Genomic DNA, 540,000 nt, shown 5'->3' with positions numbered 1-540,000 from the left:
AAAAATACTTTCAATTCAGAGACAAGAACGAGGGCTTCAAAAAGTGATCGAGTCTAAGATCGATTCTGAGTTCTGCAACACTAAGAGAGAAACTGAAGCCCAAGTTACATAAGATCTCAGAGTATTTAAAGATTTTTTTTTTTTTTAAGTGTTTACGTAAGATCCCCTTTCAGCACGTAAAAAAAAAGCTCTAAGTTTAGGAATTGACGTCTAAAACTTAACTTGTACGGGTTTTCAGCTCCCTTTGGACTACATTTTGTTCTGTTACCGTTTAAAAAAAAAAATAAAACTTCACAGCTCATCAAAATCTGGAGTCAAAGGGTGAATCATCAGTTTAACATTTACAAACCGTGAGACAAAATCCAGGGTTCAATGAGCTCTTAGATTATTAAACAGTTCTCTGATTCTTCATGTCGCAGACGATGACTTTACCTCTCTGCAGCAGCGGCTCCAGGAAGTCCTGCAGGCCGTTGGGGAGGCTCCGCACCACGTCACATGAGTAACCGTCCTCGGGAAGGAGGAAGGGCAGCTGGAGGTCGGGATCCTCCTCCAGCTGAACCTCTCTGCCATCACTCCTCGCCAGCTCATCCGCCGTGTTCTCCGCCACGGCCACCACGTGATCTATCAACTCCTGTAAACACACACAAACACATGGACGCAGGATGATGATAGATGACTTATATCACACACACACACGTTGAATTAAAGGACGGTGCAGAGGGGTCGTCTTACAGGGGGGATGTACGGCTCGTCAGGCGCACAGTGGTAGTTGGTCATGAGGGCGTGGAGCTGCAGCGAGTTGAGCTTGAAGCAGGTGTTGTGGATGTTCTGCACATCCTGCATGGAGTATTTGTCCATGGTCAGCAGGGTGGTGGCCTGGAGGACACAATCAGAAGAAAATCATGCATCTAGTTCTGATAATATAACAATGAGAAAGGTCTTTAATCTGCTCTTTTTGTAAAGTGTCAATCAAAACAAGTGTTTCTGATTCACACAGACGGTTTTCTTTCCATCGTGTTTTTTTTTTTATTTTAAAGGCGGGGTCGTGTTGTTTCCATGCACCGCTTCACATTTAACAATACAATAATCAGAATTGTTGCTACAGCTGTCGGCATGTTTGCTCAAATTTCCAAGGCGACGCCCGTCATCAGTCAGAGCTGCTCAAACACCACACGCTCACTCGTGATCAAGCAGAGTTTAAAGTTAAATCTGTATTTTCAGAGGCACGCAGGTGATTTCCTGCGATCACAGCTCGTTCACTACCAACTCGATTATTTTCAATTAAACCACAATTGATGAACAATACTTGCTTCTCTTAAGGAGTACAGCTCAATTAATGCTTGAATATTTTAACTTAAAAAAAAAACATTACAAGAATCTAAGTGCCACTCTGAGGAACAAAGACCTGGAGATGAAATGTTCTTAAGCCGTCAATACAAGAAGGAATCTCTCAAAAGATCCTCCTCAGTGGATGCTGTGTAATAATTTAGCGGACGTTAAATACAGAAGCTTTAACCAAATGCAAACGCTGATGAATAACGCTGCATCAATCGCCCACCCTCCTCTCACCTGCACGATTCGGCTGAGGTGGCAGTCAGCGGCGAGCTCCAGCCCCTGCTTCTCGGCCCAGGCCTCGATGTGGCTGAGCTGCTGGCGCAGGATGGCTCCCCAGTAGTGACAGCACAACCCCGACTCAGTGTCGGTCACCAGCTTGTTGAAGAGCCACATGTTGATGAAGTGGAAGAGCTGCGAGAAGAGCTGGATGGTCAGCGCGGCGTTGACCCGACACCGCCGCAGTAACGACATCGCTCCGGTCAGAGTGTGCAGGACGTCCTCTGGAAGAATGGAGGAGAAATATTCAAGTCCTCTCACAGCTTCTGACCTTTGACCTCCGTCATGTGAAGGAGCTCACGTGATGAGACGCTTACCGATCTTGGGTCTTTGTGGGTTATGTTCTTCGGGGTCGTCCAGAAAAGCCGGCATGTAGTTGTTGAGATCCGCCTGCAGACAGTGGACCAGGTACCTGCACCAATCACATCACAGCTGGTTAAAGACGACTGGCTTCCCCTCCAAGTACCCGAGAACACATCTGATCAGATTTCACTTTCACATACATCCTCAGTACAACGTGTAATACCCTCAACTGCGGGTTTTTTGTGTGTAGAAAGTGCACAAAATATATATCTCCAGGAGTTTAAATCTTTGAATATTTTGATCTTTTTCCTGCGATTGTGTCCGAGTAATTATGCGTTTATGTGATATACAAAATAACATGATATTCTTTTCCTATTGTGACCCTCATGTGCAAATCTTTCTCTGAAGCTGGGTGAACACTCTACGATTTTAGGCCGATCGTAAGCATGATTTTTGCACCGTTAAGTCACTGCAGCGCACACCGAGACGCGTCAGCCAATCACGGCCCGGCACGCTGCTCCCAGCCGGTCGGATGACTTTCTCTCTGATGTTTTGTTTGCACTACACGTGCAAAGTGAGAGCAGAGCAACGAGGGGATTTCCCGACTTGAAGATTTTTTTTTTTCTCCATGATAGCGTCTGCACAAATTGACAAACAGCTTCTGAAATCACCATGGAAACGGGTTAAAGAGTACTTGAGCCGCGCATAAGACAACTCAAACACACAGATCTGACTTCAATCAGTCTGGAGGAGTTTTCTTTTCACGATTGTGACGACTTTGCTCCGCACTGATTTAACTCCTGCTTGTACATGGTGAGCTCCCAGTATTCGCTTTGGTCTCGGCTTGTAATCGATTCAGTCATAAAATGCAATTCCACTTCTCCCCTTTAAACTATCACCATCCCGAAGGGGGTCGCTTATTTCACTTATATGCTTCCACTTAAACATTCGTTTTCCCTCTTTGCTTAGATTAAATCTCTAAATCCAATCAGTGGAAACAAAAAGCCTCTCAGCGTCATCTCACACATCCACACACACGGACTGACTTGAAAGCCATCTGAACCAGATGGGCGAGGATGTCCTGGGCGTCCAGCGTGATGCGGTTCAGGTCCCGGTCCTGTTTGATGAAGTTGAGCAGCTCGGAGGCGTTGGCCATCCAGAAGGCCAGCGCGCCGGCGATGTTTTTCTGCTTCTGTAACGTACAAACGCACATTCACAGAGAAAGAAGAGGAAGAGATAAAGAGGAGGTTGTTAGAGCAGCAGGATGTCGGGTCGATCGGGGTTAGAAGAAGGTTAAGAAGGGGGGTTGCTGGGGGGGGGGGGGGGGGGGTCTGTTTGAGTGGCAGCCAGAAGGAGCAGTTGTTACTTCAGGGATAGAATCATGCCCCGCCCACTCCTCCCTCTAAGCCAATCCCGTGCTGAGGGGAATAGTGGTCATCACTGTCGATTCAAAATAAGTACTCAACTTTACTTTCACATTAATGACCACTCCTTCCCCCGCCCCCGCAGGACACAACTCCATCCACAGGTCAGCAGACACCGGCCTCCTCCACTAACTGGTTTGATGTGCTTGTTACTTTTTTTTTACGTTTAGACTGTAGACTTCCACGCTACATCTACAGTACGCGTTCAAACTCAGCAAATACGCCCGTCGTTAGGTTGAGACAGAATTTCCGGCGTGGAGGCTGCTGCCGATGATCCTCCGGAGCCTCCTGCAGGAACAGACTGCTGACGTCACTCAGGCTTCGTCCTTTAGTATTTACACTCTGTGGGTTGAAAAGCACGGCTGCGACGAAGTGACAAAACAGGCGAGTCCGACCTGCCACGAGCATTCTGGGTGATCTGAGCTAAGCTGAGGAAAGTGAGCTTAAAGAGTGAGCATGCAGCAACACGGCAGAGAAAGCAGGATAATTATATATCGGGTTAATTGAGGACATGATTACCTAATTGCCTGAGTGGATAATATCAGGCTCTAAATGAAGCAAAGTGTCTGTCTACAGTCTAACGGACCGCTTTCTGGTCCTGAGATCAAAGGGAGGACGGCGCTCGGTGTCTGAGGAGCTGATTGGTTAATAACCCCGGCACTTAAAGAGGGAGGAATGTGCGATGCTCTTTCTCCTCTCCTCCCCCATCGCACTCATCTATCCCCAGCCTTTGAAAATACGTAATAATCAAACAAAACAAAAAGGAGAATCTGAACCCTTTCATTCAGGACAGCCAGAGAATGAGAGATGGAGCCGAGTGCATCAAAAAGGAAAAAAAACATCACAATCAAACATTTTAGGGGACATTAATAATAATAATTAAAAAAAAAAACAGACGCATGGTTGAACATATTAAACAGACAAATGAAGCGACCTGTCTCTCTCCACAGAAGGAGAAGCAGACGTGACGTCGCCAGAATCACAGATGGAGCAATGACAGAAAGGATGGTTGCTTTGCTCTGTTTTTTTTTCTTTTTTCGTTCGTTTCATTGTTTTGTTTTTTTGTTTAGTACCAGGAAGGTCCGAAGGAAGCTGAATGGGAATTAGTCGGGATGATGTTGCTGTTGTTGCTTAGTGTTTTCCAGCTGTGGGAGGGACGCATTGTTATGGCTTTATTTGACATTTCTGTTAGAATGGAGGGAAAGAAGCAGCAGCAACAATGAAGGGCTGGTCAAAAAAAAAAAAAAAGCCGACAGAGAGCGGAGAGGACAGAAAGTTCGAAAGTAGAGATCCAAGAGGTCGATGTGGCGGGGCAACATGACGAGTACATTTGGACAGTTGTTATTCATTCTGCCCTCAAAGTGACACGAGTGATATGGCAGGTAAAGCGTTCGACTACAAAAGATCAAGTGTTCTCAAAAGTCTGGATGCGGCTTAAACAAACTTATATCTCCATATTTTCACCTGTGGATTGCCTTTTATCACAAACCTGGCAAAACGCGTTATTTCGTTTGTAATTCAATAAAGTTGCTGCCCAAACGTATATTTATATAAAAACTGTCAAAGAAATTTAAAGAGGACATATTCTCCCCCTTCTCCATCTTTTCAAACAGCCCCCCTGTTGCTCTAAATGAAACGTGTTTCTGAGCTTTGGTCCAAATATAACATGAGTCAAGCAGCAGAGGAGGTTTGTGACCCAACAGAAACCAGCTCTCTCAGAACGCTCCGTTTTGGTGTGTGTGTCTCTTTAAATGTATTGACCCCGCCCCCTGAGTTTTCCCGTTAGACATCACTCCTTCGTTAGCGAGAATGAAAATGGCGGATCTTCACAAAAGGTTTGTTCTAGGCTGGAGGTGGAGTCAATGGGTGGAGATACAAGGGGAGGGGAGGCTTATTTTTAGTTATTTTTTTTTTTTACCTGAATCCCACTGTGACATCACAAGGAGAGCATATTTAAAACTGAGCATTTTTCTCTATGTTATCAGACTTCTGCAGACCAAAAAAAAAAAAAAGGACTGGATGGATTTATTTCCCACGTTGTGGATCTACTGACACAACGTTCAAAAACACTGTACAAGATTTTTCTTAATAAGTCCCCATTAAAGTCGCTGAATTTCAATAGTAATCCAACCATTAACTACATTTGAAGCACGAAGCACCGTTTCTTTTTTATGCTTTTATTCGTCTTGTATAGCGTCTTCAGTTAGGTTTGATTTACTTCCTGTTTGGATAAGAATATGCTTTTATTTTGAAAGAAAGTAAGAAACCTTCAGTAGATTGAGAGTTAATTATAAAGCCTTGAAACATGTAGTCAAGAACATTTAGTTTGTAAGGCACAAATGTAATTATTAGTGTTTTCTTTATGTATTGCCTCTGTGACCTTGCAAAACATTTGCTCGGTTTATTCGTCTTTAAAAGGTGAAACATGGAGTCCCGACTTCCACCTGGGTTCGAACGTAAGTTGAATGAAAGTTACTGAAAAGTTAATTTATCCATGTCGCCCCGACACCAGAGGAGAGAAAGAGAGAAGTGAAGAGTGAGTGAGAAAAACGAGTCTGTAGCAGCCGTATCATGGTGTGCTAATGTGCTAGCCTACCTGATCCCCTTCAGGAATCTCCTGGATGGAAGGAAGGGAGGGAGAGGAAGAGGAGGAAGAGGAGGAGGACACGTTCACAGGACAGAGAGAAAACACGTCAACAGCTACAGTATGGACACAGCCATGTAACACACACACACACATATGTACAGTCTGACACGGACATGGTTCATGGTTTACAACGTAAAGCCGTCCGTTGAGTGTGGTCAAGTAAACTTTACAGGAGGAGCCGGAAATCTCACATCTTAAGGCATTTTTTTCTTTCTATCAAATGAAGGTGTAGAAATAAAAAGTTATTCAGTTTGGGATTTTAATTTAGATTTATTTTTTTCGATATATATCGTGTATAAAAGCATTTAAATATGAGCAGGGTATATTTTAAGAAAGCATCCAAAAAGGTCAGATCATCCTTAAATAAACGGAGGGTAAAGCTTTACTTTTATCTAACTGTAAAATTACAGCAAAAAAAGAGAAGGAAAGTCAGACTCGGCATCTTAGTAATCAAACCTTGTAACACTAGCATTAAAGTCACACTGTTCACCATTAACTAGCTGTTTATTAGCATGCTAATTAGTAGCATAGTGGCCATGTACACACAGTTGCTAAGCTGAGGTCAATGAGAGCTCAGGTGGAGACAACATTAGTGCTTTGTAACGACCGTCAGTGGTTATTTTTACACTTTCTCTCTTCACACTTATTAAAGAGGAACAACACGCAGACTCTCACACATTACAATATTCACATCTGCTTTTCTGAGGCCTCAAAACATCCCAAACATGCGCCGGAAAATCTCTTCAGGTGGATTAGTTTGGTGACTTATTCAGATTTTTTTTTTAGTTTTTTTTTACATATTCTCAATTCTTGATTGGAAAATGCACGCAGGCGCCACAAACTTGAAAAAAAATGTGGCACACATTTACAAAGCATTAAAGTGAAATGTTTTCTAAAATCCTTGGAAGCTGACGACGTTTCCAAGAAACTCTACAGAGATTAAATCTTGCAACAGAGAGACTGAAATAGATTCAGCTTCAAAATCTGAGCGTGTTTTCTGTCGGATTCAGACCAGAGCAAACGATCTAAAGGTGTGAAACGCCTCAAGTCTTCTTGGGCTATTTGTATTGATTAGATGTATTGCCATCTGTTTCTGGAAACACTACTTTAGCTTTTTTTAATTTAGTCTTTAAAAAAAAGGTGTTGGTACACATTCATTTTTCATTGTTGTTCCCAGCTCTCATATCAACATATATTCAGCTCTTTCTGCAAGCGATCGCAGCGCCATGCCAGCTGACATTTAGTAAACACGATGTTGTGCCGTAGCAGGCTTCACACACCACGAGCGTTTCACGCCGACATGAGGAACAAACACGAGACAGACAACACGGCTACAGCAGAGAGAAAGCTGCAACGTACAAACACTTAAAAACACATCTTACAAAAACTACAAGTGCTGTAGTTTGTAAGAATAAAGAACGAGGTGGGAGGAGGGGAGGGGGAGTTAAGCACAACAATTCAAAAACTTCCGCACAAGCGAGTGCTGCTGCTGCTGCTGCTGCTGACGGCTGCAGGACACACTGAGACGATGAAAATAATGAGTCCAACGTGACAGCATCACGCACACACACACACAAAAGGTAAAAGGAGAGTTACTGACCTGGATGACTCCTTCCATCATGCTCACCATCTTGTTGACGATGGCGATGACTTTGTGCGTCCTCTCCGACGGCGACATGTCAGGTCGGTACGTGGGCGACATGACGAATCGACAGGCCATGTACAGGACGTAGGTGGGGGACAGTTTGAAGTGGACCGTGGAGCTGTTGGTGTAGTTGATGATGGCTGACAGGAAGGTGTCTTCAGCTGCACAGACACAAGAATCAGATCATCAGAACACACGAACGTCTCGGATCTTCAGAGCCTCCGGTACTGGCCCTTATGGTCGTTCATAACTGTAATCTAAAAGGTCTGGTACTTGCTGTCAGGACCCCTCGACTTCATCAGGACCTGCCTGAGGAGATCAGCCGTCTAGAACCAGCGACCTCCTTTAAAGGACTTCTTAAAAATCACTCCTCCGTCTTTGTTTCTTTGTTGTGTTTTAGATTCTACTTTATTTAACTTCGTTCATATTGCACATTTAGATTTTATTAGTGTAAATACTATTGAACTTATTTGACCTCATTTTATCTACTGTTACCTTACTCGACCACATTGCACAGGGGGGTAAAGCAAACCTTGACCTTGTTTTCTATAACACACACATTACATTGTATACACACATTTGAATGTCTTTCCTGGATCGTATGGAGGTGACAATCCTGATGAGCTGCCCTTTTCTTTTTCTTTGTGTTGCTCACTTTTTTTTTTTAAAAATTGGTGTTTTTAATGTTCTGTCATTTAGATATCATCCCAATGAAGTCAAACCTTTTGTAACACATTCTTTCTAAGTGCGACAACAAGTGGCTCATCTTAATCCAGGTCTAGACTCCCGCCTGTCCTCTACGCTCCGACAATGAAAGGCGACTGATCCAACATTCACTACAGGGTCCCAAGACGTCAACTAGACTCTTGTCCTCTGTCGCCCCCCGGTGGTAGAACGAACTACCGATCTCCATCTGATCTGCAGAGTCCCTTTGCACTTTTAAGAAAAAGGTAAAGATCCAGCTCTTCATGAACTCCTACTACTTTAATGATATTGTTGATGATGATGATGGTTTTGTTTGGTAACTAGGTTTTGATGTCGATAAGAACAGCTGTCGATGTGATTTGCCTGTCAGCACCTGCGTGTCCAATCAGAGTGAAGGCTGTTCGTTTGAACTTAACATGTGTCACTCTTACTCTCTGATGTGCATCACTTTGGATAAAAGAGTCTGCTGAGGGAATTGTACAGTTGTAGAATCAATTTTAGAAACCTTAGCAGCTTGCTATCGTCTCAAACGTTTGTGTTTATGTTCACACTTAAAATCTCAAATCCGACCTCTAAAGACAGGATCTGGATGTGTGTGAACTCACCTGGAAAGGGTTTGCTGATGCTCACTAAATGTGTACTTTGGTGTTGTGGCTTTCTAAAAGCTGAAAAGTGACTAAAACTATCTCGTCCTCTGAACAACCCTGCCGTCAAGTCACGGTTCAGAACTCCTCCGACGGACGAGACAACCTCAGTGACAGCGGCTCAGACACTGCGATGCCCATCTGTCAGTGTGGGTTTGACATTGTGGGTGGTCTGGAGCGAAGAACAACGACTCCCATCACACTTCAAACGATCTCCTCGTGTGACTTCAACACAGTTTCATGAGGTATTTTTCTTGTTTTGCTTCCCTTCTCTGTCCAGATCACGCACACAATCATCTCCGCCTTTAACCTAAAACACACTTCACCATCAAAACAAACCTCGTCACGTTCACGGCTGGTGGTCGTGGCGTTTTAAAAATCAAAAATACACAAATCCTGATACTGGACTTTGTTATCACATCGTTGAGCTGGTGGACATTGATATCATCGTTTAAGTCACTTTAGTGGTTTGTTGGGCTCAGATTTTGGCACTACATGCATCATGTGGGATAAACCAGTAAAACCACTCTGAGCCGCTCTGTGGTGTCATTCTTCTTCTCTTGAGCTTTGTTGGTGAAGCGTCTGATGTCAAAGCGGCTGCAGCTGCACTGAAACAACCCCGTGAAAAACCTGTACACCAGATCTGAAGCAACTTTCCACTTTCTTTCTTTTTTTCGAAGTGTACGTGCGTCATTGTCCTCAGTACACACTCTGCTGCTAACAACATATGGTTTCCCCCAGTGCATTGTGGGTATGTGATTCAAAACCTCTCTCTGACTGAGGACCAATAAAAGTCCTCAACTCTTCCGACTGGAGAGAGAGAGAGAAAAAAAAGAAAAGAAAACAGATGACCTCACATTAAGGCAAATATACACAGTGCAAACAGTCACATTAAGGGCCCAGAGAGCAGTCAGAGTCAATAAACAGGCGCGGCATAAAGACGGAGCAAACAGCTAGTCTGGGAAACATCAGGTGTCAGAGACAAATCCACTTTAAACACTCTCTGGAACTCATTTAAGACAACTGTGTCAACCTGAAGCAAGCAGAGTTTCATCCTTTCAGCCACACTGAGGGAGGAGATGAGATTTTCTTTCTCTGTCTCGACTGTTAAAGCATCAACAAAAGAGTGGAGAGTACAAACACATACGGGTTAACGGGACAGATGTGCGTCAACTGTAATCACCTCAGAATCTTTTTAGAAGGCGGGATTAGACCGGGGACGTTTTGGAGCCACTCCCAGAGTCAGAATCAAAATGCGTTCTGAGAGACGAAGCCTGCTTTCTGTTCTGGTTGGAGAGTTATTCCCTTTTCTCTAATCTAACATGTTTAGATAAAACCGTGCGGTGGTTAGCACTGTCGCCTCGCCCCGTCGGACAGGAGCCTCTCCTGGAGGAGTTTGCGTGTTCTCCCTTTGCATGTGTGAGTTCTTTAATTAATATATATGAATAGGAATTAACGTATGTAGGAACTTTTTACACCCCGGTAGTTCATTTCGATCTATGACCCAGTGTTTTTTACGGATTCTGCTTTTTATTTTTGTAACATATTTGATCATTTTGTACTTTAAAGTTTTGTTAAAGTCATCCTATTCAGCCCAGATATTTGTGAGACCAGCCCAGTACAGAACTGTGAGTGTGTTAAAAGCTCAAAGTCTGTGCGTGTTTAATGAGACAGCAGGTTAGATTGATTTTAAAATGTTTTGCATTCGGCATCTATTAGCTATCTATCTATTAGCACTTATCTTACGAGTACTGTACATTTACTCTGCGATATTTATAGCTTTCCACTGAAGCAGGAGCAGATAGGTCAGCGGGTTCGTTTGTGTGCAATGTAAAGACAACGAGGAGGGTTCAATAGTTTCCAGCTATTGACTGATTCAGGAACGCAGAGAGGAGAGGGGAATGTAGAGCGGACACGAATACTTACAGTTATCTCTGAACTCGATGCCGGCCGGTAGAGTCAGCTCGGATCTGTCCGCCGAAACGTCCTGAGACCTGTTGAGATGAAACGACACCATGAGATGGGACAAGATAAAAAATAAAAAAAAACACACGGGGAGAAGGACGAGCCAGAGGACGGAGAATAAAAATGGAGGCTGTAAAAGGAGAGGAGTGCGTGTCTGACCTGCTGTCCTGCTGCTCTCCTCTGATCATGGGTTTGACCATGCCTCTCTCCATCTCCAGCTTCCCCGAGCTCTGCACACAACAAACAACACAACACATACTTTCAAAACAGCCGACGAAATCTGAAGAAGAAATCTGATTTCACTTGGATTTAAATGAGTCTCTCCGAGCTTTGGGAATGTGCAGACGGAGAGATAAGAGCTCCTGTTTAACGAGCACACAGCGCACCGTTGTCTTTCTATGCTAAACGTGATCTTAGCTGCAGCCTCATGTGGTCTCATGCGGTTCTGTTTGGTCTCGTGTGAAGGTTCACTGTCAGGACTCTCAAAACTAACACAACAAGCAGCTGATGTTTGTTTTTTGTTTTTTTCAATTTGTCCGCTTCTACAACATGAAATGTCAGCGTTCTATGAAATGAATCAAAAACACATCAACTTGTGATTTGCTGCAAACATACATTGAAGCCCTGTGTTTATCACACATACAGTCAAGCTGCAACGACCAGTCAATTCATTGATTAGACAAAAATCAAAAAGTATCATTTGCAGCGATCCAATTATCAAGCGATGCACGAGCGAGCTCTGAGATGGCGTTTTGTGCACATCCAGTTCGCTCCACCTTAAATAAATCGCTTCATGAACCGACGTCTTTGAGTCACTGCATGACACGACGTCCAGCTTCAAACCTTAAAAAAAAAACACAGCAACGCTTAAACGTGTGCTACGTGAAGCATACGCTAAACCGGACTGCAGAGGTTTCCGTCAACAAAGAACGTCATCACGTCGCACGCGTCCACATCGAGGCGGTCGTGACGATGAAGTCAGGCGACGGCGGCAGCTCGTAATGTCGGCGTGGTCCTGAAGAGGCAACATCCTAACTCATGATAATCACTCATACAGAACCATCTTCTTTTGACGCTCTTATGTTCCTTTATAAGATCTGCAGCATACATATGAGCAGACGACACATTCGAGCCGATTACAAAAAAAAAAAAAAAAAAAAAAAAAGCAAATCAATGATGAATTTGCAAAAATAATAAAATTGCATAAATGCAAGCGTGGAGGATTTCCTCTTCTTACGTGTACCGTCTCCCGGTATTCAACAGGATATAACATCTACAACAAACATTAAAATGCTTTGTGCGTGCGTGTGTGTGTGTGTGTGTGTGTGTGTGTGTGTGTGTGTGTGTGTGTTACCTTGCTGGTAGGCAGAGCAGCTCCACTGTGGACGTCTCCGTGAAGGTCGAAGGTGGTTTCTGGGACGCTGCTGCAGCAGAGACACAGAGAGGCAGCAGTTTAGAGCAGACGTGTGCTCCCTACAGCGGGCTTTTCATTACTGACAACGACAAGAGCTCAGACCTAATCCACACACACACACACACACACACACACACACTTATCTAACTCACAGTCGGAGAGCAGAGAGTTAGATCAGAGATGCAGTAAATGAATGACTCACTAATACATGCAGACAGATAGTTTGCTGTATGCACACACACGCTTACATAACGCTCTAATTAGGTATAAAGAGGCGATGCCAGGAGTACTGACAGAGCACCGTGTGTGTGTGTGTGTGTGTGTGTGTGTGTGTGTGTGTGTGTGTGTGCGTGTCTGTGACGGTAATTGAGTGCGACAGCAGTGGAGTTTAAAAGGCAGGCTTCTGCTTTTCACGCCCCACATGAGTGGAGGGCATCAGTGTCAAATAAACAGCGAAACACAAACACACAAATCTTTTTTTTGTGTTGGGTGTCATCGACGGGAGCAAAGTAGGTTAAACCATCAGCAGCATGACTCCACTTACAGGGATCGATCTATCTAGGAAAAGCCATTTTTTCTTACATTTCCCATCGGACATGTTGATCATGACAACACAATGCAACAGAGATGTAGCCTTCAGTGAAAAACCAAACGCATACTTAATGAAGGATCATTAGAATAAACAGTCTAAGAAGCATTCAAACACCAAATGTGAATTTTTAAAAAGTCTTTCATTAAAAATAAATGTTCATTCTTCACTTCAGTGACTTCCTGTACGTCTTCTTGTCCAGTTACTAAGTTTAACTCTTCTGTTGTGCCGACAGGTTGAGTTACTGTTTCTGTCAGTTAAAACCAGCGAGCAAACAAATCAACACAGACGCAAAGATCCACCGTAACATCCTGTGTGGGAGCCTCTATGTCCTGCACCCTGTGTTCAGAGGCTATAGTCCGACCTCTGACCTCTGCTGCATGTTTCTTGTCTCATCGAATAACAGCAATAAGGGGTGGGGACCAAATATATACAATGTGCACCCACGCGATCACTTTGGATACTTTTAAATGTGTCCACTGCATTGTATTCAAAATATCCAGATCTGGTCGGGGGATTATTTTTATTCCAAACCTCTGTTGCTTTTTATGACCTTTTTATCTGGTTTGAATAACGCTTAACACATGCTGAAAGGCGAGAGATTAAAGTTCAAAACACTCTCACGTTACAAGATCATCTGACCGGCAGCCAGATGCTGGAGCCAAACATCTTAAAAATCGGCCGTGATGCCAAACTCTAATCATTTTCAAACGACACGATGTCTCTCCGGCTCAGATGAACGAGGTTTCCTTTGCGAGTTTTGAGCAGCACGTTGGAGAGCAGCCCAGAAAACCACAGCGTCACACTGCGATCCCACACCGAGCTGCACAAAATGACAGCAACACGACAAGCTCAACTCCAAAACTCCTCAAAGACCCTCAGTGCAAACTCACAAAGACGACTAAAAACGTCAGAGGCACGTTTTAAACTTTGATAACAGAGATAACGAGCCGCTGAATGTCATCAGCGTTTCAAACAATCGTCACCAGGTGCCAAACATGCACACAATGAATCTCTTTACAAAAACAATTAATGAAAATGAGATTGGTCCTCAGCTGCTACTTGAACCATCGACTGAGCTGTCTATTCACATATAAAAAACCCAAACATGCTAGCAACATTAGCATTCATTTTTAAAGCCGTGTCTGCTTGGTCACTGGATGAGCGCTAAATCAAATATTTTCCTCTCCCTAAGCTCCTCACCAACCTGGGAGAAAAGTCTACCTCTTCTGCTGCCAAATCCACCGAAGCAGCTGCTCACTAACTCGCTCTGTGTTCTGTTTGGTGCTTGGCAGAAAGTCTACAGCGGGGTTTTTTTTTCCTCCACTCAAAACAGCTGCCTGCTTTAGATGAGTGCAAGCAAAGATGACACTTGATGAGAGCTATTAACCAAAACAAAAGATTACAGATGACAAAAAAAGGCGACGGGATCTATTATACACTTCCTGTTTTCTTGTTAAGTTTGGCCTCCAAACTTTAAACAGACACACATGTCGGTATCTTCAGCAGAAACAAGAAGCTCTCTGAACATTTGTTCACAGTACGACTCGAAGCTCAGAGAACACACAGGACATGGAAGAAACTGTCCCGGGTCCATCTCAGGAGCAGGACATCCAGTCAGAGTAAAAGACGTACTTCAGCTTTTATCAGCTGGGGGGAAAAAACAAACGGCAGCCATCTATAAATACGTTGTCCTGTAACTACACGTTTCCAAACACGCATACCAACACTGAACACTAGGTTGAAGAAGTTGATGACACTTAAATACAAACTTGACAGTGTTGTGTTTGGCTTCTTGCAAAGATCAATAAAAAAAGAAAGCTTCTGGCTTCAACAGATAGCATCTCTGATTTTTACTGAGAAAAAGTACAGAGAAAGAACCAAAGTCTTCAAATAACTTCCGATCTTGTTTTTAAAGCCAAAACTTGCCAAGCACGAAAGAGAGCGCAGTCACAGGTGGGCAAACACTGGCATAACTCGTCTCCTTTTTGATGACATTGAACATGACTGTGTATGATTTAATATTCAAAGCTTTCCAACGCAGCTCAGGAGTTTAGCTTCCAGTTATTTTATTTACTTTAAAAAAAAAAAAACAATACTGGATGCCTTTGACTTCTGTTTGTTTCTCTTTGGTAACAAAGCAGGAATCCATCTGATCTGGTTTTTCCGAAAACAAACTAATGTGCTGCTGCTGGCTTCAAATCTAAAAACACACTCTAAATATTCTTTGGAAAAAAAACAAACCCATCTCACTCTGTCATCAACTCTGAATAAGTACAGTGTTCCCAAAACGACTTCAACCTGAGAAAAACAAGGCGTCATTACGATTTCAGGTAAGTCTTAAGAACAAGCCCAAGATCAAAGGCGACACGCTTACCGAGCTTCTCCTTACTCACAGGAAGTTCTAAATACAGAAACACAGTCGAGATGAGTTCATGAGTCGGCAACTTGAACACACCTGTGTCTTTTATGGCAGCGTCAGTCGTCCGTCGAGTCATTAAAGGGCCATTCAATTCTAGCTCAAAACCTCCTTGTTGTCCGTAACTCATCCATAGCAGCTCACACGCTCCCCTCTCCTCTTATCTGCTGTGTTTTCTCTCTCTCTCTCTCTCTCTCTCTCGCTCCGTCTCCTGTCGGTGTGTGAAAACGGCAGCGAGCGGGAGGCCACACCCAGCAGCATGTTGATCAGATTAGAGGGCAGACCTCCGCTCTTCCTCTCCTCTCCTCTCCTCATTCTCTCCATCCCTCCCCCTTCATCTCCAAGAGCGGCTGCCAACTCCAAACCTCATCATCTCCTCCCTCCGTCTTCAATAACACCCTCTGCTTCTCTCTCTCTCTCTCTCTTCCTTTTCTCAAGCTGGAGCGAACAGCGTGCAGACGATAAGGAGGAAGAAAGCGCCTCGTACTCACCCAGACTTGTGTCGGCTCCTCATCATGGCCGCCGGTTCTCTCTTCCCTCCCTGGTCGAACATGGGGTCCACGAACTTGAAGACGTGCGCAGAGCCGAACTGGATGGTGGAGCCTGAGCGCAGCACCGTCGTTTCCGTGACCCGCTGCCCGTCGACGAAGGTGTCAGCGTCGGGGCCGTGTGGCGTCACGGTCACCATCCCTTCAGTGTGCATGAGGTTGCAGTGATGGGGAAGAATCCCCGGGCCGAGCAGCTGGAGAAACCGAACGACAAAAAGGAGGTTTGATCAGTTAATCCATCCATCTATTTTACGGATTGATCAACATTTGATTTCATCAGAAATTTGGAAAAACCGAAGATGACGACCGAACATGTCCGGTAACCGACTCCAACACTGAGCCAGAGTCGATTGTATAAAAGATGGACGTAGTCTCAGTGATGTCACCTTTAACAGTCTGTGGTTACAACTGGACAGATTTGACTCAAGCAGTTTGTTTTCCTTTGACCTCGTCCTCGTCGTACTGGTATTATTACGATGTTAGAGGAGTGTGCAGGAGACATTAAATGTAAGAAATGTCTACAAGGGAAACAATGTTGAGCTCTCGAGGAGAACGATCGGGCCTTCAAAACATTGCAGGTGTCCGATGTTTCAAATCGTCGGTAAAAAAAACTTACAGTAAGTTAACTGTAAAAGTTTCCCAAAATGCTTGATCCTGTTTTTCCAAACTCAAAAGATCGTGAAGAGTTCGAAAACGTGTTGCGGTTACCTGGATGGCGCCGTCCTCTGTGCAGTCTGAGCCGACCTCGGTGATGCTGTGCTGAAGTCTGTACAGCTTCGGCTTGTCCCGGGAGTCAGACCCGTCTGGACGCACAAACAAAAACAAAAACCGTCACGGTTGGCACGGCGTTCAGCGTCCTCCAGATCAAACCACACACACACACACACACACTGGCTGTCTAAAAGAAGAATCCTGAGCTGTAAACGGGCTAATATGGTGCTAATGTGGCAACACATGTGGGAGGCTTGTGGTGGCTGCAGAGCGGTTATTGATTATTAGTGAACAGGAGTTTAGTAAAAAGCCAAGCAGTGTTTTAGTTCCCCGCAGAATAAAAAAAAAAAAAAAAAAAAAAAGTGGAAACAGTTTGTACTCAGGGAAAAGAAAATTGGATGAATGAATGAGTGTCAGAAAAACCTCAGAACCACATTCTTAAAATAATACTGGAGAGATAGACTTCCTTTTACCAGATTTCTTCTGCACTTCAGTCCTTCTGTTTTACCGAGCGCGAGACTTACAAAAACTTTGTAAATCACAGAATAAAGACGGGAAAGTTAAATCAAGCCAAATTCAAAAATCGGTCAGTCTCGACTGAGTTTGTCTTCGGTATTTTTATTCCTCGTGTTTGGGTTTAAGGTGACGCCAAATCTCTAAATGGATAAAAGCTGATGTTAGCGGTGCATGAAAACTGACTTTACATCATTATTTTGTGGGCGGATTTAACGTGTGCTTATAGAGGAACATGTGCAATAACTCTACCACAAGTCAAACAGCATCTCTCACAATAATTCCCATGAGCCACTGCAGCAGTCACAGAGGAAGTGTAGTGGGTTCCTTTACCTTCGTGGTGCCGATAGGCGTAGTAGGCATAGTGATTCCCTCGCCCTAGGCAAACAGGCAGGCAGGTGCAGAGGTAGAAGGACACATGCACAAGGCCCCAGACACACACACACACGCGCACACACACACCATGCAGTAAGAAGGGGAGGAAGAAAACAGACACATAGCAGAGGGTGAGAATGCAGCAAGGAGGAAGAAAATGCAGCAATACATGAACCTGTTAATGTACCTGATTAAATGCATGGAGGCGCACACACACTCGAAACACAAACACATCTCCACACAGTTCTGAGATCCTTTTTATGACTGCATTGTTTTTATGCATTCATTTAGTAAGTTTAGACGCTGCTGTCTGCACAACAAGCATCTCTAAGTCGATAAAAATAAGTAAACAACAGGCACTGATCACATATAGTAAATGTGTTAAAGGCTCACAGAGCCGCCCTCCCCTCCTGTGTTCATTCTCTCCCCGCCCCTCCTGTCCTGCTTGAGTAGCAGAGACAGACAGCAGCAGGTGAGTGCAAATCAACATCTGAAAACAAGGCGTCTGCCATGAAATTACAAATGATGTTATTGCATCTCACAGCTTTTGCTCTTTAAAAGCGAAAGAAAGAGTCTGTTTGAAAAGTTTGTTGCATTCTCCTTCTTTCGTAATCGTACGACGACACTGTTTAAATGCGCCTACACGCAGCTCCCCTGAGTTGGCGGGGCGGGTCTGAGTGAAGCATGAACAAGCGGAAGAAAGCTCCATCCTGTCCATGTGAACACAGAGCTGAGAACAACACATGCAGAGGGAGTTTGACTTCACTCTTAATATACTCAATTATAATATGACAATAGTTGTTTACATCTGTTTATTACTGTACTGTATATATTTCTGTTTACATCTGCAGTCTGATCACTGTTCACTTGTACCTCTAATCTTTTTTTGATATATTTAACTTTGTAATTTTGTATTTCAATTTTAACCCTTTACTTTCCGTCAACACTTTATTTTCTGTGTCTAATTTTAGTATCGCTGCACTGATCTAACCTGAAGTGGAAAGTACACACACACACACACACACACACACACACACACACACACGCACGCACACTCCAGCAGACATTATTGAGGCCAACAATTTCAGTCCCCACATCTCTGCTATTTTGCCCAGACAGTGAACCTGACAGTAGAGGATGTAGACATGTTAGTACGATGCTGGACCCGACACTGGTCCCCCCCAATCTCATTTCAGCACTAACGTTTGGTGCTGAGATGTGTTTGGGTTTATCAGAGGAGGTTTTAATGACAGACAAAGAGAGAGAGAAAGAGAGAGAGAGAGGGATCAGTAGCAAGAAAACAAGCTGTTAGGGCTTCATAATGCACATTTAGAAGGACTCGGGTCGGGGTTCGTTCCCTAAAGTGCTTTATTTACTTTATCAGGAGTTTCATGACGGCATTCCTGGAGTTTCGTCAGAGCAACTTACCTTTTGTTTTTCTCCGAGTCCCTCATTCAATCCCTCTTGAAATACCCTGAGTTAAATTTCTACGTTCAATCATATGACGTACATAAACACATTAAGATCGTTGTCCACGGTCCATCCTTCTGCTGAAGGATTTGCTGCTAACATTTTTAGTATGTGGAGCAGTAGATCAACGATAAAATTATTTAAAAAAAAAAAAAAAAAAAAAAACATCTCTTTTTTTGTATTTGTGGATGCTTGATGTGGATCACTTTTCTGGCACAGAAAAAACCCAAATCAAATCCACGAAACACGTACTGTACATCCATGAACCAAAACCCCTCATCTCTGCTGCGTGTGTGTAACTTATTCATGAAGGAAAACTGAGCATTTAACCGCCGCATCATTCACGTGAACAGTGTTGAGGGATCATGAGCATTTAATGAAAGTCTCCTTAGCGATGGCTGAAATACTTCAAAGCTAATCAAGCTCCACCTTTAGATCTTGACCCACATGACCCTGAGCGAGGGTTTGAGGTGTACAAAGAGCATAAAGGTAAACACTTGGACTGAGTCATAAATCAGCACTTTGATTAGTTTCAGTGCTTGTGAAAGAGTAAGTGATCCACAGGTAAGTGCTGCTTGTTTTAAGAGTCGTCTCCGTTAAAAAGGTGTCAGCGACTTCCTGCTGGGGTTTTTTTTAATGGACTGAGGGAATCCTGCTCTGGTAGGAGCAGAAACCACAGAACAGCCGGGAGCCATTAGTGCGGCCACATGTGATGAACTCACCTCAGCAGGGTGGAAGAAAGCTGTGCGTGTGTTTTTACTGCGGCAACAGTGCTGCCTGCTGGCTGCTATCTGTCATTACAGCCTGATGGAGTTACGCTGCACAGATATAGAAGCAGACGGTGGGGTGCTCGTACCTGGGCTCAGCTCCACCAGGTAAGGCAGTTTCTCTGGAGGCAGCGAGCTGCTGCTGCCGTCTCTCCGCAGACCCTTGTCGTCCATTTTCCTTCCCTTCCTCCCCTGGTAGTCGGGCGGCCTCTTCTTCAGCTGGAACACGAGGGCTCCTGACACCCGAAAAGAAACACAAACGTGCAAGTATATCACATTAAAATAGTGTGAATTTCATCACAGTGACGCCTTGTATTTCACCTGTAGAGAATCCATCAACAGACTCTTGTATTGTGGTCTTTAAATTAAACATAAGTTGGATAATGGTTTGAACATCGAGAGCTCCAGCTTACAGTCGTACTCCTCTACAAACAAAAAGGTTTGACAGAACGAGTAGAAGATAGTTGTAATGACTATACGGCAGCAGAAGGGGGCGGTAGAGACGAAGAAAACAGCAACATTGACCTGGTGTGTGTGTGTGTGTGTGTGTGTGTGTGTGTGTGTGTGTGTGTGTGTGTGTGTGTGTGTGTGTGTGTGTGTGTGTGTGTGTGTGTTACCTCTGTCAGCTGGCCAGTCCCTGAAGATCTGCAGCGGACACTCTGAATCGTCCAGGATTGCGTCTTTGCCCGATTTGTCATCTTGCTGCAAAATGAGAACACATGAAACGTCCTGTGAGTCAAACGACACACAAACACACCAAATCACAGTCATCACCGTTTTTTTCCCCCGAGAGGTGCCCTCTTATTTCCGTGTGATTGACGGATATAATTTGAGATCCCAGGAGGATGTTAATGACAGTCACAGAGAGTTCAACGTCTCAAATCTCCGCACGTAAAGATTCAAATGTATCGTTAAAGTTTAAGACTTCACTAATCCCCGACGTGCAGACTTTAACGGAGAGTCACACGCCTGCACCAACGCTGTCCTTTAATTAGAAAATACAGACAGAGCAAATTCCCTGCACACACGTCTCCTGGATTTTTGATAATCAGAGAAAATATTAAACTTTTGGTATTGGCTATTCTCAGGAAAATTTGTATTTATCTCATCTTTCATTTCAAGAGCCACATTTTGTTTTGTGTTACGTGGCGCTGCAAAGGAGCGGGTTTTTGAGAACCAGCCAGAAGACCAGCTTTTGTTGCCGTGGTGTCAAAACAGGTTAATTTTCACTCATCATAATAAAAGGAAGTTTCTTCCCGTCTGCCGTGGAACAAGATTTGTGAGTTCGACACTTTGAGGTGAGTTTGGCCATTATATTTTAGGACAGTGGCTCGAGTAGGAAAAACGGGAAAGAGAGTTTGGAGTGACACGCAGGGAAGGAGCCTCCGGTGGGAACTGAACCCAGGCTGCCTACGTGGGAGGACTTAAAGCTGGTGCATGGTGCGCAACCTTACCGATAAGCCATCTGCGCCCAGATAGCTGTGCAGCTTTGACTTTTTAAAAACATGACTTGAGGTATAACTTTAGATTACAGGACCAACGAGACACGACGGCAGTATCCACAAGCTCAAACTTTAGCGATGTTCAGGTTTTGAACAGGAAGGAACCTGGTCCTCCCACTGATCCCTGAAACTCAGTGTCACTATCTCGTCACATCGTCACAGACCATAAACATAAGAACATCCTATTTCAGTGGAGAGGATGGTGAAAGATTCATTACTTATTGTTTGCTTACTGAAAACATCATATTTCCAGTTACCATCACACACACACCTCTTCTCAAATATTCATGACATTTTGATTGTTGAACTTCCTGTTTGTGATGTTGTCGTTACCCAGTATACAACGCGTTTCTTTTATTCCATAATGAGATTATCATGTCGTCGGGCTTCATCAATAATAATGTTTTGTTTTTTTTGGGGTTTTTTTACAAAATGTAACAGTTGTCCCGCATATTTTCATCCTGTTGGGTCTCATCTCAGCTGACGTCCCTCCCCCCCCTTCTGCACACAAACATGCTAGCAGCTGGTATACTGCTGCTTATTCCTCACGCTCACTAACCTAATGGACTTCCCCTGTGCTAAAGTCTCATCAGCAAATTGCTACTGACTATCAACTGTGTGTGTGTGTATGTGTGTGTGTATGTAGTCTCTAGAGAGCCCTCCACTGTATTGGCTGCTGGAGCAGGAGCCGTTTCATATGATTGGCCATCGACACAGAGTCCATCAGAGACGAACGATTGTGGGAGAGGCTGCGGAGAGGGCGGCCAAGTTCACCGTAACAGTCACAGACATGCACTAACATACACACGTTCAAAAACACACATATCCTGAACACACACACACACACACACACACACACACACACAGAGCATCCGCTGCTTCTCGGGCACTCAGTCAGAAAGCAATTGAATTGCAATCCTCCCAAAAGGTTTTAGTGCCAAGAAGCATTCTGTTTCTGCCAGTACAGTGAAGAGTCATTTTCATGTGTGTGTGTCTGTGTTTTATTGTCCACATGACCTTGGCTGTCCTCCTCGCAGCCTCTCAGAAGAATGATGGAGGTGTGTGATGATGAGATAAGAAGACAGACGTGTCGTGGAGGACAAAAAGCTTGTAGGCGTTAAGGAAGACGGCAGAAGCCAGAACAAACCGGAAAAATTAAATCCTGTTAAGAGTCAAATGATGCCGATTAAAGCATCGCAGTTTAATTTGAGTCTGATTAATGTGACTCAGCGTATGTTCGAGTGCGGCTGGAGGGGCTCATGAATCACCAGGCTTTACGAAGAACGTGTTCAACCTGGCTGATTCAGGAGGAGGGACGTGATTACAAGTGGAGCAGGAAGGTCTGGATGTTTGTGGAGTGTTAAGCTACCAGATTAGGTCTTAAAAGTCCAGGTTAGTTACCCGAGCGATGCAGTACTCTCTGGGGTTCTCCTTCTCCAGACCGTACTTCTCCAGCGCCTCCACCACGGCGAAGTCAGCCGTGTCTCTGGTGGACAGCAGGATGGTCTTATACGGGATGTTGGGCTTCAGACTGTCGGCGTATATCCGCAGAGTGCCCCCTGCAGGAAAACAACACAAAGCTCTTTTTTAAGTTTATTTATATAGCGCTGTTCACACAGTGCTTTACAGACATTAACACAGAAATACATTAGAAAGGAAAAAATGCAACAGAAATTAAGAAAACACATTAAAAGACAGAAGCATGTAAAAGTACTCGACAAGGTAACACCTTTTAAAAACTCAAAATTTGTTGGTGTGAAACAAAGTATATTTCTCATGGAAAACCTGAGTGAGTAATAAAGTTTGAAGGCCTGATTTAAAGGAGCGGAGTGTGGCAGCATGACCACAGGACCGTCTCCTCCCACCTTCAGGAACCTTAAAAACTCTCCTCTCCAACCACCAACACGCTCAAATCTCCTCCTCTTTCTTTCTTCTTCGTGGTGTTTTCATTGTTTTTGTTCTTTGTTAAGAATCTTTAATTACCCAGAAAAGCCAAATGCATCATTTTATTTTCATCACGTCGCCTGTTGAGTGCAACCAGCGGTCAAACACCGACAGACATGGAGCAGGAAGTACTTTAACTTCTCCCGTTCTTCTCGTCAGGAGTTTCTGGTTCTGTTTTGTTTACTTCAGTGTTCAGATGTATTTTGAGATTCCTCTGAGTGTTCTTGTATTTTTCTGTCGTGTTGCTTTAATCCCTCCGTGCGTCTTTTCTGTCATTTTTCCCAGATGTCAGTCTTTCCGTTTCTATTTGTTTTAACCATCGAGCGTGTTTGTGTAAAGCACTTTGTTATCTGGGTTAGCAAGGTGCTTTATGAACACAGCTCATCTGTGTCGGTTTCAGAAACACTCGTATCTGACGGGAATAAAGAATAGTAAATGCAGAATTCATGCATTTCTTTTCAGCTTCACCTTTAAATCACACCGTCACTTCTTCTTTCAGCTGACCCTCGTGACACCTTCCTCTTTTATGCAGCTGTCAAACTTCGTATTCAGCCAATTAACGTCCGTTTACGTCATGCTAATCCGTGTCACGAGTGCCACTGTGAGGACGGAGTCATGGTGAGGTGACGCACTGACTCCAATAAGCAGGAAATCCTGTTTTGTTCTTGTTTTTTTATTATAATATCCACATTTGGCAGCAGCATCGTCATTGTATCGAAGGTCACGACGATGGTAAAGTACAGTATTGATATTTTGCTTCCCCCAATAAATCATGAAAGAACTGAAACTTAAAATGCAGCTCTGTATAGATCTCAACATTTTCCTGCACAGGCATACTGATGTGAATTTGACCTTTTGGCTCATTGTGGTGGAAAAGTTCAGGTCAAAGTGAACTTGCTAAAAGTCGTATCTCAAGCTGTGTGAGGGACTAACTGTGCTCGGAGGATGAGTATAATTTAACAGAGCAACACGTGGCTGCACAACCGCCATGTGTCAACTAGAAAATGATCACCTACACCAATCCCACAAGGGAGTCTTTAGCGAAGCAAAACAGGATTTTCAGAAGCGTTACATGGAATGAGTTTGGTTAAAATAGCCGTCTCCCTCCTGGGAGAGAACGTCACCGTCTCACCACGACCCGTCCTGTCCCAGCGGGAGTGTTTGTTTGAGTGTGTGTGTGGACAGTGGTTAAAGCTGTTTTTAGAGGCGGTTCACTGGTCCATCTGTCTGTCTGTCTGTCTGGCAGAGCGATTAGGTAATGCCTGAGTCACTCTGTGAAACCAGCCTGCGTGTTTGTTTCACTCACTCAACGTGTCGTTCTGTGAGTGTAAACATGTCAGCGTGAGTCTTGGAAACATATGGCCTTTCTGTCGACAGCTGATGCGGATTCATAAGAGATGTGTGTTACTACCTTCTCGAAGTATTGGTTTTTAAATGTAGTCAAGACTTTTTGTACGGCAGTGATTTCAGCCACACGACACCTCCACCAGCCGTCTCTTCCCACCCCACCGTGCAGATTTCTCAGGCTCCGTCACGCGGGATAAAGAGCCGCAGTGAACCGGGATTTTTAAGGTCACTCTGCAAATTTTTCCTCGCAGGTTCACGCCGGCTTCTCTTTAAGCCTCACACTTGTTCCGAGGCCGGTCCAGCTCTGTGTGTGGCTGAGAGATTTGGGTCACTCATTCGATGTGAAAGGTGAGTCTCTGCATGAAGTCCCGTTCACTCTGGGAGCAGGTTTTTTTCTTTTTTTTTTTTTTTTGTTCTCAGCCTTGAACTGCATCTCATTTCATACAGGAACATATTTGCCCTCAAATCAACTTGCACATTTCTGCAGAGATGTACAGCTGGACTGTTGTTTGCTTTTATGAGGATGCTAAATGTATGCAGCGATTGGTGTCTAAGACTAATCTCCAAAAGGGGTCAATAAAGTTCATCATATCTCATCTTTTTTTTTTTTTTTTTTAACTTCTTTGCTAATTAAATGTGTGAACCTACTGAGCAATAAATCTTTCAAGGACTCATCAAGGTCTTGATTGTTCTCTAGAATGGGAGTTGTTGTTTGAGATGTACATCTTTCTTTCTGCATGATCAGTTCTTGGACTCGTGCCTTACTAAGTCATGTAGCGGCAATACCGCCAGATTAAGGTTTATCGATTGGGAGGGCCAGGTGCACCAACGTCACCGTGGTAGAACGAACGCAGCACAGCAGGAAAGTCTTTCAGCCGCAAGCTTTCTGTGGCAGAAACGCCAAAGTTATTTTTCCTCTGCTTCTCTCACGAGAACGGAGCACCGAGCTGAACAACACGCTTCTGGAGGACCCGGTGCTGCAGACGATGGAGACGACCGTGCAGCTCACGTTAGCTCTGCAGACTCCACACAAACAGCCGAGCTTTGAAAGGCTTTCCCAAGTGACGGCTAGTAACTGTAACTCGTTAATTATTTTGAGTTAGCAACAATAGCCGTTGAGCTTCAGTGATTTTTCCTGTACTTGATGAGCTGTTTATACCCTTTGATGTGTTTTGCAGGTTAGGGTTAAGATGAAGTTGACTTTACGTACCCGAGTCTGGCCTCCCATCGCTGCTCATGAACTCCTGCATCCGTTTCTCCAGTTTCTGCTGGCGTCTCCTCTTCATCACCACCTCTGGGTTGGAGATTGTCCGTGTGAAGCTGGTCTCAGGCATGTCCTTGTACACCTCGGCTGCGAGACGACTGTTTTCACTTCAAATAAATAAAAAATAAAAAAAAGAGAATGATAAATGACCGGGAGAAGACAAAACACGTGAAAAACAATCATAATAAAAAGAAGACAGATGAAGGCGCAGAAAGTTCAAAGTTGAAATCACTGTTCTCTCCTCTTCTAGGCACCAAAAAAACAAAGATCCTCTCCAAGGACTGAGAGGATGTATGGGCTGGACAGTAAGATGGATGACTGTGAGCGTGTGTTTGTGTTACCCGTCCTCTCGGGGGAGCGCCTGCTCATCTCCGTCAGGGATCCGGGCGAACTCCTTCTCCCTCTTCTTTTCCTTCTTCTTCTCCTTCTTGGACAAAGTCCGCTTGAAGTTTTGGATCACTCCGTCCTTCTCCTTCTCCGGGCCATTACTCTGACTCTTCTGGGAGAAAAGGGAAAAAGAGTGAACGGGGCCCTTTGTACGGAGGTCCTCCTCACTTTCTGCTAGTGTGTGATGAGAACCTTATTTTTCAGTGGGACCGTCAGTGTGTAAAGATCTCCATCTCATAGTCGTCGTGTTTTACAACAAAGAACAGATTTTGAATTAAAATAAGCAATATGGTTGAACTATGTGCAATGGCTATTTAAAGCAACACCACGGAGGGATTCAGCTTGCTGTGTTTTGGCGCCCACCAATGGCATCTGAGTGCAACTGCACCGTTCAGAAATTAAAAAAAAAAAAATGGGTGGTGTTTTATTTATCGGACAGGAAAAATATAACAGAGTTTTATACATCCTATAAATTAGATTTAATCTTAGCATAAGCAAAGTTAGGGACGTCACATCTTCAGGACAAAGTGTTTAAAAGTGCGGTCAGCAAAGAAGCTAAATTAAATATCTCTGCTGTGGTCAGGAGTCGTCTCTCAAACCGGAAGGTCGAGGGTTTCGATCCCAAGCTCCTGCAAGCAACATGTCCGATGTGTCCTTGAGCAATACACTTAACCCCGACAGAAAATGGCAGAACGGTGGACCGGCTTTTTAATGCTGCGCCACAAAAACAACGATGTGGGGCGAAACACTCACCAGACAAGATCAGCTGAAGTTAGTGACAACAAAGCTTTTCTTTTTCCTGCCGACAGTCTATTGTGTCTGTCTTCTACAATGAGCTCTTTTCTAACTTAGCTCTGTTTTCTTCCACAGCTGATGGATGGATGATTGATGAGTCAGCTAATTAGCGACTGTTTATTAGTCAAACACGCTGAGAGGGAAAAAGAAAAAAAACAGACTGAGCCGCTGACCTTGGGAAGGACGTCGTTCTCATTCTTCAGGACAAAGCGTCCTTCTCTGTCGTCTTTGTTCCAGTTCAGCTGCACAACGAGAGGCTTCTCGTCCAGGTCCAGCTGACGCTCTTCTAAGACACACACACACACACACACACATAAACAGCAGTTCATGGGACAGTCGGCTGTGTGGAAGCCGTCGTTTTTGTAACATCTAAAGAATGCGTTAACTTGAGTCTTTTTTTAAATCATCAAACTCACCGCCGCTCACATGGACTTCATACAGGGAGTACTTTGGCGAGGAGAGCATCCTCATGTCTGGTCTGAACTTCTCTGCTAACGTCTCGATGACGTCCTGTGTTGTCGCCGTGCTGGACACTCTGATGCACTTGGTGGCAAAGTTGCCGGCGACCCGGTCCTGGAAGTAGAACCGCATCACGCCATGGAACTCCAAGTCCTGTTTGAGAGACACAGAGTTCATCAATCCGTTTATTATGAAATCATTTCATATAATAAGAGACCGGATGTCCGCTGAATTTAATGGTGTGCGTCATTTATAAACGTCCAATCACAACATGCAACTGTTAATATAAATGGCTTTAAAAGAAGCCGTTCCTTTTTCATGTTAAATCAAACCAGGAACCAAATGACTCACAATCACTTCCAGGTCACATCTGGTACATTCTGCCGACAGGTAACGATTGTAAAAAAGTGTTTCAAATCTTCTAAATTTGTTTTTATAAAATGTGAGTGTGTTTGCTTTTGTAGTTTTGTTTTATACGATGACAAAATGTTTTTCGAAATGTAAATATGTCTCCGATTTTGTACAAGTGATTTACACTATTTTGTTTTGCACTTCCCAGCCACCGTATTTACAGCACTAGTGTATTTGTAAATACTCATCAATTCCCATGACTCCTCCTTTATCCATTATTTAAGATGAAAACTGAAAGCAGAGGCGGGGAGTGAGTTGCCTGTTCAGCAGCCTCGACCGTCACGATAAAGAGGAAACAGCAGGCTCAAAGCGAGTCAGTGAGCCGGTCGTGTGAAAACACAAAAGAAGTATTTCCAGTGAACTGTCTGATTAACTTCAACCTCAGCTGGTTATCAGGTTTAACTTGGGTCTGAAAGCTGCTTCTGTTTTCATTTTGCTCATAACGTGAACCGAATGAGTCGGCTCTTTCCAGGAAACCTCCTCTTATCCCGACTGATCTAATGACGTGTAACCATTCCTGTTTGTTTTGGCTTTTCCAGCTCATCTGCTCTCATCTAAAGGAAACATCTCTTTAGATTGCACACACACACACACTGCTAATGCTGGATATGAAAGCAGCCACAGGCTACTAGACACCCAGCAGCATCTCTTGTGTGGAGGAACAAATTTATTACCGACATATTGACATTTCTCCTCTGCACAGTGGACCATCTGAAACACACACATACACCCTGATATTATTGTACATAAAGTGCTGACACAGCAGTGTGTGTGTGTGTGTGTGTGTGTGTGTGTGTGTGTGTGTGTGTGTGTGTTGGGAATGGCCTCATGTTTCATTTTCAGTGCCATTAAAAATGTCTTAGGAAGCCTCAGATCTCTGCGGGAGCTTGTAGACGTTAGCCGTCGACGGTGTGCACGGGGCTTCAAGTATCAAAGTGAGCAGAGGACAGAATCTCCCTGTGGGAGCTGTGGAGTGTGTGCACAACACACAGACCAGTTTGGGGTTGAGAGAGTGGTAAACATGTAAGAGACCTCTGACTGCGTTATCCAGGTAAATCAATCAGGCTGTGAGTAAATTGAATTTGGACACTTTAACACGATTCATTGACTTTTTCTTCACATCTTATAAACATACTGAATGTTTCCAATATAAAGTAATATTTCTGGTTTTGTTCCAAAGATAGAGGCCGAGCAATGGGTGCTATAGCAACGAGACGTTTAAAGGGGAAAAAAAAAAATCACATTATTTTCTCCTCAGATTTTTAATAGATTCATAACTTCCAAACTTGTTTTTTTTTTTTCAGTCACTCCCTGCTAAAGCCTAGTTCACACGGCAGGATAATTGCGCCGATTTTAGCCCAGATTCTCCCCTTCCGATAATCTTAAGCACGCCCCGATCATCATAAAATAATCTTATAAGATCATCCTGCCGTGTGTGGTGTGTTCAGACCGCTCTCGTCTGGTCGGAAGAACGTCGGGACCGCTCCGATCTCAAATCGGGGATATTCAACATGTTGGATTGTTTAGGCCCGATCTCTCATCATGTGTGGTGTCCCCCGAGGGGAAAACGAGCATGAGCCTGTTGAATGTGACGCGTAGCCAATCAGAAAGCGAGGTGACGTAGTAGCGAAAATACCGGGAGCAAAACAACTACTCACCTCCATGTCAACATGTAGCAAGTACAGCTCATGCTCCCGTAGTCTCCGCTCCTTTGACCGACGCCTCTTTTTAAAACGTTTTTAACACGTTTTTTGTTTTTCAGTTAAAAACACAGTAAAACGATCCCTATTACATCCTCTTCGTCCGTTTGTTGACTCTGGAAACACGTTTAATCTCGAGAGGTTTTGCGAGATTTCCCGTCTGATCGGGGGACGTTCGCGAGTGAAATCGGTTCGTGTGTGGTGTGTTGATGTTGCCGTGTGGCCGCACACCACACACTGTACGACCAGAACTGTAAAACCTCAGATTATTTATCGCCATGTGTGTGGTCTCTACAGTTTGGGAAATCTGCCGACAATTTTAAAATCCTGCCGTGTGAACCGGCCTTAAGTCCTAATGCTAACTCTTTAACACAGCAGTATACCAAATAGAGCAGCAAGACGTTCAGCCAGTCTCACAATGACTGGAGGAGATCCTGAAGTATGGACTAATTCAGAAACGGACTTCGAATCATGAATCTCAAATTGAAAATGGATTCTTGATATTCTTGAATGTCAAGACACACAAATATGCTCTACACTTCCAGCTCCAACAAAAAAAGGGATTTATCAGCGTAAAAACACCAAACATGAGGCTTGAAAAGACGAGACTAATGCCTACTTCCTGTCGTCAGCCTGTTATCCGTCCCCTGCAGACATTTAAACTAACTGTTGGTTCTGCAGGGGGTTTCCTAAAAATGAAATGAAAACGCTGTTATCTATTGAACCCTTTTCAAGATGAAAGAAGAAGAGGACGTTGTTTTAAAAATGGGAAAAACCCTGAATAAGATTTTGCACGGTGTTGGTCTCTCCCTCAGGGTCAGGACGCCAAATGAGCGGATTGGAATGAGTTATTTAAGAGCGTTCAAGTGAGGTAGACAACTGGATCAACAACTTTTCATATAGTGACAGATCGAGTGTGTGTGTGCATGTGTGTGTGTGTGAGCAGCAGCAGATTAATTCAGCACTTTTTTGAAGTCCGTTCATCTCTCACACATTCACACAGATAAGAGACGATTGAGGAAGTGTGAGGGCAGACCGGGTTCTAAAACTTAGACCGACCGCGGCGGGACGAGAAAAAAGGAAGAGGTTGCTGATACTACTTTCTTTTAAATTTTCGGTATGACAGCTCTCTCTTTCTCTGCATCCATCTCACCCACCAACCCCCCCAATTTTCTCCTTGATAGAGAAACAGTCAGGCAGAGTGGGAACACTGCGCATAGTTTCGATAGGGAAGGGTGGAGCCGGCAATGTGTGTGAGAGAGAGAGAGAGAGAGAGAGAGAGCGAGAGAGAGAGAGAGCGAGAGAGAGAGAGCGAGAGAGCGAGAGAGAGAGAGTTGTGATTTACTGCTGGAATGTGGGTCATTGAGGGTTGCTGTTGTCAAGCTTGCGTAACCGTTGGTAACAGTTACTGTGGAGACAGTAGTCCTCTTTGGGTTCAAACAAAGCCGAGCAAAGAGAGCCAGCAGTGGATAATTAACACACTGGCCAGTACAACCACACTCGCCTCTTTTTGAACACATGTAGTTCAAGTCCATCGCGACAATCATGCACTCCCCCTTAACTCCAGGAAATGGCTCAGTCCTGCAGGGCCACGCCTCCCCACAGGCCCACATGCTCCAGTCTCCTCTCACATATTGACAAACCTTTGCCAGCTCAGGAAACTCCTTTCTTCAAAACACGTCCTGAAAAAGTCTCATATTATAGCGTCTAGGCCGAAGTCCAGCACTCATCCATCATGCACCCTGGGCAAAGGTCCAGACCTACACTCCAGTACCTTCCACGTCTTTATTCCAGTCATAAAACTACAAACCGCTTTACTGAAGGACGGACTCAAGAACAGCTCCTCAAACCTTCAGGAAACACTACAGAAGTGTAGCCCCGCCCACTACGGCCCACTTGAAAGCTCTGTAACTCCTTTTGACCATCTTCTTCACAATGAATCTCTACTCGCTCTTTTGATTTCCTGGTGAGCACACAAAGGCTGCACGGGGTGAATCACGGGATGGAAGGTGTTAAATGGAGAGGAAACTTAATAGATCAACGATTAACTGAGACGACCTCCAGCCTGAGGACCGAGCGCATTAGACTTAAAGCCAAATGACTGTAAAGGGTGCGACCTGTATGTACAACAATTTACTGAATACTCATTACATGGCGGCCTGGGGCTTTAGATAAACAAAATGCAAAAGGAAATGAGATAAAAGACAAAGGAGGAAACAAGGGGCAAATTAATTTGAACTTGGAGGACGCTACAATCTGACCTCGGGCAGCATGTTTAGCTGCTTCCATAATTAAAGCGTATTTGTGCAGATCAGCTAAAGTCTCCAAAACTGTCGGGGGCAAAACAAGAACAAACCGTTGGCTTCATCCTCCATGCAGCTTTCACTCTAATAATCCCTCACATCTTTTGTGTTTTGCAAACGGCACACAGGCAGGGAAGGAAATGCTAATGCAGCAATAAAGTCAGCAAACGACAAAGCGGGATAAGACCTGCTACACGCCGTCTGTCACCTATTTCCAGCGGAGCCGAGGCGCAGAGGTATCAGCCGGGGTTTTAAGGGAAGGCTTTGATGTTGAGCTACTTCTGTCACAGTTTAAAGACGGGGGAGCAACATGTTGTGTACGAGCAACCCGAGCAATTAACGAAAGGTTTGGATGAACTATGTGAGCGCTGGAACGCTGACTGCTCTTATCTTTCTTGCACCTCCCTGAGCAAGGCAGAGGTTTCAAGCAACACGCACACACACACACACACACACACACACACACACACACTGGAGGAAAAGGTAAGCTATGTGAGTGATACCTGGGACTAAACATGGGAGCCAGGCAGCACTATTTATGACACAAATGCAAGTAGGGCAGCTCAGCAGATAGACGTTATCAGTAAGATTGCGGTGGGAAACTTCCCACTGAGGAAGAAAGTGTGTGTGTGTGTGTTTCTTTAAGTCTGTGTGGCGACTACTGATTAATGTTGTTTCCTTAACAGGAGAGTTTTCATCAGAAGCTGAGAAACAGAGGATTACTGAATGTTCATATCTGCGAGATGTGGCGTCACAGAAATCTCATGTTTCAGTAATGTTTGAAGCACTTCTCTACGTGCGGCCTGAGAGCGTCGGACTGGTTAATTTTTCATATGAACATCGGCACTTAGCAGATCTGTAAAAACAACAATGGGACCAAAACAGCACAACACACTCAAGAGTCCTGACTCGCAAAACTCGACCAGTCTCTCGCGGTCAAACACGACTTCAGAGTAAACAAACATGGCTGACAGGACAGAAGATGTGAGCACTTTGAGACGGCATGAAGATGGACTGTAAATGTATTTGCAGCCGCCTTTGCTCTGCTTTCTTCTTTCCATCGGGTATATTAAAATGTGTTCATGAAGTCAGGGCGGCCATGACGATCACATCATTCTCCTCAGACCTCACAGGACAAAAAGATCATCTTAAGATCCATTTAAAAAGCAGAAACCTCGCCAGTAGTGACGGACTGTCAGAAGGGGGGAATCTGGCCCAAAATCAGCCCGACGATGACGAGTGTACCCGGCTAAAGGAAAGCAGAAGAAGTCGGTGGAGCTGCGAGTGTGAATTTTCCAACCGCAACTTGACCCAGACTTTTTCCTGCCAGTCCTCTAGAAAAACGCATGCATGAAGTCAGGGTGAGGTTTGAACAGAGCCGGGTCCTGCGTCCCCATTTAATACAACACACACTGACTCCTGCTGAAGTGAGACAGTGCAGCTCGAGATAACCCCGAGACATCACAGACGCTCTCTGACTGACACCTCCGAGTCAAAAGGTCTCCAGAGGAGAGGTCGAAAAGTCACGTCTCTGTTCTTATGAGAAAGTGACTTCACTTCACTTTCAGGCTGTAAAACAACACATCCCACCTGCTGCCTGTCTCTCATATGCGTGTGTGTGTGTGTGTGTGTGTGTGTGTGTGTGTGTGTGTGTGTGTGTGTGTGTGTGTGTGTGTGTGTGTGTGTGTGTGTGTGTGTGTGTGTGTGTGTGTGTGTGTGTGCGCGCTTGTGTAAATCAAGGATTAAACTCTAAGCCGACTGTAGTTTTCCTGCCTGTAAAGCAGAAAAGTCTTTTCAGGATGGATTGGATTGAAGGTGTGGTTCCAAACCAACCAGGTCCATATTTGTGTTGATTCAATCTGAAGGGGATCATCTAGTTTGAATATTAACTCTCACACTCTCACCTCTCTCTGCGTTGTCACGGTGACACAGGAAGGAAGTGGAAACGGCATGTAACCCTCCCATTGACGAGCTGTCACATAAATCACTTTGGTGATAATGTGAGTCCGTCCTTCTTCTCGTCCAGACAGAGAAATAATAGAAAGTTTAAGGTACACCAACAGAACCCTGTTTACTCCGCTCCATTAAACTTTTACCTACATTTTATATATATATATATATATATATAAAATAAAATAATTTAATAACATTCACACCACAGGTCATCTGTCAGATGTCATCTTAAGTGAATGTCCCCGGTAAAACAAATAATCCTGTCTGAACTCTTTAAAACCCTTCCTAAGCCCGCCCCTTTCTGCTCTCTATCCAATAGCGATTGAGAAGAGAAGAACTTAAGTGAACTTTATTCGTCTCCGTTACTCATAAGTCCTATTCAGACGTCTGTTCTTCCCAGGTGGGACATTTAAGTCCCTGTGGGCTTTCGCCTTCAGGAGGTAGTAAGCGAGGCGTTACGCGGCTGAGAGGGGATTGGCAGTGCCAGCGTTCACAGACTGGGACACTAATAATATGCTGGTGCAGAATCATTGTGAATGTGTAAGGGCTGATCACACAGACTCTTGGCCACTCCAAACAGGTCTGAGAGCATCTGTGGAGCAGGACAGCTCCTCCAAACAGGCACCCAAAGAAAGACACTTGGAAAGAAATGGATTTGAGTAAGCGTAGAGTTCTGGCTGTCATTCTGCATCTTAAGTTAAAAAGGTTTTTACTTACATGCGTGCCCAAAAAAAACGTTAGATAAAGCGTCATGCAGCAGAGAAGATCAGAAAAACACACGTAGCTGAGGGATGATTGAAAAATCAAAACTCAATTAGCCAGTCATGTATAGCTTTAAGGAGGCAACAGGAAGGACTTCACTCCCATATCCGGGCTACGGGCCAAGTGACGGACAACATCCTGTGTCATTAGACAAACATCACCTCAATTTAATATTTCATTTCCTCCTTATTCTCATAACATTTGGATTACGACTGCGTGCTCGCAGCTTTGTGAAGCTACACTGCCGCACATGATGAGATGACGCTAAATGGCACCAGGCTAAACGGAAGCAGCATCACCGTTTTCTGTCTGTACTGTAACAAAGGGCGTCAGGATCTTTTAATGAAGAATCCATTTATTATGATAAATAACCACAGCATGAACAGTCGCTAACAGATGTCACTATTTAAAAAATACATTTTATCCAGGTATCTACACTAATTAAAATACAGGAGGAAGTGGGGATCCAGACATGCCAAGAGAAATATCAACAACCACTGGAATGTGGCTGCACAAAAAGGGAAATATTTATGCAAGCTTGGGAAGTAAAGAGAAGGCAGATAAAAGCTGCGAGAGGAGGGGAACGAGGCTCAGAACATGATACCGCCTCTCTTAACGTTGGTCTTCATTTTTCTTTATCGGGAGCCTCGTAGGAATGTCGTGAAAAGTGAAGGAGGTTCGAGTAGTTCTGTCGTCACAAAGTCGATATAAAAACGCTGCGGTGGAAGTTTGCAGCTGAAAAACATGAGACGAAACACTTCATCGACGTTCGCTCTTTTTTTTTAAAAACCTAAATGAGAGACAGTCGCTCATCTGTGCTGGCTGACGCCTTCATTAAACGTGATCTGATGCACTTCATGAGGCTTTCACTCCATCACCTTCACAGTTATCCGTCACCATCTATCGCAGCACTCTCCATCATGGCTCACTCGCTCTTGTATCTTTCACCCACATCTCCTTTTCACTCTCCTTCTTCTTTTAAGTATCAGCAGCCAGCCAGCCTCCCAAACACACACACACACGTCCTGAGTGTATTTATGTGTGTGCGAGAGGTGGGTAGGGGGTTATCAGGTGTTTAGGAAACGAAGCAGAGCTCCATTCCTGAGCACTTCACCCTCTCCGTCAGCCTCCGGTGAGACGCAGCTGTGCTACGACGCGGCACATCTGCGCGCCTCACTGAACTCTCAGGTTTTGTTTCGTGCACTGGCTCGTGACTTCAGTGACTCAACTCATCTTAACTAAGTCAACAAGTTGGTCACACGACTAGTTTTTTTTTTTTTTTCAAACTGGATTCTCTGTGCAGGACTTAAATTGGACTGAATTAGGATTAGCAGAGGGTCTTTTCTTGCTTCAGTGAGCACTGAGCGCTTTCTGCAGGCATCAAACTCGCTAAAATAAAAAACAACCTGATTATTGGCATGAGCTGGAAATGCAAAATGAACAGAATATTTCCTGTTACACGGTCAAGGTTCAATGGCTCTTGGATAAAAAAAGATTAATTTTTGTAAACTTGTTCTGGTCACGTTTTCTTTTCTTTATTTTCCAGGCGAGGGAATTACAAAAGTAAAGTTAATTGATGTGTTTTATGAGGCATTGTACAACCCCCAGCTTGGCTTACTTTAAAGCTAGTTATTATGATTAATACACAAAGCCACAGACCTTCTTTTTCCCACCATTCACCGCCAAAATGAGTTTGTTTACCAACACAGAGATTTCCCCTTGCACTTCCACTGCAGCCTCGTGGTTAATTTAAGACCAACAATGGCAAACCATGAAAAAGGTGAAAGCCTCGTTTCCATGGAGACACTCAAATACTTGAATTTGGATGTTCCCTTTTTGGCACTTGGGAGAAAATTTTAAAGAGAAAAGGAGGAGAGGAGCTTTTCAGGATGATGGCGAGAATAGATTCCAGCTGCTGTGCGTCATCTTCATCACACACACACACACACACCAGAACATGAGCCTAATAAAATGAACCGAGTTCCTGAGACAATATTGTTGCAGCCCCACCTGCAGTATCATGGGGGGATCCCTCCCTAAGCCCCTGCCTAAGGGTCAGCTGGAGCGAGGTTTTAGTGAGGAGGAAACTCATCCCACCTCAGATCCCAGCAGAGAGCTTTCAAAGACATCAGACACACCGACCGAGTGAGACACAGAGAGGAGGAGGAGGAGGAGGAGGAGGAGGAGGAGGAGGAGGAGGAGGAGAGGGGTGCAGACAAAGAATCCCATCATGAAGCATGAGGAAGGAGAATTGCTTTCTTCTTTCTTTAAATAGCCAAAGGATGCAGCCACGCTCACAGCTCTGTAGCTCCAATATCGAATGTCTTCGTGCTACTCGTGGTTAAAGATGCATCATCAGAAACACAAGTCCACCTCCTCTCTGACTCTTTTTTTAGACAAAAAAAAAAAAAAAAAGTAATAGGAAACTGTGGTGAGTCTTTCTACAGGTCTGAAAAAAAAAAAGCTGATGAAGCTGATAAGGTCAGTTTTAACACCTTTGGTTGTAATTCAGCAACTACAATTGTGAAAATAATTAAAGCAACATTTCATTGAATGTACTAAACATGTGACATGTGAAAAAAGAAGAAATGTTACCAACAAACTCTCCATCAATCTCGTGTCCAATGTGGCTCAAATTTAATGCATTAACCTTTTTATTGTACGCAGAAGGATGATTTATCAGACGGCTCCACTTCCTGTTTTTTAAGCGGTGTGGTGTTAAAACATGCAACGATGCATGTCGCTCAATAGCTGATCATCCCTGTCATATCGTGCACGAGTCTGTGTATTCAACACAGTGAGTAAAACACCGGGATAAGAAAGCAGTGGCAGTAAACAGATAGGTTATGATCTCAAGGGAAATTCAAGAAAAAAATAGAACAAATCAAATTTTAGTTCCTGCTCATGTTTTTCAGGCTGATTCACGAAGCATCAACATAAAGCAGGTCACAGATAAACAGCAGAGTTCACGCTGCTCCTAGTGTGGGAGACAGATTCTTTCCATCACGCAGCAAACGGCCGGATCGCTCTTTTCAGGTATTTTATCAGGGCAACAGATGGAGGAAGCCTTGAGCTGCTGTTGATTTATTGCTGACCTTTTCGACCGTCTACAGGGAGACTTGTAGTCAGAGTGAAACCAGCCACGCCCAGTCGACATGAAATCCTGAGCTAAACTTAAAGAATTCAAAACTTTAAATGCACTTCCACAAACGTGACCTGCGCTGTAATTATATCTTAAAGCAACGCTTAAAAAAAAGATGACGTTATCAATCTGCAATGAGTGCTTCTCTGAATTTCCTGCAGAGCAGCCACAACCTGAAGCAGAACACAAAGACGCAGCAGCAGCAGCAGGAGGAGGAGGAGGAGGACCGTTGTCCTGAATGAATGAAAAGACTAACCGCACACATCTCCTGTGTGGCAGCAAAGAAAAGCCTCTTTGTTTCAGGTGAGTTTCTGCTTCGGTATCGAGCGGGCCCAGCCCCCCGTCCAACCCCAACCAGCTCCTCGCCCCGTCATCCTGCCTGAGTGAGGCATTGTGGGAAGGCCGGGCATAAATCGTCTGGATCCAGCGGTGACGCCTGTCCACAAATCAGACCCCTGCTCGCTGCCTCGACGCCTCCACGAGCAACCCACAGGGATCAAGGCTGGCAGATAACGGCACAGCCACAGGGAGAAAATCACTGTCACAGTGTGTGTGTGTGTGTGTGTGTGTGTGTGTGTGTGTGTAGGTGTGTGTGTGGGAGGTAATTGCCCACAACAAGGCCGTTAAAGGCTGATGAGTTTGTGTCCAGCAGTCATCCGTGTACACACACTCCATACAGCTCAGAGGACAGGTGATGTATCGCATACATGGCTGTCAACAAGTGTGTGTGTGTGTGTGTGTGTGTGTGTGTGTGTGTGTGTGTGTGTGTGTGTGTGTGTGTGTGTGTGTGTGTCTCGCTCTCGGTTGGTCTTCTTGTCAAATATCTGCACACAGCTTTTGTCTCGTCCGTTACCTTCTCCCCTCTTTTCATTTTCTGTCTTGAGGAAGCCAAACTGCTTCCAACACCTCCGATTTCAACGTCTAAATCTTACTCTGCACCGTATTATAAAGATTCTGGTGTGACCCCTTTGAATCGATTCAACATGATTAATCTTTACATCCCGAGTAATCTTCACACTTAAATTGACCGATCTTCTTCCTTGTTTCCTGTTCTGCTTGCTGACTCCACAAAGTCTCCAAATTATTCATGTTTACACGTAAACGAGCAAATCTTGACTTGCTGTTTTGTCTGCTTGAAGATTTTTTTCTCAGAGTTCTAATTAAAATGTAAACATTGGGAGTTTCAGCTGCAGATGGAAGCAGAATTCAAACCTCTTCTCTGCATCTCTGGGGCCTCAAACACAGAGCTGATGGGAAGTGGCCTATCTGTATTTGAAGTATGAGTGGACGACCACACACACACACACACACAAACTCTGTTAATAAGTAGAGGCCCGGGCTGCTGACCAACACAGAGCAGCAATTGTTCTGCAGTGAACATGACTGTTTCAGCTCGGACACAAAAACAACACTGCATAGCTGGAATAGCTCGAGGCTAACGTGCAGCAACACAGAACGTGGAGTGCAGCTCAGGTTAAGGTGACAGACGTTTAATGATGCATTGACTCTGCTCTCATAGGAGAGGTCATTCCATCGTGGGAAAAACCGAGTGTGTGCACGGAAAAGTTATCAGAAAAGTGTGTGTGCAACATGAGCAGGCGTTTTCAAATAAAAGTGGCATCGTGTGTTACTGAGTAATAAACGTCCTTTGTTACAGTGACGGAAGCTTTGCAGGCTCAGCATGTACATGTATATATATATATATATATATATATATGTATATATACATACTGTACATACACATACATCTGTACTTTGTAAAATTCTGTAGTTTCAAACTTTTCCCCAGGCAGAAAATGAAAAGAGAAATAGATCAAGAAAAGTGGAGAAATCAGTCTCAAATGACTCTGCAATCGATACAATCCTTAAGCAACGTAGAGATGAGATAAACTTTATTTCCAGTGATGAGAAGTTAGCCTTGAGCCACAGGGAGCTACATGCAGCTTCAACCCAACAAAAATAATGACAAAATAAATAAAAAAAACAATAAGGCCTCAAAGCGCTCTCCGCTGTGAGGAGCGAAATGTGAACATCCAGCTCAGGAGAATATCCGGAGCAGTCCTCCTGAAATGATCGAGACATTTTCAGGAGTGCAGATGTGAAACGTGCTGACTGAGGTTAATCAGCTGCTACAAACTTAAGAGAGAGCGAGTGCACATCGCCCACTAGCTTATTTATCTTACGGGAGATCAGGAAGTATAGCTGGGCTAACGTAAATATACCTGGGCAGCCAACCCGTGGGAAACACTTTCATAGATAATCCCCGCCTTGTGGGTCGACTTTTTTTTGAGGTTGGAAAATCTGGAATTTCAGAAGAATCACATCCGCGCTCCATCCGACAAAAATAAGAACGTTCATCACTGCACAGCCCCCGTGGTGAAAGTAAAATAATGTTGGTGCTCAGACTGAACCCGAGTGATTTAGACGCACATAATTCAGCCTCTATCATAACAAGGAGGTTTCGTTTGCAACAACCAGGCTTTGAAAACAGGGAGATGTCTCACTGAAATAGGCTCCACCCTGTCACACAGCCAGGAAGAAAAAGAGACTGAGCTTTTCCTTCGGACTGGTCAGGTTTGGATAGCTAAACTAAATCATGACCAGCACATGTTTGCATCAGCCGCTGAGAAGTCATATCAGTCCGACTGCAGTGGAGCCTGAGTGACAGACTAAACTGCGTAATGAGAGGAGGCGTTCACTTCTGCTCCATTTACTGATATTTTCGCCCTCATTCTCATTCACTATAACAAAAAAAAAAAAAGAGAGAGAGGCAGACAAGAGAGAATAGAGACTTGAGAAAAAGGCCGGAAAGGTCACACATGTTTCTGGGCGTGTTTGTGTGTATCCCTCTGTGTGCATGTACAAGACAGATCAATACCAGTCTGCAGTGGTTTACAGTGGGGGCTGGTTAAACACCGCACCTTGTGATCAGGGCTATGGAGTTACACACACACACACACACACACACACACAAACATGAGTGCACACATTCGAGTGTGAGCACAAGTGTGACCTTAGCGGGCGTTTTTGAAGGTCCCAACGTGCAGAGAATAAAGAAGAAGCCTTAAGAATGCAGAGCGTGCACACATGCATGCACACAGAGGGAAAAAAACACTTGGGATGAGGCGCTGAATTATGCAGGTCCGCCCACATCTCTCCCTTTTTCTCTCTCTCGCTCTCTCTTAGCCTTGGAGTGACTTTGGAGCACAACATGAGGAGGGGGGGGGGAATAATGACAAACTACAGGACTGACCGACCAGTCAAACAGTAACCAGATGGTGAACTGAGTCAGGATGTCTGCAGGTCCACAAGAAGTCCTAATACGCCCCTTTTTTGATTACCTGCTGTATACCCAAGGCCTCTGCAGTAATTAACTGCTGTGCAACGTCGCCTTTGTAGCCATATTCACGCAGGAACGCCATTCTCCGGGGGTCCTATTAACATTTTTAATAAGCACCGAGGTCGCCTGTGGGTCTAATCCGGTGTGAATCTGCCATGTCAGTAATCTGCAAAGCAACAATTCTGCAGCAAATTAGCTCCGATTTAGAGGTCATGGGATAACATTAGTCCCACGCGGCGCAGTCCAACGGGCTTTTTCTGGTTTTGATGCTTTTTTTTTTGTTGAGAATGATTACGGCTGCAGTGACAGTTTTTAATGACAGCTTCGAGGCACGATGGGAACACATTCTGGTGAATCATTTAGCTCCTCAGCAGGAAGACTGACGTGTGGAGAGGCTGCAATCTCTAATCTGCAATAAAACGGAATAATTTGATATCGACCAATCAGTCTGAAGGGAAGTGTAAACTTGGTCACTAGATCAGCAGCTCTTCACCACACCGTGAGATTCTTTAAAGAAGCTGATGTTTGCTCAGCATTCATTGAGTCTATTAGAGGAGACTTTCGAACTTTAAAGTAAAACAACAGATTCAAAGTCTACTTATGAGTTAGTTCTCACTTCAGGATCTCCTCCAGTCACCTGTCTAAGATATCTGAGGCCATATCGCCAAGCCCAAGACAACATGTATCTATCTAGTGTCAAACAGATCATATCATCAGCCTCACTTTCAAAACATTTTTATTTATTAAATTTTTTTTAAAAGTCAAAAAACTCGACGTCCAAATTCGGAGACATTTATTCACGCTCGCTGCCTCTTCCACACAACAACAACAACAGCTGACACTCCTGTTGAAAGCATCCACCTCAGGAACCCAACACCGACAAGCTACTGACCATTGCCGTGGCAACCACTTTACAGCAGGGTGTCATATTGCCACGGCGCTGGAATGCGGGCCATACCAAGCTCTCCGGTGTCAGGCGGACAAACTTGGAAAGTTTGTGCTGCAGCAGAATAAATTCATCGTAAGCCCGGGTTCGTTTAGTTCAAGCTTTCAGAATCATTCATACGAAGCTTCCTGATGATGAAGAGCGGGGAAGAAAGACTCTCAGGTCCAGGCATGAATCCTCACACACACACACACACACACACACACACACACACACACACACACACACACACACACACTGGAAAACATTTCAAATATCTTCTCCTGACAGATCCATCTGATCGTCCTCTGTCTCGTGCTCTCCTCCTTCTCGCCGACTCAAATCGGAAAACTCTGATGAATAAATGTGAACAACGATATCAGGGACCAAGCAACTACTTTTTTTTTTTAGGTTCCAAAATAATTCCTCCATTCTTCACACAATCTGTAATAGAAGACTCTCCTTAAATCCCCGCTGGGCTCGAACACGAGTTGACTGGCAGGAGTATTATTAGAGAGCTTTTTCTCTGTAGGACACAACAAGACAGGAGCAGCAAAGTAACAAAGACACAAGCAACACACAAACCTCAACAATTCACCTGTACAATAGTGCCATTTAACTTCATGTCCTACAGCACATTTATTCTCAATGTGCTGGTAATTACTCAAGAGAATAAAACACGTTTCGTCTCGTCTACAATTCGCTTGTTGACTTTGTCCCAAATTCTGTAACTCTGAGAAACTAACCGAACAATAATTCAAACTAATTAAACTAACAAAGACATTTCTGCTAAAGATAATCAAAGATAATCATCCATGTGGATTAATCAACATTTCAGCCCCCGGCCTCGTTGTTTGTGTGGGCGGTAGTTACGACGCCACACTTTTAAAACACGATACGTTTTAGACTAAAAGTCTAAGTGTAAGGTTGGACTGAGTGATTATTGTGTCTAGTTCAATGTTTGAAAAGACTTTGATCGTCACTCTTAAGCTCTTTTAAAAGCATTGTTAAGCTCCATAAAGCCATCCACCCCTCTACCATCAAACTCCTTTCTGGCCGTGCGTGGTTCTACGACAGTTTTATGTAACCTTGGTAGGTAGTTAACAGGTTTGGTTTCAAGAAACTTGCAAATGGTAAAAAAAAAATAAAAAATAAAAATCAAAAGTTAGTAGTCTTAAAATTCTCCTTTTCTCAATCTATAGCAAACTTCTAACAGACCTTTAAAAATACATGGCGTCTTGAAAGTTGCAGATATCCGCTTCATATGCATCATATCCAGATATGATGCAACTGATGCCACAAGTATCCAAATGAGCACATGACATCATGTGGCCCTAAAAAACAGCAGTTTTGAGCAGGAAACGTCTGAGCTGAGTTTCCACGTGTGCAGGATTTACTTCAGCAGGACGTTGCAGAAAACGCTTGCATACTTTCCACTGGTTGGTTAAATTGCCTGGTATCACTGACAGCATTATGTGGTGAAAACACTGATGGAGAAGTTTTGCTGCATTTGCATCGGGCGCAGCCTCCTTAGACAAACAGCTGACCAGGAATAGTCGCTGTGGCTTCCTCCTCTCCCATCGACAAAAACACACGTAACAGAGACCTGCCCGACTCAAAGCACGTCCAAATGCAAAACACCAACTTAGCAAACGGTTACATTTTTCTGTCTTTTTTTCCCCTGAGACAGATGTACAACTAAACCCGGACCTTCAAATACACACACACACACACACACACACACACACAAGCCTGTGCCTGCGTCAGCAATGTCAGCCCCAGTCACACATCACCACTGTCCCGCTGCACCGCTGTGTATGTGTGTGAGTGTGAAATGTGTGTGTGCTGAAGCGAGTCTTATGAAACAGGGTGGACAGCTAAGATCAACAAATATGAGCGGGTGGGTGGGGCGCTGTGTGTATGGAAGTCCCAAGCACACTGAGGTCACCCACTCACTATTATTGTTTTTTGTGATTCTGCGCCAGGTCGTGTCAGGCGGGTGGGGCTGAGCTGTGGGGGGGCGAGGATGGGCTCCAGGAGGGGGATTCCAAACACCAGCTGATGAAGGAGGAGTGGAGGCAGCACAAACGAGAGCCTCTTTGAATCATTTGGCATCTTCAGCTTGCGGCACCTGCAGCAATCTCAAAAATACAGTCAGGACCGAGTTCTGCTTCGGAACAGTCGATGTTTGTTTCAGACATCTGGTCGTCGTCCTCATCTGTTGCTATTGTCTTGCCTTGGAAATTGGGAATAATATGAGCTGCATTTCATGTAGTTCCAAGGATTTATGGAGAAGCCTGGCCCACACTGAAACATTTTTTCAGAGTCTCTTTTCTCTTCAGAAGAGTCCAATGAAATCCCTCTGCACGTCTGCCCTCATTAGTTTGTTACGCTGATCCTTTTCACAGGCCGACGACGCCAAACCAGCAAACATTTCAACACACAAACCCAGCTCCAAAAAAATGTTGTGGTCTCTGTCTTAACAGTTGTGCAATGTCACTTGTGTTTTGTACGCAATGGCTTTTTTTTTTTTTAAGCTGGTGATTTAGTTCAACCAATCAAAAAGTATCGCACCCGAGGGCAGCTTCTCCGGCCAGATATTACAATGAAAACCCAAATATAAGACTATAATTCATTACTATTTCCATCCTATCCGTTTAGGAGACACTGTCCGGAGAAAATGTTGAGCGTTATTTCAAATACAAACTGCATTTCTGATCTTACAGCTATTGCAACATTTCCACCAATCCAGTGCCTATCGGTTAGTTCTGTCGGCTCACGGCGAAGAGGTTCCAGGTCCATATCTCCGTCTGACAGCGGCCCCTCTGCGTGCAGTTTGTATGTTCTCCCCGTACATGTGTGGGTTCCCACAGTCCAAAGACACGCTCGTCAGGTTCATCGGTGAGTGTGGCTGGTTTTCCGTCTATGATTGACTGGTGGACAGTCTGGGCTGGGTTTTCTTCAGTCTACTCTGAACCGTTTGTTTGAAGAAGCTCCTGCTATTTCATTTGGCGGTACGTGGACTTTTAATGGCGAGCAATGAAAAAGTCGTGTTGACATTTTCAAGCCTTGCTTCATGGAGTTTCCTTGTGTGACTGTCACAAGGCCTCACTGACAATACAGAAGGTTGAAAGTCTTTGAATAACATTTACAGACAAATAAAAGAGCCAAGAAATGAACAATAAAGTTGTTTTGATTGGCTCACTTCTTTTATTACCACCCAAATGTAATATTTTGGTCTCAGCCCTGCTGCCACCTCCCTCTGACCGCAAAGAAACCGCCAACATGTGGCAAACAAAGGTTTTCCTTCCAGTCACTACACAGACGGTCCCCTCCTTGTTTTCCCTCCTTGCGGGCCACGAATTAGACATTGATCTGCAGCAAAGCACCATGGGAGCTGGTAGCAAACGGTGCTAAACACTCAGTCATTGGTCCCTGATTGCTGTCTGATCCTGTGAGGTCACCAGGGGGGTTACTTCTTGTGTGATTGGCCCGTGGGGAGGCAAGTGGGCTTTGATGCTAAGGTGAGAGAGCGAATCAGCAGCCTGACAGGAGGACGCAGACCAATGGCTGCCAGAGGAGAGAGAGAGGGAAAAAAAAAAGGGGCGAGGCGGGTTAGGAGGTGAGCCGGGGCCTCTGAGGGATTAACACAGTCTGACAGGCTGGCTGGGACAAACACACACACACACACACACACACACACACACATAAACACACATGCAGCTTTTAGTGCGGGCTGCTCTGCTGAGCACACACAATACACTGCTTGTTTTAGAACAAGAGGAAAGAGAGAAAAGAGAGATAAGAGAGAGGCCAAATCACAGCGAAGGAATGTGTGCAGAGAGCAGTAAGAGAGGCAGATTATGAACCACAGGTGCTTCCCAACTCATGTGAAACTCCCGCTGTGGCTCTAATGCGAATTCCATGACTCCTCCATGACTTTTCCTGATTGTCCTTCGTCTCTGGAAGGCCTGGACTCTATCCAGGTTTTAAGTAAAAGCTGTCTGCTGCAAAAAAAATTTAAAACTGGCTGCAAAACCCAACCCAAAAAAAAAAAAGTTATTCCAGCACAAAATTCCCCAATTTCCACAGAGCCTCTATCTTATTACCTGACCTTCTCTGTCTGGAATTCTCCACTCCAAACTCCATTTGCATTCCAGGAATTCCAGGACTCAGAGGGGACCATGAAATCTATGACATATTACCTACTTGGATCCTCACATCCCACACACACTCTCTTACAGAGAGCCTGCTGATGTGTTATTCTGGACTGCTTAGGGTGGCTCCTTTACGGAGCGCTTTACATTTATTGATCAGATCCCGGCGGCCAATCTCGGAAAATTAACAGCCTCCGAAGTCGAGCGAGGCCTCTGCTGGGATGGCGGCGTTTGATTTACGGCTTAAAGAACCTCTAAATTAAAGCAGGAATCAATTACCTGATTCATCTGCTACCTAAACAAATGTGTAAATAAACCGGTGGGATACGACGGCACATTGTTTACACCGGGGAAAACTCCTCATTAAATATTTAAGACAATCACTTTAAGATCACATCCTTTGTATCACGCAGTATTCAGCTGTTTCATAATCTCTAATCATACAGTATGAAATCTGCACTTTATTTAACTTGCAACTAAAATCCCTGATTCACATTTGTATTCTCTCGGAGCAACACAAGAGGGGGACTCATTTATTTAGATTTGTATAGAATGACTAAATTAAATTAAATATCTGCTGTAGTGACAGACAGCCCTACCAGGCACCACATCCGACCTACATTCAACTTCTACGGACACGTCTCACTCCCCTCGACGGGAGGATGAAGTGGACTTCCTAACATGCTGAAGAAGAAGAAGAAAAAACAGTGGTGATAAATATCCCGGCTGTCCGGTGTGACCCTCATCCTTCTTTTTAACAGGCAGCAGCCAATCGAGCGAGGCCAGCTGCATTAATTACAGCGAGCAATGGGCCTGAACAAAGACTGGATGCTGAGCTAAAAAGGTTACACTTCACAGCACTAACATTCAACAGATGGAAAAAAATCTATTTTATGTCAAACTGCAAAAAAAAAAAAAAAAAAAAAAGCAGAAACACCACTGTTTTTTTTTTTCCAAAAGCTGAACCCAACACGACAGAGCAGCAAGGTCAACTCATTCCTGATTGTCAGAGGTAGGTCATAACTCTGCTGGACAGGCCTATAAGTCCCGATCCTTTGCCCTGTTTCGTAATGAACCACACACACGCGCGCTCAAACTGTCTGTTCGGCCATAAAATGTGACGTACAGCTCATTTAAAGCTTCGACTGGTTGGGCTGTTAGGCAGCCACTTAAAAGGCAAAAGATAAGAGCAGGAGGGAAGGACACAGGTGGGACACATGAAGGGGACCAAATCATCTCAGACCCCCACGGTGTTGGGAGGAGGCCAGACGCTGCACAAAGGAGGTTTCACGAGGCAGAGCATCCAGTTGCTTACTCGTTCAAATACATCATAATGGTGGCTGAAATGACAAAACCTAAAAAGACAAGTGACCAGTAACCTGCTAACAGAGGAGTAACGAATGTGTAAAGAGGGGAAAGTGTGGGTGAAACTGGTGCATCTGTTGTTCTTCAACCACTCCGTGTTTACATTCAGGAGTGCTGATAAAGCTGCTATTTACCTCTTCCGAAGCCTTTGCATATTTTGCATACGGTGAGTTATTAATGCACCTTTTACAACAACATTTTTCATATTCTCTTCCCCCGAGAACAAACCGGAAATATTGTAGAGTTGAAAAAAAAAATAAACACGGAAGGTCAGGAGTAATACTCTGACCTGTCCAAGATGAAGATCTGTGTGAGTGAGGGACAAACACCTTCTCAACATGAAAAAGGCCCGATTTAAACTAATGTTCAGCATGTATGCTAATGCACCTATGCTCCCCAGTTTCCCTGCTAACATGCTAATACCCAAATACCTCGATCTTAAAAACGTGCAGCTAAAACCTATCCCTCGATGTTGGATGAAGAGCAGCTATATAGAACAGTTAATGTCACTGAAAATTAGTGAAGAAAAAAAAAGGTAGCCACAATATGCCAAGTTAGCTAGTTCCCATCCTTCCCCCTTACATTGATGGTTTGTTTTGTTTGTCAAAACGCGCTTTATAAAATGAGTGTATTATCATTAATAACAGGTTCTATCTTTGTGTTGAAGTCTAAAAGCTGTAGCAGCTAGCAACAAGCTAACGTCAGGCTGAGCGGACCAACGAAAGCTGCACTGGTCCTTATATAAATCCAGACAGGTGCAGAAATGTATACTTAAATGTTCATTCATTACAGAGGGTTAAAAAAAGGCTTCATTCAGACGAAGCCTGGGCGTTAATTAGATTTGTGATCCGAAAATAAAAGTACAACTCGGGTCTGAGCTTAAGTGGGATCCGGTACTGATGCCTAGAGAATTATCACATCTAAGAACTGAAACACCTTGATGAAGGTGACACACTCGACCCACCCACCTTTTTACTCAGAGTGCTGCAAAATATGAGCAAGCGCTGAATGCTGCTGCTCACTTCAAGTCCCGAGCTGCGTCACACGTAGAAAACACAACTATCATCACCTGTGCAAGATAATCACACTTCTTTTACAAGGCCTGTCAACCACAGTGTGTTTGAGAGAAAAGGGGGGGCGGGGGGGTTCTCTTTAGCAGAGCTCCTGTGGTCCGTGCTCATCACAACCACAGCGTTACCATGGTGACACAGCCAGCTAGCAGCCAAATGACATGATCAGCCTGAGACAGAGAGAGGAAGGGAGGGTACGGCATGATGCACACAGAGGGACAATGCAAACAGAGACAAATGTGTGTGCGTGTGTGTGTGTGTGTGACCTCATGGTATTGTAGTTGAGGCTGAGGCCAGCAGATTTGTTAAACAGGCCTTCACTCTGCTGCTGCCAAACATGCTGCTACTATCGCCAGCTGCTGCTGGAAACAGGTACGCACTCCAGACTGATGCTGACCTTTCACTCACAGTCAGACAACAAACTTTCTCCCAGTCACATATTTCTCAGCTCTGCATCGGAGAATCAGTTCAATGCATCGCATGGTTCACTTAGTTTTCAATGACTTGCATCTTTGTGCGTAGGAGAGCAAGCAGTAGGCGAAGTTAGGGTCGAGCAGTATGTCAGTATCTACTTTTCAACAACATGCTGTCAACTAGAGTGAAAACAAACTGTTAATTAACTGTTGGCATGATAGACAGATGATTCACCGTTTTAAAAAGGGATTTTTTTTTTTTGCTCCAAATTTGCAAATTAAGGTTTGGTCTGTTTTACTTTGTCCTCATTTGAAAGAACTGACTATCTTGTAGTTTTGTATGCAATATGCCATCTTGTTGACCTTGAAGTGATGACTGACATCACAGTAATCAGGAGTCGCAGGACCGAGCAACATACCAAGTTTTTAAGATGTATAGAAATATTTCAAACTGAAGGAGTCTGTATCGTTATCGTTTATGCTGCGTTAAAACAACTTTGTGCTTCTTCTGTAAAGTCGCCGATTTGCCTTTTCCTCCTCCCACCCTGCCTTTTTGAGCAAACTCTCATACAGGGACGAAGTGACAAAGCATCTTTATTTCATATCAACGTAAGTGTAAAAGTAGCCTGAGTGACATTAAGCATTTGGCCCATGTGGATTCGACTCAGAGCTGGCTTTTGTTTTTGTTCTCTCTTTGCATGAAAAACATAAAACATATGTGTCGCACGTAACCATTCAGAGAAAATAAATATATAAGGAGATGTGATTTTTGGTTCATGACTCTATTTAGCTGAAAGTCAATCTAGGATTGCATGATGAGGGAAAATTGTCATATGACATAACACTACACATTGTCCAATCCTGTCGGGACTATAACGTGGGGTGAATGAAAAATAGATCAGTGATCGTCCCATACTACTCTAACAACGCTCCTAAATGTGGAAATCTGGTTTCCTCCCGCTTCTGAACTGTTTTCATAGACTGTACGTGCACCTCCTTTCAGCAACAATCAAGAAGACAAAAGGTACATCGTAGTGGCCATACATGATCAATTATTCCAACATGTCTTCACAAACAAAAGTAGTTTGCAGCACCAAATCAAAGCTAACCCAGTATGCTAACAATAGCATTAGTGCCCCCGTTAAAAAGAGCTGAATGTCTGGAGATATGAGATGTGGAAATGGCTGGTGAAACAAAACACAAATCTGGTCACGCATCAGTCGAAAAAACGAGCCAGTCATTCCTCCTACAACCACACAGGAAACCCGCTATCTCCATACAACACACATTTCCTGTCGGCTTCCTGCTTCCTGTGCTGGAGGAAAAACCGGAGAGGGAGGGGCCGCTGATGTCAAGTCTGGCTACATGTTGCATTCATGTACCGTAGGAAAGAAGGTGGATGCGAACTCTGAGCCAGTAAAAAAATAAATAAAAAAACACAGGTATCTACATGTTTATAATCAGAAGTGAATTAAAAATCATTTTAATGTCAAGTATATTGTTGTTGTTTGTTTAAATTTCATGACAGGGGGCGCGTCAGGAGGAAACTCAAGTGCACACGGGGAACTTGCGTGACATGTTGCGATATAAAGAAGTGAAATAATGACTCTCTTTGCCTGCCATACTTCTGTTTTTGTTTCCTCACAAGAAGCAAAAGCAGCAAACGCTTCAGGCTACATCCACACTAACAAGTCTTCATGTTAAGACGGATAAAACTTCTGCTGAGTTTCTGCTACATCACAGTGTTTCAGAGCCTCTGACACATCACTATATTTCCTCTTTCGTCGGGTTCCTCGCAATCCGCTCATGTGAAGGTTTTATTGGAGAAAACCGCAACCTTGGCGTGCAAAACACAACATGAAAAAAAAAATGATAAAAAGAAGCTGCTGATCTCATTTTATCGGCTTGTTCCTTTTGAACAGTTAAGTTGTGTATTTTTCATTGCAACTCCTTCGAACAACTGTTATTTCAGTGAGTCCTGTAACTAGCAGCATGCTCAGGTCCTTTATGATGCAGCAGTGTTTGGTGTGTGCATCTCTACACCGGTACATGCGAGCCCAGTGTATGCAAAAAAAAAAAGATGCAGTTGCGGAGGCGTAGCTTTCATGTCCTGCAAACGTTTCTTTTTCCACCACGAGTGCAGCGGTAAGGATGCTAAAACACAAACTCCCTCAGTTAGTCTTCACAATCAAGGAATGCTTCACAGACTAACAATAGCATATGTGCTGCTGAGGAATATTCTGGGGGCCCACATAACAACATGTTCAAACGACACGTCATCCTGATCTGCTTCTGACATTGACACTTTCAAAGCAGTGATCCTGGATTTACCTTAAATGAAGCGCTCACAGGGGTTTGGGAGGTCAAAGCTCAGTGTTTTAAACTTCAATATTAGAGTAGCAAAACAAAACATCTAACAATATTTAACACAAGTAGAAGTCCCGGACACTCAATATTTGCTGCTTTTAATTATCAGAAAATGTGCGCAAAGTACCGCATACTGTCATCATTTCATTGCACAAATATGTTGGTACAGAAATGTTACCATTATAGCTCTGTTTGGGTTAAAAATGTAATCTTCTACTTGTCTCAATACCGTAAATTATTACAACAATAGAGGTTGTAGTGTATTCAATCGACAGTTTTGACAACCTTAGTTGGGATAGTGAATTAAACTAATGTCACAGGTATGCACGATCTTCCACCCAGCCTGTTCAGCAGCTACGTCATGTGCATCAATAACTGAGCGGTCACATGACTTGTGTCATTTTGTCTCATCATGTTGTAGAAACAAGTAATGCGAGCTCTTCTAACTATTGTCGTGTTGTCAGAAATTAAAACAAAAACATTTAAAAGACTTGGTTGAAGCTAAGACAACAAAACAACAAGAAAAACCAGACGAATGAAACAAAAAGGATCGAAAACCAGTTCGCCTAACAAAAGTTGTTAAGCTATTAATAAGCTGCGAATAATTGAGGAATTAAAAATCAGGGAACGTGTGCTTCCAAAAGGCAGGATGTTTGGGGTCCTTTACGCACCGTGTTAACCCTTCGTTGTCCTCCAGCCAAATGGATTTTACTCTGACATCATACTAGCTTTAATTTTTCCAACTCTGCAGCGACTTAAAAGCTCTTTCAAGTCTATTTAAAGGAATTTATTCTTTTTAATGCCTTAAATTTAGATCTCATACTTTCTTTTTAAGCTCCTGCAGACACCCAGACTCTCGGGCATCCTCTAAGTCTGTAATCTACAGGCTGACACGCAATCAAGCCCCAGCAGCAGGAATGTTTAAGCAAAGTTGGCAGCCTTTGGAGATCTTAAGAGGTCGGCGTTTATTGGAGTTGATTTAGTGGAGAAGACGGTCTCGGTTCAAGGCAGGATCAATGGAGAACTGAAAGGCTGCTCTCTCCTTTTCAAACACAACTTTCGTTTTTTGAAAGTGAAATAAAAATGCTATTGTTAGCACTCTAGTGAGGGAGCTTTAAATGCTGCAAAACACACAAATAGGAGGTGGAATTATTTGACGCTTGCCAGGATGAAGAGACACAGACAGGATTTTATAAAATCATCTAAAAACAGAGGTTCCCAACTCGTCTAGCATCAGAACCCAAAAACCAAACCAAACCAAATTTCTTGGACCAGGGTGCGAAACAAAAACGTTTAAAAGCACGTCATGGACCATTCTGTCACAATCTTTTCCCCAGGCATATATTCACGCCCCTCGGCTCCACATCCCACTTTTCAGTCCCGACCCACCAGTTGAGAACCACTGACCTATAAGAAAATCACATATACAGTGGCAGTGAACGTCTCATTTTAACACACATCAAAATACACGAAATAAATAAAACCATATTAGACGTCTCCATCGCCTGCCTCTCTAACAACAAGGCTGCATGTAATAACTGGCTGAAACACAACTACCCACTGAACACTTCATGTCTGAGTGCACACTGAGTTAATGTCTCAACTAAGTGTGTGTAAGGTGATACACATCGTCCTCTCCCCAGAGGCCCAACAATACATCTCAGTCAGCTGATAAATTGGGCCAATCCATTTTAACATTCTGATTGTTCACTTTAGGAAAACTTAATCTGCAGGACATATTTTTTTCTGAACACTGTGCTCACACAGCTGAGCAGAGTCAACAAGAAACAGTTCATGAACATCATTAAAACAACCGCATGTCGAATAATAAAGCCTTCACGGTGCTCGTAGTTCTGCACACAGAAAAGGTCTCCTTTCGTTCCCTCGATTAGGATTTCAGGCGTCGCCGTTGGCCTTGTGGTTAGAGTCCACATCTCATGTAGTTCTCCAAGCATGCAGCCCCGCGTCCAAATCCTTTTAAACATCATTCCACACACACACACATTTCTGACCCTGATACTGCCCTGTAGAAAGACATACAAATATAAGCGGCCTTATTAGTAATCTGTTTGTTTAACATCTTAAATCAGGATTGTTTTATCTCTTTAAAAAAAAAACAATATCAGTCAGGCTTTGTTTATCTTTATTGTTTATCCTGCACTGTATATGTCTTGTCCTGCACGGTGTGTGTCAGTATCTTTCTTGTTTTTATTTAGATATGTGCCTCTGACACGCTTGTTTACAGTTTGGTTAGGCTCATGCTTCCCTCGTAGCAGAGCTTATAAATAAAATAAACAAACTAAGATTTCCTCTAGAAACTTTTTGCTTTTTTTTTGTCGTTTCCTAGTTGCCGAGACGTCCCTTTTGAGCTCGACTCAGCTCTGTAAGTTATATTTAGGTACAATCTTGACAACGACTTCTCAGCTATACACGCAGCTTTCCAAGCACAGGGAGAATACTGAAGAAGCACTGAGCGTGTCTTCAAACAGGACGGAGAGCTTCATTGTTAGTGGGACATGTTGGATGCTACCAAAATGTGTCATCATGTACTTAAATACTCCCAGGCTTCAAAATGAGATTTTAATTCTCTCTGTTAAGAATTTTTAAAAAAGAAGCATTTTGCATTTAATGAGCCTACTTACTGGGTCGAACTAAATGACCGTTTTTATGTTATAAAAACAACAAACGTGTGTAAGTTCTGTTTGTAATGCTTGTTTTAGTACAGTGTTTGTCGGAATCATCCATCACCTCCACAAGCAGCTCGTCCTGCTGACTGAACCCAACTTAAACAGAGCGTCAAAACTGCAAGAAAGATGACGGCATCAAAAAAAAAAAAGAGGGCGTTTGGAGGTCAATAGACTAGGAAGTCACACACACGGGCTATACGGCTATAGCCGTCAACGTTTTGGCCACCGCAGGTTAGACCCTCGGCCTAGACCCTTTGGTACACGTCAACTATGATCGTTTTGTCATTGCAATTGTGATACACTATAATAGACAGTGCTGGAGATGAGATGTCAGAACAGGGCTGAAAAATGTCATGTTGCCACTTTTCTGATCTTTGGTGCACACAAAACCAATTTTCATAAACTAATCTTGAATCAAAGTCTGTCTTATATGACAACCAGCTGTTAGAGAACTGACCACTGTGCATGCAGTCTGAGTGTCCCCTCGAGCTGGGAGGTCCATCGATTGTATTTGTGGTCCAGGAGGATTTTTAAGAATTTAAAAATCTAGACCTTCTCTTTAATTTACTCAGCCACTTCCCTTAGGCTCTCGTAGTTCACATCCTCCCCACGAGTTTACCTCCGACAGAGCGGCTGGGTGGCCCCAGGTATTTGCCACCCAGCCACAAGTATTTTTCTGAAGTTGTTCTGCCTCAGCTGTACTTTTTCTGTGCCCTGAATCTGCATCGTGCGCTTTTAAAGTCAAGGTTTACAGCTTGAAAAAAAAATCAACCCTAAAAGAGAAATTTAATAAGATTTTAATTGTATTGACCAAATAAATCCAAAACTTGTTTTTGGTCATTTTATTGTTCGTTTTTAGTAGAAAAAAAATGATACAAGTCGTAAATGAAGTTTGGTGTGAAGAATTTCAGGGTTGAATTTCTTGGCAATATCACCCATCCCTCGTGTCCCCTGCCTGTAAAAAATATAAAGGTGATAGGTGATACTTTTTGACATGACAGACAGGCTGGCAGATGCTCAATCACAGATTTAAAATGAGTGTACTGCAGCTTTAAGCAGCACCCTGTCGTGGTGCTCGTTGATGCCGTGACCACATGCGGACAATCAAGCGGACGTGTCGTCCAATGGGTATTTTTTTTAACTGCTACACCTGGATCACACAGGGTGAAGGTTTAAGTGAGTCACAAGACGGCGAGCTTTTATTTAAGGAGAAGTTACAAACACGCAGCTGGTCAAGTACACAAAACGTAATTGCCGAGCCACGTTTATTTGTAAAGTTTATGAGAAAAACGTATCGCTCAACCTGCTCGCTCTGGCTTGACCGAGTGTGTGATGAAAGCGGGAGAAATCTGAATATGACTTAAAGACCGAAACAACAAAACGTATAACAGTTCCAACTAATCAAACATTGTTCACATCTATTTAATAGTCAATAGTCCCCTGTTTCCTTCCAGCTGTTTAATCAATAACGGTGAACAAAGCCAAAAAATAAACAAAAAGAAAGGGTACTTGAAGAAACTCTACAGTGTCATTTTCCAAAGGGTTGGGCCACTGTTCAAGCTGATGTATCTTACACGTTTGCTGTGAGAACGAGCTGATTTATTGCAACGGTCAGTCCTCCTCATCCCACACACACCCACACTTATCTCTTTTTGGGAAATCTACACAGGCTCTTTACGAAGGGAAGCAGAGTAAACTTTCCCACCGCCTTTTCATCCAAATCAAATAAACTGCTGGTGTGATTTTTATCTGAATCCCATCCCATCGATTGTACTCCATCTTTCAAGCCCCTTGTGTTTGTTGAAAATCTGCACACGTAAAAAAAAAAAAAAGCCTCCACAACCTCGGCCCGGCCGAGTCCCCCACGTGACACGGGTACCTGTTTATGTTATAATAAGCCCCCGCCATAAGTCTCACAGCAGGGTTCACTCAGTTTGGGTTGTGAGATTAAAAAGTTGTAGAACCTCTGCTCCAGACTAATCAGCCATCCACGGCTAATCAAATCACACGAATGATCTCACTACCCTCCCTCTCTCTCTCTCTCTCTCTGGCAGTTTGCTCGACATTTGTTAATTTAGCTTTTTTAATCACAGGTATGCGTGTGTGTGTGTGTGTGTGTGTGTTGTGAATCAAATCTTGACTAAATCTATACTGTTTACTTAGGTGAGCAGTATATTTCATACACAGCTATGCTGAGGAGAAGTCTAGACATGCATGAAGGACACTTGTGCAGCTCGGGGGCTCTACCAGCTGACATATGGGAAGGGTGTGGCGTGGTAAGGAAGGACATGCATCTGCTTATATTTAATCATGTCCTGCTGGACTGAGACGTCTTGAGCAGCCAAGCAAATGCAAGCTACTTGTACTGTGAGCGAATTACAGCCTTCTGGAAAGGATGGGGGGGGGGGGGGGGGGTGCAATCATTCCTCACAGGATGGAGAGGGGTTGTGAGTGCAGAATACAACGCTGGCCAACGGCTGGCCAGCTTCAATCCTGATAAATTAATCGGCTCAAGAAGAGGAGAGGGGACCCTGTGTGGCCCCCCTTACACCCTTATCCAAGGAGAGGTGGGGGTGGTGAGCCGCCTGCCTAAAAGACACTGCAGCTGACGCAATCACAGTCATAGCAATAAATCAAAACTACTTAACCATGAGATGCGCCTTGAGGGGTTAAGGTTAGGTAGGATTTTGACTATCTCCTTAAAGGAGCAGAAATATCACCATAGACCTTGCTGTTCTCTTGTAGTGAGATTGCTGAAGCATGCAGGGAGGGGTTTCCTCCCCCCTGACATAATGTTAGTAAACAACTACCTGATCCAGGACCGGACATGTAATTGCAGCCCTGCACCTCAATAATGTTGCAGGGTCAAATTATTGCTGGTCAAACAAGCAGCACGCATCAAGCTAGATGTAGTGTCTGTGTGAGTGTGTGTGTGTGTGTGTGCGTGTGTGAGGACAATGCAGGACAATACTGGTCAATACATTACACTGACAGACAGGCCTACCTGTTGTGATAATTTACACCCAGCATGTTGCTAATACTTTAAGCTTTTATCTGTTTGCTCTGCGTATCAAACCACCCTCCCTGTGCTTCTGCTGTTGGGGTTGTCAGCCATTGCAGGCAGGGCACTACTGCAAGCCCGCTTCTTCACCACACAGCGAGGATAGCTGGATGTACTACAACGCTTGTATTTAAATATCAATCATGTCAGCTGTGCTGGGTTAGCAAGAAATTGGGCAGGCCTGTTTCTACTGTTCAGCACAATGGCAATGCTCCACAGGTAATGTGCTGTGCTAACTAGTTAGCTAACTAGCTAGCCCGGATACGTACACGCCAAACCCCCATTCAAAAAAACAATCAGCTATTAGTGGTTCCCTCCCTTAACCACGCATACACATTTATCATCAATTGCAAATAAGATTTTCAACAATTAGAGGTACTGAATACAAATTCGGCGTAGTTATTTTTCAAAACTGTCAAAAACAATATCCCCTGCATGTACTTTCAGAGAAGCTAGCCGACGCTACGTTTGTGTGATTATCCATATATAATTGGCATTTCACTTCGAAATTGTGCTAAATTGTCGAAAAAGAAATTAACGGAACATTAAGCCGACATAAACACTAAAATATGCGTTATATGTTCAAGTCCTTATGTCGTGTTAAATTATTGTGTTTATCACGAAAGGTTAATTTTTCTTGTTTTTGCTATGGAGTTTGGCGCAATGATCTCCCATTCACGTACCAGGGGGAATAACCACCAAGTAAACCACGCTGCCCACAACATTTCGGCTTTCAGCATGTTCAAGGGAAGTGTCACCCAGTGTTAGTTTTAGGGTCTCTCATTTAAAGAGGAGTGGGCCTGAGTGAGACCGCGGCCTCTCCTGCTCCTCCTCCCCGGGATGGGGTCTCCTACCTCTGTGGGCCGGCTGATCTCGAACAGGTCGAGCCGGTTGGCGTTCCAGTGGTTGATGATGTCGGCCAGTTTCCTCCTCTCCTCCTCCCTGCTCCCCGTCATGGTGGACAAGCCGAGTCTGACCCCCTCTTTTCTCCGACCGTTAAACTCCCCTTCGCGTTAGTCCACACGGGAGGAAGAAAAACGCCGCCACGAAATTAAAATAAAAACCCCGAGCGCGTCAGGTGTGCGGTTTGTTTAACGTCTCTCTCCGCTCACCAACCAACCGTCCGACCGACCGCCTGTCTGATCTGTTTCTGCCTCGCGCTCTCTCTCTCGGTGCGTCTCTGCGCGTTCCCGACTCACTCTCTGGATATGGAAGACCGAGCACGCGCGTAAACTATTAACCATTTGTTTTCCGATAAGCGTTCATGATGACGCTGCTTTTCCCAGGACACAGAAGGGTTAACTGTGACTACACACGGTAGTAAGAAGGATTACGTCAACGTTTCTTAATTAAGCTGATTTATTTTCCTCTCTAATGGCTCTCTAATCATTCTATTGTTATTATATTTATTTAGATTATATTATATTATATATTCTATACATTGCACGGCAGTATATAACTGAATATTGTGTCTATTGCACTATATTATTAATTAATTAATTAATTTAAATCTTTATAATCAATAATTATTCTAACCTAATCACTAATCATATCATACTGCTGTTTACATTACTCGCTGCTTCTGAACACATCACTTTAAATCATCACTGGTCACTTTAACCTACTTTAACCTGCCATTCACTGCACATCATTTCTTAATTGTCCTGTTGAGTTCACCCCATTATCTATATTCTTTTGTGTATATTACTATGTTTCTAAATTTGTATTAAGGTAACTATTCTATTCTGTTTTGACTTTTTGATTTAAGTATTGCTGCTGCAACACCGAACTTCCCCTTGGGGATCTCTAAAGTAAATTCTTATCTTATCTTAATAATACATCACTACCATGTGAATGTTCAGTGCTTCACTGCATTTATTCCAAGAAAATTAAAAGAAATTTAGTAAATGTGTACATGTGAATACAGGAAAAGTCTGCTGTGAGTAAAATATATATTTTTTTTCAAGGCAAGAAATTCAATAATTTAACATGATTTTTTGAGGGATTTTTTCGTTCATGTTTGTGATGGATGAGTTATTGTCTGCAGTACTTCGATGCTGATAACGTGAATTCTTCCTGTGGACAAACTACTGGTTTCCTTTCTGTTTGTCTGCGTGTTGTTGAAGGTATCTGACTGAGTCTTGTGTGTGTTTATGTCTGTGTGTAAGTAAACAGCAGAGTGCTCAGTCTTCACAACCAGCAGCTCTTTATTAACACACAGCTGTCAGTGACAGTGAAAGGTCACTAAATATCATGCAGATACATGAGAAATGTCAGGAATACAGTGATGATCACAGCTACGAAAATAGACGTGATACACCGCTGTGTTAGTCATGATGTCAGACTCCCACCTCCTCCTCTCGTCCCCTCCTCGTCTCCTCTCCTCTCGACACAGTGAAGCTTTTTATAAACACATTAGTCACTGTGGATGGATTTGTGGGTGTGAGTGCTGCGTTGACATCCTGTGTGAGTAATGAATGCAAAAAGAGTTTTATCAGAGCAGCTGGTTATACTGTACACAACCGATTAAAGGAAAACAAATAAACAATTATAAATACTGAAATAAATCTGAATAACATCTGCCAAGGGGGATTTATTTTGGTGCTTTAGTTTGAATAGATTTTAAGCAGCATTATAAAAACTTCTTGCACAGCTATTTGTTGAATCAAGTGGTACGAAATAAGAGAGACACATTTCAAGCAAACAAGCAATATTAATGTTGCAAGACAAGAGAATCACAGAAATACTTTTTTTTTTTTTTTTTAAAGGGACATTCATTTCTGTAGTGTTGATGAGTACCTCGTATCATGGCACACCTCCCTGATTTTCTGATAATTTGGGCTAAATTTATTTGGCGGACAGTCCACTGACTTTTATCCAACAAGACAACTGCAGGGTTACACACTGAGATGCTGAGAAACGATTGCATCTGTTTACTTAAGAAACAGTAAACTTTATTTAAAGAGGACATATTTACATCAGACACATCACAACATCTGTGCTTCTGTGCTTTGGTCCGAATATAACATGAATCAAGCAGTAGAGGAGGTTTGTGACCCTGTAGAAATCAGCTCTCTCTGAACACTCAGTTTTGGTGTGTGTGTCTCTTTAAATGCAATGAGGTTTTTTTTTGTTTGTTTTATTACCATGATTGCATTGCTAGTTCTGTTAGCGTGTTAATGGATACCTCCTATATGTGTTAGCATGGAGCTAAAGAACTCGAATGTACTGTACATACCAGTCTATCTGAGAGAATTCCCCATCCCCACCCCTCCCTGTAGAATAATGTAACCACCACTGACTACATTGGTCAAATGAATGTGCTGATCTTAACAGCTGAGTAATGTAATTTTCAATCCAGGATTTTGGCCTATCACAATATGTTAGCACACTTTCTCTTAAGTTCTTCCTCTTGTCTTGTTGTAATTGTCCTCAATTAAAGTTAAATTCAAGATCTTCATCCAGCACTGGTGGGAATGTTTGTGCTGAAGCAAAATCAAAAGCAGAAGTGAGAAACCGCAACAGGAAACCAACTTCACCAGATAGCTCTGCCACTTCCTGTATCTGTGATTCTATCACTGCTTCAGTCATCACACACACACACACACACACACACACACACACACACACACACACACACACACACACACACAGGTCAAAGAGAGACGTTACACTGATTGTTAAAAATCTGTGCTGACAAAAAAATCTGCTGATTGTGTCCCGGTTTATACTTTTTGTCTGTTCCTTGTTTATAACTCGATATAAGTCAAGATTTCTGTCATGTTCAGATAAAAAGCCAGTGAGATAATTATTGTTCATCATTTGAGTCTTTAAACTTCACATTCTTAAAGATGAGATCACATGCATATCGGGTGTCCGCCCTGCCTAAAAACGTCTAATTTATTTTGTCTCCTGCCCTGGTCACAACTATCCTCTTTAATCTGCGAGTTTTTAAGATAACATGCAGCATCGTTAAATGTTCGGCTTCTTATCCAACACCGGATAACAGTTTCAAGCAGATAGGAATATTTCTGCTTGTAGAAAGCACAAAAGATAGATAGAGGTTGAAACAAAGACAAAACAAGAAGAACAAACGTGAAAACATTTGATAATGGATGACTAAAGAAGTAGCTCATCACACTTGTAACAAAAAGATAAGGAGAATGGTTATAAGTTAAACTTTCAGTAAATGAAACAAAGAAAAGAGGAAGTTGGCTGTGAAGTGAAGTTATTAAAAAAGGAAGCGGGAAAGTGAGATAGCATTTTTCTTTTTGCTTTCTGGAATAAAGTAAGTACTATATTATCTCCTATTGCTTAAGCCAGTGGTTCCCAAAGTTGGGGTCGCAACCGACACTTTCCATAAAACTAATACAAATTAAAATAATTCAAAATTGTAAATTTGACCTATTTTTGAAAAAATGTACAAATGAGTTATTCAATTTCCAATAAAACCATACCATGCACAACAGCTGTTGAATGGTTAACTATTCAATGGTGTAAAGATATCCATGTTCCCCTGAGGACACACAGTGTTCAGTTTGTTGTTGTTGTTTTTCTAAGGTTTATTTTTTGTCTTTTTGTGCTTTTATTTTAAGACAGGACAGTGGATAAAGTTAGAAACCCAAAGGGGGGGATAGATCGTCAGACACATGTACATTTCGTCTCTGTACATGGGGCACAGGCATTAGCCAAAAGGCACCCTGTTGACATAAATCCCTCAAACACCCTGTTGCATCGATGGACCCTCCAAATACCGCTGTAGAATCTGAAGTTAGAAGGAGAACATACTGGCTGCTGCATTGTTGTCAGAGAGCACTTCAACAGCATGTTTCCTGAATGTCAGATCGTAAGGTTATTTTATCATTTCATTCAGTAGATATCTTATATATGGGTCATTTGACACTACAAATGCTGACTCACGTCATCAGGCTGAGCAGATTGAGACCTGACCTTGTGACTTAGCGTTTCATCGTGTGTTCATGGGGAGGAGTCCTGCTCGGCCCCATACCACTCCCAATAATTTATCATCTGTATGTGTGCGTGCAGCGTCATAAAAAGGGTGTTAGATTTATTGATGTCATGGTGAATGTCCACATTTTTAATCATCAAATCCATACTCATGTAAGAATGTAAGAGCAAAGAAAAGCTGATATCCTTAGAAAATAAGAAGAAACTAAAGGATGACAAGAGCATGTAAGGAGTGGATCAATATGACTTTACATGATGCGTTGGATGATGATCGACTGTATGTTTGACCTGAAGTTCGAGGTCAGCTCCTGCTCTCTGTCTTCATTTACCAACGACTAATCTAACACAGTAAGTGCAAAGATAACACTCCCAATTTCAGCCACAAATCCACCTTATCAGAACCTTCCCTTTAAGCAGCCCTGACGTAATCTTTATCCCACTGATTATATGGAAAGTAAGAATATCTTCAAGCAGGGAAAGATTTAAGAAAGTCATCTTTTTACAGTGGCGTTATGCTTCTTAGACAGATAAGAAGGGAAAATGTCAAACTTTAACGTCATAAGTGCGTAGACAGTAACTGCACAGGGAGAGAGAAGCTTCTGAACGAATTAAAAGATCTGAGACACCCGTGAAATACCAAGTAGGCCCGTGATGATGCAATAAAGTACATGGAGGATGTGTAAGAGGGCAAGGCTGCACAATCTGGAGACATGCAAATAGTGCATTGTAGTTTTGTTTGAGATTTTTTTTTTCCATTCTCCCCACAAAATGGAAAATTAATTATGTGCTGATCTTGTGATTTGTGCAGCGACAACTCACAACAAATGTCATCTGGAGACACTTTATAAAAAAGAGCAGGTAAAAGTACTCACTCAGTGCTATGTTACAAATACCCAGCTTTAAAGACACAGTTCCTCTGGGGAACAATAAAAAGCACCTTGTCACATTTCATCGCACTGCACAGTGAAGCATCACAGCATGCAATACGGTAGAATATTGTTGTTTTGGTATAGTTTGGTACGCTACGCTATTGTGTTGTGAGGTATTGTGTCTTTTTATATTGCATCTTGTCCATTCCTTTCCTTTGGTATGGGATCCTGTCTTATAGAAATGAGTCATACACTTTATCATATCTTACTGTACTCTTTCATATTGTTTCGTACACTGTTGCATCATATGAAATCGAATCACTTCCTATCGTTTCATAGTCTGATAGAAATGTCTGGTGTCTTGTGGTATTAGATGCACCTCCCGTTTAAAGGCAAAGCCTCTGCTGCAGCGGCTGAGCATATATCATAGTGTTTGATCTGTTTATATCTCAGCTATCGTGCACATTTGATCAGACAGGCAGCTAAAAAATGCACCTCTCCCCCTGCGTGGCCCCATGATTCAGTGTTATCTATCAACACACCTTTCTCCTTTCCTGTTCGGTTCTCGCCATCTGTTGCTCATACTCCAAGAAAAACATCGATTTCTCCCACTCAGTGCAACAGGAAACATCTGCTGCAGTGTGAAATGTTGCCTTACAGGATACATGCAGAGGTGGAGAAAGCACTGTAGGAATGTAAAGGTGTGAACAAATTACTGAAAGCTCTTGTAACAGAAATAACATAACCACAGAGTGAGCAGCATGTTGAAGCACTCCAATACAATATGCTCTTTATCGTTTGTGCAAACTGCTCATTTCCACAAAAGGAGACAGGCTCAACGTATGGAGAAGACACTTGGGATTAAAGCAAAAGCAAGGTAGGTTTTTTTTACAGTTGCAAAATATTGCAAATATTGCAAATATATATTGCAAAAATAAATTTACAAAATACCTAGATCATTTCAGGAGTACTGCTCCAGAGATTCTCCCGACCTGGCTGATGAAGCAACAGAATCCGCGATACATTATTCTGCAGCCGTTTATCTACATGCATGGAGATTGTATTGGTGGCGTGCACACACTCTATGCACTGTGCAGCAGGAACAGTTTAGAAATGTCACTCCCCCTCCTATTGGCTGGAGGGGTTTTCTGCAAGTGTGAAAACGATACAAGTCTGCTTATACAGACATCTCATAGATTAAAGATTCAGGTTGTTTTTTTCATTTTTCAACAGGGGTGAGAAACACATTGTAAGGACAGGATAAGATTGCTGACTCAATAATTTTTCCAACCCCTATATTCAACTGTATATCTGCATTCAGTGAAAAAAGACAGTTGCACATTCATCACACTAAAAGATGTAACCTATCATTTTTTTGAATGGCGTATTTGCGATCATGAGATCAATGCATCATTTTTAAATCTGCAGGATCATTTTATTAAAATCCGGAATTTACAAACACAACAGAAGCCTGATCACATGCAGAAAGCTGATTATGCACCAGAAGGGATATTCACTTTAAAACCCGGCCTAACAGGATTATAACGAAGCAGAACAAGAAAATGGTAATTTTTTTGGGAGATTTAATTGGCACAACAAACGCTGCTTGAATTAATTTACTCACAGGATGTGCGAGTCAAGATTGCTATGTGGAACAACGGTGTCCTAAAAGGGATCCATACCATACGAATAGCAAGAGGCTTCACCAGGAGACGGGTGGAAATAAACAAAAAAAGTGCAGGCTATTTGCTGAAACAGGGGTCGCATTGCAATTAAATACTCATTCCTCCATGAAAAAAAAACACACTGACATAAAATCCACGTCAGTGTGTTATTTCTTGTGATAAGAACATACACTGTACATATCAATGGAGAAAGCCTGAGGGATGTCACCCATCTGTTATTGCAGGGGGGCTTTGGAGGCTTATCGGAGGTCGCCGCCATGCTGTAAAATCAGAAAGAAAAAAAAAGATTTTTTCCGTACAGTGTCCCGATGAGGACAAATAATCAGACCATCATTGTTCTATGTACCAGGATGTTCATTTCTGTTTTAAAAATGGCCGTTTTTGAATGGGGTGTGTATGAAACTTACGAGTCTTTTGAAGCCAGCTTCAAGTGGACACTCGACGAACTGCAGGATTTTTGTTTTTTGGGAGTGATTTATTTACTGCTGCTCGGATAAGACGCAGAGTTGTGCACAATATTAACCTTGTTTGTGAAAGAGAGAATAATGTCACAAGATGCTACATGTTCCTCTTTTTAGTGAAGACAGGCGGCTACTCTTCATGTTTAAACCTTCATCATAAAACATACAGCCTAACCCTGGACTACAATTACAACTTCAATTTTATAAATATGCGACGTGGCTCTAATACAATACGTCGTAATTATCTGTGTTTTCTACGTATTTAAAGTTAAAAGAAGAATGAAAACCCAAGTTCAATCTTCCATGACTTGCTCTGTGTAGTTTCCAGTCCAGTTTGTGTTGAATGAAAGCCCTGTAAGTAAGAGATCCTGTCTATATTGGGAGCAACCTTTCACTGCAGTATGTCTTTCTCACAGCAGACCTTAAGGCCACTCATAGCAGGAGAAGCACAGGTGTAACTAACAACATTAGGGGCTCGGTCACAGCAGCAGTGAAAAGAGCCTCACAGAGGGGGGGGAGAGTAAATCCTTATGATTCTTTCATGTTAAGCTGAACTTTGGTGAACCGACACGCACATCTTCAACAATGACCAACCGAAATGGTGGAGGAATAGAGAGTCAAAATGTCAAAGCTTTGCTCCAGAATACAGATTTTTTGCAACACTGGTCTGATGGAGACATGAACCAACCACATTCGTTTTACACTTAATACACAGAGAACTTTATTTGAAATCTTTTTTTGTTTTTTTTGTTAAAACAGTGTGAGCTTTTTGAAAATTAGCAACCAAGCCAGCTCGCTAAGCGTTAGCTTGTCTCAGTGAAACAACTTTGTCAAGACAGCAATTCCAAAAACTGAGGGCATAAAAGTATCCCGCCTACAACCGGCAATCTTTAGGCACCATAATGTTTCTATACATTTCATAACTTGCATGCATGCATTTTTTAAAAATATCATATCTTATTTTTGAAACTTGGTATTCAGCATTCTTTAAATGTTACATCTATGCATCCATTCGTTGTATTCGGTCTCTCACAAACACTTTACCAGCAATGACGTGATATATTTAGTTTTCCTGTAAATACAAAAATAAAATCTGAAAGTTATAAAAAGACACTTAGCTATATGAAAGAAAAGAAACATCATTTCTTTTAGGTCTTTGCAGGGTCTATGGGTAGAATAAGCCTTTATAATAGTAAACTGTATACCATTCCCAGCTGGTCATATGTGCAATGTATGGACAGCAGACCTGTATGCATGCTCAAGTGCTGCAAGGGCTTAACAGCAGCTGTTGATCTGTCCTGTTGACTAAACATCTGTTAGCCATCAAAAGTCACTCCACCCACACAGAAAAAGAAAATTCCCTTTCTTTTCTCCACAATATTAGCACTCTTTTTCAGTTCATAAGCTAAGAAGAAATGTATATACTGTTTTATATTTCTCAGTCCTTTTCTTCCTTCCTTTACTCCAAATTCAGTCTTTGTACATTTTGCCTTTCTGCACACCTTCCAGCTTTTTTTCACAAATGGCAAACTGGGAGGTTATTACAAGCGGTGACGTTGTAGCTTGTGTACGGTGTAACAAACAGATCCATTAACTTCACGCACTGTTGAAAAGCAACCGTGTGAAAAGTGGAACATCTTTGTTTTGGCTCGCTGCACTGACCCCTCCTCTGCAATCCACCAAGACGTATCACGTTTGTGTTGTGCTCCTGTGGTTGCAAAGCTGCAGAAACGAGGAGGTGGCGTGAGCCGCAGCGAGGGGAACAGAGTTTGACAGATGCTTAGAGAGCTGGCGTTGGACAGAGCGACCGTGCATCTGGAGGAAGCATCAGTAGCTGTGGTTCGCAGTTTGGAGAATTCTTGTCTCAGTGAGGCTTTCTTAAAACAGCTGCAGGGCTGTTTTTGAATCGATGCATGTTGACATTATAACTGGGATAGAATAATCTCATCAGCATACAGTGGGATTGTGAAAAACAAACATGGTGGAGATAGACGGCATCTGATAGCCGTTCACACTGGATTTCATTAAAGGGAACATTGTTCAGAAACCTTATTCACGTTCAAAAACAAAAACATGATTTATTTTTCCCTTAATAAATTCATGTTAGTGTTCTGAATTTCACACAGATACGTCCACCTCACATTTAAGAAGATTTAAATCTCAGGACTCAAGCTTTTATGGTGAGTAAATTCCAGTATCATTTTAGCAATATTTTACCATTTAGACTGCAGTGTTATATCAGAATATGTAGCTATATGAGCCCTAAGTAGTGACAATCATTCACCTGCTGCACGTAGCAGCAAGCCTGCTTCGCCCCACCAGCTCCCTGAGCTCCCATTAGTCTGAGAAATTAACAACTACAAATTGAGAACGTTGTTTCTGTGGGAAACACAGGGGTAAACTTGTGTTTACTGACCATCTAATGAATAAGACATAAGGGTTGAAAGTTCAGCATTGATTCCAGCTCCAGGAAACCAACAAGGCAGCTATCAAATTCCCCCGTCCCTCCCATCCTGCTTCACTGGCATGTGTCTGCGACTCACAGATCAATAGACGAGTGCTGGAAAAACGATGCGACATATCAATTTCAAGTGATGATGAAAATGTAAAAGAAGGAGGATGGGAGTTGAGATACTTAGTGGTTGTAGGCCACGTTGAAGAGAGGTGAGTTTTATCGGGGTTTCTTGAAGGGGGCGAGTGAGGGTGAGTCTACAGGAGGACTGCTCTGGAGAATATTCTGACCTGCTGATCATGTGCATGGAGATCGTTTAAGTTGTCATTCATGCAGACTAAGGTCCAAAGATGAACATGAGTGCTTTTAACAATCAAGGTAAAGTGGCTGGTGTTCATACTTCTCATAGCAAGCTAGTCTCTGTCACAGACACTTCATTGTGTGAAACACAAATGAAACAGGAGCCAGGATGCTATAACTTCCTGGTCTGCCAATAAAAACACACAATCCCTCCAGCCCTCTATTGTGTTGTGAAAAATGTGTTTCTAACCACTGATCTCAAAAGGGCCAAAAGGGAAACTTTCCGTGCCCACTTGCAGAATAACAATTAATGGATGTATTTATTTACACTCATTTATTAGCTTTTATTAAATAGAAACAAATGAAATAGGTCACTTGCATCATTATCACAGAGACAAACCTGTATTTTTACATTTTGGTGATGCAATCTGGTGAGCATCACTTGTATAACAAGTTTTCCATCTAATTTTCATACATGAGTCAAAGGGAGAAGTTATGCTGATGACTCCCACAGTCCCTGACACTGGTCATTTCATGGCTCCTTAACCGTCCAGATCCTGCAGACTGGACAAAAAAAAAACATACTGCTAATAAATATCTGCAAAAACATGGGCCCTTATGACTACAAGTTTAGAATTATTTTTTTTCCCCACTTTAAAACATGCTGACCCAATTTTTTCTTCTTTGACCCATATTTTACATTCAGCCTGGCCACCCCTGCACCTTCTTTTTCTCCTTTCGGGTGGGGTTTCCAGCCCTTTACTTTCCCGAGTTGGTTCTTTATAATTTCAACACTTTTATGGGTTATATTTTTAAAAAGCTTGTGGATTCATTATTTCAAACTTGTGTGTCATTACTCAATTTTATACCTCGCAGATTTAACATTTTGAGCTGTTCTTTTTTTTCTCAGGCTGAAACACAAAAAGTATTTCCAGAAATGAAAACAAAACAAAAAAAACGTCTGCAAACACTAAACTCCCTCTGCAAGAAACATGGGCAGAAAGTCTGTCTTCTCAGCCAGTTCTGGTGTTTTTCTCCAGAACAGCATCCCTCCCTGACCGGCAGCGTTGTGCAAAGTCCTCATATGAACCAGGTGCAGCGTTAATGCAGCGGTGCGAGCCAGCAGCAGCAACAGCAGAGAGCAGCCCCTCCTCTGGTCTCTGGATCTGAGCCTGCATGACCGAGGTCCAAATAATTCCAAGCGGTTCTCTCCCACACTTTGTTAAAAACAGGGCGGCGTGTTGATTTCTTCTTAAATGATAAAACATGTAACCATGAGGTATAGCACTGCGTCAAAAAAGTCACATTTGTCAGTTGAATCAATACGCAGACCACCCAGAGCACAAAGCTCATTAACATTAAGTGTGAAACGGAGATTACAGAGGTCAAACCATTCAAAGACCTGGTGTGGTTGTAAAGGTCATTCAAATGAGCGGACCATGACAACAGTGACGGCGGGAACATTTCCCACCGTCAAAGTGCTGCCAAGGCCATATAAGTTGATACACGTGCCGAGGTGACATTTTTACATGTTTAGAAGAATTTCGTGAGGTGTAGAGTTTTAAATATCAGAAATAATTGTGTTGAATTGGAGCGGAGTGTAATTTGTGATTTTATAATGGGAAAAAAGCTGCTTTTAAAGTCTTTTATTTTTTTCTCATTTAAAATCATTATTGATATATTGTCATTGTGTTTTGTGCCCTTCTGTCTGTGTGTGTTCGGCCACACCTGGTGAAGGCTTTTAAAGATCAGGCAGTCATCCTCTCACTGTCTCTCACTCACTCATGCTCTTTGTAAACGGTGATTATTATTCAGAGTTAAAACCATCAGTTTCTCTTGTTTTTATTTTGTCAGGCCTTAAGAGCCGGGTCGAGACAATGTCTACATATCATTTGGATTATATTTCTGTTTTTGCTTTTAAACTTTCACCTTCAGAAATAATATCCTGCTCATGTAATAATTCAGTGGCAAAGCTTCAGAGAAGAATTCCTCAAAATCATTGGTACATGAAATCAAAACCACCTGCATGGCAGCCGAGCAGAAGAATATGTAACTATGTGCCTCGGTGCTCTGGCTCTTCCACCAAAATAGAAGCAGATTGGAAAATGTTAGCTTAACTTTGTTAAGCAGTCTGAAATTTTGTATCCTCCTGTTTATTTTGGGGCTTTAGTCAGAAAGTGGGGAGAAAGAGAGAGAGGAGGGATATGCAGGAAGGTGACCACAGGTTGGATTCTGCTTGGAGGACTACAGCCTGTGTACGTAGGGCGTGCAAATGAACCACGATGCCCGTTGCTTTTCATTCTTGTGTCTGGTTCTGTTTCATGTGGGCATTGCAAATAAACTTAGACTGTAAAAGCTTTAGTCTAGCACATCTGAGTCATTGCTTCATACATGACCCTTTACAAACACACGTTGAATAAATACATAAATAATCTTGTAATAAACGGAGCGAATTGAGATCGTAAAACAAAGCGTAGCAGGTGTTTTTTGGTGTTTGAAACCTTTGCACTGCTTTTACATATTGGGGATCTAACTGACTCGGTACAGTCGGTACAAACAAGTTTTGCAATTAGTTGAGTAAAGGTCTTTGCACACTTTGTTATTTTCCTTCTTATCCATAATCCGCTAATAAACCTAACGCACAGAAACCTTGCACACTGAGTCCGATGAATGCATTCATCTATTCATTGTAAAAAATAATGATCCAATAATTAAAATAGGACCCAGGCTAGAAAATACCACAAATCAACCTTTGAAGGGAATGATTTCAGATGTTTCCTTACAGTTACAGTATGATATTCTGTCAATCTAACGAGTACGTTTGCCTCTGAATCTGACACAATGGCGTCAGTATGTACACAAGTCTGAGAGTAAGTATCAGTCTCTGCCACTCAGCAGCCCTCCATTAAGTCAGCTTTAGTCACGAGCAGACGGTGACAGAAACACACAAAGGAGTCTATAGAACCAGTGCCATTAAAACCAGCCATCGAGTCAATACGCACGAGAGCGAGAGAGAGAGAGAGAGAGAGAGAGAGAGAGAGAGAGTTTGCAAGTGGACCACTCATTAAGCCCCGCCTCCTAGTAACCGTTGCTGTGCCTTCTAAGTTTATAAATGCACAGTATAGGCAGATTAACATTTTGACAACAACTCGCTGCAGTTGATCTTCGACCTAACTAGCTTAAAATACTTAGCAACATGTCTTGGTTGAAAACATTGGCTGTATCCCAAACCACATCTTTTCATACTTTTATATTTGGGATGTAAAATCTGAAATCATAGTATGCCGACGTTGCCAGAAAGGTCAGAATGTATCCAAGATCGGAGAGCACTTTTAAGAAATGAAACAGGAGCTCGCTGGTCGGACTTAACTGTCCCAGAATGCTTTGTGGCTTTCAGATTATCCATTAGTGGATGCTAGCCAGCCAGCCAACCGTAACACATTTTATATGTTAGTCGAACAATACTAAAACGAGCACCAAGCTGTATCAGAGGACTGATGTGTTTTACGTCCGAGACGTGGCTGCAGGTCTCTCTCTCTCGCTCTCTCTGAGAACTCGACTAGTTTTTACTTTTAAAGTGGAACTTAGAGCCAATAACGAGAACTTCTCAACCTCTGCAAATGGTAAATTTGGATCTTGAAATTAATGCTTTGACATTAAGACCTCTTAACACCCTAAAGGGGGGGGGGGGGGGGTTGAGAGAATAAAAAGAAACACCTGCAGAGTCTTTGAACTGTTGATCCAGCTGACTGAGTCAAACACTGCGTGCCGTGTTTGCGTATGAGAGGTGAGATACGAGAGCTGCACGGCCGGTTAGACCCGTTTCAAATATTCAAACTGCAAACACTGTTGGTGATACAGTGTACATGCTGCTCTACCTGTCGACAGCTGCTCAGCCATGTGACTGTGTGTGTGTGTGCGTGTGTGTGTGTGTGTGTGTGTGTGTGTGTGTGTGTGTGTGTGTGTGCGTGTGTGTGTGTGTGTGTGTGTGTGTGTGTGTGTGTGCGTGTGTGTGCGTGTGTGTGCGTGTGTGTGTGTGTGTGTGTGTGTGTGCGTGTGTGTGTGAGTGTGTGTGTGTGTGTGACTAAGCAGCAGGAACCAGTTTGTGCAGAATCAGCTGGTCACCTTCTTCCTGAGAACAATGGGATTAAAAGCCTTTTTTCTTTTGCTTCCTGTTTGCGGGGGTAATTAACACTTCCTGCATTAAATTACATTTACAGTCACCTTTTTTTGCAACTTAACCGTTTCCTGACACAGGAATCACACAGGTTATATTTTTGATTTTAAATCTGTTGGGAGAATGAGTCGTTTTAATTCAAGTCATTGTTTTTTAGCCTGTTAAAAAAAACATCTGCAGGGATGTGTAATGTGAAGCTCCCATCACTTTCCATCCCTGTTATTCAGACTGCATGGCCAGTACGTCCTCCTTTCAAGTTTAGTTCCAGTCCTGAATGGTCTGTTTTTTCTTAGACCAGAGAAGGCGGCCTTAAGCCCCCCCCCCCCCGGCTCTCGATTTGCAAGGCAAACCAACAGGTGTTGCAGCGATGGAAGCGGGCAGTGGAACTGCTTCAGATAGAAGTGATTGTACCCGAGCTAAAAAGCCTCTGCATGTTTCTAATAAGCTCCAGCAGCAGAAAGCTGCTCAAACTAGGATCAATGTTGGAGATGCTTTTGAAACATGCAGAGAGGTTAGAACGCAGAAAGCTTTACAGACCCATGCAGAGCTGGCTAAACACTGAAGCTACAGTGTCCACCACATGGTGACCTGGTGGTGGTGGTGGTGGTGGGGGGGGGGGGGAATGTAATGTTTTGAATTTGGACTGTAGTACCCATCTTTAACTCTAGGTGTTAGAGTTGCACACTGCTCCTTTAATGCCCCCTACTTTCACACTAACATTGTTTTCTGTTATGTTATATATTTTTACAGAGTTCCTTTTGTTTTAGTAGATGCATCGACATCGAGGATAAAACACATAAAAACTCAGATACAGTATTAGTCATCCAGCCCTGGTGATACTCTGTTGGTGATGCTTTGTAGTTAGCAGTCATTCTGTTTATTTCTGTTTTACTCGCTTTTCATGAGGAATATTCAGCTTGAAGCTCGGGGGAAATCTTCCCCTTCTTCTCCTCCAATGCCCTCTGTCTCCATGGCTGCATCCACATCATTTAAAAAAAAGCAATTCAACAGAAAGTATTTCCAAGTCTTCTTGGCTCTTTGATGTGTCCATAACCACACCAATCCTGTCTCCCTTTTCCTTCCTCTACCTTTAGAAATTACAAAAACACTCCTGATCCTCTGCCAGCCCCGCAATAAAGGAAACACTTAAGCTGCCTACGTTTCCCACAGTCCTCAGCTCTGCAGGCGGGAAGACAGGACTGTAATTTGGCTGTCTAATTACCCCGACGATTTAATGGGATGCGAGTGTGTTGCAGTATAATACGACACTTTCACAGAACACACTCATCGCAAAGGCCTAGAGCTTCACATGAGGATAGAAACACACACACACACACACACACACACACACACACACTGAGTAGCTCCCAGCAGCAACAATAAAGCTGTCAGAGTGTGCAGCATCTCGGGGAAGAGAGAGAGAGGAAAAGAGAGGATTGAGAGATAAATGGAGAGCACACAAAGGAAGAGTTGAATAATTCATGGAACTTTTTTTTTTTTTTTTTAGGGTAACGGAGCTTTTGCTTTGTCGTCTCTGTTTGTGTTTCTGGAGTTTCTCAACGCCACGTAGAGCGCTGAGAGAGGAGAGCATGTTCTTGAACGTATGAATGAAACGATGATGATGTGAGGCTGTTTCGAACCATCTAATGTCCAGAGATTCAGTCGTCAAAGATGACACAGTAACCGCAGCAACATGTGATGCCTCTCTTTTTGGAGATATGAAAAAAAAAGAACAAACACAAAAAACACGCACACAGCAAACCTCTTCTGTACCTGCTGCTTCTCAACTCTAACAACGTCGTCATCATCAGGTGAACTGGACGGTCTATAGAAATGGAAAGTTGCCCCTCTTGTAGAAAGAATAACAGATTTCAGAAACTTTACTCCCCCTTTAAACTTATGTTAATTTAGGATATTTTTAAACTTCACTTCAGTCTTGCTCTGAGCTGCATTCATTTCAATCTATTTATCAAACACCAGGAAACAATGCAGCTTGTATTGAACAATGACGCTTTGATAGCTCCTGCATATTTCTTGTTTCATTATAATCGTTCGACATTTATATGACTCTGAAAATCTTCCTCACATTTTCAAGTACATCAGTGTTTCCACTTTTTAGACGGCTTGTTGCGGCTGAAAGAGTTAATAATAAAAAAATAAAAAAAGATGAGCTCCTTAGTCGGAAAACTTTTGAACTCATGTCCTCTTGCTGCTTTTGAGATGCAAACACACGCATTTATCTCTCTCTTTCTACCCTGTGTGTGTGTGTGTGTGTGTGTGTGTGTGTGTGTGTGTGTGTGTACATCATTCCACTAAATAAAGCAGTAGAGTGTTGGGCTCAGCATCTCTGTTCTTTATGCTGCTGGGAAAACAACAGTAGCAGCCCGAGGGATGATGCACCATGTCAGCAAACACATAACAATAGATCGTCTGGTCTCTCTTTCCCTCTCTCTCTCTCTCTCTCTCTCTCTCTCTCTCACATACACACACACACACACACACACACATATACACACACACAATGGATATTTATTGGAGTGACTCCCGGCTGTCACTGGTGTAAAACACTAAGCCTGTTTGCAGTATGCAGTCTGCTACAAACAAGATGCACACACACAAACACACCAAAACGCTGCCAGGGATAAAATAAACCAAAACATCTCTCTGAAGCAGAAGCCGACTCTCAGAGATATTTTTCTACATGTCACTGCAGTTCACCGTGCTCCTTCCCAACACTCAGTAAAGTTACAGAAAGTAGGAGGTTGTTATGATGGAGTCAGACTTAGAAGACACGACAACTTTTTCAGATTAACGAGCTGCACGGCCAATCGTGTTTGCTCGACCACTTCAGTTCACACGCACGTGATGGCTGCCTCCTTCCGTCTGTTTGGTGCGTTTGGCACGAAGATGTCGCAAGATGCAGTTTGCACACAATTGAGGGAAAGTGCAGAGGCAGAGGGGATGTGACAGGTTCACTGGAAACCGCAAACAGAAAGTATTTTAGACAAGCTGATAGACCAAGGGGCAAATACGTTTCATTATATTAGTCTACATCAAAACCACTGAATAGAAAGAAGTCCAGGAACTGGTTGAGGAGAAGGAGAATATGTGACCTTTAACACAAAATATTTGGGGGGAAAGGTGAGTGGAGTGTGCGTTTAATCTCAGCTCTCTGTGCCGACAGAATGAACGATGAAATTCATAGTGAAAATTGGAAATTGAGCATGGTGATGCAGAGGTTCTTTGTGTGTATCACTCATCTGCACTCATTGGAATCCACTTAAAGGGATACTTCACCCATTTACATGAAGCTGTGTATCATTAGAAACATGGTAGTAGTGTTGAATGGTCGTGAATCCAGCCCTCATTTTGCCCTGAGACGAGAAAAACATGTTTTTCTTTGCCTGGAAGTTGTCTTCATGTGATGCAAAAAGCGTTATATCCCTTTAAAGCACTGACGTTAGAGGACGACATCAGCACAGAGATAAAAGTTACCACTGATAAACACAAACTCCAAACTTCCACTTACGTCTGTGCTCATTTGTCACTCCAAAAATGAATAAAGATGCAATCAATCCAAGATGGGTTTTTTTTGTGTATTTTACAATTTGTGTTTTGGCTGCAGCGCTCGTAGTAACAGTATCTTGTTATTAAGACAACAAATTAGTAAATTCTTGACATAATCCTTTCACCTAATCCCTTTATGCTTTCACAGGCATAAAAACCTCACCAATAATAAAAGACACACTGAAGAGCATTAAAACAGAAAAAGGTGTTACTCCCACACACTGGAGATTATATATCCTGCTGAGACCTCTCTGTGCAGCAGCAGAAGAACAACATGAGCTCATCTCTGGTTGAGCTGCAGAAAATACCAAAACCACTAATGACGGCTAACTGCTGAGGTATCCACACATGTGACCGCGGCTGGCAGAGGCTGACACCTAAACTCAGAGCGAGAGGTTGAAGCTAAACGTGGAGACGCTCGCCAAAGACACATGCTGCTAAAAGAAAAGGACTGGAGGCTCTGCATGCTGTGGGCATGAAACCTTAAACTGCTGCTGATACTTTTTTAACTGGGTTTTTATTTCAGTTTCAACAACGTATGCAATATTCACATTCTTTTCCAGTTCTTTACATTTGTTCTTATTTGAGTGTCTTATTTTGTATTGACTTTATAATGTCTGTATTTGTATATTGAGCCATGGATTAGAACGCACCGTCATTAAGCTACGCTGGAATTGTAATTTACTCGAGCTGCTGCCAGTGTCTTGAATTGCTGCGTTAGCATGCTAATGGTAGCATACTTTGGTTAGCTCGTAGCTCCACGTCGCACATACACTGACACTGAATGACCGTGGTCTGAAGACACTTACGTGACAATAAATAAGCAGTGAGTATGTTCTTCTTCTTTTCTCTTGTCCTTGACTTAAACAGCTCACCAGGCCATCCCGTCAATGTGAGAACGGCTCCGACAACAACACAGCCAGCACGACTCACACTTCTCCCTCAGCGTAGACAGCTGTGACTCAGACAGACATTTACCCAGGATATGTTGGATTTCTGCTGGATTTCTGTGGGATATGTCTTTACGTCTAATGCTTCTGTTTGAATCTTAAAGAGCCTAAAATCCAGGGACAGGAGTTGCAAATTAATCACAACTAGAAACATGTGTGTATGCACGACATCTACTTTGTATTTCACATCTGACACAATGTTCACTGCAAGTCTCCTTGTTCTTAAACAACTTAAAAAAGATAGATAAAATCCAGACACCGTACCTCCAAACGTTCGTATACAGAGGCAGCACTGTGTGGAAGTTGTCCACCTTTTAACGCTCCATCTCCTGCACCAACTCAAGACGTGGCGCTCTACATCCCAAACATCCACTTCCCTTCAAAGCGCCATGATTCCCTCCACCGCTCGTCCCAAAACTTGTTGTGGCGTTCTGCTTCAGTGCTTCTCACTCACACGTATCCAATGTGCCAATCGATCACTTTGAGAGAGTATTTAATTAATCAAACATCAGACCAGTGGGGGGTAGACATGGCTGTAGCTAATCAATACTTCCTGTTCAGCAGGGGGCTCAAACAGCAGACAGAGTCACTTCATTAAAGTCTGTTGTTTTCATTCTGGAGAGTAAAATACTTTTTCTGACATCATCTTTAAACTGTACAGTGTCGCAGGCAGGAAGGAAGTCAGGGACGTCTGAGCCGTCTGTTCTTCTGCCGCCTTCCTTTTCCCTCCTTCACCTTTAACTGTAACCTCTGACCTTTGCCCTTTCCTCTCTTCATTCTTCTCCCTGAAAGGAATGCACTTCAAGAACTCGATAAGCCCGATGTGTACTGTAAACAAGCCGTGGAAACAAATGCTGGCAGGACTAAACACACTCTCTCTTATCTAGTGAATGTTTCACTGAGAGAGCTCAAACATCTTTTTTTTTTTTTTTCTTTTTCTTTTTCCTTCAAGTGAACCCCTTCGCTCTCTGACCGTACGCCCTGCCACCATGTAAGGGAACGCCGACGACCCTGTCTACTCTAGGACGTTGTCTCTAGAGGTAATATGACAGAGTGTCACTGCAAGAGTATAGGATGAAGGAGAGCCAAGCTTTACTCGATATGTGTCATTTGATAACCCTGCTCAAAATTAAAAAGAAAACCTGTCAATATGAAAAAGATGCCAGGAAATAATTCAAGTGCACAGATGCTTTTTATGCAGTACACACTACACAGAAAGATTCAAAGATCTTTGGTCTGTCGGCATCTTCAATCCAAAAGGCCCAGTATCAGCCTTGCATGCGTCAGAGTCAGTCGGTTCACACACAGGTCTGAGATTCCAGCGGGGATTTAGGGCGAGAGAGCCGCAGGATTGGGTGAGAAAAGAGAGCAAAGTGTGTGTGTGTGTGTGTGTGTGTGTGTGTGAGAGAGAGAGAGAGGGAGAAACAGGGCAAGTGCGTGTGAGAGACTTTTTTTCCCATGACTCCACAGCAGGCAGGGAGGCAGGTAGGGGTCTGGGATTAGAGAGTGTGACCTGGCTCAATCTGGAGTCCTGAATCTCTCCCTCAGAGGATTGGATGAAGCATTAGTCTCCCTTTACCAGAAAGCATCAAAAGACACAAAAAAAAAAGACCAAAGCTTTTCACTTATTCTGCAATTTCCGAACAAGGATTGAAGTCGTAATCGGCCAAGTTTTTATGAAACGCGTATTTTGTATGTTATGATAATACTTAACTATGAGCTAAAGCGTAATAAGAAGTCAACAAACCTAAAGTCCCCTTTTTGTTTGCCTTCAGCACTGTGGGTCTACAGTAGATCAAAGATCTGCTTCAGAGATGAGCAGTCCAACCTGTGGCTCCTTTGCCCACTTTTTCTCTTCCTGAATTCCAACATTAGTCACTGTCTCTGTACTAAAGGCAGCCAACAATAATTATTATTATTTCTTTTTTTTTTTCTTCTTTTTTTTTTTAAATTGCCCTTTAAATGTGGGAGCTTTCTTTGTGTGGATCTTCGAGGTCCTGAGGTGTATTGCAGTCCCACCTTGGCTTCATCTTTCAACACTTGATGTAGCTGCTTGTTTTGAACATATTCTGTATTATTGTCAGTGTGTACAAAAAAATAAAGCTCCTTCAGCACTTACACTCTACGTGTTGAAAAGGCGTGTTGTAGTAATAACTTAGAAACAGTTAATGATTGACGCTAACACATGTTGTTCTTCTGTTTTCGTGTGAGAGTCCTCCAGTTGCTCTCTCCTTCTCAGACAGACACACACACACACACACACACAAACAAAACACACACGGTATTATTAAAGTGCCCCGAGCCTTCATCTCATATCTGAAGCAGAGCAGACATACCTGTCTGTCTGCTGCTCTAATACCTGTAATTCTTCCACCTCAGGGTCTGACTCTGTGTGTGTGTGTGCGTGTGTGTGTGTGTGTGTGTGTGAGAAAAAGAGAGGGAGAGGAAGAGAGATGAATCCTCATTGGTCCATTTGTTTATCCAATAAATACGAAGGAGAACTTAAAATCAAACCGACCAATCAGACGCCTGCTCTCTCTGACTGCATTCAGCTCGCTCGCTGTCTTTGAACAACTTCCACTTTGGCCGTTTAACAGGAATGTCGAGCACTCACACACTCATCGTGTCTGTGACGTGTGTTTGCTGTGTTCTGATATTTCAGTGTTGAACTGTATTTACTTTGATTGCACTTGATGGGGAACTCCAGTGATTGTAGTTCGAGCTGCACATCGACATCCTGAGGACATCTGCCTGTGTTTACAAACCTAAGAGTAATATTTCAGTCACGAGGCGTCACTGCAACGCATACTGTATGACACACCTGTATTACTGCACATCTTCAAAAGTGGGCGGAGCCAGACGTCTGAGATGGAGCGAGTGGGGGGACGACATTCTGGAAAGGTTCCAGAGGTTTGACTCAAACTCGGGTCGGCCACTTGGAGGACGACAGCCTCCGTACAAGGGTGCGCGCAGTAACCACTGGCGCCACATAACCGCCGTCTTTCATTGGCTCCTGGCAGATTTAAAGACTGATTAGTAGACCTTAGCGATGACTTTAAACTCTAACCTCACTTCTGTCTCAGATCTGTTGTTCCTCTTCTTTTTTTTGTCTAATTGAAGAAATAATTTTGTTTACATTTTTTTCCCATTTACTTTGAGTCCTTTTGGGAACGCTGGCAGGAATCCCATGTTTATGTTTTGCATGCGACTGTGTGCAACATCTGGGTTTAATTAACTTGACTGACAGACAGCGGCAGATGTGTGTTCGCCTGCTTTTTGCAGCACAAAGTCAGTTGTCAGGAAATCTAAGATTTGAGATTTTGAACGGCTCAGATTCACGCATATTTGTTGGTTTTTTGGATGCACGATCTTTGCACGTGACCTCATACTTTTGTGTATCTGTTTTTTTCTTTGGTGTTTTGCATCACTGTATATTTCTAAAATCTTTTTCTACCTAGCTTGGTTCTGAGAGAAACGTTTCTTTCCATCTTTCTGTATGTCCAGTACCTTGACTTTGACTTATATAGCAACTTCTTCAGTTGTCATCCATCATTTGTTTGGAAAAAATGCAAACCGGATTGAACAATGCAAACATAAACTCATCTTTGAATGCAGAGTGACTGTTTGTGCAGGACGGGTCTGAAGGTTAAGTTTCCATCTTCACATATTAAACGCTTCTGTAGTCGGTCCCTGTGTTGAGGTTTGGGCTGTTTTAACTTTTAGTCTGAAAGTTAAGGAGAGGTCTTGCAGGATGAGGTTAGAAGATCTGTCAACACTTAAAGGACATTATAAATGAATTTACATCCCATTATAGTGTAGCCTTGTACTTTTGGGCTTCATTTTACTAATTTATATGATTCACATTTGGCAGAGGGAGGAGAAGGTAAAAGAAGCCTTGTAATGATTTCTAAATGGTTTCAAGATAAAGTCCTCCCGACTTAAACCGCCATAAAGAAACAATGAGGACAAAGAGAGCGCTTTCACGACCAGATTATGCGTAGGTTGAAGGTTGAACACAATCCAGATCATGTGCACCAAACTTTAATGTGCGGACTCTGGCTCCCCCTGTTGGTCAAAGTAATAACTCAATAAAGAATAGGCGGCCTGATGGATGAATGGGGGATCAGGAGCAAACCTTCAGTAAGACAATATAAGATATTCTACTCTTCCGGGTGTCTAAAATTATCCTACTAGATGAACATACTGCAGATTAAAGAGTTTTTAGCAGGTTATGAATTTTAGACTTGTGCCTGATCCCCAAAGTGAATGAGGCCAAAATCTGCAAGATTTAGTTTTTTGTACACAGCATCATGTATGCCTGAGACTGCTGCATCAGGGTGGACTCTCCGTCTAGTAAATACCACTTCAGGCATCTATTATTATTATTATTATTATTAATAATAATAACATCTGTTCTACATCTCTCACATTTATAGTGAGAGATTGCATAGTTGACTATATTTGAGCTACTGTAAAACCACTTTGCTGAATAATTCTTGGCTATGGATAACATTTTTGAATTCTACACATATTAGACTGCAAGCAAACTCAACATCAAGCATTTTTACTGGATCAATTTGGAGAAATTCAAGTTCAAAAGTCACCCATTTATAGTGAGAGATTGCATAGTTGACTATATTTGAGCTACTGTAAAACCACTGTGCTGAATAATTCTTGGCTACACACAAAGATGTAGCACAATCATGTCGTAATAGACAGAAAATCAATGAATACAATTATCTACCCACACCCTCAAACCATGCACAAGCAGTAAATAAAAGATAATCATGTCACCGCTGCATTAGTCAGCGGTGACATGATTATCAGGGATGCTCTTATAGCGACTGCACGATGCTGATTAAACAGAGAATCTGATTTACAAACAAATCTTTGTGCCAACCGTCACTTAAGATCGTGATCGATATCAGATTGTGGATACGAGCGGCTGACACGAGTTTCCTCTGAACTTTTCATGAGGTCAGAAAAACAAACAAACTGTGTTTTGTTTGTTTGTCTTTGGTTGTTAAACTCAGGATGATGTAATCTACATGTATTTGAAATTAGAATGGGACGCGTCACATTGAGCGTCAACAGCAGGGTGGGGACGTCAATAAAATAATAAATCTGATAAAACCACGGCCCAACTCTGGAGTCACACTCAAGTTTCTGTCAACAAGTATAAACTCATGTCAGATAACATTTAACACCTTTATTGTTATATTTACCTTCAAGTCATCAACTTGATGGTATAGCTAATCCAGATACACAATCGCTATAATATCCAATGTTAACAGATCCAAAGACAGGAGAAGCACATGATTGTCTTAGCCACAATCACTTTATGCTTACGGTGATTTATGACCATGATTGACAGCCAAGCAGTCATATCGATCAGTCATCTTTGATTACTCACTGCCTAGCTATTTTATAGCTCTTAAAAACACACACACACACACACACACACACACACACACATGGTATTTTACTGTTACATACTCCTCATAACACAATTTGACTGTCCTAGACTTGTCTGGTCTGAATGCCTCCATTGTCTACTTCGAAAGGTCAGGTACAGAAAAATGTGTCCCGAAATTTTAAACCGCTCTGATTGGTCAAAAACAGATTTTTTTTTCTGTACCTCATGACTCAACTAATTGATGACGTCCTCAGTTGTAAAATGAAGTTCCAAGGAAAGTCCAAATTCCACTTTCAACTATTTTGATCTGATGCTTTTAGTGACAGCACAGCCTGCAGTAGCAGGAAAATAAAAATACTGATTCAAACTTTCCTGAAGGAAACAAATGACGCTCCGATCTCTTTCGACTTCGTAAGTCTTACACCATCAAATCAAACACTTTCATTTGAAGTTTATTGATACCCTTACTTTTAATTTAGTCAGCTTTGGTACATAAGGACTATTTTCTTCTTCTTCTTTTGTGTGTGTGGAGTACCCTATGGTTCCCTATAGGTCCTATTGTATTTCCAACAGCCCCTCTAAAACAGGGGTTTGTGTAAATCCCATGATCTTCAGAAACTTTGTCCAGGTACGACAGCGGGATAGAAGTTGGCCTAGTGGTTAAGTTGCGCCCAATGTATGAAGGCTTTGGTCCTTCAAGTGGGCGACCTGGGCTCAAGTCCGGCCTTTATTTCTTTCCCCACATGTAATTCCCCTTTTTGCTCTCCCTGATGTCTTTACTCTATCCAACATCTGATCCATCAAATACAGGCAAAATACAGTCCAGGGTAAATGGACAAATTCAATAATCACGAGATAAAGTTCTCATAGTAAACAATTTAATCTAATTTTTGCAGGTAGCTGATCTTATCATAACCTTATTAATAATCAATAATAGGTTAATTAGCTGTAGATGAATATTTCATTTGAAGGAACTGATCTCAACATGTTCTCATTCAGGTTCAAACACACTCTTTATCTTTTCACGGCAGCGAAGCCTCAAAAACAGCGAGTAAGGCCCGTTTCGCCATGATCTGACAGGAAAAAAATAAGTATTTCCCATCTACTCTACCATGTGTTGAACGCCACCACAGCAAAGAGCATGTCTGAGTTTGATTAAAGGTTATTAAAGGCCCGAATGTTTCCTTTAAAGTACAGCAGAGACAGCCGGCTGCAGAATCACTTTGTTTTTGTTATATGAGTGTTTATAATGTTGATCCTGCTCCCGTCATAAGGAACAAGATCGGCTGTAATGTGCAGTAAACCTTTGCTGTGTGGGTGTGACTGTAAGTTAAACGTATACTTCTAAAAACTGTCAACTACTGTCCAGCCTAGACTTTAAACATACGACTATAAAACTGTGATTAAAAAAAAAACACTAGAAATGTTTAAAATATGTCTAAAAACCTAGAAGGAAGAAGGGATTCATGGTCCAAACATCTTTAATGATTTAAAGGAAGTCGTTTAACTTGATAGGTTCAGACAATTCTGACTTATGGGAGGCTGTTTGGAAGTCTGATTATAAGAGATCCTCTGAGTAACGATCTGCAAAAAACCATGTGTGTGTCACCGGGCTGGACTTTGTTCTCGGCAGCGAACAACTTTATCACACACACGAGAGATAACTTCAGTTGACTTGAACAGCTGCTGTATGAAGACATAAACTACATATAACTCTATATTAAGGTCTTTCTGTCTTTCTTCTTCTTTTTTTTTCTCCTTCGTGTGGCAGCCATGATCAGCCGCAACTTCAAGAACATACTGGTGGTGTCTGTCGGGTTTCTGTCTCTGTTTACAGCGTATGGAGGCCTGCAGAGCTTACAGGTAGGTTTAAGAGTTAAATCCACGACATACAGTCGTTCCTAAGAGACACTTTGAACCAAATACTTATTTAAATGTGCACCATTCAGTTTTGGTAGAGAAACGTTAAAGTCAGGGGAGTGTACAGATTCTGTGCTATATGTTCACAAATTGTCATTAGAGGAAAATTTGCTCCCTGGAAAAACTGTTTGGATATAAAATGCTACAAAAGAAGTTACAGTGGTGGGTCCACATCAGTGACTCCTGGAAGCTTTTTTAGCTCCCAACAGCCTTTAAATATTCCTTTTTTTTTCTTTGAATAAGGTTTGTGTTTTCAGTTCAAAAAGTATAACAGATAATTATCTCTCTTCACCACCAAATCTACATAGTGCAGCTTTAATGTTAAACTATAACGTCTAAAATATGAGGAATAAAGTGAATGTACTCCTTTTTAAATTCATGGAGCGACAGTAAATTCAGGTTACATTTTCAGGAGTTTTGTGTAGTTTCAGTATTTTTTCGTCTTCCATGAATTTTAATCGAAAGTAAATGAAATGTTTCAGAAATAAAAACTATTTCTCCGAGCGTGAAATAAACAATGATTGTTGTTAGAAGTTCCCTACAGGTTGATGTTGGATTTTTAAAATAGTGTCCGGATCAACCTCTTTTTTCTTTTTTTTGTTGAGATGTTAAAGGTGATAAAAAAATGTTTTGCCTGCAGGGAAAACAAGTTTCACTCACGTTTCCTGAAATAAGACATTAAATCTAATTTTAAGAAACTTAGTGAAGATTTGTGGCTTATTAACCTGAGAAAAATGACAATTAGAAAACTGACAAAATACACTTTGCTTAGATTTGAGTTTTTTGCAGAGAAAATCAAACTTCACGTTTCAGGGAAACTTAAAATGCAGCCATTTAATGTCTGAAAATCTTGAGGGTTTTTTGCCTTTGTCTTTCGTCCAAGAGAGTAAGGTGATCAAAATTCTTCAAAGAAGTCTTTAAGGATAAAATAGTAATAGTCCTTCGTGTGTGTGTGTGTGTGTGTGTGCGTGCAGAGCAGCCTGAATGCGGCGCAGGGGATGGGCGTGGCGTCTCTGAGCGTCATCTACGCCTCCATCATCATCTCCTCCATGTTCCTGCCGCCCATCATGATCAAAAACCTCGGCTGTAAATGGACCATCGTGGTGGGCATGGCGTGCTACGTCTCCTACTCTGTCGGGAACATCCTACCTGGCTGGTAATCGATTAACCCTTTTCCCGTCATCAGGCATATAGAGGCTGATTGGTTTGTGACGTTTCCACAGGGTCGGGTGCCCCCTTTTATTTTGAGCCTCTGACCACCTTTATATCTGTGCATGTCTCTGCTCTTTCTATATTTGTGTTTAACCTTAACATCCAAAGTTTAAATGATTGGCCGTCCTGTCTAGGTACACCCTGATCCCCACCTCAGTGATCCTGGGTTTGGGCGGCTCTCCACTGTGGTCGGCTAAATGCGCCTACCTCACCATCTCAGGGAACTTGCAGGCCGCTAAAGACGGCAAGAAGGGCTCGGACGTCATCAACCAATACTTTGGCATCTTCTTCTTCATCTTCCAGTCCTCGGCCGTGTGGGGAAACCTCATGTCATCGCTCATCTTCGGACAGGACAGCAGTATAGGTAGGGGGACGCCAATGAAAAAAGACACAATGAAGACCTGTGAGCGACGTGCGTCTGTACTGAGTATGAACATTATCTAGAGTCAATGCATGTCTTAATGCATTGAGACTTTCTAACCCAGTAAACAAAGGTTTGTTAAACAGGCTCTACATTAATGAACTTCTATTCTAAATATATACTTCGACACAGGGGTGTGTCCAGACAAGTGTGTGTGCTACGTTCAAGTGTTGAAAAACACGGCGGCAGACCAAAATGCAGCAAGACGAAAAGATCTATTTAAACGAAAGACAAAATAACCAAAAAACTTACTCGAACTAAATCCAGCAAATCGAAAAGAAGAAAACAGGAAGCACACAAGGTAACACGGGAACATGAAAAAAAAAAACTACAGACGACCAGAGACGCACAACGAACTGACACAGAGGGTAAGAAACTAAATGGACACAGGTGAGACTAATCAGAGTAATCAAGACAGGAGGGAAACACAGAGAGGCAGGAAACAAGACAACACTGGGAACTTCAAAGTAAAACATGGAACGCTGAAGAAACACAAGGAGAGGACATTACACAAGAAAACAGGAAATACTAAATGAAGAAAACGGGTAAAATTAGGGAATAATAAAACATAACTCAAAACTCTGAAATAAATAAAAACATAAAACTAAACTATGACACTGTGCTTAGCTGGTTTAAAGAGTTTGTTCTTGATCATCCTTCAAAGTAAAATAAGATAAGATAAGATAAGATAAGATGTAACTTTATTGATCCCCAATGGGGAAATTCACTCGTTGCTACAGAATAAAAAAAAAGTCAAAAACCGAATAAAATAGTAACATAAATGCAATTTCAAAGTAGGAGGGGATCAATACAGAGGACTATAATGGGATGAACTCAACAGGACAATGTAAGAATGTGGACGTTTTATTAAAATGTTTATATTTAAAATAATTTAAATAAGTGTTTACTAAAGCTAAATATGAGTACTGAAATATTTCCTGCACTTATCAAAACCAGAGACAGTTTGTAACAGGACGTGTCTTGTCTTGGCGGCTACCATGACAGACCTTCGGGACCCTTTTGGGGCAGCAGATGTGATTTGAATCGATGTGCTCGTGTTTCGGTACTTCTTGAGAATTAAGTCAAAGGGATTACTATAAAACCCAAGTGAGCGTTGAAGTCCCTGAGTGTGCAACACGTTTAATTATTTATTGTCTCAACGAGAAGAGGTACAGTATGTCCAAAGTCTTATTTTAAACACCAGTATGTACCATGTTTAAACACAACACAAGTTCCTCCTTTGACAGGGCAAGAGCGAACAAAGTCTAACCGGTTTATTTTTATGGGTTTTCGTTTCGAGGCGAAGACGGCAGGGTGTGTGAGCCGGGGATGAAGTTTACTGTCATCATTTTATTGCTGTTAATGCTCTTCAGCTTATCAGTTCAGACGATGACACAAACTTGTAAACGTGCATTTCTTGAAAGAACTACATGACAAAGCTTTTTCATGTTTTTGTTTCCTTGACTCTGTTGGCACAGAGATTATTGTAGGATTTCATGTTTATGTTTTATCAGCAACATTTACACAATTTAATTACACAGGATACACTGAATTAGCTTCTGATGAGATTTGTTGTTTGGGAATGTTATATCCAGTAAAATATTCTCACAAGCCAATCTTTATTAAACAATCAAATAAATAAAAAATAAAAAAAGTTTTGGGCATTTAGGTCCAAAGCCTTCATCAAGAAGTCTAAACCTCTAAATTCCACCGCTCCGATAATGATGAAGGAGGCAGAAACACACAAAAGTGGATTTTTAAAGATTCGTTTTCCTGACTGCATGTCGATCCAGAGAGAAACTCAAACATGCACGTTTTAGTCCACAAAGTGTATTTTTTTAACAACTCATTATTTGTACGTGTGTCCTGAGGTAGCTTTCATCATGATGTGATGGGCCTACAGGCATAAATGTACGGATTTTAGAATCATTGTAGACGAGGGACATAACGATTCACACGATTTATTTGACAAAATAAAAACAAAGAAAAATGATAGAAACAGATTCCTTCAATTTCCCCCCCCTGAAAACACCAACACACCTCGGAAAATCTCTGGCTCTCTTGCAACTCGCGTATATGTTACGGTTTGGTCTCTGTGGTTGCCATGGTAACATGGTACAGCGCTCACGATATTATTGCGATTCCTTTTTCAGAGTACCGATGTGAACCTTTGCACCTTTTTGAATAGACTTTTCACTGCCTCATGATTACTATTTCCATCCCTGGTTGTAGACATCAGTTTAGTGGGACATTTTGTCTTGAAAGTGAAATAAATAAATACAATTTTAATCAGGAAGTCTGGTGACCCAAAGACGGCAACCATCTCTGGCTTCATTTACGTCGCAGTGCTGTGGCTGGAGAGTCTGATCGTGTAACTCTGACTCAGTGAAATCTTTTTTTGTATTTCGTCCTGACAGCTGACATCCCCGAGGACCAGCTGCAAACCTGCGGAGCTGCAGACTGCGGCCTCGACCTCTCCACAAACTCCACCACAACCAGACCTGCTCAGAAGCTGGTGTGGACGCTCCTCGGATGCTACATCGGTATGAACACAGTTCAGCTTCAGCTTCACAACAGAGACCGACAGATCGAACCATTCATGTACTCTTTAAGAGAAACAGGAGGTTTCATAAAGAGACAGCGGCTGAAATGAACCGAATCAGGCAGAAGCTGAAATTAGGGATTTTGCCGACGCCACTGTTAGATAACTAAGGAGGTTTTTGAGCTACACATCTCAAAACGCTACTCAATTAGTGTCCCAGACTGACTCATGACAATCGATGGTTAAAGTGAGTATAATAGTCATCCTTTTAAAGGGACGTTTACAGACGCTGCGGTGTTTTATTCGATCCTCTTTACTCCGTTGTAAAGTTGCAAGAAAACTTAATAAACATGCAGCATAACCAGAAAACTGAGTAAAACTAGAACTGGTAAACTAAACCTGTTTCCCCCCCTCATATCTTGGTATCTCTATATACCAACCACATGATACTTTAAACTATTCCTAACCCTCAGTGTTGTGTTTCCTTGTTAGGCGTCGGTGTGCTGGCCATCCTGATAGTCGCAGTGTTTCTGGACAACATCGACCAGGAGCAGACCAGTGAGTTTCGGGTGAATAGGGAGCCTTTCTGTCAAACGTTTCTGGCCACGTTCAGACTGCTGAAGGACTGGAGGCTGGTCACCCTCATCCCGCTCACCATGTACAGCGGCTTCGAGCAGAGCTTCCTCTCTGGGGAGTACACCAAGGTGCATTGTGGCATTTTATCTTGGGTTAAACTTCCTCTTATGATAATAAATACTAAATAGTTAACGGTGTGGTCAGATTTAGCAGGGCCCTCCTTACAAACAATTTCACAATTACAAAGTTTTAAGAGGTTGAAACTCTGCATGTTCTCATTCCTCGTCTGAACAATGTCGCCTACGTTACCATAAAAATGGACAATTAGGAAGTCGATTTATTTTTCTAGTCAGACATGAGATGTGTCATGTGTATATTTCCTAAATGCATGCTGTCTCTCTTGCAGAACTACGCCACATGTGCGCTGGGGATCCACTACGTTGGCTTTGTCATGATGTGTTTCGGAGCGACGAATTCTGTTTGCTCGTTTCTCTTCGGGAGACTCGCTCGCTACACGGGGAGAGGCACACTGTTCGCACTGGGTAAAAACCTTCGTTGAATTCAAATGAAGAAAAAAAAATCGTACAGATAAAGGATCATTCTTTATTCAATTTTGAGAGTTACCTCAAAAGCATCACGAAAGAGAATTCTGACTGAGTGATGTTTGATTGTATTTTCTTTTGTCCACTTTCAGCTGCGGCTTCCAACTTCTGCTGTATCATCAGTCTCTTATACTGGAGGCCTCATCCTGACCAGCTCCCTGTGTTTTTTGTGTTTCCTGCTCTGTGGGGAATGGCGGACGCTATCTGGCAGACGCAAACCAATGGTAAGAAATTCAAACAGCAACAAAACTTGTTACAAAACTTGCATAAAAATAGCTGAACAGAGAAAAGAAGCAGATTGGAAAACAATCTTCCATACTGACATCCCAGCTTCAATCGTAGGTTGACGCCTGTTCAGTGTGGCCAAGTTGGCGACTTTCTCTCTAAATCTGGCAACTTTACAAATCATTTTATTGAGAGAAGTGATTGCCTACTTCAGTGGCATAAACACAAAACAAACAAAACAAAACAAGAGTAAACAGAAAAAAGTACTAAACATATTCAGTGTCTTTTTGTCTCTCCTACGAACTTCTTCATCTCTCCGAGAGTGTCCACTACAATAACATGCAAATTGTCATTTATGCAAATTAGGCAATGCCGTCATTTAGCGACTTCTTGAACAGCCAATAGCTGCTTTCCTCATTGAGAAGTTGGCAACACTGCACCAGTTTAAAAACTCATCCATCTCTATAAAGTCACGACAGTCAATCAGCGTTTGGATTTCCCAACTTCCTGGAACGCATCAGAAATGATCATCTGACCTCCGTTCAAAAACAAAGATTTTAGAAGTTGTTTATTTGTCCTCTTAAGGACAGACATGACAAAGCTTGACTTTTTACATCTCTGCACCATGATGTTTTTGTTACAAGTTTATCTATACACTGCAGCACATTTCAGCAAAACCAAAGACCCACAAGTTACCAACGAGACAATCAGTGAAGCCTCTGTGTTACTATTTACAGTCAAACTGTGACTCACCAGAAACAGACGAACAGGCAATTCTCGGACGAATGTAATGAACCAAGAAATGACACCACATTTATATCGCAGACATATTTCACAAGTTCTCTGTTGGACTGTAAGCAATGTGTCGCAGGGCCAAAGAGGTCTTGACTAAGTCCGCACTGTAGTGCCTAAAACGTTCCCAGAGGCAAACATAAATGTAGACGATTGCTGACGATAGTCGTAGCTGCATTTTATAAATTGCAAGATTCAATCTGCCATTTTTTTTCTTTCTCTGTCCTGCAGCTCTTTACGGAATCCTGTTTCCTCGGCATAAAGAGGCAGCCTTCGCCAACTACAGAATGTGGGAGTCGCTTGGTTTCGTTATCGCCTTCGCCTACAGCACCTTCATATGTCTGGAGTATAAACTCTACATCCTCCTGGGTGTGCTGGTTCTGACCGTCATCACTTACCCCATAGTGGAGTACAACGAACACAAGAGCCCCACGCCACCCATCGAGAAGGGAACCTACACGAGTCACAAGGACGTCACCAAAAAAGACGAGAGCACAGTCATCTGCCAGACACCAATGTAGAGACTGAAAATCAGCAGTTAATTTTTTTTTTTTACTTCCTTGTATGTGTGCCGAAATGTTCAAATTGCATAAAAATACTGAACTGTTCTTTAGGGCGCACTCGCACAAGGCAATATTAAACACTTAAGTCCAGAGGGTTTAACTAGTGCGAGTGCTCTGGGATTGGGAGAAGTTAGAATAGTTGTCTTTGGCCCCTCCTAGACTACCTGTCCTAAACCGAACCAGCAGTCTGACTTGCAACACATCCCCACTGCTTAAGGAATGGATTCTGGTATGTACATTCTTGTACTGTCACGCTACTTCGCTGGTGACGTCATGACGTTGAAAGGTAAAGCGTGCACTTCCACTCGCTATAGACTGGCGTAGTAATGACGTATTTTTGTAGGCCAACCCGAAAAAATGGCGCCGGTGGTTCCTTCGAAAATCCGCCTATGGGATTTTTGCATTGGATTTTGGATCATTGCAGAAAATAAGCTCTGTGTCAAACACACGTTTCTGATGCGTCGCTGTTTTGTTCAGCGGGATAATCTTTACAGATGATCATTTATTAATGTTTAATGCAGCCGAGAGAAGTAAAAAGCTAACGTTATGCTCTAGCGAACTACATCGCGGTCGGTTTGTAATGACGTCACGACCGTTATGCTTCATCGATCTAATCATCGGATTTGACAAGCTAGCTAAACGTTAGCTTAATAAGTTGTTTATTAACCTAATATTTACAAGAGCGCTGAAAAACATGACTAGAGGATGTAAGGAGGATTAGGGAGAGAGTTCCCGGCGTGATGACGTGTAATGTCTGTGACAACCACTGTAGTTTCAGTTAGCTACTCGTTAGCAACCGCCGTTTAAAGGTCGCGTAAAAACTTTAAAAGTCACAAGTGGGGTCTTAGCTAACATAGTTTAGCTCGTCTAGCAAAACAACATCTCTTCAGCTTGTGTTAACCACAGATCTTATTTCAGGCGTCTAAACACAAACACATTCAAAATCCACTTTGACTTTTAGAGGTTAGAACCACGGCGCTAAAATGCTAACTCACTTCCTGGTTTTAGGACTCCAAACTACACCAGTCTATAGAAGTTAGTGGCAGGAATTGGCGTATCACATGCACGCAAAATTGCAACTTGGCGTATGCATGGCACGTAATTTGAAAGTGTAATGTCGTGTTATTTCTACCCGGTCTCGTCAACCTGTGTACAAACTTTAACGTACAAAACATTACACTTTCAAATTACGGTGCGAGGGGGCAATCATGCTTCAGCACGGTACGAAAGAGGCGAGTGCGCCATTAAATAAAGTCTTAAAGTCTATCACAACCTTTTCCATGAGTTCCATTTGAAGCAAGAAAAAACAGCACATTTTTTGAATGTTTTTTTTTTCTCCCTGTAGAGCACCACAAATCATAACATCACTTTATATTGTATTTATGACCTGGCGATGAGCCCCTTTGTTTTGATTAAATATATATATATTTTTTGTCAGTTATCTCTGTAAAGCTTAAAACGCAGGTTACATGCAGGTTATATGACGTCTGATTAAAGATGATTCCACTGGTCACAATAGCAGGTAAATGCTGAACTTGTTTTTCATCACAGAAAAAAAAAATAAGACAGCCTCCAATGAATCGTCTCTTTTCTAGTGTTAAAGGACTTTGTGTAAAATACATACAGTGGATAGAGTCAGAAACCGGGGAGGGAGAGGGAGAGAGGGAGAGAGAGAGAGAGAGAGAGAGAGAGAGAGTGGGGACGTGACAGATAAAGAAAACAGATCATCTTTAGCTGAAATGCATGATGTTCAATATTTTTCTTATTGTCAATTTTTGTCTTTTTTGCTAAATTAATGAATAAATATGTAAAAGTTTGTGTCAAAAGAACAAAAGGTTTCATAACTCTGTGTGTCAGATACCACGCAGCCTAATAAGACACACTTAGACTTTTTGTTCCTCATAACTTGAAGGTATCCATTAAAGGTGTCTGTTAAATCAGCTCAGGGGAAACAAAACTGGTGAAATAAATTAATCTTATAGGGTTTTTTTCTTAAAGATTTATTTTTGGCCTTTCGCCTTTATTATAGAGAGAGGAAGGTGGATAGAGGCGGAAATCAGGGAGAGACATGCGGGAGAGGAGCCACAGGCCGGACGCAAACCCGGACTGCCCGCGCGAGGACCATAGCGTAGCTACATGGGACGCTCGCGCTGCCGCTGCACCACCACCAGTGCCCGAATCTTATAGGTTTTTTTAAGTACTTTTTTCAAAGCTTTATTTCGAAGCTTCTTCTTTTAGATACAAACAAAGGAGAGAGAAGGAAACCGAGGGGAGAGAGAGAGAGCGAGTGGGGAATAACATGCAGGAAAAGAGCCAGAGGTCAGATTCAAACCCAGGCCGTCCATTCAGAGGACTTTAGCTTGTGTACAGCTTGGGGCCCCAGACCTTGACCGGGCCCTAAAACTGTTGCAGAAAATGTGCAAACAGACCCCCCCCCCAGTTAGGCCCCGACAGACCGACTGCTCGACCCCTGACATAAAACTGTATTAGTAACTATATACTTTCATTCTCAGTGTAATGTCTCAAGTTTGAATCTAAAATGCAGCTAAAATAGAAACAAGACTTTTTCCAAAAATAACGATAATCAGCTGAAATGAAAAGGTGGACAGTGTTTGTCTCTGACACGAGCACACTGAGCCGGTTCGTCGATTTGATCCCAAAGCAACTGGACTCGGTGGGAGATCTTGAAGACGTTTCCCCTCCCCTCCGCCAAAGGGCTTCTTCAATCTGGTGGACGGAGTTAGAAAGACGTTAGCCGAGTCCTTGATCTAGTTTCACCCAGAGTCGGTTATCGACCCCGGAAGTCTTTGGGGTCACATGTCTCAAGGTTTGTGGAGAGAATTCAACACGGCGTTGTAGGTTGGTGAAACATGGACTCTCAGATCACCACTTCTGTTAACAGAAGGTTCGTTTTCCACCTCAACAGAGATGGCTTCTTTTCTTTAACGCGCTTTCACGCCATGATGACGTCAGCTCCGTCGTCCTGGAGATGTAATGTAGTTCTAGCTCCGTCCACCGGATAGTCTACAACTGAAATGTCCTTTCAGAGGACAGATGAATTACTTCAACTACGTCCAGTTGCCTTTGGATCAAACTTTGAATTTACCATTAACCGGCCAACTTAGAATCCACACAGTTTAAAAAAAGATCTTTCTCTTTACCATTTATGATACAGAGACAAATGAAAATTAAAACAGATATAAATTAAATTTATAGTGCCCAAACCCTGCTGTCAGATCCATCCAGTGACACGTCATCCCCAACTTTCTCTCTCGCGCTCTCAGATTTCCGACTCTGTCCCGTCTCTAAATAGAGGCATAAAAAAAGTCAAAACGAAAACTGAAGAAAACCACTTCTATAACCTTCATCTGAATTTAAAGGCAGGGTCGGTCCTTTCCTCCAGATCCACTTTTTACGATTTTGGTTGAAATTCTCTTTGTGTCCTGACAGACAAGTTGTAACTCATGTGCTCCGAAAAAGGAACAAAGAAAATCTGTCATCTGTAGCAGTTTGTAAGTCTGTAAAAACTTCGACCAATGTCTGCCACGAGGTACCAATACGATGAACCAATCACACGCCCCCCTACCTCTTGTGTGCACGAGCCCACACTCAAAGCATGAGCCGAGGTCCGCTTCTGGACCAATGGCGCCTGTGCATGTAAGTGAGGGGGCGTGGCTTCTGAGGGAGCACAGAGAGGAGGGGGAGGGTGCAGATGGAGCACTGAGAGAACGCTACTTTGAGACTCATGAAAATGACCAACTCTGCCTTCAAGTTTGTTGCTTCTATTTTGCAAATTTTTTTTAGCATTAAATCTTCAATCCAGACTCTCTAAAAGAAACACCTCCATCATCTTCCCATGTGACTTTAACGAAAGAAAAAAATAAATAAAAAAGGACCATAAGGTGTTTACAGAACATACAGCGACAACACTGTGCATTTCAAATGGTGCTTTTATTGCAATGTGTTGCATTCCCACATTCATAGATGTTATAGATTTGTTAGTCAAAGCATCATTATCTCAAGGTTGGCATCCTCACCTTGGAAAAAAAAAAAAAAAAAAAGCAGAGGGATCAAATGCACGAGGTGTTTGTGTTTTGAGTGTAGTAGAGAAGTGTGTGTGTAAACTTGAGCAGCCATGAACATGAATGACCCAAAAAAAAACAAAAAAAAACTAAACTTGAAAATTTAGACTTCCAGTAGATGCAAAGAAAGAGGTTTTTGTTTCTTTTAACGGTAAAAATAGAACAACAGAAGAAGAAGAGGATTTTTGTGTGTTTGTCCGCCTGCAGGGCTCTCACTCCCTGCAGGGACGAGACCCGGCCTGAGACTGATTGTCTACAACATCCCAAAGAAAAGGTAGATTTCTTTATATTCACTGAACAGGGGGGGAGGGGGGTGAAGGGGATAAGGGTGAGGGGAGAGGGGGGATTAAAAAAGAGAGAGAGAGAGAGAGCAAGAGAGAGAGAAAGAGAAAATATAACATGCATTAAATTCTCCCAGATGAACATTGTCACTCATATTGTCATGTAATAGCTGCTCCGATGCCTCTTGAAAAACAAACTTTACACAAGTGTCATATACAAAACTGGACAAAGATGAGTAAAATGTATTATATATATTTATATATTTATTTATATTAATTTGTACAAGGGAGAAAGTGGAACCTTGGTCATATTTTTTTTTAAAACTCAAATTCTCCAGAGAAAGCATTACCCCCCCCCCCCAAAAAAAGAGAAAGAAATAAATCAACAGAGTGGTGAGTTAGTATTCGTAACACGCCTTCTTTATCCAACACGGCAGCACTTACAATCACTCGACAAACTGACGCTGTGGTAACTTTCACACAGAGGACAGATTGGTTTTGAAACATCTGCAGCAGGAATGAGTTTGAATCGAAGGACGATGGAGACGCTTGGTGGTGCACAAATACCGGTTTGGACCAATGACGAGCAAGAATGATTACATGAGACGCAATTCAGTCTGTATCTGCACCAAATAGTTCCTCTTTTTTTTTTTTTTTGCTGATGCTAAACTTCTCTTCACTTCAGCAGATATTAGCCTGTACCCCGTGCGCCAGGCATTAGTCCGATCCCAGCACGAGTACACCACAAGCTCTTCCACATCAGGCAGCACAAACATGAGACGAGACAAGCAAAAGACCAGAGAGGACAGGCAACACAGTGAGCGTGTTGTCCCTTCACGTCAGTGCACAGCTGCTGCTCCAGAGCAGAGGTTCGAGCAGTCACACAGACCAGACTTCTGCTGAGAGTGGAGAGAAAAAAAAACCAAAACAAAACTGAGTGTCCGCCTTGGTTTAAGGAAAAACACGGGGAGAGTGATTGCCGAGCGGCGGCGACGGAGCGAAGTGTGGCTGAAACGGTGTTTTCGAGAGCAGGAATGTTCTGAGGAGGTTTTTAACAGTTCGCGGAGAGGAGAGAGGAGACAAGGAGAGAAGAGAAGACAAGGAGAGATGGGAGGAGACAAGGAGAGAAGAGAAGACAAGGAGAGATGGGAGGAGACAAGGAGAGAAGAGAAGACAAGGAGAGATGGGAGGAGACAAGGAGAGAAGAGAAGACAAGGAGAGATGGGAGGAGACAAGGAGAGAAGAGAAGACAAGGAGAGATGGGAGGAGACGAGGAGAAAAGAGGAGAGGAGGCGAGACAAGAGGAGGCGAGGAGACGAGAGATGAGAAGAGAAGTGAAGAGGAGGAGAAGAGGAGAGATGAGGAGAAATGAGAGGAGGAGAGACAAGAGATGAGGAGAGGAGACGAGGAGAGGAGAGACGGGCGGGGTGTCACCTGAAGAAGATTGGCATAGTATTCATACTGAGGATCGGTTGGCGTAGAGACAGAAAAAGACGAAGAGAACTTTACAAAGACGGTACAATTTTAAGTCGTCTTTTGGATCAGGGCGTTTCATCTACGGTCGAGTTCTGCATGAAGAACCTGAGCTCAATTCAATTTCAAATACTACTGTACATTCAGGGGGGGCGGGGCTTAACCTTTCTCTCCTAATACTGATCCGATTGAGACAGTTTCCGGCGGCCTTTTCACTCCGAGTAAATCCGATATAAAGTGCAAAATTAGATTGTATTTGCAAGTTCCTGGAATAATTCTGATTTATCTTCTATGCGTGTAAAAAAGTCTTTTTTTTTTTTTTAAATACAGTAAACTTTTTGTTTATAAAGGTGAAAAAATGTTTTTAAAAAAACCCTGGCTAACAAGGTTATTAGTGTTAAACAGCAAAGGAGCGAGCTTTACTGCGTGAACATATATATATATACACGAGGCACCTCAAGTTTGGTATAAAGTCAAAGAATGAAGAGAAGCTGAGAGAGGTCATCAGGCAACGACGAAATCCGCTGAGAGGGACACTGAACTACACTGACGGGGCTTTCAATCTGTGTGTGTGTGTGTGTGTGTGTGTGTGTGTGCGTGTGTGTGTTCATACCTATAACATGAAAGGTTTGCTCCAGTGTTAATTCAACAAGTGAAGAAATGCTTCTTTCAGTAAGGTGCATAGGTAACGGTTGCAATGTTTTCTTTCTTCCTGTAAACGAATGACAGCACTCCAGGCACAAAGAAAAAAAAAAAAAAAAAAAAAAACGTCAGTGGCGAAGCGAAGGAGACGTCGCTGAACCGACCGTAACTTTGGGACATCGTGTCGCAGAGAGAGAGAGGCTACAAACAGAAAGAAAGAAAGAAAGAGGAAGGGGGGGACGACGAGCGAGCGAGGAGAAACGTGCAAAACTGTGTGTGAGTGTGTGTGTGTGTGGGGCGCTACATTATGTGTTATCCAGTGATGATGAGGTTTGCATATGGTTTCCTTTAAACATCTTGAAGCTTTGGTCGTTTACTAGTGACAAATGCAAGAAGAAAAAAAACAAAGAGGCTACATCTGTGAGACAGTGAGGAAACAAAACAAAGCCCACGATTTGACACAACCAGCAGGCAATGCTTCTCCAAGAAACCAAGGCTCCACTCTCCCAGATCTGCTTTTAAACGTTTTGACAACAGAGAGAAAAAAAAATTAAATAATATGGCCTTTTTTTCTTTTCTTTTTTTTTTTTTTTAAATTAACCCGTACAAAAAAAAAAGCCAGTCCACACTGCTTCTCTCTCTCTCTCTCTCTCTCTCTCTCTCTCTCTCTCTCAGTAAAATCACATTCAGCAGTCGCTTAAAAAAAACCCAACAAAAAACAAAAACCATTCTCTGGCATAGTTCATCAGAAAACACCCACAGGTACTGTGCAGGGTCGAAAGAAAGAAGAATCAAAACCAGGAACATCTCCCACTTTGCCATCTTAGAGAACACCAGATATACAGTATTAATCACTTACACACACACACACACACACACACACACACTGATAGTCTTATACATACGTCAGAAAAAAAAAAAAAGTAGAAAAAAAAAACATTAAATCAAAACATGACGGAGGCGAGTAGTTTTCTTTTTTTATACCACAAACTCGGAGCACTACTTTTTTTGTTTGTTGATTCTGAACAAATACATATTCACATTTCTCTGTTATATACATCATGTTAACATCTTTACAAATTAAAAAAAAAAAAAAAAAAGAAGAACCTAACCTTGTACCTGTTAATCGTAGTGAGGAAGGAGGGACTGTTTTGTTTCCATCGAATGGCTGTCAGATACAAATAAAAAACAGAGTACATATGCATTGGTTGTATTTGGCATGTTGGTTTGTAAAAAAAATAACACACAGGATGAGCTGAGAGTTTTCTGCAGTTGACAGGGTTTGTAGAGGAAACCGTTTCCATAGGAATGCCTGTTCCACGCAGAAAAGTGAGGAGAGGAGGAGGAGGAGGAGGTAGGAGGGGTTTCAATACTGTATGTATACTGTGTGAAATAATCAGAGCAGAGAAAACAAGAGGAGGCTGAAACTGGCAGAATCCTTCCTAAAAATTATAAAAAATAAAAAAAATACATTCTTCCACTTTGTGCAGCTTCTGTCTCTTCTGAGAGTCAACCATCGAACCAAACAGCGGCGCAGGAGGGTCTGACCGGCGCGTTCACACTGTGAGGACGTTTTCAGACACTTTCTAGAAAACGTGCCGTTACTCGAGACTTTCTCCTCGTCTCCTCGCTGACCCACTGGAGTTTTTTTTTTTTTTTTTTAAACCGACTGTTCTGCAGAGTTAAGGTTAAGTGCCATGAAATTAAGAGGCTACATGTTTTTATCCCAAGTCCAAAACGAATGTGCGACGTCCGTGCTTCCCTCGCTGCTCCCGGGGAAAAACATCCCAACGCGACAAATAAATCAGGAGTTACAACCAGCATATAGAAACGAACGCCGTTAGTGAGAAGGACACGTTAAAACTCCCGGCTGGATTCTGTTCCTCTTCCCCACAAGCTCATGTGCAGTCATGGAGAGTCTCAGTGCGGAGGTAGAGGGAAGTTTTTAGTTTCTGAGACACCCGTGACGTTTCACATGAACCAGTGGAGTCTGGGATCAGAGTCTTTAAATGATCTGCTTTCATCTTTCATCACAAGGAGAGACAGAGAGAGAGCAGGTCAAACGTTCATGTTAGAATCTCTCTCTCTTTCTTCCCTCCGTTTTGTATTATTGTTAAAGTAAAAGTTAAGTGAAAGTCAAGCTGTCACTTTTTGGATCGAGGAAATTTCAGACGTTTTAAAAAAACATAAACGAGCCAAAAAGCAGCCGACAGATTCACTGATTATAAAGTCGTCAAGGGGCGGGGTTTAAAAATCCAAACAAGTGCTCAACGTCAAGAAGAGCTGAATCCAAATATGGGAGCTTTTTATATGAAGCGGGTGAAACAGATCTTATCCCGCCGGATGGTTCGGTCTGTATAAAGACGCTGGACCGATGAAAAACAGTCACTCACAGTGTGAAAACTCAGTTAAGAGGAAAAGATAACCAGACAGAACTCCTGCCTGATTTCAAAACAACAATGAGGTAATAACAAAGCTGATGATTTATCCACATGCTTCTCTAATAAATATATACACAGAAAAAAAAAAGAAACATCTCAGAGAGTCTTGGCAGACGTTTGAGTCCAGGAGGCAAAGTTTTAAATACAGTTTTAAAAAAAAAAGAAAAAAAGAGAAGAAAAAGAAGTTGTTGACGTTTCCTGGGCCTCTGTTTGGATACACGGTACATCGACCGTGAACACACACAAACACACAAACACACACGGAGCTGTGCACAAAGTGGTTCTGTCATCAAACATCGGAGGAGTCGGTGGGAGGAATGTTAGACCTTAGCATGCTAACCCGTCTGTTTCTGTTGCATACGGTTTGTTTGTTTGTCTGTGTTGTTCCTCTGTGAGAACAGGAGAGCCTTCAGTCTGTGTGTGTGTGTGTGTGTGTGTGTGTGTGTGTGTGTGTGTGTGTGTGTGTGTGTGTGTGTGTGTGTGTGTGTAAGCTGCATGTTGAACCCTCTCACTGGATGCTGCCTCTAATATTCCTTTCCTTAAAGAATTGAAAATCAACAACGACCCAGGATTCATCCAACCAGGAACGAGGGATTTTGTGCCGAATGTTTGAGGCCATTAAAAACCTCTGCATGTTCCTTTACAGATGGATTCCCGAGGGAGGAAGTGGCCAAGATGAAATATCCACCAGCCAAGTAGATTTCTAAGAGGCCAAATTCAATATAAAAGCGTTGGAAGCTTGATCGACGCCTCGTAAACACGTCCACATGACAGCTATTCAGTTAGCTTAATGCTAATACTGAACATGTATGTCAGACCAACTTATTATGGCTGTGAGTGAGGAACGTAAAGACCCGTAATACCACATGACATTGTGTGGTCACGGTTACACACGTGGGAAAGTGGACGCCACTTTCTAGGTGCCATATATTCAGTCCATAAGGGTTTAGGGTTGAGGGTTTAGGGTTTATGGTTGAGGATTCAGGGTTTAGGATTCAGGATTTCTGGTTGAGGATTCAGGGCTTAGGGTTTAGGGTTCAGGGTTTATGGTTGAGGATTCAGGGTTTTGGGTTCAGGATTTATGGTTCAGGGTTTAGGGTTCAGGGTTTAGGTTCAGGATTTATGGTTGAGGATTCAGGATTTAGGGTTCAGGGTTCAGGATTTATGGTTGAGGTTCTAGGGTTCAGGGTTTATGGTTGAGGTTTTAGGGTTCAGGGTTCATGGTTGAGGTTTTAGGGTTCAGGGTTCATGGTTGAGGTTTTAGGGTTCAGGGTTCATGGTTGAGGTTTTAGGGTTCAGGGTTCATGGTGGACATCGAGATTCAGCTCGCTCTTGTTCAGCTTCAATATTCTGAAAGCAGACGAGCTGCTCCGACAGTTTTAACCGTTCTGGTGCAAACATTTCCCGTCCATGTGGCCGATGACCTTCTGCTGACCCCCCCTGCAATGAGGCCTTTGGCAGGCGTTTGAACACTTGACGTAACCAGTAAGCTTTGAGGGATACGTTCAGCTACGTTGACATGACGTAGACACAAAGGTAGGTTCAGGGAAGAGCTCAGATTTGGGGGTTTTAAAAATGAGCCTTGTGTTCATCTGGATGAAACGAGTGTTTTAAAGGAGGAGTTACAGAGGTCATGTTGATGGCGTCCGACACATCAGAACGAGCCTAAAGCAGGCATTAATCCTGCGCATGTATCGCGTGTGTTGACTTTAATTCAAAGGGAATATTCAGAGGCAGCATCGCGGCAGGGTTTCACGATAAGAAGCATCTTTTTCTTTGATTGTGATCAGAGCGACACAGTGTCTGACCGAGCAACAGTAGTCAACAGAAAACTGTTCGTGTTTGTTTGTTTGTCACCAGTGGAGTGAAGTCTTCATCAGGGAACCAGAGGTGGAAGAAGGAGTGGAGGGTTGAATCCCCAGAAAAACACAGAAAAAAAAAAAAAAATAGAAAAGAAAGAAGATTCCTCGAGAGGAGCAACACTGACAAAAAAAAATAAAATACAGGTCTGCAGGAGAAATGAAAGAAAATCATTTTTGGCAACTCAACCTGTTTGGATTCAACTTCATGACAAGCTGGAAATGAATTCTCCATCACATCATTGTTAGGAACTTCTATTACTAAAGCCTCTGCTTAAAAGTCTTTATACAGGAACAATACCTCAGGAGCCGGATGTTTGCCGCGACTTTGTGTGCAATGTCGATGCGGCTAAGTACCGTTAGCATCGACAGAGGCTGCGTGATCGCGGCAAAGAGCGCAGCTCGAGGTACCGTCTTGACTTTGTCTTTTTTAATACAATGGTTACAACACATGTACTGTCGGAAAAGTTCTCGTGAACGCATCGTACATACATCAGAAGAAGAAGAAGAAGAAAAAGAACACGAGAAAAGATGGCTCCCTGGTCACCACAAGAGAAAGCAAACACCCCTCCCCCCCTTTTTTTTCTTTTCTTTTTCAGAAAGTCGTGCTGAACAGAAGCGAAACCGAGCCGAGTTTAAAAAAAAAAAAAAATATTCAATTGCAGAAGTTGGATTAAATTCCTCCTCCGCTGCGAGGGTTTACATCATCATGATGCCAAAATACAAACAATCTTAAAAAAGAAGAAAAAAAAAACCCACCCACAAGGTGACGTTATTAGATATTAAACAAAATAAAGGAAACTTAAAAAGAAATATAAGAAACCTGGATCGAATCACATTATACATCGTTTTGCTGTTCTCACTCATCGATTAATTACACTTTTCTTTCTTTTCTTTTTTTTTTCTCCAGAGGAAAGCGCTTTACAAGAGAAGAGTGAGCTCGTCCCCCAAGTCTTTGTCCTTCTGTACTGTACAATACTACCCGCCTGCATGGTGCACAACATGGCAAACAACACTGATAGGCCGAGAGAGAGAGAGAGAGAGAGAGAGAGAGAGAGAGATAGAGAGAGAGAGAGAGAGAGAGAGAGAGAGAGAGAGAGAGAGAACCCAACAGGGCTCTGTATTCACAGCTGCTGAGGTGAGGGGTAAAATGTGACGGACAGACATTTAAATAATTATAACAGTCTCATTTCTTTTTTTTTTTATACTTTGAAAAATAATAAAAATAAAACTTCCTCCGGTCGGGGGAGAGAAAAAAAAACACGTAAGTTCCAAACTGAGCAGCATCCCGTCTGTCTCCCATCCATCCATCAATCCGTCCGTTTCTGGCTGTTGTCAAAGCTTGTTCTGATGATGATGATGATGATGATGATGAAGATGAGAGCAGAATATTTTTTTCTTTTTTTTTTTAAACAAAAACATAATTCCACCAACAAATAAAAAAACAGGAGATAGAACAATATGTAGTAGAAGAAGAAGAAGAAGAAGAAGAAGAAGAAGCAGAGCTCGGGAAAAACTCAAACTTCCACCAGGCACTGTAGCTGATAGAGAGAGACAGTCTCAGAACCAGCTGATACCGAGCTTCTATCCCACAATGCCACAGAGGTCTGAAACCTTAAACATTCCCACATCGCTGAGAGACAGGTCGGAGAAAAATCTCAACAAAAAAAAACAAACAAAAAAAAAAAGCCAGAGGTGCTGCTGATGTGTGGGATAATCCCGACACATTAAAAGAGCTCAGCTGTATGCTGGAACTCATGCTCCCAAGATGCACTGCTGCTGCTGCTGCTGCCGAGACGGTCCAGCAGAGAAACAAACAAACAACGACAACAAAAAAAAAAAAAAAAAAAGAGGAAGCCGGCCCTGATTTGACAGTGACGACAACTTGGCAAATCTACAAATGATGTTGCAGTTGTTTTCTTGGGTCAGGAAGCAGGAAGTAGGTCACCGAGGAATGAGCAGCAAGACAACACTGCCTTTAATAGGCTGAGGCAGACAGACAGGTTGTCAGACAGATTAGACAGGCAGGTTAAAATACACTGCTGCTCCTTCTGACTTGAGTCTTTTCTGTGAAAAAGTTCTGGGCGGCAAAACAAACCGGCCCCTGAATCCACCAACGCTGCACAGAAGAAGTGGCGAGGCCGCCGCCGCCGCCGCCGCCGGCGCCGCCGCCCTCTCTGAGCCGTCACGCTGAGGCCGTCCAAACATCCATCCTTCCATCGATCCATCCAAAAAGGTGAGACAGAGACAGCAATGGGTCTGGTGCACCGACCTCCGAGGAGGAGGCGTAGAAGTGAGAAGTAAGAGGGTAGAGCAGGAGAGCTGGAGGTGGGCGGGGTCGTCACTCGGTGAGCAGCTGCTGGAGGAGGCTCTTCTGCTGGGCCTGGTTGTTCTGGGACACCTGGGGCACGGGGCCCTTCTGGGAGGCGGCGGCGGCGGCTGCAGCGGCGCCCTGGTTCAGGTAGGAGTCACTGCCCACCAGGTTGACGGTGCACTGGACGTCTGCAAACACCTGAACCTGCTGCACCTGCAGACAGTGGCACACGGAGAGCTTCAATATAAACACGTCCCGCTTTTACTCGTTTCTTTTTACGGATTATTGTTGAGCGTCTTGATTTTCGTCTATTTCGATATTTCTGCTCAAATTTTGTGGACAACTGTCGACTGTGCTGCAGCTGCTGGCCAGGACATTTCTAAACTCGGGGGGGGGGGGGGGGGGGGGGGGGGGGGGCTTTTCCTGATGTAATAAAGGTAGCTGGAGAGCTGCCGACGTGCCCTTGGGCAATCTCAACGGAGGCGCAGAACGCAAAGATTTGTCACAGATTTTATTTTAGACAAGTAGAACGTTTTAAATCTACATGCCACATATGATGGCTTTTAATTCATACTCATCTGTTAACGTCCGTCATTCTTCTCTTTGGTTAAATGGCGCTCTAGGGTCCTCTATTGACCAGACGGAGCCTTCATGATGATGTCATTTCCAGGATAGAAGCAGTGTGTGCGTCTGATGGATGACGGCGTTACGACACATTCGAGTGGTTTGAGAGGTTCAGAGTCACTCACCTGCTGCTCGCTGCACACCGAGGCGACGTTGCTGAGGTTACTGTTGCTCAAGCCGACAGCCTGCCCGATGGGAGGTAATGAGCCGACGCCACCCGAGCCTCCGGCCATGGACACGGTGATGCTCATGTTGTTGTAAACCCCCTGCTGGCTGAACGCCTGCCCTGCACTCGGTCCTGACTGACTGAACAGGCTGAAGAGCCGAATCAAAAAAAGCGTCTTATTATGACTATAAAATAAACATCGTTAAACGACGTAAAGAGGGGACTCACCTGTTGCTGGCCACGCCTGTCTGTTGCCAGCTCTTCATTTCTGGTGACTGGTAGCCAGGAGGCGGGGCTTGCTGGAGCAGAGGACTCTGGGAGGTGGAGTTTTGAGGTGACAGTAACGGGCTGGTCGGGCTCATCTCAGGAGGGAACGGAGGGTCTTGCTGGACCAAAGCTTTAAAAGAGAAACAGTCAAGTCTTAATAATTTCAAGGACGGCAAAGTCAGTGCATCAGAAATATAGATTTATTTTTAAATATTACCGAACTGGACATTCTTATTAAAAAGACTTTAAGGATCTAAAGCAGGGGTGTCAAACTTCAATCCTCGAGGGCCAGATACCTGAGACTTCTAACAGTCTGAGGAAGCCGGCCCTGCAGGACTGGAGTTTGACACCCCTGAACGAAAAGGACAGAAGAACAAACGTGTATATGCTGTGATAACGACCCGAGGTTCGCCGGTTCAAGTCCCGATATGGACAAAGTCTGGGAATTAGTTTGATAGCTTCAGAGGGGCCAGCTCTTTTCCTGACGTCTCTCCATTAGTGCAGGTTCATACGACCCTGTTTTTACGTGTGTGTGTGTGTGTGTGTGTGTGTGTGTATTTCAGCCTGTGTGTGTGGAGCATGCTCAACAACAACAGGCAGCAGTACACGGCCACCGCCGCCGCCGCGGGTCGCTACAGAGCAGCAGCACCGGGTTCAGAGGAGGAGCTGATGGACTGGAGGATTTGTGTTTTCCTGAACTCACCAGACCCTCCAAACTGCTGAAACAGGCCCTGCTGCAGAGAGGAGTTCACGCTGCTGTTGAACTGACCCTGCACGGTGCCGATCAGCGTCTGGTTACTCAGAGGAACTCTGGCCGTCAGCTTGTTGTCCAGAGGACTCCCGCTCATGGGGCTGAAGTGACTGGGTGAGGTAGGGGATTTTCCCGCCATGGTGCTGAACCCTGCTGGGAAGCTGAACTGCTGCGGTGGTGGTGGTTGAGGCGTTGTTGGGGAACCTTTTGGGACTCTGGCGGTTCCGATGGTCCCGACGGCGCCAGTCGGAGTGCCGGCCAGGTTCTGTCTCATCAGCATGACCTTCTGCTGAAAGAGCTGGCGCTGGCGGTGCTGGATGCTGTAGAGTTCTCTCTGACGCTGGGCCAACATCTGGGCGTTCAGCGGAGGCTGCTGAGAAAATACATTTGAAAAAAGCTTGTTATGGAAAAATCGAAAAGTTACAACATTGGGGGGAGATGTTACCTAAAGCCTCCGTGTCCACCTTGCATTTTCACAGGGATTTAAAGCACTCGGGATCGTTTGCTTGAAGCGTTTGAGTGCTGCCCTGTGTGACTCACCTGTGAGGGCATCTGAGGTTGTTGAACCCCCTGACGAATCCCGATGCTCACATGCTGGGCTCCTCCTGGAAACTGGTTTATACCTGCCATCCTGTTCTGGAGCTGAAGGGAGAGGAAAAACAACGAGACGTAAGCAGAGGTCAGCACAGGACAGGTGTCGATAACAAGAGTTCAAACGAGAGAAAAACAAACGAGGAAACAGGAGAGCAGAGAGAAAGCTTTTCAATCAATATTTAAAAACATCAAATCAGACAAGTCCCTTGGCTTCATTCTGACACATTCAGTGATACGATATTTAGCGTTTTTTAGCCGTTTTGAGATTTTCCCTTTATGACATCACAAAGGGCAGTAGCCCCTCCCACAGGTGGGTGACACTCCCACAGCTAGGTGTTTGTTCTGCCCTCTGAGTCTGCCTTCTCACCGTAAACAATAGGACATGGAGTGAGAAAGCACTGAGTACACCTGAGCCCCTTCCAGAGAGGGGGCGTGGTCAGACACAGCTCATTTACATATTTAAAGCTACAGACACAGAAACAGCCTGTTCAGAGCAGGGCTGAAATAGAGGGGTTTATAGACATCATCAAATACAGGATCAGAGTGGATTTACAACAGAACACTTCACATACTAATTATAACCCACAAAGTCAACACAAACCACCACCTCTGCCTCCTCACCTGCTGCGGGCCCTGCAGCCTCTGCTGCAGCTGCAGGCGCAGCTGGTTGGGTGGCAGCCTCAGCTGGGGGTTCACCCCCTGTGGACGTGTCATGCCCGGCCGCAGCCCCATGCCCGTCACCCCAGCAGGGAACGCCGCACGAGGTGCTCCGAACCCCAGACCCTGTGGCCCCACGACGGCCAGCTCTGGAGGGAACTGAGCTGGTGGAGCTGGTGTGAACTGGGAAGGGTAGGTGGGAAGTTTAGGGTCCAAGGTGACGGGGGAGGCAGTGGGTTGCTGGGTTGGAAATGTTTGAGGCAAAGGGTCAAAGCAGCCGCCCTGAGGAGAGGAAGAGAGGACAACGACAGATCAGTTTTGTGATTTTTTTATGGAAAATAAAACATCTTCTCTTCTCTCTCCAACAGCCTCCAACAGTCTCTGTTCCATAATGCACCTACCTGTACAAGTTTGTCGATCCCCAGGGCTTTATCAAGCTCCGCCAGTTCGCTCTCGTCAGTCCCACTGAGGAAGGAGACGAGCTGCTCCAGCAGAGCTTTCTCATCGTTTCGTCCTTCGGGTGTGGTCGGAGGGCCCAGCACTTCGTCCAGCGTGCAGGGAACACACTGCCTGCTCACACACAGAAACAAAGGTGTGTCAGCGCACGCGCACAGCACGCCTACGTCTTTGAAAGATTTGAGGCGTTTTTCTAAACTGTAAGTGATGGCACCACTTACTCTTGAGGTGATGCTAGGGCAGATTGTAAAGGTGTTCCAAGACCATCAAAGGTCAAGCTTTCAGACAAGGCCAGAGGCTGGAACTGGGAGTCTCCCACATCCATCTTCGATAAGCCTGAAACAGATTTTTTTTTTTTAAATCACACTTTAAAAAGGAAAAAATTTCAGACTTAAGACTCCTTTGCCTTTGATACCACATTTTCACCTGGCTTTATTCACGTAGCATAGCTCCTCCCCTCTCTTACAACAAATCTTGATCACTCATAGGGTCGTATATGTAACAGAATACAGTCGGACCACACCCAGAGCTAATAATGAAAGAGGTCATTCACGCAGTAGAGCATTAGCTTAACAAAGCTCTCCTGCAGCTGAGGAGTCTGAGTCAAGTTACGACAGGACTAAGTTCCCACAGTTTTCCACGTCTCACATCATCAAGACCAAACGTGACAGTTTGATGGTTTGAGGTTTTTCCGACGTACCAGTGCTCGAACTGAAGGGATTGATGACTTCTGCCTCTGGAAAGGGGCTGCTGTCTTTGGGGGTCTGGTAGGGGTCTCCCTGTCCCTGGGCCTGAGTCTGGCCTGGAGTGGGGGGGCTGCAGAAATCGAAGGACGACTGACTCTGGAGGCTGCAGCCGGACGGCGGGCCGCCATCACTGAGCCCTGAGGGACAAAACGCGAGACTCGGACGGGTGAGGAACAGTCACAACAAACAAAGAGAAGAAGGGCGATGACTGGTCGGTGTCGAGTTTACACGGGAGACTCTGCGAGACCGTTCAGGCCGCTTGAGTCTGTAAACCGAACAACCTTTAAGGCCTTTGTGTCTGAAGACCTACAATCTATTCATCAATCAGTCTACGTCTAAAGCACACACCAGGCAGACGGCACACCTCATCCGACGACGAACCGGCACGCACTGCACATGCATGACAGGAAACAACTGTCCATGCCAGAAGGAGGCAGTGAATCTGTTGTTATGATAAAGTTACACAGCAAAAATGTTTGAGGTATAATACTAATAAAAGCCCTTTTACAGACTGATACTGCAGCAAAAGTGCAATTACTACCCTGAGATCATTTTATGTCACTGACCTTTTCGTGTGTTCATTCGGTCCAGCTTTTGATTCATCACACTTTTTGACATCAGTGTTTTCTTTTTAGGTCCTATTTCACGTTTTCAGCCGTTGTGTATAATCTGTTGTCGCTTGTAAATCTGTGTTTTATTTATATTTTACACGTACAAGCAGCTGCAAAACAATGGCTCTTAATAAAGCTGAAGTTTCATGCGTCGATAAAACACTGCAATGTTGACATTTGGCCACAAGAGGGCACCTCGGCTTACATTTGTAGGTTCGTATATGAATGAGTAAATCACATAATCTTGATGTTATTAAAAGTGAGAGCATGAACTCTGAGATTCTTCTTGAATTGGACAAAAGTTGAAGGTTAGAAAACAGTGAAACCGCATTTTACTTAATGATGTTAAACATTGAATTTCAGTCCTCTGAAAGTGACTTTAAGAGAGTTTTTAATGCGTGTTGTTAAAACACGTCTGTAAAGCTCTTTAAATTCAGCCTGTGTTTGAAATACGTTGTACAAATAAAAGCGGCCTTGCCTAAATATTGAGACAGCACTTGAGGGTCCATGGGTAGTATATCACCCCCCCTGCCCCCCCCTCCGGGTAGAAACTGTACCTCGGTTAGGAGTGCCTGGAGGCTCTCTCTTCACATTGGCGTTGCGGGGAGTGCTGGCCTCACCGGGCTGGAGCTGAGTGGGCGACTGCAGTTTGAGCTGCGGGGAGGGGGAGTGGAGCTGCGGCGACGGCGAATGCAACTGGGGAAGGGTCTGCGGCGGCTGGGACAGGGGGGACTGGAGCTGAGGCATGGGGGACTGGAGCTGAGCTGGGGGTTGCGGGGCCGGAGAGTGTAGCTGGGGGCCGCCTCCTCCTCCAGGGGTTGTTGATTCCTCGCCGCCCTGCTTGGCCCCACTCGGGCCTCTCAGGCCAGGCAGCAGCTGGGTGAGAGGGTCCATGTCAACAGGGCCACCCGACATCTGAGGGCGGGAAAACGAGCGCAAAGAAGAAACACATGAAAGGAGATGGAGAGAGAGGAGGATGGAAGAAGTAATGGTGTAATGGAGTGAAAGAGTGAATTAAAGAATAATGGGTGGCAGAGAAGGGGGGGGGGGGGGGGGGGGGGTCAGAGGATCAGTGACACGGAGACAAGGAGAGACAAAAGGTTAAAGGCCAGCGAGCTTCAAAGGCTGCAGCTGGTAGCTGAGCCCGCAGCCGAGACAAAGTCCAAGAAAATAAACATCCGACATGATTTACAACGGCTGTCGGCAGGAAATAACCACGCTTCATCGTAAAACGCTCTCTTTCTCACAGAGTGCCGCTTTCAATTTGAAAGCAATGGCGGCCTCTCCACATGGGTGCCAACTCACACAGAGCCAATTTTAATAGGAAGGTGATTACAGTTATGATCTGGGTGTCATTAGTGTCTGACGGGACCAGGCTGCTGCAGACGGAGCACGGAGGGAGCGCAGCTTTCATCATCACGTTGTACCGTCCTGCTCAGACGTGGAATTTCTTATTTAAAGACGAGTAAAATGTGAACGCCTCCATTGGCATTTTTTTTTTTTTTTTTTTTTTTAACCCACAACAAGCATCTCAGGCGTAATTTATCACTTTCAAAATCTCAAAGTGAGAAGATTATCAGGAGCTGTCAGGTGACTGAGCCTTTTTAAAAAGTGTAAATCGAGAAAAGTGATCGGGACACTTTGCTGAGATTTGAGTTTTTGAAATGTAGACGGACACAAAAAGGGCGGTTTAGGTGTCGCGTCACATTGCTTATTTTTATCTCTCACATCATGCAGCCTGATTCAAATCCATTCTGCTCTAAACTGCGGCCTCTCTGTTTAAGCTGCAGAGCACTGGCTGTCACCTCTCTTCCAGTATAAATCGCCAACGTGTCATCTGACGGATATATCTGACATTTATACTTCCTGTTGATGACTCATACTTCACTCGTACACGTAGGCTTCACTGAAACTCTTCCTTGGATCGTGACTCATCCCCGTGTTGTTGTTTACGTGCAGCAACATCAGGTGCAGTAAATGACAATCATTAGCCAGGATGAGTGCAGCTTCCTGCTCTTCCAGGAGATTCATTCTGCCGATCCATATTTTTAATACTTAACGTTTTAAAGTGAGAATAACAGACCTCCTTTAAAAGCAAACTAACCACGCCTAAGATAACACTTTTAAGAACGCCGCTCCCGACAGGTTTGATCGTTCAGTTTGCACCACGCTGCTCGAGGTCGACGTGAAGATAAGCAACAACTATAAAGTCTGCTTGTTTACACTTTTATGTACCTAATCTCGCTCATCGAGAACAATGAAAAAGCAGATAAGAACATGTGACTGTTACAGATGTTTGGAGAGAAATTCTCATTTCTCTGGATTCAGTTATTCAGGTCTGAATCAAACAACCAATCAGGGATAGTTTGGACCTAACAAGCCAATCATAGTGACTCTCTGATGAGAAGGTTTCAAACCAGCATCATTTGGTTGGATGTTGCTTCCTGACACTTTTTAAGTTGAGCAGAATACGAGTGACTGAGCGTTCTTTATTAACCTGGTTTATTAACATCGACGGTACCGTTGAGTCCCGGCTGTCCCTCCGGCTGTCTCTGCGGTTCTCTCCGACGGGACTCGCTTTGGGGCTCATGCAGGATGGGCTGCTGGAGACTCCAGCAGCTTTGGATGCCCCCGCTGACAGAGCGGCGGAGCCCGTACAGACCAGCCCCTCGCCGCTGGATCTCTTCTCCACCTTTACTCTGACCGTCTGCAGGCTGAGAGCAGACGGAGGCGGCAGGTCGCCCAAGTCCTGAAAAAACCACAAATTAAGTTTCAGTTCAAATGTTTCAACGACGTGACTCAGGAGGTTTGATTATTTTGGATTCCACAGAAAAATACAGATGCTGACTTTTTGTGTGGACTTTTGCATCCTCTGTGCAAAAAGCGGTACATCCACCTCTCCACTGTCCTGCACATGCATGCAAATCATTCTCCCCAGGTTGATTGCAGCTAAACACCCCAGCCTTAAAGAAGCCTGCAGGGAGTCGGTTCAGAGCTGCTCATGGACTCACCTTGGATTCTTGTGTGCAAACGGTTATTTAGACGTGAAGGAACTCGTTTGACCGATACTATTAATAACACCTACAGGTGACCTCTCAGGTCACAGCAAACACATTCACACTCGGATGGTAGAGACTGCTATGTAAAGTATCCATCAGTACCAACACATCAGTACCAACACATCAGTACGTGCAGGTGCAGGAGCTGGGCAGCGAAAACCTGACCTTCCGTTTGTGACCGCTGAACGCTTCTGATACCAGAATAAAAACAAATATGTCAGGTGTCAAAATCAGAAGAAAAAAAGCTTAATTTTAGAACAAAATTGGCTTCAAGGGTGGAAAAAAAAATTAAAACAAATTTAAAAATGAAAACAATAATAAATCAATGAATGTGAGGACATTGAAAAACAAAAAAAAGACATTAAAAATTTCAAGGAAAGAAAGAAATCTGAGAAAATTCAGAAGTTAGCTAGTTGTTAAAAAAAACAACAAGAAATGTGGAAAAGGATTTTATGTTGGAGGGAAAGAGTATTTTATCACCTTTTCGTCTGTATCCAGTAGAAACCGGAGCAGCTGGTGGTCCTGAGGCTCTCTGGAGTTGGACTTGGGACCCGCTGTGGCCAGTGCAGGACTGGCAGGCGGCTCCTTCTTGACGTCTACTTGGTTCTTGTTGAGTCCTTCCTCTGAGGTGGAGGTGGTCGTGTCGTTGGGGCTGCTGTCCTGGAGCAGCCGGTGCAGGATCTTGTGTCGCTCAGTCAGAGTACTGTGTGAGGCAGGGCACTGAGGAACAGGGTTCAGAGGATGAGGTGATGAGGTGCAATGGATGCTGTTGTTGTTGTTGTTGTTAGATTCCACTCCTGTCCCATTGCTTTCCAGGAGCGGATTGGGTCTGGGGTTTCCCAGCAGCGAGGCGGAAGGAAGGGGGGCTTTTACAGAGTCCTCTCCCCCTCCTTCCATGTCCTCTGGAGGTTTTGCAGATGGAGGCCGAGTTGGGGTGCCGGTGGGTGTACTGGCTTGTCTCTGGGGGGCAGGAGAGGACAGGGAGAAGGTCCCCGTCGAACCCCCGTTGGCGCCGCTACCACTATCGCCGCCAGAGTTCTGCCTGTGGAGGCCGCCTCCGCTGCTGAGAGCCGCGGTCGGGGAATTGAGGCCTGGTGTGGAAGGAGAGAAGGGGTTCCCCGGTACCCGAGGGCTCCCCACTGACCCAGGACTGGCCCGTGGCATCCTGGGCGACATAAAAGAGGTAGGGGTGGCTGTGAGTGGGCTGTTCAGAGGAGAGGGGCCGTTGACCTGCTGGGAGCAGGTCCGGTTGGGGGTCAGGTAGCCTGTGGGTGTGGTTGAGTTGTGTCCGTGAGACGAGGCGTTGCTGCTGCTGTTGTTGGCAGCAGCAGCAGCGACGCCGCCGGAGCCTTGAGTCCAGTTGCTGCCGGGGGGGAGGGACGGGGAGCGGGAGGGAGTCTGGGCAAGGCTGCCGAGGTTGGGTGGAAGGCTGGGGTTAGTGTTTTCCTGAGAGCTAGCAGTGTTGTGTTCCCTGTGAGAGACAAATCAAAGACGGCTGTAACCTGAGACCATGTGGTAGATAAACTGCGTGTTTGCACATCAGACTCACATTTAAGAGTCGAATCTGCGATTTAAATAGAGCAGAGTCGAGACAACCTGCTTATTTAGCTTCTTTATTCAAGCGCCTGTCGGGCGTTACACCGATTGATCAACATTTTTCTGGATTTGTTTTACTGTTGCTACTGTTTTTAAATGTGCAGCTCACATGCAGCGAGTGGATTCAATCAGCCATGTTCACCAGATTATTTCCATCAGTACAGTTTGTCTTTGACTCTTCAGTGTCCAATAATCTGTCACTTTTTTATCCACTGATCCAGCTGAGCAGCTGAGACCTCATTTGATGTGATGATGAAATTACACTTGTGTCTTATGGTCTTTTTTAGCCACTACCAGCGTAGTAAGCATGACTATGTTGTGAACAATATTGGGTCATAATGCACCGACGGCATGCATGGAGAGTTTGTGCATTAGTGTGTGTGTGTAACACAGTACCTGTCAATAGTGTGAATGCCCATAACGAAGGGCTGAACATCAGGGTTGGGGGGGCAGCAGAACTTGCAGCGGGTCTGAGCGCTGAGCGGGGTGCCATCACTTAACGTGAAATGGTACAGCGGGCTGATGGCCGTGCCGTGGCTCATCACTGGTGGTGTGACACACAGACATCGAAACACACACAAACAAACAGGGCACAGGAGAAGAAGTCAGATACTTCAAAAATTGAAAAAAAGAATTGAAAAAAGAAAAACAAATTTGACTTTTTTTGTTGTTAAATTTGACTTACAACTCTGCTTCTGTCTTTCTTACATTTAGTTTTTGTGAGTTCATCAATGAAAAGAAAAGTCTCTGTTTTTACAGCCTATCTCCTGTTTCTCTAACTGACCCGGGTCTAACTCCACACATCAAATCTCCTGCAAATACGAGAAGTTATTAAAATTACCCCATTCAATTCATTCTATTGTAATCACACTGAAGTGGTGCTGAAACTCTGGTAACCATGACAGAAGCTGGCATTGAGCCCGTGTGCGATCCGTGCGAGTGGCTCACCCTCATGCAGCAGCTTCTTGGCGTGGGAGGGCTCTTTGCCCTGCGGCTGAAAGAAAGCGTAAATGCACTTCCTGACCAGGTCCTCCCAGCCAGGCCGGCCTGTCGCTCGCAAAGCACTTGTTTCTATGGAGATGATCTTCCCTGAAGCAGTGGAACACACACACAAAAATTTCAAGCATGCAAAAGATGAGTCTAAATCTGCAGAAGCCTCCGCACATGTAACCCAAGACGTGTCCAAGACTAACTCAGGTTTTAAAGCTGTGCTGCTGAGTGTGCAGACGTGGCGGTGTTTGTTACCTGTGGGGTCCTGCTTGGTGATGAAAGACTCGGTGTTGAAAGGCTGAGTGCGAGGCATCCGACAGGCAATACAGATCAGGCAGCTCTGCAGGTCTGGAAAAAGAAAGGAGGGGGTTAGCGTCAGGTCTTTCACCTCCTCAAAAGTCATTTCTGGTTAGAACACTGTTACGTATCAGACTTTAAAATCCTCCACCGATCGTCCTGCAAACATCTCTCATGTGTTTATTTTATCTCGATCCTTGCTCGTGTTCTCCTCACTCCCTCGTGTTTGCAGCTTTGGATTAAAAGAGTCTCGCTAAATGCAAACACTTGAATGATTTGTTGACTGGGAGAATTTTGGTTTACCATCTCCCTCCTCCTGCAAGGTGCGCGGCTGGGACACGGTGAAACACTGCATGATCTCGTATTGTTGTCGAGCCTCGGGATTTTCTGAATCCACCTCGTCCGGCGGCCTCTTCAGCATGCGACAGTTAAACGTGTGGCTGTTCCTTCGGGCAGGTTCCTGAGGCCACGGCCCGCCGTTTACTGGACAGAGAGGAGAATAAACGAGAGTTTTAGCATCATGAACAAAGTTATTGTGAATGTGTAAAAGTACAATAAACAGCAGCTATGAATGCCCGCTGTGTAAGAGTAAGTAAGGAAGGCTCTTCAGTGTTTTATAAAAGCATCCTGCAGGAAGGATGCAAGTGTTTGTGTGAGCCACACTGAACGTAAACATGAGGTTTGTTTACAAGAAAACGTCACAGGGCTGATTTAAGACACTCCACTTTCTAAACATGTAACAGCCCTTCTTCACGGGACACTTAAGCATCCGTGCTGCACATAAGCAACACACCTCGGTCTAAGGATGCAGTATTTATTGAAACCGCAATCTACGGAGTTACTGCGGCTTCTTTGTAAACAATCCAAACGACGAGTTTTTAAGTATTTCTTTGAGTGTAAATAAAGAGTCCGAGAGGCGGAGGAGGAGAGCTGAGTTTGTTAGTGGTTGAAGGCGACTTTGAGGAGGTGTGTGTGTGTGTTGGTCCTGCAGAAGGGGGACAGGAGGTTTGAGTCAGAAGACCTGAGAGTGCGTTGGTGGAGGAGATCAGACAGGTGAGGGGGGGGGGGGGGGGGGGGGGGGGGGCAGAGGATGTTACGTGGTTATGTTTGTCAGATGGAAAAAGGCTGTTTTGGTGAAGTGTTTGACATGTTGGTTGAAGGAGAAGATTTATGAAGCCGAGTTTGTTCCTGACACGACATATCACACGCTGGCTGGCCCACACTGAATCTTATAAATACACATTTCTCTGTGACTTTCAGCTTCCCCTTTGCAAACAGTGCTGATGCTTTTAAACTGAGCTAACACTCAGAGGTTCACAGTGAGCCGAAGAAAGCTGTGCTCTGTACAGCGTTTCATAATGGATGTGTGGAGGTTATCTCGTCCTCGTACAAAAAGCCAACAGGCTCTGTTAAAGGAGAAAAGCCAGTGTCAGTGCCGTGCAGAGCCCCGCCCTTCGTCTTTCCAAAACTGCGAGAGAAGGGAAATAGAAACGTGGCGAGTCGCATACAGAAAGTTTAAACACTTTTAACTGAGGACAAAAAAAAAAAAAAAAAAAAAATCAGGGTAACAACGTTTTGTCTTCAAAGTTTGTTGAAGAAAGTTCTCGAAGACTCAAAGGAAGCTAAAGTTCAAAAAAGAAACTTCTGTTACCACGGAGAGCTGAGGTGATTATTGTTTCCCCGTCTTTGTCCTGAATCCGCCTCCTCTCTTTTTTTTTTCTCTCAACACATTCTCTACTCAAGGTTGTGGATACAAAACTTAAATAACGCTGAATGATGAAAAGTGAAGGCAGCCATTGTCTCCCCCCCCCGCCCTTCTCCTCAAACCTCACCCACACGCGTGTGTCTGACCTCCTCCGGCAGCTTGAAAATGTGTTTGCCGTCCTGGTTTTTTTAACTTTCGCTCCAGTGTGCCGTTGCTTAATTAATTCAGGACTGTATTGATTTTAGAGCCACACTCTTCTGAGTTTTTTTTTCTGGCGCTGAATCCGTCAAATTTAAAGATGGCGTCTTAAACCGAGATCATAAAGTGAGTGTGTGAGAGGTGAAATCTGTCAAACTTCACTCACCCAGGCTTTTGGGCAGCAGATTACGAACAAATTCATTGTGGTCTCCCACGTGGAGGATGCTGTACACGCTCGAGGTCATCAGCTCCTCCTGGCCGTATCCAAGGTAACCCGTCACGTTCTCCGAAACAAAGACGATGCGACCCTCCCGGTTCACCACGAAGAAGAACCCATCAAGGGCCTGAAGGAGCAAAAAAGGGAAGAAGAAGAAGACAGAGGAGAAAAAAATAAATAAATCAGATTGCGTGTTAGAGGATTGGAGTTTGAACGTCGAGCTGTGGCGCTGCGGAGGAAATGTTGCGTGTTTGTGTGTGTGTGTGTGTGTGTGTGTGTGTGTGTGTGTGTGTGTGTGTGTGTGTGTGTGTGTGTGTGTGTGTGTGTACTGTTCACCTCTAGCAGCATGGGCCCCAGCGCCTCTTTCTCCACCAGCCCCTGGCTGCTGGAGGAGATGTCGCTCTTCTGCACCTCATCATCCGGAGACAGAAGGGCGGCTTTCTCTGTCAGAGGGGGAAACAAGGACAGATCAGAAAACGACTTTTCCTTTAAGTGAATAAACACACCTTCGACTGCACGCAGGACTCACGCATGGAAAACAAAACTTTACAACAGGGGAAGATTTAGTTGAGATCTGTTACATGCTCTGTTTTAAGGATGTTTTTAGCTTTTAAAGAAGATTTTAAGTTCAGATCCAATTTTGTGCATCCGAGCAGCTGCACGCAAATCACACGAGAACTACAAGATCACGCGGGAAGAAAGATGAAAAACGACTTGAAAGTCAGGAGGATTTGTTTGTTTGCTTGACGCCTGTTTTTGATGTAATGGTGTCAGTGTTTTATTTTGAAATTGACCGGACGCTCGGGGCGCTTCCTTGTCTGACTTCCTGTCCTGGTCGATCTGTTCTGTGCAGCTTGACGCGTGCCTGCAGCGTTCTCCGTCAAAAAAAAAAAAAAAAAGACCTGCAGCGTATTTGGATCAAAGCAGAGCTGTGTTGTGTTGCTTTGTATTCAAAACGCACAGGCGAACTGCTTCCATAAAATATTTTGAGTTTCGGTATGATTAAAATAATTTCACGGATGGGAGCCAAAAAGAAAAAAAATGAAATCACAGACACATTTCTTTGTAGCGCAACTATTCAACGTAAACCATCAGAAAAATACTGTGTAACCTTCTTTATAGAAAATGACAGTGTGTGTGTGTGTGTGCGCTCACCCTGCTCACGCCGTTTCATCTGCTGGATTTGGTCCACGGTGCTCTTGAGGATGTGGCACTTGTCAGGTTTGACACTGAGGCTGGCAATGTCGCCCATGTTGGATGACAGCAGCTCGGCCAGCTCCTCGATGTAGCGGCACTCCAGCTCCCGTCTCCTCTTCTCCACACTGCAGAATAAAAAAAACATCTCAAATATATATAAACCTTTCACTGAGGAGGAGGCCAACAATTGTAAATCTCATTTAGAGAAAGGTCAGAGGACACAATCAGAGAGAGAGAGAGAGAGAGAGAGAGACAGAGAGAGAGAGAGAGAGAGAGAGAGAGAGAGACAGAGAGAGAGAGAGTTCCTAAAATGGGCTGATAGTAAAAAACACAATTTCCCCAAATACGCCGTTATTACTCACAACGACTAAATAGTTGGCTTGACAGGCTGAGCTGCGAGGAAGTAATTTGCAGAGAAAGGGAAGCTGGAGAGAGACCAGAGGACGTGTTCAGACAAGAACACCTCTGACCCGCCGCTGATTTAAAGTGAAGCCTTGTTCAGCGAGCTGACACCGACACAAAGCACACAACTCTGTGCTGCATTAAGATATGGAACTGTTGGTGTTTTCATTGATTAGTTAATTAGGAGGATGTTTTTTTTTTTTTATAAATCTTTTTTCTACAGCGGGGAGTCGAAGGTTTGGGAAAGTCGGCCTCTCCCTGAAAGAACAACAAAACAAGTCGTCTCCAATCTCTGTAGAAATGGATCCATTTAACTTCCCCACATCGCAGACGTCAGCAAACTTTATGTTGAGTTATTGTCTGTGTTGATTTTTTTCTCTCCTGTGACCGCTCCGGTGGCGCCCCCCGGAGTAGATCTAAACTTCTGATGTGCTACATTTTTAGGCAGAACTACAAGAGCTCAACTGATTCCAACTTCTTTAAAGTCGACCTACGATGCTGATCATCATTTTGTAATTCAGGCCAGGTCTCCCTTTTTAATCTTAATGGGACCAACCTGGTTAAATAAAGGTTGCATAAAAAAAAGTGTAAAAATGCCGGATGTTCAAAGTAAACGTGGGCGGAGCTCGAGTTGGAGTAATTCCAGGACAAGTCTGCAGAGGGCGCTAAACTTCTTGTTCTGCTAAATCATGTGAGCCTTCCCTCTGACAGCCCTGCAGCGTTCTGCAGCTCTAAATGCTGCATTCAGGTGCTGCTTGGACGGTTCAATTTTCCGAGTTGGGAAGTCTTTCATCCGACTTTAGTGCGTCCGCTTGATTTCAGCTCGTAAAGTTTTTGAATGCTGTAACAACAACACAAAAACAGCTTTGATGCTCCGAAGAAGCTCAGTGACAGGTAACTGTTACACGTTATATCTGAATTATAACGAGAATTAATAAAAAATGTCAACATATTTTTCCCCCATTTGACGACAAGTCTGACTTCAAGTCCAGCACAGAAGTCTTTCCGAGTTTCCAAGTTGTTCCGACTTGAGCAGGTGTTTATTTGCATTTTACAACTCGGAAACTCGTTTTTCCCCGATGTGTCCGACGCCACATGAATGCAGCATTAGGCTTCCCAGAGAGCTTAACCAATCAGAAGAAAGGTGGGCACATTTTTTTTTACTGACGCCGGTGTCATCATCATACAAAGCTAGTCGACAGGTTTCAAAAAGGTAAAAATGGATCAAATACAGGATCTTTAAATGTTGCATTAACACACACACGAGAAAGAAAAATCATCAGGAATATCATCATAGAATATTTAGAAGTATATGAAAATCCGTATTTTAGACAACAGAAACGTCTATTTATGAGCGTTGTGGCTTTTAAGACACAGCTGGTTCGAATGATCACTGTGAGTGTTCAGATATGTGTAGGTAGTGTAGTGTGGCGTTTCCCCCCTCCGCAGCCTGTTATATGTTTCACTATTATGTAAACAGAAGAAGTTACTAACTATTAGCAAGTCGAGCACTGACACCGAGTACCTCGGCTCAGATTTCAGTCTCTCGGGCGCCGCTTTGTGCTTAACCTTGTTCTCAAGTTTCCAAACTATACTTTCATACCGACGAGTTATAGCAAGGTATGTGGTAAACATGAAAAAAAGGAATGTGTGTATACGTGTGTGTGTGTGTGTATATGAGAGAGAGAGAGAGAGAGAGAGAGAGAGAGAGAGAGAGAGAGAGAGAGGGACGACAACAGAAAAGTAGGTCAGTGCACTGGCCAGCCAGAACACACAGGCGTGGTGGCCGAGGCAGCGAGGGAGGGGTGAGGACGCTGCTGTGTGAATGCGCAGGTCAGTGGCTGCGTGTAGCTCCTGCAGAAATGCAAGCTGAGCTCTTACATCAGCTCAGGGGCCTTACACACACACACGTGCACACGCACACGCACACACACACACACACACAACATGCAGTAAATTCATTCTTTAAATGCTAAACAGGAGGCACATTCTCAGTATGTGTTGACACAAACTTTAGGCCAATAAATCAGATTCTGCAGGGAGCTATTACTGTACCATACCCCCCCCCCCAACACACACACCTCAACTTTAACCTCCAAACCTAAAAGCTGTTCTCAAACCTGAAGATGTTCGAAACTTGCTGCTGTGTCCTTTTTTTCGTTTCCTTATTGGTTAACGTTTTTTTTATGAAAGATTTTTCTTCTGCTATTTGTTCTTTGTGACAGCACAAAAAAAAGAAGAAGATGTTCTTGACTTGTTGAAATTGAAGACGTCACGTCTAGTTCTGGGATTGTGTGAGGTCCTTCTTTACGACATTTTGAGACTGCTGGACTTTGATTAAACGCAGAATTTCAGTCCTACTTTAATGTTTAAAATATGAATATGAATGGGAGAAGACGAGAGACGTCACCCGTCTGTTCCTGCAGGGAGCTTTGGAGCCTCATCGATGGAGAAGTCTCCCCCCCTGATGACAGGCTGAGGGCGGGAGTTAAACCTCTTGATAAACCGTTACGCTGTGTTTGCCTGTAAATCATGTCGACCTCGTCTGACAAACGTCATCTTAAAAATGTTCACCTTAAGGCCCTCTGACCACCTGGCAGGTTATTTTTCTGGGCAGAGAAGTGGCGTCTGTTTGCTTGGGTGTACTTGAATGTAGGTTCTTCTGTGTTCAGAATAGAAGGAGCTGCACGTGCGTTAAGTCCATGACAACAGTCTGTTGACAACGGCCGACGTGTGACCGACACCACTGCGTTGCTTTACGGCCAAGTTTTATATTTTAACTTGTTTTTCTCGTTCACGATGAGCATCAAACGGAGGACGATTGACCTGGTACTTCATCTGGATGATGACTTTAATGATAACGACGGCCCAGGTGTCACGGCCCACGGATCTGACCGACTGCTACTCCTGTATATGTGATTGGCTGTTTCATTGAAAAGAGAGCCGGTGACCTTTTGAACAGCTAGAAAATTTTCAACTGGAAGCGTTGGCGCTCTGAAGGAAGACGCTGGGCGAACTCTCATCTCAGGGGCGAACAACGGGAAAAGGAAGCTTTGAAACAGAAAGCACACACACAGCTGGGTCTCTTACCTCTGCCCTGATGTGTCGCATGGTGAGACCTTCCTCTTGCGTGACTCTGGTGTCGCCGGGTCCAGAGGGTTTTCCCCTACTGCACTCATTTTCAGCTTCAACTGACCTGGAGAGGAGGTAGAAAAAAACAAAAAAGGAAGGAAGGAAATTCAGGTCATTAAAAATGTAAATGCAGCTAAACAATTACACCTCTCCGCTTCTGCTCATTACATCAGGTAACACTTAACACCGCGGCTCCAGCAGCCGTCACTGCCGACGAGTTCAAGCGATCCTCTGTGATTATTGTTTTGAAGCCTTTGATGAAAGTGTGCGGCAGGTTTTCAGACCCAATCGTCACATACGTAACAGCTGTTAGCGCCATACAGTAGTTAGAGCTGTATTGTGTTTTATGGCACGACACACACGCTCATATAAACTCCAGTTAGTGGTGAGAGTTCAACAAAAACAGAAGAGCTGAAGATAACGCTGCTTCCCTCCAAACTTCACAATCATTAACACCATCGTCTTAAACAGATTTAAAAATAAATAAATAAATATAAATCGCCACCTTTTAAAGCATAACAAACATCCACGTTGTTGTTTTCAGTGTTGTATTGCTGTATGCACTGACCTACAAATCTGTTTTTCTGCATGATGTAAGAAAACATATTTGTTTGGTACGAGCACAACAAACATTACATCATGAATCACATCCCAGCAGAATTAACCTCAGTGTTATCATTTTCTTAAACTTCATGCAGCCTTCTAGTAACTAGACATATTAAAGAGGAGGTTAACTCTAGTCCTCTAGTGTATTTTGTATACATTTAGTTTGCAGCGATGTGCTTCACACGAGCTTAAGGAACCTTTAAAGGTCACATTCTCCTCCTCTTCAGTGTAAATCAGTCTTAGATCTCCTCTTTAACATGTGTGTGGAGTTTCCTGTAAATCTACTCTGATCCTGGATTTGATCATGTCTATAAACCCCTCTATTTCAGCCCTGCTCAGAACAGGCTGTTTCTGTGTCTGTAGCTTTAAATATGTAAATGAGCTGTGTCTGGCCACGCCCCCTCTCTGGAAAAGGCTCAGGTGTACTCGGTGCTTTCTGGCTCCATGTCCTATTGTTGACGGTGAGAAGGCAGACTCAGGGGGCAGAACAAACACCTAGCTGTGGGAGTGTCACCCACCTGGGGGAGGGGCCACTGCCCTTTGTGATGTCATGAAGGGATTTTATTTAATTTTTTTTACTGACAGGCTTTTCTCTTTATTATTGAGCACTTCTGTTACTTTATCAGGTTTTGTCCTGTGTTGTCGTTTGTGTGTAAGACTCCCTCCAAAATAAAGTGGCGCTATCAACACAAACACGATCCTCAAATGAACTCTAACTACAGGTAGCACGAACCTGCTGGTTTTTTATTCATGTGAAACTACTGAAGGAGAAGCATCCCACACATTCATTATTTAGTGGCTGTTACAATATTTATTCAGATTTAATATAATGTGCATTACATCTAAAAATAGCTGAATATTCAGATGAGAAGGTGAAGGTGTTCTGGAGCAAACACTCAAACTCTGTCACAGTTTCTGTTGCTTTAACCACCTTTTATGCACATCGTAGTAAAGCCTCCACAGTGAAGGAAAAGAAGGACACTGCTGCATCTTTGAACAAAACTCTCACACAAGTCCAAAGATCCAAAATCCCCAAAATATTAACCTTTCTTACTTTAACTGTTTTCAATTAACTTTTGATCTGCAACAGGCTCATTTTTTTGTGGTTAATTTAATCTCCAAACCCATCATCTACCTGAAGGTCCTTACTTTATTTCAAAATGAAAAGCAAGTCAAATACAATTTATTTAAAAAAATATTCTCAGCTTAAGAGAGTACACAATTTCAAAATAAGAGCCTAGCAATTTTTATATATATATATATATATAAATTGTTTTGCTTTTATGCGATTATGATCATGTTAATTCATGAATAACATTTGAGACTTTGCAATCAATCGTGATTAAAAATTGTCAACGTTTGACAGCCCTGGTTGTCATCGATTGAATACACTTCGTCATTACTTGTTGTTGACATTCCCTCTTCCGCCTCCATCACCGGTCATCTTGTTCCTGTTCTTTAATCTGCAGAGTCTACACCTCTTTCTCTTGCAGCATCAGGAGCGTAACTGTGGCAACAGAAAGCGCTGCAATGCTTGATGAAAGCACAAATTATCGTGCATGGAGGATATTTAACAGGGTGCCTGCATGATTCATTAAGCCAAATATAAGGATGAAACCCTCTTAATGGCATCCGATATGTATTCATTCGTTCACACACACACACACACACACACAGCGCTACAAAGAGCTGAAAAGTCTCTTATTTTGTTTTTGTTTTCCAGAGTGAAACACAGACAGGGTTCATTATCATATATGAAAACAAATGAGGTTAATTTGAAATGCACACACTGAGACAAGGAGGCAAAGATGCACACAAAAGATGAAAACATCAATTTGTCCCTAAAATCACATTCCTGATGTGTATCTTAATTTTTTTTAAAAATCTATAAATCCAAAAACGTCATCACAACCTTAAGACACACGCAAACTGTATAAATCCACGGGCACACTGCGGGAAACAAGCCGCCATTGTCACAGTGTCGGGTGCCGCCGCAGGGCCAGGCTGCTCACAGGACGCTAATCCTTCCTGACTGGCCTTGTTTACATTTCACCTCAAATCACCCCTCTCCTCCTCCTCCTCGGCCCTCCTTGTGTTGCTGACACGCAGCACTTAAAAAAAATTTCCATCCATCCGCCGCAGTGAGAAATAAGAGCACGGCCGCTGCACATTAGCGCTCAATGCAAATACAAATTAGCCCAGTTTCTGAGAGAGATTCTTGGCTTCAGTGGACGTTAAAGTTACAGCTGAACATGGAGGAAAGTCGAACTCTGATTCTCCAGATGCAATACAACCGACTGCTTCATATACATTTTACAGGATCAACCCTGTATGTACTTGTCCTCTCTCAACCAAACAACCAGGGGTTTCTAGCCCGGGCTGATAAAAGTGTTTCATAAGTACAACAAGCTTGCTAATGCACCATACCCAGACTGGGCAGGTGTGACCTGAAGTGTAAAAGCGAATGAGTAGTCCAACGACTAGAAAAGGCAGGGAACAGAAACTTAGCGCTGCACTTAGACCCCACATTGATGATTTCATTTATAAATATAAAAGTTCAAGATCGAACTGAGTGTTCATTCTCTGAAAAAAAACAAAAACAAAACAAACATGCCTCACAATCCATCTTTTTTTTCCCCACCTGGCTGCAATAATGTGTGTTTGTATGTGTGGTCAATAAGCTCATTGGTCTTTCACAACAAGCCATCAGCAGCCATCGTTATATTTCTGGGCTTTCCTGTTTTCAGTTACTGTATAATTACAGCAACATCATAACACTCACTAAAGTCTGTCCAGCTTTGCCTCCACATCACAACAATTTCCTCCTATAAAGAGGGAAGATCAAGAACATACATGAGAACTCTTTGAACCCTAGTCAGACAGAAGAGAGAAACAACGTGAACTCTGGTCAGCGGGTTCCTTCTTAATCCAACGCACTCTTTCTCCTGCACATGCTAAACATGAGTTTGTTTCGTGGGTCATTCACTGTATTGCGGTTTATGTATGATATGTATATTACCAAAAGTCAACCATTGTTTACTGCTGACAATTCACCTTATTGAGCACAGATTTTTTTTTTGGTGTGAAAATGCAACAACAAAAAAAAACAGCTTTTTGCATTTTTTTTTAACTGCTTTTGAGAACAGTAAGATACAATTTTACAACAAAAACAGAGATCAAGACTAATCTATAATATTTAAATTAGTCTTCCTGGTCACTTCTTTTATCTTGGATGGATCAGGCAGGTACAGTATCTGATCTCCAAATTCAAATCTAATCGCTTCACAAACGCCTGAGGCCGCAGTTTGATTCACAGCGTAGCCAGACATTAAAAATGTGTAAAGGCCTTCGTCTATTGTTATTTATTGTCATTGGGCAGTGCAAGAAACCATGTGTTGTCTGATATTTAAGACTCCTGCATTGTCTTTCTGGGAAATGGACACTTTACAACAACAAGATATTGAGGCCGGGCCATCTCTCTTAATCTGTTAGCTGGCTAACGCTAGCCGGCTAACGCTAACTGACTAACGCTAGCCAGCTAACGCTAACTGACTAATGCTAACTGGTTAACGCTAGCTAGCTAATGCTAACTGGTTAACGCTAACTGGCTTACTTAAATGGTAAATGGAGCTGAGCTTGTTTAGCCCTTTTCTATTCTTCTGACTACTCAAAAGCCTTTTTTTCACCTCAGGTCACACTAACACGTTCACACTCTCATTCTAATTCCTGAATTCTTAAGAGGATTGATTCTTTGTCCCGACCCTACAAATGATGGAAAACATTGGCTCTAGCAATACAAGTGTCATTCCTTTAGTTACTGCGACTACAATCACGGCTTAAGAAAAGAAAGTCACGTTTATTGTAATGGCTGTGTCATTATTCAGGAGCTTAATCAGCGATAAAACATTACATTTTCTGACTAATATGACCCGAGGAAGAAAAGGGCAGCTGAGTGAAAAGTATAGTGAAATGTTCAAATCTTTGAACAACTCTTGTTCTCCTGGTCTTTTGCGTTCACACTTAAAATATTTAGAAATGCCATAATAAAAACACACACAGCTTCCCCTTTTTAATAAAACATAAACAAAGCAATTCTTATTGCGTTCAAATCACTCTTTGCAGCTGACTTGATGCTCTGAACGGGTTTCTTCTACAGATTTGTACCTAAGCACAGCCGTGTTCAAAGGAAAGACGACTGTTTGCACTCTTGTGATGTGTTACATGTGACTGAATCAATCGTCATCAGAAATGTTAAAAGAAGCCGTGTGATAATATCTCGATCACACTTCTACACAAGCCAGCCTTGAGGGAAACAACACAAACACAGGCACAAGAGAAACAACCACGAGTCTAATCCACGCACCTGTAGATCAGGTCAGGTCACCCCCCTGCCTCGAACTCTGTGTGTGACGTACGCTGGAGGATAGAGCCTTCAGTCCCCGAATAAGAAAAGAAACGGCAAGCGTCGGCAGCAGAGCTGGACCGCTGACAAACACAGCCCGATGCCTCCCCTGTTGTATCTCCATTACAGCCCGCCTCACTGTCTTTAAGCTCGTCTCCTTTCTCTCAAAAGCTTCCTGCTGCTTCGTTTTCTAACCCAAACAGCTATGCTCATCACACACACACACACTTACAGTGGCAATGTATGGCTTGCAGGGGAGGGAGTGAGGAAGAGTCCATACGGTAGAGAGTGGGGAGTAAAGGATGTGGATTACTAGAAGACTTAGAGGGAGGAAAGGAGGGAGAAGTACATAAACGCATGATGCAAACACACTGTCATTATTAGTCTACTTAATTAGCTTCTACCAGATTCTTTTTTCATGTGAATTAGGCCTCTTTGAGATATTGACCTTGGGAAATATGTTTCTTGCAATGAATGACTAAAAGTCAGTGGACACCCCTGTAGGAGTTTTAGCCCAGTAAGGATTAAATCCAGCACCGTAAGGAAATCTACAATCACGCTATTTAAGATTTCATCCAGGGATGTCAAACAGGGAAGGCAGAAGTAGACATGCATTCATGGTTTTTATTGACTCCATTTTACGATGAGAACATGTAGTGTCAGGTCTTTGACAAATTTTAACCCTTAATTTCCAGTCTGGCCTGAGATATGTGTATCTGTACAAAGTGTTCAAGCCTGTCCCTCCTTGGTTGGGACGTTACCATCAAAGCACACAGCTCAGGGAAATTAAACATGGCACTGTCTTAGTCCTGTCATCCGTTCTGGAGTTCCTCAGGGAGCCACATTAGAGCCACTGCGCTTCTTAAGCAGCCATGTATTATATCCATGTGCATACGGTTGTGTGAAGCACACCTTAGATAGATTTTGTGACAGTGGAAAGGTGCTTCCAATGCTGTGGGGAAAGAGTTTGGAGAGAGCCCTGTGTAGGACTTTGTCTGCACGAGGGAGATTATGAAAGACATGTTTGGACATGTTGGGTAGGAGGAACTCAAGTGGCCTGCACAGAGCAGCATCTCTCTCTGACCTTTCCGAGCACCCTTTAAGGAATTACAAATATTGAAACTCTGGATGTTTAGTCCAAACTCTGTTACCCAAAAACCCAAACTGAAAATTGTCATCTACCTTCGTCTGATCAACGATACACGTCTCTGGGAACAGATGCAAGTGACTCTGGAATTCCAGTGACGTTACGACACAACAATTTCAAGGTTTAGTCTTCCTTTTCCATGTGGCATTTACGTCTGTAACCTAAACCCAGAGAAGCGCCTGTTCATCTACTTAGTCTCAGATTAACAGAAGAATTTTAACCGGAGCTTCAATCTGGCTTGTTTCAGAAGTATGAGCCAAGAAAAGAAAGAAAAAACCCTGATTTTTCTTGTAAATTTTAAACAACTGTCTGTACTTAAATCAGTTCTGTCCTCAAAGGGAACGTGCTTAAAATGTTTGATAAATGGAGGTCCAACTGATCATTTTTTAAGCATTTCAGGAAGTCAAAAGCTGATTGGCTATGGTGACACAGTGTCCAGCTGATTTGCGGCTAAATGTTTGATCTATAAATGAATTGTCAGCTTCACTGTTATTAAAATATTTGTTTATAGAGATAAATCACCTTTGGGATACCGTTCCACCTGTTTGTTTTTGTAAAATCAATTCTGTCAAGATAAACAAAACACCTATGTGCACATCTTACAGCATAAAGGTGTTTCTTTAATTGTTTTTAAAAATAGGTTTGTGTTAATATAGTCATTCAAAGTAAATCAATGACATAATTTAAGAATCAATTATTTCACAACAGGAAACACTGTCAGTGCTTGCAGTGTGACCCCCCCTCTGTGCTGCGCTCAGTTGGTACATCCCACGAGAAGCTGCTCAGTCACTGTTACTAAGGCCCACCCCTCTTGAATATAGGACATGATGTGCACATGTATATGGCTTCAGACAATCAGGGTAACCGTGCACCCTCCTCCTGTGATCACATTCATACGTGTTTGCGTGAGACGGTGTGTGAACATGTCGACAGGTGAAGTGTAACATGAAATCCTCATTGTTCTCACGCCGCAGCTTCAGGGGTTAATCGAGCTTTTGTCTCTCCTGCTGTGACGACGCAGCACGCTGAGATTTGTGTCGACATGTGGCCTCCACATGAGCTCAGAGTTCACTCCTAATTCAATCAATGAACAAACGGATTCACTGCTATTACTCTATCGATAAACTACGATTGGAATGCGGCCATAAAACTCACTAATCCAAAAGTCTGTAATTGTTTGAATATCTTAAACGAGTTCCTGTCACATTACTTTTGATCTCGTTCCGTCTCATATTTATGTCACGCTATTTGATCATTTTAACTCAATTCAAGGTTTATTTAATGTGAACATTTCGATTACATTGGACAGACCAGATGCATTGACTTAGAGTGTTTCAGCACAATGTGCTAATTTGCAACACTTGTCCTCAGGCGGCTTTTGAGAAGAGAATCAACAATAAAAATAAAACACAACAAACAAGAATAAAACAACAAGCAAATGCAAGCAATTGTCCAAACTACAGAGCAGACAGCAACACGATCAAGCAATGACCAGTGAAGAGCTGTTCACGTGAGCACTGTTGTTCAGAGTCATTGATAATGGGCAGCATTTTGATATTCCACGACCTTCTGTTGTACGCACAGATTTCATTTTGCTCATTTTAGAGCCCGCAGCACAAACAGAATATCAGCCTGTCGTCATGACTAATTGATCAAATCCAAATTAATCTAATTGCATCTGAAGAGAGCTTTCTCTGACAGACACGAGCGTTTTGGCAAGTGACCGTTAAGACTTTTATTCGAGTTAAAACGCCGGCTGCGTTATAAAATATTTAAGTGCTATTATATTGTTTCTAAAATAAATCAGGATAGTTTATAAATCCCACTGATAAAATAATCCCAGAAAATACTCAAATGTCCAGGTGAACCCAGGTTGTGCTTGCAGAGTCTTTTCTTTCTTGTGTTGTGTCCTTGAGTCAAATCAAAGATACTTTTCCATTGCATGTTTTTTTTTTTATTCTGAAAGTTGCACGTGCAGAGTTTCAGGAGCAACGCTGAAACTAAATCCCACGCAACTGTATTTATTCACGCACATGTACGGCAGAGAAGAGCCCCAAACTTCTGATCCGTCAATTCTCCCTGAAACATTTTAAATCTTGCCCTCCATTTGGGTGATCTTCCCCGACAAATTAAAAAGAGGTGACAGATATTCCCTTTGGAAACATTTTTAGTAGCAGTGGAAAAAGCGCTCACCCGTAAACAGTTACAGACTGATCCACCCACAGTCGAAAAGTCCCTCCAAATCATTCACATGGAAGGATTGACTTTCTCATTCAGATTAACCGCTCAGTAAATTCTCTCCGACTGCACCGAACTATGAGTCGACTGAATGAAGACTAACAGGCGAAACCGACCTGAAGAAGAGATATATGTTTACTGACGACGTGTCCAAGTAAAACTTACATGATGCGACTCTACGGCAGCTATCAGTAGCGACGTCTTTGACGTAACATCCGGTGTTTCCTTGGCAACGATGAACATGTCGCATCTGCCATGACGACGGGCCCAACAACACACGTCCTTTTAAGAAAAGCTTGTACATGGTATCAATAACAGTATTTAAAATAAGTCACAGAGCGAGCGAGCGAGCGAGGCGGAGGCGAGGATTCTAGCGGAGGAAAACGTATCAACTGACTTCAAGATCACGGGTCCATACTCGATGATGATTTCAGCTGCATGTTGTTCAGACATGTTCTCGAAATGTTCCCCTCAATTTCGGTGTAATCACAATTTAGATCCACGTTATCTGGGACTTCCACTTCCTGTTAGTTGGACAAGCTGAAATGTAAAGAGACCACGTGCATTTCTCTTGCGCAGCTTTTAAGCCAAACTGAATTTCTTCTCCGCACTTATTTGAAACTTTTCTTCCGATTCAGATGAGCCCAAAAGAGTGGGAGAGGTTTCACAGCAACCCCGACGTATAAACTACCTACTCAGAAACTATCTGAAGACAGCTCATGTACAAGCAACCCCAAACACTGTCAAATTAGAAGAAGAGGAGATCAGATCTATAAAACCAATCGAAAGATGTGGAAGAAGGTCGGAGGTGAATAATGTGAACATACCTCAAGTTAAACAGGTTTAAACACACACACACACACACACACACACACACACACACACACACACACACACACACGCACACGCACACACACCTTCCAGCACTTCACCTTAGGTTTCAGTCCATTGTTTCCTACCATCTGTGTACACCCAGATCCAGGATGTTTACCGAGAGTGAGAAAGAACGTGGCGTGCACACACGCTCGACAACATTTCGCCAAAACCCCTCCGAGTATAGAAAACATAAGAGTAACCGCCCGCCCGTGTGTAGAGCAGGACATGCGTGTGAACCATGTGACTTCAAATCATGCAAAAAAACGTACGAGCCGGCTGTAACCGCACAGTACGAGACGATGGATGGGGAAGGACACAGAAACATCTGAACTGTCTGTAATCCAAGAAACAAAGACAAAATATTTATCTGTTGAATGGTGGAGATTTATTTTTATTTCTTACGTTCTGTATTTAGAGAGGCACTTCGGCGTGTGCGTCTCTTCGCTCACCTCACTTCTCACGGTGCATTTTAAAATCTCAAACACGCTCGCTTGCCAGACTGATAAATCTGCATGAATATTCATCATTTATTGAACTCCATCGCTCTCTGAGCAATTTGGAGAGCGAGCGAGCGTGCAAGCGAGCGTGGGCGTGCGTGTCCTCGTTTCAACCCGTGCGGCGCCGAGGGAGGCCGAGGCAGCCATGCAGCAGCAGGGCGGAGGACTGAGAGCGAGAGCCGGGTATTATCTTTCTTCACTGTTAATTCAGCCTGAACTCACCTCTTCAAATTTTAATTGACACACTATTAATTCTTCCTCGAGACGGATTGGAGTCCTCTCAGATAATAATAATTATTATTAAATAATTATTTTTTTGGCGTCTTGTCACCTTAAATCATGACGAGGTGAAGTGTAAGAAGTTTTATCACCACTCATTTTTACTCCTCGAATTTCAACCAGCTTCCTCAAATCAGGAATACATTTCAAATTGAACGCTCGCACTGCATTTTCTCCCTTTAACTGACCACGACGAGGATTTAAACCCGGGTTTATGTAACAGTAGTGGCGGGCGGTAAACGAGTATTATCATCAGCACCACCTCTACCATCCTACAAACATGGCCCTGGGGTTAGGGGAGGCAGCTCAGTCTGTAGGGACTTGGGTTGGGAACCGGCTCAAGTCCCAGTGCGGACCAAAATATGGATGTTGGCGAGGTGCCAGATCACTTTCTTGGTCACCTTGAGCAAGGCACTGAAACCCCACCAGCTCAGGATTGGGGGGGGGGGGCTTCCAGTGGGGGGAGCCGCTGCACTCTGACATCTCTCCATTAATGCATGTCCACAGGTCCTGCTTGTGCATGTGTGTGAACCACAATGTCTCCCTCAGTGAATACGGTATTTAAAATGAAAATAAAAAATGAAAATTAAATTAAGCTTCGGTTAGAAGCTCACACACTAAAACGTGTGTTTTTTCACTAAAGATAAAGAAACTAGATGAGAAGAACATTCAGTCCGAATCAGGCCTGATTAATAAACAGGAGTCAGATGATGCTGCTTCTTCAGGATAAGGAACCAAAACCTGCTGCATCACCTGTACAGTGAAACAGGCTCCAGCACGTAGCTTCTGTGGGACTCACTTGATCTAGGGCTCCAGTCGGTGAGTCATGTGGTGGCTGTGGTGGTCTCGTCCAGGGCTCCGAGCGAAGAGAAAGGGAGGAGGAGGAGGACGAGATCAGCGGCGGGTGAGCAGCCGAGGTTGTGGAGTTGCGGTGGTGGGGTTATGGCTCCACAGCCGCTCTGTCACATGGCACCATGGCAGGTGCAGGGAGAAGCCCGCTGGCCTCCAACTGTTGGAAAGACAGAAAACAGAAAATGTTCAGGAGCAGAACACCCGAGAAGACGCAGCGCTGGACTGACAGGAGATCATTTCTCAACGACAATCATGGCATGCAGTTCAGACCCGATCCACCATCAGTGTCAGCGTCAGTGCACCCACCCTGAGGAGGAGGAGCCATGAACACTCTGATGACTTTATAACTGTAGAAGGTTAGAATCCAAATGAACGCCATGATACCATTATTGTACTTTTCCTAAGCCCAAGGTTCAGTAATAATGTAACGTGGTTCGGTCATACTTTCTGCAGATATCAGAACCAGAACTTCTACCTGAAGAAGTTCTCTTGCCTGCTTCCATCGCCGCAACACCTGTTGGTTTGCCCGTGCAAACCGAGGGGCGTCCAAAACAGTCATGAGGGGGGGGCGGGGGCAGAACCACTTATGGTTCAGAATGCGACCCGTGGCCCCCCCCAACAGAAGGGTACCAAAAAAAGTAGGACGGTACGGATCTCTTGTTTTGGTACCATTCCCAACTTCTGACGCTGTAAATGGTTACCATATGGAACTGGACTAGACTGGACTGGAATTAACTGGACTGGACTGGACTGGACTGGGCTGGACAGGACTGGACTGGACTGGACTGCTTGGTGGAAGCGGGCTTAATGTTTCCCTGCTGCATACAGAAATCAGCGCTGATACCGAGTCCTCACAAAAGAGGCAATATTTCAATCCAGACTTTGAAGGTGGAATCGTGCATCTGCTTCTTGGTGAAGTGCATGAAAGTGATTGAATGCTTTATGACCCCCCCCCCCCCCCCCCACACACACACACACACACAGGAAACGTTAACAGGGCTTTAAACAGGAAGCTGATACAGCAGGAGTCTAGGTCAGTTCACGCTTCCCAAACATGCATCTGATGTTTAGAGGTTATTATGGGCTGTTTTACATTAAACAGAGGAGGGGGCTGTGAGTGGAACTAAAGCCCACTGTAGACTATGAGAACCTCATTCACAACCTTGATGCTGTTTGTTTAAGGACGAAAAGGATCCAGCGTCACACGTCAAGTGGAAGACAGCTGAAGAGCAATTACAGACCTTCGTGATATGAAGAGTGTCATCATGAGACAGATTATCCCAAACAGCTATAAACTGTCAGTGCTTCAACTCACAAGAGCCCGGACACACACACACACACACACACACACACACACGCACACGCACGCACACACACACACACACACACACACACACACACACACACACACACACACACACACACACACACACACACACACACACACACACACACACACACACACACACACACACACACACACACACACACACACACACAGAGCAGAGAAGTACGCACTCTGATTCATCTACTCCTGATGTTTGTGTTTCCTGACAAGACATGGGTCTGATATCCGCTGGCAGCTGGCTGGTTAGCCGCACAGCAGGTGGGACAGACTGAACACGCTCACGTCTACACTCTGTTCTGTCAACTTTGGCGCCTTCAGCTCGAGAAAAAAAAATAAAAAAATCACAACAGTTGTCAACAAACAGAAGAGCGAACACACATCAGCGGGCTGAGTATCTGTCCCTTCATAACCACATACCCAGGCTGATTGCTCCACTGACGGCGCTCATCATACTCAACCACTCATGGACAAAAAGTCAACCTCCATGCATGCACTTTACAGACACACCATTTCCTTTAATGAGGTGAAGTATGAAACCTTAATCAGAAGACGATAACGCTGCATTCCTCACGATCTTTACGTTTCAGACGAAGCTCCGTCTGTCCTTCAATCACCAGCTGTCTCCACTTGTTTAGGAACAGCATGACGGTCTTCATGTCTAATCTATCAGCGATTGTAAATAAGTACAAGTCAAGATTACATGACAAGTAGTGACAGATATAAATATTCGTTTAAAAAAAGAAAAAAAAAGGTCAGCCAGCTTAAACAAGCACCTGTTATCAGCCTGACGAAGGTCGATGACAAAAAGTCCAAATTCAGAGCTCTGATTTTTTTCTTCTTCTTCTTAAATTGTAATCCAATAACACTTTATGCATTGAATAGTTCAGTCCATCACATGTTAGAGCACTAACAGTACAGTCAGGAGTTCTGCTCTAACACCTGATTATGAAACTCTGCCAATAATCACAACCATCACGGATCAAGATTGTCCACCGCTCCCATTGGACGAAGGCTAAAACCGTCATTTTTCATGACTTTAGTCCTGTCCAATAAATGATATATTTTATCACCATCATCATCACAACACACTGCTGGACTGTTATTGACATTTCACATGTTGCATATCAGATGAATCCTGCCAATCAAAAGTTAACCTTCGATGACTCTCAGACGGCCTCGTGGTTACGTTGCACCTCATGCACAGTCCTCAAAGCGGTTGGTCCGGGTACAAGTCCGACCTGTGGCTCCGTTCCTTCCCCTCTCTCTTCCCCTGATTTCATTCTCCACCCACTGTCCCCTCCAAATAGAGGCATAAAAGCCCCAAAAAACTAAAACTGAGGAGAAACTTGGTAAAGACTCGTTTTTAAATGGACATTTTCCTCATCAGATTTACCTGCTTTAGAACCGTGTTCAGCGAAGGTCTACTGAACAGGCTCCGCTGCTCTGTTACCTTCAAACTGGTTTTTAAATGACATGTTCCTTCTCTCGCAGCGTCTTGAAATGTTGACTCCTGTTGGTTAACGTTTAAAACAATCAATCAAGCCACGGCTGACTCGACAGCTGAGCGGGACAACGAGTTCACGTCTGTGCTTCAGTAATGACGACGCTGTACTTTTCACAACACATTGAACTCACCCTTCCTTATCTTCGCACATTTGTTTGTTTCATGAGGTTCTTGGTGTTCTTTTTTTTTTTGGGGGTATGCACTTGACACTCGACGTTCAGCAAACAATTGTTCAAAAAGAGATTGACCGCACACAATCACACACAGAGACACAAAAATGTCCACCTTAAAAAAAAACTATGTTAATGTAGTTTGGAGATTATACCAAGAATAATGTCGCCAAATGATCATATACTTCCACCATGACCATTTCACTACACCCTCACTTACAGTCAATAATGAAATAATCGATAAGGTCACCTCATATAAGTATCTCGGCTCCATAATCGACCATAAACTTACATTTCAACTCAACTCTGAACAAATTTTTTCTAAATGTCAACAGCGCCTCTTTTTTCTCCGTAAGCTCCGCAAACTTCAGGTTCACCAATCCATCCTCGCAGTTTTCTATAAATGTTTCATTGAATCCATCCTCACATTCAACATCACGGCCTGGTTTGGTTCACTCACTCTCACTCACCGCAACAGTCTTAGTAAAATCATCAAAATAAGCAGTAAAATCATTGGTCAGGAACAGCAGTCACTCACTAACATCTACAACACCAGAGTCCTGAGCAAAGGCACCCAGATCTCCACTGACCCTTCACACACCCTGCTGCCTTCAGGGCCCTCAGGTACAGGGCGCTCCCACTGAGGGCCAGCTCCAGCTTCCTCCCCACCTCCATCCGTCTGTTAAATGGCTGACAGCGACTATGATCACCTTCTTTTACTTAATTTATTTATCACTTAATTTACCACTGCTTTTAATCTATTGTTGTTTTTAAGCTATTTATTAGGGACTTCATGACCAATCAGAATTTCTAATTTTTAACTTTTAAAAAGTGAATGTTGTGTGTGTTGTGTTCTGTACTGGCGCTTTCCCTGCAATGAAGTTCCTAACGGATAAATAAAGTTGATTTGATTTGATTTGATTCGATCCATCAGCTCGCTTCTTCACGTCTTGGCTCCAAATGACGTCATGTCAGCGCCCATCTCGGGAATAATCTGCTTTCAATTCAGGGGAAGCCCTGTCCATTTTAATATACAGTCAACGCTACAGTACAACAGCTTCCCTGAGGTCATAACGGTCCATGGTTCTCTTTAGACACAGGTCGAAGGTCAACGTGGAACTACGCCACTCTACTACCACGGGGAGGTTTGTTGTGAAAAGAGAGTTTCCACGGTCGTCTGGAAGAGGTTGGCCTTTAACAGCAACATCAAACAAAGACGATTTATAAAGAGGCAAACAACAGCGACATGACGAATCGATTCCAACGTCTCAAACAAAAAGACCGAGTGAAAGAAGTGTGTGGCACTTTGACTGCTGGAGCCAAAATGTATCTTCATATTTGAGTGTAATTCTTCCTTTGTACACTAGGCGGAGTCTCAGTTTGTGCTGGACATAAAATCCAATGACTGCAGGTGATTGTCAACAAAGGTGTGATTAGAGGCAAAAGCATGTGTGTCGGCTTGGACATGTGTGTAACATCTTATTCTGGACATTGCGAAAGTATTCAGATCACATTAGTGACTGAAAATAAAATCATACACGGATACAAACTTTCGTTTTTTTCTGAAAAAGTGTCTAAGCCAGTTCTCTAGTTCACACCCCGCAGTCAAAGGTAATGCCACCAGCAGGGGGCTCTTAATCAAAACAATAACAAAAAGATGAAGTGGAGGCTGGCGGGGAATCATGGGAGTGATTATGGCTGTTACTCCCTCACCCAAAAATTAAAAACAAACTCAAGATAAACGAGCAAACCCGACCCGAGGAAGAGAACATGTTCATCCACGATGTATCCAAGTACAAACGATACGACTGGTTTTATCACAGCAGAACATACGGCGACTCTGCGGCAGCTTTCAGAAGCAGCTCAAGCTTCCTTATGCGGCGCTCTTTGACGTGGCATCCGGTGTTTCCATGGCGATGATAAAAACGGCAGCTCTGTCATGAACCATTTAAAGACAGAGGGTGTTGCAATTTTAAAATTTCTGGCTTTAAAAAACTGTTGAAACTTGTAACAACAACAAGAACAACAACAACAACAACAACAACAAATATGTGACATAAGTTTTATAAGTATTTGATTCATTTCAATATTTTAGTTTAAAAATTGGACATATTACACCTTTAAAACTCTCAATGTATTTATTCGTAACACTGCTGAAATCGAGGGTCAGAGTTCGTTTAAATGTGGGTCAAAAAGTGATTGGAGGAAATGACTCAGCAGTTTCACAGTAATTAGTAGAAAAGGGAAACTTTGCTTAACCTCATTTCATCAAAACGTTTTCTTCTTCCTGTTTGCAGTCAGTGACACGAGTCCCATCGTGTAGTCACTTCTCACTGCGGTCGTGCGTTCCCACCAAACCCGTTTCTTTCCTTTATACATTATTGGTCGTCATGTGAAGGTCCAAAACGTTTACAAGCAACCTAAGCTGAAAACTACACCGTGACCTCCATTTCAGCCGAGTGGGATGAGAAAAAGGAATATGCTCGGGAAGCTCAGTGGACATTAGCTTCAGCCTTTTAACTCTGGGGAAAAAAGGGCGAGCAGTCAAACCACAAACACATTACAATAGACCTTTTAAAGACCCATAATGTGCTCAAGATTCCTTTATGACGTACAAGTGTATAGTGTTGCATAATTACTAGCAACAATGAAATGCATCAACAAGGCCTGGATTAGACAACAACTACGCTCACATTACAACACTGTAAGCAAAGGCTTCAGCAGTCAGTGTGCAAGAAAACTAATTCATCATAACACGTATAAAAGAACCAGCAGGAGTCCAAAACCAAGTGAGGAAACAAAATGACGAAGTTAAGATAAAATAGATCCTAGCTAAAATAAATTAGCATCCTACAGAAAGATACACTGGTAGCAACTCGCCCAAAGACACATCGGACATGTTTCTGCAGAAGCTGGGGATCGAACCCTCGACCTTCCGGTTGAGAGACGAGCGGCTCACCCAACTCATCCACAGCCGCCCAGGCCATTAAAAAAAAAAATGTTGTTCTTGAACCGACGCCTACAAATTTCTCGACATAAAGATGGCAGACTGCGTCATGAAGAGGCGTTACAGTCGATCACAAATGTGGGTGCTGGGTTTCAGTTTCTTCAACTGTTCGGTTGCTGAGTTATTGCAGATTTCATCAACATAAAAAAAAAAAAAAAAAAAAAAGATATTGGTGTGAATATAAGTGCAGCACGGCGTTCGAATACGTGAACCACAAACAGCAGACGTTTGCAGCGCACCCCTCCTTTCCCTCTCGCTGCTCTGATTCCCTCAGTCAATGGCCACAGTCTAGACATCACAGATGCAACAGCTACACTGCTCTGCAGCCTCTCTGCTGTGCCATAAATCAACCTGCTTTTCCTGCGACTCCTGAGGAAGCCCTGACGCGCGCAGCACGCACGCACGCATGCATGGGCACCAACGCTTCTCTCTGAGCTTACATGGCATTCGTTTCTTCTTTTCAAAGCAGATGTTACATCAGAAGATGTAATTCTACTATGCAAGTCTGTTAATGGGTTTTTTTTCCCTTCACTGCATTGAGTGTCTGAGGAAAGAGGGGATTGTATACTATGCATATTGAACAGGCCCTTTAGGCCAATAAGTGCGGTTTGTGATTTTAGCCCACATTAACTCGACATCATCTGTACACAGACATCCAGCATCAGAAATCCCCCTCAGGCCGAAATAAATCAAAGTTTATCGTGAAAAGAAAATCAAACTGGATCAATTTCAGTGACGGTTATTAACGAAGAAAATACGGACATGACTTCAGTCAACAAATATTCTGTGTACTTACATCGTGTTCACTCGCTTTCTAACTTTCCCTTTGGGTAGATGATGCCCATGTGATAGAAAAAGTTCAGGACCATTTTAAAAGAACATTCTAGGTGGCTGCTCAATGAATCACCATTTTCATTGATGTCGCGATACGAGCATTCGGAAACAAACCGCGACAAATTACCCCGGGAGCATCTTCAGAAAAGAGCGACGGTGAAACGTGAAGCCAGTTTAAGCCTCGTGAGGTGACTGCAACTTTTCACAGCTAAATACCTGAGTGGAAATCTTTCGCTTCATTTCACTAAAGTTGTTCACACGGCCATATGTTGATTGTGCACTGTTCACGTCAGCTCTCAGGTGAGACACCCAACGACTGTTCAACTTCCTCTCGTTGGCTCCGCGGTCTTCTCGGGTCACACGCAGCAGATGAAGAGGATTTTTTTTCCCCCTCTGTATTATTTCCAGTCATATTTTTCTCCAGTGAAAACAATCTCAGAGAAACCTACCACATCCGCACAGGAAGGTAGAAACTGTTGTGCGACTCTTCTCATGGTGGCCTGACCCTATTCATCAAAAAAATAAAAAAAATTGGGCCACTGGGGCTCGACTCACTCAAAACAAACCTCGCGCTTGGCGCTCTGTTTTCTCGCTTGCCCTATCAATTTCTTTCCTGTGCGTGGTTTTTCTGTTTCGCTCATTCTTCGCCTTTACCTTTTCCTCCTTCCCTCCATTTCCTTCCAACCCTCACAAATTCTCACAGTCTGCTGCACAGGCCCCCTCCTTTTTTTTCTCTTCTTCTTCTTCTTCTCTCTTTACAGGCGAGAATGTAGGCCATCGCTTTGACAGCAGGAAGCAGCAAGGAATCGTAGCAGCGGCGCTCTTCTCTTCCTCCCCTGCATTCTGCTCGCTCACAGCAGCTGAATACAGTACTCTGTGTGTGTGTGTGTGTGTGTGTGTGTATATACGTGTGTGTTCCTGCCTTCGAGAGCTGGATTCGAGGGACAAACAACGGCACACAGGCACCAGGAACGGATCTGTTTCAGCTGTGCAGCGACGACGGCTCTGTCAGAATCCAATGGCGTCAGATCAAAGAAGATCGACATCTTGAAAAGAGGAGTTTATTTCATGCAAATGTGACAACACGCAGAAACAGACGTTGATACAAGACCAGATCTGCAGATGTCACGCCTGGATTGAAGCATAAAAAGATCAAATCGCTAAAGTCAACAAACAGGAAACACAAGCTGCAGGTAGATAACGGTCAACTCAAAACAAAAAGATAGGAAATTACAGATTTAGTTCAGACGGCTGGATCGCCTCGTAACGTGAATCCATCTTATTTATTTATTACTTAAACGACAGCCTGACCAATTCATTGGCAAACCGATAATATCAGCCGATAATAGCGTCAAGCGTGCATCATCAAGTGACTGATCCTTATCGGCTCATTTTTATCCCCCAGTCAGTAAGCTTTCCTTTTGAGGCAAGCAAATACACCTCTTTTACCAGCAGGGGGCGCTTCAAGCAGCATCACTCTGCAGAGTCTAAATTGGCGATGCACCTATGAGTGCATAAAAAGAGAATGAAAATAGTAATTGTGCTGCCGATGGTTTTCATTGAAGCCCGAATTATACTTCTGTTCACCTCTTCAAAAATAAAACCACGCATCCAAACAACTCCGCTGGCTCTCCTCGTATTTCCTGCATTCACAATGTTTCCAAAACTCTGCAGAAATACAAACTCTACACTTCAGTAAAATAAAACAGCTGCTCAATATTTATCATCTTCAGCTCCATACGGTCGTCTACGTTGCCATGGTTTCCACCTCCACAACAACCATATTGATCAGACTGCCCTGCTAGCATTTGTAGGCTAGGAGTATTTCTGAATGTGCGCTGCTGCGTTGATTAGATGCAGGAGGATTTCCACGCTTCAGTGGACACACGGACGGGGTGAATTGTAAAATCTATAAAATCTGTGTGTCTCTGTAACATGTATATCTTCAACCTTCTGAAACATGTTGAACCTGACATAAACAAAGCCGAGAGAGTTGACTACTTTGCAGCAACACCAAGTCGTCGGAGTTGAGACGACCAGGCAGCGTCTGCATAAATCCTCCTCCTTCAGAGGTTAGATTTAAGTCAGAGAAGAAGAAACGGCGGAGTGTATGAATCGAGAAAAACGAGGACGAAGACACAAAACGATGTCTGAAGACGCTGATTTAGAGATGCCGACTCAGCTCGTGTCAAGATCGGTGCTTTAATCGTGGCAGAATATGAAACGTGTATAAAAAAGGGATGAATGTTGAACATAAACACACTCAAAGCACTCAGAACCCAAACTCGCTTCGTGATACAACCAGTCTTTGTTATTTATGACATCCAGAGATATCGTCCAATCAGAGTGTCAGGTGAGCCTCACAGATCCATCCAACATTCATCAGTATTTCCTGAGTGATCTTCTACACCCCCCCCCCCAAAAAAAACCCAAAAGCATCATAGTGACGTTTGAACAGGTTGTCTGCAGGTGTCCTCAGCATGCTCACATCCTCCAGCTGAAGAATGCTGTGACAGTGTCGTTCACGCTGCAGCACTGCTGCCTGCTAAAATGGCTGCTGCTGCTTCTCCATACAGACACACAGCTTAGCTGCGAAGAGGAAGAGGAGGAGGAGGAGGAGGCTCCCACTCCCAACAATTTGCCTCATCCTTAGGTGTCTGAATTGCCTTTGCCATCTCCTTCAACAGAACAAATATGGAATGGATGGGATTAAAGAGTCAGCGGGGAGGTGTGATGCTCCAGCTTCCTCCTTCACCTGCCTCCACATCAGCATGCACACACTACAGTGTGTGAGTCAGCACTCTGTGACAAGAGCAGCTTAAAGAGAGAGAGAGAGAGAGAGGCAGAGAGAGAGAGAGAGAGAGAGAGAGAGAGAGAGAGAGAGAGAGAGAGAGAGAGAGAGAGAGAGAGAAAGAAAGAAAGAGAGAGAGAGAGAGAGACAGAGAGAGACCCATTCATCCAACACAGATCTCAAACTTCTCCCGCCACTGTTTTTGTTGTGTTGTTTACAGTTAGCCGGTGGCGGTGTTAGCGCAGTAGCAAACTTTGAACTGAATAACAAGAGGCCTTCAGTGAACTCTTACTGAGTCTTATCTGGGCCTCCATCTTACCCCAGAGAGGCCCAGCTTCACTGTTTTTACTTCCAACATGGCAAAGTCTGCATTACTGCCATGCTGCACAAACAGATGGCGATCATCGACCCAAACAAAGTGCTCAACAAAAAAAAAAAACAAGTGTTTCATCCGATTAAAGGAGGTTCTGTTACTTTAAGTGAGGCTAACTTTGTTATTAAGACATCATGTGCTTAACGCAAATTATCAAATTATAGGTCAACAGCAGAAGTCCTTGGACGTCATCCAAACCTGCAGCATTAACAGACAAAGTCCTGCAAAAAAAAACAAAAAAAAAAAAACTTTTTTTTTTTTTTTTAAACATCCTGGATACAGATGTGGGCTAACTTCACATTACATAAGACTAATAGCCTTGAGGTTGTTTTTAAATCCTCCAAATGGGTTCTGATACCAAACCCAGCCTGTGCTTTGGTTTAAAGACGCACAGCATATCAGACTATCGTTTTTTTACTCCACAGATAAAAGTCTTCAGGAAACAGGACGAGCACTCATCCAAACAACGACACCAGCACACACAAAGGCCACGTTTTGAAGCCGAACTCAAACATCCTCCACAGCTCAGCGGCTGCAGGGCTGATACTCCTGAACACTCGAAGACATCGACGTCGTGATAACGCGAAAACAAGTCCATCAATCCAGGCTGGTCACTGCGAAGGACAGCATGTGTGGAGGATGACTGATAATATACCTAATTGTGTTCATTTACTCTTAATGAAACAATCTCTCATGTGACACTCAGTGTTTAGAGTGCTGATTGATAGGGGGGGGTCGTCTTTGCTGCAGGTTTGAATCAATCGAATGGCTGCAAGGATTCAGAAGGATTCAGAGTTTAAGACGCTTCGTCTGATCCTGAAACATCCTGAGTGCTGAGGCTGTCTAACATACTCTCATTTAAAACATGGCTTATGGTTGATTATCTACGGTACCAGACGCACCAGTGACCCATCAAGCTGTCCGGGTCAGTTTGGTTTGGAACTGAACCCATTTATTGGCGTTTCCATCGTCAAAAGTTTATTTTCCTTTCTGACCTTAAAGGGTCCCTTTTGTTTGCTGCGTTTCTTTCTTCTTCTTCGTGGACTACATTAATAGCGGGCTACACCGTGTTGGGCTGCAGTGATGTCACACTATTTCAAAACTGAGGAGGCTATCTCCATCAGGCTTACTGAAAGAGGGTACAGCAGGCAGGCTGTGGAAACACAAGATCAGGATTTACCAAACCAGACCGGACCGCTTGGAGGTCTGAACACTGTCCGCCCCCCCTCCCGATAACAACACTGACAGGACCCCATTTGTGCCACTTAGCACAACACGTGCGGTGTGTCATTAACACTGAATGGAGAAACTAAATTTAACTTTATTTTTCCTGTGCAATATCTGTGTTTGTGGTGCAAAAATAATGCACAATAACCACACGAGTTCATATTTAATGTGCAATGTTTTATTTTCCTGACAACTGCTGAGCGTGACTTGCACCAGATTTTCCTCAAACACGTTTTTATCTTCTTCTGTCTCAACTTTTACGGATGCATGTGTGTGTGGATGGGTGTTATTCATGTTGAAGAGAAGGAAAGCTAGTTTAGTTTTTTGCTACGTGCACTGACAATAACAGGCCTATTTTATTCTCTTCTTTCTAACACTCAGCAGCAGGAGCACAATGACTCTGAGGTCAGTTAAGGTGAATTTGTCTCGATGACTTTAATGCACATCAGAGGTTAATCTCTCATCTAATGCATGCTTAGTGTTCCTCTGCTTTAGTAGCACATTATCTAAGCATCGTACTAGAGTCGTCTGTTGTGGTTGCAGGTTACCCAAACATGACCGGAGAGGCTTTTTTTTCGGCCAAGAGGTCAAACTGTCCTTTAAAGTTTTTCTATGTTCAAACTTTGCAGGGTAAAAAAAAACAAAAAACACAACAACAACAAAAATCAAACAAATCACAGCGACACCGTGAGGTCGACAGCTCTGCAATCTTACATAAGAACAGCCTGGCTTGCTTGCTGTCTTTTTTTTTTTTTTTTTTTTTTGCAGGTGGCTGAAGAAAAAAAGCAGGAATGCAAAAATGTCCCACACACACACTGCAGCGTTTCTGTGTGCTGACCGAGAAAGATGGTGTCGGTGAATCTTTAAGCAGCGTTATGTGGAAAAATCAACAATGAGTCAGGCGTGTGCGTGTTTGGTTTTGGAGGCCCCTGAGCATAATGCAAACCCCCCTCTCTTGCTTTGACATGTTGTCATGCATGCATGCATTCATTTCGATGTGCTTACCTTTTTGTTTGTCCTCCGCGTGACTTGTAAATAAAGATCCCGCTGCAGGAAGAGATGTCACGCTGGCTGATTGATTCCCATGCAGCTTGGACAGTTAGCTATCCTGAGCTAACCAGCCTAACTTACTCAGATGTCAAGACTTTTTTTTTTTTAAATCCACTCTTTACTTTGCTGGGTGGTTTTTGCGCTCAGCTATTGCGCCACATGTTGTTAACGCAAACACGGGTTGGCTTTTGGGGAAGCTGGTGAAAGTTGCGTGCTATCTGTGCTCGCTGGTAAATTTTTAACGTCAGCTTATGTTGACAAACAAGCCTGCGTAGTTGAAGCTAGCTAACGCCAGGCTGCCAGCACGGTTAGCCTAGCGAGCTAACCAGCTTGCTAAAATCCAAACCTTGTTTTGAAAAAAAATCCCCCCCTTTGGAGTCTCTTCCGTGTCTGACTTTGCGTCCCATCGGCAGCTGCAGACCTCCAGAAGACTCCGATGATCACTTTGCGGGTTGGTTTCAGCGTTTCAATGACGGAGCACTGCTGCTAATGCAAACCCAAGTTATCGCTTTGCTCTCTGCTCTCCGCCATTTCCAATCTCTCAACACAAACAAACAGGGGCTGCTCGTGCTCGCGCGCGCCGAGCTTGCTCTTCGAGGCGCGTTCACGGCGCGTTCACGTGCCACACACACACACACACGCACTGTGCTGATAGAAAGAGGACCCGACTGTGTTGATTATTACATGTCGTTATCAATGACACCTTGTTATCGACGTTTTTATTTAATTAATAAAAAATAAATAAATAAATAAAAATTATTTATAAAAAAATAAAAATAAAAAACGTTGAATTATTTAATTCGATATTATTATTATTGATGGCACAGCTGTGTGTGTTATGACGGTGCGGCAGAGTGTGTGAGCGCAGCTGCAGCAGGATGGAGTTTGATGCATCTTTGCAGGCTACAAGGCCTCCTCGTGCAGCAGCGCGTGGTGATGCTCTGTGCAGAATCCATAGTGTCTGTCTGGGACATATGGCTGCACAACCGTCTGATACATAATTCATAAAGGCACAGAGCATATTTAAAAAAGCATCATTTGGCAGTTTTAGTTCCTCTGATTTGCAACGGGGGAGTTTTCTCTTTCATCCACACGTGACATTTAAACATTAATATACAAATAAAATATAGATATAGGCTACATATGCAACCTAAAAACAGACATGAACCATATCACAGTTGTTTGAGGACACAGTGTGTCTGACGTTAAAGCAACGTGTTGTGACATCTGACAAACAGCCTACATCTCCCACATCTTTTTACCAGCAGTTTTTAAGTGTCTAAAATAGCATTTCTTAAAGAGGACACATTGTCCCCATTTTCAAACAGCCCCACTGTGATCTAAATGAAACATCCGTGCTTTGCTTTGGTCCAAATATAACATGAATCAAGCACCAGAGGAAGGTTTGTGACCCTGTAGAAACCAGCTCTCTCTGAACACTCTGTTTTGGTGTGTGTGTCTCTTTAAATGCAATGACCCCCCCCTCCTCCCCCCAAATTATTGTCAGACCGAATAAAAAAAAATTAATTTCTTATTTGTACTGACAATGTATAATTTGCATGATTTTTTTTTTTAATCAAAGACGCACACAGAACGGCAGCTTTCAGTAGCAGCTGGCTCTACTTTATGAAGCGGTCTTTGACGCAACATCCGGTGTTTCCTTGACAACGATCAACATTTCGTGTCTGTCATAGCATATACGATTACAACTGTAAAGTACAGAGTTCTCTGGCTTTCATAACTTTTGGAAATATTTGAGGTGATGTAAGTGCTCAACGAAGGAAAAAATCTTTCCTGGGTTTTATTTAGTTTTTCATTTAAATTGTTGAACTTCTGAAACTACAGAAATGGAGTCTTTCCTCTTTGTTGATATCTCCACTGTAGTTCAAATTTTTACTTTATTTACTCTTTATTCGAGTATGGAGAACCAAGTGATGCAGAGGCATCTTTTCCAGGGATGTCCTGCAGCAATACAACAAAGCAAGAAATACAGTTTTATAGATCTGTGTGTACGGCTTGAGATGTTCGTAGACAGAAGACAAGTCAGGGAAGGAGGGAGTTTCACCAACGAGTGTCCTGTAAACAGACAGAACACTGTGCTGCTTTCTACGGCGACCAGACGACGGCCAGCCTGCAGAGTGATAAAGCTCCCACTGCTGAGTACGGAATCTGTCACCTGTGATGAAGCGGAGAGCCATCTTTTAATGGCTTCAGAGCCAAAACTAATATTTAATAGACAAAATGGATGTGTGGTTAATTTAAGAGAGGCCGTTGTCAAGCTTTCCGCCATTTTTACTGCACACAGAAGTAATAACTTGGCAGCTTGGGTATCATCGACATTTTCCAATTTCCCACTCATGATTACACCTTTGTAGGGCCACTCGTGCTCATAACTCGTCAAGGTGTTTCTGAGGAGCAATTATTGTCTATTTTATTATCTAAACAAATAGAGTTAAATATTCACTCGTACTGCACGTTTGCTTTAAGAGACTGCCGCAGAAAACAACGTCTGCAGAGAGGGACTTCACAATCAGGTGATAATGTTGTTTTTTTATTTTTCAACCAGGGACATTTCTCCAAGTACATAAACAGCCACTGAAACCATGTCAACAAACCCAAATACTGATCAGTGCAGCTTCAATGTTACACTTGACGTGGACTTTGCTCTGTGAGCGCACAGACACTGTAAACAGCACCTTTCTCTGCAGCGTTCACGCTCACTCTTGTGCACTGATAGGCCCCTTTTAAGCGAGGTAGGAACAAACCCAAACACACTCTCAGGATGAGGACTGAGACCTGCAGCTGGGATGCATTTAGGGTTTGGTAGTGATGCTGCTTCATGCATTCTGGGCAGCACTAAGGACCGACTCCTCAACTGGGAGAACAATACTGCGACCCGCTGCGTGGAAAGGATGACACACTCATCTTTATGCACTTTACGCTTCATCTGCATGTTATGATAGTTATACTTTAAAGTTTAATGCTGTTGTTTGAGCACTGTTCTGCATTGGTGGCTAAAAAGGCAGCAATCCTGGATACTGTTTTAGGCTTAATGGTGGAAATATGTTGCTACTCAGCAGACTGATCACAGGTCCTTGCAGTCTGCACAGTTTCGATGCGTTGTTACATGTTTGAGGAGGTTAACGTCAGGCCTCTTCATACTACAGGTACAGAGCGACAAAAACCTTCGACATAAGCTTCGATGCAGACGTATAAATCTGGCTTGAGGCGGGCATCTCCAAATCCAAGAGCTCAAAATAAGACGCGTTGTTAATGCAAAGTGTAAACAGCCCCACTTAAGTGCCGTCCACTGGTCCACAGGTCCATAGACTGCTCTCAGTCTACTGCCTGTAATGCATGACATCATTTAAATACAGAGTGATGAAATTACAGGTAAGAATGTGAATCAAAGTAGTGTGTATGGTGGCGTGTTTTTAGGAGACATTCAAGGAAACAGTCTGAGAGGTAAACACCTCTTATGTAATATGTTCATTGTTCTCTTGCAGAGCCTGAAGTATTTAGAGTTCGACGTTGTGACTCATTGAAAGCTGCTTGATTGATGAGTTGGAGCTGATTAATTATGTTTGTGTTTTCCTTCTCCAACATAATAGTTTCGCTTGTTGTCGAGCGAAAACATTACGCTATGCTCGAAAAGGAGTGGTGGAAGTTGTAAGATGAGTCACGCACTGTGTTATTAAAAACATGTAGGTTAGTGTGTGAAAGACAGCAGCTTCAGTTATATCATGAAAAACAAAAACAAAAAAAAAAGCTTAGTTTGGCTGCCTCTGCGCGCTCAGTTGGCCCAATTCCCAGACATTACATGTCACAGCTCGGATACCTGCCAGTCAAACAACAGGCTCCAAAAATAACTCAAGTCGAGGTTCAATAAACCTTAATCTCTGTGAAGTAATATTTTAATAATCATTATAAAACACTGTGAAAGAGGTTGTTTTTTTTAAAGGACCATTTTCTCTCCATGACCTCAGTCGGCCTTCGTACTGTAAAGGCAGAGGAACATGAATACACTACGTTGCCATCTGATGAAACTGCACCAAAGCTCTGACCTGCATGCTCAAAAACGTTCTTCTAAATGGACACGATAACGAGTTTCCTCATAGTCTATGCCTGTTCCCCCCCCATAAAACTAGAGCTGCACAAGCAGAAAACAAATCACTTACCTCATTAGCATGGGTAACGATAGCGTGGCATTTGGTGGTCCGGCCTATCACAGTGAGCAGCTTACTGTGTTTTTTTTTCTCCATCCTGTTGTGGAAACAAGCCTTGTTATCTCAAGATCATGAGGTGAAGTAAGTCATCATGATGGGAAAACCAATGAGATAATAAACGAAAAGATAAATGAACTGAGATCTCAAGAGAACTACTGGAAGGGGCATCGGTGGACGAGTTATACACCACATCCATGAAGCGGGTTCAAATCCGACCTGTGGCTCCTTTCCTTCATGTTATTGGCCACTCACTCTCTCTCTCTCTCTCTCTCTCTCTCCTTACCTTCTGATTTTATCCACAGTGCTGTCTTTTTAATGGAGGCATAAAAAAAACAAGTTCCTGTGGCCTAATTTAAACCTGATTCAACGTCGAGGTGTTTTATACTGACGCTCAGCGAAGAACGGGCTTCTTCCTGCACTCTGTTGATGTTGTAGTCTGCTTCGTGAAACTTTGGATGAGCATAAATTTATATAAATATGTGTAAATGTATTTGGTTTTTAGGGCTCGAGAAATTATTGTTTATTACTTACTTTGTAGATAGTTAAATAGGCAAATTAAATCATAGCAACACAGTTTTTGACAGCGATATTGATGGTGAAGAGGAGGCCATATAAATGTCTTATATGTCTTATAATTTGTATATTTTCGGATTTGCGCACCTCCAAAAAATCCCGAATACACGTCGCGTCGACGCGAAACGCTATTACTGGGATTGGCCCGCTCAGAACGTCATTTCCGGCAGTTGCTTTGTCACAACGGAAATATTAAAAGAACGCATACAGCGAAGAAATCAGCCGATTGACATTCGAAAGTAGTGAAAATGCATTTCTTCATCCAGGCTCCTCAGTGTGTTGAATTCACCCGTTTTCAGCCTCGCTCGGTTTAGTTGTCGGACAGACCACCTCCGCAAACGAAGGAGACGACATCCAAAACACGCAAACAGCTTCTTTTTCCCGTCGCCATGAAGGAGAGGTCACTACTGCCCCCTAGTGGTTTAGCGATATACAACGCGTTCCCTCGACGCAGAACTATAAATGCACAACGACCCCGTCGATGCGACGTAGAAGTGAACTATCCTTTAGCGATCCCAGGCGACCCCCCTCTTTGACAAACACTTGACTATTACACAATGCATTCTGAATGGTATGTTGTGTTTAGATCGTGTATATTTTTTTTCCCTTTTACAGAGAAAAACGAAGAGCACAACAATACCACGAATCATTGGATGATATGGAGCGAGCAGATGAGCAGTTCTGGGAATCATCAGAGACACGAGCAAAAGATGGATTTAATCAAAAAGACAGCTGTGAGAACTTCACGTTCAGGTTAAACGTTTCAGTCTGACCTTGGAACAGTGGACATTCAAAACACGCAAACAGCTTTTGCTTTTCATGTCATAGTTTTTGTGTTTCAGGTAAACATTCATTTAAAACATATTCCTGCTTTTCTGTAGATTAATTGTATATAAACTTGAGCTTGTAGAATTATTTTCCAGGCTTCTGACTACTCAAAGCTCAGGTCACACCTACTCATTCACACACTGATGTGTAGGAGGAGCAGGAGCAACTTATATTTCCTGAGGAAACGTCGCACATGTTGCTGCTGTGGATCGAACCCCAGCTTCTGTTGAGAGATGACGACTTTATACTGACTGAGCCACAGCCGCCCGTTCATCAATCAATCAATCTTTATTTATATAGCGTCAATTCATAACAGGTGTTATCTAGAGACACTTTACAAAAGCAGGTAAAGGACCTTACTGTTTGTCTGTTAACATTATAAAAGAGCAGGTAACAAGACCATGCTCATTGTTATATTTACAAAAAGCAGGTAAAGGACCTTACTTATTGCTATATTACAAGAGCCCAGCTTAATCCATCATAGCGTGGCAAGAAAAAACTTCCTTTTAACAGGCAGAAATCTTCAGCAGACCCGGATCATGACGGAACAGCCATCTGCTAAACTGTGCTGGGCTTGAAAATGGGACAAGATGCAGAAATGAGGACAGAGGAAGACAGACGCACCAAAACTCTGCAAGTTTCTTGTTCTGACATTGACTAGAGCCCACAGTAGCTCGTGTTCACTGTATTTAAATATACCATATATTTTTTATTGATCAATAACAGGACCCGACCGATATGAGATTTTTGGGTTAGCGATGAAACGGACAAGAAAAAAAAAGAAGCTATATTTAATGAAGACGTTTTCACCACAGAAGCACATCCACAAACACTACGGCAGCTTTCAGTAAAGTTTCCCCCCTTCCTGATGTAGCAGTCTTTGACGTGACATCTGGTGTTTCCATGGCAACCGTAATCAAATCGTGTCTGTCCATCGAGGAATGTCCCATTACAACTATAACATTACAGATTTCCCCTGCTTTGATTTCTGTGGCAAATATTTGAGCTGATGTAAGTACTAAAGAACAAAAACATTTATTCGTCTTTAGAACAAATAAGAAGAAGAAGAAGAAGAAGTTACACTTTATTAATCCCACGAGGGGAAATTCGGTTTTTTTACACTCTGTCTAATGACACACACATAGGCCGAGATACACACTCATGCACAAACAGGGTTCCAGTGACATGCATTAATGGAGAGGTCTCAGAGTGAGGGGGCTGCCCACAGCGAGCGCTCCAGAGCAGTTTTGGGGTTCGGTGCCTTGCTCAGGGGCACCTCGGCAGTGCTCAGGAAATGGACTGGCACCTCTCCAGCTACCAGACCAATTTCCGGACTTGGTCCGTGCCGGGACTTGAACCGGCGACCCTCCGGTTTCCAACCCAAGTCCCTACAGACTGAGCTACTGCCGCCATAACGACGACCTGTTGTGAAGGAATACAAGGTTGGCTTTTTATTTCCTATCATACTTACTTTGTTGTATTCCTTCTTGGTCAAATGAATCAGGTGACTTTTTTATTTTATTTCTTTTATTACATTGCCGGACTTTAATCTCAGAGATACAGGTGCATGGATACACTTACAAGAAGAGCCAGACTTTGTCTCTCACTTTGACTCTCTGCTGTCAGTTCACAGATGGGGAGAAAAATGTCTCTCATTTGAATAGTTTGAATTTGCGCAGCAGCGGCTGAACAGTCTCTTTGGGACACGGCTTCAGAGCCAGGCAGGTAGGGATGTTCTCCGGCTGTTCGATCCAAAGCTTGTGGGCGACTCCGGCCTGGGACAGATTCTCAGAGAGACTGGAGAGAGCGGCCTCATCTGGAGCCTGGAGGAGAAACACAAAACACACGCAGTTAGATGAATCCAGGCTTTTATAGGGTCGACCATAAGACCAACACCTCTGCAGAAAAGCTGCAACACGGATTTTGCAAAGTGTTTTTTTTTTTTTTTTTTTACACATTAATTTTTTTGTGTGTAGAATCAATTTAATTTCAAATCGCTGGTCCTTTATGTGCTTCTAATCTTGAGCACGTTTTTCCTCAAATTATATAAATTACGATGGTGAGAAAAATTACATATTAAAAAAAATAATACATGTTTACATTTTAGGATGCCGAATCGTAAAACTCTTTTTAAGACGTCTGAATTTTGATTAGCAAAATAAATCTCGGTTAATTGTTAAAATAAAACAAGGCAGTGTTTAATCTGGATCTATTTGGCCGGGGTTTGGCGTGACGTGTCGCGCGCTCACCCCGAGCACCACTTTGTGCATGGAGTCCAGCTCCGCCAGGTAGCGCTGTGTGTCCGGGTCCTCGTAGTGCAGGTGGATGGCTGCAGTAGCCGCGTGACACGCCTGAGTTATAACAGCTCCCAGGGGCCACGACAGCTTGTGAACCAGGTCCGACCGGACCACCACATACTGGACCAAGCGGCTGGGAGAGCCGGCTCCGGCAGCAGCCATCTTCAAGCAGCCTGGACAGGAACAGATTCAGGGTGTGTTTATCTTCCGGGTCAGGAGGCGTTAAATGTCTATTCTTCTGTGTTTTACTGACCTCTAGTGGTGCCTTTAAGAACTGCATCATAACAAATAAAGACGACCTACTTGTTGCACCTGCAAAAGAACAATCTGTACTTTAAAATAAAGAGGAAATACAGAATTTAAAAAAAACAAATAAGGGTGTATAAATGATGTAAAACTATTGAATAATTAAGTAATTGTATATTTACTGGGTTTCAACTTTATTTTAGCCCATTATCTTATCTCACAAAATACACAGTAGTGGAATAAAAGCATATTCTTGAATGTATAATTATTGTTATTTTATTGGATTTATTTTGTAAAGCACCTTATGATCGGGGCAGCAGGAGCTCAGTCTGTAGGAGGGTCGCCGGTTGTTGTCCTCAACTCAACTCAACTTTATTTATAAAGCGCTTTAAACAGCCGTAGCTGAGACAAAGTGCTGTACATACATGAAGAGCACAAAACATAAAACATAAGTAAAACACTAACAGGGTTAAAACAATAAAACACTAAAACAAGAACGGAGTCTCATGCTGGGTTGAAAGCCAAAGAATAAAAATGTGTTTTAAGATGAGTTTTAAAAATGGACAGTGAGGGGGCGTGTATTATGTGCAGTGGGAGATCGTTCCAGAGTTTGGGACCGGCAGTAGAAAAAGCCCTATCCCCTCTGAGCTTCCGCTTAAACCTCGATACCTCCAAGAGCAGCTGGTCAGTGGTCAGCTGACCTGAGGCACCGGGCAGGAGCGCAGGGATGGAGCAGCTCAGAGAGGTACGGTGGGGCGAGACCATTTAAAGATTTAAAAACAAAAGAATCTTAAAATGAACTCGTCAATTCACTTTCACCTCAGTCCTGCTGTGGACCATAATATTGACGTTGGTCTGGTAGCTGGAAAGATGCCAAAGCAATTCCAGGGCACTGCAGAGTTGCCTTTGAGCAAGGCACCAAACCCCCAACCGTCCTGCAGTGCTCCCTGCGTAGCAGCCCCACTCTGACCTCTCTCCACGATTGCATGTCCACAAGTCCCGTTTGTGCATGTGTGTGATTCAGGCCGATGTGTGTGAGAAGCATGACTCTAAAATAACTGTGTAAAACCAGAATTTCCCTTTAGGGACGAACAAAAGAAGAGAAATAAATGAAATAATAACCGACTGATTGATTGAAGTTGTAACCATGAGCTCTGTGCGTTCATGATGATGAAGAAGTCAGTATGAGAGGGCAGTGTTTCTGTGTTGTATAAAAGTAATTAATTATCTTGTACTTCTTCTACTTCACATTTTTTGTAGAAACAGACATCTGTTGAACCGCTTTCTTAGTTTTGCAAAGAGATAAAAATGTAAAGCAAAAATAAACGAGTCAAATAAACGACACACAAGCAGATGTAAATGTCACAATAATTATTTATTAAGCATACACATTATAATATAAATATAAAATATGCTATTTTTGTTTTTAAAATTGGTGAGACATCATTATATCTGTGTTGAGACAGACGACCATACAAACAGGTTTGAATATTCTACCAAAATCTGCTGAAACGTCTACGCAGCTGTAACAAACTCGCCATGATGGTGCCGTCCTAAAATCTGAGCCTGTAATTCACGGAGCACGGAGCCGAGGTGAGACTGACCCGGGATCAGGTCGACATGTAAAACATCACCAGAAACCAGGAAGCAGGCCGGTCCTGGATCAGAGCTCCTATAGCCTAAGATGCTGTATGCAGTGGCCCACGAACAGAGAGAGAGAGAGAGAGCGAGAGAGAGAGAGAGAGAGAGAGAGAGCACAATAACCTACCATATATTTCTTTATATATAGATTCTTACTGGAGTCCAACAATGGCAATTAGCAGCATGAGAATGCACCACTCAGTTTTTTTCTAGTTCCAAGAAACTGCAAAATAAGTCAGGAAGTAAAGAAAAGAAAAAGAAACATCGAAACAGACTGATGATCATTGTCACTGTACGCAGAGATCACAGTGAAACAATCGAGAATCAAACAATCAAATTTAGATCAGAGTGATGACATTTGATGTCAAGGTCGGGGTCAATTCACTTTCACCTCAGTCAACAACACCAAGTGGATCGTCATCTTTTTTTTACATTTTTTTTAAACAAAGTGAATGACATCGAGTTTCTGTGCGTTTCATCGACACATCAATGACAAGTAACTCTCACACCATGACCTTTGACCTTTTCAGCTGACTGATCCAAAGTGAATTGAGCCCCAAACCTTTCAATGACAAGAAAGAACAAAGAGTTTTTAACATTTTTCTCTTTTTTTTGTTAAGTGTTTTTTTTTTTTTTTTTAAAGTATTATTTTTCTCTTAAGTTTGGTTGACATGCTGAATCCTTGTGTTTTGCAGGTTTGTGGTCAATCAAAAGGAAAAGTATTGAGCGAACCACTCCTGGCGCTGGGCGTCTGGGGAGTCGATGGCAGAGTCCTTTGTTTCAGGAGGGCTGCAGGAGGACGCGGGAGGGGGAGGGAGGAGGAGGAGGGGGGGGGGGGGGATAACCACGAGAAAAAATACAATCAAAGACAGAAGAAGACGAGTCAGGAAAGAAGTTACAGGTTGATTCAAGATACTTACACGTGATTGAAAGGTAAGAGCAGTGTTGTGTGCTGCAAGTGTTTGTTCTCTAAATCAATGGGAATCAAACACAAAACTCAAGTGCAGTGTTACTATATTGTATAAAATGTTCAATCGATTTATTTTAGCCTGGCACTCTTTGCATTAGCAGAAATGAAACCTGTGTGTAGCACAAATCTGAGATTTAAATGTCTTTATAAAGGTGTAGTTCATGTTTCAGTCCAGAGGGGGGCAGTAGAGGCATTATTAGGATCCTGTGAGAAAAGACAATACGCCTGTTGAAAGCTGTTGTACTTTCAGATCTTGTTGGGTTATTTAATTTGCTCTGCTCTGGTTTGTTTAAACTTTCACTTGGTGTTGTCTCCCATTTTTGTTTGCGACTTCCTGAGCGGGGTCATGACAAGGTGTTCACTGAGGTGTGTCTTATTTATTATTAGTTTCTCAAAGTAAAACTTTTCGTTTGACAGATGAGGATGTGATGAGACTGTTCTTTTGTTTCTGTCATGATAAAGACACTGTGTGTGTGAAAACAATAAACACCCTCTACCATCTCTCATGAATAATTTTCAGAGTTTGTTCCTGAATCACGGTTACTTCCAGCCTCCTGTCCTCGGGGTGGAAAACACGCTGTTACCCAAACTATGAACCAATTACATCAAGTGTTTAAATCTATCCAAACAAACACCTGCTCCGGCTTCTTTAATTGGCTGCTTTCGAAATAAACAGTCCCATTACCCCAGGGTGAGATTTACATGTCTTTATTTGTGTTTTTCTTTTGCCCAATTACTTCCCAGAAGGCCTTACTTATAAATGAATGCGATCTGTTGTTTTTGTTCCACAAATGGTCACAACTCAACAGAGTCAAAGACTTCAGTTTAAGGTTCATTAAATATTCATTGGGATAGAAAAGTGCAAACAAAGCCGTTTCTCCACTTTAGAAATAGTCAAAGTAACTGTGCATCGTCCGCTCCGTTTTTAATGCTGTTGACTTTTAATTCACAATGTATATTATTGGGGCAGTATCTAAGTCTGTCAGGATTTGGGTTGGGAACTGGAGAGTCGCTCGTTAAAGTCCCGATAAGGACAAAATCTGGAAATTGTTCTGGTAGCTGGAGAGGTGCCAGGTCATTTCTTGAGCACTGCCGAGGTGCCCTTGAACAAGAACCCGCAACCCACCAGCTGAGGAGAGCTCACTGTGTGCAGCCCCTCACTCTGACATCTCTCCATTAGTGCATGTCCACAGGATACTCTGTGTGTGTGTGTGTGTGTGTGTGTGTGTGTGTGTGTGTGTGTGTGTAAGGGTTGAATTTCTCCTCGCAGGATTAATAAAGTAGATCTTCTTCTTCTAAGTGTGAATCTTGGTTGTTGCATTAACTGAGAGGATGCAGAAACATCAGGAACATCTTTTACAAATATGTATTAAAAACTTTCCTGAACACACGGTTTGATTCTTCGCTGGATATTTCATTTCTTACTACTTGTACAATTAAATTGTCTGATCATCTGCTTTGTTGCAGCCATGTTTGTTTTACGTGTTGAAGCTGAAAAGTTGCTGATATTTATAGAATGCTTTGATTTTGTGTATGAATGTTAATTTCCTGGACTACACCGCCGGACAGCCTAGCAGTAATGATACACGCTCCCTCTGCAGAGGCTTAAGTCCTCGCCACAGCAGCTGTGGGTTCGAGTCCGTCCTCCGCCCTTTGCTGCATGTCATTCCCTGCCCTCTCCACCTCCTGTCTCTCTTCAGCTGTCTGATCCAATAAAAGACAAATAAATATCTTATTATTAATGTGTTGTGTTTGAGTGATTATTAATGAATCCTGGTCAGAGAGGGAGGATGGTACATTACACCTCTCCCCTTGATGGACAGGTGACTGCAGCACCTGTGATTTGTGGTCCAGTGTGGCTGACACTGTTGTCAGGTATGAAGCTTCACTCAGCAAAGGTCAGCTTTTAAAGAGGTGTTTGCTTATGTTTAATATCTGATACCTGTATGGATTTTGAGTAAGTGTGTGTAAGGGTACAGAGCAATTCAAGTTTGGAGAAAATTTAAAAAGTAAAAGAGACATTTGGAGGAAACTGTTCTTAATATTAATGTCACCATGTTCACTGTTGTTTGGCTCACTTATTAGTAATCACAAACAATTGCAATACCCCAACAAATTACATTTGTCATCTAATAAAAGTCTCTGTCTGTTGTGAATATTTAAACAAGGCAATGACTTAAAGGGTCAGATTTACAAATCACACATCACTGTTGATAAAGAGGAGAGGGTTAGTGTTTGTGCAGAGGCATCAGTCTAAATACGAGTGTTTGTCAAGAACAAAGAGAGTGCAGGGAGAGGAGGACGAGCCCTTTAATAGAGTCTGAAAACATTTCAAAGAAGATCCATAATATCTGACCTCATACTGTCACTGCTGGCTCTGTCGTGAGAGTGTTTGTGTGTGTGTGCGTGTGTGTGTGTGTATGAGTGCTGCTGATGCGCCTTCCCTCGAACTCATGGACCCATTGTGTTCTGAGTTTTGTAGGAAAACCTCACTTACCTTTAACACAGTGTGTGTGTGTGTGTGTGTGTGTGTGTGTGTGTGTGTGTGTGTGTGTGTGTGTGTGTGTGTGCGTGCATATTTTACAACAGCAAAAGGTGGGTCCTATGTTAACAGGTGTGTTCCAAGGCTTGGCAAAGCAACCACCACATCTCATTCTTTACAGAAACAGCAGCAAAAACATGCAGCAAGATCGAGAATATCCATGACATGCTGACACGCACGCCCCCTCACGCATGCTGTAAATGTAAACACCTAAGATTATGTTTTTATGCATGCAATAGATTAACTGCATGTATCCATGGTAGAAGCATGTTACATAATTTGTCACAGCACCACAACGACCATTCACAGCATTTTTTTTAAGAGACAACAGCAGCATTTATTGGATTGTAGAGTTGAGAAGAAAATCTGTTTATCAAAATAAAACACCACCACACATAGGGGACAGTCCATGATAGCAAAAGACAATATCTACTTCATTAGAAAGTCACATGGCAAAATAACTAATTTAGTGTTTACAGAAAACAGTCGATCACTTCCAGTCGGAGAGATATCGAATAAAGTGCAGCGTGTGCAACATGCTGAGATTTAGACGAGAGGATGAAGATGAAGAAACACAAAATGCACAACAGAGAGCCACAAAATAACCATCTGAACAGAAAAGGGGAAACGTGTCAACATGCAAACAGTTAACATGTTCACACTGACGGACAAACAGAAAGAATAACAAAACAAAAAAAACAAACACACATGCCTCTTTTGCATTCCAAAGCCATTCTTTGAAGCTTTGGATAAGCACAGAAATACTTAATATATAAAGAGTTTGGATGTTGTTTCTGTTTCTGCTCTTTACAAAACCAAAAATAAAAGAGCAAAAGTGTAAAGAATGCATTAAACAGTGTTTTTATCTGATTTACGTAAAGCTGTTAGTGTTAGCACAAGAAGCTAACCTGCTTATGTGTTACCTTCAAGATCAAGGAGCATTATTTAATAGTGTTAAACATTTATCAGATGTGTTTACGACTATCACAAAAACTCTGACACTTGGCTGCTAGCGTATCAGAAGTTAGGCTAATGTTAGTAACCCTTTCCTGTAAGTTCTCCTCCTGATGGCCTCTGCATGCGCATTTAAAATAAAATAATATTCCTGCGGGTAAAACACAAAACTAAAAAGGGTTATTTATCGTATGTTTACCTCTACAGTGTACAAGAACTCTTTATTTCTGCAGCTTCTATATGATTAATAATTTCTGGAGGATGTTAACTGTTGCCTTAAACATTTAGCATTATATCATATTTGTAACCGCATACCTAAGGCCGCTTTTACACTTTTTTTTTTTTTAAATTCGATGAAATAGTTCAGAGGTTAGCTCAGCAGATGAACAACTCAACTAGCTAAAGTTAGCTTAGTGATCTAGCTAGCTAAAGCTCATTATGTCTGCTAGTGTCAGTCGTATTCAAGCCAAATAATTGGAGTTGCTATTGTCTACAAATTTAACACAATAACATCGAAAAAGTAAGAAGTGAGCTCACAGGTATACAACTCAACTAGCTAATGTTAGCGAAGTAAGCTAGCTCACTGAAGCCATTTTATTTGAGTTGCTCTTGTCTTGTATTTTAAAATCAAGTAAGAGGGAGTAATTAAACAGTTAGCTGATAAATACACAAATTATTAAACTGCTTATTAGCTTATTATTAGCTTAGTCAGTGAGCTAGCTGAAGCTGATAATTTCTTCTAGCAACAGGTGGCAAGTAAAACGTAGTTTCTGTTTTTATCAACTTTTAAAACAAGTTAGCAAAACATTTACCAAGGTAGCTAGTAGAAAATTAATACACTTATGTAATATTAGCTTTATCAGTTAGCTTAAGCTGTGGTTAAAAACGGACTTGACTTTTCATAGTTCAGAGTGTTTTGTTTCGTAAAACCTAAACTTTGTGTATTTTAAAGAAACAGGGAGCCAGACAGGCAGAGCAGCAGAAGTAACTGCTGCAAACACTAATTTACCACACATCAGAGCGCTTAGCATTTTTTATTGAATCCCTTTTAATGAATCACTGCAGCTCCCGATTACAATGATTTTTTGCTCCTTATGGTTTTTTGTCTGTATGAAGGGAATGAAAATGTTAAACACAGTTATCGTTTCAGAAGTTCACAGCTCTCACATTTAACGTTTGACTTTGAATCGGCTGACTAAGTAAAGAGTGCTTGAACCCCTTTGAGTGAAGGATTTTGTTATTTAGCTAAGGTTTGTGATTGGATGATAGATGCGTAGATTGACCAGCTGCAGCCCGTGGGGGCAGAAAGGGTCTCACCTCATGAATTTCTTGGGTTCGGTGGGAGGGGTCGGCGGGGGAAGAGGTTTGTTGGAGTTGAGTTCAAGGTGGTGGATGGGGGAGTTGGGGATGGGTTCTAGGCGGCTGGGCTGGGCTGGGGGAGGAGGAGGTGGGGGCTGTGGGAGCTGCCCACTTCCTGAACCTGCCACGCCCATGCCCCTACCTGCTGCCTCCAGAGCCCTGACATTAGGAGAGCTGCTGAATCTGCTGGATGCAGTTTTCTCATTCTTTTTCTTTTGCTACACAGACAAAAAAGAAAAAGGAGGTGGACGGGGGTCATAAAGGAGTAAAAGGGAAGTTTAAATCAAAATAATAATTAAAAGATAAGAAGAAATGGAGGGAAAAAAGGGAAAAATTGAGGACAGGGAGAGCCCTACAGGTCCATCCAGTAAGAGACAGAAAGAGAGCAGCGTGCTAACTTGATCATATTTAAAAGTGAGTGAATGGATCAATCTGAAGACTGGCATCACTCAGTCTTTAAAGCACCAGTCGCTCTGAGCAGAATGGAAGTTCAGATGAGGAGAGATGCGTCAAAGCAGAAAAAAAACATCTAACACTAACAAATGGCTTGGAAAGCAAAGGAAAGCTGGAGAAAAAAGTCAGGAAAAACAGTCCAATCAGGAAGAAGAATCCCACGCCTATTTATACGCACAAACACACATAAACTAGCACATGATGAACACAATACACATATGCAAATATGTGTGAATCAGCAAGAACAAAAAACAAACAAACTGGAAGTTAAGGACCCAAAGTGTCAACAGTTATATCAAACATGCAATGAGCATCATTCAACGCAGACAAACGGTCAAAGACTGTCACATTTCACAGGAGCACTAGAAGCTTTCGGGCCCTGAAAACATATTCTTACATTATTTTACAATGTATACTGTATTGATTTATTGATTCTTCTGTGGAGGCATCTGAGTGTGTGCAGCACCAGAGCCCAGTATCAATTTCCCTAAAGCTCGGCGTGCATTGTTCAATTGTATAAAATTGAGAGCCCACAATGTACCAGTTACCTACAGCAGTGAAACATCTCACTCACTATCTCACACTCAGCTTCACAGATAAACACACGTTAACTAGCAGCAAAATCACAACAATCCTGTCATCTGGAGGTCTGCAGACATTTCCTGCTAATGTTTCTGTCATGATTATAGGGAGAAGAGAGGTAAACAGGCGTGCTTGCTGTTTCCATGACAATTCTGGCAAAAATATATGCTCTAGTTTGTGCAGCACAATCTCGAGCTTGGGGCCTCCTGGCTCTGCTCTCACTGTGCGACTTAGTGCATTCCTACAACAAAAAATAAAAAAATCAAATATGCCAGAAGATCATGCTACCGTCCGGGAGCAGCTGATCAGGCCATGACCAGCTGTTGTGCCTCAGTGTTAACTGAAAAACTAAGGATGTGCTACCGGCTGAAATTCAGCGCCACTTCAAAATCTGTGGACTACTCAAACACCAGATCTAAATAGACCTGAAATCCTACAGGGATTGCCTTCAAAGGGGGCAATAGAGCGTATCGTGCCGTATAGTATCTGATTGTATTATATCTTAGAGGACTACAAACTTATCTGCCAAAGTTAGGATAGATGTGGTCATTTCAGGTGAGTAAATGTTTTCAGGGCCTCTAAAGCATTTTCAATTTTGCAAATAAATGCAATAAAACAGTTTATTTTCAGAGTGACTCAAAAAAGCAATGGTATGACTTTAGTAAGAAAATAAAATGTACCGTTTAATATCTGAGAGCTAAAATGCTCAGTGAATAGTACAGAGTACATGATGCATTTAAAATAGATAAAGTGGATGACACTGAGCTTTAATTAAAAACTCAAAGCATTGCGATTGTCCTTGTCAGAAAATAAAAGTTGAAGGTCTTTAAACATCAACAAATAAAGTTGAATTCAGTGATAATTGTATATTCTGGATTTGAACTGTGACACCTTGGTCTAATTGCTGTAAACAAACGAGACACTGATTGGTGGAACTGTTACCCTTCATGTTAAATGTGTTGATTCTGTCCTTTTTTTCTATCCCCCCTTTTACCTTGTGCTGTTGCTGTAAACTCTGACGGATAGTGGCGTTTTTACTGAGACACCACAATCAGGTCCTTTCTGATAAAATCTCCTTCTTTTGAGTTTTTGTTGACCAACAGATGAGGGCAGATTTGTCCTTAGTTCAACATTGAAACACTCAGGTAAAGGCAGAAATAGTCTCATTTGTTTTGAGCAATTATTAGAAATAAAATAATGTAGTCAAGCTTGTTAAAATGCAATAGTACCTTTGCAAAAAACGTCAGTACTGATTGTTCTTCTGCCTGATCAGCACTGATGGATATGAGATGAGATGGAGTGGATATCATCTTTGCTATGTATTAGATAAAGTGACAGGTTTATCAGCGTGCCCCTGTGTGTGGCGTGTTACAGGATATTAGTTCCTACCTTAATGAGCGGGTTGATAACTCCTACGTTAGGACTGGCGTTGAACACTTTGTTAAAGTTTGTCTCCCTGTTGACAAGTTCCAGCTGGTAGAACTTCTTGTCGTCCTGAAGGAGAGAACGGCGTTAGCTGACGGCGGGAAACACTGCAGGGGACTCGAGAGACTGTAAAAACAGTCAGCAGCACACATTTCATCAGCTTTATTTTTCTGCACACATTCTTGAAGCTGCATTTAACATCTCCATGAAAATCTGCCCCAAAACATTGTAAAGTATTTAACAGTTCTGCACCTCTGATTTATATTCTTTATTACAAATTGGGACATGCAAATTACCCATGCAGCACTCTATTTTCAAGTCTTTACCTCATAACTAATGCGGACTGTGGATCACAGATACAAGCCAATGACTCAACATAAATGACAACAGCACTACACTGTGACAAACTGTAAGCTGATTTATGAAGTCACCTTGGTGTGATTAGTGCAGCAGAACAGCAGAAACCTCGGAGTCACTGTCAACAGTGCCCCAGACAAAGCCGATGAAACTGACAATGTTGATGAGGGGATTTCATTGGATTGAAAACTGGTTAAACACGATACGGATGTGTCAGTCAAAACTGATAACAACAGGGTCGCTCGTGTCAGCAGCAATGAGGTCAGCTGACTTGAAGGTTGAGATGATCACAAATAAATCCAGTTTTTGAGTTGACTTTAAAGTTAGGTTTGTAAAATTAACTTTTTTAATGTTTTTTTAAACAACTGTTGGCCTTTACTGATCATTTAGAAACACGTTAATCAAATGTGGTATGCCACAGGGCTGTATCCTGGGTACTTTCTTATTCTCATTCTGGATGGTATGGATGATAAACAACATTTGATATCTGTTAATAACAAGTATTTAAAGGAACTGTGTCATGGTTTCTGCTGGAGCTTCCTGCTCCTGATACCCCGCCTTCCTGCACTCACTCCTCTGCTCACTGTCCATTCTGCACCTGCCAGCCTTCCCCCCTGTTCTTGGTCTCAGCCAATCATCCGTCAGCCTCCTGGATCCTGCCACTCACCTGTTGCTCATCTGCTCATTACCCTCTCTATATAGACTTGGTCAATCTCCCCCCTGCTTTGTCTGATCGTCATAGTTGTTACCGCCTGCAGAGCCTCAAGCCAGTTTGTTTTCGCCTGTTGGATATCTCCCTGTATTACTTGGGACTGGATTTCTTGATTTTTTTCTTGTTCTTGTTTTTGTTTATGGACGTATGGTACTCTGCCTTAAAGATCAAGTAAAGTTTCAGTTTTTTTTGCCTTACTCCTGCCTCTGCTTGTTCATTCTGCTATTGGGTCTTCTCTGAACCGTAACAGTACGATCAGACCAAGAATGGACCCAGCAGAATTTCAACATCTCTTTGCACAGGTGGACAAGCAAGGGTCCGCCCTCAACACTCATCAGCAGGAGATGGCCGCGGTGACACAGCACCTGCAAGTACTCACAAACAGTGTGGATCACCTGTCGACCCAGCTACAGCAGCTTCAGGCTGCAAACCTGTCCAGCAACACAGCCTCACCTGCAGCTTCAGCACTACCGCCCCCGCTTCCTCTGGCACCACAACCCAGTCACGAGCCGCGTTTGCCTCCTCCTAGTCACTACAGCGGTGAGCCTGGCCTGTGCCGTTCTTTTCTATCTCAATGTTCTCTGGTGTTCGAACTGCAACCCTCCTGCTTCCCATCTGAGCGCTCCCGAGTTGCCTACATCATCACTCTCCTGGATGGAAGAGCGAGGGAGTGGGGTACTTCAGTGTGGGAGGCTAATTCACCTGTATGTGCCTCCCTGGATGTGTTCATTCAGGAAATGAAGAAGGTGTTCGACAGGTCCGTCAGTGGCAGAGAGGCGGCCCGGGTATTGCTACAGTCACGCCAAGGGAGGAGGTCAGTTTCTGATTACGCCATTGACTTTCGTACATTGGCAGCCAGTTGCTCTTGGAATTCAGAGGCTCAGTTCGATGCCTTTTTGAATGGACTGTCGGAGACTATAAAGGATGAGCTAGCCACCTGTGAGTTGCCTGCCACACTAGACTCACTCATTGACTTAGCCATTCGTATGGATACCAGGCTAACGCAGAGACAGAGAGAGAAGCTTGCTAGGCGCCCTCAGTTTCCTCCTTACAGATCACCAGCAGGGGAACCAGCTCCGAGCCCCTCAGTCCCCGAGCCCATGCAGGTTGACCGGACCCAGTTGTCCTCTGTGGAACGACGACGACGCATCGCTACAGGTTCCTGCCTTTACTGTGGTCAGCCGGGACACTACGTTGCTTCCTGCCCGTTAAAAGACAACGCTCGCCGGTAGAACGGGAGTTACTGGTGAGCGTCCTTCCATTCTCTGAATCTTCCGTTAAACGTTCTCTTCTAACAGCCACTCTACAGTGGAGAGATCAGCGACTAGAGGTTGCTGTGTTAGTGGACTCTGGTGCGGACGAAAGTATGATTGACACAGCCCTGGTCAGGCAACTAGGTATTCTCACTCAAAAACTTCCCCAAACCATTCAAGCCAACGCACTCAACGGGCAGCCTCTTGCGAAGGTGAAATATATTACCGAACCTGTTTCACTCCGAATTTCTGGTAACCACTGTGAAATGATTCCCCTGCACCTGATTGACACTCCTCAGGTTCCCATAATATTGGGCTATCCCTGGCTGGTCAAACATAACCCACACATGGACTGGGCAAATAACACCATTTTGGGGTGGAGCACCTTTTGTTTGTCTAAGTGTCTCTTGTCAGCCTTACCACCAGGTGGCGTTGTGGAGCCTCAGGAGGAGTTTCCGGACCTGGCTGCAGTGCCAGCGGATTATCTAGACCTTAAAACCGTATTCAGCAAGTCGCGTGCTACCACTCTTCCTCACCACCGGCCATACGACTGTGCTATAGATCTGCTGCCTGGAACTTCACCACCTAAGGGTAGGCTCTACTCTCTGACAGCCCCTGAAATGGGGGCCATGAACAAGTACATTAAGGATGCTTTGTCAGCGGGCATTATCCGACCATCCTCTTCTCCAGCAGGGGCAGGTTTTTTCTTTGTGGAGAAAAAGGACAGATCCCTTAGGCCTTGTATTGACTATCGTGGGCTGAATGACATTACTATTAAGAATCGTTACCCCTTGCCACTAATATCCTCTGCTTTTGAGAACCTACAGGGAGCTACTATCTTCTCAAAACTGGACCTCCGCAACGCTTATCATCTGATAAGAATTCGTGAGGGAGATGAGTGGAAGACAGCCTTTAACACTCCTAGTGGACACTATGAATACCTGGTAATGCCTTTTGGTTTGACTAATGCCCCTGCCGTATTTCAGACCCTTGTTAATGACGTGTTGCGGGACATGGTTAATAGGTTTGTCTATGTTTACCTGGATGATATTTTGATCTTTTCCAAGTCCCCCCAGGAGCATGTGCAGCATGTGAGGCAGGTCCTGCAGCGCCTACTGGAGAATCAGTTGTATGTGAAGGCTGAGAAGTGTGATTTTCACCGGGACACTGTGTCCTTTTTGGGATTCGTAGTCTCTGCTGGAAGGTTGGAGATGGACTCTGCCAAGGTCAAGGCAGTGTTGGAGTGGCCACAGCCCACCACCAGGAAGGAGCTCCAAAGGTTTCTGGGGTTTGCCAACTTTTATAGAAGGTTCATACGCAATTACAGTTCTGTTGCCTCTCCACTAACGGCTCTCACCTCTCCCAAGGTTCTGTTTTCCTGGTCAGCTTCTTTAGAGGAGGCTTTTTGTAGGCTTAAGAAAGCCTTCACTTCTGCTCCTATCCTAATCACACCCGACCCTCGGCTCCAATTTGTGGTTGAGGTGGATGCCTCTGATGTAGGAGTGGGGGCCGTCCTGTCTCAGCGCTCCGCCAAGGATAATAAGATGCACCCCTGTGCCTTCTTCTCTCATCGTCTGTCTTCCACAGAGAGGAACTATGACATCGGCGATCGGGAACTGTTGGCTGTCAAGTTGGCTTTGGAGGAATGGAGACACTGGTTGGAGGGGGCGGAGAAAACATTCTTGGTGTGGACGGACCACAAGAACCTGGAGTATATGAAAACGGCAAAGCGTCTGAATTCCAGACAGGCTAGGTGGGCACTATTTTTCTCACGTTTCCACTTCACTCTCTCCTACCGTCCAGGGTCCAAAAATATGAAGCCAGATGCTTTGTCACGCCAGTTCATCAAGGAGGGGGAATTACCTAAGTCGGACACTATCCTGCCCGGCCAGTGTCTTGTTGCTACGGTACGGTTTGCAGTTGAGCAAAGAGTACTGGAGGCCCTCCGTCAGCATCCATCCCCAGGTAAAGAGCCTAGGGGGAGTCTATTTGTCCCTGTGTCTGTCCGCTCTCAGGTCCTCCAGTGGGCTCATGCATCAAGACTGGCCTGCCACCCGGGGATTCAACGCACCTTGGCTCTTATCCGCCAGCGGTTTTGGTGGCCCCACATGCAAAAGGATGTGTTGGAGTATGTGGCTGCCTGTCCCAACTGTGCCCAGGGGAAAACATCTAACCGTCCTCCTGCTGGACTGTTACACCCATTGCCAATTCCCCGCCGACCCTGGTCACACATAGCCCTGGATTACATCACCGGTTTTCCGAACTCAGATGGTAACACAGTGGTCCTGACAGTAGTAGATCGTTTTTCTAAGTCTGTGCATTACATTCCACTGCCTAAACTTCCCACGGCTAATGAGACTGCTCAAATCCTTGTACAACATGTTTTTAGGATACACGGCCTGCCTACCTCCGTGGTCTCCGACAGGGGACCTCAATTTACCTCTCGTTTTTGGAAAGCCTTTTGTACCCTCATAGGTGCATCAGTTCAGTTGTCTTCTGGCTTCCATCCACAGACCAATGGTCAGACTGAGAGGGCCAATCAACACCTCGAGACCGCACTCCGTTGCATGGTGAGCCAAAACCCGTCCTCTTGGAGTCAGTTTCTTCCATGGGTGGAGTATGCACACAATGCACTTCCTGTTTCTGCTACTGGCCTCTCCCCATTTCAAGTTTGTTTTGGATATCAACCCCCATTGTTCCCCTCACAAGAGGAGGAGACATTTGTGCCCTCTGCCCAGGCTTTCGTCCGCAGATGTCATCGGACCTGGAAACAAGCCCGTACCCAACTCCTACGATCTTCTGCCCGTCAAAAGAAACAGGCAGATCGCCACCGGTCCGCTGCTCCCAGATACCGAATAGGACAAAGGGTCTGGTTGTCATCTAGAGATCTACCCCTCCGGACTGTCTCTAGAAAGTTAACTCCGAGGTTTGTTGGTCCATTTCCGGTTTCGAAGATTATTAATCCCGCTGCTGTCCGTTTACAGTTGCCCCGGACCCTTCGGAGAATACACCCCACCTTTCACGTGTCCTGTATTAAGCCAGTACGCACCAGCACACACATCCCACCCGCCAACCCTCCTCCTCCTCCCCAGCTCATCGATGGAGAAGAAGTCTATGCGGTCAAGAAACTCCTCAAGGCTCGACGGTGGGGAAGAGGAATTCAATATTTGGTGGACTGGGAGGGCTACGGTCCTGAGGAAAGGTCGTGGGTTTCGGCTAAGGACGTCTACGACCCCGCCCTCATCAGGGAGTTTCATCGTCTGCACCCAGAACAGCCCAGTAGGACACCTGGAGGTGTCCGTAGAGGGGGGGGTACTGTCATGGTTTCTGCTGGAGCTTCCTGCTCCTGATACCCCGCCTTCCTGCACTCACTCCTCTGCTCACTGTCCATTCTGCACCTGCCAGCCTTCCCCCCTGTTCTTGGTCTCAGCCAATCATCCGTCAGCCTCCTGGATCCTGCCACTCACCTGTTGCTCATCTGCTCATTACCCTCTCTATATAGACTTGGTCAATCTCCCCCCCTGCTTTGTCTGATCGTCATAGTTGTTACCGCCTGCAGAGCCTCAAGCCAGTTTGTTTTCGCCTGTTGGATATCTCCCTGTATTACTTGGGACTGGATTTCTTGATTTTTTTCTTGTTCTTGTTTTTGTTTATGGACGTATGGTACTCTGCCTTAAAGATCAAGTAAAGTTTCAGTTTTTTTTGCCTTACTCCTGCCTCTGCTTGTTCATTCTGCTATTGGGTCTTCTCTGAACCGTAACAAACTGATTATCTAAGCTGTGTACATATAGTTAATTACCCCCACAGGATTTAATACTTACCACCAGTTTCTTGACTAGAGATTCTCTCTCGGACACCATTTCCTTCAGCTCCGCGATGACCTGCAGGTCCTCGTGACGACTCTCCCTGTTTCTGAACTTCTCTTCTGATCCTTCCAGTCTGTATGACAATTGAAAAAACAAACAAAAAAAACAGTATAATAAATTAGTGGACCCAAGCCTGGTTATGTGTGCAGTCATATCAATTTAAAACATGCAACAATAAAAAATGTTAACAGTACAAAAGTAAGTAAAGAAAAGCAGTTGTTAATTCTTAGACTTTTTTTAGTGTGCATCTATAATATGGTTTCATTTGTTATGCCAATAAATTTAATTCATGAACTGCACAGATGAAAAAGATGAGTGATTCATAGGCTTTCCTTTTTCCAGAGCTTCAGATCAATAAAAAAGTAATTTTCCTAAGTCCCTTCCCTCTTCTGTCTCTTCCTCTTCTCATCACTAAAACCATAAAGGATATTTATGTCAAATTCAAAGCAGGGCTGCACTTTTCTTCCAGAAGTTGTTTTTTTTTTGTGTGTGAGTTATGAGAGCTCTTAAAACGTTATAATGGATTTCTGTTATTTCCCAACTGGCCCGCAGAGAAATCTCAGCTTCTGCAAAAACGCGATTCATTTAAAAACCCGGTGACATTTTCCTCACAGTACCGCATGCTAAAGATCGCTGAGCACAATGGGTATTAGTAAGCTGAAAAATACTTCATGCAAAAAACAACCAATCATAAGTGACAGTTTGGGCTGGGTAATGACTCATTGAAAGGAAAGGAAAAGACCTTTTAAAGTCTCCATTGTGGAAACAGCAGCCTGGTTTTTTTTGTTGTTGAGAATTTAGAAAGTTAGAAATGAAATGTATGCAATAAATAACATGATAGAAGACATCAGTGACTACTTTTGTAGACCTCCAAACTTAATAATACAATAAATAACAGCTTGTAATGAGTCAAGTATTTCCGAGAAAGTTTAAGCATGTTTTAAAATACGGCGTTCTTAAAGCTCCAGTGAGGAGTTCTGCGCTGGTTACATAAATGACTCTGCTTTTAATGAGTCATACAGAGGAATCAGCATCATTTATTTATGTTATAAAACTTCACACAGGAGCTTTAAATGTTATACTTTAACTGAGTCTCTGGTAAAAAGAAACATGAAACAGTCACCTTGTTTGTCTTAAAGTTTCATTTTGTGCCTCTGAACCTCGTCCAGGATTGATTTGGATCAAACAGAGCTTTCCTGCATCAAACAGCTCATGTGACAGAGAGCTTAAACAGCCTTTCACCTCCCACATGACCACAGCCCGCCAAACAGAGGGGTGTCCTTGTGACATTTATGCCACAGCGTTAAATCACGCTTTCTTAAAGGCCGAGCGTCGCAGAGCAGCTTGTCTGCCCGATAAACTGCAGCCTCTCAAAGGGATGTCCGCAGATGTACATGAGCGGCCAGACGAGCGCGGCTCAGAGATAGTGATACATGCTGATTTGTATCGGATACACTGTTTGCTGCTGTGCTGGTCCTTCTGTTCCCATCTGATAGCCGGCTCATCGTGTTCCCTCTGTTTGTCAAACACTTTCTGCAGCACAAGCATCACACTCTTTTTTTTTTTTTTTTTGCAGCTTGTTGTGTCTGTGTTGTTCTGGAGCTGAATATTTCATAAGAAAGGAAGCAAACATGTTCACTGAGATAACGTCTTCTTAGCTTAATGTAGAATAATGTTTATTATTTAACGACTTAAAGCAGTGTTGACATATTTTGGCCACTTTTGGGAAGCTGAAAATACTGTAGAGGTAAACACGACATCTGGATTTCATCACCTTATGTAGTTTTTGCCAATGACGTAAGAAGAATCAGTCTCCATTAACCCTTTCATAGGACGCAGATTGGCATAATTTAATTATTATGAAACTTTAAAAGCTACATGAATCTGTTCTCTGCCCTTAAATGTGCGAAAAACCTGAACTCCTTCAAGCTAAAAATAACACTCAACATGTACAGTAGTGGCGTTATAGAGTGGCAATTTATCCATCAAGCAGGCGCAGAGGAATATGAAAAATGCGTTTCCGAAGAGAAGTACGAATGTGATTCTGTTTTTTTTTGTTGCATACAGTCGAAGGACATGTCAATTAAAACAGTGAAACAGGCGAAGCTGAATGTTAAAAAAATGTAAACAATGACCTCTAAACCCAAAAGAATGACATTGTAACCAATACAATTAACTCAAAAAACATGAAAAACAATGAGCTCAAACACCGAGAATGTATTCACAAATAAAGAAATTGAGCTGGCCGGAAAAAATTCAATGAGCTTAAAAAAAAAGAAAAGAAAAAAAGAAAAGAAAAATAACTAAAAAAATGAGCTGCCCTAAAAAAAAAATCAATGAGCTTTAAAAAAAAAAAATCAATAAAAAAATGAGCTCAAAAGAGAAAAAATACATTCAAAATAAAACCTGCTGTGCCAAACATACAGTCTATAGAGATTGTGATGATTGAGCCCTTTACACTTCAGGGATTCATCATAATAATGAAATAACTAATTGTACAACTTTAAAGCCTCTCATTATGAGCGGAGCTTTAAGACAATGTGGAGAAGGAGGAAGCTATAATAAACAGCATGTTCAGTTTTAACATTAGGAATAATTATTGCCCTTGATAGACATTTTTGTTATAAATCGACAGAAGGAAAATCTCATTCGTTGACGTCTGATTTCTTCGTCAGTGGAGCTTACGTCATCCCTCTGTGGCTGACGGGGCATTGATGATCATGTACGAATACTCGGTTTGTTATTCTGCTTTGTGTGGAACATTTTGTTCCAACTTGTTTATTTACAGTGAATCTCTTTGGTTGACCTGTGGCTGAGTTTCCTCTGGGCCAAAGCACAGTCGGGCCAAATGTTTTGTGTTTCACTATTTCACGCCCGACTGCCACAACGCCAGCGAGCAGAAAGACCCTCTGAGACACCAAAGCAGACGGTCAGTGACACATGAACCGTGAGAGGAGACCGCTGTCATTCATGACCTTCATCGAATCTTTGGGTTCTCGACGGTGACGCGGCAAAAATATTTCCAGGGATTGAACAAATCCAACTGCTTACATACGGACCATCAAACAGATTTTCCCGCAAAGGGGGAAATATTCACGTCCGTCCACTGCACGGTTAGACTGATAAGACATATTGAAAAAAAACTTTTCGGCAGCAAACGTTAGAAAAGCTCTGGAGGATTTCTAGAAGTGGTTCTTTTGTGGTGAAGATGGCGTCTGTTTTTCAAGGTGCAGGAGTTTGATATAACCCTGAGCTGACTGTGACGGATGCTCAACAGGAAAATGTTTGGTGAGTGCTTCTGTTATCTACACCGCCTTCTGGTCCTGTTGAGTTACATTACACATGCAGTTTAATATACTGCAACCCCCCCAGCTGATGAAACACATTAACAGAAGCACCGTGCGGGCTGTAATATCACTAACGCGACCTTCATCAACACTCCTAAACCAAAGAAACGCTTCCCACGAAGGCCGGACAAATTAGTTCAACCTACATGCAACTTAAATAAAGGAGCTTCTTTGTGTCTGTTCAGGGAGCATGCTTTATAAAAAGGAGGGATGAGGCTGCTGTTACCGTGGTGATTAATTAGCTGGGTAGCGACAGGCGGGTAGTTAAGACAGATCAGTGTTTGCAGTTCATTAGATGGGAGAAACCCAGAAATGTTTACCGAGACGGCTGACCTAAAAGACGACTCGTCCTATAAAACTTAACGCCAAAAACAAAACTCCCCTCTTCAGTCTTCACACTGAATCCACTGTACAGTCTCCGTTTGCTCTCGATTATATTGCTCATGAGAAGCGGAGCACAGGACTCGACACTGCTCTAAAAGTTGAGTCAAGGCTGTGTTAGTACATATTTTCATGACTTTCTTCAGCTCGATGATTTTGTGGATATACCATCTGTCTTCTTACGGTCTGTGCAGATGTAACGTGGATGTGTAAGACGTCTCATAGCAGCAGATCTATGTTTCGGACAGGAGCCAAAGGAATGTGATTCTGCGAGGTTGAACAAATGTACGTCTGATATTGATGTCTACGTTTGAACTAAAGGAATTCCTCGGCTGGACCTGCTGACAGAATATAAGCAAGACTGTTCATGTGAGACGTTTTGAAATGTTGTCTGACCTGGCAGCAGAGACACTCAGTGCAGGACGCGCTCTTGACTTCATAGTGTGTTGGGTTCTGATTTGACGGTGATGTCGTCCTTGTATGTGTTGTCTTCTGTGTGCTCATGCTGCAAAACACATTCCCCCCTTGTGGGAAAATAAAGTATCTGAATCTGAGCAGCAATTTCTGTGTTCAGCAAAGTGAAATGGCTGGGTTTTTTTTGTCAGAGAAGAAGCTCTCTATCTTTGGGGATCCTTCCTGTAAAGCCGTCATACATTTAGATTAAGAATTTGAGCCTGACGGTGGAAAGAAACGAGGACTATTGGAGGACGAACGTTGCTCGGAGGAGTTTTGAAGTTGTAGCCGCTACAGCCCGTGTCAACAGCTGCTGGCTTCTTTGTGTTTGCACGTCTTATTTTCCTGTTTTTAATACTCTCGTCGAAATACAGATTTAGCTTTCTCCGTATAAAAACAAGCATGCATTTGACTCGTGCAAATGTTTGATTCCTGAAGTACCGGTATGTAAGTGTTGTTTGAATCCAGCAGGTGGTGCTTCACGCTCAGCTGAGACAAACTTAAAGGAGGTCAGATCTGAGGAGGATGCTCGCTCTCTGAATATCTCCAGACTGTTTTCTGCAGAGTTTTCGGTTTCTGTTTGGCCTCGTCTTTCTTTATCTCTCCCTGCTTTTTATCTGTTGTCCTCAGTTCATCTCTGCAGCTCAATAACTCCCTCCTCCCCACCCCCCGAGGGTTTGTTCAGCTCATTTCCCTCATGACTTGGCATCATCCACTGCCCGCCGGCGAAAATGTACCTTTTAACTCACTCCTTTCTTTTCCTTTTTCTTACTCCATTCATCGCCATTGAATCTTCACCTGCAGCCATTCCTGCCACGTCTCATACAAACTCTTTTCTGGTCTCTGTAGTTGTAACCTCACCTCACCCTGCAGCTTCCTCCTGCATTCTTCGACTTTACAGATACACCACAGGATTTGTTCACTTGGCACCTAACTTCACCTCTGCTTCCAACCCACTTAAAGTCATCTGCATGTCTCCTTCCCTTCTGCAGTTTTAATGAGACAAAACTGTACTTCCTCTAATTAGATTCATCAACCTGAGTATGAGCACTTGCTAAGCTAAAAGTCTTGTTGTTATTAACGGGAGAGTTTCATGTAAATGTTGGTTCCTTAAATCTCTGCAAGTTCATCATCTGAGGAAATTCTGTGTGATATTTGACCGAATATGGCACATGCAGCAGAATGCAGAGTAAGCACCATGTGATACGGTTCATGTCATGTGTATGTTTTAAAGGTCACATGTTCTGCAAAAAAACTTCTCCATGTTTCTCTAACACTAATATGTGTCTCTAGTCTGTCTACAAACCCCCCAATGATAAGACAAGTCCATCCTCTCCGTCTTCTGCCTGCTCCACTTTTCAGAAAATGTGTCCTCAAAAAGGCCGTTTGGAGATTTTTCCTTGATGACATCACAAAGGGCAGTAGCCCCTCCCCCAGGTGGGTGACACTCCCACAGCTAGGTGTTTGTTCTGCCCTCTGAGTCTGCCTTCTCACCGTAAACAATAGGACATGGAGCCAGAAAGCACCGAGTACACCCGAGCCCTTCCAGAGAGGGGGCGTGGTCAGACACAGCTCATTTACATATTTAAAGCTACAGACACAGAAACAGCCTGTTCTGAGCAGGGCTGAAATAGAGGGGTTTATAGACATGATCAAATACAGGATCAGAGTGGATTATGTGCCCTATAGTAGTTTAACTTCTTCTTCACTGTGTATGAGAGGGAAACAAACTAACTTTGCGTTTGTTGACGCCTCAAACAGTTGAATTAAATATTTCATAAAAAAAGATCTTGTTGGGATAAGTGTGTGTGGTTCAGGTTGATTTGTTGAAAGTTTAACGATTTTTATGACGTTACAGGTTCCCATTGGAATGCAAATAATTTGAGTCCACTGCTTCCCTAATTCTTTATCAGGAAGCACTGCTGTTGGTTTATGGCGGAGATTAGAATAGGACATAATAATCTCTCCTGGGCAGACTCCATAATAACAGAATTACAAGCTATTCATGTATTGTGCACTATGGGTGTCCATCCACTGGTCCAATCATCTCTGCAGAACAATGGGACAATGACTGAGAGCTGCAGCTATAGCACTGATAACGCAGAGGTCATTTCGAAGAAGTAACAAGTTCTACACACAAAGAGAGCACGGGGGCCGGTTCAGGATTATTCTGATGTTTTTTTAAGACTCAAAATCTTTACATTGAACCGCATTTGCTACAGATGAAGGACTGTGACTATATGTTGCAAAGGTGATGATAATTTCAATCTTTTCTGTGTGGAAAGCAAACACCTCTATGTGGTTCATCCCCAGAGACAAACTGCATCACAGTGCCGCTATTTTTATTCAACAGGTTACAGCGATGTTCAGGCTCCACTCGAGATGTCGGAGAAAAGAACCCTTCTCGCACACTTTCATGCAGCGGCCATGTTGACTCACATCAGGCGGAGGGAGGAAGATGACGACACATCATCATCACCATCATCATCATCTGTGATAAGTTGCTGCCAAGTCAAACAGAAATCCAGGATATGAAAACCGAGATTTCCTCGCTCATAACCTGAGACGTCCGATATCAATCTTTCATTAAGATGGAATCTGAAAAACAACAGACTGTCTGACGGGTCTGTATTGTTTTGTTTTTAAATCAAAAGATCCTCATATCATAGAAATGTGTGGGAGCGTCATGCATATGGAATCAGGACTTTTGAGTTTCTCTTCTTATCTTTGATGCCATGGAGTTATTCTTATCTTTCTGCGTTTCTCTTTGTTCCGGGGAGAAAAAAAAAAACAATGGTGAAATATTTGCAGAAGAATGCAGCTCAGGTACAGATTGAGGCTGCAGCGGTTAATCTCTCTTGGCGTTTTCTCTCATGGTTCCGTTCTGCACCATTGTGCACGCTGCAGCTGTTCAGAACGTATGACACGAGCAATATGATAAGCAGAGAAGAAAATAATTCATCACAGCAGCCCGCTATTTATACTCCACTTCGTCTGACGCATGACAATGAAAATGGGGCGCGCGAGCTCCTCTAAGACAAACACCTTGAAGTCTCTTCTATTGGCCGTTTGATGCTCTGGTTTCGGAGGCCTCTGTGTGGACAAACAAGAGCAGCAAAACGTTTTTCTTTCTTCTGCCATCAGAGCAGACGCTCAGAAGCTGTTACATGAGGAGACAGCTTCTGCTTTGTTCACAGCACAAAGGCTACATTTATAATAAGAGTGAAAAGGCAGAAAGAAGAAGAAGAAGCTAGAAGTCTAAAGTAAAGAGAAATCGGACTTTGATGTAGTCTAAAGAAAGAGTTCTTAGTGTTTAAACTGCGTGATGTCACAGGAGATTTCATTATAGATTTTTGCATTTTCTAAATTCTCTCTTTGCTGCTATAATAAGTACATTTCCTTTATTATTGGTGACTTTAAAAGTAGATCTTATCTTATTACAAAAAGAGTTTTTATATCTAATATTTGACTGTCTACTTGTCCAGACTAGGATGTGACCATCTTTAGAAGACTTTCAGTAAAATCTGATTCACTAAGATAACGCACCCTTCGCAAATAAGTCAAAAGGATGATGTCATATCCACAAAACAAAATGTTCGACTGCACCGCTTACCGTGCTGCAGAGCAAGCAGCGTTGTATCTGTGCTCAGCAGCTCTTTAGGCGTGTTGAAATGCATCTTTTTTAGCCATTTTGGGGGGGAAAATGTAAATAAGCTTCACTGCAAAACTCATCAAATCTGACAAACCCAGGAGCTAACAGCCACATATCACATCCCCCCCCCCCCCCCCCCCCCCCCCCCCCCCCCACCCCCCCGCTCGCTCAGCATGTGGACACACCCCCACACAGAGTGAAGGTGCAGATACATTCAGTCTTAAAACAAGAGCAAGCTGCACCGAGCTGGAATATCATTAACCTACTCCACTTTGTGATTTAGACTTTGAGCAAATGATGTCCAATTTGTTGTGCTATTAGTGGCTGAGAATGTTCAGGTAGGTATGAATGTTTGTTCGGTTACTCAGGGAGAAGTTGTCTGAACTTTTAAGCCTCCACTTGGCACCTTGACAAAAACACAATCACATCATAAAGGACAAAAAGGTCGACCTTTGCACGAGGCAATCATGACTCAAAAAAAATGAGATTAAATGAGACTTCTCCTCGGGGCCAAAGACTCCAGTTTGCTGCAGAGCAGTTTGTAGACCAGACAAGAACATAGCGAGTGTTTGCAGTGGTTACATACAGAATCTGAAGGGCGGAGATCTTGTCTTTGAGCACTTCCTGGGCTTTGTTGAAGTCTGATAGCATGTTCTGCGTCTCTCTGCTGTGAACGGCGCTCATCTCAGCAAGCTCCCTCTCGTGCCTCTTCAACAGCTCCTGTTCATGAGCCCTGAGGAGACAGACAGGTGAGACAGTTCAGTTTGGGACAGAAGATTGACGCATCTATTTACCAAGAGTCTCCTGGTTCCTGATTGGCTGTCAGGTGTCTGTTAAAAACACTCGACAGGACTCCTTAAACAAGATTCTGGTTCAGCCTCACTGCAAGCCAACCAGGCTGCAGACAATTTAACTCAAAACCACAAAATCACTTGAGCCAACTTCTCTCCTAGTACAAAAACTTTTTTCATACTTTTGATTCTTTGCAGAACTATTTTTTGTATAAACGATACAATCTATGTAATGTTCAATCCTGGTGTATATATTATTCTTATTCTGATTCTTATTTTATTCATTTTTTAATTTTTTTAGTGCTTTTCTACTTTGTGTTCCATATTATTCTGTTTTGTTACCAACATCTATCTATGTTCATGATCGATTCAAAAGTACCAACGTGTAAACCCCCCCCCCCACGAAAGACGTTTCACAAATACTAACAGTATAGTACTGACTTGTTCCTCATGCATTTCTGCACACGCAGGAGGTTTTCTTGCTTTGTCAGCGATTAAGGCAGGAGTTTTTGTTGCCATGGTACCCACAAAGGTATCAATATTGTCGTTGTTTTGTTTTACTCGGGTTACATCAGAGTACACAATCCTGGCACAGCCCTCCAACAGTACGAGTAGAGTACCACACTTTCGTAAATGTACTTGGCTGACACCTTGAGACGAGGCTTTGCAGGCGGGAGGAACACAAATTGTATTTATTTATCTTTTAATTGAGCGGCATTTCCCTTTAAGCCTTAATCAGGTCCTGCAGACTCTCCTGTGCCGCCGGTCTTCCCCAGGAGAGAGCGAACACAATGGATTATTCCACCGAGGACACAGTGGAGAGATTAGAAGAAGGGAGACGGATGCAAAAGGCTGAATTCGAGGAACATAATTCACCTGGAAAACACAGGATGCAGACATGTGACGATGGTGAAGATGTTCCAAGATCTGACAGAAGTACTTCATTTGAAATGCATGTGTAATGGATGTGCATGTTATGGGGATGAAATGAATTAATTCCTCGTCTTATCAAATATGTTCGCTCTGCATGTGCACGGGGGTTTTGCCGCGGAGAGACGGCAGCTGAAATAAGTGGGAGATGAGGGAAAATGGAATAAGAGATGATAATTAATGGAGGAGGAGTCGAGGGCTGATGAAAAGGATGTGAGGGCGAGATGGAGTAGAAACATGGATGTATGTCTGCCTCTCACTCTGACTGGGCCAACTCTCCCCGAGGGGCACACATCTTATCTCTCTCTCTCTCTCTCTCCTCGCTGCTTCCTCTTTATTTATTTATCTATCGTCTATTTTTAGCCCTGTGACCAGGCTTCAGACGAGGAGGGGGGTTACGTAAGAGAGGAAGAAATGTGCTGCGCATGGGCCTGCTAGCAAAGAGAAAGAGAGAGAGAGAGAGAGAGAGATGAGAGAGAGAGAGAGAGAGAGAGAGAGAGAGAGAGAGAGAGAGGACGTACATGCAAAAAGGCGAGCAGTGCATGAATTAACGATAGAGAATAAGGCATCTTGGGAGCAGACATCAAACATACACACACATAAAGAAGGACCTTAAAACACAGATGAACATGAATCCATGGAGACGGACGGGATGGACTGTATTAGAGTTTAAAAATTCATAATGTGCCGCAAGGAGAGACAAGATTATAGATTCCATTTCTGCTTTTACCCTAAATAACCTTCATGTCTCCTCATCGATGAGCTCCTGACAGCAGAGGAGAGAGGAGGAGGAAGACAAAGACAGAGAGAGGGAGAGAGAGATAGGGAGAGAGAGATAGGGAGGGAGAGAGAGAGAGGGAGGGAGAGAGAGGGAGGAAGAGAGAGAGGGAGAGAGAGAGAGGGAGGGAGAGAGAAAGGGAGAGAGAGATAGCGAGAGGGAGAGAGAGATAGGGAGAGAGATAGGGAGGGAGAGAGAGAGAGGGAGGGAGAGAGAGGGAGGGAGAGAGAAGGGAGGGAGAGAGAGGGAGGAAGAGAGAGGGAGGAAGAGAGAGAGGGGAGAGAGAGAGAGCGAGAGGGAGAGAGAGATAGGGAGAGAGAGATAGGGAGGGAGAGAGAGAGAGGGAGGGAGAGAGAGGGAGGAAGAGAGAGAGGGAGAGAGAGAGAGGGAGGGAGAGAGAAAGGGAGAGAGCGAGAGAGGGAGAGAGAGGGAGGGAGAGAGAGGGAGAGAGAGACAGAGGGAGAGAGAGATAGGGAGAGAGAGAGAAAGGGAAGAGAGCGAGAGAGGGAGAGAGAGGGAGGGAGAGAGAGGGAGAGAGAGACAGAGGGAGAGAGAGATAGGGAGAGAGAGGGAGAGAGAGAGAGAGGGAGAGAGAGGGAGAGAGAGAGAGAGATAGGCAGGGAGAGAGAGAGGGAGAGAGAGAGAGACAGAGGGAGAGAGAGAGAGAGAGAGAGGGAGAGGGAGAGAGAGAGAGATGCCTCGTTTGGTCTTTCTTGGTCTTTCATCTCGATGTGTTTCCAGCAGGACCGGAGCAGCCGGAGTACGATTGCAGAAACTATCGTCATCCAAATATAAGAGAAGAACTACATGTACTGATAATGGGGGTCTCAGTGATTACAAAGGGTTCAGTGAAGGTTTTTTTTTTATCTGAATGTAAAGCCATCGTTAATAATGTTCTAGATATTACTACTCTGTGTTTGAACCAATGCGAGCGCTGCCTTCGGTTCACAAACTCTCGCTGACAGCTATCAGGGGACGGAGTTTCTCTCCATGTCCTCATGTTGTTATACATCGTACACACGACCGTAGAGCATATAGCGGTTCACACAGTCGGAGTAACCACAAATCAAAGAAAAGAGAACATACAGCCGAAGTCCTGAAGGGAACTAAGTGAGCACCAACCAAAGAGCAGTCTTCAATAAAACATCCAGATTGTAACAGAGAAAGTTAGCAACAACAGCTTTTCATATTTCAAACACATCTTCCTCCTTTCTGATTCCCCTGCTCGTCATTATGCAATAGTTACATTTCTACAGCTGCAATAAGCTTTTCTCTGACTGCAATGTATTCTTCTGGTGCAGGATACATTATCTAACATGCAATATGCATTTTTTACTTTGCAATATAAATGAGCGCAATATGCATTTTATTCTATTATATATATATATATATATATATGATCCACTGTTGAATTCAAAGACTTGTCCGTCTATGAGAGAGTGAGAGATAACTAACTGTGGGTAAATTCTCAAACACCGTTGAAACATTTAAACCAGCTTGAGGTCCCCTGACACAGGAAGTCCCTTCAGCCCAAGAAAGTGTTTCAAGAGTTTTAATAAGTCAGTTGAAAAGTTCTGCTCTTTTTTGTTGTCCTTGCTACGTCTTATTGGACTCCCAGAAATCACCCAAATCAAAAAAGTTGAAAGCGAGGCTTTCATTTCCTGCACTGTCTTGTTTTTCTTTTGGCTCTGAGCGCTGACTCATACCTGATCTGCTGATTGGCTTCACTGCGGATCTTGAGCACTTCTTTGCCCTTGAGCTCCAGCTCTTTAGTCAGAGTGCTGATGTTCTCGTTGAGCGTGTGGATCTGGTGGTCCAGCTGGGCGATGTGGTTCTTCCTCCTGGACACCTCCTCCTGCAGCTCGCTGATCCGGCCCAACAGATCTCGTTCCTGGGGGAAAAAAGGTCGAGAGTTTGAGATGACCACGGAGTTGTTCTGAGGATGTCGGGGATGCTCCTGCTTCCCTGTGCGGATGGCAGCGTACGATGCTGCACCACTTCTACGCTGTTAGGACACCATACTAGTTGTGCAGTGTGCGAGGAGGCAATCGCTGCTCAATCTGCTGCTCATCTTTCTTTTTAATGTTGGTCACATGATTGAACAAACTTGTACAGTGAGAGCAGAACCGAGGCGTTCCCCTGACTCCTGAATATGCTTGCACAAACTGTCAGGCAGCACCTGAAAGCAACATGGCAACAGCAGGTGTTCCTGTTTGACTTCTCTCTCGTTTTGATTTAGCAGCTTGTTAGCGCGTTACTATTGATGATGCTTAACGTGAGACAGAGTGTGGGAGCGTTTTGTCTGCTCTGATCTGACTTCAGATCTCCCCTTGAGGGACTTTTCCAGAGGAAACTTTATCAATGCCCCGGCCTGATGTAACCTGTACAGTGTGAGCACATAAACTAATGTGTGAGCTGATGTTCAACAAACTCTTTTATTCTGAAATGGACCCATGTGTCTGAAATAAAGCATTTGAATATATAAGTTCATGGGATGATAGTGTGTGTTGCTCACCAGCCGATCTTTAGCTACACAACTCTGATCAGTTGAAATCACAGTTTCTCCAGACGCAACAAATAAAGGAAGATAACTGATGAGTAAATGTTGTTTCTGCTCGAGTGGTCAAATCTTACTAATCAAGTATCCGCCAGTGTCAGTGACGTCTCCCTTTCACACACGTGCACCCACACTGTCATTTTTGTGTGGCCGCGCTGAGCTCTTTCCTCTTTTCCGAAAGGCGCTCTTGACTTCACGTTTGCTCTTTTCAATATGTCTGATATTCCCTGTATTTGATATCTTCCTACAGATCGTATCTTGTACCCAGATCGTCTCTGCTCCGTGTCTGCTGGGTTAAAAAAACCCATCTCAAATATTAAACGTGAAGTTTAAAGTGACGGAGCAGAGTCAGCTACACAGCCAGTTAGTCAACAAACTGTTGTCATGGAGACAACAGTGGACCTGCAGTGCTTTTCTTTTCAGCGCACAAACGCTTCATGCTCCCTCTTCTGAGTGCATAGGAAGTGAGTGTGTGTGTGTGTGTGTGTGTGTGTGTGTGTGTGTGTGTGTGTGTGTGTGTGTGTATGTGTGTGTGTGTGTGTGTGTGTGTGTGTATGCTAAACAAAGCAAATCACTCAGCTCAGGTTAAAATATCCCTCAATCAAATCAAAGTGTGTGCAAGAAAATAATTGACATGAAAAGAAATCGCAACTATTTTACAATTTTTGCTTCCTGCCTCAATTTAATTGCGAAAAAAAAAAAACACACACACACATCTGCTGCGAAATCAGACATTTTAGTTCCACAACGATCTCCCAAAAAGTCGGCGAAATCCTGGAGGGACTGATCGGCTGTTTCTTCATCAACAGGACAAACCACCATCAGCAGATGATTAATACACGCTGAGTCAAAGCTCCACACCGGCCGGTAAATGCTGCTCAACTGAATGTTAATGAATGGACTGATAATGAAAAGTGGCGCTCATTACCATTCAGTGTCCAACAGTGACTTTTCATCATAAATACCTGTGGGTGCACTGAGCCGCTCCTGTTGTTTCCTTTATGAATCGCGTTGTGTATTGTACTTGACTTTTTAGCACTTATGGGCCACTTCACACACGGCGTCAAATCGAATTAGAGTCCCGCAGGTGTGTGCTGCAGCCTCCGAGTCGAGATGCAATTTACATTCAAGTCAAAAGTAGGAAACACAAGTCGAGAAAGGTGCTTAGTTTTTGTAATAAGGAGACCCAAGATGTTGAAGGAGGCCTTTGACCTCTAAATTCTTATTCCTGCATGAGCCAGTCAGATGTTGCTGTCATTTTATACGCATACATTTTACACATACAAGATATTTGCAATATATTTTGTAAAAAAAAAAAAAAACAAGAGTATGGAAACAGGTGTATTTGCTGAGGTGATATCGGCCACTTTCCAATCAGCATTTCTTTGAGTCCAAGAGGATTTGGGCTAAAAGTCAGAGAACGACGATGTTCCTCATGACGTCTTTTTCAAACTGAACTGACCGACAGTCACATAGCCTGACGAGAGTTAACAACACGCCAAGACGATGGCTCTCCAGGGACTACAGATGGAAGCTAGCTAGCTAGCTAACTCTGGTACGAAGCATCTTTTCTCTTCTGAGTCATGTCATTCTCTACATTGTAAAAAAAAAATAGAGACAGAAAAATTGAGCACACTGAATGTCCTTTAAATTTCCTTTATCCGAGGAAGAGCAGCAAAACAACGGACGTGTTTCAGCACGAGGCCTTCATTAGCATTCTTCCCCAGACAAATACAATTTAAAGGACATTCAGTGCGCTGATTTCTCTGTCTCATTTTAAGACTTTAAGACTAATAAACCACAACAACAACAGTTTGTTTTAACACTTCCCAAACCTCTCTAACATGCATCAATAAACAGATTAGCCGTCATCAAGCTAGCCTGATTTTTATATTATTCTTATCCATAAAAAAAAGGTTGTCTGGAAGTTTTGCTGTGGATGCGACGCAGCCAGCTGTACATCACAGGACAAGAATAAAACAGAGCCAAAAGCTCATGAATAATCATCGTTCTACATTTGAGTGAATGACGTCCATTGAAACGACGTTCAAAAGACTCATGACGCCGTGCAGAGCCGCTCTTTTGTTCTGCTCTCCATAACAGCAGGAGACTGCGTTTATATTAGTCGTGATTACAAGGTGTGAAAATGAACAATGAGAGTGTGAGACAACAATCAACAAACACTTTGAAGACATAAAATGTCTTTTTCATGACTTTCTTTTCGTTAGACATTAAGAAGATATTGTTGTTTAGTGTTTTTTTTTATTTTTTATATTTATTTTACGGGGTTTTTCTGCCTTTAATAAATCAGGGAGAGAGAGAGAGAGAGAGAGAGAGAGAGAGAGAGAGAGAGAGAGAGAGAGAGAGAGAGAGAGAGAGAGTGGGAAACTACATGCGACATAAACAGGATCAAACAGGTGAGAGGATTAAACATCGGGACACTTGCAGACATGATGCTGATGAATGCTTTTTTTTTTTTCCAAGGGCCCCAACAGGCTCTGGAATCACCACTGTGTTCGTCTTCTTTAAAACAACATTAAATGAATCTATGAAAATGGAAATAATTGGTGGGATTTGAAATAATAATAATAATAATAAAAAACGACTATCAAGCCGTCAACATGCAAAATAAACAAGTTCAGTGTTAAAAATAAAATCCTGCAGGGAGGTAGAGCAAGCTCCGTTTGCCAAATCACTGGCATGATTACGACGGCCAGAGAATTGAATTTAGAGGGAGATTAAATCACAGATGTGATCTAAAGCCTCACATTAGAGGGCCACTTAACACCGTCACAACTTCATTTAATTACATTTTGTTAAGTTTATGTCCACTTGTAATTCACAAATCTGCAAAAAAAAACCCTCAACCACCTGCCTCATCAACAATTTATGGGCTTCATTTATGAGTCCAAAAGCCATAATATGACATTTCATAATGGCCTCATATAGTCTCTCACTGTCTGCCTCTGAGTCTCCCTCAACATTCACTTTTATATTACCGGCTAAATGATGTGGTCGATATACTTCGCGGCGCAATTACGCACAACGGGGACGAGGCACATTAATCTTTCAAAACACATTTACTCATTCAGATCTCTGAGACCGTCGAACCCTGGCAGGAGGCAACAAAAAAAAACACAACAACAAAAAAAATAGGCTAACAAGAATGAAATGAAAAGCTGGAAGAATGAAAGAAACCAACAAAGGGAAAGGAAAATGGAACAAAATTGGTTTCCTCTCAGTGCGTCCGGGCTATTTCCAAGATAATGCATTGAACGGGACTACTTTTTGCAAGGTCTAATCTAATCACCTTACAGCACATATCTCTGTGTGATGCTCATGAGAGACGACAGGTGAGATAAAAGTTGCTGGTGTTGGCTGCAGGCTGGTTTAGGACACGGAGCTAATGGTCCTCCTCCTCCTCCTCCTCTTCAAACAAAGTGGGCTGAAAGAGCGCAGAGAATCACCAAGGAGAAGATGTGCGCACTCCTTCACGCTCTTTTGCCGAGCCCTCTCTTTTCTCATTTCGAAAGCCTTTGAAAAATAAATACGCCGTTCAATTATTCATGAAGTGTGGACATTAGGCGGATGATCTCGGGACTGAATTAGGAAGTGATTTCCTCGTGTTCTAAAAATGGGGAGAAAAGTTGAAAAGATGAAGAAGGGGGGGAATAATTCATCCCAATCATCCATCCTGTACGTCTGCTGTTAGGATCCTTATGGAGGACATTTGTGAGAACTTGTTTTTTTTTTTTTTTTTTAAATTAAGATTGTGATGATAATCTTCAGATTCAAAGGGTAATTAGAGCTCGTGACTGTCTAAATGTCAACTCTCAGGCCTTAAAGGCAGCAGAGGACCAGAGCCCACGAGCGTAGATTCTGCGCCGAGTGCGGACAAACAAGTCGCCAGTCGCTCCGTCTGTGAGGGAACCAGGGGGGGGGGGGATCGCTGGTGTGGACCAAGAGGTGCCAGGTTACTACCAGAGCTCTGCCGAGGGGGCCCTTGAGCAAAGCACCAACTAAGCTCAGGAGCGCTCGCTGTGAGCAGACCCCTCACTCCGACTTCTCTCCATGAGTTCACAGGATCCTGCAGCCGATGTGCAGGATTAATAAAGTAGATATTCTTCTTCTGATCATGTGACCCGTGTTTAACATTTAAAGGCCGAAACTTCGAGGGAACGCGGTTCAGGGTTTTTACACTTAAAAGATTTTGAAGACTTTTGAATTGAGGTTTAAATCTGGATTAATTAATTGACTAAAGCTTGATTATATATATATTTTTTATTGAGTAGTTACATTAACTCAAATATTTCCCACTGTTAACAAGCCAGAGAAATCCTTATTTATGAAGCTATTTGACTTCCGTCCTTTGTTCTTCACGTATTCTCAAATCTTTTTATCAGACATTATTCTCGATAAGCAGGATTTCTACGATACGAGCGGCGGTTATCGACAGCGGTGTGAAATCTCGTGGAGAGTCATTCCCTCTCGCACATGCTCAGAATGTACCAGGTGTTTGTGCCGTCGGTTGCGGTCGTTGCGGTGTGTTCAGGAGCAACCTGTTTGGCCGAGACGTCGTCGTCGTCACTCGTTCTTTGCGGTCTGCTTGGTGTGTCAGGGACTTAAAGGAAGAGAACTCTGCGTTGACGTGAATCCCCGGTTCACCTCTCTTCGAGTCCTTTGCTCTGAAGTGGAGTCATCGGAGTGGAAGAGCCCAGCAGCCTGAGTTAAATAATGTTTAAATATGTCTAATTAGTTGACAGACGGGGAGGATGAGGCTGATGAAGTACTGGCTTGTGTTTTGTGCGTCTCTATACGCTGTCATCTGTCTCTCCCTGGAGATATGTAACGTGTTTGATCAAACAGAGCTGTCAGATAAATCACCACATCGTCAGAATCTGTGGACATCAACAACCTCCTCGGGTCTATTTCTGTTTTTAATTTGGATGGTTCTTAAGTGTTTGTGACAAAGTCTCTCTGTCTTTGAGTTTGTCTGAAGGGTTTTCTTTAAAGCGGAAGGTATAGATGTGTTTGTGGTATTAATATCCTGTATGTAAAGACACTCCCTTCAGACCTCTTTGAGTCCTCCAGTCGAGTGTTTGAAATGCCTCGCCTGAAACTCATCAAGCATCGGACAGCACTCATTATCTTTACCGAAATGACACGGCGAGAAACCACACTTTACCGAAGTCGTACATTTATTGTGAAATACCAATTAGAAGTAAAGATAATAATCACAACCTGCAGTCCTGCCTCACACGGTTTGTGTTTTTCTGATGCCATTTTTGACAAGGATGTAGTTTACTTTGAAAAGCAGCTATGTCTGACATTTATTTTGAAATCTCTACGTTAGTGCTTGAGTTGATTCGTGTTGTGTTTGACAGCACCAGAGATTAAAGCTCATTCAGTTTAAAGAAAGTAGTCAGCTTATAGCACGTGTCACTGACTTATTCCTTGAGAAACAGAAACACGGATGTGATCGGATTTTTTTTTTTTTTTTTTTTAGGAATTCAATGTCGTACAACACTTACAAATGTCCTTAATTTTTTTTTTTTTTTAATTTTAATTCTTAATTTGCTGACATGAAGTGCTCATGATAACACTTTACAACATCCTACAGCTTCTCCTGCCGGGGGCAAAATGCTCATAAAGCTCAGACAGAAGTTTGCCTGCTGTAGTTTCACTGTGCTTTTCACAGTCCTTTGATTGACAGGTAGTTCAGGCGGCAACCCTCCACTATTAGCCTCTATTGACTCCCCACTGCTGCAGCGACAGAGATGAGAGGGACTGAGGGTGTGTGTGTGTGTGTGTGTGTGTGTGTGTGTGTGTGTGTGTAGGGAAGGTAAAGACAGCCAGCTGTGCATCTCTGCAAGAACATCTGTATGACGAGGTGAAGAGAGAAGAACTCATGGTGATGGGGTAATTAGAGTTACAAAAGAGAGGGGGGGGTTAGCATGTAGGGTGGTGTGTGCATGTGTGTGTGTGTGTGTGTACGTGTGTGTACATGTGTGTATGTGTGTGTGTGTGCCTGCAGCAGGTGTGAAGCTTGCTGGCTACATTATCTTTCATTGCCTCCATCCCCGGCTCGTTTCTGATCAACGACCGGCCGAGGTAAAACAAAAAAACACATTAGCTTCTCACATCACTCTGCGTTACTTTCAGTCCTGATTCATGTGTATTCATTGTAATGACATTTGTATGAGCCTCAGTGTTTGCTGGACATCCCTTCTGAAGACGTCCTTCTGAAAACCCAACATGCATATCATCGCGCCGCCGTCATCTGAAACACTGAATATCTGTTATCGGTGCATACCAATGTTTTTAATCGTGCAAAATGCATTTTTATCTGTCAGAGGATGAAGTTGTGATACAGCAGGGAGTAATGGAGAACGAACGAGCAGCCACAGAGAAGAGCTCAGCGGAAAAAGCTCGAGGCAACAGCCGACTTTACTGTTTCCAGCTGCTCGTGTGAAGAAGTGCTTTCACCCTGCACAGCGTGACACGACAAAGCACCTGCTGCCCCCCGAGGACCCACAGATTTGAACCCTGCTTCTGTAACAATGACTGTCACTAAGTCAACCAGGATGTTATATTCCATGCATTATAACTTTCAGTAACAGTATCTTTAGCAGTGCAGGGCGTCATATATTCAAATATTGGCTTTGTAACCTTCTTGCCAGTAAATCCTGGTGTTTAGTGGACTCTTGCTGTGTTTCTCACTCGAGTAGCTTCCTCGGGGAGACTGAGAATGAATGTGTTTAATAGTGTGAAAGAGAAGCTTTTAAAAGGCTTCAGGAAGGTGTTTACACACTGTGGACTTCTTACAACACAATCCATACACCCGTGATGAAGCTTTACGAGCGCCAGCATCTCTTCCTCCGAGCTGCCCTCCTCATTTTGTGCGGCTGCTCCGAGCGCTCACGTTGAAGATCGTCAACATTTTTCAGAAAGGCGCTGTTGACGTCAATGGTGCTGCTTTTTTTTTTTTTTTTTTTACAATGTATGATATTGAAAAACGTTCATAGATATTAAAGTTATGGAGCAGTGTCGTTCATAAAAAAACAACGCTATATGGACACAGTGCCTTAATGAGGATTTGTACTTGACAGGAAAGTTATTCATCAAAAAAAACCTGTGGTCAAGTGTCAACAACAACACCGGGATGGAAATGAAGTTTCATCCTGTCTTTAGTATCTCAAACATGTGAAGTTGAGTGTGAAAAAATTGAGTTTTGATTTATAATTCTAGGAAAAAAAAGAAGAAAAAATACAGGAAGTCAGTCTTACCTGTATCCGGTTGTTCTCCAGAGTTTTCTCCAGCTCCGCCTTGGCTGCAGCTGACTCCTGTTGGTGGGTTTGTCTCAGGTGTTCGATGGCCGACGCGTGGATGTGGTTCAACTCCGATCGCAGAGAAGCTGATTTGGGAAAAAAATTGGACACCAGAAGTTGTGATTGAGTTATGAAGATGAAATGACATTTTGAAAACTTGAGGACATGGAGCTTTTTGTTCACATATGCACCGACTTAAATGCTGGAATAATATTGACAGTGGCTGTCTTACACATGGCTCCTTTAAAGAAGACAACCACGTGATAGTCAGAGCACATGTTTGGACACTTTCACTCACAGGTAGAAGAGACAGAAAGGTAAGAGACAGTGAGAGATGAGCAGGAAAAGGTAATAAAAGGGACGTCAGGATGTTGGGGAGGGAAGTGAGAGATAGATGGAAGCAGCACTCCGGTGTCAGGACCATGACACCAAGGTTAATGGAAGACCATTTTTCACAGCTGCACCAGTGTGTTAGCACTAAAAAAAAAAAAAAAAACTGGATGGGACTGAGATTTTATTGCACTTTCCAGCTCTGTTGGTCCATCACGAAGTGGAAAAACACTGCTAATGTTCTGGCTTTACTTCACAATCAGTCATTTTTAAAAGGTGGATTTAGATTAAAACACTGAGTCCTGAGTAAATAAAAACACAGACTCCGTTTACTCTCATTCCTGTGTTTACCTGTACTTCAAAAAAAGACAGCAGTGACAGTACAAGCTGAGTTGAAGGGCTCGGTAATTTATTTTTTTTGTGTCTCTGAAGCCAGACAAATCCCTCCCATCCCTCCCTAAAGACCCTCTGTAAAGATGAGGAATAAAAAAAAAACACAGCATGTGGAAATATAAAGCTCTTAATCTGCCCTCATTCTACTCCACATAGTTTTGTATTAACTTAAGGTTTCAGTACAGAAGGTCGAGTGTGGAAACATTTCTCCGTCTCCTTGTGAATTTGCCTTTTGAGCGGTTTAGTTTCATAACGTCGTGTGTGAATGAGAAACCAGAAAGCGAATGCTACAGCTAAATCTGACACGCGTATGTTTTCATGTTTCATGAGTCCGAGCAATGGTGCAAAAATGTCCTTGTTATTTTAGCCTTATTTCACATATTAACTGTTTTTGGGTTTTTTTTGCACCAGGACTAATTCCTTGTATGTAAACGTATGAGATGTGTATGTTTTGAATCAGGCTGTAAACATGTTCAAACACTTTTTCGTACTGCAGGACTTTGAACTTGCAGATCACACTCGGGGGGTTGCGGCTTGGTTTTTAACGTTTTCACGCTCACTGCCATGGCAGCTACAGTATCAACCTTTTAGCCATGTTTTTGTTCACATTTAAGTTTTTACTGGAACCTCTTAGGAGACGGGGCGTGTGTTTTATTAAAGGTCGATGTATTGCGTCTAATCATATCACATCGTGAATGTATCGTATGTTGTATCCTATCGGATTTCATCATAGTGTATTGTAACTTTAATAAGTAACTTTTTAAAGTTTGTGCTTTCACATTCTTAAAGAAAGTCAAACTCACTATTTGAGTTAAAGGAAAAAATGATTTGGCTGTTCTGGTGGTTATTTTCTGTGGGTGAGATGTTTGCTCACTTTAATGAGCTCACACTGTGACCTTGTGCATTCATGAGCATGTTTGTTTGAAAAAGGGCCAAAAAGTCATGGAAGGCTGAATCTATTGATTGCCCCCCCCCCCAACCCCGACACACACACACACACACACACACACACACACACACACACACACACACACACACACACACACACACACACACACACACACACACACACACACACACACACACACACACACACACACACACACACACACACACACACACACACACACACAAACACACACACACAAGACCTCACCCAGCATGGCTTTGCCCTCGTCCTCCAGCTCGAAGCGGAGTGTCTGCAGCTCTTGTTCCGACTGCTGTTTGAGCGTCTCGATGCTCTGGCGGTGAGCCTCTCTGAGAGACTGCAGCTCTGCATGGTGATGGTGGCGGAGACGCTCCTCCAGGTCCTGAACGAGAGAGGAGAAGGGTGGGGAGGGGGGAGGGGACGCAGGGGGAGGGCGGATGAGGATAACACAAAGGAACAACCCGTTAAAACGTTGGAAAATAGAGGAAAAGTGGAGAACAGAGAGAGTGGGAGGGCCGGAGGGAGAGACGTGTGAGGGGATCGAGGAAAAGTAGGGTAGAGGAAATGAGTGAGGAGAGGGAGAGAGAGGAAGAGGAACATTTGTTATTTAAAAGTTTAAGATGTAGGAGCGGATGATGGAGTGGGAGAGGAATGTAAGAGGAAGGAAAGATATGAGACGGAAATGAGAAAAAATGAGGCAAGGAGAGATACGGAAGCCTTTCAGCAAACAAATCCTCTGAGTGCTTGAGGAGAAAACTAGAAATCATCCCACGCCGACTTAAAACACAATACAGCACCAGTCGAGTAGAGAAATTAGACTGTTTCTATGGAAAAAACTTTTACTGAGGCGATGATAAAAGATCACTGTTATATGGGAAGTATCGTCTCGCAGGCATCCCCCCCTCTTCTCTTTAAGAGGCTGTCAGACGGTTATCAGACAGTGAATATGTCAAACTAAACAGAGCGTTGATATAAAGGCCACAAACGGTGATCAGTCAGACTGGTTAGCTTCTTCTGAGGTCTGTTTTTTTTTTTGTTACTTTCCCAAACAACTAACTCGACAAGATTTCAGGGAAAGTCTGTACCGAGTGCGTGTGAAATCGATTTAAATTCAAATTCAAGGATCCATTTTAAAATTCTTTTAATTTGCTTTTAAATCTCTAAATCTTCTCGCCCCGCCCCGACACACTTCCACGCTCTCTCAGGTCAGCTGATCAGCTGCTCCTGACGGGTGCCAACAAAACAAAACAAAAGGAAGCTCAGAGGGCGACACGATGACGATCTGCCTCAAACAGGCCTCTTCTCCGTCTGACCCTTCTCTCTTCCTCGGCCTTGAACACAGAGTAAGACGTCAATTTCATTCCTTTTATTGAATTTTTATTTATTTTTGTTTTTTATTTATTTTGTGTTGTGTTTTTTGTGATTGGATATTTCCAGTATCACTCCCAGGTGTCGTCTCTACAAACAGGACAACACTTCCTGGTCAGAGTGCAACAGGTGAGCTGAAGTAACAGGTGTTATAGGACAGGCGGGCTGAGTGATGTGCTTCCACTTCAGCTCATGTTCATGTGTTTCGGTGGATTAGGAGGGATTGTATGAAGTGAAGTAACAGTTTGATGTTTAAATGAGAAAACACCGATCTCAGTTTCCTCATCACACAAAGCCCTTAAAACTCTTCGATGTCGACGAGAAGATTGCCGCTCACGCCGAGTTCAACCCATTTCTCTTTTGTCTGTAAAACATTGAGACGCCATTTTGCAAATTATAACTTGAAGCCATCAACAAGGAGCCCCTAAAAATGATATTCATAGAGGTCTGACAGCAACATCTGTGGCATTTTAATTCGTCGGTATGCGATGCCTTCGGGAAAATGAGTCATGGAACGGAGACAGCTCTGAATATTCAAATGAGCCTCGCTCTGAGTCGGCGGACAGCAGTCTCTCCCGTTTCTCAGACTCTGACAAAAGATCCCTCACGGTAACTATGGTAACGCTTGACTTCTCCAAAAAAAAAAAAAAAAAAAACGCAAAACAAAAGAGTTTCCAGATCATTAATGAGATGAGATCTTTATAAACAGAGAGAGAAATTCTGTCGTGAATAAAAAGCAGCGCTTCATTTCCTGTGGCGCCTCACCCTCCGTGTTTAAACGACCGTGTTCCCCTTGGCTGTGGCTGCCTTCTTTACTTTGTCGGTCGGGTCGGTGTGCATGCAAGTGAGGGGGCGTGGCCTATGAGGGAGCACAGGGGGGGCGGGTTCAGACGGAGCACTGAGGGAATGCTCCTTTTTAAAAGACCAACACTGCCTTTAACGATACGATCAAATATACAGGAGGCAGAATGTGATTTGTGGGAATGGGTTAGGTGAGGCGCTGGTCGAGGTGAATCATGTTCTGTTGCTACTATTAAGTGACCACGACTGTACAGCGGCACCACTAATCCACTCAGGATTAGTGGTGAGTTTTAAGGGCCACTAATTTCTCTCACTCTTCGGTATTGATCGTCGGTCCTTCGTTTATTCCTTTAATTAAAGGGAGCACGTTAATGACCTTTATCGCTGTGGAGACTAAAATGACAGTAATGTTGTCCTCTCTCCTTCATTTCATCACTGGAGGGTCCATGTTTGGTACTTGGTACTGATGTTGATGAACTGGAGCGAGAGAGACAAGAGAGGATAACCACACAAAGACGTGAAGCGGCGACTGATCCAGCTGCCTCAGCACACGTCTTCATCCTGACCCCCCTCCGAGGACAACTTAAAGACTCCAGATGGTGAAACTAAAGCATCTGTACAGGGACGTCTGATAGGCATTCAAGGCGCCAGAGACTGTTGAGTGGTTTCAAAGCCAGAGCTGAATCTTAATGCCTTATCTAACCCGCAGCCACCAACACACGGACTTTGAATCAGGTGTAATGTGCTCTCTCCTTCTCGCTCTCAGCCGGCTGCTTTGTGATGATCTTCACTTTAGTCAAAGCTTTCTCCAGGAGCTCGTTAGAGGTGAAAAAGCACGTGGATAACCTCCTCGCTATCGGGCCGTGAGAAGTGACTGCTCATTGGAAAGAGTCCAGAGAGAGAAATCCTCTGGACTTTTCTTTGTACAGAGGAGAGAAAGAGCAGCTGGAGGCGCAGTTAAAACACTTTGGCTTCCTCATTATGTCAAACTCAAAATCCTGCATAAGGAAAACCGCTCTTTGTTATTCAGTAAATAAACCCCGCAGGGTGTTGGTTTGATCAATAAGACTCCTTAATTCAATTTTTTTTTTTATTTCTGAGTCACCGCGCAGAAAATCATCCGTCGAGCATCTACGACCTGACGCACCTTCCTCCAACAAACGACTTCTCTCCCAGACAGTTCCGCTCCTGCAGGAGATTCCCCGGCTGCAGAACAACTCCTTTCACCCGTGTCAAGCTGCCCTCTGGGAAACAGACATCAGGAATGTGTGTTGTGAGTGGCTCACAGAGTGGGTACGAGGGGAGCGGGTTAACTTACAGTTTCATGTACGTTTAGAATAGTGGAAATCACCATGACGACGAGTGCTGGCGTGAAGTGAGCACAGCGGAGATAAGACTTCTGGAGGATTCCAGTCTGTCTCTTTAATGGCGTGCAACCATGAACGTCTGCATCGCGCTTCAAAGGGCGTCTCTGACAAAGATGGAGGCCATGTTTTTTCCATGTTCCTCTTCTGACATCGAACATCCCACACCCGCGATCTTGATCTGGCCTGCCTCTGTGTTTCTTTCCTCTTGCTTCTATTTTTCTGCCACCATCGTGAATAGATTCCTGCGGTGACGTGACGTCACATCGGTCAAAACATAACGAGAACGTGGCCAGTTCTTTGAAAGGTGGGGAGTGACTGTCTGACACTGCAAAACCTGGAAGCTCTGACGCGAGCGTGACAGAAGAGTAAAACACGTCTCCCCTCCCGAGTGTGAAAGTGAGAAATAAGATAAGTGCGACAAAAGATGATAAGCAAATCAATAAACTGAACCCCGCTATCCGTGCACGCTCGCTGCTTCTATTTGTAGCTCTTTTAGTAGCGGGGGAAGTAGGAGAGGTAAATTAGGTTATGAGAATGTGTTTGTGTAGCGGAGGGAAATGTGAAAACTTTATTACTCCCCGGATGTCACCGTCTGCGAAGTGCGAACAGATAACGCCAGGCAATCTGAATGTTCCTCTCATCCGCCCAGACACACATAAAGCGCACGTACACAAATCATCCTTCTAATGCCTCCACTCTCTATAATTGAGTTCTCGCTCTCTCTCTCTCTCCGAGCTCTCCTGACAGAAATATAAACACCCTGCCACCCAAAAGGCCCTCCACCAAGCCTTTCAACACACTCTCGTTTCCTCTGTTAACCGTGGCAGGACACACTGAGGAGGAGGAGGACGCTCTGGCTGAAGAAGTGCTCAGTGTTATACTGAGAGGAATGTGCACCGGCTGCCGCCGAGCGTGTTTGTGTTCGAAAGACGACGGGAGGAGAGAAAGACTTGAGGAAAGGCGCCTCAGTTTTGTTTACGAGGAAAATAATGTGGATTTCATCGGAGCCGTGTGACTCAGAGGTGACGTTCTCTCTCCTCGCGCTCACCCTCGCACACATTCGTACTCAAGGCGCTGCCAAAAACACATCACACGGACGCCGCTTCATTCTGCCTGCAGCATTAATACAATTACAGCAACCCTGAGTCAAAGAGGGGATTTGGAAATTGTGATGTATAGGTGATCCAAATCGACCTTGACTGCAAAGTGGAAGGATTAGCCTCGAAGAACATTTTCTTGGCACCTTGAGGAGCGTGCACGTCGTGTTTGTGTGTGTGTGTGTGTGTGTGTGTGTGTGTGTGTGTGTGCATATTTTGACATTATAAAGAGGAATCACAGTATAGAAGCTGTCAGTATAGACGCTGTCAGGGAGGGTGAGCAATGCCGCTGATGACTCACTGCCAGACTAACCTTGACTCTGACAAGACTTGATTGGATTAAAAATGTCGGGGACAGCGGCTCCGGAGCAGTTTGTTTTTTTTAAACTGTCTGAGAGGATGACATAATTGCTGCAGCGCTTGCTTTTTACTCTTTTAAATGATGAAAAAAAAAGAAGTTAGAATTGAATTACTGGATAATCAATCTCCAATTTCCATTTTTGCTTCACAGTGCTGGATCACATTTCTCGAGCCGGTGTGCTAATGAAAGTGAATGTGACGGTGATAAATGGAGGTAAATAATCCTTCCTCGGCGACGAAGGGAGGCTCTGTTAATAAATGTTGTAACACATCAGATCGCTGTCTGCGGTGCTGATCAGGTCGGAGTTTGACGCGTGGATACAGTAGCTGTCCGTGGTGCTGACTCTCTGCTGCAGGGCGGGAATAATGGACTTCAGTCTGAAAGCTGAGACCTGATCACAGAGTTTCTGACAGGCTGAGCTGCCTACGTATTGTTTTTACTGTTTGACATTTGGCAGCATGCTTTCAAAACTTTTCAGCAGATGGGAGCGTTTGATTTAACAAGTGATACTTTAAGAGACACGTGTTCCTGGAGTAGTTAAGAGGGTTGGCTTTTCCAGGGCTTTTGGTTCTCATGTTGTTTTGTTGATTTTTAAAATGCTGTACTCTTACTGTATGAATGTGCTCTGCTTGAATGCTAACATATTTAGAAACTGCCATCAGCACAGGGAGAGGCCAGCACGCTCCAGAGACGGCAACCGTCTTCTTCAAAGCTGGAGAAACGCCTCGCCCACAGACGACGACAGGCATCCGTCTTTTAAGCTGCAGCATGCAGCTAAAGTTCCCTCAGCACACTGCGCTAACGTCACTTCGTCCAGAAATGATCATCACCTCGGAGGCGACTCACTGTACCATGGGAAGAGTGCACTGAAGAGGAAGAGGCCACTGAGAGGAAGCGGGCAAAATACCAGGAACTGGTGGAGGAGTGCCAGGAAAAGGGCTGGAACGCTCACTGTGAGCCCGAAGCGGTTGGCAGTAGAGGCTTTGCAGAAAACCTGTTCAACCAACTGGGCATCTCAGGTGCAGCAGAGTAGAGTGCTATCCAATTAGTGAGCAAAGCCGCAGAGAAAGCGGCCATATATATTGATTTGATATAAATCGGCTTTAACCTTGTACTGTTTCAAACGGCGTACCTTCAGGTCCCTCTGCCTGGCGTGCTCCATGTCCTGCAAGGAGCAGCAGTGGACCTCCTGCAGACGCTGCTGTCGCCTCTGGTGCTCCGTCTGCAGCTCGTCAAGCTGCATCCTCAGGTGCTCCCTCTCCTGGCTGAACTGGTGCTGCAGCTGCTGCAGCGACGACTGCGACTGGGACAGCTGCATCTCCAGACTCTGCTTCAACAGGGAGATCTAGAAAAAGGAACAGACACAACAGGGAACCTTAGACTGGACACGTCCAAAAGGGACACCCTTGCCAACACACTTTTAATGACAGGAAGTCAAAGAGCTAAGAATAGAGAGAAAAATAAAAAAAGTTGCAGCAGTCTCTAGAAACATCTAGAATAACAGAGAAAGACACAGAGGTTATAAATCTCGTCGACTAAAACAAACTGTCATAATGTGATTCTTTAAAGCCTCAAGCAATAAAGTCCATCATTTTTAATAAAATACAAGTTTGATGTTCACAAAAGTAAGAAATAATAACTTATAGGTCGCTTAACTGGCTTATCCAGCTGGGATTCTGTGAATGCTCCAGCTGTGCAGGATTGTGTGGAGGGGACCGACTGTTATCTGAGCTCATGTCGAAGACAGCTATGTGTCATCAGGAGGCGCTGCAAGGTCAACTGCTTGGGGCCCCACGCCAGTCAGGGGCCCCTAACATATAACAAACTTTAAACCACAGCATTACCCTTAAAATGTGGACATTTTGCAAGTAGGAAACCTTCTTTAGGGGGCCCCATCTGATAGAACTCCCTCTCAATGCCCTGCTAAGTGATGCATGCATTATTGCAGTAAAAACCAAAGAGAGTAAAAAAATAAAGTCAGGAGCAATGAGTCAAAGTTGGTTGAAGAAAATCCAGGGGCAGAAATCTGCGTCTTGCTTTGATGTTTTATTGTCAACCCCACAATAGCTCTCTTCTTTATTTCCTGCTCTATGTGGTGTGATATCTGACTCTGGAGCGGCTGATTGTTTGTGTTCTGTCACTCTCTAAACGCGTCGGCGTGCTGTTCGATGGTTTGACAGGAACATCTGTCGGCTGTAATTGGAAACAAAACTAATGAGTGCCAGTAAAAAAAAAAAAAAGAGCCAAAACAGAATGTGTTTGGCAGGAAAATAAAAAAACCCCAAAACAAATACAATCAACAGCTCTCACATTATGCAGTCATTTTATGACTGTTAACATGAAAGTGTTTAGCAGCGCAGCTTTTAGCGTTCCACTGACTCCACCCGCAGGGCCATGAATGCATTGGTAAGTTTGCACGCCGCGCGTTTCTGTCTGCGTGGTGCCGCCGCATCATGACGTAACTCACGGAGGGTTGAGTGGGAACTTCAGACAGCGGTTAGACGAAGCTGCTGTAACAGGCTGCAGGACTCTGAGGGCGTCGGACGCTCTGAAAGCACGTGAGGAAACGCAGACAAATGTTGAGCTCGTGGGACGCAGGACGCAGAGCTCTCGTCTTTCGCAGTGCAGTTTGTTCTGTGTGTGAAATTGCAGTTCAACCTTTTACAAAACACACTGTGAAGCATCTGCTGTGTGTGTGTGTGAGCAGTGAGCATGTGTGAAAAAACAAGTTGTAGTCTATATGTTCGATCTGCCCACACATAAAGACACTCAGAAAATTCTGTGTAAATCAGAGCTGTAAAAAAAAAAAAACCCACAGCAGCTCCTCACCCGTCAGCGTGTGTCTATCAGCAGACTGACCGCTGCTGTGCTCTGACATTAGAGCGAATAAAAGCGGTCGTGAGGCGTGAAGCCGACTCATTCTTCATCGGATTCGAGCTGATAGACGGCGGCGAGGACGACGGCGGCCTGTGCATGGTGCACTGGGCCATGCAGGAACGAACATAAATAAAGCCATCGACGAGGTTTGTCTGTGTGTATGATGACCACGGGAGAGCTTAGTCACGCTGCATTGATATTACCGGGCGGTCATTAGCCACAGCAGCCTGCTCTCGGGTGGATTCAACAACAGCTCTGAATGATGAATGTGTGAGCGAGTTTGTCCACCAGCATTAGGATGAAATGAGTTCGTCTGGTGCAGACGGGAGCTTTTGAGATGGACAACTAAAAGCTGCGACGGGATGCAGCTGCTCTTATTGCCTTTCTCATCAGCTCATTCCCTCCCTATTGATTTTTTTTTACTGCTGGTATAATTACAGCCGCTGCACTGCAAGGCATCTTGTGTTTCGTGTTCAGAGAGATCCGCAGCCCGACTTGGAGATTAAAGCCATCTTTAACCAGTTAATGGTGCTACTAATGCTCAAGGTCCTCTACATCAAGATCTAATGATTGTCTCTCTTTGCTTGGGCTTTTTTTTTTTTTTTTTTTTCCCAAAGCTTGCACAATCTGATCATCGACACTATTTCTTGTGTAAAGTGCATCTATTCTGAAAGACGCTTCGTCTTGGTGTCGTTGCAATTCTCTGCACATCGTTAAAAACTCCCCAGAAAGCAGGCGTCCTAAAGGGGGGCTTTCAGACGGGAGCTCACCGCTGAGCACAAAAAAGGGGAGAGCGCACGCACGCGAGCAGAAAGCAACAGCGTGCGTTTTTCTGGATGCATTGAACAGTTCTGCTGGTGGGCTGTTAGTACGTATTCTCATGGATTCATTCATCTTGATACATTTGTGGATATATCTTTTCATTGTGTCAACCATCTGAGAGTAACATACTGTACATGTGTGTCAGAGATCTCATCATAGCAGCAGAGTTAGATTTTGGTTGGAGTCTGATGTGCTATAGGTCTAGCATTGTAGCTTGAATATAAGGAGCTCTGCTGAGATGCTCTTGGTCCAGCATGTTTGAGTTATTATCTGTCGTGTAACGTTCTGTTCAGCACAGAAACAGACCCCCCCCCCCCCCCCCCCCCCCCCCCCGCCCGCCCTCACACGGGTTCTGACTCTACCTGTTCCAGCAGGTCCTCGACCTTCCTCTGCCAGCTCTCCCTGGCGCTGCACAGTTCCTGCTCCTTGCTTTGTGTCAGCTGAGCCAGCGCCGCGGCCTTGTCCTCCGCGTGGTCCTCTCTGAGCTCCTCACGCAGCTTCTTACACTCCTGCCTGAAACACGCCAAAGACAAAACACACGATTTTATATTTATTGTTTACATCACTTATTGGACCCTAACGCTGATGTCAAACGTGATTAAGTCAACCAGCAAAAAGTTCAAGCTGCAAACTGCAAACTTTCTGAAAAGTTAAGTAATCGTATTAAAGATAAAGGGAACCATTACTGATGAAATGACTCTTAACTAAATCCTACAAGAATGACTCGAGTGCTAAAGTTTAAAAAGGCTCTCTTTTCTAAATGTGTGATATCCCTGTCTTTTTGCTGCCTACGTATCATGTCTTGTACCCACATCCACTTTGCTCCGTGTATAAAACATGCAGTAAAAAGTAACGGAGCAGTGTCGGTCATAAAGTGGCCGTTGTCATAGAGACAGGATGGACGTGCAGCGCTTTTCTTCTCAGCACAGAAACACACCCGAGCCCACAGACAGCACTTTTTCTGTCTAACAAAAACGCTACATTGTAGGTGGAGACATGTATGTTCAGCAGCTAATTGCTAAATGTGTTAGCAATGAGCAACATGTCTGAAAGCTCTTTACTGTGAGTAAGAGAACAGTTCTCTGAGAGTGGACTAAAACTGAAGTAACAAACTGTTGAACAAGGACAAAGAGAAAAACAGTCCGGCGCTGTGGTCAGCTGCAGAGCTCCAACTCATCTGGCAGCTTGGATGTGTAGTGTATACGTGCAGCTTGATGCAGATTCTGCTGAAGAGGCAATGTTCAGTGGAGTTAATAAGATGCTCCATCCCTCCGGGGAAAATACAGTCAGCACTACATGCACAGCTATAAACTTGTTATTTTTTGAAAAACTTTGTAAATCTTCTGAAACTTTCAGTCTTCTTTTCTGACTGAATGACCATAAAGTAAAAACTAACCCTAAACGTTGACCTGTTTTCTTAACCTTATTAAATCTCTGCAGGTGGACCCTAAACCCACTCACAGCCTGCTCAGATCAGTCAACGAGTCTAAAGGCTCGTCTTCATACTCTTCTTCTTGTTGCCTGCTGAAATGACTTTTTATTTTTGCTCACAAAGCAAAGAAACAATATCTGGTTAAAGAGGCTTCAGAGGTCTCTTTTCACTTTACAGGAACAATAACTGTTCCTATATCGTTCATCCACACGGATCTATGAGTGACCATCAGCCTCTTACTTTGTGTGTGTAAGTGTGTGTGTGTGTGTGTGTGTGTGTGTGTGTGTGTGTGTGTGTGTGTGTGTGCGTGCGACCGACGTAATAGCTGAGTGGGAGTTGGAATGGCAGCTGTTAAATGGAGTACAGAGGAAACACATTTTTTCATCACTTTGAGAGCCGGAGTGTCAGACTGAAAGCTCTCACACATGCCACATACGGATACACACACACACACACACACACACACACACACACAGAGAGCTGCACTCACACTCCAGACAGTCACGTGCTCTTGACATGTGTCATCATTCAAGTCGTCGTTCAATCAGAAACATGCAGCCCTGGATATGTGTGCTCTGTCTTTCTCTCTTGCACAAGCACACAAACACACCTATATGCCCCTGCACGCACACACACACACACACACACACACACACACACACACACACACACACACACACACACACACACACACACACACACACACACACACACACACACACACACACACACACACACACACACACACACACACACACACACACACACACACACACACACACACACACACACACACACACACACACACATAAATGCCTAGGGCTTCAAAGCGCTCTGGTCTGCCTAATAAGCGCTGTTCTTTAGCATCTGCTGGGCAGGAAGAGAGACGAGGGCAGATGGAGGGAGGTAAAGGTAGATGAATGGAGGGTTGAAGGAACTGTCAGAGATGGAAGAAATATCCTGATAAAATGTGGGATAATTGGATTCTGCTGCCTGCGCTGAGAGATATGAGACACACACACACCTACACAAACGTGCATTTGTGTGTGTGTGTGTGTGTGTGTGTGTGTGTGTTATGCATATAAATCTGAGTATCCTTCTTCATCCCATCAGCATCAGCTGAGTCATGATCTCCTTAACAGACAGAATGGAAATGAGAATCTGAACCTATTCAACATGACATCAATAAGACAGATGAACATAGAGTTCTCCGAGTTTAAAAACTGGAATTTTTAGAGGCCTTCTCACAACCATCGCCGTCCACTCAGGCACGGCCTGCTCCGACCTCCACCTCCACGGCGAGGAAGCGTGTACAACAGAAACACAAGGAATATTATTTGTTATTATTTGTATGTATTTGTTCTGTGTTTTTATTCCAATGTAAAGCGTCCTTGAGTGCTTGGAAAGGCGCTGTGAAATAAAATGTATTATTATTATTATTAATACAAAGGAGAAATCTTTCCTGCAGATTTGTCTCGAGAAAACGCTTGTTAAGAATTGGCCATATACAAATAATGACTGATTAATCTATTAATTTACTTTATTGATCCCAAACTATGGAAATAGTCCCATAATAATCCCAAATTATGGAATGTCATTCTGGCCTTCAGTATTCTTTGTGATTTATGCTTTCTCAAAAATGTGAAGGAAAAAAAAACTACTTTCACAAGAATCAATTTTAATAGATTGTGAATGATGTAACTTTGAAAAGAGTAATGCATTTACTTATCTTATACACTTATATTATTTCCTCTCTAGGACATTTTTTTAATAAAAAAAAAAATGGTCCTGTATATTTAGCAGCAACGGCTATCAAAATAACAATGAAGAAATCGTCTTTTGAACAACATGTCCATCAGCGAATGTTTCCTGTTCTTCAGTTCACTTTTGCACTGTTCCAATAAAAGCTTTCCACAAACACTCAGACAGTAATAGAAGCGCTGTTGGTGGTAATGAGGCTAATTAAACATTAGCTGTCCTTTTGATATTTACCTCGTCAATGTCATACCACAGAGTGTACACAGATATTTACAAATGTAAATATGACTGTTCACAGAACCTGCCGGAGCCTTCTCCAGCATAAGCCGATGTCAAATTCAAGCTGCGTGAAGATGGAGGGAGACCGAGGTGGAAAGTCAGTGTTTCAGCTTGGAGGATTTACAGTACAGCTCGCTCTCCTGCAATCTAATCTCCCACATGTGAAACCCTCTTTAGCTACGACAACTTGGTCTGCTAAACAACTGTTCAAAGTAAAGATGCTAACATTTCTTGTTTTTATTTGACTTTTATTTGTAAAGGGACTATATACAAGATTAAACATAAATGTTTCTATTTGGTGTATCGCACCAGAGTTAGCTTAGTTAGCTAGTTTACATCTGTAGTCCCTCGGCTGACCTCGCTGGCTGTAGACCTTAAAGTGGCCTAAACAACCAACCACGATTGCAAAACCCATTGTCTCTAGAAGATTACACACACTCATCAGCACACAGTGAATTGCCGGATCAACTCAAAAGACGCAAGTCCTCAACATGCTCCACAATGACCCCGTCAAAGCGGTGTCGCTACAGTACCGCCTTCGCTTTTGTCTTCCAATCCGCCGAACTTTCTGTGCTCATTCGGTAAGCCTGAGAGCTCTTCACCTGATTATACTATCGCAGAGACACCGTCTGTTTCCACCGTCAAGCAGGGATTAAAGCCTGACTCCTTAATTCAGACGGCTCAGTAACCACGGTGTACTCAACCCAACCGCCAAATGAATAGACGTTCTCCAGAGAACAAAGAGCTCTGCGTCGAAAGACAAAGGAAGGTGACTGAAAGGTAATGAAGAGGAGGCTGAGAGGAGGGGAAGGGTGACGTTAGACAGGAGCCCTGTATGAATACCCTTCTTTTATGTATTCTACTTTGTGTCTCCAGTATGTGGGCCTTTACAATTCAGATCCACTCTTTGTATGTCTCTGAGATTCTACCACATTTGTCACAGTCGTCTTGTCAGCACAGCTCAGACAGATAATGAGAACAGGCATTCTCTAACCTGTGTTTGATGCAGCATGTCTTAATCATTAATGTAGCGTCATTATTTTTGATCCACTCTGTGTAATGATATTTCCTTTACTGTGTTTGGTTTCTGTCAATTTCTATTCAAGAAACTCCCAAATCATTGGATGTTATAGGTCTATCTTGAAGCCCTGAAACTGTGAAAATATGGAGTACACAGTGTTTGAAATTAGCTTTTAAGATTAGTGAAGAATGTCCCTGGTAGGAGGAAGATGTATTCACAAATATTTGTGTTAAAAAAACAACAAAAAACTTTGCACATCTAAAACTCTGCCTGGAGAGATGCTGCTGACAGATTCAGGTTGTGATTATTCCCAAGATAAGAGGGAAGGGACGCATCAGGTTCCCTAACTGCTTCATGGTGTTTTAACATCAGTTCTTTTATAATTTGATGTTGGACTTCACGCTAAATGGCGTCCTATTTTTCTTGCGTTTTTCTAAGAGTACTCTTCTAAGCGACTCGGGAGAGGATCATGAGGGCCAATAGGAACCATAGCAACATTTTGGTTGAGGAGGATGAATGTACATGAATGGGTGGAATTTGAAAAGCAAAATGATAACATGTTTGAAAATTTGAGAAGAAGAATTACAGAATACAGAGAACACTAGATGGATGGATGGTTGGATGGATGGATGGATGGATGGATGGATAGATAGATGGATGGAAAGATGGATAGATGGATGGATGGATGGATGGATGGATGGATGGATGGATGGATGGATGGATGGATAGAAGGATGGATGGATAGATGGATGGATGGATGGATAGATGGATGGATGGATGGATGGATGGATGGATAGAAGGATGGATGGATAGATGGATGGATGGATGGATAGATGGATGGATGGATAGATGGACAGATGGATGGATAGATGGGTGGATGGATAGATGGACAGATGGATGGATAGATGGGTGGATGGATAGATGGATGGATGGATGGATGGATGGATAGATGGGTGGATGGATGGATGGATAGATGGGTGGATGGATAGAAGGATGATGGATGGATGGATGGAAAGATGGATGGATAGAAGGATGATGGGTGGATGGATGGATGGATGGATGGATAGAAGGATGATGGGTGGATGGATGGATGGATGGATGGATAGAAGGATGATGGGTGGATGGATGGATGGATGGGTGGATGGATGGATGGATGGATGGATGGAGTTTAGAAAGCATGTCGAAATTCAAATAAGAGGTTTTGTTTACGGAGGATTCTGGGTAAGTAGCTCACAATCTGCTGAGTATCAAAACCATCCTAAATAACATTTTTTGTCCTTATCAAACAAGCATCATTAAAATCCATTTTAAGTGTCCATGAAGACGATCTTCAAGACATTTCTGTCTCTGCAGATGGGAGTTTGGTCATTCTTCTACTGTATTAAAGGATGTAAGGAAGGACCCGATGACGTCTGAGTGGAGCAAAAATAGAACTTAATGCCTGATCTGGCCTATCTTATAAGCTGTTTAAAAAAGTAATGTTGCTATTAAGCTTTTGCACTGATGTGCTCTGTGTTAGTTTTCCCCTTTAGGTTAGTGCTAATGTGTGTTGTGGGGAATATAAAAGACTCTCTGGTCATGATGGGAGCTCCGCTTTTCGAATGGATATTTAGTAATTTGGCATGCATCAGAAATCAGTAATGACTTCCTCAGTTCTGGAAGGATTTTTTTTTTGTGTCTTTATTGAAGCTTGAGTCCATTTCTTACGATTATCCAGAATATTAGACTGGTAGGAAGTAACATTACAACATCAAAAGAAATGTAATAACATAATTATTCTGTTGAGAACCATTCTGAGTTGGCCTTTTTGCTGTTATCTAAATTTAAATGTGTGTGGGGAAACAATTTAAAGTGGCTTACAGGGGATATTATTATTTGATGGTACAGGTGGTGTGAGATGTTTCTTAAGCCCAACAGTATTTAGAGGCTTTGGTTACACTCAAAGAGAAAGAGCAAGATGGAAAACAAAGGTTAAGAGTGAAGTAATATAATGGAGTGAAGTAGAAAGATCGGATGATATAATATCAAATGTGACCTTTACAACAAGCTTGAGCATTAATAAATCAAACAAAAAAAATGCAGGTTGAGAATAAGAATCTGCTTATGATTGGACTAAAGCACAAATAAAGATCACCAGGATGTAGAGGCCCATAAATCAAACTGTTGTTGAGTTGAGCAGGATGTGTAAACAATCCAATGATGATATATCACAGCTGCTTTTACATAACACACTCCAACAAAAGCTTTGAGAAACTGTTCTTGAACACACCAAGTTCACAGTTTAATGACCCCATGAATCAAGAATGAGTCGCTATGTTTTAAAATGGTAAAAAGCACGCACCTTCTCACTCTGCTCTAGAAGCATTCAGTCCTATTTGATTTTGTTTAAACATTCAGAGTTTGAAAAAGCAGACGAAGCAGCAGGCGCAACTTGGGGTTAAGTGCCTTGCCCAAGGACACATCGGACATGTGGCAGCAGGTGCTTCACCACAGCTGCCCTCGTTTGAACACTGACCCGGGTCCTATGGGGACCTGGCCTCCAAAAGTGGAGATGTTTTTCAAAATGGCAGCCTTTTGATATGAAGTATCATCACTATTTAATGGTTAAATATGTTCAAGTATAGTCTCAAACTTCCACGTGAATGATGCCGTTGTCCAGTCCAAACGTATGCGAGAGAAGGGAAATAAGTTGGCAAAGAGGATGGAGGCGGAAATACTCGCGCTAAAGCTAGCTTGTATCTGTCTCGCTGGCTCGTTGGCTTCTCTTTTCAGACCTGAACACCAAGTCCAAAGTCCACTCAGTATTTACAGCCTGTCATCAAGTTCTGCTGTTTGACGAGGCTTTTTGAAAAGTCTACTTTTAAAAGAAACATGGACATTTAGGGGAAGTTTCTGACCGACAGCAGCGACCGAAAGGATTTCAAACAAACCAGCCACAAACATATTTTATGTAAGAGGTGTTGCCTTTTTTTTTTACGTCTACGCATAGAAGACCATCGTCGGGGGAGCAGTCCATGTTTGAGATGCTCATCAGATTCCTGTTGTAACCCGAGTGATATAAGCGTTTTTTGTTGTTTTTTTCCCGATGGGGCCCACAGCATCACAAAAACAATCAAAAATTCAACAGCAAAAACTCCCTTTACAGAAACACTGTCCCAATTATTCTGGATAATCCACAAACTTCAGTGTGAGCAGCTTTCATTGGAAGAACCTTTAACCAAAACAAACAGGTCGTGTTGTGTGGATTATCCAGGCTAACTGAGACACTGTGTCTGAGAGCTAAAAAGTTTCTCCTTTCTTTTCTTTGGATGAGCCATCGCTGATATAAACCGAATGTGCGCCTGCTCGCTGAGTGAATATTTGTTATGTAAGAACAGCCAGTCATTCAGCTGGGAAGTGAAGCAACACGTTCATAACACTTCTTCATGAATACTAAAAAGACTTCAGGAAATATAGGAAATAAAAAAAAAAAAGTGAAAGGAAAAGATCAAACGATATGTTTCTGCTGCAGTTTGAGGAGAGAAATCCTTGACACGGGTTCAAACTTTCACATCTCTCCTCCAAACGGCTTCTTCATTTTAAAAAGTACTCAGATCACGTCTCACATGTGAGTAATCTCTGATCATTCGCATGCTAATGATCCCCAGAGGATTACATTTTGGCTCCGTCCACCAGGAGAGAAGACAAATACACCAAGACACATTTCTCGTATATGTAAATGTACTTAAATAAAAAAAAAAAAAAGATTCTGAACTTTGGCTCAGGCGTCGTATTTACCGTGACCTGGAAGATCCTACACTGAGATAAACTCCTAATGGCCTCATTTAGAAGCTGCTGACTTCACCGTGTGAAAAGCACATCAGTTCACACCTGAACACCGTCGATTTGCTTCTCTGAGGTTTTTAAATAAAAGCTCTTTAAAAGCTCTGTGGACGTTAACAGAGACTTTGAGCTGTGGGGCTTTAACACTGGATTGAACTGAGAAGTTGCACAGCCCTCCAAGGATAATGCACTGTCACGGTCAATACAATGACTCAAACGACCTCTGTGTGTGTGTGTGTGTGTGTGTGTGTGTGTGTGTCTGCTGGAAACTAAAATAGCAAAACTGAACGGCTTCCATTTCCCATCAGTCCTTAATTTCACGCCCTTTCTTTGTCAAAACACAAGACACTGTCATTTCTCACTCTTCCCCTCTCTATCATACACACACACACACACAGACACACACACACACACACACACACACACACCAACCACGACACATACACCTTACCTGAGTGTTTCAGTCCACTTCAGCTCCAGCTCCAGAGCCATCTTGTCCATCTTAAGTTTTTCTTCTTCTTTGGTGGTGATGAGTTTGGCTTCATGCTGTCTCTTCTGGGTCTCTAACTCTCCCTGTAAAATAACAAACACACACATTCAGAGAGCGTCACAGACGAACAACACACAAACAAACTGCTCTATTGTCTAAAAGTCCTTAAATTAATCCTATTTGCCTTAAATCGTTTTGTGTTTTTGAAGTGATATCCTTATTTTAAAAGATACTGCCCACAGAAGATGTTCCCTGTGCGTCCATAAAACCATGGTGACATAGTGACATCACACACTGGAAGAGAAACTGAAGTGCTCGTTCAGTGTTTCCACAGAATAACTCTGTACCTGGTCAGTGGACGTGACAAAGGGGATCATACTCTATCCACTGTGTGTGAGGTTTGCTTATACATCAAAGTAGTTCTCCCACTCATTTAAGTGTATATGTCACGACCTCTAATCATACAATCCTTCCCTGTCTTTAACCACACACACACAGCTGCAGCATCTCGTCTTTGCACCACGTCCTTCCATAAATCTTTCATTTTTGTGTTTCTGCTCTTTGTAGATTGATCAGCGGTACGATTTAGAAGATGCTTCCGTAGCGTAACCTGCGCTTTGATCCCAGGGGGTCCACGTGTGCCAAGGCTTAGTGATGATGACGTGTATCTCAACAATAATCAGAATACATACAGGATACAGGACAGCACCTGCAGCAAGCAGCTGCAGAAACATGGTTTTAATAAGGCCATTTTCCAATAAATTTTTTTTTTTAAATAGTGTGATCATTGGTTGTTTGCTAAAATGAGCTGTTGTTTGATTTATGCAAAGGAGGAAATGAGTTAACAAGGTGCCATCAACGGCATCAAACCACTCCGTGTACATTCAGCCTTCAGAGTAGAAAGCTTCTAAATCTGGCACAGGAGATTTAAAAGAAATGTTGCTTTGGACACAATCGTGTGCAGCATGTGGACAAACAGCCTGGACCGACTGCAGATGTGGTCTGAGTTATTGGATGTGACTGCATCCTTAATGCACCTTAAGTGCGATCACACCTTTACTCAAGAGTTGTCCCCCTGTCACCAGGGATGCATCTTAATGTCAGATTTAAACGGGGGGGGGGGGGCAATGAATTTCCTTCGTTAGCTCGTCTGTTAGTGCAGACCTGCAGCGCGGTCAGCAGGTTGCTGGTCTCTCTCAGTCGAGCCCTGGTAGCATCCAGCTCCTCCAGTAGTTTGTCCTGCGCCTCCTTCAGAGTGGAGACCTGTCCCTCAGCCGTCCCGATGTCCGTCTCCCCTTGCTGCACCTTCTGCTGCAGCCGAGTCACCTGCAGGGAGCGCAGAAATACGAGCGGCGTGAGTAAGCCAGACTAAACCCTCCTCTGTTGAACTTCAGGCTGGTTCCTCAGAGTGGCTGCAGCCTTTTAAAACGACATCAGCATTTTATGTGCAGCGAGGTGGAATTTCCATCAAAAATGCATTCAGTAAACCTTATTATGTCAGATTCCTAAATGAGCAAACTCGTACACTTTCTGCCAACGCGGCAACTTGCTTTTGCTACGCATCAGATATGGATTTACTTCGATGCTTAAAGTAAAGTTCAGCTTGGGAAATGTGTGCGTGCAGTGTGCAAACAGTAACAAACAGTGAAGAAGTGTTAATAGGACTTCTCTCGTTTGACTGAGCAGGATCGAACTGTTGAAACAGAGTTTTTTTTCACTGCTTCAGATAGAAGTGATTGTACCCGAGCTAAAAAGCCTCTGCATGTTTCTAATAAGCTCCAGCAGCAGAAAGCTGCTCAAACTAGGATCAATGTTGGAGAGAGGTTAGAACACAGACAGGTTTACAGACTGATGCAGAGCTGGCTAAACACTGAAGCTTCAGTGTCTCCCTTTGATTCGTTTGTACCAGTGGTAACAAATCTTTAACTCGTAATCACTGCCGAAAAAGTCAAGTTCCAGAAGGAAGTCGATCCAGAAGTTTTACCTCCTCGTTGGCGGCGCCGAGTTTGGCGGTGAGCTCCTCCCCCAGCTCGTCCAGCTGCTGCCTGAGAAGCGTCTTCTGCTCCTCCAGTGATTGGCGCTCCTTTTCAAACTGCTGCTCCAGCTCCTGTGGAAACCAATCAGAAACACAAATCAAGTCAGAAAAAAGAAACAAACCAATGAAAGTCAAAGAATTACGAAAAGGAACCGTGATAAAAAAAATACCAGCAAACGAGTTAGGAATATAAAAAGCAACTCATCACCAACCAGCCATCACCTTATCGTTGAGTGGAACAAGTTTGTGCGAGGTCAAGTTATGATATATTAACTTCTTGTTAAGCCATGGCGAGTAACTAATGAAAGATTCCCGATCATCCTCATCTTCACCTTTCATGTTGGCGGGGAGAGGTTTGAAGCCAAGACGTTTCTACACTGAATTGTTCTGGGGGAACATCTGAAAGCGTCTTATAAAGTGACGGCAGGGACTCATTATTGTCGGATACCAAAACAAATGAATTTTGTCCTCGAACCCCAAACAAAATGTGTCGCCAAATCGTTGTAGGTGTTTGTCGTGATCTTTCCTCTGTAGCTCTCGATGTGTTTTTAAGACTCGTTGGTTTGCCTCCAACCTAATATTAAAGATCCTGTTAAATAGAAGAGAACTTGACCTGCATAAACACAGAATGTTTTGTGGGTGAAATGATGTGACTCTGGTGTGTGTGCTTGAAACACACCGAGTTGCTCTGAAGGTTTCTATTCCCTGGACGAACGTTTCGCGGTGGAAACAGTCGATTTATAGCTGTGACTTTTCTGATGACACAGACACACAGTAAATATTTATTTCAGCAGCGACACTGGAAAGAGACAATCCCTCTCGTCTAACTTTCTTCATATATAATCGAGTTCTTCATTGTGATGCAAACTGAGGACTTGCCTTCCTCACCACTTCCTCATCTGAACAAATTCCTAAAAACACTTCAAACACATTCATTGTCCTTGACACGGAGGAGCGAAGGAGCTCCAGCGTGGTTACAACAACAAAGCTTATTATTCCCACTGATAAATGGAGAACTATTTCTGTAATAATGTTCAGTGATTGCTGCTTTCCAAGGACAATTAGAGCGGAGGGGAAATTGCTGTAATGTCAGATAAAATTTGCCGGCATTATTCACGACACAGAGGAGTGGAGTTTGTGATGCCATATAAAAAAAAACACACACACAGTCAGAGCATTGATTTCTTTGCACACGGTTCCATAAAAATGAACTATAAACTCTGCAGTGATTCTGGTGTGATGCTCCGTGACACCTTTTTTATTTCAGCCGCCGCTTCGAGAGGTCACAAAGTGGAGAACATTTATCTGTGTGCTGGATAATAACCGTTAAACAAGTAAAAACTGATCGACATCGAAAAGCGTGTTTAGTACAACATGAGAAGATCAGATCGCAGCTCGGCATGTTTTAAGGTTTGTGAAAAGGGTCTTTTTTTTTTTTTTTTACTCCTGTTGCTCTCCCTGAGGTTGCTTGCAATAGTTGCAACAACTCTATGCAAACCCTCCTTTAAAAAAAAAAAGAATGGACAAAAGCCTGCGATGAAAACCCAAATCTACATCAAGTTTTCTGCGATCTCTCGATCGAGGCTTCTTTTCTTTACACTTTATTGCTGCTGATCTGGTTTTTGGACGACTTATTGCTGAGAATCACAAAGATAAAGGACTGTGGATGAAGTGGGGGAGGCGGGATAATGGGCTGAACATTACATGGGTGGAGCTGGAGGTTACACCTTTAAACACACCGGCACAGGATGGTCCGGATAGATTCTCTTCAGATCCATTCAAAGATGGAGACTTTGCTTCCAATTGTTTGTTCAGGGGGATTGGGCCTGAAACGGGCCTGATTATCTGGTACCTGTGTACCACGCCATCAGCTCGATGACACGAAGGGACGACATGAAAAGAATCGTCTCCAACAGAAAAACACACCGATGAAGATGGATGTAATTCGACCCGTCAGGATTCTGCTCCATGAACCTGCAGAGCATTTCATTGATATTCCAAACTGGGCCATCGCACAGCCGACTCTCATTATGATTTAAAGTGATAAAAGGACAGAGGTGAAGACAGGAAAGATGATTAGCGTGGACGTGATGAGACTCGGATCAGACTAAAGGAATCGAGCGATGAGAAACAGAGGGATGAGGAGGCATTTCTTCTCGTCTGTGCGACCTGACAACCTGCAGAAAGGAGATAAGCGATGATGAGTTCAGCCCGCTCCCCGTCACTCTTTCAATCTGGACATTTCTGCTTCCAGCACCGGCGGCACAATCACGAACGCAACAAAAGGGTGAGTTATTGAGCATGTGAGAACACAGTGGGAGGAATTTTTAAGGCCGTGAAAATCACAGAGGACCAGAGAGGAGGAAGCGTGCACGCGGTCGAATAACCGTGGAAATGCGTGCGGCTCCTCTCTTAATGTAGCCGTCAGCTGTGATGGGCTCTACTGTGGGATATCATTCTAACACCTCCTCATTATGCAACTTTGATGTAAAGGGAATACTTGATCACTTGCTTTCACATGTGTGACTGGAATTTAAAAAATAAAAAAAACTCTGTGGAGGATCAGGCGTCATCACGAGGCTATTTTTGATCTTCAGTCAAATTAGTGGTAGGCTGCTGTTAAGAGCAGCGAGACCTCGGGATCATTAAACCAGTCCCAGCGCCTCAGTGGTAATCCTAGGGGGCATTTCGCTGTCTCACATCTGATGCTCAACCCGTCATGATGCCAGAACTGGGGAGTGTGGTGCTTTTTTTTTTGAACATCAAACACAAAGGGGAAGAAGAAGTGAGGATGTTTGTAAACTTTATTCATCTTCTTTTGTATCCTTCATCAAACCAGCTTCATCTTCTGCTCATATACGTATAAAGGATGTTTTTAATTCCACATTGAGGCAACAGCAGGCGTCCCTGTTGAATGTGTCCTCCTCTTATGACCAGACAGAAAGGGAAGGACTAAAGAAAGATGGTCAGCTGATGGATCTGTGGCCTCCTGGTCCATACGACCAAATCACATCAGCACTACATCACATCACCATTCAGCGTGTCTCAACCCGCGTAATGCAGAGTTGAAAAGATGATATCCTGCTGGGGCGCTCCAGGATTCCCCTCTGTCTGAAACTTGGATTTTTAGTCTGTGTAGTTCTTGATAAAGAAAGAAATAAGACGGTTGAAATGTTGGAGATCACAGGAGTAATGATGAAGTGAGTCAGCTGTTTCCTTTTGAAGAGGAATTTGCTCACGATGAACCTTTTTTCCTGCCGAAGTCACTCCAGCTGAGCGGAGAGGAGAAAAACCTCTGCGTCTCTAAAACTGGAAACTCTCGTGTTCTTCCTCGGAGTAAAAAATATATGGCATGGAATATGCAGGAGACAAGTCGCGTGAAAGCGTTACGTCGAAGAAGAAGTGATGCTGGTATACTGCGTGTATGAGCTGTTAGGACGGCCGCGCTCTGGGCTAAGTAAGAAGCTGTGAAATATTTACATTGGACGTTTTTAGGAACACCTTCCTCCACACGCTTCATGGCCAGACTCTTTCTCTAAATCTGTCTTTATGAGCTGCTTCCTGCACAACTTAAACTCCACTGTCTGTATCCAGCCGAGTCTCATGGTGTGGATTATAATGAAACACATAAATAAACATGGTACACCATAACTCTCTGCTTCTGATCTCTCTGTTGGATCATATCCTTCACATGCAAGCCGAATATTCTCCAATCTCATTTTCACTTATTATTTTTACTGCTTAACTCTCCACTTATTGCCAATTTTTTTTCCCTTTGAAAATGTCAACAAAGGCTCCTTTTGGTCTTTGTGCCATGAGTCGCTGCGATTGAATTCAACCCAGAATGCAGCGCTGCGTTTCCTATGATGGTCTCTTTTATTATGGGATCAGTAGCTCAGTCCGTAGGGACTTGGGTTGGAAACCGGAGGGTTGCTGGTTTAAGTCTCGTCGCGGACCAAAATAGTGGCGCCCTTGAGCAAGGCACTGAACCCCCACCAGTTCAGCGGGGGCTAGCCCGTACGTCTCTCCATTAATACACGTGTGTGAGAATCACGTCTCTAGAATAACAGAGATTGATAAAGTATATAAAATAAAAGAAGTCCCAGCCTTCTAAATATGAAAAGTGGAAATCTTTCACACATTTCTCACCAATCTGAACAAACCTAAACCCATCGTCGTGCTCAGCATTGGCCCCTCTTCCTCACATGTGTAGGAAGCGTGTTAATCTAATTAGTGTTTGATTGTCTTGCTGCACAATGGCACACTGAAGCAGCTCTGTGTGTGTTTGTGTGGGACTAAGAGGAGTGGCAGTTTTAGCAGCGCCACGAAAATAGCACATCAAGAGCATCAACGGCGTCTTATCACCCGTGTGACTCATCAGGCAGCCTGCGCGGAAAAATCCACATGTTGCTCCCGTCAGCTGCCACGTCTCCAGGTTCGGATTTTCATTGAGAACTGACGTACAATTCTTGGGAACACTCCTCCATAAAGGTTACTCACATTTCAACCAGCTCGGGTTTTTGTGAGCTCGGAGGTGTCCTAGATGACATTTATGAGGGATAAATATAAAATGTGCTCCCACGTCTGTAGGTTGCATTTGCTCCTTTCAGCCTGCCAGATTCTTAGTCACTGCAGTAACCCATGAAGAGAAAGCCTCAGATTTTTTTTTATTGTATGCAGGAATCTGACCTCCTGTCACTCGATAAGTATAGGCAGGCTGTCGTTTCAATTTGTGACTCCAAACATCATTTGGTCCCCCCCCCCTGCACCCCTGTACAGAAAGATTTCACACCTTGATTCAGTGGGATGAAGACGCAGGATGTTCAATGACTCACAGCTCTAAAAATTGATGCTGTTTTTGCTCCTGCTGACATGATATCAGAGGACGCAGACATGAGTGGGGGGAGGCCTTTCCTCAAATCTTGATCTTGCTTTTTTGACTGCCAATTGTGCTGCTAAAGCCGTTAAGGGGACTCCATTTTGCCTTGCAGTGATGACAGGATCAATATTTTTTATAACTAACAGCCTCTACATTTTATATATAATTACTATTTCATTACAGTCAAGGTGAAAATGATAACCAAAAAGATTCTCTGAGGTGCACTCAGATATTGGTCGGTGAAAGCAAATAAACTGCAAAGGAAGTTGAGCTATTACATGATGTCCTCTATTAAAATAAGCTATAACCCCGTGAAGGTACTCTCGTCATGGAACAGAATTGTTAAGTTCAAGAATCCTCTAAAAAACATCAAACTTTCTCTGCACATGACAAAGTCGGAACCATCAATCTCAAGATGTCAACTCCCTCACTTATGTTTGACCTTTCTCGCCTCATTGGTTTTTTTGGTTTTCATGCACAGTACAGCGTCCCTTAAAGAGACAACGCTGCTCTAAAGACGCCGTTCTTACTTTCATTTTTACAACAAACGCAGGCACTAGAAGAAACAGTCCAGTATCACACCCAACTGACTCGTGAACAGGTGATAGGTGACTGTAGGGCATTCAAATAAGATGATTTGGGCTTTTGTGATTGGCTTAAAGATCCCATATCATACACATTTTCACCCTTATTGACACTCTGTGTAACCTATAGAGTCGCTCTGAATGATTTACAGCTCAAAAAACAACTTCTTTGTTTGATACTGGCGTCAGTAAGAACTTTCATGTCAGCTTCTGTCTGAAATGGTTCCTTTCAGTCGCTCTCTCTTTAAGGCCCCCCTCCTTCAAGGTGCCCACTTTTCTTCTGATTGGTCAGATGAGCTCTCTGGAAGCATTCCAGAGGATCAGAATGCTGCAGGGCTACCAGGGGATCAGAACGCTGCAGGGCTACCAGGGGATCAGAACGCTGCAGGGCTACCAGGGGATCAGAACACTGCAGGGCTACCGGGGATCCGAACGCTGCAGGGCTACCAGGGGATCAGAATGCTGCAGGGCTACCAGGGGATCAGAACGCTGCAGGGCTACCAGGGGATCAGAACGCTGCAGGGCTACCAGGGGATCAGAACACTGCAGGGCTACCGGGGATCCGAACGCTGCAGGGCTACCAGGGGATCAGAACGCTGCAGGGCTACCAGGGGATCAGAACACTGTAGGGGAGGGCTGAACTCTTGTGCTGGAAGAAGGGAGCCATATTCAGTGGCTTCAAAGGCTCAAGCAGAGGTATGAAGTCTTCTGGTGAAATTCTTAGTTTCACATTGGGAAACAGAACAAGCTGTTTAACGCCCTCTGCATGCTGGGATTACTCGAACGTACGCTCACCCCACCTCGGTGAGTTTTAAATTGGGGATCAGCATAGCAGGTCAACTTTGCAGGCCATCAATGTATGGGTATACTAAGTGACTTAAAGAGTAGACGTTCAGCACAAACCAAAACAAAGCTGTCTCTTCAGCGTGGACTCCAGCACAGAGTCAGGGTCACAGCTGGGATAACTGTGGCAAACGAAATGTGAGGGTGTTGAATGAACTACAAACATATGCAGACGCCACAGAGCGTGCGAGTCATTGATGAACAGCGCTGATTCATGAACAAATGAAGAGATATAGTGTAAATCACACAGACTGGAGTGGTGTGACAGATCCAAACGGTTTGGCAGAACGCTGAGGGAGCGGACAGCTTGTGTTTTGACTGAGTCATTGGTGAGTATCACACTTTTGGATGTTCTATTAGTGAACACCATCAGCTCCACTTAACAACATGCACGTTCTTCCGTGGGCGAAAAGAAATGGTGTTAAATGTGAAACGGCGAGGGTGCTGCGTATGAATGTGTCACTACTTGTATCCAAATAGGAGGAGGCTGCACTCCTTTATATTTCAATAAAATGACTGCATGTTTTTTTTACGATGCATAAAAGCTGGATAAGCTTTAAAAGTACAAATTAATGAACTGATCCGAACCAGAAATTATAATAATAATAATTACGAGCCACTTCTGCTGTATATTAATGTCTTTAAACACACACAGAGGCATAGTGGTAAAATAATGGTAAAATTCTGTGTGGATTTTTCACCATGAGTAACCTCTAATTGCAATCATTGGCCTCTGAACGGAGGTTTTTCAGTTATCAGTAAAGTTGCACAACATTCATTAAAGTCATCCTAAATGTGACTTCCTACATCTGGTCGCCATCACAAGAAGAAGAACACTTCTACCAAGACGGAAAAAACAAGATTCCCAAGGACACCATGCTTGTAGTTTGATGATGCAGAATCCATTAAAACACACAGCTGTTCATCATCCCCCGGCTTTGAGCAATAAACGCTGATTATACAACACGCAGCAATCTGAATATTAATCCTATGGATTTTTATTCCTGGTGCCGGGGGAATTCACCATCTGATACAGCCGCTGTCTCACATACTGTTAGCAAGTATTCTTTTGTTTTGATCGAATCAGGACAAAAAAACATCTTCATGATGACAACGAATGTTAAAATGATTAAGAGTTAATGAAGTTTTGAAAACGGAGAGATTAAAAGCGGCCATTTATTCAGTATCGGATCGTTCTAACAGATAGACGATGGTACGTTTTCCATAAAGGATCATCTGTGAAGTGTCACCGTCACGTGTGTGTGTGTGTGTGTGTGTGTGTGTGTGTGTGTGTGTGTGTGTGTGTGTGCGTGTGTGTGTACTCACAGCCAGCAGACGGTTCTTCTCCTTCTCGGCGTCTTTGAGGGCGTTCTCCAAGGTCACTCTGTGCTTCTTGCCGACTTCCTCCAGAGCTCGAGCCTGGCTCTCCTTCATCTGATTGGCCTCCTCTTCGGATCGCGCCTGCATGCTGTTCATTTCCTTCTCGTGGGACGCCTTCTCCTCACGCAGAGTCTGACAAAAAGACAGGAGATTGATTAAAAACATGGTGATACAATATGCTCAAAGGTGAGAGTGACGATAGTCCTAACTCCTACCAAGCTTGGACTGACATTCACACCATATGCTGGATTATGCCACCATATTGACAGTGTTTACTAAGTGACAGCCAAGAAATCAATCAGGCATTCTGGCCGTCTGAATCTAAAATTCCTTATCCAGTTTCCTCTGTGTGTTCATCTGTTTTTTTCTCATGCAAACCGAACAACAGTAAGTGTGACTATTATTAAATGGAGGTTTTGAAAGATATAATGAGTAGAAAACACAACTCGTCCATCACATGTCTCCTTCAGCATCCGGAGTGATGGATGCAGTCAACTGATGTTTCCTGAAGCACCGGCCTTGTTAGCGTTACAGCATCGGCCTGTCAAGATGATCAGGGTGGACCTTGATTTTTTTTTTTTTTAAACAACGGGTGTCTGAGTGAAACGCAAAGAGACAAACGCAGCATTCATTTTGAAGGCTGCCAACAGTCAGTTTGGTTTCTGAAGTGACGAGTTGTAAAAGATCTCACGAGATGAAAACCCGCTTTTTAACCCTGAACTGCCTCGCTAATAAAAACATGATATGATAGTGGACTGTATAAAAAAATGGACGTAGTCTCTTGTTTTTGCCAATCGATCGAGGTCACCATGTTGGAAATTCAGGTAAATTAATTAAGAGGCAATGAGGCCAACTTGCAGCTCATGGGAAACAGCTGTGTGCCCAGCTGTCAGTCCCCTTCTTACGAATAATTGTTAGCCTTAGCTAGAAGGCTAATGTGTTGACAACATAGCAGAAGAAAGAAGTCAGGGTTAAGTGTCTTGACCATGAACACATCGGACATGTCACTGCAGGAGCTGGGGATCATGACTCCGACCTTCCAGTTGAGAAACGACCGACTTTACAGCCGCCCCAATATGCCAAGTCTTTGTTTCCATGTCAGGCCAGTTGACTACTGCCACTGCTGGTCTGGTTAGCCTGGTCTGGTGACATCTGCAGCATCTCTTACAAACTGAAGAGTCATGATTGACAGGTCTGCTGTGGCCCGGTGCACTACGCTCAGACAATCACTGTTTGTGTGAAGGGTCAGTTTGGACGATTTAAAGCGTGCTGATTTTGTACCTGCTAGAGATTCAATCGACGATATGAAGACGACAAATGGATCAGAAGACAGCTGCCTCATAGATTCTAATCTGGACAGATGGTAGAGGACAGGGATAAAATATAGAAATCGCTAACAGCCAAAAGATGCTGCTTAGAGGGCATAGAGGAGACTATGTGAATCCTGCTGATTTAAGTTGTTAGAAAACTTCAGACGGAGGAGCAGAGAGCAACACCAAATGACCTCTGCACCACGAAGCATGGCGCTCGGTTGGCTAATGAAACTCTGGTTCGGTGTCTAACTACTTTATAGTCAAACAAATCTGAGATTTTCTTGGAAAAGTGAGAAAAACAAACATCTAATCTGTCTCCCATTTTCTTTCTGTTTAATCAGAGAGCAGCTGCTTCCTCGCTGCATGTGTTTAACAAAGTTTTAATTAGCCAAACTTTGGCAAAAAAACAAAAAAAAACAAAAAAGCCTTTGGGGACAGAAATCTCCATTAGTTGAGAGCTGGCATTAGGCAGAGCGATGATTCCTAAGGTAAACAAAGACACTCTTTCAGACAGGATTTAAATGATCAGACACTTTCTTTGTTCCCCTCATTTTACCGCTCACAGCACATCTGCCGTGTTCGAATGTTAGCTGCCTAATGATCTGACATTGTTCTCAGGTATGACTGTTTGGGTCGTTACTGACCTGACGTTTATTAGGATCAGATGTTAACAAAAATACAACATGTGGAAGCTCAGAGTTATGATCCAAAGAGACAGAATGCTATGTTAGCCCCATTTAAGTTTTTCTATTGGCAGTGAATATCTATATATTCTATATCTATATATACCTAAACAGGCGGCTTACTATGAGTTGGCATTACTATGATGCAATATGATGCTTTTTGCATCACATGAAGAAAACTTTCAAGCAAAGAAAAACACATTTTTCTCGTCTCAGGGCAAAATGAGGGCTGGATTCACGACTATTCAACACGACTACCATGTTTCTAATGATACACAGCTTCATGTAAATGGGTGAAGTATCCCTTTAAGCAGCTTTGCGGGCTGCAGAAAAAATGTAATTAATCTATCCTGCTACATTTATACCTTGGGACCTTACCAACCCGTCTCCACCAGCATTTTTAAAACACCCTCTTCAGTGGATGGACATGAAGACGCCTGCAGAGTCATGTGATATAACGCTACATGGTAAGTCGAGGTTTAGGTTTGATAACCCGATGTGTGCAAACCCAAGTCCTTCATATTGAAATTTAGGAGATGTGAAAAACCAAATTAATCAGTTTAAATGGTCCAGTCTGCTGGATTCTCTTCTGAGGGGCTTTAAGGTCAGATATTTAAATGAGCTTTGAAGCCAAACTTTATTCCAGTTCTACTTGATTAGCACGTTATAATCCATTATTGCTAACACACTACGGACTCTCCAGATACATGTAAACGATACTTATTAAAGTCAGCTTTAACCATGTTTTAAAAGTGAATATGTGACAGCTAGCAGAATTTATTCGTCATTTGAAACAACATGCAAAAACTTTATATTCCCACCAGGGAGTGAATCATGTTTTTATGCAGTGATCGCTCCAAACCAAAGGCTATTTTGGAAATCTCCCAAGATCCATCAAACCGGTCAAACTGAGCGACAGTGCTGCTCTGTCATCGGGCCAAAGGAACCCCGAGGTGGTAAACATCTCCACAGTGTCACATCAACAACACGGTTTTTAAAATCCTGGGAGGTTAATCTCTTTCACAGAGGGAGGCCCAAAAAAAACCAACAACAGAAGAAATCAAACTAAATTAGAGACAAGGATAGGCAGCAAATTGTGACATCACGCCCACCTGTCAATCATGTGAGCTAAACAGCTAACTATGGAAAACATGAGGACAATATCTAATCAGATTTGTGGGTATGTGACTTCCTGTGTTCCTGCAGCCAGTCTCAAGAGGACAAACGTCAAACTGCAGGATTTTTCACTTCAGCTTTGGCTTCATTTTCTCAACACCAGAGTTTGCTGTTTGATTCTGTTACAGAAAATCAAAGTCTTCTTGCACTCTCAGCTTAATTCCAGCACAGACGGACGCTGCAGTAGTGCTGGGCAACTTATCGGGAGTCACGTGACGACGCGTCCAATCCGACATATGGAAGTAATGTCCGTCGTTCGGACACATTTGGATGAAGTTTTGAGGAGAGCTTATTATCCCGAGGAAGACATTTAAAGCCCGAGCCCGGCCCAGTGGGAGAAGTGGCCCAGCTCCCAGAGGATTACACTGCACAAATGTCAGAGATAAAAGGATGGGAAAACACACGTGAGGCAGCAACACTTGACATTTACCGTCGGCTGCGGTTGGTCTGCTGAGCACACTGTTCCTTAAATCATCTGACCTTTAAGCATCTTGGTTTTTAAAAAACAGGAGCTGCTTTTTTCTGGGGGTTTTTTAAAAGGCAGTGATTGACATGTTTGGCCCTTTCAACAGTTTTATGATTAAAGGTCCGTGAGATTTATTTTCTTCTTTAGTAGAAATGGAAACTGAAAGTAACTTCAGTGAAGACAGAGTGGGAGTTTAAAAAGTCCTCACAGATGGATGCTCTTAACGTTTGTATTTTTTTTTTGTTTAAAATCATAAGTCTTAGTTTAAGTTTCAAAGACTTTGGGAGAATCTTGGCCCTTACAGGTGATCACAGGAGGATCTTTATGGGGGGAGGGGGGGGGGGGGGGGGGGGGGGGTCAAATGAGTCAAACAAAATGAAGGATTAAAAGCTGTCATGATTGCTCCCCCTTCCTTCTCCCCCGCTGGTCTGCGTTCACATTGATCACTCCATGCCTGAGTACACTCGTGTCAGTACACAGGTGGCAGCGTGCACATAGCTGGTTTGCAAATCCGCCAAAAAGCAGAAAGACGAAGAAGAAACCATGACAAGCACTCGAGTCCATCCTGCTAAACTGTTTTTCTTATTGATGAGACGCCAGCGACGAGCCTTCTTCCTCCTTCCACATGTTCCGTGCAGAGGTTTGAATCTGGCCTCGCACTGCGACGATACGATGGTTTTCTGAAGCGACAGGAAGCCGCTAACAGTGACTCCATATCGTGGTCCACTTCCCTCTTTGAGTACGGATGCATTCTTATCTCGAGGACACATGAGACCACCTCTTCAAGTGGACTCAGTCAAGGGGTCTGGGTAGGACACATTCGTCCCTAATGTGAACCCACAGTCAGGAAAAGGTGAGTATCTAAATAAACTGTTTTAACATTTAAGCTTTTACCAAAAAAAAAGCTGAACTTTGTTTTTTAGTTTTGGGGGTGAAGTGGGCTTTATGTCTAGAAGTAGTTCAGCTACAGTTACAAATGAGAGGCAGAGAAAATAAACTTCACACTTGATGTAACACATCTCTAGACTGTGAATTCAGAAAGCAGAAAAAAGAAGCAAACGATGATGAATGAATCCCAAAACAGAGGGCCAGCGTGAACACTAATCCCATTGAGATGTTTAAATCGCTCAAATGTCCGATTCTGTTTCCCTCTAATTTTTCTAAATGCTATAAATGAAACCAGAACACCGAGAATCTGTTCTCAGATATATGATCTCATGTTTTCCGACTTTTTGAAGGAAGGACACTGGAGCAAAGTCTGATAAAAAACTCGAGTCACATCCTCTACGTCCTTATTACCTATTCCTAACAGTGTTATGCATGCAGCATTTCAATATAACTACCACACACACACACACACACACACGCACGCACACACACCTTCTCCAGAGACTGGAGCTGTTGTTTCTGTCTGTCGTCCAGCGCCTGGCCCTGGCTCAGCAACGCCTCCCTCTCCTCCTCCATCCTCAGCACTTTGTCCTTCAGCCGGCTCCGCTCGCTGTCCAGGTCCCTGATGGCGGCTTCCTGGGTCATCTGAGCGGCCTGCAGGCTGCTGATCTGACCTGTGACAGGACAGTAAGGTCATATCATCTACATGCTGTTGATTGTTTCCTGAAGAAATACCTTTAGTTCCTGGCAGACTTGGTAATGGACTTCCAATCAATTTTGATATTTGAGTGAAATTGCTGAATTAGCAAATAGTTTAACTGATTTTTTCAGCCTGAAATATTTTTTTTTTTATGTTGAGGACAAAATATTTGTTCTGTCCATTCAGACGTCTTTCATAGAGTCGCTTCCAGTCGACATGGAAGCTGTGGTTCTGGCTGCTAGGAGCAGGATTTGTTGCCTCGACTCTTACAGATAATTCACATTTAAGATGTGTTGTATCTACACCGATCCATCGAACAGACTTGCAACAGTCCTTCCAGCCGTGGCAGTCTCCTCCTTTTTCGTGGACACTCTGATGTTGACGTTTTTAAAATCCCGATTGACGGACAGGTACAGCTGTTTACGGGCTCCAGCTCCACTGAACAAAGCAAAGATGTGGGCGGTGATTTTTGGGGTGTTTGGAACCAGCTTGATATTTTGCTGGCTCTGGTTACTGTTAATTACCATGTGTGCAGTCGTTGCACTTGCCAAGCTGAAATATAAAGTCTAATGGGGCAAGAAACACAAGCACAAGACACAAGGTTTGAACACGCTCCCTGGGGCGTGATTTGCTCACAGATGGACGCGAGCTTGTTAGCTTGATACTGACACTTAATCAACAAATGTGTACGCTTTGCAACTTTCAAAGGCAGATTGAATCGGACAGTGACTTTCAGCCGGGAGAGGAACGTCTCCTCCACGTCCACAGTTCTGTTAGCAGGAGCGTACGGCTTTACGGCATCTCACCGAGGCTAACGGACGGAAGAGGACGGTGAGCGAAGGAGCGAAGACGAGAAACACAGTGACAGAGAAAGAAGTTCATATCGAACAGGCTTTTGCACGTTTGGCTGGAGCTTTATGAAACTGCACGTTAGTAATGCATAAACTGAACATTATCACATCACTTATTACATATGCATGGATGCAGAGTGGTGACTCGACTGCCCAGCGAGGAGGTACTATGATCTGTCTCAAGGCTAATTGCCTGTTGATATTGTTCATAACGCATTGCAATGAAACGTTAGGCTGTGTTGTTATTGGCTGTAAAGAACATCAGATGCTACGTCACGATTTGCATCTTGATCGAGTTATTAATTTGGGAGATCATTGATTTTTCTTAACTTTGTCAGCAGAAATAAATGATGACGACTCGGCAAGATCTTTTCTGAGCATCTCTACAGCGTCTCACCCGACAGTCGTGTCTTTAGTCAAAAGTCAGTGGTCACTATGTGACGAGGACTACGGCCTCTGTACATTGAGCACTTGACATAACCACGGGACCAAATCTATAAACTGCCGGCCCAGGAGCCAATCCTGACATCAGGCCGGCCCGCAGATCCGTTCTCTTTACAACAAAAAATAAATAAAGAATAAACAGGGTGTTAAAAACAGTACAGCGCTCCCGTTCAATAGAACATCTTTGTTCCTGTGCTTGCAGCCGATCACAAGCTTGTGTTCTAGATAAATAAAAACAGCTTTCTTGCAATGTACTTGTGTCGTCTCCCCCCCCCCCCCCCCCCCCCCCCCCCCCCCCCCCCCCCCCCCCGTTCAATAGCTTTCTGAACGTTTGGCCCCCTGAACGAAGCCCGGCACTCGGCTGTGTGGCGCCCTAACCAGCGTTTTAATCTTTGGGATCGTTTGTTGGTTTAAGATTTACTGGGATGTTGCTTCATTTCCAACCTCCTGGACACTGAGAAGCAAAGGCTGCAGATATCAGACATCACTTTACGCAGGTACAATAAAGTTTGTGTCACAAAAATAAGAGCGCTTTAGTTTTAATGGTGACCAATGCTTCAACAGCAACCATCCAACACCACAGTTTAAACCTTCCAGGATCTGCACTTACTCCTTAGATGTGCATGATACAGTCACATTTGCATTTATATTTTCTTGATCATATAAAAGCAGCTCCAGCGGGAAGTGATAAAACCTTCTGGTTTGTCACGAGGAGCCCGTGGGAGCTAATGGGCCGAGTGTAATTCTGCACCGAGTTTCTAGCTTTCGCCGAGACATTAATGTTTATGCAGTGTTGTTCCGCTGAGCACTGACGGAGAGACTTCACAAGATATTAAATCAGAATCCAACATGCAACATTCAGCGGGGAGAGCACACAAACATGGACCGGGAATTATTGATGTAGAAAAGGGTTTCCTCTGCCCTTGAGGCACTGGGAATAGCATTAGCTCCGATTTACAGTGTAAAACCATTAAAGTGTTTCAGGCCATGATGCCTCCGACAAGATTAGACAGGCTGTTAGTGGATATGTTTGATGTGTTCACACGACAAGCCCAGGAAGTGTTCTGTCAGTTGAATGGCTCCAAGTCTTCTATAGCATGTCAGACAGAGAAAGCTGAGTGCCGTGATGCCAGCTCACACTGTGCCACTGAATAGTTTAGGACTCTGGGCCGAAGCTCACCTTTTGTGTGTTCACGCTGGACGACCCCGGTCGTCGGCCTTGTCAATAGAAAATCCCCACAGAAGGATGTGAAAGTCACGTCTGTGTGATTTTGAGTTGTCTACGCACCGGTCTAACTCAGAGACTAAATCTGCATCACGAATAAACACCAGCTTACGAACAGCTGCCTCAGTGCACACTGCGCGATTATTGATGCGTGATCACGCTTAAACCTTGACTTCATGTTTAGTCCTTCAGCTCAAAAACGGTGTCTGAAGACGGCCTGAAATCCTGCAGTGAACAGCCGGCTTCAGAGGAAAAAAGAGACTCTGCGGTTCTTACTGGCTTTGAGCAGAATTTCAGTGGCTTGCTGCTGAACTCGGTCCCTCGCTGCCTCCAGTTCACACTCGGCTTCCTTCTGACGGATCTCCACTATTTCAGAGTTCTGGGTCACTTCGTCCAGCTGCTTGGTCAGGTCCTGGAGAGAGAGTCAGAGCAGCACAGACAGGAGGAGGAGAAAGAATCTGATGTTAGGATCGAGTAGCAGCTCGAGAGGCACAACGAAAGAAAATCTGAACACTGTGGGGGCGACTCTGACGTTTCTTTGTCCCTTCTTAACTGGAAGGGGACCCAGACCAGAAAGGGGGGGGGGGGGGTAGTGCCAGTGTGAGACCTCCCTGAGGGGGCCCCACCTGACAGGACTCACTCTCATTGGCCTGCTAAGCGTTGCATGCATTATTGCTGTGGAAACCAAAGTTCCCCAGTGAAGGTCAACAAAGAAAAATGAGAAGAAATCATCCGAAAAAAGAAGAAGGAGCCCCGGTATTCCCCCCCCCCACCCCCCCACCCCCCCATTGATTCTTGCTTAGAGCCCCAACAGACTCATGAATGGCCACTGAATCACTCTCACATCAATTCATATCTAACATCGTCCATAAATACAAAGTCCAATTGTTCTTTTCAGCGTTCCTGTCTTTCTTGGGTTCACGTTGCTGCACCTGTAACGATGAATCAGTCTGTTGTGTAGAAACAATGGGACAATCTGAAAAAGGGTCCCTTGTATGAAACTACAGAGAATTTCCCCACATGGATATGCAGCTCCGACCGCCTTCAAGTGCTTCATCATTGCTCTCAGCTCATTGTTTAGATGTCCAGTTTGGTCCAGTGCAGCTGGTAGAGGAAGCTCTTCTGCTGAGCTCCAAACGGCAAACACAGATTAGAAGGAGCAAGCGATCTAAGCGGAGCAATAAGCCTCTAAAAGCAGTTAGTTGGGACTCAAACACAACAGGTGAGAGCAGCGTATCAGCAAGATGTTTAAATAAGTGACTGTTGGCTAAAAGTGTCCTGTTATGACCTGAACAAGATGAAAAGCCAAAGTCTGATTTGGGAAAACGTTCACTAAGTGGTTGCATGTGAGTATTTATCGATGCCCAGGTGTGCAAGCATCTGTTTTCATTTTTAGGGGTTTTTGGGGGGAAATTAAAAGTAAATGTTCTCGTCCATCAGCTTGAACCCCAAAACTACCTGTGACTGAGTCAACAGACCTTACAGAATCAGAGGCCCTTGGGGCCCCTGGTGAAAACTAATTGGGGGGGCCCCTCCAACCAGCATGTTTTCCAACTCTGACTTGGCTTCCTCTTTCCCCAGAGGTCCAAATGGACCCTGTTCTTGTTGCAAGATATGAGGAAGAACTTCAAGTTGCATCACAGACCACGCTCCCTGATGAAGAAGATGACCTTTGACCTGTTACTTGTCCCTCTATCCCTCAACCGTGGACAGGAAGCTGTTGGATTTTTACCCCTTTACTGTAAAATCCCTTTTCGGATTTCAGATCTCTTTATTCAATCACTCCTCTTCATGTTCCTTCGCTTGACTTTCATAGACAAATGTTGGTGTTATTAAAAATGAAAAATGCGGGCCATGGGCTTAGCAGGGCAACGAGAGGGAGCGACGTCGGACGGGGCCCCCTCAACCTTGAGGAGGGGTAAATGCTGACTGCTGCTTGAATAACAGGAAGTAGACTTCAGGGAGGGATTTGACATGCGCACACGCCGACTGTGAGAATTCATGAGAGGCTTTCAGTCCCATCAAACAGCCTGCCTCAAACTTAATTACTGTTGCTGCGGAGAAGACAAAGAAACCTCAGTGTGATGAGAACCACCGAGGAGGCAGTTTGTGTGTGTGTGTGTGTGTGTGTGTGTGTGTGTGTGTGTGTGTGCATCTTTGTCCCTGTCCAGTCCTTGGAGCTGTTGGTTCAGACTGAGATGATGATGATGCTTTTTAAATGTTCTTGTTTTGGATAAAGAGTGAAGACCTTCTTGAAAAGTTTTCTGAACTTGTTGAAAAGACAAAACTTCTGAGTGAAATATTATTTGAGGGGTCTTCATTTTTTCTGAAGTGGGTTTGTATCAGGCACTCGTTGTGTTGATGAAGCTCAGCTCGGCCCCTTCCCCGAGGAAACTATCAGCAGAGCTGGCTGACAAGTAAAGCACTGAACACTTTCTAAATATTGCAAACACTTACAGTTATTGCTTGTAAGTTGTTATTTCTCTTTTTTTAAATAGAATAGAAGGCCTTTATCATCATTATACAATCGCACAAGTAGTAGTATGTAAGTCATGAATAGATATTGCAGAAATATAAATATTGTAAATATATGATTAAAGACATGGTACGACTGACCCTGTCTGTACTGATTTATGGCCTTAGCCTCGGTGCAGGTTTCTTAAAGAGGCTTCCCTCTGATCAGCATCTCTTTGTGGGTGAAATACTTACTATCAACAAGTACCTCTTTCAACCCCACTTCAAACCAGCTGAACTATCTCTTCAGGAAGATGAGGACTTCTCTGTGAAGTAAGGACCTCTTTAAAAAGTCCAAAGTGAGGACTTCAGAGGGAAGCGAGAAGCTGCTCTGAGAGTGAGGACCTCTCTGATCAACGAGGATCGACCTGGAAAAGCAGGCGGGACAATCTCTGTTCAAAGTGAGAACATCTTTAGAAGAGTGAGGCCGCTTCTCATGAACTGAAATCTGGAAGAAAGTGAGCACCTCTTTAGAAATTGAGAAGTAACAACCATTTTGAGAAGTTTGATATTTCTCCCCGTTTTGGAAGGTGAGGACCATTTTGGAAAGTGAAGATCACGTCTCCTAAGTGAGGGTCCCTTTTGGACTGTTTTGGTATATAAGAACTTTTTTTTTTTAAAGGGAACCACTTCGATCGAAATCAGGACCTCCTCATCGCTGCGTGACGGGCCGCCCTCCAACGATGACATAATCACTTGGAGCTGCTCAGATTGACTTGGACTTGTCCTCAATGACTTGAGACTGGACTAAGACTTGCAAGATTCATTTTTGGATTTATTATAGAGGAAGGAAAGTGGACAGAGGCAGAGACATGCGGGAGAGGATGGGCCTGTACCCGGGCTGCCTGCTTGAGGACTCCACTGCGCCACCAGCGCCCCCTGGACTTCGACTTTCAAGAGGTGACTTGAGTCCATCTCTGATGCAAGTGATAAATAAACTGGACTTGAGCTTGTATAGTTCTATTCTAGTCTTCTGACTTTGCACCCCAACACACACTAAAGGCTGCTCTGTAAAGGGACCATCAGTATTTTCTACAATCACACAGTCTCTTACCCAAGGACACACTGGACATGTACCTGCAGGAGCTGGGGATCAAACCCTCAACCTGGCCGACTCTACCGCAGAGCCACAGTAGTCACTTATGAGATGAGATGAAACAACTACATTTGCATGGAAGCGTGATTAAAACTGCATCCACAGAATCCATTTTGTTCACACGGGTACAAAGTCTAAACGAATGGCTGTCTTTGACTGGAAGCGGGAAAAAAAACACGTTCTCGTGTCTCTTTTGACTTTTTTCAACCTAAAAGAGGAATCTCATTGTTAAAGACGTCAATTCAGCGCTTATCATATCCAAACATTAAAAAAACACACACATGCTTACAGACTCGCTGCCTCCCTTCTGTCACTCATCTCCCATCGGCCCCGTCTGAATCCAGCGTTTCTATTTGCATATAAAAGTGAGTGAAACCTGCGCTCGAGATGATTTATTCTTTTATCTTGCAAAAAATGTTCCGCTGGCCGGAGCTGATAGGCTTCACCTGACAGTGAAGTATTCGGTCCAAACGCGGTGACAGCAGCCATATAACACAGCTTTGGTTGGAGTAGCGCACCCGGGGGGATCGTTTGTAATTTTTGGCGAGCACATTCCTACAGAAGCTTGTGAACAGTCAGACATTAATTACGTCTGTCTCAGTTCCTCCGAGCGATCACTCGCCTGCACTTCTCGGGAGATTTGCTCTACTACATCATAAGCTAAATTAGGATGACAGAGAACACTGAAGCAAGACGCTGGAGCATCCTGACACCGACTCCGACTGTGCTGACTGGTGTTAAGTCGATACGTGATGCTGCTTTTTTGCTTCCATGTAGAGTGCTGGTACAGTAATTAAGCCTCTGGAGATCTGGGGAAGTTTGTTATTTTGGGCAAGATTTTTAAGTTTAATAATGTTTCTCTGTTAGAGCCGTGAATGCAACACACAGAAACTGAATGTTTTCTGGCTAAGAGCACCAACAACAATGATAATACGACGACAGAGATCCCTGCTGTGAGCATGTAAAAGTTCAATTAAAATGTATTAGTTCCCAATCGTGAACTCCCAGCAGAAGTTCAGGGATTAAAGGATATGCATGAAGTCTGTTCTGAAGAGATTATTGTGAACGTAGTGTCGTAAAAACACAACATATCAGATACGCAGTGTGTGGAAAACAGACCGTCAAACGAGGGAATAAAGAGGAGCTGTTACACTCTGCTCTGTTGTCGTCTCTTTATCTGGGTTACAGTTAATTGCTGTGATCGCTAATGAAATTATGAACTCCAGGCGCATCAGCCACTGCTGACCTTGATAGTAACACTGAGAAAAGAGAGGGGGGGGGGGAGACAGAGAGACCCCTCTCTGTCTACTGTGCAATCAGAGATAATTTCCCCAAACTTCACAGCACATCATAACAACACGTCAGACCTAGTTAGGCAGCTCCCCTGGAGGACACTGTCAGCTCTATTTTTAATGGTGGAGATAAGAGGGTACAAAAAAAAAAAAAAAAACACAAGTTGGGAAGTTAAAAAGCAGCACAGCTCAGAATACTTCACTTAAAGGTCACATATGCTCCTCCTTCCCCTCAACCCGTTTAAATCAGCGTCCTCGCTCCACACAACATGTGTGTGAAGTGTGTTGTTGTTAAACTTTTACACATTTAAATCCTCCACCAGATAATTCCATAAAGTTTCAGCCATTTTCTTTTATCCCATTTATTTTACGGCGCTCGTTTCATCAGCTTTCACAGAGGACACATTTTCTAGCCTCATCAGAATATGGCCGATCATTTGCTCTTCATGTTCTGATCCTGTCTACAGTTTGCAGTTAAAGCTGAAGTGACTCTCGAGCTTGAAACACGTTGCTGTCTGGGCTCCACACTCACCTTGACGTCTCTCTCGGCGCTGGTGAGCGACACGTGAAGCTTTTGGGACTTTTCCCGGTTTTCCCGAGCCTCATCCGTTACCCTGGCCAGCTCGGCTCTCAGTTTTCCCAGAGTTTTCTGCAGCGCCGCCTCCTGAGCCTGAAACTCCCGCCTCAGCTCCGACTCGGTGCGTTTCCACGCCAACAGGTTGTCTGCGGTCAGCTGCTGAGTTCTCTTCATGGCTTCCAGCTCGCGCTCGTAAAAGGCCTGAGCCTGGGGACGGAGGAAGTGGAATATCTATCACTGTGAAATAACGCCTTCATCCAAAGAGAGTAATGGAGTAATAAAACAAAAAAACAACACGCCTCTGGGAAGAGGAACACTGATTTATTTGACTTCTTCACTAACTTTTCTCTTTTTTTTCCAGCCTTTGCCTTAAAGAAGTGGGAGTGCTTTTGAAAATCGTTCTCATTAAAATATATCGAGCTTAAAAAACGTACCGCCCGTTCATCGGTTTCTGTAGGACTCAGATTGACTGTAAAGAGTTCACTCCGGGTTACTTCAACAGTTTACTGAGATGACATCATGACGCAGATTAGTCAACAGTTACATCCATGATTTGACACGTCAGTCATCAAGAAGGGAAGAAAACAACTTTTTGAAGTTTGTCGATTTTCCAGCAACATGGGACTATAAATGTTTTTTTTTTTTTTTTTAGCTTTCATAATTCAACATCAGGACGATTTGTTGCTCACAGTGAAACAGTCTCATCTAAAAAAGGATTTGTTAGCTACACTTGCATGGAAAGAAAATCCATGGTTTCTCCTGCACACGCCGAAGCCGGCTGATATATGATTGGTCGATATTGCTCTGACTAAAGGTGCACCAAAAGAAGAGTGAGATAAAACATAATTTAAAAAAAAAAAAAAAACGTTCTCGTCTTGCCCGTTTCAAAATGTGAATCGTCAGCGAGGCACGCCACCGATCTAACAAGGGTGAAATGCTATTATTTATCTGTGGAGGCCCGTTCAGCGAGCCTTTCAGGGGCCCAGCTAACAGAGCCCAGACCCCCTCACATGGTCTGGTCCTACAGTTTAACGTAGACTCTGAGATTCCTCGGGCTGTCACGCTCGTGTACCTTGCTGAGTTTGGCCTCGTACTCCTCCACCAATCTCTTCTTGTCCTGTTTGAGCTCCTCCACTCGCTCCGTCAGAGACTCCACCTGGAACGCATCAGCACAACATTCAAGTTCAATATAAACCTTCCTGGTTTTATTTTGGACTCAGGAGGAAACATGATGCACACAGAGGTAATGTGAAAACAGAAATAATCGGGGATACACATAATGTGCACTAAAGCTAGCTGGGGAAAAGATTCTTTTCTTCTGAGGTTTAAAAAAGATTCATAACTACCAAAAATCAGTTCCCTGCTAAGTGCTAATGCTAACTCTTTCACTCGGTCGAATTTCAAATGGAGCAGCAAGAAATCCAGCCAGTCTCACAGATGACTGGAGGAGATCCGGATTCTGAATCATGAATCCAGATTTTTTTTAAAATCGAAAATAGATTTTGAATTGAATCGGATCGACACCAAAAGTGTCTTCGCCCTCATGTGCACTCTTTAATGTTTATCTATATATCCTATGACATTAAAGCACCATGCTAACCAACACCGTGTGGCTTGTTCATATTATGCAGACTTCGTGCAGGTGTGAAAAAGGCCACAGGTTAAATTTGGAACAATCAAACATAATTTGGCATAAAGGGATAAGACTTATAAGTGTTGTGTTTCCTCTGTTTGCTTTGCTGGGACAAGTTGACCTGCAGTGATTAAGAGCTGATGAAGCAGGTTAATATAAGGTTAATAACATAGTAATGACTGCTGTCCCACGTTGCTTCCTGCAGTGATAGAGTTTCAGGAGCTGCTCTACTTCTGCAGCAGGGCCGGTGTTACCTCGGCTTTATGCAGCTGTCCCAGTTTCTCCTGGTCTTTGCTGTAGTTAGCGTTCTGGCTCTGGTGGCTGCGGAGGAGCTCCTGGATCTCCTGTCTGTGCTGGCCCTTCAGCTCCTCCAGAGCGACCTTCTTCTCCTGCTCAAACTGGGTCTGCGCCGAGCTGAAGGTGCGCAGCTTGTCCTCGAAGGACCGCCGCATCTCCTCCACCTCCCGCGACATGGACACCACCCGCTGCGTGTGCTGTCAGAGGAGACGGGAGTGAAAGGCCCAGCTAACAGGAGCATTGATATATGGGTTTGTAGGCTTCTCTCTCTCACACACTCACACACACACACACACACACACACACACACACACACACAGGGGTAAACTGATCCAAAAAAGGCCCAACACAGCTGGTGATGTACTCGCTCTGGGGAATCTGACCTTCTGGCTGTCGTGCCGCTCGCTCTAAATTAGCACTTAAAACCAGCAAACAGCGAGCTACGAGCTAACCAGCAGGACAACAGAAGAAGCATCAGACGTAGATTGTTTTCATCCTTCACAGGTCAAAGTTAGACTTTTTCATCATCATTGCAAATTTAAGCCTGACAAAGAATACGTCGTTCTCTATTTAAAGCCCTGCGTTCACTCAATGCACACAGACACGTGACGTCTCAGGAGCGTTCCTGATGCCATAAAACGATACACTCACACATCGTCTGTCGTTCAGCTACGCTCTGATTCATTTCAGAGTCAAACAGTTCTCCATGCTCGCTTCTTTTTTCACCTTCTTGTACGGGTGTGGTGACGAGAACAAACGTCACACGTGTCTATACTGCGAGAGAAACCTTCAAGAAACATCTCCCAGGACCAGATTGACATTTGAAGTCCCCCCCCCCCTCCTCCTTTTTCCATTTAATTTGGCTGCACATGAAATGAGCATTTCATTTACTAAGGCAGCAGATAATTACACAATTAGCGACTCGCACTGACTACAAAATGGAATTTGCACCTGAACACCCTTAAGTGTTGAATTTGTTGCAGATGCGATGGAGCTGTGTTCTGGTGAGGCTGAGGGCGAGCTGCTGGTGATTGACAGCTTCTGCTGTTCAGTGTTCACGTGAAAGGCCGGTGACGTCTATCAGACGAGCGCGGTGCAAACACACCTGTGCAGGAGCTGCAGTGGAGTCGCATGTCTGTCTGTCAAGCGTCACTCCAAGTCATCCATCCACAAGTCTTCAAATATATTCTCCGCCTAACCTCGACTCCATGTGCACACAATCTATAAAACGTCACCCACGTCTCTCTCGCTCTGTCAATTAGGATATCGATTTGCACAAATGTTTACTGTATTCCACACACATGGGCTGAAAGGTCATAGAAACAGGCTGATTGGTATCCTTTCAGTGTACACTACTCAAAGTCAGGGGTACTAATAACACATGTGGTACTGCTCTTACACCGACATGAAACAAGCGAAGCCACGCTCAAGTATTCAAAACATTATCTTTACTTTGCTCCCTTTGTTTGATGCTTTTGTTCTGATGGGTTAGAGATAATTACTTTTTAATTAGTAATCAAGCAAATCCAAAGAATGTAAGAAAAGTTAATGTTTGTTTGGTTTTTTTCCCGCTTTATTTTAGCAGCGAGGACCCACTGACAGCGAGGTCTCTTTTCCAGTGGTGCCCTGAATAAAAACAACACAAATATAAACACATAAACAGTTGGCAATAATGGCATAGACACATATTCATACTTGCAAACCATGTCCGTTTCAATGTTTTTATATTTTAAAGCAGTTGCAATTTCTAGGATATAAGGATGCATCCTTGGATTAAGGATTCAGGGTTAGGGTCTATTTTTGGGGATGCAGTGCATAAATCCCTCCGAGGTGTCAAAATGGCCACAAACATGAAGCTTCTCATTAAAGGTCGATATCTGAAGACCGTCTGAAGCTACGGATGTTTTTTCAGCACGTCGTGATTGTTCACGCCTGTAGCAGCTGCAGAAGTTATACGACGACACATATTCCATCTAGTTCTGTGACGATCCCGTTCGCTCTTAGTAGTTCATAAAAAAAAAGCCATAATGTGTAACTTCCTGCTCAGAACTCCTCCCTGGAGCTTTAAAGGTACAGAATGTGGATTCGACCACCAGGGGGCTCTAGATCAATCCATGAACAAAAGATGACGATGAGTTCTCTTATCACCGCAGCACATATAGAAACGTATCATCTGGTGTTTCCATGGCGATGATATGCAAATGTTCTTTATACATGGCAGTGTAAAAGTTGACCAGGGCTTATCCTAACTTCCTCCTGAGGTTCTACACACACACACACACACACACACACACACACACACACACACACACACACACACACACACACACACACACACACACACACACACACACACACACACACACACACACACACACACACACACACACACACACACACACACACACACACACACACACACACACACACACACACACACACACACACACACACAGAAATTGAATAAATCCCTCCAGGTTTGAGAGACGCATTTGTAATATTGACGAGTCGACTTCCGACTGTAACAACATCTGCAGGCGATCTCTGAAAATAGAAAGTAGCCAGTCAACACACTGTCTGCACTGATGATGAACTCTGTAGTTTTTACCTCTGGTTAAATTATAGTCTGGCTGTCGTCACATTTATCTAAGCTTCAGTATCAGTCTGGGTGACAACTATAGTAGTCCTTCTTCTTATTCATGGAGAGTCAGCTGCTTAAAGAAGCTGTACTATTATACTTTATAAACATTTACTTCCCTTACATGTTCTCCTTCGTCTTTTATTTGTCAGTTATCACAGCCTGAGTCTAGAATCATATTTCTTTACACACGTTTGGTTATTCGTTTTAAATCTGGTGTGCATTTTTTCTGAACTCAGAGACCTGACATGACGTGTTGAATCGGGGCCTGAAGGAGGCCTGAACACGTCCAGACAAACACGCAGTGTGGTGCTGACAGACATGAAACACTCTCCAGCCTCACAACAGGGGGCGAGACAAACATTAGTTCTGATTACCTGCACCTGTGGCTGCAGTATCATGCCGGGCACAGCTGGTTTTTTACCAGAAACACACACACACACACACACACACACACACACACACACACACACACACACACAGCACATCAATCGTCTGTCTACCTGAGCCTCGGTGCAGAGCTGCATGTCCTCCACCCTCTGACGATAGCTCTCAAACTCGGCCAGCGCCTGTCTCTTCATCCTCTCGTGGAGCTCCATGGACTCCTCCAGAGACTGGATCCGCCTCTTCAGGTCAATCTCATCGCTGATCTTACTCTTGTACTGGACGGACGAAACAGGAAATGTCTCAGTCCACGCAAGACATCGAAAAACATAATTCAGAAGTGAGAATTAAAACCACAAATATGAAGTAAAACTTAAAACTTAAAAAAAAAAGCAAGGATCTTACCAACATTTGTACTTCTCAAACGTTACTGAACAGTGACCTTTAAAAATGTAACCATTCAGCATTAGCAGACAGGAAGTGAAAATTTAAAAAAAAAAAACAGCATGAAGTGTTAAAAACTCAAAAAGGAAGTAGAAATGTAAAACACAAGTAGGAAGTGAAACGTAGTAAGTCAAACAGGAAATGAACATTAAAAACTCAAATAGTTACAGGAAGTAAGGATGAAAAGAGAACCTGAAACAGGAAGTAAGGATGAAAAGAGAAGCTGAAACAGGAAGTAAGGTTGAAAAGTGAAGATAAAAAGCTGAAACAGGAAGTAAGGATGAAAAGAGAAGCTGAAACAGGAAGTAAAGATGAAAAGAGAAGCTGAAATAGGAAGTAAGGATGAAAAGTGAAGATAAAAAGCTGAAACAGGAAGTAAGGATGAAAAGAGAAGCTGAAACAGGAAGTGTAAACGAGATATCATGAGATATTCATCTCATGATATTTCCCACACTCGATCTTCCCTCCAGGCAGACTTTGTGCAGCAGTGCAGCATGTAAACATCTCTTCATATATGTTAAGCTGTTCCGAGTTAGTCACATTGCTTTTCAGGGGGAACACAGTCATTATTATTAAAGGATGCAATGACATATACTGTATATACTTACATTATTCATATTCAGCTTTTAAATATTGATGCGTTTTCATGAATGCGATCGAGGCTCTCTGGTGGATTGTCTTTCATGTGATGGTGTGCAATGAGAAATATTGTTGTTTAATGTAGCATATATTTATGGATGTAAAGGTAAACATGACTGTAATCACCTCAGTCAGTCTACTCCTACAGAGTCCCATCAGTTATTCAAATCAGGAGTCAATGCTAAAAAAGAACCAAAGTCTCACTCCATTAATTTATCGACTTAATCAGAGACTCGCCGGTTATTAATCATACCTAAAGTAATACTGCGATATACATTTACTTCTTCCTCCCAGGCCGCAGCAAGTGATTACATTAGTTATTTAAATGAATTCTTATCTAAAGCCACCAAAGCTGAGTTCTCTCTTTGCTTCAAATATGTGAGAGTTCGTTCCCTCTCTGATAATCCTTCAAACACACACAGGAAGTAAACGTGACTGACACTGCTCATCAAAGAGGGACTGATGATATTAGACACATGTGGGTGAGGAAGTGAGGAAGTGAGGAAGTGAGCCCCCCTCACACCCCCTTAATATGCACTCACACTTATTGTTGAGATTTTGCTCCAGTTCAGTGAACTGATGTCCCGGCTCTACTACCCGAATGTAAACAAGCACAATGAGCGGGCAGCATCTCCTCCGAGGAGCCAGTTTGAAGTTGTGTTGGGTTAAACATGTTGACCACACATGGGATGTGGATGTTTCAGCTGTGTGAGACACTTGAGGTTTGCAGTTCTTGAGCTGCTAACGTCAAACCAAAGTACATTTTTAATGCGCAGGCAGTTTTTTAATAAATTCTGCTTTTGTTTTTATTTTCTTGGTTTTGTTGAACCAAATTTAAATTTACCCTGATAATGGAATGATGCCAAGTTAAAGCGTAAATGTAAAGCTGTTAAAGTCTTCAGTCAGTCATCTCCACATGATTTTCTTTAAGCATTAAGAGACTTTAGTACTCACTATTCCCCTTCATACACAAATCTGCGGCTGACGCAGCAGCAGGAACAATTTGTGGGTCTGTATTGGATCCCCGGCTCAGCGGTAGAGAGACCACCGGCTGTACCACTGAGCCACAGCCACCCCCCAAAAAAACCCAAAACATGACACATTTGGAGACGTGATGTAAAGTGTGTAAACCTGAAGAATCTTCTCTCTGGTCTCGGACAGAATTTGCTGCACTTCCTCTTCATGGGCCTCCTTCAGAGTGGCGATGGCCGCCTCGTGCTCGTCGTTTTTCGTGTTTAGTGCGTAGATAACCTGCAACAAGAGAGGAGAAAAAGCCATTAGCTGAGAGACATGTTTATAATCAGGAGTTATTGCAGTATTAAAAAGCTGGCACGTGACCAGCTGCTCCGGTCACAGCTCAGGTTCAGCTGGCGTGTGTGGGCTGGATGCTCGAACTGGTCTGCTGGATGTGACTATAAAAAAAAAGGTTTTATTAAAGGCAGGGTCGGTCCTTTCCTCCAGATCCACTTTTTCAGATTTTGTTTGAAATTGTCTTTTGGTCCTGACAGACATGAATAACTCATGTGCTCTGAAAAAGGAACAACTTAAATCTGTCATCTGTAGCAGTTTGTAAGTCTGTAAAAACTTCGACCAATGTCTGCCACGAGGTACCGATCTGATGAACCAATCACACGCCTCCCTGTCTCCCTGCTCGTTCTCTACCTCTTGTGTGCATGAGCCCACACTCGAAGCATGAGCCAAGGTCCGCTTCTGGACCAATGGTGCTCGTGCATGTAAGTGAGGGGGCGTGGCTTCTGAGGGAGCACGGGGGGGGGGGGGGGGGGGGGGGGGGCAGACGGATCCCTACAAAACCCTCCGACCCTTGTGACACCAAAACCTTACTGAAATGTTTCGTCTAATCAGCCAACAAATCAAATGCAACATAGACACGGATCAAACAGATAATGCAAGTATTCTAAAGCTTCTAATGCTACTACTGCTACGAACAAGAGAGCAAAGAAGAGACCTAACAGAGCAGCTGTGGATGTCTGGTGTGGAGCTGCATGCAGTGAATTCGAGATTAGAATTAGCTCAGAAACTTCAGTGGTTCCCCTCTGTTATAAATTAGAAATCAGTTGATGCCTCGGATGAAAATAACACAAGCAAACTTGTGTGCATGAAATTGACCTTTAAATCACTCCTTTCAACAACAACAAAAAATCCATGCAGCCATCCGCAGAGTCGTAATCTGACAGCACAGTGATATCCCTGCACACAGGCAGAGAGACAGTGAGAGAGGACAGAGAAACCAGGAGACGCCTTCCCCTCCCGTCCTCCGCCTGAAACAAAAGCATCGTGCTGGCCTCTTTGAAACGCCGAGTCAATAATTCAGCACATCGAACTGTGCGATGGTGCCGAGGAACCTTTGCTCACTTTGGACCAAAGTCCGTCAGCAGTGTGAGAAGAAGACGGAATAAAGAGGAGTGGAAGAGGAGGCGGTCTGCTCTGAGTGCGTTACCACGGCTCACTGACAGATCAAAGCATTTCTTTGACAGTGGTGGTTTTTCAGTCTCTTATTTATTTATTCCCTGCACACATTCATCCTGGTGTTGCTGACACCGACGAAGCTGTGTTCAAAAAGAGAAACTGAAACACGCCGTGGAGCTTCTCAGCCCTGATTCTTAATCCCTTTTTGAACGGACTGACCTTTACGATCTGCAATAATTGCATATTACATTTAAATGTAAGCCTGGTGTTTTCACATGATTGCATCCACCTTTTGTTGTTGGGCAAACAATTTCAAACTAATTATTTGTAAACCTAAATTATAGCTGCGAGCATTTCGCCGCTAACCTCACTCGTGCTGTCGTTCGTCCGCTTCGTTTCGCGTCGGGAAAAGTGACATCATAGTCTAAAAAAAACCACAGGAACCAGCTGCTGCTTTAAGCTAAATGCTAACGTGAGACCGCAGCCATGCCATCCCTGATGAAGGCTGAACATAACGGAGCTAAACGTGGATACAAGTCGTAGGACTGGTTATTTTCTGGATTCAACTAAGCCGCTCCCTCTTCACCGTCTCCCTGCTCGGTGATCAGCTGATTTTGGGCGTTCCAACCCGAATCTGAATTTCAATCTGAACCATTGTGACACTTCAGGAAGAGTGAGATCATTGGGACAGTACCAGATAATTAAAATCCAATATGATAGTAGTGAAAAGGGAAAGATATTTATTCATGTTTTGATCGCACAGTAAAACGTTATTTTGGTTTTTTTTAAATACAAGTTCAGACAACCAATATTCTGTAGTTTTTGTTCTTAATCATCCTCCCACTATCTCTCTGTACATTTCCTGTCACTCTACAGATTACCTTCCGAAGTTGAAGCAAAATATCAGAAATAATCTTTGAGAAGGTCAGGAAGAGTCAACCTTCATTTATTTAAGTAAAAGCAGGTATTTCCTCGGGGTTAAACTCAATCCACATCTATCTTGGAGCTCTCGTCGCAATTTCTTCCCTCTCCCCTTTTTCATGTTCACAAACGAGGAGCGAGGCGTCAAAGATCAGAGACAAACTGCGACGAGCCGCACGAAGCTGGCAAAATTCAGTTTGCTCCAAAATAAAACGTCCCCGCGCTTCTCGTGGTTAAATTATTCAGCCGGCTCACTCCCTCATCAGCTTAACAAGCCAACACTTTGGAGCTCAAATCTCCATCGCATCCCGAGACGCATCAGCACGCCACTGCAGATGAAGTGCCATAATCTTAGTGCAGTCGTGTCTTCTGATTTGTATCCACACACACGCACACAAACACACACACACATGCTTAGTGAAATTACAAACACGTATAATCTATGCACACACACGTATCTCAGACGAAGAGCCACCAGCAGAGACTGTCAAGAGCCTCATGAACCAACGCACCCGAGTCGAAACTCATCAGCTTCAGGACGGAGAGGGATGTGTGTGCACGAGTGAGAGAGAGGAACAGAGTGTGTGTGTGTGTGTGTGTGCGTGTGCGTGTGTGTGTGTGTGTGTTGAAACCAGGAAAAGGACAACCCTAGCTCAAGAGACAAAGGCTGCCTGTATCGTCATGGTGATCGGTCGACACATGTTGTATTGAGCAGGCCAGCGACATGCTCAGCGGAGGTGTGATTCTACATTACGTTAAATGTTCTCGGTCAACACTCACAATACTTCAAGTTAATCTAACGTGTGAAAGGAACATGTGGAAGCTAAAGTTTGGTTCAGTGAATTCAAGGATTAAAAATGTGGAGCCTGGTCATGCTAACATTGGAGGTTTTGTTTGGTACAACAATCTGTAAAACTTCACAGGCTTGGCTTTATATCCTGATGATTCAGCTATGCTAGTAACTGTAGCATCTTACCCTACTACCAAACTAGCTTAAAGGTGCAGCCAGGTCGTTCTTTCCCAACTCTGTGACGTCAGGCTGAAGCTAACCTAGTGTGAGTAGAGGTAATCCTAAAAAGCTTGAGATTAAAAAAAATGACTGCATTGGATGGACACTACTCACAGTGTGGTTAACACGTTAGCGCTGACTGTCCAACTTTGTACATTGACATTGGAATACTTGATTGTAATCTGATGCAAACTGATTTGGGAATCCCAAGTCATACTTTAGGGAAAGATGAAAAAACAAAAGCATCATGTCTGAGGTGAACGCGATCGTGGGCCCGTTCAGAAGAGAACCTGCCGTGCATCCTTACATCATTTATCTGCATGTCAATTCTTTTACCACACTTGGAAGTATCAGCCCTTGGAAATCAAAATCAAAATGTCAGGCTCACAGAGAACAGAGAACATGACAGTAAACGTGGCTTTGCACGCGTTGTTCTCGATGTCTGATCGTGTGTAAGAAAAACTGAAAGGGAGAAGCTGCGAGCGGGCGTGATCCTCCCTCGTCTCCTCGGGTCGATCGGTCCACGTCCTTGGAGGATTTTGCATAAATGACAGTGATACCAGGCGGATCGATACGGTGGCAGCGAAATGCCACAAATTTCATCTGTCAGCTGGGAGAAAGTCACAGCTGAGCAAGTCACGGAGATTTTCAGCAGCCGAGTCCCTGCTGGCTGCTGGATGAAAGATGACTCTGCTGTCAAACGAGCTGAAGAATTAGGACTTTTTTTTTTGGTTCTGTCGGCTCACTTTGACTGAAACCTTTGAACCTCTATTGTACTTTCTTTGCTTCAGTTTACTCTCTCGAAACGTTTAAGAATATTCCAGATAGTCTTCCACTTTGTTTTCATGTCTCTCCTGCTTTCTTCTGCCTCGTAGCTTCTTCAGTTGTCTCCGCTGTTAGGATACTTGTTCGTGAGAAGAAACATTCTGATTGTCTCCGTCCGGTTTATTGTCATAATAAAACGTTCCACTCAGACGCCTCAGAACATTGACCTTATGTGTGTTTGTAATGCCTTTATCAGGGTACCACATACATCCTATGATCTTGGGCTGTAGCGAGTGTGACCCATAATCGCCAGGGGAACAAGTCTGGGCACCACAGCCGTCCATTCTGTACTCAGAGAACCCGGCCTCTGGGTGTTGACGGACGATGGAGCGCCGAGCCGTTACGGGTCAGAGAGGATGTGCATCGTTCACGTATCTGGTGGAAGTCCTGTGTGAATCGGCCCCGAGCCAAGTGGAACATAAGAAAAAAAAAAAGACCAGCTTGTGGAATTATGGCAGCAACACAAGAGCTCATGCTGCATTAGAACTGTCAGAAGACGACACCGACGTTGAGCGTTCTTATTTGTTTTCCTCTGAAGTCGAGTTTGATCACGTACGTTTCTAGTGGAATCCCAAATGTAAAGTGGTAACTACAACAAGTAAACGTGTGGCCTGACTACATCACCTTGTGTGTACGGTGTGGTCTTTCACGTTTTTTAAAATGGGTAGATTTGAAAATCGTCCTTTCTTGTTTTTTGTAATTTGATTAAAATCTAAAAAGTCCACCAAGAACAATAACAGATTTGTAAGAGCGCGTTATGCAGTGTTTTCTCTATTTGGAAAAATGTGGCACAAAAAAGAACAATTTAAAAGTGAAACTGAGACTAAACTTCTGTCGAACTTTAACGACACCGGTGTGAGGGAGTCTGACAGTGGAGGTGAGTCGTAACTTTTTAATGAGGTCATAAAAAAGACAAGATTCAGAGGTGATCAAAGTGATATATATATTCTGTTTTATCCTCACCTCTCCAAATTCTGAAACTGTTGTTACTGTAAATTGCTTATGAGTGCTATTTTAAGACAATTTTCCCTGAGATGCCTTTTTTATTTCACACAATCTTGCAGATTTATTGATCCCTTTTCTAACCCGGGAGGGAAAGCAGATTATTAATGTGGCTTTATGTCTCTCTTAGGGTTAGCTCAGGCATCTTCAGGTATGATTTACTCTCAACAGGAGATCCTTTGGTACTAAGTATAGACCCCGTATCCTCTTCTGATAGGTAGTTTGTTTCCAATGGGAATAATGACAGAAAGCAGAATCAAACAATAAGCCTTTCTGTTGTACCATAAATTATTATTGACTTCTGTGTCATTGCATTCAGAAACTTAAGGATCGATAAGAAAGAAGTCAGCAACATCGATTCTTCTTGCAAGTACTTTAAAGTCTCCATGAAAACAAATCAATTGTTTTTCCTGCATTTATTTCATTTTGACTAATTGAAAAAGCTCGTTGAAGCCGACGAGCCAATCAAATTCCCCCAAACCTGATGTCCCGCCTTCTATCTTCTGATTGGTTCTAACCATAGACTGTTAATATTAATGAATGAAGGCTGGCTGTTACCACGCGGGAACTTGGATCCCATTGATGGCGTCATACTCTAACTTTGAGTCAACAGCTAATCCCATCTATATTGATTTTGTAGCAGGCTGTAAATGTGTGAAAACGTCTTTTTGGAATGGGGCGTGTTGTTGGATGTGTCTTCTGTCGCTCTTGGAGCCAGACTCAAGTGGACACTGGCTTCATTTTTTAAGACCGGAGGTTGGCGCTTGGTTCTCTCTCGTTTCAGAAGAAAACAAGTCAGAAGTTTCACGGGGACTCTTCGTGTCTTTGTGAAAAGTTAGTTTAAGGTTGTAAGAAGTGTTGATGCTCCAGTCATTTTTAATTCCACCTTTTACAACAGCACTTGTTGTTTTGATCATCCGTTTTTATATGAAAAGTCATTTTGACAGTCAAAATGACTCCAGATCTTCACTCGTATTTCTAATCAAAAGCTGCTTGAAAACGAAGAGAGTGCTGTCTTAATTGCTCATTAAGGTTGGTCACTTTTTGGCACTGAAATGTTTTGGATTTGACAGTCCAATTAAAAGAGTGTGCAGGAGTTTTGCTGCATTTTTTGGATAATTATAAAAAAGAAAAATATCCAATGTTAGGGTTTTAGGACTTGCTTTTGTTATCACTCATCTATGAGCAAAGCCAACTGCAAACTTCTGAGACAAAGAGACCCCGAAAGAAGTCAAGTTTGTAACCTGGGGACCGGAAACCAGACCATACAGGATGGCTCCAACCCTAAAATGAAAGCATACACGCCAAATGGGAGCAAATGTCGTTCCCTGCTTTTAAAAAAAAAGATCAGAGAGGGAAAAAAAAAAAAAATCAAAGATGAAAAGATGCTGTTTCTTCTCAGAGACAAGGTGGAACAAGCTCAAAGGATCTAATGACTGTTAATGAACTCAGACTGGCAGCCATCTCCTCTTATTACACACACACACACACACACACACACACACCTCATCCCTCTCTAAGCTCGTCTCTCCGTCAGTTGATGAGACTTTGATGATAATGACCATGTCTAATGACGACCATTTGGCTTCCATAACCTGTGGCGGCGTGGCCGGTGGTCGTTCCCCACGTCTTATGAGTCAGTGCGTGTGAGCAGATAGAGGACGGCCGTGGTGTTGTGGTGTCGTTTGAAGAATGGCTTGAACTCAGTGAAAGAAAGAAATATCTCAGGCAAACAGACAAAAAGTCAAAACGTCCTCTCTCCTCCGGCTTCGTTTCCTCCGTGCATCTCTGGTGGGCGGGACTAAGACGCAAGTGGAGGAGACAACTCGGAGGACAGGCGACACAAATAAGAGAAGTGAGATGCACCTAAGGTGTCAAATCAGGATCCCATTCTCTCTCCTAAAGGTCTCTATGACGAGCTGATGGCTGAGGCCTTCAGCTGAAACAAAGTTAGAGAGTTTCATATCTTAGAAAGGAAAATCAATGTATTATTTCCCAAGACATTTAACTATTCCCCCCCCCCCCCCTCCTCAAGAGACCAACCTTCATAAAAACACCAGCCTGTGGTTCACAGTAGATCAGGCTCATTTCAAAAGGAAAGCCTCGCAGATATGAAACACAGTATTTTGGAAGCGGCGTTATCGATTTCTGCACACATGGGAATACAATCGTTAGCGGCGTGGAAGAAGGGCAAAGAGGAGGCGCAACATTTAATTGCTGTGACAACTATTGATGTGGCAGGGCTCTTTCAGATGGAGAGCGCTAGTTTAGTGGAAAAAATGGTTTTGCAAGCAATTAACTTCATGATTACAGCAGTGAGTTGCCCTGTTGATGCAGAGCCAGCTTCGTTTCCTCCTCGTTTTTTCTGACTGGGATTGTTTGTGTCCTGAGCTTTAACCCTCGTTTCCCTCAGTTAAAGCTACAGACAGATAGTTCAGCTGCTTTTGTACTTTAAACAGGAAGTCAGTGAGCCAATCGTCATCTTCATACTAACCCTCACATTCACTGTTTCCAATCAATTACTCGTCATGTCGCTGATGTTTCTTGCTACAGGTTTCGATGACACCCTGCTCTTAAAGAGCATGAGATGGAGTTCAGTATCTTCAGGAAGCGGACGTTGAGTTGAGGTTTTTAACCCCTCCTCTCCCTCTGATCTGTCTGAATAAAGATGTGGGAGTAACATGTTGGGATTGTACTTTTGTCATACTAGATCGAAGATCGAGGAAATCTACAGCGACAGTGCTTTGAATGTTTGCTGAAAGGCGTGGCGAGACCCTCCCCCATGTGATGCAGAGGGCTACGTTAGCATTAGCATCTCACTCGTCGTCATTTCATCATTCTCTGACTCTCTGAAATTCAAGCAGGTAGGACTGTGGTAACAGATATTTTCAGTTGCTGGCCGAAAGATAAGAAAAGACTCAAACACTACAAATAAATTCAGCATTTTAAAACGTTTGTCTCCTGTGGCTAACCTTAGCCGTGCTAGCCTTATCGCCCGCATGTGGTCCTCCCTGCAGGTTATCCTGCACGCCTGTGCGATGTGAACTGGCTGCTGAGGATGTATATTGTGTTAACGCTGGTCTAATGACAGAGGTGTGCTGTTGATATCTATTGAATGTGAACTCTGCTGCGTGACAGGACCGGTGTGCTGTGTTGACTCTTTCTTTATGAGCATCATTTTTAATCGTGCGTCTCCCTCGCTCCATTCCTCCAGCCCGTCTTTCTATTACTGCTCGAATGGCTCGAATGGTGTTTGAATTCACCAAATGCTGATTCTGTAAGTGGATCAGAGATTTTCTCGCGCACCCATCCAGACGGAGAAGATAACGCGTGGTGGAGTCTGACAGATTATTTTAAAGACAAATTTAATGCTGCCCGTTTGGTCTCAACCAGGCTGCTCCCTGTGAATATGATTAACTAGGTTCTACATCAGTATACATAATATATATATATGTGTTATTTGTGAACGCTTTCAGCATGGCAGCGTCATTAAAAAGTGACCTTGTGAGAGAGGAAAGAACACCAGCTATCTGCTGGTTAAAACCAATATTGGCGTTAGCTCTGCTCTCATATCTGTAATGTACCGCACAACCTCTTCACCTCGCCCTCCTCCGCCATCGCAAACTTTTATATTATTCATAAATAGATGGCACGCCGAGGCAGCGTGCCATCTCGTTTCCACAGCCTCAGAATGACGCGTTCGCTCGCAGTGAATTTAACGAAGCAGAGAGAGCGATAGGACGCCTAATTGCTTTAATTATAATGCTTGGCTGTGATCTGCTAAACTGTAAGGTGCACCTTAATCCGTCAGCTAATTAGAGGATGTTCTGTGCTGCTGGAAGTGGGGGAGCAGTTCAGATGGAGTTTTCAGCTGATGAGCTAAAGTGTTAAAGTTTGGCTTTAATTAAATGTTGAATCTTGGATCAGTGGATCGCCTCTTTAAGTAGTTTGCCAGATAAAGTACGACTCGCACCATCGTTTTTTTTAATGAAGCCTCGAGTGCGAACAAAGCTATGACTGGCTTGTGACGATCTGATCCGTTAAGTTGGAAGGGTCGAAGAAGGCTCAGTTTTCACTTGGATTAATTACGTTTGGAGCGTCAACCTCTGCTGTTAAAAAACGGAGCCGCTGCAGAAATGTAAGAAGGTCGAGAATAACAGGAACACCCATTTTAAACCAAAGTCACAGAGTTGTAGTCAGGTGCTTAAAGGTTAAGAGTTAACCATAGATGTATTGAACTTGGGGCGTGACATGAAGTGTACCAACACGTGGGCAGGCATGTTGTCCATGCTGGCCAGGAAGATAAAAGCCATCCTCAACTCTTTCTCTTTTCCACCAAACTTACTGAAACGAAACCTTTCCAGCATGGCGACAGACATTGTTCAGCTTCAAAACACCTGTTCAGAAACCAGTGGGTGCGTCCATGTTCCATACAGTCTGTGTTTGCAGTGATTCATGACTGAATTATTATTTTTTTTTTATTTCACTCAGTATCAGATTGATCAACGCTAGTTTCAGAAGCCTCCTCTGCTCAGTGTAGCTCCAAACACCCTCAGAGGTATCAGATAAGTGAGTCCAGAAGAGCTCATTAACCACACGGGATAGATCCTTCCAGAAGGTTTTTATTTATTTTTTTATTTTTTTATTTTTTTTTGGGGGGGGGGGGGGGTGTTGAAATCTCACAACTTTCTGAAAAGAAATCAGCTGAGGTTCATGAACTGAAACGACAGCAGGGAGAAATTAAATGCAGACCTCAGATCCTGATTCTAGGGAGGAGATAACACTGAACACAGGTGGCTAAACATATGTTTTATGTTTTGCACAAATATAAATTTGCTTGTCGAGTATTTTAAGCTCACAAGCTGTTGGCCAAAAAAAGAAAAAGTCCTACTGTGTTCTGGACGGATATTTAACTACAGTTATTCTGGCTGTTTCTGCCAATACACATGTAACCTAAAAGCATTTGGCTTCCAAAGTGTGTGTGTGCGTGTAGCGTGTGTGTGTGTCTGTATGAGTGTGTGTCTGTGTATTGTTCCACTATTACATAATCCAAACAATAGGGATGCCTCTAATTAAATAACGAGCACCATCTGGAGCCAATAGTAAACTGAAGGTTCAGAGTGCATTTTGTTGTTTTTACTGCTGATTTAACACACACACACACACACACACACACACACACACACACACACACACACACACACACACACACACACACACACACACACACACACACACACACACACACACACACACACACACACACACACACACACACACACACACACACACACACACACACACACAATCTGTTTTCATTGCATAATACCAGGATATGACTTATCATTTTAAAACAGACACATCATTAATACCTGTGTCATATCTACATTACTGAACCATTTCTATGATGACGTTTAATTGCGAGCACATACATTAAGAACAGTGGATAATTATAGTCAGTGTTCAAGCTAATGCCTGCCTGGGTTTCTTTTAAGTCTCGGATACTTAATGAACAGTTTCATTTTCAGCATCAAAGCAGGATCGTCTTGGACAGATCTGCACATCTCAACACACACATGGTCGCTTTGATATTCAATGACTGAAGCTTTAGAAGAAGACTCTCTGCATCCATTGTAAGCTAAAGCAGCAATGGTTCATCATCAGATTCATTTTTTAAGTAAAAGATGAAAGATTAAAAAAAATCATTTTGCCCTGAGACGAGAAAAATGTGTTTTTCTTTGCATCTGATGCGTCATATTGCATCACATGAAGAAAACTTCCAGGCAAAGAAAAACACATTTTTCTCGTCTCAGGGCAAAATGAGGGCTGGATTCACGACCATTCAACACGACTACCATGTTTCTAATGATACACAGCTTCATGTAAATGGGTGAAGTATCTCTTTAAAAGAGACACCTTGTGCTACTTTGAAAAAGACAAAAAGGGTTCTTTAAAATGCTAAAGGAACACTTGCAATAATAACACCTTAAGAGAGAAACGTGAGGTCACTTAGTACAAACACAGTTACTAATTGGGCCAACAGATAAATACAGAGGGTTACCTTAAAACAGACATCAAAACATAACCTAAAGGGTGCCTAAAAACTGTTGCAGCAGGCTTTCTTTTTTTTAAAATCTGCTGAAGAGTTCCTAAAAGGCATAAAGGTAGCTCAGAGTGGATGGTTCTGCGTTCCTCTCAACAAACAGACAAAGATGGTGAAACCTGCGTCAGAGTTTCTCCTGCACACTTTGGTCTGTTTGATACAAAAGGAGAGCCATGAAAAGAATCCAAAGAGCAGCGTGAATAAGAGGTGGAAGGGGACGGACCTTCTTCGCGAGGCGTTCAGATGTGTTCAGTGTTTTAATGTCACATAAGAGAGAAGAAGAAAGAACCATCAGCCATGTATGTTGACCTGACCTTCATTTTAGCACTCCACAGAGTGGTAAGAGATCAGAGAGTCTGGGATCTGGCAGTGTGTGTGTGTGTGTGTGTGTGTGTGTGTTGATTACAGCCTATCTTCTGTCTCCTTTCATCTTTCCAAAGGTCTTGGCATTGTCAGGCTTCTACAACAGCTCCTTTCTCAGGCGTTATCAAGGTGGACTCGGGCTTTATTAAGGTGGACTGAGGCTTTATTAAGGTGGACTGAGACTTCGTCCCTCTGTCTCTGAGGATAAAGAGAACTCCTGAAAAGCTGTCACCTTTCCTGCTTTATTTAGTGAATTCCTTCAGCACAAAGCATCTGAAGGAGAATCTCTGTTCGACGTGAACAGGACTTAAACATGACACGTGGTGGTTTGCATGATGCTACCACCTTCTTTTCTTCACATAAAAGCAACATTAAGATTAGACGTTTTAATTCCAGTAAAAGGCAGCACTTAAAAAATGTTATTATTCCAGATTGATCTTACAGCACGCAGCGTGAGCGAGCGAGCGTCAGCGGCCAAATCCACTTGATTCTCTTGAAGTGTCCTAAAAGCCCGCCGATGGAACGCAGCATGACCCCGCCCACTTTGTTTCCATTCTCCTCCGCGTCGCTGACGAGCGAGGACGGAGGCGCTCGCTTCTCTCAAGCAACAGAGCCCGTACGCTTGTTTGACAAGTGGACTTTGTGATTTATTAATAACACATCTATGATCGTGATTCGACTTGTGTCAAAACCGAAATAAAATTTGGGTAGCTGCAAGCCGCAAAATGACGATCCTCTGAGTGTTGTGATTTGACTCAGCGGCTCGTCAATATAAAGAACCATCTTCAGTACAAAAAGCACCACATGTACATGTCTGTACAAAGTGACTTCAACCTGAAGCTCCTCTTTGCAATGGAGGATACTGAAATTCGATATCGAACAAAGTGGGGACGTCGGGTGTGTGACCGTGCAGCATGCTCCGTCATCAAAGTATCCCGTCCAACATCCGTTAGATCTGTAAAGGAGTTGGGGAGGGTCTTCTGATGAATATCAATAACCTACTTCTCATGTTTCAAGTTCAATTTCAGCTCGATTTAAAAAAAAGCAGTGACACAGCGTTACTATTTCAAATGGTTTAAAAGCTGTTCCTTCTTCTATCAGCTGAACTGTCTCTGCTCCACCTGTTCCTCTCAGTCCAGACGGCATCAAACCGACGACCCGCTGAGCCGATGGCTGGCAGCCAGAAACACGTCCGCTTGTGCAGCTTGATTATCTCAGGTTTTTATTTCCAATCCAGTTATCCTGTTATCGGTGTGTGCGATGTGCTGGCCTGCGTCCACCTCATCCCTTCCTGTGATTAGCGCTCACATCCGATGGACTCCAGAGTTCAATTACAGAGAGAGAGAGAAAAGTCAAACGCTGCTCCAACGCCTCATTCATCCTGACTGTGATTTTAAAGCTGAAAAATTAACACACACACAAACACACACACAGTACAGGAGGTCCAATACAACTCAGAAGCTGTAATATAGAGCAGCACAGGAGGACGCTGACATCGTTGATCAGGTCTGATTAATGTGTTGGAAGGAAGGATTAATGGAGACGGGAACATCCTGGTGAATTTCATCCTTCTAGCTTTGACTGCTGCTTCCATTTATTTCCCATCAACAGATTTCATAACTGTCTCTGTCCCGCAGAATGGGATGGGTGGGAACAGGGGATTAAATAAGTGGAGGGAGTTTATCATTTATCCCTCCATCCATCCATCCAGCCCTCTCTCTCTCTCTCTCTCTCGCCCGCTGTCACACACAGGCTCGGAGGAAAACACCGTGATCCGATTAGCTCTCTGAATGTGTGTGTGTGTGTGTGTGTGAGAGGAGAGAGAGATGTGTGTGTGTTTGAATTACAGAAAGCACGGCCCTGTGCTGTACAGACAGAATGGAGCGAGAGCTTAAATCCCTCACAAAGGCAGCATGACCGACTGCTGGAAGTTGCCTTTTTTTAAAAAACAGGTTTTGATGAAGTGCAGCAGAGATATCAGAGCTGCTCGGAGGAGTTTCAGTGGCATGCTTTGTGATGGTGACATTAGCTCGGGAGGATTTTTTTTTTTTTTTTTGGTATTAACCCAGTGAAACAATGAGGTGACCAACAAAAACAAAAAAGGAGCATTTCAAACACAATGGAAGCTAACCTGCGTAACCAGGGTCTAAAGTGAACGACCTGCCGGGGGCCATCTTTAAGCTCTCTCTCCACCACATGTTGGTATTCTATCACAATAATCATAAAGCAACATGTTGACTTTCTTCCACCTTTTAGTGTCACTGCAGCTCCTCTGCAGGCACGCTGACACACACAGCAGACCGGCACCGATTACATCAGTCAGTCATCAGCATGATTTATGTTTATTGACGTTTCAGGTGAGGTGCAAAACAGGGCAGCAGCTCCCCTTCAGGTAAATACTGTACAATTATCTGCTAATTATTTTGAATGTTAGTCTCCAGCAACATTTGTGCACACTTGTTCCGCATGAATGTGCACAACTAGCCAGCGCCAGAACTACAAGAAAACTAGTAGAAAAAAAAAAGTGCATTTGTTGACCCTCAGATGTTGTGTGTCAGCTCGAACGCTGCAGCTCTCTCAGATGTAAACAAGCACGTCCAGGATTAATATGGTTAGTTGATTAATATGGTTTTATGGTATTATTTAAGTCTATTGTATTTTTTAACCCACTTTATTTAATAAATGAACATTTGCTCATTTGCTGTTTTTTTTGTTTTTTTTATATTCCCTGTTTTACTGTATTTTAATTTTTTTTGGAGCTGCTGTAACACCCAAATTTCCCCCATTGGGGTATCAATAAAGTCTATCCTTATCCTTACCTTTAATTGTGCTACTTTGATCATATTAATCAAAGTCTTTTCTGAACACACGACACAAAAAAAGTCACAAAAGTATCGAACATTTTGATGACTTCGTTCAAACATGTGAAGAAGAAGGACGTGTTGTGTGCAGCTTAGTGAGCAAACACTGTTTCTGTCTGCGTTAGATGGTAGAAACAAAGACCTGCGAGGTGTTGAGAGCACTTGTTGGAAACACTAATGTGTTTTACATGACGCTTATTTGCTTGAAGTTGTAATCAGGAAGCGGCAGCTGTGCTGGAACAACAAGCCAAAGAAACCATTTCAGATGTAGGTAATTGTATTCATTAAAAGTCGAGCTGCAGAATAAACTGTCGGGGTTTTTTGTTCCGAGGCCTTAAATGTAAGGGACAGCTGTGTGACTTTTTTTTTTTTTTCCCTCTCCTCGGTTTATTTCATGTTCTATTTCAGGTGTTTTGCTACCGAAAGAAAGAAAAGACCTTCAAACACTGTGTGGTTTAATCATGGAAGAGAGAGAGGGGGAGAAAAGATCCTCTGTGAGAGTGGAGAGAGAGAAACAGGCAGGTTTAATCTGTCTGTTACATACCGTGTGTGTGTGTGTGTGTGTGTTGTGTGTGTGTGTGTGTGTGTGTGTGTTTCCATCACTGCCTTGATCTTAGAAAATGTCAGCACAGGAGTGGAGAGAGCCACGAGAACACAGACAAAGGAAGTGAAGGAGAGGCGTTGAGGCCCAGCTCTTCTGTCTCTGTCAACAGTTCAGCCTGTGGCTCTGTGTATATTTGTGTGTATTTCCGTGCGTGACTGTTCACATGTTTGTGTTTTTCAGGTATCTGGTGATAGAGAAATGTCTGGCCCAAAAAAACCCAACAAAACAAAGGTAGTTTTTGGTGAGAAGAACTCTCAACGATGGAAGTCTCCTTTGGAGGTCAGCCCCACTTGTCGTCACTCGGGTGGCATTATGGATGTGTGCGACCTCGAGGCCACACTATGAAACCTCGTCACCCTTGCTATTTGTCATGTACTGGTCAGTTTAACAAATGATGCCCTTCTTTTTTTAGACATTGGCCCCGTCACGTTGGGGGATTTGTACCCCCGCTCTTCTGCCCAGATGTAAACAAGCACACGAAGGAACAGTATGTCATCGGCATGTATTAAAGTTGTTGTAGCAGGTTAAACTCGCATATCGACAGGAGCCATGCGTAACCACATGAAGCACAGATCTGTGGATGTTCACCTGCACCGAGGGCTGACGGTGCTCGCGTTGCTATCCACGCTCAGCAGGTCGACTTTTTCCCCCCCCGCAGACGCTGGGTTCCTGCTTGGTCTGAAAAGACCCCACTGCTCATTACAGCAATACCTGACAGGATATAGTGCACCTCCCCTCAACTTCAATAAATGGTGACTGTTTCCTGAGGAGTGTCTCATTGAGACAAGTCGACCTGTCAGAATTTAAATATCTGTTAAATCAAATACTAAAATCGTCGCTAGGAACATTCCTAGTTAGCATTGCCCCTGAATCTACTGTCGGTAGGAGTGTGTGTGTGCGTGTGTGTGTGTGTGTGTGTGTGTGTGTGTGTTAGTGATTGATGGGTATCTATGGAGGTGATCAGACTACCAAAGGCCCAGACCTCTTCTAAGATGAGAGTCTGCAACGCTTTTGGCTGATTTATGACATGAGGGCTTTAGGTGCGCCAACATCCAGACAAACATCTCTTCCCTTTTCGTGCCCCGACTTCACACTGTCATGTTTTCTGTCAGAGGCAACCTTTCTGTTGAAGGTTGCAATTCAAAGATGGGGGGGGGGGGGTATACTAGTCTTGTTGCCAAGAACAATATATCGACTGATTCATCCAAAAATCTTCATCTTTATAAAGCTAGTAAAATGTAATCTGGCCCAGTTGTAACGCTATGCTAACACATAAGCTAATTCTGTGGGAAGATATAAAAAGTGTTTTTTGTATTTGCAGGGAAAGATAACATCCAGTCCAGGATTATCTCAGGTACATTTGTCCAACAGGAAGTGGTTCTTTGTTTGGCTTCTTTCTGAGGCCATGTCAGGATATTAAATTTACCCATAATCCTTTAGTGTCACACAAGATTGCATCTGATTTTGTTCATATTTACTGATTCAGTTTCAGTCGTGTGCTCTTTGTCTCGTCAATCGTCACCGTTTCTGACAAACTGCTGCTCTGCTGCCGTCTGATACAACACAGCTGTAAAACAACTTCAATCCATTTCTTTGGCAGCTGGAAGTCTGACCAATCATCAAGCTTTGGACCTGCAGTTAGATAATTCAACAAGACAGACAGGAGATTTTTTTCCCCTCCTCGACTTAAACGAGCTTGTGTTTGGGCTTTGGCTCTGATTCATTAAAGGCTGAGCCAGAGGCCAGCAAAGTACATTTGGTCTCGATTCACTCTAATGCCAATGCCAATTTAGCCTTGAACCAGACCATAGGAAAAAAAAAAAAAAGGGTTGTGTGTCAGGTCGTGGCGGGGTTCACAAGGGCACAGATTGACGGATAAAAAAATCAAAAAAAAAGACGAGAAAACCAACAGACCAATCAGAGCAACAACAACCACAGGCAGAGACAGAAAGACATGAATGCTCATTGTCCTCGGCCTGAAAAGAACCATCACCTCTGTGAGCTGTGAAACAATAAACAGCATTAAGACAAACTGACAGGATAACCGGTAGATTGACAGCATGGCGTGAATTCCCAATCAACTCCTGTCGCTCTGTCACGGCTCCCACCTCAGCAGCAACACTGAACATCAGACGTGTGTCAACATCAAGTGACTACATCGACTCCTTCGCTTCCACTGCTGGGATGATGAACAACTGATGACAGGCTCGCGGAAGGCACGATATTACGACGTGACACACAACGCTTGGACTCCTGTGAAATGAATGCCCACTCGTAAACGGCGCTTCTTTCTTCGGTGTCAGTCGGCACATTTACGAGCTGGCGTTGAGTGTGTCTTTACTTTCCCCCTCGTCCTGCCTGGTACGTTCACTTGAGCTGTAGATTGAACAATAAACTCTCTCTCGCAGGCAAGATAGTGAGCATACCATAAATACCTACCTCAAATATTTACTGAGAGGACGTGGAAGAAAGCGAGGAGTGTCCTGACAGATCACTCCCATCCTCTCGACTGTCAGTTTGAGCGTCCCATATTCTGCCCTTTTTGGGGTTCATGTATGGATTTCATGCGTCTACTGAAGTACGTTCACAATCGCTAATGTTTGAAAATGTCATGCACTGCCGCTTCGTGCAGGCTCTCTCATCTGTCTGTGTTTCTAAAACTCAGAATCCACCACAAAGAGAGATGTGCCAAGTCTGATCTGATTGGTCGGCCAATCTCCTCTCTTCTAATTGGTCCGTCGTTCGACTTTGTTCTTGGATATGTCCCGCCCCTTTTGCCATGTCTGTAACGCTCGAGTCAGTCCGAGGGGAGCTTGTTGCTACAACGAGCCAATGGGCTTGGATCAGTGACATCATGGGTTTGTGATGTCACTTCCACATATCTTCAGTGCAGTGGGGCGCGGGACCGAGCTGTTTCTGTATTTCTGAATGTTTTTATACTGTGTCATGTATCCGGAGAGCCGAAGGCCAATGATTCTATTCTCTTCATTTAACACATAGAACACCAAAGGCAGACATTGTAAACTTTAACAGACATTAATTAGCTTTTTTATGAATCCTCTCAGTGAAAATATGTGCTGGTTTTATGGTAATGATATCCAAGGCTCATTTGTCTTAACAGTAGTTTGTACATCGACAGTCTTTGGTCTTCCATTCTTCCTTGCGTGTTGACTTTTTTCCTCTCACAAAGATGGAGTGCCTTTATGCCTTTGGTTGTTGTCTTTTCATTGTGTCACAGTGCAAGTTCTAGACAAATGGAGCGACGCCAGTGAACAACCTACTTTTTGACCAACTCATCAAAAGGAGCCGTTGCTAGAGACTCGTAAAAAGATCCTCAATGATGTCAAGAAAAATTCTATAACAGGATGGCTGAATAGATTGTGTTAGTGTGAGGACATACATCCATCCTTAAATGCACTGTGTGCATGATAGTGTTCCTGCAGTTTGTATAGACTTGAGTAACAACTGTAGCCCTGTTACTGGCTCTTTTTAACTATTTTGCATGGTGCATATTTTTTATTTTTTATTCTATTTTTATTTCATTTTGTTATTTGTATGATGTTTTTCTTCTGGTATTGAGCTTTGCTGCTGTAACACACGTCTCTGTTTGTGATCTGAATAAAGGATTGTCTTATTTTATCTTGTAGGATTCAAGCATGTTTGTCTTTAGTGTTCCTTCATGCTCAGTTTGCAAAACTATGGACAAAACTTTTCATTGAAGAATATTCCACTTTTCACCCTGATTCTCTACATTGGCCCAAACAAAAACTTCTACTTCAGGATTAGAAAGCCATGACAATGATGTATATTGGGGAATGCTAACTCTTGGACTGTTTATGTGTCGGTGCAGTCGGCTGTAGTCGAGAGGAAAGAGGCAGCTGTGAGAAGAATGAAAAACAGAGTTTGAGAGGAGAGTTCAAACCCGGGCCAGAGTCGCATCCTCTCATACTTGGCCAATTACTGAGTGAAGTTGGAGTGATTGTCTGTTCCGGTTCTCAGACAGCTGTGAGAGGAGGAGGAGGATCCCACACTTCTTTGGATGCACACTCCCGCCAAGAAAACAGTCCATCCGGGTCCTGACCTTTTGTCCTGGAGAGCCCCAGGTACTGAGAAGCTCAGAGGTGGGTCTGGAATTCCCACTTGCTATGTCGGACTGCGGATGAGCAAAACGACAGCGAAACTTTTCCCTCATCCCTCCTATTTGAAAGAAATAATAGCAAACGCATTAAAAAATATCCATAACCATGGCCTAAAGCATCCACCCATTCCAAAGGGATTGCCTTGTGATCTTTAACACAGAGACCAGGTCCTAGAGTCCTCTGTAGTCCAGAGGTGCTTTCAAAGGGAAACAGCTGCACACAGCAGGTGCTCTGTTCAAAAGGAAACTAAAAACACTATAGAAATGACAGAGAGCTTCCTGGCTTCTGTTTAGGGTCCCACTTTATGTCTCAGTACGAAGTTTTGATTTATTATCTTGTGTATAAAGAACGGTTCCAGGGATTGGAGTTGGATATAAACTGGGCAAATAGGCTGAATGTGGCATCTTAATCAGAGAAAATGGTCCAGCACTGCTTCTTAAGAGCGAGATAAAAAAGCTGTTACTTAAAAACCTCGCCTGGTGCAGCGGCAAGTGTACTCAAAGAGCAAAACTACCCACGAATAAAGGACAATGGCTTTTTTTTTTTTTTTTCCATCTGAAAATGTGCCAAGCCTATAAATAAGCAGCCCTTCCTTTTAGTCTCAGTGCTCAGCAAGGAATTTGTTTTACACGGCAAACCAAGCTGCCCTTTGGTTGCTCACAGGCTGGCAGGAATATGTTTTTTCATTCCTCTGAGATTGTTTTTTTTTTTTTTTTTTTTTTTTTTTAAGTAACCTTCAACAAGTAAAAGGACAAACGTGGGAGATGCTTTAATGCTGTTTAAAGCCCAGGTTTAGCACAGGCCTTATGGTCGAGTGCAGCGTTCAAACGTGCTGACTAACGCTGCCTCTCTGGAGCTAATCTCGGAATTGTTGCTAACATGAAGGTCGCCATGAATACAAAGAGGAATATTAGCAGGGTACAAAGGCGATCAATGACATATTTGACAGGGAATGGGTTTGGTTAGTTTCAGCCGGCTGTGCTCCTCCGTGTTTAGTCTGGTGATGTGAACAAATAGATGAAACATCCAGTCACACACACACACAGCTCCACGCCGGCTGATAACGACACTGTATGTTCTCATAGATCACGCTGACGTTTCATCAGCGAGAGCACGGCTGTGCTTTCATGGCTGTGAGCAGAATGCATCCAGCGTGGAGCGCACATGCAGCGTGAAGGATATGGAAAACAATTTGTCCGATTTCAAACATTTCATAGAGACCGGTGGTCATGTCAGAAAGGTGTTAACAGCCGGTTAATCCCGTGTGTCGATGGGCAACTTAAGATGTGAAATCCTGACTCTGAGCAGTGTTCGTTCTCCGCTGAGGCTTTCTGTGTGTTTTTTTCTTTTTCATTTCAGTTATTTTTGTGAACTTTTGTTTGACATTTCACTGAGTGTGTGACAAATCAGAAATGTTGAATCTTGGATCTAGTATCCTAAAATGTGACCTAACAAGTTGTCCTGGTGGCTCATAACATTACAGCACACCACCAATAAATCTAATCGATTTCTCATCATGAAGGGCCAAACCACAACTGAAGTTACAGGAGAAAAAAAACACAAGAATACCAGATTTTAAAACTAGAAATAGAGTCTTGTAAAAAAAAATAAACAGTTACCTCCTTTGTTACCATGGCAACAGACGTACAAGTCCTAGACCCCCAGTACTGAACCTTCTGTAGTTTTTAATGACTGACTGCACGAACACAGTGAGAACGTTTCAGTAATGTTGGAAATGTTGCCACTTTAAAGCCTTCAGACGGATCTTTCCTGAATTCAGGACCACAGTCTTGACTTCATGAACTCACTGACACGAGCACACACACACACACACACACACACACACACACACACTGCCCTTAAGTGTTTCAGATAACACACACTGAGAATAACTCCAAAGTCATTTCTTCACACTCACACTCACCACACTCTCTTCCGTCTCCAGACTTCCTCCTGCCTCAGCAGATATCAGAGGAGAGCAGGGGGGAGACAACTTTCTTGCTTTTTGAACAGAAAATGTGACGCTCTCAGGAGGTCCGCCGCCGCCACCGCCGCCGACAGGGTAGCAACGGGATGAAGGAGGAAAAACAGTCTGTGGAGAGTTGTGCTGACACATCTCATTTTCTTTCTCTGTCCTTTTTTTCCCTGTATCTGACCACACACACACACACACACACACACACACACACACACACACACACACACACACACACACACACACACACACACACACACACACACACACACACACACACACACACACACACACACACACACACACACACACACACACACACACACACACACACACACACACACACACACACACACACACAGCATGATGCAGAGGGCCATGTGCTGCTTTACTGAGGATTGGAAGATTATTAAAGAGTCTCCATCAATCTGTTCATTTCTATCTATCTCAGCTGTAATTACAAATCATGCTTCCAAATGTTGCTTGACTGAAAATACTCTGTGGATTTCAACCCTGAAGCCTGATGACGATCAGCTGAATTCACGACTTTAAAGATCTAATCCCTGACCGACACAGATTACAAACACACGTTTACATTCTGACTGCTGGGCCAATCGAAAGGAAAGAAAAGTCTGCAGAAACACAATGTCAAACTGAGAGGTGGGGGAGAAAAAAAAGAGGTTGTTATCTCCTGAGATTTCACATCGATTCATAACTTCCAAAGAATCAGCCACTCCCTGCTTCGTGCTCCGGCTCGCTCTTTATGCAAAATGGAGCCGCGAGACATTCAGCCGGTCTTCACAGACGACCGGAGGAGATCCGGACTTTGAATCTACAATCATTTTCAATCAGAAATAGATTCTGAGCCGAGTCGTGACCCCGAGAATGGAAATCAAAACGACTCTCGAGACACCCGAAGACTCCCAGTCCTCCACAAATTGGTCTTCAAAGTGTGGCTAACCTTAGAAGCATGGAGTCAAGGAGTCCAGGATTCAACTGTGGGCTAAATCTCTAAGTCGTATTCTAACCCACACCGACTTCAGCAGTGGTGTTTGTGCCTTCACTTACTTGTGATGTACGACCTTGGTCATAGTTAGAAGGGGGGGGGGACAAACACTCCACACACCCACAGTGAGGCTGTAGCAGACAAACACTTGGCACTCACAGACTTCTGTGGTGAAGATTTGAGGAAGGACGATCCCAAAAAAAAAAAGGACATTACAGAAGACAGCACAAGCATCCTACTGTTCCAGCGGCTCTTGGTTGAAAGTATCATGACGTAGCCATGATGAAAGAGACGGCCAGGGCTCATACAGGACACAGAGTGAAGACAGGACAGGGATGAATGCAGTCTGCTGAACGCGAGACAATCAGGTTGTGCATGAAACTCCTGTGCATGAAACAAATCAATCAGTGCAGGTTTGATGAGAAGACACAGGCGGACAAGCTCAACATCCGGCTAACCCTGCTTTGCAATAGCAGTGTGTCTACCTTGCATCATGGAGCAGTCTAATTAGCTTGTCTGAATGAACGGATCGAACACATATAGCTTGAAGCGAGTGTTGTCTCTTTCTATTGTTATTCTGTAGAAGAAGAATCACAGAGCTGGCTCACACCACACGGCTCAAACCCCAGTTTAATAAGCTTCAGAGCGGAGCAAACGATGGCTGCTGCAGCCTTCATTTATTCATCTATAAAGAGATGGAGGTGTGTGTGTGTGTGTGTGTGTGTGTGTGTGTGTGTGTGTGTGTGTGTGTGTGTGTGAGAGAGCTGGTGGACCTCTCCTCTCTTCTAATTGCAGCACTGAGGCCTCCTGCCTTCAGTTCAGATGCAGAACAAGGCGGAGGAGTGTTCGACTGTGATCATTTCAAACAACACAGCGGCACACACACACACACACACACACACAGACGTGCATGTGTGTGTGTGTGTTCACAGCTAATGATGTCTCATCCGCTCACTGTCCTTTAAGCAAATGAACCAACACTAACAAAGGAGCAATAATACACACTTAGAGCCGTGTGGCCTGCAGCAGCAGCTCGGCCTGAAGTCGTGGGGTCACGTCTGAAACGAGCAGCCGCCACCTGAACGTACGTCACCTCAAATATTTCCAAAAATCTGTCATTTTTTACGGGACGCGTCTTCCCGCAGCAGCCGCCATGACAGACACAGAACGTTTACCGTTGCTAAGGAAACGCCGGATGCTACATGAGAAGCGTGAGCTGCTACTGAGAGCTGCCGTAGAGCTGCTGAGGTAAAAACATCATGTCGATTATACTCGGATACATCAGCTCGTGTGTAAACATATTCTCTTCCTCAGGTCGTTTCCTCCTGACTGCAGAGAGGAATCACTCCCATGATTCCCTGTGGATTTTACACACTGTGCCTTTAAAGCCTGTCGATGGCTTTGCCATATTGATTCAGCGTTGGCTGCAGGAGCCAAAAACACAACATGTCTTTTTTTTTCTTCCAAACACTGCAGAGACAACAGGTGCATCGTTAAAGCTGCGAGACAATGAGGTGTTGCTCATTTACTGTTTCTTGCAATTCTTCAAGCAGCAGGAGAAAATAAAAATCCGGTTTTGTAATCGCTGCCTCAAGGCCGTAATCACCGTGCAAATACTGAACATGCACACACACACACACACACACACACACATACACGATATGCGCTCCATCTCCGACCACTAACAAGTTGAGCTGGTTCTTAATCCCAGCGTCGGGTCTCTCCTCCTCCTCTACAGGCTGGCAGATAAAAATGAAAACAGATGACAGGTGCCAGAGCCGAGCCCAGATAAAACTGATGAGAAGGCATTATCTCTCTGCCGCTGAGCGGAGAGCAACTGAGCGCAACCTTCTTTTCCTTCTGTGTAGCGAGGTACATGGACGCTTAGACAGGGGAGGACGGAGACGAGCAGGAACAGTATTTGGACTGAAGGCACATCGTGACAAACAATAGACAATAAATATTAAAGCCTGGAGTGATTGTTTCGCCCTGTAACATGTTTGAATAAGGAGCTGACTCTTTGTGTCACGTGAGGAAATGTTGGTCATCTGATGCTCTCTCTCAAACAGAGCATTTGCTCCACGAGTTTACTGCCAGCGTGCTGTATAAGTCAAAGTCCGGATTTTGATCCAGAGTGAAGAACAGGCTGAATGAGAAGAGTCTCCATGTGTTGGTATCAGTGGGATGAAGTTATCATTCGACAGCAGGTTGGGGGGGGGGGGGGGGGGGGGGGGTTGAAAGGGAGTTCATTGCGGTCAGGAATGTCCGGGCCACCATGCAGGGAGGACAAGCCTCAGAGTGTGTGTGTGTGTGTGTGTGTGTGTGTGTGTGTGTGTGTGTGTGTGTGTGTGTGTGTGTGTGTGTGTGTATTCAGATCACCTTCTCACCCGCCTGCACGCTCTCTGACTTTGTCGAGTGTGTGACTGGAGCCGCGACAGGAAGGGGGGAAAAAAAAAAAAGGACAGATTTCATCCACAAGATGCAATATTTGCAAAAACGTTGATAATGAGTACGAGTGGCAGATGTGCAAATGTGCTATTACGTTTGTTGGCAAAGCATGCAATTAAATGTGAGGGAAAATGTGCATCCGCCTTGGATGGCTCGAGGGCGAGCGCTGCATCCCCTACAGCAAGTACAAGTGAACACAGCAGACATCCTTAGTTTATTCATAAAGGCCTCCTTAATGAAGAACGACTGGTTGCAGGGTTGTTTTCTTCCATGTCATCACTTGACAAAACACCCTGCGATGGATAGTTACTGTGCTCCATAATTTAGCTGTTGATGATTTCAAAAGCACAACAGAATGGTTAAAGGAGGTGATCAGGGATTGCATCAGCTAACAGAACTGCGACTGAGATGTCTGGATAAAAAGAATCACCAGGACGACAGCCAGCTCTCCCCAGCAGGACGGCCCAGCAGGGGAACTGGATGTGTGTTGTTTTCATTGGCTGGTCACATTCACACGTTCACATTCGCTGTCTCCTGGTTTCCGTTGGAGGAGCAGGGTTCCTGAACACAATCTGTCGGGAAACACTGATTTGGCAGCTTTAAAAAAAAAAAAAATTCACAACCCACGTATTCCTCTCGTCTCAAAAACATGGCTATAATTATTTTTGCATGTTTCAGCTACTCTTTTCATTTTAAGCCCTCCGGAGAGCGATAATAATGTCATTAGTGTTGACGACAAAAAATGTTCATGATTAAAGCTCCTGTCAGGAGTTTTTGAAGGGTAATACAACAGAGTGAAATGAACACTGATGTCTCTTTATGCAAGAAAACTATCAGGGACAATACTGACGATTTATTTCATTATTTTTAATGGTTAAAAAAAACCCACACTGTAACAGGAGGTGTAAAACAGAACTCACAAGTGACACAGGGGGCGCCAAAATCAACAAAATCAAAAACCTCTCAGGAGCTTTAAGCTTGTTGATAGTTCTTTTGACTCCAACAATCAAAGATTAGACTTCGGGGGTTCAGTCGTCTCAGAATAGTCGTTTCAGAGTAGATCTAACAGAAACATGACTTTGACATCCATCCCATAATATCAACACTGCACCCGGCCGCCTGGTTTCAGCTGTGTGTAACTTTAAGAGCGTGTGGCGGGTCTCTTGAAGCTCTTGACACTCGTTCACACACAGACAGTCAGGCCGTCTTTGTACTGCTTGATACAAAGACTGAAGAGAAGAGAAGGGGAGAGAGAGAGAGAGAGAGAGAGAGAGAGAGAGAGAGAGAGAGAGAGAGAGAGAGAGAGAGAGAGAGAGAGAGAGAGAGAGAGGAGATACTGGACAGGTCCTTTAAATGTTTGCCACACTTGCTTTGATGCTGCTGATTGGCTGAGATGTATCCACTCCACATGCTAACAGTTAGCGAACAACAGACTGTAGATGCTAGCAGAATCCCTCATGTTACTGTGCTGTGTCAGGGACACTGTGAGGGGGAAGCTTAACAGGACATATTCCTTCATGTTGTTGCTTATTGTCTCTTTGTTTCCTCCTGCAGTCAAACACTGCACTCCTCCACAAAACACCTGAGCTTGTTTTAACCATGACAACGCCCAGTCGCCCATGCCTGCCACCGAATGGACTTTTAATCTTACACTCATGATGTCGCCAACATTAAAGACCTCTCAGAATAAAGAGTTTGTGTGGTTGTCTCACAGAGAGGAGATGAACTGAATGTTGTTTGTGATATTTAACGTGAAACAAACTGAAAACGACTCCTCACGTGTGTTCTCATTTGTTCTTTGAAAAAGTTGATTCTGAATTCAAACTTCAAGACCCTTCAAATGTGTGTTTGTATCTTATCACAGGTTGAACAGATCAGACAGATATGGTCGATTAGAGTATAAAAGGGATGGTTTTTTTCCTCTGCAGCTCGGTGTAAAGCCCCCCGCTGTGTAAAGCTGGGTGGTTGGAGCTTTTTCATGCCATTAGAAGTCAGGTAGTGTCCGTGCCCTCCAGCAACTCGCCATGAAGTGTGGACTAAAGTTTCAGCGCCCGCCCGGCGGTAGGACCGAAAGAAAGTTGTGTCTGCGAACGCTGAACTTGTGCAGCAGAAGTTTCCACAGGTAGAGGGACGGGCTATATTTGGAAAGGAGTGGGAGGACTGTAATTACACAGTGCACAGACAGGTGGAGAGGCAGGGAGGGAGGGAGGGCGAGCGTGGCGTTTTAACTCGAAAAGCTCAAAAACATTCCCGCACACGTGTCTGATTGGCAAAGGCTTATCGCACACGTCGCCATGGTAACTAGAAACAGCCGTCTCTATATAAAGGGAGGAGGTTGAAAAAGGTTATGAGAGAGTGAGTGAGGGGAGGATAATGATGGGAAGAAAAAAAAAAAAAACGAATCCAGAGACAGAGATAAGTGGCTAAATGTACTTCTAATTCAAAGGCTGCAATTTTTGCCTGAGCCGGTGACGCACGGACTAAAAGCAGTGATTGAGTTAAGGGAGCGGGGCCGACAGGTTGGCGTTCAGGTGCTGTCTACCACAACTCACTGCAGACAGATGATGATCCAGCTAATGGGAATGATTATGACAATTAAGACTCCCGCTGATTAAAAATAATTGCATGGCGCACTCCTATCCGTCTTGGCTGAGTGTTTGTCGCCCAGAAATTCCCCTTAAAGTTAAAAACAAACAACACGTTTGTGTTCAAGTGTGTTTTCTGATTGATTTCAAACAGCAATAATAAAAGATGTAATCTGCACTTTTCTTAACACTCGGTTTCAGTGTGTGCATGCCTTAAATCAGATCACCCCTCATTATCACCCCTCAGCTGTGCTGCAGCTTTTTCTATAAGCTGTGAGAGCCTCTACAGACTGTGGCAGTCGTGAGTGGTTCAGAGATCGTGTTGGACCCTGGCTGATAAAATGGAATAAAATACATTATGGGCCATTTGAAGTGCAGGATGGAGATTTTCTTCTTCAACCTTCTCCTAGCTTAATTCCTCCATGTTTGATTAGGGCTGGAAACGTGCTTGAAAGAGTGCTTGTCAATATTTTTAACAATGTCCAAGACAGACAGTTAGCATAAAACCAAAACGAGACAACGACAGATCAAATTTCCTGATTTTTCCTTATTTTTTTTCCCATCATGGAAGTCATCCTTTTCTTGTATGCTCCAAGCATCATTCTCCGGAGTTAAATAAAACCAAACAAAAGACTGACGTTCTTCAAGTGGGATGTAAATCAATGTTTGCAGTGACAGGTGATCCTTCCTCCTTCCTCCTTCCTCCTTCCTCCTCCTCCCTCGGGCATCAGTGATGTCACAGAGTATATGTCCATGTTTTATCCGGTCTCTGATAGGCTCCTCGGTGCTCAATGTGTTTTCATGCACACAGTCAACAGATCACACCAGTGGACCACTGACCTACAAACACCAACCAGAACCTGCCACTGTGTCATGAATCTGCACATGAAGATGAATGTTAATGGTTTGGATGGACAGTGAACACTTCAAGCTATTCCAGGAAGGACTGAAAGGCTCCCTGGTAAAGCTCTATTTAGCATGATGTTGATGCTTTACATCGCTGACCCAGTTGTGAACTGTTGTGCTGAAACCATGAACATCATACGCTGGACAAGCTTAACGTATCATACTGCTGATGTACACAGTAAGAAATGCAGAATCACAGCAGTAGCTTCGGTGTTAATCCATGCTAACAATGCAACGCGTACTTTACATCCCACGTTTGGTGACAGGGAGGTGAAAGACGAGCGCTCATTGTCTTTTTCTGCCCGTTTCTGCTGCTGCTGCTCAGAATCAGGTCAGATGAGTCACCAGCAGCACAGGCCCACAGCGCTCTAATCCACTCGCAGCCTGATGTGATAATGTGATCTCATTCAGCTCTCGCTCTCCTCTTGACGGCTCATGTCTCGCAATTTGTCCGTTTTTTTTTCTTCCCCCCCCCCCCCCTCGTCTCTACTGCTGAGGCCATTTGTTTGTGTAACGGTTTGACTGATGCAGCTTTTTCAAAGTTTTCGTCATTATGGCGTTTGAAGCTGTCGGCAGCCAGTTTCTCAAGATGACTCACCTGGAAGATGTGAACGGCAAAACGCTGAAGAAAAGGGTCTTCACGTCAGAGGATTGAGCTTTTTAAAATCATGAACACTGACTGTCTGTTCTAATTATAAAAAGCTCGGTTCTGGTTCAGCTTCAGTTTGGAATCATCTACTTTGATTGTCATTGTCTCCGTGTTCTTAATCCATGCAGTTTTTCCTCTGCATTGGGAATAAATGGGGTTCCTTTCTTAGGAAATATAAGCACTGCTGTCTTCTGTGTAATGTAAGGATTAACTATAAGTGGAGCTCATTAGCTGAATGTCAATCCTCACCGTGAGGATTGGTGTTTTTCTTTGACACAAAGGTACGACTGTTTGAGGAATTATGGGGAGTAAATTGTGGGGCAAAAGAAAAACAAAAAGATGTATTTCAAAGAAAAACAGCAAATTGAAGTGCCTAAAAAAGGTGTTTGTAGAACAAACACACTGCATGAAGTTAGCAGAAGAGATCCTCACACCCGGGCGATAAACAGACAAAAGCATCTACCATCCACGACGGAGACAAACTGATGAAATCAACCTTAAACCCTTGAGACGTTTGCTAAGCGTCTGCGTGTATCTGTCCGTCCTCTGACCGTGTTCAACTTTCTAGATTTGGTCGTACGTCTTCATTTTTGTGCCTCGGTGATTTTGGATCTTAAGATGCCACCGACTGACTGCACTGACCTTCCTGTGACATCCTTTCCTCGTCCGACTTTCTCTCCAGCTCAGCAGCTCTGTGCAGACCGGCGTGACCACTCGTGTTAAGTGGCGGCGCATCAGGTGGAATTACTGCATTTACTAGAGCTTGACACCAGCTCGAGCTGTCAGATCCCAGCGAGAAGCAGCCTTCACAGAAGTCCACACCACAAGAGCCAAAAAAAAAAAGTTATCACACCAAAAACGCAGCTCTTCACCTCCTACCATGAAGAGGACGATTTAAATTCTGGATCAACAAAAGCATCGTCTGTTGTTGGCAAAACACCCGGTGACACTCTCTGTTTATTATTACTCTTTTTCTATGTTCCTCCTTCTGCCTGTGTGTGTGTGTGTGTGTGTGTGTGTGTGTGTGTGTGTGTGTGTGTGTGTGTGTGAGTGTGTGTGTGAGTGTCCAGGTGGTGGCTGGCTTGTCCAATCGACCATCTCTCTCCAGCTGTCTGCCTCCTTGCATGGGCCAAAGCCTGACTGACACAGACCCTGCCCACAGGCTAAACACAGCGCAGCACTTTCAGACCCATTCAGCGTTGCCAACACACAATCACTCTGTCTCTCTCTCTCTCTCTCTCTCCGTCTTCCACACACACTTCGCACAAACACAAAAACAGACACACAATGCTTGGCTGTGGCATCGACAGCTTGATCTAATCTGACCTCAGCTTCAGATGCCTGCTTTTAGAGCTTCGACTGTGTGGATGTGTGTCCACAGCTGCTGAGTGATGAGGCTGCTCCATCACCTGCTTCCCAGTCACTCTCCTGTGAAATAGAGGATGACGGTCCCCTTCACACACACACACACACACACACACACACACACACACTGGATTTTTCTTGCTTACTCATGCCTTGCCATACCTCTTCGTATCCTGTCTTCATCTTTCTCCCCGGGTCTCTCTCTCGGTGACCCTAATGTCTCTCTCTTGTCCTAAAAGTTGTCAGCTCTGTCTGCACGCCGTGTTATCTCAGTCCGCTGCTGGACCAATATATTCCTTGCACACTCTCCGTCTTGCAGGGTTACACCGGGAAAACCGAATGTTTTGCAGGTCTGACACTTCAGTGCAAGTCAGATTTCATCCATCACACATGACCTGCACTGCTCATTAACCAGGTCACGAAATGCATCTCTGTGATCTGGGAACCTGTCTGCAACCACCCACTGATTTCAGCCTGCTGTAATATTATTGGCTTATTCAGCTTGGACTACAAATGAACTACACATGGAAACTAGAACACTTCAAGAGCAGGAACATGTTGAAGTCTTTGAGTGTCTGTGGAAACTTCTGGAGGCGAGCACTAAGCATTATGGGAATTCTTCCTCGTACATCATGAATAAAACATTGGTTATTGACAGCTTCATTACAGAAGCAAAGCCACGTATTGGTCCGATCCTTCCCTGAATACAGATCAGGGCGTCTGAGAGCTGCATTTGTGGTTTTGTTTTTCTAAACTGGACTTTAAGGAACGGCTCACATGATGTGTGGGTTGGAGGTTATTAAAAAGCCCATAAATAAATCTTTAAAAAAATAAAAAAAAGAAGAAGAAGAAGAAGAAAGTTGCTAAATGAACGGGCTCAGGGTGCGTGAGCGTCCTGGACAGCGAGCAGCCAGGGTGTGGCTCCTGTGGGACGTCATTCCCCACTCTCTCTCTCTCTCTCCCCGGGTTTCTGACTCTCTCTCCACTGTCCTATCTCAGAAAATAAAGTAAATCTAAAAATGTAAATCTTCAAAACAAGAAGAAGAAGAATGAAGCGGCTCAGCAGACACCGTGTTGTCTGATTTACCGCCTTTTCCTCGTCCTTTGCCAGCCGCGGGTCAGGCGCTGGAGCATGAAAATCATTTAAGGTGTGATCACTTCCTGTCGAGTCATGCTGTAGATCACCGCTCACAGGCGTAGAGGTCACCCTCTGTAGCTCGGGGGGTTCGCTGACTTACACGTCGTCAATTATAATGGGACTCTGGATGTGCACTAATGGGAGACGATGGTTTCAGGGATGATCACAGAAAAGACTGTTAGCTTCCTGCGCACAGCACACGATGTGATGTATGAATGAGACGGTCATTACTGAGACAGTGTTAAGAATAGCACAGCTCTGGATCCCTCTGGGAAAGAGGCGAGCTTGTTCTCTCTCCTCCTCTCTGTTTTGCTCTCAGTCGCAGCACACTGAATTCCATTAGCAATGGCATGGGTGTCTGTAGCACTTGTAGCCTGCAGCCTCTCGGTTTCCCGTGCGTTGGCGTGTGTGCGCGCGCCCGTGTGATCTCAGCATTTGTTGTATGTTAGACGCAGTAGGAAAGAGTAAACCCTGTTTACACAGAGCATGAAAACGTCCAGCCTGAGACGGGACGGCTCCGCTCCTGATGGCTCCATCAAGGCGGAGACGCGAGCAAAAAAAATCTCACTTGACACCCTGCAGTAGCATTAACGCCAAGACACTGTGCATGTGCGTGTGTGTGCGTGTGCGTGTGCGTGTGCGTGTGTGTGTGTGTGTGTGTGTGTGTGTAAGGGGTGATGAAAGAGGTAACGAGGTAAGAGCTCACCTGCAGAGCTGCCAGACAAACACGTACGAACGTACAGAGAAGAGTTGAGCAGCGCTGCTAACACGAGGCACACGATCATTCTGCTGACGCGCTGATAAAGTGTGAATCCACCGTCGACCGTCCACGTGTCATGTTGACCGAGACGCTAACAGTAGAAACTCCAAGAGACAGGCAGGCTCACGTCACAGGCTGGGCGCAGACTGGTGGCCCCACTTTTAAGTTTGGCTAGTTTAAGATTCAATGTTAGCATGTAGCATGTTAAACACCAGGGACGGCCAACCTACAGTTGATTTAAAGGTTTAGATTTAGAGGTATAGATTGGACAGTGGAGAGAGAGAGAGAGAGAGAGAGAGAGAGAGAGAGACGGCGCACTACAGAGCATCTTACCTGTGATGTAAGTGTACAGAGAGCCATCCCTCTCTCATGCCTCCTCGTAACATCTTGGGTCAATTGTCTTCCCAGCAACATTTCAGCAGGAACAGTGGAATGAAGAAGCTAAACGAAGCTACAGACGTGTGATGCACAACGTTTGTTTTTGGATCTGACGTTATTGAACAGCGATGACTGGTGAATCCCAGAAGCTCTATGAAGGTGTTTATCTTTCATTTCCCGGGATCACATTCTCATTACAAGCCAAAAATACTGCTGAGATTCTTTTTTTTTTTTTTTTTGTACAGAAGTTGCACACATTCTTAAAAACTCAGTTTGACTTCATGAAGTCAGGAAGTTAGTCCTCTATGCTCGTCATGCTTTCTTTTACAGTTTAAAATGATAGAAATAAAAGAGTTGGGATTCAAAAATGATCCTTTACGACATGATCTCTTCATGTTAAACCGGTGAAGTGTAACATACTGAATATTCGCTACAATCATCTGAAAATACTCAGTGAACCCTGAAATAAAGACGTCAACAAACCTCTGAATTTCTCTAACCTATAACCACAACAACCGTTCTATCACCTCATTTCTACTATTTATGTAAAGTAACAACAGTAGGTTACACTTTAGAGCATGAAGAAGCAAAAAGACGACAGAAATAACAGTCGATTATGAAAGTCAATGTCATCGAGTGAGTCAACAGCACACATACGAGCAGTTGGCTCCCGGCGTCTTTATCGTCCCAGTTTGTGACGCTGCGTTCTGCTCAGCCTTTTGTAACTCCAGTCACATTTCGTGAGGATGTCAGGACTCGTTCGGTCCTCCTTCACGTCCTCTGCACGATCACAATGAAACATCGTTCTTCAAGTTTTACAATGCAAAGGCACGGTGAGGAAGACGCTCTTTAGTGGGACTTTACAATAATAAAAAGGATGGCACAGCTGGCTGATCGGGCTGAAGAAGAATCGTCTGTCTTGTCCAGTGAATTCAAGTTGTGAAGCAGCAGCATTTGCAGGTTTTGGGTCGTCAGCTCCTCGTATCAACAGGATCATTTCATTTAGACAAGCAGGGTGAATCTACAGCTCGGTGCTTTCTGAAGCTGGGAGGCTCGTCTTTGTTTCATGACTGATAAAACACACGGATTTGAACATGAAACCTCAACTTGGGGCTGAAAAGTTATTGATGTATTCTCAAAGACTACGCTTTGGACAATGAGGATTTACTTTACTGTACATTTAGCCAAACTGTCAGAAATGCTGCACCGTACATTATAAAGACAAACAAACAGGTACAACTATGAATTAAAGGTATATTTAACTTAGTGTAAGACCAAGGAGCAAGCCCGGCATTTGTGGAGAATGAGCCTTATTGATTGGACATAAAGCACCTCTCAGAGAGCTGATTGGTTTAAAAGCAGGAGTGCTGAGTCATGGGGTTGTCAAACAGTCGGCCACTCAGGGTAAAGACAGGTCAGTAAGGGCAGAGTATAAATAGATCTTTCAAAATGCTCTGCAATACTTCAAAGAGTTAAAAAAAAAAATCCTTTTGAAGAATTTGTCAATTTATGTTCTCAAAGATTACGGCTCCAATCGTTGCTGTAATCTTTCAAATGGAGTGAAGTCAGGTTCAGGGATTTCCCATAGTACCACACTATTGATTCACCTAAATGAATATGGAAAGTGTATATGTATAATTTGGCCCAAACGGCTGTGTACACACACTGACTGGTATAAACCCTTGTTCGTTATTGTGAGATAAAGTAGGACGAGCCCATTCGTTTTCTCTCCCTCACTTTCTTGCTCGCGTCCTAAACTCCTCCTCCTCTTGATTTAAACACTTTGCTCATTTCACAGAAACACTTCACGAAACACGTCTCCAGTTATTACCCCGTTTTGCCTATTTATATTCATCCTTTGCTTTGTCCTGTGACGGCCTGCTGTCAAAAAATTGGCCAAATATCCCCCGAGGAATCGGCTTCATCCTATCTTAATGGGGAGGCAGACTGAGGGCCTGGTGAAGTCATAGCGAGCCCTGCTGTTGTTTGGATGTCCTTTAGCTGGAGGGAAGGACAGACAGATAAACAGTGACACGGAGAGAGGACATGAGGGAGAAAGAAGTAAACAGTCCTGCCAATTATAGAAGGAGCCAAGACGGGCAGGGTCTTTGGTGAAAAGAAAAGGATGGAGTTAAAAACTGAGCGGAGAGTTATCGTCCTCATCAGCCCATCTGTCAACTTTATCATCTTAATAATAATTTTTTAAGAATACGATTGTTGATTGTTAAAATGAATCAAACAGGATTCTTGAAATGGATCTCATAAAAAGTGCTTTATATGCAGACGACTCCTTTTTATTTTCGGCTGGCTCAGAACGAGTACGTTTGCTTGTGGCAGAGATGAATGGTTATTGGTCTCGATGTGTCCGAGGCTACCTGCTAACTAAAGAGAGGAGAGGCCTGAATTTCCCTCGGGATCAATAAAGTATCTATCTATCCATCTATCTATCTATCTATCTATCTATCTATCTATCTATCTATCTATCTATCTATCTATCTATCTATCTATCCATCTATCCATCTATCTATCTATCTATCTATCTATCTATCTATCTATCTTCATACTAGGGTTGTCACAACACTCCTATTTTAAACTGCAACAAAACATTAGTAATAATCAAACAACATCATTATCTGTTTCGATGCATCAAAAGTAAAAGTTCAGGCTCCTAATGTTGTGGAATTTCTTGTTTTCTCATGACCAAAGATTTCATGAAAAACCTCTTCAGTAAAATCATTTGTTTTGTCTGTATGCAGCAACAGATGGACTCGAGAAACATTCGCTTCTCCGTCCGTTTAAATGGACTGCCAACGCTCCGTACGCTCTGTTTAGGTTGGAAACTAAAGGCTCACCAGTCCCCAGTCCAGGCTTGGACCAGGTCTGGTAGCTGGACAGTTCAGCTCATGGGCTCTCGCTGTAGGCAGTCTAACATGGGAAGAGTGGACTAGTGTGTGATGTAATAAGAGTGCAGTGTAACACTGAACTGAATATGTCCAGCTTCTTCTTCTTTGTCTTTTCATGACTATAGATTTGATTGTTTTCAAGAGTGATGAGATGTCTGTGATGTCTGCAGCACTTAGTCGAGCTCTCACCTGTCTCCACAACAATTCAGTATTACAGGACAGCTCGATACTGCTGCTGCTCTTTTCTCTATTTTCATATAACGTCTCTTCAAGTGAGTCATAAGAAAATGTCATAATCATGTGGGGGGGGGGGGGGGGGCAAATAGTGTGAACTCTAAATTTCAGGGATAATTTGTTGCTGCTCCTTTTGGCCTCTGCTCATCACTGCAGCTGATGTTAGTGTTCCTGCTCTGTCGGCGGGTCTGCAGGTGAATCTCATTTTGAATTGTGTGTAATCATCCTTTGACTGACGTCAGACCAGTTCACTGTCCCATTAGTCAAAGGTGCTCAACCTTTTTGGAGATGAATACATTCAGAGTTTTGCAGAAGTTGCCTGTGAATGCTGTCCAATGATTTCACCACGTTGTTTTAGCAGTTTAACCTCTTTAACCCACCGACAGCCCAGCCGTCATGCAACGCAGCCCGTGCACAGAGGCTTTAGCCCTCGTTGCAGCGGTTGTGAGTTTGATTCCACCTCGGCCCTTTGCTGCATGACGTCCTCTACTCTCTCCTTCCCAACACTTCCTGTCTCTCTCCAGCTGAGCTTTAAAGGCAAAAAGACCCAAAGAACTACTCCAGAATACAGCTTTAAACCTCGTACTGTGATCATCTTGGAAACACGTCTCCATAACAAACATTTGTTAAGAGCTTACAGAAGTGAGAGAATAAACCCTGCTGTGTAAAATGTAATAAGTGCTTCACCTTACTCAGCAAACACATAATGTGGAAGCCACTGCCTGAAGCCACAGTCCTTCCTCCGGGGAGACTTTTAAAAACCCATCTGAATGTTGCTAATGGTAAAAGGAGGGTTAACTGCCAGTGCGGGGCGGGCTTTTAATGTCTCTCCCATCAGGAGGGAGAAGGAGAACCTGGTGAGTAAAGACAGGTCCCTCGTGCTCGTGTACTCGGGCTGCTGCCAAAGAAAGAAGAGAAAGTGGAAGCTGACTTTAGCCTCTAAAATCCTGACGCTTACTCGCTGCTGACAACGTCTGCCAAAGAAGCTCGTCTTCCCGGTTCGACGTGTGGGCTGCTGTCAGCTGGGAGGTCTTCACTTCAGAACGCTTCCTTAAGGCTCTTTTCAGACATTTACCCAACAAAAGGTTTGAATTATTCATCGACATTAGTCGATTTGGATCCAAAACGATCTTCATGATGAAGACCACACTTCAGTATTTTTGATCTTAAGACCGTATAATAAGGCGGTTTGTTGGCTGGAAGAAGCAACAACAGAGGGACGCACAATATCTTGGTTTGATGTCGAATTTAAATGAGTGAAGAATAAAAGGAATCAGGAACGCCAATGTTTAGATTTTCATCCATTTTTCAATCAAATATCCACCAACTTCTGAATTTAACCAGCAACTTTTGGATTTGTTCCACATTTACAGACTGCCTTGAACACATCTTGATTTGATATATTTTATCATGCAACGGTTAAGCCAGACCCCTGCCTTACATCATATGGTGTTTGACAGGTGGTTTGAAGTTACATTTAGTATATTAAGCAGTCGGTGGTGGTCATACATTTAAAAAGAAGAATAATTACAGATAAACCCACTTCGTATGTTTACAATCAATGACCAAAAAAAGAAAAGGCCGAAGCCGATAAAGCTCCTTTCTAACCCAGAACATCGGCATTACAACAGAGTACATCTAACACTTTTAGCTGCAGGGCTCTGTGACAGGATGAAAAAAATATAAAAAATGAAATGTTTGTTTGTTTTCAGATAAGTCCCAAAAAGTTAGACAGATGAGAGCATGATGAACAAGTGTCACGTTGCAGGAGCAAAACCAGCAGCAAGCAGAGCCAATGGATCTCCTCAAGTGTCCACTTATGGCCGACATCAAACCAACAGCATCCAGACCGATTGGACGTAGTTTACCTGCAGGAGCTGTGCTCACGCTGGATCAGAAACAGGGCGCTACAATAAGTGCACGAGATGCGTTTCCCTTCAGTTTAAACAAACTTAGACTCGTCGCTTCAGCCTGATGTCCGTTGTGTGTCCCAAATTATTCTAACCCCCGGGGGTCGGCTGCATGGTTTTGCTGTTTTTGCTCAAAAACAGGAGGCTCCAATATTCCTGTTTCTGTTTCTCCCCCACATGTAAAGACGTCGACCTGCCACATCATCAACATACACAACAACCCCGCACACGTGCCGCTGCCCACAAGCTGCTTCGTTTCAACACGGCCACCCGAAGGACGGTTACATCACCTCGCAGTTAAAGAGTCTGATGTGTAGAGGGAAATGAACCGTCCTGTTCTCAGTGCTTTCATCTTCTTCTGTCCTCATACTTTTCTTTTTGTTGTTGCTTTAGTAGAACAAGCTGAAAGCGAAGTGTGCTGGACTGCTACCAACAAAGAAGTGCAGAGAGAGAAGAGACAGGAGTAATACAGCTGAGCTGAAGCTCCATGTTGTCAGATCTCATATGAAGCTGCTCCTTCACATTTCTGCCTAATGACCAAGTGGGATTTGACAGTGCAGGTGTTTGAGACAATGCTATTGTGGGCAACCGTGTACTGGAGTCTGTTAGCCTTTCCTGGGAATGAAAATGATGTTTGAAGAAAGTGTCTGTTTTCATGTACACGCTCTCTGTGTAGAAACCCCCACATGTGCCTATACTCTGATCTGATTGGTTGGCCGATCTGCTTTGTTTTTGGTTTGGTTTGCTTTTACCTTATTAGGAAGGCTGCAGTCAGTCCGACGGGAGGGGCTTGTGCTTGCTTACAACGAGCCAATGGGCTTGGATCGGTGACGTCTCTCAACCGGAAGGTCGAGGGTTCGATCCCCAGCTCCTGCGAGCAACCTGTCCGATGTGTCCTTGGGCAAGACACTTAACCCTGAATTGCTCCCCCTGCTCTGTCAGGGTGCATGCAGTTCGCTGATCATGTGGTCGAACGCTTGGTGCGCTAATTGCCCCTCGGGGATAAAAATTTTTTTTTTTTTTTTTTTTTAAAGTCTTTGTCTTGTGATGTCACTCCACACATTAGCTAAAGACCGAGCGTTACATGCTAACAGGAGGAGGTGGGAGAAGCCGTGTTTTCTGCAGACTTTGAATTTTTACAAATAGATGTTCCTAAACATGCACAGGAGAACACTGAAGAGCATCTAAAAGCAGGAACATGTGGGACCTTTAAGTCAGAGACTTGTCCACTCTTGACCCTGCGAGTGGGGAGACTTTTAGGCCGAGCAGCTTTGGTCTCGTTTCCTGTGATACAAAACATCTTTGAATGTCAAACACTTGGATGCTCGGTGGGTTTTTATTGAGCCCCTCTCAGCCTGTCTCGTCTGATTCCACCACACAATGTTGGAACGAGTTCTCCGGTCAGACATCTCTGAGCAGTCACCATAAACACAAACTGTCTGTTTACAGACAAATCTCCATCATATTGAAGGTGGGAGGAAATCCCTGGATCTTTGGAGACTGTCCTCAAAGACGGAGAAAAAAAAAATGTGTTGGACAAACCAAACGTTTGTGCCAGCCAGCAATGCATTGGCGCTGCTCTCTGTCTCAATTGTTGCTACGACACCATTGGCTGCTGCAAATCAGCCAACTAAAATCAGGCCGAGGCGGCGTGTAGTAGAAAGGGAGCTTCTGGCTGACCGAGGAGACATTCAAGGTCACACATTAAGAATGACTCATCAAATTATCCTCCAAACACACCTCGCTTAATCTACGAGCCGCTTTGCTTGTGTGTGTGTGTGTGTGTGTGTGTGTGTGTGTGTGTGTGTGTGTGTGTCTGGAAGTAAGAGGCACGTCAGGAGTGTTTTATTTGTAGTGGATCGTGCTTGAGGCCAATATGCCCCTCTCTCTCACCCTATATCTTTCTCTCTGTCTGTGACCGTGTGTGTGTGTGTGTGTGTGTGTGTTAGAGCGTGTGTCTGTGAGCGTGTGTGTGTGTGTGTGTGTGTGTGTGTGTGTGTGTGTGTGTGTGTGTGTGAAAGTGTGTGGGCGTATCTTAATGAAATCTGACAGAGAATTGTGACAATCAGTGAAGAAGCATCCTGCAGAGGTTAATAAGCTGCACTCCCCGCAGCAGCAGCAGCAGCAGCAGGCCAGCATAAACACACACACACACACACTCGTCTAACACACACACACGCACAGAATCCGCCCTTGTGTTTCCATTCTCCTAAAATTACATTTAGAGATCACAAAGCTGAAATTCATGGCCGCAGAGTTTCCACTTTGTCGCCTCCAGAAAAGACTCTGGAGAGCAAAGCGGTGACATCACACCTCCCTGCTTCTCCTGGTTTTCCTCCATGAAAAGAAACGGCTCATAATGAAATGTCACTCAGCCTGTTCTGTCGTCACACACACACACTAAGACTCTCTCCATGAAGTGTGTGGAGGTGCATAACGTGCTAGCTTTAGCTGCTCAGACACACAGCCTGTCTTCACTTCCTCTGACCACAGCAGAGAGCGGGGATGCTCATGTTCATCTTTGTACTCGATTACTCGAATTACCGAACGCCTGTTTTCCAACTGTGCACGTGCTCAAACTCATGTTTCTACGGGATGCAATTTTAACGCCACAAATCTGGCACTGAACGCTCACGTCATCGCAGCTGTCATCGCACACACGTCTGTATTTGTTGTGCTTTTTTATCTGTAATGTGTTCCTCCAGAGTTGCCGTAGATGCCTGTTGTTTTTGCTGACATCAGGCGCATGTGTGTGTGTGTGTGTGTGTGTGTGTGTGTGTGTGTGTGTGTGTGTGTGTGTGTGTGTTAAAACTGAAGCCGTGTGCCGAAGAAGTCATACGTTCATTTGGCGAAAAATCAAAACACGCCACGTGACGTGAAACGCTGTGTGAAGGAAATGTTCCTCCAATAACGGGCTCAAGGACATTGATGTATAAATGGGATTCTGTAAACTTTGTACTTTGATAGAACGATTTGGATTATTTATTGATTATTTGTTCTTGATTGATTATGAATCTTCAACATTTATTATTTGAAGGCAGGATTCTTTCTGGCCTGTGACATGCTGCTGGGGTGAAGTCGATCCAGCCCTGATCCGCCATCAGAGCTCTTATCAGAGGCGTAACGGGGGGGACAGAAGACATGTGTCGCATCTGAGAGAGCTGTGTGTGTGTGTGTGTGTGTGTGTGTACGTGAAGCTCCCGCTGTGCGTTTTGAATCACTTAAAATAATCTCATCAAGGCTTTTATAGGTGTGCAGCTCGTACAGCTTCAGAGATACTGTCGATGTGAGAGAGAGAGAGAGAGAGAGAGAGCGAGAGAGAGACAGAGACAGAGACAGACAGAGACAGACAGAGAGAGAGAGAGAGAGAGAGAGAGGGAGAGATGACATCAGCGATGTGACCCGGAGTCAAACCTGCATCCTCTCTACGAGGAGACCAGGAGGACCGGAGACCACCAACTGAGCGTAAGCAGCGCTGCCTCTGCTTCTCGCCCAAATAGCAGCAGAGAGTTGTAACAGCACAGGGAGAGGTGACTGCTCCAGTCCCACAGAAGGGTAATAATAGTAACAGCAGTGAAACGTGGAGTAGTGGGAGTGTTTTTGCAGCCTGCCAAGAATACTCTTCTGCACAGAGCAAAAAAAAAAAAAAAAAAAAGATATTTAGAGAAAATGCTTTTTTTCATTTTTTTTTTGGACATTCAAATATAGAAGTTGTTCATGTGGAGCAGAAGCATCGGCACAGAAAGCTGCAGATCGGGTTTGGAATGAGCAGTATCGACCTTTAAAATCCCCGCCGTATCAGCCCTGCTTTATTCCCATGTCTGGAGTCATGTCGCTCTGACCATCTGCTCTCTGAGCGAGCCCGAGCGCCACACATCACTGCACCACCACCCCTGGATTAGGCCCCACACACACGCACACGCACACACACACACACACTTTGGTCTTAATGTGTCTGCCAAGCGATGACAGTGTGTTTGTGAGTTTCCAGCTGTATAATGTATATAGTATGTATAAGTATAAGTATAAGTAGTATAACCAGCAGTTTCTGCTGATTAAAAAAAAACAGTTTTATGAAAATAAGTTCTTTACAAAATGCTTCGACTGTGATCTGTTTTATTATCTGTAAACATTTGTCTCATTAAATCATCTCTTTTTTTTCTTCACAGAAATAGAAATATTTATAATGTGAGAACGACGTCAAATGAGCCAGCTGCTCGGCCTTATAGGTTGGAAGGCGGCGTCAGTGTTCATTTCCATCTGTTCTGTGTGTTTGGAAGGAACAGAGAGAGAGAGAGAGAGAGAGAGAGAGAGAGAGAGAGAGAGAGAGAGAGAGAATATAGATAACGGGCGAGCGAAGAACAACACACTGCTTCATTCAGCTCGATGATGAAGAGGAAGGCCTCTCTGTGTTTCTCATGTGGGATTAGTGTTGCAGTGCGTCTGCAGGGACTCATTGATTCGTCATCAAAGATTGCATTTAATCACTAATCATTTCCAAAGCCATAAATCAGGTGGCGTCGCCTTGTGAGAGACGAGAAGGTCAACGATCTGATCCGTCGGCTTTAACGTGAATCTTTACAGGATTGTTTTTGTGATGAAGAGAAATATCAGTGGATGTCATTTAAGCTGGAGGAAACATCCATCAGCTCTTTTCTCTGTGCGATGACGTTAATCAGCAATCAACTAACCCGAGTGATACCACTGACATCATCACTCCGCCTGTTTCACACAACAACACAGAGCGCGGAGTCGCAGCAGGGCCTTTCATACTTTGATACATCTCCATACTTGATTTGAAGCAATCGTGTGTGTGTGTCATATTTGACCATCTGTACAAACACAGGTCTGCAGCGTGATGTCATCAGGAGGTGACAGGAGCGGGACTCGGTGAGAGCAGGAGAGTTTGTGATGTTTGAGCTCAGAGAGGAGCTTCTCTGTTCTGTGGAGCTGCAGAACCACAACAAATGACCTGCAAGCACTGTAGACACACACACACACACACACACACACACACACACTCATTGTGTACTACAGTATTTTACTATCTCTGCCTCTTTCAATCCCTTCGTCCAGAAATACACAGAGAGCTCACAGGTCTATTTCTGATTCACTTTGACACTAAAGTCAGTCAGGCATGGCTGATGACACAAAGACACACACACACACACACACACACACACACACACACACACACACACACACACACACACACACACACACACACACACACACACACACACACACACACACACACACACACACACACACACACACACACACACACACACACACACACACACACACACACACACACACACACACACACACACACACACACACGGCAATGTATTTGTTATGAGGCATTCTCCTGACGATGCAAAATGACACGCTGCCCTCTCTGTTTCCCTGTGACAACAAGCAGAGCCTTCAGTCCACATCCACAAACAAAATGAGGCTTATCCCTTTAAAAAATCCTCCGCTCAATTCTAACACACACCACTGCCCTGAATTATAATTTATATAAAACTTGTTGCCATAGCAGCGAAAATCCCCTACAGTCCCTCCTTTTTGACGGAGGCCCTACAATATGGGCAGAAAAGCATCAGAGAGTGGAACTCCAAAAAAAAAAAAAACTGATGAGAGTGAAATCCGTGCAGAGCTTGAACTACACAAAGGGCCAGAAAGCAGCTTTGTGGGATTAAAAATTACTGCATGAAGCTTTAAATGACAGAGGCAGCAAAACGACACATGCATCCTGCAATTCAAAGTCATGGGAGAACGGCAATCGATGACTGACTGAGTGACTGTGCGTGAAGTGCATGGAGCCCGAGTTCTGCCGTTAAACAGGCGTGCGATGCACCGAAGTGACAACGCCGCCGCACGCTCACACATCGTAAGAAAGTAAAATATACAATGACGAAAAGAGAGAGAGTCAAAAAGTCCCCAGAAATCAGATGATAATAATCCTGGTTTGAAAAGAAGAAGAAGGAGAAGCGGAGAGCTTGATTAATAATGAGATGCAAACAGGCTGAGCGAGAACACTAAAAGACACTCGGCTTTAAAATAGGCCAGTCAAAGTCTGAGCTAAAACATTCAGATTGCCTCAATCACTCTTGAGTCATCGTCAGACACGGCAAGCTGGAGGAAGCCGGGACAGCACTCAGTCAGTAATGTGTCAGAGGGGCTGCTCGGAGAAGGTTTCAAGGTTTTGGCCTTTTGTTCCTGAGCGCCGCTCTGACTCGGCAGCAGAGATCAGCGGTCAGCGCGAGGAGCGAGCAGATGGCCGGCATGCTATCGGCCTGGATCTCACCCCCTGTCTCCTGCTTGTCGTGGCCTAGTGCGACACGGCACGAGAGACGCCAGGCTCAGATGTGACGCCTGTGGGAACGTGTTGGTCATGTGACTTGACATGGAAATATCACTCAGTGTCACTATTGTTTTCTGCTGGTGTAGAAACGCCGGAGCTTAACAGCTTTTCCTGAGATTTGATCTTCTGATGCCATCCGCAGGGAACTAACCGTCGGAAACATCCGCCGTGTCAGCATTCATAAGGATTTTAAATAAAGATGATTAATTTGGGACTTTTCATAAAAAAAAAATATATATATATCAATGTATTTTTTCCACTTGAAACTCTTCCTTCATTGGAGCGAGGCACCATGAGGCATTCAGAACGGTGAATTTACCTCCTAATCTTCGACGTTCTCATCCAATAGCAAACCCCCCCCTTTTCACAGCTCCATTCAAGGCTCCTTAAGCCGGCGCCAAACTGAGTAATGACACGCAGAGACGCTTCACAGCTTTAAAACAGTGCATGATGAAGCGCCCGATGTTTGCTTTCAAATTGTACAACGTCGGACAAGTAATCCTCAGCAGAGGTTTACAAAAGCATTAGTGTCCAGATTATTGGACACTGATGATACTGTATGGCTGCTCTGTCCTTCAGAGAGACGAAGAAGAAAACAACCATGTATTTACCATGTGGCGTTAGCACAGCTGCTAAATGCTTTTCATAAAGTCTCTAGACCTTGTTGTTTGGAGTCGTTTCTACGGAAGCCCAAAGTTGACAATCATCTGTACGTTTCATTTACTCCGGTCACAGTGAGGTTGTCTTCTCACGTCCTCTCTGTCCCATGGTAACAAGGACCCGGACTTACTGCTGTCATTATCTCAGGTTAACGCAGGACAACACAACCATAGTTCCCATTAAAGCTGATTTATTATCTGGAGGGATGAGACTTGTTTTTTGTACGGAGGCCCTGGAGGGACAAGCATGCTCACATTACGTTTGTCTGTTTGCTCGCCGTAATCAAATCAATCAAATCAAATGATCATTCTACTAAGTGTAATCTCGATTATCTATATCTGTGTTGAATGAATGAGGAGGACATTATCAAACAGACCTGTGGATCCTCTTAGATTTATAATAACATCACAGACAATAGCTCAGACATGCTTCATGACCAGAACCTTGCAGTCACTGGCATGCTGGACCAGGACTCTGCAGTCTCTGGCATGCCGGACCAGGACTCTGCAGTCACTGGCATGCCGGACCAGGACTCTGCAGTCACTGGCATGCTGGACCAGGACTCTGCAGTCTCTTACATGCTGGACCAGGACTCTGCAGTCACTGGCATGCTGGACCAGGACTCTGCAGTCTCTGGCATGCCGGACCAGGACTCTGCAGTCTCTGGCATGCCGGACCAGGACTCTGCAGTCTCTGGCATGCTGGACCAGGACTCTGCAGTCTCTTACATGCTGGACCAGGACTCTGCAGTCACTGACATGCCGGACCAGGACTCTGCAGTCTCTTACATGCTGGACCAGGACTCTGCAGTCTCTTACATGCTGGACCAGGACTCTGCAGTCACTGGCCCAAGAATTCTTCTTCACAGTGTTCCTTATATTCTGCTAGAAAGCTCTGCCCACAAATACTTGACTCTGTATAAGGCATAAAGAAGTCATCTCCTGGACTCAAGTGTCCAACATCTATGTTCAGCTAAACCTCTCATCACACTGCCAGTTGGCGCTGGATGATATATAACTCTGCTGCTGTAATGAGATGTCACACATATGTATCACAGCTTCACAAACCTAAAAGAATTACTCTTAGATGGTTGACACAATCAAAAGATATAACCACAAATTTATCAAGATGAATGAATCCATGAACATACGTACTATCACTGAGTTTGTTTTGTACTGTTTTAACTCTGTGGATACCAAATGAGAGATTTGAGATCTTAAAAAAAAAAGGAAAGTAAATCAGACGTATGGATGTCCACTCGGGGAATCTGAAGTTTTATATCCTCACACCGTACAAAAATACACAGAGCTAGGGTAGCTTAAATGTAAAGCAGATAAGCACATCATCCCTTCTGTTGCCATCTTCTTGTTTTGGGAGAGAAGAGTAACCGTTCTCAGAGAACTGGATGGATGTGTGCTGCTGTCACGTCACCTAACTGAGAGGCTGCAATAGACTGGTCAACAACAAGAGCTGAAACTAGAGACAGAGAAACTCATCACAAACATGTTTACTAAGGTAATAAACGGAGGTAGAAATACGTTAAATTCTCATAGAGTCCTATACAACAAGCCTTCTGAGTGCACTTCCATACTGCTTCACATTTTAAACCTACAGGCTTTGATAAAGTTAAGTTCTCCTGGAGTTTAAATAATAATAAAAACAAGTACAGTTTTATTTTTTTCATATCTGGATTTTATGATCAGGAGAATAAGCTAACAAGGTGAAAACACTTTTTTATTTTCCTCTCAATGTGACTCGAAAGAGCCAATACTGCTCAAAGGCTTGGCACACAGAGAGCAGCACAAGGCCGCAGAATGATGATTTTTTATTTTTATTTTTTTTCAGCCTCCACTTCCTCATCGCAAACAGAAGTACTGAGAGCATCTATCTTATGTTAGTGTTAGTGAATCCTTGGAGGATGTCAGTGATATTTTAGTCAAACATTCAGAGGCAATGAGAAGGCGACTCCACAAAGACCACCTGGAAACACATCTGAGGCACCGACAGTCCTTAAGCTGGGTGTTAATAACACGCTGCAGCCGTAAACATACTCCAACCCTGCAGGTGAACGTTGTGCAGAGCTGGCTTCTTTGTGTTAGAAGTCTGAACCCTGTTATTTGGCCAAGAGAGAGAGATGAAAGAAGTCCTTGAAAGCCCAAAGGTGTTGAAGCACAACCTCCCTAGTCAGCTCGGCCAAAGCAAAACCTGCATCACTCCTGACAATCAGCCCATAAATACAATATATTCTGCATTTACCGGAAATGTATGCAGCTGTAGATCAGGATGTTAAAGTGCACAGATAAATATGCAAGTGCAATGTACATCAAAAGGCATGACAATTCATATTCAACACACACACACACACTCACTCGTGAAACAATATGAGGATTGCGGGGCATATGATGAAATGATTTAAAAAAGCAAACGAGGAAGGAGTAAAGGGAATTGTACAGCAGGGTGTACAAATAGGCAAGCCTGTATTTTATTTTCAATCTGAGTCTCACTTCTAAGTGATTCTTGTTGTCTTGAGGGAGCAAAGTTTGGAAGGGTGGGGGGTGGGGGGGGTGCCTTATTTAGCTGCATAATTATTTATAAAGGCCCCCAGAACAACATTAATTCTGGCAAGTAAAACAAAATGCCAGCACAGGCAGCCTTGCAAAATGTGAATCATGACTGGTGTGATTGTCGTCGTCGTTAATGACCCTCTATTGATGGATGCAGCATCCGAACAGAGCGGGTTCAGCCCTGCAGGCAGCTCGTGCGCGTGTCGTTGTGTCGAGCAGGAGCGTCGACCAAACCTCTCTGGAGCATTGCACAGTTTAAGGCTTCTTCGCCTTTTTAACTTTAATGCACGCTGTTACTGCAAGTCCTGAGACATGTTTGCATCCAGACAGGAGCTGTGTCTAATTCGGCATTCAATACAAAAAGCAAGCAGCACGGATTTCCAATTAAAATGATCACTTTAATCATTTGCTCGGCTTTAATCCCCTGTTTCCCTCCATCAAACACGGAGCTGGAGGGCAGAGGGGGAAATGGATTATTTTCATCAACACTGTTCGTGCTTTTTTAATTATGTGAGTGCCGAAAGTACTTTAAGATTATTGTGCTTCGGATGCAAACCAACAACTTGTCACAGACTTCGTGAATGATCACAAATACGAGCTAAATAACTAAATTAGACGCATTCCTAACGGAGTTTGGTGCACGCTCCGTATCTCCAGATCAGGGGGGCTACAGAGTGTCTAACCCTGAGGTTAATACACAGCTCAGGTGAGTGCGAAGAGAAGGCCTTCTTACCTTCGTCAGCTGGGCTATTTTCTTGCTCATCTTCAGGTGCAGGTCTTGGGTATATTCCATGGCGATGCCGGATTGGAAAGACATGCTGGTTCCCGAGGATGTTGTAAATTTCCCCTGACCGGCAGGGCAGTAATACTGCTGCCAACCCGACCCAGTCGCCATCTTCACTATGATGCTTCAGATGCTTTATGGATATTCACGGCAGTTATTGATTTTAAAAAAAACTGCTGCTGAGACGGTGTCGGGGATTTTATATTTTTTTTTAACGGAAAACGGTCAAAAAAATTGACGATTGTTTAGCCCCCAAAAAATGTCAAAATGTTGCTTCATTTTTTTTGCTTGAGTTCAGTAGCATACGAGCGCACCAAAAACAGAGCAAATTTTCATTTTTTTTTTTTTTTAAGCCCCAGAAACATACGTTACTACCATCTTGTTCGTGGCTGCAGTGAGAGGTCCGAGGTGCGCGTGCTGTCTGCTGTCACCTGGCTTGCGGAGATGAGGCGCTTCCTTTACGGGCAGCTCGGCTGACTGACTCCCCCCCTCCTCCCGGTCGGTCACCTTGATCCCGAAATTTCTCAACGGGAGCCTTTAAGGGTGATTCGTCCTCTCTGCATTCCGGCTACATTCACGGTGAGTGTGTAGAGATATAAGGTATGTGTGTATGTGAGTGTGTGTCTGTGTGACAGACTCGGCGGTTGGTTGCCGCTCCTCTGTTGCCATGGATCACCTCAACAGTTTATGCTGCATTCACGAAGGATGGGAGCAGCGCTGCGTTCAAGTGCAATGGGAAAAAACTGTTCGGAAGCGTTGTGAAGAGCCAAGATCACGTGAAAGCGAGACGTAACATTCCTGTGGTGTGTGTTGTTGTTTTTGCAACACCATATTTATGTTTAGATTTAAATCGAGGACTAATAGGCATAGCTTATCTGTATGTTTTTTGTTGTTGTTGCGTGGGCTAGCGTACACAAGATTTCTATCGGTTTAAAAAAAAAAAAAAAAAGTCTTCATGGTGAGAGACGACCGCACACATACAGTATAGGCTACGAAAGAGTCAATCAGTGCAGCTAAATCAGCTCAATTATCTGAAACCATTCTCAGTAATTGGCATCTATTAGCCTCATCGTCTCATCACATGGACCATTCATCATTAACCATGTTTCTATGACATTACAAAAACCATTATAAGAAACATAGGCTATTAAGTGTAGAGTTTATGATTTTTTTTTTGTATTATCCAGAAATGAATGAGAGTTGTTTATTTTATTTTATTTTTATTTTCAGTTTAAGGCCAATTTAACAGGGAAATCTTTTTTTTTCTTTTAGCTACCTACTTTTTATTTCAAAGTTTGCTTGAGCTAAAATTCTGTTTTTTTTCTCAGGCATGAAGAAAATAATGTTGCTTAAAGCTTAGATTAATAACACTCAGTATGCTCCGCTTGCACTTCGTCATGTGTGTCAATCATGATCATTAAAAAATCCATATGAGTAGCAGTGATGTCATGGAGGAGTGATATTACATTACTGCAGGTTGTTATCATTTGACATGTGATAATCACTAGATGAGAAATCATAGCTTCATAATAAGCAGTTCAAAGACCATTTTGTATTATGTGTGTGTGTCTAAATATTCCTAATTTCAACACATTTTTACTCGACTAAAATGTCATTTATTTGTATTAGACTTTTTTTTTAATCACCAAAATGAATAAAGCATGAAGATTCACAGAAATAGATGCCATACACTTTTGAGTGTTGAGTTATTATGATTTGGTCTTTAGTTTTTTATTCTTTGTATTTCAGACTGTAGGTTTCCTTTCTTGTTTGTATTTCTCCCTCTTCCCTGTTGGTGCTTGTTTCCCTTGTGTATTGTTTGTTGTTTGTCAGATTCCTATGTGCCTTTGTGTGTTTCTCCCTGTGATTCCTTGTGGATCCTTGTGAGTAAAATAAGCCTTGTTTTACCTTTTGCCTTTTTTGTTTAATAAATGTTATCATTTAGCTTCTCGACTTTAGATCCAGTTCCTTTTTTTTCTGAAATGTGACAGTATGCTATAATAGGACATACTCTTGAGCCATATTGGGTCATGAAATGCATTGTTTACATTTCATTTCCATCAAAAAATAGCAAATATGTGAGGGCACAAAATGAGGTATGGCTTAAAGCATCTTTTAAATTTCATGGAGGTCCTACAAATGCTCTCACGTTTTGAATCTATGTAAACATTTATGTAATAGAAGTTTTAGTGTGCACCAACTGCTTTGTCACAATCTGTCATGTCCCTCAGTGTCATCTGGGAAAAATCATATATAAACATCCACCCCTGGTGCCGCTCTCAACAACTTGCACGGCATTGCATGTTTTCACAAAGATTAAACCTGGCCCACCATCTGGTCAGAAAACAAATGTTAACTGTCTTAATTCTTTGTTTAGCCCCAAGGAGATAATAAAACATGACACGCAAAATGTTGTGCAAATGAAACAGTTGGTCTTCCTTCAAAATTGGAAAATTGAATTCAGTATTTTTTTTTTCTACTTAAAAAAATAAATAAATAAATGCTGTGGGGGAAAAAAAACAACATCCTGAAAATAGAACAAGTCACTCGCTGATTTTATTTCTCCTCTTTTCTGAGTTTTTATGCCAGCAGATGTCACTCCCAGCAGGGAGGTCATATAAAAACACACTTCTTCCATGGAACATGAATGCACCAAGTTGAATTTCAGTGACGTCGCTTCATCTATCAGAGCTTAACTGAAGTGAAATAAAAAATTTAAAGTGACTGGAATGGCAGCTGCAGGCAGTGCCTCATATAGTCATAATCACCAGGATGACGCAAACACTATGGTTGCTATTTCTGCTTCCACATGTTTTTCTTTAACACAGTGCATGTGTGCCTTTGAATGTCTACATGATTGAGCTATAATTCCTACGATGAGGATTTGAAATGTTAACAATTGATAAATTCAATGTGCTCTCTTGGAATCTGAGCTTAATGTGGGAATCGTTCACAAAAGGCTTACAAATATATAACTATGGGCAGTTTAAATTCAGTCTACATTATAGCTTACAAATATACCAGATATGGAGGAAATGACTGGCAGTTTTACATCTGAAAACATTGTTGAGTTCCTTTCGCTCAAGTAAGATGTGAAAGGTCAACGTGCGTTATATCCAATCAGTCACAAAACTAATTGTTTTTATCTGTTCCTAAATTGCGCCTTGAAATCTCCTGCAGGATGACCCGTGTCTGGGGGAGCTGGATTCTTCAAATGTTTTTAAAAGCAGACTGAAGGTGTTGGAGGAGGATGCCTTCAGGTTGTAGATGCTTTGAATGATGACTTTCTGCTCTGTGACTCAGGACGTGTGGATCTCTGTTTGTAATTCTTCTGTGTTTTATGTTTGTCACTTTTTGTTGCGCTGCTGCTCCTCTTAACCAGGACACTCTCGTAAATTAGATGCTTAATCGAAATGAGGCCAAATATATGTTAAGTAAAAATATATAAATGCCTATATGATTAAATTAAGGGCTGACTGTTTCAGATTTGGAGTAGAAATAGGACAGCTTAAGTGCGCTATGAACGAAAGGTCAGTTCTTCTTCCCTCCTTCCTACTAACCACACTGTGACTCCAGTGTGTGTGTATTATTCATCCCAAACTTCTTAAAATATAATAATTATAATCACAAAGCCAAATCCCCGTGACACTTCTAGATTCTTAGTTTGTAAAAGATAAATTACTTTGAAGGTTCACACTGTGAGTAATAAGCTATGCACATGCTGTAGGCCAAAACACACACACAAACACACACTTCATAATAACTGCTGTTTACTGAACCTTAAAGCCAATATGGTTGCACTTATGTTGTACTGTCTTCATCATGTTTTGGGTCAATAGCTCCTTAAACCATTGAAGACGGTGAAAACGTATTGACGGTGTTATGTAGTGATAAAGAGAAACAGATACTCAGTGTGGGGAAAGCGACGGTAAGAATTCATTCAGTGCATTTATTTTCACATTTCACTTAAAGAGCCGCAAGGTCCGTCAATAAAGGGATTACACTTCCAGGTGCCGAATTTATTCAGCATACAGTACAAGGTTATCAAACAGGCTCAGTTGTTGTTTCTGTTCATACCCGCGGCGGGGCAGGAGCAGGGGGCATCAGTAAGCTTTGACAAATCCCCTGCATCTACAATCATTTACTTCCCAAACCTACAAATCCGCAGCTTATAGAATAAAAAAAATCATGGAAAAGAGGAACGTGGGAGCACATGACTTACTGTGTCTCATCTGGCCAGCTTGATGTTTTTCCTTGACCCCAGACTCTACATGAATAATTACAATGCTAATAGCATTTGGCTAATTAGATTGGTCCGTCTTGAATCTTGACTGCTGTTATATGGATTTCTATCAAATCTCTTCAAGATTTTAATGGCCCAAAACAGAGGCACTAAAAGTACTGTGCTAATGCCAATAGCCTCCAACAGATCTCTTACTGCTTATCCAACATTATCTATGCTTGTTGAGACATCTCTACAAGAGTTCATATGTGCAACATTATGATATGATATGAAACCATACTATGCAATACAATACAAATAATTTAATTAAATATTATGAGGACATTCCTTTAATTTAAAAAGATGCTGTGCTCTATAAAACAATAGGCTAGGATAGGATTGGTATGGTTCAGCATAATAAGATAAGACACCTTTAATATGAAAATGATGTGATGTTATGTAACACATCACTTCTAAAGCACGGACGGGTCTGGCTCAAAGCGATATCACAGAGCTGCTGACTCCACATGAGTCTCAGCTGGGCCTCCTGGTCGTTCCCATAAATTGTGTATCGCACTCAATGTTGGTTTTAACCAATTATCTTCAGATTAAGCAGGTCAGTGTTTCTTATTGTAAATAGGACTTGAAATAGGTCTCGAGTTACTGACCAGTTTAAAACCACTTTTTGAAGATCTCGTCTTGGAATCTAGTGCCCTTTGACTTGATATCGTCTCAGTCTCTGGTTTACTGATTTTTATTCAGGATCAACCACTGATTGGACATTTTTTTTACCATGTAATTGCTGTGATTAGAAGGACAACAACATATAACTAGTATCAATATATTTCCCTAAATCTGCCTGGTTTTATGGCCTTGGTCTTGTCTCTGTCTCTTGGTCTGGTCTCGCTCTCTGAGCACTCTGGGTCTTGGGTTTGTTTTGGCCTTGGTTATTGTGGTCTCGACTGCAACACTTGTTCATGCTGAATGATTAATTATGTCTCTGAAATCGTTGTTATTCAGCCTCCCTCGTGACAGCATGAGGGATGGATTTACAATAGAAGGACTCAAGTGAACGGAGCAAGGAAAACACTCTCCCCCTATTTACGGATGTTTTCAGAAAGTGACAGCTTTGACCATTAATACATTTATGTGCATTAAAACCAGCAATGAAACCCAACACCAACTTTTTTTGGTTTTGAAGTTATTTGTCTCTTCTGTCACTATTTAGTGTTGCCAAAGCCATTAGTGAGGTTTGGGATCTAAAAACCCCCCTAATGATGCAAAGATAGAGCTTCCAAATAGACGACAGGTGACTGTGTTTCATCTTTGCCTCACACTTCATGATTGCCAGCCGAGTTTAGAGATCACAGTGCATACGACTGCTTTGTTCAGTCACCAAAGAAGCAGATATGACCCGGGTCAGTCTCAAATATGGCTGCCACTCAAAGTTAGACTTCAGCTCCTGTTCCGCTCCAATCTTTGGGCAGAACTGGCGAGAGGAAACAGCCATGTACTCTGAGCCAAATCGTGTGCCTCATCACCTGAAAGAAGCTGAACCTTTGTGACTGTTGCCAAGTAAGAAATACATCCTGCCGCATAGAATAACATACTAGGAGGTAGTACGACACATGACACATGATTCAATACCCAATTTGTGTTGTGTTGTTGTCAGTGTTTGTCACCTCACAGAGGCTATAATAGTGAAAAGAAGTGCTATTTAGTGAGCACAGAGCCTGTGAAGGCCACTTTCCTTTGGCATCATGTGGATGTCATTGAAGTGGGCTGCCAGGGGACACTTATTCCCTTCCTCATATCAGTAAATCAATACAACCTAAATACTCCCAGAGGGAGCTCTATCCTCTCTTTTCTCTCGTACTTTTTAACAAATGTGGTCATTTTGCTGTGACAGGAACAGAATAACATCAGCGTCATCATGCCTTTTCATTTATTAGATACCACCTTGGGAAAAAAAAAAAAGTGAAATTGATGATATACATCAAGATGGTGGGATGGTTTGTTTATGTTAAATGTTAATGCACTTACCTTATTTAAATATTACCTCTGTGCCTTTCATGATATCTGAGATTTAAATAACTTCAGGGTTACTTACACATATGTAATAACTACAAAAACAAGCCTTTATGGTCTTTATGTTTGTGTGATTTGCTTGCTAAATTAAAGACATCTGAGAGGAACCAAAAAAAAAAAAAGATGGCAGGATGGTCCTGATCACCACAGACAGACATGCCCACTGTCACCTATAGTTAAAGCACACTCACAGTAGCTGATACATAAGGAAGGCATGTCATTTGAGGCTCTTGTCTTGATTTTGACAGGGCGGTGGATAGAGTACGAAATCCTGTGAGATCCTGTGAGAAGGTGCTTCATACCCAGACATGAACCTGGGCCACGCACTTAGAGGACCATTACCAACCGCGACTTAACCGTGAGCACATCTGCACCCGGGGGAGAGATAGTATTGAAGGCAAAGTATCGTAACTCATTGAAATGTTCTGCATGCTTAACTTGTGATCGTAATTTAACGATCACAAGCGAAAAGGGCAGATTCAGTGTATACTGCCTTCTCCTGATCAGGTGCACGTCTGACAGGTTGCACAAACTTTATTGTTGGCACATGTCACAGCAACTGTTCAACATTTTATCAGGTTGGAGCTTTAGTTCAGGTGAGTGTGTGTGACATGCAGAGTAGCTCATGCTTAATTTAAGCGGCAAGTTTCCATGGAGCAAATTAAAATTCAGACTTTGATTTTCGCTCTCCCCAGAAGAGGAGTTATATTTGGAAGTTCTGACACGGTTGTGGATGTTGATGTTTTATTATCTCTGCGTTGACAGCTTGAGGTGTGAAGTGGAGTGCAATTATAGCCTGTAATGAAAAAAACAACAACTTACCCACTGCTACTTACCCCACACAAACGTGTTGGGTTCTTTCAGCCAACACTTTTTTTTTTTAGCGAGTTTCTGTAGCTTAGCTCAAAACGAAGTAACAAACTCCATTATAACTTCCTCTGTGACTTTTATTTTGAAAACCCTGCAACAATCGTGACAAACTTCAGGACACCATCTCTCACAACTTCCTCTCTGATTGATTATCCTCCATCAGATTCCCTGGCACCACGCTCACAGGTTCAAATATAGGGACGTGCAGAGACGTCATTATCTGTGTGTGTTAAAGCTGAAAACCATCTGTACCTGTACTCGGATATATAACCACAAGCAGGCGGGGTTTCTACAGGACATGCATTTTATAACTTTATAATAAGTAGTATCATAAAGTTTGACAACAGGTGTAATCAAAATACAATTAAAAAAAAAAAAGCCATGTTCATTGAAGCAATGCAGGGGTGCCTTCAAAGAATTAAAACACTGATTTATTTTATTTTAAACAAAAGTTTTATGAAATGTTGGACACTGATTTATAGGACAATGACACATAAGATGGCTTTACATCTTCAGATGGATGAAAATTGACGGAGCTACAAGGTAGGCCTATAACCATAGACTGTGTATAACATGCAATATTACATTATTTAGAGTCTGTAGGAATAACCACACCAGACTGCTTGCCTACAGTAGCTCCTCTTTGTTCCTCTTTAACAGCTGCACACATACTTTGAGCATGAGTACGGTCTAAAGATGACACCACATTAGCATAGATATGAGATAAAGCTGTGGTAGTATTCATTTTGAGCTCCTTTACAAGCCATGCATCGTTCTTCCCGTTACTACTTAAGGCCTATAGCGACACACTAACGGCTTCCTCGTTCGGCTGTCACTCAGTTCAGAGTGAGTGTGTGTAAAACCAGAACATATCTGAGGAGAAATCAAAGTTTGTGATGGGCTGTAAATGGGGCATATCCTCATCTAACTTGCTCTTTATAAATAATGAAGATGGATAAGCCGACTCAGAGCGGAGCTGACTCTCTCTGAGTTCTAGAGATCAGCTTTTTAATCGCGACACGACCGAGGAAAGCATTGCTAATGAAGATATATCGTTTGTGCGTTTGTGTGTGCATACTTGGGATATTGTGTTTGTTTTTTTCTGACACACATTAAAAATGACTGTGGTTGAAAAATGCACCATGAGGGGTTGGGGTTTTATTTTTTTATTTTTTTTGGGTGAAAAATGAAAATGGGGCGAGCTGTGGGAGTATGGATTGCATCTGGTGCTACAAAATGATGGACTGCTTTCTATTGTTTCCCATTGTGTACTGGGGATTGATTCTGTAACTGCAAACACATGCGGGCGCACACACACACACTTACACACACTCGTTTGTCATCCATCTGTGGTTCTATTTTTAGAGGCTATAAAATTGAGGCTCACATTCTGCTTCACTTCTTCAGGCTTAATAATTGGAATATATTATCGGTGTGAGCGTCCCCTTTGCACAGGGAATACAGACTACCTCCATCCAATTAGGGAGGCGCGGTGACTGGCCCCCCAAAAAAAGTAATAAAGTTGACAACATAATAACCACAACAATCTAATCTCTCCGTGCTCAGTGAAACGTACGGCGAGCGGCATTAACACTGGAGGGCAAAGCATCGAATTGAAACATAATTGCATAAGCGAGCAGGAGGTTATTGTGAGAGCAAGTTTTACTGAGGAAACACAGAATTGGATCAATTCAAAGCACATCAGGCAGATCACAACTGCAGCTCCTGGGGAAGAAAAAAAAAAATCTCAGATTTATATTTATTCAGAGTCAGGATACCTGTGGCAGCTTGGTGAGGTTTCTGTGCTGATTGTGTGCTTGATTGTGTGCTCTTGTGTTGTTTGGGGGATATTTTTGATCGCTTGATCATGACGACTTTATGCACTCAGAGGAGTCGTAGGACCGGCAGCTGGACAGGATACCCCCCCACATGGAGTCTAGACCCTGGTAGTGGTGAAGCTAGAAGAAAGCAGGATGTGATGAGGAGTGGATCTGAACTCCGCTGAGCCGGGCGGAGGAGAAGGAGGAGGAGGAGGAGGAGGAAGGTCGCAGCGATCGCACTGAAATGACTAAACAATGATTCTATGGATGTACAGTACATCTAACAATGTGCTGCCAGCATTGGGTGGATTCTGCACTTTACTTTTACTTTAATGTGAGCTGCTTTGATCCTCAGTCAATGATCACGACTGGCTGTTCCTCTATTTATAGTGAATTTGGTGACTCTCGCATTGTCATTGTGTTGATTATGCACTCTTGTCTGCTGTCACTGTTCTGACTTGTTGCACAACAAATCGTCCTCAATAAAGTTGAGTTGAGTTAGCTGACTGTGGAAGAGACAGAGAGAGAGCAGGTGTTTTAATGTGACAGCAGCGGGTTGGTTGATTACTTAAAGAGTAAACGCCCATCGTCGGCTGATCACAAGAGCGGGGAGTCTGACTGAGTTGAAGAGAGTAAGTGGCTAAAGTTGAAAGAAGGAAAAAGTGTTTGAATCCATTTCTTTACGAATTCAGTCTTGTTTGTTTTCGACTTATTTTTACAGATTCTTTCAATTACATGTTTTCCTCCTCTGTGATTAGAGCTGCGTCCCCAGCCTCAGTCTGTTTGCCAGCAACAGTCCACTTTAGAGAAATCAAAATCAAGTATTCAACACAGCTGTGGAACAAAGGACATGACAGCAGAACCCCCCTCTGACATATTAAAGTGGCAGGAAAGAAGACAACATGCGACTAAAATGACAATTTATACGCTTTTACCATCCAGCATGAAATGAGCTCAATGAGCTGCTGGCATTTTCTGAAAACATCAGGATCATGTATCGAGTCAGGAAACGAGACCAGTGAAAAGATGTCCTCCTCCTCCTCCTTTGGGGGGACGTGGGTACAATGAGCCACATGCAACAGCCCTGGGAAGAAAAAAAAAAAGGCGCCTGTGAGAGTGAAGTGAAATCCTATCAAACTTGGTCCGAAGTGGTAACTATAGCAACAGAATATTCAACCAAAAGACATTCAACTCTGTTGTACTTTTTTTGTTACTGTGGTTCAATAATGTGAAGAGCCTCCAGTAGAAACCAGCTTTGAATCATTTAGCAGCACACTCACATCCCCTAACGGACCCATTTAAATATGCTGGATAAAGTGTCAAAATGCATCAATAATGGATGCATTAAAAAAAAAAAAAAAAAAAAAAAGTCATATACACAATCAGGAGAATAAAAATAAGACCTTTTGTCTCCGACCAGTTTCCCTCTTCACCTCGTGTTTCTTCTGTCTTCACTGGCGTCCCAGGTGGACCTTCACTGACAGCTCCCTCGATAACAGAGGATGCTAAACAAGCATGCATATGTATGTACCGCCTGTTTTAGGATTCAGCAAGTGTGTGTGTGTGTGTGTGTGTGTGTGTGTGTGTGTGTGTGTGTGTGTGTGTGTGTGGAAATGTATTCAAAGGCACTGTGTCACTGCTGTCATCCCTCTGCTCCCCTGCCAGCTTATGGAGAAGGCTGTAGTGCACACCCACATCTCGTCTCTCTTTCTCCGCATCCTCACTGTTAGCAAAGTGCAGGAGATAGCATTCATCCATTATTCACTAAGAAGTGTTGCCTGTGGTGATTTACCATGCAACTAAAAAGCAGAAATACTCAACCCCCCCTTGTGTTTTCATAAGGAGATTTTTTCTTGTTTAAAACTTGCAGCCTGTGTACAGTATGAGGCCTTCTGCTTTCACTTTTTGTGGTTCAGCTGAAGCTTCTGTTCATTTAATCTAATTGGTGTTTTCCCATATAATGATTCTCAACAGTGTTTTCTCAACAGATCTTCAGGTGGTTTCATATCTCGGGTGTTTATTTATGGGAGAAGATTTTGCGAACCGCGTTGTACAATTCTTACAAGGCTTTTTACGTTTTCAGCGCTGAGCTGTGTGTGCGAACGGAAAACAACCGCATTTATCCCTCAGGCTGGATTTACACCAGAACGCTCCCGGGTCAAACCGACAAAATATTTTATCAGATATGCCTTTTGTTTTTTGAGAGCAAAAGCGTTTTCGTGGCTTAAAAGAGTTAAAAAATATAAATTAAAAAAAAGGAACCTGCACTCCAGGGTGGAGATCTTAAAAACGCCCCACCGTCGCTTTGAAAAAGCAAAAGTGTGCCGTGAGCTGCTCACGCTAGCTCCCGTCGCGTACGTGTTGACGTCATATCCCCCGTGCAGTTCAGGTAAAAACAACAAACGTCATATTATTTCCATCAGTCGGACATTCAAGTTGCCCTATAGCTGTTCTGATATCTATCAAGGAGTCATTCCAGCAGTTAAGGCGCTTCATGCATACAACATCAAATTTCCCACACTTGTAGGTCACCGTGTGCACGCAGGTTTCCACCCAAAGACGCTCGTCTAAACGTGGAATAAATAAGTGGGAACGCAAACGCCACTTTTGCAGTCAATGTTCAGATGGTTGTCGTCTAAAGACTCAGACGGAGTTTCTCCAGCCTGCACCTGAAGTATTTCTTCCAGCTGAAGTCAGAGGGAGCCGACGTGAGAGCAGCAGGATACAGTCAGGAGAATTCACCTCGAGCGGCTGGGAGGGGACGGGAGTGTTCATTCCTCGGCATCGGTACACATACAACTCTCTTCTCCATTCTATTGATTTTGTGAGTCTGTCAAACTTAACATAGCACTGATAAAAAACAAAAACTAGATTTGTAAAACAGCTTGATACTATATCTACATGTCTTTTACCCTTAAAAAAATAATCTGCAGGATGTTCTTTACTGTTGGGACAGATTTCTTCTATATGCTGGATCCAAATGGCAGACATCTTTCGAACTTTCTTGTCTTTCTGTAAGTTGATTTATGCACATGTGGAAGGTTTGCAGGAGTGCTGAGATTCAAAAGAAAAGTCCTGCATCCATAATCCACAGCACTCAAACCTTTGAGGATCCCTGCGGGGCTTGCAGCCAATCCCAGCTGTCGCTGGGCGAGAGGTGAGGTACGTCCTGTGTGCAGGTCGTCACGCCAACCACACTGTTTGGGACGTCCGGTCCAACTCACGTCAGCTTTAATCAGAAACAGATGATTGTTTTGACTGACTGAACGGGGTCGCGAGACGGAGAACATGACTGATAATGTCTGATAAAACAAACTCTGCATGAAAGCTTTCAGTTCCGAGAGGGAGCATGTGATTTGAGCTACACTGAAATATTCATGAAGATTTAATTCATCCATCCCGACAGGATTATGGAGGAGGAGATAAGTGGACTTCAGGTTTGTTTTTTAGAGCGTGCGGTCGACAACATTAAACAACTGTTCTGGTAAATTTTTGTAATTGAAATGTTTTGATTTGTATTTTCTTTAAATGTCTATATATCATAACCTCCCCTCTGTTCAATCTTTTAGCTATTTTTCTTGATTTAGTGAGCAATAATTGCAATAATTTGGGCGGCTGTGGCTCAGTTGGTGGAATCGGGGTGTCTCAGTCCTGAAGGTCGGGGGTTCAATTTCTAACTCCTGCAGACACATGATGATACTGACACACGTCAGCCTGAGAAGACGAGTCGAGCTCCATCTATATATATATCTATAATCAGGACTGAGTGGGACTCAGTGTTACCGTCTTTAAATCTGAAGGTTTCCTTCATGAGATGGATTGACTTGACTCAGATGAGTCCTGCAGGAGACATGATTCAACGTCCCACATGTGGTCCAGTGTGCTGCTCAAACAGAACCGCCAGACTCTTCCAAAGGCTCAAAACAATATTACCATTATCAGTGTCGTGCCACGTTGACCCACCGAGAATAAACTCAGACACAGCACCTTCTCCCAAACATCCTCGCAGCTGTCAGGAAGAGCTGCTGACACTCTACGAAGCTTTCCTCGGCTTCTGGAAAAGGCCGAACATGATCAGGTCTGACGGACATTATGAGTGATTTAACATCACGCATTTCATTTAATTAGGTAATGACAGAAATTCCACCGTATGTATTAAAGCTAAATTAGCCCTGATGAAAATCTCTCGTGGATCACATTTCTTCTGGGAAGTTTAGCCCAGTGTGTGGAGAACATGTTGGCTGTAGAAGTCGTCTCTGAAAGCGAAAAGGTGAACACATGAGGAAGCATGCAAACTTGTTGTTGTTTTGCGAACACTGTGCTCTTCCTCCTCAGACGAAGGCAGCTTCACCCCGAAGAAAACGTGTTTCACACCGTTGAATATATCTCGATCTGTACCGTCCTGTTTCTGACACTTTCAGACTGCAGGAGCTGCCTGCTGTCACTGCCGCTGGAGCTTTTATAAAGGGGGGAGGTGAGATGAGGTGAGGCGTCGAGACGGGGAGCGGAGGTGAGTCAGACCCATCAGCAGCATGAGATCGGATGGGTGAGGAAGAAGACAACAAGAGACCATCTTCACCTGGACTAAGAAATGTAGATTCAAGATGAGCGTATTGACAAACGGGAGTCCTGCAATCGGTTGCAAGCCGGCGCACAGCCAGAGGAGAAGTCAATATCTTCTCATATTTATTATTTCTGACCTGTTTTTGCTGGGTTTTCTTTCTTCAATAATTTGAGATGTTAGATTCGGCCAAAGGCAACAAAAAAGGAGCAACTGACCTTGTATTGGAGAACTTTCAGTAACCTTGGTAATAAACCGGCAAGGGAGAAGGAACACGCCATTTACTATTCTCTGAGCTGTGTTTTCTAATATTGAACCTACTGATCAGGAGTCTCTGTGCTATTCCCTGGTGATGGAAAACATAGTTTGAAAGCTGCTCAGAGTATAGCGGAGAAGGTGAAAGAAAGCACGTGTGTTATTCAGGATTGTTGGTGTTTTAGGCCTCTGTGTGCCATCAAAGCTCCAGGAAATATGTCAGATTAAGACAACCTTGATTTGACTGAGACGACTCTGACGCTTCCTGGATCGAATGTGATATTTCTACAAGTTTAACAGCCCTGAAAATACTGCTGCTCAGGTGATGCCAAGAGTTTGTCGGACATGCCGTAACAAATGTAGCTCCAGGCCAGTTAACACAGGAACAAGCTGGAAGCAGAGAGCACAGCTCTGTCTGAAAGCAGCACGTCTAAATCATATGAAATGATACCCTCAGACTGAAAACCTTTCTCTTGCAAAGAGCCTTCTCTAAAAAAACACTGCTCTCAGATGTTGTTTTATGCTTTAATCCCAAACTGTGGCACTTTGAGATTTGTGTTAGATGTAAAGCTTGATCATTAAAATATTATTCTCCAAAACTGACGATTAACCAAAAGGGTTGGGACAAAATATTGATACTGCAGTATGTCGTCAAGTATCAAATCTCTTGTGACAGATATCAGATATTTTAACTGACAGACTAAATTCTAACCTCTAAATTAGACTCGTCGTGTCACTAATATTAAAATAGAAATGAATATGAAGAGGAAGTTAATTAGGATAAAGTCAGACGATGAATTAAGTAAAATATGAAGATGTAACAGAAGTCTGCAGCAGAGGGCTGCAGAACACGTGCTGTTTCTTCAGGTGGATCGATTGAGCAGTTTGTTCTGAAAGCCTGAAAGTGGCGTTTTGCATGGTGTGTGAGGAGCACGCTCCGGGTCAATGTGTGAGAAAGTGAGATTAAAAAATATGTCTTCAGTCAACAAATGAACATTCCTGTGACGGACAAACGTTATGCTTATATATCAAAATGTTTATCTATTAATTTTCCTTACTTAGCTACTTTTGTTTTGCCTGTTGTAAACTTTACCTCTTCTCACACACACACACACACACACACACTTTTTCTGACTCGTCCTGTAATTGTCTTCTTTTGTAGTTGTATTGTCATGCAATTAAAAACAAAAAATAAAGACACAAATGAACATTCAAGCATTGGTTTGAGGAAACGTGTCTGTGTGCAGTGTGTGCAGATCTACTCGTGCAGGTTTGGTCACAAGTAAAAAGCAGAGAAGAGAGATGTTCATTCACTCGCACCCTCATCAAGTGACTGTGTGAAAGTGGGCGTGTGATGTAAGTGCAGTTTATGTGTAAGTGTGTGTATATCCCCCCTCATTGTTCTCCATCCATCACTGAACCTGAATAGACAGATCATCAAGGGAAGGTAATCTGAACAGCCATCTCACTGAAATCAGCTCTGCAAAGAATCATGTCTGTGATAAATAACCTTTGTTAATCATGCACATGTTGAGTAGCTACATACATGTATCTTAATTAGTGAGAGGAGATTCACTGCACAGGATTTCACTGATCAGCTCGATTTCTCTCTGCAGGACGTGTTCAACGTGGAGACTCTCGAGGGAACACGAGAAATGATTAAGACTGCATCAAACATGGTTCAGGACTGAATTCTCTGCAGCGCTGTCCGATGTTCATGATGTTTCGGGAGTCTTTGTCAAACACGTTTTTTTTGTCGTTTTCTTTTTATGCGACGAGTCACAGTTCACTCCTCCTGGTGATATGCAGCAGGATCCTTCGAATCCTCCGTGTCCTTGTCTCTGCTCATGCAACTTTCATACGGATGTTGAGAGATCACACTGGTGTGTTTTGACTCTAAATCCTCTTCTCTGAAATCTGTTCAACGCGTCTGCTGAGGGCTCTTGATGTGAAGACGTCTTTCTGTTGTGGAAACGTTGACATGTTGCTTTCTAAACTTCGAAAATCCTAACGAGAACTTGTGATACTCTGTTTTTATTTCATTTCCATCTCGTTGTTTTTCTGTCTGTTTTTATTTCATTTCCATCTCGTTGTTTTTCCTCCAATGTGCTGCAAAGATGATTTACATACGGTTTAAAAAAAACAACTGATTTTTCTTGCAGCTAAATTTAATTGAAAATCTGAGAGCTGAATTGATGGGACGCTATCACATAAAAAAACGTAAAGAAAACCGAGTTGAGAGTCGGCTCCTGCAGAGTAATAAGAGTGCTGAGGGAGAGCAGCGCAGCTATAAAGGAACAATAGCATAACTATGATAATTCATCATGGAGAATACAATCATGGTACGATACACTCATCTGGTTTATGTCTGTGAAAGGACTGAATAATGTCTGCGTAGTGCACAGTTCTGACACATTCATCAGGCTGTTTACAAAGAAAGTGGGGGAAGTTTTTCTCAATAAGAGTATAAAAGTCAAAAAGCTAAAAAAACAAAAAAAAACTAGAGAAACCCTGAAGTCTAGCTCGTCTCCCCGCGTTCAATAAAAGATGAGCTCCAGAGAGAAAACAGTTCCTCCTGCAGGGTTATTGTGGCTCAGCAGATTCCCTCTCTTTCCACACCCACACACACACACACACACACACAGACACACACGCACACACACACACACACACACACACACGACTTCGAGATATTTGGAGGAATGCAGATGCACAGGTTGCATCCTGTCCTGTAATCTTCTGCTGCTGAATGAAAGTTGTTTACTATTTAAAGCTCGGCTCTTTTCTACATGTTTAAACAGAGAATAATCCAAATCCTCCGTTGTTCTGCAGGTACGTACACACACACACACACACACACACACACACACACACACACACACACACCAACTGCAGATGAAAGAACAGACGACGTTAAAAAAAAAGCTCTTTATTTAATCCATGCAAAAACGCTTTGTGCTTATTTAATGTTTAATGTTTTTTTTTTTACTTCCTGGTGTTTTCACTGAATCTTTATGAAGCAGCAGCAACAAGAGAATCCAAAAGCTTACGTCATGAATTCTTGAATTTACTGAATTTTAGGAGGTTACAGTGTTTTTTACACCACACTTGGCAGAATAAGTGAAGTCTCTGATTTCAGACTTCAACATTTTAAATCCAGCTCATTTGAAACAACAAAATTTATTCAGCAAAAAACAGAGAAATCATTCTATACATTTAATTTGAGACGTTTTTAAATCCAATGTACAAAGTGGTGAAAACATCACATCAACATGAAAGAAAAGGCCTGCTGCTTTCTCTCTTCAGACCCTTTCATTAAAACAAAAACAATCTGTACTCATTGTAAACCCGTTTAAAGTGAAGAAAAGTTGAAATGTTCATGCAGAGAAAAAGTCAGATCAGCTGAACTAAAATCCTCATGAGCAGTAAAGCCTCCATGACCAAACAGAAACAGCTAAAGAGAGTTATTTAAAGAGACTCAAACATTTACAGAACAAGAGAGAAGATGTCAAAGTACCGCCCATAAAGTTTGATTGACAGGTGAACCATGTAACCACAATCAGCTCTCAGCAACAAACATGAATAATGATTAAGTTGAAGGATCAAAGTTGAACACACTGTTCCTTTAAATGACTTCTGTCTAGTTCACTTTACACAACTCAGCAGAGGATCCATCATCAATATAAAGTCCAGCATGTAGAGGCTGAGTGAATGTGGTCTGGACTCTGTGGAGGAGACTCATGGTTTCAGAGATGCTGTAGAAGGACAGAATACCTGCTCTGTGATCCACGTACACTCCTACTCTGGAGGACTGAGGACCTGAGACACGAGTCTTTACTTTGTTGTACCTAAATTTATCTCTGTTGTTGTTACAATCTAAACTCCAAGATTTGTCATTAAATCCAAATTCACTCTCATTCCTTGCTCTGCTGATGTTCTTGTATGTGACTGCTATATAAACTCCTCTTCCTCTCCACTTCACCTCCCAGTAACAACGTCCAGTCAGACTCTCTTTACTCAGGACCTGCCAACATCCAGTGAATCTGTCTGGGTGACTAGAATAAGACTGGGTCTGACCTATATTTATTACTTTTCTGTTCTCATCAGATAATAACAGATGTGTGTTTGCTGTGTTTGGATCCAGTGTGATGTCACATGAATATCTTAAGAACTCAGCTCTGGTCTTGGGTTGTGGTTCTGGTCTTGGTTCTGACAGTAAAACATCCACTTCAGTCAGTGTCTGTGAGATGTTTGTCCATTTGTCTGTCAGGACGTCCTGTAGTTTATCTCTGACTACTGACACAGCTGCTGTCACGTCCTCAAAGTACCTCAAAGGACGGATCTTGATGCTGGATGGGTGTGTAGATTCACTGAGTGCTAACACTGAGGGGTAGTCCTGTAGAAACTGGATGTGGTCCTGTGTGTGTGACAGCTTCTCCATCTCAGCGTCTTTCCTCTTCAGCTCAGTGATCTCCTGCTCCAGCTTCTCCAGACGCTCTCTGACTCGACTCACTTCAGTTTGCTGCTGGGATCTGACCTGCTGCGTCACATCAGAGCATCTTTTCTCCATGAGACGGATCAGCTCAGTGAACATCTTCTCACTGTTCCTCACTGTTTTATCAGCAGAGCCATTGATAGCCTCCACCTCCTGTTGGAGCAGCTTCACATCTTTCTCTCCGTCCTGGATTCTCTGCTGGACTTTTTGTCGACTCACCTCGAGCTCTCTCTGCTTCTCGCTCCTTTCTGCTGCAGCTGAGACTGTGTCATGACCTTTGTGTTCGTCCATTAAACAGAGGAGACAGATAGACTGCCGATCGGTGCGACAAAATACTTTCATTTCCTCATTATGACGAGAGCACACGTTCTCCTGGAGCTTCTTGGACGGCTCCACCAGCTTGTGTTTCTTCAGTGGAGGTGCTTCAAAATGAGGCTGGAGGTGATTCTCACAGTAAGAGGCCAGACACTGCAGACAGGACTTATAGGCTTTCAGTTTCCTCCCGGTGCAGACATCACAGGTCACGTCTTCAGATCCAGCATAGCAGTGATCTGCAGGAGCAGCTTGGAGTCCAGTCTTCTTCAGCTGCTCCACTAAACCTGCTAACATGGTGTTTTTCCCCAGGTCAGGCCTCGGTATGAAGGTCTTCCTGCACTGAGGACAGGTATAGACTGCCTTATAATCCTCTTTATCCCAGTGGCCTTCAATACACTTCATGCAGTAGCTGTGTCCACAGGTAAGAGTCCCCGGATCCTTCAGGAGATCCAGACAGATGGAACAAGAGAAGGATTCCCGGTCCAGCTGAACTCCTTTCTGCGCCATTTCTGCTCTCTGTAACAACGACTGTGTGAGATTCACTTCCTCAAAACTGGAACAAGTTTCACCTGTGATCTACAAAGCATGAGTCTGTGCAGGTCTGTGCAGCTCTTGTTGGTTACACCCAACTATAAACTGTAGATCTGAAGGGGAGGGAACCAGGGGATATGAGGATAGAGTGCAGCAGGCTGTGTGTGAGAGCAGGAAGAAGGACGGGTCATCAAGCTCTGCTTCACACCAGGAAGAGGAGCAGCGTCGTGAAAAGGAGAGAAAACATGTTTTTAAAAATATATCACACTGTACAAAAGTACACATTTACACAAGTTCTTACGTCTCAAAATGAATAGAGGTGGAGGTAGGAAGTGCACGTCTTCTTTCACCAGTTTAGTTTCACTACAATGAATCCTTCTCTCACAAATATAAAACTATTAAACTCGCATCGAGCTCATAAAAGTGCACGAGTCAAAACACACAAGACAGTAAAAGATCTTTGAAACACATCTTTCCTCATGTGAAACAGAAGAGAAGAGAACAGCTACACACGACACAGCCCGTCTCCTGGAACACCTGCTGTTCACAAACTTCACTCTTAGCTTCCTCAAACATTCAAACTGAAGCGTGATGAAACTCTTTACGTGTTAGGAAGTTATTTCAGACATGTTAGCCGTGTTTATGAGCACAAACACACCTGAAAAGGAGAGACATACTCACGAGAGTGATTCAGTGATGTTTCCTCATCAAGAGCATTCAGGTGAATGAGGGAAACACCGCATGTGGGCGGAGACAAAAGCAATCGATCCCAGATAGTAAACTCAGTAGATCACAGTCACAAAAACTTAATGTTAACAATAATGAATCAAGTAAATCGGGTCTATTGGACAGTTTTTGATCTGTTCTTCAGTGTTTTATTCTAAACTTTTGGGTCATCACTTTTTAACTCGTCACATTGGTGTGGATTAATCAAAACATGCAGCCCCACCCCCTCCTCAGCTTTCTCTTGCAAAGAGCCTTCTCTAAAAAACACTGCTCTCAGATGTTGTTTTATGCTTTAATCCCAAACTGTGGCACTTTGAGATTTGTGTCAGATGTAAAGCTTGATCATTAAAATATTATTCTCCAAAACTGATGATTAACCAAAAGGGTTGGGACAAAATATTGATACTGCAGTATGTCATCAAGTATCAAATCTCTTGTGACAGATTTCAGATATTTTGACTGACAGACTAAATTCTAACCTCTACATTAGACTCGTCGTGTCACTAATATTAAAATAGAAATGATTATGAAGAGGAAGTTAATTAGGATAAAGTCAGACGATGAATTAAGTAAAATATGATGATGTAACGGAAGTCTGCAGCAGAGGGCTGCAGAACACGTGCTGTTTCTTCAGGTGGATCGATTGAGCAGTTTGTTCTGAAAGCCTGAAAGTGGCGTTTTGCATGGTGTGTGAGGAGCACGCTCCGGGTCAATGTGTGAGAAAGTGAGATTAAAAAATATGTCTTCAGTCAACAAATGAACATTCCTGTGACGGACAAACGTTATGCTTATATATCGAAATGTTTATCTATTAATTTTCCTTACTTAGTTACTTTTGTTTAGCCTGGTGTAAACTTTACCTCTTCTCACACACACACACACACACACACACACACACACACACACACACACACACCAACTCTAGGTGACAGAACAGACGATGTTAAAAAAAAGCTCTTTATTTAATCCATGCAAAAACGCTTTGTGCTTATTTAATGTTTTTTTTTACTTCCTGGTGTTTTCACTGAATCTTTATGAAGCAGCAGCAACAAGAGAATCCTAAAGATTACTTCATGAATTCTTGAATTTACTGAATTTTAGGAGGTTACAGTATTTTTCACACTACACTTGGCAGAATAAGTGAAGTCTCTGATTTCAGACTTCAACATTTTTTAATCCAGTTCATTTGAAACAACAAAATTCATTCAGCAAAAAAAGGAGAAATCATTCTATACATTTAATTTGAGACATTTTTAAATCCAATGTACAAAGTGGTGAAAACATCACATCAACATGAAAGAAAAGGCCGGCTGCTTTCTCTCTTCAGACCCTTTCATTAACACAAAAACAATCTGTACTCATTGTAAACCCGTTTAAAGTGAAGAAAAGTTGAAATGTTCATGCAGAGAAAAAGTCAGTTCAGCTGAACTAAAATCCTCATGAGCAGTAAAGCCTCCATGACCAAACAGAAACAGCTAAAGAGAGTTATTTAAAGAGACTCAAACATTTACAGAACAAGAGAGAAGAGGCCAAAGTACCGCCCATAAAGTTTGATTGACAGGTGAACCATGTAACCACAATCAGCTCTCAGCAACAGACAAGAATAATGATTAAGTTGAAGGATTAAAGTTGAACACACTGTTCCTTTAAATGACTTCTCTCTAATTCACTTTACACAACTCAGCACTAGATAAATAATAAACCCAGAGTCCAGCATGTAGAGGCTGAGTGAATATGGTCTGGACTTTGTGGAGGAGAGTCATGGTTTTAGAGATGCTGTAGAAGGACAGAATACCTGCTCTGTGATCCAGGTACACTCCTACTCTGGAGGAGAGAGGACCTGAGACAGGAGTCTCAACTTTGTTGTGATAAAAGTTATAAGTGTTGTTGTTACAATATAAACTCCAAGATTTGTCATTAGATCCAAATCCACTCTCAGTCCCTGCTCTGCTGATATTCTTGTATGTGACTGCTACATGAACTCTTCCTCTCCACTCCACCTCCCAGTAACAACGTCCAGTCAGACTCTCTTTACTCAGGACCTGAAGACATCCAGTGAATCTGTCTGGGTGACTAGGATAAGACTGGGTCTGAAATGTGGTTGTTACTTTTCTGTTCCCATCAGATAATAACAGATGTGTGTTTGCTGTGTTTGGATCCAGTGTGACGTCACATGAATATTTTAAGAACTCATCTCTGGTCTTGGGCTCTGGTCTTGGTTCTGACAGTAAAACATCCACTTCAGTCAGTGTCTGTGAGATGTTTGTCCATTTCTCTGTCAGGACGTCCTGTAGTTTATCTCTGACTTCTGACACAGCTGCTGTGACGTCCTCAAAGTACCTCAGAGGACGGATCTTGATGCTGGATGAGTGTGTAGATTCATTGAGTGCTGACACTGAGGGGTAGTCCTGTAGAAACTGGATGTGGTCCTGTGTGTGTGACAGCTTCTCCATCTCAGTGTCTTTCCTCTTCAGCTCAGTGATCTCCTGCTCCAGCTTCTCCAGACGCTCTCTGACTCGACTCACTTCAGTTTGCTGCTGGGATCTGACCTGCTGCGTCACATCAGAGCGTCTTTTCTCCATGAGACGGATCAGCTCAGTGAACATCTTCTCACTGTTCCTCACTGTTTTATCAGCAGAGCCATTGATAGCCTCCACCTCCTGTTGGAGCAGCTTCACATCTTTCTCTCCGTCCTGGATTCTCTGCTGGGTGTTTAGTCGACTCACCTCGAGCTCTCTCTGCTTCTCGCTCCTTTCTGCTGCAGCTGAGACTGTGTCGTGACCTTTGTGTTCGTCCACAGAGCAGAGATAACAGATAGACTGCTGATCAGTGCGACAGAACATCTTCATCACCTCATTATGACGAGAGCACACGTTCTCCTGGAGCTTCTTGGAGGGCTCCACCAGCTTGTGTTTCTTCAGTGGAGCTGCTTCAAAATGAGGCTGGAGGTGATTCTCACAGTAAGAGGCCAGACACTGCAGACAGGACTTACAGGCTTTCAGTTTCCTCCCAGTGCAGACATCACAGGCCACGTCTTCAGATCCAGCATAGCAGTGATCGGCAGGAGCAGCTTGGAGTCCAGTCTTCTTCAGCTGCTCCACTAAACCTGCTAACATGGTGTTTTTCCCCAGGACAGGCCTCGGTATGAAGTCCTTCCTGCACTGAGGACAGCTGTAGACTGCCTTATAATCCTGTGTATCCCAGTGGCCTTCAATACAGTTCATGCAGTAGCTGTGTCCACAGCTAAGAGTCACCGGATCCTTCAGGAGATCCAGACAGATGGAACAAGAGAAGGATTCCCGGTCCAGCTGAACTCCTTTCTGCGCCATTTCTGCTCTCTGTAACAACGACTGTGTGAGATTCACTTCCTCATAGCTGGAGCAAATTTCACCTCTGATCTACAAAGCATGTGTTTGTGCAGTGACTGTGCAGCTCTTGTTGGTTACACCCATCTATAAACTGTAGATATAAAGGGGAGGGAACCAGGAGATATGAGGACAGAGTGCAGCAGGCTGTGTGTGAGAGCAGCAGAAGGAGGGGTCATCAAGCTCTGCTTCACACCAGGAAGAGGAGCAGCGCCATGAAAATGAGAGAAAACATGTTTATAAAAATATATCACACTGAATAAAAGTACACATTTACACAAGTTCTTGAGTCTCAAAATGAATAGAGGTGGAGGTAGGAAGTGCACGTCTTCTTTCACCAGTTTAGTTTCACTACAATGAATCATTCTCTCACAAATATAAAACTATTAAACTCGCATCGAGCTCATAAAAGTGCACGAGTCAAAACACACAAGACAGTAAAAGATCTTTGAAACACATCTTTCCTCATGTGAAACAGAAGAGAACAGAACAGCTACACACGACACAGCCCGTCTCCTGGAACACCTGCTGTTCACAAACTTCACTCTTAGCTTCCTCAAACATTCAAACTGAAGCGTGATGAAACTCTTTACGTGTTAGGAAGTTATTTCAGACATGTTAGCCGTGTTTATGAGCACAAACACACCTGAAAAGGAGAGAAATACTCACGAGAGGGATTCAGTGATGTTTCCTCATGAAGAGCATTCAGGAGAATGAGGGAAACACCGCATGTGGGCGGAGACAAAAGCAATTGATCCCAGATAGTAAACTCAGTAGATCACAGTCAGGAAAACTTAATGTTAACAATAATGAATCAAGTAAATTGGGTCTATTGGACAGTTTTTGATCTGTTCTTCAGTGTTTTATTCTAAACTTTTGGGTCATCACTTTTTAACTCGTCACATTGGTGTGGATTAATGAAAACAAGCAGCCCCCCCCCCCCTCAGCTTTCTCTTGCAAAGAGCCTTCTCTAGAAAACACTGCTCTCAGATGTTGTTTTATGCTTTAATCCCAAACTGTGGCACTTTGAGATTTGTGTCAGATATAAAGCTTGATCATTAAAATATTATTCTCCAAAACTGACGATTAACCAAAAGGGTTGGGACAAAATATTGATGCTGCAGTATGTCGTCAAGTATCAAATCTCTTGTGACAGATTTCAGATATTTTAACTGACAGACTAAATTCTAACCTCTAAATTAGACTCGTCGTGTCACTAATATTAAAATAGAAATGAATATGAAGAGGAAGTTAATTAGGATAAAGTCAGACGATGAATTAAGTCAAATATGATGATGTAACAGAAGTCTGCAGCAGAGGGCTGCAGAACACGTGCTGTTTCTTCAGGTGGATCGATTGAGCAGCTTCTTCTGAAAGCCTGAAAGTGGCGTTTTGCATGGTGTGTGAGGAGCACGCTCCGGGTCAATGTGTGAGAAAGTGAGATTAAAAAATATGTCTTCAGTCAACAAATGAACATTCCTGTGACGGACAAACGTTATGCTTATAACACACACACACACACATACACACACACACGCACCCGCACCCGCACACACACACACACACACACACACACACACACACACACACACACACACACACACACACACACACCAACTGCAGGTGAAAGAACAGACGACGTTAAAAAAAAAAGCTCTTTATTTAATCCATGCAAAAATGCTTTGTGCTTATTTAATGTTTTTTTCACTTCCTGGTGTTTTCACTGAATCTTTATGAAGCATCAGCAACAAGAGACATGATTCAACATCCCACTTAAGGTCCAGTGTGCTGCTCAAACAGAACCGCCAGACTCTGCCAAAGGCTCAAAACAATATTTCCATTATCAGTGTCATGCCACGTTGACCCACCGAGAATAAACTATGACACAGCACCTTCTCCCAAACATCCTCGCAGCTGTCAGGAAGAGCTGCTGACACTCTTCGAAGCTTTCCTCCAAGAAATTACTTCATGAATTTACTGAATTTTAGGAGGTTACAGTATTTTTTACACTACACTTGGCAGAATAAGTGAAGTCTCTGATTTCAGACTTCAACATATTTAATCCAGTTCATTTGAAACAACAAAATTCATTCAGCAAAAAAAAAGAGAAATCCTTCTATACATTTAATTTGAGACGTTTTTAAATCGAATGCACAAAGTGGTGAAGACATCACATCAACATGAAAGAAAAGGCCTGCTGCTTTCTCTCTTCAGACCCGTTCATTAAAACAAAAACAATCTGTACTCATTGTAAACCCGTTTAAAGGGAAGAAAAGTTGAAATGTTCATGCAGAGAAAAAGTCAGTTCAGCTGAACTAAAATCCTCATGAGCAGTAAAGCCTCCATGACCAAACAGAAACAGCTAAAGAGAGTAATTTAAAGAGACTCAAACATTTACAGGACAAGAGAGAAGATGTCAAAGTACCGCCCATAAATTTTGATTGACAGGTGAACCATGTAACCACAATCAGCTCTCAGCAACAAACATGAATAATGATTAAGTTGAAGGATTAAAGTTGAACACACTGTTCCTTTAAATGACTTCTGTCTATTTCACTTTACACAACTCAGCACTAGATCTATAATAAACTGTGAGTCCAGCATGTATTGGCTGAGTGAATGTGGTCTGGACTCTGTAGAGGAGAGTCATGGTTTTAGAGATGCTGTAGAAGGACAGAATACCTGCTCTGTGATCCACGTACACTCCTACTCTGGAGGACCGAGGACCTGAGAGAGGAGTCTCAACTTTGTTGCAAAAATAGTTATACTTGTTGTTGTCACAATATAAACTCCCAGATTTGTCATTACGTCCAAATTCACTCTCATCCCCTGTTCTGCTGATATTCTTGTATGTGACTGCTACTTCAACTCCTCCTCCTCCTCTCCTCCCCACCTCCCAGTAACAACGTCCAGTCAGACTCTCTTTACTCAGGACCTGAAGACAATCAGTGAATCTGTCTGGGTGACTAGAATAAGACTGGGTCTGACCTGTAAATGTTACTTTTCTGTTCCCATCAGATAATAACAGCTGTGTGTTTGCTGTGTTTGGATCCAGCGTGATGTCACGTGAATATTTTAAGAACTCAGCTCTGGTCTTGGGTTCTGGTTCTGGTTCTGGTCTTGCTTGTGACAGTAAAACATCCACTTGAGTCAGTGTCTGTGAGATGTTTGTCCATTTCTGTGTCAGGACGTCCTGTAGTTTATCTGTGACTTCTGACACAGCTGCTGTCACGTCCTCAAAGTACCTCAGAGGACGGATCTTGATGCTGGATGAGTGTGTAGATTCACTGAGTGCTGACACTGAGGGGTAGTCCTGTAGAAACTGGATGTGGTCCTGTGTGTGAGACAGCTTCTCCATCTCAGCGTCTTTCCTCTTCAGCTCAGTGATCTCCTGCTTCAGCTTCTCCAGACGCTCTCTGACTCGACTCACTTCAGTTTGCTGCTGGGATCTGACCTGCTGCGTCACATCAGAGCGTCTTTTCTCCATGAGACGGATCAGCGCAGTGAACATCTTCTCACTGTTCCTCACTGTTTTATCAGCAGAGCCATTGATAGCCTCCACCTCCTGTTGGAGCAGCTTCACATCTTTCTTTCTGACCTGGATTCTCTGCTGGGTGTTTAGTCGACTCACCTCGAGCTCTCTCTGCTTCTCGCTCCTTTCTGCTGCAGCTGAGACTGTGTCGTGACCTTTGTGTTCGTCCATTAAACAGAGGAGACAGATAGACTGCTGATCGGTGCGACAAAATACTTTCATTTCCTCATTATGACGAGAGCAGACGTTCTCCTGGAGCTTCTTGGAGGGCTCCACCAGCTTGTGTTTCTTCAGTGGAGGTGCTTCAAAATGAGGCTGGAGGTGAGTCTCACAGTAAGAGGCCAGACACTGCAGACAGGACTTACAGGCTTTCAGTTTCCTCCTGCTGCAGACATCACAGGCCACGTCTTCAGATCCAGCATAGCAGTGATGTGCAGGAGCAGCTCGGAGTCCAGTCTTCTTCAGCTCCTCCACTAAACCTGCTAACATGGTGTTTCTCCCCAGGACAGGCCTCGGTGTGAAGGTCTTCCTGCACTGAGGACAGGTATAGACTGCCTTATAATCCTGTGTATCCCAGTGGCTTTTAATACACTTCATGCAATAGCTGTGTCCACAGCTAAGAGTCCTCGGATCCTTCAGGAGATCCAGACAGATGGAACAAGAGAAGGATTCCCGGTCCAGCTGAACTCCTTTCTGCGCCATTTCTGCTCTCTGTAACAACGACTGTGTGAGTTTCACTTCCTCAAAACTGGAACAAGTTTCACCTCTGATCTACAAAGCATGTGTCTGTGCAGTGACTGTGCAGCTCTTGTTGGTTACACACATCTATAAACTGTAGATCTGAAGGGGAGGGAACCAGGAAATACTCGGTCAGGGTGCAGCAGGCTGTGTGTGAGAGCAGGAAGAAGGAGGGGTCATCAAGCTCTGCTTCACACCAGGAAGAGGAGCAGCGACGTGAAAAGGAGAGAATCAATAAACATGTTTATAAAAATATATCACACTGTACAAAAGTACACATTTACACGAGTTCTAAAGTCTCAAAATGAATAGAGGTGGAGGTAGGAAGTGCACGTCTTCTTTCACCAGTTTAGTTTCACTACAATGAATCATTCTCTCACAAATATAAAACTATTAAACTCGCATCGAGCTCATAAAAGTGCACGAGTCAAAACACACAAGACAGTAAAAGATCTTTGAAACACATCTTTCCTCATGTGAAACAGAAGAGAAGAGAACAGCTACACATGACACAGCCCGTCTCCTGGAACACCTGCTGTTCACAAACTTCACTCTTAGCTTCCTCAAACATTCAAACTAAAGTGTGATGAAACTCTTTACGTGTTAGGAAGTTATTTCAGACATGTTAGCCGTGTTTATGAGCACAAACACACCTGAAAAGGAGAGAAATACTCACGAGAGTGATTCAGTGATGTTTCCTCATCAAGAGCATTCAGGAGAATGAGGGAAACACCGCATGTGGGCGGAGACAAAAGCAATCGATCCCAGATAGTAAACTCAGTAGATCATAGTCACAAAAACTTAGTGTTAACAATAATGAATCAAGTAAATCGGGTCTATTGGACAGTTTTTGATGTGTTCTTCAGTGTTTTATTCTAAGCTTTTGGGTCATCACTTTTTAACTCGTCACATTGGTGTGGATTAATCAAAACAAGCAGCCCCCCCCCTCCTCAGCTTTCTCTTGCAAAGAGCCTTCTCTAAAAAACACTGCTCTCAGATGTTGTTTTATGCTTTAATCTCAAACTGTGGCACTTTGAGATTTGTGTCAGATGTAAAGCTTGATCATTAAAATATTATTCTCCAAAACTGACGATTGACCACAAGGGTTGGGACAAAATATTGATACTGCAGTATGTCGCCAAGTATCAAATCTCTTGTGACAGATTTCAGATATTTTGACTGACAGACTAAATTCTAACCTCTAAATTAGACTCGTCGTGTCACTAATATTAAAATAGAAATGAATATGAAGAGGAAGTTAATTAGGATAAAGTCAGACGATGAATTAAGTAAAATATGAAGATGTAACAGAAGTCTGCAGCAGAGGGCTGCAGAACACGTGCTGTTTCTTCAGGTGGATCGATTGAGCGGTTTGTTCTGAAAGCCTGAAAGTGGCGTTTTGCATGGAGTGTGAGGAGCACGCTCCGGGTCAATGTGTGAGAAAGTGAGATTAAAGAATATGTCTTCAGTCAACAAATGAACATTCCTGTGACGGACAAACGTTATGCTTATAACACACACACACACACACATACACACACACACGCACACGCACCCGCACCCGCACACACACACACACACACACACACACACACACACACACACACACACACACACCAACTGCAGGTGAAAGAACAGACGACGTTAAAAAAAAAAGCTCTTTATTTAATCCATGCAAAAATGCTTTGTGCTTATTTAATGTTTTTTTCACTTCCTGGTGTTTTCACTGAATCTTTATGAAGCAGCAGCAACAAGAGACATGATTCAACATCCCACTTAAGGTCCAGTGTGCTGCTCAAACAGAACCGCCAGACTCTTCCAAAGGCTCAAAACAATATTTCCATTATCAGTGTCATGCCACGTTGACCCACCGAGAATAAACTATGACACAGCACCTTCTCCCAAACATCCTCGCAGCTGTCAGGAAGAGCTGCTGACACTCTACGAAGCTTTCCTCCAAGAGATTACTTCATGAATTTACTGAATTTTAGGAGGTTACAGTATTTTGTACACTACACTTGGCAGAATAAGTGAAGTCTCTGATTTCAGACTTCAACATTTTTAATCCAGTTCATTTGAAACAACAAAATTCATTCAGCAAAAAAAAGAGAAATCATTCTATACATTTAATTTGAGACGTTTTTAAATCCAATGTACAAAGTGGTGAAAACATCACATCAACATGAAAGAAAAGGCCTGCTGCTTTCTCTCTTCAGACCCGTTCATTAAAACAAAAACAATCTGTACTCATTGTAAACCCGTTTAAAGTGAAGAAAAGTTGAAATGTTCATGCAGAGAAAAAGTCAGTTCAGCTGAACTAAAATCCTCATGAGCAGTAAAGCCTCCATGACCAAACAGAAACAGCTAAAGAGAGTTATTTAAAGAGACTCAAACATTTACAGAACAAGAGAGAAGAGGCCAAAGTACCGCCCAGAAAGTTTGATTGACAGGTGAACCATGTAACCACAATCAGCTCTCAGCAACAAACATGAATAATGATTAAGTTGAAGGATTAAAGTTGAACACACTGTTCCTTTAAATGACTTCTGTCTATTTCAGTTTACACAACTCAGCACTAGATGCAACATAAACAAAAAGTCCAGCATGTAGAGGCTGAGTGAATGTGGTCTGGACTCTGTAAAGGAGAGTCATGGTTTTAGAGATGCTGTAGAAGGACAGAATACCTGCTCTGTGATCCAGGTACACTCCTACTCTGGAAAACTGAGGACCTGAGACACGAGTCCTGACTTTGTTGTACCTAAAGTTATAACTGTTGTTGTCACTATCTAAACTCCAAGATTTGTCATTAAATCCAAATTCACTCTCATCCCCTGCTCTGCTGATATTCTTGTATGTGACTGCTACTTCAACTCCTCCTCTCCACTTCACCTCCCAGTAACAACGTCCAGTCAGACTCTCTTTACTCAGGACCTGACGACGTCCAGTGAATCTGTCTGGGTGACTAGGATAAGACTCGGTCTGAAATGTAAATGTTACTTTTCTGTTCCCATCAGATAATAACAGCTCTGTGTTTGCTGTGTTTGGATCCAGTGTGATGTCACATGAATATTGTAAGAACTCAGCTCTGGTCTTGGGCTCTGGTTCTGGTCTTGGTTCTGACAGTAAAACATCCACTTGAGTCACTGTCTGTGAGACGTTTGTCCATTTGTCTGTCAGGACGTCCTGTAGTTTATCTCTGACTTCTGACACAGCTGCTCTCACGTCCTCAAAGTACCTCAGAGGACGGATCTTGATGCTGGATGAGTGTGTAGATTCACTGAGTGCTGACACTGAGGGGTAGTCCTGTAGAAACTGGATGTGGTCCTGTGTGAGTGAGAGCTTCTCCATCTCAGCGTCTTTCCTCTTCAGCTCAGTGATCTCCTGCTCCAGCTTCTCCTGACGCTCTCTGACTCGACTCACTTCAGTTTGCTGCTGGGATCTGACCTGCTGCGTCACATCAGAGCGTCTTTTCTCCATGAGACGGATCATCTCAGTGAATATCTTCTCACTGTTCCTCACTGTTTTATCAGCAGAGCCATTGATAGCCTCCACCTGCTGTTGGAGCAACTTCACATCTTTCTCTCCGTCCTGGATTCTCTGCTGGACGTTTAGTCGACTCACCTCGAGCTCTCTCTGCTTCTCGCTCCTTTCTGCTGCAGCTGAGACTGTGTCATGATCTTTGTGTTCGTCCATTAAACAGAGGAGACAGATAGACTGCTCATCAGTGCGACAAAATACTTTAATTTCCTCATTATGACGAGAACACACGTTCTCCTGGAGCTTCTTGGAGGGCTCCACCAGCTTGTGTTTCTTAAATGGAGCTGCTTCAAAATGAGGCTTGAGGTGATTCTCACAGTAAGAGGCCAGACACTGCAGACAGGACTTACAGGCTTTCAGTTTCCTCCCAGTGCAGACATCACAGGCCACGTCTTCAGATCCAGCATAGCAGTGATCTGCAGGAGCAGCTCGGAGTCCAGTCTGCTTCAGCTGCTCCACTAAACCTGCTAACATGGTGTTTTTCTCCAGGTCAGGCCTCTCTCTGAAGGTCTTCCTGCACTGTGGACAGCTGTAGATTTTCTTGTCCTCCTTTTTATCCCAGTGGCCTTCAATACAGTTCATGCAGTAGCTGTGTCCACAGGTAAGAGTCCCCGGATCCTTCAGGAGCTCCAGGCAGATGGAACAAGAGAAGGATTCCCGGTCCAGCTGAACTCCTTTCTGCGCCATTTCTGCTCTCTGTAACAACGACTGTGTGAGATTCACTTCCTCAAAACTGGAACAAGTTTCACCTGTGATCTACAAAGCATGAGTCTGTGCAGTGACTGTGCAGCTCTTGTTGGTTACACCCATCTATAAACTGTAGATCTGAAGGGGAGGGAACCAGGAAATACTCGGTCAGGGTGCAGCAGGCTGTGTGTGAGAGCAGGAGAAGGAGGGGTCATCAAGCTCTGCTTCACACCAGGAAGAGGAGCAGCGACGTGAAAAGGAGAGAAAACATGTTTATAAAAATGTATCACACTGTACAAAAGTACACATTTACACAAGTTCTTAAGTCTCAAAATGAATAGAGGTGGAGGTAGGAAGTGCACGTCTTCTTTCACCAGTTTAGTTTCACTACAATGAATCATTCTCTCACAAATATAAAACTATTAAACTCGCATCGAGCTCATAAAAGTGCACGAGTCAAAACACACAAGAAAGTAAAACATCTTTTAAACACATCTTTCCTCATGTGAAACAGAAGAGAACAGCTACACACGACACAGCCCGTCTCCTGGAACACCTGCTGTTCACAAACTTCACTCTTAGCTTCCTCAAACATTCAAACTAAAGCGTGATGAAACTCTTTACGTGTTAGGAAGTTATTTCAGACATGTTAGCCGTGTTTATGAGCACAAACACACCTGAAAAGGAGAGACATACTCACGAGAGTGATTCAGTGATGTTTCCTCATCAAGAGCATTCAGGAGAATGAGGGAAACACTGCATGTGGGCGGAGACAAAAGCAATCGATCCCAGATAGTAAACTCAGTAGATCACAGTCAGGAAAACTTAATGTTAACAATAATGAATCAAGTAAATCGGGTCTATTCGACAGTTTTTGATCTGTTCTTCAGTGTGTTATTCTAAACTTTTGGGTCATCACTTTTTAACTCGTCACATTGGTGTGGATTAATCAAAACAAGCAGCCCCCCCCCCCCCCTCCTCAGCTTTCTCTTGCAAAGAGCCTTCTCTAAAAAACACTGCTCTCAGATGTTGTTTTATGCTTTAATCCCAAACTGTGGCATTTCGAGATTTGTGTCAGATGTAAAGCTTGATCATTCAAATATTTCTCTCCAAAGCTGACGATTAACCAAAAGGGTTGGGACAAAATATTGATACTGCAGTATGTCGCCAAGTATCAAATCTCTTGTGACAGATTAAAGATATTTTAACTGACAGACTAAATTCTAACCTCTAAATTAGACTTGTCGTGTCACTAATATTAAAATAGAAATGAATATGAAGAGGAAGTTAATTAGGATAAAGTCAGACGATGAATTAAGTAAAATATGATGATGTAACAGAAGTCTGCAGCAGAGGGCTGCAGAACACGTGCTGTTTCTTCAGATGGATCGATAGAGCAGCTTCTTCTGAAAGCCTGAAAGTGGCGTTTTGCATGGTGTGTGAGGAGCACGCTCCGGGTCAATGTGTGAGAAAGTGAGATTAAAGAATATGTCTTCAGTCAACAAATGAACATTCCTGTGACGGACAAACGTTATGCTTATATATCAAAATGTTTATCTATTAATTCGCCTTACTTAATTACTTTTGTTTTGCCTGTTGTAAACTTTACCTCTTCTCACACACACACACACACACACACACACACACACACACACACACACACACACACACACACACACACACACACACACACACCAACTGCAGGTGACAGAACAGACGACGTAAAAAAAAAAAAAAGCTCTTTATTTAATCCATGCAAAAACGCTTTGTGCTTATTTAATGTTTAATGTTTTTTTTACTTCCTGGTGTTTTCACTGAATCTTTATGAAGCAGCAGCAACAAGAGAATCCAAAAGATTACTTCATGAATTCTTGAATTTACTGAATTTTAGGAGGTTACAGTATTTTTTACACCACACTTGGCAGAATAAGTGAAGTCCCTGATTTCAGACTTCAACATTTTTAATCCAGTTCATTTGAAACAACAAAATTCATTCAGCAAAAAAAAAGAGAAATCATTCTATAAATTTAATTTGAGACGTTTTTAAATCCAATATACAAAGTGGTGAAAACATCACATCAACATGAAAGAAAAGGCCTGCTGCTTTCTCTCTTCAGACCCTTTCATTAAAACAAAAACAATCTGTACTCATTGTAAACCCGTTTAAAGTGAAGAAAAGTTGAAATGTTCATGCAGAGAAAAAGTCAGTTCAGCTGAACTAAAATCCTCATGAGCAGTAAAGCCTCCATGACCAAACAGAAACAGCTAAAGAGAGTTATTTAAAGAGACTCAAACATTTACAGAACAAGAGAGAAGATGTCAAAGTACCGCCCATGAAGTTTGATTGACTGGTGAACCATGTAACCACAATCAGCTCTCAGCAACAAACATGAATAATGATTAAGTTGAAGGATTAAAGTTGAACACACTGTTCCTTTAAATGACTTCTCTCTAATACAGTGTACACAACTCAGCACTAGATCTATAATAAACTGTGAGTCCAGCATGTAGAGGCTGAGTGAATGTGGTCTGGACTCTGTGGAGGAGAGTCATGGTTCTAGAGATGCTGTAGAAGGACAGAATACCTGCTCTGTGATCCAGGTACACTCCTACTCTGGAGGACCGAGGACCTGAGAGAGGAGTCTTTACTTTGTTGTGATAAAAGTTATAACTGTCGTCACAAAATAAACTCCAAGATTTGTCATTAAATCCAAATCTACTCTCATCCCCTGCTCTGCTGATATTCTTGTATGTGACTGCTACATTAACTCCTCCTCCTCCTCTCCTCCCCACCTCCCAGTAACAACGTCCAGTCAGACTCTCTTTACTCAGGACCTGACGACGTTCAGTGAATCTGTCTGGGTGACTAGAATAAGACTGGGTCTGATCTGTAAATGTTGCTTTTCTGTTCCCATCAGATAATAACAGCTGTGTGTTTGCTGTGTTTGGATCCAGCGTGATGTCACGTGAATATTGTAAGAACTCAGCTCTGGTCTTGGGCTCTGGTTCTGGTTGTGACAGTAAAACATCCACTTCAGTCAGTGTCTGTGAGATGTTTGTCCATTTCTGTGTCAGGACGTCCTGTAGTTTATCTCTGACTTCTGACACAGCTGCTGTCACGTCCTCAAAGTACCTCAGAGGACGGATCTTGATGCTGGATGAGTGTGTAGATTCACTGAGTGCTGACACTGAGGGGTAGTCCTGTAGAAACTGGATGTGGTCCTGTGTGAGTGACAGCTTCTCCATCTCAGCGTCTTTCCTCTTCAGCTCAGTGATCTCCTGCTCCAGCTTCTTCTGACGCTCTCTGACTCGACTCACTTCAGTTTGCTGCTGGGATCTGACCTGCTGCTTCACATCAGAGCGTCTTTTCTCCATGAGACGGATCAGCTCAGTGAACATCTTCTCACTGTTCCCCACTGTTTTATCAGCAGAGCCATTGATAGCCTCCTCCTCCTGTTGGAGCAGCTTCACATCTTTCTCTCCGTCCTGGATTCTCTGCTGGACTTTTTGTCGACTCACCTCGAGCTCTCTCTGCTTCTCGCTCCTTTCTGCTGCAGCTGAGACTGTGTCGTGACCTTTGTGTTCGTCCATTAAACAGAGGAGACAGATAGACTGCTGATCAGTGCGACAAAATACTTTCATTTCCTCATTATGACGAGAGCAGACGTTCTCCTGGAGCTTCTTGGAGGGCTCCACCAGCTTGTGTTTCTTCAATGGAGCTGCTTCAAAATGAGGCTGGAGGTGATGCTCACAGTAAGAGGCCAGACACTGCAGACAGGACTTACAGGCTTTCAGTTTCCTCCCGGTGCAGACATCACAGGCCACGTCTTCAGATCCAGCATAGCAGTGATGTGCAGGAGCAGCTCGGAGTCCAGTCTTCTTCAGCTGCTCCACTAAACCTGCTAACATGGTGTTTTTCTCCAGGTCAGGCCTCTCTCTGAAGGTCTTCCTGCACTGAGGACAGGTATAGACTGCCTTATAATCCTCTTTATCCCAGTGGCCTTCAATACAGTTCATGCAGTAGCTGTGTCCACAGGTAAGAGTCCCCGGATCCTTCAGGAGATCCAGACAGATGGAACAAGAGAAGGATTCCCGGTCCAGCTGAACTCCTTTCTGCGCCATTTCTGCTCTCTGTAACAACGACTGTGTGAGATTCACTTCCTCAAAACTGGAACAAGTTTCACCTGTGATCTACAAAGCATGAGTCTGTGCAGGTCTGTGCAGCTCTTGTTGGTTACACCCATCTATAAACTGTAGATCTGAAGGGGAGGGAACCAGGAGATATGAGGACAGAGTGCAGCAGGCTGTGTGTGAGAGCAGGAAGAAGGAGGGTTCATCAAGCTCTGCTTCACACCAGGAAGAGGAGCAGCGCCGTGAAAAGGAGAGAAAACATGTTTATAAAAATATATCACACTGTACAAAAGTACACATTTACACAAGTTCTTTAGTCTCAAAATGAATAGAGGTGGAGGTAGGAAGTGCACGTCTTCTTTCACCAGTTTAGTTTCACTACAATGAATCATTCTCTCACAAATATAAAACTATTAAACTCGCATCGAGCTCATAAAAGTGCACGAGTCAAAACACACAAGACAGTAAAAGATCTTTGAAACACATCTTTCCTCATGTGAAACAGAAGAGAAGAGAACAGCTACACACGACACAGCCCGTCTCCTGGAACACCTGCTGTTCACAAACTTCACTGTTAGCTCCCTCAAACATTCAAACTAAAGCGTGATGAAACTCTTTACATGTTAGGAAGTTATTTCAGACATGTTAGCCGTGTTTATGAGCACAAACACACCTGAAAAGGAGAGACATACTCACGAGAGTGATTCAGTGATGTTTCCTCATCAAGAGCATTCAGGAGAATGAGGGAAACACCGCATGTGGGCGGAGACAAAAGCAATCGATCCCAGATAGTAAACTCAGTAGATCATAGTCACAAAAACTTAATGTTAACAATAATGAATCAAGTAAATCGGGTCTATTGGACAGTTTTTGATCTGTTCTTCAGTGTGTTATTCTAAACTTTTGGGTCATCACTTTTTAACTCGTCACATTGGTGTGGATTAATCAAAACAAGCAGCCCCCCCCCCCCCCCCCTCCTCAGCTTTCTCTTGCAAAAAGCCTTCTCTAAAAAACACTGCTCTCAGATGTTGTTTTATGCTTTAATCCCAAACTGTGGCACTTTGAGATTTGTGTTAGATGTAAAGCTTGATCATTCAAATATTATTCTCCAAAGCTGACGATTAACCAAAAGGGTTGGGACAAAATATTGATACTGCAGTATGTCGTCAAGTATCAAATCTCTTGTGACAGATTTCAGATATTTTAACTGACAGACTAAATTCTAACTTCTAAAATAGACTCGTCGTGTCACTAATATTAAAATAGAAATGAATATGAAGAGGAAGTTAATTAGGATCAAGTCAGACGATGAATTAAGTCAAATATGATGATGTAACAGAAGTCTGCAGCAGAGGGCTGCAGACCACGTGTTGTTTCTTCAGGTGGATCGATTGAGCAGTTTGTTCTGAAAGCCTGAAAGTGGCGTTTTGCATGGTGTGTGAGGAGCACGCTCCGGGTCAATGTGTGAGAAAGTGAGATTAAAGAATATGTCTTCAGTCAACAAATGAACATTCCTGTGACGGACAAACGTTATGCTTATATATCGAAATGTTTATCTATTAATTTTCCTTACTTAGTTACTTTTATTTTGCCTGTTGTAAACTTTACCTCTTCTCACACACACACACACACACACACACACACACACACACACCCTAACTGCAGGTGACAGAACAGACGACTTAAAAAAAGCTCTTTATTTAATCCATGCAAAAACGCTTTGTGCTTGTTTAATGTTTTTTTTACTTCCTGGTGTTTTCACTGAATCTTTATGAAGCAGCAGCAACAAGAGAATCCAAAAGATTACGTCATGAATTCTTGAATTTACTGAATTTTAGGAGGTTACAGTATTTTTTACACTACACTTGGCAGAATAAGTGTAGTCTCTGATTTCAGACTTCAACATTTTTAATCCAGTTCATTTGAAACAACAAAATTCATTAAGCAAAAAAAAGAGAAATCATTCTATACATTTAATTTGAGACGTTTCTAAATCCAATGTACAAAGTGGTGAAAACATCACATCAACATGAAAGAAAAGGCCGGCTGCTTTCTCTCTTCAGACCCTTTCATTAAAACAAAAACAATCTGTAGTCATTTTAAACCCGTTTAAAGTGAAGAAAAGTTGAAATGTTCATGCAGAGAAAAAGTCAGTTCAGCTGAACTAAAATCCTCATGAGCGGTAAAGCCTCCATGACCAAACAGAACCAGCTAAAGAGAGTAATTTAAAGAGACTCAAACATTTACAGAACAAGAGAGAAGATGTCAAAGTACCGCCCATAAAGTTTGATTGACAGGTGAACCATGTAACCAGAATCAGCTCTCAGCAACAGACATGAATAATGATTAAGTTGAAGGATTAAAGTTGAACACACTGTTCCTTTAAATGACTTCTCTCTAATTCACTTTACACAACTCAGCACTAGATCTATAATAAACCCTGAGTCCAGCATGTAGAGGCTGAGTGAATGTGGTCTGGACTCTGTAGAGGAGAGTCATGGTTTCAGAGATGCTGTAGAAGGACAGAATACCTGCTCTGTGATCCAGGTACACTCCTACTCTGGAGGACCGAGGACCTGAGACAGGAGTCCTGACTTTGTTGTAATAAAAGTTATAACCGTTGTTGTTACAACATAACATCCAAGATTTGTCATTAAATCCAAATCTACACTCATTCCCTGCTCTGCTGATGTTCTTGTATGTGACTGCTACATGAACTCCTTCTCCTCTCCACTCCACCTCCCAGTAACAACGTCCAGTCAGACTCTCTTTACTCAGGACCTGAAACCAATCAGTGAATCTGTCTGGATGACTAGGACAAGACTGGTTCTGACCTGTGTTTGTTGCTTTTCTGTTCTCATCAGATAATAACAGCTGTTTGTGTGCTGTGTTTGAATCCAGTGTGATGTCACATGAATATTTTAAGAACTCAGCTCTGGTCATGTACTCTGGGTCTGACAGTAAAACATTCACTTCAGTCAGTGTCTGTGAGACGTTTGTCCATTTCTCTGTCAGCACGTCCTGTAGTTTATCTGTGACTTTTGACAAAGCTGCTGTCACGTCCTCAAAGTACCTCAAAGGACGGATCTTGATGCTGGATGAGTGTGTAGATTCACTGAGTGCTGACACTGAGGGGTAGTCCTGTAGAAACTGGATGTGGTCCTGTGTGTGTGACAGCTTCTCCATCTCAGCGTCTTTCCTCTTCAGCTCAGTGATCTCCTGCTCCAGCTTCTCCTGACGCTCTCTGACTCGACTCACTTCAGTTTGCTGCTGGGATCTGACCTGCTGCTTCACATCAGAGCGTCTTTTATCCATGAGACGGATCAGCTCAGTGAACATCTTCTCACTGTTCCTCACTGTTACATCAGCAGAGCCATTGATAGCCTCCACCTCCTGTTGGAGCAGCTTCACATCTTTCTCTCCGTCCTGGATTCTCTGCTGGATGTTTAATCGACTCACCTCGAGCTCTCTCTGCTTCTCGCTCCTTTCTTCTGCAGCTGAGACTGTGTCGTGACCTTTGTGTTCGTCCATTAAACAGAGGAGACAGATAGACTGCCGATCGGTGCGACAAAATACTTTCATTTCCTCATTATGACGAGAGCACACGTTCTCCTGGAGCTTCTTGGAGGGCTCCACCAGCTTGTGTTTCTTCAATGGAGCTGCTTCAAAATGAGGCTGGAGGTGATTCTCACAATAAGAGGCCAGACACTGCAGACAGGACTTACAGGCTTTCAGTTTCCTCCCAGTGCAGAAATCACAGGCCACATCTTCAGATCCAGCATAGCAGTGATCTGCAGGAGCAGCTTGGAGTCCAGTCTTCTTCAGCTCCTCCACTAAACCTGCTAACATGGTGTTTTTCCCCAGGACAGGCCTCGGTGTGAAGGTCTTCCTGCACTGAGGACAGGTATAGACTGCCTTATAATCCTGTGTATCCCAGTGGCTTTTAATACACTTCATGCAGTAGCTGTGTCCACAGGTAAGAGTCCTCGGATCCTTCAGGAGATCCAGACAGATGGAACAAGAGAAGGATTCCCGGTCCAGCTGAACTCCTTTCTGCGCCATTTCTGCTGTCTGTAACAACGACTGTGTGAGATTCACTTCCTCAAAACTGGAACAAGTTTCACCTGTGATCTACAAAGCATGTGTCTGTGCAGCTCTTGTTGGTTACACCCATCTATAAACTAGATCTGAAGGGGAGGGAACCAGGAAATACTCGGTCAGGGTGCAGCAGGCTGTGTGTGAGAGCAGGAAGAAGGAGGGGTCATCAAGCTCTGCTTCACACCAGGAAGAGGAGCAGCGCCGTGAAAAGGAGAGAAAACATGTTTATAAAAATATATCACACTGTACAAAAGTACACATTTACACAAGTTCTTTAGTCTCAAAATGAATAGAGGTGGAGGTAGGAAGTGCACGTCTTCTTTCACCAGTTTAGTTTCACTACAATGAATCATTCTCTCACAAATATAAAACTATTAAACTCGCATCGAGCTCATAAAAGTGCACGAGTCAAAACACACAAGACAGTAAAAGATCTTTGAAACACATCTTTCCTCATGTGAAACAGAAGAGAAGAGAACAGCTACACACGACACAGCCCGTCTCCTGGAACACCTGCTGTTCACAAACTTCACTCTTAGCTTCCTCAAACATTCAAACTAAAGCGTGATGAAACTCTTTACGTGTTAGGAAGTTATTTCAGACATGTTAGCCGTGTTTATGAGCACAAACACACCTGAAAAGGAGAGACATACTCACGAGAGTGATTCAGTGATGTTTCCTCATCAAGAGCATTCAGGAGAATGAGGGAAACACCGCATGTGGGCGGAGACAAAAGCAATCGATCCCAGATAGTAAACTCAGTAGATCACAGTCACAAAAACTTAATGTTAACAATAATGAATCAAGTAAATCGGGTCTATTGGACAGTTTTTGATCTGTTCTTCAGTGTTTTATTCTAAACTTTTGGGTCATCACTTTTTAACTCGTCAAATTGGTGTGGATTAATGAAAACAAGCAGCCCCCCCCCCCCCCCCATTGTGAATGAAAATCTAACCACGGCCCCGTCCAAAACAAGCCTCATTTTAAACACAAAAGATACGGACAGTAGAAGAACACGTAAGACTTGAAGAGACTGTGAAAGAATAGGCATGTCATCCCATGTAGTTCGGATGGAAGGACGCTGTGGTGCATCGAGTTTGTAGAGAACAAAAATTCTTCATGTATTTTTTTTTTTAGTTTGATGTGTATAATATGATATCTAGCGTTCAGAACTTTATTCACTTTTCCTGGACAATAAAAAAATAAAACATACATAAGACAACTAGAGCTGGTATAGAAACATAGGAGTTGAATTGTTGCCCTCCCCCCTGAACTGCTACCATATCATGGTGGGGGAGTTTGAGCACCCGAATGACCCTAGGAGCTATGTTGTCGGGGGCTCTGAGCCCCCAGTAGGGTCACCCAAGGCAAACAGGTCCTAGGTGACGGGTCAGACCAAAAGCAGTTCACAAAACCCCTATGAAGGATATAAGATCAAGGACCGTGATGTTGCCCGGCATGGCGGAGCCGGGGCCCCACCCTGGAGCCAGGCCTGGGGTTGGGGCCCGCAGGAGAGCGCCTGGTGGCTGGGCCTTTGCCCGTGGGGCCCGGCCGGGCTCAGCCCGAAAGGATGACGCGGGCCCGTCCTCCTGTGGACTCACCACCCACAGAGGAAGCCGTAGGGGTCGGGTGCAATGTGGATCGGGCGGCAGTCGACGGCGGGGGCCTCGGCGACCCGATCACCTGACGCAGCTTCTGGCGTTTGGGATGCGGAACGTCACCTCACTGGGGGGGAAGGAGCCTGAGCTTGTGCAGGAGGTTGAGAGGTACCGGCTAGATATAGTCGGGCTCACCTCCACGCACTGCTTGGGCTCTGGAACCCAGCTCCTCGAGAGGGGCTGGACTCTCTACTTCCCTGGAGTTGCCCGCAGTGAAAGGCGGCGGGCTGGTGTGTGCTTGCTCATAGCCCCACAGCTCAGCCGCCAGGTGTTGGAGTTCACTCCGGTGAACGAGAGGGTCGTGTCCCTGCGCCTTCGGGTAGGGGACAGGTCTCTCACTGTCGTCTCGGCCTACGGCCCGAACGGCAGTGTGGAGTACCCGGCCTTCTTGGAGTCCCTGGGAGGGGTGCTGGACAGTGCTCCGACTGGGGACTCAATTGTTCTACTGGGGGACTTCAATGCTCACGTGGGCAACGACAGTGAGATCTGGAGTGGGGTGATTGGGATGAACGGCCTCCCTGATCTGAAACAGAGTGGTGTTCTGTTATTGGACTTCTGTGCTAGTCACAGTTTGTCCATAACAAACACCATGTTCGAGCACAGGGATGTCCATAAGTGCACGTGGCACCAGGACTCCCTAGGCCGGAGGTCGATGATAGACTTTGTGGTCGTGTCTTCTGACCTTCGGCCGTGTGTCTCGGACACTCGGGTGAAGAGAGGGGCTGAGCTGTCAACTGATCGGTCAGACTCGGCAGGCCCAAACGTGTAGTGAGGGTCTGCTGGGAACGTCTGGCTGAACCCTCTGTTAGCGAGGTCTTCAACTCCCACCTCCGGACAAGCTTTTCACAGATTCCGGTGGAGGCTGGGGACATTGAGTCTGAGTGGACCATGTTCTCCACCTCCATTGTCAAAGCAGCTGCTCTGAGCTGTGGTCGCAGGGTCTCTGGTGCTTGTCGTGGTGGCAATCCCCGAATCCGGTGGTGAACACCGGAAGTAAGGGAGGCCGTCAAGCTGAAGAAGGAGTCCTATCGGGCGCTGCTAGCGCATAGGACCCCTGAGGCAGCTGACGGGTACCGGCAGGCCAGGCGTTCCGCAGCTCAGGCGGTCGTGGATACAAAAACTTGGGCCTGGGAGGAGTTCGGGGAGGCCAGGAAGGAGGACTTTCAGTAGGAAATTCTGGCAAACCGTCCGTCGCCTCAGGAGGGGGAAGCAGTGCTTCACCAACACTGTTTACAGTGGAGGTGGGGAGCTGCTGACCTCAACTGGGGATGTAGTCGGACGGTGGAAGGAATACTTCGAGGATCTCCTCAATCCCACCGTCACGTCTTCCACTGAGGAAGCAGAGGCTGAGTTCTCAGAGGTAGACTCGTCCATCACCCAAGCTGAAGTCACCGAGGTAGTTGGCAAGCTCCTTGGTGGCAAGGCTCCGGGGGTGGATGAGATTCGCCCTGAGTATCTTAAGTCTCTGGATGTGCAGGGGCTGTCATGGTTGACACGTCTCTGTAACATCGCGTGGAGGTCGGGGACAGTGCCTCTGGACTGGCAGACCGGGGTGGTGGTCCCTCTTTTCAAGAAGGGGGACCGGAGGGTGTGTTCCAACTACCGGGGAATCACACTCCTCAGCCTCCCTGGGAAAGTCTATTCCAGGGTACTGGAGATAAGGATCCGGCTATTTGTCGAACCTCGGATTCAAGAGGAACAATGCGGTTTTCGTCCGGGCCGTGGAACACTGGACCAGCTCTACACTCTCCAGCGGGTGCTCGAGGGTTCATGGGAGTTTGCCCAACCCTTCCACATGTGCTTTGTGGATCTGGAGAAGGCATTCAATCGTGTCCCTCGCAGCGCCCTGTGGAGGGTGCTCCGGGAGTACGGGGTTCGGGGCCTTTTGCTAAGGGCAGTCCTTGTACGACCAGAGCAGGAGTATGGTTCGCATTGCCGGCAGTAAGTCGGACTTGTTCCCGGTGCGCGTTGGCCTCCGGCAGGGCTGCCCTTTGTCACCGGTTCTGTTCATTACTTTTACGGACAGAATTTCTAGGCGCAGCCAGGGGCCGGAGGGGGTCCGGTTCGGGGACCACAGGATCTCGTCTCTGCTTTTCGCAGATGATGTGGTCTTGTTGGCTCCATCGAACCCGGACCTCCAGCGCGCACTGGGGCGGTTCGCTAACAAGTGTGAGGCGGCTGGGATGAGGATCGGCACCTCTAAATCTGAGGCCATGGTTCTCGACCGGAAAAAGGTGGTTTGCCCTCTTCGGGTCGGTGGGGAGTCCTTGCCCCAGGTGGAGGAGTTTAAGTATCTCGGGGTCCTGTTCACGAGTGGGGGGAAGATGGAGCGTGAGATCGACAGACGGATCGGTGCGGCGTCTGCAGTCATGCGTTCGCTGTATCGGTCCGTCCGCTAAGGAGCTAAGCCGAAAGGCGAAGCCCTCAATTTACAGGTCGATCTTCATTCCTACCCTCACCTATGGTCATGAGCTCTGGGGGTCTCTGCTTAGACTGCTGCCCCCGCGACCCAGCCCCGGATAAGCGGCAGAAAATGGATGGATGGATGGATGAATTGTTGCCATAGTAACAGTACAGATCGCTCCGTTTAACACATCCCACTAGAGTTCAGACTGGGATTATTCATCGACATAATAGATCACAAACAATATATTTGTTTTTTATATGTGAAGCACTTTGTAAACAGTTGTTTTTAAATGTGCAAAATATATAAAGTTATTTTTTTATTATCATTATTATTATTATATTTATTGATTTTCATTTATGACCCGGCTCTAGCCAGACCTCCTTCTCTAACACAGAGAAAAAAAAGGCATTACAGCTGCTTAAATCAGCAATTCTTTTGATCACTGCCCAGAGCTTGTGACCCAATAGGCGAGATCAGCCGACCAATCAAAAGCTTTGCTTTTCGCCACACGGCAGCTACCTCTTCAGCACGACATGTACAACACTACACATTACCTCTCATGCTGCACAAATCTGTCTTTTAAACTCACAATCAATCTAACCCACCAGGATACTTTCACTCCTTCACTTGGGGCAGGGACTCATCCAAAGCCGGAGAGAGCAATCAGCTGTTTTCAATCAACCATGGACTCGTCCTCGGAGGTTCTCACACTCATCTTCATGGCTTCACACTTGGCGACATGACGCCTGCTGGAGGTCCCAGCCTGAAGAAGCCAACACAACAAACATCATCATCATCTGCAAATCCCCAAACTGGAGACCCTGCTTCCCCGCCCACCTGCACATGGAGATCCTGTCCATGAAAATCACAAACAGGACTGTTGACCCGGGTGTGGCCAACACCTGTAGGGACTCTGTCTGGGTTCATGTTTTATTGTAACTATGAAGCAGAGATGTGAATTTTTTTCTCTTTTCTTTTTACCGTGTTACCGTTGGTTTTGTAATCCACCGCAAAGTGCAGTCGTACTTTCCTGCAATCCGAAGTGTTCTTAGCCTTTCGATAAAGTCAGAGCGGTGTGCAGCTGCTGAAGCCTGTCTGACGTGTTGTAAAGTCAGAGACGCTCTCCTGCCTAGCACTGTTGTGTTGTTTTATTTTTGTTTCATGCTTATCTGAGTAACTGTGACCTTCCTGTCAGCTTTAACCAACGTGGCCTTTCTCACTGTGACCCCTCTATTTCACACCAGCTCTTCACCCAAAGGCTGCAGCTCAATGGATATGGTTTTCTGTTGCAACGACCTTTACAGTGATGTCTAACCGCTTGGTATTTCAGGGGAACTTAACGTCTTTGTTGTTCACCATTCTCTATGAACTCTGGAATATAAATATATAAAATAACAGGAAGTGGAGAGCTCAAACTACAGACATTCTGCACAATTTTTACTGCAACACTTTTAAACACTTTAAAACTTGCAGACATTGATTCAAGGGTCTATATTAGTTTATGTGCTGACCTGTTTTTCTGTGTGAGCGGTGATAAAACTCTTCATTTTTGCACATATAAACCGTCTGTGCGTCACCTGGCAGCCTCTGCAGATCGCACATCATCTCTTTGGATCATCAGAGAGTGTATGTGTGTGTGTGTGTGTGTGTGTGTGTGTGTGTGTGTGTGTGTGAGCGATCTCCCCGAGGCGACTCTCCTGTTGAGCTGACTCACAGCTTTATCACATTAACAGCTATTGACTCTGATGACTGGATTAATGACGAGATTTCCACCAAACATTATGCCTTCAATTAAACAAATCTGAAGCTCTGAGTCAGCGTGTCATTCAGCGACAAGAGAGCAAACAACCGTTTATTCAACAGATGGCAGAAACAAACAAGACCAGAGCTCAGACTGTGAGTCAATCACAAACAGGAGCGGGACGCTTTATCCTCGCCTCTATAGGCTTTTTCATACAGCGCACATCTGAAATCATTGTTGTGTCATGACACCCTTAATTATTGTTCCTCTTGCACAGAGACAAACACTTCACATGTGTGAAGAATCATTTTCGCTCTGCAGCTGCTGCTCAGAGAAACACTTCAGGAGACGGACAGCAGGGGGTCAAGAAGATGTTTGTTTTCATCGTATCCATGACAACAGGTCAGCTGTCTCCCACACATGCAAACAGCCGCTAATACTCAGACGGTGAGCGTCTGCATCTGGACAAGCCTTGTTCTGAGTTTCAATACTCATAATAACTATTTAATATATAGGAATAAAAAACATGTCTTATTATAGGCTGTCGTCAAGCATCAGGTGTAGTAGTGAGCGTCAGGCTGGCTTAACACAGAGCAGTTGCATATGAATATATAGTAGAATTGATATTGTAGGTGGATGTAGCTAAACATGCAGGACGGAAAGATGCGCTGAGTCCGTGTGTCTCTGTCCATGGTGCTGAATCTTTCAGCGTCTGTGTCCAAACTGAAGTGAACGTCTTCACTCAGTCTCTCCTGTCCTGACATTGTCCTCCACACTCTGTAAGTTCACACCACTTGTTTGTTCAGTTTGGGAGTCTTAAGAGCACTTTAAAAATCCTGCGTGTTAGAAGTCAAGTCTCTGTGTCTCACTCTTTTGTGCTGAAGCATTAAAAAAAAAAAAACCCTCTAGTTTATCTCCCCCTCCTCTTATAAATATGTCTGTAGAGTTAAAGCAAACCAGGCCAGGTCTGACCTTTGACCTTTGTGTTCCCAACTTGTATCCATAGACTTAAAAGATAAAGAAAACTTGATGCACTTTTGGTCCCTATTAAGGGTTTTCAACCGTGTATGTGATGCCGTTAAATGCTAGTGTGATACACTGAAACTGGTGAATAATATCGGCTGATGTTCTCGGCTGGCCGTTAATCTGAATCCGTGTGTGTGTGTGTGTTTACGTCATTCTCAGGAGAGTTCAAAGCTGCTTTGAGACGACATCAGAGTCTTTCTCTCTCTCTCCCTCTCTCTCTCTCTCTCTCTCTCTTTCTTACGTCTTTCCCTGACGGAGGACAAAGCACCTTTGGGCTGTGAGTGACGTGCATGCACCGACTCGTCTGTGTGCGAGCACATCAGGCTTAAGTGGATGTGTTGCCAGAGGGCCGGCTGTGTACAAGGAAAGAGAGTTAAAGACCAGAAACAGAAGGAAAAAAGAAAAAAAAAACCTTTTAGAGACTTTTTGGATTGAGGCTGTTTTTGAGATTAAAAGGAGAATGAAATCATAAAAAAGCATACAAAACTGTCTGAGCTAAAGTATGTATTCATATTTTATTCTAAATGGATGTGGAGGTGGTCAGCCTTAGCTTCTGTGAGCAGAGAAGACTTGAGGCGTTGCTCCTGTTATGGTCCTCTGCTGCCCTCTGGTGGCCGTCAGGAGAACTTCCTGCTACACTCAATAACCTGGCACTTCAGATCTAGATCGATGTTTATTATGCCGCCAACCAGGGCCGCTGGAAGTTATTTTGAACAGGGGTGCTGTGAAAATCTTTTGTTCTTTATAATATATACATTTAAATGTTTAAACATTAATAAATAGATTAAGATTCACCACGTCATCGTCTTACACCCTTCAGTGAACACAGCCAGGGCCACACACACACACACACACACACACACACACCATCAGTTCTCAGAGGAATATATGCGCTGTTACTTAAACTTCACAATAACACTTTAACAATGCAACAGGTTTGATCAGCTGACATCAATCTGAGTCACTTCACCTGTCACACACCACTCTATTAGCAAAAATACTACAGCGTGACGTTACACTGCAGAGGTATGAAGGTGCGCGGCGGCACCATGATCTGACTTTGAGCTGCAGACACGGTGCCCTGGTTACAGGTGTCCAAATGTCCAGGTGCGCTCTGGAGTCATGTAATTACAGTCTTAATGAGGGGACGGATGTCCAGGGAGTTCATGATGTCTTGTGTGGGCATGCATCAGTGAAAGGTCTGTGATTCTTTTCTGGGTCTGCGTACCCGTGTCAGGTGAGGCCACAGAGACGGGCAGGCACAGACGGAACTCAATCAGTGTTTCTGTCTCTGAAAACTTGGCTCTTGTTTGTTACTGGAGCTTACTCCAACATGATGCAACATCTTGAACTGTGTCACTCGTAGACCGAGCATGGAGCGAGCGGGGGAAATTTTCACTTTACTCTGCGTCTGCAACCACGAGCCTGCCTGACGTAGACAACGTAACTTCCGTCAACTTCTGTTGATTAGGCCTAAAAATAATTCAATCACAACCAAAAATCCATGTAATAGCCTGCATGTGTCAAAATCTTTCCCCCGAAGATTCATAAGGAATTTATAAATTGTGCAAAAATATTTATATTTATATATTTTAAAAATCTCCCCTCGCCACTAGAGGGTGCTGCAGCACCCCCAGCACCCCCACTTCCTGCGGCCATGCCGCCAACAGTACAAGCTTGTCTCACAATAAAACGTCCCAGATAGCGAGGAACGTTATTGTTTTTCAGCTTCGTGTTTTACAGTTGGTTTTTATTGATGATGAGAATACAGACATTTCCTTTGGCTGCAGCGACAAAATCAGGCAGAAATAAAAAACAGGTGATGAAACATCCAGGACCAGAATCTAAACTTAGAAAGACGAAATACTGGCAGCTGTATTGTTGTCAGAGAAGCCAGCCTTTAAGAGGACATATTATCCCCCTTTTTCACCTTTTCAAACAGCGCCCCCTGTGGTCTGGTCCAAATATAACATGACTCAAGCAGCAGAGGAGGTTTGTGACCCTGTATAACCACCTCTCTCAGCATGCTCTGTTTTGGTGTGTGTGTCTCTTTAAATACAATGACCCCGCCCTCCCTTAAGTTTTCCAGGTAAACATCATTCATTCGTGTTCAGAATAAAAATGGCGGACCTGCACGACTTGAAGCCCCCTTTAAAGTCTGATGACATAAAGATAATTGTGTGATTTAATTCAATAGATAGCTGACATATTGGACCTTTAAGGAACGAGCAACCAAATACAACAAAACCAAAAAAAACAAACCGGAAACCAAGGGAGTGCAGAGACCAGGAGAAATGTTTGTTGCAGGTGGATGGAGATGAACCGTCCATCCGGCTCCTGCAGGACGAGACCTGCACAGAGCAGGTTGTTATTAATGCATCAGTTTTATGTTTTCATCTTCACATTGTGTCGGCTCTCCTTGTTAATATGAGACAGCTGGATGTTTAATTACTCATGAAGAAAAAGTCAATTGAGGGGAATCTTGATTGGTCTCCGTCCTCTGAAAGCAATAAGATCTGAATCCAGCAGACCTGACACTAGTTTGTTGTTTTTTATCTCTGTGGAGGCGAGCAGAGGTGATGAATGGGAAGAGGAACGATCTTGTCTTCTTTCTGCTCTCACTGCAGAGCTTCGGTCAGATAAGAGAAATGTTGTCAGTCTCCCCGCGCGGAGATAAAAGACGAAGAATTAGTCTGCAAACCGAACGAGTCGAGTCAGGAAACAACAGAGCAGCCTCACTGTCTGTGATGGTGATCTTTGTTATTGTCACATTTTATGGATCAGTGACGTGTTTGTGCTTTTCATCACAGGACATAATAATGAAAGATGGAGAAATAAGTTAACAACTGCACAAATCACATTTTATATACATATAAAGCTATATTTTTTAAAAGGTCTATTTTTGCTTTTATGTGTGTAAAGATTCAGAGGTAACAGGTAAGATAGATAGATAGATAGATAGATAGATAGATAGATAGATAGATAGATAGATAGATAGATAGATAGATAGATAGATAGATAGATAGATAGATAGATAGATAGATAGATAGATAGATAGATAGATAGATAGATAGATAGATAGATAGATAGATAGATAGATAGATAGATACTTTATTGATCCCGAGGGAAATTCAAGTAGTCAGTAGTCTCTGTACATGGGACGCGCACACTAACCACTAGGCCCCATGACAGCTTTTCCAGTCTTTTAAAATATTTCCTGTTTTAAATGAATTTGACCTGCAGTATCGTGTGATGTGATGTACTTCAAACATCCCAAACGTTTTGAACATGTTCAGTCATTGATGAGAGTCACCTTTCCTCAGTGATTCTTCCTTTTCCTCAGATTTGATTGGTGGATGTTAAATGGGACTTTTTGAATCGTGAAATGACAAAGCATGAATATAACATGTGCGAAATGTTGGCACCTGTCTGAGAGTTAAGACCGAGCTTTTGGTGAAAAGATTAGCATAAAACCATATTTTTATTTTGTTGGTAAATCAAAGTAAAAGCGGTGCTTCAAAAAACAAAACAAAAAGTCAGGCAACAACTTTTACAGATCGTGTCATCGTCTGATCTCAAATAGCAAAGATACAGTCAAAAGTGACGCAGCGGCCATTTTCAACACACTGTTGTCATGGAGACGGGATGGAGGAGCAGCGCTCTCCTTCTCAGCACACAAACACTCCCAGGATGAACCACGAGCTGCGCCTCAGTCGACACTTTATGAATTTAACATCGACATAATGAAGCGCTGAAGCTCGCGTGTGAGGAAATGTTCTGGAAGGAAAAACACGGCGCTGAAGATTTCAGGCACTTTTTAAAACGACGAGCTCGGCTGGCAACTTCCATGACACCGAGGACTCTGCAGGCTCCAAGACGAAAAGAAGCACACGACAGCACGGCTTATTAAAAGATTCTTTATTCACAATAGAAGTGTAACAAATATAGTTTCTTAAAAAGTCTGCTGCTTATTAATATCACTTTAATCCATAAGCTCAGAAGATTTTTATATAAATGTAGAACGGCTCATCTGCCAGAATGGAATATTTACATTTTTTTTTCCAATAATAATATTAACACAATAAAACAGATTTCCCCACCAAATTAAAATATTGCATATAAAACGCAACGTAAACTCTGTGCAATGGAATGATTATCAGCAATATGTTTTTGTACAGATACATTTCAGAGGTTCACGCATTTCAAACCTGTAAAAGGCAACGCCGACCTTTTGATTTTGATTCTGAAGATTTGAGTCCCAGGACGAGCGAGTCGATGCACATGAGAGGTTTCTGTCTGGAAAGATAAAGGGCTGACTTCATATTGAAATCCTCTAATGGGTGGTATTGCCCTTTAATGTTCACCAATAGAAAGGCATCATCTTCACACACACACATGCACGCACGCACGCACTTTCTAAAGCAGTGAAACGACCACGAGTGGGAAAAACTAATAACAAGTTTAAATCCAGGAGGGTTACAGTTGATTTAATCGGCCTGGTGACGGATTTCAAGACATCTGTCTTGAAAAAGTGCAGAGATGTTCTTCCTGCTGGATCCGCCCTTTAAGATGACTTTGTTTGGATATCAAGGACAACTTAAAGCTTTAAAGTTTCAATTTCAATAACAGTTGATTTTACAAACCAATAATCTCCCGGATGAATTTAAAGATCTCATTTCAGTCTAAAGAAATAATAATAATAAAAAAAAACATCTCATCATGTTTTCTCCTGCACACCGGGCATCGATCCAAAGGCTGTTGAGAAATTAACTGACTGCCGACATAAACCATAAAATGTATCGAGGACAAAATAACAACACACCCTCCACCTTAAAAAAAAAAAGAAAAAAAAAAGGTTTAATAATCAAACAACGGTCGACTTGAATCAAATCTGGGCCTGTCGAAACCTTCATTCAGCAATGTAGCCTTAAATCAAAATTTCATTTCAATGACGTTCTGGTAAGTTTTTAACCATGTTTACTGCTGACTCATCATTTCTGCCTGAGTCAGCGCATATTTCTAAATCAAGTGCACCAAATAAACACTGACGTCGAATTCTGAAGAGGAGGTTTTCCTCCCCTGATGGAGCGCACTTTAATCCAGTTTTGTCGTATTTCAACATTTCTGGACGTGAATTAAAGAGTGTAGAAACAAAAGAGTCGGCTGTGTTTACATACTGTAGAAGCATTTCTCTCGTGCCTCTCTACATCCTGGTACTTCAAATACAGAAGTGTAAATCTGGGACCGCACGCTCTGATCACCTAAAGCCCGACTCTCGTGTCTCTCTTCTTCTATGCAGCTAAATAAAGCAGGTTTACAGTGTTGTAACTCTGTACTGTGTGAGGAACATTTCCATAAAGTAAATGAATGCCGAGTGCTCTGATATGTTCATGTTTACGTGTTTACATCTCCACAAAGAAAAACAATCAGATGTGTATGCTCCATTATTCTTCATCATGATGCAGATTTGGATCATTTCCTACATTAAAGGCAGGGTTGGAGGTACCAATCTGATGAACCAATCACACGCCTTCCCTGTCCGGCTGCTCGCTCTCTCTACCCCATGCATGCACGAGCCCACACTCAAAGAACGAGCCGTGCGTGTAAGTGAGGGGGCGTGGCCTCTGAGGGAGCACAGAGGGGGAGGGGGAGGGTGCAGACGGAGCACTGAGGGAATGCTACTTTCCGAATCACGCTAGTTTTTAAAAATGGCCAACCCCGCCTTCAAGGTTGTTCTTCTCTGTCGTCACATTGACAGGCTCGTCACTCCCTCGATCCCTCGGGATGATTTCTCTCTGCCTGCTCGCTCTGATTCTACGTTTTTGTGCTTTTTAAAGATTTAAATAAAAAAATAAACACAAAGAAGTGAACACACGAAGATAAAAAACAAAACAAAAACGATGCATACACATATTCGTCACTTCACATTGGATGGTACATTCATTCAGCTCTTCCTGTCTGTGTGTTTGAATCACTCGCAGGCCGTCATCAAACCCTCGCTCTTTTCTCTCTTTTTTTTTGGTAGATAAATATGCAAAGACGCCCCACAGCGCCATCTGTTGGGGGGGGAGACCCTCCCAAGTCCTATGTTCACTACTGCAGAATAAATTAACACAATCAGCAACAAAGAAATCAAACATTAAAATATCACACATGGAATAAACGTTTCAACTCAAATCAGCGTCGTCGAGGGACAAACTCTAAATCACAGCGAGAGTTTCCAATTGATGGATGTGTGTTTGTTACTACATGACAGGGGTGCTGATGATCCTATGTGTGGGTGAAAGTGTCAGTGTTTGTCTCCGCGGGGTCGCTGGACACTTCGGGCAAGAAACGATTCAACTTCAGGAGGTATTTTTGGAGCACTTTTCCTCTTCGCAGTTTCTATCAAATCAAAAGTTTTATGAGCTCTTCTTGGAGCAGAAAGAACTTCTTTTACATCCATAAGTGATCGGCGTCTCTTAGTTTGAAGGCAGAGGGATGGGAAAAGATGAAAGCATCAAGTAGATCCAAAACTCATGTCAAAGGACGTTAAACCTGCTGACGTCTGATTTACTTTTAAAAAGGTGTAAACGTCACGTCATGTGTTATGATTCACCACCTCTCTGCTTCACGTCTCAGATAGAAATGTAAAGGATCAGCGTCATGAACATCTGGCTGAGCTCAGCTCATCACGGCTCCGAAATGAGAAACTTCCTGTGAACTCGTTTCTGAGATGAACTGATGGGCCTGATCTCCACAGTCCTGACCCCTCAGTATGTTTCATCTTCTTAGACTCCAGTTATCTATGGGCTGTAATGACACCACCTCACCACTGGATGTCAGCGTGGTCAAGGGAGTGAACGCTGACTCGGCTCTCGACTCAAAACGATGCTTCCTGACTGATGTCGGCCAAACGAAGACGTCGGAGGATGAAGAGGCATGAAGCAGTACTTTTTTCGACTTTGATTTGAAATCCTGAAATCTACACGAAGACCTCTGTTGGTCTGTCGCACCAGTTATTAAAACAAAGACAGCAGGCTTTTAGCCAACGTGTCTGTGGCTTTCTTATTGAAATCTGGAATTCAAAAGCAGGAGTTGTCCTTTGACATCTGGTTTTAGTCTCCTCCTTTACCTCGAGCTCAGTGAAGATCTGAAAAGTGGACTCTTGTTTGTGTTTGTGTGAGCTGCTCTCCTCTGGGATTCCTCCTTTTCAACAGTGAAGGCACTAGATTAAAGACTACTGGATCTGATCTGGCTACAGTTGTGTGCGGCATCAGGAGAAACCTTTACACTGAAATCTGTCTGAATAACCCGCTGAGTGAGTGACGACGCTTACACAACTCGAGAGGGAACAAAAAGCTCAGAGACAGGGTGAAACGCTGCATTCAGTCAGTATGGCTTCTTGTGTGTGTGTGTGTGTGTGTGTGTGTGTGTGTGTGTGTGTGTGTGTGTGAAGGTGAAATATGACAGCAGAGTCGAGTGTGTGGGTCTCCTCATAGAGGAGAGAAGATCCTGCAGCCGGCTCCACGCAGGAGGCTGCAGGATGGAGACGAGAGGAAGCAATACAGGGAAGAAGAAGAAGAAGAAGAAGATGAAGAAGAAGAGGGGTCGACAGAAACAGGTTTTTACAAAGAAGATAAGAGCACACGAACGTCTCGCAGGGTTGAAATAGTCTGCTGATGTCGAAGACATCCCTGAAGAAGATCTCAGATCAAAGTGTCGTCATTCACCTGAAAACGATTCAATGCCCTAAACGCATCACGTGCTTCTGGGGAATGAAGCGGCTGCACAGCGCCCTCTAATGGTTTTAAAGCTTCATTGTTACATAACATGGCTTTCATCCAACGAAATGATTGGCTGCGTCTATTAACATTTGACTTTACAACAAAAGGTCCACCAAACGGGACCTTATAGTACGATTTTATCCACTTTTATGAGATTTTATACGCTTGAAAAACGCTCCTGTAATAATCCAAGACGGGTTTTTGTTCTAATCAGATTCAGTAAAACCTGTTTCAGTCGAACCCTGTAAAGAAAAATGTGAGAGAAGGAGCTAAATCTGAACAGACAAGAGGACCACATGGACTTGTTTGAAGGAAGCTTTGTGTAAAGAAGGTGAATTTCCTGGCAGGTACAGAGCTGCAGTGACTGATCGTCCCGTGTCAAACCTCAGCTCTGAGAGAGGAAGAAGAAGCTGTCAGGAGGTCGAGTGATGGAGGGAAGCAGACGTGGGGGTTTATAAAAACAAGGCCCGGGTTGTGCTGCGTCTTCGTTTCACTCCCACAGAGACAACCAGGCCTTCCTGGAGGACAGAGTCGTCCTCTGAAGGACGAGTCCGAGTCGGAAGAAGAAGTAGGAGGTTTCGGGACAATCGTTGGTTTTCCTCATCAAGATTTTTTTTGAAGCATAAGACAAAGTTTTACGGAGCGTCCCTTCAGCTCAGCATGTGGCAGCCTTCAGACTGGAGCTGGAGTTCTTCTGGAATTCAGGTCCCCCCCCCCCCAAAAAAAAAAAAAAAAGTCCAAAGTACCCACATGAAGGGGGACAAGTGGTCCAGGTCTGTCAGAGTTCTCCTCCACACACAAACACGCAGGAGTAGCAGCAGCTACAAACAACAACATCACTGACCGACAAAGTGAGAACTGATCTGACTGTCCCTCCAAAGACACGTGGAAGTGAACTCGGAGCCTGCTGAATGGAATGACACCTTCAGAGAGAATTCGATTCTGCAGGAATATATCTCTCTGATGATACCATTGCATCCCTTGGATGAGTTTTAACGTAACCCAGCGGGGTCAATATGTTTGTTCAGATCAGCAGCTGGAATCAGACCCGAGCCCCAAAAACAAAAAAAAAACTAAATCTACAGCAGGAATCAACTCCTTTTTGATCCCATTCAAAAATCAAATCCCATAAAGAGGCATCTGTTAAACTGGAGGCTCAGGTTTACAGGATCAGAGGTTCTTGCACTTTGCTGTTGTTCTGGTCCGTTACTCCACCGTGTTGGGTCTGTCTGTTTGGTCCTTCTTGATGACGGGCAGAGGGTGAGCCTCCGTGTTGAAGACCCAGTGGTCGAACGGTAGGTGGTCGTCGTCGGAGAAGAGCAGGTACAGGTACCTGGAGGGGACAGAAAGGAGAGAGTTAGACCGTTAAGGTAAGCGGCGCGTCGGCAGGATGCGAGCTCGGAGACGGATGAGGAGATGTGAGATAAAAAAAAAAAAAAAAAAAGACGCATCACAATCGACCCCTCGGAACAGTTTGGACACTCAAAACTACAAAACCAGATGTGCACAGTCTGCAGAGAAGTGCGGCTTGAGTTAGGAAGTCTGTTCTTATCCTGATTGTTTCCGTCTTCGAAGGTGAAACACAAACGTTCAGATGAGACGGTGTAGCGCTCAACAAGCCCAGTCGTCACCTGCTGTGTAAAAATGGACGACACCCTGACACACACACACACTCTGCTCACGATGCACCTCACTGTGCGCGTGCGTGACTCAGCCTTTCACGGCTGATCTATTTCTCACACCTCCACGTGTGTTTCCACACCTCCACGTGCTCCACCTGAACAAGCGTTGAACACTTAAAGACCTTTTGGAAATGTAAACAAAAACAACATGGGATTTAAAATCGACAAAAGGGTTTTCGGGAAAGAAAATGACGACTACTGACGGGAATTAAAAAAAAAAAAAAAAAAAAAAAGATGTCACAAATAGCGAGGTAACATTTCCGAGACAGTCTGTTCTGTACTTTTTATTTTAAAGGTTATTTCAAGCTCTGTGTCCTGCAGTATTTTTCTCAGCAGAGTGAAACTGAGAGAGAGACGGCGGGGTGCGGCTCCGGCTCGGACCAGCTTATGAAACGGGAAGAAGTGATGAAATTCTGCAGGTTTAAAAGTTTCATCTTACCATCTCATGAAGCAACATCAAAATAACATTACTCTTCAAAAGCAAGGGGCACCAGAGCTGGTAAATAAGTAAAGCGTGTTTTTAAGGAGGGGTTGCTGTTCAGCTGGAGGAAGAAGGATTGATCTAAAGGAAGCTAATTCATCTCTTTAAGAAAAGTCAGAGTGGGATCGAGGAGAAGCTGGAATACGGGGACATGTCCATCGAGCCCTCAACCTCCAGAACAAGTCCCCGTCCTCCTCCTCCTCCTCCTCCTCCGCCGCCTGCCAGCAGAGCACTAGAAAGCGGTGAGTGATTGGAGGCAGGCAGCAGTGTGAAGTATGGCCGTGTCCTTGGCAGTGAGCAGAAGATGAATACTGGAAGTGGCTCCGCACGGTGCCAAGATCCCCGAGTAACATTAGGAGGATTAGACGTATGGCGTCGCTGCTAAATGGGATTGATATTTTCAGAGTCCGGCGAGGTCTGGTCTGGTGGATGTGATGCTGTTTGACAGACGACGCTGTTTTTGTGTTGCTGTCCAGGCCGGTGGTCAATTTCACTCATGTTTTTTTTTTCCTCCTTCTGTCAGTCGGACGCTAACGAGACATTTCCTCGTTCAACCTTTTCTACTCACAACATTTTTCCTCCATTTCAGCGACTCGTTTGAACATTTGGGATTTTTCATGTTGCCTCTCTGCTGGCTTGTGTTGCGTACTGTCGTGCTCATCACAGTTCCTTCTTCTTCTTCGTCTTAAACATGCACATGCAGCATGTAACAGGAGTGCTGAGTCTACAGCAGGAAGTGCAACACCTGCTGAAGCCTATTTTACATGCTGGCCAAATCTGGTATTGCAGCGGTCACATGACGGGGCCCAAAACACTTCTTTCCCCTCAGCTTACATCGGGAAAGAGACGCATATAAAGTGTCCTGAACGACATGATGAAGGCAGATCAGAGCCACGGGACTGTAACTCCATGCTCTATGGAACATCTGGGAACTTTAACACTTAGAAGTCGGACTATTTTTAGCTTCATGCGCCCACGAGCAGCTTTCATCGAAACTCCTCCTCCGACACCGATCAGAAACTTCAGATAGAATCCATGAAAAAAATTATACATCAAGTTAATGTGGGGAGTGGTGCTCTAGCGCCCTCTATGTACCAGACGCCACTGCCCAGACATCCTTTATTGACTGTGAGTGTGTGTGTGTGTGTGTGTATGTGTGTGTGTGTGTGTCAACAGAAGTAGAGGTGACGCTTGTAAAAATTTACAGCCTATAAAAAAGATGGATTGGATGGCACCTCGTCCCCATCAGGCTCTGTTACGCTAACCTTGACTCTGAAAAACGGCGGAAGAAGAGGAAGATGAAGAGGAGGAGGAAGAGGAGGAAGAGGAGGAGGTGAAGCCATAAAAGTCTTCGATGGAGATGCAGGAAGGAATTTGTGCAGACGCGCGTGATGGCCCGCTGTTAACGTGGTTCATTTAACACCATCAACATGTTAAAACCTCCTTAACGAGACGAGCGATTTGATGATGATTTAACAGCCAATCAGCATCCACTCTGACATGAAGGCCAGCTGTGGTGGGAAGAGGTCAGGCGTGGTAAATACATGGAGGGTGACGGTAATCAGCTGCTTACCATGAAGGGAAAAAAGTTGCATTTAATTCAACCAATAAGAAAAAAAAGGATTGAAGATGAAGATTAAAGTTCACGCTCAGTCAGTCAATATAACGCCGGCTTTCCTGTTTTATTTGAAATAAACAAATAGTTTTTAGGAGCCATCTTTGTTTTGTCAAAGAATTATTATGCAGCAGAATCTGACTTTACTGGGCTTCAGACTCATGAAATCATTTATCAGCTTTTAGTCATTGTTGGAAAAGCTGCTGGCTGAGAGAGAGAGAGAGAGAGAGAGAGAGAGAGAGAGAGAGAGAGAGAGAGAGAGAGAGAGAGAGAGAGAGAGAGAGACAGAGAGAGACAGAGAGAGAGACAGAGAGAGAGAGAGAGAGAGAGAGAGAGAGACAGAGAGAGACAGAGAGAGAGAGAGAGAGAGAGAGAGAGAGAGAGAGAGAGAGAGAGAGAGAGAGAGCGAGCAGCAAAGCTCTGCCAGTTATGTGCATCACGAGGAACTGTGAGTGAGCTCAGATATGATCGACGGACTTCACTCAGTGTTTTTCTGTCCGTCTGTTATTTTTGCACCCGACACACATTTCTAGTAAAAAAAAAAAAAAAAAGCCTTTCTGCTTTGTTTTGTTGAAACCAACGTACGGTCAAAAACGTGCTCCATGTAGAGCCATCACTTTTATAATCAGGCTGCTCTGTGTCTCCTACCTTCATGATAAATAACCCACAGTTATGAGCAGCATGGACATGTTTCATTACTACGTTTAAATCTCTGGTTTTAATGTCAGTATGGAGTTAATATAAAAGCAAACAAGAGTGTCGTCGTCCCTGACTCTGAGCAGCATGAGTACAGCAGCGAGCTAATTCAGAGGGGGAGCTTTTCCTTTGTGGAAACATTCAAAACATCATCTTGTTTTATGTTAGGTGTTATGAGCTGCAGATTCACAGATCACGGAGTGTGAGAGAGGCCGTGTAATGACGATAGATTCAAAGGCAGCTGAGTGTCACATAGACAATCTATGCTGTGGGGGTCAAAGGTCCTGACACACCGAGCGATCGCTGGCCGTCTAAGTTCGCTCCCCTCTCCATCGCCATCGGTTGGCTTCTTTTGTAGCCGGTCCTACAGCGGTGTGAAAATGGTCTCTTCATAGCATAACAATGGACTACTGCCACCTGCTGGCATGGAGAGTTATTTCCTGTCATACATGTGCAGCATGTATGCAGTGGTTGGCCGTTGGTCGTAGCCTTTGCGGTGCGTTCAAGTGCAACTTTTTGGGTCAAGATGTTAGGCGACGCCACAAGTTTTGTCTCTGCTATTTCTTTGCTGTCAGCTTGTGTAACGGAGTTTTTATTGTTATTCCACTTGCTTGTGTGATTGTTTATTTTTTTGTTATTATTGGCTCAATAGCGCCCTCTCTTAGGTGCAGTATAAATGCACAGCGGTAACCGTAGCAGGCACCATTTTGGAGAGACGTGCCATGACGGACTTGCCGTGATAATAAATAGCCACGTGAAAAGACCAGCAAGCCTCCCGCTCCTTACTTTTTACACAACGCAGAGTCGAGGGGTTTATTGAACCAGCCAGATGAATGCGGTTACATTGGTGCCGTGACCCGAGCTTCTACTTCATCGCGGCGGGAGGGCTCCGTCTATCACCTGGATTTCGATCGTCACGCGACAGAGCCGTCGACGCGGAGTGACAGTGGCAGTGAACTGACCTGCGCCTACCTCCTTTGGCCAGGAGATGGTGGTATTGAGTCAGGTTTGGCTGTAGAGACGCTAAGGTGTTTGTTTATTTTGTTTGGTTTAATGAATGTGCGCTCTGTGTTATGCAGGGTGTAGAATGGGTGAATATTTAATAGAGTAAGTGTTGAGTTTATTCACTTACTAAGTTTAGTGGTTAATTTAGAGTGTCTCTGTAATTAAGCTGCTATTGGCTCGATTTTGTATTGCATTTATTTATTTATTTTTTTCTCGATTTTTTTTGTCAAGTTTCACCTGTCTTTTGGTCACTATATTTTTTTTGCAGTGATTTGTTTTGTTTTATTCTTCCGAGGTCATGGAGGGTAGTAATGTGTTTGGTAGGGGGAGAGGGTCGGTTACTTTTACTCCAATACCAGCATTTGGGAGGGGTAGGAGCAGAGTTTTGTTTACCCCCCATTCTTCTACTCCTAAACCTATTTTTGAGGATTTAGTGACTGTTGATGACACGACTGGTGAGGCCTTCCAGAATGGCTCCCAAATGCCAACATTAGAGGAAGGGAGTACAAATGAAAACTTTTTGGCAGGCATGGCTGCCCAGATTGGACTTTCTATAGGTGAAAGTATAGCATCTTCAATTGAGTCACGCTTAGGCTATGGGTTGGGGCCTAGTATTAGTGGGACTGCGGGGAATGCAGTGGCGGACTCGTCGCTATTGAACGTTGTAGTCAGATCTGAGATCAAAGAACCTGTTAGTTTTAAGGGGGACGGACATGACGCTCACGCAGTTCGAGAGTGGGAAGCTATGATGGTGACGTACATGAAGAAGAAGGGGATCCCAGTGACAGCGCAGGCGGAGGAGGTGCTGAGTAAGCTCATGGGGAGGGCGCGCGAGGTCGTGAAGGTGGGCATACGTAGTAAGCCATCATTGTCCTTAGCGGGTGGGCCTGACCCAGTGTTTGAAATACTCAAGCAGCACTTCAGTGACACAGTCTCTTCTGGTATGCCCCTTGCTGACTTCTATGCAACGTTGCCCGGCCCAGGTGAATGCCCCTTTGACTACTGGCTAAGGTTAAACAGAGCTATGGAGATGACTGAGGACTGTCTGAGGAGACAGAATAAGACATTTGATAGTCTGTCACGTGACTTGACGACCATGTTCATACGTAATTGTCCTGACCAAGAGTTGTCGCTCATGTTTAAATGCAAACCAATACAGCAATGGACGGTGGCTGAAGTGCATGAACGACTAGTTGAACATAACAGGGACAGGAAACAGACTCCACAGTTGAGAGTGATGACGACCATGACTCCTCTGCAGCATGAAGTGAGCTCCTGTGGAAGTCGGCGATCGTGTGTTGCTGTCGAACAAAGGGGAGCGTGGTAAAAGAAAGGTTGCAGACCGCTGGGAGGATGCCATCTATGTTGTGATTGGAAAACATGCCGAGAGCCACACCTTCAAGATCCAACATACCTCTACTGGTCAGGAGAAGGTTGTCCATCGTAACCTCATTATGCCAGTAAATTTCCTGCCTTTTCCTGACATTGCGCCTCAGTGCGACATGGACGTTTCGTCACTGTCAAGTTCTGCTGACACAGCTGAGGGACCTGAGGATGTTACTGGTGTTTCTGTGGACTCTGTGGAGTATAGGACCAGGATGTGGGTGTCCATCATTCCATCTGAAGTCTCCAGTCAGGCAGATGTGGAGGTGTCTACTCGTCCTGGGGAAACTGTGACTGTCCACCAGCCTGATGTGCCTCCCATCTTTCTCGGGTCCATCACCGACCTTGAGACGCATGATGTTGAGCAGTCTCATGGATCTTTACGAACCGTTTCGTCTAACGGTGCACCACTGACACAAAGTGGTTGTCCGACTGATTCTGTGCTCAGACCGACCGTTGTTACTGACTCTTTAGACTCCCTTGCATGCATTGAGACCCGAAGTTTATCTGACGCTGCTTCACATTGTTCGGTAGCTACAGCGGGGAATGGGGGAGTTAGCGGTCATTTTAGGTCCAGAGCGGGGAGGTTGTTTAAACCGGTTTCTAGGTTGATTGAGATCATGCAACAGAAAACAGTGACTAGGGATTAGAGCTGCTTTATCTGTAGGATAGGGGGTGGTTTATCTCATTTGTGAAGGTTTTTTTTTTTCTCTTTCTTAGGGGTAATGTTTTTGTTCTATTTCCATGCTCCTGTCTGTGTGTGGTGGGTTTTACATCATGTCTCTCGATGTTGATTTTTGTGTGGGGTACAGTTTGCAGTCATTATGTTTATGTAATATGTTACAGGCATATTATTCCCTGTGTGTGTTGATGAGGTCTGGCCAACTTCTTCTTCCACTGACTCGTTGGAGAGTAGTTTTTTTTACTGGGTATTTTGACTGTGAATTTTAGTTTAAGAATCTCACTATGTGGACAGCATCTGGGAGCCAGACATGTGTGGAATAATGGTTGTGTGGGTTTTGAGTTGAATATATGTACCTGGTGTTTTTGATGGTCATTTTTTTTATTTTGCAAGTGGAATTTAGCAGGGGGGAATGTAACGGAGTTTTTATTGTTATTCCACTTGCTTGTGTGATTGTTTATTTTTTTGTTATTATTGGCTCAATAGCGCCCTCTCTTAGGTGCAGTATAAATGCACAGCGGTAACCGTAGCAGGCACCATTTTGGAGAGACGTGCCATGACGGACTTGCCGTGATAATAAATAGCCACGTGAAAAGACCAGCAAGCCTCCCGCTCCTTACTTTTTACACAACGCAGAGTCGAGGGGTTTATTGAACCAGCCAGATGAATGCGGTTACACTTGGCGTGTCAGCTTGGCGTGTCAGGGCCTTAAGGGCCGTGAGTGAGTCCATTTAAAAAAAAAAAAAAACTGAAATAAAGAGAAAAGGCAAAGCTGTGACAATCAGCACATGCCCCGTCGCACCACGGGCAGCTTCCACTTCTCACGTTCTCTGAATCGTCGCCTGGTGGATATTTTTACTTAACCGCCCTCGTGCTCCTGCCTGTGTGAGTGTGCGGTGGTGTGTGTGTGTGTGTGTGTGTGTGTGTGTGTGTTAATGTGTGAGTGCGGAGCCACAAATGGCTCTGTAAACGTGTTGTCAGCCACGCAGTGTGATGTCTGCTGGCTAATCGGGCTTTCCCTCTCAGATGGCTCTCCAACTGTGTTCAGGACGACAGTGTGCTTTAACCATGACGACAGACCCCAACTACTGTTTAAGAAGCATGAATGTGTGTTTGTGTTTGTCAAGCTCCGCAGAATAATATGAAGAACAGATCTTGTTTTTATGCGTTATCTATGTAACGTAAATATTTACAGTGTAGAGTCGGGGAAACAGAAAATCAACTGACTATAAAGAGGACATATTATCCCTCTTTTTCACTTTTTCAAACAGTCTGTGCTCTAAATGAAACATCTGTGTTTCTGAGCTTTGGTCCAAATATAACATGAATCAAGCAGCAGAGGAGGTTTGTGACCCTGCAGAAACCAGCTCTCTCTCAGAACGCTCCGTTTTGGTGTGTGTGTCTCTTTAAATGCAATAAGCCCCGCCCCCCCTGAGTTTTCCCGTTAGCCATCACTCCTTCCTTTCCGAGAATAAAAATGGCGGACCTGCGAAGAAGTTTCGCTCTAGGCTGGGAGTGGAGTCCATGGAGTGAGATACCAGGATATTCTCACCAGAATCCCACTGTGACATCACAAGGGGAGCACATTTGAAACAGAGCATTTTCTCCGTGTTGTCAGAGTTATACAGACCACAAACAAATGACTTGATGGATTTATTTCCACTTTGTAGGTCAGTAGACACTCAGGTTACCCAAATATATGTTCAATAACACTGTGCAAGTGGATTTTTCATAATTTGTCCCCTTTAATGAAAAACAAACTATTACTTAGTACTCTAACAAGTTGCTTTGTGACGCATCCCGCCAGCCTCGGCGTGTTATTAAAGTTGTTTTCTTCTGTCTCTAATTATGATTGTATGACTCACAGGAGAAATCACAACCGTTTAGTGAGGGTGGCTTTAATCCAAAACAGAAAATAAAAAACGGTTCTGAAGTGTTTGAAAACTGACGGGTGTTTGATGCTTCCAGACATCAGGAGTCGTCGTGCAAAGATGAACTGATGAAGCAGAGATCGACGGCCTGTTTTCACAGCGTACAACACGTCACGTACTGCTGATCATCAAAATGCAACCGGGTTTACTCTCAAGGATTGAATCTTTTATTGAGACAATTTATGCCCGTCAATAAAAAAAATGTCCTCTACATTTGACACAAACATGTTTCTCCGTGCATCATGTGACCTCCTGCAACATGAAACCATTTCTCTGCAACACTGAAAAAAAAGAAAATAAAACCCCCTCAGTGATTTGATTCACTGTCCGGTTAGTATTCTCACCCTCTCAAACACACTGCCGTCTCTGACAGTGATTTTAGTTTGTGTTGTCATGAAGACATGTCAGGGAGGCTCGCTGGTTCTGGGGGTTTCAGCATCATGTAATCACCACGATTGGGTCCCACCAGGGACCTCACATTATTCTCTGACGCATTTCTTTCTTACTTCTTTTTGTTAAGATTTATTTTGGGCGTTTTATAGCCTTTATTATAGTGGAGGACAGTGGATAGGGTAGGAAAGTGGGGAGAGACATGCGGGAAGGACCACCACAAGCCGGACGCGAACCGGGGCCACCTGCGCGAGGACTGAGCCTCGATACATGGGGCCATCGGCGTCCCCTCCGACGCATTTCTTGACAGATCTCTGTTACTGTGCATCGCTCAGATGGGTTTCAGATTTGTTCTTGGACTTTAATCTGAAGCAGCAGAGTCGGTGTTTGTGAGAATGACCTTCTTTGACCTGAGCCTCTCTCTGGAGCTCAGCCCCCCCCCACCCCCCAATCGTATTTCGTGTGTGACTTGACATCTCAGTCAGTTCAGGGAAGCGAGGCCTTGTCCCTCCATAAACTGCAATGACAGCACGATCATAAAAAGAATAAATAAATAAAAAAAGAGGACAGGAGCGAGGGGTGTGTGAGCGAGCGTGCGAGAAGACGTCGGCTTACTTGAGCGTCTCGGCCAGATAGAAGCTCTGCTGTACGTCGTCGTGGTTCGGACTGGAGGAGTACACGTCTCTGACGCCACTGTAGCCTCCTTCTACTCGACAGTGCTGCTCCAAGGCCTGAGTGATAGAAAGAGACAACAGGAAGAGAGGTCACAGCTCTCTTAAAACTTGAAATATCACCAAACCACAGGGCGGATTATTTGCTAAATATAACCAGGAGTTTCTACCGAAGATTTCCTTATAAGGACTTTTGCACTTTTCAAGGAAATGTAAGGTCAGTCAACACACCTGAACAGCTTCCCAGCCCCACTCCCTGTACTTTGGGTCGTGGGTGAACCTCCACATGTACATGTACGTCTCGATGACCTCAGGGCGGAGGATGAAGTATTTCTCGTTCTGCCGGGTGGCGATGGCCTCAACCCCGCCGTCGAAACGGAACGCTTCAGGACCCAGTTTCAAAGCTGGAGAGGAGAGAATACAACATGGTTTTTTTTGAAGGCCACCACTCATCACTGTGCACTTCAGCAGAGCCTGAAAGGAAACTATTCTTTTTTGGATTCAGATTACTCATCGGGATGTTTGGGGCGATGTTATGAAAAGGAGCACATGGCAGGATAATGTCACAACCTTCATGTCAGGAACAATATGTTACGCAACAGCTCATGGTCATGTTTGCAGAGCAGCTTCTCAAACACGATGAGTCACAGGACGACTTGAGGATGGTGATGGGAAAAGAAAAAGGGGAAAAGTACCAACGATGATCTAAGAATAAAATACTGAAAGATTTCAAGCACACATGTTTTTGGTACAAGTTTGTGAGTAAGCCAAAATATTGAACTACAACTTGTGTTTTTTCATTTTAAATTTACTCCTGTGCTTCTTTTTGCAGGGGGGAGGGGCCTAACCTGTATGGTTACCTGAACCCTGATCTTCTTCTTGTCAATCCTAACCCCGGCGACACTTCTTACCCCAAACGTAAATATAACATCCTCCCTAAACTGAAGTCACGAGACTTTTGAACTTGAAAAAAAATAATCCCTCCATTTGCCCTCAAACTCCAAACAACTGGTCTACCTCACGAGACATAACATATAACACACATTAAAAAAAACATGATATTTATCTGTACAGTCATTTTACACATAACTTTACTTTTTTACATCTGTAAATACTTGCTGCTGTTTTTATCCTGCACTACGAGCCGATGTGTTCTGATCTGTTCTGTAAAGTTCAAGTTGGAATGACGATAAAGAAAGTCTGAATAAACCTTTTCTGTCTTTTTCTGTTGAACTAACGGGACCAAATCAATCTTTGATGATCTTTAAGTCCTGATCAGCCAGGAGTTTGAATTCAGAAATGTTCCTTTTCTGATGCAGATATTTTTTACTAGCTCTTTAATTGATGCAGATGTTTTCTTACTACCTCTTGATTATTGTTTTTGATGCATATTGTTTTCCTACATTTATACTTTTATCTATTTTAATTTTTTTGCACTGTGTGATTTTCTTCTGCTATCCTGCTTTGCTGCTGCAACACTGAACATTTCTCTGCTCGTGAGATGAATAAAGGATTATCTCATCTTAGGGTTCATGATCTGTGTTTCTTCCCATCTATTCTGGAGGGGATATCAAGAGGAGGACCTCGTCCTTTTTTTGAAATCTGACCAGTGCCTGTGGCTTCTTTGCACTCAGACCGCAGAGCTCTGACAGCCCTGCTTCAGACGCCTTCACAACACATTCTCACACGTCCACATTCAAGGAGGCTTTTCCAAAACAATAAGTGGAGACTAAGTGCAACCACCTTTATGCACAGCAACGATTCAAACTTCAGGCTGACGAAGACCAGAACAAACTGAAGGAACATGACCAAACATCTGCATTTAAGTACTGAACTAAATCAAACATCTGCATGTGAAAGGAAGCAAACAGAGCTGACGGAAAGCATGAGTCTTGGCTCGTGTTTACCCGTCCTGGAGTACGACTCGTGGCAGGTCCGGGCGATCTCGGCCGCCTGCTCCATCTGGTGGCCCGTCTTGTCACTTGGCGCCCCGTCAGCACCCAGAGCGATCATGCCACCTGCGAAACAGGTCAGGTGGCCCATCTTGTGCTCCAGAAGCCCCCCCTTCCACTCGGCGATGTAGGTCAGCCCGCTGCTGGACTTCCTCATCAGGTTGGTTTCTATCGCCTGGAGGAAGAAGAACAAGTGAACGTGTCAGTGTGAACATCTGAAAGGGAGAAAACACAGCAGCTCGTTTGGGATCAATAATCTGTAATCATCTTCCTCTATTGATTTTAAAGATGAATGTGTTTATATACACACACAATATATATATACTGTAGATGTGGGTACAAGCCTCTTAGCAAAGCAGTCTACCCTTTCATCACTTTGGCTGATGCATCGCCCCGGATACTTTAAGCTCCGTGCTCGTTAATAACGTCCCCTGGAAACCCCCAAAAACCAGCCAAGAGACTTTCACATTTGCATTTGTTAATTAGGAGTTGTGATACATGCAGATAGACGGGCAGCACCAGAAGTAAAAGAAAATGTGTCTTTTTATTTTTTATTTTTTTGAAGTGTTAAGTGTGAGCTGGTCCTTAAACAATCCTGGGTAGCATTAGCAGCAGGAGCTGTGGAGTGATTTCATTTTCCTTCTGGGACTTAAATATGAGCTCTGTTGCTTCTCCGTCTTATGAGGCTTTGTTTTAGCAAATAAATCATGAGCGCCTCTAATCCGCCAAGATTTGCTGGGATTATGGGTGAAGTATCCCCCCGAGTGTTTAGGACTGTGTTTAATTTTTTTTTTTAAATTTGCTCCCCAGCGTCTTGCAGAACATTTATGTGAGAACAATCTCTCAGCAGCTGAGGAGCTTCGCTCGCTCGCTCGCCCACTCACTCGCCGTCGCAACTTCAGTGGAAACGGAGAAAAATCCGTCTGCGCAGTTTGAGGCTGTTGTTACTGTAGATTCATCTGCTCCCTCTGATTCAAACCATTGTTGAGCTCTGCCTGAATCGTCATCTCCCCCGTCTGCTCAGAGTCACTCTCTCGCTCCAAAGGAATCGAGAGAAACAACTCGACATATTGGCACGAGGGCGTTTAAAGACTTGAACACACCGTCTTCAGTCAAACTCCAGAGACAAGCCCAGCAGTCCATGGAAACACTGATGTCAACATCCTGCTGTGAGTCTGAACATCCTTCTTATTGTCTCGTGAACACTTCAAGGTTATTTAGAGAATTGGATTTTTAAAATGCTCGAATAAATACAACAGCAAGAACACTTTTCAATATGTGACGCTGACCTCGTGTCTGTGGTCCATTATTATCAAACAGCCATTGATTAAGATTCAGAGGGGGCATGAGGGATGCAAAACCCCCCTGTAGAGAAAATCTATGAAGCTCCTGATCTATAAGCAGCATGTTTACAGGCCGAGTTTCTATAAAATCTAACCTGCAACATCTGGCGTTCCATTTGTACCAGGTTGGACTTGAACCCGGGCCGCCCTCTATGAGGACTATAGCTCCCGTACATGGGGCGCCACCAAACCGCTAGGCAGAGGAGCTGCTTGTGGACAGGCAGGGCAGGTAACTGCTCAGGGCCCCAGGCCAGGAGGGGGCCACAGGCCAGAAGGAGGCCCCAGGCCAGGAGGGGGCCACAGGCCAGAAGGAGGCCCCAGGCCAGGAGGGGGCCACAGGGCAGAAGGAGGGAACTTGAGGGCTTACAAACTTTGCACCACAGCAGCGGCTCTTAAATGTGCACATTCTGCAGTGAGGGTAGGAAACCGTCCTGAGGGATTATTATTGCTTATTGGTGCCGTGGTCAAAGTAGGCCACGCCTCTTTGGGTGTTTGAAGTGAAAATCCATCATTAGCAACGATTGGCGACAACGCAAGACACGTGAAAGAAGAGAAACGTTTCAAATGAATTCTGAGAGAAACTGCAGTTCAACACGCTTCGAGCTCGGCTCGGCTCGTTAGAGACAGAGGAGGGATTGCATCAGCGCTGCTCTTCCTCTCCTGGGCAGGTGAGCTGCACGACCCGACTTAAACTGAGCAAACCGTTCGGACCGTTTTCATGTCCAAAACAGTGAAACATATCCAGCACATCTTCCTGAATCCTGCAGTCAAGATGTTTGTTTGAAATCAGATTTTCAGACGCTCACAGGAAACAGAGTCGTCTCAGGGTTTCACTCGAAGGATTCTCCGAACAGCTGCTGCGGTTTGTTTGTTTTAATCTTGATGTCACCTTCATAGCAGAGTGGGAGGTGTGTGTGTGTGTGTGTGTGTGTGTGTGTGTGTGTGTGTGTGTGTGTTACCTGCAGAGCATCATAGTACATCTTCTTGCCCTCCTCGTCAGTCTTGTCAGACATGAGCCAGGCTTTGAGCAGGTACTCGTAGAAACTGTCACCGAGGCCGCCCACAGACACGTGATCTGCAACACACACATGAACGCAACAAATATAAATACACAAGTACAGCTGGCATGGCTGGCTTACACACACACACACAAACACACACACACACACACACACACACACACACACACACAGGGTTTGCTTCTTTAGGTAACAACTGTCGGATCCTCACATGATGCAGAGCTACATATATGAGTTTCATACCAGGTGAACATACCTACAGTGCAGGATTTACTCAAGTTTATCTGTGTGTGTGTGTGTGTGTGTGTGTGTGTGTGTGTGTGTGTGTGTGTGTGTGTGTGTGTGTGTGTGTGTGTGTGTGTGTGTGTGTGTGTGTGTGTGTGTGTGTGTGTGTGTGTGTGTGTGTGTGTGTGTGTGTGTGTGTGTGTGTGTGTGTGTGTGTGTGTGTGTGTGTGTGTGTGTGTGTGTGTGTGTGTGTGTGTGTGTGTGTGTGTGTGTGTGTGTGTGTGTGTGTGTGTGTGTGTGTGTGTGTGTGTGTGTGTGTGTGTGTGTGTGTGTGTGTGTGTGTGTGTGTGTGTGTGTGTGTGTGTGTGTGTGTGTGTGTGTGTGTGTGTGTGTGTGTGTGTGTGTGTGTGTGTGTGTGTGTGTGTGTGTGTGTGTGTGTGTGTGTGTGTGTGTGTGTGTGTGTGTGTGTGTGTGTGTGTGTGTGTGTGTGTGTGTGTGTGTGTGTGTGTGTGTGTGTGTGTGTGTGTGTGTGTGTGTGTGTGTGTGTGTGTGTGTGTGTGTGTGTGTAAGTGCTCCAGCCATGCCAGCTGTACTTGTGTATTTGCCCTGCTGATTGTCAGTGCAGGCTCATCCATATGCATGTGTCGTTAGGCGAGTCCGGCCCCTTGTGTGGAGCGCACAGATTAAATGTCAGCTGTGATCATCTTGAAGCGAAGAGAAAACGAGGCCCGGCAGAGAAAATGGTTTTTGCTTTTTGAGCTGATAAGAGAGAGAGAGACCTGGCCCCCCCCCTTCAGCCAGCCAAATATGAAAGCAGGAAGACGAGCGGCACAGAACAGAGAGAGACGACGTATTTAAATGAGAGCTAAACGTCACCTGTCTGATTCAAGAAGTCATGAAAAGGGAAAAGAGTACGAACACAAACATATTACTGATGCACATAAAGAGGCTGGAAGATTTAGAGGACCTGATATCTTACTCCCTATATCAAATGGGACACCAGCCATACTTCTCAAGCCTGTTGCATGGGAGTAAAGCCAATATATTCCAGTGTGTTCCATTTGAAATGATAAACATTTAGTGTTTGCAGCATGGTTAAAAGAAAAGCATGAGGTTTCACTTTGCAGAGGCTGTAATATGTTCGAACTCATCTGTTTATTAAAGCTAACAAAGTTAATTTAACCCTTTGTAGGGCTTTAGGACTATTTTTTGGTAATTTCCACAAACATCTGCACCTCAGTAAGGTGGAGAAGCACGTGATCCTCTCTCAGCCAATCAGAAGAGAGCACCCTACGTCACTGATAATGCTATTGTGGCATTAGAACCACATATGGTGACTTTGTCAGTGTTTATTACATTAGAGAAATAAAGTTCTGTCATGTCCCTGAACGACACGATGAAGATGACTTTTTGAATTTCAAAGTATTTGAATGAGCGGCCTGTAAAGGGTTAAGGCCTGACTGACAGGTGCGTTGTTGCAGTTTACCAGGAGGCTACCTGCCAACTTCCACATATTCTGTGCACACCACAGCCTGTCAGCGCCGAGTCCCACGCCACAGTCCGCTGCCACTCTAGTCAACGCTGCTGTCAGTCTCTGTGCTGTGGTCAGCCTTTGGAGCGTGCCAGCAGTGCCACCCCGCTCGGCTCCGCTTTGAAAAAAAAAAAAAAAAAACATGCACAGAGTCTATTTCCGACACCCGTGTAGGGCAGCTGCGGGTGCTGCCATGGGCTGAACATAAACCGATGAAAACACGTCTATATCTTCTCTGCATGTCCTGTGTTTGAAAGACGGAGTAAGTGGTTCAGTGAGGCTGCGGTGGAAAAAAAAAATATTTTTCTCAGACAACATCAGGCTGCAAACATCCCGAGGTCATAATTTATTCAACAAATGCGTTCCCATCACTGTTGCGTAATTTCTTTCTGGGAAAAAAAAAGCAAAAAAAAAAAGCCTCTGACTAAGAGAAGCATGAAAGTGTTTCTGTGGAAACTTGGTGTTTTTATTCCACACTGCTAATTGAATATGTCACCATTTGCATAAAATACTTTGATGAAAACACAGATTCTGTCTCGGGTTAACAGTGTCAGCTAAATGCCAACAATTATAAGTGTGGATGTGCTTCCAGCGCTGTTATTCATCAGATGATTGGAGTAAGTAGACAAGAGGTGCAGGTCCATATTCAACCATCACAGATACTAACAGCCCTCCAAATCAAGGGCAGAGTGGGAACAACAAATGAGAGAGGACTCGTGAGCGTTTCAGCGGATATGAAAAAAACAACCTAAGATGATAAAAGTGGATCAAAGGATTTCTAATTTAATGCAACAAACTTTCATGTGGGATTCAAGAGAAGTGCGGCCTGATTTTATGTAGAGCAGCGACTGGCCCGAACAAGCGTGAAACACTTTCAAGTTCAATGATCACTGAAGGAACGAAGCATGGAAACTAATTAAGTTTCATCAATTTCAAAAGTGATGGTGAGGTGAAAGCAACGCAAATCCTTCATCGTTTTGAGAGACGCCACCTCGTGTTCACACCTCTGCACGCTCCCTTCCTCTCGCTTCACTGCTCCAAAGTGCCAGAAGAGATGACAGAAGACGTGATTTCTCCGTCAGCTTTTAAATGCACTAAACGGTTTCAAACTAAATTTTAAAAATATTTTTTTAATCAATGCTGGCCGAGTTTTCACAATCTCTTGCTCGGTGACTAAAATAGCGCAGCAGGCTGAAGGTTATTGTGTTTGTCATGTGTTTAGCTACGACACCACTCGCTGCACGACGGGGGGGAAAACGTCGGGCAATCAACACGCTAATTAAAAAACGCTGACGTAGGTAGGCGGCCGGCTGCTTCAATATTCCATCCGAGGTTTCTTTTTTAAAATGACACAAAGAGGTTTTATTAACGTAAACATTTTCAAACGTTTGTGATCTAATTCAGGATAAGCAGAAATAGTTTTTTTTAAATATTAATTCATATAAATAAACTGAATGTGATTGGCCTGACAAAAGTTGTGATTGATGGTTCCCAGCTCTTTCTGCTTATCGTACCTTTAGGTTGTTTTATCAGCCGCAAAAAAAACAACAACAAAAAGGAAGAGCGTACAAAGTAAACGGTGCGGGTTCTTTTAAGATGAGGTCAGATGTCGGCCTTAGTTTTGCCTGATTTTTTATTTTTTTACTCACAACTTGAAGTTGTCGCCACGACGAGGCTGGTGGAAGTGAAATGGCTCCAAGTCCAATTTGTTCTTCCTGGTGGTTCAGAATAAAGCAGCTTGAAGAATCCGACGTTCTGCCGGCTCTTGTAAATGTCACTTTCATTATATCTACTCTACTCGTGTGGAAACATCAGAAGAGGCTTCAACCTCTGGATTCCTGTCTCAAACTAGAACTCCACATCTCGTCTGCATCCTGTATTTCTCTCTGTAAATGCACACGCTCCTCTTGATTCTCTCTTAAAAAGCTCCGCGCTCACCTCTTCCCCTCTCTATCATTACGGTCATCACCTGCTCAGCTTCATGCTCATAATGGATTGTCAATTACAGCCTGCTAACAGCAGCCTTGCAGGAAAGCAGACGGGTGAATGGACAGTTGGAGTTGAAGATGAGGAGTGTGGAAACACTTCAGTGTGAGCGAGACGGGTTAATGGCAGCTTACGGTAACGTAAAGAGGGTCAAGAAGGTGATGAGACGATGTGAGGGACATTTAAATGACACCATGTCCAACATTAAAGGCCAGTGTGTCCTTATATATGATACAAATATCGACCATGAAGAGAATATGTGAAATACTGGATGTTGAATGTTCATATTAAAGTCGTCTTGTTTGCGAGGGAGGAACTCTTATTCTGTCAGGGAAAAGGGAACAGAAAGCAAACAAACGAGAGAGTTGAAGGAAATATGAACGATCAAGGATGATAATAATGATTCATCGTCCCAACCAGCGGCTGACGCCCAACAACCACCGCCTGATGCCCAACAACCACCGCCTGACGCCCAACAACCACCGCCTGACGCCCAACGACCACTGCCTGATGCCCAACGACCACCGCCTGACACCCAACGACCACCGGCTGACGCCCAACAACCACCGCCTGACGCCCAACGACCACTGCCTGATGCCCAACGACCACCGCCTGACACCCAACGACCACTGCCTGATGCCCAACGACCACCGCCTGACACCCAACGACCACTGCCTGATGCCCAACGACCACCGCCTGACACCCAACGACCACTGCCTGATGCCCAACGACCACCGCCTGACACCCAACGACCACCGGCTGATGCCCAACAACCACCGGCTGACGCCCAACAACTACAGCCTGATGCCCAACGACCACCGCCTGACGCCCAACGACCACCGCCTGATGCCCAACGACCACCGCCTGACGCCCAACGACCACCGCCTGATGCCCAACGACCACCGCCTGACGCCCAACGACCACCGGCTGACGCCCAACAACTACCGGCTGACGCCCAACAACTACAGCCTGATGCCCAACGACCACTGCCTGATGCCCAACGACCACTGCCTGACGCCCAACAACCACCGCCTGACGCCCAACAACCACCGCCTGGCGCCCAACGACCACCGCCTGACGCCCAACGACCACCGCCTGACGCCCAACGACCACCGCCTGACGCCCAACGACCACCGCCTGACGCCCAACGACCACCGCCTGACGCCCAACGACCACTGCCTGACGCCCAACGACCACTGCCTGACGCCCAACGACCACCGCCTGACGCCCAACAACCACCGCCTGACGCCCAACAACCACTGCCTGACGCTCAACAACCACCGCCTGACGCCCAACAACCACCGCCTGATGCCCAACGACCACCGCCTCACATACAGCCACCTCCATCAGAAAGGAACATCCTGACAACCACCGCCTGACGCCCAACGACCACCGCCTGACGCCCAACGACCACCGCCTGACGCTCAACAACCACCGCCTGACGCCCAACGACCACCGCCTGACGCTCAACAACCACCGCCTGACGCCCAACGACCACCGCCTGACGCTCAACAACCACCGCCTGACGCCCAACAACCACCGCCTGATGCCCAACGACCACTGCCTCACATACAGCCACCTCCATCAGAAAGGAACATCCTGACAACCACCGCCTGACGCCCAACGACCACCGCCTGACGCCCAACGACCACCGCCTGACGCTCAACAACCACCGCCTGACGCCCAACGACCACCGCCTGACGCTCAACAACCACCGCCTGACGCCCAACGACCACCGCCTGACGCTCAACAACCACCGCCTGACGCCCAACGACCACCGCCTGACGCCCAACGACCACCGCCTGACGCCCAACGACCACCGCCTGACGCTCAACAACCACCGCCTGACGCCCAACAACCACCGCCTGATGCCCAACGACCACTGCCTCACATACAGCCACCTCCATCAGAAAGGAACATCCTGACAACCACCGCCTGACGCCCAACGACCACCGCCTGACGCCCAACGACCACCGCCTGACGCCCAACAACTACCGCCCACACAAACAAAGGAGAAATCCTTCCTACATCTTATCCCATATCTTTTGTAAAGCGCCTCGAGATAACGCTCCTCACGAACTCCTCAGAAATTTAACTTGGCATTTTACTGCAAGTCCGATATTTCGGCACCAGCACACGGACTGAAACATTCGGATTCTTACAGTGGAAGGATTTTTTGTTTGAAATGTCTGTTGTGGAAAAGTTTTGAAGAGTTGTTTTTATCTGTCATTGGTGTTGGAGAGTCATCATGTGACACTCTTCTTCTTCTTCTTCATACGTTAACGTTTCTGTCGACCTCAGAGTCCTCTGCTTCACCTCAGTTCTTTTCTAAGAATTCATGAGCATTCATCGCTCTTGTGTCAACAAAACGTACAAGCATGGCTGCAGGGCAGAAAGCACTTGGCTGGATTGGCTGCTCGCCTTGGGGCACACTCAAAGAAACGTTTGTTCTGTTTATAGGCAGTGAAGAAGCAACGAGCTGGAGAAAGCTAGCCCGTTCTTACTGCCAGATCATCAGAACGTTTCACTGTTCACAAAGCAGCACTGAGAAGAACCCCGAGAAACACTGGCAACTTAAACCTCCTGTAACATGAGTAACTGGAATGAATACTTCCTCGAAGAAACATGGCAGCAGCTTTGGTTTAATAGAGAATCTGAAGGTTGAGCAGCAGCTTTGATTCTGCGGATATTATGTCCACAGCATTTGAAGGCTTAGTACCTGGTCAGGTGGATGATTATAAGATAAAATCTGATTTATTGCCTCATGTTTTCATCAATTAAAAACAGGTGGACAAACAGTGGCGGTCTTGGTGTCTTAGTATCCAGCGTTCCCACTCGAGCACCATCAACACACTCAAGTCCACTCACAGGAGACACTGGACAGGAGGACATCGACATGAAGCGATCAAACTCATGGAGACTTACGTTGGCCCCACTGTCCGCTGTTGGGGTTCAGGTAGTTGGGATAGAGTCCCTGGGGTTTGTCCAGACGGTTTAGCACCTTCCGGATGTTCATGACCTGGTAATGAAAGAGAAAGACAACAAACGTTTCACTCAGCGCTCACTTAAACAGAAATGTTTCAGCGTGAAAAGTACAGAATACAAGTCGCACTAGTATATAAGACGCAGTCTGTTTACACGAATGATATCCATCCGTTAATTTGTTAGGAATGGACCAAGAGCGTTTGAGCAATTTGGCTAACGTGGATCCTCCCGAGTCTCGCCTCTGCTGGTCACATGTTGCTTTGAATCACACTTCATAACATTTAGTTTAGTAACAGCATCACAGAATTTAAACGCAACATCACTACGTCCACCTTTTCAAAGCGAAGCAGCCGCTTGCAACACAAAATGTGTATAAGACTATAAGAACATGATTCTGCTGCTATACGGGGACAGAAAGACAATTCATCAAGATGAAAAATGATGTTCCTCTCATCCATGATGTCTCGTACGACATATTTTTAAAGCAATTAGTTGAAACTAGAAACGCACACGATGTAAATATTAAAAAAATGCAATGGCCAAATGAAATCGAAAACATTTTTGGAGAAAGTTAAAGTCGTATGATGCAGAGCTGTGAAGCTGCAGAGAGGCACTGAGCGGCAGATAGCTTTAACCCTCCGACCCAAAACATCACAACGTCACATCGTGAGTGTAACAGTCGTTCTAGTTGGGAGGAGAATTTGTTTAATAGTCATTACCACCTAGTGTGAAATAAATCCAATGGATTATCCTGTATGGAAGGCAAACAAAGAGATATAAAAACCCCACTAAGAAACTCAATATCTGTTTGCAGAAAGAAAGTCAAGAAGTGAAGATTCCTGTGTGTTCAGCAGTTTTCAGTTTCCACGTTTGGTTTCAGTACAAAAAAAAAAAAACCCTCTCAAAGTTTCAACCGCGAGTTGAAGGAGTGCAGATGGAAATCCTGCACAGGCGCCTCTTCTTCGACTGGGTGAGGTTATGTCATCTGTTCTAATGTGCGTCTGTCTCTTTTACCTTCTGTGCAAACTCAGGATTTCCCGAGAGTTTGCTGAGGTGCATGAATTCCAGATGCAAGGTGCCGTACTCTGCCAGGATGCTGCTGCCACCAGACGCCCACGGCCAGTTTCTCCCGATGCCGCTGGACAGAGGAAGGAGAGAGGTTTTCAATAAAACGACAACAACACAGAGACGCACTCAAGCAAAGCTAAGAGTTGTTTGGGTGACAGTGACGGTGAACATCAGGTGGATACACCAAGAGATTTATTTTTATTCTGAACATGGTGCTACAGCAGCAGCAGGTTTTTCAAGCAATAAAACCTGAGAGAAATGAAGAGACGGTAAATGTGCCATCCGGGCCGTTGGCTTTCATCGGCCTCATCATTGTTAGCGCTGGTCCACGAGCGCTAACATTTGAGCTAATCTACCTTCTCTCTTCTACTGTATACTCCATTTACTTGCCAGCTTATTCCGGCTTTGTTTGGCAGATTTGACAAGACTGTATTTTTAGCCACATCGACTTCCAGCCAACCCCAGCGGTCTCGCCAGTTTGGCTGGAACATTTTCTCCCTTCTGTTTTCGTCCGCTATCTGTCACTCTGCCTCGACTCGACTCTCTCGCTGATTTTCTTTTCCTTTAAATGCTTTAAATTTATTCTTATTTTTTGCCTGCTGTTCATCAGTAACCAGCGGTCTTGGTAACTTTTACCACACGGGTATATGAAGGGGACTTGACAGCAGTGAAGCCGTCGACCATGACGGCTTTACAACTATGTCATGTGGGCGCTTAGCAAATGTTCAAGCTGTGCATTTTTCTGCTTTTCTTTTTCCTGCACTTGACTGCAGCCGCACGTCTGTATCCGCTTATCAATCCAAACTCAAAAAGGACCCTGCCCTCTTCCCCTCCCGTTGGCTGTCGTGACAGCGAATCTGTCACGGCGTTGTGAGGCGTGCTCGGCCCTGACGTGCCCGACGAGGACAGCGGGCTGAGCAACATGCTGCGTTTGTGTGCGCTGGATCATTAGAGCCAATGACGGATCGCTTTCAGGCCGAGGACTGATGCCTCTGGTGGCGAGGCGTCGAGATCCTCCTCATGAATACACATTAACAATTCGCCACACTGTGAAACACACAGCGGGATGTCTGCACTGCTGCAAGTGGACGCACGGACGTGAACCGCACACGCGGGACACATCCAAGAAATGAGAAAAGGGAGGAGGAGGAGGAGGAAGAGGAGGAGGAAGAGGAGGAGAGGGAATAGGGAGAGGGGCCATAAACACACACACACACACACACACACACAGCTCTTCAGAGAGGTGCATGAACATACTAATTATCCCCCCTTCAACTCATCATGCTGCACAAGCCATAATTTGTTTCCCATTACTCCGTGGATTTAATCAACCAAACACAGGGAGTTGTGCAGCAGCGTCAGCCGGCGAGCGGAGAGACACGAGCGGGTCAGAGAACACCACTGCTGGTTTGTTCACTTCAGCCTCAGGCAGACGTTCAAAGAGGATATTAAAGTCTCACAACTTAAACACATGCAGAGTCTGAGGCGCTCCATATTAACACTATGTATAGGCGAAGCATTACTTTATGTATATTTAAAAGCTTAACATTTCTAACTAATGTATTGATCATGCATCAGGCATCTCCTGATTTCTCTCCAGTCAGAAACTATTTCTACACACCGTTAGTGAGATCTGTCACTTCTTCAAAATTGGTCAACATGTTCCTTTAATGTCTTTCAAACCCGAGTCTAAACATGTGTGAAACTGATCTGAAGAGAAACAAGTCGTATACACCCGAGTCAAACCGAGCACATTTTAAACCCCCGACTTCGATCTTAAAACTGTGAAAAATTATTTGAGCTTCGACTTTGTACGTCAATGTAAAGTGTAAATATCTGTCAGATATCTGTTTTTTAGTCTAAACTAGTCGACTCTGACTCCTCTCTGAAAAGGATTGAAGATATCTCTGTTATGCGTTTATGTCTGTAACAGTCTAAAGTGCTCAGTGTTTCACATTTCAACTGTAAATATCTGGGACATGTAACATGTCTATAGGAAACCAGGCAACGTTAACGAATGACTTCCGCTCAAGTTTCAAATATCTGTAAGCAACTTAAATCAGTCCTATCGGAGGAAATTGAATTTCTTCACGTGAAAATGCTTTTAATAAATGTCAAACCTGATGCTGATGTGTTCAAATGGTATTTTCAGGAGTGAAAACCAAATATGAGTCAGCTGAGAGGACAGGACTCACTGTTGCACGTACCTGCGATGACGTACGTCAAACTTAAATATACAGAGGAGAGTGTCAGAAGAACTCAACGTTAGTTCTTTATCTCCACTCGACGCTGCCGCCTCCGCTCTGTCGTCTGTACACTTTGAATCGTCTCGCCATCTTTTCCAATCCTTTTATAAAGCCTGTGATGAAGGATAAATCTCCTATCGAGGCGGTGAGGTAAACACACACCTTACCAGCTCACCCTTGTCCAACCCCCAATCCCCCCGCAAAGCCCTCGCTGTGAGGAAACACTAAATCTCTGTTAAGGGGAACAAAACAAAGACAGCGGGGAAAAGCTGCTGTGTAAATCCAACAGACACAAACCAATGAAGAGCAGATGTAAGGAATAATGCTGGAGACGGATGGATGAGGGTTCGTCTGGAAGATGATGCGTCCGACCAGACTGTCTAAAAGTCTCCGGAAGATAAACTAGAGACCAGAGCTGGAAAACAACAGTCCAGATTAAACAGTCTGGGGCAGAATAACAACTAAGGGAAGAAATCTAAATCAACAGAATTACACTTAAACAAATAGATTTAACCATAAGTAGCAGGGCTGGTTAGCGAATCATCAATGCATCGCAATTCAACAGGTAAATCCTGATCGATTATTTCCGCGATAATGACGCCCCTCTCCTGTGGGGGCCTTCGTACTTTAGCATACAGCAATTTCATTTTTAGGGACCGAAGCACTGACCAGTGCGAAGGACCCTATTGAAACCCAAATGATTATTATTATTATTTTTTTTTGTTCCGCCTCTTTGGAGCCCTTTTTGACGGCTTGAACGTGAATGAAAACTCATCAAAATCTCCAACGTCATCGGGTCTGGCGAAAAATTTGAATAATGCAACAACAAAATACAGTTTTGAGTCAACCATGCGTATTATTGAAGCACATTGATCGATATTGAATCGACATCGCGACCCAAAGAATCTAAATTGTGTTGTATTTGTAAAGTGTCTTTCTCTGTTAGCTGCCTCGAGACAACAGATGGAAACTAACACCTCTGCTGTAAGCTGACATCTTTTACAGCCATTCATTAATATGCACCGTCTCTAATATGTGACATGTTGAAGTTGAATTCATCAGCAATGAAACTCGACCTTTAACAATCCTAAAAAGTAAGGTGTTAGTGGGAACAGTCCGACTTTGTCTTGTATGATAAATAGCTGTGCAGTAATGAGCTTTTTCATGGCGTCTGTAAAAAGCTGCACATCCTTCCTCTTATGCTAATGTTGTCCTTTCTTTACATGCAGGTAATGATTCCAGATTGAGAAAAGGAAAAATGGTGACTTTGTGAGTAAATCCATCAATTAGACGGGCGCCCTTAATGTTCCTCCTCTCAATAAATCTCACACCGACTGAACTGTGATTGAAATAAACAATGATTAATAATTCATGATTGTAAACCAAATTAAATCATCGGGTCAGGGAGCCGCCGCTGCTCCAATTAGGGTGAAATGAAGCACGTGGCTGTTTTTCCTGATGGAGACTCATTGTTGTTCCTCTCCTCTTCCTGTTCTGGGATTTCTAAACTGGCACTCATCCACTGGCGCACAGATCAGTACAACTGCATTAGTCCATCTGACGGGAGTCCACTGTTGTGTTTGACTACTGAGGCAGATGTCCCGCTGGCCCAGTTTCCAACCAGCCTGTTCATCGTCCTCTTTCCTCACATGGGCTCGAATGAAACTTTTAAACCTCTGAACTATGAATCCACGGTTTAGTTCATGGACTCCGCACTGCAAATTATTCAACAATGGTTTGAAATGTTCTCTACAGGTGGTCGAGATTCGAGCATATCTTTGAAAGAAAAAAAAAAAAAAGACATCAGACACGAGGTTTTAACTGTCGAAAATAAAGCAATGATATCTACTAATGAGTTTTTCTTTTCCCTGACTCTCAGTTTTCACAGCAGCCAGAATAAAATGTTTCATTTTGTAAAATTAAATCCATCAAGGAGAGACATAGAGGTAACGCACTGTTTAGTGAAATGTTCCATTAATGAGGCTTTCTTTTAACCAAACAGCAGAATTGGGTGTCGTAAAACACTCGGGGGATTTCTTAAGTTGGTTTTCAAACTTGATTGGTAATGTAAAAAAAAAAAAAAAAAAAATGTTACAGCAACGCAGAACAAACTTTTTGTTGTTGTTTAGACCAGTGTACCAACGCTTATATTAAACAATCCTAAAGTGGGAGCAACTCCGGGATCATCTCCTTCTGATAGTATCGATAGGTCTTGAATTTCCCTCGGGATCAATAATCAATCAATCAATCAATCAATCAATCAATCAATCAATCTATCTATCTATCTATCTATCTATCTATCTATCTATCTATCTATCTATCTATCTATCTATCTATCTATCTATCTATCTATCTATCTATCTATCGATAAGATGCAGTTTGTTTGACTAATAAGAAAACACAGATTTAACAACTGTTGGATTTAGTAACACAAGTTCAAGAGGAGATTATTGGTATGTTCATCACGATAACCTGACAATGATGTCTATCATTCATATTGTTCAAGGTGTCCATGTAACAATCGGTGCTTTCAAAGCCTTAACCTAGAAAATAGTAGGTCATTACAGATTGTGGATTACGAGAGTCTGCGTTGGAGGACATATTGCAGTCCAAGTTCTGTCCATCTTGTTTGTCCTTTCGGGGGTGTCCAATCTTTTCATTATTCAACGTCCCACATCCGCAGCCATTTCCTGGCCGGCTGTGAAATGACAAATCCTAGCCTGCTCTTTTTATGCCCTCCGGTCCATTCTCCAGTCCAACAACTGTGATTTTAATTCTGCGGTGCCAAGCGGCAACCTGGAGAAAACAGAAAAAGGCTTTCCATCTCCATAAATACGTTTGTCAAAGCAGGAAATGCCCTTTCATGCTCCTCCAGTATTGTGCTAAACAGCAATCCTCCAATTTATTTGTACTCTGTCCTCGGATGAAGCCAACTTCTTTTTTTTTTTTTGCCCATTTTGTTCCCTTTCATTGCCCAACTCATCCGTGCCGTGACCTCAAGTTTTCCCTCTTGCTTTTTCTCCCTCAATTTCTCTTCCTCTTTGTCTTAAAATCTATTGTTTCTTCTCCTCCTCGGGGCGCGGAGAAAATGTGAATTGCAATAGATTCACAGTTAGCAGCTTAATTAGAGGCCTTAAATCATGACTGCCTTCCACTGCCTCGGGTTAGAGCGAAGGAGAGCCGCACTGAGAGCAAGTGAGCGAGTTTGTGTGTTTGCTTTGGAAAGAAAAAAAAAAATGTCTGGAGACTCTGAATGCCAGACTTTGATTTGCTGGTAAAAAGGTGCCTTAAAGCATTCAAGTGTTGCCCTGCCATTACCTCGGAAAAATTACATGCAAAAGGTGGCAAAAATATCCTGAAAGCAATCGCTAAGGCACCTTATGTCGCCCACATATATTTCCTCAGATGGATTTATCTCTTGCTTGTCAGGTGCATTCGCCCAAAAAGTACTGATGTTGTTATAACAGACAGCTCTCAGGAGTGCTAATTGCTGTCTGCTTTGAGTGGGCTTTACCCCGTCTGTTATTTAATGTGAGAACAAAACCAAACCCTTAGTCTGTTTTATTTATTTATTTATGTTTTGTTCATGGGGCATAAACCGTGCTGCTGCCTGTTGGGATTACTCTCTCTTTGGAAGCATCGACACTTTCTGTGTGTTGAACACTGATCTGAATTAGGAGAGCGAGTCACACATCGAGTTTTGAGACATTTAAAAAACTTTTGCATGATGGTAAAATAACGACTATGCTTTTTGTGTTTTATAGTTGTTTAACGAGGGTTATTAGGATTTAATGCAAAGCATCTTTCATGGCTGCAACTCTGCCATGTTAACAGCCAAAAAAGTCTAACATAAACTCTGACACACACATTCCCACAATGCCTCTTCCCATTAAGGCCAGTCAGTATGTGGTGCACTGGGAGTGATTTGCAAGAGCTTTATCAGTCTGAGTGTTAATAGAAGAGCTATGGGACATGCTGGCAAAGGCTGATAACGATTGGGTAACTTGTGTGCATGAGTGTGTGTGTGTGTGTGTGTGTGTTTGAAAAGGGGGGGGGGGGGGAGTGTCAGAGGACATTGGGGTAGTCTTTGGTTGGTAAAGCGCTGCTTCAGGCTCTTCTGCTAAAGCGTCAGACAGCAGCATGTACAGGCGGCACACTGGGGGAGAGTGTTTACATTTATTCTTGCATTGATGATTAAGGGGTCGGAAGCGTCCAATGGAATCAAAATGTTCCAACTCATTCAGAAAGTGACACTTCTGCTGAGCCCTCCAACCACCAGCGACTTTGCCAAAGTTGTCTGAATATGTGACCAGACGAGTGATTCCAACCTCGCCGTAGATGCTTTTCTTCTCTTTGCCTTTATTCAAGCAAAATGGGTGGAAAATGTTTCTCTGTCAGGCCACGTTTCCTCTGGTGAGGCTGGAGTCCGTGACAGATCAATCTAGCGAATCAATCGGATCTGAGCAGCATTTTCCGCCCAGTTAGTGGCAATCAATGGGTTTATGTACGGGCAGAAGGAAAGGGAGCGAGAGGAGGAGGGAAAGGGAGGAAAATGGAGGGAGATCTCGGAGTCCGTGAGCCGCTCTCTGATCCTCCATGACGTGCTTTAACCTCTGATTTACACCATCTCGACGTGGCGACGTTGAGGCCGTTTCATGTGTCTCTTGAAGATTAATGGACAGAACATCAAGACCAACTGATCAGCCTGATGAATAAATCTACAAAGCTTTCATTTGAAATGATGTCATGACTTATTCAGGGTGCTTCGACAAACACGCTATATGTTGTTTTATCCTGGTTTGCTTCTGCTCTTCTGAGTGCTCTTCATCAGCTGGACTCAATAATGCATGCATTTAGAAGAAATCTCTTTTGACATGAATCAGATTCAACTGTGTGAACTCTTGGAGTACAGGGTACACTTTCAATCCAATCCACAGAAAATCACCTCACTGGGTTCTTAGAATTTCTTCAAGAGTAGCTGAACCCTTGGAGTTAATCCTGTTTCTTTCACCTTGGTGCATCGCTGTAAAGGTCTAACAACCTGTGACATCACTGTTAAGAGGGATGACAAGTCACCAAACCATCCACCAGTGAAGCGAATCCAGCCAGCATTCATGTGGTGTCAGAAGATCCAGACTGGGAAGTTTCACGTCAACACCCCGAAAAGCAGGAAGAACAACTCGGATGTCCCTTCAAGAAGAATCACAGCAGATAAAAGCCTCTGTCCACTTACAGATTTTCTTCATGCTGGCAGTGCTTACAGCCTCGGTTTCAGAAAGCTTCTCATGTGGGCCGACTGGTGCAAACCTTCGCTCTCAGCGCTGAAGCGTCCCTTGGCATTCAATTCAATTCAACTTTATTTGTAAGGGACCGTGTGCAATTAAAACATAAATGTAGCCATTTGATGCCCTGCAGCAGAGTTAGCCTGAGGCTAATTTACAGCTGCAGTCCCCTTGGCAGGTAACAAAACAACAAAAAACATACGTCACTCATGGCGCACAAAAACAAAGTTTTCATCTTTCAAAATTTAAACTGCTACTCATATTAATGTCTCTACACGCTGTAAACACATTGTTCCCCTTAGAAAAAGCAGCTCACACAGATATTGTTGGATCTGCTTCTCTGTGATGATCAAAGAACATTTGAGCAAACAAGGTTTTTCTGCGCGTATGAGAAATAACTGTTTAAAGCTGGCCTTGTTTCTCGCGGCCCCTTTTGGGCTTTTTTCAGATCGCTACAGGGTAAAGTCGTGAACAAACTGCAGAGAGGGAATAAAGAGAACAAGGCCACGGAGGGGGGAGTGGACCTACAACACCATGTCCTGAAACAGAATTTAGATACTGGGTCACTTCAGGCAAGATAGATGGACCGAGAGAGGACGGAGAGGGAATACGGAGGAGTGGAGAAAAGAAAAGGATTTTAAAAAATGAAAAGGGGAGAAATGGGGTTGGAGGGAGAGACGATAATTGGGTCTCATTTGCAAGTGTGTCTGTGAGTGTTTTGTACTGATTTATTCTGCCTCAATCTGGGTCAAGGTTATGCATGCAGTCGAACAGCAACAGTCACTGATATCTCTTCTTAACTGCTCATTTAGGAGGTTTTTGATCTGTTTTTTTTTTTGTCACTCTTCTTCGCTGTAATCAAAATGTTAAGTGTCAGGGCAACGTCAAAACAAGATGGGCATCATCACATCCATTATTATGAAGCATGCTCAGTTTACAGGCACTGGTCACAGGTACTGGATGCTGAAGGTGAAGAGCGCTTGGGAAATGGGCGCGGTACGGTTTGCCTAGTGTGAGCGCGCCCTTCGTCGTATCAGAATCTTTTGTTTTGACAAACGCTTTTACATGTACAAGGAATTTGTCTTAATGTGTTGGTGTGAAAGAAAAAAAACAAGGCTACAATAAGAAGTACTTCAATAAAATGAAATTTGAGAAGGTAGCTAACGCTAGCTCAAATGAAATTTGAGAAGCTAGCTCATGCTACGCTAGCTAACGCTACGCTAGCCAACGCTACGCTAGCCCCATCCTGACTGGACAGGAGGGGGAGGGTGTCGTGTTGAGGCTACATTGCCTTCCAAACAGAGACTGTTCAGAGGCACAGTTCAAAGTGACAAGTGATGAGAGACTGTGAATCATGTAGCCACGCTTCACTCTTGTGAATTTAGCAGATCTTGGGCACTAAGAGCAGCACCTTGAACAACAACAAAGGTGGCGGCGTCAGTGCGTCTTCAGTCATGTTTGTCTGCTCTCATGTGCATCCTGTCGTATCACTGCTCTCGTTCGTGTCGGTCAGCTGTTCTGTAAATACCACACACGTGCACTGATGCAAGCGTGACTTCCAATTTAGGCAGCGAGTCGAAATTTCTACCAAATCATTTCCAGGAAGTAGTCGGTGGAACTGAAAAGCATTTCAGCGAATTAAATCGGTGAGATACAAAACTCTCCTTCTTTGTTGTCTCGTCTGTTTTACGTGAGAACATGTCACATGCAGAAAAGAGCTGGAGGTGAGAGCTACGTTTGTTGCTCAGCGGTGCAGAAGCTACTCTGTGTAGGCATTATGTGTGCATGGTGAGAGAGGTGTGTGTGTGTGTGTGTGTGTGTGTGTGTGTGTGATTCCAAGCTATCATAGCTCACTCATGCAGGTAAAGTCATCATCACAAACAATCTGTTCAGGCCTCTGGGGGATCTCACACACACACACACACACACACACACACCATCTCTCCCAGGGGTGTAACTCACTCTAGGGACGGCAGGGTGCAAAGTCCGTTCACCCATAGAGACAGAAAGAAAATTAATTTGTCACAGCGCGTTTATCGTCAGGACAACCTGCCTTTTAATTACCGTCTGACAAACAGCGTCGAGCGAGGAGTCTCTCTCCGGGGGAAAGGGCGATGAAGAAAGAAAATGGAGGATGATTAAAAAAAAAAAAAAAAGGGAGGCTCCTTTCATGGTTTGTGACTGACAAGAGGAGCTGGAGTGCAGCGATGGCCGAGCCTCTTTAAGCTCTCTGAGAAAGATGCTATCCTGTGTGGGATTTTTAATAACACAAGGCGACTCATCCAGTTAATGTCAGCCTCATTGTTAAAGCCGTGATGGCAGGAAGATTCATGATTCAAAACAGGAAATTTAACAGACGGCAGGGGGAGATGGCAAGATACTGTCGCCTGAATCATGTAACACACCTATCATATCACTAGTGCCAAATATTTATATATGTTATTGAAGAAAAACAACGAGTGTGTGAAGAGGTTTCCCCCGGCAACCACGCCACGACTCCTCAGAGAGGAGCCTGCAGTATGACATGAAGGAGGCCAACACGTGAGCACGAGATAAAAGAAGGGGCCTCTCTGTGTTCCTCTGCTGGTCAGACGTCGTGATGCATCGTGCGTGATTGAATCACTGCGTTGGGGCGTCGTCGTCACACTGGAGTCTGTTTCTAGTCCCAATATCGGCGTCCTTATCACTCCTCTCATGTTGCTTTCAATAACCCCCCACGTTAAGCTTCGCAGCTCATTTCCTCTTCGGTTTCTCAATATGGATCACTTAATTAAAAGAGCTTAATGAACGTTTATGAAGAGGTGATAAATGACATCATTTAATTGAAGAATTTGGAGATAAAGCAGAAGTAGCCTTTTCATTCCCCCCACTGGTTCCATCACACAGCTTCAGCTTTTTGCTCTCTGATTCTAAAAGACTGGGGGAGGAAAGAAAATCACGACATATATAAGCTCAATCAGGCTGACTTGTTTTCTACACAGCAGTGTTGGACGATGTGTGTCCAAAAACAACACACTTGCTTTAAATCTTTGGTCCTGAAACATGGCGCGGCTGTGAGGCAGCGTGTTAATGAAAGCCGACACTCCGGCCTTTGACCCCGTGCGAGCGCTCAGAAACTTTTGGGTTTCCATCTTTTTGAGTGTTAGTTTTGGTTTAAGAGGCAGCCGCTGGCGTGTCGCGGTGGATGAAAGGAAACAGAACAGCATCTGTCTGACGAGTCGACTCTGACATGCAAAAAAACTAAAACAGCTCAGTGTGCGTAAGAGAGGGGAGTGAAACGAGCGTGTCAGCCAGCTTACATCAAACCAAAGAGCTCTTTAAAGAATCAAACCATGAAAACAGAACCTGATGCCTCTAATACCACCAGAGTGGACCGCTTTAAGACAAAGAGTCTGTGTGTGTGTGTGTGTGTGTGTGTGTGTGTGTGTGTGTGTGTGTGTGTGTGTGTGTGTGCGCTTTACCTCTTGAGGTTAAGAAGAGCCCAGGGAATGCCGGTGGGCGTTTTGAAGGCTGGCAGCAGCTTTTCACCGAGCTCCACAGCCTTTCTACGGTACACCTGAAATAAGAGAGAGAGAGAGAGAGAGAAAGAGAGAGAGAGAGAGAGAGAGAGAGAGAGACAGCACCTTATTACCAGATGTTTCCCCTCGCTGAAAGACAATCTCACTTTCTCTTTAACAGCCCTGAAGACAGAAAGAAGGAGACCAAATCACAGTGTGTGGCACATGTTTCAGACATTCAGAGTGTTTACTGAAGAACAGTCGGGTTCTGATCATTACCATGGAAACGCACACCACCAGAGACCGGGAACCTTGTTTAAATGTAGGTTTTATTAAAGACAGCAATGACTGTTACATGGATACAGAAGTCTCTTTTAGTTATGCTAAATGTCCAGAGAAGAATTATTGCAGATTCGGGGGAAATACTGACGATGCACTAATTGATCGGCAAGCTGATTCAATTGGCAGAGGCGCTGCTTGTCAACGGGCAAGGCAGGAAACAGCTTGGGGCCCCAGGCTAGTCGGGGTCCCCCCAACTGCTGACAAACTTTAAACCACAGCATCGCCTTAAAATGTGCAAATGTTGCAATGACGGTAGGAAACCTCCCTAATGGGGCCCCATCTGACAACACTTATGCCCTGCTAAATGTCGCGTGCTTTATTGCTGTGAAAATAATATTGGACGCTGGTTGGAGGGGCCCCCCAATGAATGTTTGCCTAGGGCCCTAACAGACCTGAACAGAGCCCCTGTCAATTGGCTGATATTAACAAATTAATTGGTATCCGCTAATTTTATCGCAACCACCTCGGTCTAAAGCGTCACTCACACAAAGAGAATATTTCAAACATTTGAACACAAGGGAAATGGATTTCAGGGTTAATTTACCAAAAGTGCAAACAAGTCTGAAAGGATTCAATGACGTGTGATCGAGCATGAATTATTGTAGAAGAGGAAACTAAAGATGCAGAATGATTGAATGCAAACATCCAGCAGTGAGTATTCCTGCATCTGGCGACACACTCTTTAAAAGGAAAGCTCTGTTCAGTAACAGATTTGTCTTTCTCTGCTCAAACTGAAAAAATAAAATACAAACTTCTCCTGAAGAGAAGTGAGTCACCCGTCGATCAGCACAGAGCTGGACTCACCAACGTTTCATGTTTGACTTTTTCTCTGTCCTTTGAGAATAAAAAAAAAACTATAAATAAATAAAAAAAACACAAGCCTGAGCTGGTAAACACGAGAACACCGTGTCTATTTCAGTGTTCTGACATCAGTCGACACACTTTACTCTGAGGAGTAAAAGTTCAATTTTCACTTCTTTTCCTCTTAGAATAAATGAATACGAGTGTTCAGAAGTTCTGTGTTGCTTTAAATATTTCAACGAGCATTCGAACCTGAATCAAGAGCAAAAGAGAAAATATACCAACGGGGGCGGGATCATTCACGTATGTAGAGCTGAATGACGTCAAATATCAAAGTATACAACATTTTACTTGTACTTACTAATCTGAATCAGTGCTGGTTATGAGCACTGGGGTACTTCTTGTTGACGACTTGTATCAAGTCACATTATGCGTTGTTTTAGGCCACAATATTTGGACTCCATGAAGCTGAAGCTGGAGAAGATGTTCACCTACGAACCATTCATCCTTTTCTTCAAGCCAATTTTCACTGACTCTGTGCACACCGCAACCGCTAGCACCGCTAACGCTAGCACCGCTAACGCCAGCCTGGGGCCCCGAGCTGTTGCCTGCAGCGCCTCTGGTTAGGAGTCTATTTTTGATAACTCTCACATAAGATTAATGTACTTGATGATGTAATTTACTCTAAAAGCCCTTACCTACTAAAAATCTTGAAATCCAACCCTGAACTTTACCAGTTGTGTTATTTCTGCTGTGATTCATAATCCTTTGTTCGCCTTTGAATTGGACTTTTTCTGTTTTTCTCGTGTGAATCTGAGTGGACAGCTTTCTAGCAGTTATGGCTGGAGGGTCACGGTGTCTGATTTTGTTGGCGGTGAAAGTGAAGTTCTTGTCTGTTCGGCTCCTGGCACAGGTTGAGTCAGGAGGTTCGGGATAGGAAATGGATTTGGCAGAAGACGAGGTGGTCGTTTTGACACTATTGCCAAGGATTCAGGAGTTGGAACTTTAGGTTTCTGCTGTCGATGGACAGGAGTGAGAATGACGTCATGACTGTTTTAAATATCTTTTGTAATCCACGTTAAATGAGCCACTTTATCTGTAAATATTGAGTGCTACAGCTGCTCTGAGTTACTTTTTCAGAAAATGCGCCCGGGGAATGAATGAACAGGTGTACACATTAGAAAGCAAACAATCTCTCTCTCTCTCTCTCCTCTCTCTCTTTTTTGCAGCAGCTCTTGGTTTTGGTGTTAATTTGACATGATTATCTTTGAATCATTTTTGTAATTTGTCTCGTTTTGTGTCTTAGGAAATGTTTGTTTCAAATGTGTCTGAATAATCCCATGAAGGATGGAGCGTGTTGAGCATCCAGACACAAAAATACAGACCCGTTCATTCATTCATTCATTCATGCTGAAATGAATCCTGATAAGTGAAGAATTTGAAAAACAGCCAGGGCACAAAGAGATTCACATTCAAACTGAAAAACGTCAGAGTATAAAGCAGCAAAGACACAAGTTCTCTTCTTAAATGAAAGGAAATCAGAATCAATATTGACCAGGTACTGAAATCTAAAAGCTGGATTGGGTATTTATACAACTTGGTCCATGTTCGACCAATCTGTTTCAGTGTATACTTCATTATATGTAAAGGAGCAAAGGTTTCGGAGGTTCGTCATAAAGACTGTATATGCCAACAATTCTAAAGCAAATATCTGCAAAGACGATGTTTCATTTCGATTCAATTCAAAAAACTTTATTTTGTCGCCGGGCGGCAATTCCACAGTAGACTGCACTACACTACTGCAAAATCAAAACCAAGCGACTTAGAAAGGACCTTTAGATTCCCTGTGGAAAATCACTGATACACAAAGCCTGGTGAGACGTGTAGGGATTAAAAGAGTGAGATTGGTGCGTTCTAATAATCATGCATTTCAAGGTTATTACAGCCCGCATTTCTAAATCATACCGTAATTTTGGTTGTTCACTGGTGAAGTTTAATCAAATTTAATTTAAGCAAACTATCAGGAAAGCAATTAGCTTGGATCTAAACTTATGTTTGACACATCCTCTATATGTAATAAAACTCCACGCATGTTCTTTTCTTATCATCCATTATTTATTTGTTTAATCCGAGTGGTGACTGACGTCCATCCTCATAGAGGAGGGACGGTGCTAGCATGTCAGCATGCCAGCAGCTCTGTTCCCATGACAGCTCACGCTCGGCAGGGTGCCAGACACAGGGGCAGGCGGGAGGGAAAGATGGACTTAGACTTAGACTAAACTTTATTGATCCTTTGGGATGACTCCCTCAGGAAATTTAGGAAAAAGATTTGTGAAAGCTCAGGAGGCTGACACGTTATTTTCTTCAAAAAGTCGGAGGAAAGCGCGGAAAGGTTTGGTGTGAGAGGACTGGGAGGAGGGCGAACGGAAACATCACTCGCTTGTTTCCTGACGTGTCCTGTGTCCTTCACTTCAGCCTTTATGTTCTACTCGTAAAACACGGATCGATTCGGTTTAGATTTTCACTTTTTGGACGACCTCCTGTACTTCGACTCATCTTTGTGCCACTGCAACGCCCGAAATGTCCCATCTGATTAAAACTCTGCTCACTTTAACCAACAACACTGATGTCACTGAGAGGGAGAAATAAAACACAGCTAGACCAAATATTGGTCTAAAGGTCAAAACATCACCTTTTAAAAAACACCACCATGTGGATTATTGTGTCTATATAACTCATACAATATCAAACTTAAAGTGTTATGATGCTGTAAAATTCAGAACACCCACACACACACACACACACACACACACACACACACACACACACACACACACACACAGGCCCTATAACATTCAGTATTTTCAAGGCAAGACTTATGGTGACACTAGATTACTCCACAGAGTGTATGTGTGTGTCCCAGCGTGTGTGTCTGTCTCAGTGTGTGTGTGTGTGTGTGTGTGTGTGTGTGTGTGTTTGGGGGCTGCGCTGTGGGGGCAGGAATGTGTCGTAACAAGGCGTCCGATCCCGGTGATGAATGCCTTTAATAATGCCAGGAGCACACTGAGGGGAAGAATAAAATCACTCGCAGGGACACAGAGACGTATAAATTAAACACACCCCGTGTCCGAGGACATCAAGCAAAGTGCCAACGAGCTTTAATAAGCAACTGAATTACACACACACACACACACACACACACACACACACACACACACAGGAAGTTTGGGGCTGCTGTGATTTGTAAAAACGGATGTTGTTAATCACGTTTCACAGCTGGGTGCTTGTGACTTGGACATCCATCAGGAAGATAAACAGCCTGAATGTTTCTGCTGTGTGTGCGTGATGAATAAGGTGAAGGCATGTAACGATTCACGATACCTTTCTCTCACGATTTATTGGACCAAACGAGACCGCAGACCAACGACGAGTGAAACGGAGTCCTTTAGGGGCCGCTGAGCCGCTCGTCAGCGGTTTGGCCTGTCCATGTTTTTAACGTTCATTTGTGTAGTTCTTCGTCTTCTTGGACTACAGGAAGCATCATGCTATTCATCTTAAAGTTCAGACTGTGGTCTTAAAGTGTCACCGTACATATAAATGTACTTTTGCACTGAGATCAACCTCTGAGTTGTTTGTGAAAAGTCGGACTGCTTTAACGCAGACAGACGGGACGGTTCAGATTCCCTCCAGGCACGCTTGGAAAAGAGAGTCATTTTCTGAAGGAAAGTTGGATTCAACAAGAGAGTCATTTAATAATGGAGTATTTGTGTTCATGAGGAAACCACAACAAAACATCAGCTGGTGGATTCTCTTTGAAAAGCATCAGAAGTTGGAGAAGTCGGAGAGAACGGACGGCTGCTGTAAACACAAAAACAACCAAATCTAAAAAAAATTACAATTCACATACTGCAAAGACAAAGAGAGACACGACGCTCCTGAGCTGAAGAAGGAAGAGAGAGGGAACACTTCTGATGCAACTTGTGTATTTAATGTCTGCCAGCGGATACAAACGTGTGTCTCGGAGATAGTGAGAGAATGAGAAGAAGCGAAACAGATTCAGAGAAGGAGTTAAATGTATGCACGGGGAGTCGAGGCGCTGCGTTCTCGGTTGTATAATTAGCGTGCTTGTATAAGCTTTGGAGACTGTGATATGGTCTTTGTGTGCTGTTATTCTGGTGCCGGGTTAACCCTGGATTTCGGATTAGAAGGTCTGCTGTTTGGTTCCAGGACAAAGAAAGTAAGAGGCAGGAGGAACGACTTCAACCGCACGCACAATGGAAAACAGCTGATTTGAGTAGCTACGGGGTAAAAACATCTGCTACTGGGAACAAACCTCCCCAGTGTCCAGGACACGTTACATGTGATAATGAAGTCCAGAGCAGACCTCCAGAGGCGCTTTGATGATGTCATCTTCTGGAAGTAAGCGTGAGACGGTGGAGGCGAAGTCGATACGCGACGTTTACACAAACACGACGCAGGCACAGATTAGCTCTCGACACTGTCGACGACAGGAAGAGGCCGACTGTCGGCGAAGCGTAAAAAAAAACAACAACAACGCAGGACTTGTGCTGTCTTCAGGCAGAAACAGAGGACGCAGCAAACAGGACGAAGACAACGAGAACACGCGTCTCTCTGAAAGACCGTGAGAGGAAGTCCAGAAGATGCTCCAGGACATCAACCATGCATGTGCCGAACAAAAATACCCATAATGCATTACATGTAACAGATGCATACTTAAGTGAAACAAAGTGTTGATCATCTGAACCACTAAGATGTTGAGACCCAGCAGAATCACTTAAACGGACTCCAGCAGTGCAAACAGCAGAAAGCAGATTAATAATTAGGGCAGGTTGTAAACAAATCCCCAGTGTGTCCCAATTATCTGAACTCATTTAAATAGAAGTGAGGGAGGACGATGTCTCACTGTATCCATGACCTCTCTGTGGATGAAACACAAACTGTACTCAAGTCAAGCTGGGTACTAAAGGTTACTCTTCCTGTTTGTTTTCTCACTTTCTTGACTTTTTTTTTTTTTTTAATTATCTGTAACAAAGCAGTTTTTTTTTAAATTGAGTTTATCTAATTTGTTTGAGAGAACAAATCCGATTTTCTCGTGATCATTTTCTGGGGAGAAAACACAACAAGGGCGGCTCTCTCTGTAATATGTGATGACCCCTGATGACGGCCACAAGCTAAAACGCGTCGGGCTAGTTTGTAAATAAAGTCGATCTTCTAACCAGCCGTGCTAGTGGAGCTTTTTTGGACCTCTTCAAGCCTTTCACTCTTCCTGCACCTTGCTAGATGGGGAAGATCTGAATCTGCAACTCTGGAGATATGTGATAAAAAAATAAAAATAACAAAAAGCCATCAACTTCTTAGTTCAAAATGTTACTGGAGCTAGCATAAAAAAAAAAAAGGTTTGAACTGCTGGTTCAACAAAAATAAGACATTTGAAAACACCTTCCATTATATGAAAAAACAACAACAACCTCTAAATCTAATGGAGTTAATCATCAGATGACACACTAAGAACAAACGTTGTTTTCATTCCTGCAAATGATTCCGGTTTAATGTTCTGAAGGATAATGGTGATAAAGGGTAAGCTGTTAAAAATATGATTGTTTTTTTATTTTTTTTGTTTGAGCTGTTTGTTTCTCTGCCTTATTCGGAGCATTAACCTGGAGAATTACTTTAACTGGCTTTGCCTCAGCGCCTTGATGGTTGCTGAAACAGCTGACAGGTGAAGGTGGCACGTGTCTGTATGGGCTCCTGCAGAGATAATGGACACGAGTTAAGTCTTATATTAGTGCTAAAGTCACGGCTGCAGGGTTGGTTAGATGGCTTTCACAGGGAGAAGGTCCCCACAAGGGTTTTTAACATTTTAACTAGGTGCTGTGTTCTCTCCATCAACTTTTCCAGCTCCTGTTCTCTAAGGAGAAATGGTGTGTGTGTGTGTGTGTCATTATGTGTTGCAGTCCACAGAGAGTCCCCCCGGACAGCTCCCTAACTAAGATGAATCACCCGGCAGGCCTTGCGGGACATTTGGCCCAGATTAGAGCAGCGTCTGTGCTGCATGCTGACACCTCTGCCCACTTCCTGGATCCTGACACCCGGCCCCCCTCCTCTCCATCGTTCTGCCCTCTGACCTCCCTCATGTAACATCTCACCAACACCAAACCCCTCATCACGACAGAGGACCTCCCAAAGTCCATCCTCCTCTTCCTCCTCCATTTCTTTACTCGCATTCACGTTTCCATCCGTGAAACTTCACCTCCCTCTTGGTCGACAAAATAAACATCTCTTTTGCTTCTACTTGAAACTTGCTAGTTCAATTTATTCTCTTGAATTCACCTTTTAGGATTGTTTTGGATTTTTCGAGTTGACACAGATTCCTTCTTGCAGATTTGTTTCCGGAACATCCGCTTCGAAGTCCGCTGACAAACATCATTTACTGTCTTTTAATACGCAAGTATCGCCTTGAATTATTCATACGATGGCATGAAATCCTCCAGCCGGTCTGCAGCCATAGAAATGTCGGTTTGCTTAGAGAATAATATGCAAGGAAGCACTGAAGGATGCTTCAGAAGTCCAAGTGAAACAGGGGTATAAAACATGATCATTCTGATGCTAATCCAACTTAGCATGGAAACAAATTAGCTCCAATAATCATCCTGTCGGGACACATTCATGTCTTCTCTTTGTTTACTTCAAGAACACATCGGAGGATTAATTGAACCTTTAGGAAGCATTCACTGGGACTCTTGAGTTTATTGTCTCCCTTCATGAAATAATGCATGCAGAGGCAGGCAGAACTGAATGTTCACTGCGGAGACAGCCAGCACACGAGTGTCGGGGGTTTCAGCTGAGCGAGCCCTGTTTGCAGGCTGCTGCCCTGACAGCTGTATTGGAGAGGCTAAGACACCACACACACACACACACACACACACACACACATGTACACACACACACACACACACACACACTGAGGAGGTGACAGCTTTGGCTGGTTAAGGAGCTTGCTGTTGTGTGAATGGCTGCTCTTGTCCTCTCTCTCTCCTCTTGCTCTGTGTTTAATAACCGGCCTCGGGGAGGGGAAACGCAGGATGAGGACGGGCTGAAGAATAAACACCGACCTGATGAGGAGAATTAGGAATCATTAAAGCTAAAACACATGGCAACAGGGGAGAGGAGAGAAAGGGAACAAAGACACGACAAACGATGAAGACTCAAATGAACGGACTTCATGTGCATGTCCATGACGCAGCGTTGAGCTCCAGCTTCTTCCTCATGTCTTCACTTTTTTAAAAGTTGAGGTTTGACAGGCTGAACTTTTAACTCTAGAGTTACGACAGGAGGAAGCAGGTGAGGTGTGACATTCAAATGTCTCTGAGGTGTAAAACCTTGGCTGTCAGGAGGAGGACTAACGCCTTTACATGTATTTGAATGGGATGGAAATCCTGGTAAATGTAGCTCCAGCTTTTCAGTCACCACTCAGCGCCGAGTGTGCTGGTGGGTTTTTTTTTTCTTTCTTTCTATGAATTTACCACAACAGGGATTTTTATTTCCTGAGGGTCAGTGTGGTTTCCCAAAGTGTGTGTGTTTGTGTGTGTGTGTGTGTGTGTGTGCCCCCTCAGGTTACCTTTAACTGTCCTGAATATGATCAAACTCTGAGTGGAAGCAGAGAGAGCTGCAGGTGGTGCAGTGTGAACGTGAATGAGACAGGAGAGGGATAAAACACAAACAGACGTGTTTAACTCTCAACGCTCATTTCCAGGCTCGTGAGAAGGCGAGTTAAAGGAAATCATTCGCCGGCTCTGCTTCCTTTTTCCCCCCGCACAACATTTAAAAAATGTCCGCCTGTCGGGATGAGTCGCGTTTCTCATTTTAATTTCTACACCACATGACGTCAATCAAACTGTGACGCCGGATTCCAGATCTCTTAAACCTCCTTAAATCACTCCGAGAAACATTTCTGTGACTCTGACAGACACTTGAAATTCTTTCTAAGACGGGGAAACGCTCCGACTTTATCCTTCATCTTAATATTAGCAATCCTCACGTCGCTCTTGCGTATCAACACACCCACACACACACACACACACACACACACACACATATACACACGCACAGATGCGAATGCAATGAGAATCAGGTCCCGATAATATTTCCCCCCTCCTCTCCTGTGGCGGGGTCGGCGCTGACTCGGCACACTTTTGACAGTCAGCTCTTTTGACGGCGCTGCTATGGAAATGAAGACGACCGGGGAAGGTGAATTTACATCGAAAATTGCCGCTTGGGTAGGAAAGCTAGAGCGCAGGAGAGTATTTAGATGGGCTGGGGGGATAAAAACTGCAATGTGAGCAACAAGCAATGAGTTCAGTTTAAGGCTCTGCTACAATACCTTCATTTTCTCTGTTTATGCATCAATACACGACTTCTCAGACTGCTGTATCGAGTACAACTGCCTACAGGAGACACAGGAAGTGACCACGCGGGATGGACGAAGAGATGGAGCGGTGAAGTCTCTGCGAGGTTGTAATGAATGAAGATCTCATATCCAGATTGCTCTGTGATCCAGCAGAGACGGACTACACTTCAACACCTGATATTAAGATGCATCTCAAATGCGTCTCAAGTGGACACTTGTGATTGGGTTTCTGCTTCCATGCTCACATTTGATTTTATCTGTGAAGGGAAAATAATGCAACTGCTGACAAAGAGAAAACTACATGTGCACTTGGGATAAAAAAACAGCTTGAGTGAAGGATTGTGGCTGGGAAGATTTGCATTTTAAATTACACTAAATATTTGAAATTATTATCTTGACAACATCCGATTTTCTCGTGGTATTACATTTGTGCATTAAATAACAGGTCTCATAAATATCTCATAAACTTGGACATAAATAAGTTTGACAAATCTCATCTGCTAAACATGGAGGACGCAGGGTATATGAGCTGTACTGCATCCAGCCAGCAGGGGGAGCTCTAAACACTTAGGCTTCACTCCCAGGCAGGTGTCCATCCGTCCATCTCTTTATGCAGTCTAAAAAGGTGATGGTTTGATTGGGCAGAAGCTGGACAAACGGGGACGTAAAAGCTTGGAGGCCGGCGCTATGGAAACAGAGGATAATGGAAGCTGACAGGTTCATGATCAAAGAAAAACAAACTGTAATAATGAAAGGCTTTCTTGCTCAGCACAGTTCACTTCACCTGCCTTACAGTGTTTGACGAGGGCAAAGTCCACAGCATAAACAGAGTTTAGAATAAACACATAATTAGCTTCTTATCGGCTGACATTTTGTTTTCCAATACATCAACCATGATTCACTGAGTTAGCCTTCAGTTTGACCAGAAACTGGCAAAGACACAGGAACACAATCCACAGCAAACGACAGATTGTCCCTGTTAGTCTGTCTCAGTTCAGCAAGGATTTATCAGGACGGGGAGCAGGACAAATATAGCTCAGGGTAAATTAGCTGATGGGAGCGATGATAAATATTTCAGAGGGATAGACTTCCTAAAACAACAGACTAAAAGTAGAAATAAAAGAGAGACTTGAATCAGAGGGCATGCGAGTGTGTGGGAAAGAGAGAGGGAGGAAAGTGAAGTGCCATTCAAGAGTCCCAGCGGAGAGTCGGTGTTGTCAGAGAGCAGGCCTGAGCTGCTACCCTGCAAGCCTTTTATCTGAAGGAAAATGTCAAATATTCACTCAAACTGTTCAACAAGACCAAAGACCGTAAAGAGCCGGATCTGAAGCCCCTCTGGCAGCGCTAACACAGACCCAACCACTGTCACAGATACAGCCCTGTACCACGTCCTGCTCTGTATTTGGTGTGTTAACAAACGCTGGAAGCAGCCCGAGAACGACAACCCGGAGAGAAGAGGTGACCTGGAACGACTCAGGTCTGATGTCTATTAACAGAAACGTGTGCTAAGATGGCTGCAGGTCCTGTTTCTGAGAGGTGTTGACCGATCAAGTGGACTTTGGTTGTTTGCAGAAGGACCTTCCTGTGTGTGCGTGGAAGACAACAATCTGACATCCTCTCCAACCTCTTACGCCTAAAGCTGCTCGTCTGACTCTTAACAACAGCACTACTACTACTACTAATAATAATAATACATTTTATTTCACAGCCTTTCCAAGCACTCAATGACGCTTTACATTGGATTAAAAACACAATACAAATACACACAAGTAGCAACAGGAGGAGGAAGACCTGAGGGAGCGAGAGGGGGTGGTAATGTGGAGGAGATCAGACAGATGGGGGGAGGCTGTGGATGGCCTTAAATGTAAACAGAAGTATTTTGAAAGTGATACAAAATTTAACTGGGAGCCAAAGGAGCTGCTGGAGGACGGGGGTGATGTGGTGGAAGGAAGGGCTCCTCTGTTTGTTACCCTGAAAAACAACAAGTTGCCCCAAGATGATTGGTTAGGACCAAAGCAGTTCTTCAAATCATCCATCAATAACGGGTTTCCGAGACTGACAAGAATTGATTTAAAAAACAAATCACATCTTCATCCGGTGGAACAGTTGTTCCTTATCTTTTGAAAATTAGGTGATTATTTAAGATCTGAAACTCAAAGGGTCACTGACAAATTCATTAAATCACTGCAAAGGTCTGTCGCCGAGACCTTCTGTTAAAGGTCTCTGATTAAAAAAAAAAAAAAAAAAAAAAAAAGTCATATAAAGGCCACGAGGGAGGGTGTGTTTCCTTCTTCCCTTCACATTGTGATTCCAACACCTACATTCAGTAACATGTGTTTATATTAACAGGGAGAATGCCAGATTTATGATATTTTGCTTGTTTATTCCAAGTATTACAACATCACACTCTTGTAATTAACCTGAATAAAAATGCAACTTGGGCATACGATATCAAAGCAGATCCTGTCGTCGGTATCAGCAGGCTGAGCAGCTGCTCTGTTACCGTCTTTTAAAGGGTGTTTATCATAGTCTCCAGAATAAATGATTGTGATGTGTTTGCTAGAAAGGAGACATATCTGGGTGAGTTTTTGTTTTTTTTTATCTGGGGAACCCAAATATCTTCAAAACGTGTGTCAACAAAGACACGAGCAGTTCGCCTGAGAAACATCTTACGAGTGACAGATTGAGTCTACATAGACAAATTTAGACAAAAGGCAACAGAATCAATACGGCTCACAGGATTTAATGCCTTTAGCTTCAGGCGGTTTCGAAAAGCCTGCTGAAGCCTGAGTTTACTTTTTAATTGTCAACACACTAGTATCTACCAAAAAAGAAAGAAGAAGAACTAGATTGACTGTTTTGATCCCTGAAGGGGAAATTAGGCGTACATGTTGAGTGAGTCAGGCGCTCCGTTCAGTTCTGTTCGTCTCGGTATGGCTCACATTTTGGTGGCGTTTCCACCCGTACCGTCCTACTTTTTGGGACCCTTCCGTTAAGGGTGCCAAGGATATCAAGCCGACCCCAAAAAAGGAGGAGCACTGCAGTCCGTTGATTGGTCGAAAGCATCGTCACTTCCTGTGCCACAACCCCGCTGTGTTTCAACACACACCAAGGTTGAGGACCTCAGAGAAGACTACAGCAGAATCAGTAACCCTCTGAAGCTATCAGACACCCAAACCATGACTTTTTATATTCATACCTTCAAGGCAAGGATGAATGATTTTTATTTATATCATTGTTTACCAAATGTCGTTGAGGAAAAAACTAAACCAAAAAAACAAAAACAAATGAGAGGAGCTGTTAGGAAGAGCAGCATTCAGCCAGACAGACAGACGCGCTGGAGAACAAAGACCTTTTAGACGACGTGTAGCACAAGTGTTTAACAAAGCTACCTGTCAAACTGCTGTCTGCCAGTGGAAAAACCCCCTTCAGATCTCTAAAGCCAGACGGCACACACAAACCGAGAAACGAGCACCAACTTTTTCAGCGTTTTGAAAGCCAGGTTGGACACGGTGGAGAGACAGGTCGGCTGTTTTAGCCCCTAAAAGCAGCAGTCTAACATCAAAAAGACATCAGAAGGGACTGCAGAAACAGATGTACAGAGATATATATATATTTATATGTACAGGCCGTGAAACAAAGCCAGAGAGGGCTGATGTAATTGGACTGTAAGGACTGTAGTGCAGAGAGTTGGGAGGCGACACAGCTGGGACAGAGCAGAGAGCCGCGGGGCACTGCGCTTTTTTTTTTACCCAGAAGAACTTGAACTCTTTTTGTCTCAGAGGACAGATGAGACAGTGCCGGGTAAGAGCCACTTAAAAAAAAAAAAAAAAAAACACACCTGAAGGAGTTTGACTCTGGAGCAACCTCTGAGGTCAGAGGTCAGAGGGGAACATGCTCGGCTGAATTCAGCTCAGTCAGGATTCTTGATCCTGACTCGTCATCATTTTAACAGGAACTTTTCAGTCATGATCAGGAAGTCTTTCCTCTCAACTGTAACTTTGCTAAATGTCACTCATGATGGATTACTGTTGGCTTTTTGTAACTTATATAAGAATGAGTGAGGTGCCGCTCCTTTGTAAAGAGTCTAGCATATGTTGTGTAATGGGCGCTATCCAAACCACGGTTGATTGGCTGACTGACATGTCAACAGAACAGACTGGCTGCTCATTAAGAATACACAAGAGCACTAGAGTTTGTCTTTAAGTGTAAGGTGTGACGCTCAGCTTACTTCTGTGAGTTCTGCTCAGAGGTGCAGCCAGCCTAACGGGTGCGCCTGCAGCCCCTGCGGCCTCACTCCGGGAAACACTCGGCCTTTTCACACTGCTGAGTGGAGCCAAAGAGCAAAAGCTTTTACAGCACGCTTGGTGGAGCTGCAATTAACACAAACACAGACGACACTACGCTTAGATGCTTGGTATTTCACAGCGCGTGCCGGTGGAAAAGTGACACCGTTTGGGTCGATAGCTTTTTAATCAGAGCGTTTGCTGTGACTGTATTAAAAGGAAGGAAAATGCCTCGAGGTAGCCGTGCTCAGGCATTCAAAGTTCAGTCATTCAAGTGGTGATGGGGTTAGTTTGTAGCCACCATGAGGTGCCAGCGGGATTAAGTGCATTTTAAGAACCTCCTTCTTTTCTGTAACTTTAAGTAAATCCTGCACTACACTGGTTTCTGCCTCCGATAGCGCCTGAAATGAACTACGAACCAACAAACCCGAAAATGATTGTAAGATAAAAACAATCAACAACAGTGTGGCGCTAGCTAGGGATGTGCGTGACAAGCCAACGAAATGATTTTAACATCTCAGTAACCACAAGTCAGATTCTTCATTGTATTTTTATTATTGTGTGCGAGACAATGTCGCAATGTAATGCAGCTGCCCGCCACTAGCTGGGGCTGTAGCCCCTGTGAGAGGGCCCGCAGGCTGTGTCGCGACGATGCTCGACACACGTGTAACCACGTTTAGTACAGACACCCTGATGTTAAGCTGCAGGCCGGTGGTGCTAGCGCTGCGAACGTTAGCCTCGCTAAGCCGTTAGCCTTGGAACTTTCCGAACTGTTTGAAATCACAACTTGACAGGCTCCGCAAAAAAGGTCTTTGACAGTGTTTAGTCGTTTTCTTTCTCACCTTTGAACTCGTCGACCAGTCTGAATTCAGATCTGACGAGAAAATGGATATCCCTCGTGTAAGCAGAGTGTCATTTGAATCTCAGCCCGTGTAAAAAAATGTTCTGAAAGCTTTTTAAATTAGATTGGAACTGAGTAGACGTTTAGGTATCAAATGTTATTGCGAAGGAAAAATGGCATCTGAACATCTCGACATCGAATATGAACAAACTCTGAATGGGAACAAGATAAACAACGTGGCTTCAAACTCAACCAAAAAAAAAGCCAAAATTATCTCAGGTATTAGAGAACAAAGAATTGTTAACTAAATATGTAAAATAAGACAAAAAGGGGGAAAAAAAGAATGACTGACAGGCGGACAAGTTAAAGACGGGAGGGGAGAGAGAGAGAGGGAGCCGAACAATGGGAACGTCGGAGTCAGCTGCTAATCTGCGATGAGATAGTGTCGCGCTTTGATAATACTCAAATGTGAGAGCAAAGGGAGAGGCTCTTGGGCCGCTTCCGCTGTCAGTCAAAGAGGCAAGCATGTGTGTGTGTGTGTGTGTGTGTGTGTGTGTGTGTGTGTGTGTGTGAGAGTATATTAACAAGGCAAATAGCTTCTTTGCCTTATCTTCCTTGCAGGGGAAGAGATAAGGTCCGATGAGAGCGGCTCCGGGAAGCAGCCACAGCTCCCTTCTGGCCGAGCTGACATGAATAAGAAAGAGAGAAAAAGCTGTGAACTCTGGGGAAAGTTCAGTGTTTCCAACAATAACCTGCTGATCCGTCTGACAGTGAGCCCAGGGACACATCAGCTGCTGCACATACACTTCATACACACACACATCTTTGAGGATTTGTTGTGAAGCTGGTTTATTTATTTTACTATAACAGACGTCGCTTTAGTCGCTGTGAGAAACTCGGCCAGTAGTTTCCGTCTGTGTGAAGATAAAACACAGACAGAAGTCAGCACGGTTCAGCGTGAATGATCCTCAGATTTATAGAGAATAAAAACACTTGTTTGTTGAAGGACTTCAAAGCAGAGTTTGTGCCAAGAAATAAATAGAGCTCGATGCACCGATCGATATCCTGCGAGTATTTCATGTACATGCAGTTCATTCACATTAGCCGTTCAGTTTGGGAGGAATGTGACACAGCACAGCTTTTTTGAGCTACAATGACTCATCATTTTTAGAGAACCAGTTTCCCCTAAACGCTCGGGTGTTTGTTTGAAACATTCATGTGCACCTCTCGTCTTTCAGTCAACCGGAAACTTCACAACAGCTGTCCTCTAAAATCCAATCGGTTCTAAACGTATGGGAATGGATTATTTGATCTATTAAAAATCTATCAACAGTGCTTGCTGTTAAATTGTCTGTTATCAACGTTTACATGAAGTACTGTATGTTTGAGTTGAAGCAGACTTCGGGGTCAAACACACTCGGACCCTAGCTCTGTGATTCAAACCTTACCTAACAGACCTCCCGGCTGCAGGTTCAAAAATGTGTTTTATTTATTTACTGTTCATTTGATGTGGACATAATTACATCGGACAAACCAGTTGCATTGATTGCGCGTCTTAGCACATTTGCTAATTTGCAACACTTGTCCGCGGGCGGCTTTTGAAAGGATAAAACACCAAAGTTCACTGAGAGTCTATCAGCCATGTTGGAATAATAAAGATTTGAATCGTGACTCTTCTGACTGCAACACAAGAAGCCTCTATTAGTCCCGAGTGTTGCATCATTGTGCTAAAAATACAGCGTTTACAATTATCTCACACATGCATGCAGGAATGCTAATGCCATGCTTATGCAACAGTGCTGCCTCCATGACAGAAATGTACCGTGTTTATATATAAAAGCGGCTCCGCTGACACTTTCTGAAACTCTTTAATCCTTTACCGCACCACTTTTTATTTTGCAGCTGGAAAATGTTCTTTTTGTGGTATCAGGAAAGCTGAGGCTCTCTGATAATATTTCACTTATTAAAACATTGAATTTTTCACCACCTTCTTCTTCTTCTCTGTACCTGCTGGGGTTCCTTGTGCTATCTGCTTCACAGTCCATTCAATTACAATTCAAAGCAGTGCAGAAAGAAATGGCAGAGCAAACTTCCACCAGATAAATGACTTCCTTTGGTTACATTTGTGACCTGCACCAGCCAAGTCCAAGTAAAACCAGAGTTTCTGCCACATGTGGCACCATGCCGGGTGTGCAGTCGAGTCTCCTGCTGTTTGCAAAGACACAAACAGACGCTTAAAAGATAAAAGATTATCTTTGTCTTCATCCACGTGCAAAATACAAGAGTATCAATAGTAGAGGGATCAAATAAGACTGCTCCAACTTGCTCATGGTTTGTTATTCTTTTACTCCACCAGTGTTAGTGGGAGTTTTTGAACATTTATTTGGGTAACCCGAGTGTCTATCGAACCACAACATTTGAAATAAATCCATTCAGTCCTTTGTATGTGGTTTTCACAAGTCTCACCACAAAGAGAAAAATTCTCCTTTTCAAATGTTCTGTATGCGACATCAAAAGTTATATTCCCCTCCCCTGTTATCTCCTCCAGCCCACAGCCAAACTTTAACGCAGGTCCGCCATTCTTATGTCCCTAGTGAGGAGTGATGTCTTCTGGGAAAACTCAGGGGGGCGGGGTCATTGCATTTAAAGAGACACACACACCAAAACGGAGCGTTCAGAGAGAGAGAGCTGGTCACAAACCTCCTCTGCTGCTTGACTCATGTTATATTTGGACCAAAGCTCAGAAACACAGATGTTTCATGTAGAGCACAGACTGTTTGAAAAGGTGAAAACAGGGTTTAATATGTATAATAATGTGTCCTCCTTCAGTTTTGTTTAAGGCGGCAGATGGGTGACAAATGTTGAACCTTGACTTATTTAGGATTCTTCTCCCTCACACGAAGTTGTGATTCTTTTGAGTAGATATTAAAATCATTTGTTGGCTGGTTTCCTTTTTCCTGATTTCTTTTCTTTAGGGGGATTTATTTTGTTCGCATTATCATTTGGAAGTGCCAACTTATTTTTCATTTCATGAACTTATCTTTAAAATGTTTTTAATGATGAGACAGACGCTCTTCTCCACACTCCATAACAATGACTTTCCAGATGAGTTTTTAGTGTTTGTTTTTTTTATTTTAAATATAAATGTAAGAACCCCGAGCTCATAAAGAGACTGTCTCTGTGCTCTGGGGCTGTTTGCATTTTTACATCAATCCTTCTTACAGAAATACTGAATAGATTCAGCCCCCCTTTTGTGTGCAAACAAGCCTCATTGCAGCGTGCTTTCATTCACAATGAAAACTCTATTTACATTCTTTGACCATTATTCCTGGCAGTGTGGCTATCAATCTGTTTAATCCAGTGTTGTTGCTGCTCTGTTTGTCTCCATCCATCCAGGGCTTTCTGCCGACTCTCAGCAGACTATTCAATTACAGCACTGCTGTTGTTCTGATTTGCTCTGGTTGAGTTTAGTATTGTAGGAATTTAGTGTTTAGATGTGCTTGTTTTCATTTCTCCTGTCTATCGTAGAGCTGCGTGTTGTCCTTGTGTGTTATAGTGTGTCTTAGTTTGGTCTGTTCTATGTTCTAGTGTGTATTGTTGTTTCTTAGTTTTCTCTGTGTCTTCAATGTTTCATGATTTAGTTTTGTACTCGTGCTCAGTGTTTCCTGCCTCGGTGTGTTCCCTTCACCTTTGTGTTGTTCGTCTCGCCCTCGAGTCTCAGTCTTCCTTCCCTTTTGTCATCAGATCATCGTCCGATGTCGAGTGCAGTTGTCAGATGTCAGTTTTCCATCGTGCTCCTGTGTGGTTTCATCATATACAGTAGTTGATTTTTTTAAATTATTATTATAAATATGTTTAGTTTGTTTTCAGCAGTTGGATCCACCTCCTTTGTTTTTCAACACGGTTGGACTTTTTACCCGTCTCCCCCCTCACTTCTTATCACCTCAGCCTCACTGTGTTTATATGGACCCTGCACTGTTGTAACACTCTGTTCCACTCCTGTCACCTTTGGGCTTCAGCTGAGGACAACAGCCCACGCTTATCAGAAAAAGAAGCCTAACGCAAACTCACTAAAACAAAATAGAGCATTATAAATATAAGAGTATACGATGAAAGAGGGGCTGTGTGCCTGAAGCTGCCTAATTTGGGCTTTTGTGCACAACCTTTTTCTCCAAAGGGACACCTCCCCCGGACCCCCCGAGCTGGAAATCCTGCACACTGGACTACACAATAAACTGAAAAAAAAAAAGTGGATTATGATCACAGTAATGCGACACGGAGCAGATAGCAGCGACGCACACCTCACTAAGAATTCAACGGCTGTAATGCATTCCTGAGTTTTTTGCATGTTCCTCATTCTTCAGGAGATATTTTGACAGACGGATGGAGTTATGATAGCAGGAGCCAGAACAGCCTGTGTGTTTGTTCTCGCTGCCAGCACCAACAGGAGAGGGATGGACGAGAGTTCTGTGTCCGACTTGTAAGCAAATCGTCTCATTTGGCTTCTCTAATCATAGCAGCACTTCTCCCTTTCAGAGGTTCAAACATCACACAGCATGAATGACTTACAACGAATGAGTGTGTGTGTGTGTGTGTGTGTGTGTGTGTGAGGACACAGGACAAAAGAGGAGTGTGGGGTGAAATAAAGCAGAGCGTGCTGTAGCCATTACACAGTCTGTCAAAGAACAGCAGGAAGAAAGACTGGCTTCCTTTTCTAACCCAGTGTGTGTGTGTTTCTGTTAGAGTGTGTGTGTGTGTGTGTGTGTGTGTGTGTGTGTGTGTGTTTTATGGACGGAAAGGAGTACAGAGAGTGTACTAATAATGTACTGAAGGAACAAAGAAACAGACTGGTCCAAAGAGAATACCATACAGGATCTTAACCCACAGTGAAGTGTGTGTGTGTGTGTGTGTGTGTGTGTGTGTGTGTGTGTGTGTGTGTGTTGGCATGTGTAACACAACATGGACTATCCAGGCCTCTCGGTAGGCTAATCCTGTTAGCTTACACTAAAGAGTGACCAGCACCTGCAGCCTGTAAGTGTAAAAACTCTCCACTGTACACTGAAGCGTTTTTACTCACTTTGGTTTATTTTATTTTGTCACCGAGCGTTTGCAGGTTCGCCTCATCAGCAAGCACAGCGGGTGTCTGTGATTGCCCAGCGAAATGATGTCAAATCATTACATCAACACCAAACACTGTCAATCCATGTGTGCCAGAATTAAAATGTGCTTAAAGCAGTTCAATCTGTCCCACTAAAGTGTCGTGTCTAAGCTGTAACGGGCCGAAGCTACGATTACCGGCTGCCAAAAAAGCTCAACTATCCAAGTGAAAACCTGCACACTGAAGACTCAGCTTGACCAATGAGGGTCGAAGCTTGGCGCTACTAATGTTAGCCATCCTCTGAAAACCCATCTGACATGGTGAACCTGCTGAGGATGGGATCACGTGATCAGCTCGGTTGAATACATTGTGCTTCATTTGGACTGTTCTACATTCAGCTTGGATATCAGGAACATCCCAAGCTAGTCCTGGACACACACGATTCCTAATCTCCCCCCCACGGCTCTTTCTCTGCGCTTTGCATCCTTTTTGCATCCTTTAGATCCTCTCACCTTTTTAAAGAAGACCTGACAAGAGGAATGATTCTCAGCTTCACTACAGCTACAAAGTGAAAGTCATCAGTTTAGATGCTAAGACATACTGGAATAGTTTTCCTCAGAAGAAGTCACACCTCTGTCAAGATTACATTACCAAGGTATCAAATTACTAATCCTCCTATGTAAGGTGGGAAATGTCTTAATTAGCTACATATCTACATATCCAGAGGACGTCAAAACAAACAAAGTTAAAAGTAGTACAATCACATTATCAAACATTTGTGAAAGCACAAGAACTTCTCATGACAAAGTGCTTCAGCACAAACACTCAGGAGCTTATCATGCCATGTTTGGTTTCGGTCCATCATTCCTCACTAAGTGTTTTAAGCTGCTGGAACAAAAGCTTCTTACATTTTTGTCGTCCAATCAGAGGCCACGGATGGAAGCAAAGTGACGTTTATTATAAAAGGGACTTAAAGCTAACTGGAAGACGAAGAGCTTGCTTAACGCGGTGCCTTTAACAAGCTAAGAGCTAGTTCGTGGCTACAGTAGCGATGGTTACTTTGCCGCCGTATGTACAGAGGCGTAAGTCCTCCAAGACAGCGGCCCAGGTTCAAATCCGACATCGGGCTCCTTTCCAGCATGTCACACATCTCTCTCTCCTGGATTTCAGACTCCTTCCACTCTACTTCTAAAAGGCTGAGTTGAGACTCAAACATGGATGACACAATAAATGACTTGTGATCACGGATGCTCACAATTCTTTTATGTCTACATGACCTTTCTAAAGCCAAACACAGTATATGTGTGCTCGTGTTTCTTAGTGTGTGGCTCCCCTTCCCTATCAGTCACCAAAAGGTTTCTTATCTGAACTTCTTTTGATCAGCATTTAATAGCAGATGCAACTTTTTAGTTAGGCTTTAATTTCCCATGCAGAAATTCAACATTTAAACCAAAAGTCTGTGAAGACTCTGAATGTGCCAACCCAACTATCCAATCGATCGCTCCGTATTTCCATTCTGACCACTGTGATTGTCTTCACTGTAGCTCCGACATCGACTGGAATGGCTGGCGACCTCTCGTTCTTCTTCGCCCATGCAAACTGCCTTTTTTTTTTTTTTCGCAGAGTTTGAGCTTGTTTCCCTTTGACTGGATTTTGCCTTTGAAGTGTCTCTGATGTGAGCTTTACTTTGAAAGGCACTACAAAGACCAGCCTTTGTTTGGACCCATTACAACACAGACACACTTTTTTTCCCCTCCTCATATTAAACCTGACATATGTTTGATAGTCCTAACTTACAAATCCTGGCAGAGAAAACAGACCGAGTCTTTGAAGAAAGAATTGGACCACTGTAGACGTGGCTGTGGCCTTTCTCTGTTTATCCGTCAAAGGGATGAGCGTGATTAGCTTGTTAAACAAACACATTTATCTAGTGCTGGCAAACTTTGAGTGACTCACTTTTTGATTGGATTCTGGGATCCTGGATCCATACATTCAAAGTCTGTTGACATACTTTAGGATCTCCTCCTGTCATCTGGCTGAATTTCTTGCCGCTCCATTTAGCATTCGACTGAGTTAAAGAGCTAGCATAAGTGAGCTAGCATTAGCACTTTAAGGAGCTACTGATTCGCCAAATAAATAAATGTTTTTACAACATCTCTACATTTGGCGCCCTCACTATTCCTTACCAGAATGAGTAGTCGGTTAAACTTATCATTAATATTTGAATAAATTCACTTTTTTTGTCTAAAGCTGTCTGCCACTAACCGGGAATGTAGCGCTACTAAAACCCCACAGTGAACACATAGCATCTTGTTGGAGCGGCTCATTTGGCAGGATTTTATCAAACATTCGATTACAAATTTGTCAATTATGAGTAACTCGTGAAAATCATCGATTACTTGTGATTTAAAAAAAAAAAAAAAAAAAGACCTAATATATATAGTAATTCTCCTTCTACACATTTCTTTGTGTGTCTGCATTGTCACTTCTTAAACCAAGTATTATAAAGCCTTCTGAGTTTCCAGCTCGCTCTGCAGTTCCACTGTTGCGAGAACAAAGACGGCGTTTGGTACAAAGTTTGAGGCGTCCTTATGCAAGTGTGTAAAGAGGAGTAGGTCAGTTCATCCGTCAGGTTCATGACCTCGTCTTATATTACGGTACAGCACTGAGTTCAGTCAGAACACTAATCCTTAAATTACATTAGAGTAACACTGCAGCTTATCAAGTAGGCCAACACGAAGGTGCATTAGCAGCACCCAAAGAAATGACTGCGCCCCCGAAAGGCCAAGTGAAAGGGCGCTCTGCAGATATCATTTAATAACAGCAATACATGTGTGTTGGATTCCTGGCAAACCTTTTCCTTCTGAGGCTGCCTCTGGACAAACAGCTCGTCAACACATTCTTGTTGGGGTCAAATTAGCCTCATCTTTCTTTTCTTGCATCCTGACTGTGGTGCCGGACATCACTGGCCTGACTTTGAAGTTTGGTCAAATTAACTATTCCAATAAACATAATAATAAATAAACAGGCTCAGGCTCGTCAGAGTTTCAGAAAAGGGGAATATGACAAACCAGAGGTGAAACTTTGTTAAGTCTGAAATGTACGTGAAGTCAACGGTTTCAATAATTTGTAATATTTGCAAGTTTAAATCTGGAAGGTTCATCGCGACTTGATCAGCCAATCGAGGAAAAAATAAATAAATCAAGATATAAGGACGAGTGTGTGGACTAACAGGTTTTAAGGTGAGAGTGGGAGACCAAACTCGTCCCCTTTCTGTCCTCAATCCTCCTCCAACCATCTGTAGCCCTGCTCGCTCGCTCGCTCTCTCTCTCTCTCTCTCTCCTCGGAACAGATTAGAATGGTCTAAAAAGAGATTAAGATAGATATCCAGAAAATTCCTTCAGAGGTTGGTAAATAACTTTTAGTTTGGCAGTGCATGTGTGTGGATGTATAAGACTCTTAACTTGTGCGCCACAAAGAAAAAGAAATAAACAGAAGAAAGAAGGAAAGGTACGGGGGCGGTTGTTTTTCTATTTCCGCCCCCCCAAGCCAATTTTCTCACTGAGTGAAAAGGATTTTCTTCGGATAGAAGATAGAAGCTGTTTGTCGGCTCCGCCCAGCACGCAGGGACTCACTGGCCTCTGTGCGTGTGTGTGTGTGTGTGTGTGTGTGTGTGTGTGTGGCTCAGCTGTCAGTGGTCAGTATAGCGCAGGTTGTCGAGTTGACCTGTGCAGTGAGAGGGGGCAGAGATGGGATTACCCTGTGGGGAGGCTTTGTCAATGAGCTTGTCTCTGCCTGTGAGTGTGTGTGTCTGAGTCAGAGCCAGGTATCGATAGAAAGTGTAGAGTTTAAACGGCGGGGAAAAAAAAGAAAGAAAAAAAAAAGGGTGGGCATCCATCCAAATGATCGAATCAGCCAGGGACAGAGGTGCTACAATGAGTTTCAGGTTACATGTGACAAAATGTGTTTCCCATCTAATTAAACCTATTATATCAGTTATACTGTAATTGTGATGTATGCATGTGTAATACTAACAAGATGTGCGAGACCAATCATACGACAGAAGCACGCCATGCTGCCACTTTTCAGTCGTTTTGATGCAAACGAAAACCACCAGCGCTCGAGTTTTTCTGTCTGTGTCCCTGCATGTAAAACGGAGACACACAGGAGACACGGCTGTCGTCATGACGCCGGAGGCAGACGCTCATCCAGTCCAGGCTGATTTAAAAGAAGTGCATTCAATCAATCTTTATTTGTATGGCGTCAATTCACAACAAGTCTCATCTTAAGACACTTTACAAAAATCAGGTGAAGGACCTTACTCTTTGTCTGTTAACATTACCAAAGAGCAGGTAGAAGACCTTACTGATTGCTGTATTACACGGACCTAGCTAAATGTGTCATAGCGTGCATGGCAAGAAAGAACTTCCCTATAACAGGCGGAAACCTTCATGACGGAACAGCTGTCTGCTAAACTCCACCGGGCTTGGAAATGGGATAGGGATCCTCATTTGGAACCATTGTCTCTTCTTCCTGGGGTCCAACACACATCCCTTCATACTGACTCATACATCGAACAATAAAACGAACAACCAAAGACAAACAGAATGACCGGCTCCTCTTGTAAAATGATGTTTCATACAGAAGAGAAAAGAAATAAATGGCTTTAGCTCAAACCCCAAAATCATGTGTTAACTTTGAAAGATGAGACACAGGAACATTAACCTTCGCCTCAATCAATCTACAGATCAACAAATAGTTCAATCAGTAGTACAGTCTCTTCTATCACGTCCAATAATGATCCTTTCTCCTTTGTTTTGCTCGGCGGGAGACGCAGCAGACGCTTCATTGGCAGCCTGTCAAGTCCGACACTTCTCAACTTTATATGGAACCTCGCAGGAAAAAGAAGTGGGCACATTTCCTGCAGTTTTCTTGAATTACTTTCTCACTCCATCTCTCACATTATCAGAAATCTCAGTGTGAGGCCTCCGCAAGTTTTTTTTTTTTTTTTTTTTTTTGTTCTGCAAAGAGAGAAACTTAAGTTCAGATCTATTCAGCTACTTTCCCCCCTTTGCTACTTTTCATCATCACTGAAGGGGAGCTTCTTTCACTCCGCGTTAAACGCACAAGCACTCTCGTGACAGGTCGCCAGTGTGTTGCGGAGAAGTGCGTTCAGCGCTTCCTCAGCTTGGAGTTGGGTTGCATGTTTAACAGCTCGCAGAGGGAGCCAGAATATGCAAGCATGAGAACAAGGAGGGGAACATGTAAAACACTTGCATTTTTAATGTAGTGAGTCAAACACATTCAGTGAGAATGAATCGTCCGTGACAATGTACGCAAGTTCACAGGCAAAAAAAAAAACAACAACCACACAAGTGAGGGAGTTATTGTCTTCCTCAATCTGCTGACATACACGACACAAGAATCCACTAAAGAATGAATGAAATGAGCTGAAAACAGTCAGCTGTCTATCCTGATCTACTCTCCATACTGTGGCTGCACAATGAAGTGGGATGGAGTAAATAGATCGCTTCAAGGGTGTGTGTGCCTCGCTCGACGGGTGTTTGATTGGACATCACAGTCTCAGGAGGAGATCTGTCAATGAGGGCTGCTCAGGGCTGTCTTTTTGTTCATGCAAGTGTGTGTGTGTGTGTGTGTGTGTGTGTGTGTGTGTGTGTGTGAAGGAGAGAGAGAGAGAGAGAGAGAGAGAGATTCAGCCTGTAGGTGTCCTCTGTACCTTCATTTTAAGGAAGCGATTTTGAGGAGTCTCAACGCTTCACCGTCTCTGTGTGTGAGCTCAGCTACTGGCTGTCCCTCATACAGCATCTGTATCCCTCGTATATTAAAGCTTGTTACATCCAACCAAACAAGACCAAAACCTGTGTGTCAGTTTATTTATAGATTAAGGAACAGCATCCCAGTAGGATTGGCCTAAAAATAAAAACTCTTCTAAAAAAACATCAAACTGTTCTAAAAAAAAAAAAAAAAAAAAAAAGTAAGAGTAAAATCCTCAGAAAAAGTTTGGAAACGTTATTTCAGTCCTGGTTATGACACTAATTGGTGTTGTATTATAAATGTTGAAGTATAACATAACGTATGATAAGGTAAGTATCGAAACGTAACATATTGTAATGTATGCTAACCTAGCACAACGTATCGTTACATAACAGATGCTAAATTATCGTAACAAATGGAACGCGACATATTGTAATGTATGGTAACGTATCTTTACACAACGTAAGATAACGTATCATTACATAATGTAAGGTAACGTAACGTATTGTTACATAACGTATGATAACGTAACGTATCGTTACATAACGTATGATAACGTAACGTATCGTTACATAACGTATGATAACGTAACGTATCGTTACATCACGTATGATAACGTAACGTATCGTTACATCACGTATGATAACGTAACGTATTGTTACATAACGTATGATAACGTAACGTATCGTTACATAACGTATGATAACGTAACGTATTGTTACATCACGTATGATAACGTAACGTATTGTTACATAACGTATGATAACGTAACGTATCGTTACATAACGTATGATAACGTAACGTATCGTTACATCACGTATGATAACGTAACGTATTGTTACATAACGTATGATAACGTAACGTATCGTTACATAACGCAAGGTAATGTAACGTATTGTTACATAACGTATGGTAACATAATGAATGTTAACACAACATATTGTATCATATCAAACCATACTGTATCCTATAATATCTCGTCATATTGAATTTTATCATGTAAATGATGTGAAGTCATACGTGTACTTTGAACTGGCAGAGAAAGGAAAATCTTAACTACAATACTGCTCTGTAACCGTTCCTTACAGATAGCATAGTATACATAACATAGTACCTTATTGTAAGTACCGTATCACATCCTCTCCTATAGAAACAAAGTAAAAATTATTTTTAACTAGTCAAGAAAGGAAATCCTTGAGAAGTCAGAAAGTTCTATGAACACATCCACAGTGAAATCCTACATGCCACAAAGACAATAGATATGCATCATTCTGTCAATCCCAGTGTTTGTTTCACTGACTCACTCTAACTCCTCTCAAAGTGAAAACATTTTCTCATGCCAGCCATCCCACTATTGTCCTACACTGAAGTTTTATTTCTTCTCCTGTTGCAGTATTTTCCATTAACTGATCCTCTGGCTGAGAGCAGGACCACATTCCTCCGTCTTTATGTCTCTGAGATGATTCCTCGTCTCATTTCATGTCCCCACCACAAAAGCTTCTGTGTTACTTCTCCTTTCTCCACCTCCAGACGTGTTTTTACATGGAGAAATGTTGAACGTGTTTTGGGTTAAAGAACATCTGGATTTCATGTGTTTTTGGCTCCGTCTAATTACGATGTAAGACGGGCTGATTGAAGACAAATGAGGGGAACTTGTGCAACATGATTCTGCAAGTCAGGCATGATTTCTCTGCTGTAAGTAAACAACAAGACAGAAAGTTTAATGTGCTTTTAGTCGATTCAATACTCACATTTCACCACTACCACTGGAGCTTTTGTTTTTTTGTTGCACATGGCAGAGATACTGTTGGAAATAACACTGTGTTTAAGTGTCTAATTAGAGTCTTCAGGGATCTGTACAAACTCGAGTCGTTCTAGCATATCTATTTTCTAATCCTTGCCGTTATTTTTGAAAGATTCTTTTCAGGGACTTGACCGTGGACAGAGACAGAAATTGGCAAGGGGTGAATGACCTGCAGCCTCTATAATAAGGACGCACAAACTAACCGTTAGGCCACTGGTGCCCCAATCAATTAGTCATTGCATCGCTACTTCGTCTTCAATGCAACAGAGTTAAAAATCAAAGCATGCAGACTTTCTATCTGTACACATCTTCCAACAAAAATAGAATTGACAGAAATGCAAAATCAAAGTCACTTCCAGTATTGATGGATGAGTCAAGAGAACAAAAAGTATACTCAAAATCAACCCCAGAGAGTTGCAGCGTTGTTTCTTAATGTGACGTCTTGTTATATCTATTACCTCTGCAAACAGAGATTATAAAGGCTGCTGGTTAATGGTGTTTTTTTAAGCCTCAATGCAGAGCCAGATTTGGGCACAAGAGTAGATGATGATGGGAAATTGGTACCATGAGGATAAATCTCAGAGCATATTTGGTTTAATGTCACGTTGAGGCTGTTCACACTTGTGTCTCGTAGCCACGGGGTTAACCAAGATCCCAGGCTACAGAACGCCCACAGCTAGCTCAACCTCATTATTCCTTCACTCAGGGCAAACACTAAACGTTATTATGAGTCACACTTCAGTGTTAGGGCCCAGAGTGAACACATTTAGGCTGCTTACAGCACGCAACTTGTTTCAATTTGTTAAAGCATTAGACATTTCATTGCTTTGCTTGTGACCTTGGATCACACGAGTGATCACACAAGCACTCCTCTCAGCCCTCTGGAGGAGTTTACAGAGTCCTGAAGGAGCTTTCAGCCCCGGGCTACCGAGGGCCTTGAGCATTCTTAAAAAATCCTATTTTTGCATCCTGCACATGTACTTCTTTTTTTTTTTTTTTTAATTATAAATCAGATAACCAAAGAAAAAAAAAAAGAATATATCTGGCTGTTGCTCACTTTGAAGACATTGTAGCAAATCTGTCACCAATACTTGTCGGAAAATTAAGAAAAGGAGGCTCATTATGTGTTTTTTTTTGTTTTGTTTTTTTTGGGCGAGCTATATGTGAAAAATATCTTATTAATCTAGACTGTTTTTTGGGAAACTTTATGGATGAAATATGGAAACTCAGCTATAAACTGACAATCTACCTTTTGGCAAACGTATAGTTTTAATGCTACATGTATGTCAGATCAGGCTGACCATCAATACAAGCTTCTGACAGAGGAAATGATTATTGTTTATTACAAGCATCATACTTGTGATTACTGTCAGGGAGATATTTGTAGGCTCTGATATTAAATGTCAGAAGTGCAGAAAGGTGCCAAAATAAGTGGCAAATTAAAATATAACCTTTCTATTATGACACTTTGCCAACATGTTTTATGCCATTTAGACAGTGTGCAGGTGTTTTCTTGCAACTTTTGGTCTTTAAAAATCAAGAAATTCCCCAATATTGGCTGCCGAAGTCTATTTTTGTTGACAGCCAATTTCATTTAATCTAAAATGGTAATGACTTTAAATAATTTGGTTACCTGACAACCCTTCTACTTAGTGATCTTAGTTGTGAGAGAAACTTTGCAGAGGGAAAAGAAAGAAACCCAGTTCACTCTGTGGTATTAATCTGGAACTTGTGCTCGTATATTAGTTATGCATTTGAGCCCGAAAGTAACTAGTAGGTTGTGGGCTGATTTTCAAGTGGAGCTTGATCACACAGGTCTAAATAGAAGCAGCACCAGTATCCTTTAATGACCCTGAATACCAGGGGGCTTAACAGAATCCAAATGAGTTTTGAAAGTTTCAAGGGCCCCTCCAACAGTCCACTCCCGGTCTATCAGTAATCGGTAATTGTAGGATTTAATCGTGAAGGCTGAGCATGAAAGTAAAAGATGAATGCTCGCCTGATTGCATATCAAAGTGTGCTGAGATTTGTGAATAAACTTGGGGAAAGCAATCTCAGCGAAGACCAATCAATTAGCCGAAAGAATTGGCAATGTGGTGCTGCGCTATCCTGAGTAAGGCCTTGTGCCATCCGATCAATCACTGACAATAAAAAGGAAATGCATCAAGGCCGAGCATTAGGAACCAAAGCACAGCTAATTTCTGTCATTCATGCCACAGAAATCCATGGAACAACCAAACTGTGCCAAGACAAATCAGTCAAACAGAGATGTGTGCAGTGAATCAGCGGTACAGCGGACTATTACTGCAGTGCAGTATCTAATGGTAATGTCTTTTTGTTAGGTAGTGGTAAACTACAATCCAACATGCACTTTGACTCCTAGTTCTCTGAAGCCTACTAAACGGATAAACCGCACTCTTTAATGAGACATTTCCTCATTTGGAATTATGATGATGTTGGGTTTGAGCCTAAAATCTCCCAAAGGTGGGACAGAAGCCATATCAGCAGTAATCTTCACATTTATTAAACCATTGAGTGACGCCCAACGCTTTAATCAATCAAGCAACTTTTCTAATTCTACTCGGGGGCAATTGGTTTCTGATGAACGGGGAATTTTCATCCTGACACAACAGGAATAGAAATGTCTCACTCTCATCACAGAATAATGGTAATCACCCAAGAACTACTCGCTATTGATCTGCAGCGACCCATCCATCTAAAGCGATGAACGACCCGACAGAGACAACAGAGCCCAACGATGTCGGAGACAATCCATTCTTCCATCTAATCCTTGAGACGTCTTCATCTTGTGGTTGATACAACGCGTGACTGGATGAAGGATGTACCAGCCATAACAAAACTGTTTTTTGAACATGGTCATAATTTATTGACTCATACTCTTTTACATGTTGGTTTCATTTAAGACACGGCCTCTTCGCCCCTGCAGCTGTTTCATGTAGTTTTCTGGTATTTAAAAAGTTTCATTGTCTGGTTCATATCACAGCAACACACCAATAACTACTAAACAAACACTTTAGAATTGTAACAGAAATATTGGAAATACCAATTGGGGATGATTGCATTGGATGGGTGGTGCAGCGTATTTTCGATTGCTGAATTTTACGAAGCGACGTGTAAGATAAATGTTCGGGGGATGTAGCATTAATCACAAAGGCTTTTAAGTCTGAACATAAATCCTGGAGTTTGTTTGCATGCACAGTTAAGTCGATCTTTGGTTATTGCTTGATAAGTCCATTAAATAACACGACTGGCTTTGTCCCATCATATAAGCACCGGGGGGGAAATGGATTCATACACAGAAGTACGTCTGACCCTGCTACGTCAGTGACAATATGCCCCCTATCAGCTGGTTACTACTGGACCGTCGTGCTGTTGACCACGGACCGACCAACCACTGCGTTTCTTGGAGATAATGAGATTGCACATTTCGTATGCAGTTCAAGCCTTCAAATCGATCTATCGCCCGACTAAAGCTTCTCATTTAGACGAACGCCCCCCTGAGGTCAAATCGTCATTGTTTAGCCACGAGACACCTTAAACATGAAGCCTGTGTTTTGGTTTTCCACTGACGGAAGATTCATTTTAATCTGAGCTGTTCTAAAGGGATGACAGAGGCAGCTGGGACACTCATCAGATTACTCTGTCAGACACAACTAAAGGATGGGGGGGGGGGGGATTAGTTTTCATCACAATCAAGCATCATCACGGTTGTTCATTATAATCATTTCAAGATAAGAGTTTTAAATAAAAGGACAGAAAAGCTCTTGTGAAGACAGAACACTGTAAATGCAGATCTTCACAGCGAGGGATTTTCTTCTCTCACGATGTCATTTGACTGAAAATCACTGAATAAAAGAAAATAATACGGATTTTTATGAAGTCTGTAGTGATTATCTATATATGAGTAATGAATAGATTGCCACTCAGAATCAATATTGCTAACATTACTTCAACAAGGAACACCTGTTAGCGCTGCCAGACAATTTAAAGCTCCTGTGAGGATTGTTTGGCTGGTTATGACAGAGACTGAATTTAATACTAATGACTCTTTATGACTTTAAAAAAGGTAACAAGAACCATTCATGAGAAGAATGACTTTCCCTTTATTTAGTTATTTCCAAACTCTTTAACTGCTGCCGCTGGGTAGGTGTTAGTCTAAGTGGTTAGCGGCTCGCTGCCAAAATCAGTTCTTACGTTTTCTACAGCAACCATCTACATTGGCGTAAACAGCATAATGACAAGACTGCTTGTAGGAGATGTAGGAGAGCACAATGCTTGGATGATATATTGTGGACGATTTCGGAAAAGCCTCAAGAAAACTGAGAAATAAATCACCTTTTTTTTTTACTATATTTTGCTGCTTTGTGAACTCTGACTTTTTTAAGGTTGGAGTCTGATTCCTTTCAAATATACACATTATTAATACACATTATGTTGCCTCCTTTTAGCTACAAACCTGTAAAGTATTTCAATTTCAAGAAATCTTAGGGTGAAATGGCAGATAGTGCTAAAATGGTATCATGGTGTCTCCCGCCCAATTTCCTTCAATTTCCGGTTATTTTCCGTGTCTCCCCTCCATCCTTTTCAATTCCTTGCCTCCATCGATCATCATCTTCTTTGTAATTTCTTTCAGGCTTCCCCCTTCATCTTTTCACGCAGCGCTTCTATCTTCCTGTTCTCTCTGTCTGGCTCTTTTCTTTCCCTTCTTCCCGGTGTCCGTCCTTTCTTTGTCCTTCCCTCCTCGGAGCACTTAGCTATGATTGGTCGGACGACTGGAAGCCTTTTATTTTCCTTTTCTTTCTACATATTGTTGATTTCCTTCCCACAGTCTGTCGTCCTTTCGCTCCTCACTTCAGCGTGAGCACAGTTTCACGCTGTTATATGTATCCAGGCCCTGATGTTAAAAGCCTGAAAGTAGGGGGGGGCACACAACAAGTACCAGCTGTACTTCTGCTGATCAATTTTTCATCAAAGGCTCCGGTCTCTTTGAGTCAGAGCCAGACTGGGAGCCAGCAGGGAGAGTGACTTCACTCCTCTACCTGCTCCTTCTGTCAGTCTCACACACCTCGTGTCACGCTTTGACTGAAACATCAAAAACTACCTGTTTCCAAAAAACTGCTTACAACATGCACGATCAGGGACGGTTTCACATCAACAACACACAAGAGCCCAAACATCTTATTATTAATTTTGTAATTTACCTTAAAGGGATACTTCCCCCATTTACATGAAGCTGTGTATCATTAGAAACATGGTAGTAGTGTTGAATGGTCGTGAATCCAGCCCTCATTTTGCCCTGAGACGAGAAAAATGTGTTTTTCTTTGCCTGGAAGTTTTCTTCATGTGATGCAAAAAGTGTCATATTGCATATTGAAGTATCCCTTTAACAAAAAGCTAGCAGCCAAACACACATAATCTCTTAATCCAATTTTTAAAACACATTTTCACAATAATTGGTCAAATGTGCAATTTTAAACTATTTTCCATTATTTTACTTTTTTTTTTTAAGGAATCTGGTGAGCGCCCTCGCAGTGTGTCGTGACCCCCACATTGGGAAAGCACTGCTGTAAGCTGTGCAGAGAAATCTACTGAACTACACATGGCACATGTAGTAAACATGTAACAGAACTTGGTGAGGGTTAGATCCCCAAGTCGATGTTCACTTCTCTTCAGTACACGTCGAGTCCATCAGAAGGGTTTTGTTTTAAGGCATGCTGCAGAGTCTAGATAGTTGAAATGAATCAGAAACATTTCATTGAAATTCCTCAGAAATGAAGAAATGTCTGTACAAACTGTTCTGATCACATCCATTCTTTAAATGAATGGGATGCAGCATCACAGTGTACTGTAATATAAATAGAACTCAATGAAAGAAAAAAAAAAAAAAAATCTGTCAACAGATGCTTCATGTTAAACTGAAAGAAATAGAAAATAAATTCATCTGTCTGGGATAATGAAGTAGTCTGAGTGCGCCTGGTGTCTCCTTCCTCTAATGCAGGAATTTATACTCAGACCGCATCACGACAGAATGCAGAGGAAGTCAAGGGGTCTGGAGAGTTTTGAAGGTCACAGTCTAATAGTTTAGATTCGTCTTTGTATTCTGCTGACGGCCTCGCTCTCTCGCTCCGTGCTCTCTCCGGGTCCAAGGGTTGAACACCTTCTCACGAGGTCAGCCACAGTTGCTTTTAATAGAAACGCCAAAGTTGAAAAATGCCTGAGCAGTGTTCAATTAGAGCTTTTCGAGAAATAAATGAGTCTACTGCTGTGAAAAATAAATAAATAAGAAATCGGAAAGCAGTGATTTCACAGGTTGGATTGAGCGAAACTTAAAATATTAAAGTGTTTATGGAAACAATCTAAATGTGTGATGTGATCGCTCTGAGTGCAGACAATCTGGGCCTCTTCCACTGCTTCAAACAAGTGTGCAAATTCATCAATTCAAAAAAAAATGTTTGAATTCAGCGTTCTTGTGCGGATCGTTTTTAAGTCAATAGAATATTCACTTCTCTAAAACGTTTCAAACGTCCGATGACTCATCCGGCACTCGGGGGCGTTTTGCTAATTTTTCAACCAATCAAAAAAAAAAATGTTTTGATGATGGTCCAATCAAATTCATCCCAATATAAAGTCCCACTTTCAGTCGTCATGACAACGTAGATAGACACTGCTTGACTTTCTCCAATTTTAAGTTGAACAACCATTACAGCGGCATGCTTACATTAAACGCTCTTAACGCTCTGCGTGGTCACATTTGAACAGGAAGAAGCAGCATGTTCCTGTTTGTGATTCTAACAGCGTGAGCAGAACACATAAACCCAGCAGGCGTTGATGAAGTCAAGTCATTTTCATTTCAGGCCGACGGTCATTCGGCGTCACACCCCCGGCCACACTCACTCATCCCAGCCATTAAAAGGCTCGAGTCCTCCAGGGCCGCCCTTCAGCCATCCATCTCGCCGCGCCATCCTTCAGGCGGACCCTGACCTGCAGCTGAAGGAGAAGGACCCCTCAAGGCTCGGATGAAATGGAGAAAGAGTCTTTGGATTGATTGACTCGTAAAAAAAAAAGAAAAAGAAGCAGGACTGAGAGTTACTGCTGAGAGGCGACGAGGACTCGTCACGCTTTCCCCCTCTGACGTTTCACTTCCATCTAAATGTCTCAAAGACGTAACGGGGAGACTCCTCCACAGTGCTGAACGAGCAGCGACAGCTAACAAAAATAAAAATTGCTCTGTTTTTATTTTTAACAACTTCACTGGGGTCAGTGTTCTTCAAGGACTCATTTTAACAACAAGCACTAAAAAAAAAAAAAAAGATGCTTTGTCTCGTAGTCCAACTCTAACTCGGACGTTCTTGCAATTGACTTGGTAAACATTCAGATGGTGAGCTCCTGACTGATGTTTGATGATGTTTCAAAGCGTTTTGTTTTCATTTTGATTTGACGGTCATGTCGTCCTCGTGTCTCGTCAGCTCTGGCTGCAAAAACACATTTCTCCTTTTTGGGGACAATAAAGAATCTGAGCAGGTTTTTTTTTTAAAGTGGTACACGACGTGTGCACACTCCTCTTTCAGCACACATTACAGCAGCAGTCACTCCTGAAGTCAACCTTTCACACGAGCAGGGATTCAGGTGGTTTTTTTTTGTTCTTCTTCAGAGTCTAATTATTCATTAAGAGACTGAGGCGAGTAATTAAAGAGGAGACGATGTCGAGGAAGAGCAGGTTAGACAGTCGAAGGTGATCCGAGTGTAATACCCCGCTGATGTCATCTTCACAGCCTCTTGTCGCTTAGGAGATTCAAACACACACACACACACACACACACACACACACACACACACACACACACGGAAACAGCAGGCAGAGTAAAGTGAGACGCCCTGTGGAGTCTCTCTCCTCTCTCTCATTCGTCTGAATAAATCAAATGTGGAAGTGTTTGTCTGCACACATAAAAACATTCTTTCTCCCCAGAGGAAAATCACATTTTTTGTTTTTTCTTTTTTTTTTTCCATCTCACCGCTAAAAAAAACGCTAAAAAGTTCACACCTCGGGCGCCTGTTCGGACACCTCGCCGGCTGGCTTTTCAAACTCACAGCAGCTCTTTTTGAAAATGCATTCAGAGGAAAAAGCAAAGCCAACCTTTGCCTTCTTGTCGCTCAGGTGAGCTACACACCCAAAATGTAATTAACCCCTTCTTGACTCTTAAAGCTTCCTTTTCCTCACTCTCAACAGCTTTCCTTCACGTTGTGCAAAATGCATCACACGGCATTAAAAAAGCATCGAACAGTCTGACGACCTCGTAAACGTCTCCGTCTGGCCGTGAACGATTATAACACCGTGTGTGAATGACAACAAGCCCCACCAGCAGCAGCGCTTCTCCAGTCTTAAGGTGACCCGGCATGTTTTTTTTTAACTCCTACATGAAGCAGGCGGACGTCCTTCGAAAGGAGCAAAGGCAAGAAGATGGGCACCTGTAGTTGGAGGAAGAACTCACCTTGGCACTCGGTGATGGGAAACACTCGTCTGAAGCAGCTATTAAAGGGCAGATTAAGTGAGACTTGGAGCATATAAAAGCACTCATTCATCCACCATCAATCATTCACGCCGTGCCATCCGTTTCATCAATCAGCCATTCAGAGAGGCAGCCGGTTCCCTCTCCAAGGTCTGTTCTAACGCAGAGGTGACACGAGAACACGCTGCAGGAAGCTTGGCTTTTTCTTACCTCCTTTCCAGACAGGTAGTAGGCGGACAGCAGCCCTCCGACGAACCGGATGTTCACTTCAAACACGGACACCTCCGCATTCTGCAACACACACACACACCGAAAAAGATGGGACGTGAGGAAACATCGGGACTCAGGGTAACACATTTTTAGACGCCTACAACAGGGAATTCAAAGAGCACACGCTCGGTGCAGAGGAAGCGTCCTGGGTCCTGTTTCACATCAAGGTGGGCTTTTCTACAATTCAGACGTGTATTTTTAGATTGGAACAGCCCACGGTGATGCAGAGCAGGTTTCACTTCTGGCCGAGTGCTGCAGCGAGGCTGTGAACATACTACGACTGAGTGGGACGGAGCAGTGAGCCTGTGGACTCTGAACTGGCTCCATATCTCAGACGTTCAAACAACTGTCATCGTTGGTGATTTGGTTTTTTGTCAGATTATCAAACAGTATATGACATCGACATCGACAGTGTCCATTATAAAAGGTGCTATAATGTCCACTCGTTTGGAGGGGTTTATCAGACAGTTAACCGTTATCAGCTTCTTGACAGAACTAAGGAGGATACGCTGTATAAAAAAAGACAGGTAGGGGGCGTAATGGAGCACACATCATCTCTACATGCTGGTGAAGGAAAATGGACTCCACGCGCCCCATCCCCATTAGGGCTGTGTGGCTGGGTTGACATCACTACCATCCCCATTCATCATTGTGTTTTAATTGTGTTTTAGTAGCATTGCTTTTGTTCTTTGTCTGTCTGGAAAGTGATATACAAATAACATTTGATTGATTGATCACCAGGTTCAGTTTTTTTTATTTCATTTCAATAATTATTTGCTTAACCAATTATCCACAGTCACTGTGCCGCCCCTTGTGCAGAGGCTGTTGTCTTCTGAGCAGGGTTTGAATCCGACCTCCTGCACATCATTCCTGACTCTATCCAATGTCCCATCTCTAAAAAATAAACCTTTGGAATAAATAAGCCTCCTTCTAAGAGGCCTCAGCGGTTCTTTGTGTCGTACGAATGCTTCATCCAAGGCTAAACATTAGCATGCTAGCATAGTCATTCAAGCAGTGTGAGCATCCATACTTTGAATTCAGCTCTCAGTGAACCTCGGCCTCCATGCAGCTTTAATATACTCGTTCTTTCTTTTGGTTTTTTTTTTTGTTTTTTTTTAAAGCATCTGCTGATAAAAAAAAAGTCTTCTTTTCGGGGTACATTTATTCCAATCTGTTGCAGAACAGTGACTTCACATCATCTCGAAAGCTTAAAAAAAAAAAAAACCCTCCATGTAGATACATAACGCTGCCTTAAATGGCAGTGAAGAAATGTGCTGCATCTAAAAATACAATGCCTCCGTTTCCTGACACATTTTTGGCAGAGAGAGAACGGAACAAATAATAACAAAAAATGGAAAGTTTGTAAAGCCATTTGTCTCCGCTGCAGAACAATGGAGCTCCATCTCTGCCGCCCTCTTTATGAACGGATGCCTGAGTCAGACCAAGTTTTTTTTTTTGTGCTTGACTGACAGCTCTCGTAAGTCACTGCTGTCAACCAGAGATAGGACAATAGTCTCCGTCCCGAGGAGAAAAAGAAAAACAATTTTCATGCTAGACAAATGTGTCTCTTTTCCCAAGTCGGAATGACTGATGGAGCGGTTAGATTGTCTGGCTAATTCGTCCTAATTAAAATCAAATTACTTCCTCTAAAACGCACAGGCAGCTAAAATGCACAAAAAAAAAAAAGGACAACATTTTGTCCTCCTTGTGCCATCTGTCTATTAGCAGAGCAGGTTTAATAAGAAAATGGGAAACACTAGAATGAAGACATCTGAGCCACCTCTGTATGTGTGGCTGTGTTTGACAGCCTTCACGCGGCCGGACGACGACCTTCTGAGTCAGCAGACGTCCGCCATTGTCTCCGTCCTGCAAAGAGAGCCGGACCACGTTGGCAGGCGAGGAGTCAAGTTTCCTGATGTGGCAACATTAAAGCCATTAGACCTGACTCCGCATGGCCTCTTCCTTCCTAATGAAGGGCTGCAGCAGGAGAAGTGCTGGAGATAATGGCCTCTTTAGGTGAAAGTGTATCTGATGATGTGGATGAATAGTTAATATACAGTAAAAGCCTAAAGCGACATGAAGCTAAAACCCACAACCAAAGCTTTCCGTTTACCCGCCTGTTGACTTTCCTTTTTCCCAGCATGCTCTTTTAGATTGACAGGAAGTGTTTGCGGTGTTCGAGCGCCGTGACACACAAAGTGTCAGAGTGCTGTTCCTTGTGTTTTCTTGCACTTCACCTTGAAAACGGATTTAAAGGCAGCGCTGAAGTGCCAATTTAGAAATGAATGTCAGCGACCTGTGTGCTTCCTGCAGAAAGCTCCGGTCACATTTCTTCTTCAACGTTTGTGACGCAGGGAAAAAAAACACACTTTAAAGAGCGAGAAGACTTCCGCCCCAAAGCCGTGAAGGTTACGCGTCGTCTTGGTGAGCAGGGGGAAGATCAGAGCGACGATGCAGGATGTACACATAACCACAACCCTCACTCAAGACTGAGCCGAGAGCTCCGAGTGTACCAGAAGAGCAGTCGCTGCCGTGAGCTGCTAAAGTCTCTGAGGAAACATGACGTCCTCTTTTTGAGTTTGACTGGCCGGATGGTGGGTGGGGCTTATTAATTCAAAGGCGCCATAAGAGTTGGAGTGAAGGTAGTGTGTTTCCCCCGACATCCAAACACCCGAGTTAGTGATTTCTGTCAGGACCTAAAAACAATTTCACCCAAAATCTTAAAAAAAGTGAATCTGGAGAAAATGACAAACCCCGCCTTTAAGATGGAGAAGGCCTGGTTTTAACTGTTAACTACGAGGCATGTTATTTATATTCAAACGAAGTGCACTTTATTCTGCCTCGCCCACCTCGACAGCAAACATCTGTCTTAATGGTTGCACATTTCCTCCTGGGGTCAGCAGCTCGAAGCGTTAGCCCATCTGTTCAAGGAGCACGACGTGAAGACAGGACTGACTCTTCTCTGTGCGTCTGTGCGAACGCCACGACTATTCAAAGCCATCAGAAGTGGCGTACGCTCTGTCAGGGACAGTCGTGTCCATGCAGATGTGCTGAATAAAAAAACATCAAGTGTTTCTGGCGGAGCGTCCAGAGACGAACACTGCTGGCTACTGTCATCACTTCTGTATTCATGACTGTCAAACAATCCCCCCCCCCCTCTATTTGTTCAACACGCCTTTGTCTCTCTCCGTCTCTTTTTATCCCCTGAGCTGTCTGATCTGTGTCTCCGCCGCTCACTGAAAAGCTCAAGGTGACTGTGCAGGGCCGCGTGGCAGCGACAGCGATGTGAAGTTTTAACTCTCCTCTGAGAAACTGATCGTGAGACTTTTTACCTTCCCGGGTTATTTCACCGGAGTCACTCCAGTTTATGCTGCTCATAAGACACCCGTCCTGCTTTTTATGAGACATCATTATCACGCTGTCAGATGTGATCAAAACCTTTTTTTTTTTTTTTTTTTTTAGCGTTTGCAACTTCTAAAAGGAAGAGAGGGAAAATTATATTTTGAAGATTTACAGAGAGCAAAACTTTAGCATCCAGTCAGATACACATTAAAAATCTCTCCTTGAAAAGCATGTGCTGAGAACACCGGAGAACCAAAGGTAGCTCAAAGTCTCAACGTTATGCAAGTGCAGCACATCAGAAAACAACGGGCCTCCCGCTGTGGCAGTGCAGCTTGAGTGACAGGACGACTGCTGGAAAGAGAGTGGAAATATGCAGGATTATGCAGGAAAGTGCTGCGGCACGGAGAAATGTAAAACGTGGCGAGACCTCGGCGTGAGACGCGGATGAAACACTGAACACGCAGAGTTTTTAGATTCAGAGGACTGAAGAGGATTAACGTTTATCTGAGAGGGAAGGGGACTGCAGCCGGTAGCGTTTACGTCACATGCTCACATTTGGTCCTGAGATCAGCTCTTAGATTTATTTTCATTTAAATCTCATCTGTTGTTTTTTTTTTTTTTTTTTTGCATTTGTCATGTTCTTGCTGTCGTTTGTGTGCGTTTGATTTGTTCTTGTTTTTGATGATTGTCAAGCACTTTGTAAAGGTGAGTTTTTAAAGGTGCTATAAAAATAAAGTTATTATCATTATTATTATTATTATTATTATTATTATCATTATTATTATTATTATCATTATTATTATTAATTTACCTGACATATATCTGACTTGACGGCTCCGATCCACGTCAGTCATTAAAGAAGATCGTTGGGCTCCACTCAAAAACACAAAGACAACTGTAAGGAGTGTCCACCAGTCGTCTCCATGACGACGCTCGGACGAGTTGGAACAGCTCCTTGTCAAGTCTGACGCTTTAAAATCTGAAAAAAGGCGCACAGCTGTTGCTGCTTCCTGTTTGTAGGCGAAGTCAGGTTCACGTCAGCTCTGTGACGCCTCACTCATAAAACCTTGAATTAAAAACGTCAGGATTACAAAAACATCGGGATCAGATCGGAGCTGACAAAAAGTGAAAGGATGCGTCTCTGATTTCTGTAAATCGGCTTGACAATTCGTTAACAGTCGACACTGTGTTGTGAGTTTTGGACACACACACACACACACACACACGCGCGCGAGTTTTACGATGATTTCATGTTTGTGTGTTTGCACTCAAACAGTAAACTCGTTCATGAATCCGTTTGACGTGTTTTCGGCTCGCTGCGTCTCGCGTTGATCGATCACACTTTGAAAGAGGGATCACGAGTCTGTGCTCTTCATCTCCCGCTCGACCAAACCTCCACCAACACGCTCACTTTTCAGATTCCTGCACGTCCAATCACGTGGCTCCTTTCTCAGCATCTTCAGAGGAGAGCTTTTGTTACTCGGCACGTTGTGATGAAGAGCCCTTTAGAGGCCCCGCATGATCGTTTCCCATCATGCACTCTTCAGGAAAAAAAAAACACATTATGTGTAATATGAGGCCATTAAGGACACATTTACTGCATCAAATATTAAAACAGAGGGCCACTTTCAGCTTATTGTCTTTACACCGTTTAGGTCCTGATGAAACTAATCATCATGTGTTTAAATGAGTGAGAACATCAACATCTTTTGACTGCTTTTAAAAACATTTCACATCATTTTTTTTTTTTTTTTTTTTTTTTAAATCGATACTTTTTGTTGGTTCGTGTTGCTTTAAGTCAGAGTTTGTGTAACTGATATAACCCGACAAAAACACACACACATCAATAATTCAAAACAGAAAAGGCTAAAGTGTGCCAACATCAAGGCCACACACACACACACACACACACACACACACACACACACACACACACACACACACACACACACACACACACACACACACACACACACACACACACACACACACACACACACACACACACACACACACACACACACTCTGACCTTCAAATACTAGACACACTTCCCTTCACATCTGATCTGTATAACGTTCATTTTTGTTTTATTTCAAACATCACATCACACACACAACCGCTCCGACATGATCGCCTGAATCACAGCCAGTAAAAGTCCAAACATGACTTAAAGGCTTTTTCTCCAAGAATCCACTAATCTAATTAAACTTTTTTTTTTTTTTTTTTATGTTTTTCATCTGATCTGCATAATATTAAACTTTTATGGGTCTGGGGAATGCTGTTTACAAGCAGCCAGCGTCCTTGGTAAGAGGCTTTGAAAAAAGCTTTTTTTTTGTGTGTGTGTGTGTGTGTGTGTGTGTGTGTGTGTGTGTGTTTTAATGAGAAGGAAATGGATCGGGTTGCTGTGCAGGACGAGACGCAGCTGGACGACGTGCTCGGATCTGAATCCTCACCTTTTGTCTTTCTTTGAGTTCAGTCTGTGAATCTGAGCTCCTCTGACCTGTCCCTGTTTTCTCACATCTGTTCTTCCTCCAGATGTTCGCTCTGGATCATGTGACGCACGCTAAGAGGACACTGCATCTGTGTGAGACCGTCTGGAGAACGACTTGTGATTTCTGCAAAATATACTCTTAATGTAGGCGACTGTGGCTCAGCGGTAGAATCTGTCGTCTCTCAAACAGGAGGTCGGGGGTTCGAACCCCAGATCCTGCAGCTGTCCAATGCCTCCTCTGGGTTAGACAGAGATTGCTGCTGATTGGTCACTTTACACATTTGGGGTCCAACAGAGAAGTGCAAATCATCACAAAGGTCCTCACCACGTTGAAGTCCAGGTTCTTCTCCACCCAGTCAGTCGCAGCGTTAAAGTCGTCAAACATTTCCATGATGTAGAGGGTATCCAGAGCGTCCACGATCGTCGCTCCCTTTATACTTCCTGCAACAGAAAACAGCGAGGTTAGAAACAGATCTCTCAGAACGTGAGCGTCTTCAGAAGAAGAAGTGATTCACGCGTCGTCGTCTGTCTGCTCGTGAAAAGACGAACGCCGGGAAGAAAGACGCCTCAAGTTGAACTCCAAAGAAGTTCAAATTCAAACACTAAAAGGCGTCTCTTCGTCTGTGAGCGCTGGCGCCAGGCTCACTGAAGACGCTCTGATTAAACAGCAGAAGTTGAGAGTCATGTTTTGGGGGGGGGTTGAATATATTAGTTTGTGCGACAGATGGTGGGAAAGCAGCGATTATCGGCGCTGATGAAATGTCGGGGAGCGTTGCTCATCTCTGGTGATTAGCTTCATAGCAGGAGGGAAGACACACAGAGACGCGCGAAGCGTCATTTTCAGAACTGTCATCGCCGAATCCCTTTAACGCTACCCCAACACCTAAGTGTGCGTTTCTGCCAGGAAGCTCGATAAATCATTAAGCATGCAGCCCCGAGCCCTCAGCAAAAGCTTTTAGTCCTGACATGCTTGTTATAAACACAAGAGCAGGAGCGTCGGAGCTATCTGACCACTTAGAGGTGAGACATGAGGTAAAAATAAAAGAAATGGAAGAGGGGAGCAGGAATGAAAACAGTAAATCAGAGTGGAGGGGCTGACATACAGAGATAAGGGCAGGGAGTGAAACACGCTGAAATAATAATAAGGACAGAAAAAGGATAAAACATGATGAGGCAACACAGTCGACCTGGAGCCTGCTGCTGCTGCTGCTGCTGCTGCTGCTGCTGCTGCTGTGTGATTGTGTAAATCTGTGGGTTTACATCCCGATAGGAGACGTGGGTGGATGCATAGGCAGCTAAAAGCTTTCCATTAAGACACCATGCTGAATCATCAGCCGGAGGTGCAGCGGGGCGACTGGTGTCCGTCAGAGCTCTCATTGTGCTCCCTCCGACTCGGTGGAATATTTGGATTCCATTACAACCAGTGAGGGCGACGACTCGGGCAACGACTCGGGCGACTGGAGTGAGTTGGAGAACAGTAAACACGACGCACTGGTGAAAGAGACTCGTGCAGCATTCCTGTGTCCTGGCTGTTTTTCCAACCCCCCCCCCCCCCCCACCCCAAAAAAACTGTAAAAACCAAATCAAATAACGACGACCTGTTGGAACTGTGGTTCAGTCGGGACAACCGGAAGGTCAGGGGTTCGATTCCCAGCTCCTGCAGCTACATGGCTGACGTGTCCTTGGGCAAGACACTCAACCCCAGGACGCTCACGCAGCTTAGCTGGCAGTGTGTGAATGTGTAGGTGCGACCTACTCAAGACCATCAACCACCACGCCACCCCGGTCTGTAGTGATTGGTCACTTTTTAGCCCCGCCTTAAAGCCGGGTTACAAACACGGCGATCAGATCACGGAGGTGTCAGAGGATGTTTTCCATCACTCTCACATTTTTCACTCCACTGAGACAAACAGAAGACGAGACACTTTCCTCCTGACCGATGTCTCGTCACTGAGCCTCCTTCCCCCTCACTGAGTGTGTGTGTGTGTGTGTGTGTGTGTGTGTGATGTGAGAGGTGCAGATGGTGAACAAGTGACCAGAATACTAACACGGATTCAAAAAAAAAAAAAAAACAAGGTGAAGGAAAGAGAAAGGTTTTAAGTCTTCTGTTAAAGGGAAATATGCAAATGTGCACGTACGAGGAAGAACGCAGTCTGAGCCGTTCTGTCAGCTCGATTTAAAGTTTTTACACTTTTACAAAATGTTCCCTTGTTGTTGTTTCCTCTGCCTCGACGTAAGACTCCCTTTGTTTTCACAGAATAACCTGATGCCACTGAGTTCAGGTTTGTTTTCTTTTTGAGACGTGTGATGTTTGTGAGACAGCTCGTCACGTTGGCTCAGATCGGCTCGTTTTTTTCAGATTCGGGCGTCGAGTCGGCGTGCAGACGGGGGAGGAGTTTCAGCGGAGCGCTCAGAGGTCGTGAAAGCAAACACGCAGCGATCTCGGAGGTGACGTGCGACAGAGGATTTTGTCGTCTGCGATGCGCGGCGGAGGAGCAGATGGCTCGGCAGAGGGCAGCGTCGACGATGCTCCTCTGGAACAGGAAGTGAAGCTGGAGGAGGAGGGGAGGACAGGCCTCGTGATGTCTGCTGGAGGTGCTCGGTTTGTCCCAGCAGGAGGTTTGTTTTTGACTTTTCTTGAAGCTCTTTGAATAAAAGCCGTCCGTGCTGTGTCCTTGACTCTCAGTCGGCACTTGAAAGGAAACAATCCCAGTCGTTTGTTTGGTGTTGTTACCGCCAGCGTGAGTGCACAAAGGGAACACATCTGCTCTCATCTTTCCAGACACTATCTGTGCTCATCTTTTTGTCGTTACTCACTGGAGAGCTGCGAGGTCTGATGAAATGAAGCCACCTTTACACCTGTTTCTAAAGGTGTTTTTTTTTGATAAGGTTCAGAACTTGTTGCTTCTGCTTTAAAAAGGAAGAATGTGCGACTTTCTGATCCCGTTCATGTCGCCCTTGAGCAGCAACATTAAACCCGCACAAATCGAGATGGCAACATATCGTCATGCATCATGTTTCCTTCGAAGGCCTAAACACCTTTCATCCATAAGACTTAACCATTAACAGTTTGCCCTGCAGCCACCAAGCAGCAAACTCCAGTTTAAAGAAATGGAGCCAACACGGAGGAGGAGACATAAACTGCAGTTCCTCAAGTGGCCACTTGGGGCTCGCTGCTGAAACCTCCAACGTTACAAACACAAACGAAGACGTTTGAATCCGAGTCTGAAAAGTTCATATCGGAACGAGTGCAGATTATTCTTTTTTATTCTTCTCACTTGTGTTGACTTGATTAAACGGATGAGACTTCATCAGAAGCTGTTTCTTTCAGGAGCCTCAGATCCACGATTCACCGTTTACTAGTCTAAGACGACAACGAGCTCGACGACACACGGTTCCATACATCCTTTAAAGTAGGAACATGGCAAAGTGAGAAATGGCCCGGATGGATGGGGGAAAAAAATGAAAGAGCCGCTGCCCTCAGAAGGGAAGAATCATTAGCTTCCTGTTTGCAGACAGAGAATAAAGATGGATGGGAGAGGGACGGCGGGAAAGAACGGGACGCTGAAGGTCCAAAAGTCATTAAGCAGCAGCATCAGTTTCTCCAGGCCCATGTGCCTCCAAACACAATCCATCCTCTTCTTTCCTCTTCCTACACTCTGTAGCCATCAATCTGTGCTCCTCCTTCTCCTCTTTCTCCAGCACGTCTATGCCTCCTCTCTCGCTCGCTAGCATCCTGCATCCTCATCCACTCGCCTTTATTTCCTTTTTAAAGACAACGACTGAAGAGCGGGGAGTGATGGATGAATTTCAAAGTAAAGCGTCAAACCTTGGAGGCTTCATTCATCATCTCCATATAGGCAGATGTCCTTTCTCTGTAGTGAACACACACACACACACACACACACACACACACGCGCACACACACACACACGCACACACACACACGCACACACACACACACACTCCTGCCCGTCACATCCTACATCAGAGTTGTTATTCTACTGAAGTTTAGTGTGAAAAACACAAATGTTAGCTGGTAAATAACTCAGTGCAGCATGAGTGTGTGTGTGTGTGTGTGTGTGTGTGTGTGTGTGTGTGTGTGTGTGTGTGTGTGTGTGTGTGTGTGTGTGTGTGTGTGTGTCTCAGACCGCAGAGTGATGCATTGTTTGGTTGTTCGGAACAAAACAACCTTCACTTTCACGCAATCAGGCAGCAAAGCCAGAGCTGTAATCTGTGATGCTGTGACGTGGGAGTGAGCTTCAGTGATTGAGGGTGACTGACAAACAGGATGTCGAGCTCACACACACACACACACACACACAAACACACACACACACACACACACACACACACACACACACACATACATCTGATCGGGTTGACAGAGGTCAAAACGTCGACTTGATCTCTCTGAATTCCGTCGTTGCTGAAGAATAAATCGGACGAGTGAAGCGGTTTAAGAAGCAGCTCGACCGTGTTGATTGTGTTCTGCTGAAGAGAAGCAGAGACTCAGCCAATCATCTTCATTGACCTCGTATTTATCCGTTTGACAACTGTGTACAAAATGACACACAACTTAAAGAACAAGCCGAGAGTGTTTAAAGAACGAGAGTCAGAAGAGAAAAGGCTGGGCGAGAAAAGTCACGACATAACAGGACAAGAACGGGTCAAACAGACAAAAGAGAGGCTGCTGGGAATTTGAGTCCTGGGTGAAACCAGAGGTCAGCTCCGGCTTTTTGTGTGTTATTGAGTTCTGGTGAGGTTTGGTTTTCTGATGTAGGTCGGCTCTCCGCCTGGGTTCTTTACTGACGAGGTGTTGTTGTTGTTGTTTGTGTGTCTTGTCCTGTTTTGTCGTTCTCATTCGCTTGCTTATGATTCGTAGCTTTTATTGCATAATAAAGTGATTAAAAGGACATGTAGACAGATTGTCGTCAAAGTGATCCTTTCTTGAAGATGATGTCACACACTTGACACCGGATCGCTCACAAACATTTGGGGCTCGTGTTTGGAAGCTTTAAAGTTGATGCTGGCTGACAGAGGGGAACAGAAAGGCTCCAGGGCAACAGGCTGCGCGTTGACTCACAGCTGACGGGAACCTACAGTTGGCGGGCCGACTTTATTGTGGGAGCGCGCAGCTTCGCCTCACATGGCTGCTGTGACATAATCCACGGCTCTCAGGTTGAATCGAGCAGCGCTGGAAGCTTTGAATAAGAGTGGAAGGAAAAGATGTGAAGGAGCGCAGTGTGACCCACAGCTGGAGGGGAACAGCCGACTGTGGAGGTCACACCATGTGCTCACTGTGAATACATGATGTAATCCACATGACATTCAGTCATCATGTGCATCCTGCCACCCCCCAACAGAGAGCACACACTCATATTAAACTACCTCCTCAAATAGAAGTGCTTGTTGTAAAAACATAAAAGGATATTTTCACTTCATCTTATAATAATAATATTAATAATAATAATCATAATAAAAATAAAAATAATATTAATAATAATAACAATAAAAATAAATAAAAATAATATTATCAATAATAATAATAATAATAACAATAATAATAATTATATTATTAACAATAATAAAAAATAAATAATGTTATTAATAATAATAACAGTAATAAAAATAATAATATTAATAATAATAATTTAAAAAAAATAATATTAATAATAATAACAAGAATAACAAGAATAATAATAATAATAATAAAAAAATAATAATAATATGAAAAAGCAGACGAGAACTCAGATGCCTTTTGTGGATCTCAACGTTCCCTTCCTGGAGCCTTAAAGGAGATCTGTTATGCTGATTTAAATGCATGTGATGCTAAAATGTTGGATATCCATTTTAAGCCTCGGTAAAGTTTTTTTTTTTTTTTTTTTTTTTAACCCAAGACAGCGAGTTTTTGACGTAATCCCCAGACGTGGTTTCCTGCTGAACAAGACGTCACCGTCACAGAGTTTTAGTTGACACGCCCACGCTCACTCAAATCTCCCTCAGACTGCAAACAGAGCTGGCCAATCAGACCAAAGTGTAAGGAGAGGCGCCTTAAAGGGACAGCAGCTGAAATGAACTGTTTCAGGGAAAGGCTTGCAGCACTTCTCAACCGATAATAGATCTCCTTTAAGGCCCTGACCCCTGACGTGTTCAGAGGTTTTATTTATCTCCAGCAGGTTCTGGAAAGTTCTTTGAACCTGACGCTGTGGTATCTGTGCTTTCACCTATTAGTGAGCTTTCTCTTTATATCTCGTCTTGTTTCGTCATTGTAACGGTCATGCTATTGACCTCAATCCAAAACCAAATAAATTACCTCAAAAGTCGTGCAAAGGATTAGAAAGGATTCTGATTGGCTACGGCGGATCCTTAAGAGAGAGCTCGTCCGGGCCTCTGTGTGGTGAAGCGATAACAGATGCATTTGTAATCTGTGCTGGTTTGATTTCAGCCGCCTTGTCATGTCATCTCCCTCTCCCCGTCACTCTTGTATCTGTTAGAAATACAATACAAACATGGCTGGAGATGAAACCTCTCCCCCGGCTTTACAGGTCCAGATAAATGAATATGGGGACTACACGCTGACTCAGCAGCTGCAGCCGTCAAACGACCCAATGAAGGCTCCGCTCTTCTTATGAAAATTCAGTCTGAAAAATCTAAATCCTTCCCCGAAGTTCCTGTTCAGCTCACTGCCTTCCTCATCCCAGAAATATCCTCAAGATTGAAAATAGCTCCGATGTGTCCTGGAACATCACACTCCAGGTTCAGTCCTGAGTCCAGATGTCAGCACCCTCGGCCCTGCTGCCGATCCCGTTTAGCCCCGAATGGAGCCGTCACTCTTCAGCTCTGCTTATTTTCTGTGTTGTAGTTTGGGAGAGTTTACAGAGCAGAGGTGAGGAAAAGTGATGGCTAAGCTCTTGGCTAATCGTGTTATCACACACACACACACACACACACACACACACACACACACACACACACACACACACACACACACACACACACACACACACACACACACACACACACACACACACACACACACACACACACACACACACACACACACACACACACACACACACTCCCAAAGTGTATTAACCTCTCGGCTCCTGCTGCCAGATACTCGAGCATCAACACTTTTTGTCAAGGTTGAAGTGAAAGTCATTACCACGCTGCACTCCTGTCAGAGACTCTGTGTGTGTGTGTGTGTGTGTGTGTGTGTGTGTGTTTTTATTTAACCTTTATTTAAGCAGGTAATTAACCCACCGAGGTCTAGCTCGACCTGGCCAAGAGGGCAGCATCACACGTCATGATAAATAGTCCATGATTAAAACAGTTTACAGATAAAAAGGAGTTGAAAGGAAAGTCCATCTAAAGGTTCTGCTCTTTAGGGTTCTCCAGGTGTCCCGTGCATGTTTAGAACCGTCCGTGGGAATGCAGCTTCTCCTACGTCCTCCTCTTAACAGCAGCAGTGCCGGTTATTGCGTTTCATGCACTTATTGAATAACTGTATGAAGCGCTCGGTCCCTCCCACCCCTTGTTCAAAATGTGTTTGTGACATCACATCCCCATGATGTCACTGATTCAAGCCTACTGGCTCGTTGTAGCAAGCACAAGACAAGGACTGACTACAGCATTCCTAATATGGTAAAAAGGGCGGCACACACACACACACACACACACACACACACACACACACACACACACACACACACACACACACACACACACACACACACACACACATATAAAGCTAAACGACTACATAATATGGGAGCTTTAATGTAAAGGTAAAAATAAATCCAATCAATTGAAGTTTCTGTCGTCCCTGAGGAAGAGACTGATTTGAGTTTGGCCGTCACTTCTGTCTCCGTCGGCTTTGTGTGTCGAGGCGTGGGAACTTTTCAGGGCGCAGACACACTGTGTAGGAGTGTGTGCGTGCAGGTGTTTGTGTGGAACAGGAAGAGGGGGCGACGCTGCTGCAGAACTATTTCAAAGGCCTTGAGAAAGAGGTGCAGGGGGGGGGGGTTCAGATCCTGGGCTAGTGTGCTTGTTATTCAGTGTGTGTGTGTGTGTGTGTGTGTGTGTGTGTGTGTGTGTGTGTGTGTGTGTGTGTGTGTATGTGTGAGAAAGTTAGTGATTAATTAATGTGGATGCAGACTCAAGGTTCTATAACAAAAGGCTCAGGGGATGAGGCAGAGAGCTGATCGTAGGTGTGTGTGTGTGTGTGTGTGTGTGTGTGTGTCTGTGTGTGTGTCATGTGATGGATTCCCCTATTTCAGCTGCTGCAGAGCTCCCTTGTCTGTGTCCCACCCACCTCTGTGCACAGTCTGATTTACATCATTTGAGACATGACCACATCCAACCACACACACACACACACACACACACACACACACACACACACACACACACACACACACACACACACACACACACACACACACACACACACACACACACACACACACACACACACACACACACACACACACACACACACACACACACACACACACACACACACGATGAGGGAACGCCGGGGCAGAATGACTCCATCCATTTCAATTACAGAGATTGAGTATCTGATTGAGACGCACACAATGGTGTGTGGGAGAGGAGCGCTGCAGCCCAGGAGTCAATGTCACATTACATAAGCGAGTAAATGACTCGTCTGGAAACACAGAGGCACCAAAAACATTCACTTCTTCTTTGACTGGTGGGCGACGCTGATATTTTTATTCCGATGCAGGAAGCTGAATCATATTGTGTTCGACTGAGTGGCAGGCCACAGGTCGCGGCTGGAAAGAAATGCTTTATTTGCTTTGATTGCTGCAACACACACGAGGTGAGTCAGCATGTCGCGCAAGCAAAACATCAACATGTTTGTGCGATCGGCTCCCTTTCCCTGAAATTCAGCCGCTCTGACCGTCCTCCACCTCCACAACAAGCTGATTGTTTTGAGACGGTTGGCGTCCTCCTGATCTGCGTGTTCACACATGACCGCGGGGACTCTCCCCGTCTGATTGGGCGGAAGGAGAACGATGCTGAAGAGGGCGCCTGCTCGCGTAATTATTAGCATTAAACAAAGAAAGACTTTGGGAGGGACTGAGAGGAAGACGTTTCTTTCCTCTTTTGATTGAACACTTTACAAACCTGAGGTCAGGGGACACACAGACATGCTGCACGGGAAACAGCGCCTGAGCCATGTCTTGCTCAAGGGTTTAGGAAGTGAACTGACGACCCTCCAGCAACCAGTCCAGTTCCCATTCTTTTTCCCCCCAAACAAGGAAAACTGATTGTTTGTCTTTACTAATTTGAAGTTTTGTGTGGAAGATGAAATCCTGCTGTTGTGAAAAAAGATATTTAATGCTACAAGCTGTTGATTATAATGTGACATTTAAAGATAACTTATAACGCAGACTTTCAGGAAGGAAACTTTTACCTCGGTTTAGAACTTTTTTTTTTGTTTTTTTTTTTGCTCTCCTCTGTAAAGACGCTCCACGATTAAAGCTGGGATATTTGTGCACATTAAACTATGTTGTGGTTATTTATTGAATATGTTGAAATCAAAACATCACTTGAAATGAAAACGACACATTTAAGTTTTAAAGCAGAAATGAACATACACACAAAATAAACAACTTGGATTTCTTTCTAACTGTTTACATTTCACTTGTTTGTGTTCGAGGTCGTCTTCCCTAAAGACGGACATCACGTCGACGTCGTAACGCCACTCTGCCCCGAAAATAAAGAAATAAATCGACACGGGGAAGATTAAATGGATTCATTGTTCTGAATGTGGATTATTTCTGCCCAGCACTTTCCTCAGTCTTTTCCAAACATTATTTGAAGCTCAAACTCATCCCTGTCCTCTGTCTGCCCTCTAACACAGAAAAACAATCATCTCGTCACTCATCCAGAAAATATGTGAAACGAAAAGTATTACAGGCTGGAAGAAGGAGCCAAAAAGTTATTACGTATAATTAGTTGTGCTGCGCTCAACTGTACTGTAAATAACATCCAAGGAAGCCAACTGGGACTTATTTAATGGTGTTATAATTGATGGCATAATAGAGCATGGTTAAACAGACATCTGTGCTGGATTTCAACCAACAACCCAAATCAGTTTCTGGCAGAACGCTCGGTGCAGCCAAAAAAACTGGCTGAGTCTCACTCACAACACAAAAGCCTGTCAATGGAGCGGCAGTTGAAGAGTTGGCGAACAAAACGGATTGAAAAAGAGCGATTATGAGCAGAAACAGGGTTTTCTTTTTATGGAAGATGTGCGTTTTTGGAAAGGCTGAAGTTCCTGCATGAACTCATGTACACTGCGAAGACTGTGAACACAACACTTTGACATTTGAAGGTCAAGAGTGAACGTAAAGGAAGAGTCTGTTTATTTTCTTCCTCCTCAATCTAAACAGTGAGGTGCAGCATCACTTCAGGGGACACGAGGGGGGACGGGGGGAGCAGGAAGGCCATTGAGTGTGTCCATCATGGAGGACGGGCCTCGAGAGACGGGCGAGAAAAACAACATGAAGAAAAGAGATCATCACAAAAAGAGAAGCGTCGGCAGCAAAGCCTGCCATTCATCCGCGGAGCCTTTTTAAAGCACTGCAGGCCGGGCCAAGCTGATAACCTCCACTGCACAGCCTGTGTGTCTCAGGAGATACACGGGGCTTTTCACTTCCTCACACCGCCTGTAGCTACAGATCCCTCCAACTGTCCAGCAAATAACCAGTCCTAACAGGCTGTCAGAGCATAATGGGAATTAGCTAAGGCCGAGGAGCAGACAGGAGACGCTGCTGAAAAACGGAGAGGAGAAAATCAACAACTGTACAATCTGAGAGCACGGAGCACATTCAAATCTATCTTCTCAGCTAATGGATCCATTTCATTGGCTGTTTCCAACATGGCTTCTTCTTCATGCATTCGGAAACCTTGATGCCAGTATTGGTTGAGATTTCTCTCCTGGACTGGACTGCCATCTGGCAGTCTTTGCAGCGTGGTGATTAGGAATCATAGAGGTGTGACTGTCTTGGACTATCTTCTGATTGACTCACTGAGACTCCTGTCTGAATGCAGAAAATGCAATGCTACCTAGCAGACCAACAAAGGGCTTGCAATTTGTGATGTTACCATGGAGATAGTTACAACTTACGGCTACGTACGCAAGCTTCACGAAACTTTTAGTGGACACGATGGCGTTGATTCGATGCAGAAGTACGCATCAGACACACCAAGGTGCCAATAAGTCCCTTCACACACGCTAACACTTTTCTCACACAAGCACAAAAAATACACACAGACAGATAATCTGTCATATCCAAACACAAGTCATACTCAGCTAGGTGGCAAACAGCCGTAAAAATATCAACCCCTCTCTCTTTTTCCTGCATCAGACATCAGGAGTGACCTTTACTGAGCTGCAGCCGAGTCAAGCCCGAGTTTAGAGAAACACACACACACACACACACACACACACACACACACACACACACACACACACACACACACACACACACACACACACACACACACACACACACACACACACACACACACACACACACACACACACACACACACACACACACACACACACACACACACACACACACCCTGTGGGGAGGTTTTGTGGATGGTTGAACACATGAGTGCCTTTCTGTGCTGGCCCTCGGCTAAGACGAGAGGCGGGCCCAGGGAAGAAGCCTGTTTCAACCTTTAGCTTGTTTGCCTTGAGTGAAGAGCAGCCAGTGGCCTGTCAGCTTCGCCAATTAAAGAGAAACAGTGAGGAAACCACACAGACAGCCGGATACACTGCTGTATATGCCCACGTTAAGACACAGCAACAGTCTGTCTATGGGTGTCTTCCATCTTTGATGGAATATTTTGGACAAAGACAGAAAAACCTGAGCCCCATCATTTTTAAAAAAATGAGAATAATCAGGGCGATCCAGAATCCTGAACAAGCTGACAAACACCCAACATCAGGAACACTGTGCTACAATAAAAACTGCTTTTTTAGAGTCACCAGAAATGTTGCCGCCAATAATTTATTGAACAAAAAAGTTGCAAGAGTTGTGAGAAGTATGACCTCTTCAATCATCAATTGCCAATCCAGTTACCGACCATTTATCAGTTATCTAAACGCTCTGAAAATACAGTATTTGGTGTGAGCCCTAAGAAACAGGTCATTTATCTATTGTGCTGTGTGTACAGCATTATATTTACTAGCAAGTAGCTACTTTTTTTTTTTTTTAAGCTTACTTGACTTATTATTTCTATTTATTGAACATTTATTATTTGTTGTCTGAGCATGATTGACCAAAACGTATCTGCAGGATTTGGCGTTGTGCAGGAAGAAACGGTCAGAATGGGTCACCAGTAGCCTCGTGGTTAGCGCACACGGACCATGAACAGAGGCTGGAGAACACAGACCAATCTGACACATGGCTCCTTTACCGTCTCCAATCGTTGTCCTCCGATTTCTGACTCTATCCCAGGAAAAAAAACAGCAATAACCTTCAGCTAAAAACAGGCAGAATGTCATCTACGCTAATGACACATGATGGTGACTCATTTGTCTTTCTAAACATAACAGAAAACTTCATTTCCATTCATTGCAAGTAAGTGAAAAATAATTGTTTGTTTGTTTCATGCTTGTAAGTCTTATATTCCACTGTGAGACTGAAACTGTGCAGATGAAGGGGCAGCACTGAGCGATGTGATGGACAAAGAAGTGACAGCTGAAGAGGAAGTCTTGCCTGAATGTCATTTAAAGCTTACTCTGGAATCATGGAGGAAAACCGCGTCCGTTCCCGAAGGCCTTTCTGGTCTAAGAGACGATGATGGATGAAGACTGATGATGGGTACGGACGTTGCTTGCCTTGTCATGTTTTTAAGAAGTTTTGGAGGGAACTGGATTCCTCCATAAGCTCCATAAACGACGGCTGCAGTCCCGTTACACCAAACACTGCTTAAATCCCTGCCCTCTACATACTCAATGGGTAACCAATAACATAATCTATTAGAGACTAAAATGACAAAACATCAAATGGCTTGAATCATTTCTGAGACTCACAGCCTGGTTTAGACCGGCTCTGTCTGGAAAGTAAACTAAGACTACTGCTGTGAGTCCAACGTAACCAACGGAAACTTCAGCAGTGTAGCCTTGTAAAAGAACAGCTGCACTGCGTGATAAAGCCTCGGTACAATCCCCACCTCTGGCTCATTGTTTTATAATGGAGCTGAGATTAAATTAAAGTCTATAATGTCCAACAGGAGTCAAGGCACTGCTTCAGGCTGGCCTGACAATTTACTGCCACTGAGGCCCGAATGAGCTCCTGATGATCTGGAGAAACTTAACAAGGTGATAATTCATCTTCCAGGGGACGTTTTACAGATTCTGGTGGTGGAGATCTGAGAGGGGAAAGCCCCGGTGGTCAAAGGCTAATGTTAGAGTCAGACAGTTACAGACCTTTTTTTTTTTGCACGGCGTGCTAAAAAATTCAAATATTCCTCAAACCTGAAATATTACAATCAGAACAGAGTCTTTGTCGATCTGAAATGTCACTCCCAGCAGCTTCTTTTCTCACACCCTTATTCAGCAGGTTAAAGTCTCTCCCCGCAAAGCCACAAAAGCTGATTGTGTCCGCTCTCAAACTTCAATGTCAATACAGGATATGAACCCGCTCTCGATTTAGAAAAGAAGAAATGAACTGTACCTGTTCCTGAGTCTCAGCAGCAGCCGGCTGGTTATAGACAGCCGAGTTAAACGCTGAGAGATGGAGAGAGGGATTGGAAACGACGGATCACTTGTCACCTCTGGCGGTATTTAATTTTAGCAAAAAAAAAAAGGGCTAAATGTAGCGACAGGAAGCTGTTCTGTCGGAGCTGATAAAACCTTAAGAGATACTAATACTGTCCTTCTAAACCCTGTAATGGCCACGCCGTAATTAGGAGCAACAAAAGAAGGAGATAAGGACACAGAGGACGAGATGGCGAGATGATAAATTTAAGCATTTCATCTGCACATTTTTTTACTGACTTCTCCGTTTATGACTTTGAGGAAGTTGGCGTCTGACACGTTCGTTAAATGAATCAATACATTCTGCATCCAAAATGTCACAACCAGTCAGCCTCCATAAAAGCGGACGGATCTTACACAAACTGTATTCATAGGGCTGTGTTGACATGATGGCCGAGGCCGAGGCATTATGCATGAAATATTGGTGATGACAACAATAACTGAAATGCAGTTACAGAATTGTAGACGTTGGTTGGAATAGCAATCAGTGCCCTTTTGGTACCCAATCAACGTGCAGTTCTACAGAGACCGGGCCGTTACTCTAGATGCAGGAACAATGTGGTTGCTAACGTCACGAATGCTTTTGCTAGTGAGGACAGATCTCTGTTTTTACTCATTTAGATTTGTCTGAGTAGTATTCAAAACATGAAGGTATAGAAACATATGTCCTTATCAAGGAAACTTATTGATATACTGTAAGTACTGTTTAAAGGAAGAATGTGAAACTTTACTATCCAGTAGACCCTCTTTGAGCACGAGTATGAAACCAAAACAAACCAGTGACACAGCTCCAAACCTCCTCCACTCGAGTTACCACAAAAAAGCTTTCAACTGGAACGCAGCCTCATTAAGCAGCATTAAAGCTCGGGAAGCTTGGCTTGTTAGCAGGCTAATGCTAGCGCTCTTCAGTTAGCTTGTAGCGTCACAGTGCATTTAAATTGACACAGAATAACCGTGACACAAAACACTGAGGTGACTTTCAAAGAAGCAGTAAGAAGGATATGTCATTCTGCTTTTCTCTAGTCCTTGACATAAAAACACAAGATCATGTTAACACGACAACAACAACAGCCAGCGGGAGTCACACTTATTGTAGACAGTAATGACAGAGAAATACATTTACACAGCATACACCTCTGCTGTATTTGAATTTCCCTCGGGATCAATAAAGTATCTATCTATCTATCTATCTATCTATCTATCTATCTATCTATCTATCTATCTATTTATGGGTAAAATGGAAGGCTTACTGGAAATCTCGGAGTCCTTTGTTCATATGTAAGAACTTAAGAAATATTCAGAAGCTTAAAAGCAACAAACACAGTCTCTAAAACAAAAACACTTGCAAGTTGAAGCCTTTGAAACCCTAAACTTCAGTTCATCTTTTTCATCAGGACCGTGTGGGTACGATTCAATCAGGTTTAATCCAAGTGATGCTTCAGCTATTTGAGCCCTTTGTCAAACCAGTAAGAAACAAGCAGAAGAAGAAAGTTAAAGTGAAACACCAACAAACTTTGGTCGTAAACTTAGTGTCCCTGTAGGAGCTTATTGTTAATTGTAAAAAGATTGATATCTCATGTTTGCAGGGGCTTTAAACTCATCATCCAGATGGGGAAATGAGGTAATTTAAAAAAGCAATAAGAGGAGGCACCCTGTGGCAGCCTTATCACTTTTTGTTGTTGTCACCTTAGCAGGCACCTGCTACTCTGTACAACACACATCTCTTCTTTGTGTCCGATTCAACAACACTGTTCGAGGAAAAAGATTTTTTAAAGGCACCTCATTTCTTAAGACAAGTCGAGGTTTCTTAAGCTTCATAATAAATTCATAATTTGTAACAACGCAGGCTGAAATGGGTTTTCTATTATCTGACTTCCCGTCCTCTTTGTCCGTCTTTGGTTGGTTTGGCTTCCTTTGCTCGACAGCTCCCGTTACGTTAGCATTCAGCCACTTCCTCGTTAGCATACTGTAGGACATCACTATGATTGTTTTAACTTCAGTGGAAAAATAAATAGTCGGAATTCGATTTATTACGTGAAATTGAGGAACAGGTCATTCTTCTTACCTGGGAGTGCGTGCACAGCCATATTGCTTCTCCCAACTTGGTCTACATTGATCGTGCCCGAGTTTCCAGTTTGGCCATTCCTTTGTACTTGCTGGTTTTTGTTTTTTTGGGGGGTTTTTTGGGAGATAAATAATTACTTTGAGCCAGTTTGATGCAATAAACATTGCTGAAAAAATAAGTTTATGGTTTGTTGTGGGGAGTCTCAAACCTCTTAAACAAGAACATATCAGTAAAATGTTTAGTCAGTGACAACAGCATTATAAAACATTTTTTACAGCTATGTGTTTATATGAATTCTCCGCTCTGACTCAGTTTATAACCTTTTTTAAACAGTGAATGGAATAAGCTCATTTGTATGCACTCATTTGCAACATAACATAAGCTACACATTCAGGGCGAATTAATGGTCTTTTTGACCTTTTAAACAATTTGTCAAATACCAACACGAGTGTTTGGCTCAGGGCTTTATTCAAAGGCTAACACACACAAGGCTAACAGAATATTAGTGGAAGACAATGCACAAGCTTTTCGACTGGATACTGAATCTGAACTTTGTAAATGTTCAAATAGAATTAGGAAGAGAACACATCTTCCTCATCCTGTCTGGCCTTTTTTTTAAGTGTTATAAAAAACACATTTAGTGAAAAAATTCCTCGTCACAGTTGGTCGTCTGCCAAAGTCTTTGGCTAATGAGATAAACACAGTTGACTGCCAACATTTTAGGAAGATCTTTGGCCAATTCCCACCCAGGGAAAGAATTCATCAATTTCTTCATTAGTCATGTGCGCGTTTGTGGAGAGAAACCACTTTTATTAACATTTTATATTCAATGAATCTACTGTAATAAGAACAGTGTTGTACGACCGACTCATCATTTCAGTTTGTTTTCTTTCTTTTACTTTGTTTTTAGCCAGTTTTCCTTTTCTTGATTGGTTTTTCGAGTCCACCGGTGGCTGTGATGAGAACTAAAGCCTCAACAACATAATCGAAAGACTACCGGCACCCCGAGAGAGCTCAGACACCTTTGTGACCTATAATCAGACATCCTGTGATTACATTTTAAAGACCTAATATTGGAGAATATCTTTAAAAAGTGTACAGAAAAAGATGAAATAATCAGTGAACGCTGGTAAAAGTCAAATAAAAAGAAGTCAGGGGTCAGTGAACAGGTCTCGAGCGTCACCATCTGAAAGGACTGACTGTTTTCTTAAAGCTGCAGAGTCTTTAAGTCTTAAATCAGAGAAAATGTAATGCAACCTCTTGAATATGGAAAACACCACAGCACACTGAAAGCTCCCTGAATGGATACAAGCATGCATCCAAACAGCTGAGAGCACAGCTGGCGTCCGACACCGGCGAGGTTTGCTAACCCTGAAGCACTTCCTGCGTCTTCAGCTGGACGTAACGGGGGCAGCTTGACAACCTTGGTTTTAACAGGATGCAAACACGGATTTTATTTTCTGAGGATTGCGTGCCGCTTAATGTCGTGCAGCAGCTTCGTGCAGAGCACGGAGAAACTCATCATGGTCATGTTCACTTTGAAAAAGGACATCCTGAACTGTCCTCATGCAGTAAGATTGTAGATGTTTGGAATTCTCCCGGCTTGTTTGAACCAGAACTTCAGATCGAGGAGGATCGGGGAAATAGCCTCAGGTATGGGAAGTTCATTGAGTGCAGGATATTCCAGTTTAGGCTAATATCATCATGGTACATAGTGTTGTGTTTTATAGGAGTTGGAAGCAGCTGTGACAAGGCCCCGAGGCAGGAGCTGTCTTATTTAGTGATGGAGGGAGGTGGGTCTGCAGGAGCAATGATTGAAATGTAGTTTGGTGTGAAGCAGACATGACGGAGGGATGGAGAGAGAGAGAGGGAACAGCACAGAGCACAACATGCTAATCTAACAATTAGCATTCACACAGCTGCTCTCTCTCATCCTACATTTACATATAATACATTCCAGTAATGAAACAGTGGATGGAATTTACTCAAAGCTGATTGAATGTCCTCGTTACACATTAGAAGGGGATCATTAAAAACGAGCTCGCCATTCCTCCAAAACTCCAGAATGGAAAAGAATTTTCTTTGGGAGCTTTTTTTTTTTCCACCCGTGCTAATTTCAGAAGGACTGCTCCCGATGTTCTCATGACCCAGCTGTTCACATGTTGTCCTCACAGCTGGAGACTATCACTGCCAGAGGGGAAGGGGACAGGGGGGGGGGGGGGACGGGGGGGGGGTCTCCTGAGGTAAGATGTGACGTTAAAAAAAAGACGCGGGAGGAGCCCAATTTGCCTTTAAAATCAATCAATGCTACATGTGGTTCAACAGAGTCACGATGTCAACAAAAGGGCGGGGAACATCGTACTGACGAATAGAAAACATGATTAAGCAGTTTATCAACGTGCTCAGAGATCACAGCGGTCTGCGAACCTACAGTCTCTGCACCGTCACAGGATATAAACTTCACCCCCTCCTCCCACTCGCACGACGTGAATTCACCCGAGAAAATCCTGCTGCGTTCTCACGTCAGCTCAGTCCGACTCGCTACAGCAGCGGTGTCCAAACTTTTTTTCTTGCGGGCCAAAATTGTCGCGTTAGAATCGCTCACGGGCCACAGGGTTTTTTTATTTTATTTTTTTTAAATATTGAAAGGAACTTTTTATATTTTGACCTCTTCAAAAAATAATGTAAACACACAATAACTAATTGCAGTGGGAAACTGTTGTGTTCTAATTTTTTTGGAAAGAATAGTCAGGCTTTTATAGGTCTCCCTCGCTAACATGAAAAAGAAAAAAAGAACAAAATATGCCATCTGATGAGGCCTGGGGCCAAAATCTTCTGATTCTTCGATTTGAAGTCAAGGGCCACAAAAAATCCACTCAAGGGCCACAAATGGCCCCCGGGCCGCACTTTGGACACCCCTGCGCTACAGAAACGACACTGGAGGTCTGGCAGGAAACACTTCAAGGTAAAGTCAGGGCGAACATTTAGAAATATCTGAAGCTTTCTGCAAAGTGTGAAAGCACTACGTTTCACAAACTACAAAGATGCTTCCCTAAATATGACAAAAATGCGTTTGACTGTTTACAAGAGAGCGGCTGCATGGCAGCACTTTGAACGTGTGAAGAAAGAAGTCGATGGAGACGGAGCAAAGGAAGGCTTTCATCAGAACAGTCATCTCTGGACTGAAATGGAATAAAACAGGCCGGCGCCAAGTCTCCAGCTTCAAGCTTTCTTCCTTACATTGTGCATCTTTTTTTTTTTTTTCCAATGCTGTCATCCTGTCACTTGTGTAATCTTGTGTTAGTGCTACAGAAACATGCGAGTAGAAATCTTTAAAAAAAAAAAAAAAAAAGCAGCTCAGCTCTGTTTGAGTAAAAATGTGAGATCCTGAAACACCTCCGGAGATTCGACGGTTCAAAAATAACTTCACATTATAAATTCTAATTTGTCATTTGTATGCAACGAGGATTGAAAAGTAAGGACTAATGTAGGGCCGCTTTGAGACCGGAGACGCACTCAGGAACAAGATCCAGACAGCCAGCTCTGAATACAACCAGCAGGACTCGCGTGATGCGATCAACCAGAGCCAATCACAGGCTTGGGACGCCAATTTAGACAATCTCATTAGTCATTACACAACACAAGCTCAGGTCAGTCAATGTGATACTGTAAACAAACAGGTGAACTCGGACTTTGAAATAGAGAGTGTTTATATGGCTGTGTGTGAACGAGGCCAACAGGACTATGCAATGTGCATCTACAGTGTTTAAAAGTACAATAATGATAAAACAAGAAAAATACACATTATGCACATCACACTTGCTATGAGTTAAAACCCCTTTTATGACTTGTTAGTTATATTTTAAACAAGACCTGAGAGTCTACATACAGTAAATCTAAAAAGCAGTTTGAGCATCTTTCTGACTCTGTCCACTGTCCTGTCTCTAAATGAGGACATTCAACAAATCAATCACAGAGCTGAAACACAGACATATTAAAGGATCTATTGTTGGTAAGTCCAATGTCTGTCTTCAGCGACACAGACCTGCAGCCTGGCGTACGAGGGCATCATGACAGAAACGTCGAACCACACTGGCAGAGACTTCAGAACAGATCAAGTACTTGAGTGTATTTTGGTGTCAAGAGACGTCTCTTATCAGCAGTGGAGGCACAGCTACTCCTTCACACATGAATGCCATCTTATCTCGGTGAGAGCTCGCTACGGTGCTGCTCTCAACTGTCACACTCCCAACCCAGCACGCGCACGCACACACACACACACACACACACACACACACACACACACACACGTATATCTGGAGCTGCAGGTACCCAAACAAATATTCTATGTGAGGATTTAATTAGGTCAACAGAGAGAAAGAGTTCTTCATCAATTAAAAATCCAATCCCCGCTCTTATTAATCCAATCAGCGCGAATAAACGAAGGTTCATTATGTGTACAAACATTTGAGTGCTCATAAAACCATAAGAGCAACATGTGCATGGCTCCGTGACAGACTCAATAAAGCTTATAATGCCTTTTTTTCCCCCCTCTCTCAATCGACAGCAGATCCGGCTTTTATTGTTTTGTATTTGCACTTTCAGTCCTCTTTTCAAACATAAACTCAAAGGAGGTTTAATCTCCACACTGTTTAAGTAAGCCGTCCTGTTTTCTGTCCCCTCCTCACACAAAGGCAGATTCATCTGATCACAGCTTTACACTCTGTAATGAGTCGTGCAGATCCTCCGTCATTTGGCCCCGTGTGCTGTCACGGCGGAGCGTTTCTCTGAGCCCGGCTTCAGACTGAAACAAACGTCAGCCGATAACACCATGACACAACAAAGTAGATATGTGGTGACCTGCGTTGGGTTTTTAATCCAGCTGTCCTGTTTGTAGAAGAAGAAGAACTGGAGACTGATAACAGCACTGAAATCTAATCGGAGGGGTTCAAACACGACACGTATTCAACACCTCAAGGACTTCATGAAGCTTTGACTAAAAGTTGAAAAAGTGTTTCCGGAAAAGCGATTCAGAATAACAAACATTTATGACACAGCTGTGTTAAATACTTGATTCTGATTGGCCAATTCCACATCGCTGGACCCCCGTTGTTGAGAAAAACAAGGCCGTGTGCAACTCGAGAGAATGTGAGCGCATGTGTTTGTTGTATCTAATGATAAAGCCCTGTTCAGAGTGAAAACAGCAGCCACGTGGACAGAGTGAAGATGCCCCACGTCAGCACACTCATTAACACTCGGGCGCCAACAGAACGTCAAGTCGCACAAACAGAATATAAATATGTGATAAAGTTGACATTTAGAGGCAGCTGGAGATGGATGACTCCGACTGACGGCCAATTTGGCTGCTAATCTAAAAGGCCAGGGCCGCTGGTGGAGGGGACAAGAGATCAATCAGTGTGTGTGTGTGTGTGTGTGTGTGTGTGTGTGTGTGTGTGTGTGTGTGTGTGTGTGTGTGTGTGTTTGTGTGTGTGTGTGCTTTGCAGGGTCTCTCACTCACCAAATAAATTACTGGAGTGGCCTTGCTTGGAGACAGGCCGGAGCTCATTGGAACCCCAGGCGTAGCGCTTGTAGCTGTCCCACGCATGTTTCATCATCTGACAAGGAGGAAGAGGAGGAGAAGAGGAAGAGGAGGAGGAGGAGGAGAAGAGGAAGAGGAGGAGGAGGAGGAGAAGAGGAAGAGGAGGAGGAGGAGAAGAAAAATAAAGAGTGTTAAAGGAGACAATCAACTCTTCGCTGTAACAGAGAATTAACGAGTCTGGATTTTCAAGGCAAGTGCTTTCTCTTTTAATCTTTCTAGCAGGGAACAACAATCACACATTTTCAACCTCAAGCGCACATTTTTTTTGTTTTTTTAATTTTATTTTAAAACGGAATAATGAACGATTCCCCCATGTTGATGCTCTGAGCTTTGAACCTGGATACGAACTGAGCTAACTAGCTAACAGCATCAGGTCAGGTCAAGCGATGACTAAAAAGGTTATTGTTGTGCACCTTCCTCCTGCTCATCCAGGTTACACAGCCTCCTCCCCCTCACTTTCTAGACTCTGCCTCTGGATTACACACACTAACTCCCTTCATCCTCATCCATCAGACACAGAATCTGCTCTGACACACACACACACACACACACACACACACACACTTCAATGATCGTGTGCTGTCATGTACCGTACAGGCTCTTACTATAACATAGCGTATATGGCGTCTGACGGACACATGAACCACAATGGCAGCTTTGTACACCTGAATAATGTACACCATGGACACACACTCTCAGGGATGTGATGTGAAGATGATGTACAGCCTGTTAAATTCCCCCTGGAGGATCATGTTACTGTACAACACAATCTGGCAGTGTGCATGTATCCGGTTGCAGCAGGCGTGTGTACATGATCGCGTGTGTGTGTGTGTGTGTAGTGCTGAGTGGCCCAGTTTATGTTGTCACTGCTGCTGACTCAGTGTTGGTCAGCCCACTCGAGGACAGACATTCACACAACAAATAGCTGTGACTAATTCAAAGGCGGTTAAAATGGAAGTAAAGCAGTAGGGCATCGAGTCACTCGGTCAGAGTTGTCAACCAAAAGCCCCGTTTCCACCAAACGGTCCGGTATGGATCAGTGCAGTTTGGTACGCTTAGGCAACATGTAAGTCAGAGGGCCTAATAATTCAACGCCACACAGACAAACCAAGGATAAAACATCCAGCAGTCCATCTACTCTGTCACTGGCATGTGGCTCTTTATTACTAAAGGCAATCAAGCTTTGTTTCAGAGAAGGATGTGTGCCTCGAGGAGAAAAACCGACATGTAAACAATCGACTGTGTGTTCAAACACAGCGGGGTTGTGCGACTTTTTCGACCAATCAACGGACTTGCAGCATTTAGCTTCATCTTTTAGAGTCGGATCGATATACTCGGCACCCCAACAGAAGGCTACCAAAAAGTAGGACGGTACGAGTCGGTTATTTTGGGAATCTTTCCCAGCTTTAGTCTATGGAAACACCATAAACTGCATGCCGTACCGAGACGAAGCGAACTGAACCGCGCGATGGAAACGGGTTAAATCAGTGGAACAAGCCAGCAGATGTGGTTACGTTTGATGCTGGTATCAATTAATCCATGAATAGTACCTCACCCTAAGAAGGAAGCCATGCAATGGAAATGTGGTTTTTAAGTAACCCTACACCATCCCACCTGTTTCCCAGCCTTTACACGTACAAGGATAAGAGCAAGAGAAGCTTAAGTGAGCTGCTATAAAATATGAATGAGTGTTAATGCCCACATGGTGAGAAGGCTGCACTTTATTACAACGACCGTTAAAGGAGCTCCACAAGAGCCTGTAGACTTCAGAGACACACTGACGAGCTCTGTCCACAGGTTGCTGCTTTCACCCGTTTCATTACGAGTAGTTAGTAAGACAGGCGGCTCACACTTGTTGACTTGCTTTAAAACCGAGTGTCTGGAGCTTAATTACGGCCGAACTTCCACCAGATCTGAGTGCTCCGACATCAGGCAAAAAAAATAAAAGTCGTGGGTATCTGTGGCGGAGGGCTCCGGACTGAAGGAGTGGAGACAGACCAAACAAGCTCCTGATGGAATTTGGCCATTAGAGCCATCGTGACATCTTGGCTTCTTGTGGCAAATCAACACTTTTATAGAATATGAAATGCAGCTCAATTAAAGTATTCTACACTGCAGCCTCAAAATGTGACCACTATTTTATTTTATTTTTAATTCCTGTCCATTGACTTAACTTTTTTTAGCCACTTTTAGACCAGATTTTTTTTCGGTGACACTGTCTTAAAAAGTCGAAACAGAAGGACAACATGCCATGAAAAGCTTCCATGAGAAATCAAAACAGTACATTGATTCTGTGATACAGTAAGAACCTCACTAAAGAGAAAGGGGGGGAAAAAGATGCAGGAATACATTTTGTATCTTTCAAAAGCACTTTAAAAAGGCAGAATTCCTTCACTACAAGCAGGTGCATCTTCACAAAAGTGTAGAAAAGAGGAGCAGAAAGTGCCATTCTTGTGCGATGCTCCCGAGAGTTCGCTCTTTTATTTGCATTGTGAGCAGAACTGACAACGAATCAGGAGGCTGCATCATACGAGCCAAAGAGCCCCGTGCATGAATAGACTCTGATTTCATGCTTTTCAAGGAGCAACTGGTTATTAGATCACAGTGCACAAGGGAGTGTGTGCTAATTATGCTCCAGAGGAATGGAGGAAGCATAATTAGCACAGTTACCTCTCATCCCTTTAGCTCCATCTGCACGTCTCTTCAATACAAAGACGCGCTGATAACCACATGAGCACATAAATATGCTACAGTCGTAGTGTTTGAACATCTGCAGGGTTTAGTGTTGGTTCAACCCGTCCTGACGAGAAGATTACTTCACATGTGCCCTTGTTTTTAAAGCAACACTTGCTCACACACACACACACACACACACACACACACACACACACAGAGAGAGAGAACAAAAGCCACTCGGTTTGCATTTCATCTCCCACACACATCAAACGGACAGCTAACGATAGCTCTCCTCCATTTAAAACCCACTAATTAAAGCTAGTGAGCCTGCTAATTAGCGCTCCTATATGCATGTCACATTAAGAGATCTAACTCGAACACTGTGCTTCCTCTACACACACGCTGCGATGCTACACATGTGAGGGATCAAGATAACAGCACAAGACATGACGATAACAACAAACTAGCCTTGAATGTAAAAAGCAAAACAATAAAAAGTGTTAACATAAAAGTCAGATGTAAAACAATGCGTCCCTTTATATCCATTTTTATAAAATCTCATTAATATTTAAGGGCATTTTTAAAGCCGAAATCTTCGAATGTCAGTCTTTCATTAGAGCCTGACTGATAGATCGGCTAGCTGATAATAGCCGATATTAGCGCATCACGCAAATATCCACATCAGCTGATATTTATCTCTGACCTGCGCTGGTATTAACAGATTTACTTCACACATGTTTTTGTGAAGTTATTATATTATACTACATGTCAGTTGTTATCAAACACTTCTGCTGAAGTTGGAGGTTTTACAATGGAATCACATGCTGTTAGCTAACATCATAAACCAGTCGGTAATGAAGTGAAGCGTTAGCTGCCCCTCCCTCACAGGTTCAATAAAAGTCACAGTTGGTTGAAAAAACATGCTAGTCCGGCTTCCTCTGCTCACACACCGTCTACTTCCTCCATGACATCTCATCACCCCACACAAGCAGAAAACACCCTCCTCTGCGTATCAGCACTCTTAAAAGAGGAAGTCAGTTTCTGTTTTACTGGCGACACTCTTCGAGCATGTGACGTGTGAGTCAGCAAAAAAAACCCAAAAACAACTGTGAACTTTTGCTTTTGATTATGTCAAAATGTTTTTGGACCCTACACAGTGCTGGAGATCTGAGTCTGCATCGTTTGGCTAAAGCTAAAAAATACTGAATTGACAACTTCATCTTTTTTTCATTGTGAGGCTCGCCCTGTTCAACACAAAGTAGCTAGCATGAGCTGAATTATAATTTTTTTTTTTTTTTTTTTGGATAGTAAAATTCTGCACACACATCTCATGCCACACTGTATACACGCCACTTTCATATCCGTGGTAGTATAAATGCACTGATGTTATTTTTGTTGTTGGATGATATTCAACATACATGCAGGAGTGTTATCAGACTTCCTTCTTCCTCCTGACTGGGTGTTCAAGCTGCATGTTTGCGATAAAGACTGTATAAAACATGGACGTACCCTCAGCGACATCAACTCTGTGAAGAAGCGTTATGAAGCCAAACGTTGGTGGCCACCATATTGGAAAATGCTGTCTCAACCTAACTTTCTATCAGCCTAGAAAGAGGCAAAGAGATAAAGATGATGCGAGCCTTAAGCATCCTTTGACATCAGCCACACTCAGGATTATTCAAATGAGTGAATAACTCTCTTACAAATGGAAAGTGAGTATTTGATACTTCACTTCTGTTTTAAGCCTGCCTTTAAACATCTTTACTTCTGCTGTAAAAGTGGCCATTTTGATATGGGACCTAATGTAAATTCCTTTGGCTTTTGCAGACAGCCTCAAGTGGCCACTCATGGAACTGCACTTCTGCACTGGCCATATTTTTTAACACCAAAGATGGCTGCTTCATTTGCACAAATCTTTTTTCTTCCCCCCCTAACTACCATTTATGTTGGCACCAGATTGATGCAAATTCAGAATTAGACACTGCACTCAAATGTTGTCTCGGTTCACTCAAGATGCAGGAGAGGCTGAACCCCCCCCCCCCCCCCCCCCCATTACGGCTGGGTTATAATCCTGGAGAATCCATGTCAAATAGGGATCGACTTTAATCTGTGACATCACTATTTTCAGGAGAAGAAAGGAGAGGATTTATTTACTCATGTCAAGACAAACCGTCTCCCTGCCAGAGCTTGTGTGTAATCGTTGTGCATACACAGGGTTAAAGGCTAAGTCGTTGGGGAAAGCTTACATTTTGCCAGCTACCGGTTAAAGTCCTTCTCATATAATGACTCATCCAATTTGAACACAAAGGAGACATTTAAATGAAGTTCAGTCCCCATAAGACGGGAAAAACATGCCAGAGCAGGATTATCAGATCGCTTAGACAGCTGGGAAATGCTAGCAAGCTAGGTCATCTTTACTTTCCTGTATCTGCAACACTCCTTCCATATCATCTTATCTTAATAAGATCATCTACAATTAATAATTGGCAAATACCGGTAGCACAAAATCCCTGTTAATTAAAAGGTAAGAGGTGGCGTTGTGTAACTTCGTGTGTGAATCTGAGTGTGTGTAACTCCACCAAACATTCATGACTCTGATTGGATTTAATGCTCAGGATCCCTATGTGTTGACTCTAATTGGATTAACCGAGCGAGGATTTTCCAGGCTGACCGCTGTTATTGGGATCCAGTGGCTGAAGCTATTTCGAGACACACAATGGCCTTGCTAATTGGCTCTGTGTTTAAGGTGCAGTGGCTTTCTAGGACAGCGACATCAAGTCCAATCAAGCAGGAAGATCTCAAGCGCACACACACACACACACACACACACACACACACACACCTGCTGGTAACTCTGGAGTGTGCAGTCACACACATGCAGGTTGAGATTATGTGGAAAAGCAAGGTTCTCCCCTCTGCTGTCCCCTCTTTGTTCAAACTCCTCTCTCAGTCTATTGATCAGCCTCAGGCTAAGTGAAGATAAGTGTTGTGTGATGAAAAACAAGTATACACACACATCTAGTAAATCAAGTATACACACACACACACACACACACAGCCAGCCAGATGCTCATTGTAAACCATTGCTTGTCTGCAGGAGTGCTAATGGAGGAGAACCTTGGGTAACAGCATGCTAACATGAAGCAGCAGGGAAGAAAAAGACGAAATCACGACCAGGGTGAATCAAACACTGATGTTCTCCCATTAAATTCGACTCGGTCACGCTCTTTGCCTTTGAGTATTTCAACATTAAAATGGGAAACCTACTTTTAAAAAACTTTCCAAATTGGACAGAAAACGTACCTGAAATCTCAAAAAACCAGACAGAGTTTGAAATTAAAATATGAACTCAATAAAGTCGTCGGAGCCTAAAGAGCGGAGAGAACAAGTACAACATTTCTTTTCTCGTCTGCAGTCAGAAATTTAAAACGTCAGCTTTCAGTCTCCTCTCTTTAAGACTTTCAGGGAAAAGACTTCAAACCTCTCAAATCTAATAACTGTGAAACATAAAACAGGACGTGCTGGACTATTGTCTTTGAAGGCTCTCAGACGGATTCATGTTTGTCTGATTTGTTACCTTGGTGTCTGCCACTCTTAGAGAGAGAGAGCCATGGGGTGTGTGTGTGTGTGTGTGTGTGTGTGTGTGTGTGTGTGTGGTGGGGGTGGGGGGTGAAAGAGGAGATGTGTGGGAGTTGGGCGGCTGAGTTGAAAGTGGAGCTGAAACTGATGGTTTGACTCAGGGGGGGATACTTGTGGCCAACGCCCTTGTAACAGGTGCACTGTGTGTGTGTGTGTGTGTGTGTGTGTGTGTGTGTGTGTGTGTGTGTGTCTGTGTGTGTGTGTGTGTGTGTGTGTAAAAAAGGGAAAGAGGGAGAGACAGAAAGAGAAAGATAGTGGGTGATGGGCGAGTGAGAGAGAGAGGGCAGTTAGGTGACAATATGCTGGTGGGACAGATAAAGACTTCAGACAGTTAAACACACACACACACACACACACACACACACACACACACACACACACACACACACACACACACACACACACACACACACACACACACACACACACACACACACACACACACACACACACACACACACACACACACACACACACACACACACACACACACACACACACACACACAGCACTTGCTGTCGTCTCAAAGAGAGGAAGATGAGGTCAGAGAGACGACGGAGGACGAAGAGACGGGAAGCAGAAACAACCGACCTGAAGGAACGCCGAGGGAAATCTGACATGTTGTCCATGTTTAAAAAAAAAAAGAAAAAAAAAAAGAAAGTGGTACAAGCTTCTTGGCGTTCTGATGATGGAGACATGAGAAGAAGCACCGACACGAGGAGAGAAAAGTGAAGAAAGTGTCCGGACCGGAACATCAAGAGAGAGAGAGACATGAAGCGTGTTGGAGAACAGAGTGCACAGCAGGGCGCCATTGATTTTTTTTCACCGCCAAGTTGGAGCAAACTTTTTAAACATTACTTTGAAGTCAAACTACATTTTTCAAACGTCAGAAGAAAAAAAAAATCCCCTGAAATGTCACCGAGAATCAGACGGAGGTGAGTTTTGGTTCTTTCACCATCTCAGTGTGAAGAAACAAACGGATATGAAGTGTGATAAATACATCAAAATAATCAGCATAAGATTTAGAAAGAAATGTTTTAGCTCAGTTTATGAGTTTATTTGAATCAGAGACATTGCACAACAGGAAACTTTCAACTTCCTTCCTTTCCTGAGTTTATCTTCACGTCATATTTCATCCTCAGGCTGAAAGAATCCAAACAGAAAGACGACACATGTGTGCTGTCGATTCCTCCAGAAGTTCAAACTGACCGAGGACGTGCTCGTTAGCCAAACAACTTGAGTAAGTGCTTTTTCACCAGGTGGTTGATCAGTCGATGCGGCTGCTCCGACGTGATTTACCAGACCCTCTCTCCCTCTCAGGTCCAAGAAACCCATTATCAGCCCAGGACCCAGCTACATTTAAAGACCAGGACCCAGCTACATATAAAGACCAGGACCCAGCTACATACAAAGAGCAGGACCCAGCTACATACAAAGAGCAGGACCCAGCTACATATAAAGACCAGGACCCAGCTACATACAAAGACCAGGACCCAGCTACATACAAAGAGCAGGACCTAGCTACATACAAAGACCAGGACCCAGCTACATATAAAGAGCAGGACCCAGCTACATACAAAGACCAGGACCCAGCTACATACAAAGACCAGGACCCAGCTACATACAAAGACCAGGACCCAGCTACATACAAAGACCAGGACCCAGCTACATACCAAAACTATAAATAAATAATAAACCTTGCGTCATCTCATATAGTCAGCAGATAGCAGCAGTGTTTGTGTGTGTCTATCTTTATGGAGCGAGGGGGGAAAGCGTGGTTGGTTGGACACGTTGAACATCATGGAACAGAAATGAGCCAGAGCCGGAGGCTGCATGTATATTAGAGAGGAGGAGCCGCTGGGAGCATCTATGCACCGTTACACCACTCATGCAAGGACGCTGCTGGAACAAGCGTTTAAATGGAAAAAGAAACAAACACACGAGTGCAGATCACATTACACAAGGCAACGTTTCAGGTTAGATAAGGTCCACTTGGTTGAGTAACCAAAATAAGGCCATTCAGATGTGCACCAAAAAGCCAAAACGCAGACAATGACATCAATGAGGGCTGTGATCCAAAGTGCTCGCAGTACACGGCACACCTGAATGGAGCGAGGCGAGCATCAAGGCTAACAGGTGCACCGTTTTAAAACGGCTCAAACTGTCGAGCAGAGCAGGTGCGTTCTCTTTTTTCTTCTGCATGCGGCGTCAGCTCAACGTTCGGCATACGAAATGAGCGAAGGTACGAGAAAAAAAACCCATCAGAATCACAAATGTGCCAACATCAAACGCCAGTAACACAGGTGCAGCAATCTCCTCCGTGATGTGACCGGGGGGGGGGGGGGGGGGTCCGGTGTTTGGCCACACTTGAAAACAGAATAATGGGCAGAAGTGACCCGATCAAAATGATGACTAAAGACAAAGTTGTGATCAAACAGGAAAAAAAAAATAAGAACCGTGATATGTGGAATAAGTCCCTTTGACACTGAGCACTTTGACCTACGTGACTCTTTTACACTATCGTCCTCTGTATAGGACTGTATTTATGTTTATGTTATTATTTTATTCGATTTTTGACTTTTTGCACTGCTGCTGCTGCAACGCCCGAATTTCCCCATCAGGGATCAATAAAGTTATATCCTCTCTCCTCTGGGTAATATTTTACTCTTCAGTTGTGTATCCTTCCAGGAAGTCATCTGCATCAACATCTTTGGTTTAAAAATCCATTTGCACCAATCACTTGATGCATTTAATTTTTCAATGAAGTCACATCATCATAACAAGGCCACTGATTCAACATGAATATGAATTCAACTATTTTACAACTGATAAATAAAAGTGGTTGTTTTCACCTCTCTGCTAACTGATCGTTGTTGTTGCTGTCTGTAAAGTCTTGTGGCTCTAATCCAGAGTTTTCCATCTTTAATCCTATATTCAAAACAGAGTCAGTGATACTTGACAGTCATGTTACCTTCTGGTTTCTTAGTACACAACACAACACATGCATATTCAATGATCCCTGAGGGCAGGTGTGCTGTGACACTCAGATCTGCCTGTTTTTATTCCCAGCAGGATTCCCCTGTGCTGCCTGAGCACAAAACAAGGTTGGCTGTTTTTTCTTGCCATAATTTCTGTTTTTTTTTTTCTGTTCTCTTCCGGTAGAAATCTTTATTAAAAAAAACCAACAACAACACACACTCAGCTTACACGAGGCCTGACACCTTCTGGTTCTGTGCAAACACCTTGTCTCCTCGCATGTGTTCAAAGACAGAGGACACGTCCATCGTCCCCGCTGGGGGACCAGTTCTTCAGGGATCACTGAGGGATTTCCTGAGCGCTTTAGTATTCCAGCAGTCATATATGGGTCAGCAGTGTACCGCTGAGAGGAGGGTCTCTCTGTCTTTAATACTTTTATTCCACGAAGGCTGCGTTAAATCTGCAACCATAAAACACTGACCACAACACAGCGTGACTGAAGACGGTTCAACTTTCCTTTTGTGTTTCTTCTTAGAAACAACAAAACCTGAGAAGAAAGTTAATAATGAACGATGTAGTCAACTTCATCACGCACACGTCTAAATAACTAATCCGTTTCTCTGCTTGGAGACGCACTCCACCAACGATTAACCAATTATCTTTCCAATTATATCCTGCTGGTTAAATAAATAAGAGTGCAAGAAGTACTGCTGTGGCGCCGCTTCAGCAAAAGTCCACTTCCCCCCGAAACACAACAAAACACAGGACGACGGCTGGCTCATCACGTGACAAACAACAAGTTCAAGAACAAAAGAAGAAGTCAAAGTGCACAGACGTGTTCTGGTCTGCAGGTTCAGCGAGTCTTCAATCTGTTCAGTTTGAAACGTTACCAGACACTAGACATGATACGAGAACCAACTGTGTTAAAGGGGACGTATTCAGACAGACAGACACCCCCCCCCCCGGTGTTTTAAATTAAACATCTGTGTTTCCGTGCTTTGGTCCAAATATAACCATATAATACGATATAGAAACCAGCTCTCCCAGAATGCTCTGTACTGGTGTGTGTGTCTCTTTAAATGTAATGACCCCGCCCCCCTGAGTTTTCCCAGAAGACATCACTCCTTGGTAGAGACAATAAAAAATGCTGGAGATGGAGTCCATGGATTTAGATACCAGGGGAGGGGAGGGGAGTTTTCCAGAATCCGACTTGTGATGTCACAAAAAAGCATTTTTCTCCGTGTGGTAAGACTTCTGCAAACCACTAATAAAAGGACTGAATGGATTTATTTCAAAGGTTGTGGGTCGACGGATACTTAGGTTATCCAAATAAATGTTGAAAAACACAGTAAAAGGAGAAGCGGCCCATGATGTGTCCCCGTTAAAGGGTTTACAACAGAAGTGAATACAAAAGCCATCTGCACCAATAAACAGGACCACATTCACACTCGGAGGGGGGATATTACATCGAAGCTGTTTGTTCAGTGAAACCAGGACTGGTTGATACATTGCTTGATTGATTTGGTTTGCCTAGATTCAAACTGTGTGAAGACCAACTAACCCAAAAAAACAACAAAAAAAGGCCTGAAAACTGCTCCATTTGATAAGAGCGAAATAAATGTAATGCTTAGCTACTAACTAACCATGTGACCATGAAGTGCCCTTTGAACTCAAAAGAACATACGTGTGGCCCAATCAAAGGATAAGCAGTCAGTCACGCAGACGCTGACCTGATGGGGGTCATTAAACACGCCTCCCAAGAGACGCCCGCCGCCCTGATTGGTGGTTAACAGTGTTCAGTGTTCATCAAACGGTCAACAGAGCAAACATACCTGGGAAGCAACACAAACACAAGCTCACTGATCAATATTAGCTGAGAGTCGTCTGGGGGAAAGAAAATGATGAAATTGAAGAGAGAGAGAGAGAGAGAGGGAGGGAGAGAGAGAGAGAGAGAGAGAGAGAGAGAGAGAGAGCGAGAGAGAGAGAGAGAGACAGAGAGACAGAGAGAGAGAGAGTGAGAGAGCGAGAGAGCGAGAGCGAGAGAGAGAGAGAGAGAGAGAGAGCGAGAGAGAGAGAGAGAGAGAGAGAGAATCTATATCTGCGAATGACTGTTTGGTTAAAAACCTGGCTCTGGGTGTAAAAACACTGCCCCAGTGGGAGTACAAGTATTGACAACAAAGATGTAACAACAAAGCTTGAACAGCGAAGTGTTGGTGATATGATTACTTTCATTATCTGCACAGCAGTGGAGACAAAACAGCCGTCAACAAAGGGAGATATTGCTGCTTTTTTAAATGGTTAAATTCCACCAGTTGCTAGTTTGAAACACCTCGAGTGAAGAGAGAGAGAGAGAGAGGGAGAGGGAGAGGGAGAGAGAGAGAGAGAGAGAGAGAGAGAGAGAGAGAGAGAGAGAGAGAGAGAGAATAAGAAAGGGTCATAAGAGTTCAAATCGTTTGTAATCTCCAGGTGAAAGGATAATATTTCATCTGTTGAAAATAATGGGATTCTTTTTGGCTTTTCTTTGTATTTCACTGTGACTTCACGGGGTGAAATGCTAAGCCCTTTTTTTCAACCCTCTTATTGTTATGTATCAGACCACACACACACATGCACACACACACACACTTATTGACTTGACCTTTCCCTTGCTGGAGGAAGCGGCCCAATTGGGTTTGACCCAGCCACTTGACAAAAGGCAAACTAATGAAGACTTTGTGAAAGGCAGATTGATTTTTTTTCTCTCGGTCTCTCCCTCCCTCCATTACATCCAACGCTCGCTTCAATACAGCAGGCGGGAGAGGAGGAGGCGGCGGCAGAGCTTGAGCTCATCACTCATTTGTTTAACAGGTTGGCAGAGACGAGAACTCAATGGAGGGAAATGCCAGAAAATACGCCCCGTGCATTCAAATGACTTTGGCTGTACGAGCGGAGCATCACTACAGAATATGAATTGGCTCAGTCTGACCACTTGAGCAATTCAAAATTAAAAAGCTTTCTGTTTACTGATCCACATTTTCAGGTTTTATCCTTTTTTTTTTAAACAGACAGAGGATATTTGAATGGACGTGAAACAGTTTCCAGGATTGTTTACCCGAGCTCTTCGGTTTCCACCAACCAATCATTTTCACGTACCGCCAGTAGACGACATACGTGTGATCCTAAAGTGTGACTGCTTTGATGAGGAATTAAGAAGACCAAGTGTTGATCGTTCTGTCCAACGTTTCTCGATCTTGTCCCGTTTGGTCTGACAAGGAGAGAAGATCTCAAGATGTCGAGCAGAGGCGTGAGGTCGATCTCCTTCTGCTTCAGTTCGAGCACACTGAACCTCGATTCAGAAAAACACGGATGGTGCGGTGATCCTGTGTGATTATAAATCGGACATGTGTAGGCCAGTTATCCTCGCCTCGAGAAAACTTCCCCTTCTTAAAGATATCAAGTGAAGAATGTGGACAAATCCCTCAAGCGATATCTTTTTAGAAGTTAGTAGAACAAAGAACAAGGAAGATCTGTTTGATGCTTGAGCGAGCGAGCGTGCGAGAGAGAGAGAGGGGGGGGGGGGCCATGGGGGCCAGTCATTTAACATCTGGATGAGGAGTCTTTTTATAGTCTTCAGACATCTCGACTTCCCTGACCTTACAGTTGAACTAAACTAAAGTAGAACATACTTTTAATTGATGTCATTCGTGGCACAACAGGAATCCAAAAGGTGCCATTAGCCATTAGCCATTAGCCATTAGCCATTAGCCATTAGCCATTAGCTTTCTTTGACAGCCCCATGCAGTGCAGTTCACCACAGTCAAGGTCCAGCAGCATTCATATTTTAGAGGCTTTCGGAGAAATGGAACTGATTGATGACATGATCCAAATAAGTGCAGACATGTGATTCACATTCATTGAGTGGTTCCAGCTCGGATCCACGGCTGCTCAGTGTTCATTGATCAGCCATGAGAGTAACTGTCTGTTAATCCAATCACTTCTACAATCCCCTTAAACTGGACGCGCCAAATCAACATTTACACACTGAACCGACACGACCATCGCTTAAGTCTCCCCACTGCATTTTGGATAGGATATAACTTTATTGATCCCCGATGGGGAAGTTGGGGCGTTACAGCAGCATCATTTCGCCCCGTTTCTTCCTCAAATCTGCCAATGATTTCTTTACTTTACTAAACTGTCACTGTGAATGTACATATGTTATTTGATTTAAATTATCTACACACAATAACGTTTACTCCATCATCCTTTTGCACTACTCACTGCACTATTATCTTATTTAGTCTTGTACATATTAGTCTTTAATTACTTGTTTATATATTTAGTTAATTGCTCATATTTAATGTTTGCATGTGTACAAAGACGTCACAGTCTACTGAAGTTAAATTCCTCGTGTGTTAAACACACCTGGTCAACAAACCACAAAGCACACCCGATGAGATTCTCCCCACTCTAACAGTAATTAAGTCACACATTAGATAGAGGGTAATGAAGTTGCCATAGCAACCTTTTATCTTTTAGGCAGATTTATGACCTGAAAAAAAAAATGAGGCAGTCCCAGCACAACGTGCACGTGACAGGACTTTGCAAAACCTTCACTCTCAAGACTCAGTGGAATATCTACATCTACTGTGGGTTTAAACGGCCTCGCTGCATTATTTTAACCTGATCAATTTAGACCACAATGGTCCTCATTAGCTTAACCAAAGATCATTCGTTTTTTCCTCAGTGCTTGCGAGCTGCAAACAGAGTAGCCCCAGAGAAAGAGTTCATCAATTCAACAAAAACAAGTCTGTTCTCCAACCGTACATTTTTCGTCCCAGTCAGGAAGATTTAGTCTGACGTAGCGCTTGGTGAAGTTCCCAGTTGGACCCCCTTATATGGTGTCATATTTTACCAGCCGGGCGGCGAGCCAATGCATCCTCCTTATCCAGCTAACGCATTTTAAAAGTCTTCCATTTGTAACTATTAGTGCAAGCGGCGAGAGAAGGCCAGTCCAAATCCTGTCTCCCCTTTATGTGGAACAGATCGCTTCAGTCCTAATCTTTATTTTTCAGAAGGGCCAAAAGTGGCTTTGTGCAGCAGCTTTAAAAAAAAAGGACACCAGCAGCTTCCCATGAAAGGTTTTCAGCTTTAGTCAGCGAGAGGATTTGAGTGCGGATGTAGCTTTTTTGTTCGATCATTTGTCAGTTAAATCTGCACCCTGGTTGTTATCGGTGCCCTGCAGTCTCTTGAACCTGAAATGATCCTGACCTCTCACAAGGAAGGTTCGTGTGCACAGAGAGGGAACAGAAACACTATCTTTGGATGCTGTGGTTAAAAACCCAAATCAGTGGTTATGCAAGCCTTCTGCACCAGTTTCCTCCGGGTCATAAAACCCCGACTGAGGTTATTTATATGACAGGTTCAGCTAAGACACCACTCTGCCAGGTTAAGTGGAGGCCAAGGGCTTCACTTGTTGGAGAATGTAACCTGTGGGAGGACACAGCTGTGTGGTCTCGCTACGCTGCGCCTACTGACTCACTTTAAAAAAAAAAAAGGAACAAAGTCTTTATCAGTGTCTTTAGATACAAGTCTTTACTTCTGCCAGGACAAAGTAAAACGTCAAACAGTCGATAACCTGAGGAAAACAATCAAAGAGGACTGGACGGAAAGGACGGGACGAGACTTTATAAAGAGGAGCCAATGAAATGTGTGTTTGATGATGTCAGCACTGATGATGAGTCTGTAAGTCACATTATAGGGATTTGAGTCTGTACATTTAGGACGGATGTTGTCCTCTGTAAGTTGGTGTTGTAATAAGTATCAGGGGGGGGGGTTTGTTTGTTTTATCAGGGGAGGTGGAGAACATTTTAATTACCAAAGAATCTGCATATTTTAATTGGAAATTTAAAAAAAATTGATTCTGTTTCAGGGGATCGATAATCACGACGTCACGTCGCTGAACGTGAAAAAGAGCTGACGTGAGGCGAGAGCAGCCAGAATGGTTTAAAACATGAGCCGCCATCATTTCAGGGTTGTTACTTAGTTTCAGAGACTGGGCGGCTGTGGCTCAGTTGGTAGATTTGTCGTCTGTCATTCAGAAGGTCAAGGGTTCGATCCCCAGCAACACGGCTGACGTGTTGGCCAAGACACTGAACCCTGTTTTAACCTCGAATTGGGAATGGAACTAGCTACTTGATGGGCCACATACCAAGCCATCAGTGTGAATGGGTAGGTGTGTGACCTGCGGTGTAAAAGCACCAGCATGAAACCAAGACACACTGCATCACCTCCGCTTGCACGCCTCCAACCTCTCTCCACTCGTGCACTGTCATGAACTGTCCTTTACTTGTGTCCTGCATTGTTGTGTTAGCAGGCTAATGCTAGCACACTTTGTCATAGCTTTTAAATAACTGGCAGACCTGATATCTAAAGACGCTTACGTGACATCCAAATAAGAAGAGAGCGCGTTCTTCTGGACTCAAACAGCTTTGACCACAAGGCCCACCCGTCCATGTTGACGTGATGAGGACACAGTGGGACTCACGCTTCTCACTCATGGCAGACTGTCATAACTCAGAGAGACACTTCGAGAGGATGGACTTGACTCAGCTGTGAAAAATGCTGCACATTCGTCCTTTAAACAAACAGAGTAAGACACTGTGAGCTACAAAAAGTCTCTCTCTGCTTCCTTCATGTCTTTATTGTCGACTCGGCAACACATTCATAGAGCCAGCTTGAACTCAGGCCATCTCCATCCCAACAATTGATTGTCTGAGTGTGTATTATAAGGCAGTGCATAAAGACCGGTATCATCGTGAATTAGAGTAGCTGCAGGATGCACACTGAATTATTTAGCTTGTGTACTTGGAGAGCCTCTCTCCCCCCGGTAAATTGAACCGGGGGAGCTGCACACTCTGCAGCCCCGCGCCAACACAGGGGTCTGGGAAAACAAGCCACAATAAACACGAGTTCAAAGCAGTGATGGAAACAGCACAGTGAGGTGCTGCACTGTAAGCAGAGGGCCACAGCACATGAACTCACCTGCCAGCCTTCATGTCTGACCACAGAAGTGGGACTGACGGAAACCGGGGGGGGGGGGGGGGGGGGGGGGGGGGGGGGGGGGGTTGAGGTTGAGCTTGATTTGTTGATAATAGGTTCAATTCACTTCTCTTCTTCGTGCACACTCGAGGTGTGATCCAACAAACTGCAGACCGTAGAAGCAGTGCAAAGGAGTTTTTTTTTTGCATGAAAAAGTAGCAGCATCATATGCGGAGGTGTAAGCACCAACTCAAAGGTTGAATATTTGTAGTTGAGCCGACTAAACGGTGCAGAGACGATGTGCAAAATACTTTACAGTAAATAAGAGAGAGACTGCAGCTCGAGCCAATGAAACAAAGAGTGAACAGGACGTTGTGGCCGTGGGGTCGTTCAACTTGACATTCACAGAGATGCTAATGCACTCTGACACCGTGCACTCTCTTTATATGGACGTGGTCTTGCTTTTTATCACATGTGTTTTCTGTTGTTTTTTTTTATGCTGCAGCTCAATCGTTTCCTCTCTGAAATGTTTGGAAGTGTCTCCATCATTAAACATATTTCTACTTCTGCATCGACTTCACGTCATGATGTTGCTGATGTCAGTGTAGCAGGGAATTCAACCACTACACTGCAACTTTTTCCAGCTCCCGCTCACTGGCGGGGTGGGGCGGGGGGGCGGTTGGGGGGGGGGGGGGGGGGTGCGCCCACAGGGCAGTCCCATTTGCCGATCGTGTAATTACCTGCAACCTTCGTAAATCACACGCTAATTACAGAAAGGCTGCGAAGGCAACAGAAGTTAAAGCCAGTTTGTAAACCTTGCCCCGAGCGCACGCTGTCCTACAGTCGCTCTGTGTGGAAGACAAAGACCTTAATCATGTGTCAAACAGAAAACAGGATTGTGAGTGAGCCGGGGGACTGCGTTGTATTTTCGGGAATACACAAATTCTGAAGGATGAATGAACCGAAAGGAGACTGAAAGGAGTGATAATAGAGCTTTGTTTCCTGAACGATGCTTCATCTTACAACACGGAAGCAGAAAGAGGCGGAGCAGAGCAGTTTGTGTTCTTAAATCCTCGCGCTGTGATTTTCAGTCAAACGCTGTTTAATTTGCACAAATACACCGGCAACTTTTGGCAACCCAAACGTTGCCAACGTGTGCAATAAAGGCAGCTCACGCTCCGTCTCTGTGTCACAGCAGCTTTGGGTTAAAAACCTGACTGAAGATCTCGTCGGGACTTCATCGATGCTTCAGATTTACCCCTTTAAAAAAAACATTTAGCGGGCACATTTAAAGGCCAAACACTGGCACGAGAACGTCCCACGTTTTTAGTAATTTATTGGAGGAAATGCTGGAAGATTCCAAATCCGTGCGAGGACGGCGACGCGATGAATCAGCGCTCCCCCTCTCACATCCATCACGAGCAACAGAAGATCAGCTCCTCAGCCGATACAATATGCAGGATGGGAGAGCTTCCAGTGTTAAAATTCTGACCCTGACGTGGAGAAGGAAAAAAAAAGGAAGAGAAGAGGAAGGAAAGGGAGATTGGAAAATAAATGGACTATGTGATTGACAGCCTATGATTCGGGGTATTAGACTGAATTGGATTAGGGAGAGAGAATCAGCCGGCTGTGACCCCCCTGGATAGCTTGGGATACGTTCATAGTGAATATCCATGAGCATATTCCTCCATCATTCTCCATCAGTGGAGCCTCGCAGCCAGAGGGCTTTCAAATCCAAACCAGCTCAGGCATTTGAAAGCCGCCAGCCGGGTTTGTGCCAACGTCCAGACGCTCGTGTTTTCCGAGGAGATTGGCGACTTGTTGACAGGATGTGAAAAGGCAACACTGCTGTCCTTGGACTTTGCCGAGGGTTGTCTTATCTTTTAGGAACATCGCGGAAAATGTATTTTTGAAAGTCCAAACAGGTGGGGCGGCCTGAGAACAAACCTCTCTGAGTGAATGAACAGGAAACGGGCGCACGGGGAAAAACACTGACAAGTGGAAATGAAATATGAGAGGCAGAGGATTCACAACGAGCTCATCTCTCACACACAGATGTGTCCGCAGAGAGTCTGTGTTTTAGCTCATATCCCCCGGACCGTCTTTTATTCGAAATGAACAAAAACTCACTCGTATTTATTCACAAAATGTCTGAAAGTGTTGGATGGCGATGTGAAGGACGGTCTTCGCCCCCACACATGACAACAACTAAGATCTAAGTGTTTGGTTCCTGCAGAGCGTGGAGGGCGGCGACACGCTAACACAACGTCTTCCTGAACAAACACCAGTCCTGACTTGAGGAACGTTGCAGAATTGGTCTGTGAGGACTTGTGTTGGGAACAGGAGGGTCGCCGGTTCAAGTCCCGGTGGCTGGAGAGGTGCCTGACCGGTGCCCATGATTAATAATCTCAGTCTGCAGAAGAGCAAAAAGGAAACTGCTTCAAAGTATTGATTTGTCTCGTCCCTAAGACGCAAGTGAGTGAAAATATCTTTAACAGAATACGAGAGAGTATTCAACAGAGACGAATTAACTCTCCCTACTAAACTGTCTCCACCTTTGTGAGGGCTAATAAATCCCTAATTGTCCTCCTCCCCCTCCCCCTCCTCCTCCTCCTCCTCCCTCTCCTTCCCGTCGAGTAACTTTATTCTCTCTCGGGTGGGGTGAAGCATTCAGCAGCTCTGCTCTCGTGTCAGAGCAGACAATGAAAAATTCCTCCGCGTTCAGTCCGGTCGGCTTAATATAAAAGTGCTCGTGCAGCAACTTGCTGCTGCTGGCAAGAAGAATGAAATATGATGTCTCAAAGCGTCGTCTCTCAACGTCGACGTGAGCTCGGCGCCCGGCCAAACACCGAGAGCCAGAACAGGTCAGGCGAGCCGACGCTGCCGATGTTTCAGGCTCCTTTCCTTCACTGTTAACTGACTACAATCAGCTGACTTACAGCTCGTCTTTTTTATAAGGTGTTCATGTTCTCATGAAGAATGGGTCACAACTGTTTGGATCAATTAGCTGCTGATGAGAGACTGACACGTTCTCTGTTAGACAGGTTGGACCAGTACGACGTGAGCTCCTTTCATTGCTACAGCGTCTGTAACTCAAGAGGTCAACTTAGTCATTTGATTCATTTTAATATTAGACAGATGTATTTACCTTGAGGAAACATATTTTTTTATTTCATTATGATCATTTTTGTTTAAATTGTTATTTTTGGATTTTGTTGAACGTTTTGTTTGTCTGTTTTAATTCCTCTCACGATGTTATCTAAAGACACTTTATGTCCGAAATGGAAATTGGAGTTTGTTTTTCCCCCCTTTTAAAAACCAATCAGGATGTTGAACAGGACAAAAAAAAAGGCGTTTAGGTTCAGATAACTTCATGCAAACGTTTGATTTACAGAAAAGAAGAAGAATCCTGAGCGGCCAATGACAGAACATCGACTGCTTTAGTTACAGAAAAAAAAAAGAGTGAGAGTTTCAGGAAAATCTGACCTTCATGTGTGTTGTTGTTGTCATAAATCATTCATAAATGTACTCTGATAATGTGCTCCGCTGACATAAAAGGTCAAACTGATGAATTTATGGGACGAAGAAAACACATTGATTTGCCCTTAAACACCGTGCTCAGTGCCACACTGAAGTCACTGATGCAGTGCTGTTTTCATGCCTCTAATTCCCCGCTCTCCACGAACCCAAACACCGCGGCTCAACGTGATCAATAATCTCTGGATGCTAACGAGCTAGCGGTGTGCTAGCTCTGAGCCAGACAAGATAAATGGCCCCTCCTGGCCTCGCTAATCCAACCGGTGCGACGCACGCATCAGGCTCGGTCATTAATGGGGCCCACACATTTTACATGTGTGCGTTTACTCAAAGTCCCATGAGGCTTAGAGGCCGATCTGCCCGACATACATCACCGCCTGCAGGAAGTCGACTGCTTGTTCACACAACAAATGTGATAAGAAATCACAAACGTGAACGTAGTGACACATCACCGTCATCACTCTCATGTGTTGTGCTGGCTCCTCCCCCTTTTCCACGGTGTCACCTTGCTGTTCCTGCCTGCACATGTTTCACAATAAAGACCCTTATTGTGAAAGGGAACTGCTGGATGTGTTTAATATGAACCAGATGGAGACATTGTGCTGTTTTTATGAACAGCTGCAGCGACACATTAACACAGTGAATGGACAGAGGTGTCCTGCAGAAATATGAGGCTGCAGAAGAGCACCGTCTGATTTGTGGAATCACGCTGTTAAGAAGAGCACAGTGTCAAATCTCACTTCTGGATCTGTTTTACATGTAGGACCGGCTTACAGGTTTTCATAACCCCCATGACACCCATCCACAGTCTGCAGCCTCAAACACCACTGTACATGCACAAACAACACTAACTTCTCCAAAGGTCAGCACTTTGTTTCTGAGGCTCTTTAACTGTTACATGTGTTTCCTCTCCTTCACAGGTTAGGTACATGTTTACTCTTCAGTCACATAGGAGAGCTTCTAAATCTTGTTTGGGGGATTATTGTATACAGAGGGGGGGGGGGGGGGGGGGGGGGGGAGGGGGGGGACAGCGGCTGTGTCCTGCTACTGGATGCCTTGAATTTCCCCCGGGATCAATAAAGTATCAATCTCTGTCATGATCAGCTCGACGCGCATCTCGGGAGAACTTCCAAGATCAAGCAGGAATAAAGAGAGAAACATGCGAACAACACGTCTCCGTGTCTTTCTGTGGAAAACAGAAGATGATCCAATCACATCATGACATGAAGAAGGACGTCACTCTGTCCCGCCTCTTCTTTTGTGAAGCACTTTGGGCTGCATGGTTTATGGATGAAAGGTGCTATATAAATAAAGCAGAGTTGAGTTAAATGATGGCTTTATTATAGCCGAAGCAGGAATTCAGAGTAAGAGCCTCGGTGCAAAACAGGTAAGACGGCCTGCAGCATTAGTATGAGTTTAGTTTTATGAAGAGAGGTGAGAGAGAATTTGGGGTAAAGGGAAGAAAAACACACAGGCCCCAAATTGAGAGGAGGAGGGGGGGGGGTCATAACTCCCTGGGGTACCAAATAAAACATGACCACATTTGTAGAGCTACTGGAATCTGCCAAAAGGCAGCAGCCCACAGCAGGGAGAGGAGAGCAAACAGAGCGAGCGAGAGAGAGAGAGAGAGAGAGAGAGAGAGAGCAGAACAGTCCGCAGGTCGGAGCCTGTGGTGTATTGATAGGATTCAGGAAAGGAAGGTAAAGCTGTAAAGCTCACCTCTAACTGTGAATGTCAGTGTGGACTTACAGGAGGTCTGAGAGGATCAAACAGAAAGCTAAACAGCACAAGACTCGAGCCGGACTGAAACATCTATTTCAGATGTCGTGATTTTGGGACGGCGGCGAATCCGTCTCTGTTTGGACGAGTTCTATAATGGTCTCAGTGCTTGGCCTGGAGTTTAGGTTGTGCTGTTGTTGATGGTCACTGGAGCTCTTTGGACGTGGACGAGAGAGCAGAGTGAGTGGAGTGAAGCATCAGACTCCAGCCTGAAGGCTTACTGATGATTTGTTCCTGACATTTTATTCAGCCGGCTTTTTTTTCTTCCCAAACACCGACTTTTCTCTCCCAGTGAACGACGGCGCCTCATTAAGTGACGTACGACGACGCTTCGGTCACGTTACTTAGGGCGAGTTTAGAACCACCACAGCGCTCATAACTAATGCAAACACTGTTGGTCATTAAACGTCACTGGGACCCTTGAAGCACTTAGAAGCATTAAATCTTAACGCTCTTAAATTGACTCGTCTGTCGCCTTCATGCATCACGACCCAAACAAATCAGGCTCGCGGCTAAATGCACCTACGTCTGTGTATTGTTTTGTTGGCATTTAAGAGGAAACAGTGTTTTTTTCAGAATTTTTTATTTTTATTTTTTCAAAGTCAAGTTTTTTGGGGGGTTTTTTTGGGGTTTTTTCACCCCAGAATTAAAAAAAACGACCTCTCAGGGAGCTGTGTCATATCTGTCCAAAAGCTCCAAGACATCCAAATGAACCCTTATAATAAATGCCCCGGATCACTTATCTGTCTGGGAACAATAAGCTAAGTTGTTTGGGTATTTATTGCTTCATTAATGAGTCCACTCACAAATACTTGAGAAATAGTTTCAACATTCAAATACTTCAGACTTTTTTTTTTTTTGTTGGCCACTTAGGAGGTATTAAAAACAAACTTTGCACTCAACACTAACACTGACATCATTCTCGTCTTCACACCGAGTCGTGAAACTTAAACAAACAGGTTCTTATTTCGACATCAAGCGGTTGTGATTTGTTCATTTTTTTTTCACCATTTTCTGGTCAAATCTCCTCCTGCTAGAAGTCAAAGTTCCACATTCAGTCTTCTCTCTCTTTAGACAAGAAACACCTCTCTTACAAAATGCAGCTAAGATGCTCGTTGGCCAGAAAGTAGAATGCAAAGCTTTTCAGCTCTTAATCTTTTAAAACTCGTGTCTGCTGCTGCTGAAATGAAAGAACTCAAATATTTTCAAAAGTGCTGCACAAGGAGCTGAAACTTTCTACAAAAATCACCTTCAAGACAAGAGCAGCCAAAGTAAGGGAACAACATTATAGGTTCAACCAGCAGAGGAGCCTGTGTCATGTTATCAGTAAAGTGACTTTATTCCCGCTCCACGTGATCCAAACCTCTCAAACACTGACGTCCAGCTCGTCTGCCTGGTTTCTCTTGGTGCTTCTCCTTCCCTTCTAAAATCAGCCAGTTGATGTGGTCCAGACATCTGATAAGGACGCCTTCCGGGTACGACCATCTTGGAAGAGAGCCACAGCTCACTTGAGGGATTGTATATCCCATCCGGCCTGGGAACGCCGCGAAATCTCCCAAGAGGAGGAGTTTGAAAGCACAGCTGGAAATAGTTGGATGGATGGCCTCAGTTGAAAATGTCTTTTTGTTGTTTTGTTTAGATGAAGCCTTTGACAGGATTCTATCAGCCACACTTGTAGATACTTGATGTGTCTGTTGTTTTTTTTAATTATTATTATTTCCTGTGCGAAGCATCAACAAAAATAAACAAACTGGAGGACTATCCTTGATCGTAGCATGAACAGATGTTAACATCTGAAGTTCTTCTTGATTTCAGGACACGTCCTGGTTTGTGCTCCCAAAACTAAAAAAAGATTTCTGGAGACTTTAATTCAAACTAACACGTGTTATCTTTGGCTGTGTTTCATTTCACTCTACCCACCACAGTCATTATGTAAAAAAAGAATGAAAGTCAGCACTACCATTGTCTTTCCATTTTGCAAAGTGCTGTAAAAAAGCCCAAAGAGATTTGACCACTTTGACATGAAACACTTTTCAAAGTGGCTCCAGATGAAGCAGGCAAAAAAAAGGGACCGGGCTGGTGCTGCTCAGTACATTGAAAACTTTCTGGACTTTTAATGTCCAAGACAACTGTGGTGGTAACGCTTCAAGCACTTGTGTGTGCGTATCTACAGCTGCTATTATCCATGGATCATGTTCTGTGTTCCCTATCCTAACGCTCCGAGGCTTGCCCGTGCCTTGACCTATAGCACAAATACGAGCTGAAAGTAATAACGATCCATCTAATTTATTTTTGCTCCAAGTTCTTTCTAACCAATGCTCAATGACTATGCATGAGCAGGAGCGGAGCTGGGAGAGTAGCTATAGCAGCAGTCTCAGATGGATACGCTCTTACGGGCAATAACGCTTGATGAAGCGCCCTTCTTTATGCACACCCATGGTGTGTGGGATGATGGGGCTCGCTGCTGGCTCGGACTGGACTTATATAAAGGCTGCACATGGACACAAATACATAGAAGACAGTTTGAGTGGAGTACACATGAAACCATCAGTCACTGTGGAGACCCTTTAAGAGAGACCTCAGGGCCAGGAGGCAATGAACCTAAGACCTGGGCCGAGCACATCCATCCTCATCGCCCCCCCCCCTCCCCTATTGAACCAATCGATCCACACGACGTCCCAAGAGCCCTGCTGTTACTATTCATACTAATATATGGATTTAAAATATCTAAAGCCTCTCAGGCGATCCACTGGGATGATATATTTACAGTGACTTTATCACACTATTACAATATTCATTACTTGGATTATACTCCTCGCCAGCGTCCCTGCCTCGGGCTACAGGTGCAGCATGATTTGTCTCCAGCAGGGAAGACAATATATTACAGTAGCCAAGAGTGTCTGCCTATGGCCGAAGCTATGAATTGGTAATTACCTAATTACACTCTCTGCTTTTAACCAAATGCACACCGGGGGAAAGTCGTCTTCCACCTCGTCCCTCATGCATGAATTCAAACGATAGCATTATCATATGAAAACTCTCCCCTGGACGAAACAGCCATGAATCCCGTTCTCTGAGATAAGTGAGAAAGGACTTCGACATGGAAGAGGATATGTTTAAGAACGTATTAACCAATACGATTTATTGGAAATATTGTTCATCCACTGGCACTTATTTCTGGATAATAGACCAAAAACAATATCAAAATTACAGCAATTTTCTGTCAATCAATGAGCAATTTAATCAATATAAATAAAGTGACACAGTTCTATTTACTCATCACATTAATGAATGAATCTGTTTGTCAGTTCTTACCCCACTGCAATGCTACATTTAACAGCTAAGCTAACTGCTCATATTGGTGCAGCTCGATGGTCATGGAGGGTTGACACAAAGTCAGATTTTTAAATATGGAAACAATTCCAGAAAAAAAAAAAAAAAACCCAACAATACCAGGCGCAAACCAGAATTAAAACTCCTCGGGCGCCCGTTAGCTTAGCGGTTATGTTGCGTGCTCCATGTCAAGAGTCAAGAGTCCTCACTCACAGTGCTTGTGGGTTTGAATCCAACCGGGGCTCTTTGCTGCATATCATCCTGTATTGTCTCCTCATCACTTTTCCTCTCTCTCTTCAGCTGTCCCTCATAATGACGGTGAAAATGACCCAAAACTGTTTGAATGACCAAAAAAGCAGCCAATTTCCTGCCCAGTACTGAAATGCTGCAAATGTAAGTGTGCAATTTAGACAGCTCTGTCTTTGGCTAGAAGCAGCTTATGACTAAAAATATTGCTGCAGATGCTTTTTTTTAATTTTTTTATTTAAAGCTTTGGTGTTTTTTCGATAATATCTGTAACTACAGTAAAAACACAAAATGAGCCGCTGGTTTCAGTTCACTTTAAACACGTCAACAGCTGGCTCGGCCTTTTGATACGTGCTGTTATAAAGAAAGAAGAGGTGACCCAGATGTTTGCAGATGTGCAAAGAGAAAACAATGATATTCCAAATATATATTTAGAGAGAGAAAAAAAACAGTAACTTCTTTAATAGAAGTTGTCCCTCTCTGATCGGGCTCGTGGGTTCATTCAGTGTGAATGTAGAGATATGACTTCTCGAAGACTCAGTGGAAACAAAACAATGCTTCCAATGGTTGATCACTGAGAGGATTTCTTTCCCCTTCATTAGCAACACAACATCACATTAATGTACACACACGTAGACCTGCTGGATGCAGGACGCAGTACTGCAGGTCTGGCACTGAGCCACAGCAGTTTTATTGGACAACTAACACTGTGAGGCTTCAGCTGTAACTCTGTCTGAGACATCAACACACACGAGTATAAGTTCCACTCGAAAAAAAAAAAGCAGCAGGGCCAGGCTACCAAAGGCAATTAGTTCAACTGGTCGATACAGAAATAAGACTAATAGGCTGCCAGTTTAGCTCGAGGACGAGGCAGGAACTGAACATTTACTAGTGGAAGTGGGCAAACGGGCAAACCTTTTCTTTTCCTCTTTTCACAGCGTGCACAGACCCGCCCACACACGCATGCAGTGTGAAAAAACACAACCCCAAAACTGCTGAACTGCATCCTGAAGACAGGAAAGCAGAAAGGGGACGAGGGAGGGGAGAAGAGCCACATCACGAAGAGATGGACAGTGTGTGTGTGTGTGTGTGTGTGTGTGTGTGTACTTGCTTACAGCTTCCTGTGTGTGTCTGTGCATTTCAAAGACGAGGCGCTGACGCAGGTGAATGGACGTTAAGCGATTGTCCTTCAAAGACGGTGAGCTGAGTGGAGTAAACACTGCTAACATGCTGCTCTTATGGCTCAGCTCATCTGCATTTCACCTGCATACTGAAACAGCAGCATGCTGCACATCATCCCATGACACACACACACACACACACACACGGAGCAGGATGAGTCAGATCGGACAGCAGCTGTTGCTTAAAGCACGAAAAGGTGAAAGTGTGTGTTTTAATTAGCAACAAGTCTGTCGTTAAAAAAAAGAGAAAGTGCTGCCACAGAGAGAAGCGATCCAGGGCGTCCCCAGAATACCGTGGAATAAATAAAGTGTGTACATTTAGATTTTCAACAGCTGTTAATGCCAGTCAAGATACAGCAGCATGTGTGTTCACCACACTCAAAGATACATAGATTCAATTCTGTTCTGTACACCATGCACATATTTGATCATTTTCTGCTTTGGCTAAAAGGCTGCTGATGGCGTGCTAACACAGACCTGTTCTGTCTCCTCTGCTCTCCTGTTTCCACTGGCAGCATTATTAACTTACATTATTGTCAACTGAACATCTAAATGTTCAGTTCTGTCTTTACCGATGACTGAAGCTGACTGTATCTGCTCTGACGCAGTGCCTACATTACCCAGGATGCATTGCCGTTGCGCTGCAGCCCCTGCCCCTCACAGTACCACCAGTATCAGTATCCGTCGTACTCTCGCTCAAATTCAAGAGGATGAAATCAGCTCAAACATTGGAAATTTTATCCGTGTGTGTATGTGTGTGTGTGTGTGTGTGTGTGTGTGTGTGTGTGTGTGTCACCTCCTCTGTGCCTTTTTCACTTTTCATCGCAGCCAGTTTGCAAAACAAGCTAAGGCGTTCACGTCGCTGGAATAGCCTGCAGCTCTCTCTATGTTTTGTTTTTTTCTTGCCACCGACTACATGAAAGTACATGTCGAATTAAAGTGTCAGGGGAACATCTGATTCTGTGGCTGCACCCCCCGAGAAACCGAAATCATCAGTTACAACTGCAGGCTTTTTTTTGTTACACACACACACACACACACACACTAAGCTACCAAGTTACAGAGATGAGGCTGAAAATGAGAACAAAACCATCGAACGTTGACGGCATGTGGTGCATCTGAAACCTGAGTTGTATTGCTCAATTTCACAAACACAATGTGGTACGTCATGTGACTGATACCGGTTCCACGTTGTCAGTAGATCCCACAGTTCATCCACTAACACAGTGTTTAAACTCCATTCCCCCGTCGGCAGATAAAAACGTTTTCAATGTGACTCATGTGTTTGTGACATTTCACAACTTCCCATTGTCCTTTTGGGCTGGCACCAAACTTTGAACAAAGTGTTTGCTTGTAATGCCAGCGCACAAGGGAGGAAATGAGAGTGTGACGCAGGCCCACCAAACGAAGGGTAATTCCACCATTGGCCCCAGATTTATACAGAATTATGTGACAAAGTTCAGTTTCTAATCACTGAAAATGTCCCTTTTCCTGGAACGCTGCCTCTCTGTAAAAAGGTTCTTCAAACAGACTTTGAGTCAATGATGTTCATTTGATCTCTTGATCTATTCAAGAGCCAGTGTTTACTCAAGTCATCGGGCATGGTCTGACCTGCTGTTGACCTCGGTCGGGGAAATGGGCGGAAAGGAAAAGGTCACCTATTAACCCCTTCAGGCCGGCTCATAACAAGGAGCCCTGTGTTTGATTGACAAAGCCAGATGAAAAGGTGGCTAATTGAAGAGATTTGTCGATTGGGAAACATTGCCGGCTGTTTCCTAATATTCCAGTGTGGAAATCAGTTTCAAGCTGGTAGTCAATAAATGACTCAATGTCTCCCAGCTGAAGCCTCTGAGGGAGCGAGTTAAAGCTCAGACTATTAACCATGTGAAGCTCTCCAGAGAGTCTTTGATTCCCGAGCACACAAACAGATTTCAGCTGATTGCAGGACTGCGGTGGTCGCTCACAGCAAACCGTTTACCCCCCCCCCCCCCCCCCCCCTCCCTCCCCCCAGCAGCCTGCCCTCTGCAACATCCCAAACACAAAACCCACCCACTGAGACCAGGAGTTGGCGGGCCAGATCGCTGCATGACCGGATCAGATGGTGGCCCGGGTGAGCGGCCAAGATCACAGGACTTTATCCTCTGATAGCTTAGGAAGTCTTGACTAAATAACAGCAGAACACTGGAGGCTGAGTGAGGACCGGGAGAGGGAAGTCAACAAAGTTTGGATTTACTGAGGAGAAGAGGAAGAAAACGTAAAAACAGGAGGGCTTTAAATATCCCAATAGAAGCATCACAACGTCTCTTTTCTCAGCCTATCAGCGATGGGTTCTTCTGCAGAAAGAAAACTAGATGCTACTTTGGTTTATTCCAGATCTCAGCAGAGTATTTGTATTTGTATTTGTATCCGTTCGTGCTGCCTAAAGTCTTACATACAAACAAACCCATGACTAGCGTGCCATCCTTAAATGCTACTTACATGAAACTCTCCAACGGTTTAAAATCTCCCTTTGTAAGTATAACTTATGGCGCCGTTACGACGGCAGTAAGGAGCACTTCAGCTGCTGCTAAAACGTAGATTCATTGAAGTATCACCGACTGTTCCAAGGCCTCGGTGCTGCTTTAAAAGAACACAACTTTGAATTATAATTAAAGCTGTAAAACGCTAAATGTCAAGAATTGTCAAGTACAAGTCAAAGCATTGATTCAATACTTTAATATCAACAGCATCACTGAGAACATGTGAACAGTCTTAAATCGATCTCATGTCTGAGCACAGATGGTGATTTAACAGTTCTGTTCAGATGGATAGATAACACACCAACACACCAACCAGGCGCCTGAACTCCTCTCTGAACTGGAAATCTTTGCACAGGCTCGCAAACTGACACGGCCGAAGACGGGCAGGAAGTGTTGGACGTGTCTTACGGACACGATGGAGACGCGAGCGTAGAGCGAAGTGGAGGCGAGTTGTTCGTCCTTCTACACTCAACTTTCTCCCCGTTTGGATATTTGGATTTTTCTTGCGATAATCCAAAGAGCATGCTCGACTGTCCTCGGGGGTTTGTCCCAACACAAAAAGATATCTGCACGCAAAAATGCTCTCAGGCTTACGGTTTGAAATCGGTGCATTTCGCAATCCCATTTTTCTAGTGCTGTGGTCCTTGAAATCAGTGTTGGTCTCGGGTCTACATATTTGAAGGGTCTTGTCTTGACATGGTCTTTGTCTTTACTAAATGTCTTTGTCTCATCCTGCCTCGGTCTTGGTCTCGACTTGCTCTCGATCCAACAACAACATCTCGTTAAAACCGTCGTACTTTTGTTGGACGCGGCGAACGGGACTCAAAAAACGGCCTTGTGATGTCATCGTGTGTAACCCCGCTTCAGTTAAAGCAATCAAAATGTCAACACACTGTTTTCCCACCGTTGACGTGTTTTTATTCATCCCACTGCAGCTTTTTGTCTCCGCTCAAACAGACGTTCCACCTAACTCAATCAAACGTTTGTTTCTGCTCTCAGCTCAACTTAAAACTTGCCAGGACTTCTTTTTTTTTTTTTGTTCTTTTTCAGGATATTGAGCCACCAATCATGTCGACACTAATTCGACGGTGAGTTTTCACTGTAATGTGCAGTCATGTGATAGTCGAAGAATAGGTTGGTATTTATTTGTTGATGTGTGTTTTGAAGATGCGTCCGTGGAAATGTCAGAATAATAGAAGTTATGTAACGGGTTGGTGGGGGGGCGGCGCGGGTATATTTAAATGAATCTTGTTTTAGTGTCTGCCAAGGGACTATACATGGAAATGAGCTCCGAGCTAAAAATGGAATAAATCGCATCTTCTTATTTGAGATTATTTTCTAATGGTGTTGAGCTTGTTAAATAAAGACTGATTTAGAAACAGTCATTGCATACACTTAGAATAAGTTGCAGTATTAGAGTCCTGCTATGGAGTGTGAGGTGCAGGATCAACACATTCAGACTCATTGATAATAATATTAATTATGAGGCGTACCGCGGTTTATTTCAGTCTGGAAGTTTTTGACTTTGAAGCTCCTCTCTGATGGAAGCAGGTAATCTAGGACAGGACGCTTTGGGTTCTCTGGAGACAAACGCCGACCGAGTGCCTGAAATGTACTACATCAGCATGTCTAATTATCTCCTATCAAAGCGGAGAGGAGAAATGTGAACCAACAACCGACAGCTCCGACGCTCCAATCAACACTGGGATGAAGGATGCAGGCGAAAGGAAAGACTCGCCTCAGCTGACGTTTCTGCCGTTCTCGCGGATAATCTCCAGCGATGTTTGATCAGCGTTTATGTGAACGGGTTCGTCCGGACGTCCCTCCTCTTCGCTTTGTGTGGATTTATTCCAACGGCATCGTCCACATTATATACAGAGACACGCACGCGTCGGATGGAGAACAAGACAGATCAGGCTGATGATGATGATGTCGTCTTCCTTCAACACGTCGCGTCAAACACGCTTCAGTGGCGCTCTGATGCGCTGCGCTCGGGGGGGGGGAAGACGGGCTCCAGTTGCGGCTTCATAGATCAAATTAGGCCGAAGATTTACTGAACTCTCCTCCCTCAGAAACGAGTCCCCGCCATTTCAATCCAGGCGAAGCTTTAATCCAAACACATCACATCCGTGACGATCCACTGAAGTGTTCAGAAAACTACTCTGAACTACTCTATACCAATGAAGAAGATTCACCACAGACAGAGATCAGATGTGTGATGATGGGCGAGGGCCAGAGACGATCCTCGACTGGGAGACTGTCAGTGGACCGAGGCTCAGTTGAGTGCTGGACTATATGGACTCCCCCCAAAGTTAAAATACTGATCTTATTAACAGTTTTGTACCAAATAAAAGAAGCTTCTCTATTTAGTTTTATTGATTTACTAAATCAGTGTATTGTGTGTTCTTCTGAGTTATAGCTGGAGAAAAGAAAAAAAGCATCTTGTAGCACGCTGGTGTTTTTCTTTAAAGCGCTAACCCTCCCCCTCTGTGTTCTGAATGTGTTCATCAGTTGCTTCATTAGGCTAGGGGGGGGTGTTGGCAGTCTTGTGCATTTGTTTTCCTGTCAGGAAATATTGCAGCGTCATGGACCATTTCAGCACCGCTGTGAGTTTACTGTGAGCAAACGTGAGATGAAGACGCGTCTCCTTTATCCTCTCTGTGACAAACTGCCGCCTCGCCATCTGAACAGCTGACGCCGTGGAAGGAGGTCGACCTCACCTCCAAGCTGTCGTCTGACTTACGCGTGGACTAAATGCTAAAGATAAGACGTTTGAGACGACTATGAGGGGTGAAATGAATCCAAGCCACCAGTCAGAAGAAAATGGAAGATAGACAGACTGGTGAACATGACCGTTAGCCTTTAGCTAATTCTGCATTGAGCGTAATATTACACACCAATACACACACACACACACAGGCTCTTTCCTCACTACCTCGCCCATGTAACACTTCAGTCTGTTAATATCACGTCCAGGTCTTTAAAAAGGTTTACCCACTTGATGTCACATTTCAAATTTCAGCTCAGTAAAAATATATATATTTTTTGTTTGCACTACCTGGAGCCTGACTTCAGTATTCTGCCTCTGATTTCATTTATTTGTTTTCCACAAACTCCAAATGCTTCCTAATTAGTCTGCAAATAACGCGAGTGAACATCCATGTTGGAGGGAAAGACGCACCAGTGACCATGATCTGTTTATTTTTTACAAACCCAAGTGAGCTCGCCTTAAAAAGACAAAACACAGCTTTGATTCTCGTCTGCCGGCTCGGCTGTCAGATTCTGACACTGACACCTTTAAAAAAGGAATCAGCAGGTGAAGCTGCAGAAAGAAAAAAAAAAGTGTTTATTTTAAAGTTTAAAGCGCTGTTGAACCTGTGTACACGTTTTACTATTCAGAGTTAAAAAAAGATGCAGCAGGAGTCGTTTATCAAGCCCAAGTCTCACTGTGTGTGATGAACTGTCTGAAGCCGGTGGAACTTTTCTCCCATTAAATGAACCTCATGTTTTCCATCATGACAAACAGCCTGACTATCTGCTCCCTTTATAAACACACACAGAGCTTAGTTAACACCTTTCTTTTTCTTGTTTTTCCAAAGGGACCAGTGTCATGTTGAATTTTCTCCCAGAGAGCTCGCTGCTGTTGTTTTTGAAGTGACACAGTTCAGAGTTGAATTTCTCACATGAACAGAGGAGGAGGGAGGGGGGGGCACTTTAAAATCACAGAAACAACATCAAATTAAAAGGGCTACAACGTTCCTGCTCACTGAAAGGAAAGACGATAGCACCCACGACAAGTTCTGTATTTGGACTTACATCCTCGTGCCTAAAATCGAGTATTCTCTCTGCCATGCATACGAGACGTCTGCGGTTCAGTCAACGTGATGACATCCAGCTGACAGGAGGATGCAACGTATCGGTGAACTGTCAGCCCCTCCTTGACGCGCCGTCTTTAACACCGCGTCCTTGTGGGGGGGACAGCGTGACAGCTGGCTGTCTTAACCCGTCAGTGGCAGGTCAGGTGACGGCATCCGAAAGGTCAGGGGTGACTTTCACAACGTGGGCCGTCTTCAATGCTAAGTACATGCAGCGATCACAAACCGAGCACGTGAGCTTTATCAATGAAGTGTCACCACGTGACGTGTGACTCTTGACAGTGTGCAGATACGATCCTGTAAAGTTCAAGGCTGCCTGTTCAAAGCACGGTCAGGACTTTGATGTGATTTCTAAGGCGACCTTTTGAACATCTTTATCTGTTTTTGAGTTTAAAAAAGTACAAATGGAACTGATACGCATCGATAGATAATAGTACATTTTGACAGCCCTGCAGAAGAGGCTCCATATAAGAGCAAACCTGACCCCTGTCACATCAGCTCCAGACCACAAGTACCTGCAAAGAGTTACAGTGAAAGGCCAGTATCAGTCATTCTAATGTCTTTACATCAGTATTGTTCAATAGTCTTTTGAGCATTAATAAATCTTCAGGCTGTGGCGGGGGAGGGGGGGGGGAGGAGGCGTCTTGTAAGCTGCTACTGTCTGCTTTGAATTTCCCACAGGATCAATAATGTAGAACCTGAACCCGTCACCTGGACCAATTGTGAAAACGCCCTTTTTTCAAATCAGACTGCAGATATATTTCTGACTCCTCCATCTCAATGTGCTCGAAGACTTTCAGTAAACATTTCTATATAACGCAGGACTGGGTCGACAACACCTCCAATAAAAGCTGCAGCCTGAGTGCACGCAGCCTCAGCAGACACCTGAAACCACCTCTGAGAGACTTCACTACTGGGGCTTGTTTTCACACACGCGCGCGCGCACACACGCACACACACGCAGTGCAAAGACAAAATGTAACAATAGCTGACGTGATACCTGTTGGTATTTTTCATGCTGCGGGATAAAAGGCTCCTATCGGGGGGGGGGGGGGGGGGGGGGGGGGGGGCACCAGCAGTCAAATCAGCCACAGAATAAACGATAACTATTGGTTCACAAATATCTAATATGAGTCCAATGAGAAGCCTCCTAATGTTACAGAGAAACCATGTGAAGCCGACGAGGTCCTCTCAGGTTAGGAACCGTGCATCACACATTTTGTGTGATCAGTAAGGGGCTTAAATGTATGTTGGATTCCTCACCACAGTGACCATCGCAACTGGTTTGGCCCCAAGCTGGTATTGACTGAAAACTCGGGAGACAGGTAGACCAGCCCTCAGAAGGAGGGAGGAGGGGGAGAGGGGGGATATATTCCTCCATGCAAGTCTTTCCTTCCCCTCAGGAACCAAGTTGTTCGATTACGTGGAAAGCAGATCGGCCAAAAAAAAAAAAGCTGCCTCACCAACATGTGTCAGACGCAAGGCGCTCTCTAACCATATGGCGTAAGAGCTTCCTCGTGCAAGTAGGCTACAAGACGTTTGGCCAATTTCGGCAGAGACCCCTTCATTGTGCTAAGGCTTGATCTAATAAATCACTTAGTTGAATAGACTACCTATATGTTGGCACCACTGACTTTCGAGTTAACACGCACGAACATTTTGTAAAAGTTGAAATGTCCACACATGTTGTGCTCCTTTGTGTTTTATATGCAGGCCGAATTGTGAAGGGGATGTGAAATATTAGGGTGTGATTTAAAGTTAGGGTCCTTCGTGAATATAGAGCACACTAATCAAAGATGAAGTTTAACATGTGATGTTTTTGGTGGAGTTCGGCTGTGCGTTCTCCTCGAGCGCGCAACAGGATCCTTACCTCTTTGACTTTAGCCCGTCTCTCCTTGGTCTCGGGGTCCACAGGTTCGTGTCCGGTCGCCCCCGGTGGGCGGTGATACTCAACGACAGGTAAATTATTGACATCCTTCCCACCTTGACCTATACCCTCCTTTAGAAGTTTCTCCTTGTCCCTTTGGATGTCCTGCTGGATCTCGTCGGGACGTCTTTGCAGAGTATCCTTCGCCTCGATGAGCGCTTTTTCGTGGTCTTTCCTGATTTTGGCCACGACCTTCTCGTCGTTTCCAGCCGAACCCGAGTCCCCGCCGTCCCCCTGCCCGGTGCGGGTGTTGGTCTCCACCGCGGAGGAATGAAAGAAAACTCCGTGAAGCAGCTTTGACGAGTCCGGTAGGAAGAAAATGGCCCCGAAACACAGGGTTATAAAGGCGCTGAACACTAATAACAGAATGAATTTCTCAGTCAGTCTGAAAGAGGTCGGGCTGGCTGACTTCCTATTCGGGGTCGCGGTGAAAGGTAGAAGAGTTGCGACTGGCATTTTCCCCTTTTTGCTGCAACAACTCGTACTACACACACAAAAAAAATAAAATTAATTCAAAAAAGGTTGAAGTAAACTCTCGTCGGGCTCACTGCCTGCCTGTTCCGCTCAGGAATCCATGTCCAGCTGATGTGAAGCGTGTCAAACGGAAAGCACCAGCGGTAAAAAGTTGAGGAGTGAGCTGGCTTCCCATACCCGGAGACTCTCTCTCTCTCTGCAGAGACAGATCAGAGTCTAACACACAGGAAGCAGAGCGGGCGGAGAGGCGTGACTGACAGCCGCGATGAGCTAATCACCTTCTGCCCTGTGAGTGGTCGCAACACGGGAGGGGGCGTGGCCTTCGAAAGTCAGGGTATAAAAAGGTCGACGGCAGCATTCGGCAACTCACTGCGTGTTAACTGTGCAACAGTGTGCACTGCACGTGCATATATATGAATCATAATATATGTACATAAAAAAAGATGCTGTACTTCTTGCTTGTTCTATTACATTTCATATTTAATACATCACATTTTATATATTTTAATTTCGGGCTGTTATATTGTGTTTAACTGGAGGCTAATGGCCGTATTTTCCCCCTTGGATTATAGGGGACATAATACATATCAGGGGAGGGGAGGAGATTTTCTTTAACCAGAATCCCACTGTGACATCACAAGGGGAACAAACTCTTTGTTGTCAGACCACAAACAAAGGGCTGGATGTTTTTTTGTTGTTGTTTTTTTCACATGCTGTGGGTCTGTAGACACTCAGGTTGCCTAAATGAATGTTCAAAAACAATGTACAAGTGGATTTCACATAACGTCCACCATAAAAAAATATTTGTAATTATGATCCTGGGTTACCAGGATAATAATCAGATAATTATTGTAGTGGAGGATATCAGTGTCATTAACCATATCCCTTACAACAAGCCTAATATTTGCCAATAAGCCTTTGTTACACCCTTTAGACCAGTGGTTCTCTATCAATGGTGGGTCGGGACTCAAAAGTGGGCCGCAGGGTCCTTTTCAGCAGGTCGTGAATGAGAGCCTGGAAAAAAAACGAAATATCAAGAGGCTTTTGAAGCCCATTTTAAGAAAGCTTGTGTGTTTGGTTTCTTCGTTTTGTCAGTTTTGTAACATCCAACATCCAAACCGCACCAGTCTTTTGATACACAAATCTGATTGAAAAATATCAGAAATTTGGGTCACGATTTTTCATGAAGATGTTGGTGGAGGGTCTTGAGCCGAGACTGGCCCAGAATCTATATCAGTTAAGAATCGCAACGTCAGACAAACTGAAGTCATCTTTTGGCATCTGCTCAGTTTCAAGCCAAATTATTGGAGCAATTAAAAATACACAAGTTGCAATGTAAAGGTATTTTTTACAGTAATCAATCACAATAACAGGAAGTTCATGTATCTTTACTTTTTGTATTCTGCTTTTACTTTGGTCAGACATCTTAACTTGTTTACCTTTTATCAGCACACAATTAAATTTTTTGTGATTGGCAAATAAAAACAAACGATCGCTTTTTCCTTCATATGAAAAAGTGCCGACATTTTACACTGGATTGAGGCTTCAGTTTAGCTTTTTTTTTAGCACATTAAAAATGTTTAAACAAGTGGGGACACTTTGTTGGGTCTGTCGTGTTTCCCCACATGACATTCCTCACTGGCTTATTTTTGTAATCATGTCATGTGCCCTTCTGTCCAGACTTCTTTTGTGTTCTGATCCCTTGTGATAGCCCTCCGTTCTTGGCCTAAGCCCAATTACTAATTACCAAGCAGGTGATGTTGAAAAAGTTACCATGAAGCTCTATGGTTGTGCAGAGTTATTGCTGCTGTTCTATTATTTATTACCAAGAGTGGATAACTGTGCCGTATGACCTGTGCATTACTTAATTACAATTATGAATAAATGTTGAGCTCACAAGCAGCTTCCTTTCAATACACAGATGACTGCCGTTGGAAAATCTAATCTTCAACCTCTGCATGGGGCTTATTTTTATTCATAGGCTTAAAATGGACCCATCCCACATCGTATAACCAGATGCAAAACATGAATCAGTGCACACAAACACTTACTGACAAAATCCATATTCTGTGCTCTTCAATGTGCAAATGTGGATAATAAATGGCAATCACTCCAATTGTCTCTGTCAGTGACTAATAATGGTTTAAGGAACGAGTCAGTTGTAGCCATGAAACATGCAATTCAGACTTGAATAGAAAGCCAAATGATAGGAAGCGCTAAGACAGAGTGTTATTACAGAAATGAGAAAAATCAATCTTGGATGTGCTCTATGCTATTACAGATACTGATGAGTGTGTGCTCCTGTTTTCAAGCTGAATAATTCATCTTCAGTGTGTGATTTGAATGTGAAAAGTCATTCTACTGGCATATTGAACATTAACATTTCTATACCACACATCGCTGACCATATTCTTTCTGATAAACAGCTGCAAAATTCGCAGAAAGGCAAACAGTTTGGATTCAAATCTTCCTCTGTGATATAATGCTCCTCTCCCATGCTTCACCTGCTGCATGGGAGCCAGAGAGGTGGAAAGTCTAATCTGTGCATGACAGATGTGTGCTGCCATATTGAAATTCTAATTCCGGTATGACATCTCGTCTAAACGATGACACGCGTCCACATGATTACTTTCTCACTCTGTGATTCAAGCAGAAAATTAATTCTCAGATGAAAATGTACGGCATCTCAATATTGGACTGAAAGTCCCGTGAGGCAACAGTTTTGACAACAGACATTCTTTTAATATGACAGTTCATCAAAGTTTGATCCTTGGATTTGTTTCAAACCTGAGTAGCTGTTGATAACACGTGCATGCATAAAAGAAAACATCATTTTCCCCGCGGTGTTGTGGTTTTTATAATCCTTTGTTGCAAAGCATATAACACTAATGCTCCCCCGAAGGAAAAATCCTTTTTACCTTCAAATTATTAGCTTTTAAATCCAATGCTATTCCAAAGTTACTTTAAGCCTCACGAATGTTCTGTGAAATATCAGAAATGCAAATGTTGTACCACAGTTGTGTCTTATTAAGGAGCCTAAAACACTGGATTTAAAACACTTAGCAGTTTTGCAAAAAGTTTTTAGACCCTATATCAAAAGATTTGGGCCATATTCCCTGACTCCGCCCACAGCAGTGGTGAATCTTGGTAAAATCCAAAGAATATATAAAACATGGATGTAGTCTCAGTAAAGTCGCCTATTGTTTTTTTTAGTGGGCTCTTAAAGGTGTAGTTGATGGTGGTTGTCAAATTGGAAAAGCTGACTGCCTGTTGGTCAGTCTAGTAGGATAAACAAGTGGAGTTGAGGCAAGTGTAGCCTCATTAAAAGCAGCTGAAATGAGACAGACTGTTAGTCAAATAAGCCAATAAATACATAAAATCAGTAAATGCATTTTTTCAAAAACAAAAATTCATCCCATTCAGTTTTTAAAACTACCCTTTAACTGGACTCTAATGGGGATTCCTGGGGGTTTTTGAGTGGCCTGAAATGGACACTGGAGGAAGTTCAGGTTTTTTCAGATTTAATTTGCCTCACTTTTTAACAGCTGCTCTGTTGCTGGTGGTTAGCTTTGACAGACAACTCTAGCTTTGATGTAAAAGCTAAGAATGCGATGTCTAATGAAGCCTCTGGAATATTAGCTGTGAGGTGTAATTACAAAGCTAAACAACATTTACTAACTGAAAATAGACCATTATTGGCCCTATCTTAACTCCTGCAGCCAAAAATACACACTCAACAATCACAGCCGTCATTAGCTGGCTCATTAAGACAATACTAACTCTTGGTCTCAACCCCAGAACATTTAGCATGTTTCAGCTTTTAAAGACAGGTTGGCCGAATTCAAAGCATACTTTTAGATCCCTTGTTAGAAAGATGGGCATTGTCCATTTGGGTTTCCAGTGGTCCTTAATAAGGACGACATATACTTTGACTCCCCCCCCCCATTGGTTAACCCTGCTAGAAAACCTTCTCCATATCCACATGTATGTGTCTCACCATAATGATAATACATGTGCCTACACACTAGAGGTAAATACTTGACTGTAACATCAGCAGTTGTGCGTGATAAACGTCATAATTATCAGTCACCGGTATTTAAAAACGAGGATTTTTACTTGTTTATAGACTGTTGGTTTTGAATTCGTAGGATTTGTTATATGTGGCTGTTCACAAGAGATAACACAAGCTGCCTTCAAAGCTGCAGCACAAGATGTCTTTCTGATGTTGCAATAAGGTTTCTGTACCAACTGTTAGGTAAACTACATATTTTCAATGTTGTGTTACCTCCAGAATGCCCACTCCAGTTTACTTTCTGCCTTCTATCAATGATTTATGGGGTGTACACTGTACTTTGTCTATTGATTCGAACATAATCCTCGAGACCCCCACACAGTCATTTCCTACACTTGAGTAGATCGGAGCTTTATCACCAGACTTGAGGCAGAGTTGGGTACAAAGGCTGGAGGCTGAGAGCTGCTGTTGAATCTGGTTTCAGTCCAGTGAAGTGGTCTCAGCCAAGTCCACCATGCGTGCCCCCCCCCCCTCCCGGCATTATTTTCTTAATGACGGCACACAAGTTGTGCCATTACATAAGTATGACTCATGGAAGTTGGCGGAGTGATGTTGTGGTTTCCAGGTGACACAGAAAGATTTCTTAAAATGTGAAGTCAGAGAATCAGAAATGGTGATGTAACAACTGAAGATATGAAAACTGAACTTTTTACATTCTCTACATTCTGCTCCGTTGCCAGAAAGCAAGCCTGCAGAGTATAATCAGTGTTCCACATGAATGCTCACAGTGGGCCAAAAAGGAAAACATCACTGAGTCCTATATGTTTTTTTGTTTTTTTTTTGGTTGACTAAAATATGACTTTATTCACTTTTCAAATTGCCCTGATTTATATCAAAGACTTCTATTTTAATCTCAGCTGTGAAAAAGTGAGGGGAGTGAAAATGATCCGGTTACAGTTTTTGCTCTTTATAAAGGATTTAGGATCCCAGACTTGTCTATTGGCCGCAACCATGTACCCCTGTGGCGGTGCAACACAGACATTATAACAGCTGTATACAAATTTCCTGGCATGGATGTGAAACGATTGCTATTTTCTGATGGCCTGGCCTAATAAACTTGACAAATCCTACCCCCAGTGCAAACAAGCCAAACTAACATTAGCAGCAGCTGTGCTCATGGCCCAATAGTGTTGCCAAAGCTCTGATTTTTACGTAAAAATCTACAGTATTTTTGATCATTTTTGGCTCTTTTTCATTTAGTTTAAAGGACAGCCGAAGCGACAGAGTGGGGTGGTCGAAGTTCGGGAATTGAACCAGCAACCATTACGTCCAGGACTTTTCCTCTGAACCTCGGGGTTTCTGACCTGCTGACTGAGATAAACCAGCGGCACATTTCACAGGCTTGGATCAACCTACAGCTTTAAAGTTAAATATACAGACGTATCTAACATGTGATGGTTAAACACTGATTTTAGAGAGCGGGGCTGTAAAATGTGGGTATTTGATTGATGCATTGACTGACATACTGTCTGTATATGAAGCCTTTCCAATACTGGTGTTGATGTACTGATTCTTTTAGATTGTTTGTCAGGCCATTTTGTCTTTTATTGATAGGAAAGCTGAACAGACCAATCAGGGACCAATCCAACAAAGACTTAGACCTCTCAAGAGGCTCCATATAACCGAGTTAAACCAGTTCCCTGTCTAACTGGTTTAACTTTAACCTTTATTTGTAAGGGGACCATGTACAATATTAAACATAAATGTTGCCATTTGAGGTATTGCTACAGAGTTAGTTAGGGCTCGTTTACATCTGTAGTCATTATTGAAACATGTAATCTTGTATTGCACCCCGGGGACAAATAAAGTTTTTTTTGCATTTGAAAAATGTAATGCCTTAAAATGTCTTCTATGTGAAACTGATTGCCAGCAGTTTATCAAAATGTTGCACTCTGAACAGCAATGACTTGCTCGTTTTCGCGACTGTAATATGACAGTTAACCTGAAATTACTTTTTCTAAAATACCATTTTCAAGTGACTTCAAAAATGAACATTTTCCCGAGGAAAGGAATAAAGTAGGATGGTAATAACCTTGTACGTTGACAAGCATACTTTGATCCAATCGCGTGGCTCAGCGGTTTTTTAAACTGCTACTGAATTTAGAAAATTCTGTTCATTCAGAATTATAAACCCAATTAAACGTATTCATCTTTATTTCTGATTGTTATTACATTGATTAATCTGGCCAAAGGTTATTGCTCACTTTCCAGCTGATATTAGCATGTAAACTATCTTATCCGTGTGTTTGATGGTGATATGGGAGGAAGCTCCTAAAAAAGTTAGACATTTTTATTAAACTCATATTACTTATTTTGTCAGCTCAGTGTGTCGTGGGAATCCACTGTCAGCCCATTTGCTGATGTAAAATAGGCCATGCAGTCATCATCCAGCTGTTTGATGCTTCTCTCTCTCTCTCTCTCTCTCTCTCTCTCTCTCTCTCTCTCTCTATCTCTTGCGGCACAGGCCAAATATATCCTCGCCCCAATCTGACTTAACCGCCGTGGTCTCATCCCCGGGGCAAAATGGACTCATTTGTGCGAAGAGAGAAAAAGAGAGGAACAGGAAAGGGCAGAGAAGTGAGAGAATGGAGAGTCCGGCGTAGAAGAAAAGAGGAGGTTCGGAGGCTGGAGGAGTACGGGGCGGTGGTTGTAGTGAGTAGAATAGAAAGTGTGATGAAGAGCGGAGGGAGAATAAAAGACGAGATGTGCTCAGTGAACGAGGTCACTAATTGGGTTGAGACTAGCAGCTCCCCTGCAGTCCTTTCCCCAACACCCAGACAGAAATCAAATTATTTTGAAATTCTTTTACAAGGACAAGAAATATATGTTAATTTCCAGACAGGTCCGTTTTAAGAGGCTGAAAGAAGCAGCGACATGAGAGGAACAAAATAAGAAGTGGCCAGACTTGAGACATCTATTAAAACTTTGACCCGTGTCACGTTCCCGCTCTGATCTTTTGAGACTTTTTCTTTGATTCAAGAAACTTTTGATTAGAGATAAAATGACTAACGTTTCTGCAGTGCCTCTGTACACATTAAATCCTGCTTGCCTTCTTTTTTTTATTTTTATTTATTTTTTATTATTTGCTAGAAATCCTGATCCTGTATTCACATAATGATCCTGTTGGGACTTCATGTTCAGAGAGGCAGACAAAGTAAAAGAAAAGAAACCAGTTTTCCAACAAGGACAAATTCGTATTGTAATATTAACAAGAAAACCTTAAATAATTGCACTTCAGATAAAAGCACTGCAGAATTTTCTTCCTTTTTCAACATCCGAGATGCCTCCTGGTTATGTCCCTGCTAACATCTTTGTCATTATTCTTAGTATTTTGAGCAATTTTTGGATTGAAAAAAAAAGGAACATGTTCAGCTGGATACAAATTCAGTATTCATCTTTTGGAGCCTCTTTGCAGCTGAGTGTTTTCTGCCCCTTTCTGTGTAAATTCTCCTTCTTCCAGGTTATGTAAAATACCGTCGCTCGATTTAAAGGCAGCTGAACTGGTTGACAATCTTGAAGATGTTTCACCTTTCAGGCTTCTTCAGTTCTAAACTGGTGGACGGACCAAGAAACGTAAACCTGCAAAAGTTTAGAAGTGAAGGAGAAACATCTTCAAGATCTTCAACCAGTTTCCTTTGGATCACAGATTAAAGATTACAAAGACCTTTGTGGAATGTAAAACACACCTATGGGCGGCTGTGGCTCATTCGGTAGAGTCGGGTCATCTTTCAGGGTTGAGGGTTCGATCCCCAGCCCCTGCAGCAACATGTCTAATGTGCTCTTGGGCAAGACACTTGCACACTTACATCCTCAGACCCTGAATTGCTTCCACTGCTTTGTCTGCTGTGCATGAAGTACATGACTGGGATTAGATACTTCTGATGCACAGCAGCCTCTTCCATCAGTGTGAAGACAACAAGCTAACTTTAATTTACCACCTCTCTCTCTCTCTCTCTCTCTCTCTCCATGTCCTCCTGTGCTCACCTGGGTTAGGGTAGATAACAAATGCCCCACAAAACAATCTTTTAAAACAGTAGAATCAAACATGTATTTTTATCCAAACCCATCTTGTCAGACTGGTATCAGAACCCAGATATGGATACCGTTTTGTTTAGTTGGAGGAGAAAGGATGGGCGCCGTCTCAATAATCCAGGCTGAGCTGTTGCGAGCTCCGGCAAAAATCTCCTCTCGAATCGCATCAAAACACAGATCTTCTTCAGTTTATGTGAAATCCTGTTAAGCTTAAGGCAGATATGTGAATTCGGCCTATTTCTTATCTGATTGACATTTCCTTGCAGAGAAAGATGTGTTGCTGTGACTTATACACGATGCTGACACCGGGGTTCATTCCACCTAAAAGTTGATATTTGGATTAGAAGAGATTAAAATTGGCCAATGAAACTTTTTAAAAAAAAACAAAAAAACAAAAAACAAAAGTAAAAATAACCTTCAGCCATGATATTGGACCAAAAACTGCTTGGCTTTCGAAGCATCTCAATTCGAGTTTGTTTTTTTCCCACTTTTTTTTTTTTTTTTGCAACTTAATTCCAAACCATAAGTTCAAAAAGTCATTCTGAAGGTTACTGAAAATGCATCTTCTTTTCCCACACAGGTGCCTCTCGTGGGATCAGGTGTGAAGATGTTTGGAGTGAAAACAGCGGGTCGGAGCTGAAAGGTTCTTGACAATCCAGCAGGAGTGTTGCGGAACAGCGAGTCCTGGCAGCGCCTCGAGGACTTCATATCTCTGCTTTACTGTCAGTAGCAAAAATGTGCTCGATCCCAAATCTCACCCTGAGGCTAGCTGTGTATCATTTCACATTTATATACCATCACAGTAAGCAAAGAGTGTGTCACAGTTTAACACATTCACTGTGTAGAAGCTAAGATGTGAATTTACGAAGCATGGAGGATAATCGATTCCTGTGGTGTGAGCAGAATCTATATTTCATTTCAGTATTTTAACCTGAACGATAACTGAAAGTTTTGCCTGAGGAATGCCACCTCCTGCATAAAGTGCTTGTTTTCAACTTTTCAACAGGATGAGCCGCGTACGGTGTTTCCTGCTCACGATGATAACACTCAATGTCAGGACGCTTTTAAAAAATGCCAGATTGAGTAATCACACACATCACTGCTGTGTGTTTAGAAGCAGCTTGATGAACACTGTCGAAGACTTTATATGTGACACTCAGACAACTACACATGACGCAAAGAAATCTGGTACACTTAGTTTGAGACTGTGAAGCGCTGATATCAGAGTACACAGTTTTCACACACGCAGCTCAGCTTTAAAACTTCGGGTGTGAACACTTATGTTACACACTTATGACTACACATGTCAATGTCATGACTGCTCAACAGTACTGCACTGCAAAAACCCAGATCTTACCAAATGTATGTTTTCTTATTTCTACTCAGACAGATCTCATTGCACTTGATATAAAACTCATTCACCTGACATTAATAGATGTAAAAAGTCAAGAGCTGCTTGTGATGAGTCCAAAGGGCTGCTAATTATATGTTTATATTATTATATGTTTGTTTTGCTGTTTCTGTTTTTAACTGTTAATCCCCTTTTATTGTTGTAAAGCACTTTGTGATCTTTTATCTGTGAAAGGTGCTCTATAAATAAACATTACTTACTTACTACTTACTTACTAATGGAGTAAGAACACTTCACATTTCTAATCTCTGGAACTTAGATTAAAATTATTATTATTTTTTTTAAAATAGGACTCTTAAAAATAAAAATTTACCCCCATTAAAATGTGCATTGTAAAATAATAACCATTATTGTATTAAGAATGTCAGTTTTATTCTAATCTATGTCAGAGTGATGCAGAAACAGTAAAACAAATACAGTTGATGATCTTCTGTATGTCTGATACAAGAGCTGTTATTTGACATCATTCGAGCCCTCGGAGAGCTAAAGGCTATTTTAGATTTAGTTCCTAGTCTTGGGCATGTTACAAAAACTACACTATGAGAAGCAAACATGTCCAAAGTATGAGCAGAGTAAGTGAGCAGGATATATGTGTTGCAGTGTTTGGGCTGGCTCTGGTATTCAGCAGCTTTTCTTCTGACCAGAGTGTGTGATTAAAGAAATGCAGCGGTGCAAGTCTGAAGCGTCTGCTGCTCTCATGCGAGGCATCCTGCTACATGTAAGCAATGCCAGCATGGCTCAGTGAGCACAAGAACTCAACTTTCTTGGGCAACACGACACACACACGGCCATTTATTGCCTCAGTTAACGACAGTCAACACTGATGAGACAGCCCCATAAAACTTCCCTTTGGAGCTGCTGTTTAGAGAAGCACCAACACTGGTTGTCTTCATTTGTCCCAGTCAGTTATTTTGCTGGTGAACCCATCGTGCAATGCAGACGGACACGTGGTCCGTATTGTGAAGGAAACCACAATGCTGCTGTGGCAAGTTAAAAATACAATCAGAATTCACTCTAAAAGCAGCAGCATGAACGCTCGACAAGCTGCAAACACAGAAAAACTTAACGGCAACGCTGACGTCCAAAAACATGCAGTACCTCGAGTGACCACTTGAGAAATAACTAGACGAGCTATATTCCCATGTTTAAGTTTGCAATGATAATTTCATTTCTTGAAAGCTGAACAGTGGTGGTATACAAATACAAATTGATTAGGAGAAAGAAGATTTGGTAAATTGAATTCATCCTCTGGGGAAGTTGAATATCTGGACATTAATCCAAGAATTTCACAGGATGGAAATGATCATTCACTTCTTTTAAATATTTCACAACTACAGTTAAAGACAATTTTCACTTTTTTAGATTTTGGTTTAAAATTGTTTTTGGGTCCAGAAACGAATAACTCATGTGCTCTGAAAAAAGGAACAAATTAAATCTGTCATCTGTAGCAGTTTGTAAGCCTGTAAAAACTTCAACCAATGTCTGCCACGAGGTTCCGATCTGATGAACCAATCATTCGCTCGTTCTCGTTCTCTACCCCAAGCAGGCACAAGCACGCATTTTGAAAAGCATTGATTAAGTTGGGAACTTTGACCTTCTATTACATTCATTGATTAAATCCGATTCTTTGCTCTCACAGAAGTTCCCTCTCTGTGAACTTTTTTTTCTCACCACTTTGGGAAGCCTTGAAATTTGTCTCACCAGAATTAAATTTGTCCAAATACGGTTAATATTGTGTTTAAATTAGAAGCATTATTACCCCGTTCCAGCCTCAGTGAATAACTCGAGCTGATAAATTGGATTTACTTTTACATTTAATCTCGTAGCTCGAAGGCATATTCTATATATAATGAAGCGTAATCTTCTTCTGAGACAGTTTTCGCTTCCTCAGCTCGAGTGTTACGAGAATTTAAGGGTACACCCTGATTAGAGACTCATTGAAAGATTTAGATGGAATAAACCGTCTTTTTTTTTTTCTTTGCGAAAGTTCAGCGCCAGTCTCGTCACATTTATTGAGCGTTACTTTGTCAATGACACGACAGAAGAAAAGAAAATGGAAAGAATTCCTCAAACTGAACCGCTGTACTCCACACAGAGAGTAGATTAGGCAGCTTCCTTCAGCAGCCTGCACAGCTAGCCGCCAGCAGATCTCCTCTGCATGGTGGGCCGCTTCCACATAAGCTCCGATTCAATGAATGTCCCATGTGACTGCCTTTCATGTGTGTGTGTGTGTGTGTGTGTGTGTGTCAGTGTGGATCCCCTAAGGCTCCTGTGTTTCCCCTTCCATCTCACAATATGTTTGATCTCAGTATGAAAAGTCTTACTATAGTTGCGTGGCATGTCATGCACAAGAATGCACGCAAACTCTTAGCCCATGCCTTTGTTATGAGTGTGTGTTTGCATTAACAGTATATATATATGTGTGTGTGTGTGTGTGTGTGTTTGTTACTGTGTGTATTGCCAGCAGGGCAATCACACACTCACCAACTCAGCACCTGCACTGTTTGCCTCCTACCTGCTGTGCTCACAGCTCGGCTGCCGGTAATTCATCATCCCGGCCTACGTTCTGCCATCACATCCAATTATTAGGCGATTAGCAGACACACACATTCACAGCTAACGATGCAGCATCACTTCCCATTACCGACCCACGCATCATCGCTGTAAGACAGGGTTGTAAATTACAGGGAGGGAGTTTGAGGGGAGGAGCAGCTTTTATGTGAGTGTCTGTCATCAGAGGAGATCAATGGTAAGTTACACATTTCAGGACTCGCACTCGTCATTGTTTTGAATTTAAAGCACGGAGCACGATGTGAACATACAGTTAAACATGCAGTTTAACTTTACTGCAACGGAAAAGCTAAACGCCGATAAATTCTACACACGTCCTTCTTCATATGAAGCGATGACAGAGATGTTAGTAGTGACAGAACCAGGCGGCAAAGGAAGACGATGCTTTTTCCGTGCTTTTATCTGAAGCGCATCATTTGTCGGGCTTCATGCTTCAATCAGCTTGCTTCCTGATTGGCTATTGTTCCGTTCCAATCCACAGAGTGTGTGTGTGTGTGCTTGTCCAGGATTTCTGTTCGTAAATAATAAACCCGTTTAATCTCAGTTGTCTCACTTTTAAAGCGGGCGGCCCTTGTTTTTCTTCAGAGCAGTCTTAACACACCTCAAACCACAGGAACATCTGGCAGGATCATCTGCAGACCGACCAGATAAACAGGCCTTTGCTGCATTTGTTCAAAAGGACAGAATCCGGTTTAAAGTGCTGTCTCGTAGTGTGTACCCTCTTAACTTAATGTTTTTAGGCATTTATAATAATGACGGAGAAATAAACGATCTCATTGCTGATGGGTTGTTTTGCCTTTGTAGGTCATAAAGAGGCATCAGTATTAATGTAAGTGTGTTTCATAACCAGTAACGGGAGCTTTAAGTTACTGGCCTACATTGTGTTTAAAAATGACAATAAATCTGAAATGTTTGATGCTTACAGATTTCTGCTTATATTTGGCATCGGACGAGTTGAAGCCGTCCTAGCAGGGTTGCTTTTTGCTTCATTACTCTGCTAACTGAACTCTGATTAAATAAAGTGGAAAGGCCACCACATCTCCAGCCCTGAGCGTCCTCATCCCCCCGGATTCATCCTGAGGACGTGTGCCGCGTCAGCCGCCGTTTGCAGTGCTCTTTATGCTGGACTTTCCCGGGAATTACTCAGCCATTCAAATGCCTTTTTTTTTATCCGCCGCAGGCTTGTGCAGACACATGGGCAGAGGCTGATGTGTATGTCTACTCCCACACTTCAGCAATTATGTTTGTGCGTGTGCATTTTTAGCTTGAAGAGCATTGCGTTGGAGCAGAGGGCACAATCCACTCATCTTCACGTATTTTTATTTATTGTGTTTTCTTTCTGCATTCAAGGCTACATGTGGTCATCAGTTAAAGCTGCTGGATGCCAGTGGCTCATATTGTACAACACTTAAAACAAAGCATCCCTTTGATCGTGCATTATTTATACTACACTGAACGTATAGTAATTGTGTAACATGCAAATTAGTACAGAATTGTTCTTGAATATGCAAACAGGAGGAACGATATTATCAGCCTCTAATCTCATGTTTTATTTATTTTATTTTCTTAACACTCAACCATGACCTTTAAATCAACTTTGTTTGAAACAGTAATTGAACTATGCACATGTGATATCATGGCTGTTTCCATGTTCTGCTTGTTTGTACAGTCGTAGCATCCTAAATGCATATGACAGTGTCTTTATTGAAGCCTCAGCTCCTCGGCCTCGAACACCATCATCCATCATGTGTTGACGGCAGCTGCTGACGTGAGGAGGGACTCTGCACACTCGGCTGGTCATGCAACATTTACTTTACTGCACTGAAGCGAGTGATGGCTGCATGAAAGGATCGCAGATTACGATCACACCTGATGCACGAGACGTCTTTACCAGAAGCCCGTTCTGTTCTGTCGGACCCACAGAGGATCTCTGTGTCAGACGTCTTCATGAAGAGCAGCATGGAGTAGAACCGGATTCACTGTTTGGACTTCTTCAGTCTTCAAACATAAAATGGTCGGAATAAATTGTTTGACCATCGTAAAATAAAACCACATAATTATCAGCTGTGTTTGATACATGGCGTCCATTATGACTGCTACTGGAAGCTGTTTCACATGATTTTGTTACAGTGGCCCTAAAGGTCAAAGGTCAAAAATATTTATCCAAATGCAAATATATTTCATGACACCCAAAAATATTCTTTGAAACATATAATTGAATAAAACACAGGTTTTGATTTTTATTGGTCTGCTTTCTACAATTTTTCTGTATGCTTAAGATTTTTTTTTGCATTTCATAGATGTTTGTTTTTGTGAGACATTTTTGTGATCTTATATATTTTTTGTTTGTCCGAAGTCTTTCAGGAATCAGGACATGTATAGCTTTGTAAATCACAAAGGCCTCTGTAGTTTAGCTCATTCATGAAGATTAAGGACGCTTGGTCTGGTGAAGCTGTTCACGTTTCTCCTCCGGTAATCTAGTCGGAGGAAATCATCCTAAAAATCATTTAAAAAAGTTTCAACAACTCAAACTGGAATCTGAACCTATCCGATGACATAACATTCCCCCTGTTAAACAACACAAATTTAAGATTTAATCTCATCTCATACATTTAGTAATAATAATAATAGTAATTATAATAAAGCATTTTATTTAAAGGCACCTTTCAAAACTCTCAAAGCAAATAGATACAAAAAAAACAGATGTATAAAAGCAAAGCACATCCATAAAATTAACATTAAAATGAAAAACTTCAGGATGTAGTGGATTTATGAGACTGGGGAGAGAATAAGGGAATGATCAAACAGAATATGCCAGTTTAAAAAGATGTGTTTTGAGATGGGATTTAAAAATGGAGAGAGAGTCGATGCAGCAGATTTGAGGTGGGATGGAGTTCCAGGGGGGGGGGGGGGGGGGGGGGGGGGGAGACGGGCGTGAAGGTGGTACGGTGAGTTGAAGGGAAATTGAAATCTTCTGGGCTCCTTTTGATCAACTGGGCCCCCGGATGGATGTCGGTCTGTAACCCTCTTGGGTCACCTCTGATTGCAGACTGTTCTCTTCCTCGTGTAATCTAGTCGGTCACTGAAGACAACAACAACCTCGAGGATCCAGCTGTTGGTTATTGTTGTTCCATTATTCCAGATGTTACAAAATTAACACAATCTCAAGCGTACTCCCTGATGTTTATACACCACATCTGAGGCTGTCGAAAATGTTTTAAGAAAACTCGATTTTCTCCCGACGATGTAACCCTAAAAGAGCTGAGTTCTGTATATACAGTCTGAATGAGGATGAGCTGGAGAGACGTGAGTGGTTTTTTAAGGAGGTATCATATCACCTCAGGCAGAGTGTTCTGTGGTGCAGGCTGTTTAAAACATGCTTCAGTATTTTTCTTTAATATCAGAAGAGCTGCTAAAGCATTGTTAGTCATATTTCCTTGAACAAACTCTAAGCACACAGAGCGATCTAAAGCAGACCTCGCTGTCATTACGAGGTCGTGGGCGCTGCCAGCACATAAAAATGGTGTTAGTGGACACTGGCCTCTGCAACGTAAATAATTTAGATGAAAAGTAGAACTTTTTTTTTGTTAGTGTTTTGCCATCAGTAGAGTCAATCCCTGCCTGCCATGAGAAGAATTGAGGATTAAGGGCGCGATTACACTGACAATCAGCACTATTGGCCCCCCCCACTGTTTCATTCCCCCGCTGGCTGGCACGGCCCACGGTCACACTGCATCAGGCCTACGATCGCATAGCTTTATGTTATTATGAAGCATCCTTAGTTAAAAAGCCAGGCGGACCGGATTTAAAAAAAAAAAAAAAAAAAAAGAGCAGACAACAACATGGAGAACATGACAGCTACTTTGTGACTTATCTTTAAGTCGTGTCAGATAACAACATAAAAACTCTGGATGTCAGCATAATGAGGTAGGTTGCGGTACATAAAGTGTATCGTACCTGAGTACGGTACGGAGCGGTCACATTGGCCGAACAAACTGGACTTTAGGGTTGAAGCGTGTTTGGGCACATGTGTGACCGCAACCCTTAGACTCCACTGAATTGGCTTCACATTTAAAAAAAACATTTGTTAAACAGTCAATGCTTGTTCCAGACTCCAATCAGCTACCGTTGTGTTAGCTCGTACGGAAAAAGACAAAGACTCATCAAACATTACACGTCCGCAAGTCGTTAGAAAAATATATAAAAAACGGTAAATTGATATTTGGAATGAAAACGATCACACAGCCTGTTCTGTGAAAGTTTTTCTGAATCTGTGTGAAATCAAGTGTGAAATGATACCAAACTGTTTGGAGCCAGCTTATGGGAGAGCTGATGAAAAAGCATGACGGGAGGGTGAAGGTCACATTGGATGATGATTCAAAAGATTGACTGCTGTAATCAGCCCGGTCAGAATAATCCATGTTCAAACCAAACCATGCCTCGGATAGAAGTCTTCACTGTTTCAACTTGTGACTCTGTTTTCAAAGGGAATACTGCAAACTGAGAATGATGAATAATTCACCTGGTGGTTTGAGATGGTCAGTGCAATTTGAAATGTTTATGAAGAGGGTAGAACTCCTTAGAGTCGGCTCTTTGTGTGCACAGTCTTTAAGAAGTGGAAGTGGGACTCATACATTTGTTATGGATATTTGGTTTACAGCTCTAATAGAAAACAAAAAAACAGAGTCTATTGTATAAATGGTGTTACAGTTGTTTTATTTGACGTCGTAAGATGCAAAGTCAGCATCCGTTAAGCCAATAAACAGGCTGCAAAAAAGAATTCACAGAAGCTTAGTCAGCACTGGGGTAACAAAACCAAGGTGTGTGTGTGTGTGTGTGTGTGTGTGTGTGTGTGTGTTTACGTCCTATTGACTTCTACTGACCTGTGAAGATTGACTGCACGCAAGCTCACCGAGGACAATACACAATAGATGTCTGAGCGGCTGAGATATCTTTCTTGGTGAATGGAGCGAAATAAAGTATATTGGTATTTTATTTGTCCGTGAACCGAAACAAGAAATTCTGCAGCAAAACTGGCAACCCATGTGAGAAGGTTTTACTTGAATCACAACAGAAAAACAAAGAGGAGCTCAGTTCGACCGATGTGAAGGGAGAAAAAAAAAGTCAAGAACATGACTAAGCATTTCAACACTAACTAAACTCTGGCCTGTTGTAAAAGATAACAACTTAATAAAAGATTAGGTCTGGTTCTTCCTGACCAATAAGGCCTCATGTCACACCTAGTGTTTTTTATTTATTTTTAATTTTCAACTTCGCAGATCGTTCTCAGCGAAGAAAGCTGCTCAGAGATCTGAAGTTCAAAAGCTTTCAACCCTTCAGAAAGGTGCTGTTGTGACGTCTGTACGTTGTACCCTGAACATCCTCTGTACGTCCTCTTTACCTCGTGTCTGATTGGTAAAAACCGATCGCTGTTGTCAGCAGACTGTTGTCATAGAGACGAGACAGAAGCGCAGCGCTTTTCTGCCCGGGGAAAAACATTAGATGTGCACGGGGCCTCGGGTTTTAACTTCAGTTTAACCTTTCCACTTTCCTGCTCTCGTGTTGAATGTTCTTCTGTACAACACTGTGACCTCACCTGTGACCTCTGATCTTGTGAAGCCAAAACAACAAAACAGCTGACTATAAAAGCCAATTGATGTAAAGAGGCCCAGTTTGTGCACGGTGCCCACCTCGGCTCCCTCCCTTTGCTTCCTCTGTAGCCTGAAGCATGTTGGAGTCAGCCTTTCAAATATGGCGATCGGCTTTGTAACGTTTATCTAGAAACCAATGTATTACATCACTGAGACATGTTTCATACCTTCTATAGACCTGACTTATATAAAGGTACGATTTCACTTGCACTGTGTGTACTCTCTGGTTAGCATCATCGGGTCATACAGTGTGAGCTGAATTCCACCACAAATTTTATACAATCGTTAATTGTGAGCTGGATTTTTTTGTTTATTGCGATAAAAGTAAATACATTTTGCACAGGGAGAATTTTGATCCGTTACTGAGCTTGTTTATGAGTTTTATCTTCCCGAGGCAAAATATGTTTAAAATCCTGATTCCAATTATCTGAAAGTTTCAAGGTAGTTCTCTCAGAGCCAAACGAGTTGGACCAACAATCTGTTTAATATAATATTATAATGTAATATAAAGAATGGATGTACACACACACACACACACACACACACACACACACACGTGCACACACCTTCCCCTCAACATATCTGTAGATTAAATTGCTGTCTTAGATGCAGGGACATGATGCTCTGTAAGGGAAGGTTATAACCCACATTTAATATCCTTCATTCTGCTTTAATCCCAGCCTCTCCCCCCCCACCCAAACACACAAACACACACACACACACACACACACACACACACACACACTCTCTGTTATTTTTCATCATGTCTATCCGAAATTAGCCGGGAATGCGATGGCCGTAACGCTGCAAGATTCCTCTTAAATGCAACAGCATTTCATCTGGACGGATAGGCCACACCGTCATGAATACTAACAAGGAGAAGGAGGTGGAATAGCAGAAGGCCAGGAGATGTATGTAAATATATTGAGAGAGCAGAGAGGAGGGAAGAATGGAGGAGGGAATAATGCGGTGGCGAAAAGAGGATTAAGAGATGAGAGGAGAAGAGTGCGGAGGTGGGCGGCGGGCGGCGGGGAGGACAGGTACAGTGGAATTTTAATGACAACAGCAAGACAAATAAGGAAAACGGTAACAAAGAAGAACATTGACAAGCAATCTTTAACACTGTGTTCCTCTTCATATTGATAAACCTTTCAACCCCTTTAACATATTGATTTATATTCAGGGTGGTTTCATATAATCGGCTCAATTGTTTCGTGATGTACCGAGCACGATTGCGCCCTCCTCCCCCAGTGGTCTGCGATCACATTAGTAACTGCGTTCAGTACCCGGGTCCACTTGGATGTACTCAGTGCGATTCAACAAAAAGCAGGAACAAGAAGAAACCATGGCAACCACTCGCAGGCTGAGTCCATTCAGCTAACTGTGGATGTTTCCGTTATTTTTGAGATGCATAAACGACTCTTTAACAACGTCCACATCTACCGTGCAGATCAGAGGATGAAATGTGCCCGGGCTCCGAGGGTACCACGTATTTGGTATAGCGACAGGAACAGTTTAGAATTCATTCATAAAGTGATCCACTTCCTTGTCCTGAATAGTAGTGCACGAGACCACTACACTACATTTGTGTTCACACTGATCAAATGAATTGGACTTTGGGGTCAAGTATACTCAGGTCAGAAGTCAGAGACGTTTCTTATTTATGGCTCCCTTCGAAGCAATAACTATAACGCTGTGCCTAAGAAGTGCAAGGTATTGTTAACATTTAATGTATATGCCAACAAGGCCTCAACATTAAACAACAAAATACCTAGTTAGCACTCATCGTCTTAAAGGAGACCTCCAGGAACGGGTGTTAATTTCTCCATAATTCTCGGGAAGCCAAGACTTTGCATGAAACAGCTTCCAGATGAGACTTCCTGTTTTTAGCAGCGAAATGCCGTCATTACTTGGTTGACTTGAAAATTAATGGCAGTCCATTTACCGTTTGTGAGCATTTCTGGTTGTTAAAACTAACCAAGCAAGTTTGATCAGGAAGTTGATATCAACCAAAACACCACACAGTTGGTTTTCTTTCTTTTTGTTTACATTGTGAAATACCTTACATTTATCGTCAGTCTGTCGGCTATAGCTGCCAGTTACACTCTCACGGAAAGCTGCTCGTTGGTGCCGCTCAACATGTGATTGTCCAACAATGAACATGAGCCTAGCTTTGGCAAAAAGTTTGAAAGTCGTGCAGGAAAAAGAAAGTCTTGTAGAAGTCCTGAGAACAAGATGTTTAATTTAAGTCTTCATTAGTAATCTTTACTTCTTTGTTTCATCAATGGTTGATGGATTTAAGAGCGTAACACAAATTTTGTTTTAGCTATAGCAACCTAGGCATGTGTATCCTGTCTATGAGGCTTTTAAAAACAATGGATCTTCATTACATCTTGATTTTTCATTTTACTGGAGTGTAATGAAGCAATTCAAGGTTATCCTTCTGCAAAATTATTCCAGATTAGAGCGTCGGCTAAATGTCTAAAAAGTCGAATGAAAATGAAATCCGTCATGTATTTATGTGAGCATTTACCTTCTTTTATGAGCTCATTCAATCACCTCCACATCCCTCATATTCAGCTTTAAAAAGCTTTGAACGAAGCGTAACACAGCTGCTGCTCAGCTCGCATTGCTGACAGGTACTTAAGAGAGGCATTTATTTCCCATTCAGTGGATATCAAGCTCATTCAAAATCTACACCCCTTTCCTGAGGGTGGGTGGTGGATTGGTAGTCAAGTGCAGCACTGTTTTCATCAAGCCTTCCACACAGCAGAGCGCGTCACAGCTGCTGGCACTCCAGCTACCTTTTGGGTATTTTTTAAGGGACTGTCTTTTCTTCCCTTCTTCGTCTTTGTCGTGTGTCAAGCCTTTCAGTTTCAGGGGTAATGGATGGGAATAACAGTAGGGAATTATAATTGTGGTTTTCAAGCCTGGAAATAACAAGCATTGTACACGTGTTCTTTATTTATGAACCATTGAATGTGATTGTGTTTTGGCTCATCCATCAATCCACAAGTGAGGATGAATTTGTTTGTATTTTTCCCCCATTTATCCTTTAGACTTTTATTCAAATGCATTTGAATGTGCTTCAGTGTGATGCAGAGGCAGTTTTGTATTTCTTTTCCCTTTCAGTGATCTGGGAGTCGGGCACAAATGAAAGTGTGTGCTCAAACAGGCCGTTTGGAGATTTTCCCTTCATGACATCACAAAGGGCAGTAACGCCTCCCCCAGGTGAGTGACACTCCCACGGCTAGGTGTTTGTTCCTTTCCACTGTAAAAAATGTGTGTTGTGCAAGGACGCCGGAGCCACGTCACCTTACAGGAAGGAGAGTGGTCATACATGGTTCATTTGCATTCAAAGCTACAGATACAGAAATAGAGGGGTTTATAGGCAAGATCAAATACAGGATCAGAGTGGATTTGAAACAAAAAATAACTTTGCAGGCTTTTCAACCCAGTCTCTGGTCATGAGTGCACATTAGATTATCTGTTCTCTGGTGAAGAATTCACTAATATCAAAAGCAGCATGTTGCCACTTTAAGCTATATAATTGCTTTTAAATGTCAAGTTTTAGCCCCAGGCTAAAGTCAAAGCATCAAAGGACTTTTATGCGCCCAACAATATTGAGACAGCACTTGGAAAAAGTTCTTGATGACCTATCTGCATCTGGCTGAGGACTTCTCTCAGTAGGATCAAAGAGCAGAATTACAGTGGTTGGAATATAACAATGAGCTACATCAAGCTGCTATAGGCCTCGATCATCAGGAAGATTTTAGTTCATAAATATTGCAGGAATCCTCTTTGCAAGCCAAACACAGTCATGGAGTCCCACACGGTTCAGTACTAGGGCCGATTGTCTTTAATGTAAATTATACTCTTCAAGTAGCAATTATAAGAAAAAAATCGGTTTAATGTTACGCAGATGAGACTTCATTATATCAGTCAAGTAATCATTATTTGTATAATGCTGATTCATAACAAGTGTTATTTCAGGACACTTTACAAAAGAGCACATGTATTTCTTCAGTTCTCCATACTACCTTGACACTTCGGTGGAGGGCGGCGGTAGTTGTGGGGACGACACAGTCCGATCATGATGGCAGCTGTTATACTTATCAGTTTAGCCAGAAGAAAGGAATTTGTCCATTTACCTCCGATTGAAATTATTTTGCTCGGGTCTGGGCATATTGTTTTAACACCTCCTGCACAACTATGTCATCAATATTTCTCCTTTTACTCAAATAAAATAAAGCTGAGAAAAGCTTTATTCCTCCCCTATGTAACTTTAGAACCATCAGACAGGTGAAGCTTCAAAACAAAGCAGAGACACTATTCCATGTCTTTTTTTTTACAGCTTGGGTTATTGCAATTTCCTATAAATAAGCTGCCCTTTTAGCTCTTTAATGAACTACTATTGAGTCTAAATGCCATCACAACTGTACATGGTGAAAACTCAGAAATATGATTTAAACATTATTAAGTATTAGCTGCTTAGCATTGGTTCTTATTACAATATTGGAATTAGAATTCATAAATGTCTTCTCACTTGTAAAACCACCTATGATAATATTCAGACTTTTCTCATGTGAAACCATGTCTTGTTTGTGTAATTGTTGAGTCTCTAATGTAGTCTTTCAATAAAGAGTGCAGATACACTACAGTTTATGTATGACTGTAAGATACATTTTCAGTGGGTGGAAATTTGCACCTAAACTGCAGCCGGGCATCCCTTAAACAGGTTAAATAAGAACATTTGATTCATTATTACTGGTTGATGGATACGTTTGCTCATAATATTTATATGCAACAAAGAAAAGTCAGCTCTAGGAGTTCTCATTGAGCTCTATTTTAAGCAATTGTTCTTTTTTAAACTGCTGCGATGATTCTGTCATCAAATATTCACTCTTTTGGGGTTTAATCCAGAATCAAATTTACCATGCACACTTTCAACAGTGTGCATGGCAAGTTAGAAGCGAGGTGACCGCAGCCTTGCAAACAGCTCAACGCTGACATGAAGACAACTCAGAGAGAGAGAGAGAGAGAGAGAGAGAGGGAGAGAGAGAGGATAGAGACCATAAGCTGTGTTTATCCAAACAGGAGCTGAGAGGCAGACTGGCAGAAGCCGCTACTGAACAGTGTGTATGCCTGCTGGAATGACATAACCTTGCTGTGCACTCAGCAGAGGAATGAGTCAGGGATGAAGCCGTCTAGCGGCACAGCAACCTGGGCTCCCTACAAGCCAAATAAACTGGACTGACACGTCTCACTGGGATAATACTGCCTGCAATCACAACATGAGCATGTGGGTTTTCCAATGCATACTGCTGGTTGATATGTTCGACTTTCACATTGTAGCAAGATGGCTGCAACATACATAAAGTGACGAGGCATCGATAACAACACAGGGTGAGGGAAATGGTAGAGGAGCAGTTTAAAGGGCTGAAAAAAAGTTAGTGAGACAGTGGAGAAGAGAAACAAAATGTTGGGCCTGGACTTAACTCATAAAGCTGTCAAACTCAGTCTGCAAATATCTACTCACCAGCTTCTGTTCTTTATCATACCACTCGTCCCAAGGCTTAAAATCCAATCTAACTTTTTATCTTGTTATTCAGATGCATCACTTGATGGCTGTGTATTGTTTCAGGATGAATTCTAACTGCTATATGAAATGTAGGTGAAATAAGATTAGATATACTTTATAGTCCCTGGAGGGACATTTGCAACACAGCTCTGTGCAACTTACATTAAACACACATCACACCAGGCAGGACAACGATGAAAACAAATCAAGAAATGAATAGAAAAAGCAAGACGTGAGCACCTTGTTGTCTGTCACTTGTTTGTAAAATTTCCTGAAAATTAAAAGAATTCACAGCTGGTCCGAACTTGAGTTGTTTAAGAGAGGGTTTACGCACAAGCAAGAGTAATGGAACTTGCAGAGTGCAGCCTCTGAACAGATCGATTTATTCCAAACAGCTCCAATTGAGAGGGCATGTCTGTGCGTCCGCTGGTAACCCTCACCTTTAAGCCATACACACAGGTCATGTCTGTGTGAGTGTTTTGCATGAGGTTTGTTCTTCTTCTTCTTCTTCCAACACCTCCCACTTAAATTGACTTCCAGTATCCCTGAAACCATCTATTCCCAGTTTGCAAGAAATGCCAAACAAAAAAACAAAACAATGAAGGCTGTTATTTCTCAAAGTGCACAGATACGCTTGGTTGTTTAGAATTGCAATCCACCAGATTACCACGGAGAAATTGGGTACACACCATTTTAAAGCTCATTTAATTCCAATCCACAGAGGCAGCGTGACCTCTGCGTTGAAGCTCAATGTCAACGCCATCAAGCCGGTGCACGGTTTGAGATTGGGTGAGGAAAACAAATTTGCTTTAACCTTGAGTATTCTCTCTCCAAATAGAACGTCTTCGGCTGGAAACCAATAGCATGCATCTGTGGTTTGTGGGGAAAAATACGGGCCACTCACATTGAATGCACAGAAAGCAGCCGTTTTCTGTAGAGATGCAAATAAATAGAGACAATATGTTTGCCGTTCTATAACTCCTGCAAGAAATATGTTGCATGTTCTTTGACATCACCAAAATCCGAAGAAACTCATCAAAGTCCGTTCAGAAAATGTATTAAAGTTTTCAGATTGCAGATCCATCTAAAAGGATTTTTTTTTTTTCCCCTGTAGTTGTCAAATGTTTTAATGGCAGTTTGTAGACATGCACCCCTCTGGGTATATGACTGATTACATTTTGATGTATCTCAATTTTTTACAAGGGCGGGCTTTGTGCCTCAAGATCGTGCAGTGAATAAGATAGTTTCATCATCATCATCCTCCTTTTGTCCCGGTGTTGAAACAATGTGGTTAAATAATAGGTAAATGTCAACCCTGTGAATCAAAATCAATATGACTCCTCTTGAATTCTTTGTGTACCTCGGACATTGATTTTATTTGTGTGGAAGAGATCAGATACACACAAGTGTTTTTCAATACTTTTAAGGACCCACTAAACTTACCTTTTGAAAACCAAGAAATCCTTAAACGTTCTCTCATGCATAGTGAATTATGCTGTGGAAAAATCACGGCACAACATTTAACATTCGAGTCAATTTGTTCCAGTCTCTGCAGATCGAGTATGTGAGCCTTCGCAGGTTGAGCCTTTTGCAGATACAAGTAAAAGGGTAAAATGTCGGTCACAAGTTGACGTCGTCAGATTTTTTTGCCTGCAACCAATATATATTTATGTTACAATCCCGGAGTAAAGAAAGCAGGAAAATGAAGCATAATATGAGACAATATGGATGTTATATCCAACACAATCACTCAAGGTAACTAATCCATTTCCAAAAATGTTGGCATGTAATTTTATAGCCGACAACGCATCAAGAAATTGACTCATCACTGCAGCTTGACTTCCAACTTTAATTTCTTGCCTTCTGCTCCCATCAATCCTTCATTTAAATCGTCTTTTTGTCCTTGTGTGACTTCATCAGATAATCAAATAATAACCAGTTAAGTCCTGCAGAATGAAATACGACGCACAACTTTGGAAAAGACAAATCGTGTGTCGAGCTTCGTTTGTGTTCATGTTGTTGTAAGAGCACCTTAGAATGAGCTGACGAGAGACTGGGAATGTTGGGAGGAGAGAGTGGGAGGGGGATGACATACAGCAAAGGTTTCATGGACCCCATGGCGTGAGCAATGAAGCCCAGGGAGCTGAACATGCGGGGTTATTTGACGTTGTTAATGAACGATGAATGAATGTAATCTTCTGTAATATGAGCCAAGTTAATTGGGTAATGACTGTGATAAAGGATTCAAAGTTCCAGTTTAAATAAACTGCATATTTCAGTATTACCAGTAGGAGGCAGTGTGGCGCAGTGTGTCTCTGTTGGATGCTCTTTATTCGCAGACTCGTGGCTTCCTCATTCTGCTGAACGGAGCTGCACTGAGAAGAAGCACTGTTGTCACTCTTGTGTTTTTCTCCTGTTTAAACAGGAACTTCATTTGTTAATGGGTCATCAGCCTGAGACCTGTGATACTAGCTACAAAGGAGCCACGTAACATTATCAAGCTATCATATTGCTGCTATCTTTAAACACGTCCCCCAGTTTAATAATGCCATCGTTACGTATGACCCTCTAATTCCCCTTCTTACCTTCTTTGAGCAACGGGTTTGGCGAGTGCCGTACACTGATGCAGCCAAAACTCTTGTCAGTAGCCCTAAACCCTAATCTAAAGTCTGAATTAAATAACCAATCAAGATTAGCTTGCACATAACAAGCCAATCAAGGTAAGAAAGATGCTAGTTTCAAACTAGCATCAACCTGGTTTGCATTCATGGGATTGTTCATGTTGATGTTGTTTCGTTCTTGAGTTTTCCAAAACTCAAACAGAGATGTTTTTCTAACTGTCAGAGTTTTGGAGAAGTTTTAGGAAAGATCATATTCAGCAAAACAAACCCCTTCATGACCCCATGGAGAGGAACAGCAGGTAATTTAAAGCAGAGGAGGAAGGGAAAAAGAGAGTGTTTTAATCCACATAATGAAGGTGGCATTTTCATTCTGTCAATGTGCAAGAAAGTACAAATTGTTGCAAGATGCTTCGGATCAGTACAGCCTCTGCAACTAGGAGGTCTATTTAAATCTGAATGCTCTGTTCACTCTTGCAAAGCTGCATTTGCAAATTGTGCAGCTGTTGCTCATGTAGCATTCATAAGCAAAGTATCCTGCATGGTACTACAATCGTATCGCTTCGGTTTGGCTTTGTGTGGTAACGGGGCAGAATAATCATGTTTGCAATGCACGCCTTGTAGCTGCTGCGAGGCCTTATCAAAATCCTCGCCTCAAACGACGGATGTATTGATGTCACAGGGGTGTGCATGAGGCAGCAGGATTTGAATGCAGACAACAAGGCAAGACCGGATTTTAATGGTAAAACTACACACAAAAGACTGAGATACAAGAGGAAGCATGTCCACACAGACTGAGAGCATCCTCAGGTAAACAGGCCGGGAAAACACAGGCACAAAAGATGACAAATATCACAAAGGCGGGCTTGGGGAAGGCTTTATTTGAGTCTTTTTGTCAGTAGAATATAAATTAGCCAGACCGCCCCGGCCTGTTTGATGGCCACGTCTGGCCCATGTATTTGAAACCTGAGAACATAGCTTGAGTAATTTGAAACATCAGAGATGTTTCATGTTTGAACCTGAGAGTTATGTTTTGTTATAAAACCGACAAACAAGAGTAGCTGAAAGACTGAGTTGATGAATCAGATAATGTTTGGCATCTTCGATGTGTTGGAAACCATTTAAAACAGAACAATTGGCTGCTTTGGATTTTGATAGGTTGAGTTATTTCCCAGATGTATGATGTTGTACTGTTATTGTTAGAGGAGAAAAAAAAGCAATGTGCAGGTTTAACTTAATGCTCCTATAGGGAAGAAGTTTGACAATAGTACTCATAAACTTTTACTTATCAAGAAATGTTCAATTCAGCTCTTTCACTCGTACCAAAGTACTGTGTTTTATGCTGCTGAGCAGGCAACAAGCCTACAAAGGCACTGATGAGATAATGAGAGGCAGGTGTGTCAGCAGGTATAACGGCGTCTGTCAGAAAAGTCCTGAGGGCATCTGGTGGCCAGGTGGAGGATGGCAGGTGTTCAAACTAATCAGAAATGCATTATGGAGCCTGGTGGAAATATAAGCAAGTGAGGAATGTCTGTGGTGACATGTGAGCACAAGCACGTTGGAGGGGTTTCACTCTTTATGTTTACTAAAAGCTGATGGTGGTAAATCGGTAAAGCATTTTACACTTCTCACAATAACCTATTTTGAAGTCTTTCATAGCCAATCTTCTTTTGAGAAGTGAAAACTGTCACAGGCTTTACGTTATTGCAATGTAGAAATCAATCAATTAGATGTGAATTGTCACGGCAATTAAGCTGTCATTGTGCAGAGTTTTCAATGTTTAGCATATTTAGCTAGCTCATGTCATGGTGATTAAACTCACTGGCATGAATGTTGAAAACATTATTTAGCATTTAACTTGCTCATGCCACAGAGATGTAACATAGAAAGGAAGCTAGCTGGAGTAAATGTCCAATGAGTATTTCACATGTGGTCGACATTTAGGCTAGCATAGCCATTTAGCAGCAAGCGTAAACGTACAGCTTGCTAAAATGCCTCATGCAAATATAATGTAGCAATTAATTAACAGAAAATTATAGGCTACAACATTTTAATAAAGCTTAAATAACGTAGATGTAACACAGCTGGTTTGTGTAAAAGTCCAACTAGAATTTAGCATTTTATCTGGCTAAGTCGAGTCTATGATCTGTATAAGGCCATATGGTAGAAGTAAACCAGGGAACAAAATAAGGATGTTACATGGAGAAAGAAGGAAGAAGTTAAAATACCTGCCACCAATTCACCAATGGCATGGAAACCTGCGCACCCTGACGATAGTTTTGTCATGCTCTCATGGTTGTTTGTGCGTGTCTCAGTTATAGACTGAAGAAGCGTGTTTTTTAAATCTTGGTGTTTTTGAAATGGGCCTGATAGCCTGATAGCCTGATAGCCTCATTGTAGGTGTTTTAAGTAATTCCCAGTCACTCCCTGCTTGTATATATGCACCTGACAAATAAGCATTTCATCGAGGTAAGTGTCTACTGAAAATTGAGAGTGGATGTAAAGTCGTTATTTAGGTGCAGTGCTGTGACGGCTGGCTGTTGTTTTAGCTCTCTCAGTCTGATTTATGCTTCACGTCTTGATGTCTTCTGCATCATTATGGCCCAAGTAATTCTGCTGTCCATCCATGTGCATTATTTTCATTCCATTTGTCTTGTGATTGGTTGTTCATCTTGTGACATGGTGCTTTCATGCTGTTGCGTCGTGATGAAATGTGTGTCGTTGAACTGATTTACAGCAAATATATATATGCATGGAGGTTTTGCATACAACACACTCAATAAAACGATTTTCCTGTCACTCTTTCATCGCTGAAAAACATGCTGCTTGTCTCACATGAGATCCATTCTTGCTCTTCTTTCCTCTCCACACTGAGCATTCATTCACTCTTAAGCATGAAAAAACATCCCAGCTCATACCACTGTGACAATATGACAGCTACTGTGCTATTCTTCCTATCATAATTACATCTAAACCGCTGAGCCGCTGTTATACTGTTTGCTGCTGCACAAATTGCCACCTTAACTTATAGCCATGTGCTGATGGTTCTCTGCTGCTTATCATTGCTACAAGAAGAGATTGTCTGCCCCAAGCCATCAATTTTTGTGCTTCTAATATGCATAACTGAATAATTATCCGCTGCTGCATATCAGCTGGACTGCTGGATTTAGACTTGTACGTCTCATTTCACTACATAGTACATTTCCCCACCACCGTGGCTGGAGGGGATTTGTGGGACACTCGGCAGCTTGTGCCAAGACCTCAGAGTGGATCCAGCATTACAGCTGGACCAGGAAATGTGCCTGTAAAGTTTATGGAGAAGTTTGAATTGAAATTGATCATCGCTCAGAGTAACACAAGTTACCACTGAACAATAGGTTCAAAACATTGCAGAAATATGATATAAAACCCATTTTTTTTATTATACGTTGTATACATTGTGGCCTTTCCAAGCACATCGGCATTCATGGAGATGTTGTGTTGTTGTTGTCGTGAGGAAAAGCATCCCCTCTTGACGCAACGGGGGCCAAAAGGTGAGGGATTATGAAGCTGCCGATGCAGATTGAATTCCTCTATTATCCAGAGTTCATCATCTTCCCAGGAGAGCTTACACTTTTCTAATCCTCCTGGGCTGTTTTTTTTCCTCTCTCGCTGTTATCTTCCACTCTATCTGCTATGAGCGTCTGTCTGATCCTTGTTGTCTGTGTGTTCTTACTCCTTTTGCTGTGACATCATTTGGCCCGGAGAGAGACTTTATAGAGCCAGATTTGGAGACCTACATCAAAGTGGGCGTGTCTGGGATGTATTAATTGCAGAACTGTTTATTTGACTGGACTTTATCAATGAGTTAAATTCGGATATTTTTACATAATTCTTTTAATGTATTTAACATCAAGAAGTTTAGAAACATTTTTGAATATCATCAGCAGATTACTTTAGCGGCCTGTCATAGCTGCAACGTAATCCCATGTAGGCAAACGCTTGTTCACAAAATAGCGTGTTTTAGCCACTGACTGCCTCTAATTGTTGTTCTATTAAAGAAAAGACAAAATGACAATGTTATGGAAAATTTGACTATATGCGTTGTACGAAGGTATCATCGAATCTGTCATATAAAATGTATCTGAAATGTCTTAGAATACTACATGCACAGCATATTGGGTGTTTTGTTTCCAATCATTTCGTTCCCTTTATTCTGTTTCTCACACTCTGTACATGTGGGACGAGTCACCCAGGCTCTTTCTCACTGGACTCCATCTCCTTCTCGGCCTTGGGAGATGGTAAATAGTCATGTAGTCTCTTTTCTCACACTAGGGGATAGATTGTGTCCTGCCAGGTGGGCAGTGGCTCTATGTGGCGTGATGGGGGAGTGATCTGTGTAGTGTGATGGAAATGTATAAGTTTACATGTTTGCCTTTTCTCTGGGCCTCTTTCTCTCCTCACCGTGTGAGAGAGGGGTCTTCCAACGCTTATCTTGCCTTCGAATAAATGTTCACTGAGACCAGATCGATCTTGGGGTTCCTTTTTGAATAGATCTTCTCACTCTTTATTTTCACTCTTTGGTAATGGGGAAAAATTCCACAACAACAATAAGTTGATATATCACACAAGTCAGGATAATGATTCATTGCCATGTTTTTTTGTTTTTTTTGTCCCAACTCTTCTCAGGGAGTTTAAATATAAATATAAAGAAGTTGATTTGTTCACCATGCTTAGCTGCTAATATTTTACATGTTTATAGTCAGTCACTGTACTCAGTAACCATGTCTGTGAGTGCTTAATCAACCGTTGTTTCCTCGGACTCAATAGCACTGGAAAATAATGTCCGGATATGTCTGTAAATCTGCCTCTGAGTTTTAGGCTGTGTTAATGACTGCACCCTGTTGTCAGCACCACACAGCAACTTTCAGGTGTTTTTGATACTTGGACAGTATTCTGGTAACTTTTCTCTTTAACGAGGCCAACATTTAGTTACACTCTGTTATAAACTCTTCAGGTTCTAATCAACAACAAACCCAACACGGTTAGTGGAAGCATCCTTCGCTCCCAATCACCTGAAAGCACTTTATTGCACAATTTTTCCACAAACTACCGTCGCACCCTCCATTAACAAAGCCAGCTTGGCTTCTTCCCAGCAATCAGTTGAACCCAACCATTAATCCACCTCCCTCCCATTGACGAAGAGAAGCTGTGCTCCTCTCATGGGTGGTTAAGGTCTTTGACATCCTGCCTTTTCCAGGGAAGCCAGACGCCCCCCTCCCCTGAGGTTTGACCAAGGCTCGCCACCTGGGGTTCTCTGGCACTGGAACACGCCTGCAGTGATAATTAATGAGAATTACTGTTACAGAGAGAGGCACTTTGGCAGGGAGGACGAGAGAGGGGGGAGAATTGGCTTTACAGAGAGGATCATTGAGGCGTAATGACCGTGATGGAGAAGATAGAGATGGAGGTGGTGGGTGGAGAGATGAGAAGACTTTAATGTGATGATTTTGCTACTGGCAAGAGACGCACTAGCCTTGGCATTGATGTGTTCATCCCCTACTGTCTGAGTGGCAGGAATGCAGAAGGTTAACTGCTTTATGTCTCACAAAGACTCCTATTTATTTAACATGGTTTGAATGGCAGTGAGACTTATGGTGGGGAACATCAGCATTATTTCCATTGTGGAGGATAAAATGATTTTTTTTTTTCTCGCCACTTAAACTCCATTGCATAAAAACGCTTGCTTGGTCTCGAACACTCTTGACTGGAGACAGGAAGTGCCTGAAGCTCGAAAAAAAAAAAAAGGCCACATAGCCCAAGTCCTTAAGAACGATTGCAAATTGCTTATATTTCAGAGCTAACAGGCTTGAGACAGCAGAGTAAAGTGGACTTTCAGGGGGAAACAGTGCTGGTCAGACTTCCTCCACCAACACATTAATTATAATCCACTTTTAAAAGGGATTTATACTCCAGATAGCAACGCAACAGAGGGGAAATAATGCATTTATTTTCCTGCTTTTTGCATTTAACCAACCAACAAATACCGAACGATTTCATTTAATTTAATGCACTGCCTGCTTTTCTGTGTGTCAGGCCTCATTACAAAAAATAAGCATTTCACACCAGACTGGAATTGTCTTTTTGTGCGTGTGCTCACTTTATAGACATTTTAGAAACTTTATAAATTCTGTGAATGTCCACAACAGCAGCTGTTTATAAGTGTGTCATTTCCAGAGGCAAAAAGGGGAATATAAGCGTCACTCCACTCTTACAGTCTCTCTGAATTAAGTTTCTCCAAAAAGTGAGCTTTTACTGAACCATCCTGACGAGAAATGTGCTCCTCCAAGCTGGCTCTGGATTTGTAGATTCCTGACCCTGGTTACATACAAGATTTTTTAAAAGTCGCCTGAGAAAAAAAAATTGCAAGCCCTTGTCATCATTGAACAACGACCTGATTTCCACATACTCCATCCGCGTCATGGTGTCGTTCTATCGGATGGTTTGCCCCACTTGGATCGGTTTCTCGACATGAGCGCAGTCATGAGCAGCTGCACACATCTCAGGAGAGCTACCAGATCGTGTGGGACTAAAGAGAAAAAAATGTGCAAACAACATGTTACTTGATCTTTCAGTGGATAATGTGTTGTTTGTTTTGACGTTATAAAGAGATGAAAAACGCAATCATATGTCCATATATTGTATTTTATTTTTAAAATGGACCAGACACACAGTGTTAACTTACTAACCACGCTACCTGTAACCAAGCAACAACTTAAAAAAAAATAATAATAATAATGAAGTCATCGTAGATCCTGTAAATCCTGCAGTCCATTCAGTGTCCTTGAATCTGGCTCCAGGAACTTCACATATACACAACAGGCCAACAGAATAAATGAACATGTTGATAACCTGGTACGAAAAGCAAATTGGGTCTGATAAGTCGTCGTTAGGCTGCTGTCGATGAGCCTCCGGAGCCCACTGCTGGAACAGATGGTTGACGTCATGATCGTTTTAAGTTGAACTTCAGACACTGTTATAAATGGCTGCTCTGCATCTCGTCAGACCCCTGATTGTCATTGTTGATGGATGGCGTTAAAGAAAATGCATACAAGTACAGGAAATACCCTTCACTTGTATTTTATGTTGTGGTGGAACTACTCTGACCTAGTTGTGTCCCTTCCACTCTCAGATGAAACCGAACCCAGGAAGGTAAAATAATTGGACCTCCATGATGGTGCTGAAAGAAGAGCCAAAGGTTTCTCCGAGGAGCAAATGCCTACTGAAGTGTCCTCAGTGCTGTTTCTCAGGACTTTGACGTTTCATGTCTTTGTGTTGATTTGTTGTCTGTCAGGATACAGTAGTTGTATTTAGCTTCTTTTCTCTCTCGAGTCTGTGCAGGAGCTGCTGTTTCAGATGCTCCAAGCGACTGCAGTCTTTGTGAGTGGGGTTTTCCTTTTATGTAAGACTCATCCCTGAAAGTAGCAATATCTCCGACCTCAGGTGGTTTGAATTTGTTGCTTTCTTTTTTTTTTTTTTACTTTTTCTTTTTGCTCATACCAAGGCTAAATATACCTGGACTGAGCCAGCAGCTTATCTCATGCGTCCTTCCATCAAAGCTCTCCGGGAATGTGATGGTCAAGTTCAAAACAGCCAATGGCAAACTCAGCCAGGAAAGGAAAAGAACAAGCCGTTGCAGTCTTTTTGTGTTTTTGTCAAGCCTGAAATGAAGCCTTACAGATATTTCTGGTATTTCGTGTGGGCATCTCTTTCATCACAGACGTTATGGATCATCTGTGAGGGTGGGTGGTGACCTTAAGGGTGGTGGTTCAGACCAGTGGAAAGGCCAAAAAGGTCCACGAAGTCCTCTGGCACAATCTGAGGAAGTCTGCTTTCTAGATAGTACAATGTTAAGGGTTATTTAGGACCTGGACAAAACCATTTAACTCCACAGTGTGTTTTAAAGCATTCACGTTTGTTATCTCCAAGATTGTCAAGAGCTCGTGGTCATGTCTGCTAAAGATACGATCACCCAGCCATATAGGCAATAACAACAGACCTGTATTGGATTGCATCAGTGTGTGCTGCCTGCCGAGACAGCCATAAATTGCTCAATGAATCTTACTGCATCAAGTTGTCTGAAAGAGACACGACTGCAGCTGTAGCCACTGATATATATTCAACTTTTTCCTGCAGTGTGTCGAAGTCCATGCCAGTCCATCTACAACCAACGGTTCTGCATTTTTCAAAACCCCAAAAATCAATAATGTTTGCACTTATTGATACTGATATTCAGTCTCATGGGACCTGTTCTGTAATGTTATAATTTATATATAGAGAGAGAGATTAAGAAAAAGTATGTCTCCATCATTCTTATTAATGTAAGCATTTTGAAGCCATGGTGAAAATGCTGACTGCTGTACTTTCTATGAACCTCGATGTAGGTAAAGAGGTTGAGTTGTGTGTGTCGCCACTTTGTTGACCCAAGGCCACAATGTGCGATAAGTTAGCCACGCCCCTAATTATGCAAATGTGGCCACAACTCTGGGCCTGAATGTATGATTTTAAAAAATCCCCACTGTACAGCATTTAACCCACCAAAACATGAGCTCTTAGAACCAAAACTGTTTATTTGTTAGTAAAAGATTTTGATGAATTCAAACAGGGCTTCGTTGGCTTTTTTAGCCAGCCTCAAACGGACTTGTACCTTACTCACACTTCTGCGTTTTCCTATTATCCAGCGAGACAAAGAAACAAGTCATAAATATTATTATGTTTTTGTTCATTTATCATACTTAATATCTTTTTGACTGTATCGAACAACGAAATCGCACATTGCTTATTTTCCTCATGTCACGCTGGCCTGTGGTTGGAGGATTTTTGCCTTCATTTTTACAACACTCATTGAGAAAAAAAAAGAGGCGAGAGGCCATGATTATGACATGAAATCAACGAAGCGAGTAGATTTGGCCTTGATGTTTGCTCCAAAGGTAGCAGAACTCATTAAAGCTTGACTTTAGCTTCTGTTTAAACAACAGCCAGCTTCACACTAATAATGCCTGTTGTGCAGCAGCAGCTTTTGCATTTGCATGGGAGCCACCTTGACACAATGAATTAATGTGAGCGAGCTCAGATAGCGCTGTGGTTTATTAAAACATTCCTTTGCATGTACAACCCACGATGATCCAATTACTCCATCTCCCTCTCCATGTCTGTGTCTTAAAGAACAGAGAACGTTGCATGTGATGCTGAACAAACTCCCCTGATGGACACTAATGAATAGAGCGGGTCATGATGTTGATGTCTGACCTCGGAGGCTGGGGGTGAAAACGTGCTGCTACCTACGCTCCCATAGTAATTGCTTTTTTGGATTAATGAAATTCCCCTCACAGACAGTCCCTCACCTTCAGTGTTGTCCTTGCATGTGTTAAAAAAGTCCAGGCGAAAGTTTCTTCCGTCTGTGAGGAGGAGCGTGTCCCCCCCCCATTGAACGTCATTTGAAATGAATGAACTGAAAAATTAATCTCTCACCTTTTAACTCCTCATGTGTCTTTTTGCAGTCACAAAATCAAAGTGGTACGTTGACATCCATTAACTGTACAATGAAGGCTAAAGTTAAGTTTAGACAGCTCAGCATTTTGACTATTTAAACACCCAGAATAGATCAAGTTAAGAATATATATTTTTTGTGTTTTTTCCAGCCTCCACCTCGGGACTGTGTCACCCCGCCCCCCCCCCCCCCCCCCCCCCCCACAACCACCGCCGTCGCTATATAAATTATGATTGATTGATTGAAATAAGAATGCAAAATTATTCTTTTTGTGCATGTGATAAACAGTTTTTGCAATGTGCAAACGAAAAAGGTTCCTATTTCAAACTGCAGAAAAACCTTTTCTCTATGTCAGCATAAAAGAACAAACAGAGCTCTTAAAAAAAGTAGCTCAACATTACCCACCGTGAAAAATGATGTCATTTATGGTTAATAGTGCAGTGATTTATAAAAGTGTTGACGTATATATATGAAACCTTTTGGGTCCCCTGTAACAGAAACATGACACAGTAAATAACTGGTACTAAGTGCCTCTAGATTTAAGTCCATGTGTCTTCGAATGAATAATGAAGGAATGAATTGCAGGTGTGTGTGTGTGTGTGTGTGTTTGATTAATACCCCTGCCTGTCCCTGTGTGTCTTATAGCAGCTCAGCGCCGTCTTATGGCAGCTCACTGCCTCCTGTCCCGTGGGAACAGAGGGAGGAAAGTCTAACAGAGGCTGACAGTCGTTGTAACCGCATCCTAATTAGATTATTCAACGACTATATTAATTCAGGAGCAAATCACTTTACTGACTTAGCATCAGACTGTCGGGCTGTGTTGTGGAAAGCCAGAGCAGCATAATCGGGCTTTAAGTGCCCTTAGATATTGGAATTGTGTTAGCTGAAGTCAAAGAAGCGGTCTGGGCCAAGTATTGTGTAGGCGGCAGAGGCATGAGGTCGGGCTTGAGGGCTGTTCTGAATCTAAATAAGATACAGACAACATGTCCAATTAACATCTGACTGAACAGCCTTGACTGAAGCACCTCCGTACACTGCTGTGGGGTTGTGTGTGAAGAATCAATGTTTGTAAGGGGACAAAGTTTAAGAGAAAATGTGGATTTAAAAACAAAAAAAAAAAACCCACCTTGTAGAAGTGTTGCGTATTCATCCTGAAAGAGAAGGTTGAATCTGCATTTTAACGCTAAATTATAAAAGAGAGGAGCGCTTTTCATATCATCACTCGTTTGCCTTTATTACACTGAAACCCCAGGACAGTTCTGCAACCAAGCTCAACTGTTACGTCGTCTTTGTTCTTCCACTTCAACGGGCCCACGAAGAGGCGCCACTTGACAACAGGCAAGGTTAGCGACTGCTTTGGGGCCCCCCTAATGGGCTGGGGCCCCAAAGCAGCGGCCTAATATTTGCGTGCTGTGCAGCCACATGTGTTGAAATCACTCTCTGCTGCTTCATAATTCCTCCACAGCCCTCACAGAACAAATCTCAGAAAGCAGCATTTTCGACGAGTTTCAGCCGATTTGTGCCGCAGGGAAGCTGCCGATTTAAATTCCCTTCCGGCTGACGTGACTGCAGCCACAGGAATTGATTTCACTCGACAGTTGGAAGTCCTTGACGATGCAGATCCTTAACTCCACGTCATCCTTTTTATTGACCTATTGGACTTCTCCATTTTTATTCCCTCTCCCTTTCTGCTTATATCCACCCAGATCCTCTTTTAGATCGACTCTGGTGTCCGGGGAGTCGGACCGCGCTTCATTTCGAATGCAGGAACTGCTTCTTTCACCTTGATGTTCCAACAACTCCTTCTCTCAAGGTTGCCGCGAGGGTGATACAATCAGCCGGTGTTTGCTGTGGAGAAACATCCACACTTTGAGCCTTTGTAGATGAAGTCTTTAAAGGGAACCCTCAATGGGGTTTGGTGGGGAATTAGTGCGAGCTGGTGTGGGTTAGTGTACGTCAGTCTGTGTGTGAGAGAGAGTTTGGGGTATTAGCGTGTAGGACATTTTGAATTCTTCAGATTAACCTTCTCAAGACTGAATTGAGAAAGACAGCAAGAGGAACATGAAGAGGACAAACAGAGGGGTAAAATGAGAGAGGCCTCGGAGAGGAAGGTGAAGATGAAGATGGAAGAAAGGGCGGAAATTAGAGAGGAGTAAGGAACAAAAAAAAAAACGATTAAGTGATTAAAGAAATGTGAGAAAAAGTTTGTCCCTGCAGGAGTTCATCGATTGGTCAGAAGACATTTCATCCACTTTACTTTTTGCAACTTTACTTTTCCTCCTCTTTTGTTTATACTCATCTATGAAATTTAAAAAAAAACAAAATGGACGCCTGTGCTTTAAATTCTGCTGCTGGTCTGCTCATCAATATTTCCACTTCAAGTGAAACTCCTTTAATGCAGTGTAAACAACCACTGTGTATTGCAAAGGCTGCAAATGTTCCGACGTTGGCTGAAGTGCTTTTTGTTTATCCTTTTTTGATTACTCTTATAGAACCAGCTTTATATTTCAGCAAAGTTTCAGCTAAATGCCTCTGACTCCTTACGCAGCACGCTTAGCCCAAGGTCATTCTTAAAAACCTGGCGGGGAGTCAGCTGAGACCTGATTTATACACTTCACACAAACCTGTGAAATCCCCAGCTCCCCCTGTTCCAGCAGGGTCGTGTCTCTCTGGACTCTAATCATTTCATTTTTGACTTTGCCAGCACCAGATTGAAATGCTGAGCTTATGAAAAGCTTGAAGAAAGCAGTTACTCTACGTGTGATTGGTCAGGACTTGCTAATGACGCCTGGATCATTCTGCCTCTGAAACAAGAACGCTAAGTGCACTGCACGATTATATACAGTCTGATCTTTGGGCACGGCCTGAGTGTACGTGTTTTACACTCCCCCATCTTTACTACGTTTAATTCCAGCGCTCCGATCCCACAGTAAGAGGACGACGACTGTGCAGCATTTTTGTTTTGTGCATGTTTTTTGTGTGAGATAGGACAGCTCAAGAGAGAAAGGAAACGGGATGACATCCAGCAAAAAGGGCTCAGTTGGTCGATTTGGTGGTCTCACAGTTGGAATTCTGGGGGGTTCGATCCCCAGCTCCTGCAGCAACATGATCGCCGTGTCCTTGAGCAAAGACACTTAACCCATAATTGTTCCTGCTGCTAAATGTGTACGCACCAGTTTCAGATTACATCATTTACATATTAAGCAATACTACAGACCATTCAGGTCGTCTGGTACAGGTCTGCTCCTCTGTCCCCAGAGACAGAACCAGACATGGAGAAGCAGCCTTCAGCTTCTATGCTCCGTATATCTGGAACAAACTCCCAGAAACCTTTCAGCTCTTTTAAATCCAGGTTAAAGACTCACCTGTTTACTGCTGCCTTTAACGAAAATATTTTAATAAAGGTTTTAATCTTTTACTCTGCACTGTAACTTTTAAATCCTTTTTATATGCTTCCGTAAATTAATTTTATTTGAATTATTTTTACTTGAACAAATTTTAAGTTTTAATAATTTCAGTTAGTTTTTAACTTTTTTTTTTATTATTATTTTTTGTGTATGTACGTTTTCTTTCTTCTGTCATGATGCTTTTGATGTCTTGTGTAAAGCACTTTGAATTGCCTTGTTGTTGAAATGTGCTAAACAAAGAACTGTTGGGCCGTGGGCCCATCAGAGAAGAAACCTTCATAGAGACAAATAAGGTGAACAAACACATCTGGAATGACCGACACAAACATAACAATGGACATCATGTTCCTCACACCTTCACTCCGCCTGGGACGCTCTGTTCGTCCTGCAGAGTTTTTGGGATTAGTTACTTCTGATGGTCACATTACATATAAACCTCAGGCATCATTATGTGGATGTGTTACACGCAGTGTGAAAGACTCGAGTCGACAGAAGACCTGAAAAGCGCTCTACAATCTCAAGTCCATTTATTTACCGTTCTTTATTCGTTCATCTGCTTGACATAGTTTGAAAAATTAAATAAAATAATAATTATTCAGAAGTAAAGTTTTGACACTTGAAGTGAAACATTGAGCTTCAAACACACAGTATGTAACTTCTGCCGCCATGGGAATCTCAATCAAAACAATAAGAAAAGATGTTGTTGATAACGGAGAATCATGGGAGTGATTCTCTCTGCAACTCCACTTCTTAAGTCCGGACACTGGATGCAAACAAACTTGTTGTAGTTTTAGTCACGAACAAACAAATGTGATGAATCATCAGGTAATCCATCTGACACATATCTGGGATTTGTTGGGTGAAAACACCACATCAGGCAATAAGCGTTTTGAGCTAAATTGTGAGACTAAACTTGTGAAAATAGAGCTCCCCAGGATCAGCACCTTAATGAATTAGGTTTGAGGTTTAATAGCCCACCTGCTCCAGTCTGGATAGTGGCTGTCCTGGGGTTTTTTAAAGATTGCATTAAAATGTAAAAGAGGGCTGTAAATGCCCAGTCAGCTCTCATTGTAGCCGAGGTGTTTTGTGTGGTGGCCCACAGTGGTCCATTAGCTTTAAGCAATCCAAAGAAATATAAGCATTCAGTGCTCAGATACAAATTCAGCTTATTTTACCAATGGGATGTTCACAGTCTGTTGGTTTCCATTCCTCTCTCACACTAAAGTGCTGAGATCTATGAAGCTTTGATATGGCTGTGTATTATACATGAGAGAGGTTCCCAAAGTGGGGGACGGGAGCCCCTGGGTGGTTTTGAGACACTGAGAGGGGAGTTCGAAAAATCCATTTAATAACCTAATAAAATGTTTTGATGATTAAATATATTTTTTGTGAAAATACACACAAAAATTTAAAATACAGCTGTAGTCGTTAAGTATGATGTTTGCACGACGACAACAATGTGGGTGTGTCTGTCGCACACACATCAGCTGTGTGTGTTTATTAAAGTTTGTATGTTCAGAATAACGTGTTATTAACGTTTGTTGTTCTTTGTAAAATGTCCTTGATAAATTGGAGTTGAGCACAATCAGTCGATCATTTCAAATCAATCGCGTGCTTTGTCAGCCAAACACCGCAAAATGTCAGACTGAACCATAAAACAGAAGAGCACTTGGAGGACACACAAAGTCTGTTGAATCAGAAGGAAGGTGAGTGAATCCAGAATCCAAATCCAGTGTGCATGTCAGCAGATGAAACCGCACGCCGTGATCCTGAGCCACCCTGGATCCCTTCACAGCGACACTCCTCGTCTAGAGCAGCTGCTAATGCCAGGACTCCTTTACATTGCCTTCTTGTCGATGTTTCCTTGAATAAAAGCAAATGTTAAGCGGAGCTAAAACACACCTAAGAGACGTTACTGAGGGAAGCAGCTTTCGTAACCTAGCAACGATGAACACGAGAGAGAGAGAGAGAGAGAGAGAGAAGCGCTCTGAAATGGAGCAGTAAACAAGACCCTAATCGTTAATCAAGTTTATTGCGGTCTACTGAACAAAAAAAAATTCTCCCCCAAAACCGCCACGAATAACCTGTAAGAAAGGGGCTCTTACAGCGCAGAGACAGGAAGGGTTCATGGGGTCGTCGTGTCCTGACTTAAGCGGCTTCGAGCGGCATAAAGAGTCCAATCTGAAAGAGCATATTGAAAGAAGGCAGAACAAGGAAAGAGTTCAGATGTTATCACAGAGGAGCCAAGGAGGAGCAAAGAGGGCCTGACATCCTGCAGCAGTACAGCTGTTTTATATGGATAAGACCATCCCTGTGCAATCCAAGAGTAGACACCTACACACACACACACACACACACACACACACACACACACACTGATCCATGCATTCACCTTGAGAGGCAGGGTCAGCTCTTATCTGAAGCTGTGATCAGCTGATGTACAGCACCTGGATACTGTGGCTCCTCACAGCCACCCTGATCTATGAGGCAATTATGGTAAAAACGTCTGTCTAAGCATTCCTGGGGTTGAAAGGACTGACCGGGATATTAAACAGATTACATTATATACAAAGTGAAATGTTTTGGCAGCGGACCAAAAGAAGGGCCTTTTGTGTTGGCGAGCAGGAGTTCTCTTACACACATGCACACACACACACACACAAATAATGTCAAACTTGGCCAATGACCAAGCTCCAGATATGTGCGTGCTTGTGCAGCTTTGAACATGTACGTGATGTGACTGTGTGTGTGTGTGTGTGTGTGTGTGTGTGCTTGAGTGCTGAAGCCTTATACACGCTGATAGATTGCAGAGTGTTCGCAGTCGTTTCAGTGTGCAGGGAGCTTGGCAGAGAAGGCAACTTATCCCAACTCAATAATCACTTGATTCACTCTTACACAGGAGCCAATCAAGTCAGGGCCACACCAGATGAAGCAAATCAAAAGCAGGCCAGTCCAGGAGGGGAATAAATCAAAGGGATGAAAACTGAGCATTAACACACAAACCCAGAGCGCAGTTATAAAAACTTTACATGCAAATCAGCTCCAACATTCATTGTGCTGATTTAATAAAACAGTTTCCTTCTCCAAACAATGACACATAAAACATGACCAAAATCAGCCTCCTGCAGTGCACTCCATTACACAGTGAATGAATGGATAGATGGAGGGATGTTTGTATGAATGGATTGATCCTAAACTCCAGTGGCACGTTTAAGGGGCAACATTTAGAAATATTGGAAAATAAACAGCAACCTATATGGTCAGTGGGGAGGGGGTGGAAACTAAATAGTTGCTAAAGGATATTGTGGCAAAAAAATTATAATAATATTGTTTGGGAAAAACTGTGAAGTTGTTGGGTGGGAGGAATGGGAAACAATTGAAAAAATGGGAAGTTGTGGCAAAAAAAAAAGTGGAAAGTTGAAGAGAAAAAACTGAGCTGCAGGATAAAAAACAGGGAAATTATAGAACAATGACCTGGGAGTTTTGGTGGATTCAATTCTGAAGGTTTTATTGAGGGAAAAAAAAGGGAAGAAATTCATGGTGCTAAAGCAGATAATTGTGAATCCATTTTGGGGGGAAAACAGTCTTTAACTTTACTTTGAGACAAATGTAGAGACTGAGACAGGAGGAAAAGAGCTTGATTCACTCCAATGATTGATTGAAGAGATCTCAACAGTCCTCTTCTGTCACAATGCTGCATTCAGGGCCACTTATATGAGCCTCTTAAAGTCATCAGTTTCTCGGACATTAATACTTTTTGTTCTTCTATCAAGCCCTGTTTTAAAATAAAGACGTTTCATGCGCCAAGTAAAGAGGGGAGTAATAGTGTTTAACAAAACCAGAGTCTCTCCTCAAGCCAAAGAATTGAATTCCATTTCTGAAAATGATGATACTAGCTTGGCAGGGTTTTAAGAGAATAACAGCAGCAGCTTTGTAAGCAAAAATAATACATTAGTGTTTTTTAAATCCATTGATTTTGTCAAGAGGCATTTAGACGGAGTAAGGCAGCAGGGGCAATAAGAGCCATTAGAGCTCCTGAACTAACTGGATTAACAACCAATAAAGACAAACCAGACTGAAGAGAAAGCAAACCAAGCCAGGCCATACAAAACCAAATTCAATTTCCCCAGAATAAATTGAAAAGGCGGACAACCCGAGTGGGTCATGAGGTCTGCACAGCTAACATTTCCAACCATGCATGAAGCATGAAGCAGCCATAAGCTATGACGGCTGTTGGTGTTTTTAAAAGATTGGTCTCCGTCTTCCCCGCCAAGCACTTAAGGCTTATTTCTAGGAATGAGACCAAATGAATCAATTTTCCAATGTGAGAGCTTTAATGAACAGAATGTACCGTGAAATGTAATATTAGTCTTTTATGACCATAGCTCAAGTGATCCTGGAGGTTTAAGAAAGACTTTGGAGTTAAGATCAGGATATTGATGTATTGGCCATGATTAAGCTGGTCAAATCAAGCTGACGTCACCACTGTGATGTCAACTGTTTGATGTGGTTTAGAAGCCTTGACTTGGGGTTTTTTTTGTGCCACCCTGGAATCAAAAGGGACCCTAGTTGGATGCACGTCAAGCTGAACCCAAACAGGAAGTTAGACACAAAATGCACAAAGCTTCTGGTCACTTTCAAAATAAAACACAGTATACAGACTCCTGATTGTATTTTCAATCACTTTACCAACACAACGTCAAAACCCGCCCTGAATGAACAGAAACACATCCTCAGGAAGAGAAAGTAACGTGTTCTTTTTGCATGTTTTTCTCATGTTATTCCCGTGTCATCTTGTCGTTCTCCTGAGATTTGTGTACAGCTACTCATGCTCCTGTCCTGCCGGGCCAAATTGTGGCTCTGAGGGAGCACAACTCACACATACTTTTTGGAAATAGGAAGTAACACTGGTATACATCGCTGAACATGTTGCAGGTTTTTTGTCTTCACAGTTTGAATTTAATCTCCTACTTTCACAGTGTGAAGAATACAGTCACCCTAAAAGCTGGCACGTTCGCTGGTAGGAAACAGGGAGGAGAACCCATGTGCAGAATAACAACATTTATTAACAAAAGATAAAACAAAAACTTAAGAGGTGAAAACAGAATCCAAAAACCGAAGAACAGAGAACATCCAAATCCAAAATTGAGGGCACACGCACGAGAGATACACGACAGCAACCAAAGACACAAGACAATGAACCGACAGAGGAAACACACAGAGACTAAATAGACATGGGGTAATCAGACACAGGTGAGACTAATCAGACAGGTGAGGAACATCAGGGTCATCACAAAGGTGGGAAACAAGGAACAAAGAACACAAGACCAGAACAACTGAGGACATGTACAAAGTCAAACCTGACAATGAAAAGACCAGAACTAAAACCAGATATTACAAAATAAAACAGGAAACACTTAAAACAAGACGAGGAAACATTAAACACCAAACTATGAACCTGAAAACACAAGAAACAGGAAACAAACCTACAGATAACATAGAAGGACACAAGGAAACACACTAAGGACTAAAGTAAACCACACTAGGAATCATACATACACAGAACATGAGGGAAAGAATGAAAACTAAAACAAGATTAAATAAGAAAACCAAACCATGACAAAAGACCTTTTTCCGCCCCGTCTTCCATCCGTCTTCCTCTCCTGTAGCTTTGCTTCTTTCACACATAAAGAAAGTTAAATGAGGACATTTGACTCATTGTTTTTTGGACACCAACAAAAAATTAAACTATAATAAATCTTATTGTTCACTTCCCTTTAAAACGTTTCTTTTACTGTCCTATTCTGTTTAAAGTCTACAACCACCACACATTTAAAATGCTCAGTGTTGTTCAGGTCTTGGCTTTCTGAGGACATATTAATATTTGAGCTCATGATGTTTAAGTTATAGGAGAAGGCTGTGTTTTACTGGATGATGGATAAGGCATTCAGGCCCTTTTTTTTCCCACCCTTAAATGCACAGAATGTCCTTGTAGCTCTGCTTGCATTTCGTTTTGCACAGGTAGAGTTTCCTCGGGCCATTACCTCACTCTCATAGCTGTTTAAAGTAATCAAAGTATGATACATGTTCCCAAACTGGCAGGGTAACCGAGGTGCCACGAATTGGACCGCTTTTCAAAATGAAATCATTCACAGCCGCTGCGTGCCACTGTGACGATTTCCTGCAGAGTGAAATCGCGCCAACATGAGGAAAAAAAAAAACTGGCAAATGAACAGTTTCATCTCCATTAATTTCACATGAAGAAGGGAGCAGTTGGCTGCACAGTGCATTCTGGGGCAGGGAAGTTAAAGTTCACAGCTTGCAGATGATGTGCAGAAGATGGGCAACCACAAAAAAAAAAAAAAAACTTATTTCACTCATTCGGATGAGCACCATGCCAACCATCAAAGAGCCGTTCCAATTTCAATTCAAGAAGATCCTGTGACGCTTCCTCAAGTTTTCACCCATTACATCAAGAGCACGGAGGATTCAAAGTTATCCAAGCGTGACTGTTGAAAACAAATTGGTTAAACTGGTATCACGATTGCAGGGACTAAATTGCTGTTCCAAGAAGACGGCTTCATTTTTCTTGTCATTTCACTTTCCAATTGGCTATCGTTTGGTTTCACATGGCGATCCACAGAGGCTCGGCTTTCCCTGGCGTTACCTCACACATCAGGATGTATCTGATTGTAAATATTGCACATTTAGTATCTCCAATTTAAAATCGGTTTGGCCATAACGGTTTTTTTCTGAGTAGAGTAGGAGAAGTAAAATTGCACCTTAAATAGAGACTCACCTTTTCAGCTTTAGAGCTCCGATTGTGTGCGTCATGGTTATCACAAATATATATATATGTCATTTATTGTACAGTATTTTAACATTTGAATTATGCACTTTAGGTTGCCCATTCACGATTGGCCGGGAACTACAGCTGCTCCTTCTGTTGTAAAATTATCCACGATATACTGAACGAATAAACCATCAGTCATTGATGCTAGGTTACAATGCTGTGTGTTTTACACGGCACAGCGTACATTAGAGGTGGGATTTACGGCTCCTTGAAGGGAGCTGAATCTTGTTGATCCGTTCCTTTAACGTCAGACTGGCTCATTTTTAATATGTATGTTTAAGAAGCCAGCGAAGGGATTACTTCATTTTAGCTGGGGAATAATCACTGGGAGGAATGACAGGGTCAGATATAGCTCAGAATTATTCACATTTAAAGATCCCACCAATAGACTACATATTGATGGGACATGTTGAAGTTTGAATTATTCAGAAATATAGAGTGCATCTAAACCATCTAAACAAAAAAAAAAAGAACGGCTCGCAACTGTGACTCCGCTCCCGTTGTTGCAGGATGAATTTAAGGTCTTATCTTTTATTTTGGCTCTTTTGTTTTCATTTAGATTTATTTTATGTACAAGCCGCGAATGAGAAAAATAAAGCCAACATGTTGAACGACAACACTACTTTATCTTCTCTAACTGAAGTCTGCTAATAGATATCTACATTCATTAAGCGGCTTTTGTTGTGGACAATAGTTTGTGAGAAAAATGCACAATGAAATGTAAAACTGTTAACACAGACTATGAGGCGAAGTAAGGCTGCAGAGATGAATGAGAAGTGTCTCTTGGTTTGTCATTGAAGCCAACCCTCTTCGTAGCCCAGTTCTCGTTTGATTCATTGTACATCTGCAGAAACTGTTGGTCCATAAAATTACATCCAGCGCTGTGCTTAAATCATGTCATGCCAGGGAAATGCACCTGTGATAAAATTTGACTTTTGAAAGTGAGAATTTGTGAAGATGAGTTTCTGCTCCGCTGAGCTCCAGGATCTCCATCTCGTCCAAGCAGCATCCAACACAAGCGCTTCGACCACGCTTTTAATCGACAGCATCTTGATCAATCTGAAAACGTCTGGCTCCTCCACACAAGATGGGATGTCCGATTAACACGAATCATTACAAAGTAGCACAGTAGACGGAGACGCTCATCCTCTCCCTCTCTTACTCAGAGCCGCCTGAATCTCTCATCCTGAAAACTCCTTGATTAATAAGCGCCTTCAGCACTTCTCTGAAGCAGACTATTCAGCTCCTTCACGGCTATAACTGTTGATTAGATTCCAGAAAGAAAACGTGCCACATTTCAGAATGTTCTCCGTTTTTGGGATAATTTTAGCTTTTTTCGTTTCCTGGCTTCGGCCTATTATAATAATAACGCATGAATGCATGCATGGTTTTAAATGGCAATGTATTCAGAAGACATGACCAGGGGATTATGATAATGAATAAAGATCTCTGCGCCTGTCTCAAAGGGCATTCGTGAGGAGGCAAGGATGGAGGGGAGAGGAGAGAGAGAGAGAGGAGGAGGAACAGGGGAAATATTAGAGACTCCACAGGCGCTGAAACCGATGATGCTGAAAGAATGAATCGTGGTTCAATGGATGAAGACAAGAGGTCAATAGTCCTGGGAGTCCTCTCCTTATTGTTTCTTACATGATGGATACGATGTAAGATGTTTGACCGTTTAGCGCATCAGTAGTGATCAATACATGGTGAAAAAGTCTTTATCATTGGATTTACCTCGATAAGAATTTACACCAAATTTCTCTGATCAGTCAGGTCTTCACATTTTTTACTGATAGCTGATTGCAAAAAATCCCTTCTGTGACACTTTTAGCAACAGTGTCCTGCACATTATAATTAGACATAAGACACATCTGAACAATTTGTCTTTCTGTTAAGAATAACTGGTTCTTGCTATCCAACTCTTTCGCTTTGATTTGAGCTCCTAAAGGTTGAAAATGAAAAAAAAAAAAAAGTTGTCCACTGGAAGTCCCAGATTGTCCGCAAAATGTCATCAACACTCTTTTTTAGTCAGCTCTCCCACCAATCAATCAAGTCAGCATCTTTATGTTCTTAAAAAAAACACAGAAACAGAAGTGGACAAAAAGTCCATCCAGCATTTATAATAATAATAATAATAATAATAATACATTTTATTCATGTGCTTTTCAAAAACTCAAAGACGCTTTACATGTTAAAAACAAAATACAAGTATACAGGATAATTCAAACAAGGAAAACAGACAAACAGTTAAAAGAGCAAAAATACATACATTGTGAAGTTTATCTAAGTGATGCGTGATGCAGAGATTAGTGAGGTGACAGGTTGAAGGCAGTGTGGAACAGGTGTGTTTTTAATTTGGTCTTGAAGGTGGTAGGGTCGACATTTGTTGAAGGAGGTAACAAAGCGTTGTTGGCGCCTCACAAAATACACAAAGTAATGGTGCATTTAATATTCAGTCGCACACTAATAAGTAGTCCTTTCTATAAGAACAATTACCACATAAAGAGCAAGCAGCGATGTGAAAGGAAGAGCGCCACAGAGAGTGGAGGAGAATTACCTTCCTCTGCCGGTGTTTACCTTTCTCCACAGGGAATCTCTTTATTTAACTTGTCAATTTTATGGAAACGGCGCAATTACGCTATCAAATGAGCCATCGCGGGGACGATTAAACTCCCAGCTCACGTCTGGAATTGCTTATAGCCATCTGCACTCGCATGCGGCGGAGGAGTTCAGACGTGCACATATGTGTCTTCTGCTGCACAAATCAGATTTCACATGCATGTATAAAACATTCGCTCATGTATGACGCCCAGATGTTGCTCGGTGCATACCTATATGGGAGCGCTTGTGCACGTCGTGTTTGCTCCTTGGCAGTAAATAATTCATCAGAGGAAAGGCAACGCTGCTCGGCTTTGAAGAAACATCCTCTCCCCTCTTCTTCTGCAACGTGACGGTATTTACATGTTTAACACGGCAACACGGGTCGCAGCTTTGCTCGACAAAACAACATGACACACGAGGAAGAGGCTCAAAGTGTCGGTTCTAATGAGAGATGACAAACACCAGACTCCCACTGGAAACCTGTGTAAAAATCGGATTCCTTCCCATTCCCCACCAGGCACACAGGGCTTCAAAAGACACGTTTCTTCCCTGATTTGATTTGAAGACGATGCAATAAGAAAAACAGCAGAAAAAGTTAAAGACGTGGACGTGGAGTGGCCTGAGAGTCACATGTTGCTGTTTATTTATTATATCTGAGTGATGCACATCAATGAGAAACACAAGCCCAGGTTGCAACATCCACAATTATTGAAATCATAATATACGGCTTACAGCATTTGTCAGTGTGCCCGTTGTTGATGTACAATCTGTCTTTGTCCCCAGGCTGACTGTCGGAGCAGGCAAATGGGTTTTGATCCTGATGAATAGAAAAAAAGCTAATTGTTAGCATGGAAGCAGAATGGATGGTGTCATGATTATCCAGCACGTTTAGTTATTTCTCGCACATATGCGAGTGTAAGTGCCCTGACGTGAAAACATCTGGTGGTTTGATGTTTCGCCAGGAAATCGTCATTCTCGGTGGAAATCTGGGCCGATAATAAGCAACATATCCCAAACAGAAGTGTCTGAAACGAGCGGAAAAAGAGTCTTCTGTAACGCACAAAACACCTGCTGCAAGGACAAAGAAGTGCGGGACGAAGACGTCTGTTAGCAATTGGAGTGAACAGGCCGGGTTAAGTGCAGTAAACCGGCTTCTGAACTGAGTTGATCATTTTCAAGTGAAGAGCAGCCAACTGTGCTGCGTTCAAGCCTCAGACTGTGTGAAAGAAATGGACAATGCCGCTGTGTTGTGACCTGATGAATCTTTTAGCTGTGGCCATGTTTTTTCTTTGTCTTAGTATTTTGGCCACTTTGCTTTGATTTGATAGAACAGCTGAAAAGAGACAGAACAAAATGTTGGGAGGACAGATTTGTGGGAGACAATGAAGCTAAAGGTTGATTGGATTTAAATCATGGCCGCTGTATGAAGACCATAGAGTCTGTACGTGAGGTGAGCTACTTAACTTAGTGGCTTTATGGCGCCGCTGCCATTTTCTTTTAAATCCAGAAGTGAGACCCATCAGAGCCAGTCATAGTACTGTAGGCACTATGACTGGGACGGGGGTGTTGTGCTCTTCCTGCCCCCGTGGCTCTGCTTAGCGGTGTTGACGTGAAAGAAGACATCACTCAACATTTTTGACGTTATTGTTCGAAAGCTTAAATATGCTTCGGAGGTGGAAAACCCCCCCCCCCAAAACTGATCCATCAATCAGTCGCCCTCATTTCCCCTCCTTGGATAACTCAATGTCACGAACACACACACACACACACACGAACACTCAGCCTCTTGGTCTTCCCGCGGTCACTGCTCCTGCTGTGCCTCTCAGGCAGCTTTTATTTGGGCATGCTGGGTAACCGCTGGGGGATTGGGAGTGAGAGAGGATCACCTTTTTATCCACCGTCTCTCCAAAACACCTTTCACTTTCTATTTTCTGGATGAGCAGCCGGCTCTGTTTTTACCTCACAGAATAAGCAACGTCTCTCGGGGAGTCGCCTCCAAGACGTCAGCCGACTGCGACCTCCACAACTCTGTCTCTGCCTCCCTCTGCCACATGTAGAAGGCTGTTTATAATACTGTATGTATGCATGTGTAGGTGACGACTTTAATTTGGTGTGAACGCGGTTTATGTGTTTAATATGTACGCCTTTTTCCAACCCTGCTACCTCTTCGTCTCTCGTATTATTACTGCGCTCAAATCTACTCCTGCTGTTAAACTTTTACACAGGGATGCTCCTTGGCCGTCCAAACAAGCACAATTTGTCTTGTTAAATTTCAATTCTGGGATTTCACACACCAGTCTATTCTGCACTCTTCCCCCCTCCTCGCTGAAAAGGCCAAAGAACGTTACCCAGATATTCATTTTTCAGTTGAATAATCAGTGGCATGCGCATTCAGGCCTTGCTATCGAAAAATAGCTGCGGCAATAAAAGGCACAATATCTCTTGCTAGCACACGGAGGCGTAAATACCCAGATGTTCTCCTGCATTCACTGACACAACAAAATAACAATTCTATTTCCAGGCAGTTGTCTCCTGTTTCTGTGATTTCAAATGAGTTACTGTTTGCACAGCTGCTGGTTTTCGATTATACTGAATATTTTTTTCTGTAAAGCACAAGCCGTCAAAGTGGAAGAATAGCTGTGAGGAGCAGAAGCAATCTCTTTGTTTTGTGTCCTACATGATACTGTGCTGGAGTCAGTGTCTGGGTATTTAACCTGCTTCCTGTTGTGTCGGCTCCCAATGCTGCAAGTCGATGTGAAGTTAGGGAGCAGGATGATACAGTGCGAGAATTAAACCTCGAGGTGGACAGCCAGTCCTCATAAACAATGTCACAGCGCTTGTCAATCAGATTTATTTGTCTGTTCCTGCTAACACGAGGGCTCGAGATCACAGCTGACGTCGAGCAACATTTATTCCTGGAATAGTTTATTGTAATATCAGCAAAGGCATCCTCGTTAAAATGATCAGTTTGAATAAGGATGGATAGGGTTATTGAGTCCTTGTATAGCAGATGATCTGGGGTTTACTTGAAAAGGGAGTCAAACGTTATAGGAACCACAGTTGAGCCACTGGACACTTGATAGAGTTTGACATACAGACAGGAAAGGAACCAAATTCGAACCTGAGCCGCCCACTTGGAGGACGATAGCCTCAGTACATGGGGCGTGCACTAACCACTAGGCCACCGGCGCCCATCCCAAAGTGAGCTTAATGATCCACCGCATTTTCATATAAGTTCTGCTTTTAAACGGCAACAATCCCCGTCAACATGGATCCACAAAAACAACTGTAGTGTAGCTGCCAGGCCAGTAGTTGGCGGTGTGACTTTTAAATGAAACAACACACACGTGCACATACTTTCCCTTCTACAGAGCGGTGTGAACAACGACAAATGGGGAAAGGCATATCGCCTTTTTGCAGGAGGCGCCCGTGTACAGGTGGATTCAGTATTTGGCACGAGAAATGATGGGACAGTAAATCTACACTTTTCTTTTCAATTCAATAGAAACAGAACCCGGGAGTAACTGCAGACACAGTGTTATTTCCAAACTTTGAAGAGTTATTTCAATGTATTTGGATGTTAAAGTCCTGCCTGTTGACATGGAGGAGGCGGAGCTTATGAACTAAACTGGAGCCAGTCAGTAGGGGGAGCTCCAAACGATTCGGAGACTGTGCAAGCTGAAAACTGCAAACAAATTAAATAATCACACGATGGACCATGATAAGTTTCATTAGCAATAGAAGAGAAACACATTGGACATTTTCTCTTATTAAAGACAGATTCAGAAGCCTATCGCACAAAATCCAGCCTTTAATCTGCTCATCTTTTACCTTCAATATGAATCAATTAAGAAAGTAGCTGCTGGTTTATTTTTCGTCCCTTGTTCTGCAAAATGTGCCTATCTTTGCTCAGGGTCTCTGCAATATACTGTTTTTCTTTTTTCTTTTGTCCTCGATTTTAAGTGTGTGTGTGAGAGTGTGCATGTTGGTGTGTGTGTGCATGTTGGTGTGTAAGCTTGTCCTTTTAAATGAAGGTCTAGCCTATTCTTGTTTGTGGTTTTAATGTTAAATTAAAACCATAAACCATAAAAATTATTTCTGCATTTTAAGGGATTGTACTGCAAATTTCGTTGTACTGGTACAATGACAATAAAGACAATAAACAATTCTTGTCACCATGAAGCTGAACTGAGTTCTAACACAAACAAAAACCTTTCATCCGTTTTTTTCTTTAATTTAAAGAAGCAGTATATGAGATACTTTTGTGTTTGAGTCGTTTAACTTGATTTCCTGCCAGGGAAGCTGAGTCACAAAGGTTCTGAATGGCCCCGTGGCCTCGGCTGATAACACTCAATTTTACATAAAATATCCCCCGGATAATAATGGCTGTCGTGTTTCTGTCTCTCTTCTTCCCCACCTGTCGTTTTTCTCTCTCTGTTGCCCCGTCGTCTCCTTCTCATCATCACAGATCATCCTGTCTGCCTTTGTCCTCTCATGCCGTACAGCTGTACACCTGGGACTCACTACAGCAGCCTCCATTCATCATCGCCTCACCTCACTTCATCATTTCTTCTCCGTCACACACACACACACACACACACAGCTTTCTAATTCATACACTCACACGTGGAGTTGCTAAAGCAGGGTCGATAAGACTGAATTCTGTGTTTTGTGTTCAGCTCAAACTGTCCCAAATAATGATGGGAAATGAGACACCCACATGTTTGAAACACTCATTCAGTCCGCCCTTTTGTTGGAGGACAATTACTTCCATCATAAAACATCTGGTGTACTACCATTTTCTCCTGTGGAGCTAAACCTAACATTTTGTTTTTTAAAGTTATTTAATGTGCAAAACAGAAAGCAGTGTTATCCATTAAAATGACCCAGAGATTATCTTTAAAATGACCGAGGCTGCTCGCACCAGCAGGGCAGTAAAGTAGCCCGTACGCTCACTAATGGTGGGTGTGTTACAGCTCGGAAACAGATTTAACCAACATCGGGACAATCACAACCAGAACAAGCTTAAAACATTGGATACAAGTCGCCACAAAGCCCACCTTTTTTTTTTCTCATGTCCTGGTTGTCTAAACACTTCTCAAAGGTCAGAGCTCAGATCAGCTCAGCGTGGTGTTTCCAAAATCCAAAACCTGCCTAAAAAGAAATCAGTCTATGACGCAGCACTTGTGATGAAAGGTCAGAGGTCGACAGTGCAGCTGAGATGACTTTGTGAGTTAATCAATTTGACAGATAGAGATGTGTGAGGATCAAAGTTTACATCCACTCCCCGTGTTCTCCTGGTTGGGACTCTGACAGGATGCAGCGTCACAGGAGTTTGGCATTAGCGTCGGTGCACTGTGCTTAAATACATTTAAACTTCTGTAGTTACTGAAGAAAAGAGGCATGAAGTACCTGACATAAAGCAGACTTCACTGTGAACTCGAGAGTGTCAGGTGGGTCGAGGCAAAAACTGGAAAAAGTGAAAATATTCTGACCGAACAGAAACAGGATTCAGAGCTTGTACGTCGAAGCTCCAAACACCGATCTAATGTTGATGTTTAAAGTTTCTGATTGGGTGACTTTTACACCCTGAGTGGACAAATGTTGTACCTGAAATCTCAACATTGATTTCATCCTGTATGTGCACAACGCAGCGACCAACAGCAAGCGAGTACTGATCGTACGCTGGCCGTCCAAACTGTGTCTGTGAAATGTTTAGTTCTCTGCTCTGTGAATTTCTTTTTTCCCCCCTCGCACACAATACGACATCTCATGCTCTGTACGGTGCTTTGTATCGAGGATTCAAATTTATAATACTCAGAGACTCGTCAAGAAACGGCCTGCAAAACATACAGCAAAACAACAACATTGAACATGAAGAGCAGATTCAAAGCTGTCAGGAGCGACTTAAAGCTCATATGTAAGTCAAAATGTGCGCGTCACTTCTTCTGACATTCAGTTAAAAATGCAAAAAAACAAACAAAAAAACAATCATCATGTCCATCATGTTTGTTTCAGTCATTCTTCGAACCAAATTGCAAAACTTATTTAGAAATCCCCGTTCGGATTAATCGTCTGTTAATGGACTCAACGATTGATGGACTCATTTTCCCAGAGTTTAACGACTTGTTCTAATCGAGGCCGTTAATTTATATTAAGGCATTTCAACGAGGCGTTTTTCGAGCTGACTCGTTTTTTTGCCCTTTAGCCACAGTTATTGACAGCAACTCTTCAGCAATCAACAGTGACGTTGTAATAGTTTACATTGAAAAAGATAAATAGAGAAGGCTGTTTAAGATGATTATGTGTGAGTAAAACAGCTGACATCTGTGGGGAGGGGAGGGGGGGGGGGTTTCCTCTCCTTTTCATCATTCGATGACTTGATGTCTTTTCATGAAAGGCTAACTCTGACAACAAGTGAAGGATGAAACGTGTGTTACAAATGGTGGAGCAGACTCAACCAATCATAGGACAGAAACGTCTCTTTGATTTTCCCTTTTTAAAATAATTAAAAAAAAAGACATGTTGGATCTTCCCTCATTTTCCATGTTTAATTAATGAACCTTTGGGTTAGTTCGTGGTTAAAGGACTTGATCTTGCACACGTGGCGTGGCGTTTCTAGTCTTCTGACCACTCTAAGTGTTTTTACTCAACACATTCACATTCACATTCACACCGGCTCCACCGAAGCAGCAGGAGCTACTTGGGTCTTGCCCGAGGATGTGTGTCTGCAGGAGCTCGGGATCAAACCCCTCGACCTTACCAACCGAGCCACAGCCACCCCCACATGCAGGACACGTAAGTCAACCGCAGCTGATTGAATAATTGCCTCCAATCACGGCTCATTCTCCCAGGAAGGCAGTCCACGTCTCGCTGATCTCTGCTACACGTGTGCTGCTGGCAAAGCTTTGCCTCCACCACCCCAGCTGCCTCCTGTCTGCCTCCAGCCTTCGCTTCGCCTATTTCTTCAGCACTGCGCTCTCTGGAAAGCTGTGGCACGCTGCTCAGATTAACCCAGGGTGCATCCTTCGAGCCGAACCTTCAACACCAAGCAAAAATGTTTTTTAATGAAATGGGTAAATTCATGACGAGAGTCAAGGCTCAGTTATTGTTAATATCTTGTGCATTTCATCAAACTGATTTAGTCATTATGTTGGCGTTTTTTTTAGTTTCCCGTTCCCAGTTCATATCACCCATGTGACTTACAGATCGGTTGTCTTTGCATGAAGTTATTATTGGTGTCATTATGCGGTTACATATTACAGCTCAGAGAGAGATAGGGAGGTAAAAAGAGTAAGGTGAGGACATACCTTAATCTGCACACACACACACACACACACACACACACACACACACACACACACACACAGTTTGGCACGGTGTTCAGCGTCGTGTTTGTCCTTGTCAGAACGACCTGCTGTGTCGGCGCAAGAAAACAAGTAAATTGATGACGTCGTGGAGTGTGTAAGTGTTTACAGACAGGAGTGAGAGCTTCTATTAAAAACAAGAAAGATCCTTTTCCCCCTATGAAACTAATGTAGTCAAAGATGGCTGCTCTTCCCTAATAGGACTGTGTGATTCATGTAGGGTTACGTTGAGATCACAAATCAAACCTGTTAAAAGTCCTTAAATGATCAGAGTGTGATCGTCCTGATTCTGTGTCACGATGATCGTCTGGTTGGATGCGGCCCTTATTAATCAAGCCCTCTTCTTATAGATCTGGAACAGGTCTAAGAAGTGGGCTGTCAGTAAGTTTCATCCAAACAATATCCTGATTTCACCCTTAAAAAAAAATAGTAGGTTGGTTTATGTTCTAGAAGAGAAATGCCATCTGATCTCAGATATGCTCTGACATTTGATACGAGTCTGCCATAATCAAAATAACACAAAATCCATGATATAGTGTCACGCAGCGTTTCATTAGGTTGAGAGAATAAGGGTGTAGAAAGTCTGGCCTTTTGTTCAAAAGTCACACATCCAATCACAATACGAGCGACACATTCATGTGATAAGGGTGTAAAAGTGTAAAAGTGATTTGAGCAGTCAGAAGACTAAAGAACGATATATAAGATCACGTCTGTTTACCTGCACAACCACACGTCATGTCACCTCATGTCCAGACACAACCTGGTGTAACTCCTCCCTCCTGTGAACACTTCCGTGAAACGAGGAAACACATCCACATCGGATTTTGATTCCGATGAATTCGAGGTCTTACTTAGCAAATGGTGTCTGGTTAACATAAGAAGAAAAAAAAAAGAAGCAGTTTTCAACTCGCAGTTTTGGCATGAAAATTTGAGCACACAGTTTTCCAATCTGTGCGCTGTCTGTGCTTCTCTCTCTCTCTCTCTTTATCTGATCACTTTATGTATTCTGTTACACATCATAATAGACTCCAAACATTTCCTCTAAAGTAAGTACCATCCTAACTCTGACTGTCAGACATCTTTTAAAAATGCTGACCATTTTCCACATATTCTTTACTTTTATGTCTTACATCTATCGCCCACTTTCTACCTGCCAGTTTTCCTATTAGAGAGCCGGCAGTTTAATAAAGAGAAATAAAGTGAGCACAAGTTTCAGCGTGTGATGGATCCAGGAGGCTAGAGAGCGAGGCAGAGGGTGAAACTGGCATCCATCCTGCTGACATGAACCCTGGCAGGCTGAGACTCTCTGCAGACTCATCCAGTTGAATCTGGAAGAGAGCCACATGAACAGCCGAGGTAGGGCGAGAGAGAGAGAGAGAGAGAGAGAGAGAGAGAGAGAACCAACCAACAGGAAAAAGCCTGGAAGGATAATATGTGACGTTCACATTGTCAACAACTCATAAAAATAGATATGCACTAAAGAACACAATCATTAACAAAGTATTTTTCTGTTAATATACTTGCTTATATGCTGTTGAAAGATACACACACACTTTATTATTTTGAGTAAATCTTTATAAGATGGCTGCTCTTCCCTAATAGGACTGTGCGCTTCATGTAGAAAGAAAGAAGAGAGATCCTTTTCCCCCTATGAAACTAATGTAGTCAAAGATGGCTGCTCTTCCCTAATAGGACTGTGTGCTTAATGTAGGGTTACGTTGAGATCACAAATAAAACCTGTTAAAAGCCCTTAAATGATCAGAGTGTGATCGTCCTGATGTTGAATTCTGTGTCACGACGATCTATTCTGCCACAAGGTTGGATGGTGGGATTAAGCCCGCTCTTGCAGCTTTGCGTTCGTAGTTGGACAAGCCTCTGTCCAACCAGGTACTTGTCGTTCTTGATGTGTTCGTAAAAGGCGTTTAAATTGTCGGATCTGGAAGGACAGGATGCCAATTAGGGAGACGATCATCAAGAGGAAGGGGTAGATTCTCCTCTGCATCAGAATCTCCATCTCTGGTTGGACGCGGCCCTTATTAATCAAGCCCTCCCCTTTAAACACGCAGTCAATTTCTGCAAGCACGAACCTCTCAATCAAAACTACAGCAAAAGCAATCAGCAACAAAGATGTTGAAGCGTGACTGACGATATAAGGGAGGACGAACGAATGAAACCGGATGTGTTTCTGTGTGTGTATTCAGCAGTGTGTGTGCGCTTGTGATTGTAGGGGAGTGTGTGTGGATAATTGGTAGCATGATAAGCTCATGTTTTGTATACATTGTAATTTGCGCATCTGTGTTAATTGTTTATATTTGTTTCCTTGAATTGTCTGCAGCTATTTTCCAACCCGTGTCCGAGACAGATTTCTCCCCATGGAGACAAATAACGAATCCTTAACCTTGACTGAACTGATTGTGTTGACGTCGAGCAGAAAGCTGTGAAAATCCAGCAATCACCAGCATTTGTTGTTGACTATATTTGGCTTTCGTTTCATTTTAAATCCACATTCAGAGTCCTGACGTGTGTTGGTGGTGCACTCTCAAAGCTGCAGAAAACAACCCATGAGCAGCAACCTATATAAACTTAAAAAAAAACTTAGCCTAACTTTTTTTTTTTTTTTTTTTCAGGATGCCTTGTGAGGTGGGTATCTGTTCCTAAAACATCCAAAGAGCAGCACAGGCGTTAAGAATAGCTCACCAAGTTTATACCTTTTTTTTTTTTTTTTTTTTTTAGAATAAAAATCATAAACACTTCATGACTCAGTCGCTGAAGCCTGCAGGTACACACATCACGTGCACGCTCAAATAATACAGTCAGAACACCAGTGTGACTTTTTAATTTATATTTAATCTTTCAAGTATATTTAGTCTTTAAAGAATGAGACAACAAACAACGCTGAGCCCGACTGACTTCGAGACAGATACAGATCAGTAACACCTGGATCAGTCGGCAGCAGGCTTTCACTGTTAACGTCACTGATGTCAGAACAGCCGACATGTGAGGGTTCAAACACGTCACTTTGTGCTCCCTCTACAAGCTTCGACACCATGACAAAGAAAAATCATTTACATGCTTATTGTAGTTGCAGTTGTCAGGAGGTGCCGGTAGCACAGTGGCCTCTTTCCCGAATATCGATCGCCTCTCTCTCTTCCCGATTTCCGACACTATCCACCTCTCTCTCTAATAAGGCAAAAAGTCCAAAAAACATATCTTTAAATATATATATTGTACAGTTTTCACAAGTTCTCAGATTTATACGAGCTGCAACTTAAAGAATCCCACAATTCAATCATCAATACCTGATTTATATATTTTTTTTCAAACGCAGATTTCTTCAGTTGAACGACAGAAAGAGGAGAGGAATGCTTTCACAATGCTGTTGTGCATTCAAATTGCTCGTTTTGTCCCATTGACTCTCCAAAGAGCTTGAGTTGTCACATATGACAAAGAAAATCACCGAGCAGCAGCGAGTCTTCACAATGAAAGAAAAACAATCGTTTGATGTGTTTGCTTGAAGACGCCTCAAACGGCTAAGAAAAGAACCAGCCGCTGCAGAAAAGCGATATAGTTTTCAGGTGTGCAGACTCATAAAAAGACAACGTCCAACGGACACATTTACGCCTGTGGCTCAGTGGTAGCTGGCCCGGGGTCACGAGCAGTTTCCTGCCTTGCCTGTTGACAAGCAGCGCCTCTGATTCTGATGGTCACTTCACCACAGCCTCGACCATCAGTGTGTGAATGTGGAGCGGTGTGACACGCGGTGATAAAGCATTTTTTGCAGTCAGAAGACTACTGCTGCTAATTATGCTTTTTTTTTTTTTTTTTTATGTTTCATTGATGTCACAGAGGATGTTTGATACAAACAGATCCTCAGTAGTGTCGTGCACGCCATCAGACGACAATCTCCAGCTCCAGACGGCCAGTACAGCCGGTACCAACAGACTTTGCTCAGGGGGAACTATAATCTGCTTTATTGATGTTTATTTGTATTGCTATATTATATATCTTTATTAAAAGTTCAAAGTTGGCAGTAAGCTCTCGTCCTTGAGCGGGTGGCTTTCCTGCATGTCCATCCCCACTCTCTCTCTCTCTCGACATAGATTGCGGTCTCAAAGCGCCTGCAGTGTAAGAATAACAAAATCTAGTGGAAAACAGCAGCTAGCGCAATCTACTGAGAAAAAGTGTTAAATCCAAGTGACTCATTAGCGTTCTCGCTAACATAAAACATCAACAACAACATATTCCGGACACATAAAGCAGATTGCTGATTTGTGAACCTTCATATTCTGTATAAATAAACATCATATTCCTCATTAATCTTGTTTTGATAAGGTCACTATGAAGACTTAATTAGCATGCAGGAAACGTTGAATGTTGTTAATGACACTATAAATGTACTTAATATAAATGGTTAAATATAAAGATATTTGAAAAGCCATTAAATGCTAACACGCTAATTAATTCAGATGATCTTCTTCCATGTGCACTTATGAGATGTCAAGGTCGATGAAAGTCATCCCTGTGTATATGCGTAAAACATCATTTATGTTGTGAATGTATCTCGCAGCTCCGACGGAGTTCAAACTGTCGTCATTAAAAATAATTGTCTCTTAAACAGCAGAAAGAAGGGAAAAAAAACGTGTTTACAATATTCAGTTGTACTCAGAAATACATGATCGACTTTCTCTAAGCGCACTATAGATGAGCAGAGAAATGTAGGGGGGGTGACATTTAGTAAAGCGTGATCATCCTGCTATAGAAGGAAGTGCAATTTACAAAGCGCTCGACGCTGAAATAGACGGAGGATGAGCGGGTCAGACTCAGCAGCACAAGGCTGCCTGCATTACAGAGCACTCACATGAGTAAGGGCTGAATGAGATGAGCGAGGCTATCAGCAAGGGCACGCTTTCAGGGTTTATACACACAAAAATAACCAATATGCTGGAGTGGAGCAGATGTGGGTTTTATTTTTTATCTAACATGTTTTTTTCGACTGCATGTTGGTGGTGTGATTTATAAAATGGGCCTCTCTTTTTTCCCCCCCCGGTAGGTTTGGTTTGATTACATGGCTTACCTGAGCAAAGTGCATCATATCTGAATGGCATAAACAACATATAATCACCTGTCTGTAATGTTTGAGGCTGAATGACTGTTAAAGGGAATTTACCTTTTTTTTTTTGTGGTCGCTGGCAGGTTGTGGTCGCCCCTTGACGTGCTGCTGTGCCGTTATGTATTCAACTGCACCGTTCACAGTCAGATTCACGAACCACAGGCAATTTGTTTCCCGAAACCAGAAGACCCTCCTAGAGTGAAAATTTGCACTCAGGTGTGCAGTGTGTAAAGGAAGGAGGGAGAATCAGAGAGGGAGAGAGAGAGAGAGAGAGAGAGAGAGAGAGAGAGAGAGAGGGAGAGAAGGCCACCCTTAAGCCTAACATGAATTTTGACATTCGTGCACAAAATATTGTTCAGAGTAAGATTTTTAAAAAATCCGCTTACAAACGCTTCATGTCTTCACCAAAGACAGAAATGGTCTTGGATTCCCTGTTTCTTCTGGATATTTCCCCCAAAATGTGATGTTGGGCCCCGGCCCCGGATAAGTGGCAGAAAATGGATGGATGGATGGATGGATGGATGTTATGTTGGTTACTTCACAGCCATGTAGCATTTAGCAGTAAGACCTTACCAAGCACACACTGTAGCGGCACTTAAAGCTCCCTCGGATTTGACCTTAGCTGCTTTTATAGCCTCCACTTGAGTACAACATCCAGTACATTAAAGTAGACGTGGTTATCTAAAGGTTATATCAAAATGATTGAGTCCAAGTGAGCGTGTTGTGAATGATTTATTTTTTTCTTATATCAGGGTTTTAAGTGGCTCCTTGTAACATAAAGAGATATAATAATAATAATAATAATAATTTATTAATCCCACGAGGGGAAATTCAGTTTACACTCTGTCTAATGAACACACACATAGGCCGAGATACACACTCATGCACAAACAGGGTTCTAGTGACATGCATTAATGGAGGGGTCTCAGAGTGAGGAGGCAAGTTGCCCACAGCGAGCGCTCCAGAGCAATTTTGGGGTTCGGTGCCTTGCTCAGGGGTACCTCGGCAGTGCTCAGGAAGTGAACTGGCACCTCTCCAGCTACCAGACCAGTTTCCAGACTTGGTCCGTGCCGGGACTTGAATCGGCGACCCTCCGGTTCCCAACCCAAGTCCCTTCAGACTGAGCTACTGCCGCCCCATTCAAAGCTGTACTGAAAGAATGAATCGATAGAGACATGCATGCACGATGAAACATACGTGACTCAATTTGTCACAACGATCCTGAAAAAAAAAAGAAAGGATTTTATGTTCTGCAACAAACCGGCTTTTCATACTTAATGCAACAGCGTCTCTCCGACACCGGGTCATCAATACTGCTGAACAGAGAGATGGAACAACAGGCAGTTTTTCAACCAGGCTTTTCATTATGATAAAAGATTATCTATCTGCAGGAAGGAAAACAATAACACTCCATTCATCATGTCTGGGTAGTCAAGGAGAACAACATGCCCTGTCTTTGTTCATGCAGTACACATAGAGTCAATATAATGGAACAGTGAACAGGAGGTGCTGGACTACATTTAATTAAAATTACAGCCACAAGGACAATTCTTGTGGGCTTAGTTACAGCTGCTAACGACAACAGAGCGATCAGATCGGAAAATCCGAAGGTTTAACATCTCTGATTTCATTAGCGCTGTTATTATACAGACACAGGTTAACGACACAAGATTAGGTTACATTTTAAAGATCACATTTAGGTCCTTTATGTGCAACAATGTATGAAAAAAAATAAGATATTTCCTCACAATTATAATAACACGTTAGACTTTTAAAGCGCTTTTCTGATCACCCAAAGACTCTTAACAACAAAACAACAAAGACAGAAAGAAGAAATAGACGAACAGAAGGAGGATGAGGACAGTGTGTGAGTGTTTGTGAGGGATGTTGAAGACATTTTTAGGGATTTCTTGAAGGTTTAAAGTAAGAGGGGAGATAAAGAGGGTGGGAGTGTAATTTTTGTTTTTCAACAATTCGACCTTTCACTGAGCAGACGCTTTTATCCAAAGCGACGTACATCAGAGAGTAAGAACAGCATAAGCAAGGATCTAGAAAAAAGGGAAAAATATCAGGAAGTGCAAACAAACGGCTTTAAGTCCGATTGGACACATAGGTGCTAAAAAGGAAGTGACCAGAGGCAAAAGTAGTACTGCTATTAAAACTTTCTCATAATTTGATTTCCCTCCTCCACAGTAATTCCTCGAATTACCGTGGAGAGCAGCTAACAACTTGGCATCAATCTAACGCCTCCTTCACACATTCACTGGATGTATCTTTGACCATGTCTGACTTCCTGCTCGAGTTGTGATATTCTGTCTGGCTTGACGCGTGTCTGTGAACACAATGATTCATACTGTAGAGTGCGTAGTGCGTGCTGCTGACAGACCGAGGCACCCACAGAGTTTGTGTGATTTTATATTTTTTGTAACTTTTTTTTTTTTTCTCAACTTGTCAAGCAAGACGACACATATCTCAGGAACACCCAGTCCCCGACATCCACGTACACTCCTGTAATCAATATTTCAGCGTGTATATATATAATGTAATAGTATAGTGCACTTTGGAAAATAATGTGAAGCAGAATAAATGAGGAAAGAGGATGAGGAAGAATATGTAAACAAAAGGAGGTATGAGCAACAAAAGAGGGGGGGGGGAAATAAAACGAAAGAGCTAAGACACAAGATAAAAGATTTAAAAAGGCAGGAAGGACACATGAGATGAAAAGAGAAGAGAGCCAGAGGAGATGGAGCGAAGCGTAAGAGCATCCATCCCGTAGAAAAAGTTCCAGCGCTCACGGTGGTTGTGCTGAAGGCTCAACCAACATGGCTAGCAGTGATGAATTGGTCCTGTCAGGATAAAGCAAACAAACAGAGATCTGTATAGTGTATGACAACCCTCCTGCAGGCGCTGCACTGAGCAATGACATTTCCCTACTCGCTGCGTAACAATAGCTCCAGAGATCTGGCAGGACACATATGCTGGAGGAACACAGCTGTTTATTGTCCGGATATGCATTAAGTAGGAATATCTGTGTGATTAAGGAGGAAGCTCTGGAATAAAAATACCACACATTGCTCCTGGAGAATAACTGTGCTTTAAAGCAGTGAGATGTAAGTGACTTTGACCGCCTGTGGGCAGGAAATAAACCGAGAAAAAAAAAAAAAAAGACAAGGACATCTCAGCGTACATTCCTCTTAATACGACTTCATGGCTGAAGTGTATAATAAGAAGAGTATAATAGCTGCGTAATATCAAATAAACATCCAGCAGAAAAAGAACAGACGGGTTGGTCATTTTCAGGTAACACAAAATAACTCTTCTGGGATTTTAATGCTTTTATTTAGAGATAGGACAGAGTCAGAAACAAGAGAGAGAGTGGGGAACGGCATGCGAGAAATGAGCCACAGGTTGGATTCTAACCTGACCCAGACCGCTTAAAGGATCGCAGCCGTTGTACATGGGGGGGGGGGGGGGTCCATGCTGTCGACACCCCAAGAGATGGACTCCACTTGTCGGGAAAATCTTGTTTTAAGTTTGTCTTGTGATATAAGTTCCATCTTGGCGCTTTACTACAAGGTCAAAAGTCCCCTAAGTGAAGGTCATTCCATTGCCTGTACACTTTATGGATAGGCAAACTTTGTCCTGGATCAATTTTAAGCAGTTCTTTCTTCTGTCACAAAGAGCACGAAATTCACATAATCTCCTTTAGGGTAAACAGATTCACAGCATTGGTGCAGGATTTCATTTCCTTCAGTTGACTGAGTCAGTTTAACGCAGATGTTTTGCCACCTCGCAATTTAGGTAACAGTAACAACTTCACTGCAACTTTTGGACAATCATCGTATTTGTTGTGGTATTGTGGATCCCTAAATGTCTCGGTCTTGTGTCTGCCTCGATCCCTAAATGTCTCGGTCTTGTGTCGGTCTCAGGTCTCGGGTATGTCTTGAGCTCAGTTCGTGTGGTCTTGACTAAAACATTATATAATGTAAACCCTCCGCTGGATCGTCATTTAGACACCAGACTCATTTCTTTGGTAATCAATGTATTGATCCCTTTAGGTCAGCAAAGCTGCATTGCAGCCTGTGGAAGAAGCAGAAGAAGTCAAGCTGAGCAAAAAACAAGACACCTCACCAAAAGGAGAACACAGAGATTATGATTACCGGTGACTGATATTACCACATAGCGAGGAGTTTTATGGCCACATTAAGGGTCTCAAATTCAAGATTAAAATCCGAAATATACGAGCATAAAGTTGTAAGAGAATAAATCTGTAAATTTACACGAATAAAGTCGTAGATCTACAAGCTTGATGTCGTGGAAATGGCAGAATTACATGTGAAATAAAATAGAAGACAACTATGTGAAGCCATAAAGAATTAGAAGATTGCAAACATTTCATTGATTTACACTATACGATGAGATAGAACTATGCTACGACGCTAAAACCTGCAGATACACCGTCTTTTCAAAAGCCTCTTTGACACCATTGCCTGTTTTATGCAAGATTACATGAGTGAAGCAACACTATACACTAACACAGTGACATTCTGCACACGATCATGTGAAGAAGTGTCTGCTAAACGAGTGCATGTGAAGGATGTCCAGATGTTGAGTGAAATCAGCTGGAGGTGGAGTACAGAGTCATAAATTGTACTCAAACAGAGGAGGTGCATGCACACTGTCTCCTGCGAACATAAATAAAACATGGAGAAGTGCATTTCATAAATCAGCTTGATTGTCTTTGTGCAATAAAACATTTTGACACGACATCCTTTCTGACGGTAGTTTTGACAATAGAGACGATAAATATCAGCTGAAGACTGACATTTTACCCCGAGGCTCCTCTCAGCGTGTCATCGTGTTGTCTTTCTTGCTTTCTTTAAAGGCAGCAGGATGTAACTGAAGCAATTAGCAGCCAGGTGGTTTTGGCTGTGTGATACCAGATGCAAAATAACAAGGAGAACACGACAGGAAGGGAGCGAGCAGGAAGCTCTTAAAGTCAAAAGCATCAATATCTTAATCATCACTTTTTGCAAATCCAACTTCTTATGATCTTGTTTCAGCACACTGCAGTTTTCTAATAGTCTTTTATTTTACTTGAAAAAACTCCACATGACTAAATATATTGTTTATTTATTTATTTTTTTAAAGACCAGTAGATGTCGCCCTCGAGCACCAGCATGGAACCAAAACAAACTGCTGTTTGGCCACATCTCAGCGTCACTCCTTCAACCCCTCCTCACTCACGCTGCCCGAAGGAGAACCACCACAATCAATCCTATTTCTAACAAGATAACCTTTCGGTACAAAGGTAAGGCCAGCTAGTTTCAGGTTGAGGCCAGCTCTCACCCCTGACATATTATATTACATATCTATCACATGTTGGGCCCTGTGGAACACGGCCGAGCTCATGTCCTGATCTTTCTCTACTTCCTAATTGTTTCTAACTTTCCTTTTAGTATCTGATTTTTCCCGAGTTGCTGTGTTATGATATTATGATGTATTATGTATATATTTATGATATATTCAGTGTACAAACTGTCCTTGGTTTAGAGACTGAATTGAGGTGAATGTTTACTGAATGTTTATCAGTTAAATCAACTTCCTGTCAGCGTTGAACCTTTTTCAAGAACTCTCTGTTCTGGCAAATATTTGACTTGTTTTCGGGTTTTTGGAAATCCTGCTCGAGTTCTTTGTTACAATTGTTTCTGCCCCCCCCCGAGGAGATTTGAAAGCTGTTTGCATCCCTGCAGCTGTGCCAGACTGTCTGTCATGCTGCCTTCAGGAAAGATTGCCTGTGTTGCCTGAATAGCTGTGGATCAAGAAATGATGCAGCGAACAGCCGCCTTTGATTGTCACCACACTGATTTGTTATTGGGCTCAGATGTTGTTGATCAGAGTCGTTTGCCGCTCTCTTCAATGAATACTTGGATATTGTACTCCATGAAATGTTTTTTTTTTTTCTGCTTTTGCACATCATCCCCTATCCTCTTAAAGATTATGTGAAGTCATTGC

The 540,000-nt window shown here is 43.4% G+C and overlaps 9 protein-coding genes and 2 long non-coding RNA genes across 27 annotated transcripts in view; 2 read left to right on the top strand and 9 right to left on the bottom strand.

The window, feature by feature from the left end:
• The window catches only part of afdna (afadin, adherens junction formation factor a), a 92,497-nt gene extending 34,264 nt beyond the window's left edge, over positions 1-58,233 (bottom strand). For 5 of the 13 annotated variants that reach the window (XM_079345549.1, XM_079345559.1, XM_079345560.1 and 2 more), the window contains exons 1-21: positions 57,959-58,233; positions 27,406-27,601; positions 27,163-27,275; positions 26,149-26,306; positions 25,754-25,914; positions 22,654-22,811; positions 20,368-20,452; positions 19,840-19,986; positions 17,472-17,516; positions 16,623-16,717; positions 15,858-16,108; positions 12,299-12,368; positions 11,104-11,174; positions 10,906-10,973; positions 7,586-7,791; positions 5,935-5,955; positions 2,961-3,106; positions 1,929-2,023; positions 1,570-1,835; positions 733-876; positions 433-631 (exon numbers count right to left, since the gene is read on the bottom strand). In XM_079345549.1, coding sequence (XP_079201675.1) covers positions 433-631; positions 733-876; positions 1,570-1,835; positions 1,929-2,023; positions 2,961-3,106; positions 5,935-5,955; positions 7,586-7,791; positions 10,906-10,973; positions 11,104-11,174; positions 12,299-12,368; positions 15,858-16,108; positions 16,623-16,717; positions 17,472-17,516; positions 19,840-19,986; positions 20,368-20,452; positions 22,654-22,811; positions 25,754-25,914; positions 26,149-26,306; positions 27,163-27,275; positions 27,406-27,601; positions 57,959-58,060 — 2,797 coding nt within the window. In that variant the 5' untranslated portion in view covers positions 58,061-58,233. The remainder of the gene's footprint in view (positions 1-432; positions 632-732; positions 877-1,569; positions 1,836-1,928; positions 2,024-2,960; positions 3,107-5,934; positions 5,956-7,585; positions 7,792-10,905; positions 10,974-11,103; positions 11,175-12,298; positions 12,369-15,857; positions 16,109-16,622; positions 16,718-17,471; positions 17,517-19,839; positions 19,987-20,367; positions 20,453-22,653; positions 22,812-25,753; positions 25,915-26,148; positions 26,307-27,162; positions 27,276-27,405; positions 27,602-57,958) is intronic. The other 8 variants (XM_079345558.1, XM_079345550.1, XM_079345554.1 and 5 more) reach the window with 7 other exon arrangements.
• A 1,134-nt stretch (positions 58,234-59,367) lies between these two features.
• LOC306821032 lies at positions 59,368-85,810 on the bottom strand. Its single transcript, XR_013778743.1, has 3 exons — positions 85,755-85,810; positions 85,289-85,422; positions 59,368-59,566 (listed from the first exon to the last, which is right to left on the bottom strand). It is a non-coding gene; the product is annotated as an uncharacterized lncRNA (long non-coding RNA).
• Positions 83,349-91,298, top strand: unc93a (unc-93 homolog A). The gene is made up of 8 exons (XM_079359038.1): positions 83,349-83,812; positions 84,844-85,025; positions 85,216-85,445; positions 87,920-88,045; positions 88,537-88,748; positions 89,027-89,162; positions 89,315-89,446; positions 90,471-91,298. The coding sequence occupies exons 1-8, from the start codon at positions 83,723-83,725 to the stop codon at positions 90,758-90,760; spliced, it is 1,398 nt and encodes a 465-aa protein (XP_079215164.1). The 5' UTR covers positions 83,349-83,722; the 3' UTR covers positions 90,761-91,298.
• An 8,010-nt stretch (positions 91,299-99,308) lies between these two features.
• Positions 99,309-101,724, top strand: LOC306825199. The gene is made up of 2 exons (XR_013779231.1): positions 99,309-100,978; positions 101,014-101,724. It is a non-coding gene; the product is annotated as an uncharacterized lncRNA (long non-coding RNA).
• Positions 101,725-102,769: 1,045 nt separating this feature from the next.
• On the bottom strand, positions 102,770-132,627 carry ncoa1 (nuclear receptor coactivator 1). 2 transcript variants are annotated; one of them, XM_079345666.1, is made up of 21 exons: positions 132,404-132,627; positions 121,518-121,623; positions 117,984-118,150; positions 117,165-117,271; positions 116,778-116,955; positions 115,012-115,191; positions 114,667-114,759; positions 114,370-114,510; positions 113,818-113,965; positions 112,306-113,296; positions 111,288-111,515; positions 109,324-109,681; positions 108,110-108,292; positions 107,631-107,745; positions 107,355-107,523; positions 106,918-107,235; positions 106,243-106,344; positions 105,655-106,075; positions 104,913-105,081; positions 104,644-104,833; positions 102,770-104,107 (listed from the first exon to the last, which is right to left on the bottom strand). In XM_079345666.1, the coding sequence occupies exons 2-21, from the start codon at positions 121,604-121,606 to the stop codon at positions 103,922-103,924; spliced, it is 4,533 nt and encodes a 1,510-aa protein (XP_079201792.1). In that variant the 5' UTR covers positions 121,607-121,623; positions 132,404-132,627; the 3' UTR covers positions 102,770-103,921. The 2 variants fall into 2 exon arrangements, with proteins under 2 accessions (XP_079201792.1, XP_079201793.1); XM_079345667.1 differs by having other exon boundaries at positions 105,655-106,072.
• A 19,185-nt stretch (positions 132,628-151,812) lies between these two features.
• Positions 151,813-152,984, bottom strand: ptrhd1 (peptidyl-tRNA hydrolase domain containing 1). The gene is made up of 2 exons (XM_079362580.1): positions 152,637-152,984; positions 151,813-152,210 (listed from the first exon to the last, which is right to left on the bottom strand). The coding sequence occupies exons 1-2, from the start codon at positions 152,844-152,846 to the stop codon at positions 152,040-152,042; spliced, it is 381 nt and encodes a 126-aa protein (XP_079218706.1). The 5' UTR covers positions 152,847-152,984; the 3' UTR covers positions 151,813-152,039.
• Positions 152,985-155,169: 2,185 nt separating this feature from the next.
• fam184ab (family with sequence similarity 184 member Ab) lies at positions 155,170-286,459 on the bottom strand. 3 transcript variants are annotated; one of them, XM_079345686.1, is made up of 22 exons: positions 286,227-286,459; positions 238,520-238,639; positions 236,425-236,583; positions 233,241-233,480; positions 232,426-232,509; positions 231,309-231,560; positions 226,151-226,286; positions 223,147-223,328; positions 218,075-218,260; positions 210,392-210,514; positions 209,572-209,733; positions 208,369-208,490; positions 199,968-200,118; positions 197,039-197,251; positions 191,141-191,294; positions 189,220-189,347; positions 181,083-181,267; positions 177,464-177,610; positions 169,000-169,117; positions 162,821-162,925; positions 160,355-160,614; positions 155,170-155,360 (listed from the first exon to the last, which is right to left on the bottom strand). In XM_079345686.1, exons 1-22 carry the CDS (start codon positions 286,386-286,388, stop codon positions 155,279-155,281), a joined length of 3,471 nt encoding a protein of 1,156 aa, XP_079201812.1. In that variant the 5' UTR covers positions 286,389-286,459; the 3' UTR covers positions 155,170-155,278. The 3 variants fall into 3 exon arrangements, with proteins under 3 accessions (XP_079201812.1, XP_079201814.1, XP_079201813.1); XM_079345687.1 differs by lacking the exon at positions 155,170-155,360 and adding an exon at positions 156,069-160,143; XM_079345688.1 differs by lacking the exon at positions 160,355-160,614.
• man1a1 (mannosidase, alpha, class 1A, member 1) lies at positions 238,827-473,278 on the bottom strand. 2 transcript variants are annotated; one of them, XR_013779224.1, is made up of 13 exons: positions 472,652-473,278; positions 437,920-438,016; positions 416,849-416,964; positions 410,630-410,710; positions 374,481-374,575; positions 363,438-363,561; positions 362,364-362,457; positions 355,637-355,752; positions 353,290-353,509; positions 351,614-351,786; positions 351,327-351,442; positions 338,641-342,179; positions 238,827-239,052 (listed from the first exon to the last, which is right to left on the bottom strand). XR_013779224.1 is itself a non-coding variant. In XM_079345752.1 (12 exons), the coding sequence occupies exons 1-12, from the start codon at positions 473,162-473,164 to the stop codon at positions 342,053-342,055; spliced, it is 1,872 nt and encodes a 623-aa protein (XP_079201878.1). In that variant the 5' UTR covers positions 473,165-473,278; the 3' UTR covers positions 336,984-342,052. The 2 variants fall into 2 exon arrangements, 1 of the variants encoding a protein (XP_079201878.1); XM_079345752.1 differs by lacking the exon at positions 238,827-239,052 and having other exon boundaries at positions 336,984-342,179.
• Positions 303,327-305,410, bottom strand: LOC306838584 (tripartite motif-containing protein 16-like; the record flags this gene model as incomplete). Its single annotated transcript, XM_079366863.1, has 1 exon — positions 303,327-305,410. The coding sequence occupies one exon, from the start codon at positions 305,408-305,410 to the stop codon at positions 303,734-303,736; it is 1,677 nt and encodes a 558-aa protein (XP_079222989.1). The 3' UTR covers positions 303,327-303,733.
• Positions 307,314-326,327, bottom strand: LOC306833415 (uncharacterized protein). The gene is made up of 4 exons (XM_079358662.1): positions 324,551-326,327; positions 316,349-318,019; positions 313,610-313,828; positions 307,314-309,351 (listed from the first exon to the last, which is right to left on the bottom strand). Exons 1-4 carry the CDS (start codon positions 326,210-326,212, stop codon positions 307,822-307,824), a joined length of 5,082 nt encoding a protein of 1,693 aa, XP_079214788.1. The 5' UTR covers positions 326,213-326,327; the 3' UTR covers positions 307,314-307,821.
• LOC306838585 (tripartite motif-containing protein 16-like) lies at positions 319,808-322,879 on the bottom strand. The gene is made up of 2 exons (XM_079366864.1): positions 322,847-322,879; positions 319,808-322,362 (listed from the first exon to the last, which is right to left on the bottom strand). Exon 2 carries the CDS (start codon positions 322,139-322,141, stop codon positions 320,471-320,473), a length of 1,671 nt encoding a protein of 556 aa, XP_079222990.1. The 5' UTR covers positions 322,142-322,362; positions 322,847-322,879; the 3' UTR covers positions 319,808-320,470.
• Positions 473,279-540,000: the final 66,722 nt, after the last annotated feature.

This window comes from Symphodus melops (genome assembly GCF_947650265.1).
Source record: "Symphodus melops genome assembly, chromosome: 1".
Lineage (NCBI taxonomy): Eukaryota > Metazoa > Chordata > Actinopteri > Labriformes > Labridae > Symphodus > Symphodus melops.
This window is presented reverse-complemented; position numbering and strand designations above follow the sequence as displayed.

Excerpts from the sequence above, each read along its gene's own strand:
- LOC306833415 (XM_079358662.1), bottom strand. The coding sequence starts at position 326,212 with ATGGCGCAGAAAGGAGTTCAGCTGGACCGGGAATCCTTCTCTTGTTCC. Across the intron at positions 318,020-324,550 it reads CTGAGTTGTGTAAAGTGAAT|ATGGCGCAGAAAGGAGTTCA; the intron begins TAGAGAGAAGTC and ends CAGAGAGCAGAA. Across the intron at positions 309,352-313,609 it reads ATACACAGGATTATAAGGCA|GATTATAAGGCAGTCTACAG; the intron begins GTCTATACCTGT and ends TGGGATACACAG.
- unc93a (XM_079359038.1), top strand. The coding sequence starts at position 83,723 with ATGATCAGCCGCAACTTCAAGAACATACTGGTGGTGTCTGTCGGGTTT. Across the intron at positions 83,813-84,843 it reads GAGGCCTGCAGAGCTTACAG|AGCAGCCTGAATGCGGCGCA; the intron begins GTAGGTTTAAGA and ends GTGTGCGTGCAG. Across the intron at positions 89,447-90,470 it reads CTGGCAGACGCAAACCAATG|CTCTTTACGGAATCCTGTTT; the intron begins GTAAGAAATTCA and ends TCTGTCCTGCAG.
- LOC306838585 (XM_079366864.1), bottom strand. The coding sequence starts at position 322,141 with ATGGCGCAGAAAGGAGTTCAGCTGGACCGGGAATCCTTCTCTTGTTCC.
- fam184ab (XM_079345686.1), bottom strand. The coding sequence starts at position 286,388 with ATGGCGACTGGGTCGGGTTGGCAGCAGTATTACTGCCCTGCCGGTCAG. Across the intron at positions 233,481-236,424 it reads AGCTCTGCACCGAGGCTCAG|CACACGCAGCGGGTGGTGTC; the intron begins GTAGACAGACGA and ends CTCCTCTGACAG. Across the intron at positions 231,561-232,425 it reads ACGAGGCCAAACTCAGCAAG|GCTCAGGCCTTTTACGAGCG; the intron begins GTACACGAGCGT and ends CTCCGTCCCCAG.
- ptrhd1 (XM_079362580.1), bottom strand. The coding sequence starts at position 152,846 with ATGGCTGCTGCCGGAGCCGGCTCTCCCAGCCGCTTGGTCCAGTATGTG. Across the intron at positions 152,211-152,636 it reads TGCACAAAGTGGTGCTCGGG|GCTCCAGATGAGGCCGCTCT; the intron begins GTGAGCGCGCGA and ends TTTCTCCTCCAG.
- ncoa1 (XM_079345666.1), bottom strand. The coding sequence starts at position 121,606 with ATGAGTGCAGTAGGGGAAAACCCTCTGGACCCGGCGACACCAGAGTCA. Across the intron at positions 113,297-113,817 it reads GGCATTCACACTATTGACAG|GGAACACAACACTGCTAGCT; the intron begins GTACTGTGTTAC and ends TGTCTCTCACAG. Across the intron at positions 106,076-106,242 it reads AACCTCAGATGCCCTCACAG|CAGCCTCCGCTGAACGCCCA; the intron begins GTGAGTCACACA and ends GTATTTTCTCAG.
- man1a1 (XM_079345752.1), bottom strand. The coding sequence starts at position 473,164 with ATGCCAGTCGCAACTCTTCTACCTTTCACCGCGACCCCGAATAGGAAG. Across the intron at positions 416,965-437,919 it reads CCACTCCAGTAATTTATTTG|GAAGTATAAAGGGAGCGACG; the intron begins GTGAGTGAGAGA and ends TTTCTGTTGCAG. Across the intron at positions 342,180-351,326 it reads TATCTGGCCGAGACGCTCAA|GTACCTGTACCTGCTCTTCT; the intron begins GTAAGCCGACGT and ends TGTCCCCTCCAG.